We start from the raw sequence: 576,716 nt of genomic DNA, 5'->3' as shown, positions 1-576,716 counted from the left end.
GTAAACAAGCTCTACGAAGAAGAGGTTGAAGAGGTAACCCAGCGAAGTTGCATCTGGTCTTATTTACAATCAAAAGGCTGGGATTCCAAGTGGGGAAGAGACGTGCTGTACCCCAGGCAAGGAAATTAGAGGCAGTCCAGACAATCTCACCACCGACGACACAGAAAGAAGTACAAGCCTTTCTTGGTCTAGTCGGGTACTTTCAGAAGCTCATTCCACTATTCTTCAGCATAGCCAGACCTTTGAGTGACTGACTGAGCGTGTCACAAAACATTTATTGTGATGAACCAGTTGGAGTCTGGATGTCTTTGAGGAGTTTGAGCACTTTCCTTGTCACCCCCTCTAACCCCTGCAGTTTATCTTGCAAACTGATGCCTCACAAATGGGTCTTGGGACAGTACTGTCACTGTAAAGAGGGAGCAGTTGTGGCCCTATCTTGTACATTATTATTATTATTATTATTATTATTATTATTATTATTATTATTTATTTTCAGGGATTTATATCTTATACATTATTAGAAAACTGCTTCAGATGGAGAGAAACTATGCAATCATCAAGCCTGAATGCCTTGTTTTTTAAGTGGGCAGTTGAAGCCCTTTGGTACTAAGTGACAGGTAGGAAATTCCAGTTGAACACCAATCATGCACATTTAACTTGTATAACTAGCTAGAAACAAGGAGACCAATCCGCGTATCAGGAATGTGTTCTGGCCACTCTAGCCCTATACTTTTATGGTGATACATAGCAAAGGGCACGTCAGGAAAATGTACACTTCTTGTGCCTCCTCCCTGTAGATGATACAGGGGAGCCCAAAACAAAGAGGGGCAGTATATGATGGAGCCCCAGGTTTTAGGCTGGTGAATGGGACTTGAGTGAACATGGATGCCTGGGACTTCCACCCGCTATGGGAAGTAGAAGCTGGATGAAGTATATGAAACATCCCTCATGATCCCCAGTTCATCCCTAGCCTTCTATGTCAGACACCCGGCATCTCATATAAGCCCCTGACAATTAGAATGACTCCCACTTGTGGACATCCTAAAAGGTTTGCTGTTTTCCCTAAACAAGACATTTTCAACTCTGACTAAAGAATAGCGTAATATTTCCTCCTTTCACCTCTTTTTCGCACAGAAATATGCCTATAGCTATTAAGGAAATAACAGTAACCCCTGTCCTGAAGAAGCCTGGTCTCAGCACAAAGGACCCAGCAAACCTAAGGCCCATTACTAATACTCCTTTTTTGCAAAAAGAAATCCTGGATAAGGCTGCCACCCTGAAACTGCAGACCTTCTTTGAGATATCATCGGCTTTTCACCCAAAACAATCTGGGTTCAGAAGCAACTATGGAACAGAAAGTGCCCTGTTAGACCTGCTTACCCAAATGTTGTTGAGACTGCTGGACGAAGACAAGACAGGGCTGCTTATCCTTTTGGACCTCTCAGCAGCATTTGATTTGCTTGATCATTCACCCTGCTCAAAACATTAGCTAAAACAGGAAATTGCTCAAACCACACCATCAAACAGATATCTTCTTTCCTAAGTGAAAGAAGCTCCAAATTCTGCTGGGGTACTGCCTGCTCTGACTCAGCTCCCATTAATTGTGGAGTGCCTCGGGGGAGGTGTATTTCACCAGCCCTCTGTAACATATACATAAAACCTTTATGCAAGACATTGGAGGCAAAGGGTCTCCACTTCACCAACTACTCAGATGACTTCCTACTTATTATGGATAATGTGACCGACTCAGCCAAACTTAATGACATCCCCTCATCCCTCAGGGAGTCGATGGTTAGTAATTGGATGTGCCATCGATTGCTCAAAAACTGAGCTCATGATCTTTGGTACCAAACAGGCAAGGAATAAGTTAAGTCAGGCATATGCAAGTTTCAAACTAGACGAGTGTTCCATCCAACTGGTTGAAAACATTAAAACACTTGGTAGAGTATTAGATGGATCCCTTAGCCCGGGCGCTCACATCAATAATGTTGATAAAAATGCTCACTACCATCTCAGAATCCTGCGGCAAATTAACCTGCTTGTTTCACAAAAGAATTGTTAAACTCTGGTCCGAGCTACAATAATGAACCGGCTGGATTACTGGAACACTCTACTTAGTGAAGCTAGCAAGGAAATTGTTAATAAACTACAGATTATCCAGAATGACACTATCAGGATAATATACAACTTTTCTAAGAAAGAACACATCACGAAATTCCGGAAAGAGCTCCACTGGTTGTCTGTGGAAAAAAAGGATTGAGCTTAAAACCATAACCTTGACTCACAAGTGTGTATATGGTAATGCCCCTGACTATCTCAAGCACACTCTGACATGACATAACCCTAGCAGGACTTTGCGATTGGGTTCAGCACATCTTTTTACCATTCCACGTGCTAAAAGAGTCAGAGGAAAGGGTAGATCCTTCCCTGAAAAGGGTAGATCCTTCCCTCATAGAGCTTCCAATGCATGGAATACTCTCCCCATGTGTATGCGCTCTGAAGAAAAACGTACTACCTTCCGAAAAAACCTAGAAACGCTACTTTTTGAATAGATTCCCATGCCTTCTTCTTTCTGTCCTGTCTGGACTGTAACCCACTGTTACCTGTGCGCCCTGATGCCTGCGGGCTACGGCGCATTATGAATAAATAAAAAAGAATGACAGCAAATGTGACAAAGAACAGGGATTAGGCTTCTTTACTCTGAAGGACAGGAAATCCTTTCTAGTGGTTGTATTTGGAGCCCAGGAGACTAACACAAAAAACCTCATTTGAAACGAGGCACTCAGAGGCAATAATTGAGCATACACACTCACTCAAACCCAGAATGCTGGTATACGAGCTCCGCTCCAAGGTAAACCCATAACACTCAGACAGAACTTTAGGAGCTGCAATGTTTCTGCGACAAAGCTGAAAGGAAATCGAAGATGGCCCCCAACATTGAAATAAGCATGGACTGCGAAGCTGTGCATGGACACAGTGAACTATTCATTACAGTTGGGAGTTTGCAGTCCACTTAGGGGGTAATTAATAGAATTTAGCGCACAAGTGGCGCACGCGGCTGGTGCACAGTGTGCGTGTGCGAATCTCTGCGCCAGCCACGTGCGCTAAAATCCATTTCCGCGCACAGCGTATTCATGGATTTTAGCTACCAAAACCAGCCGTGGCGCACAGTGGCGCACAGTGGCGCAGCGACCCTGCAGCAGCGCCAGTTACGCCCCCAAGAACGCCCCTTGCGCAGGGTAAAGCCATCAAATGTAGCCAGCAGGGTTGGTTACAATCCGTATTTTCAAACACACATTTGCAGTAGGGCAAAAATGAATCAATGCGTTTTCATACTAGTTTTGTTTCGTAAAATAAAAGGACATTTATGTAATGCATTTCTTCTTAAATTCGACAGCAAATATAATTAATATAACAGTTGTCAAAAGGGTGGCAGCGTGATCTCATGTCAAGACAAGCATCAGTTATATGTGCAGTTTTATTTGGGAAAATGTTCAGGTGTGTCTGAAAGAGTAGGAAAAACTGGAAGGATTTAAGCAAATTTAGGGATTCAATGTCCTTTGGCTGCCTGACACCATCTACTTATGGGTTCTGCCCAGGTTTCTAGACATTGAGTCAGTGCCCCACTGGATGCGGATTGATTGTTTTAGGGCAACTTTGGCCTATTTCCCACCCAAGTCTCAATTCTTCATAGCAGGCTTAAGGATTTCATGAACCTTTTCCTTCCTTTACCCAAGCTGTGGGTTGAAAAGGTTCCTGAATCATCCTTTTCTTGTCTTCAGTCGCAGGTTTTTGGGTTCCTGAACTCTTATTCTATGTATCTCTTTCTCCTCTGCTCTTTCTCTCACTCTGCCTCTCTCATACTCAGTTTCACCTATGCTTCAGTATTTAGGGCTTGTGTAGGTGATGAAGCTACGTGTCTCAACTCCAGCAGTCAGGTGTGTCTAGTAGAGTCAAGGAGCTTGGATTAATTGAACGTCTCGTAGGTTCCGGAGGGGAATTGTCACATCCTTCCTGTCACCTGGCTACTCCTGACCTGAGCCTGACCCTCCTCAATTTTCTGTCTCATGCTCATTCCTTCTCCCACCATGGTACAAACCTCTTTAGATTAGGGTCTAACACTTTGGGCAAGTCGTTTTCCTCTCGAACATTCATGATCTGATGTTCTCCAGTTGGCTTCCTCATGGTCTTCAACTTCATCCATTACTTCTCCTACCTCCTCCTTCTGGAATATATAACCCTCTTGAGCTTCTCCAAACACCTTCCTAAGCTCCTCCAACCACCTCTCCCTAATGTTCACTTTCTTCCTTCTCAACTTCTCCTATTACCTCCTCAGCTTCCCCAACCATCTCCTCAGACTTTACGACCACCTGCTTATGGTATTCACTCTCCTCCTTCATCACGCCATTCAGCACCTCCTTGTTACCTCCTGCCAACTCTTTCTCTTCCTCTTGTCTCAAAACCTTCCTATCTCCTCCAACCACCATCTCCTCTCTAAGACGTCTCTCCTCTACAGCCTCCTCCACAAGGGTTTGTCAGCCATTTTGGAATTCAGTGATTCCTTTCATTGTATAAATGCAGCAGCCTGGGATTGTCTTAAACCCTTGCATTGCCAATGCAGTTAAAAGTAATTTTCTATCTCCCGTGGCCCATTTTTGCAGCGCAAGTGTGTGAGAGATACATGGTGTTTCAAATAGGGATTTCACCTGCCACCACAAGGGAAATTGAGCACATCAGTAATTTGTTTCCCTTAAATTCAGAATGAGCAGCACAGGATTCAGACATATCTTTAGTTTGCTGATTTGTGCAATGGCTTGTCTTCAAAAGGGAAATGGAATCATTCAATACAATGTTTCTATCAACTGTCGAGTGCATCATGCACAATTCGAAAAGGTTTCTATGGGGTTATATCAGGTATTGGTATGCCATGGCAGGGGAATGTAAATCCATTGCTACTTTGTTTCTCCCCATTACTGATTCTCACTGCCTCAACATGCTAGCTGCCTGGTCCACAAGATTGGTAAAGCTAGGTGTTGTACTTGCTCCCAAGGAAGGTGGGGTGTAACTATTTTGCCAGGCGCACCGCGAAGCACAAGCAAAGCACTGTTTGCTGTCTCCTGTCTCCGCCCAGCAGCCTCGACTCACCGGCAAAGCCCTGGTGTTCTTCTCGTATCTTTACTTGAGGAGGACGTCTTTGACTGGGACACTGACCTGCCTGACTTTAAAGAGGTACTTCCTGTTTGTGGAAACCCCACCTCCCTTACACTGAGTGCCGCCCTCTGCCTCTCTTCAAATAGCTTCTCCCAGGCCCACCCGCGCCGCGCACCGCAAAGCACAAGCAAAGCACTGTTTGCTGTCTCCTGTCTCCGCCCAGCAGCCTCGACTCGCCGGCAAAGCCCTGGTGTTCTCGTATCTTTACTTGAGGAGGACGTTTTTGACCGGGACACTGACCTGCCTGACTTTAAAGAGGTGATTGTGCGCCTCGAGCGTTGCATTACTGCAGTCCACTGAGGTTGTGTGTCTGTGGTTGTGTGTTGGATGGTTGTATCACACCACTTTGTTACGTTTTTGTATTTAACCCTCCCTCTTCATTTTGCATTTTTTTTTTTGAAGGTACTTCCTGTTTGTGGAACCCCCGCCTCCCTTACACTGAGTGCCGCCCTCTGCCTCTCTTCAAATAGCTTCTCCCAGGCGCACCCGCGCCACGCACTGCGAAGCACAAGCAAAGCACTGTTTGCTGTTCGCTGTGCTCGGCGCTCGGGGGCTCAGTACCTAAGGTTTGTCTGGTTGGGTACAGTTTTTGCTTTCCCCCCGCTCTTGTCAGAGCAGCGTCATTTTTTGGATACTTAATTTTCTGGTGTGTCTTTGCAGCAAACTTTGCACTTATACTTTAGTTCTAACACGCGTATAGTGCTTTATGGATTCTACTATTACCACTTTAAGGAATGGTAAGCGCCTTTGCGACGCTGTAAAATCTTCTCTAATTAAAAAACTTCCCATACAGAACACCAAAGTCATGCATGCCATACCCTTTGATCAAATATCGCTCCTTTCAGTAGCCCCACAGGCAGCTCCTCTTCTCAGATCTGAGGTGCTCCCTCATTCTCACTCTCCCTGTGCACTACCAATGGTTACACGATTGTCTTAACGCACAATTGACAATAGATGTAAATACTCCTTTCACCTTAACAACTGCAAACGATTTGGATTTTAATGCAGACATTCCTCTAGATGAGTTGGACACACCCTTCATTCCCCTGTCTGACACCTCGATGCTGGCACCTGGTATTATTGCGACCTTAGAAATGCGTATAAGCCTTTCTTTGAGCCCCTCTACCTCTGTTACTGCGTCTAGTGGGCTCCGTGAACAGGTGCATTTTCATACCACTCCTTTCCCCTCCCTTCCTCCACTGGCAAATCCAATCTCTCCCACTAAACCGGTTAATGCCTTTTTTGTACCAAGCAAAATGGGTAGTTCACCCTGTAGTGAATTCCTTTCACATAGGAAACCTCAACCTGACGATCCGTTCTTTCTTGAATTTCCCACAAAACAGCTTCCTCACGAAGTTGCTTCCATTCGCATTTCTCCCCACTCTCAGATGTCCTCAATCCCTCACAATGAGAATTCCTCTCACGTTTTAGAACGTGAACTACACTCCTTCCCAGTCCTCACACGGATCTTAAATCTTCTGGATAAAGGACACAAATTTACTCACTTACTTCTAAAAGACATGAAAGATTGTATAATAACTAACTCTGCTAAACTTTTGAAAATTGAAGGGTTTATGTTGGCTCAGGAAGCCTGTCATAACTTTCATGTAACATGTCCTGAGCGTATGGCTGAGCTTGTAAGAAGAAGCCTGTCCCCCCTCCTGCCCTCGCATGGGACGATTTCTCAAAGTACCCAAACTACTGATGCCTCTCCCTTGTTAAATGGCACTCGCACCTCTTTTGCAATGGCAGTAGCTAAACCTAACACAAGTGAGCCTACAATTTCCACGCTCCCTAAAATTGATTTAAAGGCATGGTCTAGTAAAAAAATGTATTGTCCCTACGGGTCGGCCATGTTTTTTTAAGCCTAAGTGGCTCGATTTTAGAAAACTTTCCTATGGACCTTACCCGAGTTTTCGTCCATTAAACGCACGCGAAAACAAGCACCAGGGAGCCGCCATTTTCTGATAATCCTATCTTTTCCCCGATCGCCCTGGCTGACCTGCTTTTGCAGCACTAAATCAATTCCCCCGCCCCTGAGCCTGTCATCAGCAGACTCGTACCGCCCATTTCCCAACGCCAAAGCATGTCTCGTGTCAACATTCGCTGCGCTTCAGCTAATGACGTGTCGCCATGGAAATGGCAGGACGCCTCTCTCCTCAATAAGTATAAACAGACCGTTTCACAACACACAGCAGCCGATTTTCGATTCCATTCCTCTCTCTGTGTTACTTTGAGTATTCTGTGACTCGTTTCAGTGCTCTGGTCAGCTACCTTCGCCGCTTGTAGCCCGTGTGAACAGATACCAGTACCACCGCTATAAATTATTTGAGTTTGTTTAACACACAATGGCTACAATAATGCCCTACATGTACGAGCCCGAGTATACCGAGGAGGAACTATTGGAAAGGGAAGCACGCGAAAACGATGGGGATTCGGACGGCAGTTGGCAGGACAAATCAACAGATGAAGAGCCTGGGCCTAGTCGAATGGACGGCGTCTCCACCTGGTGCACATGCAATCGGTGCGAGCTAATGCCAACTGAGGACGAGAACTGCTGCTGCCGAGAAAACTCGGGATGCCTGGCCTACATTTCGGAAGGCGAGCCACGACTGCAATGCATCACCGAGCTGCCAGACTTCAGGGCAGCCTGCCTCACACGGGCCGTGTTGAGAATAATGATGGTGCTTATGCACGAACTTCGAGCAACTGTTCGTCCTCGTAATCCGAGTAACGAGTAAGTATACTCTGCTTGTCATGCCACTCCTATTTCATGGTCTTCTGCTATATCCAAAATTACATCTACATATCATTGTAACGCATGTAAGTCGTTGAATAGTGTGCATTGTCTAGATAGCATTTGTCCGTGTAAAATGCCATTAGTTACAAGAATTGTCATTGACAACAAACGTGTATTAAACTTATCTTGGTAATTTAAAAACAGTTTGTTTCATTCCTTTTCGCAGGTGGTACAGGCTGGTGGCCTATCGTTCCTTTACATGGTGGCTTCACGGGAGGCTTGGACACCGCGTTCGAAGAGTGATACCCGCCTGTGCCGTTCGTGCCATTAGAGAAACGTTCCCGAGTGACAGCGGTCAGTACAGGGGATTTTCTCTCGCTGTGCTGCAACCTGACCTGTATAATCTTTAAAGTCTTGTATTTTTGTGTCATGAAAATAAGATACAAAATAAAACACCACATATATTTTAAAAACGGTTGTCTCGATTTTTTAAATGAATTAAGTGTCTCTCCATTCAAGGATGGACGTCAGACATCTGTGCTCCGAATGGATGAAGGTCTGGTTGCTGTGAAGCAGGGTGGTCACTATCTATCTAAGCTAACATAACATATTCACGATAATGCATGCACTAAAACACACTTGTTCAAACCTCTTTCAGTAGGTTATGTCTCTATAAAAGTCACACATATATCTATACTAACATTTACCATTGGATTATACAGTCTTGACCACTATAATACACCGGTTGAAGTGTGGGTCTGTGCTCACAAGAATCTCCGGTATGTGGCATTTGTTATTGATAAGCAACGATATACTATCATTGATATAAAGGCGATATACTGTATATTGATATAAAGGCGGTTCGCGCCGGTGGATGCGCGCTGGCATGGGGGGCTGTCAGGGGCGCGAAAGGCCAAGGTGCCAAACTACATGTACACTTCAAAAGGTGTCCCACGCCAAGGGGCCATCGGTCACATGGCCTCCTCAGACCCCGTGTCTCCAGCCAGGCCTCCCCTTGAAGCAGGCCGCCCCCCTGCTATCCACATAAGTTTGTCTCCATTCAGCAGTCTTCCTGTGCCTTATCTGCACGCCCCAGGCCCATCCATCCCATCCCCCTGTATCAAAGGCGGTTCGTGCCGGTGGATGCGCGCTGGCATGGGGGGCTGTGACGGGCGCAAACGGCCAAGGTGCCAAACTACATGTACACTTCAAAAGGTGTCCCACGCCAAGGGGCCATCGGTCACATGGCCTCCTCAGACCCCGTGTCTCCAGCCAGGCCTCCCCTTGAAGCAGGCTGCCCCCCTGCTATCCACATAAGTGTGTCTCCATTCAGCAGTCTTCCTGTGCCTTATCTGCACGCCCCAGGGCCATCCATCCCACCCCCCTCTATCAAAGGCGGTTCACACCCGTGGATGAGCGCTGGCATGGGGGGCTGTCAGGGGCGCGAAAGGCCAAGGTGCCAAACTGCATGTATACTTCAAAAGGTATCCAAGGCCAAGGGGCCATCGGTCACATGGCCTCCTCAGACCCCGTGTCTCCAGCCAGGCCTCCCCTTCAAGCAGGCCGCCCCCCTAATACCACGACATACACACGTCATTCATTCACAAACACACCCCAGTTTCTAATACTTTAAAAACCACTCAATATGTCTCATGAGAACATCTTTGTGCTTTGCAAGTCAACTCCTGAACGTGCTACCTGGGAACCACTGAGATCTATGCTAATCTGCTCGTCGTCGTGCTATCCGTGAACTTCTATGACCGCTTCGAGCATACCCATCAGTGCGCTACCTGTGGCCATCCACCTATTCTCCCGCAACATACTGCTCTGCTTGCTGAATCCAACTGTTTGTTGGTCAAGGTAAGGCCATGTATCCTGGTCATATTTCGCAGATTTTTAAATTTCTATCTATTTTCGAGTAGAGTACACAATAGTGCTATGTTCATTGGTCTCATTGGTATTGACTTGAGTTTCCATTACTATGCTATCAATAGATCTATTTATTTTCATCTGTGTCTATTGTCATTGAATTGCATCCTTCGGGGGTCCAGTCTATAATGTAAGCATGTTTCCTTCTCGTGCAAGACAGAACATCCAAGGGACGAGTCACATGTTCAGATTTCAGTCACATCAATTATACATTTCTGCAACTTATGCAAATACTAAGCAGCACATAATGAACTGGTATAGTTCCTGCGACCAAAACAAACCTTGCATTGATCATTATATGATTCATTTACTTTTGTATCAAATCTTTACTCTTGAAGATTGTATAATAATGTCGATATTTACTTTTCAGATTTATCAAGAATGCCTGCCTGTTCGATTAGCGGTTGCCCTTCGAAGACCCATGCGAAATCTGAAGGATCTACAATGCATGTATTCCCGAAAACTGTTGATCGAATAAGAGAATGGGTCAGACATTGCGGATATCCACTGGATGAGCTGGAAAGTAGAGTCCAACAAGTCTTAGAGGACAAGAGGGGTGATCGATACTGCATCTGCAGCCGGCACTTTTCCTTGGACATGTACACAACTTCTTGGGTAACAAAGAAGAATAAACGGCGAACGAGGCGGAAATTGCGCGAAAACGCTATTCCCACTCTATTCATCCACATTCCGCCACCGGTGAGTCAAGTGTCCGGACTTAGCTTTAGGCCTTGCGGTAGTGTGTAGGTAGCCGAATGGATTAATTGATATTGTAGGTGTTCTATCCCTTGTAATAATTTCGATATTGATATGAGTGTATAGTTTTTTGAATAATGACATTTATCAATATATTCTTTTTCGATTTCACAACCCACAAACGCAATGTATATATATATGGGGACAGGGAACTGTGCTGTATTGAGCATTTTTCAAGTATTCTGTCGGCTTACATGGCTATTTTTAATATTGGCATTTCATTATCAATCATTAATTGACCTTTACAACTTCTTGACTATCCCTTGAATCTGAAGCAAGAACATTCTACATCCTTGACGTGGTCGCAGTTATCAACCACTTCTAGCGCGTATCAGGTAATCTTACTAGGCTAATCCGCTACATACTTGTTTTATGCATGTCAAGTAATAGTTTTATTCTATCGTGTAATTATTTTACCGAATGTTTGGTTACTGCTTTCCAATTGATATACACCTTAGTTATCGTCCACTGATGTTTGTTTTCAGTTATAATTAGTGTTATCCATACTAATGCAAGTACTGTCTTTCAGGGAGATGCTGAAGCGTCCGCCACATCTACAACATTTCTAGATGTTTTTCAACATCAGGAGGTATGGATACTGACAGCTCCATCGAGCATCATCATCAGAGCTGGAATTCTTGTCGTTTGATTGTTCTACACAATGTTTCATTCGTGGTTAGCCGTTGATATGTACCTGTGCTGTCGACCCCAGGTGTGTGTTATGTTTTCACAATTGTAATCCTCACTAATGCAAGTACTATGTTTCAGGCATTTGATGGAGCGTCAACCCCTGCACTTGATGCAGAGCCTGACATTCAAGTATGCGAATCGGCGCAACAGCTTTCGGAAGTGCGCACTACATTTGCAACATCCATAGATATTCTTCAGCAGCACGAGGTATGGATAATGACAGCTCCATCATGCGTGATCATATAACGTGATTCCATTTGCTATACTTTCTTCCCTATTAACGCAAGTGCTGTGTTTCAGGGAGACGACAGAGCTTCCACCACAATCACAACATCTCATTTAGATGATGCAGATGTAAAGGAATCGTTGAAATAAGTCGATGAAATGTGATCATATTTAGATTTTCCTTGATTCTTTTGGACAATGCATCTTTTGCGGTTTTATCTTTATATGTACCTGTGCTTCCAACCCAAAGTGTGTGTTATGTTTCCAATATTGAAAACCATACTAATCCAAGTACTGTGTTTCAGGGAGACGACGGAGCTTCCACCACAATCACAACATCTCATTTAGATGATGCAGATGTAAAGGAATCGTTGAAATAAGTCGATGAAATGTGATCATATTTGGATTTTCCTTGATTCTTTTGGACAATGCATCATTTGTGGTTATCTCTTTATATGTACCTGTGCCGTCGACCCCAAGTGTGTGTTGTGTTTCCAATATTGAAAAGCATACTAATGCAAGTACTGTGTTTCAGGGAGATGCGGATGCCTCCTCTCCAATACAACCATTCATGGCAGCCCATGCAGAGCCAGAGGTATGGATACTGACAGTTCCATCGAAATAGATCATCACTGGTTGAATACTTGTCGTTTGATTGTTGCACACAATGTTTAAATCGTATTTGGCTATTGAGATGTACCTGTGTGTTCGTCCTCACGTGTTTTATGCTAACAATATTTTGATACATAGTAATGAAAGTACTATGTTTCAGGGAGACGATGGAGCCTCATTCCGTGCTGTCTATGCGGATACAGAAAATATAGTCGTTGCAGCGCAAGAGGAAGGGAGGACATTCGGAAACGAATCGGAGCTATAGCGTGCAGATGTTGAAGGTGGAGTCAAAAAAGTTGCAAAGAAAAAAAAACAAAAAAGGTTAGTTACAAACAGTTCATAACTTTAAAAAAATGTTTGTGCTGGGGACTATTTTATGTTTTTTTTCCAGTCAATTCTACTACACTCCATCTTGTGTTTAAACTGAACATCCCTTTTCCAATCTCTCCTCCAGTTACCCGTGGGTGTCAGAACTATACACACACAGACAGTGAAGCGAATGAGAGATGTGCCTTGCCAGACCGTGTACACTATGGAGGAACTATTAATTGAGGCGAGGCATGTTCAGGCTCGAGATGCTCATGTCCAATGGCCAGAACATGAATTAATTGTGTTTGGAGACTACAGCAAAGTTGCATTGGACCATAGCTACAGTGCGACCGCACCACCACAAGAAGATGTTATTGAATGTATTGAAGATAGCTCTGAAGTAGTTGCAGATCAATTTACACAATCTACACCCGCCAAAAATTTGCCACCAAAAAACCTGTCGACATTGTTGTGTTCTCCCATCAATGTTGAAGTAATAGATGTTGAAATGACAGAGAATGAACCAGCCGCAGCATCCATAGATGCATCAGAACTTGATATCAGCGATATTACTTTCCAATGTGTTGAAATCTCCACAACGTCAAAGGCCGAAACAACGTTGACGCAGGATGACAGTCTAATGAAAGAGAGCAAATACATTGTATTCGACAGTTGTTTGATGGAAATTATAAGTATGCTGAAATGTGTGCATTCCATTAGAGGGAAAGTATGTGGGAAGCCATTGATTAATGTGACTCGTCAAATAAAAGGCAGTAACGTCAAAATAAATGCCGCCTGTAGATTAAATCATAGGTTCTCATGGTCTGCACAACCGATGCTGGGGAAACTGCCAGCAGGCAATCTACTGTGTGCAGCTGCATCACTTTTTAGTGGCTCCAGTTTTAGAAAGTTAGAGGCTTTCTTTCAGTTTGTGGGACTCCATTTCATTTCTAAAGCGCTGTACTACACATACCAACGTGATTATCTGTTTCCGGCCATTAGTGATGCTTGGAAAATTGAACAATTGTCTCTAGCAAGTACATTCGAAGGCAAAGGTTTCAGGCTAGCCGGCGATGGACAGTGCGACAGCCCTGGATTTTCTGCCAAGTACTGCACCTACCACTTTCAGGACATGGATAGTAAGAAAATTGTGAGTTCGGTGGTCGTGCAGGTAACACAATGTACATCCTCAGTGGCCATGGAGAAACTAGGTTTTATAAAATCAGTGGAAAATCTACAATCGAGGGGAATGCACATCGACCTCATAGCCACGGATAGACACGTTTCAATTGCCAATACAATGAGAGAGCAGTTCCCACAAATTAAACATCAATTTGACGTATGGCATCTTGCTAAATCAATCAATAAGAAAATCTCGGCTGCAGGGAAAAAAAAAGGTTTTGAAAGTATTTTGATGGTCACATTCTATCACCAACCATCTTTGGTGGAGCTCAAAAACTTGTGAGGGGTCAGTGGAAATACTACTTGGAAAATGGCGGTCACTGATGCACCACTGTACCAACGTTCACCGCTGGACAGCCAATGAACATTTCCACCAATGTGAACATGGCCCTATGTCCCCAGAGAAGGCACGGAAGAAGAAGTGGTTGATTCCATCTTCATCGACACACAAAGCCATTGAGAAGATTGTTTTCGACATAACTCTATCAAGAGATTTGAGAGGACTGACAGAATTCTGTCACACAGGAGATTTGGAGGTGTTCCACAATATGTGCCTAAGCGCTTGCATTTTAGCTTTCGGGGCATGAAACATCGCACTCTACTAGCGGTCTTGGCCCATAACAGCAATGTCGGACGTGAACAATCTAGGACTAGGGGTAAAGTAAGGATGCCTCGCTACACTAAGGTGTTTTCAAAATGAAGTAAGCAATGGGTGATCAAACCAGTCTATGATGAAATGCAGTTTGACTTTGTGAAAGGCCTTTTTGTTGCTGTGTTAGAGAAGCACAGATATGGAATTTTGGACGTTTCTGTGCAGAGCAGTGATCCATTGCCACCGAACATTGCGACTGTGCCATGCCCACCCGAAGCACAGCTGATTGTGAAGTACAAATCCCGGTTTAAATAATTGCAATACGATTGTCTTTTTGTAAATAAATGTTATTGTACAGTGTACCTATAAACCTAACCCCTACCTTCACCATCATGGGTGGCGAACATGCTGGGTGTCATCTTTGAATTCTCTCTATTCACCTCACATATGTGTATGTATATATTTTTCTCATGTCTCATCTCATGTAAATGTAAATGCTGTGCACTGTTAACGGAGGGGAGGCTTGCGTATTGCAAATAATAAAACAAACAAACAAACAATGAATCTCACTTTTAACTCAACTCCTGTTGTACTTTATACTTTCCCTGACCTTCTGCCAAAAATTAAATGTCTCAATTTGGGCTGCAAAGCTCGCAGACAACGGGGACAAAATTGGGGCACTTAGAACGCGCCAGCCAAGCGGGCCGTGGCATTTGGGAGAGAAGCCAGTTTGCATTTGCACATTGAGGCGCACTACATAGACGGATTCTAAACTTCAAGTTCTCACAGGTGCCTATACTACGTGATGTTGCAAATAAAGAATGCGAAGGACAGCGCCCAAATGAGGCCCACAAGTCGCACTGGAAGTATAAGGGTCTATTGTTTTTTGACCTTGAGACAGGGACCATGCCGAAAGAACTACATTTGAAGGGAGTGCGCAATAACGTAAGAAACGATAAGGCAGAAAATTCAGAAACTAGACCGACTTTCATTTTAGGTCAGTATACGAAAAATCGTTGTCAAGAGCACGGTCCGTTTTACAGACTGCATTACGAAGAGACACAATGGAAATTTCAAATATAATGTAAGTAAATCTTTACACGCTTTTATACCGGAATGAAGATTTAATGAATGGATGCATGAATAAATGAATGATTGAAGAGCTAGGAAAAGCAAGTAAAACTGTTCGTAGTGGGCACATGGGCATGCAGGTCCACTGGTCTCACCGATCTCGGTCCTTGGTCCAGCCACTTTTCCCTGCACTGCCTACCTGCACTACGGGACTGTCTCTGTATCCTTCAGCCCCTTCTCCCGGCATTTACCTTGCACTTGCCACCAGCTGGCCCTATTATTTAATTTGTATTCAACTAACCATGTACAGCCCTTCCCCATGCGCGATCAGAAAGACACCTGGCCTAGTAGGATCGTTGTCTGTCTGCCCTTGTTCCCCACCTGCCTTGTCACGCCTAGAAACACTTGAGTATAGGCGCGTTACACATGCCATATCATATATCATATCATTCCTCACGCATGTAGACTGTCGTTTATCATTGTGTGTTGGCCTCGATTTATCTCGTTACTTATTAATGAAGTTCGGCTAGCGAGACTAATTATCATTTTTTTGTTTGCATAACAGGTATTTGATCCCTTTCTGCCACTGCCATCTGTTTGAGACACCGGCGGATGGATTCTTCAGCAGACACCTGCAGCTTCGTGTCAACAACTGGAGCATGATCACCATATTATGGGACGATCGCCAAGGGCCCACATGCCCTTACGCTGTACTAGTGGCTAGAAGCAACATATCAACCTTTTGGCTGGACTAGTGCCTAGTTGATGGAACAGCCTTGCGGTTCACCGTGCTTCCAAAGTGATTCTTTTTACGAAAGGAACATAAAGGAACAGCGCGTGACTCAAGATGAAACCGAACAGTTATTGCGGATACAGATAAAAGAAAATAAATGGCTTCTGGAGTTCATATGTCAATTGCTGAATATTCTCTAAACATTTAATGTCAAATAAATGTACTTTACCAAATGTACCGTGTTGCTGTTTCATTTTAAAGTACAGTTTCATATTCCGAATTGTGGCGCGCTGTGTTTTCAGTTGATCTGTGTTGGTTTCCGGGTTCTGTGTGGAGTCGCGTAGAAGACGACTGGGCGCATTTGCCTACGCAGCACAGTAACGTCACGGGGAGAGGCGGGGAATATGAATGTTTTGATAATGTCGGGCTCAGGGGCAGGGGAATTGATTTAGTGCCGCAAAAGCAGGTCAGCCAGGGCGATCTGGGAAAAGATAGGATTATCAGAAAATGGCGGCTCCCTGGTGCTTGTTTTCGCGTGCGTTTAATGGACAAAAACTCGGGTAAGGTCCATAGGAAAGTTTTCTAAAATCGAGCCACTTAGGCTTAAAAAAACATGGCCGACCCGTAGAGACAATAAAACTTTTTACTAGACCATGCCTTTAATAGAAATTTCAAAATTACAACACGAAAGAATCTTACAAATTGAACAAATTCTCTTTAAATCGAATTTGTTTTCTGCAGACTTGCTCACAAATGATATCGTACCTCAAGCTACGGATACGGCTGGCACCTCACAGGACAGCCCCTCAGTTCTTACAGACATACTAGATGTCGTTGAATGCACTAAGATGTCTGAATCCATGGATTTTTCAAAAAAACTTTACCATCCATCCCCCAGAATGAAAAAAGTGCATCAGCGAGCAGTAAAACGTAGAAACAAAGCGAATTTGAACAAAAAATGTTTGCCTAATGGCACTCATACAGGCTCCTCCTTGAAAAGCTCAGCCTTAAAAAATGATACAGAAACTCCCTCCTTGAATGTTTCTCAAGTAGGGAACGAAGACCTTCATCTTAACTTCAGTCAACTAAATGAAGAAAGTCAACTTGCACTGCAATTAAAATCCTCCACCAAAGTACTTGAAGGAGGTAAGAAAGGGGTGTCCAGTAATCTCCTCAAACCAATTGTTGAAAGTGTATTGGAAGAGAAAAGTACATCTGCAAGCTCCTCCCGTGCTGAGGAGCCTGCCTCTTCATGTTCTTTGATTCAAGCAAACTAGAAGACCTTTTTTCCTCTTACTGAGAACAAGAAAACCTCAGGTTCTAGCTTCATAAGTAATTCTTCCACCGGCTTGACTGAAGCTAATGCCTCTGTGCCTTTCATAGTTCAGGCAATGATTCACCATCCTTGTTCAGATCCACCTTCGTTGAATCCCCTCTCGGTAAAGGTTCCCAATTTGTTATCTCACTCTCTGCCATCATGCGTAAACTCACACTCGTTGCATCCAGCAAGTGAGGAGTTAGATGGACAACTTGCTCAACCTCTATATGATACGGGCACACCTCCTTCAGTCAACATGCATGCACCCCTGCCTCATGATCAAACAACTGGCGCTCAAGTGCAATCCGCTTCAATGAGTTCACCTTCTTGTCCTCTGGTGATAAACAATAATATGCTAGTTGCCTTCGACGACATTTCTGGGGAAATGAAAACTCTTATTGGATGGTCCAGCAATTCCCAAATTAATGGTGCAGCACCTATTAACCACACATGTTTGATGAATACTTTATATAAAATTCCCTCACTGCGTAATTTGATTTCCCTTGATGTTGACTGGATAAAGTTACCGTTAATCAATAATAATTGCATGCTTTGTAAGGTTTTGTCCCCAATTATAGCAAAATTAATTTGGGAGCATAAATATGATTTGTTCTTTCTAGGGTTGGAATTGCAGGCCTTCTCATCTTTTGAAAAGGCGATGAATTTTCTTGAATTCACACCTCCTATGTTGTCAAAGGATCCTAATGGCCATCCTGGTGGTCCCTCCGAACAATCAGAGAATGCAAAAATCCTTTCGTAATTAGCTTCCCTTATGTCTGCACTAAATGGTCTTCTCGGCACTCTGCCCACATCAAAATTCTCTTCTCAACAATCCTCTGTAAACTCTGTTGCTACTGAAAACTTATAATGCAAAGAGTTGATCATCCAATCTTGGAACTGTTGTGGATTTAATAATCTTTCAACTTGGTTTGCGCATAGGAATGTGGAAAGGCTGCCTTCTATTTTTTTCCTGCAAGAAACCATGTATCGCTATGAATTTCATTTGATGGCTTTTCAGCCTTTCATAATGTTGCTTCTCAACCTCCCTCTGGGCGGCCGGCTGGTGGTATTACGATATTACTCAATAAGCATCTTTGTTTTGATGTAAATCGTAGTCTGTCTACCCAATTGTTTCTTTTGATTGACATCAATATCAACATTTGTGGGCTCAAAAATCTAGTGCTAATTTCACTTTACTGGAATCCATCTACCCTTCCTATTGATGAAGCACTCAACATTCTAAATGATACCATCACGGACATAACCTGCAAGCCTTCTGAAGCAGAATTATTAATCTGTGGCAACTTCAATGCTTATTTATATGCATCTGGGAATGTTCCTTCGCCGCATTTGTCCTCTAAACACTTTAAGAGTGCCTATGCCAATGGCGCAAGATGGGTCAATTTTTTTCTCTTGTTGGGATCTTTACGTAATTCAATCACAAACCTTAAAGTCCTGCCTTACATGGAAAAGGGGAAATGCTACTTCTACCATTGACTTTATAGTTGCCTCTAAATATCTTTTGGGAATACTATCTCCAATTACCTCTTTGTTTCCATCTTATGGCGATCATGCCATTCTTTCCAGCTCGATGACTGTGGAAACTATCTTTCCTGTTAAAATGCCTGCGCTTTCTATCGCTCAGTTAGACAGACCTCTTCTCTCCATTTATTGGAACACTTCTACTTGTCGCCGTCTAACATTCTTAGTCAATCGCGATTGGTGGCCTAATATTGATGTCTATTCCTCTCAATGTATTCTCTCATGGAATCTACATATGATCCAGTCACAACTTGAGGTTGTTGCAGAATCTAACTCTAAGCAACAGAACCCCTCACACTCGTCACTGCTTCTATCGAACACACTCACTAAGCTAAAATCCAAAAGAAACCGTGCACCTAGAGAATTAAGGAACAAGTTCTATCACATGGATCCTATAACTTATCATGCAGCCAAAAAAATCTTGCTAAGTAAACATAAGAACAACATAAAAGCTGCCCGTGCTTCATTTCACTTAATAGGTAACCAGAACATGGTAAAACTTATCTGCAAGCATAAAACTTGTGATATTTGGAAAATTCTTAGAATAACTAATAAATATCCCGCATCCCAGTTGGAATCAGCAATTGATGGTATATCATGGTCTGCCTTCTTTGAACAAAAGTACCTTCTGCCTTCGAGATTTACTCAACCTGACATCAGTGATTTAGTCACACATATTCCATCGACTTGTCCATGGTCCATAGAAGACATCCTTATCACGATCACAAAATTAAAGTCTTCAAAGTGTGCAGGGCCAGATGGTTTGCCTCCTTGTGTTGTTAAAGATGACCCTCGTTTTTGGGCTACTGTGTTTTTGAGGATTTTTCAATCAATTTTCACCAGCAAATGCCTCCCTCCATTTTGGGTTTGCTCGAGCATTATTCCGCTTCATAAAAAAGGCCCTCTGAACAATCCTTCAAACTTTAGGCCTATTGCTCTCATTGACGTTGCAGCTAAAATCTTTGCCCTTTTAATACTAAAGGAAGTCGAAACCCATATTGCGGGCCAGCACATCCTCAATAAAGTCCAGACAGGCTTTAGAAAAAATATGGGGACTCAACTTATCGCTACCACTCTTGCCCATCTAATAAATGTTTCGCATTCACCTTCGCATGGCCCCTTTTTCATAGCCTCTTTAGATCTTTCATCTGCATTTGACTGCGTAATTCGCAGTAGACTTTGGGACAAAATGACAAAATATAACTTTGATCCGTCTTTGGTGGCGCTTATCGCACTACTACATCATAATACTTCATTCAGAGTACGTATTACTAACAATGGTCTATTGACTGACCCAATTCCTACATCAATTGGCGTAAAACAGGGCTGCAACCTGGCTGCAGTTCTGTTCAATTTATATCTCGCTGACATTGAAGACATATGGGACTTCTCTAAATCCAACATGGTTCGTCTCGGCAAGCTACAACTATCATGGTTGGCTTATGCCGATGATGTGCTCCTTTTTGACAGCACGCATTCTGGACTTCAGAATAAATTAGTATCTCTTCATCATTTCTGTTTAGAAAACAATCTTTCGATTAATTCAGCAAAATCAATAATTCTGGTGCTTTCACCAAAAAACAAGCTTCGCAAATTCCGATGGCACATCGACTCTCATTACCTTCAGATTGTCTCTCAAACTACTTACTTAGGATATAATTTAGCAAATGATTCTTCCGCATCCTTTTGGCAAAAGGCATTAATTGAAAAAGTATTACCACTCCAAAGCCAAATGAAAATAATTTATCAGAAATATTGTAAGTTGTCTCTATCACCTTTATTCGAATTCTACTCCAAAAAGGTCAAAGCAATTATTCTATATGGACTGGACATATGTCTCCTTGAACTTTCTCCCTTCCTTAACAAAGTACAAGCCAAGCTTTGGAAAACCACTCTTGGTCTCCCCTCCTATTTGCCCAATGCCATTCTGCGCCACAAACTAGGCCTAAACTCCTTGGCTTTGCGACACAATTGGCGAATCTTAAATACTTATGTAAAGATGCGGTTCCCGATTCCAAATTCTCTGTATGAAGATTTTCTCACGATGCTGAGAGACTCTCATCCAAAATCCATTGCAAATTTAAATAAGCGTATAGCTACTATACTCTTGGGCATTAACATTCTCCCTGAGGATCTTCAAGAACGATTGGGCTACAACATCCTCTCAAATTGCTTCCTACCCTTCATTTACCGAATATGCACGATATAGACATAAGCAAATACCTCACTTGCAATACCTCACGCTCTGTCCTAGTGAGGAAATCCGGTCATTATATCTGCGCTTTCGGTTAGATCTTTTACATACGCAAGCGAGAACCATGCATTGGTTTAGCACTTCTTCAGAACCAAATAACATCATTTGTAGATTTTGCAATAATGTAGATTGCACATAAACATTAAAACATCTCTTTCTGACATGGCCTGTGTTTGAAGCAGAAAGACTAAAAGCTATTACCTCCTTCAACTCGACACATACTGCATACGGGAGAGAACTAATTTGGACACGTTGCATGTGGGGTTCTTGTAACTCTATTATCATTGCATCAGTCTGCTTAGTGAAAATCATTGAGACAGCTCTATCTATGTAATGTGTTTTCTTGTTATTCGAATAACTTTATTAGATATGTGTCGTTATCTCGCACTATGTTTTAAGCCTTTGAAGTGTTTTGTTTTCGAATTGTTTGTGAATGATGCACTTGTCTCTCTTTTATTGGATGGAAGACAAGTGTTTGTGATGATTGTGTTTCCCCTTTAATGTATATATACGCTGCAATGATATATTTGTATTTTAAAAATTCTTTGTAAATATGATGTAATGATTGAATGTCAATGTTCGATATATTTTGTAAAGATGCGTAAGCATCAAAAACAAAATCAATCAATACTTTTTTTTTTTTTAATATATTTTGCCAGTTTTAACTCATATGTAGCCTCTCTTAACGGTCCATTGACCCAAATGTGTTCCCTGTGACTGTCCCCTGCTTTATGATGGAGGGTAAGTGGGGGTGGACAGGGGTTCTTCCTATGGGTCCATCATTCTCTAGCTTGGGAAAGCACCCAGCCCCTTTGATCACTCCACTAGAAGTCCTAGAGTCAGGAGGTGGACTTCATCACACAGTCCTCTTTGTTTTTGTTCTCGTGTAAATATTCTTGGATAATACAGACTGGGCAATATCTGTTTGCTTCATTGCCTAAAAGCAGCAACATCAGTACTTAATTCATTTGCTAAATGTTTTGGGCCAAGGGCGTAATTTGGAAAATATGGTCCCTGGAAGTTGTTTTGCAGCCTTCAAAATCGAGTGTAATTCGATTGAGTATCAAGAAAACATGTCATAGGTCGAAAATGGGCCAACAAAAAACTAGAGGATGACGGAAAACACAGGACCGCTACTTGGAGCACTACACCTATTGAGGAGCATGCTTGCTGTAATGCAATTTCCTTTTCCTTTCACATATCCTGAATTCACATCTATGAGGAACACACGCTAGCATGAGATATGTTCCACACCGCACATGCACAGCACCACTGGGAGTATGTAGAAGGACATAACTTCATTAGGGAAGTATGGAAACCACAGTGGGTCTTCCATGTGTTTGCTTCAACCCCAGGCATTTATAAGGGTCAATGCCTAGCTCATTCCATTGAACCATCACGGCAAGCCAGACATAGCTCTGATTGAAATCTTTAGAATAGTCTGTATGCGAGTGGAAAAACGTTACCTCCCCACTTGAGAGAGCCTGAAGCTCAATTTAGCTAGATCCAAATGTCCAACAATGAAAGAAATGGGAAGCAGCATATGCTGGGTAAACAATGCGGTTCATTACGGGTTTGGCAGTGCTGGAAAAAAGTAGAGGTATTATTGTTTACCTTCATTTTTCCTGCACCGTTAAATTACACATTTGCTGGTAATACCGGCAAACATCCCCAATGGAGTAATGCAGACTCCATTAAATGAGGATTAACACTGGAAAACCACAACTTGTGATCAGGTGGTATAACTGCCAGAGGTAATGCTTCCAGTGGTAATACCACCTGACCAAGTAGTGGTATCAGTAATGTCATTTGCCGGTATTCTGGTTCATTTAATGCCAAAATTCTAGCAAACTTGTAATGAGCCTCAATGTATTGTGAGGGGTCAGGAATGAAACTCGGACACAAGTCAGCCATGATTGTGGTTGAAGACTTTTATTGAAAATAAAAGGGGTTGGGAAAATGCCTCTCTGACCCTGTCCTAAGAGGAGTTTCCCTACCTAAACCAAAAAATAATGATCTGTCTATGCCAGAATGTCCAAACAAAACTGTCCCATATGCAAAGTTCTATTCTGAACCTCACAGTTCAAAATTAACTCTAAGGTGAAAAAGGGAAATGTCTTTAAACTTGGGTGGTTTATAAAAGTGTTCATAAAGGAAGAATAAATGGCTCAAACAAAAAGGATAATGGTCCTTGCTCCAGAGGGTAGCTCCCTTCCCCTGGATTCATCTTTACTGCTTGAGGTTTCATACACAATAGATATTTGGGCCTCTCTTGGCCAATTACAACACTTGCACAAAAACGGTCTGGCTTTGTGTTCTTGGTTTCTTTCAGGACACCTGGTATACCTTACTGCCAGGTTATGTTGCGCTTTCATTCTTATTTGACACAATTTGCCTGGTATACTCTCCTGCCAGGACTTCTGCTTTTCAAACACGTGTGACTGCCTGGTATACTCTCCTGCCAGGGCTTCTGCTTTTCACACACATGTGACTGCCTGGCATACTTTCCTGTCTGGACTTCTGCTTTCCACATACTTGTGACTGCCTGGTATACTTTCCTGCCAGGGTTTCTGCTTTTCACACACTTGTGACTGCCTGGTACACTCTACTGCCAGGGCTTCGTTTTACTGGAGGTCTTTGCCCACTCCCAAAATTGCTTATATATTGCATTGGATAATGTATCCTCCTGACATATTCAGAGACGTCTTTATGGCGGGTAAAGAGGGCACATGCCCCGGGCCCCCACCTTGGAGGTGGGCCCCACAAGGCTGCCTACTCTAAATAAATCAGTTCACATTGTTTATTCGGCTTAAATAGCACATTTCAGGATATTTAAAGGCTTGCTACTGAGACTCCAATCATGTTGCCTGACTGTTGTTGAAAAGAACATTCTGCTTTGATCCATTAATCATGTAATGCGTTGTGTTCACTGTGTTATTCATAATTTGTGTGTTCACTAAGACACAATTCTTGTACCCTTCTCACCTTTCTGTTGCGGTTATATTGATCATGTGCAATAGCCAAAGTTCAAATGTGTATTGATAAATATGAGTGTTCCAATAGTTCAGAATATAGCTCAATGTGTCAAGCACTCATTGCAGAGGTTTGTGTTCATGTGCAAGATTACAGTAACAAATCCCAGCTAGGTCAACTCAGCATTTCCTATATCTGAATACTGATAACATCTGTGTATATGTAGTTTGTTTTGTAGCACAACAGATGCTATTATTAGCAATACACCTGTACCACATAGTGGTTGCTGTAAAAACAAACAAAGCATCAATATAGTGAAGGTCTAGACAATGGTTTGTTCCGATGGGGTTTTGTAAAACCACCCCAAATGATGAACATAAAGTGTTAGTTCGAGAGGTGATAAACTATCCATATTCAAAAGTGTGGAACCAAAATGTTCATGCGTGTATCCTGGCTGTGCCAGCAGATGTTAAGTGATCCTGGACAAATCATTTTATATCACTGACATTAATGCGGTGTCTTCTGTGAAAAGGATTTCCTTTTCAAATGCTGGTGGCATTGTTTAGCCCATTCCCTGATCATCATTCTTTTATGACGCCCACTTGTGTGGAAGGACTTCTAAACAGAAGAGAGAGGACGAGCTATTGAAGGCTTCTGGCAAGCATATTTTAAGGTCTGCATCTTTGACATGTAAATGTTTGGTTTTTTTCAACTCAAATGTGTGTCTGCTCATTTATTAATAACAATTCCATAAGCCTGTGTTTTGGGTGAATTTAAAGCTTTAAAATAGAAAAGAGAAACCCAGAAAAAGTATTTTAAGATCATATCAATTACATTCCTTGTTGGTGGAGACAATGAAGCGACAATCATTACCATTTTGCATAATACGGTTCTATATCATTTTGTTTTTCAAAATTGTCATGTTGGGTTATGCAATGTGTCTACTTTCAAAGTCAGTTCTATACAGTGCGATTATTTTAGTTACTTGTAAGTGCTAGAAAAGAAAGTGGTGAAGTGCAGACATTGCAGAGTGGGTGAAAATCACAGCTTCACATCTTAACCAATGTGTGATCCTAGGCATCCCATTCAATCTTGTATTGCCTAGCCTATCAAAATTGCCAGTTTTTGAAGCGTTCAAAATTGTCGGCCTTTAGAGTGATTTCGTTCTCATGGTTTCACTGGCTATAGTGCTGCTTCCTCTATTGAAATAGTGGGCATGATATACTGCACACCAAATCCACTAGTTTCTTTGCTATTTAATGTTAATACTGTTTAAAAACCATGTCCCTCTTAAAATCTCAATCTGTCTGGATAAGGACAGCTTCCTGGTAGCTTCCAATCTCCATCCACTATCTACTATATGGTATGTGTAGCTTAGTCCTTGCATCCAATTTGTCTGCTGTAGCCATGCCTGAGCACTTTTTCTTTCTGTGAAGCAGCTAATCTGAGTCGTCTGTCTATTCTGGATTATGTGCACCTTTTTCATATGATCTGTCCCGCATTTATGATATGGTGGGCATACCTTCCTCATGGCAGCTATTGACAAAAAGTGTCCTGTACTTATGGTAGACCATAAGTACTCTCATGATGGAATGCTAATGAAATGCTACTTGTTTATCATTCTGATCACAGCAAGCATGAAGAGGGTAAGAGTACTGAAAGGGTATGCTTCCCTATTTTGATCGCTGCGAGGCAGCATATCAACCTATGTGTTGTGATTGCGATGTTGGGGGCACGACCAGGTACTCTGCACCCCTTCATGTCTTGGGTTCAGGGACAGGGGCCCCAAAGGTGTCTGTGCCCCAGGCCCCAAAAGTGCTTTAGATGGCCCTGGGTATATTATCCTCTCTCTGTTTCCCAGATACTTGCACTGTGTGCATTCACGTATTAGATGAGCAGTTGTTTCTAACTTAAATCCCTCTTTTACAATATGTCCATTCTTTTCCTTTCTCTCACTTAGGTCATTCACAATTGTTTTCACTCAGCAAGCTCACCAATAAGCCTCGGTGTCCTCGCTACTTCTGGGTGGACCTAGTGTCTTTAGTACAAAGATTTTTTTTTTTAAAGAGTAAAAAAACATATCTTCCAATGTGAGGAAGAAAATTGGTAGCAATAAAAAAGAAAAGGTGGAGGAAAAGAAAGACCCAGTGAGGGAGTTATGAAGAGCATATAGGAGACTAGATGTCATTAACAGAGACCAGATTTGAATGCCTGGTTAACACATGCTGCATCATCCACTTATTTTGCAAAAGCACTTAACAAGGGATGATGTAATTTACTACATTTTTTCAAGCAAAAACAAGCGTAAATAAAGATAATTTCTTCAAAACCATAAAGTCGCAAGAAACTAAATTAGAGATGGATCTCTTAAAGTTCAACGCTTGCTCTATGGTAAGGAGTGAATGTTTATTTCTCCTGTCTCCTGAAGGATTCAATCAAAATGTCCCTTTTATTCTTAGAGGACTGTCAGAGGTGGAGAAACCTTGGGTCTGCCGACGTGACATTAGATAGTAGTGGAACAAAAGAGTTTTCTGGGATCCAGAGATTATGGACAAAGAAGAAGTCCCAGCATGGGTCACGTTTCGGCGGTGTTCATCAGTACAGGGCCACCTTCCTCAGGGCATGAAATAAAGGACCATGCAGGTACACATATCAGTGTATTAGTGTGGCTCGGCACATGCTGGTTTGTAACAAAGAATAAATCATCAAAATAGTTGTGGCCTCATGTGAAAGCCCCTAGGGGTTAACTAACCTAAGGTATCAAAAAACTCCATATCCCTCAGCCCCGGGGCTGAGGCACACTGCATGCGGCTGGCAGTGAGGACATCTGGTAAAGATGAGTAGCCAGCAGTCAAAATGTGGAGGGGAAAGAGTTGTAGTTTGAAGCACACCTCTGTGTCACAACGTACAGAGCCTGGCTCTGCTCGGCTCTGGAATAGAGAAAGGGTAGGGGACAAGAGACCCGCTATAAGTGGTGGGTAACAGGGGAGGAAGGAATCCTCTGATATTGGGTCAGAACGAAGGAAGTGATGGAGGCCTCCCTAGATAATTCAGGGTTGAAGTGGCTGCTTACCTTTAGCGAAAGCGGGCGGCCCTAGCCATGAGTCAAGTTGACATCTGGTAGTAGAATACGAGATGCTGCAGAATGGAGGCTTCCGTCCTAATGGATCTGTGAAGACAGGGAAAATGAGTGTAAATTGTTGGTCCGTGGGGATAAAGCTGGGGATATAGAAGGTAGGCCAAGCAAGTGAGGAGGTGGAGTATTGCCTCTGTTTTTTACATTAAGCTTATTGGGCCTAACAGTAGAATTTCTGTTTTCATGAGATTGAGTTCAAGGTCATCCATTGTGCAATCTCAGCAGTGCAGTACATTTTATGATATTTTCTAGTAGTACAGTAAGGTGTTCCATCTGCAGGTGTCATCTGCGTAAGAATGTCATTCTGTTTACAGACATTTTATGTAACTGTTTTTTTTTAAACCATATTTTGTTTACATACCTGCAAAATATGCACAGTGACCTGTCAAGGTCATACTGGATCAAGATATAGTCGATGTTTCTGACTGTGCGCAAGCAGAATTCAAAACTGGATGTCCCAACATTTTCTCATACTCAGTACTCAAATCCTGCTTCTCTCCTCTGTACCCTTCAACTTCTACATTCAAAACTGGAAGATGGCCCAGGCAAAATTATGTATCTCTCTCAGTCTATTCAATAATGCTAAATCTCAAGCATTCATCTGGGATACTAGGTTATTTTTTTGTAACTTATTTTTATTGTTTTCACAAATTAACCAAGTTACAGAGACCAACATTTTCCCCCCAACATCCCATCCCGCCTCCTCAACCCACCCCCTTCCGGAAGAGATCTCAGTGTTCTATTGTTCTCGGGGTCGACTATGAAGTGAATAAGTCCGTAATTCTGATGGAGTGCGGGCACCATTGAGCCATATAGTCTGATTGTAGATAGTCTAGTACTCCTCCCCATTCTTTTGTGAAGGAGTCTTGCGTTCCTTGAAGATTATGTGTGATCTTTTCCATGGTCATTTGCAACCAGACCTTTTGTAACCATGTAAATAGCATTGGTGGGTCTTGTTTCTTCCAGCCCTGTGCAATTGTGGCCTGGGCCGCAATGACCAGGCCCATGAGACTTCTCCATTGCGCCTTGGTGAATGTTTTGGCTTGTTGCCCTTTCAGACCATAGAACCAGACCTTCGCTTCGAATTGGTCCGCCCATGGAAATATCTTTTCATTTCCGATATCACTTCAGACCAGAAGCCTTTGATCTTTGGGCAGTTCCACCAGATGTGTCTCCATGTGCCAGCGTCTGTACAGCCTCTCCAGCAATGGTTTGACATGTGCGGGTACATGCTGTTTAGCCTCTTTGGGTTATAGTGCCATTGTGTAACTATTTTGATCCACATTTCTCTGGTCTGGGCCGGTCGTGTTAGTTTGGGGATGTCTGCCCATAGCGTCTGCCACTGTTGGGTCGTGATATCTTCTCCCAGTGTTTTTTACCATTTTTTCATGTATGCCCACTTTAGGTCCTCTTCCTGTGTATTTAAGAAACTGCAGAGAGTGGAGACTAGCTTTCTGTCTCCTGAGTTGGTAAGAAGAAATTTTTCGAAGGCGGTCAGTTCCCTGGTCGCCGCCTGTGTTATCTCGGGCGTTGTCAGCCAATGTCTGAGCTGTTCATATTTGTATCTATCATTGTTTGTGAGGTTCCAAAATGACTTGCAGTCAGCGAAAGATCTCACTTCCTTATCCATGAACATTTCCCCAATTTTCCTATATCCAGCTTCCTCCCAGTTCTCGTAGGCGCCGATCTCTAGCCCTGGTGGGAATTGCGGATTCCTGCATATTGTAGTGAACGGGGCCGTTGCCGTGGTAATGTTCCCTTTCCGTGTCTGCTCATCCCAGGCATTCAATGTGGCCTTCATGATCTCGCTAATGTGCAGGTTTGGATGTCTGTGCTGCTTTAGTTTTCATAAGAGATCTTCTAGCGGAGTTCTTGCGACCGCTATGTCCTGGGTCACCCAGATCGTTCGCTGATTGTCCCCCAGCCATTCTTTCAGGATCCATAATTGCGCCGCATGGTAGTAATTCTTAAAGTGCAGGAGCGCTAGGCCCCCCTCCCTGATGTGAGAAGTGAGAACTGTTCTGGCTACTCTTGGAGGTTTCCCGTTCCATGTGAATGAGGAGACTGTCTTTGCCAAAGTTTTAAAGAATGACTTGGGGATTGTTATCGGGAGGGCTTGAAGGTGATAGAGCAATTTAGGGAGAGTGTTAATTTTTACTGATTGGATTCTTCCCCACCAGGAGATATTAAGATATTAAGGGGACACCACCGCTCAAGGTCTTTTTTTACTCTGGACAGGAGTGGGGGTTAATTCCTTTTATATAAGGCATCTACCTTATGCGTCAGAGTTATGCCCAAGTATTTAGTAGCTTCCGCCGCTATTTTTAAGCCCCATAGCCCTGCTTACCTGTTCAGTATATCTCTGCTCCCGGCTAATTGTAAGATTTCGATTTCTTCTTGTTTATTTTTAGACCCGATATATTCCCAAATGACTCAAGCAGTTGAATGGCCCCGGGATAGAGAGTCTTGGGTCTTCGAGTGCTAATAACATGTCGTCCGCATAGGCGATTACCTTATGTTGTCTACCCGCCATCTCAATCCCCCTAATTTGGTTCGTTTCCTTATTTTAATTAATACTGGTTCCAGGAATAATGCGTAAAGGAGCGGGGAGAGCGGGCACCCCTGTTTTGTTCCCCTAGAGATCTTCACCCTCTCCGTGACTTCCCCGTTTACCGCTATTCTTACCGAGGGGGAGGAGTAATTGGCCTTGATCATGTTAATATATTGGTTCCCAAATCCCATGTGTGCCAGGATTTTAAAGAGCATGGACCATTCTACCCGGTCGAAAGCCTTTTCGGCATCCAGTGATAGTAACACTGCTGGGGTGTGGGACATGTTTATTTTTTCTATAAGGTGTATTAGCCTTCTCGTGTTGTCATGTGTCTGCCTTCCTGGAATGAATCCTGACTGATCCAGGTTAATTAGGGAGAGTAGCAGTGGGGAAAGCCTGGCTGCGAGGATTTTCGTATAGATTTTTGAGTCTAAGTTTATCAGGGCAATAGGTCTGTATGAGCCCGGGAGGGAGGGGTCTTTCCCTTGTTTGTGAAATACCAGAACTTTAGCCTCATTCATGGATGGGGTAACATTCCCAATGTCTCTAAAGGAGTTTAGCAGTCTAGTAAGGATGGGTGTTAGGAGGTCTTCATATTTTTTATAAAATGAGGCTGTGAAGCCGTCAGGGCCTGGTGCTTTGTTGAGTGGGAGATCATTTATAGCCTTCTTCACTTCACTTTCCGTTATCTGGGCATCTAGTTCTGCTCTGGCTTCTTCTGATTTTTTTGGGATGGGGATCGATTCCAGAAATCTATCTTGGTCTGCTTCGTCTGGGTGCTCTGTTGCATATAAATTCTGATAAAACGCCCTGAATGAGTCCCCGATATCTTTGGTGCGCGTCAGCGTGTCACCCTGTGCATTTTTAATGTTCCGGATGGTCATTGATTTTTGTTTCGAGGAGAGTAATCTAGCTAGATATCGATCGGCCTTGTTGGCTTTGATGTAGTATCTTTGATTGAGGTATAGGAGGGATCTTCGTGCCTTTTTGTTACAGAGGAGTTCGAGTTGCCCTTCTGTGTGTTTCAAGGTCCTCTTTAAGTCCCTGGTGGGGTTTGCCCCTAGTTCTTCACGGATATCCGAGAGTTTCTTTTCCAGTTCACTTTCCCATTGTTGTCTTTGTTTGTCCCTCGTAGCTTTCAGGGCGATCATGTGACCCCTAATTACCGCCTTAAACACCTCCCATACTGTGCCCAGGGAGACCTCTCCTGTGTCATTGTGTTCGAAGAATTCAGCGATCTTGTCTCTTATAGATTCTCCCATCACTGGGTCTTATAGTACATCCTGCGGGAGCTTCCATCTCCATAAGCCCCTCTCTTTCCTTGGGGTCGACAGTTCCATCCAGAGGGGTGCATGGTCTGACAGAGAAATGGGGCCTAACTCCATGTCTTGAATTTTACCCAGGATCACCAATGAAACCCAGAAGTAGTCAATTCTCGACATCGTATTGTGTACGTGCGAGTAATAAGTGTATCCCTTGGTTTGACCTTTGTGTTTCCTCCATGCATCACATAATGCCATACCTTCCATCCATTGTTTAAGGCGCTCTGACGGGGCACCTTGTGTAACGCTCACCTGATTCCCGTAGAGGCGCCGGTCTTGACTGGGCGTATACCGTATCTTCAAAGGTGATGTGTAACACACAGCTGGCTCTTTGGGCTGGACCTCTGTGCACTGTATGTCTGACTCGAAGGGTAAGATGTCTGCAGATAGAAAATATGGGATTAATGAACTGGGTTATTGAATGTCTCTCTCTTCTTCCCTTTCTCTTCTCCTGTAGAACCCCAAAGGTTAACGCTCTCACCTTAGGTAAGTGAACGCCGTGCTCTCCATCTGCCTCGGGGCAGGGTGCTGTAACCAGTTTCTTCACTGGATAAGGGGAGCAGGCCTCTTGACTTCAGAGGACTGCTGTCCGTCGTTTACTGCACGAACGGTAAGTTTCGAGTAATTCTAATGTCTTTAAAAGTCTTTAGTAATGATGTCTCTTGTTTTGCAGGGTTCCGGCGATGGCGGATGACGGGCTGAAGTGAGTTGAAGATGGAGCCCGTGTGATGAATAGAAGCGCCTGGAAGCACGTAAGTAAGCGCTTGTTGCCTGCTTCACGATGCGCTCTAAATGTCTTTTTATTTTGCAGGTACAAGTTCGGAGCGGCTGCAGGGTGCCGGAATACCCACTGGGTTAGATGTGGAAAGGAGTAATGGCACGTGAGTATTAAAGTTCCCCAATGTCTTTAAACGCACCTTGTTTTGTCTTTCAGATGCGGGATGCAGCGCCGAAGGCCTCCGGAGCGTGCGAAGAGTTGGTAAGCTTTTGTCTTTCAGATGCCGGAATGCAGTGCGAAGACCTCCGGAGCGCACGAAGAGTAGGTAAGCCTTTGTCTTTCAGATGCCGGAATGCAGCGCGAGGCGTTGGTGACAGCCGATGGACCAGGTAAGTGAAGCGCTGTCACTGAAGACCGTAATGCTAACCTGTTCTTTCTTGTCTTTATAGGTGTTGCTGAAGACTGGATTCAGGATGGTAAGCCTTTTTCCTTAGGCCCAGGATCAGATGCAGAAGACACGATGAGCGTTCTGCTGCAGAGGATGCAGAATAACGCAAAGCAAGATTCATCCATCGGGTGTGGTTTAAATAGCCTCCTGTAGTGCTTAGGTGTCTCCTTCCACAGCCACGCCTAGGTAAGAAAAGAGTTCCTGCTTTCCAGAAGAGTTCCAGTGTTCTGAACCTAGGGAGTGGCTCCTGCCCCACCCAACAGGAAAAGTAGTTCCAAACAGAAGAGGATCAGAGGCTCAACTGGCAGGCAAGTAAGCAGCATGGTCTGCTGCAGGTAAGTCCACCCAAGCATTATGAGCCCGGCGCTTCCAGAGCTGGGACTGGGCATATTTATGAGCCTGGTGCCCAGGGGTGGATTGGCCCCTCGGCCAATCGGCCCGTGGCCGATACGATATGGGTCAGTCCCTGCCTGGGGGCCGGTTTCTGCCCATGCTGGGCCAGTGTGAGGAAGAAAAAAAAAGAAGCCAAAAAGCACCCGCAGCAGAGTAACGACAGCAGCAGGAGCCAGGAGGCTGCATGCAGGGCTGGGCTGGGCCTGGCTGGGACCACAACACAGTGGCGGCGCCAGCGCACACATTATGTTGCTTTCAACTTTGCAGGAAGCAGCAAATTTGTTGCACTTCTTTGCAAAGTTCAAAGCAACTTGTTGTGCCTGGGGACCGCCAGCGCTGGCCCAATAAAAATGGGGCTGCAGAGGTTGAAAGAGCAATGAAGACATGGAGAGAGAGTGACAGCAATGGGGGAGGCGGCAGGAGAGGCAGTGATTTATGTTACTAGAAAAGTGATATTGCTGGAAAGAATCGGAAACATACAGGGCTGTTCCCGCTCACCGGAAGCAGGATAGCAAACCGATGCCGTGCAGCAGAGGAGTGACTCTGTCCAACCCCTCCGACACCTCAGCAGAATGCAGAATGCAAAAAGCAGGACGACATGGACCAACAACGAGAGGGAGCAAACAATGGCTGCAGGCGGCAGCAGCAATGAAACATTTAAACCCCGGCACACGAGGGTGTCAACGAAGCCCCAGAGGGGCAGCAGGCGTGATACCTCCATACTTACCTGACTCAGACTCAGCACGGCAGCCTCCGATACGGAAACTAAAAGCGGCCCTGCAGGAAGGAAATGGAGAGCCAGGCGCGTTCCTTGGCCCACTGGAAGCTAAACATTGGATGCCGCGCTGGGAAGGCAGTGACTTTGTCCCAACCCGCATGACATCAGCACAGCAGGCAAAAGCCAAAGACGGCGGCAGCACAATGCGCTAAGGAAAGGAAGAGCCGGTGCTGCCTATAAGCAGAACTGAAGGTGCACGGAAGTGGACCAGTCCAAGCCTCGGATGCCAAAACCGGAGAGCCAGCACCAGGAGGAGCAGGCAGAGGCAGCCCCGGGCCTGCCATGGCCCTGGGACCTCTTCATTTGCCCCTGCGGAAAAACCAGGCCTGCCTCGGGTCCCCCAACCCCTCACCCCCATGGCGGGCTGGAATGACTGCTCAGTGTAGGCAATGTACCGGCTAGTGATTGTAGGAGGCAGCAGCGTGGGCAACCCTGCGCTCACCTTACAGCTCATTCAGGTACAGGCGGCCCATGGGAAGAAAAAGAAAGAACTAAGAACATACTGCTCTCGTGAGGAACCGAGCTTCAGGAGCGGCATTGGCAGACTGACACTTCCCCAGCCCATCCAATACAGCAGAAATCATGCAGTGTCAGCAGTGGCCAGGGCCTCACACAAGGCGGCCCTGGGGGAATCGGAAGAATGGTCCGTGCCCGTGTGTAACAAAACACAGCGAGTGCCACTGGGTGGGCGACCGTCAGTGCCCCAGCCCTTCCAGCACATCCGCAGCTTCCCAGAACAAATTAAGCTGGCTCAGCGCGACAAGGGATCAACTGTGTGCTTGGGAAGGCAAAGGCAAAGGCTACAAGAAAGGAAATTATCTGACTGACAAGCGGCTTTTGAAATAGCACTTGTCAAAATGTATGTAAGCAGACTCCCGCGGCACCCTGCAACGAACACTCCAATACATGGAAAAAGTAATTGTTTAAATTGCTGGCCTGCAACACCTGAAAGCCACATTTTGCAGGCACCACAGGACTGCTTTCACACACGGAGAGAGGTGAGGCCAAGGTTTTTTTGTTAAGCATCCACGAGGATCAAGACAGCCGGAGCACCGACACTTCCCCAGCCCTTCCGACAGCGGGGTGCTCTGCTCACCAGCCTATAGCATGACGGAACAGAGCAAGGATCAGCGAATGAACACCAGTTTAAACAATGGTGCTACAGAAGGGCAAGCAGGCGGAATTCTTCCCCTGCTGCAGGACCAGGCACGGCATACATTTTGTGGCAGAAATCTGGAGGCCCCCCTTTTTTGCCCCAACCCTTACAAAAGGGAGAAAGGAGAATACCGCAGCTATCTTCAAAGCGACTAAGAGCAGACAGCATCTTTCAAAGATCAGCACTCCGGCCATGGACGTTTTCTGACCTGGCCACAGCCCATGAGGGAACCGTGAGTAAGACTAAAATAACAATATGAATAGAGATTTTAATGATACATATGGTGGTTCATTCTTGTATGAAATGTATATCACACTAGTGAAATCATAACCATATTTTTCGTAGTGTACTTAGGAACAATGCTATACAACATCTCCCTAAACCTCATTCTGGTTTTCCTACTTCCCCCACTTCCTATCCAACCATCGTCACCCTAACCCTCCTTTCATGCTGGGGTTCGGAACCCTATATAAGCATCGACTTCCAGCAGGTCTCAAAACCGCAGTGGGGGTGGTAGGTTCATGTCACTCCTGCGCCTTGTAGCTGTGGACCCCGTCACAGAACTATGCAAAGTTATGTTATTTTATGAGTTGTGTTGTAATGTAACAGACACATGAACCCTCCATAAGTAGCATTTTCTGTAAAGTTGTGAATTGACACAATTCATGGATTATGGTTTGAGGGCCACTTTTATGAGGTGCAAGGTGGGCCACTTTTCTGAGGCGAGGGGTGGGCCACTTTCTTGAGACGAGGGGTGGGCCACTTTTTTTTTGGTGTCCGGGCCTATTTCTTGTCCCAGTCCGACCCTGCTGGTGCCACTGGCGCCAGGACTGGGTCCAAAAGGTCCCAATCGGGACTGGTTGGCACTCGGAACCTGGGTTATGGATCTGCTTCCAAGGGAGTTGGGAAAACCCTGACCTTTTGGAAGCAGAGATCATGACAGTACCCCCCCTCAAGGCCCCTCCCAAACCGGGCTTCTCCGGGGGTTTTGGCTTGTCAGGAAATGTTCGGTGAAATCTTTTGATTAGGCGAGGAGCGTGGACATATTCAGCAGGTTCCCAGGATCTCTCTTGGGGGCCGTAGCCTTTCCAGTCAATTAGGTGAAATAGTTTAGATTTGGAGATCTTGGAGTCCAGAATGCTTTTGACTTCAAACTCGAGTTCTCCATCAACTAGGATGGGTTTTGGAGATTTAGTTAGTCGGGTTTGAGGTTGCACGGGTTTTAATAGAGAGACGTGGAAGACCGGATGTATCTTCATGTGCAGGGGCAAGTCCAACTTGACCGCTACTGGGTTTACTATGGTAGTGATGGAATAGGGACCAAGGTATCTTGGGTTGAATGTGCGTGGCCCTTTTAGAGGTAGATATTTGGTGGATAACCAGACTTGATCCCCTACTTGATATTGAGGGGCTTCCTTCCGATGTTGATCTGCTCCTTTCTTGTATTGTTCTTTAGCCCTTTGAAGGTGAGAAACAGCTTCCTTAAAGGCTTGGGTGATTGTAGAATGCAGGTAGTCTACTGCTGGTGTTTCAAGATCTTGGAGGGGATCCAACTCCGAGGTTCGAGGGTGACTGCCGTATAAAAGAAAAAACGGGGTTTTCCCAGTTCCCGAATGGACAGAGTTATTGTAGGCATATTCGGCTATCCAAAGGATATCTTTCCAAGTCTTTTCAGTTTGTTGCAGCATGCAGCGTAAATACTGTTCCAGAGTTTGATTGGTCCTCTCGGTTTGTCCGTCGGTCTGAGTGTGGTGACTGGTCGATAGTCTCACATCAATTTGAGCCGACCGACAGCAACTTCGCCAAAAATGAGAAATAAATTGACTACCTCGATCCGAAATTAGAACCGAAGGAAAACCGTGCAGTCGGACGATGTTTTCGAGAAATTCCGAGCCAGAGTTGCTGCTGTTGGCAAGCCTTTGAGCGGAAGGAAATGCGCCATCTTGGAGAATAAGTCCACGATTACTAGAATCGTATTGCATCCGGAGCATGGAGGTAGATCGGTGATGAAGTCCATAGAAAGCGTATGCCAAGGGCGAGGTGGGATGTCAATAGGGCGTAAGAGGCCTGCTGGTCTTTCCTTTTGACTCTTGTTTTGGGCGCGTACTCCACAGGACATTATAAAGTCTCTGATATCTTTTTTCCAAGACGGCCACCAGAAGTAGCGCTTGATCTTTTCTGAGGTCTTGGCCATACCGGGATGTCCTTCCATTAAAGAATCGTGATAACAAGAGATTACTTTTTTCTGTAAATCTGTGCTGGGCAGGTATAATCGTTCTTGGAAATACAATAAGTTGTCCTTTACTGCAAAGTCCTTTCCCTGCAGATGCCAATTCTGTATGTCTGCTGGAGTTACAAGTTGCCTGGCTTTATCCTTAACTTCCTCTATGGATTGTGTGGCGATTACACCCAGAATTCTTTGTTCGGGAATGATTGGTACAGGTTTAGGGTTGATCAAGTGTTCTTCCACTCCCATCCGAGAAAGGGCATCAGCTTTACCGTTTTTTGTACCAGGTCGATAGGTAATTATGAAGTCAAACTCGGCAAAGAATAATGCCCAACGGAGTTGTCTAGAGGATTGGGCTTTTGCGGTTTTCAAATATTGCAGGTTTCGGTGATCCGTAATCACAGTAACGGTGTGTCGGGCCCCCAGCAGATAATGCCGCCAAGCCTTAAAGGCAGACTTGATAGCCAGAAGTTCCTTGTCAGTAATCGTGTAATTGATTTCAGGAGGCGAGAATTTGCGGGACCAAAATGCCACGGGATGCAACTGATTGGTTACCGGGTCCTTTTGTGATAGAACTGCCCCCATGGCAAGGCTTGAAGCATCAGTTTCCACGATGTAGGGGAGTTCGGGGCGAGGGTGTTTTAAGATTGGTGCAGAGATAAATTTAGTCTTCAAATCCTGGAAAGCTTGTTCTGCCTCGGTAGACCATTCAAAACGTTTGTTTTTCTTTAACAAGGCAGTGATGGGCTGGACTATTCGAGAAAATTCGGGGATAAACCTGCGGTAAAAGTTAGCGAAGCCTAACATGCTTTGCACACCTTTTACGGAGGATGGTGATGGCCATTTGAAAACTGCATCGACCTTCTTTGAATACATACGCACTCCGCTAGGTGATAATATTAATCCCAAGAATTCAACTTCAGTCACGTTGAAAACACATTTTTCCAATTTAGCGAAAAGTTTGTGTTGACGCAATCTTTCGAGGACCATTTTCACGTGTTTCCGATGTTCAGATTCCGATGAAGAATAAACGAGGATGTCGTCAATGTAAACAACAACACACACATCTACGAGCTCTCTGAGGACATCGTTCATAAAATATTGAAAGGCGGCCGGGGCATTGCAAAGTCCGAAGGGCATGACCTGATATTCAAATAGCCCATATTTGGTGCGGAAGGCCGTCTTCCATTCATCGCCCTCTTTTACTCGTACCAAGTGGTAGGCTCCTCTAAGATCCAGCTTTGTATATATGCATGCTTTTCTGACTTGGTCCAGGAGTTCAGGGATCAAAGGTAACAGATATCTATTCTTGACGGTGATCTGGTTCAGGGAGCGATAATCTATACAAGTTCTAAGGTCTCCTTCCTTTTTTGGAACGAAGAACAAAGCTGAAGAAGCAGGGAACTTGGAAGGACGAATAAACCCATTTGCCAGGTATTGATCCAGGTATTGTCGAAGGTGAAGGTTCTCAGGCTCGGTGAGGGCATAAATTCTACTACAAGGAGGAGTAGATCCAGGTATCAGGTCTATCTGGCAGTCATAAGACCTATGAGGAGGTAGAGAGTTAGCCTGATCCTTCCGGAAAACATCTTGGTATTCTAGGTATTCGGGAGGTAACTGGGGAGTCTCTGAAGAAATTGCTGCCAGTGCAACACCAGGTGGAGGGTGACAAGTAGAGACACATTCTGGAAACTGGACCGTTCTTGCTCGCCAATCGATCAGAGGATTGTGTTTCTCTAACCAAGGTATTCCTAGAATAATCTGAAACTGAGGAGCCTTGATCACATCGAACACGATCTTCTCATGGTGTCCATCTTGACTTACTAGCGTCACTTCTTGAGTGGTATGCGTTACTGGTCCGGAGGCTATCTCCGTTCCATCCACCGTAGTAATGACGTCCTTTACAGCCTTGGGACAAAGAGTTAGATTCATCCTCAAAACCATTTCATGATCCACATAATTGCCGATGGCACCGCTGTCGACGTAAGCTTCAATTGCATGTAATCGATCCGAATTATCAGGGCTAATGAGGACCATAGGTATCACGAAATGCGAAGTCACGGAACTGGTTTTCACGCTCGGCAAGAGGACCTCTATTCTTGTCGGGCGAGGTCGTTTCCCTGCTCAGAGTTTGTAACTTTGGTAACTGCAGCTCCTACTGCCTTCTTGGCAGGTTTCACCGGACAGTCTCGAAGAAAGTGCCCTGAGTTTCCGCAATAGAGGCATAATTGCAACTGTTTTCTCCTTTCCCGCTCCTTTTGTGTTAGAGGACCTTTCAGGCCCCCTATTTGCATGGGTTCCCCGGAGTCTACTCCTTTGGAAGGAGTTGGCGGTTTGGAAAATACTCGAGCATCAAACTTGGAACGATCGGCCTTCCTGTTCTGCAGTCTGTGATCTATTTGAACGACTAAGTCTATATAGTCCGAACAATCTTGTGGGGGATTCACTACTTGGGCTAACACATCTTTGAGCTCTCCACGTAGACCTCTATAAAACAGCGTAATCCTTTTGTCCTAAGGCCATTGAGTTTCCACTATCAGTCTGTTGAAAGACGCAATATAAGCCAAAAGGTCTTGATTACCTTGTCGCAACGAAAGAAGCTCATTGTCCAAGGCCTGCCCCTGTGAATGTCTTGCGAACAGTTTTTCCATACTGAGCTGAAAAGCTTGAAAATCATGGAGGACCGGATCATCTTGATTTACTAGAGGGATCGACCAGTCTGCCGCATTGCCACTAAGGTACGAAAGCACGAAAGCTACTTTAGCTTGATCAGTTGGAAAGGCTGCTGGCCGGCATAAGAAATGCAACCGGCACTGATTGATAAATACTGCAAACCTCTTTGGGTCACCAGAAAATCGTTCGGGCGGAGCCAGAGGTACATTCCCAGGTAGGTTGATCTGCACTGGATTCATAGAGGATGTAGAAGGAAGATTTCCCCCAGATGCGGGTAACGGGGTCTGTCCGGCTTGTGACTGTAGCAATTGTCTAGTGAGATCATCTGTTCGCTCCTTGGAAATAATCAGTTCCCTTCTTAGAGCGTTCGTTTCCTGACGGGCTGCATGCACTTCTGCCCTTAGTTCCCCAAGTAACTGGGCTAGCTGGTCGGTATCCGAGGTTTCCATAGCGCCTGGACGGGAGTTTTGCGGTTGGCTTTGCGTTCTGTAAAGCTCACCTGATTCCCGTAGAGGCGCCGGTCTTGACTGGGCATATACCGTATCTTCAAAGGTGATGTGTAACACACGGCTGGCTCTTTGGGCTGGACCTCTGTGCACTGTATGTCTGACTCGAAGGGTAAGATGTCTGCAGATAGAAAATATGGGATTAATGAACTGGGTTATTGAATGTCTCTCTCTTCTTCCCTTTCTCTTCTCCTGTAGAACCCCAAAGGTTAACGCTCTCACCTTAGGTAAGTGAACGCGGTGCTCTCCATCTGCCTCTGGGCAGGGTGCAGTAACCAGTTTCTTCACTAGATAAGGGGAGCAGGCCTCTTGACTTCAGAGGACTGCTGTCCGTCGTTTACTGCACGAACGGTAAGTTTCAAGTAATTCTAATGTCTTTAAAAGTCTTTAGTAATGATGTCTCTTGTTTTGCAGGGTTCCGGCGATGGCGGATGACGGGCTGAAGTGAGTTGAAGATGGAGCCCGTGTGATGAATAGAAGCGCCTGGAAGCACGTAAGTAAGCGCTTGTTGCCTGCTTCACGATGCGCTCTAACTGTCTTTTTATTTTGCAGGTACAAGTTCGGAGCGGCTGCAGGGTGCCGGAATACCCACTGGGTTAGATGTGGAAAGGAGTAATGGCACGTGAGTATTAAAGTTCCCCAATGTCTTTAAACACACCTTGTTTTGTCTTTCAGATGCGGGATGCAGCGCCGAAGGCCTTCGGAGCGTGCGAAGAGTTGGTAAGCTTTTGTCTTTCAGATGCCGGAATGCAGTGCGAAGACCTCCGGAGCGCACGAAGAGTAGGTAAGCCTTTGTCTTTCAGATGCCGGAATGCAGCGCGAAGCGTTGGTGACAGCCGGTGGACAAGGTAAGTGAAGCGCTGTCAATGAAGACCGTAATGCTAACCTGTTCTTTCTTGTCTTTATAGGTGTTGCTGAAGACTGGATTCAGGATGGTAAGCCTTTTTCCTTAGGCCCAGGATCAGATGCAGAAGACACAATGAGCGTTCTGCTGCAGAGGATGCAGAATAACGCAAAGCAAGATTCATCCATCGGGTGTGGTTTAAATAGCCTCCTGTAGTGCTTAGGTGTCTCCTTCCACAGCCACGCCTAGGTAAGAAAAGAGTTCCTGCTTTCCAGAAGAGTTCCAGTGTTCTGAACCTAGGGAGTGGCTCCTGCCCCACCCAACAGGAAAAGTAGTTCCAAACAGAAGAGGATCAGAGGCTCAACTGGCAGGCAAGTAAGCAGCATGGTCTGCTGCAGGTAAGTCCACCCAAGCATTATGAGCCTGGCGCTTCCAGCGCTGGGACTGGGCATATTTATGAGCCTGGTGCCACTGGCGCCAGGACTGGGTCCAAAAGGTCCCAATCGGGACTGGTTGGCACTCGGAACCTGGGTTATGGATCTGCTTCCAAGGGAGTTGGGAAAACCCTGACCTTTTGGAAGCAGAGATCATGACACCTTGGTGGTGGGGTCCCCCCACGTCCGGTCTATCTGTGCGTGCCAGGCCATATTAAAGTCTCCCCCTATGATTATCTCTCCTTTCGCGTAGCCCTCCAGCCTCCCCATTGTGTCTCTCAAGAAGCTATCTTGGCCCGTGTTTGGGGCATAAATAGATGCCAACGTCAGTATGGCATTGTGTCATTTAATATTGGCGAAAGCGTATCTTCCTTCCTTGTCGGATTGTTTGTCTACCAAAATTGCTTCCAATCCCCCCTTCACTGCTATCATCACCCCTGCCCGTTTCTCCGCTGCATTGGATTGTGCAATTATATCGTAGCCTCTAAAGCGTATTTTCCCCCTGATCCATGGCTTTAATGTGGGTCTCCTGGAACAGTAGCACTTCAGCCTTTTCCTTCCATAACATGTTCTCCACTTTTTTCCTTTTCACAGGGGAGTTCAGGCCCCTAACATTCAAGGTTACGATTCTTATCTTCCCCATTTCAGCTAGCCTTTCTGGGTGCTCCTTTTGCCCGAGCAGTATATTCCCCTCTCTCTTCCGGAAAGTCCTCTTACCCCCGCCTCTCCTCCAACTTGCCAAACTGTCCCCCAACCATTAACCTCTTCCAAATTTGCTCCCGAGGAGGGCCCGGGAAACTAAGGTAGCTCTGGCGTTCCGCCTATCGATCCCTGCCCTCTGCAGACTCGAGGCGAATTTTGCGGGAAGTCCTAAACCCTGCGTCATCCACTGGCCTTGATGTGAGTCGTTCCTAATCCTCACCGGGCCAACAAAATCTGTTAAGTACGAATCCGTTCGGCAAACAACGTTCATCCACAGGACTCTGGACCCTTTAAGCTTGCAGAGTCGAGTCCTCTATTCTGTTGTATTTGACATATCGTTTCCCCTTCCATAGGGTTTCCTTTTTTGGCAGACCCTTTCCCACCCCTTGGTCTGCTTTGCTGTTCCCCCTTCATCTTTTAATTTCTGGTCGATGACTCCCCTGTCTGGATGTCCATGATGCTTAGCCCCTCTTCCCTGGTGGTCACCCTCCTTTGTTTTCCTTCCCAGTCGAACAGTAGCCCAAAAGGGAATGTCCATTTGTATTTTATCTCTCTCGCGACCAGTTCCCTTATGAGTGGGGCCATTTCTCTTCTCTTTAGGATTGTTACAGTTGACAGGTCTTGAATTAGCTGAATATCCACCCCGTTCATCCTGATTTGATCTAGCTGCCTCGCTCTCCATAGTATAAGTTCTTTTTGTGTGTAGGAGGATAGGGCTGCTAGCACATCTCTGGGTCTCTCCCCTGGTGCCCCTGTTCTTTTAGGGCCCACTCAATGGATGAGGTCAATCCCGATAACCTCTGTGTCTTTTGCTTCTATGATATCCCTAAAGACTTCCTGCACCACTTTCCTTAGGTCCCTGTCCAAGACCGATTCTGGCATGTTTTTTTATGCGAAGATTTGATCTGCGGGACCTATTTTCTAGGTCTTCACACTGTATTTCCGGATTATGGGTCAGGCGAACTAAGTGTTCTTGTGTTTCGCTGTTTGGTAGAGCCTCCTCCTCTGCATTTTGCACTATGTTTTCTAAGGTGTCTGACCTTTCTTCCAGGTTGGCAATTTCGTGTTTAACGTCTTGGATTGCCTGTTGCATGTCGTGCTTGATTGCGGCGAATTGGTCCTGAACTGTCGACATGAGCTTATCTTGTAGCTCTACAAACCAGGTGTGCATATCATCCTTTGTTGGGGGCAGGTTGCTGGAGGTGGTGTGACCTGTGTTCGACGTCGGCATGTTTGAGTCTTCCTGCGATCTACCTCTGGTCGTTACTGGGGTCTCCGCTGCCCACATCTGACATAACCCCTATGTAGATCCACAGCCGCTGATCAAACCCGAGTCTTCAACTCTCTGTTGCGTGGCTATGCAGTGCTCACTTGAGGTGCACCTAGTAGTCTCCTGCTGCACGCTACGCACAAGTTCTTAGAACTGATTCATTGGGAGACCACAAGTCCCGGTCACTCCAGTAAGTCTTCCACCTTATATATATGGCCGCTGGTAATGTTGCTCTCTGTTGGTGGTAGCGGGGGGAGTTCCAAAAGGGGGCTTATCCCTCCCCTCCGTGTCTCTCTGTCCCCAGGCTGACCACCCTATTATGCGCTGTGTGTAGGAGGGGATAGGGCCTTCCCTCGTTATGACTGGTGTTGCCAGGCCCTCCTTAGATTCCTGCTTCCAGCTATAGCCATGCAAGGGTTCGTGGGTGTCCCCCCCAGCTTTAGGCTCCCCGGGTCCATTTGCCACTCCGCTGGGGCCGTGGGGGAGGACTTGGCGGGAGGTGTCGGGGGGGCCTCACCTTTCAGTCCACCTGGCCGGGGACTGCCGCTGGTGCCCCACGCCTCGGAACCTCGGTGTATGTTCGGTGCGTCTCCGGTCTCTCCCCCACTCACTCCACGAAATCTGCAGGAGTTGGGTGGCGCCGACCCCGTCCCTGCGGGCCTCTGACTCAATGTCCGCCCCGACGGGCACTGTAGTGCTGGGACTCCTGGCTCGATTCCCCCGTGCCGAGCGGTCCGATCTGTCTGCCGGGGGCTGGATGATCAGCTTCGTCCTGCTCCGTGCCCACGAAGCGCCGCAGCCACAATCACTGGGCCGCATAGGATGACTCTTAGTCGCGGTGGGGGAGGGGCACTCCTCTCTGCGGTGTCGCTGGAGGTCGAGCCACGGGGGGTGAAATTAACCCCCCCTGCACTTCCGGTGTCTCTGGGTGATGAACGGTGCAGGGTGTTGGAACGGCCACCCTCCAGTTCGTTGCTTTATGTGGTGAGGCTGAGTGGCCTGGCGGGAGCGAGACTCACTCACGTCTCCCTGCTCCGGCGGCCATCTTGGAATCCGGGATACTAGGTTTTACCGAGCATGTGAAAAATATAATAAAGGGCAGTGAATTTCAAATCTGCCGGATTTGGAATATAGAACACCTAATTTACAAATCACATCTACTGTCAGGGGGGAAAGCCATTGACTACATAATGGGAATGCCCTGTTTATAGGCCTTTCAAGGCATGTCTGCCATCATTACAATCCGTACAACATGTGAATGTTGATTTTTGGCACTTGCTGATCTGATCTCATCACCATGGTCCTCATCCCGCTGCGCTGGCTCTCAATTGATTATTGGTGCATATGCAGGATGGCCTTCTCAAATAGCAGGGATCCTTCAACTGCAATATTTGCTGACAAACCCTCAATATCGAGAGCCAGTAGGGCCAAGGGGGGAGCCTCTCTTGAAAATCATCAGTTTGAAGAACCCCAAAACTTTCAACCAATCTTTTTCTTAAAAGATCCTAAAAGATTGGACCCAGAAAGCCCGCCAAATGGGGCTGTTCACAATCAGTCCCACCATATCCAAACTCTCAAGACTACTTTCCACCAAATACCTTGTGCCTAAGATTGAACCCAACGAATCCTCTTTCACAGACCCAGCCAAGTGCACCATAACGCTGTGGTGTTGGCCCTCTGTAGGGCCTCTGCAGGTGGCAAATGTGGACATGCAGGAACCAACCATTAATGTTAGCTCTGAAGTCAGCATGGTTGCTGTACGGCGTCTATATGGTACCCGGTGAGGCATGTGTATGCCAGACCATGCTTAGGACATCAACTTCACCTCCATTTTCTTTCACCATCCGCCAGTGATACGTTAGTATCACAAGGCTGGAAATGATGTCCAATGTAGCGGCAAGGGCAGCCCTGTGACTAGTAATTGTGTCATTGGTAATTATTTGCTTCTAGAAGGGGTACTTTTTTGGTTTTGTATGATCAGATCTAGGTGTAGATGTGGAGTTCATCTCAGGTTAAGCAATTATGTTTATCTGCCAACAGCCTTTTACTATCTCTGGCAAAGCACTCAAAATCAATTCTGCTGAGAGGATCAGCGAGAGGGTTCGGTGGTTCTCAACAAAATGATATCTAAAATTTTGAAAAGAAACTTTGCTGTAACAGGGCAATGAATGCTTCATGTGTCAATCGGTTGCCGAAAATAAATCTTTGTAGATTCTAAGACAGCAAAAGCGATATCAAATGTTATTAGCCTTTCCTGAGGCAGCTCATTTTTTGTTGATACAGGTGCTTGCATGAACCAAGGCTGTTTGCGAGTCAGTAGATGCCTCAATCATTTAGTTGGGTATTTGGCTCTATTAAAAAATACCTCAGGAGGCTATGCTTCAACCTGGGTTGAGACAAATTGCTGCCAATACACACCCAGTAGGCCGCACAAATATGTATAAGAGCTGTGGCCACCCAACAGGCAGCATTACCTCATTGCACAATCTTCCTCACCCCAGTCCTAGCGCAAGTGACGAGGACTGGGACGAGGAAGTGATGAAGATTACCGGTAAAGTAATCAGAGGGTCTATCGACGTGGAAGGAAGTGCGCGAGCTCGCTGCTTTCTCCATCCATAACATCTAGGGTGCATCAGGCGACAGGCAGGGTCAAGTTACTTCTACTGATAACCTCTTTGTGTTGGCAAGCGTTGGCCTGATCCTATGTCATCGTTCCATCAGGTTTCCCCTGAACGTAATGTACATAAGATGTGTGTGTGCCAGGGTGATAAGCGCTCAAGCTCGGGTTTGCTCTTGCGTGCTCTGGCCTGCCAATTGTGAATGCGAAACAAAGCTATCGCTGCGCAATTGATCTTTAACTAGAAAGCGTCCCTTTAAGCCAAGGCGATAATCGGACCTCATTTGCAACCAGCGGTGACCGCGGGTGCCTCCCAAATCTCTTCCCAGCAGGGTAGAACACGCCCTACACAGCAACAGGCAAGCGGAGCGTGTCTCCCCGCGACACTGCGAGAGGTCATGAACGCCCTGAATCCTTTCAGAAAGTTTAGGATCTGCAGTTAGGCTGCGCATTTTGGAGGTATTGTATCCACGGTCCCTCCCCCTGTATGTATCCATAGTATAAAGCCCAGCTCAGGGCAATGACTTCTGTTATAAATCTGAGCACACACTGAGCTGTATGAGAAGGGGGGGGGGGTGAAGGTGTACACACACGAGTATATACATGTTTAGGTATGTGAGCAAGACAAATGGGTGCGGGGGCGGGTAAAAAGATTATATAAACGCTCTGCAAACATGTATTAAAGAGGCATTGATCCTATAAAAATCTGCGTTGGCAATGCCAACAGTTTGGGCTTTTACGTAGGCATAGGAGAGGCACTTGCCAGGCCCTGCTGTAAATGTATTTGATGGAAGTAGGTGAAAAAATGGTACAAGTACCCGGGGCACCCAATAGCAGTGCCTGGCACATGCTCAAATACTTATACAGAAGCCAAAATTGTTGGCTTTGCCAATGCTTGCTTTTAACAGGACTTCAGTGAAGGACACGCCTAGTGCTTATAAATCAAGTAGCTGGCAGCAGACCTTGTTAAGACATTTGTATTACACCAATAGCGTGTTTACAGCTCCAATTATGCCTTTAACACTCAGAAATGCTTTGAGAAAACACTGGCAGCACTTAGAGTGCAAAGTTTGATGGTAAGGTTTGAGTAAAGTGAGCTGAAAGAGTTCCCATTAGGAGGTGTTTTGGGCGGGCAGGAACTGGGTGGGAATGGCCATAGGGATTGGCATGGCAATGGACAGTCAATGGGTGGAAAAATTAACCAAACAACACCTACAAACTTTGTGTCCCTCCTCGTATGTCATTTCTCCCCATCTACACTCGAAAGCAATAGTTTCGGCTTATAGGTTTTGAGTCTAACTTTTCACTCGGGAAGATAGTTCAGAGGCAACGTGCTCACCTTGGAAGCAAGACGACACAAAGCAACACAGGTTTGTTCCCTGGGTTCTCGCTTAGATACCTCTGGTTATTTAAGCGCATTATAAATACGGAACTATGACAAAAAAAAACAATTATGCAACTAAAAAACAAAACAATTCCTGTAACAGTGCCTCAGTGCTCGTGGGATGTGTGAGCGCTTTAAAAATGCAAAAATAAATAAAATAAATCCTCTGCATACGTAGAAAGGCATACCATAACACATGGCTTTTTTGTTTTACTCCCATTGACTTCATTTGGATTTGAACTCTCTTTAAAATGTGCAAGCCTGCTTAAGGGGAGAGTTGAAATGTACTTGCGATGTCGTCATTGTAAAGTGACTGAAATCGCTGTGACCCTTTTATTGCATATGGAGATGGAGATTTGCTGTCGATTAGTTCAGATTGGAATATATGTAAACCATCTGGTTATGAAAATATCACACACAATCACAGAATTTATTTTAACTATACAATAATTGGGAGAACACTGGAGAAAGTCAATACTTCTAATATCCCAAGTTATTACATCTTTCTAAATGTACATATCATATGTTGAAAAGAGAATATCGATCTCTTATGCCTCCACATAGGGGGTGAATGCATTTCACAGGACATATGACAGAATCACCTATGAACCTAGGTTAAAGGCCTTCAGCCAGAAAGCGATAACTCTTATGGTCTATGTGCCCAGATGTGGGGATTATAGAAACTCGTGCTTTGGGTCATTTAATAATCTCCCATAAAAAAGTCATGTTTCAGGACATGCGGGCAGCAGGCTTTTTTGTAGTTGTCACGAAGTATTGGTAGTGCATATGACATCATCAGCTACATTGTGAGATACAGTGGTTGAAAACGAAGTACAGCCATCTCTTTCCAAATAAAACATGAGAGTTCATTTATAATTTGCATTTCATTTTCTGCCTACCCCCAGACTTATATGGTATTTTTTCAGAACTTTCCAACCCTTAGGTTAAAGAGGGTTTAAATGATGGGATAGAGACTATTCAGGAAAAACGATCAGAGGAAATCATCAAAATGAATAGACGTGGAAGTAACATATTCATGTTCTTGAAGGAATATTCAGGATCTGACAACGAACAGTATGGGAGCTCTTCAAGCCTGTGCTCACGGGGTTCTCATCAGTTGCTCAGCATTTAGCAAGAGTGGGCATGCATTTACCATCCATTTTGTTTTATCCCCCGTCTTTAGCAATGTTTCAAACGTTCACATCTGGTTCTGAATAGGCTGCAGGGCCCTGCGACTTGAGGCTCTCCAGATGTTTTGGACTAGAACTCCCATGATCCCTCAGAATTCACTATGCTGGCTAGGGCTCGTGGCAATTGTAGTCCAAAACATCTGCAGAGCCAAAGGGCCTGTTCTAGAACTTTTATTGTTGTCGAAATCACGTTTCCCTCTAGTACCTCTGCCAACCCAAGTATTAGCCCCAGTGTCCACCCACAGAGTTCTAGCCTTCTTCTCCCAACCCTTCAGGAGCTCCAAAAGTTCATTTTTCTGTGGTTCCTAATTGTGCCCAGACACAACAGTACGTTACTTCACCCGCAGTTCAGTAATTGACACTCTCTCTTCAGATCTTCCAACAACTCTGTCTCTCCTCCATATCTTGGAATTCCGTCTTCTGGTATCTGGATCTCTCCAGCCATAAATGGAATTATATCTTTCGGCTTCCATTTTATATTAGTTGGATCATTGCTATCCCAAACCACCCCATACCTGCCTGTGTCAAGGGAACCCCCTAACTCTGGGTAGGTTTCAAAAGGTTGCGCTGCTATCTTGGTTGTTGTTATGCGCAGACAATCTCCCCACGGTTAGGATAGCCTTGGGACTCCATGTTACAGGTAGCTATAGTGCAAACCAAAAGAGACAGTACTGGTTCCTTACTAAACATTCGGCTGGTATTCTCTGGGTCAGCATAATCTCAGGCAGATCTTATGCCATTGTCATTTGCTCCTACTTTCACGCATAGGAATGCTCCGCCCCTCCCTTCAAAGTGACCTGTGAATGCGACAGTTGATGGAGGAGGGAGTTGGTGTGAGGGATTTAGAAAGAAAGTCGCCACTGTGCTTTAAGTCACTTTCACTTGTATGCACATTGAGAATGACTTCCCCACAGCTTAATTTTATTAAAACAGTTCTTATTTGAAATGGCTGGCAATCATAACTCCAGCAGAATATAACCTCGGAGATGACAACATTTAATGTACACTTTATCTACATTAAAGAGTCATGGTCCAAAGTAATTTGAGATGAAGCCCACCATCTTGCATCAAATCCAAGGCTTCTTTCTTTTTCCAGGGAAATGTCCAACAGAGGAACACATTTTGAATAGCGGTTTCTAATCTCCATTGCGATGTTCCCAGTGTGGAATAGCTGTTATGGATATTTATGTATCTTAATCGGCATCTACATTCATTATAAAATGATCAAAATCAATTTTGGAGCACACTTTTTTATCAGATTTGCATCTCCGTCCAAAGCTGGCAATGTCAAAGGGCATTTTGGCAGAGTAATAGTTAAAAAAATAAACAAAAATGATGTAATGCTCTTCCTTAATCAGGTAGGTGACATTTGAGCGGCCTCGTCATTCTTGACAACCTACCTGATTAAGTTAAGGAAGAGCATTATATTCTGTCAGTAAAACCAAAACCATGGGCACAGGATACAAAGAATGTTCACAGTCTTAACTATTAACATTCTAAATTAGCACTTACAAGATGGCCGCCATCTTTACAGCCCCATGAGACTAATCACATCAGGACATGCGAGTGCCTGATGTGCAGGAATGCATTTAGTGAGGGAAATCATCATGGGGCTGGGTCATTCTGCAGAGTTCCTGTTTGAGTGCAGATGAAATTCAGTATTGGTAAGTAGAGGAGTGAGAGGAAGTGTTTGTAGATGGAACACAAGGAATGGTTTAGGCTCCCTACATGTGGAGTGACTTATGATGGATTTATGTTTCACTTTTGAATAGGAAGAAGTATCTTTGAGTGCTGGGAGAAGACATTAAACTGTGATTTAGCCCATTGAAGTCCAGTGAGGCTACAAAGGTGAGAGAGGAGTTGATTATTGCTGCTGCTGCAAAAAATAAAATGGGAAGGTTAGTGTACTTTGTTTAATTTGAGCTTTATAAATATTAATCTGGCAGGTTAGCCATAGTTATCAATTAGTAATTACATACATGTTTTTTTAGGTTAATCAAAAAAATACCAATTTAGAAGAACACTGTACAGGCACTGAAGATGGATGCCTAATCCAAAATATGTTGGCAATACTGTTGAGGTGTCTGAATGAATATATCCAGACTGTTATTAGTTGACAAGAAATATGTTCAGTGTTTGTTGATCTTGTGATGATGAAGAATAAAGTGTGATGTGGTAAAACTTAAGGATATTGAGTCCAAGAAATGAAAGATTATGTTTTTGTAAAATTGTCTTTTATAAAAGTGTATCAATTACACCTCAGAGATAGGTGAAACTTGTTTGAAATGCATATCATTATAAACGCTGTTTGGTGTTACAAAGGACTTTGAGTCAGCTTTTTGAATGGTCTACAGTCTTTCCATTTTTATTTATTTACTTCAATACGTATTTTATGAGGGAATTTATTAGCAAACAAAGCGTGTTAGGAGAGTTTTCTCCACAGGAGTGCATTTGTGTCACCCACTGGCAACACTGGGCTTATTTTCTGTATAATGGCCACCACTTTTCTCTGCACATCTGGGTGGAAGTTGATGGCCTAGAGCCAACCTTGGCAGCAAAGAACCACTCTGTTCCCTATTTGCCTAAAACCTGAATCATCGATGTCCAGGGCGACGGTAATCGCATGGTCAGAGGCTACCGCTCCTCCGTGGAACAAAGGTAGGGCTTCGGTCTTCTTGTCATCTGGGAGGAAGTCCAGGATGGGTCCCAATTTATACCTTAGCACTCTGTCATATCTCGAGAGAATGGCTAACGCATTGGCGGCTTTGACAGTAGACGCTGTAGTTATTATGATGCCCTTTCCAGCGACATCCAACTTCTTACCTTCTTGATCGCGGGGGACCATACAAGGAGGACAAGGGGTTAGAGGACCTCTTCATAGCTGCAGCAGAATCTTCCTTCAGGTGCTACTATGCTAGCTTCTATATATTTTCTTACATCATCATCAGTCAATTCTTTGGGTCCAAACCCAGTGACGACATCAATCATAATCTTCATCCCTACTGATTTCTTTGTGGTCTTCCTGCACCGGGTAATTATTATCCTTACCACACAGAATCCAAACATCATCACCACCACTAGTACTGCTCCTTGAAAATATTTGCCATCCACTGTGAAACCCACGAGAATATAGAGCGAACCAATTGTCATCTGCAATGTCCTCCGTCTCGTCTTCCATCTTGTTGTGCAGGTTCGTCAGCAACGTTATGGCCTCTGTCAAGGTTCCATTCTCGTCATTGTGAGAAGGTATGAATGTACAACATGATTTCCCAATGTCACGCAAACTCCTCCTTCCATCGCAGTGATCATGTCAAGGACATATCTGTTCTGTAGGGTCATCAATCATATGGCCCTCAATTCTTCCTTGATAGCATTGAATCCCTTTATGGTGGTGTTGATTGTCTGCACAAGCTCCCATCTGGTAATTTGCAACCATTTATTAGCCATCATCTGGATCCAAGGCACGAAGATAGTGGCGAAGGTTAAAGCAGTCTTGCTGAACAGCCTATGCTCATACGGAATAGTCTCATATCCGTCTATTGATTTAGCTGAGAAGTAGTTCTCTCTTCTGGTTCATTTGTGAAATTCAAGCGATCTTCTTCTCAAATGGGCATCTACTTTCAGAAATTCTCCAATATTCAGGTCACTTTGAGGAATCACTAATGCTGGAACATGATGAGCACCAAGGAACATGTCCCTCCCTAATCCTTGGGCAGCTTCATGTAGGTCCTGGGCCCACAAGCCCAATATCGATCCATCAGGATGGTTGTCACTGCTCCCGTCCTGTTAACGTCAACTGTAGTCTTGCCGCCTATGTTAACTGACACATGTTTCCTTCCTTCTCTTTGGAAACACAATGTCACATTTGCCAATGGAACCACAATCATTTGACCTGATTCATCTTCGACCCATCTTCGACGTCCACAGCTTGGCATGTTTGGCCCATGACTTCAAACACCCATCATTTACTCACTGTACCTCTTGCACATATTCTGACTTCAGTAGCTGAGCTGCACAGGACATCAGTCCTCCTTCCCATTTCACTTGTCCATACACTAAGACTTGAGTTTGTTCCCAACATCCAAGCGATCCACCTATTTCTGTTATATCAGGGCATTCCATCCTCTTCCTGTCCGCCTGTAGGATACACAAGTATCTTGTTCTCCCATCCAGGTTGTTTTTCCATCTGTGATGAATTGATATAATCATCCTGGAATGGAAAGGACAATTTCGATCTCCATCACAAAGTGGCCCAACTTCCCCGAAATTATCCTCTAGTCCTGCATGCTGCAAGGTGAACGAGGCATCTGGGATCATGTTCTGGGACTTCTCTTGAAATTAAAGATCACACTGTATTCTGTATTCATGGCATAGGGTATGAGAGCATAGACATAGCAACTCTCCTTAGATATTCTCTCACCCACCTTTCTCATGTGCTGGTACCACATGCTATTACCCAAGTGTGCTGCATTCTCTAGATATGTGTTGCCCCCTCACTATCTTCCTCTGCATTTCTCCTTTATCTCCCACACGGAAGGTTTGTATACTGTCCACGAAGTGAATCAAATGTAGTTTCTATAGTGGGAAGAACCAAAGGTACATCTGCTTTATCAGGACCAATATAATAGAGAGCGTGAAACTGGAGGAACAGAAAGACAAAAAGAGTAATTGTGCAGGCATATACTATGCACAAGACCATGACATCCATCTCTTGTGCCATCCTGGTGCTGGCTGCACACATTCATTTTCTAGAACCATGCCAACTTCTGCATGTCTCATGTCTACTATACCCGTAAGAGAATTATTCTACTCTTGCAATTGCAGTATCTGGTCTATTACAGCGATAATAAATTCCAAATTTCTCATCATTTTAATACAATTTATCAAATTACCCAATTATGGTAATTGCAGTACTTGTTCAATAATCGCAATGAGCAGCCTCCTAATCACAGGGCCATTTTTAAGATCCTATAAATAGGTGTAAATATCAACGTCTCTTCTGACAAGAGAAGGATAATCTAGAAGGATAAATACAAAAACAGCAAGCACAAGCCTATGCACATCACTATCAGTCAAAACCATGGAGTTGACAACATAGAACAGGTATGCACCAAGGAATGAACCTGGATACTGATCCTGTTTCCAATTTTTGATTAAGAACTGACGTTTAAGCATAACTTTGATATGTCAATGTGATTCTAAAGTACATTTTCAAAAGATTCCAGTGATTCTCAGCAAGAGTTTGCACTCCTGCTAAAATATCTATAAGGAGTGTCTATTCGTATCACAGTCCAAATGAAAAATCTGCATCAGCAGCTAGTCGCCTTACGTCGTCCTTCATCATTGATCGAGTCTGCACAAGCTGAAGTTCTTCTTTTCTTGCTTCTGGATGGGCACCAGCGGGAGGGTAGGTCTTACCTTTGTAGGCTTCAACGTCACTCAAGTGGAGCCAGGCTCACCTGCCTTGGTCTTTTACTGCTGAGGGGGTTATATCTTCAACACATAAGGGGCCATTAAAACGGGGTTCATGTCACTTTCGTGTGAAGTTTCTTATAAGAACAGAGTCGCCATGAACAATTTGGGCCCCGATAAAGGTTTATATGATGCGGTTGCTGAGAGGTCTTCTTCTGTGTTCTGAGACCAACCCCCCTGGTGCTTGACTTCGTCTGAAATGAGAGAGATGCTAGAGGTCATACATGTCAAATAGTCATGCAACTGATCACCTAAAGCTTTGGCTACGCTCTGGGCATCACTTCTCCTAGACAAAGGTGCAAGAGCCGTTCTCATTCACTGCCCTGTCACTAGCTCGTGAGGGGTGATGGTTCGAACCAGGCAGATTCCAAAGGGCATATAAAGCTAGGGGTAGGCAATATAGCCATCCCTTCTTCAATGTAAATGTAATCTTGGCAATCCTTTATTTCAGGAGGCTGTTGAGTCTCTCACATATCCCGTTTGCTTGCGGGTGAGAAGCAGAAGAAAACTTGTGTTTAATACTTAATAGGAGCCCTATGTGTTCAAATAGTTCATTAACAAAATGTGGCCGATTGTTACATCTCAGCACTTCCCACACACCACATCTTGGAAAGAGTTCATGGACTAAAAATGTTTCTGTGCAAGTGGCATCAGGGCGTGTACACAGACCTGCCTCGATCCACTTGGAGAAGGGGCACACCACCACCAATAGATACCTATAACCATTAGACACCTGCAGCATATTGACATAGTCAATATGTAAATGCTGAAACGGACCAGACGGTCAAGGTATTACCCTTCTAATTGTTCTCAGTGTATGCCCAGCAGTAAACTTTTGACACACAATGCAGTTCACTATAAATAGTGCAACGTGCTCCAACAGATTGGTAACAAACTAGTCTTCTGCAATTGTTGCAGCAAGACTCTCCCTTGTTACATGCACAGGGTAATGCAGCTGCTCAAGCGCGACATTCAATTATGCTACTGGCATCACTGGCTTTTCAGTGCTATCCTGTCGCCATAATGCTTCTATGGGGGATGAAGAGCACCCCCTTTGTTTCCATAATTCCTGCTATTCCAGCGGTGCACTTCGTTGAATCTCCATTAGTTGGGTCATCTGTAATTTATTGAACCCTTCTTGCATCACCGTGGTAGTGAGTACTTTCTCTTTGACACGCTGAGTATAAAAACTTGAAATATATGGAGAATATGCAACCCTTCTGGCTTCTACATCTGCGGCCTTGTTCCTGCAAGAAATAAAATCTGTTTGCTTAGTGTGAGATGCGCACTTAACGACCGCTATGGCTACTGGGAGTTGTAGTGCCTTAATGAGCCAGTCCAATAAGGATGTGTGCTGTACTGGAGTGCCATCCGCTCAGAGGTAGCCTTTCCTTTTCCAATGTGCTAGTTCTGCGTGTACAGTTGACGTCATATAGGCAGAGTCACTGTACACCGTCACTTCCTGCCCTTCGTAATTCTCGAGCACGACAATGAGCACTACCAATTCTGCTGCTTGCGCTGAAAAGTGAGACGGTAGCCTTGCACTTGCTACAACTTCAAATTCCCCATTCAATCTATGCCTCACTACAGCTGCACCAGAATGCCTTTCCCAACAAGTCTGATCAATTTTTGAGAACCATCAACAAAGAGAATTTCCCATCCTGGCAAAGCATTTTCTTTCACACAAGGTATATCGTCATAAAATGCAACCTAATTATTACAGTCATGCACTTGATCACCTTCTGCAATTGGCTCAGCTATAAACGTGGCAGGATTCAATATTTTACATCTGACAATTTTAATCGCTGCATTCGAAATCATTACTTCATAGGCTGAGGCTCTCTGGGATGTCAATGTACCTTTGGGCTTCTCTAAAATGGCAAACAAAGCATGCTCCACGAAGAGAGTCATAGAGCAGCCCATAACAATACTTGTAGACTTCTCAGTTGCTGACACGGCAGCTTCCAATGACTGTTTGCAAGGAAAGTGTCCTTTAATAACTGGGTCCAAAATCCCACTGTAATACGCTAGAGGCTTGTACCCTAATGTAGTCCTTTGTGTAAGTACTGCTGTCATGACTGTCTCATTCGTGTGCGAAAATAAATAAAACTCCTCAGCATAATTGGGGATACCCAAAACGGGGGCTGTGCAAATTGCTTTTTTCAACTCTTCAAACCCTTCCTCCATTTCTTCAGTCCATTCTATTTTTACCTCATTCACTTGTGCTTTCTTTAAAGCTTGCAAAATGGGTCCTGTATATGAACTTGAACCCGGAGGTCCTTTAAGACAAGGTAACAGTATTTGAGATGGATGGGGATGCAAATCTTACTCATACATCGTTAATCAGACCGACTCAGGATGTTTGGCAAAAACATGACTGTTTTAATTACACTTTGTTAAAACACAGAGTACAGCGACATTAACGAACGCAGCTCAGTATTTTCCCTCACGAGTTCTCAAGCATTCCTTAAAAAAGCACAACTTTATACTAAAACTTTGTCATCACTGGCATCATACTACATGGCAAAATAAGAAAACCTACGGGGGTTTATGATAGGCTTAAAGAGAACATCTAAGTATACTTTCTATAAAGGCGGAGATCGTGATTGGATCTCTAAAGTCAGGTGGACAACTAAGCACACCCCAAGTGCAAGTCATCTTCTGTGTCATACTAATAAACACTGTTCTATTGGCTTCTCAAACTATAGGGCCTCCTGCTACGTGGCCCGCTATGATTGGTTAGCACGCTTGTACCCTTCTGGAATATTCCACCTGCTAGCAGCACGCAAGCTGGTACCCCAGGTTCTAGGAGGTTGGCCTGGTCATGCCTCCCAACGCAATTAGCCCAACATCCATCATCACTCCTGTGGTCTGCCATTCAATTAATGTCTTTGAACTCAGCCTTTGCAAAGGCTCACTGTGCCTGAGAATAAAAGAGAGTGAGAGCATGGCCTTCTTCTGGTCTCGGTGTAGCTTGATCCCAAAGTCTATTTTCATCTGGCCATGTGACTTGAAACCACATTTTGAGCTCCTTCGTTGTATTTAATACTATTAAATGAAGAAAACCTGGCACTTCTAGTATTTTTCCATTACAACCTAAACAGGCGCTCGGCTCGCTTGTCACGCTCATTGTATCTTCTCGAGTAGATAACCAGGTTCTTGGCACCCCTGACTCTTGACACTGGGCCAGGGAAGCCTTCTCGACTCTTCCATCGCTGTCACCTGTTTTATTATACTGCTGCGCCACACTTTCAGCCCTTTCATTCATGGGGTCCAAGTTTGCTAAAATGCGTCGTGGAACATCCAGATTGTATACACAAACATATATATATATTGGCGGCACCGCCTGCAGTCTATTTACTACGTATAGCCAGCCTTATGATTACTTTGTCTACTTGCGTTAGTGCATCTGTACATTTGTGAAATGGCTTTGCATTTTCTTCAGTGCTTCTGTGCACGTGCAATCTTCATTTTTTTCCCAAAAAGTTGCTTAATTTGCTACTTCACCATCAGATTATATAAGGTCTATATACTTTCTTCATTGGCATCTCTTCTGGGTGCATCATATCTGCTTCATGTGATGTCACCAGTCCTCTCACTCATCTTCACACTTCTTCCAGAACTTCCTTCAGAAGACCGTCATTTCTTCAGGATATGTCATATAGGGTTTTCTAAACTGTCTGTGGCTATTAGAAGTCAGAAAAACCTGAACAAAGACACCCTGATCCCCTGGGCCTCAGCCCTTATTAGTAAAATTGGAAATGTAATCAATCGGGAAGACATTTCGGCCACATTGGTGAACTCCCATAGTTTAGCCACAGAGAAGTTCGCCCCAGTTAAGTTAAAAACTCAATCAACAGTGCAGAGACATGGCTGGTTTAATAATGACCTTAAGGAACTTACATTTAAGAAAACTAAGCTTTTGTATGCTTGGAGGCAACTCAGAGAACCACTCAGTCTAGAAGCATATAAAACTGCTGCAGCTGAGTTTAAACAAGCTACACTTTTAGCTAAAAAAGAGTCACTTAATGCTAGAATAGTCAACGCAAAATCTGACTGTAAAGAACTCTTCAAAATATTAAATGAACAATCGCACACCCCAGGCCTAACACAAGACCCTATTCCTAAAACCGAGTCTTGGTGTACAGAAATTCAACAGGCCATTTTTAATAAACTTGAAAAAATCAGAGCGGCAATCGAGGTGAAAAAAATCTCCCTGAATAAACAAGAGCTGGAAGACAATATTTACTCTCCTGCTAGTAAGCATAACGAACAGCCTACCTTTCATTTTATGCCAATCTCTGAAGAAGAATTGGCCAAAACTATTGCTCAACGTAAGAGTATGAGTTGTAAAGGAGACCCCTGCTCCTCCATTATGATCAAGGAATGCTCCCCCATCTTGATCCCAGCACTTACTAAATTTATGAATGCCTCCTTTGCGTAAAACCGGGTACCGGATAATATAAAAAATGCTTGAATTACTCCACTCTTGAACAAACCTAATCTCTGTTCATGAACACCGTCTAATTATAGACCTATTACCAACACCACCTTCTTGTTAAAAATCCTGGATCGAGTTGCTTATAACCAAATTTCCATATTTCTTGAGAAAAACCAAATCCTTCATAAACATCAATCAGGTTTCTGTAAGAATCACGGAACCAAGACAGCTCTTCTTGCCCTTAAATCTCATCTCTTACAAGGCATGGACAAAAGACATATCGCCCTCCTTATGATCCTAGACTTCTTGGTAGTCTTCGACCTGGTGGACCATTCAATTCTGTTCACCAGGTTAAGGGATAATGCCAATTCCTCCATTGAAGCAACACAATGGATCTCCTATTTTCTAAAGGATAGGCAAGTGAGGGTCGCAAGCGACCTGGTAAAAGTAAATCTCATGATACTTTTATATGGGGTTCCACAGGGAGCATGCGTTTCCCTGTGCTTGTATAACATCTTTATGATTCCCTTCTTTCAAATGCTTGAAAAGGAGGGGATCATATTTGCAAACTGCGGATGACACGCAATGCGTCCTCCCCATCTCTGGTTCACACCAAGAGGATGAAATATTAATTAACAAAGTTTATCTAAGGATTCAAAACTGGATGGTAGCAAATGGTGTGGCCATTGATAGTGCTAAACCCAACTTCTGCTCATAGGATCAGCAGGAAAACTTGAGAATTTGGGTTCCAATTATAACAACTTCAATATAGACAACTGTATCATTGAGGTTATGAACAAGGTGACATCTCTGGGTATCTACCTTGACAAAAATCTGAACATGAAGGCACAGGTGAATAGCTTGATTTCATTGTCTTCCTATTTTATTAAACTTTTCCGCCATCTGCATCCTCTTATCTCTGAAACAAAACTGAGACCCTAGCCAGGGCCATAATAAGAATCAAATTGGAGTATTGCTGTAGCCTGTTAGCGGGCATCCCGCAATCAGATTTTCAACGTTTCCAGGTAATCCAAAATGGGGCGGTGAGAGTTTTTAAATGTCTCCAGAGGAGAGACCATGTATCTGAGGCAAGAAAAAGACCCCATTGGCTTCCGATCCGAGCGAGGGTATCCTTTAGTCTCCTTCTTATCACCCATAAATGCCTGATGGGCCAAATTCCAACCTATCTGGCAGAAGCCATTGTTATCAAACACAGCACCAGGGCCCTAAGATCAGACAACTCTAATCTTCTTAATATTCCTCAGTGCAACTCCAATAAGGCATGGCTCGGTGCTTTTGGCCTAGCGGCCCCCCTAGCCTGGAATACCCTAACGCCTATGTTAAGAACTACATCTTCCAGAGAAGTCTTTAATAAGAAGCGTAAGACTCTGCTCTTCTTTTAATGTTCATTGGGCCTCATTAGGACCCAGGCGCTAAGTGTTTAACAGCGCCATAAAAGGCTGCGGCGCCGTTAAACACTTAGCGCCTAATTACGAGGTCCCTTTGTGGGACCCGACCTTAACGGCTGGTTTTACCAGCCGTTAAAGTAGGGTGCCGCAAAGGGACCTTGGTGCTAAGTACAGTGCCGCAATTTGCGGCACCGTACTTAGCACCTTCCCCATTCCCATTGAGCCCTATGGGGCAAAAATGGGAATGGGGAAGGGCCCATGGTGAATGGGGAATTACCGTCCCGCCAACCTTGGAATGGGGCGGTAATTCCGCCATTCACCATGGCGGACCCCGGCATGGACCATGGTGCTAACAGCACCATGGTTTAGCGCCAGGGTCGTAATGAGGCCCATTATCCTGAAAGCCCTCTCTTTGCAACGGGAAGATCCGGATGTTTCTCTTTCTCATTCTGTGCTGTTGGTTTTATGTGTGTGAGTCCACGCCCGTCAGCCTCCGAGTACCTGGTGCACGTTACAAATACTAAACATAAACATACCTTGTTTCGAGGGCTCTTCACGGTATAAGTACCATTACTGGCTTTGCGCATGTCACAAATTCCGACTGCCAACATATTGGCAGAAAGGGGCGGGACTTCCGGTAGAAGTACTTGGCTCCTCCTCTACAAACTGTAACCAAATACCCAGGCTCTAACATAGTTGCATAGTCCCAAAAACTGTTGCAATTGCTTCACTGTATCTGGCTTAGTGGTTTTCATAATCTCCTCAGCTCTTTCAGGCGTCACTTTTTTTTCTATCATGTGAAATCAACTGCCCTTTGTAGAACGCCTCTTCTTGACAGTATTGTAGTTTCTCCTTGTCTACCTTGTATCCCTTTTCTGCTAAGATAGTCATCAACTGAATAAAGTCTTGCCTGCACTCATCTTCTGTGGCGCTACAAATCAAAATGTCATCTACATACTGTATCACCGCACTCGTAAGATCAATATTGCCTAAGCCCATCTGTAGGACTCTATTAAAGATCAACGGAGACTCACAGTACCCCTTGGGCAAATGAGTATGTTTTAGTCAAGTTTGGCGAAATGTAAAGGAAGTCAAGTCTTGTGAGTCTTTGTGCAATGGGATAGAGAAAAATGCATTCTTTAAATTGATCACTCTAAAATATCGAGCTTCTACTGGGATACTGGATAGTATTGTCGCCAGATTGGGAACTAAAGGAAATTCTGCATCTACAATCTGGTTAATCAGTCTCACAAATCACTGTGATTTTTTGGTAGGATACACTGCAGTGTTGCACGATGATTCCGATGGGAACAGAATACCTTGTTTCATCAGTGCTGAAATGGTCTTAAATATACCCTCATCAGCCTCTTGAGACATGGGTTACTGTCTTGAACGAGGTAAAATTTATCCTGGCTTCAGTTTTATTTTGACTCCCCCTATCCCCTTTAACAACCCTATGTCATAAGGTCCTGCTGTCCAAAGGACGCTCTGCACCTTCTCCAAATCTTCCTGAAAAAATGCTGGACGTTGCTGCAATATTGCCACTCGCTGTGGGACTTCCCTCTTCTCTATTCCTATGCAGTATGTGATGCTCATAAAGAACACCCCTTTATCATCTGTTCGGTCTTCGCTGAATATGTCATCATCAGTTATATTAGTCAATCTGTACCCTTCTTCGAGAGCTATTACTGTCCTCCATGGTCTGCCCTCATCATCCATTCCTTCGAGCATCGCCATTTCCCTTCATACTATGGTTGCTTCCAATTTTATAGTGATTGTTTGCCCCCTCTTCATCCACAGGTATCTGTTGGCTAAACAGAAACTCATCAGGTATTCTCACAATTTTTCCCACTAAGCCAGGTAGCCATGTTAATAGAATGCTCACCACATATAGGAAAACCTCTGGCTCTACTGGAACACCTTACAGAGCCATCTGTCCTGTAAACACCAGTATAAATTTGCCCACATTCGAATAGTGTATTCCTGGAGTGGAACACACTATTACTTGATCAGTGAATGAAATTGTTGTGTTAGTTTTTGTCATCAAATCTCTTCCCAAAACGTTAACCCATGTCTGTCATTAATACAACAAAGGAACACACATGTCACACTCTCTGATAGAAACTGGTAATTCTTCAGTAAAAGGAACTCGATTTATAGCTCCAGATAACCCTTGAACATTCATGGTAATTCCCAACATTGGATATTTTCATATAGATGAATGAGTAGCCCCAGGGTCTACTAAAAAATCAAAAAGATTTCCCTCTTACTGTCACACCGACCCTTGGTTCCTCTTGGGGGTCTGGTGTCACAGTTAGTACTGAACACATCAAGTCACCCTGTGAGCTGTGCTATTGTGGGTGCAGGCTCATCCCCGTTCTTGTGAAGGGATTTCCGCCCACCGCAGTGACACCTCCTATTCTGGGTGTCAACACATGTCCTGTGTTTGCATACTGTTGTGTCAGTATGGGGGCCTGTTGCGACTGCCCTTGCAGTGGATTCATATGCACTTGCTCTGGTTGCTGCACCTGCTGCACTCATAGCACTTGTGTCTGACACACTGTCTGATCTTGGGCAAACCCTTCCCTGATCTGTGTACTATATGGTGGAGGATAAGCTGTGCCCCCTCTTGCGAATTGGCCATTCTGTACATTCCCCTGGCTCCCATATATGCACGCAATGTGCCTGGTCATCCCGCAAGTCCAACATACAGGGGGAGCCTGTCTGACTAGTCACCCTTGGTTGAATCCTCCCTGGGCATTCTGATTCTCATTCCGTGCATTCTGGAACCCACCTTGATTATTCTGGAATCCACCCCTTCCTCTGTAGCCCATACCTCTACCTCATGGCACAAACCCATAACCACCTTGGCCCATTGGGCGCTGATGATTCACCTGCAATGTACCCACTGCTTCCTGCATTCCCAGTCCTTCTCTGCTTGTCAATACCGCCCCTTCTATGGTAAAATGTGACAATTTTTTCTGAACTAACTTGGCTTCCTCAATTTTGCTATTCTCATCTTTCTTCTTATTTTTCTCTTGCAACAACCGACAACGATCCGCTATCGTCAAATGTATCTCAGCCCGTGATTGTTCTTCCATTCCTACTTGTTTCTCCATTTGCCTCTTGTAAACGAGGGGGAGTGACCTCTGACAGGCCCATAGAATCAGAGCTCACCCTTGAGTACTTTAAAACGAGATAGCTGCACCTTGAGGTGGATGGGGTGCGGGATTCTCTTACTCCAACACCAATCAATAAGGACAACTCAATGGTTTGGCAAAGGGGAGTAGGTTTAATGACAAGTACAACAAACAGGGAAATATGGAGATCAACAGTGATGCATTGGTCCGTCTCGCTTCAACTCACAACAATCTTCATTCAAACAACAATAGTTATAGTCAAAATTCGTCATCATTGACGTGTAACACTCACAAGTTTGTCATGCAATTCTTTTGGTTGGAAAAGATAACTTAAGTATAGGTGCTATATCTGTATATGGTAACAGAGTGGGAGGATTGGATAATTCTTATCGGGTGGGCGTCTACGCCCTTCCCTCTACATTACTCATGCAAACGTCTCATTGCTTCTACTATCTATAGGACCTTAGATTATTTGGCCCACTGTGATTGGGCTAGCTACAACTCTATGCATAAATCTCCACTTTAATCAACAGCATGCAGAATGGGTACCAAGATACACTAGGCCCCAAGATTCACCCTGCCTCCGAAGTTGCCATCCGCCTCCCTCTCTTGGGTTGGCCTTGATTTCCTAGGCACGGCCTGCTCCTTGCTTAGTTTCGATTCCGCCGTCTCTCTTCTTGTTTTCGCTGGAATGAGAAACCTGGCCTGTTTGACCTTTACTAACCTGGGTTAATTCTTCTTTTATATAAAGTGGACTGCACTTATATAATGTGCTTTGTTGAGGTAGATATATAGTTGGTGCTTGCCGCTCTATTCTTCTACTAAGCCTAGCAAGCCACACTGTTTTCTTAGCTTCTTGCGTTACAAGCCTATGTACAGGCGTTAGCTGGTTGAATACTTTCATCCTGCTTTGCAGTTATGTTTCTTTATATTTCAACATCGTCTCTTCTTCAATGTCTGCGATATCCTTATCCATGGTGTTTCATCTTTGTGTGTCATCTTTTGGTTGTCGTTCTTCATCAGTACGTCTGTCCGGGCCCTTGTGACCTCATCATTTGTCTTCCATTAAGGCCTTTTGAGTTTCTTTTGGGACAGTGTTTAAACAATCTTCATTTCGTGTCATTTGCTGATATGGTTGTCTCAATGGATACCTTACTGTCCATGGTTGTCTGGTTATTGGCGCTTCAATAGGTGTTGCTCTTCTGCTTGGCACTGGACCGAGTCCTACCGTGACTCTCTGCTGGTTTATTTGCTCATCATTCGTCACATATCTCGGTTCGATCGTTCCTGGTACTTCAAAATGGGCGACTGGAGTGCATGCCACACCTGCGACCTCCTCTACACTTCCCCCTCTGGTCGGTTCATCGACCACTTCCGCTTCCTCTTTTGGATTCATCTTATTTGGTTCTTCTGTACCCATTTCTCCTTCGTCTTCTGGGTCTGTACATGATGGTTTGAAGGAATGTCTCTTCGGCGTCCATATTTTTACCACTCCTTTCAGGCTTCCTGCTGTCTTTACATGTTCGTCTTTATTCCATGTGATTAGTTGACATTGTCCATTTGTGCTGAAATAGATCCATTTTCCTTCATAGTTTCCTGGGATACAGAAACTTCGTACCTTCTGACGCATGCTCACTTGCCTTCACAAAGTCTTTTATTTCGTCATAAGTTAGATCTCTGGGCTTCCATCCTGGTTTGACATCAATCATGATCTTCATCCCTATGGCTTTCTTCGCAGTTTTCTGGCATTGTGAGATTATTATCTTAATGACACAAAATCCTAGCAATATCATCACTAGCAGGGCTCCCAGGAACTTGAATGCGTCTGCCATCCATTGTGGGACCCATGAGAATAGTGATCCAAACCAGCTGTCATCATCAACTTCGACAGTTTCATCGATCATCTGGTTCTGTAGGTTTATCAGCATACCTATGGCTTCTGTTAAAGTTCCATTTTCTTCGTCGTGAGACGCTATGAATGTGCAACACAATTCTCCGATAGCTGTGATCATGTCAAGGTCATATCTGTTCTGGAGAGTCATCAGTCGGATTGCTCTTAACTCTTCCTTGATTGCATTGAATCCCTTTATTGTCGAGTTGATGGTTTGCAGTAATTCCCATCTGGTGATTTGCAACCATTTAGTATTTGCTCCAACCTTGAATCTTGGCATGAGGATTGTTGTGAACACTGATGAGATGAGGCTGAACAGCCTGTGTTCATATGGGATTGCTTGGAATGCTTCTTCTGATTTGGCAGAGAAGTAATTCTCTCTCTTCCTTCGGGATACCAGTTCCACAGATCTCCTTTTCCTCAGGTGAGCATCTGCTTTCGGGAAACTGTCAATATTCAGGTCACTTTTCGGGATCACTAGTGCTTGAACGTGGACGTTCACTATTGTGCTTATGCCTCCCCAATTTTTCGGCAGTCTTATGTATGCTTTGGATCCACACGCCTAATAATGATCCATTATTACTGCAGTTCCGTGGGTCATTCCTGGAGCTTCAAAAATTCGTCCACAATTCTGATTCTCTCCCATTTTTCTTGTGCCATTGTTCCTGAAGCACAATTTTGGGTCTTCAAGTGGCACTATCTGCAGCGGTCCTCCTCTGTCTTCGACCCATGTTAGTAATTTTGTGAGTCTCGGCCATAGAGGTTTGCACAACCTCTGAGTTTTCTATTGCTTCCTGGCAGGCTCCCAGGACCATCCATGCTCGGCAGATCACCACTCCTCCTTCCCATCTGTTGGGGGAAAGCACTGTTCCCCAAATCTGCATTTGGCCTCTGTTCTTCCAAATTTGAGCCTCTTCTGGGATTCTCCCTTGGACATTCAGCCTTGGGTTTATTTCCCATCTCATTCCTGCTCCTTTAACTTCAGCTTTCTCGTACCTGATCACATGATTCCTAGTATGGGCTCTGTTTCTCGTCTTAATCTTAATGTCATGGACATAATCATCTTCATTGGGGTAATTTGTCTCGGTTGCCCATATCAATGAGGTATCCCTCCCCATGAACTGGCCTCTGGTGTTGCACATTGCTACATGTGACAGACAGTGTGCTGTCGGGACATCAATTTCTACAGCTATGAAGATCTTGGACTTCCCCATGCTGTACGGTAGGAGTGCACAGACGAAGCATTCTCCTTCTGAATTTTGTCTTCCAACTTCTTTCATGTGCTGGTACAAAATGTTGTTTCCCAGATGTGCTTTGCTATCTAGGTAGTCATTTAGTTCATTATTATCTTCATGTAGGCTTCTTTTGATTCTTAGTGTCTTCCTGAAGTTTGCTATAACTACATCCCTAATGCATCTGTATGGCTTTTTCTTGCTGGAGGACTCTTAGGTATTTTGGTCCATGGTATAGGTCTCTTCACCTGCGCCATTTGAGTGGACAAGCATCTGCCAGCTTCTTCCTGGTCCTCATGCATTTTTTCTCTGCTGCGTTCAAGTGCCCATGCCACCCAGCCTAACACCGGTCCGGTATATGGCTGTATTGTAGACCTGGTGCTTGTCCCTTGTGTTGGACCATGTGTGCTTGTAGATTCAATCTCTGTCGGTTTGTTCTTCAGTTCCTCTTGTAGTTTTCTTACTCTGGTTATGTGCGGTAGTAGAAGATATACTAACATTTGTGTCTTTGCAGTCAGTTTTTCTGAGGCCGCTTCAGTCCTCTTGAGGGCTTCTGATATGACAGCTTTTGTTGGCCTTTCACTTGATTCTTCTCGATTCTTCTCATTTCCTGGGACTGGTTTTTCAGCAGGCAATCTCGTCTTCTCTGCTGCTTTTTGTTTGCGGTTCTGCGGTTATTGATACTAAGCCCATCTCTTGTGCATTCTGTGTGTGTGTGCATTTATGTGTCAGTGCTTTGTCTTCATTTTTTTCGTGCCGACCCTGTCTCCGGCTTTCCTGTTGATTTGTTACCTCAAGTGTGTATGTATCACTGCTAATTACATTCATTTTCATTTAATTTACTTTACCAACAGATTTTCTTGGGACTGGAATGACTATATAAGGTCTGGGTGTTTTTGTTGGTTTCATGCGTACATCATCAGGTGGGCGCACTGAAATTGGAACGCTCCGTGCACCAATAAAAAATGCAGTTCTGATCGTAAATGACAGCAAGATAATAATAAACACAATGCATAAGTACATTATAGTTCGATAGGTAGGGCAGCAGCATTTCCTTCCTGAGAAGCGAGGGTGTCCCTCTGCTTGTGGGAGGGCCAGCTTACTGTTCTGGGCCCCTATCTTGATCATTTACCAAGTGCCAATGTTACTGTTTTCCCCCACTCAATATCGTTCCTTGAACAGTTTGTGTCATAAAGTGTCAAGTGCTTCACAAGTGTCTCCCCTCTTGCGGAAGGTAACTGTTTCTTGATGCGGGATGTAGTTCCCTTGCTAGACTATGGAAAAAATAGATTTTACTAACACTTTGATGGGTCACTTTTACTGTGCATGTTCAAAATACGTGAGTTCCCAGTCCACAACTCTGATCTGCTTCAGTCCGTAGGATATATTGGACATTGGACAGTACGACGAAATAGGGAAAAATGACAACAATATAACAAATGAATTCTTGACTCTGCTTCCTCGATCTGTCCTTCGGCGGAAGGTTTCTTAGAATCTCCCAAGATAATCTCTCTGATGATCTGAAAGTTCCACTTGAAAGATTATTCCATGCAGGAGCATTCCCAATTGTGCAATATTTGCTGGATCTCAGATGAATGTGGGGGTGTCAATTTCGATAGGTCTTCCCACCAATTCAGGAAAGTCAGCCACTATGCGGAAAAATACTCTGTGCACCAGTCTGCTATCTTCTAGTGAAAGGGACATTCATCCTGTCTTGCTGGATTCAGGATTATACATTCTTTCCTTGACGTGAACAATGTTTGCACTGTCCGGTTGCGTGGAGTGCGACTAATATGCTAATTTTGTTTAACAGATTGCTCAAATGTTCAGTGTTTACTGGATCTCGAATAAATGTCAACGTGTCTGTGGTTCTTCCGACAATAGATGAGCACTCTTTGATTATCCGAAAAAAAAGTGTATTGATGAGTTCATCTAGTATCATCTGTGGTGGAAGCATTTGTGTCCTTATCACTGTACTCCGGGAGTACGATGAAGGCTTCCGCAATGACAGTAAGCAGGTGTCTCTGATTACTTTTTTGTTCTCAGGATCTTGTAAAAAGTCTGTGACACTGGTGACCCTCCATACCAGTGATGGATATGATCCTAATACTAAGTGGAAGTAAGTAAGCACGTGCTTTGTAATGTCTCTACTGGGGGACACCATAAGTGCTGCCAAACAAAGTCTCGGTACTGTGTGAATCAGATTACTGTAAAAGTCCTTGATCAAAATTTGTTATGGTCTTTTCCTCAACAAGGCTTAAGTGTGACTTGGTTCAAAAGTTTGTTTTGATAAAACATACTGTGGCTTATATGCGCAATTATCTTCTTCACCCTGCAACTAGGATGCACAGAGTGTCTGGTTTTTTATGTCCTTATCCCCTTTTGTCTAGAGGAAGTGTCCAAGTGAAGCCACAACTTGCAAAAGTTCTTTGTCTTTTCCTCGCTGCTCATGCGTCCTTCCTCCTCGTCATGGATCTTATCTGCATGTGCTGTGGTTTTTCCCCATCGCCTGTAGTCTCTTCACGGTGGGGTGCAGCTAGGGGGTTTTCTCAGATATAGGGCTTAATGTCATTGAGAAAAATCCATGCTCTCCTGCCCTGCAACTTCACAGCTGATGATCTGCAGTCCTCCACGATGAAAGGACCATTGAATCTTGGCTCGTCCTACCTTTTCCTCGTGTGATTCTTCACTAGCACACTATCTCCAGGGAACACAAGTGGAACACGTAGATGTTGAACTGAGTCTGTTGCAGTGTCCCTTCGGTTTTCTGCGCTGCGCTGCACCCTTTTCGTCGTCATCGTAGCTGGTCTGAAATTAGAGTAAGGCTGGATGTCATGCAGTTCAAGTACTTTTGCATTCGGATCCTAGGACCTCTCTGGTTGACTGGGCATCCCATCTAGCTCTGTCTCGAGGGGTTAAATGGGTCCTCATTCTCCTTCCTGTGACTATCGCGTGTGGCGTAAGATGATGGTCGGAGCATGGTTGGTTCCGAAGAGCATACAATGCCAATGGAACGCAGTGCAACCATCCCCTCTTTAGAGTAAGCTTCAACTTGGCTATCCTTTCCTTTAACAAGCTTTGAGCCTCTCACAAATTCTATTACCTTCTGGATGATACGACAATGAAATCTTGTGCTTTATATCAAGCAAAAAGCTGATCTGTTCAAAGACTGCATTTACAAAATGAGCCCCATTATGTGATCTCATTACTTCACACACCCCCCCACCTAGGGAACACTTCCCTGACTAGGAATTTGGCCTCACAGGTAGAGTTTGGGTGTGTACATGGACCTGCTTCTATCCATCTACAGAATGGACACACCACGACAATTAAGTATCTGTACCCGTTGCATACTTGAATCATGTCGACGTAATCGGCATGCAGATGCTGAAAAGCCCCATTTGGCTGGGGAATGACTCCTCTCATTACTTTTAACGTGTACCCAGCTGTGAATTGCTCGCAGATTATGCCGTTCACCATAAGGAATGCAACATGCTCAGCTAAATTTGGTATAAACCAGTCTTCCGTGAGCGTTGCTGCTAGATTCTCTTTCGTCAGGTGCATCGAGTAATGCAATTGCCCCAACGCTATTTTTAGTAAGGCTGCAGGCATTACTGGTTTACCAGTGCTGTCTTACCTCAACAAGCTGTCAGAGGGGTTTAAAGAACACCCTCAACGTTTCCACAGGTTTTTCTCCTCCTGCGGTGCCTCCCCCTGGAGCTCCATTAGTTGCATTTGCCCAAGATCACTGTAGGGTTCAGGTGTGGTTTGTGCGACCATCAATCTTTCGTTGGTGCACGCCACTTCTACTTCCATAACCGTCTCACTTTTGGATGCCATACGCTTGGCTTCCGTGTCTGCTGCGTGATTTCCACGTGACACAAAATCTGTCCCCTTCATGTGGGCGGTGCATTTCATGACCGCGATGCCCACTGGGAGCTGTAGTGCCTTAATCAGCCTGTCCAATAGGGCTGCGTGCTGCACTGGCGTGCTGTCCGCTTGGAGGTAGCCCCTCCTTTTCCAGCGCGCTAGTCCTGCTTGCACTGTGGACGTCACATAGGCAGAGTCACTGTACACTGTTACTTCCTGATCTGCATGATTCTCAATGGCGAGTATCAACACCAATAACTCTGCAGCCTGTGCTGACTAATGAGATGGTATTCGTGCACTGACGAGTACTCGAAATTCTCCATTCATTACAGCAACACCTGTGTATCTTTGTCCGTCATCTTGATCGATTCTTGAAGACCCATCAATAAAGACGAACTCCACTCCCGCCAGGGCATTTTCTTTCACCCTGGGGATTTAATCATATAATTCTTCATAATTTGAACAGTCATGTATCGGCTCTCCTTCAGTGACTGGCTCTGCTATGAACGTAGCTGGGTTCACTATTTTACATGGAATTATTTTAATCGATGGATTTGATATGATCACTTCATAAGCAGAAGCTCTTTGAGATGTCAATGTGCCCTTTGGTTTCTCTAGAATGGAAAATAATGAATGCTCAACGTATAACGTCATGGAGCATCCCATTACAATGGTTGTTGCCTTCTCTATGGTGAAGGCTGCGGCAGCTAAACTTTGTTCACGTGGGAATTGACCTCTCATTACAGGGTCTAGGTTCCCACTGTAATATGCTAAGGGCTTGTACCCCAGCAAGGTTTTTTGAGCGAGCACTGCCATCATAATGCTGCCATTTGTGTGCGAAAACGGGTAGAATTCCTCTGCATAATTAGGAATTCCGAGAACTGGAGTCATACAAATCGCTCTCTTGAGTTCAGCAAACCCTTTTTCCATTGCCTCAGACCATTCAATCTTTTACTTTGTCGCCTGGGCCTTCTTTAGGGCCTGGAGTAAAAGTTTTGTATACGAGCTGTAATTGAAAACCCATGCCCTAACATAGTTGCACAGGCCTAGAAAGCTCTGCAATTGCTTTATCGTATGTGTGGCTTAGCTGTGTTCAATATTGCTTCAGCCCTTTCTGGGGTCACCTTCTTCCCCTCATGAGAGATCAGTTGGCCTATGCACAGCACTTCCTGTTGACCCTATTGTAGCTTTTCCTTGTCAAACTTATATCCTTCCTCAGCCAGTATAGTCAGTAGCTGAACAGAATCGTGCCTGCATTGTTCTTCTGTGGTACTGCAGATTAGGATGTCATCCACGTACTGCAAGACAACACTTTCTAATGTAATATTGCTTAGGTCCATCTGCAGGACTCTGTTGAAAATGGACAGGGACTCACAGTACCCCTGTGGCAGCCTCATACTCTTCAGATGCATTTGTCTGAACGTGAATGACGTCAGATCTTGCGAGTCACAGTGCAACGGGATTGGGAAAAAAGCATTTTCGAAGTCAATCACCATGAAATATTTTGCCTCGACAGGTATATTACATAGGATTGTAGATGGATTAGGGACTAAAGGGAACTCGGCTTCACCAATATCATTTAATGCTCGTAAATCCTGGATTAAACACCAAGACCCTCCCTTTGATTTTTTGACAGGATAAACCGCCGTGTTACATGGTGACTCTGATGTCACTAAGATGCCCTGGTCCATCATGGCAGAGATCGTCTTAAAAATCCCTTCATCTGCCTCTCTGGACATGGAATATTGTCGGACTCTCGGCAAAATTGCTCCTGGCTTTAGTTTAATTTTCACTTCAACCACCCCCTTCAAGAGGCCTACGTCATAGGGTCCTGTAGTCCATACTGAGACAGGTACATTAGCTATATCCTCATCAAAATATTCCGGATGCTTCAGCACCAGCATCATTCTCTGAGGCACTTCTCTTTTGATAATTTTTACCTAAAAGATGAGACTCTTCTGAGTCTGACTGTTCTTCAAACAGATCGTCATCGGTGACGTCAGTCACTCGATACCCTTCTTCAATGGCGATGATCGCGCACCATTGCCTGCCTTCATCATCATTTCCGTCGACCAATGCTACATTCCCTCACACTGCTGCAGCATGTATCATCAAGGGAAATACTTGTCCCTCCTCTTCATGCATAGGTATTCTGGGTCTGAATAAAAACTCATCCGGAGTTCTCATGGTTCTAACTGCGAGGCCTGGCAATCCCGCCATAAGCCCCCGCATGCCATACGCGAAACTTCTGGTTCCAGCGGTATAGCTCTCATGGCTATGCGTCCTGAGTATGCTCTAATTATTTTGCATACATTTGAATAATGCATTCCCGAAGTAGAGCATACTATGCCCTCCTCAGTAAACAAAATCATCATGTTCTGTTTTTGCATTAAGTCTCGACCCAAAATGTTTACAGGGGTCTGACGTGAATATAATAAAGGTATATTCATGTCACACTCTTCTATGGAGACTGGGAGTGCGTCCATAAAAAGGGAACTCGACTGTGAGCTCCTGTGAAACTCTGAGTATCTATGGCCTCGCCGGACAAGGACATTTTGCCTTCACGTATGCACGAGCGCGTTGCACCCGTGCCCACTAGGAAGGAATATTCTTTACCCCCTATAACAACATCCACCCTAGGTTCCCTATGAGGGTCTGGTGTCACTGGTAGGATAGAGCACATCAGGGTTCCCAGTGAGCTGTCCTATTGTATATATAAGTTTGCCCCACTGTGCACTTGTGGATTTTCCCCATTCCTAGTGTTGTTTCCCCTTCCAGGGTTCTGGGTCTGTGGCAGTTGTGGTGGTGCCTTTTGGGTTTGTCCTAATTCCCTATATTCTGTGGTGGCACCCCTTGCTGCACTCCTGGTGCTTGCTGCTGCACCGTATGATTCTGTGCAACGCCCTGTTGTGGGAAAGCAGGTGGATTTGCAGTGCCTGCCCCCATTCCTTGGCCATTCTGTAACATGCCTATACTTCTGCACTTGCATGCCAAATGCCTTGTCATTCCACACAACCAACATACTGGTGGTGGTCGGATTATCTGTCCATTTGACATATCTGGACTACCATTCTGCACATTTTGAAAACATCCTTGGTTGTTTTGCAAACCTCCCTGATTGCTCTGCCATCCTCTTCCTCTAAAACCTCTTCCCCTCGGGTAAAATCCTACATTACCCTGGTTATTCTGTTGCAAGTTAATCACCTGTTGCATGTTCTTTTCGGCTGTGTTAGTCAACATGGCTCCCTCAAGAGCGTACTTCGATAATTTCTTTGGCACCAGCTTTGCTTCCTCGCCCTTTCGAGTTGCCTCCTTTTTTTGATTCTTTTCTTGTAACAATCTACAGTAATGTGCGATAGTTCACTGTATTTCAGCCCAAGGCTTAGCCTTAACTCCTACCAATTTCTTGAGCTGTTTCTGCACTGATTCTGGCAACCCTTGGCACAATATGTGGTAAAACACAGGTATTGATTTCGTCCATGATTCATGCGTTTCGAGCACCCACGCGTCATGAATATTCTGGATATAAAGTAACAGATCTTCCGACTACTTCATTTTTCGAGTCATTATAGCTCCTATATCAGAGGTGTCTGGGTAAAGCACTCGTAGCGCTTTCCATACTGCTGCTCTGAAATTGTTAAATGGCGCTCCATCTTGCGCAATGTTAATTGTGGTTACACCAGGGTAGCCTGCCCGTGTCCACACATTGTCTGCTCTCTCAACAAGTATGGCGATCAGGAGACCTTTAATGTCCCCTATAACTAATGTGTTTCCTCCTGTAATTTTTTCAAACTCATGTATCCATTTTCCGGCTCCCAATGTCAGCATTGGAAGCTTGTTCTTCAGGTTTTCTCAATCCAGGTGTGGCCATGGAATATATTGTGGTCTTGCTCCCCCCTTTTCTAGTAGCGGAAATTTGAATGCACAGCCTTCTTTCTCTTCTCTAATGGTTCTTCTGTCTATCGCAGGGGTAGTATTCCCGCATCGCCGTCTACCTGGCAATGGCCTTAATCTGTCTACACAGGGCGGTGATGACATCCCCTTCTGACCATGGGGTGTTCCTTCATGCCGGTCAGACTGTGCGGCTGACTCTGATGCCCTTGGTGAGGACACGCTAACTTCTGACCATCGTACCCCTTTGTCCCTTGGGAGTCGTTTTCCGCGCTGTCTCCCTTCTTCATTTGCCTCACGCTCCTCCTCTTCGGAGTCGGACATTGGTTGTTGCCAATTCACGCAACTCCTTGTGTCATCATCGTTCCTACTGATTTCTAATCTATCCAGGGACAGTTTCCTACTCCCACTACTTTGGGTGACATCCTCTGTGTCATATAGCTGAGTGCTCTCCAGGCGCTCGTCCAACCCCTCCCCTCGGGGTAATTGTTCTAGCCCCATTTCATCATATATCTTATCGATCGTTTCCCCGATGCTTCTGGTGTCGAAGTCATCTTCAATATTTTCCCTAGACGTGTCTTGTACTGAGTTGTACGCAGGAAAGAATTCTTCAATGTCTTCCCAGTCTACCACTGGATCAGGTTTTTTAACCTCCCTCTCCAAATATTCGAGATCACGTGCCTTCTCTCTATGCTTACTTTCAATATCATCATCAAATTATTTGCGCTTCCTCACCTCTTCTCTGACTCTTATTCCCTTGTCTTTTCATTTCTACGTTCATCTGCCTTTCGTATCTCCTCATCTCTTCATCTCCTTATCCTTTTTTCACGTACCCTTTGCTCTTCTTCCAACCTTTGCTGTTTCTGTCTGTCGTTGTCATAGACTGCTCTCTGTTTGCGATTGAGCTGTTTTTCTTGCTCTTTGCGATATAGCTGTTCTCGCCTCAGTCTATCCTTCCTTCTTATCCTTTAATTCCTTAACTCCTTTTCTTTCTCCTTTCTCTGTGCCTCATCTAACCTCTCTTTAGGTCTCACATCATCACTTCCTTTCCCATCGAGTTTCAATAAGATTTGTCCTCCTATCAATTCATCTTTCGCGAATGCTATCTCATCAGTTCTGTGTTCACTTCCTTTCCACTGGCTTCCCTATCTCTCCTTATCGAGAGATGCACTTGTCTGTGCCTGATCCTTTCTTTCATCATCGTGTCTCCCCTTGTCCCTCAGGACTGTGGAGGTGAGATTCGAGTCCTTATCCTTCCCTTGATTTTCGTCACTACTGTACGTAGGTGACTCATATGTGGGGTTGCTGTACCCTGTGGCTGCTTTAAGCTCCCTTAATGGGTAGAGTCCCTCATGCTTCTGTTTCAGGCGGGGCAGGTGGCACGGTAGGCGTCTCACCCCCCTCTGTGCATACATTTAATATCCAGTCTGCAGGTGGCTCTTCCTCCATAGACTGTTCGAACATTTTCCAGAGTTCTAGAAGAGCAAGGCGTTTCTCTAGCTTTTGCTTGTATATTTGGCATGCAAGTACGTTGTCATATGTTGTAAAACGGCTTTAGATAAAAACCCATTTTGTGGCCATGGCATAAACATCTTGTGGCCGGTACCCTTAACCCACTCGGTGCTATATTTCTTAAGCTTGGGTGCGTGTTTCGGCAGTTGCTTACATAAGTGTGCTAATGGAGTAATGTCTTCCATGCTTAAATCGGTTTCTATTCCTCTTATACAATGCTTTTCAATGCTTTCATGAAATTTTAACACTTCCAACAATATGAGGGAGCATCAAACATTGCAATCTCCAATCCAATTTTTCCCGCCAAAATCTTTTATATCACCAATTTACTCAAAAACCTCAATTCGTGTGTGATTCCATCTCAACTATCGAATCGTGCAAATCTTAATCATCTCTCACTCAAAACACAAAATAATTTCTTCACATGTGATGGCACAACATAACATATAAGACAGACACTTAAAAGACTAGACAGACACCAGCTGGTCACAAATATCTCTGCCTCTAATTGTTACCCCTACATGGAGTTTAAATGAACCCCGTTCATGACGTCTTTAAATGTGGTGGTAGCCTAGTCGTCCCCTATTAAGTGGGGCTCTGAGTTCACGTTTGTTCTGACCGCTATATTAAAGCGCAGGAATAAGGCGTATCCTCTCTCTTCTCAGGGGTCTTCCCTCGTATCCTCTCACTTCTCAGGTGTCCACGCTGGTATCCTCTAATTATTCAATTATTCTCAAGTCATTATCCCCTTATATATACACAGTCTTCTCTACTCCTGACTATTTTGTTTTTCCACCTCCCTCCGTTACCTTTTCCCTTACTTGTTCTAACACCTATGAAATTTGCCAAAGCACTCAATTTTTTATTTCACTCACCGTTCACATCGTTCCTCTCTGGACCTTCGGGATCACCGCCTCCGTTACCGCCTCCTTCAGACCTTCGTCTGATCCGCTGCCCGTAGGAATGGGAAGGGATTTGGTTTTTTAAAACGGGTCCCTTCTGGCCCCACTGCAGTTTTGGATCAATTACACGACCATTGTCCACGGGAAGCTTCACAGTCTATTCAACCGAATGACGAAGGGCTCGTGATATTGCAGAAGACCTAGAGTTACGTCGGGTCGATGGTCAATAGGTGTCTTATTTTAATCAATAATCAATAATCGATGGTTTCCAACCATCCTCTGCTACCAAGTTTAAAAGAGAGGGAGTGTCCTCTGACGGGCCCATAGAATCAGAGCTCACCCTCGAGTACTTTAAGACGAGATAGCTGCACCTTGAGGTGGATGGGGTGCGGGATTCACTTACTCCAACACCAATCAATAAGGACAACTCAATGGTTTGGCAAAGAGGAGTCCATTTAATGACAAGTACAAGAAACGGGGAAACATGGAGACCAACAGTGATGCAATGGTCCGTCTCGCTTCAACTCCCAACAATCTTCATTCAAACAATAGTTATAGTCAAAATTTGTCATCATTGACGTGTAACACTCACAAGTTTGTCATACAATTCTATTGGTTGGAGAAGGTAACTTAAGTATAGGTGATATATCTGTATATGGTAAAAGAGTGTGAGGATTGGATAATTCTTATCGGGTGGGCCTCTACGCCCTTCCCTCTACATTACTCATGCAAACGTCACTAACAGTACGACGTCTCATTGGTTCTACTATCTAAAAGACCTTAGATTATTTGGCCCACTGTGATTGGGCCAGCTACAACTCTAAGCATAAATCTCCCCTTTAATTAGCAGCATGCAGATTGGACACCCAGATACACTATGCCCCAAGATTCACCCTGCTCCTTTCCATCAATCAGTACTTTAGGGCTATGTGTCAATTAGTTGGCTGAGGTTGGCCTCAAAACTGTAGCTTCTTGTCAGGAAAAGTTATGGTATCTTCTGCTTTGGGTGACATCAGACGTTGGTACCTCTTCGCGCTTGGCTGGTCATGTGTTAGCACACCGTGAAGCGGCTTCGTTTTCTTTCTAGTTGTGCATTTAATTCTCCTTTTCGGCCGCCACCTGCCTGGGCCCCCTTATCTTGACCTTCACGGGGCAGGCTGCTCTGCTCTTAAGTTTTGATTCTCCGAAGTTGCCATCTGCCTCCCTCTCTTGGGTTGGCCTTGATTTCCTAGGCCGGCCTGCTCCTTGCTGAGTTTCGATTCCTCCGTCTCTCTTCTTGTTTTAGCTGGAATGAGAATCCTGACCTGTTTGACCTTTAGTAACCTGGGTTAATTCTGCTTTTATATGAAGTGGACTGCACTTATATAATGTGCTTCGTTGAGATAGATATATAGTTGGTGCTTGCCGCTCTATTCCTCTACTAAGCCTAGCAAGCCACACTGTTTTCTTAGCTTCTTGCGTTACAAGCCTATGTACAGGCGTTAGCTGGTTGAATACTTTCATCCTGCTTTGCATTACGTTTCTTTATATTTCAACATCGTCTCTTCTTCTATGTCTGCGATATCCTTATCCATGGTGTTTCGTCTTTGTGTGTCATCTTTTTGTTTGTCATTCTTCATCTGTACGTCTGTCCGGGCCCTTGTGACGTCATCATTCGTATTCCATTAAGGCCTTTTGTGTTTCTTCTGGGACAGTGTTTAAACAATCTTCATTTCGTGTCATTTGCTGGTAGGGTTGTCTCAATGGATACCTTACTGTCCATGGTTGTCTGGTTATTGGCGCTTCAATAGGTGTTGCTCTTCTGATGTGCACTGGACAGAGTCCTACCGTGACTCTCTGCTGGTTTATTTGCTCATCATACGTCACATATCTCGGTTCAAACGTTCCTGGTACTTCAAAATGGGTGACTGGAGTGCAGGCCACAACAGGGACCTCCTCTACACTCTGTACCGGCTCGGTCAACCCCTGACATAAAATGTGGTAAAGTAATGCCACTGTTTTTCCCCCCAAGGCTCGCCCATTTCAAATTGCCATCGCTCTTGAATATCCTGAATGTAAGCAATAGGGTCTTCATCTTACATGTCATGATTGCACCCATATCTAATGTATCGGGATACTGTGCCCTGAGAGCCCTCCACACATCTGCTCTGCAATTATTAAATGGTGCACCATCATGCTCTGCATTTTGTGCTCTCACACTTGAATACCCTGCTGTCCTCCATATGTCAACAGCTCTTTCCCCAATAATGGCTGCCAAGAGAACCTTTATGTCCCCTATGGCCAGCGTATTTCCTCCTGTCATTTGTTCTAACTCGTATATCCATTTCCCAGCACGCAAAGTCAAGCTCGGGAGCTTGCACCTTAAATTATCCTTATCCACCTGCAGCCAGGAAATATACTGTGGTCTTGCTCCTCCTTTTTTCCAAAAAGGGAAACTGCATAATCCCCAACCCGCAGTCGGCTCCCATTGTCAGCCTATCCATGGCAGGGACGATTGTTCCTGACCGTCTCCTTGATGCAACAATCTTAATCTGCTCACATATGGCGGGGACTCTCCCTTCTCACTATACAATTGTCGCAGGGGATGCTCTGGATATGCTATGGGATCTGGTGTCCTATCCTTAGGTTCTTCCAGATTTGACCATCTTACTTACTTCCTTGTCTATCTGCAGGCTTCCCTCGGGAGCACACACGCTCCATCCCTCTTCTCCAAGGAAGGATTCTCTTCCTTCGTCAGACATGTCTCATCCCCAACTATTGTGACTGTCATCACATTCACCCTTATCTAAGTTCGTCTGCTTAAGGACAAGGCTCTATGCTCGATACTGATACTGAACTGATTTTCTTCTTTGCTTCATGATGGAAATGCTAGGGATTGATCCCCCTTCCATCGACTTCCATATTTGCTACCTTCCTTTAATTCTTGAAAAGCCTTATCGATCCTGTCTCCGACAATTCCCGCATCAAAGTTTTCTTCTTCCAATACTATTATAGATTCCACTGACGTTGCTTCCTTTATCAGAAGGAACTCTTTGGTTCTGTCCCATCGTGTCACTGGGCTTGGCCCTATTGGTTCTTTTTGAATAGGGCGAATATAAAGTTCCTGCTGTCTCCTCCTTCGTTCTAGCTCTTCATCTAATTCCCTTCATTTTCTCGCCTCTCTTCTAATTCTCTGCTCCTCTTGACTTCATTCTTCTTGTCTCACTCCTGCCCTCCTTTGTTCCTCCGCATCTGTATTCTTTTATCCCTTCATTTCTGCTCTTCCTCCTCTCCTCTCTTCCTTTCTCTTTATCCCTATCTTCTATTGCTCTCTGCCTATTGTGGTACTTTCTTTGTTCTTGCCCAATCCTCTTTTTTCTCTTGTTCCTATTGTTACATCTGTTCTAATCGCTCCCTGATGTTTCTTTTATGCTCATCTTCCTTCAATCGGTTTTCTCGTTCTGAGTATTTTCTATCCTGTTTGTCTTTATCTTCTCTGTGCCTAACTTCTTCAATGCTTTTCCCATCTAGCTTGAGTAATATCTGTCCTCCCATCCATTCATTTGTCAGCTTTATCCTTCTCCCCTTTCCATCTCTTAATCTCTCTTTCTGTTTCTGTCGATACAGTCGACTGCTCACTCTTCTCTTCTTTGTCTTGTGTGATCTTAAAGATCTCCTCTTTTCTCTTATTCTCCTCTGGACTATGGACACTGCTATAAGCGGGCGGTTCAAATATTGGATTACCATACCCAGTTGCTGCTTTCAGTTCCTTTAAAGGATACAACCCTACTTCTTCCGCACTACCGCCTTTCACTTCAGGTAAGGTAAGAGGAGCAGAGGTCTGAACACCTTCCTCCTCACACTGGCTTAGCATCCACTCCTCAGGTGGCGGATCTTCCCTCTCTTCCTGGTACATCTTCCAGCGCTCTAGGATAGCTAGTCTTTTCTCTAATGTCTTCCCGTGTACGCAACATGCAAGTATGTGGTCATTTGTTGCAACAGCACTTTTGACAGTGATCCCCCTTGCGGCCACGGCATGAACATTTTATCTGCTGTGCCTTTCACCCATTCCGCACTATACTGTTTGAGCTTGGGCATGTGCTTTGGCAGTGTCTTGCATAAGTGCATCAGAGGAGTCTCTCCATTATGACAAGTATCTATTTACTGTCAGTACTTACCAGACTTTATAAAATACTTGCCAATTTTTCAATACTTTTAAAACAACAAATATGGGCGAGCACCAACAATCGCTGCTCAAGCCTCTACTTTTTCAATTTGATATATCTACCTTTGGATTGTACCAACCACTTCACTACATAGTGACTATAGCTCCTTAACTTCAACTCAATTTCTTCACAACTTTTATCACCCTTCAACACCTTTACTCAATAAACAATATTCAGACTAGTCGATTTTTACACATTAATAAAAACACCCAGTGATCACCTTTTTTCTTCTCGCCTCTAATTAAATACGCTGTCACAGGGTTTAACACATCACCTTATGCAAACCTGTTTACACGTTGTATATTTCTCTCTACTCTGGCTGGAGTTTGAGACGTCTTATTCTGAAGCTCCCATGAGCCAGGTTTCTACGCGCCATCTCTGTCTTCACACAATATGTCCTCTTACTCAAAGAATTACCACAACCCTGTCCCCTTAATTTGCCATTCCCCTTAGTCTACTCACCATTCGTAAGTTAATTGACTCAAGGCCTTCGGTATCATCTCCTCCTCCAACTGACCACTTTGCCTTCCATCCGCAGAGCGCCCGTGGATAATGGGCAGAGATTTTGTCAAAGGGGGACCTGCGCACCAGCTCGGTTCCTATCGCAAAAGATTTCTTTTTGGCCGCTCTCCACAGGAAACCCTGCCATCTTCTGGGTTAATGGAGGAGGATGCCCGATCGTCCGAAACTGGAGCTGAACTTGTCTAGATCTTTTAAACCATCCAACACTGCTACCACGTGAACCTAAAGTCCTTTGTGTAGCGTATCATGCTGTGGATGGGAAGCAGAGTAACTCTTACACCAAATAACGGACCCAACTCAGGAAGATGGCAAAGGTTTCTGTTTTAATATCAATTGTCTAAAACAGGGAGTTACAATGGACATCAGCTGACGTCGCATGAACTCTTGGCGCATCATACAAAGAAATTACATTTATATAGTAAAATTGTGTCATACGTGACGTCATACTATGTGGCAAATAAGAGAAACCTATGGGGGATTTGGATACATTCAAGGGGAACATCCAAGTATACTTTCTAAAAGGGGTTGGGTTATGATAGGACATCTACTATCATGTGGACAACGTATGCCCACCTCTAGTGCAAGTCATCTTCATCACTATTAGGTATACGGAATATAATTGGCACACAAACTATAAGGCCCCTCGTTATACGGCCCTCTACAATTGATTGTCATGCTCATGCCAGTCTGGAACATTTGGCTCACTAGCAGCACATACGCTCTTACCCCAAGTGCCAGGAGGGAGGTGGACAATAAATGGTGAGATAAGATCACCTGTGGTCATGCCAAACTGGGTTAGTATCTAAAGAAATAGTCACTTTTTTGTAATACATGGTTTATAGATTTATTTTAGTTGATTTCCAATGTAATTCATCTCAGTACAAAGTTTGGGTTTAAAACCGTCCCTGATTTCCTGGTCCTCTACACGTGTTTAACCAGCAAATAGGATGCTGGCTCATCAGGATAATATGGATGGATGATTTAAAGTTAAATAATGCTAGTACATTTGCAAGTTGTTTATCAATTTCCAGAGGGTTTCTACAATTGCATAATTAGTTGCTTTCGTCGCATGGATGCGTATTTGTATTATAATTTTTGGGTGGAGTACTACATATATGGCCTAAAAGTCAATTTTACCGGGATTTCTCCTGATTGTAGATGTAAACACCCTGAAATGCGGTTTGTCATATCTGACGAATAAGAGGCTCCTACAGTCAGTGGTTGTAAGCGTGTTGACTACCCCCCACCCAATTAGCCCAACATCTCTCATCACCCATGTCTCCTGCCATGAAGATTGTATTTGAACTTGGCCTTGCAAAGTATCCTTGTCTCTGGGAATATAAGGGAGTGCAAGCACACACTATCGCTGTTCCGGTCCTCCATGCCTGAACTGTATTTCAATCCTCGGTTCATATGATAGGAAACCATGATTTGCTCCATATTTCAGCATTTAATTGTCTTAAATGAACAGAACTTGGCACCCATGGTGTTATTTCTTTGCGCCTTAACAAGGGATGATTCAGCATCTCACGTTCACTGCCTTCAGAATAGATAAGCATTCTTGGCTGCTTCAGCCTTGACACCAAGCCAGACAGCCCTTCCAGACTCATCCACAATCTCAGCTAATTCCTTGCTGCGACACAGCTCTCAGCACTTCTCTTCATGGGTTTGAGCTTACAAAATATGTGACACCAATGTTGAATTTCAATATAATGGCGGCTCTGCCTGCAGTCTATTCACTACTATAGCCAGCTTCTATGATCACTCAGTCTACTTGCGTTACTGCATCTGTACATTTATTGAACGACTTGCATTTTCTGCAGTGCTCTTCATACGTGCAATCTTTGCATATGAAAGTTTACTCAGTTCTTTACGTCGTCATCAGTTTCTATAAGGTCCATACAGTCTCTTCTTCAGCCAGTCTTTTCAGTGCGTCATGCTCGTCTGTTGCGACGTCACCAGCTTCTCTTTTATTCGCTTTTATATCACTTCGGGGAGCTCCTCCCTCAGATTATCATCTCTTCGGGGATACATCTGATAAGGTTTTCTCAATGGATACCTTTTCTCGAAGATTCGCTGCGGAATGGTTGCAACTGCTGGTGTCAAGCATGGCACAATTTCGGGCTTCCAGCATACAGATGGTCGGGGGATGGGACTTCCTGTAGAGGCAATTGGCTGCTCCTCTACAAAACTGCTGTTAGTATTGTGACAATATGCCTATTATATCTGCCGGTCATATCTTCTGTATGTACGTTTATTGTGAAAATCCTTCCCATCCTACTGGAATGCTCTTGCGTCTTCCCTAGTAATAAAATGCTACCATAAACAATGTAAATAAAAATCACTATGCTCCCCTGAAGTGGGGACCCCTCAACATGATCCACCCCCCTATGTGTGTATCTGCATTGCCTTGGTGCCTGCAATGGCCTTGTTTATTTGTGATGTGTGTTAAATTTGTGCCGCATGCGCCGGACACTGCGGTCTGACGCCTACCATTCATATAGTTATGCACTGTACTGTGAAGGGTGTGTTCCCCCCCTCCCAAGTCATGCCAATATCCTCTTGACTTTAGTGGTCTCTTCCTCCAACATGTCGCTCCTGTGAACAACTAAACTATGTTCTTTTTATATCTGTGGCTTCGTAATTCCCATAATTTTCCATTTTTTTGTGTCATTGCAGTCCTATCTTAACCCTTGAGAATTTCTGCCTTCCTATGTGTGTGTGGAAACATTCCTTTGCCAGCCAATGATCGCGAAATACATTTGAACTTTCCAGTGCTATCTTTCTCCATAAATCAGAAAGCAGTACTCCCCTTGGCTTAGTATGTCTGTCCCGTGTATACTTCAAACTGTTCTACTCATTGCTAGTAACAAGTGTTTGTGAAAAAGCTAAATGGTTCTGCGCAGTGCCTGGAAAAAAAGAAAAATGCTCTTTAAAACCCTCTGACACAGTGCCAACCTTAAAACAGAAAAGCTGCTCTAGCCGCCCCAAAAAAATAGTTTGTTAACCCAAACGAGGTCTTCACATCTATTTAGCCTATCACCCTCAACACATTCTCCTTTCAGTGTCCCTTCCTCATTACAAAAACCCCTCATGATAAATTCCTTCTAATAAAATATCCGCCCTGCTTGTTCCCACCAAACCATTCCCATTGTCAAAACAACACTCTTACCTATATATTTTATAAACGTTTTCATACAAGTAACCAACCAAATACATCCTTACTCTATGCTAGCATTAAAATGCTTTTCGGGCAATTAAAGGTCTTACTTTAATATCCATATTTTCTATAACATGTCCTTACCCTTGTTCCATTGCCACTGCCGACCAAACCCTGCTTTATTCCTGGTATAAAAATATGTTGGCTCTATATTCCCATATCGTTTGTGTTCCCCCACCCATTCCTATACCGTCCTAGATGCAAACAAAACTGATGTTCATCATTAAGTGGGCCAAATACCACTACAGAAAAGTAAATCTTTAAATCTTCAACACAAAACTTAATGCCTTATCAATACGGTTTATAGGGTAAAGCGTTACAAATTCAACAACACTTGCAGTAATACATTGTTCACAAACATAAAACATGCTCGAGTTCCATTGTGTTATTCATTATCCCAATATAAATGTGCAATTCTGCGTGTCAAATGCCTCAATGACAAAAAAGGTCACTCCACATCCCACTTCTTTTCTACTCCCCAAATCACATCTCACAAACCCTCATGCGCTGTCCCAGTCATTTAAATCCTACGTTTGCCAAAAATTCCCCTCCACTTTACAATGCCCGAATTCCATTCACTTTTCCCCAATGCAGAAAGTCACATTATTCTAGGTCGCCATGAAATGAAAGTTGAAACAATGTATTCCTATGTTCGAATTCCTATGTCTGCTGGCTTTCTCATACTCCTGTCAGGCCAAAAATAAATGTTTCTTTGTGAAACTAGCACAATGCTAAGTACCATTTTCTCTTTACTTAATTTTGTGTCATGCTGCCCAAAAATTTGTTGAGAACTCAGCTGCATGCGCCATAGCATTTTGTGCTACATAAGCCAGCTTTGCCTACTTGAGTTTTCCTCCCCTCCCTTCACTGCTGTACCCTGGCTAACACCTGTTGGCAAGAGTATAATCTTCGAAACTCTAAAAGAAAAACGATGTGGGTGCTGTCCGCCTCTCTAAAGACATTGTAAGCTGAGCTGTCTATTTAAACACAGAGAACAGAATATATTTTATGCTGCCGCGGCAAAAGAAAACTATTACAATTTTTCTGACAACAAAACACACACTTGTATGCATTCCTCTACACAAACACCACTATTAAAATACACCCAGCGCACACCCACCAAAAAAAGACAACACACACATATCTCAAGTTACTTTCTCTTTAGTCTCCATCATAGGCCCGTCCATCATTCTTCCATGTGCTTCACAAATCCACTCCAATAATGTCAAATTTCTTTTCCTTTCATTTTTCTCATTATTTATTTTCATAAACCCCTCATTGTGTTCTCCACCAAACCTGTGCTCCACTATTGATCACAATACATTTCTCAAATGCATAAACAAACATAACAAACACTCCCCCTCGCTCTCCACCACCCTGTTTGTGTTCTCTGCCACCGAGGAACAATATACAAGTATTCCATGTGCTCCTTGGAGCCAATTCAAGTGCCAATCCACCAAAATACTCTGACACCTTCTAAACGCTTTAAATCCTATTCAATAACCTCATTTGTGACATCACAAACCCTACAGCAAGGCTAAATTCAATACAAGTCCACTTTAAACACTTCCCAAACACACGGACAGACTAAACAATACATAAATAATAATCTGTGGCCACCTTACTGTCTACCTAACAGGGAATCCCAATAATTCTCCAATAATTCTTGTGGCCCTCTTTTATCTACTGCGTCGCCTGTAGAGGTCTACCTATGCGAGGAAAAAAACAAGGAACCACCTTCCATGATACGAGCTAGCTTTTTCTTCCAACCGTATTCACAGGTAACCCTCATCCATGAAGCAAGCTAAAACACGCATCCCACAGGAAATCCAATATTTCCATACCTTTTGTCAACTGTACTCTTAAATTAATCATCTAAGCTCACTGCCCAAATTGATCACCTAAGATCAAATGCTCCCTAACCAAACAGAAAATATTTAACAACATTCCATATAAAATGAAAATCTTAACACAAACATCAAGCGGAACCTGTCCATCCCCTCCCCTGTTTGCCATATTACACTCCATAATCTGCATAATCTTCTTACAAAAGAACTAACAAACCATAGCTGTTCCCTCCCCCTGTATTTGGAAGATTCCTGGGCCCATACTTACATCTCCACTGATCTGCTGCAGCTCTCCGACTCAATGTCATTCCCCCAGCCTGCCAGCCCCACCTTCTGCTCTCTGTAACAGGCAGGAATGCAGTGGAGTAGAGGGGAGACGTGTTTGCCTCCGAGAGCATAAGCACCCATCTCTCTGCTACTACTTAAAGTGTAGTTAGAAAAACAGAGTTAGGCTCGAGGGAAATCCCCTCATGCCCAAAAATGGAGGAGTCCAGAAATGTGCCAAATTGCTGCTTTATTTAATCCAAGCAGGGATATGCACATGGATTCTACAGCTCCAAATGCACTCTCAACTCATTACAGGCAGGCAGTGAGTTTTTAAACTGCTGTGACCTCACAACCAAAAGATACATTCTTCGCTCTTAGGCAAAATGGGATTGGGTGAACAGTATTGGCATAATTACAGTTTATAGGGGACAAATAATTTGATTGGTATGGCAAGATTTGGTAGCACCGCCTGACACCACCCCCCAGGTCAGTGCAAGCCTCATCCGTTTAGGAAATTTACCAGCATGGGAGCAAAAATGATGGGTGGAGAAGGTGAGCTCATAGCACCGCCTGCTTCCCACTATTGTTTCACCCCTCTGACTTCCCAGACCTTGCGCAAGGACACTCCATTCTCCACCTTCATGTTGTGCTACATTTTTTCATCTTCCGGCTTCAATTTGATGGGAACAACCTTTTCTGTCTGCATGGGCTTTGTACCCCAGGTCCAGGTCACGTATTCAGGGACTGTAAAAATGATTTTCTCTGCTGGAATGTGTGAGGGATTTCCACCTTTTTATCCTTGCAGGTGATGTATCTTTTCAGTAGACTCAAGCTCTCTCCGCCAGCATCCTTGGCTGGGCTGCAAATGGTGCCAGGCCTGTTTTGAGTCTCTCCGAAGAAAGTCTGCATCAGGCCTCAGCCCTCTGTTCAGCCATGTCGCCTTTTCAGGATCACTTTGGTGATGTCATCCGGGTATGGTTGTGGGGCTGCTTCAGTGGGTGGCATCCATCATTTTAGGAGCATGCTGGGGGGGGGGGGGTTTGGGACCCCCTCAACATTAACAAAATAATAATAATGCAGCCTACAAAGGGAGGAGTCATTATCACAGGATAATGACCTGCAACCAATTCATGGCCCAAAGCAAAGACGACAGCCATACATTGGTGAAGGATCAATAGCCAAAGCAATAATATGCACCATGCCTAGGCTAAGGGTACCTGGCCCTTGATGTGATGACGCCGCCTGTGGCTGCAGGACTGCATCCCTCCCTTGATCTGCTGCCCCAGGAGTCAATACTATGGAGCGTGACCCTGCAACCGTAACCGTAACCACCACAGACAAACGTCCCGACACTGACTGGCCCTGTGAGGGGTGTACCCCCCCTATAGATATTTGGGATGCAACAGCACCCACAGTTGATGCACTCACCGGCGACACCACAGAGGTATCCATATCTGATTCACCACCAGAGCCTAAGGCTTCCTCAGAGGTGGACTCAGACTGGGTCAGGATGGCCTGTAGCACCAGTGGAACTTCATGGGCGACCACACCACGTCCTCCACTGGTGGTTGGTTGTGGCACACTATCCTGTTCCTCCTCCTCTGCATCCAGTGCCTCATCACCTGCACATGGACAGGAAGAACATGAAGAGCCATGTAAATACCATAGACTACACACATAGGCATCACAATGTCGTCATGTATCACATCAACCTGCCATGTCACAAACTCCTGCACCTACGCACTGTCAATGTAAGTGAAGGCTAGCATGGAAGCAGCCATGGACCTGTGTGGAAGGGCTAAAAACAACCTTTAGTGCATGGTGCATAGCACCTGCAACACACATGAGCACCTGACTGGCATAGTTAATGCACCAACATCAAAGATGCAAAAGCACTTATGCCAAGTACCATAGCCATGCCTGATCTGCAATACTGCATTAGATATGACTTGCTGACTACTGTCCCAGAGCCATGTACAATAGATGTGACATGACATGACATGTAAATCACAAACTCAATACACACAGGTGTCACACAGTGCAACAATGCATGGGTGGTGGAATGGAGTGAAGTCAGACAGACGCATCCCATGAGGCCAGCTCACATTGACATCACGCGAGTGAATAGGCATGGTGAAGGTGAGACCTGGGGTTGAAGTGGGAGTGGGCAATGCAGTACATGGGAATGGCATACCAAATAAATAAAACTACATTATCATCAGTGAAAATGTGGTGTGCTGGTGGAATTGTATGTGCAGACATGAGCTGTCAATAACTGCTAGAGGGTTTTAGGGATACAGTTAACAGCCACTAAGTGTGGAATATGGCAGGGAGGCAGTGCATGGTTACAACTGGTGGCTCAGAGGCCTGTGTTGGAGATCATTCTGTGGGTAGGTGACTAGTGCATTCTCTCAGTCATCCAGGACTTCAGCAGGGGAGAGGAGGCAGAGAAAGCAGAACATATGAGGAAGGACCAATCCCAGAGAAAGTTCACCTCCAGTGTCATTGATGCAGGGAGGCTGTAGCAGAGGGAGGGCCCAGTCGAAGATGTACATAAACCACAACTGATTGCTCAGAGAAGTTACTGACCCTGAGGGAGTAGGAAAGGGATGATCAAATACCATGAGAAGGAAGCCTATCAGGAAGATGGAGTTGAAGGAACTGCAGCACCAGGAGCCATAAGGCCCTGTAGACAATGCAGAGTGATTGACAATGAACAGTTGTAGCCACTGGGATCCAGTGCCATCATCACAGTCCTAGGGAGACACAATACCTGGCACCAAGACAAAAGGACAATAGCCACTGCCCAGGTCAGGATGGGTTGCAGAGTGAAGAGAGTAGAGGCACAGAAACTAGCCATAGGGCGTTGCAGTACACCACCATAAGCATGACCAGTCCTCTCGAGATACTGAGCTACTGGGGGAATCCGAGGAAAGGAGGAATCCCTCTGAGGAGGTGCAGCTGGCAGGGTGACCCATGAGAGATGTGCGGAGAGAAGGCCAGTGTGGAGTACAAGATTGTGACAGGCTATCCGCCATCCCCGGTTGGAGCAGGAAGAGGGCCAAGAGAGCCTGGACAGAGTGACATGGAAGGAGTGAGCAGGTGTGGTGATGGTGTTCATCACAGTATGCAGACAGCAGGTCAATGAGCACGTGTCAATCCACCATGACATGATTCACCCATTGCTGTCAAGCTAATGCAGCCAGAACTGCCAGACAAGCAACACACTTCATCCAAGCAACATACACATGACCTGGACACACACGCATCACAACTTACCAGACATTTCCTCATAGATTGGCAGGTCGCCCACACCTCGGATCTGCTCCACATCAATCATAGCACCTATGACCCCTCCTATGGAGTGAGTTCATCGTCCTCTTCTGGTGACCCACCTCCAGACACCAGAGTAGAGGCTTAGTTGGCACCCATCTTACCTTTGGCTCGGTGCCGCAGGTCAAACCAACGCTTCATTGCGTCAGCTGCTGAGCGCCTCTCAGGACCCAAGGCGTTAAGGTCAGCGACACACTGTCAGTGGGCCATACACTGGGCAGGCGTATTTGTGCTCCCTGCCTGCACAAGCATGTCGCTTTGGTGTAGCTGCACATAGTCCACGAGGACATGGAGCTCCTCATCACTAAGGCTCCTCTTCCTCCACGTGCAGATCTTCTGTTCCATGCCTTGGGACTGAGCCCGTTTGCCTACTGCACGCTTTGCCTTCTTACAAGGCTGTGCACACCCCGAGTGGCTGAGACCACTTGGGTCAGTAGGGGCTGGAGCACTGGTTGCCTGGGCTGTAGCATCACACGCTGATGGTGTGACTATAGGTGCCCTTGCAGGTGGCTGTACCTCGGTGCCGGTGCCATGACGCTGCACAGCATTTCCCTTTCCCCTCGATGCACAGATTGCATCTGCACCTGCACCTCCGTGGACCAGGGCGGGGAGCACCACAGGCATGGATGAGTGACCCAGAGGCTGGGTGGTGTTGCTACAGCTGCCCCTTCAGCTACCTGACCGTGGTGGGTGCGTACAGCAGGTGGCACTGCTGCATCTGGACCCTGGGTGCTGGTGCCATGATGCTGCACAGCATTTCCCTTCCCCTCGATGCACGGTTAGCATCTGCCCCTGAGTTTCTGTGGACCGGGGCGGGGAGCACCACAGGCATGGATGAGTGACCTGGAGGCTGGGTGGTGGTTGCTACAGCTGTCCCAGCAGCTTCTTGACCATGTTGGGTGGGGGCCATGGCTCCCCCTGCACAGGGCCGGACACCTCTGCCTCCTCGGGCACCTCCACCACCTTGCACACCTCGGCCCCTTTGCCACCTCGGGCGCCTCTGCCACCCCGGCCACCTTTGCATCCCTTCCCACTAGTATCTCTCCCAGTCATGGCACAAGTGGAATGGTGCAATGGGAGGTGCAGCTATCGATTGTACTGCGCAATCTGAGTGAGGAGGCAGTGCATGTGATGTCAAACGTACCAGTGTGCCCCAGCAAACCTCAATGTAACCCCTGGGGAAATAATAAATGGGCCGCGTAACACACAGGCACCCCAAAAATAAAAAACATGTACGCGCCCTCTCTGCAGCCCACGTGTAAAGAAAAAACCTAACACGGTACGCTGCGGCACCCAGCAACACAAAAAAATACTACGCAAAGGACACGTAAGCTACAATGATGTTAAATAAGGGGTTACGCGACACACAGGGGCACCCACAGATAGCAAAATGCATACTCAACTCACCATCAGCCTCAAAAGAGGCAATCCCCCACCAATAGAAGAGGCTCGCATGCAGTGAAGAGATCGCGTGAGAACAAAGTCCACATGTCCGCCGCTATAACTCGGCAAGCGTGTGATGCTCTCCTACGCTCAACTTTATAACGACCCTGAACGCCACACCCAACGTTCAGTGCATGTCACGTAAGTTACACGCTTAGGGCCTTTCCTCTGATTTCACACTTACGCGTGGTTTCTGCACATACGGAGTCACTCTGTTTTCGGCTGGCCACGCGAGTATCACGGAAGACCCACGCCCCTGCTACCAGCCACTTTACCTGCCTCCAACTGCCTGGAGCTGCCTCCTACAAGCCATCTGCTGCTGCCAGCCCACTCTGTGTGCCTGCTGCCCACGTGCCCTGCATTTTGGTGCCTGCTCTGAAGCCATTGCCAGGGATCCTGTCATTGTGACCACCTCTGCTGATCCTGAAGACTCCCGACTGCCATACCGTCGCTCCACAGCCCAGCTCCAGGACCACCTTGCCCACCCACACCTCCCTCGGGGGTTGCCATGTCTGACACAACACCATCTGAGGCAAGTGGCAACCCCCCGGCAGAGAGGCAGAGGGCTATTAGCTTCTCACCCAGGGAAGTTGGCATGCTGGTGGCGCAAGTCCTGTGGCATCATGATGCCCTCTTCCCCGGTCCATTGCAAGTTGGCAATGATGGACAAAAGAAGATCTGGGTGGATATCGTGGGTGCCTCAATGCGGAGGGGGTGGCACCCTGCGACTACTATCATATCCACAAGCACTGGGAAGACTTCAAGTCCAGGATCCTCAACAAGGCCGGGTGCCTTCTCAAGGCTGATGATTGGGTGGGGCACCGGGGCCGGTTGGCCACTGACAAGATGAGGGTCCTGGTGCGCTTCTACCCAGTGCTGTATGCCCAGGTCTTGGAGTTTATATTTCGTCTGGAGTCGACTGGTAAGTGTTCATGTGTTCTTGTCCACTAGAGTGCATGTGCATGTTGACGTGTGGCTGAAGTGTGCATCTTGGCCATATGTCTGGCATGCCTCCTGTACAGATGTCTGTGTGCATGTCCTTGACAGTGCTGAATGTGAGTCCATTCAAACGTGTCCCACATCAATGGTGTCTGTGTTGCAATGCGTGATGCGCATTGGCATGTAATGACGTGCACATTTGCATACCTGCGTCTGGACTGGGGCATGCGAGAGGTGTGACACATGGGTGCTTATGTCAACATCATGGACATGCATGGTGTACATGTGCGTGTGTCTGAGTAGTGAGTGTGTGACTGGCCAACACTCCGGGATGTATGTTACTTGAGTTCTTGATTTGTGATTGCCTCACGCTGCCAATTTGCCTTAGAATGCACAGTGACGTGATATCTCCATGGCCTGCTTCATGACTGTCAGGTGATGTGTGTGAATGAGAAGTGTATGACCCATGAGGCGTGTGAGCTGGAGGCACAATTCTGACGTGCTGCCAGTGACTTGTCCAAGGATGTGAATGTGAGCCATGATTGTGCATGTGTGTGAATAGGTCTACCCTGTGTGTAGTGGACAGTGATGATGCTTGTGACCTCCGACAGTGCCACTGATGTACATTAGCATTGTGACAAACAAACATGTGTTCAGTACCCTGATGTTTGTGTTCTAGGTTTCCCTATCCACAGTGATGATGGGAGAAAAGGGCAGAGAATGCGCTGTGGAGCACGACAGCAGGGATGCCTCCACCAGGCGTAGATCCAAGGCCCAGTCTTCCTGCCAGGTACTGTCATCTTCTGGGAGCAAGGGGACTGGAATGGCGTCCAAGTTAAGGGCCGCAGCTGCTGAGGGTACGTCCAAGTTGGTGAAGGTGGTGGAGGACTGCTCAGCAGTGGGGGGGACATGTGAGCCCACACGGGGGCAAGTCACTGTGAGTGACAGTGGGGAGGCATCCAGGTTGGCCGGGGAAGGAGAGGAGGAGGAGGAGGCCACATCAGCCCAGCCCATGGGGCCCGGTGGGGGTGGTGACGTAGATGTGACTGCTGCAGTCCAGGGTCAGGGGCCAGAGGCATTGCAGGTTTCAGTGGAGGGGCCTGTGCCTAATCCTGTACCTGGGACTGTGACTGCAGCAGTATGCACCTGCGGGCATGCCCAAGGCCAGACCCGTCCACAGGTTGCAGTCGCTTCCACCCAGATGGAAACATCAATGCCTGTGGAAGTCGCCATTCGGTACAGGGTGGAACCTGTGCTAGCCAGTATCATGGGGCGGGTAGACTCCATTGGTGATGATGTGCAGGCTTCCAATCGGGAGCTTGCACGTCATCATGAGCAGGTCTGCTGTCTCGTGCTCTGGCTGGCACATTTCCTGATATCGCAATGGGTGCATGGGATGGCCACTTATGTGACCCCCTCCTCGTCTGCCTACTTTGTGCACCAGTCGTCCTCCCTGCCGTCTTCCGGCCCAGATTCCACCAGGGCCCCCCGTGCACCTATCCTAACCCCGGCGGCCAGTCTGGTGGAGACCACATCCCTGCCAGGATCGGGAGTCAACAGAGGATCAGCAGAGGTGGTCACCACGGAGATCCATCCGGCGACAGGACATGTGGCAATGGTGGAAGAGCAGGCAACAAGCAGCAGGGCACATGCATGACAGCACCGGGTGTTGTCATCATCCGGGAGGCTGTCCCCAGAGGCGCAGGCACCGGGCTTTTTGGCAGCGGCATGCTCAGGGTAGGAGGCGACAGGACTAAGGGCCTTCAATGGAGGAGAGGCAGTTATCAGCCATCGGGCAGGAGGCACACGTGAACCTTTCAACAAGGATGTCTTCCGTGTTGGGGCGACTTGTCCAGCAGATCGGAGCAGAGCGGCAGCGGGCACAGGCGGTACGACTCACCATCAGCAGTGTGGAGAATACCCTGCGTTGGGCAGAGTTCCTCGAGGAGACTTGCAGGGAGTTTGAGAGGGAGTCCCTGCAAGCCCTCGAGGGGAGAGCACAGGCCCGCCTAGGGGAAATAGACACAGAGTTCGATGATGCCCTGGCTGAGACTTTGGGGGAAATGGTGAGTCACTGGACTAGCCCACTGACGCTGTACATAGTTCTTTAGGTTTAAGTTTCCTTTTGTTATTTTTTTCTTTGGAGTTTTGTGACTTTCCTCCACATATTGTACATAGTTCTTTGTTTTTTTGGTTCTTCTTTTTCAGACATGGTTTGGGACAATGGACCTTGGATTTTTGTAAATAGTTCTCTTTATTTTTTAAACATGTGTTTATTAGCATTTTTTAATAAACCAAACAATCAACATGGAAGAAACAGCGAAAACCCAATCCTCCCTCCCTCCCCTACCCTCTCTCTCCCACTCTCCCACCCTCCCCCCTCCCCTGATCCAGTAGCTGGTAATTCAGTTTTCCTCCCACTGCATGACAGCACAGATGAGCTCACATGTTCTTTCAGCATTCATTGCATAACCCCACGGGGGTCCGGACCTTTCCGTTCATTCCCTTTCATGGGCCCGAGTCCTCTTGCGAGTCTATAATGCCCAACAGGGTCATTGCTCTGGGACACCATCTCCTATTTCCGCCACCTCCAAGAAATGCAAGCAGAGTGGACCAGTCTGTTGTGAACTTCATCTGGGCACCATGTAATGAGTGCGTGAGCCATTCCATGGATACTACAGACCATATTTTGGCAATCCACTCTTGTTCTTGATAGGGCACTTTCGTTTTCCACCTACGAGCAACGACCATTACTGCCAACATCATCATTAAGACATATATTTTACGAAGAGAAGCCATAGGAATAGCCTTCCGGGTTTCATACATACAAAGGATATCCAGGTCCTTATTACCTCCTCCCACTTCCCCCAGTACCTGCGATGCGGCTTGGTGTATATAGCCCCAATATACTTCCAGCTTCGGCCATTCCCACCAAATGTGAGCCCAGGTTCCCACCCCTCCACAGTCCCTCCAGCACAATTGGGAGTGATTCGGGAACCGCCTATGCAGTTTAACCGGGGTCAAGTGCCACTGAAACATGAACTTTAACCAGGTCTCCCGGACCTGTATAGATCTAGTAAGTTTAGGAATCTGGCTCCACAGTCTCTGCCACTCTTGATCCCCTATGTCTTTACCCGTGGCCAATTCCCACTTTTTCGTATAGGGCCTGATGGGGATAGTGTCCCGCTACAAAATATACTTATAGATATTGGTCATCAGCCCCTTGTCACCGGAGTGGGTATCCAAGTATTTTTCGAAAGCGGTCAGGGGGCACGATCCGGCGGCTTTCAGGGTCGGATGTGACAACCAATGATGCAGTTGCATATAACCATATCTTTGTCTATCGTCTAAGCCAAAATCTAGTTTGCACCGCTCGAAGTCTTTAACCATCCCGTCTACAAACATATCCCTCACCATCCTGCACCCGCCTTGGTACCACTTCCCAAATGTTAGTGTGTCAGTGCCCGGGGTAAATTGAGGGTTTCCCCACAGTGGTGTATATGGGGGTGGGAAAGTGGTAATCTGAGCCTCTTTCACTGCAGTGTCCCAGGGTTGCCCCAATGTCGAGGTAATTTTACTGGCATACATTTGGGGGGTTCTATCTTCCCTCGTTTTCCATAGGGTTCCTTCTAAATGTCCCACCACCACCGCCCTATCCATCGGCCTCCAGGGTTTATTTCTGTCGTCCCTCTGCCAATCTCTAGGTATCCTAATTTGTGCCACAATATAATAGTTCCTAAAGTCTGGTACACCCATGCCCCCCCGGGAGGTAAGTGGTCTCATGAGAGGAAATGAAACTGCTAGTCACCTTCTGTAGGGACCTGAAGAAGACACGCGGGATATCTACTGGCAAAGCTGCAAACAAGTAGAGCAACTGTGGCAATACCGCCACTTTTAAGACGTTCACCCGTACCAGCCACGATATTGAGAGTGGACCCCGGTCTGTTAGCTTTGATTTAATCTTTTCCAGTAGAGGCAGATAATTTGCATGGTATAATCCCTCCAAAGTTTTAGTTAAGCGCACTCCAAGTATTTGATGTTGTCCTTTGCCCATCTAAATTCATATGTCTCTCTGATTTGTTGTTCAGTGGATGTAGGGAGGCCAAGGCTGAGTATTTCTGACTTATTGGCATTCACTCTCAATCCGGCTACCTGTCCAAACTGGGCAAGTTCCTCGCTAACCCCCCGCAGGGACTGATCGGGGGATGTCAGCGAGAGAAGAAGATTGCCTGCAAAAGCGGCCACTTTATGCTCTTGCCCCCCAAATGGAATGCCAGATATCGAGGTTGCTCCTCTCACTGCTGACAGGAATGGTTCTAGATGCAAGGCGTATAACAACGGGGAAAGCGGACACCCCTGTTTAGTGCCTCGTTCTACCATTACCGGATCCGATACCTGACCGTTAACTGTCAATCGAAGAGTCGGGGCTTGATAATTGGCCTTAATCCTATCCAAATATTTGGGCCGAAATCCCATGCTTTCCATCTTGGTGAAGAGGAAGCTCCACTCCACCCGATCAAAGGCCTTTTCAGCGTCAATTGCAAGAAGGAGGGCAGGCACCTGCTTCCGATGTGTTTTTTCAATTAGATGGGATATCCTCTGCACATTATCTGCCGTTTGTCTGCCCTTAATGAATTCGGCCTGATCGGATCTTACTATTTTGGGCATGATTAAGTCTAGCCTAGCAGCGTGAACCTTAGTATGTATTTTAGCATCCACATTTATTAACGCGATCGGACGGTAGGAGCCACACGTCTCAGGATCTTTCCCCTTCTTGTGAATAAGGATGACCTTTGCTTCTTCCATAGATCTAGGTAGAGCCTCGGTGGGACCTATCTGGTTCAACAGCCTTGTCAGGTGCGGGATTAGAAACTCTTTGTGCAATTTAAAGAATTCGGCCACAAAGCCGTCAGGCCCGGTAGCCTTGTTTGTTGCTAATGAGGCAATAGCTTTCCTGACCTCGTCTGTTATGTCTTCCTCTAGTCTTTCCCTGTCCTCGTTTGATATCTCCACAAGTGTAATTGAGTCTAGGTAGGCCTTTTGCATTGCTGGATCTGGGTTACCAGGAGTACAGTTTGGTGTAAAATCTGCAAAACTCCCTTTGTATCTCGTGGGTTTGTGTAAAGACCCGGTCTCCCTCACCCCTGATTCTTAAAATGGTTTTGTCGTTTTCTTCCTTTCTTAGCATTTTTGCTAGCAGGCGATCGGATCTATTGGCCTTAACATAGTATTTTTGACGCAAGCGTAGGAGATTACGTTCCGCTGCCCTCGTCTGAATGAGATTAATTTGTCCCCTGAGTGCACGGACCTCCCTCTCAGCTGCTCTCGTATGTTTCACAGCCATCTGCGTCATTGCCTCTTTGAGCTTACGCCCCAGATTCTCTTCCTCAAGCCTCACCTCTCGTTCCCTCCTAGCCTTGATCACAATAATCTTACCCCATATCGTGGCCTTGAGGGGATCCCACCATACCTGGGGCAATGTGTCTTCCCAACCGTTATAGGCGACAAACTCCTCCAGTTCTTGCTCTATTTCCTTGACATATGCTACATCCCGGAACAGTGGTGATTATTGTGATCAAGGCTAGGAGGGAACGAGAGGTGAGGCTTGAGGAAGAGAATCTGGGGCGTAAGCTCAAAGAGGCAATGACGCAGATGGCTGTGAAACATACGAGAGCAGCTGAGAGGGAGGTCCGTGCACTCAGGGGACAAATCAATCTCATTCAGACGAGGGCAGCGGAACGTAATCTCCTACGCTTGCGTCAAAAATACTATGTTAAGGCCAATAGATCCGATCGCCTGCTAGCAAAAATGCTAAGAAAGGAAGAAAACGACAAAACCATTTTAAGAATCAGGGGTGAGGGAGACCGGGTCTTTACACAAACCCACGAGATACAAAGGGAGTTTTGCAGATTTTACACCAAACTGTACTCCTGGTAACCCAGATCCAGCAATGCAAAAGGCCTACCTAGACTGAATTACACTTGTGGAGATATCAAACGAGGACAGGGAAAGACTAGAGGAAGACATAACAGACGAGGTCAGGAAAGCTATTGCCTCATTAGCAACAAACAAGGCTACCGGGCCTGACGGCTTTGTGGCCGAATTCTTTAAATTGCACAAAGAGTTTCTAATCCCGCACCTGACAAGGCTGTTGAACCAGATAGGTCCCACCGAGGCTCTACCTAGATCTATGGAAGAAGCGAAGGTCATCCTTATTCACAAGAAGGGGAAAGATCCCGAGACGTGTGGCTCCTACCGTCCGATCGCGTTAATAAATGTGGATGCTAAAATACATACTAAGGTTCACGCTGCTAGGCTAGACTTAATCATGCCCAAAATAGTAAGATCCGATCAGGCCGAATTCATTAAGGGCAGACAAACGGCAGATAATGTGCAGAGGATATCCCATCTAATTGAAAAAACACATCGGAAGCAGGTTCCTGCCCTCCTTCTTGCAATTGACGCTGAAAAGGCCTTTGATCGGGTGGAGTGGAGCTTCCTCTTCACCAAGATGGAAAGCATGGGATTTCGGCCCAAATATTTGGATAGGATTAAGGCCAATTATCAATCCTAACAGGCCTATTGGTCCTCGCGGCCTAGTAATAGACAAGGTCATTGGTGCGTGGTCTGAGATTGACATAGACCCTATATTGATATCTGTTAAGGAGCCCAGTAAAGGGGACGACATCCCTACGTAATCTATGCGGGAGTGAGTTTTGTGCGCATAGGAGTAAAATGTATACCCTGGTGTACTCCTTTTGGTTTCCCTCCATGCATCTATTAGGTCTAGTTCTCCCATTTTCCTACTGAGGTCTACTGATGGACCCGCCTGCTGCCCCCATGTGACCTTACTCCTGTCTATTGCGGGATTCCATGCCATGTTGAAGTCTCCCGTTAAAATGATGTTACCCATGGCAAAATTACCTAGACGGGTTAGGGACTTTTGAATAAAGGAGTCTTGGCCATTATTAGTTGCATATTTTGTTGCAATTGTAATATGTTCGCCCCTGCCCTCCAGCTGAACCGCCAGATACCTTCCTTGTTCATCTTTTTGTGTGGATATAATTTCCATATCTAGCCCGTCCCTCAGTGCCATTATTACTCCCCCTTTCTTATTAGGTTGGGTGGCCTGGATCAACCTTTTATACCCCCAGATTTTGATTCTGTGTGTATCCCTAGAGTGAATATGGGTCTCGTGGAGTGTGGCTATATGTGGGCTTTCCCCACAGAGGTATCTCTTGACTTTTTTCCTCTTAAGAGAAGAGTTTAAGCCATTGACATTTAAAGTCAATACCTTGAGTTGATCCATATTAGCCCATTTATTGGATCATTATAGGTGTACCCTTAAGTCTGACAAGGATGTGACTCTGCACTTCTGATAAATTGGACTTGACCTTTGGTTCTGAAAGCTTTCCTTGGTTCCCAGCCTATGGATCAACCCTCCCCTCCCACCCCTTCCCATTCCCTTTCCCCGTTCCCCCTCCCTCCCATCGGGTGGATCCAGCTGGCACCTAGCCCCTCTCGGCTGGAAAGACTGAGAGCCAGATCTTAATAACAACCCAGTTTTGTCTCCACGCAGGAACTCCCATTCCCATTCCAAGAAGCCAGGTTGTCATCTCCTCCCCATAGCCTCCCGCCGTTTTAACGGCTTCCGCCTCTTCTATTCTTACAAGCACTTCATTTTCTGCAAATATACACCCTCCCCAGGTATACCAAATAAGGTTTGGTAGGTACTCCTTAGACAGCTTAATTGTCCTTCCTTTCAGAATGATCTCCCTGGTCTGGCGCTGGGGCTTGGATATGAGAACTGCTGGCTAGCTGCTTTCGATCCTTTCTTGATTTCTTCGACCCCGCCTCTGACCATTCCCAAGGCTTCCGGGGAACCACTTGCCCACTCGGGGATGCACGCAACGGCGTCATATTGTCATCCGGGCCAAGCAGGGCTAATCCCTGCTCGCATGTCATAATTTTATGATTTTTCCCCTGCCATGTGAAGCAGAGGGCAAATGGATGGAGCCATCTATATCTGATTTGTTTTTCCCTTAGGTGAACCAGAATTGGGGCCATGCGCCTTCTCCTATTCAGAGTGGTTTGGGAGAGGTCTTGGAACAACTGAATTTCTACACCATTGTGGGAGATATGGCCCGCCTTTCTGGTTGCTTGTAGGACCCTCTCTTTCTGTGAGTAATTATGGAATGCCACTAGGACGTCTCGTGCTCTCACTCCCCGTTCCTGGCGTTTCAGCCCTACTCTGTGGATCCTGTCGAATCTGAGCTCACCGTTCTGGTCTTCGTCTAATAGATCTCCAAAAATTACCCTCATCGTTTCAGCCAACTCTTGATCATGAACAGATTCTGGTAAGATTTAACACGTACATTGGACCGTCTGGATCTGTTCTCCAGATCCTCGGCCCTCAACTCTAAATTATGTGTGGCTGTGGCCAAGGTTTCCAGAAGCACGTCCGCTTTCCTCGCGTCATCCGACAGGTCCTGTATGGCCCTCTCATTTGTATCTACCCTCTCTTCTATTTTATTGAGGTCTCTTTTGATCTCTTGCAAGCCTTCGGCCAGGTCTTTCCTCAACGCATCCATTTCCTTTTGCCCTGCTTCTGTGATTTTCTCTACTATCTCTCCAAGAAGGGTCTTGAGCATTGAGCAGGTTATGGGAAGCTCCTGTGCATCCTGGTTCAAATCCAGCTCCACTACCGAGGACCCCTCCATAGGGTCCCGGGGTCTCCGCTCGTCGGTATCCCTGGCCCAGATCTGGGCAAGAGACCCCTCCTGAATTTTATTTGCCATCTTGGAGGTGCCCGGAGTGTCCTCATTCTTATTTCTAGAGATATCTCTGAAGCGGAGTCACCCTCTATGGGTTATCAATGTCTGTGTTATGAAGCTCTACTCTGCGTGTTCCGGTGCCCCCCCCCCGAGCTGCGAGGGAGTTGTTTCAGTAACTGACGGCTGGCAGGTGGGTCAAAGGCTTCTTCACTAAATTAGGCGCCCTTGGAGGGTCAGCGCTTCTTAAAGTGTAGATATTGGGCTCGCTGTTGAGCTTGTTCTGGGCCTCCCAGTTCACTAGCCCTGGTCACTGTTGGTCCCCCCAATGGGCCCTCCAGCTCCCCTCCTGGTATCGCAAATGTCCCACTCCGTGGGAGCTAGATTTGGCGCAGGGGTTCAAGACAGCACTTCTTGGGGGCTCTTCCTCCCGCCCACCAGCTATGTTCTTGAATGGCACCACTATGGGGACTGGGGGTGCCGCGGGTGGTGCTGTGGGATCCCCCCACCACTTCTGACACTGTGGCCCCCCGCACTCCCCACTTACTTGTAAGCCCAGCGCAGGGCATGGCGGGGCGGGTACCACGTCTCTTCAGTCAGGATAATACAGAATGGGTCACCAGCCACAATTCCACCTCCAATCCGCTGTGGCACTTCTAATGTGTGGAGATCTGTCACCCCGTCTCTATCTTCTCGAGGCTGGGCCTGCGCTGAGTCCCAGCAGGCCCCCCTCACCTCACAGGAGATCACGTCTCCGTGGTCCGCCTCTCTCCGCCACAGCCCAGGGCCTGCGCTGCCTCCCGCCCGCTTCGGCGCTGAAGTCCTCCAGGCCCGACGGAGCGGGTCGCTACCTCAGGTAGGCCCTCCTTCTCTCCACCCGTCGCCAAAGTGCGGCCGGGACCGCCCCAGCTCCCGCAGACAAGCCGAGCCCTGGCGCCGCTCAAGTCCGCTGTGACTTCCCCACTTCAGGTGGCCGGCCTCCGCTCTTTCACCCAGTTGCCGCACTCCGGCGGTTACTCCAGGGCTGAAGTAGGGGCTCCTCGGTCTCCGGCGCACCCACTCCAGCAGCTTTTTCAGGGCGGACGTAGGCGCTTCACTGACTCCTGCACTCCCGCACCACCCGTAACAGATCCCGGGAGGGCAATTGCACCGTTATGGTGACTTTTCTGTGCTGAGCAGCATGTTCGGGACGGGTGCTCCGGGCAGTGCGTCTTCCACTTCACGCCGCCATCTTGGAATCCCAATAGTTCTCTTTTGAACAGATATTTTTCATTTCACCATGGAGCAATGGTTTTCTTTGGATTTGTATTTTCATTTTTTCACTACTTCATGGACATGTAGCACATCTTTGCTTTCAGCTTCATTTGTTTGACCTGCAATTTATTTTGTTTTTGACAATCTTATTTATTTGCTAATTTGTTGCTCAATTTATAAATTAGTTTTATATGAGTATGAGTTGAATACTGTTTTTAATTCATATTTTTTTATTTGAAATCAAAGTGGTGTCTGTTCTTGATGGTTTAGGCCAAGTTTTGGTATTGCTTACTCTGTTCTATGTCAATGATGCTAGCCATTGTTGTACATGTGTGTACACACATGCATGCATGTGTCATGTTTGACTTCCATTGGCATGTGCCATGTTGTGGTGTGCATGTACAATGGATGGGTGTTAAGGTGCACTTGGACTATGAAGCGTGTGGTGGGTTTTCATTTAACATATGCTGCATTCATGTCTATCAGACCACGGTGTGTTCGTGGTGGGGTTGGACATGAGGTGGGGCCTGCCTGCAGGTTGCTGTCACAGTTGGGGGTTGGGGACATGAGGCGGGCCTGCCTGCAGGTTGCCATCACAGGTGGGGACATGAGGCGGGGCCTGTGTGCGGGGTATGGTCATAGGTGATGGGGGTCCCATGTGGTGTGGGCTGCCTGCGGGGTATGGTCATGCATGATGGGGGTCCCATGTGCTGTGGGCTGCCTCCGGGGTATGGTCACAGGTGATGGGGGGGTCCCATGTGTTGTGGGCTGCCTGCGGCGTATGGTCATGGGTGATGGGAGTTCCATGTGTTGTGGCTGCCTATGTGGTATGGTCATGGGTGATGGGGGGTCCCATGTGTTGTGGGCTGCCTGCGGAGTATTCATGGGTGATGGGCGGTCCCATGTGTTGCGGGCTGCCTGCTGGGTATGGTCATGCATGATGGGGGTCCCATGTGATGTGGGCTGCCTGCGGGGTATGGCCACGGGTGATGGGGGTCCCATGTGTTGTGGGCTGCCTACGTGGTATGGTCACAGGTGATGGGGGGTCCCATGTGGTGTGGGTGGCCTGCAGGGTATGGTCACGGGTGATGGGGGGGGGTTCCCTGTGTTGTGGGCTGCCTGTGGGGTATGGTCACGGGTGATGGGGGTCCTATGTGTTGTGGGCTGCCTGCGGGGTCTGGTCACGGGTGATGGGGCTTCCATGTGTTGTGGGCTGCCTGTGGGGTATGGTCACGGGTGATGGGGGTCCCATGTGTTGTGGGCTGCCTGCGGGGTATGGTCATGGGTGAAGGGGGTTCCATGTGTTGTGGGCTGCCTGCGTGGTATGGTCATGGGTGATGGGGGTCCCATGTGTTGTGGGCTGCCTGTGGGGTATGGTCACGGTTGATGGGGGTCCCATGTGTTGTGGGCTGCCTGCAGGGTATGGTCACGGGTGATGGGGGAGTCCTATGTGGTGTGGGCTGCCTGTGGGGTATGATCACGGGTGATGGGGGTCCCATGTGTGTATGGTCACGGTTGATGGCTGCTGGGGTGTGGCTGTCCCATCAGGAGGCGTGTGCTTCCAGAGGATTTGTGCATATATTGCGGGGTTCGCTGGGGCTTTCCACATGATTTGGCTGGTGCGACCTGGGTACGCGCTGGCCTTTCCACATGATTTGGCTGGTGCGACCGGGGTATGCGATTAGGCTGGTGTGCAGATGGGGTACGTGCAGCCCTTTCCACACAATTTGGCTGGTGCAACCAGGTTACGTGATTACACTGGGGTGCAGTAGGGTAACGCGCAGCCTTTCCACGTGATTTGGCTGGTGCGACCGGGGTACGCGATTACGCTGGGGTGCGCACAGGTTACGCGCGAACCTTTCTATGCGATTTGGCTGGTGCGACCGGGGTATGCGATTATGCCGGGGTGCTGGACAAGGTACGCACAGATTTTTCACTCTATTACGATGGGGGGGCTGTGTGCTGGGCCACCGTTGACGCGGGGCCTTGCTCTGTATTTGGCATTTCACTGGGTTTTTTCTGCGCACCGGGGCATGTTGGAGGCATTACTGGCGCTGCTTTATGTGCATTGCACCACGGCTACTGATGCCTTGGAAAATCCATGAATACGCATGCTGCGCATTTGCTGGTTTACGCCACAACTGGTGCACGCGTGGTGCATGTTCCTTCTCGGCACGTGGTGTTTGCGCTACTCCTGAGCTGGATTCTATGAATTCAGCCCAATGTGTTAAACTTTCTACATAACAAAAAAGGTGACATTTACCAGACCCTCCTGCAATACATTTACATTTGTAACTTTCATTAAGCATTTGGCTCATGTGCCTTTGCATACAAAAGGTAACCACGTAACGGTTATAGCCACAACCATACTGGGGAATGAAGTGAAAGCCAAGTGGCAGGTGTTAATCAGGAATGATTGTGACAACTTTGACTTTTGGGGACAAAGGGAGAAGGAGGATAAATGCAGTAATAAGAGTAGTACTAGGGGTTAGCTTTCTTTTAATGTTACATTTTGATCAGTGGCCCCTCCCCATCTTAGCCCCGCACCTTTTCTTGAATCATACCCTTTGATATCTAGTTGATAAAAAATTGATATTAATTTGATATCAGATTGATAAGAACCCCAACATTGTTGATTGCCCCTAAAAATGTATATAATGTTCATATAAAATGTATATACATTTTAATATAACATTTTCTATATACCATATAATATACATTGTATATAAAATGTAATAACATTTTAATATTATATAAAATGTTAATATACATTTTGATAAAAAATTAATAAACTTTTTGATATTTGCCCCTGTCTGCCTCTTGACTGGCTGCCTGGTACCCTCAGATTCATACAAGACACCCGGCCCTCCTAGTCCAGTGTACCCCTGCACTTGATCTCCTCCGATTCCTGCTCAACCTGCACTTGCCCTTCTAGGCCCCCCTACTCCTGCACTAGCCTGGCCAGGCCCCCTTGAGCACTTCCAGACCCTTACCTTGCTCAGTCCACCTGTCCTCCACTGGCACTTGCTTTTCTCACAGGCCCTTCCACCCAGCCTGGCACTCCCCTGTCCCCTACACTTTTTTTACCGCACTTGCACGATCTGAATGTCAAAAGGCCTAGTACGACCACTTTTGTTTTTGTCATCCCTGTCCCCCCTCTTGTCTCGTTGCTCCTTGAAACACTGATGTGTAGGCCATTATAAACACCCAATAAATAAATGAATTATAATAAATAAAATCTACATTTCAATGTAATTTTTTATTTCAATGTAATGACCCCCAAAAATTATAATTGAACCCCAGCATTTTGGATATATTTTCTATATACATTTTATATAAATGTTATATTAATTGGATATACATTCTATGTATAGTATAGATGTCATGACACTCCACACATTTGACGGCATCTAAAAATAACCCTACACAGTTGAGTTTGCTGCATCACCTAGTAACATCAAACTTTGATACACATTTTATATAAAGTATAAGTAGATTTGATGGCTACCAAAATAACCCTATTTGAATTTGCTTTATAAGCAAAGTTGTGTTTTCCCAGTGTCAATACAAATTACCAAAACTATTTCCTTGGGCAATGCTCGTTTCTTTTAAGTTAACACAATACATAGACTTGAGGGAAAGGGCTGTTGTAGAGACACCAACCTGCTTGCGGCTAGCTAGTTGGCTCTTCACCACCCCTCCACAGCCTTTCAGAAACCCCACACTGTTTTCTTGTGGTGAACATCATTGAGGCCCATGCGCCATGCAGCAGACAAACAAAAAGGACTGAGCTGTGGGTGCAGCGAAGATAACACAACCAGGGGTTGGTGTAGGGAGCGGTTTATGACTCTGCGCAACTCAGGATCAGTTGATGTAATACAGTGACTCATGGTCTCTGGAATGACAGGAATTCCAATGATTCACACAGGTATTTCTGCATTCTGCAGACCTCACGGGGATGGGAGGGCTATTTTCAGCATATGATAGAATGATGATGGGGTGATATGAAAGAGACAGAAAACAGCAGCACAGAGAGACCCAGGCTAATTTTAGATTCTGCTACAGTGACACAGGAAGCCAGAGGGCATTTTTCTGCAAAGCAAGCAGGAAATACACAGGGATAGGAAATCTAGGAGTTTTGGTGACAAGTGTAGATGCATCACACCTTTGAGACCAGGAAGCTGTAGGGGGAGGGTTGTGGGATGCATGTCTTTAAACCTTAAAAGGGACACTTGACTGGTGCAGGGCCATTTCATGGGACACGTGTGGATTTTTACATAGAGTTGAAATGCCGTACAGCTGTGGCCATCCTTAGAAAATACTCTATGTGGAGGCTCATGCTAGGCAACTAATTGAGTGGAGCTGCTGTGCAGGACCTGTGAGGAATTTGGTGTATTTAGAGTTAAGTGGATCCCTGTGGAGATGTTGGTGGGCCGGGCAGAGGGCTGTGACCCCCTGCAGGGCATCGATTGGAAGCCATCCCTGTGTTTACTATTCAGGTTAACAGTCGACTTCAAGACCCTCGCTGGATGCAATTAATGGTCAGCAGGTTTTTTATTTTCAAACTGAACATGTATATGATTAGGGTATTTTAACACCTATTTTTACTGTGTGGCGTTTTTTTTTTTTAAATGTACCATTCCAAAGCACCCTGTATAGATTTACAGGACAGCAGGATGTTTTGTTAGTCTGACATGTCGACAAAAGACAGTTACATTTATGTTACTATGCAAATGTTCTAGGCAAACCGGCTTTACAAAGAGATGGATGTTTCTAAAAAGGAATCACCATATCTGAGTTTTACACCATTTCTTTTAAGCCATGGCTTAAGCACTGTGGGGGCAGGGAGGGTAAATAAGTTTGGCATGGTTGCATTCCCTTGCATTCTGTGGGTTATAGTTTATCAGTCAGGCTGTGCAAATTAAAAACACAGCAATATTCTTCAGACTTAGCATGCTGCTATAAGGATTTACATGTTTTCTGTTTCTGTGTTTTGTAAGTAAACTTGGATGTGATTAGAACATATGGTGACCCTTTCCTTAAACAGAGTTGAGCAGGGATGTGCATGATGATGTTTCACCCCTGGAAAATGCTGTCTATAGGATCTTAGTCTTTGAAGGTTTTTTTGAAAAGACTGCTCCAGCTACTGGCTCAGATGGCCCACATGCATTTCGGTCCCTGTACTTGTTCATGCAGGGTTGCTGTATGAACAGTTTTTCAGCGATGCACTCAGAGTCCATGAGAAAGCCTGTGATGGCATCGCGACTCTGTGCATGCAGGACAATATTATATTGGGGTTGAGAATCAGAGTATTGGTTATTGAGGACGGACGTCTGTTTTACACTGATGAATTTTGTCGACTAAACAATGCAATTTCTTGAATCCTCTTCTTGATTGCGGCTGCCATCATAATATTAACTGATATGGTGATGGCAAAAGAGAGCTTTTAGACAACCTGAGGGGGTATGTAACAGAAAGAGACACGCAAGGGGTGGTAAGAAGAAGGAAAGCATAGGGCCAATTTTATAGAGTGGGTTAAAATCCATGTTTCACGGTTTACCTAAAGTCTGTGATCCTGTTCAATTAATTAAGCCTATACTGATTCAACTGTAAAAATTGATGGGGGTTCTTATTTCAAATAATGTGAACTCTTTGCAAATTGAGGCCTTCCTGTGGAATATTTTTATCCACACTGATGCGCCACCCTGCACCCCTTTGCCAATGGGGAAAGAAAATTGTCAAAAATGGAGGAAATAGCCCCGTGCGTGCCAAATCTGCAAAACTGCGCATGGTTCACAAACCACAAAAGAGCTGCACACTCTGCCACACACACAGGCAAAGTTGGTGTAAAAACAGGAATCACTGCTGTCACCTGTCATCTGTCATCAGTCACCTGTCACATGAATCAATGCCACAGAAGTGGGCTAAAATCCAAAAAATGCCCTTAAATACAGCTTCCTAATCAATGGCAATCTTTAAAGTGCTGTTTCGGTGCTAAATTCAGTCAATTCCCCAGTGAATTAATGAAAGGAAAGTGTACTGAAATCATGGATTCTCCTGGCAGTCAGAGGAATCCAAGCCTCACTGACTGACAGCTGCATCAGAAAATTAGCTGTCAAACCCAGTTTAAAACGGTTTCTGTTTCCTGATTAAAATGGCAAAAATCGCCTAGGTTTGTGAAGGGCTAATTCTTTTAAAATGTCCAAATCCCTTATAAACTGTGCTTGTATTTTATATGTGAACTGAAAAGACTTTAATGTATAGGAACCCAGTCTGGAGCGAATCAACTATTTAATTCTGATCTAACAGCAGAGCCTGGGAAGATTCAAATTTCAGCTTGACACTCAGTTGCTACAGGAAGGCTTCATGGCTGGTCAATGGTTCCCGCATAATGAAAACAAAGAAAGCCTCAGACACTCGTTCCCTGGCTGACCCAAGTTCAAAGGAAGGCTTGGACACCCCTCCTCCTAAAAGAGGGGCAGGATGTGGAGGAGGTTTCTCAGTGAACTTCAAAGGACTGGCCATTTTCTCAGTTGGGAAGTAAGAAAAAAAATAAACTGGACTGGATTTTGAATGGAAATTACTTGTTTTTGCCTCAGAACTTTATGACATTTAACATGACAGCCAAAATAAGTAGACACGTGAAAATACAAACATAAATCTGAACTCATGCTAGACAGTGGAAGATTTGGTAGGAGTTCTTACTACATATGGAACCAAAGTTATGAAAAATGTCTTATTGTAGCAGAACGATAAATGTTGCAAACCTAAAATTGTATGTACATGATCCACTGATCAGTGCCCAGAGAGGTACCGAATTAGAATTGATTAATCCAAACCATTATGGTGAAAATTGATTAAAAAAAATCGTAGAATGAGAAAGACAGCTTGCACAAGGATGAGGATTTAATGTGGATGTAGAGAATTAAATATGAAATATATGTGTCCAATCTTTTCAGGGTACATAATGTTAGAAATGTACACGTGTGCAAGAGTTATGTTTTGGTAAAAATCAAGGTGGGAGTTCCTAAATCCTGTCATAATGATGACAGCTCTGTTCAGAATGCCAACCAGGACAAAGCACATGCCTGTAGCCACTCACAGACATGGGGTTGTGTTTTTGAAGTTCTGCCCATGCCATAAACGTTGTAATGTATACATATAGAAGGTTCCCTACACATAAGACACACTGCTTCAGGAGCCCATCCAGATTTATTCCCAGCACCTTGATCCAGAACTCTTAATCTTGTAGCTGACTCCAGAACTCTTTGAAGATCCAGATTTCCTTTCAGAATCCAGACTTTAGCATGGCAAAACTCTTGCTAGCTTGACCAAATTGCAAACATACAGAACTTAAAAGAATAATTCTGATTTAGCTTGGCTTGCTACCATTAAGTCTTGCCCGCTGAAACTTGCATCCTGTAATCTACCGTGTCCAGTGACCAGAAGGGCCCTTCCAAATCCAGTCTGAGGTGCAGTCCAAAATGGACCAGAACCGCACCGCTGATCCGATCCTTCCCGAGATGCCTTGCTGCCGGTAGACCTGATCTGACCCTATGATTAGAACCAGACGGTCCAATTTAATTATAAAGGACTGTAAGTATAATAGGAACAACAGTGACCCATAATATATTTACATCTCAACCCATCCCATCTTTAATTCAGAACCCTACTATTGTTAGAATCCTTCTTGCGCTGATTTTCTCATCGGTGTTACAAAACCATAACTCCTTAGTGATTTCAAGTAACTAAAGTAAATCCCAGAAGAAATTGAGGACCGATCACATGAATGGTTGCGCTGGCCATGTAGCCGTGAAGATTCATGTGTGGTATCTTCTTTTTCATAGTCATTAATCTAGTATAAGAAGACCTATCTGTCATTTTTAAATCAAATTTAATTTTCGCGCCTATTTTGCAAATACATCCCTCACTAAAACCTCTATAGCTTCTTCGGTTTTAAAGATAGAAACAAACTTTCAACTCTCACCGACACCTAAGACCCTTAGCTACATCCACAACTAAATCCCACAGTGTATTTGACCTGCTTTGCTCCAATATTGCATAGTAAAAGTTTGCAGTTCAAAAGTTTACATGTGTCTTTTGCCCATTTCAAAGTGCTTCTTCCATCCCATCCTGATCTGAATTGTGTATTGTTGTTTATATTATAGCTCATGTGTGTTATTGTGTTAGGACTTGTTTACAGTGCGTTGCTTAGAATTTTTCTCTATTTAAGCATCTTTGAACATTTTGCAGTATTTTACAAAGCAATTTTCATCTATCAGTTTAAAAGTGTCATTTTATAAAACGGTTTTCTCTCTTGTTTGGGGAGGGAAGATTGCCTGTAAACTCTAGAATTTGTCCTTCATTCCTAAATACCTGCTGGTTACTCACATTGTTGTACTCACATTGTTGTAGGATTGCTCATTTGTATTTAAACAAAACTTTGCAGGGGGAACCTAAACGCTATCTGTGCACAAAACAAAACTGTTCTTTTTCCTGTGTTTTCTATTTTTCATCATTATAAATTAATTCAATTGCTTTGCTTAGTTTCAGAATTGTATCGTCACCCTTTGGGTGATTGCTGCCCCATATATATATATATATATATATATATATATATATATATATATTGAATATTAAATAAATAAAGTAAGTATTTACCGTTCCAAACTAGCCTGATTCCTGCTTCAGTGTGACCTGGGGGGTATTTTGAGACGGGTGTGATATGACTGGTATATCATTCAGAATATTGAACTTCCAGACAAAAATAAATAAGGGTTTCATCGCGTGCTACATGCTAGGCGAGACCTGGGTGAGTGCCTGATTGAACCCCCTTACAGCTTGGGGGCTCGTGCCGTGATTCTGAATTTGAAATACCACCCGTGACAGTCTAACACAGCATACTAGCCTGATGGGTACAGACACCTTGCTGGGTTGGCGAACTGTGCTACACTGTAAAAGCACCTCTCAAAATAAATACTCAAACTAAATCAGGCCTGTTTGCAAAAGAAAATTAACCCTGAGATAAGTCAGAAGGAAATTGATATTTCTGAAATCGCGACCCCCAGTAGAAATTAATATTGGTAGGGAACCCTCTTGCACAAACTTTTGTCAGGGGTGAGTGGCCAGAACAAGATGAACAGGTATGGATACAGGAAATGAAACAACAAGTCACTGCAATAGACCTAGATACATGACAGGACAAGGGTCCATTACATCAAGTGCTTAGCAAACTGTGCATGGCCCCAAAAATAAAAGAGGAGCAGTGTACAATTGCCAAAATAACGGCCTAGCTGTACCTCCACATAGGAATAATACAGGAAAAGCATGCAGACAACATAAATCTGGCAAAGAAGCAAGGGGAAAACTGCAGAAAATCCAGGCTAATCTGGACTCTGCAGAGCAAAGGCTCCAGAAGAGCCAAGAATCAGAAATTGAGGCAAGGCAGTATATCACCAAACTAAAAGAAGATCTGGCTCTCTTACAGCAAGAGAAGGCAGAACAAAATACCCAAGTACAGACACTGCAAAAAGAATGTCAGGAAAGGTTTGACTCTTTACAACAGAGTCAACAGAAACTGGAACAACAATAAAATTTTAATAGAGCCTGCGCAGAGCAGGTAGTCACTTTAAAAAACCGCCTAGAATCCTTGAAAGAGGAAAATAAGAAATTAATTATTAAAGACATCCACTCTCAAGAGGAATTTGATGAGGAGTGCCACAAATCTAGTGCATTTAAAAAACAGAGGGACGACCTGGCTGCACAGAGGGGCACTAAGTCAGGAGAGGGACGCCTTAAACCAGGAAGTCAGCCAATTAAAAACTAAGTTAGAGGAAAGAAAGCTGGCCCTTCAGGAGTTTAGTGAAGTTAAAACTGAATATGAGAAGCTACTAAAGCACGCCAGGCGGGTGGAGGATGTTCTGGCAAAGAAAACTCAGGCCAATAATGTCAAAACTCAGGAGGTGAGTCTCCTGCAGCAAAAATTGGCTCAGTATTTCCAATCCAGGCAGGAAGCACAGAGAGACAATGTAGTTCCAGAACCGGAACCAGAATATCCTGCCCCGAAAGTCTGCAACCTAAGGAACAGAGGGCAGGTAGGAGAAATAAAGGGCCTAAAAAGACCCTTTTTGTTGCGCAGGTTAGAGTCATCCAATTTGAAGGAGAGGGGTCCTCAGAGGATTCTCGGAAAGGATCTTCTCCTTCAGGGATGGGGGAACTCCTCCCAAAGAAAAATGGGTCCCAGGAGATCCTAATCCAGACTGGGTAGATGTGGGGACTGAGTTGAAAGCGCCCATCATTGAACCCCAGAATGACCAGCCAGAAAATCACCTTGCCCAAACCAATTCTGGCGATTGTCTCCAAAAAGAGGGGGGCAGCCCAGAATCAGAACCAGGGGAGCCCAAACCTTCCCCAATATCCAACTGTCACCTTTTTCTTACAGTTTCCCAAGCTCCCAAACAGAATCCTGCCCCAACTACCCCTCTGTCAAAATCAAGAGCAAAGAAATTAACCCACAAATTGGCCCAAAATGCACATTATCTTTGCCCCCTTGAGGAAAAGGAGGGAAGATTTTATGCCCGATCCAAATACAGGGGCAATGCACATTTTTGGAACTGGTGGACACTGGATCCCAAGCCAAGGGCCTTTGATCAGCTGAATTCAGGAAGGGGGGAGAGATATCAGATCCCTCTCACCCCTCTTCCTGGACAACTTCAGAACTTCTATGGGAATGAAGCTCCTGTTGAGAGGACTGCGGATTTAGACGTTAAAAGTGGGCGACACAAGGTGAAACACCCGGTCATAGTTGTGACTCCAGAGGGTACACCATGTTTACTAGGGAATGACATCCTGCATAGATTGTCTCCCCTAATAGATTGTGTAAACAAGGTCCACTGGACCCAGACTAACCCACCAATAAAATTAAAACATAGTGTCAACTATGTTAGTTTAAATGGCACATGCCACACGGTTTAACAAAAACCTGACCAAATTGAATTCCATTTTCAAAACAATCAAATCCTATTGCAGTACGACAACAAACTGGTGATGGGGAGTCCTATCTATTTCTGAAAATCAACCTTCCTTCCAGTCTCAAGTTGCATTCCACACTGGAAGGAAATATTCTAAAATTCTATACCAATTCACAATCAGAAAATCCCACTTCTGCAAAATGATGAGAAATCAGCTCAAAGCTTGGCTGACATTCAGAAAATTAGAGAACAGTTGTTTGTCCCTATTCAGTTAAAGGGGGGGGGGGGACTCTGTTCTCGCCCGAATGTGCGTGAACAACGGTAAGAGCTTCATCAGCGAAGCCATTTTCCGAAAAATCCCAAAAGATCCAGCCATTACCACATTTAAATTGATAGACAAATGGGAAATGTAGCTGGAAACACCCAATTCCAAACATCTTCTGCCTAGCAGGTGTGTGCTCAACATTTCTATAGGCAACAAGAGCATAGTCCATAAATGGTGGGTCGTGCGAGATGTCCCTGCTGCATTTTATTTAGGCAGTGACATTCTCAATCGCTTTGCCATTAGTTTGGACCTAATAAACTTCAAAGCATGGTCAAGATAAGCGGGTAATCCTACAGACTATGATGACCCAGAGAAAGCATTTCGGTCAGCTCAATTGCTGCCATATCCAGTTGAAGTTCAGATTGGAGAGAAAGTCACCATCCCAGGATGGATCTGACAATTCACACTTGAAGTAAAAATGAAAAGAGGACAGAAACTGCAAAATCCTGACACATATGTTCACCTCAAGGCCCATTTCCAACAGCAAGGGTTGGGGTTAAACCCAAATCCACTAGTCAATACAGAACACAACACCATTCCAATAGTGGTGGATAACAGAGACCTTAGGAGTATCACTCTGAGCGCAGGCACCATTATTGGAATGGCGGTTGATGACCAACATTTTTCCATAGATTTAGGTAATGAACTGATAGGACCAATCCCCAATGACTGTTTTGACAGTGATGGTGACAATGACAACACCAGACAGGATCTTCACCCGACATGGGGGGAATTTCCTGGTGTACTCTTCCTGCCCTTATGGTAACGAAGAGGTGACCTGTGACTTCAGGAGGGTGAGGTGATCTTTCAAGTCCACCAGGACTGCCTTCCCCACATGAAGCCATCAGTCCAAGTCAGTACTTTAACGAGGGACCTCTCCACCCAGCTGGCGGAGGCCACTGAGATAGCCAAACCAGAAGTCTTTCCCGGCTTCAGGCAGATGGTTGAAGAGAGAGTCAACCTAGCTGACGCCTGTGAGACTCTGGAGCAAAAGCAAAAATTGAAACAAGTTTTCTTAGATTTTCAAGATCTCTTTGCGGTGGACTCATATGACTGTGGTCGCACCGAGATCCATACACCAAAAATTCCCATGGACCAGACTTGGGTGAAAAGGTAACCTGGCCTATGTAGATGATGTTCTAATCAAAAGCTCAATGGTGGAGGAACAAATAGCGGAGATCCGTTATGTTCTGACACAGTTGAGGGCTGCTGGAGCAAAACTATCTTTCCAAAAGGCACAGTGGTGTAGGACCCGTGTCAACTTCTTGGGGCATGAGATAACTCCTGAGGGTCTCTGTCCCCAGGAAAATAAAGTAGAAGCACTCCAGAAACTCAAAGACCCCACAACTCTGCGTGAGCTAAGGAGCCTCCTTGGATTGACTTATTACAGTAGAAGGTTCATTGAGGATTACGCAGAGATCACAAGACCCCTGATCTTGAAGGGGGGGTCAAGTGGGAGTTGGCTCCAGAACAAGCTGAGGAAGTAAGCCTCTTACATGTGCCTTGCACAGCTTACCCTGTCAAAAACAAGGAGTTCTTCTTGGAGACAGGGTTCTCAAATACATGCTTGACTGCAGTATTATACCAAAAGCATGACAAGGTTAATAAAGTAATCTCTCATGCGAGTAAGTCTTTATCCTCTGTGGAGGAAACATTCAATGATTTTGAGAAGGCAGTCCTGGCAACGGTGGGGGCATTGAAGAATTACCGCCCATTTATCCAGGGGGAACACATCATAGTGGAGACTCCCATGGGCGTACTTTTAGGGGGCATAGGGGTGTTTCCCCCCCAACTTTCATGGCACACCATTTTGTCCCCATTCATTTGGTTGGGGCACCTTTTCTTCAGATGTTGTGTCCCCCCCAACATTTTCAGAAAAGTTACTCCACTGGAGACTTCACAACAGCCTCTGCAATATCTTCAAAGTGACAGAATCCGGGCCGGAAATGTGAGTAATTCCCAAATTTCTTCCTGGATTCTGTCAATGCAAGGATTTCCTGTGGAGCTCAGATATGGCCAAAACAAGAAGAGTCCCCTTGCGCAAGGTCTGGCTGACTTGCATGATTGTGCCAGAGAAAACGGTCTCGAGGACGAAAGTCTTAAAATCAAGGACAACATGGAGGCGTACTTTAATTCCCCACACAAAGTCTATGAAGAAGACAAGTGCGACGAAATGCCCACCGTCTATGTGGATGGGTGCTCCTACAATGTTGACAACAACGGGGAAAGGGAACTTGTGGCCGGAGTGGGGAATGCATGGGTGAATGATGCCCCAGAACCCTCCGCTGGGTACAGAATCGATCCCCGTAGTAGTCAAGTGGCAGAGTTGATGGCTGTGCATCAAGCCATCCTCACTGCTGTCCAACACCAACTCCATGAACTGGTCATAATCACTGATTCAGATTATATCTGGAACGGATTCGTGGAGCACCTGGCTAATTGGAAAACCAGAGGCATGGTAACAATAAACCACTAAAACATGGAAAACAAACAGAATATTGATGATCTGGTCACCTCTAGCGGGATGACCATCTACTGGAAAAAGATCAAGGGTCATTCTAAAGTAGAGGGGCCAGACAAAACTGGAAATGACCTAGCTGATCAGCTGGCCAAAACCGGAGCCATCCAAGGGGATCTACTTGAGATCGAGTCACTGTTGGGGGAAATCTAGGTCACTGCTATCACTAGGTCCCAGACAAACACTCACAATGAACTCTCAACTGCCCAGTGGAGTAAGGAGACCCCAGATGCTGATTTGATTACGGCTCAAAAGGGGGATTCCATAATTGGTAAGCTTTATCAACACATTGAGGACCCTGAGAACTTTCACCCGACGGATACAGATTGCATTGGGAAAGAGGACCTCAGATTGTTGATGAAATGTCCAAATATTTTCCGAATCCAAGACGGTTTGTTGGTGAGGAGATCCATATCTGGCCATGACCAGTGGGTGGTCCCCACCTCATTCCGAAGCATGATGCTAAGTCACACCCATGATGCAGACACAGCCGGTCATCGGGGGTTTTATATGACATTAGAAATCTTGCGAGAGGTTGCATACTGGCCACACATGGGGCAGGACCTCGACCAATACTTGAAGGGGTGTCTTGTGTGTGCCCAACTTCAGCCAACATCACTCGCACATCGTGATCCCCTCCAAAAGAGGGAGATGACACTGCCTTGGTCAGATTTGCAAGTCAATTTTATCAGGCCCGTGATTTGCTCCTCTAGGGGGAGCAAGTACATGTTAACCGTAAAATGCTTGTTTACTAAACGGGTGGAATGTCTCCCGGCCCCAAATTGCAAGGCAGAAACAGCAGCTGCCCTGATGATCAATCATATCTTCTCGCATTTTGGACTTCCCCAAAGGATTGAATCAGACCGAGGTAGTCACTTCACTAGCGAAGTGATGACAAAGATGTGGGAGATACTTGGGTTAAAAAGGAAACTGCACATTGCATACCGCTGTCCTCTAGTGGTGGAGTTGAGATGTACAATAAAACTATTGTGAGCATATTAAAAAAGCTTGTGGCAGACTCTGGGCTAAGTTGGGACATTCGATTACCCCTTGTCCTGATGGCCATCAGATCTACCCTTTCTTCTGCAACAAAAATGTCTCCATTTGAGCTGATGACTGGACGAAGGATGGTGCTAGCGCAGCACCTGCTCTACAGAACCCAAGAGCAGACCTTGATAAATGCCTCCACAACTCATGAGTATGTCGAGAATCTGAAAAAACACCTTCAACATGCTTTTGCGTATGCTTAGCGGAATTTAGAAAGATCTGCAGACAGTATGAAGATCCACTATGACCTTAAGACCACTAAAAAGGAATATCAAGTAGGAGACAGCGTCTACTTGTACAATTTTCAAAGGGACCAAGCCAAAGAGCGCAAATTCTTCCCAAGTTGGCAGGGTCCTTCTGAAATTGTGGACAGAATATCACCAGTCGTCTACAGAATCCACATCCCAAAGGGCAATTTGACAGAGGGGGAAGACAAGTGGTGTATGTACGAGGAGAGGGTTAAGACCATTATTAAATATAGGTGGGGAATATTGTAAATTGTATTCAATGCATACATCTGCCCCACTACATCCCTCGGGGAGCAGTAGTGGGGAAATTTCCATAACCGTGCTATGTTCTGTTTTCTAGCATTGGTATTACGAACCACCTAATCACCAAGTAGGACACCTCGGGGACCCGAAAAAAAGAACCAAGAGCCCGGAGTCTCGCTCCACACTTCCAACCAGAACCAGCAAGGAGAGCGTGTCGCATCCATCGCTGATGGGAGAAGCACCCGGATTTCTTCACATGGACCAAAAGAAAAATAATCCCACTTTTTCCGTTTCCTGATTAAAATGGCAAAAATCGCCTATGTTTGTGAAGGGCTAATTCTTTTAAAATGTCAAATCCCTTATAAACTGTGCTTGTATTTTATATGTGAACTGAAAATACTTTAATGTATAGGAACCCAGTCTGGAGTGAATCAACTATTTAATTCTGATCTGACAGCCCAGCCTGGGAAGATTCACATTTCAGCTTGACACTCAGTTGCTACAGGAAGGCTTAGTGGCTGCTTAATGGTCCCGCATAATGAAAACAAGGAAAGCCTCAGACATTCGTCTCCTGGCTGGTCCAAGGACAAAGGAAGGCTTGGACATCCCTCCGTCTAAAGGAGGGGCAGGATGTGGAGGAGGTTTCTCAGTGAACTTCAAAGGACTGGACATTTGCTCACTTGGGAAGTAAAAATAAAAACACACCTGGACTGGATTTTGAATACAAATTACTTGTTTTTGCCTCAGAACTTTATGACATTTAACATGACAGCCAAAATAAGTAGACAAGTGAAAAATACAAACTTATAAATCTGAACTCATGCTAGACAGTTGAAGATTTGGTAGGAGTTCTTACTACATATGGAACCAAAGTTATGAACAATGTCCTATTGTAGCAGAACGATGAATGTTGCAAACCTAAAATTGTATGTACATGATCCACTGATCAGCGCCCAGAGAGGTACCGAATTAGAAATGATTAATCCAGCTGTTATGGTGAAAACTGATAAAAAATCCGTAGAATGAGAAAGACAGCTCGCACAAGGATGGGGATTGAATGTGGATGTAGACAATCAAATATGAAATATATGTGTCCAATTTTATCAGGGTACATAATATTAGAAATGTACATGTGTGCAAGTGTTAAGTTTTGGTAAAAATCAATGTGGGAGTTCCTAAATCCTGTCATAATGATGACAGCTCTGTTCAGACTGCCAACCAGGACAAAGCACATGCTTGTAGCCACTCACAGACATGGGGGGTCTTTTTGAAGTTCTGCCCACACCATAAACTTTGTAATATAAATATAGGAGTTTCACTACACATAAGACACACTGCTTCCAGAACCCATCCAGATTTAAGCCCAGCACCTTGATCCAGAACTCTTCATCTTGTAGCTGACTCCAGAACACTTTGAAGATCCAGATTTCCTTTCAGAATCCAGACTTTATCATTGCAGAACTCTTGCTAGGTTGACCCAATTGCAAACATACAGAACTTAAAAGAATAATTTTGATTCTGCTTGGCTTGCTACCATTAAGTCTTGCCGGCTGAAACTTGCATCCTGTAATCTGCCATGTCCAGTGACCAGAAGGGCCCTTCCAAATCCAGTCTGAGGTGCAGTCCAAAATTGACCCGAACCGCGCCGCTGATCCGATCCCTCCCGAGGTGCCTTACTGCCGGTAGACCTGATCCGACCCTATGACCAGAACCGGACGGTCCAATTTAATTATAAAGGACTGCAGTATAATAGGAAGAGCAGTGACCCATAATATATTTGCATTGTATTATCCCTATCTCAACCCATCCCATCTTTAATTCAGAACCCTAGTAGTGTTAGAATCCTTCTTGCATTGATTTTCTCATATGTGTTACAAAACCATAACTTCTTAGTGATTTCAAGTAACTAAAGTAAATCCCAGAAGAAATTGAGGACCCATTATGTGAATGGTTGCGCTGGCCACCTAGCCGTGAAGATTCATTTGTGATCTCTTCTTTTTCATAGTCATTAATCTATTATAAGAAAACCTATCTGTCATTTTTAAATCGAATTTCTGTTTTCATTTTCGTGCCTATTTTGCAAAAATGCCTCTCACTAAAACCTCTATAACTTCTTCAGTTCTAAAGATAGAAACGGAATTTCAACTCTCACTGATACCCAAGACACTTAGCTACATCCACAAATAATAACCACATTGCGGAGCAGTGTTTTTGACTTGTTTTTCTCCAATATCGCATAGTAATAGTTTGCAGCGAATTTGCAAAGTTCAAAAGATTACATGTGTCTTTTGCCCATTTCAAATTGCTTCTTCCATCCCATCCTGATCTGAAGTGTGTATTGTTGTTTATATTGTAGCTCATGTGTGTTACAAAACCATAACTTCTTAGTGATTTCAAGTAACTAAAGTAAATCCCAGAAGAAATTGAGGACCCATTATGTGAATGGTTGCGCTGGCCACCTAGCCGTGAAGATTCATTTGTGATCTCTTCTTTTTCATAGTCATTAATCTATTATAAGAAAACCTATCTGTCATTTTTAAATCGAATTTCTGTTTTCATTTTCGTGCCTATTTTGCAAAAATGCCTCTCACTAAAACCTCTATAACTTCTTCAGTTCTAAAGATAGAAACGGAATTTCAACTCTCACTGATACCCAAGACACTTAGCTACATCCACAAATAATAACCACATTGCGGAGCAGTGTTTTTGACTTGTTTTTCTCCAATATCGCATAGTAATAGTTTGCAGCGAATTTGCAAAGTTCAAAAGATTACATGTGTCTTTTGCCCATTTCAATTTGCTTCTTCCATCCCATCCTGATCTGAAGTGTGTATTGTTGTTTATATTGTAGCTCATGTGTGTTAGGACTTGTTTAGAGTTGCTTTCCTTACAATTTTTCTCTATTTTAGCATTTTGACCATTTTGCAGTATTTTACAAAGCAATTTTCATCTGTCAGTTTAAAAGTGTCATTTTACAAAACAGTTTTCTCTCTTGTTTGGGGGGGAAGATTGCCTATAAACTCTAGAACTTGTCTTTCATTCCTGAATACCTGCTGGTTACTCACATCGGTGTAGGATTGCTCATTTGTATTTAAACAAAACTTTGCCGGGGGAATCTTAACCTAAACGCTATCTGTGCACAAAACAAAACTGTTCATTTTCCTGTGTTTTCTATTTTTCATCATTATAAGTGAATTCAATTGCTTTGCTTAGTTTCTGAATTGCATCGTCACCCTTTGGGTGATTGCTGCTATATATATATATATATATATATATATATATATATATATATATATATATATATATATATATATATATATATATATATATACACACATATATATATTAATATATATATAATCTTTGGAGGGATCCAAAACCTCCTCAAATCAAGGATTAAGGTCATGCATTGCACACACAGAGACACACATGTGCATAACATATACTTGCATATATGCTTATTCTGGCAAGCGTGGTGCCACTGATTGTAAAATATTTTAAGTGTGCAAATATTCAAAGCGGCTGCTCGCTCATTAATCACAGACTGATTTTGACCCATTTTGACACCCTGGTGTTGCTATGTATCAAAGATGCAGGGTTTTGTGAACTCCCAATTTTGCCAGTCCATGCATGGTGGGATTCGAGTTTTTGTCAAAGATCACACATTTTGATGAAATGGTGTAGCCGAGATTATTTCACACAAACTGATTGGGTTGTCGATATTTTTTAAGGGATCAAGCGCTAAGGTGTTACATTGGACTTAAGATGCATGCGCTTACCCCTCCGGATGTTATTTATTGCGGTGGATGGAATATTGTATTTTAATATTTCAAAGAGTTGATGGGTGATGTGTAAAAGCCAGCGTCTTTCAAGTTCTAATGACTGGACCAGTTCATGTTTTAGATTATGATCAAAAGGGGCTATTGGACTCATGTTGAATTTTCAAGCATTTACATTATTTGCTTTGTCTGCACAAAGTGATACAATTCACATTTATTGTTCGGTGTGAGCAATGCGCTGAAATTATTTTGTAAAATACAGTTTTAACTCCAGCCGTCTCTCACACAATACTGAAACGCCCCAAGCTACAGGGCTTTGTGAACATACAATTCCAGCAGGCCATTCACAGCGTGATTCAAGTTTTTGTCAAACATCACACATTTTGATGAAGCATTGTAGCCGAGATTCTTTCACAGAAACTGAAATGTTGATTGTTTTTTAATGGGGCAAGTGCTAGTGTTTTAGATTGGACTTAAGATGTGAGTGCTTACTTCTCAGTATGTTATATATTGCTGCGGATGTAAAATTGTATTTGAATATTTCAAAGAGCTGATTAGCGATGTATAAAAGATATCCTATTCTGATTCTATATTCTCTTTGTGTTGTAGACACACCATGAACTCCAACATCAGGATTGTACAACCTGCAGACACTTTGTAAGTGGGATATGCCACCTGGCAACCATCAGACGCTGATACAGTGGATATGTGCTTGCTCATGGAGGCCAATATATGGATTGCATGGTGGTCAGATGCTGAGGATGAGGTGAGTATTGCAATGGATGGGGATGTCTCTGTGCGTCACGAAGGGTAATTGGAATGTGTAACCCATCGTCTTATCAGAATAGTTTATTTGCTTTTATCCCAGGGCCAGCTGAGAAAGGGGGCCTCTGTTGGAGCCGAGTGGTTTTATGAATCTCCAAGGGCCACTGGAAACTGGTGATACTACAGATACTTGAAAATGAGAATCTGCTGTGCTAGATGTGTGTATACAGAGGTATATAGCAGAGGCAGTGATTGCTAAGTGTTTTCACATGCCATGATCTGCAGTCTTCCAAATTAAATTTCAGTAGGGCTAGAAAACAATGTCTTTTGCATATTTTTGGACAGCCTCCAACTTCAGACATTGGGAAGTGACAGTGACAATTTGTTATCTTACCTTTAGCTTTTTCCAATTCACGTAGAACAAAAGAATGTGGAGCAGTGGACCGCATTGTGCTAAACCAGAATAATTTACATTGTGAAACTGAAATATGTACAACTTTGTGATTTTGCAATACTCTTGGCAGAAAAATGTAAATTTTTTTACAGCAAGTGCGAGTAGACAGATCCTATGTTTGTGGGTTGAGCTGCACACAAAAGATCGGTCTACTCGTTAAAGTGCTTTTTGGAGGTACCATACAAATCCAACTGTGACATGGCAGTGAAGAATTGGTCAGCATTCTAATAACAAATTGTGAAATGCATCCTAATAAGCCACTTGGGACCTCAAAGTAAGGACTGAAATTAGTTTCTCGGCCTGTGGTTTTGTGGCTAACACACGTTTGGTCTTGCAATGAATTCACAAGTAGCACAGCTCAAACATTTCCCTTATTTGGGACGTGAAGCACAGTAGAGTCATTCTCACCCATTCTCACAACCAGGCCAATGACTTCCTCCACCTCGGATTGCTATAGATCAATTAAAAAATGCTCAATAAATTGGTCTTCATTATAATAGACTTAACACCCCCTGGCCGCATACAACAGTGATATAGTGTAGCTATTTGTTTTTACAGATGCAGATTAATAACCTTTGTTACTGATATCTGATGATGGCTATTTAATAGCAGTGGTCGATATCTACATTGGCATGTTATCAAAATTCTTCTTTATTTCTTTGAGAAATAATCATTTTGAAAATAAAGATTCTATGAATACAAAATACTTTGTTGACATGAACTCAATGCAAGAGCATTGTCTGCCTTCCCATGGTACCACACGGCTTAGTAAAGGTGTTGAGAGAGCATTTTTCATCAGCTGGCACCCATGTCAACTGCTGCTGTGTGTGGCATGGTTTGTGCCGTGAGAGCATTGGACCTCAACTCACTCAGGTGTGACTCTGTCCAACTCTGCACAACTCTGTTTAAGGAAAAGATCACCATTGTTCTAATCACATCCAAGTTTACTTACAAAAAACAAACTGTATAACATGCAAATCCTTATAGCAACATGCTAAGTTTGAAGAATATCACTGTGTTTTCAATTTGCACAGCCCAACTGGTCACTGGAACCCCAAGAATGCATGGGAATGAAACCCTGCCAAACCCATTTACCTCCCCTGCCCCCACAGTGCTTAAGCCACGGCTTAAAAGAAGCAGCATAAAACTCTGCTAGATCTGGAGATTCCGTGTTATAAACATCCAATTCTCTTTGTAAAGCCTGTTGCCTAGAACATTTGCATAGTAACATAAATGTAACTGTCTTTTTTCGACATGTCAGACTAACAAAACATCCTGCTGTCCTGTACATTTATACAGGGTGCTTTGAAATGGCACATTTTTTAAAATACAAAACACCATACAGTACACATAGGTCCTAAAATACCCCAAATCATATACATGTTTAGTTTGAAAATAAAAAACCTCACCATTAATCCCATCCAGCGAGGGTCTTGAATTGACTGTTGCCCCAAATAGTAAACAAAGGGTTGGCTTCCAATCGATGCCCTGCAGGGGTCACAGTCCTCTGACCAGCCTACCAACATCTCCACAGGGAACCATTTAACTCCAGATAGCCTAATTTCCTCACAGGTCCTACCCAGCAGCTCCACTCAATTAGGTGCCTAGTATGAGCCTCCACAGAGGTTATTTTCCAATGATGGCCATAGCTGTCAGAAATTTCGAGTCCAGGTAAAAATCCACATGTATCCCATGAGATGGCCATGAACTAGTTAGAAGTGTCCCTTTTAAGGGTTAAAGACATGCAGCCCACACCCCTCCCCCTACTGCTTCCAGGTCTCAGAAACACGATGCATCTACACTTGTCACAAAACCCTGTCAATGTCCTGCCCCAGTTTATTTCCTGCTTGCTTTGCAGAAAAATGCCCTCTTGCTTCCTGTGTCACTGTAGTAGAATCTAAACTTAGCCTCGGTCCATCCTGGCTACTGTTTCCGGTCTCTTTCTTATTAACCCATCATCATTCTATCATAAACTGGAAATAGCCCTCTGATCCCTGCCGAGGACTGCAGAACGCAGAAATACCTGTGTGAATCATGGAATTCCCGTCATTCCAAAAACCATGAGTCAATGTATTACGCCAACTCATCCTGGGCTTTAAATAGCCAAAAACCCCTTCCCACAGCAACCCCTGGCTGTGATATCTTCACTGCACCCACAGCTCACTCATTTGTATTTGTCTGCTGTATAGGGCATGGGCTTTGGGTCTCAACGGTTCTGGCTGCAAGAAAACAGCATGGGGCTTCTGAAGGCTGCGGAAGGGTGGATTAGAGCCAACTGGCCAGTCGCAAACCGGTCGGTGTCTCTACAACATCCCTTTCCCTCAACTATGCATTGTGTTAATTTGAAAGAAACAAGCATTGCCCAAGGCAATAGTTTTGGTATTTTGTATTGAAACTGGGAAAATGATCTTTGCCTATGAAAATGAATTCAAATAGGGTTATTTTGGCTACCATCAAAAAGATCTGGGGGTGCCATGACAGCATCTATTTATACTTTATATACAATTTATATCAAAGTTTGATGTTACTAGGTGATGCTCTGAACACAACTTTTTAGGGTTATTTTTAGATGCTGTCAAACATCTGGAGTGTCATGACATCATCTATACTCTATTTAGAATGTATATCCAATTAATATAACATTTGTATAAAAACAAAAATGTTGGTGGGCGATTATATTTTTTTGGGGGCGTCATTAAATCAATATCAAAAATGATATTTAAATATATATGAAATATTATATTAATTTTATATCAAAATGTAAAATTGTTATAGTCACATTTATATACATTTTATATAGAAATGATATAGAAAATGTTGGGGGCAATCAAAATTGTTGGGTTATCAATTTGATATCAAATTTATATCAACTTTATATCACAAGGGTGGGACTCAGGAACAGAGGCAGGCCAAAGGCCAGAAATGGAGCCAGGCCATCTGTGAAAATGTAACATTGAAAGAAAGGGTACACCCAAGTACTACTGAGAAGGAATGGAGTTATTATGGATGTACAGTGACAGAGAAGGAGGGTACGTGTAGTGAGAAGGAATGGGGTCATTATTGGAAATTGTGAATTTATTGCCAGGGACTTGGGGTTGGCATTTTGATATTTGAAAATTGATTAGAAGCAGGCAGTTGGAATGTAAACCTATCAGGGCTGTGCTTCACATGTCACCTCATGTAGACCTTAATTCACCTACCAGTATGTAGGAGGAAGTGCTCAATAGTTCACTTGTTTGGCATAGTGGTAGAAAGCAGATCACCTACAGGTGACTATTTTCAACCCAACCTATGTTGCTGCCATTGCAAGGCAGCTCACCTTGTAGGTATTGCCTTGGTGGCCGTTGAGAAAGGAGTTGGCATACTCATTCCATTCCTGCGGTCACTTCCAATAAACCTGCCCACATCTCACATGGCCCCCTCCCATCCCTACAGAGGGGACGGCTGCCAATGTCAGTTAAGAGACAAGAAGCGAAAGAAGAGACATTGAATTAACCCCTCATTGTCCTGCAGCCAGTGTGTGCGTGCATGCTGGAGGACTCTTAGCTGGACACCTCCCAAGAACTCCAGACTCAGTCATAAAAACTTGCAATGATCGCGACATGACAAACATATCACCCACCGATAAACCAGTGCGTCCTGAAAGCATTTTTATTTGCACCCATTCTATGCCCTGGAACAAAGACATTGATGGAAACCACCAGCACTTATTGTTCACAAATAAGTATTATCAGCTAGCAAAACAACTTACAGCCAATAACGTCCAGAAAAAATGATCCCCCTAACAAACCAATGAAATCAGAAAGGTCCATGATGACATCATAGACCATCAAATCCAATGCACCCAATAGCTAGCAGGTGCCCACTGTACTTTAGGGGACAGGGTCGCATTTTGCTGGTCACAGGGGAACAGCTTGAGGTTCTTATGTTTTGGTTATTTAGGGGCTGTTGTTTCCATCAAAGCCAAGTGATAAGGTTCTTGATGCTGTTGCAGTCCACATAACCAAGCAAGGGGTTGGCAGCTTTGGTTTGGACTGCACACCCATAGAGCAGACTGCTCACCATGCAACACTGCAGAGAGGTGAATTACTGGCTTATGCCTCAGCTGTACTCCAGACACAGTGGTCAACACCTAAGGGCACTGGGGCATGGGCAGATCTCTTCAAAAGTGACTATATTTTATTTGAGTTTCTCAGACTGAACGTGTGTAGCCCGGTCTCCTTTCTGACACACCACGAATCTAGAAGTGGACGCAATCTAATTGCAAATGATCTATAGTTATTCCACACAGCCCCGAGCCTCAATATCCGCCTGAATGACATTAAACAATAATAGAGTGCTACTAAGCAGCATCTATGCCAGATTCCTCATGCTTCGAAGCACTGTAATGGTAGGTAATATTACCAATGTAATTCAATATGGAGAGGTGAAAGTGTGGCATTGCCTGGCAGTGAGTCCGTCATTGCACATAGATTTCCGGTGTTAGCACTTAACTGCATGAACTATCTTACCTGCAAACTAAATGCAATATATTTTCTCATTGTGCTGTAATGAATGCATGCCGTTGCAGTGATCTGCCAAGGATCATTTAACAGAAAATGATTTCCGAAAAACATAAGACATGTTTAGCATTGTTTATTGGGACATTAAGTAATACTTCCGAAAATGTGGCTTTTTTAATGACAGAATGGATTTATTCAATACACATTATAAAATACGAACACATAATCAGTGCCTCAACAACACAATGAACGTACAAAGTTAGCAGCATTTCCTGCAGGTATAAAAATACACATTTATTTAATAACGCCATATACCATAATAGCAAAGTGTATTATGACATTATATCAAACGAAAAGCATTTTAGATATAGAATGAATTCAAATATATTATTAGATCTATATGGTGTACAATAATAATAAAAAAGTTCCGCCTTCCACAACATTGCAATGTGCAAATGTACAGCAACTTCAATCAACTATTCACCAAGGACACCCTAACAGCACAGTAAAACAAAACACTACCGGTTTGCAGGCTTTTGCCCACACCGTGCCCGAGTACATTAAAATTATTGGAAAGCATCTTGCCACTAAAAAAAGGACATACCTCATTCTGAATGGCTGTTTTGCAGAGAAAGGTGCTAAACTGTACTTCGGTCAGGATTACTTAAGTCAAGACCACTCAACTCCCACCCCCCCCCAACCCCTAAACCACCCCGCGAACACGAGGCCAAAATGTGTCAATTGTACATTAACACGAATGAAACCAACAATAACAAATGGTGGCTCAAAAATCAATAAATACTGTTATATCTGATAGGATCTTGGAATAAAGTGCTTTTCAGTCTTTGACTATACAACGTACTGTGAACTTCAGGGGCGAGATGTTCATCATCATATGTTGGAAATTGACTGTACAATGATTCTGGGCAATGCCTGAACTAGAAAGGCGGAGTGCCGTGAAGAAGCCCAAATGTACCCTTTGAGAAGAATGCTATCAGCACCTTCAGGAAGAAGTCTCTATCGTGGCCCTTGATTGCTTCAGGATAGTGCTTTTACACGTAAGACTCCTCTGCAAAAAACCTCTGGTCCGACTCCTCAAACGTATTGTCTGTGCAGCAGTTTTTTAGCCACTCCTCAGGGTTCTGGACCATGTCTTTAGCCGGGTCATTACTTTTCTGAAGACATTTGTTAACATCTGGCTGAAAAAAGAAGACATCCGAAGAGTTGGTGGGCCTTGGTGACACACAGAACGCCTTCTCAATCCCAAGGTTTGTAGTTTTATACTCAGTGTTCGTGTTGGAAGGCAGGACTTTGTTTCTCTTGAAGCTTGCAGCACGTGCATCCCTACCAAGCACAGTCCTACTGTCCTTCCCACATGTTCCCCGTCCTTCACTCTGAAGAACACAGCTAGAATTCAGAGTCTGACTTTCCTCAATCACACGCATGTTGGAAAGTTGTCTTTTATTCGTATGAGAAAACAAGGAAACATTCTGTCCATAAAAAACAGTTTCTGGGATTTGGCTGTGTCTTTTGTCTATTAGGAAAGCCCCACCATCCTTCAGGATTGCCGACTGAACAGACTCCATGTTGTGCTCCGTGTCTTTCACTCCATTTCCATTTTTGTCAAGAATATTTTGATTAGTTAATCGTTTGTGTAACATCTGTTTCTTCTCTTTGGCTTCATCCTCGCAAGGGGGAGGGCTATTAAACTGTTCGATGCCCTGGCTTGAAGGTGGAGGAACACACTCCCCTTTATCTGGAGTCATAGCTATTACCACTGCCATTGAACCCTCAGACAATTTCTCTTCTGGAAAAGCATGCTGTTCAAGGGCATCAGTTGAGCCATTTTGTGGTTGGCTAGCTGGCATCTTACCAGAATTGTGCTTGCCATCTTGCTTGGAGGCTTTCTCCTTTTTCCTGAGAGACCAGTTCTTCATTGTGGATGCGCCACTCTTCAGCCAGGAGCCTGGGTGGCGTGTCCCATGGCTCCTCTGTGGGGGCCACTCAAGGCTGTCATTTCCTGCACAAGGCACACTGCCGTTGATGCTTTGCTTTATCGAACAACTTGCCTCTGTAGCTGCATACGCCATACAGAGTGGATTGGAGTTGGTGAGGTCTGTGGACATCTCTGCTGCTTTCCGTTGTAAACGGAATGGACAATCTAGAGGAGTAGAAATCTCATTTGGAGCGAAAGTCGAATAATCCGAGAGCTGAGAGAAAGCGCTGTCCATGGAGCTCATGGAGGACCCTGATGGTGATGTTCCCGGAGAAGATAAGCTGGAACAGCTGGTCCTCAAGCAGACATTTAATCTCAATGGGGCAGGTGGAAGAAGCTGATTTGACGAGTCCTTTGTTTCATCTTCTTGCCTTGTGCTGCCTCCCTTATTTACATCAATACCCAACGTCAAACTGCGGTCAATAAGTTTCTGCCCTTCCACTTGCAATGAGCGAAGTTGCTTTAGATAGTCTGCTTCTGCATGAGACATGACCGCATCGCAACTGGTCTTGCGCGCCGCACAGTCATGAGAGCCGCTGAGCTGGCTGAGTTTGGATGCCAATAGACCTACGATGGGCTCTGAGCAGCGCCGATGTCGTCTGGAGCTCATCAGAGCGTCCGATACAGTTGTCGAGGAATAGCCAGAGGTATTTGAGCAGAGTGATCCATTTTCAGAGTGCTCCTGCGATGCAGATTTGTGACGGAGGCCAGAGAATATCCTTACAGGCTTGGACCTGGGTGGCAGAGACATTTCAATTCCTTCCACTTCGGCTTGATCCAGGTCACAATCACTCAAAGTCAGAACTGAGTCCCGGCTTCTGTTGTCGGGACCACGTTTCGTGGCAAGGTCACTTAACGCAGACTCGGCATCGTCATTCAGCTCATTGTCCAAGCTATCATATGAGGAGTCAATCAGTTGAAAGGAGCAAAGATCTGGAAAAATATAAAAGAATTTAGTTTTAAAATTTTGTAACTACACTTTGCAATAAGAAAGTTATTTCTTTAACGTTTTAACAGACGTAATATGCCATGTTAAGCGCTGTATAGACAGGTAAGCAAGAGCTATTATTCACTCATGCCTTCATTTGTTTCACTCAATACACGTAACAAGATACCACAAGAAGTTTGTTTTCTAGGTCTTCTATAAAAAGCTATTAGTGCATAAAGTTGTGTAAACACTGTGCCCCCTCCTTTGGCCCACAGGCAGTGCAATATGAAGTTGCGGAAGTGGAATACAGCATTTTTGCTCATTAGGAAAGCAGAGGGGGCGGTCTGCCCTGCCACCAGGTCACAAGTTGAGGGAACCACGGATGGACGGTGTCTACCCTCTATTTTAGGAAGGCCGATGCCGTCCGCCCGCAGTGTGCTATTGAAACATTTTTTTAAAAAGAATCATTTGGAGCAGCCACTTGAAAATAAACAGTGTTGCAGCCAGGAATCGAACGCAGTCCGTGCGGCGTTGAGGGCTGGGGCTTAGTCACAAGATGACGCTAATCTATCATGCAGCTTTAAAATGTCTCATATTGACATGCCGCTGTCTCTAAGACCTGTCGTGTTATGGATTATTAAATAGAACAGGTGCTCACCTTTTATACCCAGCCAGCAATGTTCTAGGAAAATCTGTTCTCTTGGCTGGTTAAAGGCAAATGCTTATTTGTCCTGCGGGGATAGGAGATTCCATCGTGGGAGAATTCATCAAATATTTTCCATCACATTTTGCCGCAAATGTATGTGGGGGGTGGGTTAGGGAAATAATATATGTGGGGGAATTGGGGTGGGGTGCTGGGGTCTCCCCCCACATTCAATTTGCAGTAAAATGTCCTACACAAAAAATAAAATTACGATGAAAAATTCTGGATGGAATCACATACAACTATCCTGTGCACTTTCTTCAATTGGAAAGACATGTTGAATGTAACTTGCAGGTTTCCATTTAGGATATTTACACTTCCCGTGACGTCACTTGCCAGTGCGTAGTTTAGGACTTGAGCCCTGTCTTTCACTTTTGCTGCGCATGGCAGCAGACCCCAGACAGAAAATCCAACTGCTAAGCGTGGTGCTGCTCTGTGAAAGAATGGGTGCTGTGGGCCTCCCTGTTACCCTGTGGGCGCGTTGAAACAGAATGTACTTAATGTATAAGCGCCTAATAAGCGAACAGTAAATAAAATAACAACACAGGCTGTCCGAGAGCAGCGCCACCGGTCACTGTGGGCTGCCATGTCAGAGGGGTGATGCATTTGGCCTGCCTCTACTGGAGCCATGGACTGTTACGGTAACAGGCCTGCACTGTCGGAAAGCTAGCCTGGGCCCAGAGGGAGGGGGAGAGAGTTGACGCAGGGTGCCAGTATGCCAGGTTTCAGCTTACCTTTTTGTGGGGGATGCGGGGGAAATGCAAGGCAGCCGGACACCAGGTACTTATTTTACTGCTTAATCATGTTGCCTATGACTCCCTGAAGCCCCCCCTATATTTCCCTCCTTCCATGTGAAAGGGATGTGGGGGCAGCAGCAGAACTGATGCTTCACTATGGACAGGGGTGTGGGTTCCCCTCAGAGGTTCAGATGCCACAATAGACCACTCGTCTGTCCGATGTCTCTCGGAACTCAGAGCAACCCATCCTCATTGCGGGAGATCTTCGACCATACTGCTAACCTTCTCTGCCACATCTGATGGAACGCAAATGCTCTCACAGCAGCAATAGATTTCATGTGAGGCAAGGCATGCTCACGTGCCGTGGCCATTTGCACATGGGGCGCTGTGCGAGATGGGAAGCTTTAGGAATCCTCGTGAGTGAGTGAGTGAGTGAGTGAGTGAGTGAGTGAGTGAGTGATAGGTTTTTTTAAGGTTGTAGTTATGCCGGGGCTGCCTTTTGACTTACTGGAAGCGGAGCTCTTAGCTTCAAATTTCTGATATACGTTTGGGAAGCTCTACTCTGGGCCCTCTCCGCCTCATGTTCATAAGCTCAATGTAGGGCTACAGTAGCGTAGACAAGCTCTACACCTCCGTTTGGGGGAGGGGCGGGGGCTCATCAACACAATACAGATGGTGGTGTTCAATGAAAGACATTTGTCTGTGGGCCTGGAGGAACCATACCCTCCTTGCGGAGCTCTGCGGTGGCTCGGGAATGGGCGTTCTGTCCCAGTCCGTTTCTTCAAATAAACAAATGCAAACCAGCGCGTGAGATAGCTCAGTAAGCTGTGAAACTGGTACGTTACTAGCAGGGCCCAGCTTCAGATCCCCAGTAGAGGAGAAGTTAAAAAACATAGATGCCCTTCCCTGCCAGCCTGCAATGGTGTTCCAGGTGACAAAGTCAGGGAACGATGGCGGATTTTCCCAAAAAGCAGGGGAACGTCGGTCTGTTTAGTTCCCGCCCACTTCGACCTCTAGCAGTAGGGTTAATTTGAAGTGTGCCTTAAGCCTCTAAACATAAACAAAAGTTTACAGATTTCTCCGGTTGGCAAAGGAGGAAATGTTTTAATGAGGTCGGCTCCCCAACATATTTATTTCAGAGTTTAAATCCACGGTCTCCTTACCTGAACCATCTTCTCTGCCCTCACATCTGGCTGACAAGTTGCCAAAAAGGGTGGTGATGTCCTCGCCGAAGATTTCAGCACAGTTTTCAATGAGAAACTGCACACACTCAGAAACCTGCAAGGAAACAAATGCACCATCTCATTAATATTCCTGAAAACTAGAGAGCAGAGCAATCTTTCAACATGCTTGCTTACATGTAGCGTGCACCATGCAACCATAACATAAGCAATAAAGTACCGCCTGCCTGTATGTTAAAAGGATAGTGCGAGGGTGAACTGTGCAAGAGAAGGGCTCTGAGTGGGACTTTAGAAGTGTAACATGCATGTTTTATAGAGGGAGCGTTCGTCCATCCCTTCCCGCTTCCCTGCCTCGCCCCTACCCGTTACACAGATCTGCGCCCTTGCCAGCAAAGACAAGTATTTCACTCTTCTATATGCCTCCTTTGCTTCACTGTATACAAAAGCGCTCTGATGCCATTAAATATGGCCGTAGGCAGTATGCAAATGCAAGATAACATAACATATATGCCGAGGTTGCTGTGCCTTTAACAGAGCCTTGAATCTCTGCCCATGCTGCAGCCATGCACTAAAGCACCCGAACGCCTGATGACAAGAAAGGGAGAAAATAAAAGGGACTGCTGCCACCCTCTCCCTAATTCCCCTCGACACAACAGGCCTCATGGTGCATCCCATCCGAAAGAGCACGCGTTTCACACAGATCTTCGTCGCAGTCCCCAACGACCTCCTACGAGTCCCATGGAAGGGACACTTTGTGGCACGTGTTTAGGATCTGGGATTGATGACTGGGCAAGGGAAAGGTGCAAGGGCGCAGATCACATTCAAGTGACGTCAGGGTGCAGCTAAAGGTCAAACTTGGAAGGGAATGAATTCGTGGACCATGGAAACAGAATGGCTGAAAGGCACACACGTGCTGTATGGCTGCTGAATTTACGAAGGACATAGCAACGTAGAAACTGTGGCAGAATGATTTTGAGCCAGGAAGAAAATATACTTCAAAAAATCCTTTAAAGATATAAAAGCGGTGCACATTGCACATTTTAAAAAATGCCAAAGGTGGTGCCAGGCTGGTATTGTGGGTGTGAGGGAGGAGTTACTCTTAAGCTGCTGATAAAGTGCCAATACTTGCTGGGAAGCTAGACATATCGCCGCTGCTGCTGCGGGGTAACCGCCGTTGTGGCGCACTCTGACACATGTCCGCCGGATATCGCGTCAACGTATGCAGACGAACCGCGCTCGAATGGACAGCGCAGCGGCAGCCACACTGGCCGTGCTCAACGCAGGCAGGCCCACCCACTTATACCTGCAAGGTTACCACTACACTACTGGTGGTGCTCACCAGAGTTCCTGCAACCATCCCCTCCCCACAAAGTTAAAAGGTCAGCCGGGTTCCACCTCGGACAGCCCTACATCACAGTTATTAAATGAGGGCTCACTAGATTTCCCAATTCACTCTACCAGGTGCAGTGCAGGATAATTAATAGGAATTTATCACACCTCACCTCCTACCAAAGAACACGGACGCAGCATTTTTTATGTGCACTTAAATATCTGCCCTTCCATCTGTATTCCAAAGTCTCTTATGCCCCATGTGTTTAAATCATGCGGCCTGTGTGATAAGCTCAAAGCAGGGTCCGCCATGATAGCAGCACGGGACGAACGTCCCCGAACGCAACTACGTGCCGTTGAAGACGAGTCCGATGTGTTAGGGGAAAAAAAAAATCCTGGACGCTTCAGCATTCCCTTCCCTGCGCCACAAGGTCCCTGGCTGCTTCAAAGCATTCTTCCTGTAAATGCACCAAGCGCCGTGCACATGAGCATGTGGGCTTCTACACGTGCAGAGCGTTCAGCGATGGTGATTTTTCCCTTCTACACAGGGTCGGACTGGGCCATACACTTGTCTCGGGCACCAATGAAAGAGTGGCCCACAGTTCCAGATGGCAATTCATTCCTTTTGTGACACTGAATGGGGATTTCTTTTATTCAGTGTTATGAAAATTGTGCATTTTAAAGAATACATATTCAGATTCACTGGTCAAAACTACTAGCCGTAGTGTGAATTAACTCATCAAACTGGCCGAAATTGGCCACAAAATGTGGCCCACCTTGACCAGAAAAAGTGGCCCACAGGAGCATTTTGTGTTTTTGGTGCGGCCATGGGCATAATGCCGTGCAGGTCAGTCCGAGCCCGCTTCCACACTGGCCATATTCTGTGGCCATGAATCGATGTGATTCATAAAATGGAACCCGCGGTGATATACAATTCTAGTATATTACCGCAGACCAAAGCTGGACAGAAAGCATTCCAGAACTGGCAGTAAAGAAGTCCGCATTTTATTCAAAATGCATATGGTCCATACATTCTGGGTGCAGGGGAAAAGAGGTGCTTTTGCGATATAGCCTGTCTTGCTGTGTTCCCCCCATTGATACGCAATATTGGCTACATTGGGCATAATGCATTTGCATGAGGAACTGGAACGTGTCCCCCCTTGGCGCTCGAAAAATGTGTATGTCAAGGACAGAGTGATGGGAGTGGGCCACCATATAGATTGTGAAACAGAGGCAATGCTTAACGATTGCAGCGCTTTGCCACCTTCAGCTAAACCTCTGGCAGTATCTGGCATAGATACCTGTGCCTTTATGTGAAGGTTTATAAATAACGGGCTTGCGGGGGTGATTAAACGAAACACGTTTCCCCCCTAACGGAACACAAACTTAAAATGGGCAATATTATTCGTGGAAAACAGGCAGCGTTGTATAACCAACAGCTCTTTGTCAGGTTGCCCACATCGTTGTGCGGGCGGACCCCTGTTGGGGCCCACAGGACATGACGTCCCGGACGTGACGTCAGGGGAAGGGGGAGGGACGAGGGCAGGCTCGGCAGTTCCGCCGATGTATTCAATAAAGCAGGTTGTGTGAGACTCCTGGCTCCTGCGTATCATTCCGGCGCGCGCAGGATCATCGGCCCGGGTCCGCTTCAGAGCGAAGCGGAGACCCAACACTGGCGACGAGCGGGCGCGGACCCCACAGGCACCGTGCCGAGGTCTGCGGCCGAGCAGTTCAGCGCGTCGGCGCACCTCGGGCACGGCTGCCGACTCTGCACGGCCCCGCCTCCCGCATGACAGAGGCCTGGTATTCGGCCTGCAGAAACTCATACATCACGGGTGCGCCGCGTGAGTGCGGCCCCGGCTCCCGTGTGACACAGCCCACAAGCCGGGAAACGGGCGCTCCGATACCGCTGGGGCACTCGCCACGAGCGGCCCCGCCTCCCGATCACGAGTGCGCCGTGTGAGAGCGGCCCTGGCTCCCGTGTGACACCGCCCGCAAGCCGCACAAAGGCGCCCACGGGCGCTCCGGAACCGCGGAGGCACTCGCTACGAGCGGCCCCGCCTCCCCACACGTGGGTGCTCCCGAGAAGACGTGTCGCCGCATCTGGCATATAGCAGGGGATGGGGGAGTAGAGAAGGACAAAGGCCACACCACGAGGAAGCCATAACGTGGGAGGAAACAGAACACTTCACGGAGCAGAAAAGTCACCGTCCCAGGTCAGCCTAGACGCTACAGCATAGCGCCGCACGAATCTCCTACTGCTGCGCAGCCATGTCGGACACAGCGACCACCCCAGCGTCCTCCTCAGGAGGAGCAGGACAGGCATCTGGAAGCGCTGACACAGCGCAGGACAACAACCAGCATGCACACCAGGAAGGAGCAGCCCAAGTCATGCACATGCCCAACCCGTTTGAAATCAGAGACACCTCCAACCTGGGGCCCAGATGGAACATATGGTCACGAGACTTCAAGTTTTACACAGGGGCCATAGGATTGACGGACGACATGAGGCTGAAAAATACACTGTTCATGGCAGTGGGACCAGCGGTAAGAGACATTGCAGGGGAGTTGCTGGACGTAGACACCGTCACATATGGGGAGCTACATGCCAAGCTGTCCGAATACTTCGCACCACATACAAACGTGGATTATGAGCGCCACATGTTCCACACAACAAGACAGGATAAAGGGGAATCCATAGACAGTTTTGTGATGCGACTACGCATCAAACTGAAACACTGTGAATTCCACAGGTACTCCAATGAAGAGGCGCTCAGGCCCCAAGTAATAGCTGGATGCCTCTCACAGCCTTTCCGCAAACAACTGTTACAGAAACAACGGTCACTAGAAGAAATTCTGGCGCTGGCCCGCATGGAAGCAGCGGTGGACTCGCAACTGGACAACCTCGGCAAAGTGTCCATACACCAACCCAGTGACAACGCTGAAGCAATCAATAAACTATATACTCACCCAAGCCAGACCAACAAACACCCCAATGCCACATGCTTCAAATGTGGCTATGAATATCCACACACGGGTACATGCCCGGCCATAGGACAAAAGTGTGCCGCGTGCGGGGGAATGGACCATTACAGGGCCATGTGTAAGAACGCCCCGATCCACTCAACGCCCAAACACCGCTACCAAGAAAGGCGCAGGCCCACACCTCAGAGCCCGCCCAGGCCGGCAGCGGACAGCGAAAGGCGGCGTGCCAGGAAAGAAGAAGGAGACCGCAGAAATGATACACACGCGAAGACAAACGGTCATCTGAGGACACAAGAAGATCACACACAGGCGTTTCGTAAGGTATGGAGACCCGATCCCCCACCAGTACAGACACCCTCTCGTCAGAGGAGGACCAGAGAAGGAAAGGGTACGTGTGGGCCCTACAGGACAACACAGCGGCCACCCAACACAGCCCCATCTTGACACTCCAAGTAAATGACACACCACTGAAGTTTCTCGTGGACACCGGAGCGACGGTCAATATCATCAGTGAAAGCGCATATCAGTCCTTGACCACCCCGCCAAAGATCCGAAAAGCCACAGTTGACATATACCCCTATGGATCCAGGACACCCCTGCCATGCAAAGGCATGATCACAGCCATATGCACACACAAAGGACACTCGGCGAAGATCCCACTGTACATCCTAGACACAGAAGCCAACAGCGGGTGCATACTGAGCTTTCGGACAGCAGTGGACATGGGACTGGTACACATCTTATACCAGTTGATGGCCTACAAGTACTTCACCAAACCGGACTCAATTGAACAATCATTCCCTAGACTCTTCACCGGCCTAGGCAAACTACGCAACCGGAAAGTGCACCTCCACATCAACCCTCAGGTCAAACCGGTGGCCCAACACTACCGAGGCATCCCGTTCAATATCCAGAGACAAGTAGAAGAGGAGTTGGACAAGCTCATCAAAATGAATGTTATAGAACCCGTATCAGGCCCGACGCCATGGGTATCACCCATCGTCCCGAAGAAGTCACCGGAAGGATCCATACGGCTATGGGTCGACATGCGCAGAGCCAACACAGCCATCGAAAGGGAGCGACATCAAGCGCCCAGAATCACGGACATGATTCACCTCCTCCACGGGGCGAGGATCTTCTCCAAATTAGACCTCACAAAAGGCTACCACCAAATTGAAATAGCACCGGAATCCCGTTACATCACCACGTTTGTCACTCATCTCGGCCTGTTTCAATACAAAAGGCTCAGTTTTGGCATATCCTCGGCCGCCGAGATCTTTCAGGAGGAGATTCACAAAGTGATCAGGCACGTTCCCAACTGTCTGAATTATTCGGACGACGTCCTAGTATACGGCAAGTCACAGGAAGAACATGACCTGGCACTGCACAGAGTATGCCAAGCGCTAGACGACGCAGGGCTCAACCTAAACAAAGCCAAGTGCGAGTTCTCCAAAGGATAGCTGAGGTTTTTCGGGCACATCTTCTCAGATAAAGGCATGAGACCCGACCCAGAGAAAGTGGAAGCCCTCAGCTCAGCCACGCCCCCTGTAAACACTACCGACCTCAGATCGTTTCTGGGACTGGCCAGCTACTGCTCCAGGCACCTGAAAGACTATGCCACAGTCAGCAATCCCCTACGACTACTCACCAGGAAGGACACGCCGTTCACGTGGTCGAAGGAGTGCCAAGCAGCGTTCGAAGCGATACGAAAGGCCATCACACAGGCAGAGGACATGGCGTACTTTGATGCCGGCCGTGACACCAAGCTGATAGTGGACGCCAGCCCGGTGGGACTAGGCGCCATATTGACGCAAAAAGACCACAAGGAGCCACGGACCAAGCACGTGGTAGCATACGCCAGCAGGAGCCTGACGATCACAGAACAGGCATACTCTCAGGCGGAAAAGGAGAGCCTCGCGGTCGTCTGGGCCTGCGAATACTTTCATCTATTCCTATTTGGCAAAGAGTTCACCATCATCACGGACCACCAGGCACTACTCACCATATACGGCAGCCCGAAGGCCAGGATGCCACCAAGAATTGCCAGATGGGGCCTCCGCCTACAGGACTACAGATTCATCATAAAACACCGGCCAGGAAAGGAGGAAAACCCAGCGGACTATCTCTCCCGGCATCCCATGCCCACGACGGCGTCTCAACCGTCCATAGCGGACGCGTACATAAATTACATCATCCACCACCTACAACCACTTCCGGTTGGGTGGCTGGAGCTGTCCATCCAATCAGAAGCAGACCCAGCGCTGCGAATTGCCCGGCACTGCCTGCAGGTGGACAAGACGGCCCTCATGAAACAGCAGGCCAGAGGTGAATCGGATACCACGAAGGAAGACATAAAGTGGCTGGATCAAGTGCGCGACGAGTTGACCGTGGTGGAGGATAACGTCATACTAAAAGGATGCAAGGTCATCGTCCCGAGAACGCTCCGGGAGAGGATAATACACCTAGCCCATGAAGGACACAGGGGCGTAGTCGCCACAAAGCGCCTCCTACGCCAGAAAGTCTGGTTCCCTCAACTTGATCGCCTGGTGGAAAATATAGTGGGAAACTGCCACGTCTGCGCGCAAGTGGCACCCCCGCCGCACCCGAACCCTTTACAATCCTCACCGCTGCCAAACAAAGTGTGGGAAGAGCTGGCAATAGACTTATTCGGACCAATGAATAACGGGACACACGTGGTCGTGCTCATGGACGAACATTCAAGATACCCGGACGCCCAAATAGTAGAGAGCAGCGCCACAGCATGTGTCATTCCAGTTATCGACAGGGTGCTCTCTGCCTATCGCATCCCCAAGATCATAAAGTCCGACAACGGTCCCACATTCATCAGTCAAGACTTTCAGCAATTCGCAAAATACATGGGGTTTCAACATCGACGCATAACCCCCTGATGGCCACAGGCCAACGGCATGGTCGAGAGATTCATGGCCAACATAAAGAGGACCCTACAAATAGCCCATGTACAAAACAAGCCATTCGAACAGGCCCTTAATCAACTTCTACGAGAATACAGGCACACCCCCCACAGCACGACGGGTGTATGCCCGGCAGACCTGATGTTCTGAAGACCAATCACCACGCGACTACCTGAGGACTCGAGACCACAAGATCCAACACCGCTGGAACAAGAAGCCCAAGCAAATGACACCGCGAGCAAAGCGAAAACAAAAGAGATCACAGACAGGAAAAGGAGGGCTCGGGAGAACATAATGCAACCAGGAGACGAAGTATGGCTAAGACAACCCAAGAACATGAAAGAGGAAGCCACTTTCGCACCCACAGCGCTGGTCGTGACACACAAGAAGGGTTCTATGGTCACTGCACAAAGAGATGACCACTCAACGATAACCAGGAACAGCTCGCATTTCAAACGAGTCAGACTGGCTCCAACAAGCCAATGGACCTGGGACAGAGATAGCGATGAGGACAGACCACGCGAAGAAGCGTATCAGGGAGACAGAGAAGAGTCAGAAGGCGAAGCGCCCCGCTCCCCACCCGCCAGGGATAAACCGACCCCGAGCAAGGCAACACGACCACAGAGGAGTCGTATGAAGCCGATGCGACTCATCGAGGAGATGGGGTAAGTGGGGAGCCCCTCAACTAACGTGTTAAAAAGGGGGGAGATGTCCCTGTTGGGTCCCACAGGACATGACGTCCCGGACGTGACGTCAGGGGAAGGGGGAGGGACGAGGGCAGGCTCGGCAGTTCCGCCGATGTATTCAATAAAGCAGGTTGTGTGAGACTCCTGGCTCCTGCCTATCATTCCGGCGTGCGCAGGATCATCGGCCCGGGTCCGCTTCAGAGCGAAGCGGAGACCCAACACTCTTTCTTACTTGTAAAATATAATGAAAACAAGATGCATTGTCCACGCTAGTCTTCAGCGCAGCAGCCATAACATATATTCAAGACAGTAGGTGACCTCTGCTTTAAAAAGAGAAAATTTACATTAGAAACAAAACGATTCATTCTCCGTGACCGTGAGTTAGGAGTTGTCTGCGTGACAAAACAGTGGGCAAGGTGGAATGTAAAGCACTTGGAAGGCAGAGCGTCGATGGATGTAGGGCCTGGCCTAGTTTTCAATGCCGTTTTCCCCAGGACAGGGCTGCAAGAGGGTGCCGGAGCCCTGCCTCAGACAAGTGGGCAAGGTGGAGAGCTGAACGTCGATGCAGGGCCTACCCGGGCTAGTTTTCAAAGGCATCTAACTAGGCCCTGCATGCCCCAGGGCAGGGATCCAGACGGTCCTGGAGCGATGTAGGGGAATGAAGGCCGGGCTGCCGTTGCTAGGGGGAAGGGGCTGAGGGGGCTGTAGCCCCAGATAGAAGCTCAGGGACTTCGACCAAAAGGCTATAGCTAGCCCCGAATCCCGCTAGTCCCGACATTAGCTTAGCCCCTGATCTTTTTCAGACCGAGCAACACACAGTAACAACTTAAGTAGTCTTCTTCAAGTTAGTTCACACTTAGTTACCGGAGTCCGCGTTGCCAAGGGCATGGACATGGGCCCTCTGCTGTTCTTGCTCTTCTACCCTGCAGTGCAGTCAACACGAAGTGAGATGGTGGCATCGTCACCACACGCGCGCTCCCATCACCTCACCCACACTCATGAATGTCATCGGCTGGCAAACAGCCAATGACAATTCTGTTGCTAGGAAACGCTTACTGTAAAAGATCTTATCATTGACACTGCACTGTTTGTGCACAGATTAATGCTGGCGGGACCACCCCTCTAGCGCCCCACGAACCTCCTCGATCATCTAGGGGTTACTAAAAGTGCATAGAGCTACGAGCCCCATGCATTTTACACTACATTTTATTACTCATATTTGATTTGCCACCACGCTGCAGCCTGCACCGCTCAAAAAGGAATGATGCAGAGCAGAGCGAACACTGTTCTCTACACAATCCCTGAGTGGGGGAAGCAAGACAATGCAGCGCAACACAGGTTCAAATCGCGGTCCCGCGCTTAGGAACCACTCGCTGGTATTAAGCGTGTTATAAAAGAACAATTATTATTATATATACAGAATGACCACCCTCCCAGAATATTAAAACCATATTATATGCCACAGAGGAGCTCTAGGCCATATACAGGCACTAAACTCCAAAGTGTCTTAATAGTTTTACAAAGTGCTTTTTGGGTTATGCCAGGCTATTTAACATGGAAAGAAAGTTGTTCTGTTATCCAAAATGGCAAAACAGTGGAATGATTTTCAATGGAACGTTTTAGCTGAACCAGCATTTTACAAAGTTCCCAAGTTCGACTCTAGTGAGAATCAAGGGACACGCAAGTGATTCGTGCAAGGATGACACACGTGCCTCTTGTAAGTGTGACCCTTATGTTACAAAGCACATGTGTCAAATATATACTTCTGCTGTAAAAAGAGATTCCTGTTTTATTTAACAGACCCGTCCCCATGGTCTGCACATGATGGCTGGCTGCCTTCTGAAAGCTAGCTGGCCTCCAGTTAGGTAAACTGATCACCATTGGACAGTGGCGAGCCTGACCCTCCCGCATGGAGGGCCATCCTGCCCAGCGCTCCATTCCCATCTCTGAAGACCCCTCACCAGTGCCTTAAGTGGCACTGCAAAATGAGCCGGGGCTCATCAAGGGGGTCAACTGCTGGCTCATTAGGCCATGCCCCTTGATGGCCCCGGCTCATTGGGCTACAGGCACCCCCGCCAGGCAGCCTTTTGTAGAGATCAACACCCTCTCCCTCTGCATTTATGTTCTATAGGATTGCCTGGCAGGGGACAGCGCCTCGCCTTTTCAGCCTTAATGGTGGCGCTGCCCCTCGCCAGCTCGTATGGGGCAGCGTCACCATTAAGGCTGAAAGGGTGAGGCCGCTGGAAGCTGCCGCCTTTTTCCTAAAGACAAACTCCCGTGATTGCGTGGGAGTTTCAGGATTTAGACAACAAGGCCTCTGCTTCCAGTGGCCTCACGTTTCTCTCCATAATGGTGGCGGCGGCCCATGGGCATCTCTTGATTGAAGGGATGCCTCGCAGGTGCGGTGCCACCATTATGGATGAAAGGCATTTTTTTCTGAAGACGGAAGTTCTCACACATGAGCGAGAGCTTCAGGCTTTAGACAAAAATCCTTGGCAAAAGTGGCCAGGGCTACCAGGGAAATTAGTGAATCTAGGCAGGACCCCGCCTCAAACTGAGATATCACAGCCTGCTGGGGCTTAGCCCCGGCTGGCCCCGGCACACTTAAAGCACTGCCCTCACTGCAGGTCTCTGCTGTGTGAAAAGGGTACCAGATGATCCATTCAGTGCATTTCATGTAGGTTTCCCTGTGGGAGCACCGCACACATACCTCCCACGACTTGCTTCAGAGCAGCTGCTCTGCCTTACTTTCTCTCTTCACCCAGTACACTCCTTGGTCCCAGAAGCCTGGGACTTCCTGGATTCCTCACTGGCTTGCCTCCACAGACCCCGGGGCTAATGAACGTCTGGCTATATCCCCACTGTTGCCGATGCCTGGGTCGCCCCCAGCACACGTGGCCTTGGGACCCAGATGGTTTCATCCCGCGTGCCTGTCTCACGGCCAAAAACAGCCAAATTGGAGGCCAGAGCCCCTCTAGCCAATCTAGGGCTTCTTCATGCTTCTGCCCACTGGGACAGGGCATGGCTGGCAGGTTTGCGTACCCAGCCAAGGGTCATTCTTAAGTGCATTTGGCACCTCAGTCAGCCCTGGCCAGGCTGCCAACAGCTAGATAAAGAGTAATCTGGCATGCAAAAACTATTTATTTGTAAAGTGAACACTTCAGTCTTTTGATGCACTTGTTCTGCAGCTGTTCGGTAGGACAGGGTTTTATGTAGATGCTTATTTGTTTAGAAGTAGAAGTTAGGGATCTTCTTTTTTTTTAGACCTTGGAAATTGCTGACTTTTACTTGCGTGTGTTGCTGAAAAGGAGCAACTTTGTCCTCTGGCCTCCTGGAGTAAAGCTGGAGATCAAATTGCCCCAGAACAACTCGAGAACAGTACACCCACCACCAGAGCTCGTTGTGGTCTGTGTTTCTACTCAGTTGGCCTTTTGGTGTAAATGAGTTGCTCATATTCGTTTTTTCTACTACTGTTAAAGAATTGGGGACTCTTGTTTTGCCCTGCCATCCCCCCTGCCCTCCACCCAGTCTGGGAAGCAACAGCAGAATCCTGCATGGACAGAAGAGGCAGGCAGGGGTGATTTATTTATTTATTTCTCTATAGCACCGTAGCCCGCAGGCATCAGAGCGCTTTCCATAGAGACAGGGAACATGGTGACGGGACAACAAAGAAGGGATGAGTGACTCAGTTAAATGTGGTCAATTTAGTTAATGATTATTTGAATAAGAGGGTTTTCAGTTTCTTTTTAAAACATTTCAGGTTTGTTTCAGTTCTAAGGGATTCAGGCAGAGTGTTCCATTTTGCTATAGCTATGGTAGGGAATGCTCTACCGAATCCGTTCGTTTTTTTGATAGTTTGGCCTGCAATAGTCCTTTATTCATGGATCTGAGGTTTCAGGTTGGTTCGCATTTCTTGAATTGTTTTTGGAGGCATATTGGGCCATTTCATTTTGGGGAGTATTGTAACATAAGTGAAGGCTAGTTTACCGTTTGCCTTGCCAGCCTGTGCAGGAGGATTAAGTGGAGTCAAGGATAATGAGTCATGAGTGTGGAGCAGCGTCAGACCTGGGGTGATGATTGGAGATGGGCCTCGGGTGAGGAGTGCGGGTGGCCCCCTGGGTGGCAAGTTGGATATGACTTTCACACACGGGGTTGGGGGAAGCTTATGGGGGAAGTGAGGGCACAGGCCTAAAACACACGTCTGATGAGGTAGCCTTTGCCTGTGGAAACAAAGCAGTGCCCCTCGTATACAGGGCAAAAAGGTCATAGCTAATCAGCTCTCTTATAATGGTCTAGCTCAGACATGACAGAATGAGCCTCAGCAACATTACTTCCTCTTATTGCCCCTATTTTCCGTGAATCAACATTATTTCATTGCAGTCTTAATACAGCTTAAACAGAAGTATGCAGCAAGTACTCATGACGTCATGAAAAGCAAGAGTGAGAGAAATACGTGGGAGCGGCCCTTAACACAGGGAGTTTACATTGTGGAGTGATGTCATGGGAGAACAGCTGAGAAGCAAAGGGTCTCTATACTAGCACGGCTGTCAACAACTGAAGTCCATACTGGTGCAGAGGATACTGAACAGCCACCACAGAGAAGCCACACGAGTGTGGAGGTGGTGGACTGTAGGCCTGGTGGAGGTCAGCAGCGCGCCCGTCCTGTGCACGCCCCACAGCCGGCGAGTGCGGCATCGCTCTCCAGCAGTCCACAGGGGGGCTTATTATGCCATTCAGATGAGTTGGAGGTGGGTCTGCCACGGCACTTCTTCTCGGCGGGCCCAGGTATAGAAGGGCCCGCCACACCATGATGTCCTCCGGGCACACGGGGCCCGTTCCTTCGTCGCCATTGTTGGGGGCTGTCCCGGTCCACCGGGCAGCCCCATACTCGTGTCGGGTAGCACCCGACACAACACGCTGGAGTGCGGCGATCACGCCGCACGATGAAGGGTGGGGGTTCATCCCACCCGCTCCGGGACACCGGAGCGGCACACATGGCCGGCTGGCAACCGGCTTACCGCGGCCCCGGCTCTGGGGGCACCCAGGCCGGGGTCGCCACCCTGGCCCGACTCACAGGGCCAGGGAGACACACAGGGACGGCGTTGCCCGGCAGGGGCACCGTCCGGACGGCGTTGCCCGGCAGGGGCACCGTCCTGGAGCTGGGCCCCTTCCTTGGGCCCAGCGCACGTGGTGGGGCGCCTCCATGGCGCTGACACGAACACACACACCACGGAGTCTTGCTGGTCTCGACTGCCGAGCCGGAAGCGGCTCGGACCTTTTATTAAGATGGTCACATGGGTAACCATGTGACCATGACACAATACACGAGACGATACCATGGCCCCTTGCAGGGGTGCCATGCAACACTGCGGAGGAGGTACTGCCCTTTCGGGTTCCCCATCTGGTCAGTACTGCTCGCACCAGGTGACGAGCTGGGCGCGGGGAGCCTGGGCAAAGCATCTGCCCATCACTCCACAGCATTAGATTTTGGCTCATGCTAGGTGGCGTTTAAAAGCTGCTTGTGAGCCAGAACTAAAAAGGTGATGGAAAGGTGTAGTAATTGCTGACATAAACTTAATGACATATGGGGCAAAGTCTCCCTACCAAGGACTTCGGAGACAGGCGACGAGGGCGCTGTGAATGAACTCCGCTGAGCAAGCAGACTGGAGCTCATCTACACACTGATTAACAGAACATCAGCCTACAGAACCCACTGCAGCCGACGGGAAGGAGCACTCACAGGGCTTCGGTACCACCTTCACATCAGATCTTCCGCAGGAGAAAGAGCACTGCTCTCCTCTGAAAAATCTTTATATGTTTACATGGTCGCTGTTCATGGTCCCATGACTCGTCCGCGGCCATGTCGTGCCCTTATAAAAGGAAGTTGAAAGTTGTAAATCTCTGGTGTGATTGCTGGCCGCTACTCATCACGATAGAAGCCTGATGTGAAAACCTTCATGACTCGAACACTTCGGTTGTAAAACAACCTGGCTGGCACATTTTCTCAAGAGAGTAAATCTGTCAAGTCATTTATCTGCTCGCCAGGAAAGAAGGCAGTTTCAACCATAAAATAAACTGCATCTGCACTCAATAAACCCCGCAGTGCATTCGGATTTGTGGTTTGACAGTGTGCTTTAAAGAAGCTGGAAGTTTGCCCACGTTTACTGACACAGCTTGCTACTAAAGGGACAGGGTCAGCACTCAAGAATACTGACACTGAAGAAAGTGATTAACATGGCCCACTCCCATGTGCCCCCCCCCCTCTTTCAGTTGAAGTACTTAACCGAAAAAACCTGAGGAACTGGCACCAATGAATGCAAAGCCATTTTCACAGCCTATCGCCAAGTAGTATATTCAGTGTTACCCAGTCCTGATGATTACAAAAAAGCCCAAATAGATGTCAAAAACACTTTAAACCAAGCTGGCGAGTCGGGTCGCGGGGCTAAGACAGTATTTACCAACAAGAGCCCTGCATTGCACGCTTGAAGTGAATGAATCGGAAATAGACCAAAATGTCGCCCTTAGAATTTCGACTCCCGAAATTTAGGGTGACCAGATGTCCGGGTTTCCCCGGGACAGTCCAGAGAAATCACCGGACGTCCCGGGGTCCCGATAGTTTTTTTCATTTTATAAACCTGTCCGGGGTTTTGGTCATGGTGCCTTTTTTTGCCAGGACCCAATTTCGGAATCCCGAAATCGGGTCCCGGCGCACCTCTTTCTGAGCGAATGGGGGCGTGAAATGCTTTTCACGCCCCATTTCCTTCCCCTTCCTCTCCCTGGTGCTCTCCTCCAATGAGAGGAGTGTGCAGGTTAGCACAGCCTCTCCCTGCCTCCCGCAACGGGCCAGCTATATAGAAGTAGAACTAAAGTTATATGTGCATTTACTTTAGTCCTGCTTCTATTTCAATGGCCCGTCTGTTTTTTTTTCTAAAATCTGGTCACCCTACCGAAATTGTGACTTTTTTTCGACCCCCCTTACACCACATCTATTTGTGGGGCAGGGTGTGATATAATAGTATGGGGGGATTGCGGGGGCCATCCCCTTGCATACGTATGTGGTGTGATGGGGGTGGGGAAAAAAAGTCGGCATTTTCGGTCTCGGGGTTGTAGTAAACACATCCTACAGAATTAACTGGGTCAAAAATTCAAAGAATACCAGTTTGCAGTCTCATGTGCCAATAGCATGCAAAGTTACTGCAACGAGGGACCCATATGTCCGGCTCCGGGTTTCCCCTCAGCTAAGCAAAGTTCCAGTAAAGGACCACGTCTTTTACCCTCCTTCAGTCCATCAGGGAGGGCCCGGCCAATCAATGGACGTTTCAGGGAAGAGCTGAACGCATGACAAGATCCTTCAGACTCAAACCTGTCAATGCACGACCGACACCACCGTGCTAAGGGGCCGGATGCTTCCAGGGCTGGGGCACCCCCACCCCCGCTTCTTACTGAGAAAGGCCAACTCTTGAGGCCAGGTGAGTGGAATGTGCACGGGACCGCTTTGGGCCCTTTAAAAAAAATATATATATTGGCAGCAGCTGGCCGCACGCTGCCTTGTCCCCTTCTCCCCCTCCCGACCAGCTTCCCTTGTTGCTTTCCCGCCTCCTCCAGCCTCCCAATCCGCCCACCCCCCCTTGATTGGTTACCTGATGGACAAATCTGAAACCCCCAGGGCAGCCCTCTGCCCGGCAGCCCCAGTGGCTAAGGGCCCCAAGGCCAAGGGCGGCTCGGACATTGGCGGCTCCAAGATGTGTCTGCAGGTGTCCGCAGGGGACGCCAAGGAAGCCAGCAGCTAACAGACACCAACAAAAACTGAGTGTGGCATGAGTGGGGAGTGGAGCAATCACTCTACTCCAGAAAACCCCTGCCACTCTATCTTACCTCCCAATAACATAGAGTGCCATAACATTAGCATGTCCACACTTAGATAAAATTGTGAACATTAGCCTGCGTCGCATCTAGATGGAATTGTGAATATTAGCATGTCCACACTTAGATAGAATTGTAAACATTGGCCTGCGTCGCATCTAGATAGAATTGTGAATATTAGCATGTCCACACTTAGATAGAAATGTAAACATTAGCATGCGTCGCATCTAGATGGAATTGTGATTATTAGTATGTCCACACTTAGATAGAATTGTAAATATTAGCACGTCCACACTTAGATAGAATTGTGAACATTAGCCTGCGTCGCATCTAGATGGAATTGTGAATATTAGCATGTCCACACTTAGATAGAATTGTAAATATTAGCATGTCCACACTTAGATAGAATTGTGAACATTAGCCTGCGTCGCATCTAGATGGATTTGTGAATGTTAGCATGCCCACACCTAGATAGAATTCTGAACGTTAGCCTGCGTCGCATCTAGATAGGACTTTGATTGAAGGAAAGCATGCCCGCGCCTTGAATGTTAACATGTGCCACACTTAGAACTGTGAACACCAGCCGGCGCCGCATCTAGATAGGATTGTGAAGGCCAACAAGTGCCACACTTAGACAAAACTGTGAATGTTAGCATGCTGAAGGTCATGTAACCCACTAACCAATATAACCTCAAACTCTGCATACCTATCTCACCCAAAAACTCACACAACCATCTCTCGCACCACAAGCCGCACGCACTTCACAACACTGCAACAACACATAAGCCGGAGCAACAGCACACGCGGACTGACACCGATCCAATACCTGCACCAAAGCTCAGCACCTGGTGTATACCGAGTTGACGCTGCCAACAGAACACCACTCTTCTCACTAGCCTACTCCCTCTTCACCTTACTAACCCATCCCACTGATTCCTTTGTCAAATCATCCTGCTGAACTTACCTTGTGTTTGACTGTAAAGACAGCCGTTGCTGTATTTCACTCCAAGTAAAGCGAGCAGACTCTTTGCAACGCTGCTCCCGGCACGCGTTTTCAGATGGTTGGAACTACAATCCCCAGCAGGATTGTAGTCCTCCAATCAAATTTCTTTTCAAACCCGGCGCGAACGCGCCGGCGCGCACGGGCAGGCACAGTCTGCTTCAGTCTGTGCAAGGAGGTTCAAGGTGGTCCTAGAGGTAAGAGAGGCTCTACTCAGGAGATCTGTACACTTATTCTATTTTGTGTTTTGGCAATCCTTATACACCTTAGAAACCCGGATACCTGCCTAAGCACCTTTACGCTCTCTAAGGGCGGGTCTAAGGTAGAGAGAGGGGTGAAACTACCATAACGTTTGGAAGTATGTGGGAAGGGACTAACTCTCAGCAACTCCCACACACTCCACTCCAACAAGATGTTATAGGGAGCACAGAGTCACCCAATAAACAGCCTTATAAAAAGGCAAGGCCGAGTACAGATGTTACACAAGACAACACAAGATTGAAAATAGGTCTGTTAAATACGCGTTCACTAAGTAAACATGCACTTAGCGTCCGCGACCTTATAAAAGAGAGGGATTTGGATATAATTTGTATAACAGAAACCTGGCTGAAGGAGCCTATTGGCCCTGTAGCTTCAACCACCGTCCCAGAGGGATACATTATGTATAATAAAAATAGAGATAGGGGTCTGGGCGGTGGAGTGGCAGTTATAGCAAAAGAAACCCTGCACTTCTTTAAAGCTAGTTTTGAATGTATGGGCTGCGAGTCAATTCAGTTAAAACTGACCCATACACCCAACAAATGTTTGAATATTATTGTGGTCTAGAGACCTCCTGCGCTATCTTCAGATTTTGACAACGAGGTGGCCAGTCAAATCAGCAAGTTAACCTATGTAAACTCCGCCACCATATTAGTAGGTGATATGAATAGGTGGAGGGGGGATCCGACAGATAAAGAGGCATTGGCATTTGAAAAGTCCTTGAATAACACAGGCTTTTACGTCATTAACAATGACCCTACCACCCCCCAAGGGAACCAGCTGGACTGGGTTTGCACAAATAATGTACAATCAGTACACGTCACTACTGAGCCGTGTATTTGGTCCGATCACAGTCTGGTTACCTTTGAAATAACACTAGAACCACCCCCCAAAAGACAGGATAACCCACATATAGTAATCCGGAGTAGAAATTTTAAAAACATAGGGCCAGTACTCCTGAAACCATGCCTACAGCAAGTCCTAGAATCTCTTGGGGAAAATGATAGCTGTGAGACTATGCTAGCAAAATACAACTCTGGTCTGGAAAAATTAGTAGATAAGCATGCTCCATTAAAAAACAAGTCTGTTAGGAAAAATAACAACCAATGTAAATGATAAATGACGAAATGAATACACTGAAACAAGAAAAACGCACCAAAGAAAGAGTTTGGTTTCGAAACCAATCACAAAAGAATAGAAATGACTGGAAACACAATGACCTAGAGTATAGAAAGGCAGTCAAAGAAGCCAAACTAAACTATTACAATAGAGAAATAGAGTCAGCTGCTAATTCTACAAGCAAACTTTTCGAAATCCTCAAGTCTATTGAAAAACCTAAGGACTCTCACTACCACACAATCCTTCTAAAGAAGATTGTGAGAGAGTACAAGAAGCATTTGCTGCGAAAATATCAAAAGCTAGAACAAACATAATACAGGCAAGGGAGTCCACTAGTACGGAAACCTGGACCAGGGAAGAACCTAGACCGAACTACGGTGAAGGCTTTCAGTTCAAAGCTATAACGGAGGAGGATTTCTGTATGCTATTGTCCAAGATGAAACCTACATCCTGTGCGGAGAACATTCTGCCCACAAAATCATCCTGGATAATAAAGAGCTTTTCGCACCTATCCTCGCTAAAATAATGAATGCCTCATTTTCCAAAGGGAAAATACCCAACAACATTAAAAAAGTAACAATAACTCCTTTGGTTAAAAAGGCAGGCCTGGATCCAAAAGACCCCAGCAACCTACGCCCTATAACAAACTCCAATTTTTTACTGAAGATTCTGGACAAGATCGCCACGAATCAGTTACAAAAACACGTGGAGACCTTGGAGTTGTTACACACACAGCAATCGGGCTTCAGAACAGCACACAGTACGGAGTCAGCTATGCTTGACCTACAGTCCAACATGCTAGAGCTGATAGAACAGGGCAAATTAGGGATGCTTATGCTTCTGGATCTCAGCGCAGCATTTGATTTAGTGGACCATCAACTACTTCAAGTGGCACTAGATAAGATCGTAGGCTGCTCTCCATCAGTGCTGGCTTGGATAGCGTCCTTCCTAAGTGACAGGAAGGCACGCATTCACTGGGGAGACACATTCTCTGATGCAGCTCTCATCCTATTCGGAGTACCGCAGGGAGCCAGCCTGTCTCCTCTGCTTTTTAACATTTATATGCTTAGTCTATGTGACTTATTAGAAAGCATCGGGGTGTTTTTCACTAACTACGCTGATGATACTCAGCTGGTTTTCGAAATGACGGGAGATTACACCACATATTGTGCGAAAATAGAAGAAGTTTATAAAATCATTGACATCTGGATGCAGAGGCACTGGATGTGTCTTAATAACAGCAAGACCGAGCTCATGATCTTTGGTTCTATGCAGGTAAGATCCAAATTAGGAGACAAATATAGGGAGTTCATGATAAAAGGAGCTAAAATTCCAGTGCTACCCCAAGTTAAAACATTAGAGATGCTAGTAGAAGCATCAGTGGGGGCCGAAGCACAAGTAAACTATTTGCAGAAAAACAATACATATTACTTGCGACTGTTGAGAGCCATCAGAACATACATAAGTGAAGCTAACGCTGCAAATATCGCAAGAGCGACTATTCTGTCCGGTTTGGACTATGGCAATGCGATGCTAGTGGGCGCCACCAAGAAGGAGCTGCAACAATGCCAGGTTATGCAAAATGATGCCGTTCGCATTGTTAAGAAAATCAAATATGGAGAGCACATATCGGCGGCAAGGAAGGATCTTCATTGGCTCAGAATTGAAGAGCGAGTCCTATTCAAAGCCATGACGATCGTTCATAGATGCCTACATGGCAAGGCCCCAAAATATTTTAAGGAGAAATTCTCTATCTACACACCTAGGAGAAACCTGAGATCAGCCGAAATAGGCCTCCTGGTTGTCCCATTGGTTAAACAAGCAGCTGGTGGGGGCAGTGCCTTCCCGATTAGAGCGGCCAAGTCCTGGAACAGCCTTCCAGGGAATTTAAGACTGGAAGGTAATTATAGCAAGTTTAGGAAACTTTTGAAAACACATCTTTTCCAATAACTTTCTGGCCCTCCAGGGCATATTAGGTATATATATGACTGACTTGTTTCTTCGCGAATCAACACTGGTTCATTTTACTCTTTTAATATGCTATTTTCCCCTCTCAGGATGCCTCCGCGCCCTGATGCCTGCGGGCTGTCGGTGCGTTACAAACACATAGACATAGACCTTATCGTTCGCAGATCCACCAGAGCGCCTGCGGACCAATTCCGTTGGTGACGGTGCGCGGTACAAATACCTTTAACATTTAACATCCAAACACATGACCCCAGGCTAGCAGTCCCCTGATGCGGCCACAGGACAGCTTTCGATTAATTAATACGCAGCTTGCCGCTCCCTTGTTTTCTTTCTATAAATCTGATTGCCTTGCTGATTACCTCCTGAACTCACAGCTTTTAAAAAAAAAAATTTCTCAACAATTGTCTGTTTAAGTTCTATGGCATGGACAACGTCCAGTTGCAGTGGAGTGGGGCGGGGAGTGGGGAGGGGTTCATGACATCTAAATGAATGGTACAAAATGGGGTGCCACAAAAATGGGCGGGGGGAAAACACCCCTGTCCCCTCCTAAAATTACGCCCGCAATTCCTCAAACAAGCAAATGAATCATTTGCTTGTTTGAGCAACAGCGGGCTGACGAGCCTTAAAGCCACGAGTGCCGCCAGTAAACAAGACAGCAATGACGCGAGATAACAAAAATATATAACTGACAAGCACACGAATTTCAAGATGGCCACAACAGTGAACCCAGGAAGAAAGAGACTGTTGAGGACGAAGCGGAGCAGCACAGGTGCATTCCCCAGGTCCATGCCTGCATTAATCCTCTTGCTCACTCACAGGATCATGCAATGCGTTCCAAAAGCGAATACATTTTCCACAATTTCAAAAGCGAGCTTCAAAAGCGTGCTTTTCCATTTACTGGAAAGATATGGGCCTCATTACGAGGTTGCCGGTCGGGTAGCAACGGCACCGCTATGCTTGCTGGTACCATTGTTACCGGACCGGCAAACTCTGAATCGTTTTCGCGGGTGCCTTTCATTCCGCCAGGTCTGCTCTCTCGGAATGAAAGGCACCCGCGAGCACAGCAAGCCTGTAGCACCAGCACCATTATTAACAGTGCCGGTGCCACAGGCATCCCCATTGAGCCCTATGGGGCTGAAATGGGAATGGGGATCTACCGGCACCTGCGAAAGGGCAATTACCAGGTCCCACGGGGCCGGATTACACCAGTAATTGCCCATTCGGAGGTGCTGGATTTTCATGCCGGTATGGAGGTAGCCTTGCCGGTAAAACCGGCAAGGCTACCTCCAACCTCGTAATGAGGCCCAATTTTGTTTGCAAACACTATGAAACATGTCCATACACACACAGTTCTAAAATTGGTTTCTGTATCGTGACCATCAGTGAAACAGGTACCATACCTTTTTGGTGAAGTTGCTCTCCACTTCCGGGCTGGACGTGGTGGGCAGCCAAAGCATGCTGGGAGCAATACAGATTGCTAAATTGAAGGCAGTCATCTGGTTGGTTTGTGAATGCCGCTCTATGATGTGCAAAACTGCCAAGAGGTAACGCAGGAGGAGAAGGTTGGCCCGTGGGAGCTGCTCCATTAGCCTGTGAACACAAAGCGTGCATTGTGAGGTTGTGCCGGGTACACCATGGGAACACGTTACCTTGTCACACAGCAAAAACAATGGCATGCAGGCTCGACCCACACTCACGCGCTGAATGCAAACTGGCTTACTCTTTGTTCAGAAAGCACAGTGTTAAACGCTACAAAGCTATAAGGTCATGGACAATGGGAAAACCAAGTAGCGCTAAGACTTTAATCACTCAGTTCCTAGGAAAAAATCACCTGCCCTTTGTACAGGTCCAGCTCGTTAACTGTCTCTAGAATTATGGAGAAGATGGCAGCCATTTTACAAGTTACTCTACAAGGGAAGCTTGCAAGGCTTTCTGAGGCACTGACTCATTACAACTTTGTTTTGGCAGTTTTCTATTATTTTTACAATTGCAGAAACCTGTTCAACGTAAAGCAGTATTTTTTTCAAGGGTTATAGACCTCAAAGTGGTCCTGGGGGCCACACGAGACGCGTTGCCCCGAGTGTATTTGGGCAGAGGGACAGCGACCAGAGAGCCACTACGGGGGACAGGGTGCCCTCTGCCCCCACTGGGCTATTCGGTTCGGGAACAGTCAGCCGTTGACGCCTGCCGAGTGGTGGCCTGTCACATTAAGGTAACCTTTTCCGATTTATGGCGAGTCTCTGTGTTTTTGCGCAGTTTAGCCCAAAGGGGGATTCTTCGACTAGTGGTTTAACATAAAATGGGGTTGAGGAACTGCAAAATGTGTTAAGGGGTGCCCACAATCCTAGTCACCTTGAGACACACACAGGGATGTGGCCAATTTGGGGTAGTCTGAATAGTTGGGGATTTGGCAAGGGCTAGAACACAGGTTTTTCTGTTATACCCTCGTCTTTGAAACTTTTTTGCATAATTGCCATGACAAAATGGACCTAGTTTGTTGTGTTCGGGTAACCTGCTGTATCGCGTGGGTGAATTCTATAAACTGCACTGGGTAGTGCAGCTAAAGAATCTAGTGCGTCTTGCACTTCGTATCATTTGGCTCCAGTGATGCTAAACTACACAGGGCAATGCTGCAGATGTTGTTGGCAAAGTGTGCCAGGTGGCCTCTTCCATTTGCCATATCCTTGTCTTGCTTGAGTAATGTGCATGTTGTGGCAACGACTTCACATTTAAATAAATAGAAAAACACATGCATAAGAAGTGGGTCTTGTCAACCTGTGCAACACTCACTCCATATTGCCACCTAGAGGTAGGCTATATGTTGAACTTGAAGTGTAAATGCTTGAGTCCACTTTAGCATAGGAAGGCAGTTAAGGGCTCATTTATTGTATGTCCTTTATTGGACGAAGGCCACTTCTTCTCATAGGCCACACCTTCTAAACATAGGTCTCTCCCATGCTTCACGTTTTCATACCCTTAGCAATGCACCCAATGCTGGAAAGTCACCCCCACTCTGCATCTCTGGTTACGGAGCATGAGTTGGAGAAATTCCTGAATGAAGAACAGACAATCGTGGGCTTCTACGTTCCAGAGAATGGGGAGTACACATACTCGAATGATTAGCCATCGGACAAGCTGCTCTACAGAATGGGGCAAGGCCCCTCCTATTGGACCCTCCACCTTCAAATTATTTTTTGAAGACGGGATTCTGAATTCTGTTGATGTGGTATCCAGGAACTGGAACCTTCTTCATACAATCAAGAAGAGAGCACAGTCAATGAAGACTACATTTCCCTCTTCAGATTACAATCGTGTATTGGATGGAAATGAATACATTTCCTCTATTTGCTATGAGAGTCTCATTGGAAAAGACCCTGATGACCCTTCTTTAAAAGCCAGAACGCCTCTTTAAGTTCCCACAACACAGACGGGGACCGAAACATGTTGGGTGGGAGCTACTTTGGGAAACACCATGTTAAGGCCTGTTGGGACTTACAATAACTCATGGAACGCTGAGGCATCGGAGAGGAGTGATTTAAGGACCCACATCTTTCCCCAGAAGTTATTTGTCTATATTTGGTGTTATGAAAATATGTTTTTGCAAAATATTAAGCAAATTAGTCAAATATTTGATGTTTAGGATTTGTAGGTTTACGTTTTTTGTATGTGTATGATATTAATCACTTGTCATTTACGTTTCCTCCCATGTTTCTAATCCTTGTGTGCCTGCCCGAGTTTGTATTAAAAAGAAATGTTGGGCGACATGGGCTGTGTTGGGATAAGTACTCTGTTCTGAATGGAAAAACGTGTTAGTTGCGAGTACATGGTACATACCTTTAAAAGGGAAATAATATTTACCTTTGAATAACGCTTATCCTTTCTTCTCGGCTCTCGTGCTCCAACACAGAGATCCAATTGTCACACAGCTTCGTTGACAAGATGCTGTCTGGGATGTTTCGAAGAAAATCCTTTTAAGAGAATAGAAAAGGGAAACATTAATCACAATATATTCTGTAAAGAAAAGCATTCCAATTATTACTAGAAAAACATTGTTTTCGCAGAGGAAATCCAATAGTGTACAAACGCGCGCAACTCCATTGAGCATTCATCTCATGTACAAGTAAACCTGCGTATGACCATTCATAATGAATTTAATGTTACTTGGTTAGGTCATCCAACATGCGCCAACTATGGGTCTAATGAATACAGCTCATGCAAACTTTTAGGGTGTTTGAAGACAATTTTATTTGGCTTGTCTTGGAAAAATCAAAGAGTGGCTCACTAGTCAAAAGTTCCTTTGGTTTCAAATCATCATCTGTATTCTGTCCAGTAATTGAGTTCAATTTGATATTTTCTCAAATTGTTCTTGAGTAGTCTCTGTCTCCTTAGAACGGTTCTCAATGGTTAGGGATTCTTTTTGGCTCTGATGTCAGTTAAATGTAGTGATTTTGATTTGGTCGAGTTATTTCTCACTTTTAGTCCTTTGTAATCCCATAATTAATGTTCATGGATGTGGTGTTCAAACTTCTTGTTCAAAGAATCCCTAAGTTACCAATCAGTTGTGGATTTACCTCCAGAAGCCCGCACTCTTAACAGACCCTGTGAACATTTGACAAAAGGTTCAGGGATCACCCAGAGCTCGTTTGAACTTGCACCCCACAAACGAGATCCGAGCAACTCGGGGTCAGTCCGTGGAAAAACATGTCGGCACTGCCACAACGGTTCGAAAGTGGAATCACTGTTTCACTTGATGGCATCATGTCCAGCTCTGAAAGAGCAGCGCTCAAAACATTTTAGACCTCTATTTTCAGACTTTGCACTTGCAGACGTCAAAAACTGGTGGTCATGTTTAATGTCTGGACAAAAAAAACAGTCATGTAATCGCTGTGGTGAAATTCCTGATAGAGGTCGTACCAGAGAGCGGAATTTCTAAAACCTTCTAAGGCCCTCATTACGACCCTGGCGGAAATCGCGGTGCAAAATGCACCATGGAGCACGGCGGAAAGCTGCCGATAGCGCCATGGGGGTTGGCGGATTTTCCGCCCCATTCCGACCTTGGCGGGGCGGTAAATCCCCATCCCTCATTTTACCCTTCCCCATTCCCATTTTTGCCCCATAGGGTATAATGGGAGTGGGGAAGGCGTTAATTACGCCACCGTAAAATACGGTGGCGTAATTAACATCAAGGTCCCGTAGCGCCATGGATTTCTCCGCCCGGAAAAACCAGGCGGAAAACGGCTCCATGGCGCTACGGGAACTCGTAGTAGGGCGGACGGGTCCGCCGCGAATAACGCTGGCGTAAACCCACTCCGCCAGGGTCGTAATGAGGCCCTAAAACTTTTAAACCCTTTCACACGAAATTGTAAAGTTCATAAATAGTTTTGTTATTGTATGTAGCAAGATGCTGGAATATAAGGCTACACGTGGAAAATATATGCCCCCGATTTAAAAGTGCATTTTCTTTCAGATGCAACACGTGACTCTCTTCCAAGCATAAGAAAAACATGCATTTATTTTAGGTTTCTGGGCAGAATTCACGAGTGACTTCCTCCATGGCAGTTCTGTGGGGATTCTTATCTTGAAGGGAGATCTCTTTGGAGCTTCTGCATGCTAGGTATTTATGACAGGTCAGATCCAAACAGGGCTGGCCTGGGTGGGTGCAGTGCTCAAAGAAATACAAACTATTAGATCAAAATTGTGGTCATCTCAAGATTACAAGAAAAAATGGCAAGAGGTCAGCAGGGCTTCATGATGTCAGAGAGTGGAGGTGGGCCATCTGCTGCAGGATAAGAATCTCCTCAGCCCATCAACTCTCAAAGAACAAAAGGCTAATGCTTTTACCCAAGGCTTAAATCAACTTTCAGCCCAGAGATGGGAGAGGCTCTGAACCATGTGTTTTCAGGGAAATGAGACTAAGGACCAAAAATGAAACTGTTACTTATCTGTCTAATATTATCTAAATATATGGTCATTAACTTGCATTACAATGTCATTTTATTCAATAACTTTGAGATCATAATAATTACCGAGTTGTGGCCGATCTCATTTTAAAACACATTTTCAGGCAATGGTGCAATGTGAATTTCATTCAAGTGCATTGTGGGGAATTTGGGTTGCAACACAAAAGGTGTTCCTAGCTTCCCCAAAAATGTTAGAATTCTGAAAGTTGGGGAGCTAATGGCATCTTATATTACAAAGGAGTGTGGGGGCCCATCTACTGAGAACGAAAATGGGTCAAATACCCTGTTCTCTGGAATGTCTTCCACTCAAGAGGGTCTACAAACACATTTTAGCTCACTGCACCTTTCACCGAGGAGAAATATCCATTTGCATATCAGTCTTTGTGCCACCCACAAGGGCAGTCCAGCACTGAAATTCTAGGCAAATCTCCTCTGAACAAGAGTACCATCAGCAAACACAGACATATGTTTCTGCCTAGTCGGGCCTCATCAGTCAGGTGAAGCTGAGCCTCTCTAAGACACAGTGAGCAAGGGGTCCATGTCTGGATTGCCCTGGGTTACTTAGGGTGAAACCCCAAGTTTTACAAAGTTACAATGGAGTGTGGGAGCCCCTGTACTGAGAACGAACATGGGTCAAATACCCTGTTCTATGGAATTTCTTCCGCTCAGCAGGGTCTACAGCCATGTTTTATTTCACTGTACCCTTCACTGATGAGAAATATTCATCTGCATATGAGTCTTACTACCACCCAGAAGGTGGTGCAAAGTGGAAGAGTAGGAGAGGTGGTCTTCCATAGATAGTTTGGAGCCCTTCTTAGAGTGAGTGGTAACATCTTTTTTCGGAAATATAGATTCCCATCAAAGAACAGACAATTAAAATGTTACAACAATAAAAACATTTAATTACAGTCAAAATCATATAATCCACGAAAGTATACTAGAATCATTTATCAGTACACAAAAATTGCCTACGTAACATAAGTCCGCATTCAGGATACAAAAACACTTTATGGGTCGTCTGCAAATCTGGGGTCAATAATAAAAATGCAAGTGCTAATTGCACATGTCTGATGTTGAAGTTTCTTAGTGCTGGGATTATACAAATCTTTCTTAGATTTGTTAGGGTGGGACCAAAAAATACAAAATCATTTTTGTCACTCACAGCTAGGACAGTTTCTCATCACAGTACGATTTGTTAGTTAAGGGGGCACCCTTTCACCAATGAACAAGAGATTTGCGCTGAGGGCCATAACTACTCTTTCCACTGGGGTGACAAACCATTGGACATATGCTGGCCTTGCCTTTTTAAAAGGCAACATTACGATAATAAAATTGGACACTTTGTTTCAGCAAGTCACTTTTGTTCCTTATTCTTGCTCCTTGAGGGTAGAATGCCTCTTTAGCTCTCCTTTGGTGGTGTTACCTGTCTGCGACTCACCACTAAACAAATAACCAAGGCCAACCTCTTATAGAGAAGATTTTATATACTTTAACCAAGGTGAGGCAGTCCAGGAATTTGTGGCCATGAGATCCTTCACTAGGGCCCTAGTCATTGATAATTGGACCTCTCCCACAGACACAGCCAGTAAATCAACAGTTGTATTGCTATAAGGTCTTCTTTATAAGCCAGCTCAAGTTCTTTGTGTAGTAAGTAGGTGCCATGGAAAGCCCTGTGATAAACCCAGGATGTTCCTTAGAAATATGTGTTTTTTTTTTTGATAGTAACCCCACGCAGCCGCACTGTATGTTAACAGCAGTGTTGATTTTGTCACGTAAATTTGCAGGGTATGATCCATGGGCAATCCACCCAGTTTTACCACAAATATCAGGATTGAGTTATTTATTTGTGATGCCTTTGTAATTTGCTGCTTTATGTGTGGTGACCAGCCCAAATCACTAGAGACCATCACTCCAAGATAGCAAAAAAACTTGACCCACTCAAGACTTTTCCCTGCTATCAGTATGGCGGTCCCCCATGGTTTACTATTGCCAACACATATTAGCTTCGACTTCTCTACGTTAATTGCTAAGCCTCTCTCTCTCGCTCATATAATCAGAAAATCCAAATATCAATTTTCGAAGGTCATGTTTTGTTCTAGCTATTCTGACTGCATCATCTGCATACAAAAATGCACACACCCTTTGTTTAGCTATCCTTGGGACATCGCTCCCCAAGTCAGCTAGGATATTTGGTAGTGTGTTTATACAGAGATTGAATATTAATGTGGCCAGCACACAACCCTGTCACACTCCATGGGAGATCTTGAATGCTTGCGTTTCTTGGCTCTGATTTCCCGGTGTTACCTTTGCCGTCAGGTTACTGTGCATGTGGACTAAGATATTTAACATCTCGCCCACCATTCCCATGGAGTGCAATACACTCCAGAGTTTGCCATGATCAACGCAATCAAAAGTGGTCGAGAGGTCCATGAATGCTAGGTAGATTGTGTCTTTATCGGCACACACATATTTATTGAGAATCAAGCCCATTACAATCTGGTCAACTGTTCCAATGCCCTCTTGAAAGACATATTGCTACTCCGAGAGGATCCGGTGCTCAGTAACCCAAGCCATGATTTTTTGATTCATCAAACAACCAAACCACTTAGCTGATATGTCGATAAGAGAGATTGGGCAGGAGCAGGCTGCGTCAGTTCTGTCTCCTTTCTTAAAGATCAGAGCAATGACCGCTTCTTTCCATGAATCTGGGAAGATCTGTAACTGGAGCATTTGATTGAATGCTAGGGGGGCGGCTGGTATCCAAATCGCCTTTTCATGCTTAAAGAACTCTATTGGAATAGAATCTGACCCCAAAGCCCTGTCATTTGGAAATTCAGAAAGGGCTGTCGCTACCTCATTCAATGATACCACCAGATCTTGGCCTGCACTACATCTATTATAGGGAGTCACTCTGGTTTTTATGTCATCCAATTTGTTAATGTCGTGAGTTGTATATAGTGCAGAAAAATGTTTAATCCACTTTGCTTCACCCACCAGGTCAGAACGCCCCTTTGCTAGTGTATTCTTGGGGTTTAGACCATCAGAAATCACTTTCCAATAGTTCCTCGTGTTGCCCGATAAGGTAGACTTTTCTAGTTTATGCCAGGCATTTTCCACTTGTTCTAATTTGCTGGACTCTAGCCTATGTTTGTATAGTGCCCTTGCTTCGATGATATCCGTGCAGGAATTACCTTGGCACCTTAATGCTTTTAAGGAGGGCTCTTTTTGCTAGTCTGCATTCAGTACTGAACCAATGCCGTCTTTTCCCGGCCGCTCATACGGGTCACGACAAGCTTCTTAAATTCTTGGGATATGCAGCTTATTACATCTGCCCAGGCATATGCTCTCAGTGAGTGCCTGTGGGTTCAGGAATTGCGCTAATTTATCTATGGAGATGAACTCGAGCTCACATTTCAGGTGAGGGCGCATGGAATGAGACATGAGCTGGAGTAGGGAGTGTTCACCTCAGGGGGTCCTCTCCGACTCCTTTGAGTGCGAGGTGGGTGGGCTGAACAGGGCTGGACAGGGATTCCCGATTAATGATGGCACCAGGGTACTGTCTGTTAGGACACCAAAGGGGGCTTAGTTCACGTTCCCTTTAATAGATTTCTCCAGTTGGGTCAAACCCATGCAGATCTGTGGTGCAGGCAGCCCAACATACTCTTTCTCTTGCAGCTAGACTGCAGGAGGGGGTGACAAGGAGGGTGGAAGTGTTCCCCACTCTGGGCTGGTGGCAAGGGAATCACCAGCCCAGAAAAACACCCCACCTGGACTGCATATATGACAGTTTTTTTTTAAATTTTGTTTTTTTTAATTTTCGTTCAGTTTTTACAAACTTTTTGAAAACTTTTTAAACACTTTAACTTATTAAAAAACACTTTTAGAATACATAAAATTGAGTCCAAAAACAAAAATAGGAAGTACAACTAAATGGCAAACTTTCTCTTAGCTTAGCGCAAATGGACCTTGGTATATCTCCATTTGGGAGATTCCTCTAATTCTCGTTTATTTCTGTACTCTTTACCCCTTCCGTTTTCAGATCTATGCGTATATAATAGATGGCTTTCTTGTTCAGTGTCTTCACTATTCACCAAGTAAATCGTTTGCGATTGTCTTATCCTCGCAATATGGAGAAGTCTCCTCCAACCGAATTTGCATTTGATCAAGGAATCGCATCGTTGCAATCAGCAGGGATTTACTTTCGCCAATGTGAAGATGTATCCACCATTCTTCCAGACCATACGACAGGACTCGACTCCTCTCCTTCCTTAAGCAATTTTCTCATTGAACTTTAAGTTCAGGGCAACGTAGGACCAGATGTTTTAAGTTTTCGTCTTCCTCTGCGCAGAACCTACATTTAGAGTTTCCAGCCGCAATCTTCCTTCGATCGATTATGATCTCTTTGGTTTCATAGATGTTTAGGCGAAATTTTAAATATAGTCTTCGTAATCGTTTACACGGTGATAGCGTTAGATATTTCGCGAGTGTGTTGCGTCTTTTGGCTTCAGGTGGAGTGCTTAGCATACACTTATGCGAAGATCTTTTTTCGTTGATTTCTATCCAGTCCCAGTCTAATAGTTTTCGTTTTACTAGATCTGGATTCTGCCATAAAGTATCTTCGTCTGAACCCAATTGTGCTAGAAATTCTTTGCACTGGCGCTTCCACTCATACAATGCTGATTTTCCTTGTCCTTTGTCTTCTAACAAGAATTTAACGGAGGGTAAGTTTGCTACTTCGTGCGTTTTCCTGAACAGAGCCAGTTTGTTCCGGGTGATTCTCTCGTTAAGAGTAGAGATTCCTATCTCAAACAGTACACATGCTGTAGGTGTGCTTAGTGGGATCTGGAGAATCCTTTTCCAAAAGATGCTTTCGCAACGGGCCCATATTTTGTAATCACACCCAAACATATTCTCGGCACCATAGGTGAGAATTGGGCTTACTTTACTTTGGTAAAATCTTCTTACCGCTTCATAAGAATATTTGCCATATTTTTGCTGTAAAATGGTACCCTGTGCTGTTAATAATTTGCAGCTATTTAGGAGTTTTTTTATCATTGGGGTGTCATTTATGCTGGAGTTAATCATGGTTCCTAAATATCTTGTGTGCGGCACCTTGTTTAATTTATTTGTTCCTATTGACCAAGTTGTTTTTTTTTTTTACTTGCAGTTCTTCCTCTTTGGTTTTCCAATACTAAAATCTCCGATTTGGCCACATTGATCTCAAGACCCAAGTCTTCAGCAAAAGTTCTTAGTGCTGTAAGTTTTCTTTGGAGCCCTATGGGCGTCTGGTCTATAATTACCATGTCGTCCGCATACATGATATGATTTATTGGGACTCCATTTATGAGCGGCGGAAATGAAACAACAGATGACAGTGCTGTTCCAACTTCCGATATATAAAAGTTAAACAAGGTAGCTCCTAACAGGCACCCTTGTTTCACACCCCTCTCCGTTGGTATGGGATTGGTTAGGTTTCCTTCACGATCTAGTCTCACCTGTATATAGGTGTCGGAGTATAGATCTTTAATAGCATGGATGAGGCTCGCGTTGCATCCTCTTTCTTTGAGTTTTTCCCATAAGGTTTCTCTGTCTACACCATCGAAGGCATTTGCCATGTCGATAAAGGCCAGGTATATTTTTCATCCTGATCTGATGGCATCGATTTTTAGCAGGTTCAATATCAACAAGTTTACACTACAGCCTATACCTTTGACAAAGCCCGACCGGCGTTCATCATATACTTTGTTTTGGTGGATCCACGTGGTCAATTGAGCTAGCAACATCGATGCAAACACTTTCCCCACTACATCGAGTAGGGCTATTGGGCGGTAGTTCGAGGGGTCTGTGCGGATGTCCTTCTTGTAAATCGGAACGATAATCCTGGATTTCCATGTCTCAGCGATTTTCCCTTCCTTTTTTATTGCTTTGAAAAGTGTATGACAGAAATGTGACCATTCTTCGATATTTTCTTTTAGGTCTGCATTTGACAGGCCATCAGGTCCCGCTGCACGGGAGGCGTTACATCTCTTGATGGTCACTCGGATGTCTTCTCTTTCCATGTCGATTTCCCACGGCTGTCTAGTGTCTTTATTTGATGGCTCAGACGTTTTTCTCATTTTGAATAACATTGTATAGTGCTTTACCCACTCTTTTTCGTGCACCATGCTTGATAGCAGTGCCTTCTCGGAGTTCTTTGTGTCGTTAATAATGTCCCAAAAGCCTCTGGTGTTTTTTCGATTTAGCGCCTTCAGCATTGACTCTGCATCTCTTTGTTCAAATATTGCTCTACGCTGTTTGTACCAGTTGTTATATTGTTTTTCACCTTTTTTATCTGTATTTCCATGTCCACTGCGTGTAGGGCCCTAATTTTCTGTATTCATTTCCTTGATTCTCTTTTTCTTTGTGCTACTTCCGGGTCATACTGGTGTTTTCTGTACTCCGATATCGTCAAAGACGTTCTCTTTTTGACTTTATAGATCTCAAGGAGTTGTTGGTATTCAATTGACCTCGGGAGGTTCTGTTCTTGAGATTTTTTTTACTGATTCAGTGATTGACACAATGTCGCATTGTTTCAGACGCAGTCTATTACTGCCAGGAACCACAGATGGATCTTGTCTCCATTGCCTACGCTCCACCGAAATGCTCTTATTCCATTCGGCTGCCACCATGTTGTGGTCGCTTTCCTGGAATATATTGTCAGAGACGAAAATGTAATCTAATATTGACTTTTGACTTCCTCGTATCCAGGTTGGTTTGGCTGGAGTATCACCCTTTATCGCTCCATTCAGCATTACTAGGTTTCTTAGAGACATTTCATCAAGCCAGCGATCACAGTTTGTTTTTTCTCTGTGATTCGCTAATGCCTTAAGTTGAGAGATCTCAATCAGTTTCATATTAAGGTCTCCACACAGTATTATTAGTGCATTTGGATCTCCTTCTAGTATGCGGTCGATTGCATCTAAGATGTCATCCTCAAATTTTAGATGTAGTTTCGTTGTTGTATTCCAATACACATTTAAAATGTAGATGGTTACATAATTATTAACGAGACACAAATTGAATGAATTGACACACATCCGCATCATCCATTCTTTGAATGCAGATTTGCATGGGCATCGTGGGCAGCCTAAGGTCAACTGCTCAGTCAGCAGAAAGATGGAAATGGCCACGTGCAATGCTCAGTTGACAGAGGAATTGAAATATTTATAATGCGCTGAATTTCTAGATGGATTTGAAATTAAGTCAGAAAATGTTCATGCAAACTTTGAGAGATGCCAAGGGAGTTCTGTTTTTTTTTTTCCTTGGTATTCTAGTACTTGCAGTCAGTAGAATGGTAACAGCAAAATGAATAATTCCCAGAATGCAAAACGCAACTACAACTCCCTGGATTCAATGAAGGAAAAACAGGGCTGGGTGAGCATCTCTCGAATGACAGGGGGCATTTCTGCACCGGTGTTTGGATGCTTTCTTTGGCTCATTTCATGGGAGGGTTCCTTAGTTAGTAACACAGGAGTCATCGCTTGAGGAAGATTGCTAAACGCAAGGCCTGTAACGCAAACAGTCCTACGGTGTTACTTTTGAATAACCCAAAGCTCTGCTTACGGTCTGTCACCCACAGCGCTGCCACCTTTCTTGCCAATAGTTGCACTGATTCACTCCCTCTGCATTTATCCCCTTTTGTTTACAGTGAATCTACAGTTTGCGTTGATCAAGATAGACATGACAAAGGAAGTTCACGGTAACCATATGGAACATATTGCCAATGTATGTGGAAAGGGGTGTGGATGGGTGGTTTTTCTTTTGCTATGAGTGCACAAACAGCCAATGGGAAGCAATAGGTTTGCTTATTTCCCAAAATAGAACTGGTAAGCAGAGCCTCGCCCAGGTTTCCACGAGGAAACCCTATAGCCCATTATGGCTACATTTCTAATATCCTGCGCGGGTGGAATTTTTATACCAACCCTTTGGTCGCCAGCTCTTCTAACCGCAATCTGCTGGACGTGCCACTTATGTGCACTTACAACGGGACTCGTTCGGTTAACACTATACAGATGTATTTTGGAGAGGTAATTGCGTGCTAGTGCTGTGCACGCACTTAGGGCAGCCAATCAATCTGACAGGAATAACATATTCAACGAGAATAATCTAGGCCGCAACCATAAATCCCACAAGACCAAAGGAGTAAAGTGGCATTAAAGTGGGCGGGACTCAGAGGGGAATACATTCGTAGAGCTCATTGTTCGGTTCATGGGTTAATCGTCTTTCAAGTGGATTACTATTGAGTTGCAAAAATATCAGGATGGGAGTGTGTGTGCGCGCGAGCACACGTACACACACACGGGTGTTTTCAGTGCTGGAAATGGAAACAACTTACTCTGGGAACAGGCTCCTCCTAGGGGGGAGGGGCAAAGGGGCACTGCCCTGGCCAGGTCACAGAACACAGTTTGTCTTCATGGAACCCAAGGCTGGCGAGCTACATAAAAGCAAATAGCATTTTGGAAACAGATCTGTGATAGTGATTCAGCAAAGAAACTCTTGAGCAAGTAATGGAAGTTGGGCCCTACTCTTTCCATTGGCCACAATACTCAGCCTAACAAAACAAGTGTCTGTAAATTGCAAGACCTATGGACCAATTTTACCAAAAAGGTAGCAGGCGCCCCTCTGTCGAAAGAACACGGCATGATAATCTTATTAACCACTTTGAGAGTTCGCAGCCATCTGCTTTTTGCTCACTGTACCTTTCACAGATGGGAAATATCCATTTGTATATCAGTTTAATCCTTGTTGGGCCTCATCAGTGAGGTGGAGCTGTGCCTCTCTGAGCACAGTGAGCAGGGAGACCACGTCTGGTTGCCTACAAGTAACCTAGGGTGACCAACCCCAAGTTCCTTCCAAAAATACAAAAAAGGTAGCAGGCGCCCCTCTCTCAAAAGAACATGGCATGATATGATATGGACCAATTTTGACAGCTTCTGAACAGGATGTGAGCCTTTAGCTGTTTCTGCATTCAGTCTCGCGTGCAGAGTCTTCAGAAGCGTGGGCTGTTCCTGCAGTGGGATTCGACTTGGGAACAGAGCTGGGAGTTTGCTAGGCTAGCCCCTAGGCCTCGGGAAATAGCAGAACTCTGGTAGAGTTCCATCAAGACAAACTTAGCCGGCGCTCCGCTCTGTCTTGTTCTGTCTCATTTCCTACGCTGGGTGTGTTTCTTGTAAAGGATTTATCACTGCCTGTATGTCACTACATAGAGCTGTAAGGGACGAGGAGAAGGGGCACATAGAGAGGGCCAGTAGATGAAAAGTAACAAGGGGGTTCAGCATTGGGCGGGGTTTGAGGCAGATTAGGGAAAATGACTAGGCCACTGAGGTCTCAGGAATGCCGCTCCAGAAACTCCAGATAGAGCCAGGCAGGGGACAGTGAGGGCCTATGTCTGACAGGGGAAATGACCATGGCGCATGGGGCTACACTGAGTGGGAGGGCCAGCTTGTGCCACTATCAAGGTGCACACACCTTCATTTCTTTAGGCACACGTGACTTCTGGGAGTCAACAACATCATGGTTTGAAGACGCCCCCCCCCTTCCCATGGGTGCTAAAGGCAGAAAGTGGAACTCTCCTGACTAGCATAATGTCATATTCCTTCTAGTCCAAACCAGCACCGTTGTCATTAAATCAGTGATGCCAACTGTCTTCCATATCACGAGGCGGATCCTTATACAGTCATAGCTTTTCAACCAGCAGTACTTTGCAAGCTCCTAATTGAAGTTTTCATTACGAGTTAACACAGGGCTTTAAGTGGGCTGCGGATAACCGGGGCAGATCACTGCCAGTCCACAAACTGGCAGGGCTCCCTGATGTCCCGCTGTTACGGGGAACTTTAGTTTTACAACTGTAGTGTGCACCAAGAATTGTTTTTGCAAGTGCACTTGCTCTCATGGCCACTTGAAAGGCTTGCGAGCCCACGGCCCGGCAGCCCTGATTAAATAGTCTCTGGCATGGAGTCACATTGTGAGCCATGTTTTAGCGGCTGCTGCACTTTGCGCCAGCGCCACCCTCAACACATGCATATTTGCAGGGCCACGTGATCTATTGTTTGTTTTGGGCAGGCGGCCCTTGGGGATTCCACCTTCCCCTTCTTGGGCCACTCCCATCACACTGTGGCCACGCCCCTTTCCAGACCTCGTGTCCGCCCAGAAAGCGGTGCGAGATAGAATGCCAGCACTGGATACCAGTGCTCCTAATGACCTGACACCAGCTCCGAGAAACTGCCCTGGGTGAAGCGAGTACTCGATGTACGAGCATCACAGAGTTAAACAAGCCTCAGTTAGTATGCTTTGGTACTGGGGTTTATACGAACAATTCAGCCGCTGCTAATCCAACTGTGGTCTTGCTGGCAGGCGCAAAGCCCGTCTCTGCTAATCACGTGTTTGAAGAATAGCCGGAAACGTGCTTTAAGGCAGGGAAGCCCTTCTGCGCAGCCGGCAAAGCTTTCCCTGTCAAGTTCCTCCTGTCACCTAAATCAAGTCACCTCAGGACATAATGGGGCGCGTGACGTAATTATGCCTAAATACGGAACGGAACTGAGGATAACAGCAGCATTAGGGAGGGGGATTAAAACAGCTGCAGCAGAGAGCCGCCAAGGTACACAGCCATGATGCGACAAGAAGGCTGGCGCGAGGCGTCCGAATGGGGGACCCACGTGCAACCAAACACAGAGCTGAAAGTTGCAAACACAATGACTTGCAGCATGAGGTGGCCACAGCCTTTCCAATGCTTTGTGGCTCCTACGATCTGGGTCCCACTAGCGCCAAGACTGGCACACAAGGCAGCAGGAGCAATTTTTCATTTCAGGCCTTGTTTTGCAGTTACACCCAGCGCTGGTCATTGGGCCGGCACTAGCCAGATCTGAAATCCAGCACCAGATGTGTAGCCGGATCTCGGAATCCAGCCAGAGTCAGTCGCCCCAAACCCCTGCTCTGCACCATGGTGAAGAAGAAACAAAAAAGCGCCCGAGAGCAAACTGTAACTTCCTCTGGTGACCCCATGCAAGAGGAAGTTACAGTCCTCAGCCACGACCCGGTTTATTTTTTATTTATTTATGTAATGTTTGTCGGATATCTGTATCCGACAAACATTACATACAGATATATATATATATATATATATATATATAGGTATCCGACAAACACTGCATAAATAAAAACCCTAACATCACATACGATGCAGCCACCCAACTGCTTTCAGAGGGGAGCTACATGAGCTGTGCTGGGTGCGGTTCAAGTAAAGGAAAGCGTTGCTTATGACGAACACAAATCACTGTTTGAATAGTACCCCAGGGAAAGTTTTTTTTAATAAAAATGTAATTCAAATTGTGTATTTTAAAGAATATTTACTCAGCAACACTGGTCATGGAAGTGGTTAAAAGTGGAATTGATATATAGTTTGGAAAAGAAGCGATAGTGCCGTTTTAAACTACTATTTTGGACAGGTCCTTTATCAGAGGTCAACTACAAGCTCTGCCCCCCTAATACCACCTCCTCGGGCACCGCCCCCCCAAACTCCAACCCCACCAATTTTTCACATTTCCACCACTGGTTACACCCTCCCATCATAGTTTCAAAACTGAAAAGCCTACAGCTAGCAACTCACACTTAATTCACTTTTTTTGTTTCCAAAATGAGCTTAAACTAAATAGGTTGTCGAATAAGTACTTAAAAACAGTTTTTGATAAAGAGCCACCACACTGAAAAAGAAAGAAAGAAAAATAGACAACATGTAATGCCCTCTATGTCCCGAACCCACCAGGCAGTCAAAGTGAAAAACATTAAAAAGTCAAATATGCTATGTGCATGGTACTGATCCAAAGCAGTGCCATAGACCTAAGCAGAGGCAGCTCACCCGCAATAGGGTAGGGTGACCAGATTTTAAAAGGAAAAAACCGGGACAGGTCAAATAACATAAAAGTAGGACTAACTCGTGAAAGTGGCTGTCAAGGCACTACAGTTCAGTATCAGTTGGAGGAGAATGGGGTTGGAGTGTTACTGTTCAAATAAACACATATTATAATTATTGTATCACTAATTTATCACAAACTTACACTATATTAAGTTGTAAAATTCAGCCTTTCTTCTGTGCGAACTGTGTCTGCCAGCTAGGAAGACCAACTACCAAAAACCGGGACCACTGCAGTTTCCAATGGAAACATAATCTTGACAAAGGGGGACAGAGCTCCAATTTCCAGGACAGTCCCAACAAAACCGAGACGCCTGGTCACCCTACAAGAGGGTCTAACGTCACAAAGCTCATATGCAGGTTCACGATTGCGTGGATACGATCAATGACCAGATTCCATAATCATAGTTATCAATAGTGTTTTCAAACAGAGAAGTGAGCTTGGGCAATCACAACAATACGCATACCAGGGTGTGGTGGGGAGGGGCGATCAGGCAGTTCCCACCAGTGAACTACAATCACTTTAGCTGAAAGCAAGATACATCAAATCACTTTGTTCTCATCCAAAACCCTGTTCCCACACACTGCCCCAGTACGACTCGCAAAGGATCACATGACGGTTGGAAAGTTGGTGTGGTCTACCCAACCAGATTTTAATCTTTCCTAGAAAATCTCTGTGGGACCGGGCAGTCGTACCAAAAGTCTACCATAATGTCAACATAGAGGCAGTTCCTCCAGCACTTGGTGCAGCGGATTCATGTATCCTACCCAAACTGTTGGTTGTGAGCTACCATCTCAAATAGATTGGGTTAGCACTTTCCCTCAACTGAAGGCAGAGGCAGGATTTTGCAGCCCTCTCCAAAATCTGTGCACAGGAGTCCTAGGAAAGCTCCCTGCTTAATTACAACTCCCAATTTTTACACGAGAGGCCATATTTTTTAAAAGACCTCACCATCTAAGGTGTTCTAGATAATGGAGATAAGATGTGATCTGCATCACACATACATTTGTTTTTTAAATCTGGGTCAAAGAGCGCCTCCTCCCAACTCCCTAAACACTGTCTGGGGCACCAAGTGCCTCATTTGTCCATACAACACTGGTCTGCTCCTATGTTGCGGGTGAGGGGCACAGTTTTGTTCCCAAGTTAAATCACCTGCTTAGTGATAACATTTCCTCATAACACTGTCATGCTTCCTGTACTCTTCAGGGAGACAATTCAGGTGTAGATGGTTTGTACCTGTCGTTTTAGAATTCTAGTCACTAAAGTATTTGACATGGAGCCAGTACCCCCCCCCCCCATTTCTTTCGTAGAATGCCTCAGTGCGGGAGGGGTGACACAAGCCTTCTGACACTCCGAAGGGGCTGCACTGGGGTGACATATGTCCCACCGTGCAGTCTGGAAGTGCCAAAGTGATGAGTTTGCCTTCTGGGCTATGGGCACACTCTGGTTCCCAACACAAATCACCTGCTTGGTGATAACACCTCCTAATATTTTCCTGCTTCTTGCACTCTTCAAGAAGGCGTTCAGGTGTAGATGGTTAGTAGAAAAAGACGTTTTCTCCTGGTTATCCTGCTTCAGTAGTTCCAAGAATAGATCTAACACAGTGGATGATGCGATACAAGTTTGCTGACAAACAAGGGACACTTTGTGCCCCTAAAAATGTACTAAAATGCATACTAACTGTATGCCGATATCAACCTAGCACTAGCACAAATAAAAGCAAAAACTTGTATTGCATCAACCACTGTGTTAGATCTATTCTTGGAACTACTGAAGCAGGATAACCAGGAGAAAACTTCTTTTTCCGCTCAACAACTGGGGTACTGGCTAAACCCCGACAGCTCCTGTGATCTTGCAACTTATGAACCCCACTATTAGGCTTAACAATCAACAGAGCCTAGCACAGGCTGTTTCCACACCTAGAGCCAACCAAGAACATAGTAGATGGTTAGTATATTGCTGCTTGGAATTCGGATCACTGAATCTTTGACAGGGAACCAGGAAGCTTTCTTTCTCTGCTACAGGCCACAGCCTTTCTACTCTGGGGAAAACGTGTCCCCGCTTACCCTCTCTCCATTACCTTTTTTATAGGCCACAGACACAGAGCCTGATTCACAGAAGCATTTTTATAATGGCGCAATCCCATAGGAAAACGCTCTGTGAATCAGGTCCACAGTCTTTCTTATCTGTTGTTAGAGTTTATGGTCTTTGCATCGAATTCCTTGCATCGACATGCATTTGCATCAAATTTTTTCCATCTAAAGAATTTGCATCGAATGCATTTTTTTTTTCTTTGGGTTTGTTTTTGCAAACACCATAATCCCTCCCCTCCCACCCCCAAACCCCTGTTTTTTACCTTTTATAATGCACCTAAACAAAAATTAACCCTTTATCCCCAAAAATATGCATTCGATGGAAATTTCTTAGATAGAAATATTTTGATGCAATGGCATTAGATACAATGACCAGATACCGCTGATAAGGTGCTTTGCTCACCTTCTCCTCTTGGGGCATGCGGCCCCACTTCCCCTTTTCTCATCTTTGGTTTTCACCTCTTCCACTTTTTTTTCTCTGATTAAGGTTTACCATTCCCTAGATTTTAATTTATCTCTCCACCATCCTCCACTTTTTTGGGGTTTGGTTTACTCCACCTTCCTCCACTCCCTGGGTTTTCTCTTTCACTCCTCCCACCTCCACTCTCCAGTTCTTGCATGCTGCTTCCTCTCCACTCTGATGCCGCCCTCCCTCATTCCTCGGATGGTCCGCTCCTCCACTTCACAGTCCTGACGGCTTTCCAACAGTTCTCTAGTTCTCCAAAATTCAAAGCCCACCTACTCTGCCCTCCTCAAGTCCCTCTCACTGCTGCCCTGCGAGCTGGTGTTTATAGAGGGCTGAGCCTGAATAGCTTTTCTCCTGGCTGGGAAGGTCTGAGCATGGTCTGTGCCAAAGATGCGCTACAGTCCTGCATGCGAGATGGAGATATTTATATAGTTCAGATGACATTGTTGATGTCTTTTCTGTGTGGAGTTGTGAGTTGATATGACAGTGCTGCAGTTACAGAAACCTTTGGTAGGACTGGGAGTTTGCAAAAAAAGGTCTTCTGTATTCTGTGTTGTGCGGGCGTTTCTCCCATTGATTTCAATGGGGATATGGCTGCAGGGGACTCCTACTACCAGTGCTGCACCTTTAGGGGAAACATGAGTTTTCCTTTCCACATGTCTCCCTGTAGTGTGGAGAAGAAAAGGGGAGCCTCTCTATGTGTCTGGTTGTTGTCATTCTGAGTGAGACATGGAAGCGAGGGGCAGTTGTCACGTAAGCGTTCTCTTCGGGTGGTGAAAGTTGTTTTGTGAGATAATTAAAGTTTCCCCCCCTAGTCTTCCTCCCTTTGGATGTGGAGTTTAATTTCTCAGATCCGCTCTGGCTTATACCTCTGAGGGTAGAGGATTCTGAGAGATGCAGTCCTTATTTGTGTGTGACTTCCAATGGGTCTGAGAAGCTCACCCTTTGCACATGTTCATGAGAGCACGATGACCTGATACCATCACTCCCAGGTCCATATGATGATGACGAGGAGGTCACTGTCACCAAGCACAGAGGGCAATGACTGCACAGGAGATCACATGCCCTCATATGAACTTTCCATTTTACTCTGAATACCATACACTGACAAAGCGAGTCATGCCTTCTGAGCTGCTGCTTCTATATGAACCGAAACCTTCTCGAAGATCTAGAGGGGATCCTGGAGAGAAGTCGCTTGCTACTTTAAAGGCCTTGAAAGATGAATTTAGGCCAATTATGTTAGGCTTCAAAATGACAAAAGCGATCACAATGCTGTGGAAATTGGGTGCAATAAGACATGCACGACTGGGTACTGGAGGAACTGTGGTCCAAGATTAAGGAGGATATAGCCCAGTGGCCTCACAATGAGCAACAGCGGTGGAAGCAATTGCACGCAGGGGAGCAAACATGGATTTGGCCCAAAGAGGTCAAGAACCTACGGCAACCTGCAGGATTCCGGTGGTCTACTGTAAAACAGATTCCCCCAATTGATTCGAACCCAATTAAGTGTAATCTCAGCCCCCATGTGATGGATGGCGTGGAGGACGTGGGCCGATCAAATCTGATCTGGGCCAAAAACCACATCTGCCAATAGCCGAGAAAAAGTCATCCACTGCACAGACCGGGGCGGGGGGATTCTGGTGCACGGAAAGGTCTTCAGAGAACATGGAAGACATTGAAGAAAATAATATATATATATATATATATATATCTGCAAAAGTGACTCCTTTCTTCCAATACAGCACAATGGAGTATTGACCAACATGCATCACAGAAAACAAACAAAGGCCATTTCTGTGGTCCTAAGTCTCACAGAGCCAAAAAGCCACATACATTGTGAAGTGACAACCATTCATCCTATGTTCTGAGGTTTGAGGATGGTGGAGGAGTTCCCACCCTCCAGCAATAGGTGTGTTATTTTCAGGTTCTTCATAGGTTTTGGATAGAACGATTGCCCAGATTAGGTTTCAACACATCATGAGAGCCTGCTGCATCCTTGGGAATGGAATTCAGGCATAAGTGACACGTCGGTGGATCGCGTTTGTGGGAAAAATGCACGGACTTTTTAAATAAAGATTGGTTGTCCGAATCTGTATTGCTGGTACATGTACTGCACATATTACATTTCATCATCCAAATCTGGAATTAAAGCTGTACTGACTGACACCTGTCAAACGATCAATATGTACTTTACAGGATTGTATACTGTGTGTTTATGGTACACAGGGTAAATAAACATGTTTAATATCACAAACCTGTTTTTTATATTTTCAATAGTTTAGAGACTATGGGCCTGATTGACAGAAACGTTCTATAATGGCGCAATCCCATTGGAAACAGCTCTGGGAATCAGGCCATAGATCTGTTTATGCAGAGGCAGCTTTTGGTGCAGGGCGAGAGGGAGGTGTATAATAGAGCTCCACCAGGGAGCTGGGGGCCCAATGGGCACCAAGGGGGCACTAGGGGGAGTGGTCACCCCAGCTCCGCCACTGCGTTTATGCATTTCGGATGACGACAACCTACTCAGGGGGACTTCAACCAGAGCTGACCTCTTGCTGCTTTTGCCTGGGGGACATTTGCGCGGCCTGATAGGCTCGTGGGCATTCCAGTCTCTGCTGGTAGGGCACAGAGAGCAAAACGTGAGGTGCGTGCAGACCCTCTTTGCTGGATTACATTCCGAAGAGCAGGCGATGTGGCTCGTGTTCGTTCTCAGTAGTTTCCTATAAGGTTACCAATCAAGTGTGTCCCCCTGATGATTTGGAGCACACCTTTTTTAAACGCAAACTAAAATGAATAGATATAGCTTAAAAGACCGTCAATAACAGACAAACACAAGTGTGACATTGAGGGATACGATGAAGGCTGAAAAGAAGCTGTACCAGCCCTGGGAATACAGGCATACCTTAAACACCGAAGCCGTGGCAAAGATGGATTCGCAGGCCAAGTGCACCTCCGCTTCACAATCCAGCTTGTCCTTCAGTTCTCTGCATGACTTGGCATTAGCGGAGCGCCGGAAAATGCCCTTGGTGAAAGGGCCCTCTTGGTAGAGAAAGGTAAGCATGTCCTGCAAGGTAAAGAAAACGCCAAGAGGCCTTTCAGTGAAGTGAGCGGTCGTGCAAGCTTGCAACATGCGGTACATGCTGACGGAGGCCTGCGTGTGTGGCGCGTTATGTGTGGTCCTGTACTTGCAGGGAACGCTGATGAGAGGCCGCGACATATGCATCCAAGATGTTTCGCTGCATGCCACTTTCACCAAAGCACGATTTCAGCGTGTGGGCAAACATTTCCATCCATTCCCTCCCTTGCCACCCCCCACCTGCTGCCATGTGTTCTGCGGGGGATACCCCCGCAAAACACACGGTCTCCAGCCCCGCTCCCCTTCGCCTTCTGTTCCCCCCCTCCCGCATCTGCCTCTCTCTCACACACACACACACACCCACCCCATAACCCAGCACACCTCCCTACCTCGGACACCGCCCCCCGCCAATTCCTGGCCCCTCTCGACCCACATGCACAATAAGGACATGCGCTGTTCCCTGACAGGCCGCCGTTCAGTGAAGGCAGCTTGTCGTAGAAATGGTTACGCTCAAAGCAGGCCAAACGGAACAAACGTGCTCTCATACCTTTTGCAGCAACATTAAAGGGAGCACATGGCAAAGGACTATTCAATTGTCCCAAAAGTGCCCCTTTCCCAATGCACTATCCTGCGTCCTATTCTTCCAAACTCGCTTCCATGGCAGTCCAAGAGAAGGAGCAGGGGGAGGGCCCCAGCACCTGAGTGGGGAGGTTGGGGGATGACATGCCAGGGGACTAGAGGGAGAAGATGGGGGGCTGCCAGAGGTCCCAGAGGACGAGGTATTGAGGTACCTTAAGAAAAATGGTGGCACCCAGGGACGGGGATTGGTTGCCTCTGGGAACGAGAGGGGGCCACTAGAGGTTCTCGCCCTCTTTCCCAGCTCCAAATTGCCCCTGCCCCCTTCCCGGGTGCGAATAGGGAGCCTAGCGTCTCTAATCTGCACAACACATACAGGCTAAAGGTACATCTGTACTTCAAAGATGAACATCTAGTTCGCATGGGGCGCACAGGCCGGTGAGATAGCTCAGCAAGTGAAATGCTTGCCTCAGAGATACCTGTGTGGACCTCAGACACAGACTGGACTCCGCCTTCCATTCTTTGGAGCTCAACAAAATGAGAACCATTATTCCGGGTACTAACACTAACAAGTATTACGGTACTTGGAAGCGAGAAGACGCCAAAAAGAAGAATCGTATAAAACCACAATATTATTAATATCACACATGTGGGAGGCAGTACCAATGTATCCACAATTTTTATTGGAAACCTTGTTACTACCACTGTAGTAACGAATGTCTTCAGGGAAGGAGGCAGACACGTACTCTAGTTTTTGGGAAGGTAGCACAGTATCTGTTGGGTTTGACTCTGGGTAGTGACCATGCAATCCACTGCTGCTTTAAATCTGAATGATTCCAAAGTGTTATTTCTCGTTACCACAATTCAACAAACTGGCTTTTGCTTTGAAATATACTGGGACAGGGTCAACAGTGACTCTAAAACCAAATGTCAGGCTTAGCTTTCAGTTTTTTTTTTAAATGAACCGTATTCCATGCTCTCTCCATGTTCCCCGCCAAGGTATCTGGTCTAGTGTTTGGGAAACTGAACAAGAGGATGGAGTGAAACAGAAAATAAGGCTCAGATAATGGCTTAAAATACAGTGAATTGAGAAAGGCCTTCCTGAACGGGCGAGAGAGGCACCAGTCACAAAGCAGGTCATCTGTTGGTGATTTCTGCCTCTTTCTCGCCATCATGATACAAAAAGGCTTCCCAATGAATTGCACCTCTTGCTGACTGCCGAGATAAAAGGGCGCTAGTGCGAGGTGTGAAAAATGCACCCGTGCCCGGGGACAATTTTCTTTAATGGTGTAAATATGGGCAACCATTTGCAAGGCCTGTGTATTGAATTTACAGACTGGTTCATCAGCGCTGGAAACAAGGCTGATAGCCAGCAGCGGATAAAAGTGCTCCTAATGGTGGGGCACCCATCTCTGCAAAGAATCACCAGAAACGACGGATTTACAGATGATGACTGTATACAGGGTATGGGATCATTGTGTATAAAAAAAAAAAAACTTTCGTAAATTTTGCGTAACAATTCAATGACCCTAAACACATTACCAACATCACAAATGATTGATGCCTTGATGAAGAGCAATTTGCTTGAAACCCGCTCTGGTGGGCATTCATGGATATGCTAGTATGTCACCAGAAAAGAGGTCCGCCCGGTTCAGGGGATACAGCAAGGCACACTGTGGGCTGACAATGCCAGTGAATTTAAATGAGGTTAATAGAATGTTTCACCCAAATTAAATGAATTTAATAAAACATAATCATTATGTAAAAATGTAAATCAATCATAACAAAATCAAGAAATACATTGGGTAATCATTACAATGACTGAAAAGACATGAGAATTTGCACATATTTGTGCATAAATCATGTGACAGTAGCAAATGAGAAGAGTCCCGTATACATGTAGATAATAACCTCATTTAAATTCACTGGGAGTGTCAGCCCACAGTGTGCCCTGTTGTTGTCCCCTGAACCAGGTGGACCTCTTTTCTGGTATTCATTGTTGATCTTGTAGCCAAGATCTACTCAGGTGCACCTGAACAATACTTAAAAAGTACATAACCAACCCTCTTTACCCACCTTATTAATTTCTTGTAACTCCAGAGTGTACCTCTAAACCAGTAGTTTTTTGTGTACTTGACCACAGGGGCTTCTCTGCTTCTAGAGGTAGCATCCATCTTCTTATCTTTAGTAATGTCATTCTCAGAAATAGAAACTCTAACATCTAAACCCTCGCCTTTTCCCAGGAATAAGCCGCAAGAATTACAAACTTAATTAAAGATACTGACCACGACCTGTAAACCTCAGGAGCTAGTTAACCAATTAGAGAGATTTATTCGCAGGGAAATCAGTAAAAAACTTCATGCCACAACATTGCAACAATATTATAGAGCCCAGTACATTCCTCGAGGACTTAGAATCGACTTAGAACCAACATTGCTCAAGGACAACCCAGAGATCGTGAAGAGATGGAGACTCATTTTAAACAAATGTTCACAGGGCTTAATTATTCTAACCATCGAAGAACTTTCAAAATCACTGGACTCTATTGAAATTGACATGGAAACCACCAGGACACACCTTGCATCCTTAATTTCCAAGGAAGAACTTTCATTAATCTTAGAAGACATTAATTCCAAATTCGACTGATACAAGAAGGAGATTGAATCCAAGAAGATTAGAAAGTTTAGAATGTGACACTTTAGATTATAAAGTAGACATTGTCTATACCTGGAAGTAGTATTATCATTAAAAAGGCACAAAAAGAAGTGGAAGAACCCCTTTTCTAAAAAAGAAGAGAATTCCAAACCCTAAAATTTCCTCTTGAGACGTTGCTAGTGCTGAAATAGAAATTCCAGCCCCTGAACAGGAACCTGCCACCTTGTCAGAAACACAGGTGGCCACTACATCGAAAAATATCCCTCCTTCCTCTTCTTCTTTTCTTCTTTTTTAGACCGTGTAAGACAAGAAGCAGCAAAAAGAAAAAATCCCATTCTCAAAGTAAATCTTCCTCCAAAGAAGACCTAGTTATCAACATCTCCAGCCATACCCTGCGGAATTTGAACGATCGACCTTACAGAAAGGGATTTCTTTTGTACCCCACTACAGTAGTTCCTTACTCAGAGAACATTTGTTTCTTCAAGCTCACCCGGAAGATGAAACTGAAGATATTTTTGATTCAAGTGAAATTCTTGATCCAACCAGGGAAGAACCAGAATTTGAGATGAAATCTAAAAGTACATTTATCCCTCCTGTAGAGATGGAGCCAAGTACCTCCACTGAAAGCTCTGCCCCCATGCTGCCTTGGGACACAGAGTGTGAGACACGTGCAGTATCAGTGAAAATTCAAATACCGAAAAGAATCCTGGAAGGTACCCATTGAGAAAGCCATGTATGCAATCATGACAATATGGTGGCCATTTGTATGCGATCCCAGAGGAAGTGTGAAAAACGAGCAAGTAAGAAGACTGATGATGTCATGAAAAAGCAGAGCTAACTCATCAAGACAATGAGACAAGAGGTTGGAGACCATAAGCATTCTATAGGATCTAAGGAGGAGGTGTTAAAGATGAGCAACATTTCGGGCTCGGGATAAAAATGCTCATGCTACAGAAACGATGAAGAAAACGCCAAGTCATTTTACAAATGTACAGGCGCAGTAACTCAAGTAGACAAAGTATTCTTAAAGGCTGGCTACGTAGTGAATAGATTGCGGCGATGCACCAATGTATATGCATAGGAATGTATAGACTATGGATGTTCCACAACACACTTTAACAGAATCTGGACCCTTGAACAAAAAGGTTTTTCAGTGTGGAGCAGTTGCAAAACAGCTAATACCGGAGGTAGATTCAAGAAGAGCTTGGCTGGCCCAGCACCAGGAAGTCAAGACCACCGTGAGCTTGGATGTTCATGCAGTAGCTACACAATGTGTAAAAAGAACAAACTCCTGTTTGAGGTGAGGAGCAAGAACATTTAAGACGTCAGAGGTTTATCATTTAATAGTATTTCAAATACAGAAAAGCTCTGAAACATGGTCTCTAGTCACATGGCCGGATGAAAATAGATACTGAGTTGAGCTGTATCGAAACCAAGAGACAAAGTATGCATCTACTCCCTTTTATTCCCAGGCACAGAGAACATTTCCAAGGCCAATGTTCAAAGGGCTAATTGACTGGCAGACTGCAAGAGTGATGGTAGATGGCAGGCTAATTAGGTGGGAAGCTTTGGTTATGACCAGCCCACCAGCACTTGGGTGCCAGCCTGCATGCTGCCAGCGTGTGTGGATTATTACAAAGGGGTAAAAGGGTGCCAACCAATTGTAGAAGGACACGTAATAGAGAGCCCTATAGTTTGTACAACCAATGGGATATTGTGTATTTGATGACGGTCGTAGTGACTTGCACTAGAGGAGAGCTTAGTTGCCCCAGCTGATGAAAGAAACCCAATCACTTTGCCAGACAAGTATGGAATGCATACCTAGATGTTCCTTTTAAGCCCATCACTTTCCCAAGTAGGTTTTTGTAGTTTGCCACATAGACTTCCGTCAATGATGACAAGCTTTTGCTATATAATCTGCTTTTTTTAATGAAACTCGCCGAGTGAGAAAATTGAGCAGATGTTCGTTGATGTTCATTATACTCCCTGTTTCAGATAATTGATATTAAAACAGATGTACTTTGCCAACTTCCTTAGTCAGTCTGATTTTTGATGTTTGAGTATATTCTGCATCTCCATCCATCTCAAAGTATTGCTACCTTGTCTTAAAGGGCCTAGTGTTGGGTACACGGGTTCACTCCTGTTCAGAACTACGTTCTTGACTCATTTAAAAAACAAGTATTGAAGGACTTTCAGATACTCACTTTTAAAAAACAGTCACGTTCTAACTTTACCCACAGAGACCAGCAGGTACTTGATTGTCTCTGGAAGAATCCTGATCGTACAATTAAGCCAGCTGACAAAGGAGGAGCATTTGTATTAATGGATCCAACCAAGTACAAAACTGAAATTGAAAACCAACTGTCAGACCAAGACAACTACTTGGAAGTGTTCAAGGATCCCACTGAATAAGCAGGCAACATCATTTCAGCAGTCCTATGAAGCTATAGCTGATGAGCTTATCACTCACCGGAACAAAACATTTCCTTATGAACCTTCATACTTCCATGTCTGATTTATACCCTCCTCAAGGTTCACAAAAACGTACAAGATCCACCAGCAAGAGCAATTATTGCAGCCAATAATAACCTCCTTGAACCACTGGCTCAATATCTAGATTGCGCCATTCAACTCCTGACACAGGGATTCAAGACATATATTAAAGACACCAATTATATTCTCATAAAATTAGGAAACACCATATGACGAGAATGTGAACATCCTATTCACCATGGATGTTTCAAGTCTTTATACCAACATCACTCCTCATGGTGGCCTAGAGGCCATGGAATGGCTTCTTTTGACCACCAATGAAATCTGCAGAGCTGATCGGTTACTCATTCTGAAATTCCTCAAAATAGTTTTGAGCAATAACTTCTTTATGTTCGAAGACAGATACTTTGTACAAATCTCTGGAACTCTATCGATGCTACCATGCTGCCCAGATATGCCAACATGCACATGGCACATCTGGAAGAAAATCACATTCTACACAATCAAAAATGGAAGCATCACCTAAAATTCTTCGTCAGATACATAGACGATCTTTTTGGTATCTGGGAAGGTACACATGAAGAACTATTACATTTCTTTAAATTCATGGACTCAATGGTGCCCAGGATTAAATTCACCTCTAAAACCACACCTAAACAATGCCAGACTGCAGAAAATAAATCTGGTATATCTAACTACCTGTTCACAACAGAGTACACAAATTGAAAAAATCATTAAGGAAAACTGGAATGCTTTTACTGGACCCAACATTGGCAAAACTTTTTCCAAATCCCCCATTATTTGCAAATGGCAAAAGCAGCTCCATAAGAGACCACCTGTTCAAGGTGGGCTTTGCAACCAAGAGGGTGATATACCTAAATTACAAAGGGACCTCTACCTCTGTCTTTTGGGCCCAGGTACCTGCTCATCCTGCCACCCTCCCGCACTGCCTCCGGGCCACCCCTTGCACTGGGGTGTGTATCTGTACCCATACAGCCCCCCCCCTTTTTCTTCCTGCACTTATCAGACCTACCCTGTGTGCTGCCTTAAACCTAGCACTTGCAAATTTCTGGCTGCATTACCACCGTTTGTTGCCTTGATTATTTATTTATTGTTATTTATCTGTTTCTCCTCTGCTTCGAACTTTCCACCTCTCCCCCTTCCATGCACTTTTCCCCTCCCTCCTCTCCCATGCACTTGCGCGTTCTCAATGTCACTGGGCCTAGTAAGATCGCTGTTTTGTTCTCCCTTGTTCCCCTCCCTTGCCTTGTAGCACTCTGAAACACTTGTGTACAAGCACGATAGAAATAAAATATCAATCAATCCCTTGCAACAATTGTAACAACTGCAATAATCTAATCAAAGGTAACTCCATCACCCATCCACACATGAGGTACACAATTACCCTTCATCATTCCTCGACCTGTGACACCAAAACCATCTTCTATGGAATTAAATGCCTCTGTGGACTCTATTATGTTGGCATGACAACAAGAAAGGCCAACTCTGAACATAAAGCAGGATGGTCATTCCATTCCATAAACCTAGTCACTATTGTCACTGTCTGCAGTTTTCTGATTCCTCTTTAATGAATCAACTTTTTGTTTGCACAGAATCACATCACTTGTACAAAGGGGTGAACGTCTGTGAGTCGTCATAGGTTGACTTGAGACCCAGCAATCACTGTGTCACCGTTGTAAAGGAGGTGGGGGGTATCACAAATATAGTTGAACAAATAATGAAAAATGTTTTTACATGTAATGTTTGGCTCAGAAGAGGAGCACGTTGACGAACAAACAAGAGAAGAAACACAGATAAAATTGGCTTATAAACAAAAAAAAAACCTGGCTGTCTCCATGCTAGTAATGCATACAGCGGGACAAGTTATGATAATGATATGATATGATGAGTCATTTATAACGCTCCTGCACACAAGTGTTTCTAGGCGCGACAAGACAAGGATGGGGGACAGAGGGAGGACAAGACAAACGATCTTACTAGGCCTTGTGCCTTTCAGATCAAGCAAGTGTGAAGGGGAAAGGAGAGGAGAAGTGCCAGGGGGAGGGAGCGAGGAGAGTGCAATAGGCAAGCTCAAGGAAATGCTGCCGGGGTGGCCGGTTCTAAGTAAGTGCAAGGAGGCAGGGGACTGTAGGGTTGCAGATACAGTCCCTGCGTGCGTGGAAGGCCCGGAGGCAGTGAAGGGGCTACTGGCCGTGAAGGAGCCTGGTGCACATTAATTTAGTGGCCAGAGGAAGTTCCAGGACTTTAAGCTCACAAACTAAAGACTTACAATTTAAAATATTTAAAACACTGTAAGCCCACATTGCTACTGAGAAAAAGCATACAGCAAGAAGACGTTCCTGTAACTGAACCTACAAATGGGTTAGGAAAATATTGCAAATACTTATGTACAATATACTGCTGATCTGCAGGAGACATGTTCAGTATGACAGAAGACATGGTGTTGTCAAGCTATTTATAAAGTAAAGCCTTAGGCAGCAAATGATACAAGAAACACACTTGCAATTCCTGAACAGTTCATCATTAAAGCTCTACTTCAGGCCTTGGCTTCAACTACTGCACTTTGCAAAAAAGAAAAACAATAGAAAAAAATAAAAAAATAAAAAATAAGAAGCCTATGCAGCAGGGTCGCTTTGCCTTGGAGACTCACCAGGACCGGCTTGGGCAGATTGTCGTTCTCGCAGATGTCGGACAGCGGAAGGCCGAAGAGCCTCCCCGGGAGGACCGACGACGTAGGCGACAGTGGCACACAGTCCAGCTGAGGGCCCGGCCCCCGCCAAAAGGCCCAGTTTATGATCGATCTTCTTCTTTTGAATGGCTTCTGGCTCAAGTCTGCGGAAAAAAAAGGTGAGATGTTTATTCGAAGAGAGCCATCTCCTGCTATAATTCCATTATTTGCTTTGCTGCGGTTGCTATAGCAATCACACCCAGAAGTGACAGCGGCCCTTTTCTATCTGGCATAGGCCAAAAGGTCTGTGTGTAAGCGCGTGCGCATCCGTGAACACAAAGAAAAATGGCAATTCCAAAACTTGAGACGGCGAGAATCGATAGGCAAACATAACTATGCATTGAATATCTGAAGGCAGCTGCTATTTGTTATAATATATTGTTGATGCAGAACCCAACTTACCCTTTTATTTTCCACTGGCAACAGTGACCCAGAGATTGAGGCAGGTAATCCCCCTGGTTAAGTGGGAGTGGTGGCAAGAGCGAATATTACAGCATCACCCCCAAAGCAGCTTCCCGCAGCTTCCCGCAGCATGCGGGTACCAGCCATAGGATGCAGGGCCTCCGCTGGAACCCAGAGGGATGCATGTCGCAAAAGATAATGCAGTGAGCCAGACCAGAGTGCAAACCATTCACCCTTCTACAATCCAGCCTATACACAGGCAGCCGGGCTCTCCAGTGGGATACTCACCCGCCTGCAGCAGGAGGCCACAGGCATAAAGAGGAAGAACTTCCAGCGACTAGGCATTGCACTACACCCGAACAGTGCTCAGAGGTCAGGGTGCAAAAGCCATTAATGCATGGTCACACCCGTCCTTCATAACACCACTCATTAAAAAATTGTAAATAAGAGGATGCCACCCACAGACCAGCCTTGCCCACCACAGCATTGAGGTCGCATGTCAGACCTAGTGCAGGTCCCCTCATCTGCCCACGGTCCTCTCCCTTTATGGAAGGCAAAGGCAGCTGCAGGGACCTACAGAGGGGCGGCACCAGCCCGCAATCAGCCGGCCAAGGCAGGATGCTCTGGATTCCGGTGCTACAATCTAGAAAACCATGGCTGGCCGCACGACCTTCATTGATGCAATATAGATCTACACCTGAGTGCAAAATGGCAACAGCCAGGTGGAAACTTCATGACAACGTTTAGCTGGGGTCTGCAACCTTTCACTCCCCAGATAGGTTGGACGGCAAAACCCATGAGCCCTACTCAGCACAGTCATTTCTGAAGGATCATGGGAATTGTAGTCCAAAACATCCGCAGAGGTTCAGACCTCTGCATTTAAGGATTGGTCATAAGCAAACAATCCCCTATCTAAAGTAGCTAACGGCATACTCTCTTGGAACAGATGAGTTGTCCGATTGGTTGAACTATAGGGGATTGCTAGTAGCAGCAGGAGTAGCCATTGCTACGTTCAACTAACCACCGATTTACACTTCCTTCTTTCTAGGAGTTCCCGTAAAATTGGGAAACCAAAATGGAAACATGGTGCCCGCCCAACTTCCACTGCCCCATTAATGAAATGACTGTTTGAACTCATTGTTTTGCAGCATTTTGTAGGGGGCATGCCGCGATAAGATATATTTTATTTTAGGGTAGTTGGGGAAGAATGAAAGTCGTCCATAGAAAATGCCTCAAAAAATCTGGTAAAACGTTTGCGGTGAGTTGAAATCCTGGTAAGCGTCCCCGATCCGAAAAGATAACACATTGATCCTAATCAAAGACGGACCAGAGAAACCTTCAACACGTGCCCGATTCATGATGGAGGAAATGAAGCAAAGAGAGGTGAGTGATCAGACCAAGAGCCCCAGAGGATGAAAACGACCCACCAGGGCCTCCAGCTCCCGACTGCAGGTCCAGAACAGATTCCTGGGCATAGAAATCAATGCATGGAAAGACTTAAGAAGTGCAGAGGTGAACATGGCATGGAACCGATGACCCCTGGAAGGAATGGGTTAGGCAAGGAACGAGACTGCTTCCTCCATCCTTCCTGTGTTTGGATGGGATGAGGCAGAAGGGCCCTCCCAACATGCTTTTCATTGGCCTTAACGGCTGCTGTACTCCGGTTTGGCGGGGATGTGTGAATCTCCACTTCTGCGGGTAGAGTCGCGCCACCAATGATGGAATTGCTGTGGACTCTCAGGACTGCCAGCCCGGCGCGGATCACAGTTGCTTGGGGGATTGTAATCACTTGTGCTTTGCGTGCGTTAATCAGGGATTCACGGTCCCTGCGAGAGTGGGCGGAAGCTTTTTGGCGAAACATCTGGAGAAAAAAAAATATGATCTTAATATTCCGAAGGTACGAGGCCAAATATAACCTCCTTGAGCATGGCTGACTTTGCGAGGGATCTTTCCATAATCAGGCATGTCTGTCTCCACCTCATACGGGCCTTGTTTTCCGAAAAGACCATCTGCTCATCTACGCGCATCATTTTCACAGTAGAAGCATCAAATGCCTACACAGCCCTGTGCACTCCTAAACATACAGGGATTAAGGGAACAATTAATCAATTTAACAACCCTGGGAGCAAGACACGCCACCGATCCAGTTGGAGAAAGCTCCTCTTCCCTCATCGTTCATCCACTGGAGATACATGATGTGCATTTTATAGCACTATCCTTCTGAACACATCTTTAGATTTTCAACGGCCTCAAATCCTGACCTTGCTTTGTGAAATGTCAATAATAACTTTTAATCTGGGTTTTCATCGACGTACTTTTCCCTCGCTTTTGAATACTTTGTTGCCCTCCCTCATACCTGTTCCATCTGCTCACATTCCACCTTCAAGCATCCTCTATATTCCCCCTCATGGCCCATCATGGATATATCATTCTGCCATTTAGAAACTGAAGCAGCCACTCCTAGGTCTGTAGTCCTGCCCTTTAAAGATTGTAGTTTTTCTCCAGCAGAGTCTCTTTGCACTGACTGATGGTCGGCATTATTTTGGTGGAGGCATGGGGGGAAAACAGTGACCTTCATAAAAAGGAAATGAGGTTACAGTGGAGTAAAAGATGGGTAGACATTAGATTGGGGTTAGCTGGATTGTTCACTGGCAATACTTTGGTTCAAGCCCCTATGGCAGTGGGCCACCACCTTGCAACACACCTGGATTCCCGACTGTGCGGAAGACTTGGCTGCCTCTCAATACCCTGAAGGGCTGTGTGCCCGCCTTGCAGAAGCTTTGCTCTAAAGCCACTCACCGTGTCTAAGTATTTACCACTGGACTGATTAGCACAGTTGAATACAACGCCCAGCTTCTCCCTGGGAACTGTGGGATAGGACCTGGCTATGGGACCCTGCTTCCTTGTTGTGGAAACATTTCTCTGAGACCCAAATCTGGTGTCTGGGTAATTTCATCATACAGATTTATTGGGCAACAGTTACAAGCATCGACAACCCGAGAGATTGGATAGCATTTGGAAGTGCACGGCAGAAGAAGAGGACAACTTTTTGTATGACTTGGTTGTGTTAGACCATGAAACCTTGACAAAGAAATCCAACAGAGGACCAAACTGAAGTCCCAAGAGTGCCGTCTAAAGGGGCACCCTCTCCTGCTCTGGAAACAGATTTAGGCCATTCAGAGCTTTTCGTCGAGAAGGGAAGTGCTGACTGGCTGGTATGCACAGGGGTATGAAAGGCTGTGAAGTTGTGTTGACCAGCTACAGCATGTGGACAGTGACAGCCAAGTGTGGAACATCTCTGAAGGTTTCACTTCCCAAGAAACATCCGAGAGAAGCCACTTGGATGGATCTGAATTCACTGCCACATCACCCAGCCAGTCTAAGGAGTCATCTGCTCACCTCTCTACTTTGGGGGCCGCCATTTTGGTTACTTGGAGAAATGCAAGAACCCAATTTGACTCTGTGGATTCCCAACTTAGCCATCACAGTTGCAAAATCACACTCCCTTCTCCATGTGGTATATTGTCTCAACTTTTTTGACCGACATAACGTTCACTATTTTTTTTCTCTACTGTGGGGACCGGACAAGAGTATCTGACCTTGTGGAGCCCTTGTTGGGTACATCCCTGGAATCCTAGCTCCCGGACTGGAGAACCAAAACTCAGCCAAGTCTACCCATGTATTCACATCTCCATTTGTTACCATTGGTCCCCATAGTATCCCACAGACTTTTCATGTCTGACCTCTAGAATTATTTTCTTTGGGCTCCCTTTGGTGGATTTCTTCCCGATGTTTGTGTTAGATACGCAATTTCACTGCCTTGATTTTCATGTCAGTTAATAAGATAATAAGAACGTCGACCTCTATTTCTCTTTGGTTTGGACATAAGCATCTTTTAGTGTGAATGAGTGCCTCTCTCTCATGCCATTCAGAAGTACATTTTTAGCTTGACCACTTTCCCACAAGGGGAAATGAGGGATTCCAGTGGCCCGCTGGTTAGTCGTCAAGAAGCCAAACCCCACAAAGAGGCAATGCCTTGAAGATGCCCCTCTCTTACAAATAACTACTGGAAATCCCAACACCAAATACAGAACTCCAGCAATCATTAGTCAGACCACCTACTGCACAATTCCACTTACTTGTTGCAAAGCGACCGCATCCATAAACCACACAAAGAATAATTGTTGAAGCCAGATGCCGCAAACAAAACAAAGGACTGGCATCAAAAACCCTTAGAACAGGCCGCAAGACATACAAATATTAATTGACACTCCATTTCTACACCCAGAAACAACTACCTTATGTGCTTAAACTGGAAAACCCCATTACTCCGTGCCCACACCTGTCCCTACTTCCCTTCAACACTGATGAAGCAAAATCATTCAGTCCTTGCACTGGCTGTCAATTTTTGGCTGGTATATATATACACATGTCTAGATAAGGCACGGCTGTGCGGACAATGGCACAGTTCTAAGAAATACACAGGCCTGCACATTTCCTCTTCTACAATTGCATTGCAGGATGAAATATGGTCTGGAGGGTTGTCTGAGCAAGACTGGAGGTGATGATTAACTCAAAACCTTCTACCTGTCTACCTTAAGTTTTTTAAATGTCACCCTCACTAGAACGGGTCTGTCCAGATCTAGAGCCACAAACAGCTGTGCCTAGAGAGCCAGGCTACACCTCACTTACTAAGCTCATTGAGGCTGAAAGGTGTCTGGGCTTGCTGGTGTTCCGGCTCGCCTGCCCCTTTTGTGGTGGAACCAATCCTGATTTGCACGTGGTCTTTTTCCACCTGTAATGGCATGGCAGGCTGATAAATGAAAGGCCAGGGGGTTGCTCTGCGCAATGCCAGAGGTTATGATTAATTCAGCAACTTCCATCCATTAACCTTCACCGAAATCAATACTAACTATCCCCTCTGGTGTCAGAAAGGATTTCTCAACAGATCCAGAGGACGGACATTAGGTGCCGATATGCACATTTCTAGAAGAGAACAGCCATTTTGCAGTAAAGTTTCTTAGCAAAGGCTGTGACTAATGTCACAGTCGAAAGGCAGCATCTCTCCAAGCGTGAGTGTCAACTATCAAAGAGGATCACGAGGCATGCTAGAGCGCAATGCAGCCGAGAGAAGATCGTGGCAAATGTTCCTGCTTGCTGCACATTAAAGCAGACCGTTTCTTCAGATTTATTTTTAACTTGTCCTAACACCAGAACGATGTTATTGTCTCAAAACATGGCATCTACATTGCAAATACATGTTTGAGAAAAGGACAAAAAAGCATCTTTGAGCGATGGGGCGAGATTTACAGGGGGCTACGGTCTTAAAAATTGGTGGATGCCTTCTCATGATGCCCTACTCACAAGAGACAAATAGGTCTTGAGGATTTAGACAGAGTATTTCCAAAATGTTATCAGGAGGCAAGGAGAGGATTTTAAAGGGCGTAGCAACAAGGTGAGGTAAGAAGGGCATACTTTCTCAACACAACTAAAACTGTGAATTCCTGTCCCCAGGCTTACAGAAGCTGTGGACAATGAGGCGGCAGTGATCGCCAAGAGACATTCACCAAAGAGCAAAGGGCCCTGGCTGCTGCCCAACCGGCACGCTGTCATCCATCAATTTGGGTTCTGCCCTGGCTGCTGCCTCAGCGGCAGGCTGTCACCCATCAGCTCAGGTTCTGCCCTGGCCGCTGCCTCAGCAGCAGGCTGTCACCCATCAGCTCAGGTTCTGTCCTGGCCGCTACCTCAGCAGCAGGCTGTCATCCATCAGCTCAGGTTCTGTCCTGGCTGCTGCCTCAGCAGCAGGCTGTCATCCATCAGCTCAGGTTCTGCCCTGGCCGCTGCCTCAGCAGCACGCTGTCATGCATCAGCTCAGGTTCTGCCCTGGCCGCTGCCTCAGCAGCAGGCTGTCATCCATCACCTCAGGTTCTGTCCGCCGCCTCAGCAGCACGCTGTCATCCATCAGCTCAGGTTCTGCCCTGGCCGCTGCCTCAGCAGCAGGCTGTCATCCATCAGCTCAGGTTCTATCCTGGCCGCTGCCTCAGCAGCAGGCTGTCATCCATCAGCTCAGGTTTTGTCCTGGCCGCTGCCTCAGCAGCAGGCTGTCATCCATCAGCTCAGGTTCTGTCCTGGCCGCTGCCTCAGCAGCAGGCTGTCATCCATCAGCTCAGGTTCTCTTCCTGGCCGCTACCTCAGCAGCACGCTGTCGTCCATCAGCTCAGGTTCTGCCCTGGCCGCTGCCTCAGCAGCAGGCTGTCATCCATCAGCTCAGGTTCTGCCCTGGCCGCTGCCTCAGCAGCACGCTGTCATCCATCAGCTCAGGTTCTGCCCTGGCCGCCGTCTCAACAGCAGGCTGTCATCCATCAGCTCAAGTTCTGTCCCCGCCGCTGCCTCAACTGCACGCTGTCATCCATCAGCTCAGGTTTTGCCCCGCCCGCTGTCTCAGCAGCAGGCTGTCATCCATCATCTCAAGTTCTGTCCTGGCCGCTGCCTCAGCAGCACGCTGTCCGCTACCTCAGCAGCACGCTGTCATCCATCAGCTCAAGTTCTGTGCTGACCACTTGCTGCTGTGAGTCTGGGTAGAACTGCGTTGCCCGCCCACTGACCGCCTGTTCCTAACTTCTCAGACAATTCCCCTCTCTGACTTTAACTCGCTTTTCCATCACAAGGGCCGGGATAATGTCAGCCGCACAACGAGATGTCTAAACACAAGCCTGTGTGGCTTTAGGCGGAGCTACCATAGGGCGGTAAGTACAGCTTATTCCAAAAGACACAAACAGCAGGGCATTTGCGCTGGCAGGAAATCCCCTCTCCTTTAAATGTCTGGTATTTATGCCTAGCTTGGGGAGCTGCATGCGCAAGGCGATATTTCCCAGGCTAATTTGTCCCTACCCACGCTGCCCACTACCTCCGAATACCAGAAGGGTATTACCATTCAATAGCACCCTGGGTGGGGGAGCCAACCAATCAGGTGGCTAGGAACATGGGCTGCCACTGTAAGCCACGGTCTATGCCGCCTGATGGCCAGCTCCCCTGCCTGCCATCTTCCCCCTCACCGACCCCGCTTTTTTGAAAATCCCTCCCCCCAATCCCACTTACCTGTTCGCTGCAGCTGTGAGTTGGTAGAGTATTTTTTCTCCGTGAACGTTCCTTGAGGCGACTCGTGCACGGAAAGAAAATACTTTCCTTTTTTTAAAAAAACCATTATCGCCCGCGTAGCATGGTACACGGGTTTTTATGTCGATATGTATGGCGATATGGCCCTCAGTGGCTGGGCCCACCATGTGGGTAACAGCCTGCCACCCTCGTGAAGGGACCCTCGCTTCGCTCGCCCCTTTATCTTAGGCGGCAGGTCGTTACCCACATATTGGGCCTGCCACCTCGGGCATATCGCCCCAGTAACCAAGGGAGAGAAAATGCCCAGAAAGGAGCTTCCAGGTTTTCTGGGACCTGCAACCTGTGGATATCTTGCCTGACCCCCCACCCCCACCCCCATGCATCCACAGATAAGGCACCAACGTGGTTAACTACGGCACATGACAATGCCGTACACCCCCCACCCCCCGCTCACCACCTGCGCAGGCCGAGGGGGTTCTCAGTGTGTAATCCCGCTTCATCCAGGACTACCATCCGGATAGGGCAGCACATATTCTGTGATTCGCCCAAAACATCAACGTGAGCAGTTCCGGGGTAAAGCTCTTAGCAGATTGGGCGTCTCCTCTGCAAACTGAGCGTGACGAGCCTCACTACAGACATGACTCCGTGTGTCTTGTGAGGTACAAGATTCGCGGTGCAGATTCACCTATGTAGACACTCTCAAAGAAACCATTTGTAGGAGCTTCTTAGAGGCCGACACAAAGCTTGACCACACCTTCCATAACGGTTCGGAGACAGCATTTGGTGTCAAGAAGATCACACACCATGCATAGTGCATCCTTTGCTAAAAACAACACCAATATATATGTGGGGGCACTGACTAGCGCCAACCTTAGTCATAGTTTTAGGCCCATGTCTTCTGTTAAATAATGATGCATGGGACGCGAGGGTCAGACGACGTGTAAGTCTACACTCTTTTCTATGGTGTTGAGGATGCAGTCCTGCCCGTGTCTGCACAGTCTAGTGCACTGTTACTCATTCAGTGGGCCTCCGGATGTTGTGGACTACAACTCCCATGATCCTTCACCATTGACTCCGCTTACTATGGATCATGGGAGTTGAAGAACAACCCATCTGGAGGGCCACAAAATGAGCCACCATGCAGAGTAGGGCGTTGCTTGACACATATCCAACTGTATTCTAGCTTAGGCCCTGGGATACAGGCACTAGATCAGAATTTCTTTTAGGTACAAAACAGAAATGTAGCCACACGTTCACTTTGAGGAAAACAAAATAAATGAACTGGCCAAATGTGTTCTCTGTGCACATACCCTCCTTTCTGCGCTATTGACGCCGGGCTATCCACGGTTGATAGCCCGGCAAATGAATTTTTTCATAACAAGCATGTGAAGAGTGCCGCTCTGGGTGAGAGGCACTCGCAAAGTATACTCAGTCAATATTGGTTTTAAAATAATTTTGGCACAGTCGGGCTTTTTAATTAAGAAGGCACTGTGCCAAAACTCTTCCCGAGAGACATTAACCTGCATCTAGACAAAAGCTGTGCAAAATATTGCCCAGATCCTGTTCAATTGTGTGGCATTCAGGCGCTTCATTGGATGGGTTCACTGCACAGTCAACAAAGAGAAAGTACATTTATACAAAAATATGGGCCCCAATAATGGTCACAGCGACTGACTGAAGCAATACATGTCTAAGTAACTGGCAAACTGGAGGGTAGCTGGTTGCCAAGCCAGGCAGATGAGTTCACAAAAGGGAGCTACCTACATCGCGCGCAATGCCTACAATGCGGGGCACGCGCCAATGCAGGTAAGCAACACAGAAGGGAGGTCTTCATACTTCGCTTTCAGGGAGAGTATTAGCTTATCCACTGCCTTCAACGCCCAGGTGACTTAAGCCAGGAGCTCAGCGCGGGAGGTACATCTTGACAGTCTAAGGCCAAGTTAGGCCAGGTGTCGGTAGGCATCACAAACAAAGCCCCCACCCAACCCTTGTCCCCAGACATTCCTATCTAACCAGGCGACATGGATTACATATGATAAGAGAGACGGCAAACCCCAGACACTAATGATCCCTTCCGCACACAAGAGAGTCTATTCACGGTCATCTTGCATCCTGCCGCGTCTTGCGGCCCTGCGAGCCCTGCCATGCACAGAAGGAGATGTTTCAAGTTCTGGCCTGGTCTACAAAGTGTTCAAGCATGTTCAGGGGTATGAAAAGAGGATACTCAAAATCAAATGAAAAGATATTTTGGAGGAAAATTACTGATATACAAATAGATGATATTCCGTAACCAAGAGGCCGAGAAGAAGCCTTGAAACCTACATTTTGTGGGGCGAAGAAAACTGACTAGCGGCTATTCATTTATTCGGACTACGCAATCAGCCTTCTCAGCCGCGGTGTCTTTGATCGGAGATGATTATGATCCCACCACAGTGGCGGGGTGGAACCCTAGCTCAGAAACTCTTTACACAATGAGTCTAAATGGGCAGCAGGTTAAGCCTTTGACCATAAAGTGCACGTGTGTCCACCAGTATTAAACTCAAACACAACAGTGTGGGTCTACTGACAAGCTTGAAGGGCATCTTCTTGTTATGTACATGCAAGTCAATGATTAATGGCATGGTGAGACTTACATCTTTAGGCCAATTATTCTATTAGAATCGAAACTTATTTCAAGCGAGGATAGCACAGGGGCAACGTGCTGGTCTTGGAAGCAAGGCCACCCAGAGCAATAGAGGTTCGAATCCCGGATCAGTTAGAAACCGATCTCGGGTATTAAGTGCGTTATGAAAAACCAATAAAATAAATACAAATACATTTCACACACTGCTAGGTCACTTTAATTGAATGTTGTCATTAATTCTGAGTGTGCATGCAGATACATGGCCTTTCTGCTCCTTCTCATATATGTGGCTCTCATGATGTGTCTCCGATATCTAACGGGTTAGTGCCAAGTCTCGCATTTCCCTTAAAGCAGTGTTGCAATTGGCCAGACAGTAACATGATGGCCAACGGATATTTTACACGAGAACGCGACACATCAGAAAGGTACCAATTGTTGGGAAGGCAGTTTAAGCACTGCTGCGCGTCATCACAATATGTGTTTCAGGCCATCTCTGGGACCGACACTTAAAGAAATGAGTAAGAAATTGCTTCAAAGTGTTTGTGTGTTGAAGATGTGGAGGGAGTGTAAGTGGGGGAGATGACTAACACTTAAAGCGTCACATATTTCCCCCCACCTAACTTCCAATGCAGCAACTTGCAGCCAGAGAGATAGCCTAAGGCCCTCAGAGGCGTTTCTTAGCTCTCCTTTGGTAGCCAGGCCAGAGGCGCTGAGCAGTGCAAGAAAAAACAAGCACAGTGAAAAAAGAAAAAATATATACATATTAAGCATTATTGCATGCAGCTGTGGGCAGTATGCCCTCTTATGTGCCCAGAAGCCCAACTTATGCTCTGAAGCGAGGGGGCATACGTAGGGCTTCGGAGCTCATAAGAGGCTGTATTGCTTATAAGATGCGGGCAAGAAGGCTATTAGAATGCGCCAGCAGGGTTGGGTTGCCGGTAGACCTGCCTAGTCTCTGGGTTTGTCGCGCAGCCTCAGTGTTTTCATGCTCTTCTCCGGGCCTCCACAAGAAAGCTTCCACTGTTACCGCAAAGTAGATGGATTCAGAGCACCACTGGAGCGGTCTAGTCTACCAGGGGGTTGAGGACTCGTCCTCTGGCAGGGCATTACGGCCCTCCACAAGGGCAATATCCACCTCCTCGCCAGCCGATAACGTGATTCTGATAGATGATATCTATAGGGCAGGCACGTGGCCTTCACCAGACTTTTTGGTTCAATATCCAGACTACTGCTCTTGAACTCTCGAGGCAAGGACTGGAACAAGGAAGATGGGTGTAGGATAAAGTGCTGGACGAACCCCGGCACGTCCCGCCACCCCAAGCTGTTATAGCCTCAATATCCGTCTAAGGTAGGACGCGGGGGTTTTAGGACTGTGATGAAGAAGAGAAGGACTCGGTGTAGTGGGATTTCCTGTAAGTAATCAGGGCATTATCATATCCAGCTTGTCATAGTCCTCGATCGTTCAGCAGAATAGCATGCCTGTGCCACAGCCAATGAGACACCCCCCTCCCCCACGACGCCTGAGACGCTGTACGTGCCCACACGCTCTGATGCTGCACGCACTGCGAGACGCTCACCTTTACAGACAGGGAAGCCCACTTGCGGGTTCACCTCTAGCTTTGCAACGTCAGCCCTAATGTCGCCCCAAGACTCTGCATAGCCTCATACTATTGAGCCGCTTCCCATCAGGCACTTCGTCCGTTTGGCAGTTTAATGGAGTTTAATGTACTTCTGTCAATCAAAAGCCACCGCGCGCGGAGTCACAATCGCAGAGAGGTAGCTTGCATTGCTGGTGCATTTAACAGGTATATTAGTGGGGGGTGGGTCTGGCCTTACTCCCCCCACCCCCAACATTTTCAGCAAAGTTACTCTACTGGCAACAGGCAACAGGAGAGGTTCAAGGACTCGTGGTGGAGTCTCGATCATAGGCAGCAAAGTAGCTTTGGGACCAGCAGAGGTGCCAACTTGACCCACATGATAAAGTCAACTTCATCCAGGGCTGGCTTTTTAGCAAATAGAACGTTGCATATGTCTAGTTGGAAAAGTGAAAGTACAGCCCCGCTTGCAATGCTATGTTGGGTCAGAGGGCCAGTTGGGCAAACTTCAAGTGCTTCTTACTCTCACTCTGCTATCAGGTTACGGCTAGGTATGCCAGTAGGGGGCGGTACAGTGGGCTGCAGATGTATGACCTTTACAGTTCCTACCGCATCCAGTCAGTTGACTGCAGAGACACACCTCCAACCTGTCCTGTGGAAGTGCAGTTATAAAGCAGCAGCCACGGGCCGTGGTCCTGGGTAACCATCCAGTGGGCCCTCCTGCTGGCCGCACTTAGATGCCCAGTGTTTGATCAGTCCCACTGTGCGCAAGGGAGAGGCACTTACCATTCAGTGACTGGCACGCAGCCATGCGACTGGGCTTGAGAATGAACTGGCAGCGCATCTCCCCGGGCATCTGCTCCCTTCGGTCAGTGCCATGAAGATCCAGCGCCAAGATGCTGTCCTTGGCGCAGTGGGCCTGCAGCAGGGCATCACGAACGTGGCTCATCTTAATTTCATAGGGGTGTTCATGGCCTGTTAAAAAAAAGTAGCGGAGCTCCTTTAAAAGGCAGTAGTACTGAATCAATAATATCACAACACAAGTCCACAGGTACACACACATCACACCATAACTTAGGAAAACATCCCAGACCAAAAGGCCTATACCACAGACGCTTGAACTCGGTTTGCCTGTATGGACTGCTATGGGGGTCAATAACTAGCAGACAAGGACTTCAGCCTGGGCAGTGGCAAGCCAATCGCACTAGACCGATCCATTTTATAACCAGGTGCATGAGGTATAAAGGAGTTTTGCATTTTTACTTATTGAAGAGCAGGGGGCCATTTCGAACAGCAATGATTTGCAAAGTAGCCAATAAAAAAGCGGAGGGTATGGTCCAACCGTAGAAGAGTATTGCTATATTATGTGACGCATACTGGGGGGAGGAGGTGAAAGCGTGTGGGAACATGTATCAGGGACAAAATATTTATACTAGGGAGGCTGAGGACAAAATGTACTTTACAAATGATATAGAGTAGTCTTGGGTGCAGAATGCAGGAGCGCTGGATAGGAATGCATGGGGAGGTGGGGCCCCTGCCTTCGTTAGCAGATGGAGTTTGAGCCTCGTTTTGAATAATTCAACTGAAGGGGTGCATTCGTGGCTGGAGTAAGTGGGCAAAAGCCACAAAAGCAGCGCTGAGATGGAGGAATGACAGCTTGAAGAGAGACAAGGAGAGGTGAGTCCAGGAGGGAGAGTACAGCGAGATGCAGTCAAGGAGGCACTAAAGTGGCAAGACCGTGGATTGATTGATAGGCGAGTAGCAGGAATTTAAGGAGAGGGATTTTGCATGTGGAGCCATCCAGCATTGTGGCGGAAGGCAGAGGTGGGGAAGGAACTGCTAAACTGAAAAAGGTGCGTGTCGCAAAGTTGAAGAATGTTGAGGGGAGCAAAAAAATAAAGGGGGTAGACCAAGAAGTTGCTGTGTCTAGTAGTAGAGTTTGCTGAGCACAAGAGCAGTGAAAAGGTTTAGTTGAGTTGTTTGTGAATGGGGTGTGTAGAGAGGTTTTCATAATATTTAGGAGGTTGAGTGTCTGGCAGAGGTGACAGCGGCTATGTTGAACTGACAGAGTTTCAGGTCACTGTCAAAAATAACCCCAAGATTCCTAGCCGTGGGTGAGCTGGTCAGGGGGAAGGAGATAGGAGGGTGATGTAGGCAGGGAGAAAGAGCTCAGACTCTGAAGAATGGAGCACGAGGCAGCGTAGAGGCATCCAGTGGTGGACGGTGGCTAAGTAATTGGTGATGATTCTGGACATTTAGATCCAAAGGGAAAGAATGGCTCTTTGCCCAGCAACATTAACTCATTCCTCAGCTAGTGCCTTCCATGCTCCTCAACCACCCCCATTGCTGGGCCGTTGATCTTCCATTATTTATGACTTTTGTGATTCTAGTATTCCTGACCTTTAGATTAGTTACCTGCTGTACCATTTCTATTGTACGTTCCTTTTATTACCATGGCGCCTCAGCCTAAGGAGTGGTGTTCCTCGGCTTCCTGTATTTATCCCATTGTTGCCATGCTGATCAATCTGTAACCTGGTCTTCATGCCTTTCTCATCTTCTCCGTATTTGTACTAGTTTAGTTACTTGCTGTACCATTTCTATTGTACGTTCTTTTTATTACCATGGCGCCTCAGCCTAAGGAGTGGTGTTCCTCGGCTTCCTGTATTTATCCCATTGTTGCCATGCTGATCAATCTGTAACCTGGTCTTCATGCCTTTGTCATCTTCTTTGTATTTGTACTTGCAACGAATAAGTTATGTTCAAGCACCCCGATACCTTAGGGTTAGGTGCGCTCTACAAATAATCAACTAAACTAAACTTCGAAGATTGGAGGGGGAAGGAGAAAACATTATGAGTATTGTTAGGGAATAGTTGATTGTTAAAGCCAAAGGAAGAAATGAGTTTACCGAGGGTGAAGTATAGGGTGAAGAAGAGAGGACTTAGGGTGGATTCTTGAGGAAAGCTTGTGGGAAGGGGTTCCAGGGTGGGTGTAGCTTGAGTTCTACGAGAGGGAGAAGGCCAGAGATAAGAGGACAACCAGTCGAGTACATAGACCTTGAAGCCAAGGAGGGGAACAGTTTCCAGTAGGGAAGGATGATCCATAGTGTCAAGGGCAGCTGAAAAGGGTAGAAGGATGAGGATGAAGGAGAGGTGAGCATGGCGGGCATTGGTGAGAAAACTGCTGATATGGGTGAGAGCAGTCTCAGTGCTGTGCTTGGATAGGAATCCACATTGGGGTGTGTGTACCTCAAGATAATTGAATGTGTGGTTGAAAACAACCTTCCAGAGAATTATAGTGTTTTACCCAACTCTGAGTCTCCTGCAGAGTGCCCCAAAGCTCCATCCTCTCACCAATCCTTTTTAATCTTTGCATGGACCCTCTGGGCACACTCCTCAAAGATACTGAAATAGCCACCCACCAATACACGTAGGATACTCAGTTGTTCATGAGAGTACAAAAGCCCAGAGCACATCATCTGTCTCTGTGATTACTTAGTCAGCATCCAGTTCTGGATGTCGATGGTCTACCTCAAACAGAATGTCTTATTACAGGTGTGTGGAAATTTGACCAAATCCCGCATTCTACGTGAACTATACTGATTTCCTCTCTTCCGGGGTACTGTTCAAGACTGCCTGTATCATCTACAGTACATTAGTACACCAGTGCCAGGATTGAATTGAGATTTGACGGGCAGGAGCTAAAAGCAGCTCCTGGGTAATGGGCATCACTCACTAGGCTGGAGCTACCTCGGTAGAACCAAGAGCTAGTATAAAGCGCGCTGCAAATCTTACTTGCGCTTGAGATGCAAACACTTAATTTCTGCCCAGCATGTATGTTTCCATTCTGCTTTAGATGTGTCCTTTGGTCGTGTTTATTCATATTACAAAATAGACAGGGTTAATATCACATATGTATGTTTGTATGGTGCCAGTTTGCCTGGGGAGTCAAAATTAGCTCCCGATAACTGATAGTTTCAAGAGAACAAGGTTCTCCCAAGCTAGAAGTAGGAACTAAATAGCTCCAAGCTCCCACCAACTTTGAACACTACCAGTTTTCTTGGTGGCTAAGCTCCACATTTCTGCTTGCATGCGCTTCTCGCGCAGCAAATCGACAAACTGGTTTGAAATCAGAATTCGTCTACAAAGAGGACCCGCAAACAATCCTTCACTTATGAGCTCACCCACCCTTTGAAACTAGTTCCCAGTATCGGCTTAGAATCCCTCCACAATTGTCCACTTCCACAAATCTCTCAAAATGCAGATTTGTCAACAACACCTGACCAAGAACTAATCCCAATGGACATAGAGACTGATGGGCAGACTTCATGCAACACATAGTACTGTGCTGCTGTTATAAGATGCCAGTCCAAATGCTGGCTCTACACACCCAGTGCAGCGCTGCGCTGCTCTCGTATAGGGAAGTATTCACACCCTTGGAAAAAGTTCCATTAGACACAACATGTTCAGAACTTCAAGGAACTCCATTTTTATCAGTGCAAATCTCTGACAGTTGATGCTCCAAATGGTCCTAACACTTCCCTAAAAGCCAATCCCGGGACAGAGCGAGAGCGGATTGCATGCCTACTCCTGGCTCAACAGAATTAATGCAACCTTCTCCAGGGGACAAAAAAAACAAAAAATGAAAAACGAAGCAACAAGCTACAATGACTATAAAAATAGGCAGGCAGGCTGTACCTCGAGGAAAAACAGAAATTACAAGCACACAACCTAAAAGCGCGTTTTCTCGATTCCATACTTAAAGCATTCTGGATCAAGAGTCAACATACCCACAGTATCTGCCCACACCATGTTCCTGTGATGAAAGGACTACTGCTCTGCAGGTCACAAGGTTGAGTGAAGGTTTCTAACCCCACACTTAACTCAACACTACTACTAACCCAACAGAAAGCTCAGCCATAAAGGTGAAATAGGCACCAAAAGGATGGCCCTGCTTGCGGTAGCATGGGCTGAGGGCAGGTTTTACCCTTCAGGAGGAGTGCAAACCTGCAAGGAAGCATTCAAAGCAACAATAGTACTGTGGTACCAAAACAAAATAAATGTTCACTCAAGGTTCTATAAAAAAAAATAGAAACTAAAAGGACAGTCAAACTAATGCAAAACACTAACAACCCACCCCATCTAATGAAATACAAAGAATATGCAGAAAAGGGGACCTCTTGGCATGAAGACAAGGGTGTGCTGGCAATTGTCTTTAATTGTCTTTGCAGCAATGTTCAGGTTTAAGTATGTATTTTTTTAAAGGTATGGAATGGGGTTTTAGGTGTCACTGTGACCCATAGAACAAGGTTGAGGGGCAGAACAACTGTAGGTACCGAAATAACTTCTTTCTGGGCCTCAACTCAAGGGGTTCAGTCGGCTTCTGTGCTCTTTCCAGCGTACCAAATCAGATTTGTGGTGCTCAAACTGGCACGAGTGGATTCAACAACACAGTGCAATTAAATAGGTGGCAATGGCAATTGGCTAAAAGAAGCTTGGGACAGGCAGGCGATGTTCGGATCACTGCAGCTCATGAGCACTCAAAGCAGTTTGAAATTACATCAAGCCACAGACAGCTTCTTTTGTTCTTGCGGTGCTGTGCGACCCTGTTCTGGGTCTCTGAGAAAGGTGACACTTTCTGCCCTTCCCAGCCAAGAAAGACATCAGGGATGCTTGGGGGGGGGGTTCCACTTCTGCAGCCAGATTCCTGACTACCAGTGACCGGCCAGTAGACAGGTGCTAACCAACAGCAGGTCACTGCAAAGGTTCCTCTGCTGTGCTTAGGGGGTGGGTCTGACTCACTCCTTGGAAAGCTTCATCTTCACACTAATGACTGAGGACTTTGGGGTTACTGTACCCCAATAAGGTTACAGTGGAAAAACCCCTTCTCGGGTGCGGGGGGCTGTCTGTGTGTGTGTTTTGGGCTACAATCCCATGAGCTCTAACCCGCAGAGTCAATGGTGGGGGATCCATGAGAGCCGTGGGATGAAGACCTTTGTTCTAGACACAGCCCCTCTCCTAATTCCCCCAAACCTCTCCATCTCCCGGTCAGCCTTATATCAAAAAGACTCCAGTAAGTATCTGCCTGGTGCAACTTACTCGTTGTGCTCCCAGAGCTTCCTTTGAAGAGGTGGTTCCCGCCAAGCCTGATGGGAAGTTGCTAAAATCATTCCAGCAGAGAACAAAGGGAGCCTCCAGGCTTGCCCTCCCTAACATTGCTATGTAGTATGCAGGCCAGGGGCCGGTGAAAGAGAGTGAGGATACATATGTGTGAATGCAGCGCAGGGGCGGGGGGGGCAATCAATGATGATACTGAGAATGAATGGGGGGAGGACACTCTCTATGATGGTAGTTGTTAGAGCAGGGCCAGGAGGGAGAGAGGGGTGGACGAGTAGGGGAGTGGAACACACATCACCATGGGCATATTTTCTTGAAAAGGCGTGGCATTATTACCACTCTTATAGGCAAAGCCTAAGTGAAGGAATGCTGGCCTACATGGGCACAGCCATCAAGAACACCTTTTCTCGCAGTGGCATGACGTTTTGGATGCAGCCAAAGTGAGTGTTTCTTGTGTAAGGATACGGCCCTATAGAGGCACAGCCAATATGGACAGGATTTCTTGTAGTGGCATAATATTTTTACTAGCGCTATGGGCAAAGCCAAAACAAGTCTTCTTATGTGGGGATAATGCCTACCTGGGGCACAGCCGAAACACATCTTACATGGGAATACTAGCCTTCACAGGCTTGTTTTCTTGTAATGGCATGGTATTATGGGCATAGCCAAAATACATGGCAACACTGGCATATATTGACACATCCAGCATAGACTTTTTTTTTTTTTACAGCAGCAATACTGGCATTATGGGCTTAGCCAGCAGGAGAGGGTTCTTGTGTGGGAATAGTGAATAGTGGCATATACTGCAACAGGCAGCATAAGAGTTTCTTCTTACAGTGGCAGTACTGCCATTATCCGGCAGAGCCAGAAACATTTCCTTACACTAGCAGAATACTGGTATATGTTGAGTGCAAAGGCATTATGAAAATTAGCTGGAACAGACGCCAGTTAAGTTTTGGTGACGAGGCATGTACTGGTTGCGCTACCCTCAAAAATCAATAGTAAGTTGTATGAATTTCCAATTCTTCACAAAATGTGTTCTATAAAATGCACTATTTTAACTGATTCATTTGAACAAGTTCTCGGGGGCAGAGCCCCCTTCCCAATACCCCGTTGGTGCTCCCTCCCTACAGGAAATGGCGCGCAAACCTGAGGAAAGTAGATCTACCCCTCCAGTGAAAGCATTTACCAAACGCCTCTGGTCACATTGCCAGGATGCTGCGCCCTGGCACCCGGTAGGCAGGATGGGAATGCACACAAAGCGTGGCTTTTTAATACACTAAGATACTGCCGCCGCCGATGGAATCCTACAGCCCTGCCTGCTTATTTGGCCTAAAAGTCCAGAGGGCTGTTCGAGCACTCCAATGCAGTCACAGACACAACACGCACTATGCAAATCGTGCAAAGTCATTTCTCTAGTTCACAATTCATATTTCAGAAGTAAAACGATTGCTTTCACTGCAGTCTCTTCTGTACAGACGTGCACAAGTGTAAGACCGAGAAATGAAAGCTTTGCAGATCATCTTAAGGGTGCCTGAAATTGAGGAATCGTGTGTGTGCAAGAACGTGATGGAGTGAGCTTCTTTTGGGAACGAAGATGGCCTGCGAGCAGTTTCTCATTCTAGAAAACTCATCTGCTCCCGACAGCTATAGAAACCGATTTCCTCTTTTCTCTGCAATTTCCTCTTTTTGATAAGGAGCATTAAAGGGGCACTTATTATTCAAACCTTCTGGAGCATAATGTTTCATTTAATTTCCATCCGTCATAAAAACAGAGATGGCGGCCTCCGGTTTTAGCGGCTGGATTATTAAGCGTGTTGCAGTAGAAGCATTTAGGTGATACCCTTTTGTTTAGCCGTGCACGCATTCTGTGCATTAGCTTATTTTACATGAGCGTCTTTGACAAGTGGTGCGAATAGAATCGAAAACAAGCACTGGCACAGCCAATATTTTTTGTCTGTTTTGCGCCAAGCACAACCTAATGCAGCAATATGTCAGTGATTGAAGTGAGCGGGAACGGTCAGGAGCGGTGTTCCACTACTTTAAAAAAATCTGTTTACCATTCCTCTACTTTTTACGATCCTGTTCACCATTCTCTATAGAGGGTTTGTCCATTCATGACCCTGTGCAAGGGGAAAGTTGTACTAGGAGCCTTAGTTACTAGTCACTTAGACTATTGCAATGCCCCAGCTGCAACACCTTGTCACATGTTGCACTACGCCTCCGCCTACCCTCTCCCCTGCTGAGACCACAGTTCCACTACTTTGTTCGGTACACTTCTAACACTGAATATATACCATGCCATGTCTAAACGACTTTCAGCAGCAGTAAAGTTCAGACCTTTGCACCCACTTCAAACAAAGAAAGTAGAGAAGAACAGACGCCGTTTTGTCAAGCATCGGGCATCTGGGACTCTTTCCAATAAACTGACAAAGGCCAGAAATTGCAACTAAAGCAGACATAGAATGGTCACCTTCCAGGAAATCACAATGCCACTAACCTAGAAAAGGCAGGCATGAAGACCTCACGAAAGCATATTTGCATCTACCACTATCCATTCTTGTCGTTTTTGCTCCAGTAGGTAACGCTAAAGTGACACCATTGAGCCAAAACATAAGGACGCAGGTTTTACCAACTCAAGAGAGCACGGAAAACTGGGAGACAGAGAGAAAGCCAGCAGTGAAAGCACTTAGGATGGTTTAGATTGGCAGGCCTAGCTTGATGCTGCCATTTATCAATAACAGATGCGTCAAGACATGAACACGAATGAGGTGTCTCCACTGGAGAAACATATGGTAGTTATGCGCAAACTGTGCAGGTAAATAAAAGGTGTGAAGTTATACTGTGGTGGTGGTGGCGGGACACTGTATGACTGATGCACCAACGTGTTTATTCAGGTGTCCGATGCAGTAGCCACGGTGGCCCAGGCTTAACCCCACAGACAAGTGCAACTAACACCATAACCGGCTAATCTTTGCAACAGCATAGCAGGTCAGATAGCACAGTGAGCTAAGCGCTCGCCTCTGAGATCTGTGCACAGCCTGCTGTGGCAGGTTGGGATCCCAGATGAGTCAACTCAGCCTTTCATCCTTCCGAAGTCGATAAATGAAGTACCACTCTGTGGCGTAATATTGTCTTCTGTTATTTCAGCGCTCTGAGAGCTACGGGTGTATAGCGCTATATAAGAAATACATTATTATTATAAGGTTTCGGATAAGTTAAAAAAGCAACAAGTATAACAGTAAAGAATATTCAGGAACATTAAAGTAAACCCCACATGTTTGGGTTATTAGTTAAATGAACAGCAGACTTGCAGAATGGGGTTTTGAAACAAAATGTAGGGGTAGCAGTGGTGATATCACATAACTGCTGACAGGTGGCGACGTCACCGGAAGTGAAATCAGACATACTTTGCTTCCCAGTCCAGGCAATTATACATTTTTGGTAAACAAATTTCATTGAAAAATAGAAGCATTATGTTACCAAACAGTGATTGTCAGTGGGAACAAAGACATAGCTAATAACCTATAATTACTTTTGAAAGGTAAGTAGTCCGATAGTTGCCGCATTATACCATTAAATAATAGCACTCCTGCCTTTCAAAGTCGTTCTTCTTGGCAAGCAAGCGCTTGCACTTGCAAAGAGTGGCCTTAAACAGGAGTAGTTTTGGCGGGGGCGGGGGAGGTGGGTAGATTTGCTGGGGGCTAGCTTCCGGCCCTTCAATCACTGCGCACACAACACTCGCATTTCACATAGCCCCTCGGTGCTACCATGTGGCGGGCAGCGTGTGTGGGGGCATTCCTGGGAGAGACCTCTATGAGGAATAACTCTAAAACCATTAAAAGGCCTGCGAATCAATAAATACGTCCCCCTGGATATATCCATCTTACGCCAACCTTTCATACAATGAATCGCGCCCTGGCGTCTGCTGTGTGTCAAGGAGCAACCTTCCTGCTGTCGGGGGTGAGGGGGGGGCGGGCGCCCAGGAGGCATGTTCTGAAGAGCACTGCTACCTGGCCTGCCTGCCACCCAGGCGGTCCACCATAAGCCTGCTATGCTTGATCATAAGGAAGGCAAGGCTCAGACCACCGACTCTTGCACATATATTCTGGGGTATCTGCAATCAGGTAAGCATTCTAACGAACACTGCTGTCTGGCCTGCAGGGTCACTGAGTGTCACCATAAGCCCACTATGCTTGAGCCAGTCGGGTTTCATCATAATGAATGCAGGGCTCAGACCACCGAATGTTCATTCTCCCTCCTCTCTTGTGCATACAGATGACATAACAAAACAGCACATAGAGAATCACTCCCCAAAACTCCAAACAACATCTTCCGAAAAACCTGCAACATCAGAGCTTCCACACAACAAACAGTGTCGCTGAGATGCGGAACGGTCGAGGAAGAGCAAAACCAAAGAGGCATTTTCTTTCCAAGCTGGCCTCAATCCAATTTGCAGCCCCAGCCAATCGTCAGCGATCCAGCTATACAATAGACCAACAGTCCAGCTGACCAGACAACTTCCAATTCTCTGAATCCTAAACCGAGCCCAGTCTTCGCCACAAGACACCTAGGACCCGAAACACATATCCAAAGTACGCCCCTCCCCCAAACCAAGGTGTTCTTGAGCGTAGTAATGGACTCATGTTGAGAATCAGCATGCCCCAAATAACTGCACGTAGGACACAAAATAAATGCAAATGCCTGCACACACTACCTGCATAGAATGCAGAAATACCCCAAACCCATTTCCCCGGAAAAAGCTGATGTAGAATACACATACCGACACAACTACAAGTGTGGGAGGCGTCCCACGAGACACTAAACTACAACTCAACACAAGGATCCATTTAAACATAATAGACTAGTCTAATAACACATGAAAGTTGAAAAACCTAAACACTTATGCCGCATACACTCTCCCAAAACACTAAATATAACTCTCGACCCATCTGCTCAAAGCAGCAAACAGGCATGCATACAACAGGCATGCGTGTTCATTTAGTTACACAGTAACCACTGGCACCAACCACCCAGGCTAGCTCTGACCAACTGCCTGAGCTGGAGCAGAGTTCACATGCAGACATTCCAGGTACTCATCAACATTCTCAGTGACATCATTCACTCGTGCATGCAAGGGATTAGGGCATGACAATACACCTTTAAAGAGCTTAAAATCACGACCTTGAGCAACAATGTTATGATTAAGGCTTAGCACCCACCCTCCCCCACCATCATGGATGGAAGACTGCAAATACCACAATACAACAATAAAAGATATTCAGGGGAGAGGAAAGTGGGCAGTGTGACTGGCAGAATCTCGCCGACGCCTTGACTTGCTGCTGAGAGACATGCTATCCCTGCTTGTCTCCAGAGGCACAGCAGGTCTTGGAAAGACCATTTCATCTCAATGTGTGTCAGCTAGGCAATTAAATACAGCAGCAGTGACCTGGGGGAATGGGACATTCTCGGTGTAAGTCCTCCAAGTGTGCATGGTAAGTGATAGGAAATGGATGGGTGTAATAAGTTACAAATATGTCTGAGTGTGGGACAGACTGAAGGCTCACTGTGAGGTGAAATATAGTCCCTGGATGCCAGAAATAAAGAGGCCAGAATGATTTGGGAAGTCCCATTGAAGTATAAGCCCAGCACAGAAATGGTGATGTCAGACATGAGGCCTATTGAACCAAAAACAGGCCTAAATCTCAAAGGAAAGAAATTGGGCGTAAATCTCAAAAGTGCAAAGATCTGCGCAATGCATTTCTGCAAGGAAGAGAAAGACATGTGGCTGTCAATGCTGTTTTACTAAATCCATGGAGAGCTGCACTTTTACTTAGAGACAGACAACAGCGTGTACAATATCTTCATGCAACAGGAGACTGTGATCCCAAAATCTTAATTGAAACTAAGCTTCTTGCAATTATAAGAAATAAAAGAACCTCCCTTTTCCCTCATCCAAATGACAGTATGCTAAGAGAAGTGCACACTAGACTTTCAGAGTTTGAACATGATTTTCTCATATAACTGCCCTATACATATGGACAATCCAGAAGTGATATGCATGTATTTTGCAACTGTGTGATCAAAGAAGTACATTACATCTGGATATAAGGCCCGGGTGCCTTATAAACTGTCATGTCAAATGCATTGTGTGTGAGTTTAAAATCCATTTCTTGCAGAATTTAACATGCAGCCAGTCATTTCATTTCTCCTAAAGATGAAACTTAACCTCCAAGACCTTTCCTCTGCTGATCCTGGAGAGGGGACCTTGTTGCCAACCATCAAATCAGGGCCATTGCTTAAAAATATAGAAAGAAATACACTGCTTCGATTTAAACCAGGTTGAAACAGAGACGGCCATGCCTGTTCTTTCAGCAGAAGTGACCTTGAGGTCACAATTCCCATAAAATGTCCATTAGAGTTGCAATCAGCCCCATCACAGGCCTTGAAGGGGGAGGCGAACACAAACATGAGCCAGCCTCTGGTTGATCACATGCTTAAGGGTTAAGAGAAGAAAGGTAAAGGCTGGAGGAGTTTAGTTAATGGAAAAATACATATTATTGCATACAAAGGCAGCGTATATGCCACAAAGGTCATTCCAGGCTTTTATTAAAGATGACAGTAACCCCCTTTGAACCATGCCAAAGAGGTTTTGGTGTGATAAACATAACTAAAGTTATGAATACAAATTTGATTAGGGCCTACCCTTGATTCCGAGAGATTTGAAAGTTGGTGCGAGGGTGAAAGACAAAATTAACATGTGAACATGAAGTGGCATATTTTTCACTGATACGGCTCCTGAGTAAATGAAGATAACATTTATTTCTGCATAGGAAAGGCGTGCCAACTTCAGATTAGCATCATCTGATTTGCCTTAAAATGTAGTACATAAAAATATATTCATACATGTAAAGATTTGAAAAAATAGGGTAGTTGCCATGTTGATAGGTTTTTAGAATTTTGAACATGCCGAGCCCACATGTCAGTTTGAGATGACAAAGCTTTCTCCTCCCAAAGTTTCCCATCTCACACCCCTCATTTCCTTGTCCCATTAGCACACAGGTGGGAGGTGGGTAAAGAAAAGCAACTAATTCATTTTGCAGGAATCATGACAGGTTTGTGATGTTATTTGCCCTATAAGTAGACCAGTTTTCATTAGAACTGGGCTTTTTCCACTTATTCTGGGAGGCAACCTGCTACTGACCTCTTCTGAGAAACATCCAAGCACAGAGGCCCCAAATCTTGCATTGGAGACAGAGACCAGGAGACATAGAGGCTGACCTCTTGGAGGAGCCTGAGGAGACTATCCTGGACTGACACCTTTTCTGTCCCAGAGGTGCCCTGCTGTTCCCTGATGCCCATTCCAAGGCCTCTCCTGTATGTAAAACTATCCCCAAAGCCTTAGATTTGTGTAGGCCCTGCATTGTAAAGCATTGTTTTAGTTATTTCCCTATAGCATCATACCCTGTTTGTTTGTGTAGATCCTTAGCATATTTAATTAACGTAAATCAATGAATTCCCCTATAGAAATCACGGGATGTGTTTTGTTGCCATTCGAATCAACAAGCTCTTCCCAGTGTGTTTTGAGCTGATATAAACAAAGATTTGCCAAAATAATTAATCCCATAAACCCTGTTTCCATGTGAGTGTGCAGGGTGCAAAACAAAATTGCCCCTTTGCTCCCATTGTGCTCTGACCCAAACCACAAAGCCCTGCCTGTTCTTTTTAGGTGTGGCAAAAAAAATTCCCATTGTTTTTCTTTCCCTCATATTAAGTTAAAAAAAGTGATTTTGCCCCTTGAATCCTTTTTTCCAAAGAGTGCATTTTACCAGAATCCCAAAACGATTTTCCCACTGTGTTCCCACTCTCCGCCACTGACCTTCAATTCAAAGGGGTCAAGCCTAATTGATGTTTGGAGGATGGGGGTTGCTGGGTGACAAATATTATAACCGAATCAGCAATGACTGTGTGTCTTGAATTGTTCATATTGGGGGGTGATTTGAAAAGAAAGCTGCGGGAAACTGACTGCATATTTCAGTATTTTCTCTGTGTTGGTGCCATTACAGAAGTCAGTTTTGTTCTTGCGTTGCTACTGCATTGGTGGCTGATGTTAGTCTATTTGTAAAATTTGGGTTAAATAAATTAAACAATCTATATTCTTACTACACACCGGCCTGGTTCCTAGTCCATTGTGGCACCGGGTATTTGTTGGGGTTGGATGCGAAACAGGTTGGAGGCCTTACCAAATAGAACCTGAATCAAAATCATAGTGATTTGTTGGGTGCCACATTCATTGGGGGGAAAGGAACTCACTGAGTTGAGTGTGACCGCGTAAAAAACCGCGACATCCCACTGCCTGCATGTATATGCAGCTTCTGTGCCAAAAAAGAAAAGGACGCTCAATGTGAAAGGGCCTGACAGAGGAACACACCAGATCATTAGTGCTGCTCAGTGTTGCAGCAAACACACACAAAAGAATGCCAGGCCCAATCCAAAGCAGCAAGGCATGCAGATGGGACCCAAAGCTGAGCCATGTGTCAAAAATGAAACTCTGCTGCAGAGGAGCCAATGGCCTGCAGATACCATTTCCAACGTATCATAAGATGAAATGTCTAAAATGGTCATTGCGATTGCAAGCCCCTCTGCTCAGTGTGACTGTTCAACAAAGGCGTGGGCCTGGAGGTAAGCAGGCAGCCAAACCCCAGATGCGGAGGCTCTGTGCTTTGAGGTGGGATAGGACGTCAAGCCGATGCCACCCCCCCATCCCTCACCCAACCAGACAAAGCACGTTTTGGTTTTTATTTACTTTTCTTTGTCAAGAGAAGGGGGAGAGGGGCTCGATGTTTAAGGTGCTAATGGCTCGATTCTCAATTCAGTCCGTAGTCGGCTACTTGATCCGAGCCAGCCCAAACCTTGTCTCACCATCCCACCCACCTCGTCCTTAACCAAACACCACAAGCTTTCACATTGTGTATATGTAAAGTACAATTTATCCATAGTGACCACACATTAAAAATGCAATTGATTCTCACTGATTAGAAGTATTTATTCAGTTCAGAGTAGAGTATTCCCAAAACAACCAACACTTGTTTTATGCTAATTTGCATACTTTCTAACTGGGTCTAGTGACTTCATATATATCACGATGGCAACATTGGTTTCTGGGAAAAGAGATTTCAGCCTTCAGAAAGCACGCAAATTAGCCCAAAATATGTGTAAGCTATTATTAATGTGCAAGTATAGACTAAATGTCTCTAATCAACAATGGGTGTCAGTTGCATTTTTGAATGTCTGGGTACTGTGGATACATTGTATTTTTTACTGAGTAACGGTTTGGCCAAGCGATAGAGCCTTTTCAATTTAAACGCAGTATACCCTACAAAGTCCACCTACTTGTATTTAACTCAAGTCTTCCTGCTGTTTTCTCTTGAAGAGAAGACTCAAAGCCTACATTTGTCAAACAATCTTACTTTTTGCAAAAGTCAGTCAATCATCTATTGATCTTACCTATGAGAGGATAAGGCGCGTCATCTTTGCCCGAGATAACCCATAGCTGGTAGTCTTTTTCAGAGCCCTGAAAAACAAAAAGGTCAAAGGTTGTTTTTTTCATTAAAACGTGTGCAAGACTTGGCGATAATGCCCCGCAGCACGCCTTCAGTTCCCTTTAAATGTAGGTGGAGGAAATGGAGGGGGCATTAATGAAAAGGGACACACAAGACTCAATAAAAATGGCCTCCTGCAGGAGTCACAGACATTAAATGATTTGGCGTAGAACAAGCAGATCTGGCCTTTAAAGGAATGGTGGCAAACTGGATAAAGGAAGAGAGACTGCCCCTTTGATTAGGTTCCCAGACACACCTGTGGGCCAGCAAACATCTTAAGCACATAGCCATAATCACAGGGAAAATGACGTAAACCCTTTATCCTCAGGACATATATAATGTCAATGTATTCAGTTAAAATACTTCAGTTGAGAGGTAGTTGAGGTGAAACAATTCAACACAACAAAACCCATGTAATTCTACAGGTGTTAGGAATTACGACAACACAGTCACTCGTTAACGTCATCTAGGAGGCCATTTCACTGCTGACGCCATCTAAGATATCATGTGCTCATGGGCTGAGCAACCGGGTGGGGCTCCGAGTTAAGGTTGTTGTCATTGCCAACACTTGCTGTATTTCATTGCTTTTGTTGCATTGAATTGTCTCCAAAGTCAATTCTTCTCACTGAATTTCAAGGGTTTTGTTATGCTATAGCTTAGCCCACCTGTAGTAGTAAATAACCATTGACCCTCTGGCCATAGCCTTCAGCCGTGGCCGCTGCCTACTTTGCACCAATTGGGATAAAGGACTGTGGCCCACCGGCTATGGCCACATATCCCATCGAGTAGCAAATAATTATGTTGCACTTGCCATGGCCAGTGGCTACACCCTTTACCAGTACTTTACCATATCCCACTGGCCATGGCCTTTTCCCCTTTCCTAGCAAATAGCTACCTATGTCTGTGTCCCTTACCGCTTTGCACCAATTCAGGTAAAACATTGTGGCCCATGGTGTTCTGCCATAGCCACTTTCCACCTGTTTAAATAAAACACCATGGCCCACTAGCCAGTGCTTCTCTTCCTTTTATGGTCCCCTTGCTCCCCCTTTCCTGCAACATTTTCCCCAGAGAACTTTTTCAATCGAAGAGAAGGTTCACAGATGTCTATTTATATGCTGCGCACGCTTATCAATACTTACAATACATTTGATTTTTCCCTAATAAATTGTTATGACTAAAATTCAGATTTAATGCACTGGGCTCTTTTGAGGTTTTTGGACCTATGGGTCTGAATGACAGCGTTGTATATGTAAAACACCAATTACGCTAGAATCGTTAACACATTTATATTTCTATTGCCTAGTTTGACACACAACAGAATTAATTTATTAAACTTTTATAATGCGCTAAATACCGGAGACTAGTCTCCAAGCGTGGGAGTAGGATTCGAACCTGTGTTCTGCATAGTCTTGCTTCCAAGAGAAACGCATTGCCAGTTTGTGTTCAAGTTATATAATGATAGGGAGTTCATATGTGTATATGGCATCTTCATTTTTATGCACAATGATGATGTATGATTTGCAAACGTTTTTTCTGTGAATTATATTATATTGTGTAGAGATTATCGCGTTCATTTGCCGACGGACTTTATTTTGAAGTAATTTCCAATGCCGAAAAATGACTTCGAAAGAAACTCATTGAAATATATGGGGGAGGGTTAAAATGGGTGGTGAGGGGCTTGGAGTAAAAGAATAGGGGAACAAGGATTGGGGCTAAAATTGAGGGGGAATTCTTTTTTAAAGTAATTTCGGTGTCGGAAATTACTTCTAAAAAGTCTGTTGGCAATTGAACATGGAACCTTTGTAAAGTGTATAAGGTTTGATTATAACGAATAACATACGTTTTTTTTTTTAAAAAAAAATCCACTTTAGATAGACCCTCCATGTTTTGGAGGAATAGTGGAGAGAAAAACTCCAGCAAGTGCTAGAGACATTTCCTCTACTATAATCCCCCAAACTCAAACATGAGTGGTGTGGGAAATTGTCAGAAATGAAATGACTGCAACTTAACCGCCATTTTGTTTCCACAGCATTTTTTATGCTTTATTTAGTCCCTAAAGACTGCACCATACACCCTCAGCAATGCTGGTCCATTAGGGACAGCACAGGGGTTAGACGAGTAGCAGGGAGAGCATTCCAACATAAAAGTATAGATGGGTAGCTTTCGACCATGGGGTGCAATTCACCTTATGGTTCCGAGTGACGTCAGACAACTCTAGCTTCACTCTCTCTGGTTATAAAATGTCACTCAGACCCACTCGGTGGAATATATCTCACTGGTCAATAGCTACCCATCTTTATTTCCAAGTATACTCAAAAGAAGGATGCTGAAAGCCGCAATAAGAAAACCAAACACCATGGCAACACTTGCAAAGCCAACGATATCAACAGCGTAGAAAGCGACTCGGAAACCTGTACTGCAGAAACCACATTTGAAAAATACACTTTGCTGCCAGTGGCTCTACTTAGAAGAACACTGCCAAAAAGGCACACAGACTTTTTTGTCTGTGCAGGGTCTTAGAGGACCCACATAGGAAGTCTCAGTGATACAGGCAAGAAGTCAAGAGTCATGGATGTGAAATAAGGACAGACAAGGTGCCACCCGGAAAACACATACATGAACTGTCCATCATGTAGCCGAAGACACACACCAGAAGAAATGGTGGCAGAGGCCAGCAGGCCATGGGGACCAAGACAGAAGCTTGCAACGCTAGTGGCTGCTATAGTCAGATGCAAATGTGTAGGGTCACAAGATGTCAGTCCATCAATTACTGTTAAAATGAACAAACTGAGATAAATAGTGCAAATGCGTAGGCTGGTATGTTGTGGAAATTGTAATCCACAGATGTTTCAAAGAATCAATGATCGTCAGTTTGAAGAGGTCAAAAACGCATGGCAGAAGGCAGCTGCATCAGGAGGATCGCAGAGGAGGCAATAGACCAACAGGCAAGCTATCCCGGCACAGTGCGTCATTGCAATGTGTTCCCAAGGCATGAGCTTTTATGAAGGAGGACAGAGAGGCTAGCGCCAAGGACGCCTTCTGGCCCACTTGCACTAAGCTCAGCTGATCAATTGCATAAAGATGTTCCATCCTGAGAGTAACGGCACACCTCAAAAGGTAAACTATGAATGGTCAAAAAAACTAGTGAAGACTTCAAAAGATGTTTTCCCCCTAGAGGGAGATTTGACTGGAGTTGCGACTCAACGGGGAACGTCGATACTTAGAAGACATAGGAAAATACAAAAGGGATGCCTTGCAACCCGTTGCCAACGTCGGAACACGTATGCACGCGGGGCTCAAAGCGCCACAAATGCACAGGCAACAAAATGGTTTCTGTAAGGACAGTCACTTAAGAGACCAGCGTTCCTGAAGAAGTAAAATAGGTGCAAAGCCCCCCCCCCCCTCTATCCCCCTCCTCTGAAGCAACCTTGCATTTAATGGAAAAACTAAACTGGCAACAAAGGAGAAATGCCAAATAATCATACTGTAGGTACAAACCTCGGCCAATATCCATGCAATGCAACTGTAGATAAGCATCCAGTCCTGTCACCAACAACTTTATAATGTATTAAGACGATGAGGGACCAAAGGGAAACACCCACACTGTAAATAATGCATTCCAAATGAGACTCTGGTACACGCATGATCTAAACTATCATGCTGAAAATGTCCACCAAAGCTGATCTCAAAGACAAACAGATCACAGTGAAAGGTGGAGACAAGAGACAGCTAGAGATCAAATCAATGTCACGTATAGGGAATGGAACTTTACTTTTTGATGGAATGAGGGAATGGGAGGTTTTTAGGAATAGTGTCACAGATGACCTTAACAATCCACAAAAACTGGGAGATAGTTCAAGGGCTCTTTCTACCAGTTATCCAACTTTTTGCGGTTTGCTACATTCTCTCCTCCCAGAATTTTGTTCTCCTGGCTCCCCTGTGGAACTTGCCACAAAGGTATTTTGGGACAGTGATGTCCCCTAGGCATAACACCTGGTCCCCTAGTTCATCCAATGGGGCATGGTTGGTAACCTACGGCTTAGCTGCTGATGGCTAAGCAATACCATCCACCTCCTAAATCTGGGCAACCTATTGCTCAATACCAAATCCTCTAGAGGTGCAGGAATACAAGGACCTTGGTGTTCCAGATCGTTTCTCCCACTTGGATTGGGACCATTGCAGTGCTGTACGCCATCTGGTCCCATGGATATAGCAAGGAGCTATAGGTTTCTCGGTTTGCGGCACTGTGTGGAGATAACAGTTTTGGGCATATGGCATTGTGTGTGCTGCCTGAGTCTAACAAGACCGAGACCATTTTCCCTGGATTTGGACTGGCAGCTGGGAGGTTCCTCCCAGAAAGTCACCCCAGACACATGGATGTCAATAGTGAGAACATCTTCCTTCTTATGACCCTGCCCTGTGGTGTTGATTTTACTTCAGGGACACTCCTGCTTCTGGTACATGGGGAGAGAGCATAGGCTTTCACTGGGCCCCTCCTTTCACTAACCAGACAAATCATTTCCTGATGAGATCTGGCACTCTTCTGTTCTCTGATAGTGTTCTGCTGGGGACAGCATCTAGGACTGGCTCCTGTGTCCTGATCTTCTCAATTCGTTCTCCATGTTCATAGTCTCTGTTTAGATCCCACGATGACACCATATGTCACAGAAGGCCTTAATAACCCACTGAAACTAGTCGACACTTCAAAGGTTTTTATTAAATATGTTCAAAAGGACTGGTTTGATGTTCTGTGTAGGTTGAGATGTGGGCACACTCTAGAGGCCGTCCCTCTCTTGTCTCCCGTGCGATCCCTCCTAGCACAGGCTTGCCTAATCCCCAGGGTGGCTAATTGAAGATAGGTAACACCTATTATCTAAAAACTAACTGGCTAGCGGGGCGGACACAAGGGCAGAAGCATGATCTATCTTTCTCCCTCCGGGACTTCCTAGGGGCTTCTTAACATTTTCCCAAATATAAAAGGATGTTAGAAGTGTGCCAATAACAAATGCATTAGTCCAATAAGTCATTTACCGTCTTCCTCTTCTTTATCTTACATATTACTTCTCTCTCCTACTCTACTCCAATAACCCCGCTCTCCGTCTTTCTCACCTTCTGTTCCTCTGATGGTTCCACACTCTTACTCATCTCCTCTTAGTTCCTCTCCTCTCACCCCTCCTCACTCTGCTACTCGCAACCCTCCTAACTCTGCTACTCGCACCCCTGCCTCACTTTGCTACTCAAACCCCTCTCCTCACTCTGCTACTCGCACCCCTCCTCACTCTGCTATTCTCATTTCTCCCCACTATCCTAACTCAGGGATATAGTGCCCTGATCACCTTTCTCTGCCAACTTCCCTCTCAACCTACCTAATACACTCACTCTCATTATCACACAGAGAGGAGGAGGATTTAATGGGGGATAGCTGCAACAATGTTGGAATTGTGGGAGAATGGGACATATAGCCAGAACATGTAGAGGTAGGGGGGGCATGTAGTAAAACAGGCTAAATCCAAGAAGGGGAGGGGGGAGAGGCTATGTTCCACAATACAATACAGAACCAGAGGAGTATTATGCCCAAGATCACACACAGAATCAGACACGTGCACCGCAAACACAGCAAGCTCCATTACAAATGCAATTGACACAAGGGCAACCACAGCAAGTGCCTATGCAAACACAACAGATACAAACCCAGCAAGCACAGACACAACAGGCCATGGTACCACAATGGAATACGAATGCAAGAGCCCACAAGCACCCACTCCTAGTATAGGGAGCGGGACCATGGTAGGAGGACATCCATCACAGGTACATGGATGCATTTATTTCCACAATAGGATAGCCCGCAGAGCGACCTATCAGTGACACCAGATCCCCAAGAGGAACCAAGGGTCAAGATAACGATAGGAAGCAAGACATTTTCATTTCTTGTAGATACTGGAGCAACTTGTTACTGTGTCTGTGAAGGAAAATACCCAGCATCGGGCATTGACGTGAATGCACAGGGATTCTCTGGGGCGATGAGCTTTGTTCCTTTTACAGACAAATTACCAATCTCTAAAGGAGAACACAACATGGCTATGTCATTATTGTATTCTCAGCAGACACCAGTTAACATATTAGGACATGACTTGAGGCCAAAACTTAACATGGCGATATCTTTAACTGACAAAGGAATAGGGTGCTCCACTCCAGGGATACATTATATGAATGCGAGGCCAGAAAGCATTTACAAGGAGTGCCTTTAGATCCAGAAGTATTTTAGTATGGGGTGACTGTTTTATTAATGTGGTTACCCAGGTTGTTAGGTAAAATGGAGAGTACCTGAAGAGTTTTTGTTTAGACCAGAAATAACTATGGTTGATGTAGAACAACAGGTTATCCCATTAGAGTTATAAGCATCAGTAGTCGGAGAAGAACGGGTGGTTGTTCATGGGACAGATAATGAGGGAAGAAGATGGAGAGCAGTGATAGCCCTCAGTGAAGTATATAGGTTGACAGACAAGGAGCTTTTCAGGGATAATTCCTCAGGTGATGAGTTAGTATTTTTCTTAAGTCTCACTTATTGGATTAATGTAGAGAATAGAGAAATACTGAAGAGAATGGCACTGGTAAAAAAAAAAAAAAACGTAATTCTTTCAGGAAAATTCAGAGAAAGTGACAAATATTTTATGGACAACCAGTCCATATGACGTGGGTCTATTGAAAGAGTAGGAGCAGTTAAAATCAAGCTTAAACCAGGAGCACTCTTGCCACAAGCAAAACAATATCCCATGTCCAGAGAAGCGGATGAAGGAATATTTGAGACTGTTTCCGCTTTAATGAAGCAGGGAATATTGGTGCCATCTGAGTCCCCATGTAACACGGCTGTGTACCCAGCGAAGATATCAACTCAGGGGGTCATGGGGATTTATTCAGGATCTCTGTCTCGCAAACAATGTTCTTGAAGCAGAGTTTCCTTTAGTTCCAGATCCTGCTACAATATTATGTAAGATCCCATCTAGGGCCAAATATTTTACAGTTAAAGATTTAAAAAAACATGTTCTTCTCAATTCCCCTTCATGAGGACTCACAAGATTTTATTTCATTTTCATATAGAAATGCACACCTGAAACATACTCATTTGCCTCAGTGGTACCTTTAACAGGGTCTTCCAGATGGACCTTGGTAATGTACAGAGTGAGAGTGCAATAATTCAGTACATAGATGACATTTTAGTGTGCAGTGAGGCAGAGGAAAGATGCAGGGAAGACTCAGTTTGTCTCATGACCATACTAGCAGAGAAAGAATCTAAGGTAGACATGGAGAGGTTATAATATTGTCAGGAAGGGGTCCGGTATATAGGACAGTTATCCCTCAACAAGGGAGAACATTGACACCTGAAAGAGCAGAAGCAATTATGAAGACTACAGAACCTAAAACAGTGAGGGAAATACAACAATTATTGGGCCTATTTAACTACTGCAGAGCCTGGGTTTTCGATTACAGCACATATATGCAACCAATTTTAAAAGGACTTAAAGAAGCACAGGTATACAAAACTAAGATAACATCGACAGATGAAATGACTGAAGGATTTGAAGAATTAAAAAAGGCGATCAGTACAGCCCCTGTGCTAGGAATTACAGACTATCATGAAGAATTTTATTTATTTTCCTATTTAAATGGAGAAGTTATGAAAGCAGTCCTCACATTGAAAACGTCATAAGGACATGGACACAAACCACTGGCTTACTATAGTGGGATTTTAGATCCAGTAATGAAAGGGCATTACCCTTGAGAACAAGCGTTAGCTTCTGCTGCATTTTCTATTGAAAAAGCTTCAAGTATTACAATGGCAGGCCATGCAAATTCTTTAAAATTCCACTAGACCTGTTGGGTGAGTTCCTTAGTTTACATACTCGACCTAAGAGAAATGCGCTTACCCCAAGGTGACTAGTGACAAAATATGAACCAGTGCTTTTTGTAAAATGGTGCATGTTGCCATAAGCACATTTTATATTTGGTGCAATGCTGTCAAGCATGTACAGTGAAACCTTTATTTGCCATTGACTGCAAACAAAGTGTGTTTGCAGTAAATTGAAAATAGTTTCTAACATCCCCATACTCACCAGCAAGTTCAAGTATCATGCAAATGGTACTCACCCTTCATAAAACCTACTCGCCAATGCTAGTGTGCTAGTAGATTTTTCGAGCCCTGAATGGGGTGTTCAGTGACATTATTTTTTGAGCATGCATTATTTGCTATTCTATAGAAACCCAAAGTACATTGACTACACAAAAGGCATCAAGTTATGAGGTAATTATTTCAAACCCTGCGATTAAAATTGTTAGATACAGAATAGTGAAACCAGCAACATTTATAGCAGAACCAGTAGGAAAGGATGATTACGTAGCCGACTGCACAAAGTATACTGAGTTTTATGATCACATTCCCTGTGTTAGAGAAAGTGCTCTCCAAGGGGGAAAATTCTCTTTATTGATGGTTCTTCAAAAATTGACCAAACAAATGGCGAAAGGCATACTGAATAAGCAGTAGTGAAGCTGAACCGTGAGGGTGAATTTGAAGTAGTAACAAGTGCGAGATTGCCTTCACATTGCTCAGCACAGGCTGCAGAATTAGTGGTGCTTTTCACTGCACTTCAAAGATACGAGGATGAGGAAGTGAGGGTGTACTCTGACTCTCCCTATGTGACGTCAACTGTACAAGCAGGTTTGTCATGCTGGAAAAGAAGGGGGCTTCCTCCGTGCAGACGGCACAGCAGTGCAACATGCATTCCTATTGGTTACATTTATTGAGGAACTAAGATTCCCATTGGCTATTGCAATCTTAAAATGCACAGCCCACACTCAAAGAACAGACACGATTTATCGCTGTAACAAAGCCGCAAATTTAGAAGCCAAAAAGTCTGCATATTTCCCCAAATATTTCTGATTTTGAAGTAAAAAGTGTTAAACAGATGTCAGGATGGTGTTTGATGCTGAATGAGGGTTTTAACGTGTTGTCTATTGTTCAGTTAATTGAGTTACAAGGTCGAGACCCACAAGTGGAGCAAGATGTATGGAGAAAACTGGGGTGTTCTTTATCCCCCACTGAGGCGATAGGGAGGCAAGACAATACTGGAAAGCCACTTATGCCTCTAGCATTATTGAGGGTAGCGCTGGAGCAGCTTCACTACCGCACGCATATGACTCGAGGGAGTCTTGCTGCTATGATCCCAGAGGATTGGTTTTCACCAAATGTATTATAATATGTGGCACGGTTTATTGTAAATTGCATTGTGTGCCAGAAATTTACATTGGGCACACTTTGTGAACAGTGATAGCAGCAATCCCTAGACCCAATGGCCCATTTCAGCATCTACATATAGATTATGTGGATATGTTGCAGGCATGCAATCGATATAGGTACATGCTGGTAGTGGTATGTCCCTTTTCCAGATGAATGTAGGCAGGTCTATGTACGCACCCAGATGCCACATGCACTGCCAAGTTCCTTGTGCACGAGGTGTTCCCAAGATGGGGTGTGTGCGAGGTCGGAGCGGTCTGACAATGAACTGCATTTTGTAATTTAACTCTGAGCTGGATACTCTTTTATTATGAATAAAGCATGCATTTTCTTTTGCTTATCACCCACAGGCGAATGGGATATTTGAACATTGAAACAGACTCCTTGAAAAGAGGATAGCAAAAATAAAGATCACTTTAACAAAGGGATGGTTACATTGCCTACCCCTTGTATTATATGCACTGGGAAATTAGCCTGGCTCAGATCACCACCCAACTCCTCATGAGTTGGTGATTGGATGCCGTATGAGAATACCTAATGCTCCTCCTACTAGGTTAGAAACTGATGTCCACAGTGTAGCAAAGACATTAGGTGATGAGATGCATGATTATTTGGCACATATGACTGCTAGTGTCTTATTTCTCAACAGATCAAGAACCGGAGGGAGGGGTCAAAGAGGATTAAAGGAGACAGCCAACCCATTGATCCTGACAATCTATTGAAGCAACCTAGTTTATATCTAGGGGATGAGGTGCTGGTACGAACGTTTGTTCACACTTGAAATAAACCCTGTTTCGAGGGACCATATAAAGTGGAAGAAGTTACTCCCACAGCTGTCTAGCTACAAGGAAGACAATCCTGGTTGCACCTGCACGAGATCAAACCATTCAAAGGAAACACCTTCGACCCTCCTGCATCTGCTGACAGTGAAGCAAGTGAAGAAGTTCCCCACAGGAAGTCCTGATGGGTTACCAAGAATAAGGAATCAATGGACTTGAATCTATTCTAAAACTATTTTAGATGGGTACAAGAGACAATCTATTGATGTACCGGATCCAAAGGAAAAAGAGCACATTGCACCTTCTATGCTGCCAATCATAACAAAATTGCACCCATTCTTGTATGTTGTTTTTACCTATACATTGCAGTCTTACCCAGCTCTGATAAAATGACACGTGGACATTGTGACATTTCTTGGCCATCTTAAAAACAGTCCTATTATTTTCAGAATCATTATTGCAATTATCATGCAGTTTCTGATATAAAAGGGCGATTTACAAAAAATAACATCGAATTAAAATAAGATGGGACGGTTCAAAAATGTAAGACTCACTACCATCCAGAAAATCAATGAGTTTTCCTGGAATTGTAATTGTGATTTTGTTCTGAATTATGAATGGTCTTTTCTTCCTTATTATTATGGCATTTAGACACATAATGGTTACAAAATGTCGATCCAGACAATGAAACATTTCTTATAATCCCTAACAAAAGCATGAGTTGCAACTTTCCTGATTTTCTTAAACAAATTGTTCGACTTAAAAGGGATGCTGGTGAAGATAATGAAAATATAAATGTACATCTTGCTAATTCGGCCCATTTAAAGAATAACATATGGTATCAGCACATGAAGGAAGTGGGAGAGAGATAACATCAGTTGAAAGCTGATAAGTATGTTCTCTCATTCCCTATGCCATGAACGCAGCCAGAACATTCATTGCAAGAGAAATACCTGCACACAATGTGAAGTGCCTCATGCATCTAGCAGCATGCACAATCTTAGGGCAATTCAAAGATGGGCAACCCTACGATAGCGATCAAGGAGAACGTTTCCATTTGAAGATGCTTATGTAAAGACGCAAAAGATGGAGAAAGAGATAGGCTGTATGAGCAAGATTTTTACATATCCATCCCTGACTGGAGAAAAAATAAAGGTTATTGAAATGAAGAGGATGGGATGTTCTGATTTTTGCAGTATTTCTGGAGTACCAGGACTCTGGAAGATACCTCAGCTATTGGTATATGGAGGAGTTGCCACAAGTACAGGATGGGAAGAAGGAATGCTATCTTGCACCACACACTTATTGAAGAAGAAATCAGTAAGCATAGTTCAAATAGTAAATGGCATATGCCTAAAGTCATGGGCCAAGTATTCTAAGCTACTAACATGGGTTGACAATGAAGCAGGACCAGTGTCCATAATACCAGTAAATAATGTGACAACATGCTTCAGGAACAAGGGTGTGGTTCTAGTTGGAGAAAATAAAATGAGGTAAGCATATACTTGAATTACCAGGAATGAATGGAGGAACTGCCTTGTTAATGGACAGATATTGGGCTTGTGGATCCAAAGCTTATATGCAGTTGCCCAAGAATTGGGGAGGAATATGTTCTATTGCCAACGTGCTGGCCTTCGAAACAAGACGACACGAAGCAACACAAGTTTGATCCCCGGGTCCGCACTTAGAAACCTCTGGGTATTTTAAGCGTGTTACAAATACGCAACTAAGACATATGCCCCGGGCTGTGTGAGCACTTTAAAAATGCAAATAAATAAATTGTAGTCATACATTTTCCTGCATTAGTGATTCTGCAAAGTGACCTTCATATTGAAGAGTTCCCAAAAATGAATGAATACCAGAGGAAGCAGACATCGCTCAACCTCTTTCGCTGAAGTGGGAGAATTATTTCTCATCAAAGTCAATAGCAGCCTATGAAGATATTCCAGGGGAGCATAGATTATTAAGCAAGAGGGCAATGATATTTACATCAATATTGATGCCAGGACTCCACACTGCAGCAAATGCAGAGTGGTTACAAATCACCAGATGGGAGCTGATACAATCAATGCGACAATTAAAGGATTTAATGCAATCAAGGAAGAACCGAGGGCAATCAGGCTTATGACCCTACAGAACAGGTATGCCCTGGAATTAATTGCATCAATGGAAGGAGGCGTGTGTGCTATGATCCTATCTTCTTGCTGTACATTCGACCTGCCCATGATGGAAAAAATGAGGTATAAAACCTGTGTGCAATCAAATTTGAAGTGTGAGTGCGTGGAATACAGTATGTTGCCAGATTGCCCTACTATATTTCAGCCGACAGTACTTTTTCATATTCTTTGAGTCTGTAGGGTTATTTGTGTATGAGATCATTATTGTCAATTCTATCTAGCACATAGGATGCTTCAAGGTGCTAGAGCAGAGGCTGAACTAGAATAAATATTATAGCATACACATTTCTTTTATGTAGCAATTGCATGTTGTGGGTATTGTCGGGTTTTCTTGGCCAAATATTTCTCGTTTATATTTGCACAAATGATTAATAATGGAGAGGGGATTAATACAATATCAGTGGCTGAGAGACTCGAACCCACAACCCCTGCAACTACTCACTTCCCAGGCAACTGTCCACCAATGCTCTGACAAGGACATATGCCTCACCGATATAAAGTTACTTTCAGTCCAAAAGCCCTGCGCACATGCAGGCATAATGATCCCAGATGAATAACCAGAAGATACACAGCGCCAAAAAAGACAGCTTCATTGTCCGCATCTGGGGATAATTTGAAGATACATAAGGGTGGTGATAAAGCGGCTGCTTTGCCAGAGAATAGCAATATGTCCAAACGCCACACTCATGCACAATACTTATTTGTAGAATTCAACCTAGGCCCCTGAAAATGTTAAAGCTCTGGACTATGCAGGTTCTCCAAGCACATATTATTAATCTAAACATCACTGCAGAAAGAATCATGCTTATGGACCTTAGGCAGATATTGTCTAGAAAGTTGCCCCGCTGCCTCATTACATGTACTTACAGTGACTCCAAACTGCTGCAGCGCCAGCCTGATGACGTCTCTCACCGTCTCACCATTTGTTATGGTGACAGTCTTTGACTGTGGGGGAGAAAGAGGAAATAATGTAAGAAATGAAAGAAGCTCAAATCTTATGTGGCATTTGCAAAGTCATCCCCTGCAATTGGTATGGCTTGAAGTGCTGAAAAAATGACTTATGCTTCCAGAGGACCGTGGCTTGGCATTGTATTATAGGAAATAAACTTCAGTTAGTACTATGAATAATTACTATGGGCTGGGTTGGGATGGGGTGTTTGCTCTCCTACAGTCAGGTTGAGGTGACAATGTGTGGAGAGTCTCACAGAAGCATAACACAGCCCTTCATTATGTGACACTGCATGCAAAAGTGATGTGCGAGAGGTCAGTTGATATTTCATCAAAGTTTCTCAGTGCTGGAGCAAATCCTAGTGAGATATAGCAATGCATGACACAGCCAATGAAAACATAAGATAGCACAGGGACACAGCATACATAAGAAAACAGCAGAGAATACTGTAGCTTCAAAAACATACATAGTGGAGTACTATAGCACAGCATATTCATGGAATGCAGCATAACAAGACCTGTAGCGGGTCGCACTACCAAGGTAAAGGTATTGCAGTAAAGGTTGCCACGGCCCATAGTGTTAAAAAACAAAACATGTATTTGACCAAAACAGTATCCTTCGACCTGGCTGTGAAAAGCAGTAGGGAAAGTGATTGAGAAGAATTCGACCATCTGCACGGTGGGCGTGTGTGCTTGCGGGGGCAAATGAAATGGAATGATGGCAGGTCAACCTCCGGAAAATACATGGGACTAATCCGCACACATTTTCTTATGCTCACCCTACAACATACACACACCTGTGTACTCTTGGTGGACACCACCTACAGGCGCCGTCCTCCTGTCATATTTAGTTGGAACATGACAGCCAAGATTATATCAAGGTGTCTCAGAAGGGGGAAGGCAAACCCTTCCTCCTGCCATGGCCAGCCTAATGAACTAACAAAGGCTCCATGGATCTGCCCTTTCCTTTGTTAGCTGCTTATGGCAGCCTCACATAATAATCAGAGTTAATTCAAACAGGCAGGATTAACAAAGGACCGGAAACCCCAAACACCCTTTCGATATGCACTGTGTGAACTTGAAGCCAGCTCTCGCCTCTCAGTATCAATGGCAGTGACCTGTCATGTCTGGGACAGCGGTTTACAGTAGTGCAGGGGGGAACCCATTCAGAAGGGGCGATATGTGGTTTGTCGGCAACCAAAATCTGATCTCGCCACTTTAATCAGGAACCACAGAGAGCTCAATTAACCAGAGAGACCCTTTGATCCACCACATACAGGAAGACGGGTGGGACTTAGTATTACATGTTTTCACCCCTTTACCTTTTCTGTTGCCAAGCACTCTGGTTATGACCTCATGCATACAGGATATTGTTGGTGTGGACCCAGGATTGGTTCATTAAGGCAGGCTTAGCCTAAACCAATCACTGTGGCCCATTCAGCTTTAAAAGCGGGCTGAGCCCCTCTTTTGGCCAGATCACCTGAATACTTGGCAAGAAGAACTCTGCAATGGACCCTGGCTGATGGCACAGTCTGCCATACATTTTTCGCCAATTAAGGAAGGCCAGGACATCCAAGAGGGAAACAAGATCCCTCCCTTAAACATCTCCCGGGGAACAGAAGGAGATACTGAATCCAGACGATCCTCCAGCCGCTCCAGGACCTGTACCCAACCAGCACACAGTGCGCCCGCCTAGGCTCTGCAGCAAGCTTCCTAGGTGGGAAGTGCCACAGAGTCTCTGAACCAAACTAAGGACAAGGCACTCTCCTCAGCTTTGGGCTGTCTGCCTTAAAGGATGACACAAGCTCAGTGAAGAGGCTAGGAGGAGTGCATCGACAAGAATCTACCAACATCCACCTTAAAGGACATTTTCGAGCCAGTCGAGCCCCTCAAGCTGCAACCGACTGCCAGTGCTTCAGACCCGCCAACCTGCACTGAGACAATAATTCCTGACCCTGAGCGGCTGTGTAGGCCAGCCTGCTGCCTGATAACCATATGTCTTGAACATGTTGCAGAAGCTGCAAAGCGCCCTGAAACCGACTCTACACTGTCGAGCACCAAGAACTTGTACAATCACAAGGTCCATTGTGGTTCTGTCCTCTTGGTCCTTCATCGAAGGCCCCTAGTGACATTTTACGACCCATTGCTCGCTCTGTGTTGCAATTAAATATCCTTGAACTGTTGCGATTAATTACTTTACTGACTACCCTCCTGTCAGTATCAAGAGTGCATCCCTTTTCCTTCTTGAAACGGTCTGCCCTCTGCATTCCTTTACAGGGTGGGTTGTATTTTGTAGTGTGCTAGAAATGTCTGTTGTGATAATAATAAAGTCGATACTTTTTAAACAACCTTTACTGGAATGTCATTGGGTAATAATTGTATTTTCGCTCTGTTGCAACTAACCAACGACCCACGACCTTGTGGATATAAGCCTGCCGTTCCGTCCATGTTCCCAAAATTGGACATAGAGGTTTATAATGGCTTTATGTTTCTAATCTGTTCAGATCCCTTCTGGTGTACTAGAGGTGTGGGGCTGATTGATGGTTTTAGAAATCGATATTCATCCATGGACCACTGGTTCTATAATTGCAGTTTTGCTGATTTTGAGTGTAAATGAGGGTCAGAAGTTGTAATACAATGACTGAAATCTCCATTTTGAACAGTCAAAGTGGCTTGGGGTTTTTTACTGGTTACTGGATCAGTGAGAGTGCAGGAGTAGTGCTCTGGCGCACTGAGTGGCAGTCCAAGCTGCAGATCTTACTGGAAGTGGGCTGTATAGTGTTGCCCTGGGAAAGGAGCTCAACAGGAGCATTACATAAGGACACATTTGGACAAAAACTAGAAGCACTGCACAGCTGAGATACAGACAGATGATTGCTGTGTTCCTGCAGAGAAAAGTGGGGCACAGCACAATCCCAGTATCTTATGCATTCTCAGGGATCCCATCTCTCTCTCTCATAGTGTTGGAAGGCCCTCCAAATCATCCACTCCGACGACATCGGACTACATCTCTCTGCTGCAAGACTTTCCAAGAGAGAGAATAGGTTCCCTTCAGGAGCTCAGCGCCTCTAGTGGCACTCTGGCTCCCTGGTCTCTCGGACAGAGGACAATGGCTGACACTAGAATGACGAACTAATCAGCCCAATGGGACCAACTAGAAGGAGAGCAATGCATAGAAAAGGACAGACCAAACTCTGAAAACCCACAAACTCTTTGAATGCTCTGACCAGCTACAAAGTCACGATTCTGACCCTTCATAAAGTCCATCCAGGAGCTGGGAAACGGAAACTGACTTCGGACCACTGGGAGTAGCTGGAACGGGACAGTGCGTTAGATCAAGACATTCATTACCTGATCTGGATCGGGCATGCGGATCTGCGACCTAAATTCACAGAGCTCGTGTCACTGGGGGACTGGTGTCTCAAAATCCACAGCACTGCTTCTCTCCTAGCGTCTACCTTGAAACCATTAAACAAGAACCAGGTACACAGCTGGGATGAGAAAGCTATAAATGGTGAGTTTTGCAGATAGTATTGGATGGTAACACCCAGCTATCCTCGTTAGAGGCCCTAGCTGCACTGGGCCCAATAGCCTGAGCGGCAGGCCGCTGCCACATGGTGCGGCCCACCAAACAAACCATTATGGCTTAACACGGAGCGTAAGAGCTTCAAATGACAAAGGTGCACTTTTGGCCCAGTCTCCACCAAAAACACCTGTCAGCGACACAGATGTGGCTTTACCCAGGTGCATGAAAGCTAGCAGAGGGGGAAATTAATCTGGGTTTAAGCCATGTTCTAGGTACGCTAGGGATGGCCAGCCTAATATAGTTTCCAGGATTCACCCTCAGGCGATTCAAAACCTAGCGATGCAGGCTATTATAAATGAAATGTTACGTTATGTTAAAGGATATTTATACCATGCACTATCACCACCGGAGTGGTGTCCTGGTGCACTGGCGGGTCTGAAAGTTAAGAGGGTAGGAACGGTTAGTAGGGTGTAGTGGGATAAAGGTAGAGCGTGATTTTGCAGTTTCCGGATCTGTGGGCTCCCATGTGCTATTTTACGAGACTATGTGTGGTTTGTTTTGTTGTTTCAGAGTAGTGAAGTGCTTGTGGTTTGCGGTGCAGGAGAGTGGTTGTGTTTATTTAGCGTTTGAGAGGCATGTGCCGAGAGTTGAGGTTTCAGTAGATGGGTTAGTGGGGTTATCTCGTTCTTTCGGGCATCTGCCTTGGGTGTCTTTGGCCTTGCTGTCTGCTGGAGCAATCCTCTGGGGTTCATTCACCTGGTTCTGCGTGAGGTGGTGGACTATCTCTGAGGCTGTCTAGTGATCCGTGGTAGGGACAGGAGGTGAGGGCCTCCCAGACCCATGGTTAAGATTGAGAAGGTTATCCTTTTTTTTTCTTTTTGGTCATAAGAGGGCTCTGCCTAGCATCATCTCCCTGAGCTCCTACGCGGTGGTCCTCTCCCTATGAATTCTAAGCACTCCCTGTCCTGTTGGGTGTTAGTGTTTAATGCTCCTTCGTCTCTAGCAACGGTTTCTGTCCTTTGGGTTTAGCCGAGTGAGGGGGTTTGGCTTTGTAGGCACCGGATACATTCTGGTTGTGTGGCAAAGAGCAACATTTTTTAGTATTTCCTGAATTTTCAGTGGTCCTTTGTATTTTGTATGTCTTTCAGGAGGGGGTTCCAAGTTGTTGCTGCCAGGTGAGAGAAAGAGGAACCCCCTAACATTCCTTGTATAAGTTTTTTGTTCTAGGCAAATGTCATTGCTTGATCGGAATGTTCTTGTTTGGTAAATCGTTATTTTCTTTTGTAGGAATTCTGCTCCTTGGCGTTGCTCTGTGCATTATGCGTTATGCGTTATGTTATGCGTTGTGCATTATGCACATTGTTTTGAACGTGATTAGTTGTTTCATTGGCAGCAAGTGTAACATTTCTAGCGCTGGGGTGATGTGGTCTCTTCGTGATAGTTTGAGGAGGAGTCTGGCTGCTACGTTTTGGATACATTGCAGTTTCTTCAGTAGGTGCTCTGGCATTCCGAGGCAGAGGCTTTTGGCGTAGTCAATTTGTGACATGATGAGGGCGATGATTGTCAGTGTCTTATGGGTGAAGGACAGGAATGGTAGGTTTCTTTTTACCGAGTGTAGGAGGAAAAAACATCTGTTGATTATTGTGTTGACTTGTGGTTCTAATGTTAGAACGTTGTCCATTTGGATTGCAATTACTATTTTTGCGATGGTGTGGGTGCTGTTCCTAGTTCTGTGGGTTATGGGATATAAATGTTATTTTCTGGATTCAATCAGGAAATCATGAATGGAGATGAATTCCACGTCATCGTCTGAACATAGAAGCCTCTGTCACGCCCTTCCAGTCTAGGTGTGTAAAGCCGAGGTCCGGCCTTCGGTACAATATGGGAAGACTTGGTACTAGCATGCGCTGCGCAACAACTATGAAAGAGTCAACTATGGAAAAAAAGGCACTTCTGAAATTAGATGTCATTACTACACAGCTGGGCTGGAAGACTCGCTCAAGCAGAGCTTTGACAATAACCATAGACTCCTGTTAATATTTCACCTATTTCTGAACAAATAATCAAATTGCTGAAAGGGGACTCCAATCTAATACAGTCAATATTTACTTTCTAAAAATAGATGAAAGGCAAACATCTTTCCTTTCAGATGATTGCAGAAAGACAGTAGCCATCCATCCGATCTGACACAGCCACTACACAATGGAGATATGCGCACAGCTGGCTCCACAGAGAGCCGGGCCCTGCTTTAAAGGGACCGTTTTATGAAGAAGGGGCACCTCAAACAGGAGATGCTGGCCACATAACACGTTTATGGTCCCCAGGCATAAATCTAATCAAGAACGGCATCAGGGCCTTTCAACTTTTTCAGTTGAAAGGGGCCTCGAGCTTTAGGTGCCCCCCAGCAACTGCTCCGATGTTGCCGGTCAGCAGTCTCTCATAGCACTCAACACAGAAATATATTACTTTCGGTGTGGGGCTTTAAATGTGCGCTTTACAGCACTTGGCTTACAAGATTCATTTGCTGGAGCCCTTCCAGCCGTCACTTCTCTCGGTCTACACAGAAATGTTATCACCTCGTTCCCTTTAAACAAGCACTGGCCCTCCACGTACGCCACTTGCTGACAAAGAAGGATTTGTAGCTTTCAGTGGGCATTTAGTGTTCAGCTCTCTGCTGGCTGGCCGTCTCGAGATAATCTGCGACTTTTAACCCCGGCTTTATTTCTTTGTCTCCATTATAATGTATGCACCACACAGGTGCCTCAGACTGTTTTCCACTCTAAGCAAAGCTCACCCCCCACCCCGCCCCAACGATCATGTGTTGAAAAGGGCCCCGGCATATCATCAGGCGGGCCTGTATCTAATAGTTGAGGCAAACGGAGAAAAGGCAGTTTGCCAAGATGGACATCCATATTTTTCAAAAATGCAAAATCCTGGTCCAAGACCAGGAATTTAAAAACGAGACCACATCTCTTCCTTCACCCAAAAAGCACAGAGATTCCATTTCCATTTCAAGTCGGGCTTCGCTATTACGATAAGAGGTTGGTATATTTGAACACACATTTCTCTTGAATGTAATGTATGCTGCGTTTTTGGAGACATGCCCTAAAATGGCAGTACCCAGGAAGGCAGTCAGGGCGTTGGTGCCCTTGGAGGAAGGTAGGTAAATAGTAACGGGGCGAGTCGTGTGAGATCGGTGCTCTGCAGCAGCGGGCACGGGATGCTGACATTCAAGTACACGCCGCATCGCCCTGGGCGATCTTGGATCCTGGCACCGTCAGCGATGCAGAATGTCCCTGAAGCAATGACATCTGCTGCTCAAGACTAGGTCAGTGCCTTTCAATCTGTTCTGCCGCGAGCGGCGAGAGAATATACTATTTTGCACCCCATTGCATGTTTGCAATGAAGGAACGCCGGTCTCCCGCAGGGGAGCGGGAACGTGCGCCGTGCTTGGATCGCGACGCTCCCATCTGCCGCTCGCCTCACAGTGCCCAAAAGCAGCTACATCGAGGCAGCTGCCTGTCAGACCAAACAGCCCGTGCGGAATGACTCACCGCCTGGCAGGCCCGGCCATGGACGCGACCACCAGTTCCCCGAGATCCGCGCTACGCCGATTGGGGAAGATTTGGCCGAACGCTGGAGGACCGCCATCTCTGACCAAGGCAAACATTGAAATCGGTATCCCATGTAACAGGCGCCTGTTTTCAAATACTGTGTTACCTTTCCACTAATGGCCATTCGAGAGGAAATCCATCACAATGAACTCTTAAAATGGCCGCTGCAAACACACATCAGATGGGGGGTGCTTGCTCTCACCATGTCCCCGGCACTTGCTATGTGAGAACAGTGCTCTGAACGCCATAGGGAGCATAGGCCAACAATCCATAGGTGACTTCTATGTTGTGTCTGACAATTCGTTTCCCACCATTTTAAGATTCATTTTCCCAATCACGGACTGTCCTCTTGAACTACTATTGACAGCTTTGCACCTGCCACTGGGTGGGTCCCATTGACATCAATGATGAATGTCTCACTGGATGGGTCAAATTAATAGCATTGAACCTTCCCACTGTATTAATCAAATTAGCTGCATTGCACCCGACACTGGATGGGTCAAATTAACAGCATTGAACCTTCCCATTGGATTAATCCAATTAACAGAATTCCACCGCACACTGGATGGACCCAGTTGACAGCATTGCACCTCACACTGGATGGACCCAGTTGACAGCATTGCACCTCACACTGGATGGACCCAGTTGACAGCATTGCACCTCCCACTGGATGGGTCCAAAATGACAGCATTGCACCTCTCTCTGTATGGGCCCAATTGACATCATTGCACATGCTCACTGGATGGGTCCAATTGACAGTACTGCATCTCCCCCTAGATGGGTCCAATTGACAGCACTGCACCTCCCCCTGGATGGGTGCTATTGACAGCATTGCACCTCCCCCTGGATGGGTCCAATTGACAGCACTGCATCTCCCGCTGGATGGGTCCAATTGACAGCAATGCACCTCCCCCTGGATGGGTCCAATTGACAGCACTGCACCTCCCCCTGGATGGGTCCTATTGACAGCACTGCACCTCCCCCTGGATGGGTCCTATTGACAGCACTGCACCTCCCCCTGGATGGGTCCAATTGACAGCACTGCATCTCCCCCTGGATGGGTCCTATTGACAGCACTGCATCTCCCCCTAGATGGGTCCAATTGACAGCACTGCACCTCCCCCTGGATGGGTCCTATTGACAGCATTGCACCTCCCCCTGGATGGGTCCTATTGACAGCACTGCACCTCCCCCTGGATGGGTCCTATTGACAGCACTGCACCTCCCCCTGGATGGGTCCTATTGACAGCAATGCACCTCCCCCTGGATGGGTCCTATTGACAGCAATGCACCTCCCCCCCCCACTGGATGGGTCCTATTGACAGCAATGCACTTCCTCCGGAAGGGTACAATTGGGCTGCTGGGCCCGGTTGTGCCCCTGGCATTGGGGCAGGGGCATCATAGCCCCAACACTGGACTACACTAGAGCTCTGGCAGCAATGGCGAATACTGCTGTCAATGGGGCTGCTGTGCCCTGTTGTGCCCCTGGGATGGAAGGGCATAACTAGAGCATCACATAGACCCACCACTGGCAGCTGGAGTACACTGGAATACTGCAGTCAAATGGGCTGCGAGGGCCCTTTCCACCTCCAGAGCTGGTGGCCCCTCTGGGCGCCATTGCAGCCGCAGGAAATTCAGTAATGGGGCCCATGGCATCAAAGTCCTTTGCGATGGTGTCGGAACCGTCACTATAATGCATTCTAATACTCTGACCTAGTCAACAAGTTCATTAGAGAACGACTTACGTGAGCGCCATTGCCAATATCCTTTGCAAAAATCTTCAGAGAGAGGCTCTTTGGGTGGTCATTTTGTTTCTCCCCCATGATGCGGCTGTGGAATAAAAGGAGTCAAGGGTTATTCGTGTTTTTTTTTTTAAAACATCCCCCGATATTTCCAGTTAAGTAAGAAGTAAGCCCAGCTTGGTTCTATGTCATTTCACCTACAACATTCTCACAATATTTATTTTGGTCGCAACTATCCCTTCCTTATAATGAGGGGAACCCCCCATATTGCCACCCCCCTCGACCAAACTCCCACCCCCTTGTTTCTCTAATTATATGTATATAAAGTAGCAAAGTCCATTTGAGCCAAGTCGCATTTTCCGCAGTACGCTTGGAGTTCACCTCCAGTTGTGAGCCAGAACAGCAATGCATTGTGGGTATGCAAATTAGCCCAGGAAATTGTCTTTGTCCAAGAGGGCAGTGTTACTTTACATGTAGATTAAATCAGCCAAAGCCAGACATTGTGCAAGGCTGTCAGGACAACTACAGGCCTGGTGTCCCCCTTATTAGGGATGATGAGTGCAGTATAGTTCTGACAGGCTTGTGGGTGGAGCATTTGGCCATGTTTTCACAGGTATGCAGTTCTTTCGAGCTCAAGAGAGTGAAACTTTAGCAATTCCTTAGCTCTAGAAATGTAATAGTGCATCGTATCAAGCCCTGCAAGTGATCGCGTTACAGGATGACTGCGAGAGTTCAGATTGGCTGGTAAAAAAAATAAAAAAATAAAAAGCACTGACAAAGATTACCAGTGTCGATCCCACCCATTTTGACCTTTCAAGATATGTTTGCTGGCAGATTATGTCCAAGATAGTTTTTCTTATTTTTTGTGCTGTATGCATACCTTGACACTTTGGGTCCCAAGAACATGGCTGGAGTGAAGATGGGGGGAAAGGGTGGGAAGCTAGGGCAGGAATGTCAGTTCTCTGGGAGCGCTGTTCCAAAGGAAGGGCCCAACTGCAGAGTTATTCTCCTTTGGTCTTCATTTTCATGTTGGGCCATTTTTTGGCAGGAATTAGTGTTCAAGGGTCTGTACGCAAATAGCAGGTTCATTTTGGTAACTGGTTTCACCGCACCTAGTGTGACCTTTCAAAGTGACACCATCACGGTACCGATGCGCCTCCCACGTGAGACTCAATCCTGGCTAGGGCCATCAGTGGATCTTCCGTTAGGCCCTTAAGGATTCCTTGGGATCTTTCATGCTGCCATTTACAGTGCCTCGTGATCCGTTTAAAGCAATTTGAATTGAAAGTTAACGCATAGTCCTTGGCTAACTTGATCCTTTCGATCTAGTTTAATCTGAAGTTTTGGGTAAATCCATGAAAGCAGAGACTTCCTTCGATGCAGGATTCCCTTTAATGCATCCATGTACACGTCTATATGCCTTCCCATGGCCAGTCATGCATTGCCAGTCCATACACAGGCATGGTCATGTAGCCACAGGGCACTGAAGGCAGCCAGGTGGGCAGATGGAAATTGCAATTCACCAGACTGGCACACACCCCGCCAGGCCCAACACAGGGCAAGCTGGTGGAGTGGAGCTCTGACATGAGATCTGATTAAAGCTCTGCCAATGCCTCTCAGCTGGCGCTGAGCTGGAATGGACGTGCACTGGTCAAGTGGGCATAAGAACCATTGCTAGACACTGCACTCCTGCCCACCTTCGGTAAACGTCCCAAGCAGGTCACGTAGACTGATAGGTTTGGCATGAGCCACCACAGATACTGGGGTGGAGGTACAGCCACACAACAAATGAGACTGCAGTATGGTAAAGAGGGGTGGGGTCAGCCTCGCAGTGAGCCCCACAGATCAACATGGCAGGAGGGAGGGAGAAACAGCCGTGAGGAATTCAACCATCCCAACAGTGGGTGTGCGCTCGCCTGTTTTTAAAAAAAACATTTTTAAAAGAAATTGAATGATGGCAGATAAACCTCCAGAAAATGTGTGCGGCTAATCAGCAGAAATCGAAAAAGGATGTTTATAAATGACGTATGTTTCCAATCTGTTCGGATCCCTTATGGTGTACTAGAGGTGTGGGGCAGATTGATGGTTTGGAAACCGATATTCATCCCAGGGCCACTGGTGCCACGGACGCTAAACAGCGAACCCCAAGCCAATAACACAACCGTATCCTGGAGAGAGGTCTTTACAGAACTCCATTTAGTGTCCCGCCTCCCTGCATGACATATTCTGATCTGCTACGCAAGGAAAACATATGCATATGTATGGTGGACTCATTAAAAGCCATTTTTGACTTAGTCTCGAGATGTTGGGAGCGTAAAACACACACTTTTACTCGATTACTGAACTCTAAATAGTGAGCAGATAATTGTGCATTTTTTCGCCCGGGTATTGAAGAAGGGTGCGACCAGTGCCTTGTTAGAAACACAGCAAAAGGGACTATTGCATGAAATTGAAAGGAGTTGCCATTTGAAACTCGAACTCATGGAACATAGCAAAGAACACCATACAAGTGTTGAAATGATACACAGCAGGCGCTCCAACGAATGCCGCTGCAAGAACCGGAGGACACATTCAGCATGCAACATGGCACCCTCATGGCGGCTTCTCGTTTCAGGCTATTCTTGCTAGTCCCATCAGTTTCAATCGTCATGGCCCTTGCGCGTCTTTCCCTTCTAGAGATCACGCTTTAATCGAAGGAAGAAAACCTACCTGAGAAGGGAAGAAAGCCATTTCTCCTTCTGCTCCGGAGAACTGTAGAGATGAGAAAGATAACAAGGCATCATTGAACATGAAAAGGAAGGTATCGAGTCAACACAAGCCATGTTCCCTGCTGCTGCTGCTGCAGTGCAATGGAGTGAACGCACTTCCCCATTGTCCAGTTCCCTGCTACCAGGAGGCGGTGGAATGAGGGTGCTTCCCCATTGTCCAGTTCCCTGCTACCAGGAGGCGGTGGAATGAGGGTGCTTCCCTATTGTCAAGTTCCCTGCTACCAGGAGGCGGTGGAATGAGGGCGCTTCCCTATTGTCAAGTTCCCTGCTACCAGGTGGCAGGGGTATGAGGGTGCTTCCCTATTGTCAAGTTCCCTGCTACCACAAGTCAATGGATTGGGGGACGCATCCCTACTGTTAAGTTCCCTGCTACCAGGTGGCAGTGGATTGTGGGGGCTTCCCTATTGTGAAGTTCCCTGCTACCAGGAGGTGGTGGAATGAGGGCCCTTCCCTATTGTGAAGTTCCCTGCTACCAGGAGGCGGTGGAATGAGGGCGCTTCCCTATTGTGAAGTTCCCTGCTACCAGGAGGCGGTGGAATGAGGGCGCTTCCCTATTGTGAAGTTCTCTGCTACCAGGAGGCGGTGGAATGAGGGCGCTTCCCTATTGTGAAGTTCCCTGCTACCAGGAGGAGGTGGAATGAGGGCGCTTCCCTATTGTGAAGTTCCCTGCTACCAGGAGGCGGTGGAATGAGGGCGCTTCCCTATTGTGAAGTTCCCTGCTACCAGGAGGCGGTGGAATCAGGGCGCTTCCCTATTGTGAAGTTCCCTGCTACCAGGAGGCAGTGGAATCAGGGCGCTTCCCTATTGTGAAGTTCCCTGCCACCAGGAGGAGGTGGAATCAGGGCGCTTCCCTATTGTGAAGTTCCCTGCTACCAGGAGGCGGTGGAATGAGGGCGCTTCCCTATTGTGAAGTTCCCTGCTACCAGGAGGCGGTGGAATGAGGGCGCTTCCCTATTGTGAAGTTCCCTGCTACCAGGAGGCGGTGGAATCAGGGCGCTTCCCAATTGTGAAGTTCCCTGCCACCAGGAGGAGGTGGAATCAGGGTGCTTCCCTATTGTGAAGTTCCCTGCCACCTGGAGGCGGTGGAATGAGGGCGCTTCCCTATTGTGAAGTTCCCTGCTACCAGGAGGCGGTGGAATGAGGGCGCTTCCCTATTGTGAAGTTCCCTGCTACCAGGAGGCGGTGGAATGAGGGCGCTTCCCTATTGTGAAGTTCCCTGCTACCAGGAGGCGGTGGAATGAGGGCGCTTCCCTATTGTGAAGTTCCCTGCTACCAGGAGGCGGTGGAATGAGGGCCCTTCCCTATTGTGAAGTTCCCTGCTACGAGGTGGTGGAATGAGGGCGCTTCCCTATTGTGAAGTTCCCTGCTACCAGGAGGCGGTGGAATGAGCTCGCTTCCCTATTGTGAAGTTCCCTGCTACCAGGAGGCGGTGGAATGAGCTTGCTTCCCTATTGTGAAGTTCCCTGCTACCAGGAGGCGGTGGAATGAGGGCACTTCCCTATTGTGAAGTTCCCTGCTACTAGGAGGAGGTGGAATGAGGGTGCTTCCCCATTTCCCTATTGTGAAGTTCCCCCACAGTGCAATGGATTGGAGGGTACTTCCCTCTTATAGGGGGTTAATTTCCTCCTTGCGATGCCCGTCTTGGTCACTGCGTACACTTTCTAGAACCAAGAAGCTAGGAAAAACCTCGGGGACATGGCAACACTTGTACAACACACAACACATTGCAACCAAAAACTCTGTTAAACTGATCGAGAACTGCCGCTCTACTAACTTCTCAGCACAAACACCAGCTGCAACATGCTCCGTCACTGGACGTCATTTCCTGCTTTCTGAAAAGCATAAAAGGGTTATTTCCCCATCTTCCTTTGCTCCCCAACCCCCCCCCGCCCCTCCCGCGACCGATGCGAGAGTTGTTTTGGCAACACAGTCCGCTCTCACCTAACGGAGCAGGCCTTCTGCCTCAGCTGCAAGGCAGCCACAGGAACCAGAGGGAAAGCTTGCACACCAGAACGCCTCTGCAAGTCATGATGGAGTCCCGCGGAATGAGGAGAGAAGGTCTCTTCCGCACACACAAGGGAGCACAACTTGCTTCCTAGGCTCGCTGGTGGTGGAGGGTGCAGCTATCGCACATGTGTTCCTTACCCTGTGCCTCGTTCAGCACCTCCCCCCACCCCAGGCACAGCACAAGTGCAACACCTCCATCAGCGTACAAACAGACAACGCTTTCTGCAACGCATTTCATATGTCCCCTTTCAGATAAACATGTGCCCGATTCATGAACATTTTTTCACAGTTCAAAGTGAATTTGCACTGCTGAAAAGTGACTTTGCACTGCCACCACACACCCTGATTCATGGAACTGTGCAAAGTGTATGTTTGCAGTGCAGAGTCCGTACAAAGTCACTCCTGACTTTGCACGGGCTCTGCATTGCACAAATACACTTTGCACAGTTCCATGAATCGGGGTTTGTGTCGACAGTGCAAAGTCTCTTTTCAGCAGCGCAAAGTCACTTTGAAGACTGCAAAAAATAACAAATCGGGCCCAAAATGTCGACAGTCATCTTGTGTGAGGCTGTGAAAAGTAATGAATTCACCATAATCTAAAATTGTATAAAAAAATGTAAACACTGAGCAGCACGAGCATGAGTGAGATAGTGATGTGAAAGCAGAATTCCGAGCACACAACGTTTAGGGCGACCATAGCACCATGTTACCAGAACACAACTCTCGCATCCAAGTGTTATTTGTTTAGCCTGATTCTCCTACCCTGCTTCCCCCCTTTCTGCCCTCTCCTCCACCCCCACCCCCTCCACTTCATCTTACCTCTGCAGGAGTCTGTCCTGATAAGTTCTGGTTGCACCTTCACCGCCTAGTGGCCCATACTTGGCTTTTACTTATATGGACTTCATTGACTTGACTCTTCATTGACTAGAATCTTGTTGTTCCCATCTCATCTGGAATCCTGGTTTGCCTTTCTCTCGCAACATTATGTGTCACTACTGACTACTACAATTGTATTCTCTCTCTCTCCTCTTGCTTCTCCACTCTTCTCTTCTATGCTTATTCTCTGTTCTTTCCTCCTCTCACTTCTCCTATCTCTTTCCCTCTTTACTATCTTCTATGCACTTGCTCCACCAGAATTGTCCTTGCACTTAGTAGCAACCTTTTTTGTCTCCTCCCCATCCCCATACTTGTTTTTTCCTCCCACCCCCCTCCAGTACTATCTGAAATGTCATCAGGCCTAGTACCTTAGTCGCTTGTTTTGTTCATCCCTCCCTTTCTGCACCCCTCTCCCTCACCTTTTGTTTTTTTCTGGCTCTACCAGAAATGTTGTCAGGCCTAGTACAGTAGTCACGTGTCTGTTTCCATTTCCTTCCCACTCCCCCTCTCCCTTCGCCATCTATTAGCTCCTGAACTATCTTAAATGTCGTCAGGCCGAGTACAATAGTTATTTCACATTCTATTTGTTCAAGGCCTTGTATGAATGTCATTGTTTTTCCCTTGTTCCCTCCCTTGCCTTCAAGCGCTTTGAAACACATTGTGTATAGGCGCTATATAAATAAACTATCATATCAGAACTGTCCTGGCCCTGGGCTTGCCTTTAACACACTAATACTATGTGAGGGCTGTGGCTTTGTCAATTTCAATCGACAAATTGGATTTTGGCATCGGATATCAATGATTTGGAAAAGGGCACCTTGAAATGGAACAGTGGGGTCCCGGGGTCATCTGGTGACTAACAATGCCACACAGCCCAAAAAAATTACAAACCTAAACGTTCCCATAGAACATTTGTGTTGACCTCAAACCAATCAGAGTGAAGCAGTCTTTGACGCCCAGCCCAATGATAACGGGTGATGGCTGGGGGGGGTGGGTTTGGGGCGTGGCCAGTGGGTTCATAAGGCATGGGGCGAGGGCCTCACCTTTGGGGGAACACATCACTCCTGGGCTGGCAGTCTGCTACTGCCATCAAGCAGCACAGGCAGGCAGCAAGGGGAGATTCTGGTGAGCATTGTGTGTGCTACCTGACCAAACACACAAACACACAGACACTCGGGGTGAAAACTGGACTTTTCACCCTGACAAGTGGCTGAGGCACCTGCTGGTTCAGGCCTGAGCAAGAGGCATAAAATGGGAAGAAGTATACCGCTCAGGCAGCCCAGCCTCAGAATCTCTGGTGCCGAAGGCGCAGGGACATCCAGGGGTAGTGCCTCGTTACTCCTATAGCAAAGGGGGCAGGAAACACACTTGGCCCCCTAGAGATGTTTACACTCTTCTTCTGAAATGAGACTGCATGCATGGTATGTGCTTCAGGTAATACTGCACAGCCATTTCTTTCTTCCATTCCCGGCATCTTCAGAGACATGGGCGCTGGGGTTGAGAATCACTCCCGTTTTTATATATTTGGGACCTATTTTTTGTACAGTATTTATCAATAAAAAAAAGCGGCAATCAGGAAGAAAATCTATTTGTTTTACAGGCTAGGACTTTGCCAGTGTTTTGCATTTTCTGTTTTATTTTTAAGAGTGGAGCTGGAAGTCAAGGCAGCTGTTAAACCTACAGCTTTTAAACCAACAATATATATATATATTTTTTAATGGGGGCTTCTGAATTGTTTAGAACTTGCTGTTTTGGGGGAGAAAGAGGAGGGACATTAGAACATTTACTAGAAAACCAAGTCTCTGGTTTAAATCAAATCTGGTTTAAATCAATGGTAAATGTTTTAGATTGTGCTAAATGGATTCTGCGTACAAACTAACTAGTCATCTACCTCCGACATGTAGAAAACTAAATGCAGTCCAACCGTTTTTGATAAAACATCCAAACAGAAAAACTCGGAATACTCTACTGCGTGCTAGGTTGAACTTATTACCTACGAACAAAATCTTACACATAAGAGGACTCTTTGCAACCAATATCTGCCGCTTCTGTAATGACACTCAACAAAGCAAAACATTACATCACCTTCTTTTACTGTGTCCAGGAACAGCTAAGCATAGATCGCCGTACCTGCTACCCCATTTAGAGAAAGCTTATCTGACTGATGAAGCACTATGGTGGGACCGCTTAATAGGGGGCCTTAGACCATCATGGACAATAGCAGCCACCAAAATCCTGGATCTAATCTTCGAACATACTGCTTCAGAGTCTCGACAGAGTGGACCCACTGGATATTAGCAACGGGGGGTGACACCGCTTGTTGTGTGGTGGATTCGCCGGGCATGGGTTGAGTGCGATCTCATTTTTCCCTTAGTTCCTGCTTTTTCTCCCTTTTGCTAATAAGCAGAGTGTTGAAACTATTGATTTTTCCCTTCGTTCTGCTGCTTCTCTTGTTTTCGATACGATTTTAACTTCAACGCTACACTGCGTAACATTTTGTAAAGTTTTAAGAAACTGAAGTTTTCTTTCATCTTCTTGTAAAAATCACTTCGGTGATTATATACTCGTAATAAAAAAATAAAAAAAGATAAATGGATTTTGATGAATGCAAAGAAAAACATGTCCAAGCACATGTATAATTTTAATAATTTATTTATAGCATCCCCTTTTCAAACTCTTCATCCTGTTGCTAAGGCGACACACCATGACACGTCTGTGTTTAAAACCTTGTCTCATGGTTTGGAATATTTCTGTAGATTTATTGTGATGCTATTTTATGTTTCTCTTCCTCATTTTTCACAGTTGTATTAAAAGGATTTGGCTCGGTGTCATTTGCATCAGTTTGCCGACAGTCCATCTATATATGTGAACTAGTGCCATCCTTATAACAGGTACACTTTCAACGTAAATATTTACTCCTCTGCTCTTGACGCTGCCAAACAGGACTCTTATCTTTCCCTCATTTGAACTCAATCCTCCCAAACCAGGCGCCCCCAAAAATCCCTCTACTCAATTCGCTCACCTCCTAAATCCTCCTCCACTCTTTATGCAAATAATCTTGCTCTCTACTTTGGTTCTAAAATGTCTAGCATCCACAGTACCCTTGCTACTTACCTTCTATCCCCGCCTCCTACTCATTTTATATCTTCCATTGCCTCCACCAACGCTGATGAGATTCTTGCCTTACTCTTCATGACTAACCCTTCCTGTGCCGCCACTGAGCAACTGTCCCCACACAACGTAGCTTCCAGTGTTCTCGACATCTGCCGCCTGGAAACACCTTTCGCTGTCTAGGCGCGATACAATTGTTCAATAAATAAATCTCACTTCCCTCTTCAACCCTTGATAATGCTACTTTTCCTTCATCTCATAAGTCAGCTACTGTCATCCCTCTCCTTAACAAACCTGGTCTCAACCCTAACTGTCCCTCCATCCTTCATCCTGTCTTCTGCCACATTATTCGAAAAATCCTAGAGCAAGTAGTATTCAATTTACTCACTGAGTTTCTCGATACTGGCAACCCCCGGGACCCTCTTCAAACTGGCTTCTGACTCCTGCATTCTACTGAGACAGCTCTCCTCAATATCAGCAACTTCATCTCTCTCATACGTAATGCGAACCGTTCAATCTGTTTTTATTATTCTTGACCACCCTGACCTACTCTCTAGATTATCTCTCCTTGGCATCAGAAAAAACACCCTTGCTTGGTTTGTGTCACACCTTGCCCCTGGATACTTTCAGGTGTCCTGGAACAACCTTACCTCCCCACTCACCCCCCTTACAGTTGGAGTTCCCCAAGGGTCTGTCCTTCGTCCACTTCTCACTCTCTTATACTTCAGCTCTTGGTGCTCTGGTCTCCTCTTACGGCTACTCTGTTCAACTCTTTGCTGATGAAACTGAGATCTTCTGCTTTCTGTCCTTATCATATGAACTGTTGTCAAACATTTCAACGGTCTCTCTGCCATCAAATATTGGATTGCATCGCAATTGGTCATGCTCAACTCCACCAAGACTGAAGTTCTTTACTTCCCAGCCGAACAGATCACCTCTTTCTCTCCCTCTTCTTTTGTTCCCTCTGACTACTTTTATTACTCTGCTTCCTCTTGTAACCTTGGTGTAACTTTGACCCATCTCAAAGCTTCTCGCTCTTCATCTACAAATCTGCCACTGCAACCAGACTTAACCTTCTCAATATTGGAAATATCTGCCATCTGCTTCCTTTCAATACTGCTAAACATCTAGTCTCAACCTTAATCCATTCTAGGTCAGACTACTGTGCCAGGCTCCTCTATGGCCTTCCCAACTATGCTTTTTTCATCTCTGGACAAAGTCCTCAACTTCTCAGTCTGAACACTTTTCTATGTTCCTCGCTTTGCCTCTACTTCCTCTGCCCGTTGTCATATTGGCTTGCTATCTATGAAACAAAGGGCTGGCTGGCTACCTGTGAAACAAAGGGCTAAGTATAAGTGTCTTATCTTCAAAGCTGTCCATGGTAAGGCCCCACCTTACCTAGCTGCCTCTCTCACTCCCTACTCGCCCCTTGCTCATAAGGCTAATCAGCGCACCTCATTGCCCCTACTCAAGCCCCCTGCGCTCCCTCTCGCGTCAGCTCTCTCCCATACTCTGGAAGGCACTTCCTCTCCCTCTGCTTACTACTCTAACCATACCACTATTTAAATCAAACCCCAAAGCCCGCCTCCTTTCTGAAGAACCTGTTTCCCTAGCACTCTACATTACTCAATCACCCTGACTCTCTTTCCGTACCCTAACAGACAACCCTGCAGCACTTTCTCGTCACCCCTGCATCCTCAATTCAGCAATTTCTCCATCAAGCCGTTCCTATGTTCTTCTATCTTTTCCTCATCCCTGGTTTCTGTTTCCATCTTTCCCTGCAGCATCTGGTCTTCAAGTCACATTCTCTCTCCCCATTGTCAAAGATCCATGTCCTGCGCTCTAATCAATGTTACATTTTGTATGCGTATTTGTGCCAAAAATGCATTGCTTTCCAGTGATTTCTATAAATAAATTAATGCATACATTTTTTATAACACACAATTGGCTTGTAAGCCATGCACATGACCTGTACTGTTGCTAATGTAGTGACTTTGCAGGTGGATCCCTGATACTGCTAAATTATTCGTTATTTGCAGTTGCGTAGCAGTCCCAGAAGCAGAAAGCAGTACAGTAAATTAGGGGACTGTTGTCGAGATATTATATGTTGAGATGAACCTACAAATCCTTTATATTTTTTCCTTCTGTAAAATGTGCTCGGAATTGCACCTTTTTGACCTGGGTTGGGGTCGAGCAGGGTTTCTTGCTCATATTCCCAGGGGAGAGGGGGAGTTTGCTCCCATAATGAAAATAAAAAGTAGGTAATCAGAAGTGCTGCTATACCAGTAGACAGTATAGGCCAGGTACCCCAGCCCCATCTGTGGGGAGGTTGTGGAGTTTTACAACAATCCTCTGCAGTACTTTCCAGGCCAACATGACTGTTCAGTCCCGTTCTGGGCCTCAGAGCTCCGTGAACAACATCACTTTTATGTCACATTGCGCTTGTGCCAAGCATGATTAAAGATGTTTCCCAAATTATCATTGGCTGAAGCGTTGCTGTGCATCCAATTGGCTGCTGTGCGACCAAAGTTGAAATGCATAGTGATCGGTTTGAGTGCCATGATAGCTCAAAAGATAGATCCGTGTGTATAGCACCTGTTGCAAAGATCGGTGTACATATGCCAGATAGTAGTACAACATTTCTGCAAAGCTGACTCAGATGTTTCTCGCTCTGTGATAATCGCGAGTGTGAATGCATATATTTCGGTGCTACTAACAGCTACTTTGCTGCAAAACAAAAAAATGTGGAAAGATAGCAGTGGCTACAGCATCAGCATGGTGCAGGCCTAGAACACTGTTCCCCAAAACAAGGTTTGTAAAACCAGTCAGACACCCCCAATGAAGAGCATAAAGTGTTAATCGGATAAAAGTGATTAGGAAGCCACATTGTAGACAAATTGAGGCTCATATCCTCGATGTGCCACCTACAAATACAGTGATAATGGACCCATCATCTAAAGTACTGTGCTGTTTTCTGGGAAAAGGTTGGCCGTTTTAGAAGTTATTGGTATTGTTAACCCCTCCATGTAGGGTATTTGAGTGGAAAGGGTTCTAGGGAGAAGAGACATGACCAAATATCACAGGCCCCAGGCAAGTTTATTTTATGGTGTTCTTATTTAACACAAAAGTTGGCTTCTTTTGTACACTTTCTCAAATATTCTTCAGGACATTCTGAATCTAATGCGTGTGCATTGGGTGCATTTCCGGTTTTAAAATACAGTAGTAAATCCCTGATGAGATTTTAGTTTTCTGGAAATCGTATTATTCCCTCAATGATGGGGAAAATGAAATGAAGATGGAATTATGCTCCCTTTCAATAACATGCGACTGCGGTTGTATTTTTAAATATTGGAGTGTTGGGTTATTATGTGATTTGTTAAATTTCCAAGTCAGGTTTACAAAACAAGTTCTTTTGTTAGTTCAAGAAGGTCAAACATTCAAAATGCATTGCACTTTGTTGCACAAAACTAGTAATCAGTTTGGTGAAGTGTGTAATTACACTTTGACACCTACTGTGCTCAAATCCCAGTTTCACCTCGTAGTCAAAGTGTGTGATCTAGGCAAATTCATTTAAACCCAACCTGTCAAAATTTCCAGCCCCTAGCTTTTCCAAATCGTCAACCCCTAAGAGACATGGAGTTTATGGGGTGAAGCATTCACAAACTCCTTGCCCATCGTTAAACTGGCTATAAAGTTGGCTCATATGTAATGATGGGGATCATGGATATATTCCACAACACAAAGTATTGTGTTACTTCGCTCACTAATGGCAGCACCACTTGAAAAACAAGACCCACTTCCATCTCAGTCTATGCATGCATTATCTTGGTACCTCCTAATCTGGTATCCACCATCTAAGCTATGGTATGACTCCTTGCTTCCAATTTGACATTCTGTGAGGCTGGCAATCTTCTACGTCTGCATGTGGGGTATTGTGTATCTTTCGTGTATGGCTACTGATCTGTGTCCTACCTCTATACTGCAGCCTGTCACCATTGTTCAAAAGTGTCTTGCACTGAAGCTAGAACACAAGTACCCTCACTGTGGACTACTAATGTTGTCTGACAAATGCCACTTGCTTCTTATTCTATTTTCAGAAAGGTGGGGTAAAGGTAAGGGGACTTGAAAGGGGTGCCCGTGATTATTTTGATTACTGGCGGGGGCAGCATAAGTTATGGGTTTTGATTGCGAAGAAGGAAGCGACCAAAGATTCTGTATAGCTTTGTTTTTGGTTTTGGGGGGCCGAAAGCATCTGTGCCATGGGGCCCCAAAATTAGTGGTTGAACTAGGAGGAAGCGGTTGGGAGAGGTGCTCTGCTACTTTTCTTTTAAAACCGTTCCAGAATTATTGCATTTTAAAATAAAAGTGTAGTACGAAGATGAAACTTGCCCTTCAGTGCACTGTATCAGGGGTCCTGCAGCCAGAGGTACGACCTTCATTTAAACAGCAAGCACGCTTGCTGTTCTTGTTTTTCAGTGGCCTGCTTGGGACGAAGCCCATTCCCCAAGCCCCATCATAGCCCTTCCCCCGCAGTAATCAGAATTATTATTTTGCATTTAAGCAACTTAATGTGAAAATACTGCAGGCAAAGCTTTACGTGGAGTTAATGTGTAAGTTGGGGGGGTGGCTTTAATCTTTAACGTGACCATTACGAGGTGCCAATGGTGGGCAATTAGAAAGGGGAGCGTGCCTAAAGCTGCCTGCTGTGGGGCCAATGAATAAAAAAACCAGGGGTTGTTTTAAATGCATTTTCTTTCACAGCATTTCTTTCATCCCTTACACACGGCTAGGGGTGGAATGCAGGGAAGGTAGGACCCAGTTATGGGGTTTGTATTGCACGTGGCAAGGAGGTTTATGGGGTGCTGGGTAGGCCTAGCAGATAACATAGTTCCACTATTTCTTTTCGTACACTTCGACCACTGCCCAAAACCCATTAGGAGGGCCCTCGGCATGGCTTGTTCTGCCGTCCACAAATGGCACCCGAATCCTCCAGCGGTGTGACGTCAGGATGAGGCATGAGACACCGAGCGGGGCCGAGCTGCACAGCCCTGCCAATGTTCCCGCTGCGGGTACATACACTTCGTAATCTGCTGGGCCTTCTTCATCACGTTGCTAAGCAGATGTCACCAGTAATCAGCTGCGCACGCTGACAGCACAGTAATAGTTTCAGACCCGTCCCTGCGGCAGGGAAACGCGGACTCATCTCGCTGCAGCGAGGCGATTTCTGCCCGGGTAATCTATGCTTGACCTTAGGAAGCACAAGCAATTTGGGATTTTTATATTCACCGCACCTTCCGCAGTAATGACTTCAGAACAGTGCTGAAAGGCACACTCCAATGAGCTCTTCCACTGACGGATGCATTTCTATTTATGTATTTAACAAACGTCAGAGTACCTTACATACAAGACAGCCCATGCACGTGCGCAGCAAGAAGAACGCACGCATGCATACAATGCAAACCAAAGAGCACACGCCAAGCAGCCAAAGAACACAATGGGCCTCATCACAAGCTTGGGAGTATTTCCCGAGGAAATGACGCTAAACTGGTTTATCATTTGCACCACTCGATCTGGTGGTAATACGGGCAGATTAGGAGCTATTGTCTTAATCCCCATTCAAGTAGTCAACAGGAGCATTTCTTTAACTCTGCCTGCAGTAAATCCTCCATTTTTCAGCAAAGTGCTGGAATTTTTCCCTCCAAACTTAGATTATGGAGGTGCGGTTAAGTGGGTGTAAATCTATTGCCATCACATTATTGCAACGCTGGAGTCATAAGGAAGCCCGATAGGTTTCATTTTTCCCTTCTCAGCTAACCTTCTGATCACAAACATGCATAGCATACATCAAGTCCCCAGCCATTATTGTACATGACAGCTACACTTATGTAGGTGTCCATAAGCCATGTACCGGGGCGGCAGAGGTTTACAAAATGGTCTCTGGTGGAACGGTCCAGCAATTGTGAGGGTCAATGGGACTTCGGTCTTCAGTCTCATCAAATAATGCACAGGAGCCAGAGGGGCACTAAAGGAATTAGCAAGTAAAGGGTTCTGTGTTTTCTTAATGTTCAGGTAATGTATGCAAATGGGGGTTACAGATCAACCAATGAGGGATCAAGAGACAGCACAATTATTAAAAAGTTTCTGCCAACTCAAGAAGGCCTTCCTCCATCTTCTTGCGGTGGGGCAAACCCACAGTGTCTGAGAGGGGCTGGGGCTGTAACCCTAATGAACAGATGTGAAGATGAGAACGCCCCTCAGCCTGCAGTGGTGGACTTAAAATCCCCAATGTGACTGCTCTACCCAGATCAGCGTTTTTGGATCACTGATTTGCTCAGGAGACTGGCGCGTGACAGGAAACGCCACTCGGAAGCCTCCTTATTACCGTGGTACAGCTTATCTGAAGCGGGCGGCAGGTACCCCCAATGGGGATTGTAACCATTTAATCGCCACTTTTTGCCACTTGTCTGGGCCCGACTCTAATGGCTCTATGGGGAAGGACACGGGCAGCCAATGATAAAGTGATACATTAAAGCAGACGCACAATACTTAAGTGTCCACTCTTGACGTTCTGAGAGAACGCGACGTCTGGACATGGTGAGGCACTATTGGATAGTTGTCCGGCCGACTGCCATTCAGTAAAAATAAATCAAGTTCTTCTTCGCTGAACATCAGATCAATATGTTACTGCTCATGTAAACATAATTCAATTATGCACCCCGTATTGCTATTGAAACAGATTTGGTCTGGGCAGAGGGTGAATGAGGACGGCAGAGTAGTTGGGCTGGGTGGGAGGGACGGGGTGAGTGAGGATAGTGGAGTAGTTGACTTGGGCAGGTGATGCACGAGGATGGTGGAGTAGTTGACTTGGGTAGAGGGTGAATGAGCACGTGGAGTAGTTGACTTGGGCAGAGGGTGAATGAGCACGGTGGAGTAGTTGACTGGGGCAGAGGGTGCATGAGCACGGTGGAGTAGTTGACTTGGGCAGAGGGTGAATGAGCATGGTGGAGTAGTGGACTTTGGTAGGGGGGGGTTAATGAGGATGGTGGAGTAATTGGCCTGGGCAGAGGGTGAATGAGGACTGTCGAGTAGTTGACTTGGGCAGGGGCTGAATGAGGATGGTGGTGCAATTGGCCTTAGTGTAGGATGAATGAGGACGGTTCAATAGTTGGTCTGGGTGAAGGATAGCGGGGGTGAACCAGGACAGTGGATTAGTTGGCCTGGGCAGAGGGTGAATGAGGACTGTCGAGTAGTTGACTTGGGCAGGGGGTGAATGAGGACTGTCGAGTAGTTGACTTGGGCAGGGGGGTGAATGAGGATGGTGGTGCAATTTTCCTCAGTGCAGGGTGAATGAGGGCGGTTCAATAGTTGGCCTGGGTGAGGGATTGCGGGGGTGAACCAGGACAGTGGATTAGTTGGCCTGGGTTCAGGGTGAATGAGGAAGGGGGAGTAGTGCATTTGGGCAGGAGGCGGGGTGAAGGAGAATGCTGGAGTAGTTGTACTGCTCTATAGAGACTCATGAACAGTTCAACTAGAAACCATTGAAAACGTCGATGAACAAGTACATTAAGTAATAACCACTTCCAATTCTTGGCAGTAATTTAATGAGCCTAGGCAAGAACGCATGGGTTTAAAGTGGAATCTTTAAACTGTTCCATGATGTCTTTGAAAGATATAACGAAGCAAAACGCCCTGGGCAGCTTTAAAATCTGGGAATAGGACACAAACTTATATCATACTCCAAAACGTTGTAGCAAGTTTAGCGTGAGCATGTCCTTGAGCCCGTCCATCCACGACGCAAGACTCAAATTCATCTCTAGGCGATCCCCCCTTTACATTGAAGTTCAGCAATTCTAATCTTTTCCTACCAGAAACACAGAAGCCAGGGGTCTGAAACATTTGGCTCTCAAGATATTTTGGACTACAACTTCCATCAGCCCTACCCAAGATGGTCAATGGCAAGACATCATGGGAGTTCTAGTCCAACACATCTGGTGTGCCACAGGTTGCAGAACCCTGGTTCTAGACAGTTTAGAAATACAGCCACCTAACGAGAGGGAGGACATTGAAGTGATGATATTCAAATTGCACACAATGGAGGTGTTGGTACCTTTTAATAAACTAACCATTTCTAGATAGTCCAATAAAAGGCAACGAAAACCTGCATTTTGTGTGATTTTATTTGCAGTACTTGCTATCCAAGTGAGACAGCTAGAGCGCATTCACAAGAAAATCACTCTAGGACTGATTACATGAAAGGAATGTGGCCCTTATCAGATACCGTAAATGCAAATGGACATTTTTTTAAAGTCGATAAACTGGAAGGAAATGGATAAAGATGTTAGAAACATCAATCACCATTTGGGTGACCAATGCCAAATTGGGAGGGATATAGAAAAACTATCCCCATCACATATTAGGGGGAGGATAGCTCATGTGCACGCCCTTGCTTTGGGAACAGGACTAGGTCTTGCATCATGGGTTCGACACCTTGGTTGGTTTGGGTGAGTCCTTCAGCCCACGTGCCCCAAGACCTGGCCAATACATTTAGTGCCACATTGTGGACAATGATGGTAATGAGTATCATTGTTCACTAAGCTCTCTGAAACTGCATTCTGAATTATAACGGCACTATATAAAGCACCCACATTATTATTTCTTCTTCTTATTATTATTATATCTTGCCTCTTCTGTCCCAGAAAGTGAAGATGGATGAAATGTGTGCATGTATAATGGAGGACTTCAGGAGTTAGTGGGTACAGTATTCAACATAATACGAACACAACCAACAACCAACAACCGTCAAAGCTGAATGGAAGATAATAATGTACACATATACTCATATAAATCTACTTCGCCTCGACATGGATATGGATCCATAAACTAAAATTCTCTTTCCAGTACCCCCGTAAAATGTATAATCTTACAGTCTGCTTGGTCAAAGGTCAAGTTCACGGAAAAACACGTGTAATGATCAGTAGCTCCTGTTTAGTCAATTTCAGATGAGGGTCCAGAATTTGCTTTCTGATAAAGTACCCTTTTGCGACTCACTGAATTGATTCCATGTCAATAAAGGTGTTTCCAAAATGTCTCCCGATTTGGTGACTTTAATATATCACTCTTGAGGGCGTGCTGCTGTTTGCCAGTGTAAGGGTGCGAGAGGAGGCATTTCCTGGGGCCTGCTGGCAGTCGCTTAGAGAAGCTTGCATTCCAGACCCCAGGCACAGATTCCCTCCATTTCTTTTTTATGCTATTTTACCACAATGTTTCCCTTTCTGCGGCATTCAGTGCTGCTCGTGCAGGCAGTAACCCCCTCTTTCAAAAGACAATATGAACCAACAGCGACCCATACCTGAAAGTAGCAACGCAGTTTGTGGTCGGCCAGCCAACAACGAAGGACCGCTCGGGGTGTGTACTGCCCTCGCAGACCTCCTCCATGCAGGACGCTGTCCACATCTCGCAGAGCCGCACCTGCTGCTTGAATTTGAAGTGCGTAGGAGACCTAGGTGCAGAGATACAAGGAATCAAACAGTGTTTGGGCGGCAGTACACAGCAACCACCTTGTAAGGACGCGCTCAATATACGCGCTTGCTCGAGCAGCAGAGTCTCATGAGGAGTCTGTCATATTAGCAATTCAGGTTTTCCCAACTGGACTGAAAACAATTTCTCATTCCTTAACTCTCTAGTCCAGGGATCTGCAACATTTGGCTCTCCAGGTGTTCTAGCCTACAACTCCCATCAGCTGCAGCCGTCAGTCAAGGTGAGCAATCATGGGAGTCAAAGTCCAAAACATTATGAGAGGCACATATTGCAGACCCTGGCCTCTCTTTTATTCTTCCATTTCTTTTTTTTTGTTTCCAGGGAGATTTTGGAATTTTGGAATGGGAGAAGGGAAGCACTAGACCGGACACATTTTCAATTATGGCAGAGAGCTACCTCGCAAACTATAAGTAAACAAGGGGCATGTGCACCTCTCATGCCAAACACCCCCCTAACCCCTATCCCTTTATGTCTGCTTACATCAGCTCATTATGCACTTCATCAGGACTCCTTGTTTGCCGGCTACGATTATGTGTCACTAGGATTTCGCTGCGCTTGATGCTTTTTTATAGGCACTGCTCTCGTTCTTGGCGCTATACACTCCGAGTGCAGCACTGTTTCGTCCCAGGTGCAAGCAAACGATTCTATGAGCTTAATAATGGGGGCTCCATAAAAGGTGGCTTTGGTTGCATTGTAGAAACCTGGATTTGAACCAAGGCTCTTCCAACATCACTGATGCATCGCAACATCTTAAGACAAGGGCGGGTGCAAGTAATTATGCCACTCCGGACAAAGTGACACTTTGCCACCCCTCTCCAACCAATGGGTTTACTATCAATGAATATATCGGGCATTGGGGTGCCCTGCACTGGCTGAAGCACTGATCAACATGGTCACTGGGACACACTATTGGGTGCAAGTGTATCGATTCTTTCAGATCTTCAATGTCCTTTTTGGCGATACAAAATGTACAGGGGGTAACGGTGGGTGCAGGACTGGGGGCACCTCGCTTAAAACATTGGCCGTCATTAAAAATAAACTCTGGGGGAAGCAAGGACGCAGGGCTTGGTGACTGTAGAACTGTGAGCCCTTTCACAATAACCCATTTTGTTTGTGAGTATTTGAAGTATCGCGTTCTGATATTTTTTATATAACCCTCTTTTCATTTACCATTCAACAGGAGCAGAAAGTGCCCGCAGAATGTTGATTCCGGTATGATCTCGTGCTTACTGTAGCAACAAAAAGGCAACATTTTCCCACGGATAAAGCGGGAATGAACGGAATGTCCAAGCTCTGTGTCCACACTCTACTTCTTGTCTTAAAAGAGCAAGTGCTTCTCGAACGCCACCCACGTCGCGGAATCACTGATGGGCTTTAAAAGGAGGGCAGAGGCAACTGGACTAGAACAAACAGACTTAGAAATATAGGCCCGGCTTCCCCCGTCATCATAGAAAACAAATAAGCTTCTGTGATATCATTGCGCAAGAGCTGTGACCAATGCAGCAAACAAGTGATCAATGGCCTTAGGCGATGCCATGGGTTTACATTATTCATACTTGCCAACATGACCCATTCCAATTTGTAGGTGCTTATGCAAACCTGGGTTTTTTCTTTGCATTCTGGGATTGTAAAATAGCACTGCCCTCTTAGACAAAGACAATTTCCTGGAGAAAAGATTTGCATTTGGGCCAATTTGCATACCCACAATGCCTGGATGTTGTGCTCAAAACTGGAGGTGAACGTCCAGTGATGGCTACTACGGGCGCTGTGGAGTGTGTGACTTGACTCAAATGGATTTTCCTACTTCATATTTCAGGTGAAAGGTTTTTTTTCTCAACCCTTTTTAAACCCAACATAACTTTCTTAGTATATAAATATTCAATGAAACAACTTTGTTAAAGGGATGATATGGTTACAAGTAAAACCGAAAAACCCAGCTAAGCAACCATAACTCGCACCACCCGCGACACTGCTAATACTAACAACCAGAACATCAAAGATGACAGCACAAACATAATTGATCACAGGAAGTCCAGCTCAAGTATAAGAGGAGCAGGAAGGTTGTTCCAAAGACATGCACTGGCCAAAGACAGAGAGATGCCTCCCGCTCTCTGTTTCAAAAAGCGTTTGTCAGAGTATTTAGTTACAGCAGTGGAGAACTCCAGCAGGGTAGTGCTTGGGGAAACAAAGTTGGACATATTGTAGTCCTTGCAATTAGCAGGAGCCAATGTACACATTTTAGGGCTGCAGCGAGACGATCCCTGGGCTTGAGGCCAAGGAGAAGTCTTGCAGCCCTATTCTAGATTAGCCGAAGGGGACATAGACTACAAAGCGGGAGGTTAAAAAAGAGGCTGTTGCAGTAGTCCAGCCTACACAGGACTTGGGCTCTACAGACGTTGAGCTTCTGGGGGAAGGTGAGGGACGGGACAATGCCTGTAAGGAGGTCAAATTGAAAACATGGGCTTTCTTTACAAGCTCCAAAATGTAAGGAGTAAAGGAGAGAGAGGACTTAAAGATAACCCCAAGGTTTTTGTCCTCACATGCTGGTGAGGGTAGAGGGCCGAAAGACAGCGGCCAGAGGGTAGTAGAAAAACAGGGGACAGGAGTCACAGTAGAAAGATTTCAGTCTTACTGACATTGAGACATAGATTGTTAGCCGCATATAATGCCTTGATGGTGGTCAGTGTCATGATCTCTGCTTCCAAAAGGTCAGGGTTTTCCCAACTCCCTTGGAAGCAGATCCATAACCCAGGTTCCGAGGGCCAACCAGTCCCAATTGGGACCTTTTGGACCCAGTCCTGGCGCCAGTGGCACCAGGCTCATAAATATGCCCAGTCCCAGCGCTGGAAGCGCCGGGCTCATAATGCTTGGGTGGACTTACCTGCAGCAGACCATGCTGCTTACTTGCCTGCCAGTTGAGCCTCTGATCCTCTTCTGTTTGGAACTACTTTTCCTGTTGGGTGGGGCAGGAGCCATTCCCTAGGTTCAGAACACTGGAACTCTTCTGGAAAGCAGGAACTCTTTTCTTACCTAGGCGTGGCTGTGGAAGGAGACACCTAAGCACTACAGGAGGCTATTTAAACCACACCCGATGGATGAATCTTGCTTTGCGTTATTCTGCATCCTCTGCAGTAGAACGCTCATCGTGTCTTCTGCATTTGATCCTGGGCCTAAGGAAAAAGGCTTACCATCCTGAATCCAGTCTTCAGCAACATCTATAAAGACAAGAAAGAACAGGTTAGCATTACGGTCTTCAGTGACAGCGCTTCACTTACCTGGTCCATCGGCTGTCATCAACGCCTCGCGCTGCATTCCGGCATCTGAAAGACAAAGGCTTACCTACTCTTCGTGCGCTCCGGAGGTCTTCGCACTGCATTCCGGCATCTGAAAGACAAAAGCTCACCAACTCTTCGCACGCTCCGGAGGCCTTCGGCGCTGCATCCCGCATCTGAAAGACAAAACAAGGTGCGTTTAAAGACATTGGGGAACTTTAATACTCACGTGCCATTACTCCTTTCCACATCTAACCCAGTGGGTATTCCGGCACCCTGCAGCCGCTCCGAACTTGTACCTGCAAAATAAAAAGACAGTTAGAGCGCATCGTGAAGCAGGCAACAAGCGCTTACTTACGTGCTTCCAGGCGCTTCTATTCATCACACGGGCTCCATCTTCAACTCACTTCAGCCCGTCATCCGCCATCGCCGGAACCCTGCAAAACAAGAGACATCATTACTAAAGACTTTAAAGACATTAGAATTACTCGAAACTTACCGTTCGTGCAGTAAACGACGGACAGCAGTCCACTGAAGTCAAGAGGCCTGCTCCCCTTATCCAGTGAAGAAACTGGTTACAGCACCCTGCCCCGAGGCAGATGGAGAGCACGGCGTTCACTTACCTAAGGTGAGAGCGTTGACCTTTGGGGTTCTACAGGAGAAGAGAAAGGGAAGAAGAGAGAGACATTCAATAACCCAGTTCATGAATCCCATATTTTCTATCTGCAGACATCTTACCCTTCGAGTCAGACATGCAGTGCACAGAGGTCCAGCCCAAAGAGCCAGCCGTGTGTTACACATCACCTTTGAAGATACGGCATACGCCCAGTCAAGACCGGCGCCTCTACGGGAATCAGGTGAGCGTTACAGAATGCAAAGCCTACTGCAAAACTCCCGTCCAGGCGCTATGGAAACCTCGGATACCGACCAGCTAGCCCAGTTACTTGGGGAACTAAGGGCAGAAGTGCATGCAGCCCGTCAGGAAACGAACGCTCTAAGAAGGGAACTGATTATTTCCAAGGAGCGAACAGATGATCTCGCTAGACAATTGCTACAGTCACAAGCCGGACAGACCCCGTTACCCGCATCTGGGGGAAATCTTCCTTCTACATCCTCTATGAATCCAGTGCAGATCAACCTACCTGGGAATGTACCTCTGGCTCCGCCCGAACGATTTTCTGGTGACCCAAAGGGGTTTGCATTATTTATCAATCAGTGCCGGTTGCATTTCTTATGCCGGCCAGCAGCCTTTCCAACTGATCAAGCTAAAGTAGCTTTCGTGCTTTCGTACCTTAGTGGCAATGCGGCAGACTGGTCGATCCCTCTAGTAAATCAAGATGATCCCGTCCTCCATGATTTTCAAGCTTTTCAGCTCAGTATGGAAAAACTGTTCGCAAGACATTCACAGGGGCAGGCCTTGGACAATGAGCTCCTTTCATTGCGACAGGGTAATCAAGACCTTTTGGCTTATATTGCGTCTTTCAACAGACTGATAGTGGAAACTCAATGGCCTGAGGACAAAAGGATTACGCTGTTTTATAGAGGTCTACGTGGAGAGCTCAAAGATGTGTTAGCCCAAGTAGTGAATCCCCCACAAGATTGTTCAGACTATATAGACTTAGTCGTTCAAATAGATCACAGACTGCAGAACAGGAAGGCCGATCGTTCCAAGTTTGATGCTCGAGTATTTTCCAAACCACCAACTCCTACCAAAGGAGTAGACTCCGGGGAACCCATGCAAATAGGGGGCCTGAAAGGACCACTAACACAAAAGGAGCGGGAAAGGAGAAAACAGCTGCAATTATGCCTCTATTGCGGAAACTCGGGGCACTTTCTTCGAGACTGTCCGGTGAAACATGCCAAGAAGGCATTAGGAGCTGCAGTTACCAAAGTTACAAACTCTGAGCAGGGAAACGACCTCGCCCGACAAGAATAGAGGTCCTCTTGCCGAGCGTGAAAACCAGTTCCGTGACCTCGCATTTCGTGATACCTATGGTCCTCATTAGCCCTGAACATCCGGATCGATTACATGCGATTGAAGCTTATGTCGACAGCGGTGCCATCGGCAATTATGTGGATCATGAAATGGTTTTGAGGATGAATCTAACTCTTTGTCCCAAGGCTGTAAAGGACGTCATTACTACGGTGGATGGTACTGAGATAGCCTCCGGACCAGTAACGCATACCACCCAAGAAGTGACGCTAGTAAGTCAAGATGGACACCATGAGAAGATCGTGTTCGATGTGATCAAGGCCCCTCAGTTTCAGATTATTCTAGGAATACCTTGGTTAGAGAAACACAATCCTCTGATCGATTGGCGAGCAAGAACGGTCCAGTTTCCAGAATGTGTCTCTACTTGTCACCCTCCACCTGGTGTTGCACTGGCAGCAATTTCTTCAGAGACTCCCCAGTTACCTCCCGAATACCTAGAATACCAAGATGTCTTCCGTAAGGATCAGGCTAACTCTCTACCTCCTCATAGGTTTTATGACTGTCCGATAGACCTGATACCTGGATCTACTCCTCCTTGTAGTAGAATTTATGCCCTCACCGAGCCTGAGAACCTTCACCTTCGACAATACCTGGATCAATACCTGGCAAATGGGTTTATTCGTCCTTCCAAGTCCCCTGCTTCTTCAGCTTTGTTCTTCGTTCCAAAAAAGGAAGGAGACCTTAGAACTTGTATAGATTATCGCTCCCTGAACCAGATCACCGTCAAGAATAGATATCCGTTACCTTTGATCCCTGAACTCCTGGACCAAGTCAGAAAAGCATGCATATATACAAAGCTGGATCTTAGAGGAGCCTACCACTTGGAACGAGTAAAAGAGGGCGATGAATGGAAGACGGCCTTCTGCACCAAATATGGGCTATTTGAATATCAGGTCATGCCCTTCGGACTTTGCAATGCCCCGGCCGCCTTTCAATATTTTATGAACGATGTCCTCAGAGAACTCATAGATGTGTGTGTTGTTGTTTACATTGACGACATCCTCGTTTATTCTTCATCGGAATCTGAACATCGGAAACACGTGAAAATGGTCCTCGAAAGATTGCGTCAACACAAACTTTTCGCTAAGTTGGAAAAATGTGTTTTCAACGTGACTGAAGTTGAATTCTTGGGATTCATATTATCACCTAGCGGAGTGCGTATGGATTCAAAGAAGGTCGATGCATTTCTCAAATGGCCATCACCATCCTCCGTAAAAGGTGTGCAAAGCATGTTAGGCTTCGCTAACTTTTATCGCAGGTTTATCCCCGAATTTTCTCGGATAGTCCAGCCCATCACTCCCTTGTTAAAGAAAAACAAACGTTTTGAATGGTCTACCGAGGCGGAACAAGCTTTCCAGGATTTGAAGACTAGATTTATCTCTGCACCAATCTTAAAACACCCTCGCCCCGAACTCCCCTACATCGTGGAAACTGATGCTTCAAGCCTTGCCATGGGGGCAGTTCTATCACAAAAGGACCCGGTAACCAATCAGTTGAATCCCGTGGCATTTTGGTCCCGCAAATTCTCGCCTCCTGAAATCAACTACACGATTACTGACAAGGAACTTCTGGCTATCAAGTCTGCCTTTAAGGCTTGGCGGCATTATCTGCTGGGGGCCCGACACACCGTTACTGTGATTACGGATCACCGAAACCTGCAATATTTGAAAACCGCAAAAGCCCAATCCTCTAGACAACTCCGTTGGGCATTATTCTTTGCCGAGTTTGACTTCATAATTACCTATCGACCTGGTACAAAAAACGGTAAAGCTGATGCCCTTTCTCGGATGGGAGTGGAAGAACATTTGATCAACCCTAAACCTGTACCAATCATTCCCGAACAAAGAATTCTGGGTGTAATCGCCACACAATCCCTAGAGGAAGTTAAGGATAAAGCCAGGCAACTTGTAACTCCAGCAGACATACAGAATTGGCATCTGCAGGGAAAGGACTTTGCAGTAAAGGACAATTTATTGTATTTCCAAGAACGATTATACCTGCCCAGCACAGATTTACAGAAAAAAGTAATCTCTTGTTATCACGATTCTTTAATGGAAGGACATCCCGGTATGGCCAAGTCCTCAGAAAAGATCAAGCGCTACTTCTGGTGGCCGTCTTGGAAAAAAGATATCAGAGACTTTATAATGTCCTGTGGAGTATGCGCCCAAAACAAGAGTCAAAAGGAAAGACCAGCAGGCCTCTTACGCCCTATTGACATCCCACCTCGCCCTTGGCATACGCTTTCTATGGACTTCATCACCGATCTACCTCCATGCTCCGGATACAATACGATTCTAGTAATCGTGGACTTATTCTCCAAGATGGCGCATTTCATTCCGCTCAAAGGCTTGCCAACAGCAGCAACTCTGGCCCGAGAATTTCTCGAAAACATTGTCCGACTGCACGGTTTTCCTTTGGTTCTAATTTCGGATCGAGGTAGTCAATTTATTTCTCATTTTTGGCGAAGTTGCTGTCGGTCGGCTCAAATTGATGTGAGACTATTGACCAGTCACCACCCTCAGACCGATGGACAAACCGAGAGGACCAATCAAACTCTGGAACAGTATTTACGCTGCATGCTGCAACAAACTGAAAAAACTTGGAAAGACATCCTTTGGATAGCCGAATATGCCTACAACAACTCTGTCCATTCGGGAACTGGGAAAACCCCGTTTTTTCTTTTATACGGCAGTCACCCTCGAACCTCGGAGTTGGATCCCCTCCAAGATCTTGAAACACCAGCAGTAGACTACCTGCATTCTACAATCACCCAAGCCTTTAAGGAAGCTGTTTCTCACCTTCAAAGGGCTAAAGAACAATACAAGAAAGGAGCAGATCAACATCGGAAGGAAGCCCCTCAATATCAAGTAGGGGATCAAGTCTGGTTATCCACCAAATATCTACCTCTAAAAGGGCCACGCACATTCAACCCAAGATACCTTGGTCCCTATTCCATCACTACCATAGTAAACCCAGTAGCGGTCAAGTTGGACTTGCCCCCGCACATGAAGATACATCCGGTCTTCCACGTCTCTCTATTAAAACCCGTGCAACCTCAAACCCGACTAACTAAATCTCCAAAACCCATCCTAGTTGATGGAGAACTCGAGTTTGAAGTCAAAAGCATTCTGGACTCCAAGATCTCCAAATCTAAACTATTTTACCTAATTGACTGGAAAGGCTACGGCCCCCAAGAGAGATCCTGGGAACCTGCTGAATATGTCCACGCTCCTCGCCTAATCAAAAGATTTCACCGAACATTTCCTGACAAGCCAAAACCCCCGGAGAAGCCCGGTTTGGGAGGGGCCTTGAGGGGGGGTACTGTCATGATCTCTGCATCCAAAAGGTCAGGGTTTTCCCAACTCCCTTGGAGGCAGATCCATAACCCAGGTTCCGAGGGCCAACCAGTCCCAATTGGGACCTTTTGGACCCAGTCCTGGCGTCAGTGGCACCAGGCTCATAAATATGCCCAGTCTCAGCGCTGGAAGCGCCGGGCTCATAATGCTTGGGTGGACTTACCTGCAGCAGACCATGCTGCTTACTTGCCTGCCAGTTGAGCCTCTGATCCTCTTCTGTTTGGAACTACTTTTCCTGTTGGGTGGGGCAGGAGCCACTCCCTAGGTTCAGAACACTGGAACTCTTCTGGAAAGCAGGAACTCTTTTCTTACCTAGGCGTGGCTGTGGAAGGAGACATCTAAGCACTACAGGAGGCTATTTAAACCACACCCGATGGATGAATCTTGCTTTGCGTTATTCTGCATCCTCTGCAGTAGAACGCTCATCGTGTCTTCTGCATTTGATCCTGGGCCTAAGGAAAAAGGCTTACCATCCTGAATCCAGTCTTCAGCAACATCTATAAAGACAAGAAAGAACAGGTTAGCATTACGGTCTTCAGTGACAGCGGTTCACTTACCTGGTCCATCGGCTGTCATCAACGCCTCGCGCTGCATTCCGGCATCTGAAAGACAAAGGCTTACCTACTCTTCGTGCGCTCCGGAGGTCTTCGCACTGCATTCCGGCATCTGAAAGACAAAAGCTCACCAACTCTTCGCACGCTCCAGAGGCCTTCGGCGCTGCATCCCGCATCTGAAAGACAAAACAAGGTGCGTTTAAAGACATTGGGGAACTTTAATACTCACGTGCCATTACTCCTTTCCACATCTAACCCAGTGGGTATTCCGGCACCCTGCAGCCGCTCCGAACTTGTACCTGCAAAATAAAAAGACAGTTAGAGCGCATCGTGAAGCAGGCAACAAGCGCTTACTTACGTGCTTCCAGGCGCTTCTATTCATCACACGGGCTCCATCTTCAACTCACTTCAGCCCGTCATCCGCCATCGCCGGAACCCTGCAAAACAAGAGACATCATTACTAAAGACTTTTAAAGACATTAGAATTACTCGAAACTTACCGTTCGTGCAGTAAACGACGGACAGCAGTCCTCTGAAGTCAAGAGGCCTGCTCCCCTTATCCAGTGAAGAAACTGGTTACAGCACCCTGCCCCGAGGCAGATGGAGAGCACGGCGTTCACTTACCTAAGGTGAGCGCGTTGACCTTTGGGGTTCTACAGGAGAAGAGAAAGGGAAGAAGAGAGAGACATTCAATAACCCAGTTCATTAATCCCATATTTTCTATCTGCAGACATCTTACCCTTCGAGTCAGACATACAGTGCACAGAGGTCCAGCCCAAAGAGCCAGCCGTGTGTTACACATCACCTTTGAAGATACGGCATACGCCCAGTCAAGACCGGCGCCTCTACGGGAATCAGGTGAGCGTTACAGTCAGACAATTAGAGATAAAAAAACGAGGACAACAAATCAGTTCAGGGACATTTAAGGAAACCTGTGTGTCATTAACATAACACTGGAAATGAGAAAAGAAGAAAAACTTCAGTTGAGCTAGAGGGACGAAATAGATATGGAAGAGCCACAATTATAGGATAAAACACAAGGATACTCCGCAGGTACACGCTGAGGTGGTGGAGTACAAACAGCCCAGTTGAAGCTGGTAAGGGCATTTAGTGAGGAAAACAAATCAGCCAGTCCAGTGCCTGGTCCCAAAATGGTTCCCGATACTTGCAGACAGAATTTCTTGTTGAATCTGAAAATGTTGTTCATCAATACTAGTTTCAACAATGTAAGTACAAAGAACCCATCACCTGTGCATTTGTCTGCTCCTAATAGAAGCCATTCCATGGCTTCCAAGCCTGCTTCGTGTATGATGTTAGTGTACAATGAGGTCACATCCATTGTAAACAACGTGTCCCGTCCCATAATAATCTGTATGTCATTGCGTTAGCAAAATATATTTGAGGTGACTCTTTGTAAGAATACAGTGGTTTGTTTCAAGTAGAACTGTTTGACACTCTAAGGATTCGTAAAGTATCATATGTTTGGTGTAATTTTTACTTTAAAACCAAGGAACTTTGTGAGACACCACCCTGAAAATGATAATTAAAAAAAGTTGATTGGTTTCATGTGAACCTTCCTAATAATGATATTCATCAATAATAAAACACATTTAAGAGTGACTTTCTACAAAGCATTCATTCGTTTATTTAATGTACCTGTATGAAAAACATAAAGAGACTTTGTCCGATTAGAGTGCAAATGGGTTACCTGTTGGCAAAAATAGGCTGTTTCTTGACATAAGTTGCTTTGAGTCTCCTCAGGCCCAGGGACTATGCCTGCTTGCACCAGAAGTGCATATTACCACTTATCAGGAACTAGTTATAGTTTGAGTCTATACCTACACAGAACATCTTAGAAATAGTACAACTGGCAGCACCCCTACAGTCTAACTTCTTGCAACACGCAAAAAGGTGACCAGCAACCAGATTAAAGTTTGAAATACAATTGGTCAGTATGTGATCGATTGATTCCTACTCCCAGCTTAACCATAGACTAAGCTGAAATGGACACATAATTGGCTCTGCCTAAAACGTACCCGCCTTCACAAGTTTTACAGAGGCATTGACTGATGCTACCCCATCCCTTCATGCATTTGTGAGAGCAGCCCAACAGTGTTTCCTTCAAGCATACATTTTGCAGGGCCCAAGTTAAATCTTCCAGACTGCAATGCTTAGGTGTACAGTTTGAAGGGGATGTCTCTGTGAAGGAACCACAGATCAGAAACACAGACACACACAGATAAGGAATTCCAGGTGTATGTTTTTATAAGAACTTCATGTGCTTGAAGCTTACGAATGAAATTATTTTCTTTGTATAGCTTGTCTTTCAGGGGAGCACCATTTTATACATAGCTCTATCAGCCAAAGACAGACAGCTTTCAAATGTCTGGCTTAGCTGAAATGGCCTATTCTATTTATTTATTTTGCAATTTGTATAGTGCGCCGAACCCTGAGGGATCTGGGCTCTGTTCTTGGCAATGGTTAGTACAGTAGTTACATGATAACACAAATGCATGATCGAGATGGATACATAGTTACATAATTGCAGTATGGTGACGTAAACTTAGATAGAGGGGGTTAGAAATGGATTGTACAGGTCGACATCAATTACAACCGTGTTTCATACGCTCACAATTCAGTGAGAAGAGTTTTTCATATCGTATAAACCCAACAAATTGATGGTATTTGATAAACATATCGCAATGCTCCAACCATGAGAATGCCAGACTCTACTACACGGATGCTCCCCCTAATGAGGGTGAAATATGTATGTGGTTGTCTGCATCGATGAGAGCCGTTTGTCGTGGGCTGATAAAGTTATGTATAAAATGGCAATGTCCTAAAAGACAATTTTCTAGAGCAAAACATATGCTTTTGAGCGAATTTATATACTCACGATGTAACCCACCATAACATAAATGTTGTTGGAGATATAGAATATATATATATCCATACACACACATATCTATACATCTATATCTTTATCCACATATATACTATTCAAACATGCCTTATATATTACTATATAATAATCTCTAATAGGGTATTATTACATAAGCCTTGCGGACGAACTTCTGACAAGTACGTAAAAAAGTCGTCTTTGACGAATCTTTAAAAATTTGTGTGATCCAGGTTTCCTGTGGGAAAATGTGTCCAGGCCTAGTGACGTCACAGAAAGAACAGTGAGCCATACCATGAGGCAAGGTCAACCACTTGTCCAATTGGAGGCCCATTTACTCCTGCAGCTTACATTCTTATGCATTCTAAATTATGCAAGTTGCTTGTTTGGCATAACCGAGGAACCGGGCGATGGAAGAGGAAACAGGAGGGAGGAGGGATGGAGCCAGTATTAAATGTTTTTGGAGAAATGTGAGGGTCAGTTGCTGGCAGGGTGTGTTTTGAGAAAGTATGCAGGCATCAGTTGCAACTGTGTGGTGGCTTGATGCGGCTATGAGATTATGTTGTTCAAACTGTAGGAGGGTGACTGTTTTCAGGATGTGCTAAACACCACTATGGGATGTGCTGTTACTTGGAGGACTTGCTCACACTGCAAATACCCGTAAGCACGCTACTGGCTCAATAAATACACTACAGGCACACTTTCGGTTCAGTAAGGAGAACCAGAGACTAGAAATCTAGAAAACCGGTTGTCCAGAAAATGTTTTCTTCTCTCTGGTCTGCCTGTTGTATGCGGGCAAGTAAGCAGAGTGGAGGCAGTGCCAGTAAAACCTCTCCGGGATGTGGTGAAAAACGGAGGATTCTTGCCATCGGATCCTAAATCGCTCAAACTTTCAATTGGCCAAGGCCTCTGGGCCGGAAACAAGGTTCAGCTGCAGTATGGTTAAGTTCTTCCTAGTTCAAAGGGGCATGTAACAGACCAGAAACAAACCACAGATGTGACGAACCATTGTGAGAGGACCAACGAAAAGTGAAATGAATAAATATGCTGCATGCGGCTTCCCCTTGAGCCCACGCAACAATAACTGACTCTTAATCTGGTTGTGTAATGCTTTGGCTTCACAACAGTGGACAACCAAAATTGTTGTAAACAGTAGCAGGTTTCCACAGCTCCTGGGGGCTTTTACAGAGCAACAGATTGGCCTATGCTTCCTTCGAGCAAAGCTTCTTTAGGGGCTCAACTCAATAAAAGATACTGCTGTTACAGGTAGAAGTCCAGCCTGTCTCTAGAGAATACTGGCTATTAATTGCCCCAGTAGCAAAAAGACTGCCAATAACAACCTAAACTGGTAGGAGGGCATGCTTCAACTGGAGGGTGAGGGGGTGTTTTCCACCTTAGGGGAGCAATCAAACAAACTGTGTTCTCCCTGTCCAGACCACCACTACCTCTGGACTGAAAACATCCCTGTTCTGGAGAACTACTCATCTACAGGGGTGTATTTTAGGTAGCTCTGTATGCCTAGAACAAATATGATCATTTAGGAGGATCCTTTTAACTCCTGCCTTTTCCTATGCTCGTGGTGTTCCTCAGCTCGTGCTAGTGTGAGAGTGCCACAAGAGAGCGGGTTACAGATGAGACACTTCATTGCTTGTAGCTCAAAATAGTTGCTTGCGTCTGAGAATAGACCGGTGGGAAGATACCTCTTTCACCATATCGTAAACATCGCCGGGGCGCACCCGACATTCACATGTGCATGGGCTCGTCCATGAGTTATTATGGGAAAGCATGAACTCACGTGTGCAGTTGGGGCTGCTCCAACATAATTGTGTGCATCGGTCACATAAATGACGCCACTCCTGCACTCCGGGGACAACGCTTACCAGCAGTTTACTCAATGAGATCATTATTTGGTGAATAAACAACATGTGTTGCAATCTGCTATGGATGTTAGGGGTTGGGCCAATCAGCTCATTAGACAATGCGGCAGTTCTCTCGCTGGAGCAACAGAGCAAGTCAGATAGACATTCAGAGCTCTAGGAGTCTACATTAGACCCACACCATATTTGACAAGACTAAGAATAGAGCTGCAAGGGTGTACAGTCGAGACTTGCAAGAGGACAGATGTCTGCCTTAGGATCCCTCAAGCCTTCCCTTTAAAGAGCAAGTCCCAGGAGGACCATGTCACATTAAAGACCAGACCACAGCTTGAGGTGCATTGGTGGTCCAGCCGAACCAAACCACGTAAGATTCAGAAAACTATTGAAAACTCATTTGTTTAAACTGTTTTCTTGAAATTGGACAACCCCAGATACACAATGTCTTTGTGACTTACAACCGAGCGCAGCCCACCTGTGCATTTGCAGCAGTTGCTGAATGTCGGGAAGAGGCTTCCGGCACTGACCAATCCCCATGCATCCATTGTCCACTCACAACATAACGTCGATCTCCAACTAGCACTGGGCCAAATGTTATTAAAATAAGGGTGGAAGCTCTGAGCTGCTGGCAATCCACCCTAATCATTTCCCCTCCCTTCCTTGCAACCTTTCCGTCTCTAGCTTCTAGCTTCTAGCCAATGCTTCTCCACCCCCTGCATGACTGTCTCCAGCAAGTGCTCTTAAGTCACTGTAGACTGACATGTTTGCTACTCTATTAAACTCTCCCAATAATTATGTATAAGCTTTACGGAGAGGCTACACATCACCACGAAAGCGCTAAGCAAATCCCTTATGCTACACAGGTTTAATCTGGGACGATGCGGCCATTTGGGAAGTAGACACCCTTTACCTATGAAAGACTTACCCGACATCCTAACATGACAAAAAAGGAGGAGCAAGAGGCAAACTTCCAGTCGCAAGCGACTTTAGGAGAGCGCGACAATGCAGGGTAAGTATATTATGAAGAAACGGACGGGCAATAAATCAGCGAGTGATCAAACCCCATGAAGCGCAGCCTTAAGAGAACAACAAACCAAAGTTACCACAAGCCGGCGTCTAATAAACATGCATGCCTGGGAAGCACTACTAGCCCGGCACTCAGCTCTTGCCGTAAGCGAGTGCTGCTCCACTCACTGTTCCACTCCAGAACATCAATCAGAGCCTTCGTAGAAAAAGGCAGGTCTCCAACAATCTAGAAGTGGTGGGCTTTTATAACTACTGCTTATATTACTGAACCAAATACACCATTTCCCAATCCAGGTTTATCCCTCCATGCTCGCTTGGGCAGGACACATATGTGCTATATGGATGTGGGGTTCTGGAAATACAGGCAAACAAACTTTACAGTCATGGTTTCAGAGCTCAAAGCCTTACTTTAAAATAATATTCTCCGACAGTGTCAATGGTTTAATGCCCGATTGCCCACTGTACAGGGAGCCAGGGGGATTGCGTTTGCCATCCAAGCCTCCTGTACAGCCTTGGCGAAGTCACCCGCAATTTGAGCATTGAACGCTCCTAAGCTGAATTGAGCAACAATTTCTTTGCTTTCCGGATCTGGAAACTCTGAGCGGTTAAGTAAGCAAACCTGATGCCAAGACCATCAAAACTGGGATACACATCTATAGCCTTCACTTTCCTGTGTACAGAGATATTTAGATGCTCTACGAATTCCCATCACAACCCACATAGACCTTTTGGTAGACTTTTCAGTGTTCATAATCAGACCAGACTAAATAACCTGACTTTTTATGCATCCTTCAGCACGCACAAGTACACAATTACCTATTAATGGCAGTATTGGGATTGGCTGGTCTGGGATCTGTACTATCAGCACCTCCCTCAAGGGGGCAATAGTTAGGTTGCAAGTGTAAATGCTGCGTACAAGAGGGAACCTGGAAGCAATCAAACCTCTGATGTGTTGAGAGGGGTCGGTGTGTTTCACCAAATGACCTCTACATTGCCATATTTATGGTATACCACTGAATATGCCGAGCATTCTATACATCCTGTGCTGAAAGTGACATCACATCTCCCAATAGTTTAGGGATATTCAATGGAAAAACAAGCCTTTCCAACTAAACAGATCCATGAAATTGGTTCTCACCGTATCTCACGTTGATAGAGGAAATGCCCTCAGAAAGTTCCCTTCTCATCAGCATAGTCATCACCACCACCCTACGACCAATGGAAAGCCCCGTCCATGCAGCTACTGCCTCATTGAAAGACTCTGCACGTACAACCGCATAATGACCACGCTCATGTAACTTCACTAGACAGGACTGTCCCCATGCATGCTTTCAACTAACTGGAAGACAAAGCACCCATTTCTGGTGATCGCCAGATAACCAAAAGTCACGATTTTAGGACTTTACAACCTCCGAGGTTCAGGCTTGCCCGTACAGCTGGGCACACTTTCTCAGTGGCTGCGGCAAAGGCTTGGAACCAGTTTCCCTTCCCTTTGCACAGCACCGAGTCCCACATTTTGTTCCGCCGTGCTCTTAAGACTTTTCTATTTTGATTCTGTGAACTGGTCTCCCTCCTTCTCTTATGTTGCGCTCTACAAATTTCATTAAGATAAGATAAGACCTGGCCAGACAAAAGCAGCAGACCTGCAAAAAGAGTAAACAAGCATTCTCTGTCTATTTCACCAGAATCTGGAATCCTGTACTCCTCCATATCAGATTCACCCCCACCTGCATGCAACTCAGAAAACAAATCATACCCTCCCCTTCAAAGAACACGTTTCTTTAACCCTGTAAGGTACAACCCCCAAAGGAAGCCACCCACGCAAGTATCCTGCCCGACTTCCGCTCTGTAAACATCCCTTCTCCGTTACACCCACACACCCACTTTCAGAAAGGTTACATGCTCCTCACCAACTGTGAATGTTAACTATTCCCTGCGGTCTTAAATGGTATGCTGGTAATGTATGCTATGGTTCAATGACTGTTCACACTGTAACCATCTAAAGTGCGCCCGTAACCCCTGCTGACGTACAGTGCTCCATTGCTTCCCCAATCTAGGTTCAGACTCAAATATCCCCCAAAAATAAAATCAATACATTCAGCAGTATAATTTGCGCATAAGAAGAGATTTTATCAGCATACTTGCCCGGCTTTGTTCTGTGGGTTTGGGAGCCAATGCTGACTCTTATTGCATATGTCAACATGTTATGTACATCAGTCCATCTGGGGAACACATTTGAACTGATGAACGCCCATCTATATGTGCCTTCTGGGGAGTATAGAGGACCCCTAGCTCAACTTCCATACTGGCAGCCATACTAGAGCTATATTTAATAATGTCTTGGGTAGTTCGCCTCCTACTGAAAATGGTAGGAGTTGCGCTTGATTAAGCAGTCCTCCGCGTGAGCCTAGGTAGGCATCCATTGAAAGTCGTGTGCTGTTGCGGGTGAGATCAGATGCCATAGCTAATATGGTCATTGGAACTCGGGTACTTACTTGGATTTGGCAATGACAAGAACGTCGGAGAAGAGGAATAGGTGCCGCTCCTGCGTCTGCAGCCCGGTCTTCAGATGGACGTGGCCATCCATTAGGAACTGTCTGTTGGGTGCCGTCAGCGACTGCAGGAAGGGGCAAGTCTCTGGACTAATAGGAGAAATGCAGTTTTCCCTGCAAAAGAAACACAATGAAATTGTAACTATCCTGTTTGATCGAAGAACAAATAGAAAATCACAAAGTGATTGATGGAAAGATTTGACCCTATGCTTGTTAGCCGCGTGAATTTCTTCTGGGCATTTGAACTGCACCAAATAATCACTGTGGTGGTCTCAGGGTGCATAGTTGGCATACTGTGCCTCGCCTGGGGTATCAAGCCCTTAATCTGAGAAGGAAAAGGCATAGGGAGAAGAAAATAGGATGGGGAAGACGGTGCAGATGGCACACATGTAGTGTGTTTGATGGAGAGAGATGGGGCAAAGGAATGTTTTGTGATGGCGTGAGTGCATGTGGATCCATTAGGGTGGATCACAGATTGGATTGTAGAATGGGATGTGCAGTCTAACATGTCTGCAATCACATGAGTTATGCATGCAATCTCCAAGAACGATAGGTAGCATTAGAACGTAACGCATGGCATCATGGAGGCTAGAGATGCGTACCAGCCGCCTAGCTGAACAGGTTTGGCTTTTAGATACAAGATCACAATTAAGTGTTCCCAAAAGGGCCCGGTGACAGTAACTGAGGGATTGCCAGGCCTGTAGGCTTGGTGTGGCCTGGCCAAGAATCGACTGTGAAAGATAAAACAATCAGTTGGAAAACAAATAGTTAAGCAGGGCGGGTAGTGAATTGTAGACACAGTCCCACTGCCACCACCAAGTAAAGAGATTACACCTACCTCCTAGAACTGCCAATCATCAATTGGAGTCCTGCAATCCACCCCTCCAGCCCCATACACAGACCACAAGTCCGACCACCAATCAAGTGCAAATAATTATTGCGCAATAGAACAATGAACCAAAACCTATGTGTGCAAAACGACAGTATGCAGCGTTAAGCATTTCTGAAGGAACCGAGAGAAAGTGGTAGGTTGAATTTGCAGCTGCAAGAATTTACTGCACATGATTGCTTTGTGCACAGTAAGGGTGCAGGGCACTTCATGAATCGCCAATAAGCAAATAGTTCTAGATTGGACTATGAAGAGTATATTTCTAAACGTCGTCTAGGGCAATTAGGAGGGATACAACAAATTATACTATGATGGAGTTTAAGTAACCATTGAAGGTTAAGTAACACTTAAATGGGGCCAACCTGCCTGACAATACCCCCACATGTGATGTTGCCCTCCTCATTTGATCCATTTATTACAGAAGTTAGCCAAACGATGACAAATCACTCTTGACTGTGGTCCAAATGATCGAATGAAACGGACTAGTGGATGGCCCATTTCTCATTGGCGTGGTCTAAGTTTATCATTCATCAGTTTCTTCTCCTACAGCCATTTCAATTCGCCTGCACGGTTTTTCATTTCAAGAATCAACACCAAATATGCCCCCTCTGTTTTTTATTTAGTGTTATTTAGCATAACGTACAGTCTTTTAAATACAATCCACAATCTCATTTGAATAATAAACATAATTAGTAGTTCATTCACAATATTTACAAATTCAAAAAGTAAAAATCCGAAGAAGCTTTTTTCCGGAGAATATGTCCCAAAAAATCCAAAGTTTTATTAAATAAACTATACACGCTTCATTGTTTCCATGCATAAACGTTTCACAAAGGTAATTCTCATTGCACACTTTCGCGTGCCCCAGGCCTGCATATAACTACATCTAATTTGTATTACAGAATAAGATGTTTTACAGTTTGGTTCTGACCCGATAATCGACATGTTCTTTCCTTCCGCATTGCATTCAGGCATGTCCCCAATATGTCAATGGTAGGTGCACCATTGAATTTAATTCTTATGTATGTCCATTTTAGGTGATTCCCCACGAAGCTTTTAACATAAGAAGGTGTACCTTCACGCCCCTGATAGTAAGTGACAAACACTTCAGTAGTAGATTTACTGGCTAGTTCCACTAGATCTTGTTCTGTGTCTGGGTTCACATTTTGTACTTTTACCTTGTATATGGTAGGGTCACATCATTACCAGTTAACATGTTTAACCACAGGTTAGCATGTTCACAAGTTTAGTGAGGTTACTAGTTCTCATATATGCATTTTTCCTGATGTATGCATCCCTTAGAAAGGATTTGGAATGTGCCAATTTTGGCATTCCAAGTTTTCCAGTACATGCGTTTGCTGCACTGGTCGATTTTCGCAGAAATACTCATAATATCATACTCCAACAGGATACATTCTATCGGTGTGTTCTTGTTTAGGTGCAATCACCTCCGCAAGATACATCTTTCAAGTAGGGCTACCCTGGCCACCATGTTTAGGCCCCAGATTTCAACCCGATAAGGTAGGATGGGTAGCATCTTGCTATTATACAGCTCAATGATGCTTCCCATGGAGTAGCCTCCCGGTTTATGGGTCAGTAAGCTGTCCTGAGCTGGATCAATCACTCTCAGATTGTTATAAGAGGTGACAGTCTATTAATTCTCCGTTTAATGTCTACTTCCAATGTTTGCACTCCGTTCAAAGAGTGATTTTTGGGAGTGAACGCCATGATTTTAGTCTCAATGGTGTTAATTTTTAATGAATTGAGCAGCACATATTCATGTAAGTGGTCCAGCATAGCCTGCAACCCCCTTGGTGTTAAGCCCAGCAATGCCAAGTCATTGGCATATACAAGCCATGCCCTCTCTGTAAAGGACTGAATTTGTCAGCTAGAGCAGAAGTAACCCGTATATTGAAATACATCTATATCACATACTTGCAAAACTAATTCCATCGACCATTTCTTGCTAATCACATAAAAGTTGCGCATTTGATACACGACATGCGTGTCACTCTACTGAAGGAGAGGTGGCAGCATGGACAGGGGTGTGCTTGCAGCCCACCACAGAGCGACACTATGTAACCACCAATGTGGGTGGTCTTTTAACAATAACCAGACCACAGAGAACCAGATGCGGGTCCTTTTCTGAGTGAGCAGAAGTGAAGGCGCCTTCAGAAATGCCTGCTCAATGGGAGGGTATTCTAGGTGGCTGCCAAGAGAGTCGCCAACAAGTAGGTAGCTAGTCATGTGTGCTCTCATTCTGCCAAGTCATATCCGAGTGCATAGTGGGCTCGCACCTGGGGGTCCCCAGACCTGGGTCTGTGGTGGTGAGAAGGAACGCGGGGCAGCAGGTACATGCAGCACTGCTAGATTGGTTAACCTGCTACGGTGTGTGGGTGTCTGTTTTGGGGGAAATCTGTGCTCTTCTTTGCAGTTCAAGCGAGGAGTGTGTAGTTGCACGATGGGCTCGCGATGTGCTGAAGCGATGCCCCGGCACTTGGGGGCAGATATGATATTGGATAGAATGCTGGCAACATGAGACACATGCTGTTAAAGCCTACGGTTGGCAACGCTCCTGAGGTCAATCATAGATGAGCCCAGAGTGGACTATGAGCAGCTTAAAGGGGCGTCGTAGAGAAATTAGGCAAAGAGGCCATTCTGAGCAACAATCAAGAGATGATAAACCTAGTGGACTGGCGTGCACATGCGTCATCCTCATAGCCAAAGAAAGTTGCAACTCTCAGAAATCCTCGCGGTTCAACCATGGGAACGTCAAGTAGTATGGTTCAAGAAGAAAGGTGGTAATATGGACTGTTTGGGTAAGTGTACGGGTCGATCTAGTTGCACACCAGCTGGGCACAAAATGGCTGTACAAACAATACTTTTGCACACACTCCAACTGCAGGGAAGTCATCACAATAGCACTTCGCCGGAGGATGCCAAGATCCTTACACAGGCCCTGGCTCTCTGTCACAGTTAAGATCGTTTTACCACTGCTCCACGTTTTTCGGGCAGAAAGCTCATATTGGCACAACGTCCAACAGTTGTAATAGTAATTGGTTATCTATAACGTGCTTAATAGCCTGTGGTTTCTAAGCGGGGACCCAGGATCGAACCTGTGTTGCTCCTCTTGCTTCCAAGACGAGCGTGTTGCCCCTGAGCTATCCTCCAGAGACAAAGGAAATAAGGAAAAATGCAGAACTATATGCCTGGTTCCATAATGTGTGAAGTCCAGGGCCTATCTAACTGTAAAAAGCTGAAAGCAATGGGTAAGAGGGGGAAAGGTAGAGCATAGGACGGGGCTGGTGGGGGGGATCCCCATGAAGAGAGGCCAAAGGGAATGATTGGAATTGCGAGTCAAGGAAGAACAGGCAGAAGAGGCAGACTCAAAGGGGAGCAGATCGCCGGCAGCATGGCAGAGAAGGCATGACAGGGAGGAGGAATAGGGTGCAGAGGGTGATTGTGTGCCAAGGAAGTGGACAGGAGGAAAGGGCATCAGGGAGTTGCAAAAATGGGCATCATGGGAAAGGGAGATGCTGGCCGGTCGCATAAATTCCACAAGAGCTGGAAGGCAGAATTTCAAGATGGAAGAGCAGCGTTGGGGGCTTCCCACTAGGGTGCCTTCGCAGTTGTGGAAGAGAGCACCCAATTCTATAGAGTGTGACAAATGTAGCATCATTGTATTGTGTAATAAAATAAATTAGAGCGGTTTGAAGCGCGGGGAATCCAGCATGAACTGATACATGAAAAACGTGATATTATAGGTTATTTATAACACGCTTAATACCCAGAGGTTTCTAAGCGCGGATCCGGGGATCGAACCTTTGTTGCTCCTTGTCGTCTTTCTTCCAAGGTGAGGCCGTTGCCCCTGAGCTATCCTCCCGAGACGATATGATAGAGACATGTCACGATAGGTTTTGCAAAATAAAAATGATGTGAACCACAATGTAATCCACATCAACCAGTGTCCACCTTTTAATACAAAAATGATATGCCAGCAGTGAGTCGGAGTAACAATGAAGAGGGCATCAACTGGGCAATATACTGGGTGATGTAAATGAGCATTAAGCATCACCAAACCAACAGCGGCACAGGTCCTTCACCTCTTAAACTCTGCGGCAGGCACGGTTGGCACCCAATGCTGCATGTGGTGCTATTCAAATACCTTTCTTATTTCACGCCATAGATGAAGCTACTGTAACGCGGAATGGCGTTCAATGCCTGGCAAAGTGCGCTGGGGGGCATGAAATAGGACGGGAAGTCAACCCACGACATGTACCGGCCTCCTAGTGACGCACAAAGCCAACATTTATAAGATTTTTAAAGTGTGTTCTACACAGTCATGAGCTCTGCTCACATACCTGTGGTTAAAGCTTTTATTCATATTTTTGCATTCCGGCAAATATCCCAGACAGGAGCTCTGCCTTGAGTTAGGCTATAATTATGATGGTAAATCGAACAAAAGGGTGATTGTATTATGTTCATATTGGTCGCTACATCTGAAAGCAAAAGCTGAGACCAGTACCCTACTGAGCTACCCAGTGACCCCATAATACAGATTATAAGCAAGCTCAACCCTTTTCCTGTGAGAAAATGTGGAAATAAAAAAGGTTACCACACAAAAGAGGCCCAGGGTGCAGAGGCCTACGGTGGAATCTCCAGAGTTCCCTATAGACCAGTCCACCCCTGGAGCTACCAGACTAAGGTGATGAGAGCAATTTCCTGCCACAGTGCCCATGACGAATTCGACCATCCGCCCAGTGGGTGTGCACTCTCCTGGGCTTTTTAGAAATTTTAAGTGAAATCGAATGATGGTAGATCAACCTCCGGACAATGTGTGGCACTAATCCACACACATTTGTCTATGCTCACCGCACGACATACACATAGACCTGTGCACTGTGGGTGGACACAGCCTACAGGCACCATCTGCCCTGTCATATTTAGTTGGAATATGACAGTGAAGCGTACATCAAGGCATCTCAGAAGGGGGAAGGCAAAACCATCTTCCTGCCATGGCCAGCCTAATAAACTAATAAGGGCTCAATTGAACTGCCCTATCTTTTGTTAGCTCTCCTGGTGGCAGCTTCACATACTAATAGAGTTATTTCAAACAGGCCCATGTGGGGGCCTGGTCGCAGGAATAACACAGGACAGGAAAACCCCAACAACATTTGATATGCACTGTGTCAACCTGAAGCCAGTATCAAGGGCAGTGTCTGGAACTATGTATTTACAGTAGTGAACCCAACAGGGGGACCCCATTCAGAAGGTACGAGTATGTGGTTTGGCAGCGACCAAAAGTCTGGTCTCGCCACAGCTTCAAGGGAGCCCTGGCGCTTTAATCAGGAACCACAGATTACCCAATTAACCAGAGAGACCCTTTGATCCACAACAAACAGGAAGATGGGAGGGCCTTAGTATTACATGTTTTCAACCCTTTACCTTTTCCTTTGCAAAGCACTCTGGTTATGACCTCATGCATACAGGAGATCATTGGTGGGGGCCCAGGATTGGTTCATTAAGGTAGACTTAGCCTACACCTATCACTGTGGCCCATTTGGCTTTAAAAGAGTGTTGAGCCCCTCTTTAGGGCAGATCATCTGAAGACTTTGCTAGGAGTAGCAAGAACAACTCTGCATTAGCCCCTGGCTGAAGGTACAGTCTTGTCTGACATCTTCTGCCAGCGATGGAAGGCCAGCAACTCCAAGAGGGAATCAAGATCCCTCCCCTAAACATCTCCCAGGGAACAGAGGAAGATACTGAACCCAGAAGACCGTTCAGCAGCTCCAGAACTGGTACCCAGCCAGCACACAGCGTGCCCTGCTAGGCTCTGCAGAAAGCTTCCTAGGTGGGAAGTGCCAGAGAGTCTCTGAACCAAACCAAGGACAAGGCAGTTGCCTGCAGCACTCTCCTCAGCTTGGGCCGTCCACCTTAAAGGATGGCACAAGCCCAGTGAAGAAGCTAGGAGGAGTGCTTCGACAAGCATCCACCAGCGTCTGCCTTAAAGAACATTTTCAAGTCAGTCGAGCCCCTCGAGCTGCAAGTGATTGCACCGCTGACGGTTAATATGCTGCAGTTTCTAACACCGTCCGAGATGCCTCGACCAGTGCTTCAGACCCACCAACCAGCATTGAGATAGCGATTTCTGACCAGAAGCCGCCGTGTTGGCCAGCCTGCAGCCATCCATCCAGCCTCGCTCGTCGAACTGCCTGCCACCTGATACCCGCAGCTGTGTCCTGTCTTGAACTCTGTTGCAGGAGCTGCAAAGTGCCCTGAAACCGATTCGACCCTGTCGAGCACCAAGAACGGCCAAATACAAAGTGTCCAAACCATCACAACACTTGCTAAGAACTGCAATATAAATGTCTGAGTCTCATCTTCCATTCTCCTGTGGACACCATCTACAGAATCCAGCGAGGAACATTACAATTCAAGCTGTGATATGGTGGCAAAGTGGCAGGATAACAGCGCAGGTGCCATGAAAATTAAATTATTATGAAGTCTCCTGGGGGTACCCCCTCACATCTCCACGTGGGTAGGAGGGGAGAGTGGGTTCGGGGGTTTGAGCTCATGCAGAACCAAAACTTAAAATAATGATGTACGTTTTATGCAACCACGGGTAGAAAGCAACCTTCACAAAGACTGACAAGACCAGGGCAAAAAGCCTGGCAGAAGCACCCAGTTTCCCACAGCTTAGGCTACAGAGAACAAACACTTGCCCGGCTGATGGGACACTGAATAAGAAGGTAGTTGCTTAAATTGCATCTAGAGTAGCTTACAAACACACAATCAGACATTTCCAACACAGGAAAATCCAACTTGCGACCGCAATTTAACCACGAGACGCTAAAAATAGTGTTTATTTTAAGATTGCCGTTACTTCACTATTGAAGTGTATTTTTTTTCGCCATGCCTCCATTGCAATCCACGAGGCCGACTACATTCAAAGATGGCCAACGCCACCCTGATGCTGCTACACAGCCTCCATCTGGCCTGATCAGATTGGATTGGTTGCTCCACCGCATTTTCTGCCCAATCCCATCGCCGGCAGGCGAGTGCCGGCCCAACCCACTAAGGCCACCCAACAAGGCTGCCTGTCTGGAGCCGGTCGTGAGCTGTCAGAGCCAGGGACAAAGAACGCTGCCCTATCTCCCAGAGACTGCCACCAGGGTTCACCGAATCATCCGACCTTACATCCAGGTAAGATACACCCCTGCACCTTGCAGATTCCACTACCTGACTCTCACACGTGTGCAACATAATCATATCCCAACCCGTCTCCCCCTACGTATACCATGTGGATATCATTCCGCCTGATTACTATTGCCTGGAAATTCTAGGAGCATCTGTTACTAGCGTGACTTTTACCGTATGTACTGTTCTACTCATTTGCAATTGTCTCTGCATGACTAACTATGAACATGTTGTACCCGAGCAAGTCGTAAAACGAGTACCTGCCTACGTCCGTAATTAATTACTATATGCTCCATTAGATATATTGTGAATTACCACCCATCCAGAAAACAGCTGTGAAGCATTATTAGTGCACCTGCCCGTTTACTCACTATTACAAATCCACGGCACGTCACTGCCTTGCTTGTCATTCAGCCCTCAGTACACTGCCAATACAAACTTAGCTGGGACTTTATTACGTCTCCTTACCAGGTATATATGCATACAATATTGTAATTACTACTCTACCATATTGTACTATCTGAAATACTGCCTCTAGCATACTGTGTATCTACATATGAGTTAGTTGAGCCTTATACCAGTCCACTATGTTTGAACTTCGAATGTGCATTAAGCAAACTGTGCCCAACACATAATCCATGCCACTGCCTACCTTGCCATTACCTGCACTCTGTAACTGGCCCACTGTGTTGTAATACCCGATTTATGCTCCTAGCCTATTATGCCTTGTGACGTTATTGTGCATTAACGTGATTGTTGCAACTAGCCTATTTGGTAAGTCTAATTTAACTGCATTGGCAACCAGGCTGTTGTGCCTATTGTGCCCAGCATTTCCTATCATGCCACTGGGCCTCCACGTGAGCATTGCAGCCATCCTACTTTGCCTCAATACTATCACAATTGCAGCTATCCAGTTATCCCTACTATGATTATATATATGACTTTGGTTGTGTCAGTACTCTCTGTTCTCACTACCATTGATATCCCCATTGCGATGTTGACAGGCAAACCTGAAGTAGTCATACTGAATCAACATAATATGACTTCAAACAACCATTCCCTGGACATGACTAAACATCCACTCTTCATGGGCATGGGTAGTCACGAATCTATCCCATGTAATATAACCAACTGCAATCTTAAACTGCGTGCCAGACTCTCCAAACTCCATGAACCACTAACAAGATCTCAACCAGCTACAAACAATAGAACAATCTGCCACCCTAATATGAACTCTAAAACGACTAACCGGACTACCCTCATACCCGACCCTTGTAACAAAGTAAAACTGACCAAGACAGTCAACTCTATGCACAGGGTCCCAAATAGTCCTACCCCCCCACCCCCCAGATAGATGCAAAAAAAGAGGCTTTCCCCCTCAAGGGCACACTCTTAAACGCAAGATCGCTAGTGGCCCACGCCATTGATATAGCCAATCTAATCACAGAAGGAGACTTAGACTGCCTGGCTATAACAGAAACTTGGCTAGACAAAGCCGCAGGACATGCCCTACTGCTAGCTATACCGGACAGCTACACCATTACTAGACAAGGTAGAGGTGGAATCCGAGGGGGTGGAATTGCCATCATATCTAAAGAAAGTTTATCATTGAGGCTAGTCCCACAATCGACCTTGCAATCATGTGAAACTCTCACTGCTAAACTCCTCCTAAACAACTCCCAATCACTCACTATGCATCTAATCTATAGACCTCCAGGGCCCCTTGGGTCATTCGAGGAAGACCTGCATAGGCTACTGGCCTCTACCCTTAAACCCTTATCCCAACTACTGTTGCTTGGGGATTTCAATCTAGGATTCAATGATCCCGGGGATAAACATGCTCTAGATATAGCTAACACCCTCAATGCACTCGGCTTATCGCAAAAAGTGGATAAACCTACCCACATAAAGGGCAGAATCCTAGACTAGATAGCCGACTTTAACTGCACAAGTACCATTACCGCTATCACACCACAACCCTGGACTGACCACTCTTTGGTGACCTTCACATTATCTACCACCAGGTCTCTGTTGACCCTACACAAGGCCCCACCTTGTCTAACGAGAAATAAAAAGATTACTACCGTAGATAAAGTCATTCCTGCTATTTTACCCACCCTAAATGCACTGCCCAATAATCTTGACCCAAGCACTATGGTCCATGAATACAACAAAATCATGCTCACCACAATGGATAAAATTGCTCCACTTAAACTAAAAGCAAGCAGAGCTAAAGCACATCTCAATAAATGGTTCAGCCCACAACGAAAAGACCTCCGGCTACTGAAGACACAATGTGAAAATACCTGGAGATTATGCCCCTCGACTGAGAATAAAAAAAAATAACATCTATTTCAGGACACTATAAAAAAGAAATTTGCCTAGCAGAAAAGAATTCCTATAACAAACGCATTGCCAATTCCACTTCAAGTATGAGGGAACTATTTTCTATCTTAAAAGAACTTGAGTCCCCAATCTCCACAACCGACAAATGTAACAAAAACAAAACTTGGTGTTCAGACATACAACAGGCACTAGCCAACAAAATCACTCTCCAAAATAAAATCCAACTAAAGAAAGACTCTTTGAATGCATCTCACGCGGATATTACTATCCCACCTAATGACACTCCAACTACTCAGGCCAACAAATTCTATTTCACCAAAATATCTCCCCTAGATGTAGAAAAAATCATCCTATCCCTTAAGCCATCTAACTGTAAAGGAGATACCTGTCCAGCACAGATCATAAAAGATGCTGCAAGAGCTCTCACCATTTATTTCCAAATTGGTCAATGGTTCATTCTCCTCTGGCACCATCCCTGCCAAACTGAAACAATCTTGGGTTCTCCCACTTCTAAAGAAGCAAACTTTAGATCCTCTTATTGCTACCAACTACCGTCCTATCACGACGGTACCATTTCTACTGAAAATAATGGACAAAATTGCATACATACAGATTCAAGCATGTAAGCTCATCAGAGCTGGTAAGCCTATTCTCTCAAATGAAAGCTGTACTACCCTGGCTAGAGCATTAATTCTCTCTAGATTAGATTATTCAACGCCCTCTAAAGTGGCGCCACCAAAGCAACTATTCAGAGAGTACAAATTTTACAAAATAATGCTTTAAGAGCGGCCCTAGGCATGAATAAAAGACTCCATATCTCCTCTCCCAGTCTTCAATATAGGTGGCTCTCCACACATAATAAAATACAACAAAAAGTTTCCTCTCTGGCTCACAAAGCCTTAAGCAATGCTGCACCCAGCTACCCAACAGACACACTGATGAGAAGAACCTCTAGTAGGCCTACTAGAACTGGAAATCTGGTGGTACCAAGATTTAGGCTCACTAAGATCGGTGGCAACAGCTTCCCTGTAAAAACTGCACAACTTTGGGACTCCTTGCCTCATGAGCTGAGAATAGACCAACCTTACCTGTACTTTAGAAAACGACTTATTACCCATCTCAACCTGACTGTTTGGTTAGGGAGTCTCTCTCCTCTAGCGTATCTCGCTGAGTAGACATTATCTGACTAAATAACTTTGAATTTGCACCACTGTTGTATATAATGTGAACATTTCTTACCTCCCAATCACTTTTCCTCGACTGTAATTTTTGACATTATCCAAGCTGTAAATTATTTCTGGAATCTGTATCCATCTGTACACTATGTACCTGTATATAATTTGAACTCTTACAACCTACCCTTATCCTTCCTTTGACTGTCAATAACCTCTACTTGAATATGTATGTGGTCTCTCTATGGCATATCTGTAGCCTGTAAGCTTTGCACATTTTTATCTGCTGCGCCCTGCTACCTCCGGGTTTGGAGTGCATTATAAATAAATAAACCAACAAACAAACAACTTCAATCCACAAATCGGCATTATCTGCTCTCACACATCCCACAAACCTATGGCAATACTCCACGTGTACTTGCTCTGACAGCTATGGAAGACCCACAAAAAGCCAACACTGCTCGATCAGAGAACTCGAACTAGAGACCAGAAACACCTGCTACAATCTACAAGACACAGATGCTAAAAAACATGTATCCAATGCACACAGCACTCGGCCACAACACAGGGAGGCCAGAAGCTCAGGTGGTCGGATTCAGGGGCAGGCTGCAAAGCCCTGGAGGTTTATCGCCAGACAGGAGTTCCGTCTCAGTAGTTGGGTTGGCATTGGCATTGGCATGGCTGCAGGATAAGGGACATGTGTGCTGTGGGACTGAGACCAGGGGTGTCACAGTGAGTTGGGGTGCTGGGAGGACCAAGGCTGTTCAGAAAAACTAGGGGGGAAAAGGGTCAATGTGATTTGAACTTGGTTTTCCTGGTCCTGGCAAGACCTACCAGGCAGGCTGTTTTTTTCCACCCCCTGCATGCCTCTTTTTAGTTTGAGCTATTAGGTGTCACTTGCAACACTTACAAGCCACAGCTATTGCATCAGAGGACAGCTAGGGAGAAATTGCACATGAGGATAGACACACAGCTTGTAGGCGTTTGGTTATTTGCCCACCCATTGACTGCCCATGGTCATATTCATTCCTATGGCCATTTCCACCCAGTTTGTACCCCCTTCTTGCCCAAAACACCTCCTCATGGGAACTCTTTGAGCTTGGGGTAATTGAGCCTTACCATCAAACGTTGCACTCAAAGCACCTGTCCGTGTTTTTTTGAAGCAGTCTTCTGACAGTCAATGACTTAATTGGAGCTGTAAACCAGCTCTACTTGTGTAATACAAATGTCTTAACCAAGGCTGCCTTCGGCCACACGATTTATAAGCACTATGCATGTCCTTCACTGAAGTCCTGTTAAAAACAAGCCTTGGCAAAGCCAACCGTTTTGGCTTGCGTATAAGTCTTAGGCATTTGCCAAGCACTGCTACTAGATGCCCAGGTACTTGCACCATTTTGCATCTGCTATCGACAAAGGCCAGTTAATACCACTATGACGGTGCCTGGCAAGCGCCTTTCCCATGCCTACACAAACGTCAAAACTGTTGGCATTGCCAATGCTGGTTTACAAAGTGATTGTGGGTGAGCACCAAAATGAAAATATTTCTCTAACCCAGCCCTGCAGCACCTGCATGTGTTTGTCCACGCAGAGCACGAATGCAAGGAGATGTTGCTCATAGTGTAGCAGGCCAAGGAGCAAAGGTGCCATATCTGGTAACTCCCTGGCGCCCCACTGGCTGGCATCGCTCTCTTACATCCGCAGGGCACTAACACAATGTATGGTGCCTTGAATGCACACACTAGGCACTACGACAAAGAAGTGGCCCATCGGCCCCAAAGCTGCATGCACCACCAGGCTCTCCTACCTACTATGTCACCAGATACACAATATTACTTGTGTAACCTTTTGTTTCCTTTTACAAAGAGCTTGTTACTGCAGTTTGCCATTTCGGCTGCAAATACCAAGTATTACTATAACTATAGATATTGGCACCCATGGTGTGCAGCTTTAAACTGAAAGGTCTGTACAGCAATGTCCCACTGCTTGCAGTGCCCTCGTGGAATTAACATGTTATGTTGAACCCAAAACAAATTGACGATAAAGCCCTACCTACTCCGTTAGTGGCGATAGGATGGATTGTCAAGTCAGGTTACTTGATAAATGAAGTGCTAGATGCTAGGACCAATCACCAGGAAGCAAAGGAGAACCTCAGCTGTAACAACTCAGCCCACCACCCTTCTAAATGGAGGAGCAGGAATATTGATAATAGTAATTCCCCATATCTACAGTGCTGCAAAATGCAAACAAATGCAGGAGCAAGTGTTTATAAACAAGTTCATTTTTCATTAACGTTATGCTTGCTGTTACTTGCCTCCTTAGCTTGAAATGCGGTTTGCAGTTGACAAAACTAAGGAACAATTTGCCAACTTTTTCCTCAATAAATATCTTGAAGTATCTTGAAGTGTGACGGGTATTAACAGAGAACTGCCAAAGAAGCCATGCTACCTTTCATTGACTGGCTGTCTATTGGTAATTGCACACGTCCACGCTATGTTTTTTTGAGTTGGAGTGTGTGGTCCGCATTTGCACCCAGTGGAGGAAATGGGTTAGAAAAGGCGATTCATCTCAACATCCTGTACCTCGCGCCCTCTATAACAAAATCACAATTAATATTTCACACACTTCAACTGTTTGATTTTTTTAAATTCAGAAATTCATACCATCTATAGAATTCTCTGGGCATGCTCGTACAGGTATCAAGCCTGTCTTTCTCTTATGAAATTCTCCAGAAAGGGGAGACAAGACAGCCTTCGTGACAGATGTGGCAGCCAACTTTTTAACCTCAACTCAAAATCCTAGGCTGTCCGAATGAGTATTCATGGTTAATGATCACAAACACTGTAATGTAAGGTGGAAAGCGGTGACAAATAAAATGAGCACCAAGGCCAGTGTGTACTTGGTGATTTCAAGCACTTGATGTCATGAACTTCACAGATGACACTCAGTTACTCATCCCCATCACTGGTACCCATGAGCAAGACACAATCACTGTAAATAAGATGTATGCCACAATCCAAAACTGGATGGCTAACAATAGTCTATGTCTTAGCGATGAAAAGGCCGAGATTCTCATCGTGGGTTCACCCGCCAGAATCAAATCTCTCCACCCTGACTACACCTCCTCCATCATTGATGGCACACCCATCCCAATGCTCAAGCATGTCAAAATGCTGGGCGTCCATTAGATACCAACCTAACAATGTCCAATCATGTTATTGCCCTATCATCAGTCAAGTCCTATACTTCCAAACGTATTGCGTTAAGTCACCAATTTCTGACCCTGCAAAATTGTATCGCACTTGCCTGTGCTCTCATTCTGTCTAAATTAGACTACTGTAATGTACTACTGTTAGGCTCCTCAAACTCAAACCTGGCCAAACGGCAACTACTGCAAAATAAAGCGCTGCGAGCAGCCTTTGGCTTAAAAAATAAATAAATACCAATCAGACCACATCTCTAAGACTAGGAGGGAAGCTCACTGGCTCCCTGTTAAAGCCAGAATTATCTTTAAAACACTCTGCATTTCCCACAAATGCCTCACCAAGTCAACTCCCATCTACCGTAACAACGCCATTACCCATAATAAGGCCACAAGATCATTGAGATCCAACAACAACACCCAACATTTTGTCCCACGTTTCAATCTCACAAGAGCTGGGGGCACCAGTTTTCTAGTAATGCCCCCCAAATTATGAAATTCCCTCCCCTCGAATTCCAGAATTGAGCCATCCCACCAGAGGTTCAAGAAGTTGTTAAAAACCTGGCTCTTTAACCAATACTAAAGCAACAGCTGGTTGTCTTTGCCACCCCAGTGACTCACCCCTGATACGCATGATCTATTGCCACCTACTTCCCTGCCCTACCTGTCCTATAATTGTACCTGTGATTTATACTTGCAATGTGAACAAAATCGGTAAGCACAGCCTTTGACTCCCCCACTGTAACCAGGGAGTCAAATGTTTAACCCATGCCGTGCATGAATATACAACCTCATCATACTGTTTGAAATAGAACTATTTTCTCACTGCAACCAGAGATTCAAGCATCCTGTAACCTCCGGATTTGGGCGTATAACAAACAAAAAATAATATATAAAAAAAAGCACACCACACAATCACAGGCATATTTATCAAATATGTAGATGTGTGTTTGCTCTTATGTTCCCCAAATGCGAACACGCCTGGAAACCTCATTGGTTCGATGTGCCTCCTTCCTCTTTCTCACAGGGGTATTTTGAAAGAGCACAATAGACTATCCATCTTACAATAATTACCCATCAGAAAATAATTTCCAAGGCTATTCTTGGTTCTGATAATGTGCTTTACTCAGCAAGACAAATAAAATGCTCTTATTGTGACTAACATATACTGGAAGGGGTCATTAAAAAAGACCACTGTAAAATGGAAAAAGATATTTTAAAATGTTAGTAGAATTAAAGGTTTTCTTTTTTAATAGCTTCTTTTGCAAAAGAACACTTGCAGCCTCCCCTTCAACATGTCTGTGTGTTTTCTCTGGTTTTGCTGTTAGGAGTTAATCATTCTGTGGAGAACGAAATAGTTCACAACGAAATTGCCAGTTTGAATTTTTAGGGATATTATTAACTGTGGGAGTGGGCAGAGCCTGCAATGATTCCTTATGGGGATTCAGGACGACCATAGACGCCCTTACACTTAAGGGGGTCTCCTTTTGTTGATTAAATCATGCAATTTTGCCAAGGACCGTAACAGTTGGACCAGCTGCCATTGCTTTGTACTCTGCCAGGTAGTGGAACGACTCGCCCAAATCAGTGGTATGAGATGGTGGGATGGGTATCAGCGAGGATGGTGTGCACGTTAGTTTCTACACTTGGTAGAGAGAACTTAGAAAGCACAATCTGAAGCCACTCCTTCACAATGCCCAACACCAGACTTATCAAGCAGCATTTAAGTATCTGCACACTATGGGCCCAATTCATGGAATATTTGCCCGATTCAAAGTGACTTTGCACTGTCGACATAAACCCTGTTTCATGGAACCGTGCGAAGTGTATTTTTTGCCATGCAAAGTAATTTTGTACTGGAAAAAAATGACTATGCGCTGACTTTTCACGGTTCCATGAATCAGAGTTTGGGTCGGCCGTGTAAAGTCACTTTTCTGAAGTGCAAATTCATTTTGAATCGGGTAAATATTCCATGAATCAGCCCATATGTCTCAGCCCACCAATTGTTCAGGTTTGCTTATTTTATACGAACTGCCTTAAGAATTAAAATCTAAAAAAGAGCATATTTAGAAATGGAAGGTGCATTTGATTTGTATTTTTTTCATGTATGCGCATTTTCATAGCGCTTGTGGCTGAGGCATCCAAGCACTGAACCGTGAAGAATAATTTTCATTTAATATTTAGACTTTTTGGGACAACTGTCTGAAAAAAGCTTAAAGAACTTAAGTCTGGTTGAGCAGCAACGGCTGCAGTGGAACCTGCAATCAACAATGTGACTCACCCTGCTGGAAGACGGAGAACCAGGGAGAGGCAGAGAACCAGGGAGAGGCAGAGAACCAGGGAGAGGCAGAGAACCAGGGCGAGGCAGAGAACCAGGGCGAGGCAGAGAACCAGGGCGAGGCAGAGAACCAGGGAGCTACGGAGCACAAGCAAGAGATCCACTATCATGCACCAGGTACAGCTAGGTTTCCTTATGTTGCCATATTAAATTCTCCAATTCATTCAAATCCCAGGCGACAAGTGCCCCATCGCTAGAGCGTTCAGATGCATCCCTCATCAGGTGAATTGACCCAGGTTCGAATCATGGCGTCTACTTCTGCTCAAAACAGCATCCTGGCTGGCTGTGAAAGATCCCTGCAACTTTGTTTGCCATCTCTCCAGCCTCGGACTGTCCGATAGGCGAATAGGCCCATGGCCAAACCAAAAATGCAAAATGCTGGTGCGGGCCAGTTTTTTTGGTCAACGTGTGACACTTTTTTCGCCAATGTAGGGCAGTTTGATGAGTTACTTCACTATGCGGCTAATAGTTTTGCCCAGTGATGCTGAATACATATATTATTTAAATGCATAATTTGCATCACATTTTATTTAAAAAACGATCCCTTGGGTGCTATTCAAACAGTGCCACAAAAGGAATGAATTGCCATTTGCAACTGCGGGCCACTTTTTCATTGGTGCCCGAGACAATTGTATGCCCCAGTTCTATGCTGCATCTCCCACTTGTAAGTATATTCTTTCCAGTCGAGAGACGCAGGCCTTTAAAGTGATGAGACTGCCACAGCCACTAGTCCCACTGGTAATAACCAGATTTGATTTGGGGCACCGTGATGAACCTAGGCTGTAGATGGGGGGGACAAAGTACAGAAAAGGGAACATTCAATGGCTTGGAAAAAACAAAAAAGGGTATGGCCAGGGTACAGAAGGAGAAAAAAGACGCGATAGTTAAACTAATGATCACGTGAACAGAATGTGTGAGATGATTGGGGTTGCCAATCTCTACCATGTCCAGCGAGTGCCACATTGATCATCACTGGTGGTTTGCAGCTTGCATCTCGTGCGTGCTGTGACCAACATGAATGGATCTAGAGGGGAGGTGATCAGGTGGTTCTGTTTGATAACTCAGTCAAAAATAACCAGATCTTTAATCGTGTAACGTTACACTGGAAGAGATATAAAAGCGACAGAAAAAGACATTTTAAATGACATTTTAAAAAAATGTTATGTTTTAATGTGTTTTGGTTGTATACTTATGTAGTTGTATGGGTAATCTATCTGAAACCCCCAGCTGAACTCAGCCCCCCTCCTTATTTTACACTTGCCTAATTCCATGCATGAAGGCATACTTGCAAAATGGCTGGGTGTGGGGATTTCCACCGTAAACACACTACTCGCCCACCTTACCTATTCTAAAACATACTGCTCCTGGCCAGAAGTGCTTTCCTTGTTGTTTTGATGTGTAAGTGCTAAGGACGTGTATGTTCGTCCTGAATTGCCATAAGAAATCATTGTAGGGTAAGTTTTAACACTAAATTCGAGTCATCTTTATTTTCTTCACTTTTAAGTTGCTCTGGTTTATTAAACATCACTTGTAGTTCTATGTTCAGTCTTCTTGACTTGCAGGAGCTGCTCTGTGGTGGACGGAGCAGCCATGGATTGGTAGTTGGAGAAACCCTTCTTCCTTCTCGTCTGTCCCAACCCTAGTGGGGAGCCTGCCCCTCGGATAAGTGATCAGCCCAAACCATATTCCAAAAGGCTTCAAGGGTCCCAACGCGCAGCCTTCATCTGCGAGGATGAACTGCTTCTGCTCAAATTGGACGGGGTAAACTTGGGTCAATGCGGAACAACATCCGAGGACACCTGGTACACGGAACAAACCATGAACGCTTTGGGCTCAGAGCTCAGAATTAGCTGCCAACGCTCATGAGACTTTTACAAGAGAATCAGTACCTCCCCCGAGGAAGGCGGGTAAATGTTATTCAGTCCAGGGAAGCGGATTAGGCACAACATAGGCGTCATCTTTAGACCAGTGATGGACAGACCACTGCCTGACACGGACTCCTAAGAGGCATTCCACGGCCCGGCAGAGGATAGTGGTTAATGGTATAGGGTTGTAAATGATCAACTGCTAAATCCGGTCTATGAGGGTCTTCTCATTGTGTAGGCCATACAAACATTGCACAACAATTCTCTTGCCAGCCATCGCTCATTTCCTATAGCTTGGGATGTGCAGCTTGAACCCGTACATTCCTCATTTTATGGGGCAAGTTCCTGGCTCTAATTCCACTTCCTGATGCCGACTTGCGCCATTTAACAATGATACACCAGTGATTAGTGCCACCCACAGCTGTGCTTTTAGAAGATTAAAGATGAAAGCAATGTTTTGATACTGTGGCTCCGATTGATCTGAAAGTGGGCAGAGCCATTGCTCTGCTGCTGCCCGGTACAGGGCAACGGCTGAAATTTTAGGCTGAAAACCACAGCATTAGCTATTATGGGAAGGTCTCCTTAGCAGCATCAAAAGGTACTGGGAATCCTCTACAACTCTTCTAATGCAACAGTTTCACTTTCTCTCCACTTGGGTTAACAGGCTCATGGTCCAAAATTACTGGATGGACTAATTGTAATCTTTGAAAGTCCCCATAACATATGATTTTAGTCATGTCTGATTGCTTCCCCTGGTCTCTCCGGAAACAATAGACTAGTTTCTGGCCAGCCAGAGGTATACGATTGCCTGCCAAAAACCTGCTGCCTAGCCACTAGTCCAAATAGCAATGTTTTAAGGGCACTGGCATAGCGTGTCTGCGCTGCGAGATGCCCAGTGCTCCGAGTGTGGGGTTGAGAGCTCAGGACTCTTATTCTTAAGTATTGAAGAGTCAAAGTGCAGCAAAGAAGTGCCCACACGCGCACACAGTACGATTAGTTAAGGATGACCAGGTCAGCCAGAGCACACCACACAGCGGTCATGGCTCCTTCTGGACCTCACATCCACCGAAGTAGTAGTGTGTGAGCACTACGTGACCCAAGAAAAGATACAAAACAAGGGTTTGCATGCAAGGCGTGCCTCTTTTAGTGTACCGTATTGCAGTGTGTGTACTCTATACAGGATTTGTAAAGCGTGTGCGTGTGTGTACTTGCGTTTGTGTGTGTGCACAGGATTTGTAATATGTATGGGTGAGTGTATAGGTTTATGTTCCTGCCTGACATTGTGTTTGTGCCTGCAAGAACGATTGAATGTGATGAGTTCATGTGTTTGGCTGGGCTTGGCGAGCGGGAGGGGTACGAGAAAAGAGGTAAAAGTTAGGATTTCTGTACCATGACAATTCTTGACACAGAGTTTGCGGGAAGATTCATGAAAATAATTTGGAGTGACACTTACTAGCAATGATTTTGGTAAGAGATTCTGTCTTAGAAAGGTTTTTGATGGATGAAAGTAATTTACAGTGACTGTTACTGGCATAAATGTTGGCCACAGTTTCATGCAAGTAACGTTCCGTAAGTATTAATGGCATAGATTGTTGCTGCAGCTTCAGGACAGTGATTTACTGTAATGAGTACAATGGCATAGACTGTGGCACAGCTTCAGGACAGTGATTTACAGTCACCATATTGGCAAATAGTGTGGCCACAGCTTCATGAAAGTAATTTAAATTGATCCTACATTTGAGGGCCAGACACCGCCACCTTGTTTCTATGCGAGGTGAGCAATATAAGCTTTTATTAAATAATGTACTTGCATCTTTCACCTAGTGCAACACTACACTGCGACAGCAGCAGAATGATCATCATGTGCATTGCAAATGCGTGGGAGCGCAGGCTGGCACAGGAGACATTGGCGCCATGTGTGCCTCCTCAAGGTGTTTGGAGGGGGCCCTCAGCAGCGCTTGTGGTGGCGGGGCACCTTTTGTATTAAGCCACTGTTTCAGGGTAGAACCCCACACTATTAATACTCTTTCAAAACAAAAATAATAAAAGTACATATTTTCCACCTTTGTATTTAAAAAAAAAAAAAGATTTCTGAGAAAAGGCCACACTCCCTTTAATTTACTAACCGTAGGGTGGTACCATAATCGCTAGTCTTTCCCTGAACCTGACCGAATGCAAAATCTTACTCTTTCCCTTCTTCCCTTAGCCCAACGGCACAATCATACTTATGTTCTAATCCATCAACCCCACACCGCATCGACAGTAGATCCTATTCCCTCTTGTATATTTAAATCTTTCCTGGACCACTGCGTCTCTAACTTTGAAATTCTCTGTAACTTTCCTCCACTAACAGACTGTTGCTCTCCTGCTTTAAATACAAAGTTATCTGTCCCCTGCTTTGGAAACATGGCTTCCAGGGAATTACAGACCGATTGCCCCGCATCCCCTCCTCCTGCCCAAGCCTTCAAACTACTTGAAGCACCCTCTGTGAGGCCGCTGCATGCTGGACCACTTGCTGCTCAGCAAGTTCTAATCCGGGTTCGGAGTGGAACCTGGAATGGAAGTGGCACTGCTGGCTCTTAGGGGGGATGTTTAGAGAGCTGCCGATGCGGGGAAGGCCACACCTCCTGTTAGACCTCACCCGGGCCTTTTTATGCATTGAAACACTGCGTGTTGTAGGACTGCTTCATGTGAGTGGTTCATCTTGCCCCCGTGGCAATCTACTGGTTAAGATTATTCCCACCAGATCCCAAAAAGACAACTTGGGTTCTTAAATTTCTCCTTCATTAGCCCTAGCTTTTGGTGTACCGCAGCACTCGCATTCAATGTATATTTCCAACCCTATTCATACTCGTAAACCATGTTAACATGTGGTCTCTCTCCTATAAGGAGGACATCCATATCGCCCACTTTCCATACAAACAAGCCCTTAAGCGGCCTATCTAGAGGTTGGAAGTGAAAAAGAATATTGTTACAGCTCTACCAATCCAGAACGGAGAACCTAGTATTTGGTCTGCCCAAAACCCGACAGATTCCATGCTCCTTTAGTTCTTTGCCATCTTGTCTACACCACATTTCCCTGGTGACAAAGTCATTTAGAAATCTGGGCTTTTGAGTGGCTGCAGCAATGACTCTACTTCTCCACATTAATGAAGTGAAGAAAGATCGCTTCTTTCACCTGAGGAGACTGGCACTGATTTTGCCTTCTATACTCAAACGAAAATATGGTGGAATCCATGGTAAACTCTGCTTTAGACTCCTCGCGTTTCAACCGTCTTCCAAAAACATCTCTCAAACTCCAAACAGTCGAAAGTGCTCTGTGCCTTATTTTTGGACCAAAGGTCGTGTTTTTCCACATTCTGCACATCCTTGCACTGGCTCTCAGTCAACAGACATATTCGGTCTTCAATCCTTTACTTGGTCCACAAATCTCTGAACATGTCACCATCCCATTTAGTCAAAACAATCTACCTCAATGATCCCTCCAGCCAGCTCAGATCATTTCAGAATGATAAACTGCCTCTTGCGTTTCCCTCAGAGCTGAAATCCCTCATTTTAAACTGTGAATTGGATACGTGTGTCTGGATCCTGACCTCACAGCCCTCTAGTTTGAGGAATGCTAGGGGTGAATGACTGGTTTCAAAGATATGCATAATATATATATATATATATATATATATAGCTAGAGATCGAATGTGTGGGGAATTGTTGATAACACAGCTAACAGACATGACCTTTAAGGTCGGTTCCCCCATAAAAAGTGCATTTAGCTCTGAACAAAGACCAAGCTTTTTGGAGCTGGGTCTACCAAGAAGAAGGTCTGGTTGTCATTTAGTTGCTGATAACCAGTCCTGCAGAAGTAACCTTGAGGTCAAACCTCCCATAAAAGTGTACATTAAGCAATGAGCAAGGCCTTTGAAGTCATGCAGCAGAAAATGTTAAGATAAACATGGATAAACGAGGTGGCTTGTCACATGGTTTCAGGGAAATCGAAACCTACCTACTGAGGCCATGATATGCTCTGCCATTGATTAAACATTGAATACAGCTTTTCCTTAATAAGACGAGCAGCGTGTGTGCGCGATAGAGCCCACCCCGGGTTCACATCAAACCGGAGAAAAAGCCCATTGTGACCCTGTAAAAATGGAATTTGTGTGATGTACATAGTTTAGGTTATGTAGAAACTGGTCCCATTTTTAGATATTTCACTACACCAGAAAAACGCAAAAAATGGTAACTCCGCTCAGGAAGGGCGCACTGAAGTAAAATTGGCATGGCCGGATTCTCCATAAAATATAGAACCCATATTATGTATATATATTTATCATCATGGGGCTATTTGAAAGACCAAGGGAGTTATTGCAGTATGAGATTTTTTCAGAACATAAGATGCACAAATCCTGGTCAATTTGAAATGATGCATCTATTCCCCTCCCTCAGCCTTAATCATACATATCTCCCAACCTTTGGTCCTATCAGCAGCCAGTGGGCATTTTGGTGGGAGGTGAAGGGAACATGCTAGCCAATCCTGAACGTGGAAATTATGACAAGGTTGATGTGTCATCAGAATGGGGCTTTTTGTGAATTATTACGGGAGAGAGCTGCTGCTGGACTCTTGTGAGGAACAACTAGCAGAGAGGCCTCAATCCATGCATTGGAGACAGTGGCTGTGACATAGAGAAGCTAGCTGGGACCCAAACCAGAGGAGCAGAAGGAATCTGGGTGCAGGAGAAAACCCTTGACTGAAAGCCCTTGACCAGACCTCTGCTGTCCTCAGAGGAGCCTTGCTGTTTTCCCTGACGAAAGCCTCCCACGTAAGTAGACCCATCTAAAAGCTACCCAATTTATCCCTTTCTATTAGTGGATAGAAGGGGGTGAAACGGGGTAGGCCCTTCGCACAAATTGTTAATTCTCACTCAAACTTATTTCCCCATAGAAAACCACTCTCTTTGTTGAAATTGCATGGTGTTGGGAGGAGCCAGCCTTAATCCCTTCAATTAAAGTGTGGAGAGGGGGGGGGGGCTGTGTATGCTCTTGGCACATTCGAGTAAAGTAAATCAATTCATCCTCATATAGAAAATCACGGGATGACTGTTAGAATTCGAAAGTAACAAAGCTCATGGTCAGTGTGTTATAGCTGGTATAGCCCATAAAGACTTTGTTGCCTGTTTCTGAAATCCTTGACTTCGATTTAGAAAGGGGGCAGTGTCCATAATCCCAAAAGGAAGTAATCCACAAAACACCACCTTTCAAGTCAGTGTGGAGAGTGTAAAACGAAATTACCCATTCCTTTTAAATCACAATTAAAAAGTATTGTATCGAAATCTGTCTGTGGGTACAAAAAATAAATGTACCTTTGGTTCCCATTTTTCTCTGACCCCAAGTTATCAAGTCCTGCCTGCTATTTTTAAGTGTGTTGAAAAACAATTTTCATTTGAGTTCCTTTTTCCCCAAGCCTTGCCTTTTAAATAACAAGCCTAAAACATTTTTTTCCCACTGAATTCCTTTGTCAAACAGCGCCTTTTTAAATGAGCAAAACGATTTTTCCATTGTGCTCACACTCCTTGCACCTTGCCTTTCAATCAAAGGGGTCATTTTTAATTGAGTCCTGGAGGGTGGGGGTTGCTGGGAGAAAAGTATTGTTTCAAATTAAGTCACTTCTGAAGATTTGGTATTGTACTGCAAATGTTTTTATTTGTTAAAGTGAAGTCAAATCTGGTGTAAGTTATTACATGTTTCAAAATGTCATCTGTGTTGTGTTATATAACGGAATCATAATTGTGATTTTGGCTGATTTTAGTTTGTTGGTCAAATCTTGATTAAATAAATTAATAAATATATATATTCTTACTCCACACCGGCCTGGTTCCTAGTCCATTGGTGACACAGGGTATTTGTTGGGGTTGGGTGCAAGATGGGTTGCAGGCCTCGCCAAAGTGAACTTGAATAACAGTGCTTTATGTGCGCCACCTTGCTTGGGGATGGAAATGAACTACCTGAGTTGAGTGTGACCGCAAAATAAAAACCACAACGTTAGCGGTAATAAGAAGCATTTGATGCTACATCAGAACCACAAACTATTCCAATAGACTTTATTGCTAGTTTTGGCAAATTACTGCTAAAGGGTATTTTTTTCATGGTTTAACAGAATTACTTTATACAGGCAAAGGGCTCAGCTACGGGCTTCTCCTTTGCGTCTGATTTGGCCATTTTATACAGGGCCGTGTTTGAAGAAACCCAAATTTTTTCAACAACTAATTGTTTCCTTGGATCTATTTCTTCATATAAGCGATACATTGAAAAAATCCTTATGTCTTGAAAGATGACCAAATCCACTTTGAAAGAATTTGTTAGCTGGATCAACACTTTAGACTTAAATTTGAAGTCCATTTGTGAATTTAGTTCGGAGAGCATTTCATTTTTGGATTTGGTTCTTTTACATAAAGTAGTATTAGTGGCAGATTTATTTTGATAACCCACTGCTAGGAATAGCACTCTACTCTAGCCATCCAAACCATACCAAAGCACTGTTGTGGAACCTTCCTTGTGCAATTTGTTTTTAGAATTACCAGAAATGCAACTCGAATAGAAAACTTCAACACTCAGGCGGACATTTGACAAAACAAACTGTGGAATACAGCTGAACCATATAAACTCTCGACTGATCCTGAAAAGAGCCCAATTGTTTAATATTCAAGAAAAAAAAATCTAATATCAACCAAATTGTTTGTGCAACCACATTTTGTCAATCCAGCAATGCCATCAAGGTGGTGAGCCTTAAAACTTGGCATCTCTTGCATGCATTTGATTCTTCATCGACAAAACCATTATTTACTTTGATTTGCACTAGAAAAATAAATTCACAACTGCTACAGAAGAGGGAATGTAGTACATTATGCTATAAGGAGCGAATGTGGATGTACCTTAAATATTTAGAACAAGGCTTAAACCAATTGAAAGGATGGGATTCGTTAAAATAGTTTTCTTATATGTAGTACCCTCCGAGTTCATATTGATGTCATTAGTAGCATTACTCTCAACTCACAGTGACCTACAAGTTAAGTAAAGTTTGTGGTCCAGCCCTTCAATAACCATAATCATTTATTGTATTACAGCAGATATATATATTGTTCTCTAAGGCCCACCGTGAATGGCACCATTTCCCTTGATTTTGGTCCTACTTTTGTGTCAATTTGGTGGTTGCCTCTTTGACATAGGCACGAGCTGCTCACCAGCATTAGAACGATTGCCATTACAAGTGTGATCCAAGGTTAAGTTAATGCTTCAGACTAGTGGCAGCATGTCCTGGCACGTTTCTGGATGATAACACGCGTATGGTGCACACTGAATTCATTGGAATGAACGTGCCGCAAATTACATATGGGAAGTAAGAAATTGCAATGGTGTAGGCACACCAACAAATTATTGTTTACTGGTGTGGTGAACCACGTTAGTGCTAAGCTCCATCACAATTAGTGTTTTTGTAGCTACAAATATGTGAACCCTAACTCGCCATAGAAAACTGAGCATTGGCCTGGTGTCTGGGATATTTGGAGGTGGTCCCTTGCTCAGGGTGGTGGAGCCTAAAACATATGTTGTTATTCTTTCCATACAGGTTGGAAACGTTTCATCCTTTTCAAATTATGTAAGTAATTACATCGACATTGTGGAGTAAATTAACGGTGGTGTCCCCCGCTCCCCTTATATGGTATAATGGGTCCGGGGGCGTCAACTGCATCCTTTACCTGGATTGCAGTGGCAAACCACAGCCTTTTTGCCGTGATATTTTGTGTCAACAGCCAATTTTGCCGCGATTTTAACACATGGAACCGTCTATGTTCCGTCCTTGCCATCCTCAGACAGCTGGTAGCCCACTACAGCACTGGGAGGGTCCAACTAGTAATCCATATCCTTCGGTTCCCTTTCAGTGGCAGTATGTAGAATCACAAATGCAGAGATTCACTCAGCCACCAGCTATCAAGAGTGCAGGAGAACGTGTGAACGACAGTGCGACTGCTCGAGAGAGTCATACCTCAATTAAAGCCACTGCAATAAAAAATGATGGCAGAGGCAACTTCAGAAGATTCAGAAGAAAAATGAAGATATTTAATCTTTTCAGATCTCTGCGATTCTCTCATAAACGACTAACCACTCGAGACAGCGGCTGCGGGGCACACTTTAAAACTGATGAGATCATTGCACTATTAGGGCCCTAGTATAGGAAATATTTTATTTATGGACATTGGCAAAAACAGTGTGCACACGCCCTGATGAAGTAGGAGACTGTGAGAAACATGCAGCAATGTTCCATGTCGACTACTTTTCTGTGTCAGATGAATATATTTTTGTTTTGGAAAATTGGAGTGTGGCTGGACACCATGCACTCGCATGTTTTCTTTAATGTGTATGGTCACTAATTCACAGACTAGATAATCCGTCTTAAAAAAAAGTAAAGAAGGAAGTCGCAAGATGGCAAAAATGGTGTTTGTGAAAGGGTTCTGAAATATTGTTCGTTTTTGTTTACAACATTTTAAAATCCATCTTTGAATTAACACCAATTAGCTCTATTAATTATTCTATGGCAGCAGAGAATTGGTGTGTGGGATGATAAATCATGCATGCCAGCCCCGCCAACAATGTTGGCTCTGCTGTGAAAATGGGAAGGATAGTGAGGCACGGACAGGAGAATACTCAGAAATAGTGAGAATGCTTAATAAACCAGAGTTATGTTTGAAGGAGATTACAAGACATGCATTAAGACAAAACATGATGGCGAGCAGGTCATCTTTGATGTCCTTGGTGTTAGTCTTAGCAGTGCACGGTGGTGATGCGAGTTATGGTTGCTTAGCTTACCATAACTGGTGAATTTCTGAGGTTTTTTGGTTTTACTTGTAACCATAACGTCCCTTTAACAAAGTTTTTGCAGTGTGTGTGTATATATCCATCACAATTCCAAATTCTTCCTCTGTTTATGGGTGCATGGGTTTCAAGGTTTATTGGGACATAATGAAATAAATCACCCCTTTGAAACATCTAAAGGAACAATGCCGATTTGGGTAGTTTGGTGGAGGTGGCCAGGTGATGCTTTCTGGTAATCGGCATGCTCAACACCCACTTGAATCTATATGAAAAAGTAAAATTGCCTACGCAAAAGAATTCCCTTCAGACATGCATGTTGAAAAGAAAGTCCCATTACGCTGTTAGACTTAGTAGCTGTTAGACTTAGTAACTTGCGTTAGAAGTTGGACAGAGAACTCAGCTGGCTTTTTCCACAAAGAGTCTTCAAAACAAGACAGCCAGTCTCATCTCCCTCAAACCCTAGGTCTCCATCACGCCTGCCTTGAAATCTATGAAATGGCTTCAAGCTGAATAGAGAATCAAATTGAAGACCCTCTGCAACGTCCATAAAAACGTCAAAGGAGATACAACCAACCTCCCTTCCAGCATAAAGAAACACGCCCCTTCCCAGAACCTCAGCTTCTCCGACCCTGCTCAGTTTTTCAAAGTCCCAAAAAAATTGCCATGGCGGTCGCTCACATGCCGTCCATCGGTCCAAACTTTGGAACAAGCTCTTACTGGAAACCAGAACTGAACTTCCCATTTGCAGATTCCACTCCAGGAATTAAAAGTTCATGGATTTGGGCTTTGAAGAGGGCTTGCTGCAACTTTGACGTGTTACAAAACTTACAAATTAAATGAATACATTTTCTGTTACAACAATTTAAGAATGTGTGGAGGAATAAGCCGGTTTCCAGTGTCTACCACATAAAAAGAGTTCACCTCTCTGATCTGTAGAAAAAATGCATATATTTTAAGAGCAAAGTAAAATGACCTGGAAGAGAAAAGAATCCTGTGGAATGTCACAAGGGTCCCACATCACAGGCACACATGTAACGCTTCGGTCTCTATTCATAAGGGCAAATAAATGCTCTGAACTGTCCAATACAACTTCATAATTAGTGGTGCCGAAGGCACAGAAAGGTCCAAGAATCGAAACATGGTGGCGTCCCCCATCATTAGTCTCCACCCTCTGCCTGCACGCACCCACGCATTTGGGGAGGAAGTAATCAAGGACAGACAGCTGCATGACACAGATATAGTGATATACACTTTCCTTTTTACCCAGAGAATAGACGAATGGCAGATTTTCGGGTGCTCAGGAGCAGGATCTAGAAATAGAAGGCAGCGGCAACTCCCTGAGCCCAAGTCTTTGCATGGCGATGTAGGAAGAGAGCACCATTCTTGCAAGGGGTTAATGGAGGGGCAAGGAAGAGAGTTGCCCTGGTCACCCCTCACCATTTTCTGCCTAGTCCTACTTGCAACGCCTGTCCTCTCCTCTTCCTGTCCCTACATTGGCTGACTCCCACTAGTAGCCTTACGGCCAGTGACTTCTTTTCACCCATCATCCCTTCCATTGAATGCCTTAGAATGTCACTTGGGAGGCTGTACTAGTCTGAGCTTTTACATTGTTATAACACAGGATAATGCTGATAATCAAGTCACAGAAAGTAAGCTTTGCTAATCGGGCGTCTCTTTTAATAACGCACCATGCTACAAAGTACATGTCTACTGACATCCCAGCAGCTGCCATGTAGTTTGGCAACATGGCAAACACAGAGTAACATGCACATTCCTGACAAACAGCCAGCTGAAACTAAATTCATCTTTTACAGCACGGGAGAGGCACTTCAAAACTGTCCCTAGATTTGTTCACTACAAAAGTGGTAGCACTCAACACATTGGAGGGAAATGATCTACACTGGGATGCGTAGAGCCAAAGTTAATCTAACGTTAATCTTGCTTCGTCGCGCTCTCAAACACTTGTGTACGAGCGCGATACAAATAAAATATCAATATCATTAAAATTCACATTGGGCTTTTGGGAATAAAATAAGCAGAAATCCCTTAGAAAGTAAGCAAGCAGTCTTCAATTTTTAACTGTGTCCCCAAAGGCCCGTTGGCAGTTTGATTAATTAAGCAATCATCCTCACATCTGGGGGCATACAGGGCCAGTCATGGCCTGCCAGCTTGAGACTAGGTAGGCCTGAGCAAAGCAAAGCAAGGCCCAACAAGAGGGTGATAGTTATTCACACGGGTGTGCATGCTTTAAATGTTTTTTTGTAATGGCAGATGGGCTGCACACATCTTGCATGTGTCCAATCTCTCCTCGAAAAACCTTTGTGAGGTCATTCTATTGTTAAGCTGATTTCTGGTGACTCATTGAACCGTCAGGGTTTTGTGTACACTCTCCAAGACTGAGCTTCACCCGCAACAGACCATTGGGTACAGCCCTAGAAGCTTCCTTTGTTCTCTCCTGCGAAGGCTTGACACCTTCTCAGGAGAACAGGGGGCCAAGTGGGAACCAATGCTTCAAAGACAGTTCTGCCAGCACAATAGGAATATCACACCAGAGAGATAATGACTGAAGCTCTTTGAAATAGGTCAGACAGGAAAAGCAGAAATGTACGGATCCCAGGAGAGAAGTCACAGTCAACAGCGGAGTTACACCACCTTGAAGTTTCCATGTTACACAACGATCCTGTGCTGCTCTCCACTTCCTGCAGACAAAGCACCCTGGTAAAGGGCCAAATCCAGGCTGCTGTGGCAAAGGCTTGAAAGTGACTAATCCGCTGTGGCAAAGTGACTTCATAAGGAGGCTGAGCTCCACTAAATTGAATCATCTTTGGGCACTAGAAGAAAAAGGATTTCACTGGTGCCTTATTGAGTATGAGTCTTCCAAAAGCACTCAGCCATTGAGGTGAGAAGAACTTTTAGGGAAGGAGGAAGGAGCAAGCCCTCCCCCCTCACCCCTGTCAGAGGACCACTAAGGGTAACCCGCTGCTGGGACAAGGCCCGTCTGCCTGCCTGCTAAGACACTAGGGGCCAGGACTCCGCTACTGGGTAGCGCACTGCTTCGTGGCTGTGAGGGGCATGAGGAGGACTCAGCTTATCTTTTGAGAAGCTGCACCAGGTCTCGCAGCAAACCAGGAACAAAAAGAACATCTCTAGGCGGTGGTTTCGCCTCAAACAGCTTGCTATCGCAGGCCTGTCCCAAGCTTCTTAGTGCCAAGTGCGGCTGCTTCGTGTTGAACCACACCACCTGTTGAACCCAGTCAACCTGTGTGTCAACCCTATGCTGAATCACTGCCTCCGGGATCGATGATGCTGTTGAAACCAAAGAACAACCCTGAAACATTTGTGTTGTGGTTCTGTCCCCCTGGCCTGGCCTTAAGGCCCCTAGTGACATTTGGGACCCCACCAATTAAATTTCTAAAAAGACAGATTTTGAACTCAACCTTTCTACAAAGACTATTGGCCTGTCTAGCCCGGTCTTCTGACCGAGGGTGTCCTTATTATCCAAAGGTCTACATAATCTGTGTCTTCCTTTGCATGGGGTGGGTTGTTAGTGTTTAAGTAGATTGTATTTTTAACTTGACTAAAGCCTCCTATTTTTACAGACCCTTGATTGGACATTTCCCTTATTTTGGAACCACAGTGCTACTGTTTGGCTGCTTCTTTGCCAGCTCACATCCTTCTTGGAGGGTACAGCCTGCCCTCTGCACCTGCCCCACTAAGAGGTGATGGGTATGTTCAATTCACATTGTGTAGCTTTCACTTTGATGTTTAAAGTCACTGCTGGTTTGGTAGCATGGTGTTAAGTAAGGTTTCTAACCACTACTGATCCCCGTACAAGGAGGAGCACCAGGAAGTGGCATATTTGGTGTCGGGCCATCAAATGTGACTCCATGACAAGTGAGGGGGAGGGTGTACTTCACATCACACTTTGCTTGGGGGCATGGGGCATGGGGGGGTACATCCATGCACTGCTCCGGTGCACATGATACCTATTCTCTCCCAGTGCAGGGCTTGATGCCATATTCTCTGGAACCTCATGAACTGCTCTACCCTCTGATACCCAAAGCCATTAAGTGCCAGCAGTCTGAAAGTCAGCTGGACTTGGAGGACTAAGCTATCTAGCAATGGAAACCCCAAGGGTACGGATGGAGGACTAAGCTATCTAACAATGGAAAACCCAAGGGTAGGGATGGATGACTAAGCTATCTAGCAATGGAAACCCCAAGCGTAGGGATGGAGGACTAAGCTATCCAGCAATGGAAACCCCAAGGCTATGGATGGAGGACTAAGCTATCTAGCAATGGAAAACCCAAGGATAAGGATGAAGGACTAAACTATCTAGCAATGGAAATCCCAAGGATAGGGATGGAGGACTAAGCTATCTAGCAATGGAAATCCCAAGGGTATGGATGGAGGGCTAAGCTATCTAGCAATGGAAAACCTAAGGGTAGGGATGGAGGATTAAGCTATCTAGCAATGGAAATCCCAAGGCTAGGCTTGGAGGACTAAGCTATCTAGCAATGGAAATCCCAAGGATAAGGATGGAGGACTAAGCTATCTAGCAATGGAAATCCCAAGGATAAGGTTGGAGGACTAAGCTATCTAGCAATGGAAATCCCAAGGTTATGGATGGAGGACTAAGCTATCTAGCAATGGAAAACCCAAGGGTAAGGATGGAGGACTAAGCTATCTAGCAATGGAAATCCCAAGGGTAGGGATGGCGCTGCCATCTGAGAGCACAGCCTGGAAGATCCGAGGACCACTCCCCCTCCAGAGCTGAGCAAGCAGAAGTGTAGCATGAGGGATAGCACTGCTGCCTGAGGCCTGGGCCCATAATAGCGGAGCAGGATGCAGGGCAGAGTAAGGCACCAGAGGCGTTACAGGCTTTGATACAACCTTTTGCGGTCATGAGCTCAAAGTGGCAGGGAGGGGGGCAAAGAAGCAGTCTTCACACTGGAGTATACACAACAGTTATTTTAACCGTTTGATTGTCTGCCCTGCCCTCTGGGGGCCACTGAGGGATGGGACCAAACAAGGCTTTTCCCTGGGGTTCAGATGACTTTCCTGCGAGGGTGGACAGTGGAATTACTGGCACCCCTGACTTAGGACGTGTATAAATAACACACAAACACCCACAGACACCTTCCTTGCGGCAAAACAATACCACTTTTGAAGGGCATATATGCCCCAAAGGCAACACGAGCTGATATCAGGAGGCGTTTTGTTGCAAATGTTTCTGGAAAAGGCGTGCGACAAGCTCCCTCTAAGTGTCATTTTCAAGCTGCAGGCATTATTAAAGCTGGGAGCATTCACCGCTTGCACTGGGTGACCTTGAGCAAACAGCTCTTGGATGGGAGAGCAGGCAGGTTCAGGGCCTGTGCAAGCATTCCTGCCACCTCCGGTAAAGGGCCATTTCGGCAAAGTGCCATGGCACAAGCATTAGATGTGGCTTGTAGGGCCAATGTGGAGACTACTGGCTCCCCTAGAACCCCCTGCTAGTGGCACCCTAGGCCACCCAGAATTACTTTAACCCAGACCCAGCCCTGCCGGGATTGCAGGTGAAATGCGTTTTTACACCCAGACACAAAGCGTGATAAAACGCCCACCGCCGTCCCCAAAACCTGGCACTGACAAAATATGTAGTCCTTTTTGGGGCAAATGTAGCATCTGCCCTCTTTGGTGGCACTGAGGGGTTGTGGCCCATTTTATGCTGGCAGGTGATGTATGCAGTGCGTTGTGCTTAACACAGCAGGCGTCCAGCTATGCCGCACAGGAGCACTGTGCTAGTTGCTTTCGGGTGGGTGTAGAGTATAATGAGGCTACAGCAGGTGGGAATTGTATCCCAGCCTCGCTAAGGGATGGGGGGGGGGTGAGTGAGGGTGGGGGGGGGAAGGTGCAGGGCTCATGCTCATGGTTACAGGGAGCGGGGAAGGGGCACAAGATGTAGGTGTTGCCCGCGAGAGCGCCAGGGCACCACTCGGGTGGCGATAGTGCGCGGTATACATATCCTAGAACATAACATTAGGTGTTGCTTAGGTACTCTTCAAACGGCCCCTCCCCCAACCCTACCCAGCCTGGGCTGGCCAGTAACACGCACAAGAAATCCAACTGTTTAATGAACTACTGACTACTTCTATGGAGAAAGCCCATTTCTGGCCGAGTTTATTAGAGCAAACGTTAAAGGAGCTACCAATGTCAAGTCTCCTGCCGAGGTGCGCCCTCTCAAACAAATGACGCAGGAGCGCAGCTCCAGGGGAAACCGTTTAACTAATGGCACATATTTCAACACACCTACTCACTTGTACCCAAATCCCTATATTAACTGGAACAAAATGAGAAGCACAATGTTGCCAGCATAACCTCAAAGGTTTTCTTGTAATCGCCTCGTGCGTTTAATGGCGGTTTCTCCGGCAAACCAAAATGACGGCACCGAGGAATGCACAGCACAGGTGTTGCCACATGCTATTAGAGCACTGACGCTCAGCGGTGTTTACTTTCACATTTAGACCCACAACGAGGGCGTGGGCAGAAGAATAACAATTTTGAGACTTGTGCTGAACCTGTACTTCTGATAGGAAGACCACAAAAAATAAATAAATAAATAAAAAACACAGCTGGGCAGTTGTGCAAAGCAACAAGTATTTCTCTTGTGAATTCCGACAGGTACACGCGCCAGGGAAGACGGCCAATAATAACTGCGCTCTGTTGTATGGGCTGTTTAACAGAACTACATCCAGAGCTTTAAAAGGAAAAAATAAGTGCAGGTACTTGTGGCGACACCCCTCCCCCCATAGCCCCTGGTCACCAGGACGGGTCGCACAGGATACCAGGATCACCGGGGACACCAATGCAGCTGCGATTAGGCAGCCAGCAGACCGATCACCAGACACCTGAGCTGGGGGCACCCAGTTTACAGCGGCCTTGGCTGGGGCTACACCACAGACCGGTGTCACACGGCAAGACAAAACACCAAAAAACACACAAGTCAGAGTTGCCACTTCCCGGGGCTCTGCTGCAGTGCTCCTCACGTGCCAGCAGAGCCCCTTTTTTATGAAGCCGTGTCATGACTCGGTTATGACTCGTTTTCTTAAAGGGGCAATACGGCACAGTTAAATGGGCAACAAACAACACGCCTCCTTTATTATAACAAAACCAAAACAAACATAAAAACAACGACCTCTAACCGGGCCCACAACTTATGGTGCATTCCAGTCCGCACACCACGCCGGTCAACTATAAAATCACAGCAAATTGTGGTGCATTCCAGTCAGATAACCCAATTGAGGTCCAGTGACCCATTTTGGTATCAAAATATGCCTTTATCAAACTGTCCTCCCTGGGGAGCAATTTTCAAGGAGGATGGTGGAGCCCAGTATTTCATGCCTACCTAGAAAGTAAGCCTGGATAAACTTTAAAACAAAGGCCACTTTTTGGAGCTATATGTCCTACATAACAGGTTTTTGTTACAGTCGAATTCCAGGTCAAACTCGCAGTGGCCTTCTGGCTCTGCTGTGATGACTCATGGTCCAATCAAGAGTCTAGGTTTTTGGGTCTAATCTCGGGCTGATTCAGCTTTTCAGACAACCAGAATCCTCAAATCTTATAGAGGATGTTAGACTGTGACAAAATGACTACTGTTCTGCTGGAGTACAGGGATGAATAGTGGACACACTGCCTCCTCAGACCCCACACTAACGCTAAACGAGTAATCATCCCAATCAAAGGCGACATGTGCACAACCCGACATGCATGCCTTACTTGCCTCTTTTGGTGATGCGGACCAAGGGCAGGCTATATCTTCAGGAGGGCTGTGAGCAAATAACAGTAGCAACCCAGACAGCTTTAGTACAGTGGAAAAAAAAAGTCCAATCAAAGTTTTATTAAAATACAGAAGTTTTACAATCAATGCAAACACATTAATAAAAACACAACCAAACCCTGTAAAAGAAACAGAGAATGCAGAACTTGATGTGAATTGGCACCCAGGAGTATTCAAGCAAGAGACTTAGCAAGCATGCCAAATGTACAAGCATCCGTCTTTGGAAGGTACAGAAGGTGGGCTTAAAAGTCACTACGGTCCTTAAAATTGAATCAGCGTGACAGGGCCTCTTCAAAATACTGTCGAGCACCCAAAGACTAAGGTATCAATCCGGGTTTCTAAGTATTTCTGCTGCAGTCCAGCCTATCACAAGATCTTTCGAATAATGCGCTGCAACTGGCGAGTCAGCGTCAAGTCTGTTCAACATGCAGGCTCCCGTTGGGGCGAGTTGGCATTCACGATGTTCGGGTCAATGGCTTCCAATGGTTCAAGCATGGCGATGCTTCTGCAGGGCCAAGTCAGTATTCGAGATGGGCAATTTGATGACTTCAAGCAGACTGAATAAACAGCAGGCAAACCAGTTGCCTCCACACAGTCAAGCCAGCGGTCAGGTTGATACATGCAGGACCGTGCCAATGGGTGGAGCTGGGTTGATCGAAGTGCAGAAAGTGATTTAAAGATTTGTAGAGAGCTAAAATCAGCACCACGAGTACAGGGGCGGCTCTAAGTGCGCCATGAGAGGAGCCAGGTCGAAGACCTCTAGAGATGGTGAAACAGGATCCAAGCTACGTTTGGGCTGCAGGAAGCTGGCTGGCGCCTTCAGGGGTCCTTCAGCTCCAGTGCAGGATCCTGGTTTCAGTGCACAGCCAGCAGAGAGGCCTTGGTCCACAGCAGGTCACCCTCACTGTTCCCTTGGACCTGGACTCTGCCATGGATGTCATTTGTCTTCACCTCTCTGACAGAGAACTTTGGAATAAGATGTATCCTCAGAGGTCCAATAAATGCTCCTTCTTGTCTCGAGTCCAATATGAATATAAGGAGAGTTTTACCCCCTCCTTATGAAGGCAAATGTCACAGGGGATCGGGCCAACGTAAGTATGCAGTAAGAGGTCCAATCCAGGCTGTTGTTAACAAGTGCCCTATTCCTTCTGACATCATACCCAGAGTGCCTTGTTCCGCAGGAAATGGGTGTGCCGGGGGGCATGAAGTCGTAGAGGGCCTGAGCTGAAACCAAGATTGTGGACCACCTCTCTCGTCCTCCCTCTCCCCTATGGCTACTTTAATTCTGCACACTTCCCCATGTCTGCCGACCTCAAAGGGGTCTCCAGTGGTCAGCTCATTGGTGTGGCTTTGTTATGTCACTGCCGCATTTGAATCGCTGACACTCAAGATATCTCCTAGGGAGTGTTGCTGTGCCCTGTAGGAGATGGTACCATTCCTGCAGGAGGATCAGAGGAAGCTTCCCTGCCATAGCCCCACATGGCAGGTATGTCAACATCCAGACCAGATGGCTAATACGATATCAAACTGCTGTGGCTGTATTATTGTTTGACTCTAGCAGCCACCAGCCACAACTTGACTAAAGTATACAATTATGTTTTGAATCAGAGGGGCTGAAGATTGCAAAGCCCCGTCTGTCTGCTGTCAAACTGAGTCATAAAAGCACATGTGATCCTTGACCCTGCCCTGTTCCTATAGAGGACTGATGCTTAGGCCATCAATTCACTATCTCAGTAGAGGCACATGTGTACACTTTCGTGTCATGGATTAGTTATGAAAGGCCAGTCTGTTTAGCAGACCCTGCTTTTAGAAATAGAATTACCTGCATGAATTTATATAATACAATTAAAAAAAGCTTGGGTTAATGCCCTCACCGGCTGGCCATTTTCTCACACTGACCACCTATAAAAAAGGACCCAGCTGACATTGTGATCCTTTATGGGTTTTGCCAGGCTGTGAGTGAAAGGTGTACCCAGAGCAGGCTCACACTTGGATGGTGTTTGAAGTGCTTTGAGGAGGTTTCAGGCACGTTTTGGAAAGTTGTAGGTGCTTGTTTGGTGTAGTTTGGTGGTCTCGAGATTTTCTTTTTGTCACTTCTTTCCCCTTTGTCTCATTGTTTGTTTAGTGTTTTGTTAGTTTCCCCTAGGGGAAAAAACGTTGCCTTTTCCTTCTTTTGAGTTTCCCTTTAAAGGCAAACAAACCTTCCAATTCCGTATCCAATAATAAAACAAGCACACCCCAATACCCCAAAATGTTTGTTCACCCTTTCACAGCCCCTGAATGCATTTTGTAATCATCAACTCTCACCATTTGCTGTTATGGTGCTTGTGGTGGTTTATCATAGTGTAGTGCTGTCCCATGATGTGACTTGTTCTCATGGTGTGTTTGGGTCTCGGCATGTTTTTTCTGTTTTGGAAGATCGATGTGTTTTTGGGATCTTCTATTTCTCTTTGTTTGCCATGTCGTGCCTGGTTCTCTCAGATGGCACAAGTGTGACATCAAGTGGGAAGAAGGTGGGATGGGAGGAGAAGCGTAATTTCTTCTCATAGTAAGATGATTTTGACATGTTGGGGGAACCTTGTGTTGTTCATAGGTGCTGGGTCACAGACCTTGGCTACACAGCCCTCAGATTCATTGTGGAGCCATCAGGAAGCATGATGGAGGAGGCAGGACCAAGGTCATCAGAGGAGGCCCCAAGAACTGTAGCAACGGAGGCAGGGGAGACAGCGTCTCTTTTTGATGCCCCACAGAGGCAGAGCGAGGGAAGTGTAGGATAGCACGCAGATATAAGGACACATGCATGTTTCTCATGTGGGCAGAGGAGGTTTCTGCAGCAAGAACCCAGGAGGAAAAGGAGCATGGAGGATTGGCCACTGTCTGGTTGGGATCCATTGAGGGGGAAGTAATCTTCACCCAGCAGGGCAAGGGCGTTGAGGAGGCAGATGTCTGTTATTAAGAAGGATTTCTGAACTCTGTCCAGGAGGGGCAGAGGTTCAGAAGGCCAACCTAGTTTCTTGGAACAGGGTAACCTCTGGACAAGCCAGACCAATCAGGGGAGCTATGGCAGGCGGTCAAGACTAAGTCTCAGGAGGGGTGAGGGTGACTGAAGGACCTCAATGAGCACATAGAGCAAGGACACTTACACATTACTCCAGACAGGTGTTATATTAAAAATATAGACACATTTGTTACAAGGCCTTTGTAACACAGACTATACCAAAGAATCACAGTAACACTAAGTAAACCAATACATCACACTCAATACAATATGTATACAAGACCAGGGCGGTCTAAAGGGGTGACTACACAAAATATGTTGACAACCTAGAGGGGAAGGAAACAGGCAGTGCAGTTAATCTTTAGACCCAGTTCTACATCAGTTATTCACCTAACTAACAGGTAGTCCAAGCCCCAAGAAGAGGGGAGCCTTGTGATCAATAGTACATGTATGCCAACGCACGTGGTTGTTCCAATGGGCAAAGCAGAGTCTCTTCAGGGGTCACTGGTAGCTCGGGAAGGTGGATAAGGTGATGAATAATAAGTTCCAACTATTTAAAATTGTATTCCTTTATGGGTTTTGCCAGGCTGTGAGTGAAAGGTGTACCCACTTGAAGGCAGAGGCAGTTCGAGAGTTCGGGATGGAGTCCCTATTCCGCAATAGCAGTGGACAGGAGAGCGGCCCCCAGGGGCCACTCGTGCGTAAAGTTGTGGTCTGGTGCTAGGGGCCACCGGTTGGGGTAATGATTACTCACCAGTCCCTGAGGCAAGGAGACCCAAACTTTGGCAGGTTAGTCAGTGGCAAAAAGGACGTCTCAGCACCTTTTGGTTCCTGAGATCCAGTGAGGATTCCCAAATGGGACAGTGGCCATTTCTACGCTCCGGGAGGATGAATCGCCCCTGTTTCACTGCAGCAGGCTTCAAGGGCAAGAGGGTCACAAATGCAGCAGACTTGCAAAGGACGTTGCACAGCAGGGCAGCACGGGAACCGCGTTTACTCCGATCCGGGTGCACTCGTCTCACTTTAGACCTGGGAATGCCAAGTGTACGAAATTCAGTGCGAGGGTGCCGTGGACACCGAGCTAGCAGTATACCAAGTTTCGAGGGCCTTCTCAAAACGACGGCGGAGACAGAGCAAAGGTCCTGCGTAAGCTGGTCAGCTCACTGGTTGGCCCAGGGACACTTCTGAGAAAGCTTACTTGCAGGTTTTGGTGAAAGTGTCGAGAATAGTTGGTCCCACTATTCCAATGGGTCGAAGCATCTTCGCAGACCTTCTAGGAAGACCAGATGCAGAGGGTCCCATGGAACGACAGCGGGCTCAGGGTGCCAAACCTTCCAGCAGGTCACCAGTGGTTCCTCGACTCAGCTTTGTGGTTGCAAGATACTTGGATCCTATCCTTTGTTCAGTGAGAACTCAGGAAATCGACCTGGTAGTGGCGTTTCCAGCCTCCTCTTATCCAAAGTTCCCTTTGTGCCAAAACGGAGAGGACCCAATGGGAGATCTGCTCACAAACACTAGCTCCATATGTGCACCAATCACAGACCACGGTGGTCTCAGGCATTTAGGACACTCCAGACTCTCTGGCACCCAGATGTGTATTGGGACCAAACATCCCATCCCACATCCTGGAGGCGCACACACAAGGCATGCAGAAGCCCGTGAAAGCATTGGGATTCGCGGGAAAATGCATGACCAAATAAGGACTGGCCCGTAGGACTCGACTTGGGGAAGGTGAAGGGGCAAGATGGCCAAAGGACAGGACAAAGAACCTCGTGGCATGGCCATTTTGGAGCCAAGCCACCTATTTGTGCCAAACGTGGTTAACACAGTTAACATGGCAGGAAAGAGTTAGAAATAATGCGAAACTATAGGCGCCACCAGTCCTGTCCATGACACATCTGCACAGTTCATAAAAAGTCCAGCGAGAGTATGTAGGACCTTTGGAAATGACTATAGACTCAAGTGTGTTGTATAGTAAGATATATCGCACACTTGTTACATGTTGCACAAAAGTTGCAACATGAGAAAGGGACTAAGGGAAACAAAGTCTCCCAGTACTGACTGTCTTAAGGGCGTGTCAGTTTCCCCACAAAAAGTGAGCGAAAGCCCAGAGGAGTACAGCTGAGGGCTGTGCTTCTCTGGCAAACTCAGTCAGTGGTGTCTAAACAGCAGCAAAAAGTTTGGGGGTTGACACATGGAGGGAAAATTACATACACATATGAAATCTTTCCTAACATCTGTGTAGGACCTGGCTGTGCAAATGTTGCACTAGGTTGTAGACCTACATGAGGAGGAAGAAGAGAAGGATGTAGAGGAGTAGGACAAGGAGGCAATGGTGGTGCTGGAGCCTCACTCTGCACCTGCCACTGTGGAGAAAGCAAGGCAGGTATAGGAGAAGTCATAGGGAGTTGGAAAAACGTTTCACCCCTTCACACTGCCCACATGGTCCTAGGTGTGGGAGTATTTGGCGGTGTCTCTGGGGAGGACCATCTAGCGGGAAGACAGTGAGTTCTTTCTCAGGGTCGAAGGCTGTGAGAAGAAGCTAACGTGGGGGCAGAAAGGCATGACCCTCTCTATAGGGATGGCAGCCATGAAAAAATCACATTTGTCAATGCCATGCTGAAAGTTACTGGTGACGGAGTGGTCTGCTTCGTCTCAGTAAACCGGCTATCACCCCCTTCAGAGGTTGTGAAGAAGTAGGAACCAACAGGTCCCACGGTCATTGTGCAGCACAATAGTGCCATCGGGCAAGCCATGACAAAATCCCTGCATCTGCCCATCCTGCTTAACCAGTGAATAAACGTAAAAAAGGCTTAGTTAAGAGATACCTAATTCGCCGTTGGTGGTAACGTGGGCCGAGGGATGGCTGGGCTCTCAAGAGGGGTATGAATGTGGTTCAGTAACAACCCAACCAGCGAGGTATAACAGTCCACAATAAAGGAATGTCCAATCAAGTTTCTATAATAATATATACTTTAAGTAAACACACCAGATACAGTAATAACTAACTAGAAAAACACTGCAAAAAAACCCAACCCTGGAGGAAAGAACAGAGAATAAGAAAAGTTAGTCTGATGCTGCAATCTAAATAATGAATCGGGGTGCCAGGCAAACAACCACAATGTCTTTTTACAAGGTTATGTCCGTGGAAGCAAAAAGGGATTCATGTGACCTAGCCAGTCTCCAGGGACCAAATATGGGCTAAGGGGCAGTTAGCAGTCAATAATACCTTTCTCGGTTCTTGGTTGTCCGGCAGCGACAAACCAGACTTCTAGGTTTTGTGTGAGCGATTCGAAGATCGGGAGAGTGCAAAAGGCAGCACCAGAGAGTCCTTTTGGTTCGAATGTGTTGAACTGTGCTTGAAACACAGTTCCAGAGTCAAATCTCAGAGTGGCTGGTCACTCACTACCTCTCCCTGCCCATCTCATTTACTCCGCTGATTTATCACTCCTTTCCTAAATTTCCCAAGCCCGCCTCCAGCAAGAGCCTCTCTGAAAGTTGCTTAAGAATGAAAAACTAGCTCCAACCACATTTGCCCCTTAGTAGGCCAAACAGTCAAACTAGGTCGAACTTCTGTAAAAGTTTGCCGGAGATCTGATCATGATTAAGAACCCAAAACGGAGGCAATTTAAGTTTCTGGAGAATATGTTGGTCCAGGCCTACTAGTATTTGCTGACAATCAGACTTCTAGATTGTCCATAAACATAACCTACAAAGCATGTCCTAGCTGTCTTGTTCTGCATCCTCTGAAGAGTATTGCATCTGTGTTTTTGGGTGGTTCATCTGTACCATCTATGTGGCAGTGGACAGATCTGTTTCAACATCCCAAATGATCACACACAGTAATGAGACAATGACCCCAGTACAGCGATATTTACAAGGCGGTAACCACCCACAGCCCAAGTTCACAGTCCCCAGCAAATAGTACAGTATGGCAGCTCCCCAACATGGATTACTATTATTAACACCAACTCATATAATATTGTGCTTTCAGGACTATTTTGGCGAAAGATAGGTCTTTCATAATGAGAGCGATCCGTTTCTTCAGTCAATAAAAAGAAACAATGAATATGGCTGCCGTGGTAATACCAAATGGCGCTGTAAGAGGAGAATCTTTGCAATGTGCATGTTACTGCTTGATAGAGCTACCGCAAAGAGATCCCCATAGAGTGTGTTGGGCAAGGAAGGGAAGCTAGTGGGTGGATTGAACGACATAAAAACAAACAATGCTGGGACTTTGCTTCCATCTCTTAATTATGAACGATGCATGTGCAATCAATCTATCGTTCAGTCTTTAGAGGCATTCTAATAAGAATGTTACGCAGTGGTTGGCATCAGTTAGGAGATACTTAATGCACTTCAAAAGATCGATAGCTGGGCTGTGGAATACAAGCTCTAAAAAATGGCCAGCGCATCCAATTCATAGGTGTATTTACTTGCAACTGCAGCAACCACCGCAGGGGGCACTGTCCTAACTCTGGTGAAGGCAATGGTAGAATTAGCTTTGCAGTCGGCACACAAGGCACTAGGAAACCTCCACAAAAAGGCACTTCCACTAACCATTACACCAGGGTACACAATACATGGGACGTTACTCTAATCACCACAAGGCCTACTCCTGTAACTTCAAGAGGTGCTACTGTAACCACCAAAGTAGCTCCTAAAAAAAACATAGGACATGGGTCTGCAACCTTTGGCTCTCCTGATGGTTGGACTACAATTCCCATCAGCCTTAGCCAGCACAGTAAATGATGAAGGATGATGGGAGCAGTAGTATTAAAACATCTTGAGGGCCACAGGTTACATACTCCCTCCATAGGAGGTGCTCCTGGAACCACCACTGGAGGTGCAAATGCATCAGGCACATGAGGCACCCGAGTCTTTGCCACAGCTACTTCTCTAACTTAAGCAGCACAAATGCTTGGCTATTACCATTACATTACAGCTTTCTTGTAAAATGCACAAAAAGTACAGGTTTTGGCGGAATTTAACAACCAAAAAAGCACAGGTGTGAACACAAAACGGTATGCTAGACATCCCACAAACTGATCCATTTTTTCTGCCCTGCCTACCGCCGTCAAAGTCTGAGTGTTGCTCTGCCGGATAATACGAGATGGCGGTATTACGCTATTAAACGTACGGACATCTTAAATGAGAAGGGTAGAGGTAAATTAAGGAAGCCACCGTTGGAGTGAGAGGCATAAAATGCTAGCAGAGGTAAGGGAAGCATGCGGATCGGGGTTGGGGGGGGATCATCAACAGTGGTATACACTTTTACCCCCAATAATTAAGAATTCCAAAGAGCACTGCTTTCAAAAAATAGTAACTTTCGCCGACACATCTCTTCGACCACAGAAGCCTTTGCGATCGACCAATACATGGTAGTTCGGTTTATGTGGTTTACACAAAGTCGTCTAATGTGTATTCTTCATCCTGGGTAGCACTGAAAGATGGGCCTGCATATCAAACATTGAAATATATCTAATCAAAATTGATCTGGATTAAAACATGAGATACTCTTAGTGACGGATGCTGGGTGGGGCGAAAGAGACACAAGGACCCTAAAATAGGTGGTTGATCCTGGTCTTGAGCAAAGGTCAGGGCCCTTGGAGTGGGTAGGGGACAGATCTTCCTTTTGCCTTGGATGGCTCCTTGACCCCAGGATGAAGGCTTTGGAAATTACAACTTTCCCAAAGGAAGTTCATAGAGTTCTTCCAGAACGTATCTGTGTCTGGAGTGGATACGAGAGGATCTGAAAGAATCTGAAGAAGGGGTGGGACACCGCTTCTATTAAAGGCAAAAGGTGATTGCACTAAAGTAGCCTGCTTTAGTGGTCCAATCCCTGCTCTTGAATAGAGTGGACTTTACCCTTCTGATGTCACACCCAAAGTGCTTTGCTCCAGAGGAAGTGAACGGGACAAGAAAGAGAAACAAGACGGCGTAAATCTCCTTCCATTGACCAGAGCACTTCTGCCTACTCTAATTCCACCCCCTCCCGTCTCACTGAAAACAAAGGCCTTTAAATATACCACACCCTGGTGTGAAGCTACTCCTTTTGAATGGAGTGGTCCTTGCATGCCTGGGCCCAGGACAGCAGCCTGCTCTGTGCCCGTCTCTGGTGTGGGGGGTTACCTACCTTCCAAAAGAGATCAAAGAAGAGGCCCAGGAGCTCTTCCTGCCATTTGGTAGTCTCCAACCGGCTGATCAGAATACACATCTCCTTCCACAGCAGAGCTGACTCTCAGGAGTTGACATATGTGCGATATCAATTCGGATGTGGCAGCCATGATCATAGCTTTATTTAGAGTTGACCCCGACCCCAGCATGGGTTACTTATAATCATTGTAGTTTAGGTATGTGTGGGGGGCATCTTAAATGCTGTATTCCTGCTGTAGAGACTTGGCTGTCACTGCGGCTCCCAAATGGGCACCTTGTGACCCTTGAACCTGCTCTACGCCACGAGTATAGCAGGTGCTGTGGATCAGGCTACCGATGAAGCAGGGCACAAGTACACTATGTTTCTGGTGCGGAGTTGACGAAAAGGGGAATCTGGTTAGCAGATTACCCTTTTGGAGATGGAATAAAGCGCAATATTTTATGTAATAATAAAAAATATAAAAAGCCAAGGCTTAGCACCCTTGGCAGATAGCAATTCCTCACAGTATACCTGGTTAGAAATGGGCCCCTCTGGGATAATCTTTTGGCATATAGATGAAGGTTTAATTTAGAAAATCCTCTGATTGAATCCGGGCTGCTTTCAGGGTGAAGCAGGACTAGGCAGACACCCAGGGCATTTCCAGCAGGAGGGAGACACATTGTTCCTACATGTTATGGCAACAGAAGGTGGCAAAATTCCACTTTTGAGAAGGTGGCAAACATATTTGCACAAGCACTACTTTTCTGGACATCATGTTCATCCTAAAATAGAATGGTCATAGGTTGCATGGAATTCATTCGGGTGCAAAAGGTGCTCTTCTTGTTAAAACACAACTAATATTAATAATTATAATCTGTACCCTTATACAATGTCTAATGTTGCTTCCATGCACTGCAACAACAGTTGTCATTATTAGCCCATTTTAAGGGTACTCGATTTACTGGCCTTGGATTGATGAGGTGCTGAGCTGGCCCTACCGTGGTATTTGAACTTGCGCAGTGCAGACTTGTCCCATGTGAGATGCAAGCATTTAACACATGGTTTATCCACCCGTACAAAGTAAGGAACAGTGAAAATGGTCCCAGAGGTGTACTCAGCATGGAACAGAGAGATGGTCCCCTAGGCATACACTGTATGGAACAGGGAGATGGTCCCCTAAGCATACACTGTATGGAACAGGGAGATGGTCCCATAGGCATTCTCAGTATGGAACAGGGAGAAGGTCCCAGAGACGTGCTCAGTATGAGCAAGGAGAAGGTCCCAGAGGCATACACCATATGGAACAGGGAGATGGTCCCTGAGGTATACACCGTATGGAACAGGGAGATGGTCCCTGAGGCATACACAGTATGTAACAGGGCGATGGTTCCAGAGGCACACATAGTATGGAGCAGGGAGAAGGTCCCAAAGGAATACACAGTATGGAACAGGGCGATGGTTCCAGGGAGACACAAAGTATGGAACAGTGAGATGGTGTAAAGACTGGAGGGGGTATCTGTACTCCTGCTCTCTATATGGCAGGGTAGCGGCACAGAGCACCCCAGCCAAGATTCTCTATTTTGGTAACATTGGACAAGCAATCAAGGCTTAAGCTCTCAGGAGGTGATACCGGCTGGTTCTTAAGTACAGTGTAGTCCCCATGCCCCCACAAAGGAATGTCCACACACTATGTTAGTGATAACACAGTTGTTTATATAAATAAGGTTCAAGTTATATACGCATACAATAACACACTATGTACTCAGGCAAAACTATAATGATAAATGCACAGTTTCTATGCAGGAACGTCATTTAGGGGTCGCCAGAGGTTGCAACTGCGACCTCTGAGGTCTCCCTTGCCACCTCTGTGGTCTCCCCTGCAACCTCTAAAGAAAATGTTTATGTAATGCAAGCTCTTGGGCTGTTGCCAGCACCATGTGGCTCTTTAGTTCTTGAGGGCGGCTTTCTTGTTCAGGCCCCTTAAAAACAAAAGAAGAAAAATAAGAACAGGAGTGCCACAAGTCTAACACTTTCAGCACTGACCCTAAATAAGAAAGAAGAGGAATACCAAATAATGTGTCTTTCTGGAATTCTATACAATAATTGCTAGACTCATTAAAGGTTTATTTCAGCCATACTTCAGGGGCTGAGTCACTGATTTAGTCTGTTCTTAAACGCCTCAACTCAGCCTTTCATCCTTCTGAGGTCAATAAATGAGTACCAACACAGTGAAATGGCGTGTATATTTTTTATATATAAAGCGCTTAAGTGCTATATAATAACACATCCTTATCATTTGGTCATGGACGTCTGCTTGCATTCACAGTAATTTGCTAATATGGGCCTAAACACACTGATCTTAAAGATACATATGGTGATCCATTGTTGCATGAAATGTACATCCCATTATAGTGATGTGATATAACCATATTTTTTGTATTGTACAATGCTGTGTGATGCCACTTCCTGTTTTGTCAACGGGTGAAAGGTTGTGTTCCATCGCTTCCCGCAATATCACTTCAGGGTGAGGTCAAATGACATCACGTCCTGTGATGTCACCAGGGGGTCAAAGGTCATGTGATGTCACTTCCGCTACCCCTGGCATTTTGGTGAAATGACGCCCCTGTTTCTATGTGGTACCACAATTACTCTTTGACTCCATAAAAATGCACCAACTGCTGACAGTTTCAAATGGTATACAAATCAATAGCAAAATGTATCAACCATAGACTTGGGAGGAAAACAAGATGGTTGAACAATTGGCAGAATACTTAGTCCCTACCACAGACAGTTCTGTGTGAGGATGCCCTCACCTGGGCAACCTGTAAATAAAGTATATTGACAAGCCAAGTCCATATATTGTTTAGCAGAGTCTTATTTCCTTCTACAAATGTTCTACTACCCCAATGTAGCTAGTATAGAGAGTTCGACATCAGGTCATCAACGGATTCTTCTTGAGTTAAGGGAAGAGCCACGGATCGTCGAGATCCCTCAAAGAAAAGGATGAAAATTGGTGTTGAGGCAGCAGCTTTGGTCTTGGCGCTGCTTGTCGACGATCAGTCGTGGACATCCTACGAAGATGAGGCATGCGGTGCACCTTGACGACGGTAGTTTGTTGCAGCAAAGAGTCAATGAAGAACGTAGGCCCAGCAAGGGCGTCGGGTCATCGGAGTTTGGCATCGGCGATCGGAACTCGACCACAGCTGGCTTTCGGATCTTCATCGGTGTCTTTGAGGACTTCGGGTGGCAGGAAACCCACTGGTGGATTTTCCTCTGTCGGCGAGCTTGACTTTCTCCGGGGGGACAGAGCGGTTGACGGTGATGAGCAAGGGAGTCTTTGATTCAAAGTGTTCTTAGACAATGGAGCATTGCGGCTCCAGTCGTTGGCAGCACGGCGTCAAGCTGTCCCCACTTCGGGGGCAACACAGCTTCGAAGGGCTTCCAGCGGTTACAGCGGTCCTCCGAACCCTGCTCAACAACGGTGGATGTGATGTATGGGCGCTTTTCTTCAGATTCCTCGGCGGTCCCAGTCTCCGGTTGGCAGCCTTTCGATGACGGACTTCCAGAGAGACTTGGTGAAGCTTGGCTGCTGCACAATGTTCCCTTGTAGCTCGGGAAGAGGTCTCCTAGCCAGGTCTTCTCTTGGATCAGTCCTCAAAGGCATGACAGCTTTCAGATTGCGTTGAAGGAAAGCAGCAGCAATTCTTCTCCTTCTTCCAGCTCGGTATCGAGAGTAAGAATCAAGTTTCGACTTAAGCTTCTGAACAATTCCAGTAAGTGAGAGGTCCCCAGATATACTGTTCTGTCTCTCATTTACACTGCTGGGCCAAGTTCAGCAGCCAATCATTCAGATGGGCATTCATGCAGGCAGGCAATCAGGCTCACAGTGCATTCAGGCCATTCTTCTCCATCCAGACACTCACAACAAGGAATGTGGATTGGGGCAACCCCCCAGCCATTCAGCACTGGACACTGCATTTATACCAGTTTCGGGCAGGGCTGTCTCATTTATTGTGTATTGTGTCACACACCAGAAATCAGACACCCATAACATGAAATGTATATTAGTCACACACTCTATTCACCCAGGTCCCACCCCAACAGCATACCCACAACATACAGTCATTGGGAAGGCTCCAGCCAGTGTGGCCGTCACTTCCCCACAATACCATATATGGAACTTCCACCCAACAGCCAGTCAGGGGAAGGGACAGAGTCAGGGCTTCCCATGACTTTGGGAAAAGAAGGTAACAGGCAATAGAAAGCAAGAGGCCACGGGCCATCTTGTCTCCTATCAGGAATCAACTGATTCCAATTGCAGGGCCTGGGTATCCCAAAATGGAGGATACTCCAAGCACCTGTCAAATTCTGCATGCAGCTGCCACCAGCCAATACCCTGCTCTGTGGGCCCCACACAGGTGCCCAAAAACATACACTAAGGGTACAGGGTTGTACCCCCACCCATGAGTGCCATAAGGGTATCCCAAGAGTCTGTTCACCACAACCAAAAAGAGGGAGAGCTGCACTGCCAGGAGTCCTGCATGGACTCCTGTGCAGAAAATAGCACAGAACACACATGATAAAAGGGGTACCGGACAAGGACATGGAGGCCTGTCTCTCCAATGCATTTCCAGCATCACAGATGGTACTAGAGGTATACACTGTATGGAACAGTGAAGATGGTCCCAAATGGCAACTCATTATGGGACAGGGAGATGGTGTAATTTGTGGCTGTCCTGGCTGTTTGGAAGTGAAACATTTATGGAATGATTGCATCCACTCCCCCACCATAAAGCGCTCTGTTGCTTCCCGAAGCTATGCCGGTACTCAAATATCATAATAATAATAATAATCATAAGCTGAAATATTCAAGATTCAACAATGTTAATTTTATGTAGAGAAAAATCAAAGCATTGTACTAAAGAGGTCACATGGTAACTTTCCGAACATTTTTCGGAAGCCTGCCTGGAGTTTTGTGTTCTTGCGACAGGTCTCTATCAGTGCTCACGCCGGATACTTCCCCTGGTTCTTCCATCCCAGCCCAACACTAACATATTTCCCACATGAAACCACCCTTTTCTTCAACTTAGTGGTTGCAGCCAGTGCTGGAAATGGAAAAAATCTACTGGGGAACCGTCGCCTCTTTGGAGGGCCGGGCTGTGCAAGGAGGTGGCAGGGACAGGAATCATGACCCTGGCCAGGTTGCACAACAGTATCTCTTCATAGAAACCAATCCTGGCAAGCTGCATAAAAGCAGAGCATGATGGGAACATCATAATGCTCACAATTTTAAATGTTAACCATGTCTTATGTGATTCAGTAAAAAAAACCTTAAGCAAATAATGGAGTCTTCTGTTTTGATTGGCCACAATATTCCCCCTAATAAAGAGATGTCTGTAAATTGCAGGTCATATATATATCAGTTTGGACAGCTGCAACACTATGTGAGGCATTGGCTGTTTCTGTATTCAGTCTCTGGTGTGGAGACTTCTGAAAGCTCATTGAAGAGCGGGTTTTTCGTGCTAATGCGGCTTCAAATCTGGTTGGTAGATTTCTGTACAAGCTCCAACCTGCGCTTTGTTGGGCAGACTGCTTTCAGAAGACTAGGCATAGCTCTATGCTGAGTCTTCTGAAAGTGGTCTGCTCGTTGAGGTGCAGGACCTGAGAGAGTGATATGCTAACCCCTGGGTCTGGGGGATGGAGCAGCGCTCCGGCATGATGATTTTTGCCAGAGTACCGCTCTGTCTTGTTCCGTCCTATTCCCTGCGCTGGTTGCAGCCAATCTACAAAGTAACTGCCTCGCTCGGAAATTCACTATCGTACCAAATTCACACCGACAATTAAGGGAGAGTGGTGGGCGATGTGGGCCCCCAAATGACGATAGAGAAAGGTTACTCTGCATTTGCTGGCAAAGAAGAGAAAGAGTGATGAAGACCCACTGCGGAGGGAGGACGGAGACAAGACACCAGTGAGGATGCTCACCCATGACTGGCTCTCCAGGTGTTTTGGACTACAACTCCCATTAGCCACAGCCATATGGGACAATGGTGATGGATCATGGGAGTTGTAGTAAAAAAACATCTGGAGAGGCAAAGGTTGCAGAGCCCTGTGGAATGTGCCGTGTTCCGTGCCCGCTCAACGCCTTTTCCCGGCACAGGAAGGTACGAGAAAGCACTAAAGGGGCCCAGGATGAGTAGCAGTGGGAAAAACAACACTAAATAAGTACAGTTAGTATACACCACTAATATTTGGAGAGCCCGCATTTCAAATCATCACAATTCACCAGTTAATTAAAAAAATGTGGCTTACTGTGTTGGTCGATGCTTAGGTTTTATTGTCGGCCCCAAATGTCAATATGTTAAGCCAAATACTTGTGTGAGGAACCCGCTAGGGGAATTCAGAATTTGGAATAGAAGTGATGCAAAGGGGCGACGGAGCCGAGGGCCTAGTGGGCCAAGATTCATGCTCACACTGGGCTGGCATGTTTTCTTAGCTGAGCATTCAAGCAACCACCCACCGAACCCCCCTCCTACCCTCCCCCCCTCTCCTCCCCTCTCTCTCTCTCTCTCTCTCTCTGCAAAACGCGCGCACGAACCTCACGGAATGTTCTATTGTGACAGATGCGACGGAGGAAATTGCTTCACGGGGCGACTGTTTAGTTTCGACGTTCCTGCGCCTCAGACTTAACCCCGACGGTCCCCTCGCTGTTGTCCCCCAGCTCCACCATGAGGGGAAAGCGCGTCGTGTCTCGGAGCGGGAGGGGCGTCCTCTCCAGGTGCACAAACACCGACCGTAAGTCCGGGATTCCACAGGAAATGAAGCAGCGGTTCGCCTGCTCACATGACGCACCACGAAGGGACATGCATCCCGTCGCAGGGGTTTCAATATTCTCTTAAATCGAAGAGCACGACCGAGCCACAGGAGGATCCAAGTGTTATCGAAAATACTGCACACCGTTATGCGCAAACAAGATCATGATAATATCACACCCTTATGTGTCCAGTTCCTCACGCCCCCAAGCACTGTAACAATAGGACCGTCATGTTAACAACCTATGAAGGGCTGAGTCAGCCACGCCAGGGTTCGACCTTGTGAAGGGCACGCTTGGCCTAGGAGTCCTAGGTCCACGCCCAACATGCGAGATGTGGCTACCCTGTTGATTTCTAAACAGGACCTGAAAGAAATGCATGTGGAAATGCGATTTTATTTTAATTGCATTTGTTTTGTTCAGCACTCATTCTGGTCAGGTGCTGAGAAGTGGATTCTGTGTGAGGAGAAGGCGGATGGAGCTCGGGGACATTAGTAGCTCAGTTGTTTACGTCTGTTTGAAGAGATGCACTTTCAATCTCAACGGATTCACTTGACATGTACAAGGGTCATACCTTTATGGCAAAGGGGAGCCCAACGCCCAGCCTGTAGTCCTGCGGGTGCCACTGACAGCACCTCTGTTAGCCACCCCCTTGTAAGTGTTTATACCTCAGGCAAACCAAGGATGTCTGCCTTAGCCTGGGCTGGCTGGCCGAGTCCCAAGAAACAATGTTTTAGAAGCAACAATGTTGGTTATTTGGCCACCCAATGACTGCCCATGGCCATGCTAATCCCTATGGCCATTGCCACCTGGTTCCGAGCCCTCCCTGCCCAAAACACCTCTCATGGTAACTCTTTGACCGCCTTTATGCAAGCCTTACCATCAAAATTGCCATTCAAAGTGCCTGCCAGTCTTTTTTCAAACAGTCTTCTGAGAGTTAACGACTTGATATTGATATTTCAAGTCATTAACTCTCAGAAGACTGTTTAAAAAAAAGACTGTCAGGCACTACCAGACATAATTGGAGTTGTAAACCCGCTACTGGTGTAATAAAAATGTCTTACCATTTTTGTTCTCTGCCCTCGCCACCTTCAGAGGATGCACCCTGCTGTACCACTGAGCATGTGAGCTCCTTCAGCAACCCGGCGTGGCCTTTCCATCATGGCTGCCGGGTTGCCCAAGAGTGCTGTTGCCGGACTATGGAGGTCTGAAAACCGCCTCCTTCGCCCCTGGATTGGCTGGGCTGCTTAAACAGCTGATGCCCATAGCTGGCAGGCGATGCTGGCCCTCTCCCAAAGGTCCCTGTCTGTTCCTGTCCATTGTCTGGCTGGGTCTGTGGGCCCTTCCTACACCCCCTCACCACATGTTTACAGAGGCCGAGTCTGAACTCCTTACGTTTAGATCACACTGGAAAAAATTGATCCTTTACCATCTCCTTGAAGGTCAGTTTACCTTACCAACTTCTGTGACTCTCTCCTCACATCCGGGACTATCTCACCTTTCTCCCCCCCTCCGACCCCACAACTGTTCTTCCACTTTTCTGGCGGCGCCCAATGTTGCAGTTGTTTCACCTTCCTGCATAAGCTAAACTTTGCTGGGTCTTCTTCAGCCTCTACCTCCTGCCCCTGCGCCTCCTCCTCCTCCTCCCTACTCCTCCCCCCTCCTTACCCCATTATCTCTGCTATCACTCTCCCCTTCTCCCTCCCCTGTATGTTGCTGTATTGTCCCCCTTCTGCTCCAACCCCCCTCCTTGTCCCACTCCCCCAAACTCCCTTGGCCTCCCTCTCTTGTGTCGAATGCTCTTAAACTATCAGAAATGTCACCAGGCCTAGTACAATAGTGAGTCTACTGTTTGTTTGTTTGTTCCTCTCCCCCACCGAACCTTGCTCCCCTCATTTTTGTTCAATGGTCTTGTACTATCTGAAATGTCATCAGGCCTAGTACGATAGGTTTTTTTCCATTCTTAATGTCCCAAGGCCTTGTAAGAATGTCATTGTTTTTTTACCCCTCCCCGCCTTGAAGCGCTTTGAAACACGTTGTGTATAAATAAAACATTATATCATACCAGGTATGCCTTCAGCCACTCCATTTATAAGCACTCTGCATGTCCTCCATTGAAGCCCTGTTAAACACAAGCATTGGCAATGCCAACAGCTTTGGCTTGTGTATAGGTATTAGGCATTTTCCAGGCACTGCTATTAAATGTCAATAACTCTCACCATTTTGCACCTGCTACTATCAAACACCACGTAATACCAATACAACTGTGCCTGGCAAGTGCCTTTGCCATGCCTACACAAAAGCCCAAACTGTTGGCATTTTTACTTTGGCTGTTTTCAAATCTGTGGGCTAGGTGATGGCAGTTGCCAGAGAAATAAGTTGCTCTTGGAAAAGAGAAAGGATGGCCTTGAATTTTCACAGCCATTTGGCAGGTGGTCACTTTAATCCTCCCTTTTAGCATCTGCCTGTAACAGAGACCTTATTTTATTACTTTTGTTATATTTTGTACTCAGCCCACCTGTTTACAAGTAGTGGCACACATTTCAAACAGTGTGTTTTAATTTTAGTTCATAATGTTCACACAAAAACAAATCCTCCAACCGAGAGCTTAGAACCTTGTTCCATAGCTCGCCTTTTCAAGCCCCGTGGGCAAACCTCTATACTACCAATATCGTCATCAAACACCTAAGAACAGATGAAGGTACTATTGTGAGGTCCAGCTACCATGGTCTACTTTTGGGACTCTAGTGACCGATAAGCTATTCTCCATCTTTTTCTGCCAAGTCATATCCTTTTAGGTGGAATTTCTGCAATGTATTGCCTTTCACCCCTACTACATTACCCAAACTGCTTGTTATATTTACATTTTGCATTTTCTGTATTCTTTCCACAGGGGTGGGTTTTGCTAGTGCATTTATATGATAGTTTATTTATATAGCGCCTACACACAATGTGTTTCAAAGCACTTATAGCCCATTATTATTGCCTACTGGTGTTCGGTTTAATTTTATACTGAACACGTCACCTCCATAGTGGTCTTAAAGCTGCGACCTTGTCCGTCTGGGTGAACTGTGACCCCCACACAAGGTGAAAACCAAATGAAAATGAAAAGGGAAAAGGTGAGTGGGAAATTACAAAGAGGAAGAAAGACTGAGAACAAAACAGACAGGATAGGTCACAAAAGGGAAAGATAACATAAAGTTGAGGGATAGTGATTGCTGGGATGCCTGCATTTTAGTATGGGTTAGACTGAAGCAATCCTGAAAAGAGTAGGCAACTGCCCATACTGGGTAAGTCAATTATCTTGGTAGTTAGTGGTGCCATGTGTTTTATTTATTTTTTATTTACATGCTTATAGTGCACAGAAAGCCCGCAGGCATCAGAGTGCAAACACAAAACATGAAGTATGGAGATGACTAAGACAATCCACCTGAGTTAGCGACTATCCAAGGGTCTGGAGTTAGTTATTTAAACAGGTACGTTTTAAGATGCTTTCTAAAAGCTAGATAGCTGGGTTTAAGTCGGAGGTTTAGAGGCAGCTTATTTCTTGGGTTTATTTTAAGTAAAGTTATGGACGTGATGGCCTTGAGATGTGATCAAGAGTTCCTGTGAGTTGTTGGGGATTACAAACCAGGAATTGGTAATTGGTTCCCTTATTGCTGTGTTTATTGAAAGTATCCATATTTGATTGGACATTGTTTGGGTTGCTACTGTTCTCACATTCACATCCCTGTTAAGACTACAGCCTGCCCCGGCCCACATTACCACAAAAGGCGAAGGAGGAATACCTCTTAACTGTACCCGTTTCACCTAAGGATTGGGGTCACTGTTGGCTTTCAGTCGTGTGAGGGCTGAGTAGGAGGTTTAGTCAATACTCCTCCTTGTACTTTTGCCAGGCAGTAGTCATTTTGTCACACCCCGTCTCGATTTGCAATGCATCGGCCATCTCAGATTATGCTGAATACCTTTCCAATAAAAACGAAGGGAACACTTTGTCCAGGAATTTGGGAACACACTGCATCAGATTAGTCAGGCCAGCAGATACTGTAACACATATATCCGGTTATCTCCCCATACTTTGCAGCTGCACGTTCAAGGTAATGCGCCAACGCTGCTCAGTTTGTGGACAAAGATGTGTTTGCTGCCATTATAGGATCATAAATCCCCAAACCTACACTGACATGTTCTCCTGCACGTCTGACAATCTGCAGCATGACGCAAATGAAACAATTAAAGATTATATTAGCTTCACAAATCTCCTATTGGCGAAGCTGGCATGGTTTTCCATAAACGTTATAGAACCACCCACTGAACATCGCTTCCCTCGACACCCCCCTGAACCTCTATGATAATTTAAGGATAAACAAAATGAACATGGAATTTGTTTCCATTACATTTTTGGCTGCCGCTGCTCCCCAGTGCACGCACAATTCAGCCACTGCAGAAAGGCCAAGGATACCTTTGACTATGTGTTCATCCATCATGGCCTGGCTGCAGGACTAGGAAGCACGACATGTTAAAAGAAAGTTATCCTTGCAGTGGTAACAAGCACAATGTCCAAAACCGGAGTCTGATCGTGTGGCATGACACCGGCTTTCCAGACAGGACTCCTTTGCACTTGGCTGAGCAGGATCAAGAGCAGAGCGCCCAACTGTGGTGCATGATATGGCGGTCACCTTGATGCAGTCCTGGCTTTGTAGGCAGCCACACTTGGCATGCTGGGATGTGTAGAATCTTGTTGCTTTGAGGCATATGGCAGGGGCATCAAGAAAGTGAGATTTGAATTGGAAGGGTGGCTAAACTGGAGGAGAAAGGCTCTACCGAGAGACCTGCTGGCAGGGAAGAAATATTAATACTATATTTAAAGCAATTTGGGAAAGTGTGATCAACCTGCGGGTGTGGAAATAGAAAACCGGGCAAACTCTCGTGCAAAAACTCCAAAGCCAGTGAATTTATTAAAAAGATTCAGGTTTATTTACATAAACATACCTTAGTGAACGAAATTCACTAAGAACATCACAACAGGCCATGACACGGATTGACATGAAGACGACCATGAGGTTTAGATTTAGTGCTACATACAAGCTTTTGCTTCCAATCCATGCCATTGGTAGCAGACAAAGCTGCGACTTTCAAGACAGGTCCAGAAAAGGTGATTGAACTAACAATTGACGTGTCTTCTCAACTAGATGTCCGGGTACACGCTCGCTCAAAGGGATCAGGCTTCGACACCCCAATCCCACCTGCAGGCACACTACCACAAACTCCATCGCTGCACTGCATTCCATTTCTCACTCGCACACATCTTTCAGGTGCCTTTAAGCTTGAACCCCCTTTGCCCTCTTTTCTCTTGCACACCCTGGTGCAGACCCAATACACACCTCTCCACACACACACACCCCTCTGTGCTTTTAGACCACCATGATCGGCACTGGGAGAGTAGAAGAAAATCCAGAACATAACATATACTGTGCTAAAGAAGAGAAGGACGCTATTACAGCAAGGTCCATAAGGTGCGTTCGATCTGACCTCAAACTGTGGCCTTTCCGGCTCATGGGAGATCCTCCTCAAACCCTGGCGTATTCTTACAGGCGTTGATCAGGCAAGCAAAGGTTAATAAATAGGCAACTCATTATTACTGTTGAGGCAATTTCTCCTTGTTAATATTGACTGACAAAGAAGTGCATTTTCCCACAACGGAATCATTGCCATACAACCGACTGCTGGGTAGATTACACCCTCTGCCCACGTGGCTACTGCAGCTATTCAGTGTGTTCCCAAAGTAAATACATTGAAAAAAAAGCCTTTTATCATGTCTTACCTGTTGGTAGTTCTGGACTTGTTAAGAGCCTTACTGAGCACTAATGAGGGCGCAGACTGTCGCCTCTGGGCCAAAGTCTTCATTTTCTGCGTGAAAAAGAGGAAAAATGCATAGATTAACCCGAGGAGGCCGTGTATGGAAACATCCAGGAGACCAGCGAGCTTTACTGGGGCTCATGGCCAAGGCATTTTATTTTTAGTCTTTAGTGGGGCGACATGGATAATTCTGCAGGTCCCTAACCGAACCTATCCTGATCCTGCAACCGCATCACTTCCGCTCCTTTCAACACCATGCAACAATGAATGCAGAAATATGCAGCCACTTCAGAGACCAACTCGGCAAGTGTGGTGGGTTGGGCAGGCCGGTGTGGAGGAGAATGGGCTCAGCAGCAACACCGGGGACAGGAGGGTCTAGCAAAGGGTGCTGATCGGGGAACTGCTGGCGCAGATCTGATCCAAGAAGCAGATGCGGAAACGGAAAGCATGGTTTTGGGAGCAAACTAAAGAATTTGTATAGGCTTACACGTGCACAATTGCACATTATCTTGACTATATAGAAAACATGGTCGGTTTAATCATTTTAGGATATTGGACTTCTAATTCCATTAGTTTGCTACATACATATGTCAATACATCAATTTACCCAAAATCCATGAATCAGTTTGTCAATTCCATAGAGCAGATTGATTGTCCAAAATTCATAGATCACTTTGCCTGGTTCGCTATAGACATATTCATACATCAACTTGTTCCAAATCCATAAGACACACTTTGCCCTAGTTTGCCCCACTTGCCCAACACGTTCACAGACCACCTTGTCAACTCCATACGCCAATTTGTCCCATAATCATGAAACACATTGCCAACATTCACAAATCACTTTGTCAACACATGTTTCAACCCCCTCAGGTCTTTTTCAAGGCTTTATTTTGGCAGATTTCATTTAGAAACATCTAATGATTTCTTGGCATGCATTGCACATTCAGTGTGAAAGCTGTCCCAATGAACTATTTTCCTTAAAATGCTAATGCTCTCTTTAAGCCGCATCAGGTTTCAATGATGTCATGCTCTGAATACTATATTGGTCACTTCACAGAATCTCCATCCATTATTTACTACCCAGTTACTATGATATGCAGCTTAATTAAGATGAGTTAGTTCTGGGGTTGCAACATCGCTTAGTGCGGTATTCATCCTTCTTAATGTCCTTCATTTGATTAGTATAGTTCATCCCTGCTGTGTTCAGCATTCTTCCGAGTGTTCCGCAAGTTGATGTACAGCAAACAGGCCATCTGATGACTGAATTCTGGACAGGTTGGTCTGTGTGGTTAATTAATTGCAGTAAATTGATGTATTGATATATTGAAATAATAAAAATATCCTAAAATGATCATAGCATCATTCCTCAACAATAGGAACCAAATAACCCTACTCTCCTCCTTTGCTTCCGCCGCCGGACCAGTCAATACCGGAGTTACACAAGGAGCATGCCTATCAGCCCTCCTGTCAACCTCTATATGGCCACCCTCCCACGAATAATCTGCTCGCACAACATCTTGTGCTACAACTATGCCGACAACACCCAACTAATCCTAAAACTCCTTAACTCAAAATCCAGCTGCCAGCCCGACCTCGCTGCCTGCCTCCTTGACATTGATCACTGGATAACCACAAACCACCTCCTTTTAAACCCCACCAAAACTGAAATCATGGTGTGTGGCAACACCAGAATTCTTCCGCACCCTCTACCCTGTTCATCATCCATGGGCAATTCCCCGACAACCTCAAACTCAGTAAAACACCTTGGATGCACTCTCAACTCTGACCTAACCCTCTTGCACCAAGTCAACAACATCTCAAAGTCCTGCCACTACCACCTCAAAATTCTTAGGCGCATTTTTCCATACCTCTCCTTTCCCAGCAGACTAGCTGCGGTCCAATCAATTGTAATGTCAAGACTGGACTATGCTAACTCCCTCTACATCGGAGTCCGAGCATCCCACCTGACTAAACTAAAAAGAGCACAAAATGCTGCAGCCAAACTGCTACTAGCACTTGGCCCAAGAGATCACACCTCCCCAGCTCTCAACACTCTCCACTGCACACTCTAAGATCAAGCTCTGCCTTCCTCCTAGTGATACCAAAAACCAACACAGTCAGCATAGGTGAATCATCATTCTCAGCCTTGCCCCCAGTCTGTGGAACTCACTTCCACCCCACATCCGACTCACCGGAGACCTCATGTCTTTCCGCAAATTACTTAAAACGTGGCTCTTCCCTTAAAAATCGACTCGTAGCACAAACAGTATAAACAGCCACAATAAACAAACCCAAGGTTCCTGAATCAAAAATAACAATCCAGCATAGAGACCCGATCGAGAAAATGGAAAACTAAAACTGCCAGTGTAAATAGAATGGATAAACTGAGTAGAACGAATGAAGTGGATGAAAGGGATGACATGGATGAAACAGCTGCAGTGGATGAAACGGATGGAACGGATGAAGTGAATGGAACGGATGAAGTGGACGGAACGGATGAAGTGGACGGAACCGGAATGAAGTGGATAAACCGGAAGAAGTGAATAGAATGGAAGAAGTGGTTGAACGGAAGAAGTGGTTGGAACGGGAGAAGTGGATAGAAGGGAAAAAATTGGATGGAATGGAAGAAGAATTTGGATGGAACGGAAGAAGAGGGAATAAAAGAAGAATCCTGAACAGATGAAATATAACGAATGGATCAACTATAATGAATGGATGAAATATAAAGAACGGATGAAATATAAAGAACGGATGAAGTAAACGAAACGGAAAAGTAGTTTGAATGCATGGAAAGGATGGAGTGGACGGATAAAGTGGTTAAAGGAATGAAATGGATGGAAAGGGTGATTGAATTGAGCGGAGGGAGTAGATGCAACAGATGGAGTGGATAGAACGAATGGAACGGATAGACCAAATAGAGCGGATGGAACAAATTGAGTGAATCAACCGGATAGAGTGAATGCAACGGATGGAACATGGATCTGGTTGGAATTAGTCTACTTGTCAGAATTAATGGATGGAGTGGATGGAACAGACGAAACAGATGGAACAGAGTAGAAGTACTGGTTGGAATGAATGGAACGGATAGTATTGATGGAACAAAAGGAATAGATGGGACGAATGGAATTCAGAACAAATGGAGCAGATGGGAACTGAAAAATTGGAAGAAGTAGATAGAATGGATGAAGTGACGGAATGGATGAAATGGACGCAGTGGATAGAACGTGTGCAGTAGATAAAACAGAATAGAATAGATGAAACACGCATAGTGGATGGAACGGCTGGAGTGGATGGAACGGACGGAGTGGATGGAACGGGTGGAGTGGATGGAACGGGCGGAGTCGATGAACAGACGGAGTCGATGAACAGAAGGAGTGGTTGGAATGAAAGGAGTGGTTGGAATGAAAGGAGTGGTTGGAATGAAAGGAGTGGTTGGAATGAAAGGAGTGGTTGGAATGAAAGGAGTGGATGGAACGGATGGGGTAGATGGAACGGATGGGGTAGATGGAACGGATGGGGTAGATGGAACGGATGGGGTAGATGGAACGGATGGGGTAGATGGAACGGATGGGGTAGATGGAACGGATGGGGTGGATGGAACGGATGGGGTGGATGGAACGGATGGAGTGGATGGTAGGGATCGAATGGATAGAATGGATGAGTGGATTGAACGGATAAGACGAAAGAGCAGATTGAACGGATGGAAAGAGGAGTAGTTTTAACAAATGGAATGAATCAAGTGGATGGAACGGATGCAGTGGATGAAACGCATACAGTAGACAGTACAGATGGAGTTCATGAAACAAATGGAGTGGATGGAACAAGTAGAGTGGATGTATCAGATGAAGTGGATGGAACAGAACGAGTGGATAGAACAGATGGAGTGGATGGGACAGATAGAGCAGATGGAACAGATGGAGCAGATGGAGTGAATAGAGCGAATGGAACAGATGGAGCGGATGTAACTGATGGAGTGAGTGGAACACACGGTGCGGATTGAATGAATAGGAAGGATGGAACGGATGGAATACACTAAACAGATGGGAAGGATGAAATGGATCTATGGAATGGATGGAGTAGTTTATGTGGATGAAGGATTGAGTGATGGAATGGATGGAAAGACTAGTAAATTAAATGATGAACCAGACGAAATGTATAAACAGACGAAGTGGAATGAACTGACAGAGTGAATAAAACATATAGAATAGATGGCACAGATGGAATGCTCGATCTCAAGTGCCTTACTGATAACCGCCATATCACACTACCACGCTTACTCTCTCCTATACACCACCACTCAACTAGAACACACCAATACTATGACACATTCGGTATAGCTGTTCTCATGCTAACACCCGCCACATACTCTTCATCAACCTAATTAAACACGTCCAGCTGAGCACACACACAGCTAGCTTAAGCGTTCTCCTCAGGCCTAACACAGCCAGAAATCAGTCTGGGTGTCAACCCTCCAGAATGAACACATATACCTGACCTCCCAACCACCACACCTACCGCTAAGCAGCAGCTATCATGCAACTGCCACACCGGCTGCACACATATTCGGTGCACCCACGCACCTTATGACCGTCTCTCTCTCTCTCTCTCTCTCTCTCTCTCAACTGCCTTGAACTACGGTTCTGAGGGCGTTCAAACTACCAGAGGTTTGAGATCATACCAATGATACATAAGGCGCTATACGAATGCAAAGTAACATAACATATAGACCATGTCTTATATATAAATCAAGATATTGTGCAAATATGCAACTCCATACAAGGACCTTGAATCGGTGGCATTGGGCATAGCCTCTTCCTAATTATGCGCAGGCAGCAATAACTCTGCAACAACTCTTGGTGCCAGGAATAGTGCTCTTTGCCCACACTTTGCTTGAGCAAACTAAAGAACACTGTTGGCGGCACTCCTCAGTGTGAACGTGAAAAGAAGAGACCGCACACACAGCCGAACCGTGGGCAATGATGCTAGATACCAAATTACAAGGGGGAAAGGAGGCAGAGAGGCAAGTACATCCCACTGTTGCATGGAGCCAGACGGGTATGGGATTGCAAAAATACCTACGAGGTCAGACCAGAAAACTTGCCTCAAAAGGCAGATGAGCTGATGAAAGGAGCGAGAGAGGGCGAGCAGAGGGTGAGAGGACGTGACAATGAGGAGGAGCAGAGGGTGTACAGAGGTGGCAAGGAGGGTGCACAGAGGTGGGGAAGAGGGTGCACAGAGGCGGGGAAGAGACAGGGACAAGAGGGGAGGAGATAACAGGGGAGGGGACAAGGGAAGAGGCAGCAAGAAAAGAGGGGACCTGAGAAGATGGGATGAGAGAAGAGGGAGGGGGGGACCGAGATAGATCAACAGAACAGAAACGAGCGAGAGAAAGACAACCAGAGAGGAAAGAAATGGAAGTGAAAGAGAAAGAAAGGAGTTGATGGGAAAGAGGGAATGAAAGAAAAAAAATAAAGCGAGAGAGCAAGTGAAAGAATGAAGAGAATAAAAGTGAAATACAAAAAAGAAAGTAAAAGAAAGTGAAATAGTGTGAACCATAGGAAAAGTGGAATTGTTGAAAGGGGAGGGCACAGGGGCTAACTTCCAAGGGTGCCAATTCTACAAATACTGTGTTCAAAAATGCGACATGCTGGAGAAAGGGTCTCAATTACACCAAATTACCCGGTACTCGCCTGACATTAGGGACCACTGTGAAGCGTGAACTGAATCCCAGAGTGAGCTGAAATGTCACACGCTGGAAACAGTACATCCTGTTAGAAGAGTCTCAGGAAACTCAAAGCCAGCCAGGCTGAAAATCAGGGGCAAGGGCAGACTCGACTCCAAGACACAAGCCTAGATCGAACGCCATGTTTAAGCCTTATATCAATATTAATGTCACGCAAACGAAATATTTCAAACGTTCTAAAATGATGCACCACTTTCAAATAATCCAGCGATATGTAAATACAGTAAATACACACCTGAAGATGAACATTCGCCATCAAGGCGGAGCAATTCCACGAAAGCGTTACAGCAAAAACAGAGCTTTTTTGAACACAGTGATTATTTCGAGCATGTTACATATGTATTTTATAATTCCCAAAACATTACCTTGATATGTGATTTTATGTGAAAATCAAATTGCTTGCACGAGTGAATGTGATTCAGTGCATGGGTGACGAGTGAAGCATGCTGGTGGGACAAACGGATAATTTGTGGTTATATATTGCAGTAGCATGACAGAATTATCATTCTTTCATATATTTTAGTTCAATTTTATCATTGGGTATAAAACATACTTTGTAGTCCTGCTAACTAATTAGATATGATAACCAGGTATTTTCCTAGAAGTAATGGTAAATTCGGAGTCTACATGCATTGAGAGAAGTAAGTGTCCCTGTGTGGTATTTCACAATAGACATGGATGTATGAGCACACACATGCCACCTAGATAGTCCCAGGGCACACAAGAACCCTGGGATCCACAGTGTGATGACATCAGATAGGAGGTTGCCAGTGGTCACTGGTCCATACTGGTGCTGACTCGCCGTCCATTAAAAGAGCCAAGCTCTTACTGTGAACACATCGAGCAGTCCCACACCTGTAGCAAGCAGGTGATGACGTACTCCTGGGCTGGGTTCATTGTTATTAGGCAAACAGTTTCCTTGGTCTTCGGTTACCACAGTCAGCATGTGCCCAACGTGCCAAGTAAGGCCAGGGGTGTTTTGATTCCTGCCTTGCATGAATTGGGATTCTGCAGGCCTAAAGGTGTACGGGGAGCTCTTGAGAAACCGTCCATGTTCAGAGGGCCTACAAGGTTCCACTATAGGTGATCTAGCTCCACCAGGCATGTCAGGAGCCAGGAAGGGAAAGGTGTTTGTCATCTCCCCCTGCTTCCGGTTTCCTGTCTGTGGGACGTGGTAGAGCCGGAGGGTCATGTGGCACAGTGTGTAGTAGTCGGTGTCCCAAGCTGGACCTGCAGTGTTGTACAGGTAAGGTATTAACAAGCCTTTGTGTGGGTGCGTGTCTGTATATATGCATGTATTAGAGGAGTTACGTCTACGTAAGTGTGCAGGTGAATGAGAGGGCAGCGTGCATGTTGTGGGGTGTGGTTGTGCATGAATGAGTGTTCATGTGGGCTTCTGATTGGGAGGTAGGCCTGGGAGGGTTTGTAGGTCCTGAACCGAAAGGTAACTATTTTACTGTCATTATGGGCAAAGCAAACATGAGTTCATACATGTGCATTGCCCTGCATTGGCACGGTCAGTACGGGCATGTTTGGACAGAGCCAGCATGAAAATGTGCTTTTGCACTGGCAGAATATTGATAAGTGTTAAGGGCAGAGGCATCATGAAAATGTGTTGGAAAGTGCGCCTGTACACTATTGGTGACCTGCCATCTATTGTTTTTTTCTATGCAATACCATACAAAACCAAATAGCAACCTGTGTGGCTTTTTCCTATTTTCTTCACAGAAAGTGTGCTATACAATACATAATTTTAACCTATTAAAACAAATATTGGGTAGAGAACACCCTTGAATCCAGCTTGGCTGGTTTGGGTTCCATTATGCTTGGTTGCAAATACACATTTGTGCCAAAGGGTTTATGCCCCTGCAATCAAAAAGATCTCCAGCCGCTGCTGCAATTCATTGTTCGAGTGTGGACTCGAACATGAGAGCATATGTTTTCATCCCCAGCTGGTACAGCTGGGGGAAGTATTTGGGTGGGTTGGAAGGATTCAAGTACTTCACCGGGTCATAGGAGTTTCAGCTTTAACGAGCTACTATATACAAAATTCAGGAACTTGAAGAACCTAGCCCCCTTTGTACTCCAATTTAAATAAAGAGGCAGCAAACCTATGCCAAATAGCCAGTAGTAGAACTCTAGAGGGGCTAACTTATTCTGTCGCGGAATTAGGGCCATCAGGCACAGGCATTTAAACCCAAGGCAACCCCAGCTTGAATATTAAACAGTTACTGGCACCCAAGATTGAAATCCTCTTGCCTAGGAAACAAGATCCCATCTGATTAGCTCACATACCACCCCGATTATGACCTTTTGAGCTAAGTGCCGTTTGAATATCTGGCTTCGGTGCAAAACCGAATTCTAGCTTTCAGGGAGGGCTCTACAGCAGTGATCTGATACTGGGCGGTATACATGGACAGCCCATTTCTGGGGAGGACATATTGAAAGGACTGGTTTTACAGAGAGAAAAACGCGGGTCTTTCGTCACATAATAAGATCCAGCAAGACTGCCTCATCTGTGACCTTGTTGGTAATGGTGGGAGATCCTCCTGTTGACTATGGCACGACAATGCTTAAGAAGTTCATCCTCCATTTGTATCCATAAAGGATGAATTCACTTTCTCTACATTAAACCAGGGTCGGACTGGGCCATAAAATCGGGCACCAATTAAAAAGAGGCCCACAGTACCAAATGGCTGTTCATTCCTTTTGCGACAGGCTGTTTGAATAGCACCCAAGGAGGAGGTTTTTTTATAAAAATTAAATGTGATGTAAATTGCGCATTTTAAAGAATATTTATTCAGCAATACTGGTCAAAACTATTAGCCACATAGTGAAGTAACTCATCAACCTGGCCCACATTGGCCAAAAAAGTGGCCCAAATCAGCATTTTGAGTTTTTGGTTGTCCTATAGGCCAGTCCGAGCCTTCATTTAACTGGAGGCGGTAGAGAAAAGCAACTCTTGGATGACTTTCCAACATAGCTAGTGGATCAAAGGAGCCCTGATCCAAAGATGCCCTCATGAAGAGTTGTGTGTAATTTGCATATGACTGCGTCTTGGCTGGTAATTCCTTCAGTTGGAAAAACGGGAGGATAATATAAAAGAAAAAGTAGGTTTAGGGAGAGTCTTGTGGGACTTGGATGGAAAACTAGCAGAGTGCTTGGAAGTCTTGGACTTACCATCTTAGCATTTAACAGAAAGAGGTTAGCTAAACTATTTGGCTGTACTGCCCATAGCATCCCATGCTCACCTCTCTAGGAGGTCCACTGTATCCAATGCAAGTAGCCTTTTCGCCTAGGAGTAGAGAAGGGCTGTAACACCTAAACCAGTCTTAAGGAAACATCAGAGCAAACAACCCTCCACCTCCAATTCAGTGCACCCAGTTCAATGTAAATCATCAATACACACTTCAACCATTAGTTTTCTGGTTCAATTATTTATTCAGTCTAAGTGTTGGTTTACTTATCATCAAACAGCGTACCTGTACCCTTGGATTTGTGCCTACATTAACCATTGGTGCACGTGCAAATGCTTCGCCATGGACGTCTTTATCTAGGGTAGACATATGATTTCTGATCTAAAAAAAGTATTCATACATGTGATACAATTCTTTATTGACTGGTAACATAATAGTTTAGCAGATTGACATTCAACCTCTCAGTTTAATTTAAGATGCACTGTGTTCTGACAATTTGTATCCTGTACTGTAGTCACAATATTGACTAGCATGCATCTCTGGGATTAGTTCCCAGTATTGCAATGGCTTAGATTGCCTGTGTGATTCCACCACAGTTATGGATATGTCTGGATTCCCAAGCTGAGTATCTACGGTTATTTATATTCATGACACCCGTCTATAGTGAAGAGGGGGACCTAAACATTGCCCTTGTTGCACCTATCTCGCTTCCAGTCCATTGACAGAGAATTGAGTGATGTACATCACTCGTGACCCCCTTGTCTCCTTCATCGATGATGTATCACAGGTGTGAGAGACGCTGTTCAATCAGACAGCCATTCAGACCATATGCTGACGACGTCGCAGAAGAAACAAGCCTGAAAATGGTGGACAATGTCTATTCTTTCAAGCTAGGTAGAGATTGCTGTTCCCATCGAACTGAATACAAGGAGATACAAATGTAGCACAGGTTCAAAGACAAATGTTCTGTTTCAATGCACAAGAGATCGGGCAAGGTAACTTATTGGAAACACAGAGTATCTTTGGAGTTGTGCCCACCACCTTCAGTGTTGCACTTGGACCGGTACCTGTCCAAGGCTGAGAAGACCCCGTCTGTCCAATCCCTATTCACCTACTCCAATGAGTTCATACAACATTGCTCTGGCCAGCCACCTTTCACTAACCTGCAACTTTGAATTTGATACTTTTTGCAGGTGGTCTCAGAAGGAACCACCAAATATGGTTACCTAATGGGTGCACTTACACATATTGAAAAGTTGATATATTCTGTCTTAGTAACCTATCCCGGTTCCCGTTATCTTGGGGTGCAACTGCATTGGTGATGCCTTTAGTGGAAAACTGGCTAGACACAGAGTGAGCGTGGAAAATGTCACATTGTTCATGCTGCAATCCCTGTCATTTGAATGCGGAATAAACACAGTTGAACTTTGCTCTATGGCTGGGTCTTCTGTTCTTGTTGCACGGAATTTACCAGGGCCCAGTTTCTCTTGCCTGTACATCGGGAGGCTGCTAATAGCCCCCTGGCCGCTTTTACAATAGTGTCTTGCATTGATTACATTTGCCACCTTTTAGTCGTTTTCATTGGGAAACTTCCCGTTATAAGTCAATAGAATGTTATTCCATGGCACCATCTGCAAATGCGGTCAAGTTATTTTTTTTCAAATTAAGAATTGTATCACAAATGTATGAATAAGGTTTTTTTTAGATCAGAAATCATATCTCTAGCCTCGATAAAGCTGCTTATGGCTAGTGACGTTATCCCTAAAAACAGCAGATAATAGGGAAAACGGAACACCCGGGAGGGGACAAAGAATCACTATTGGAATGCTCATACTCGTCCCAGTCATGAGGGAGACATAACTGTCACAAAAAAAGAGTGAATGAGAATCATTATTGGAGTATTCATACTCGTCTCAGTCAAGAAAAAGTCATTGCAACAGTATCCCAAAGAGGGGTCAATGAGAACTGTTATCGCTTATCGGAGTGATCAAACTCGTATCAATCAGGGCAAAGAAAGCCCAATCAAAGAAGAAAAAGTCATAAAAAAGAAGCTTGAGAATAAGATTGGAACAGGATATAGGACTAAGAAGAAAGATCAGAGAGAAACCAAAGAATGAAGTGTGTACAAAAAGAAGAGGTAATAATAAAGAAAGACATAACTATTGGATAATTGTTCCCTGGAAAGAGAAGGGAACAACTCTTTGTAGATGAAACCAAGGAGGCAAAAGAAAAGCCCCCAAAAAAAGAATTGAAGGAACTATACAAACTCATAAAATGAGTCACCACAGACTATTTAAAGATCAAATATTGAATACAGGTTGGTGGGAAACCAATCCCCAGGAGAAGGGAGACACTGTCCTGGTGTTTAGTTGTTAGGCTAGTGGTAGGGTCAGAAAAGGATTTGTTGGGACAGTAGATGTTTATTTTCAAGACTTTCATGTACAACTGACGAGCACAGTAGCTAGTTTTGTTAGGTAGGGACGCCTCATAGTATAGGGAAAGATAGGCATTATTCATTCCTTTCAATAAATAATAGTGAAATGGCTAATCAGAATCCACGTCGCAGTTCTGACCCTCCACACCGAACATTTTCATAAAAACACTCATGTTGGCTTTGCCCATTGTGGCAGTAAAAATGCCATGCCATTCTAGGAAAAGGTGTCCATACTGACTGCACCACTGCATTTGTACTTGGGTTTACATCACACAAACCTGCCTAGCAACAGAGCTCTGTACAAAGAAATGTAGGTATAACAGGTCGGTGGAAGGGGAAGTTACAGTTTACAGGACCTTGAACATTCCTTACAAGAAGCGGTATATACGTAGGAGTAGAAGGTCCTGAAAGACCCTTAGGTATTCCGCGAAGAGCAGTGTCTTTAAGCTATTTTATGGACTGCGGGCGCAGTCTTGATTGTGACGTGAATGGTGTTGCAGTAGGCTGGGCCAAAGCAACACAAGGACAGATTCCTAGTTTTCTATGGATGTGCCAGCTTAGTCTCAAGCTTTGCAGTGATCTGGCTCCTAGAGAAGTGTCTCCCACCCAATCCTGTAGGTTCTGTGGCTACGCAGGCTGATGCTCAGGTAGTAGTTGCCTTATATGTGATGCAGACAGTTTTGAAGAATATTCTGGCTGGTATCGTATGGTAGCCAGTGTGAATCCCTTAGGATGGGGGAGATTGTGTTCACATTTTTAGTCCCCATTTTGAGACATGCAGAGGTTTGCTGAATAGATCCAAGCCAAGGGAAACCACATTTCCCTAACCACAACTAAACCAACTAAGGTGTGCACCCTCGGCTACTTGCTGGAACCAGAATGGCTTGGTTCCGCTATAAACAGGTGGCAGGTCAGCACTGTCACCAATTAGGGATGATCTGAAACTTTTCAATTGCCATCCGGAAATAGATAAAAAAAATTGCAAGTTACAAGTAACTCTCTCCAGACCCTCTAATGACCCCATTATGTGGCACACACTAGCATTGGTCCCATGCTAAACTCCATTCAGTCTGCAGCCTGGGACTCCATGCTATCCCCTGGAGAGAGCAACCAACCCCATGGTGCATTTTCTGCACTCCCTTCTAGGGACTTATGCACCGTTAGCCTAAGAAACCACCATATACCTGATAAACAATGGGAAACCACCTATCGTCACATAGGACATGTGTAGAACCCCAGGACTGTCACTGGTATTCCACCCTAGGATAGCCAGAGAGAATAATCACTGCTACATCTGAACTGTTTTTCTGGTCCTGTGTCTCCGCCAATGGTAGGACATCCTCTGTGTGACCATCTTTGGTATGATATGATGTGGCATTTAGAACTCACCTGTACACGAGTGTTTCTAGGTGCGACAAGACAAGGAGGAGGAAACAAAGGAAGGACAAAATAACAATATTACTAGGCCTTGTGACATTCGGATCACGCAAGTGCGGAGAAATTTGGCCTTTTTTTACATCCTGTGTCTCATAAGAAAACCCAAAGCCTTTCCGCGGTACTGCTCTCTCAAGCATCCCATGCACGCATGACTTTCCTGGTGGGGGAGGAAGGGGCTGGAGGGGAAGGATGCAGGGCTAACCAAGGGCTTGCCGGAAAGAAGATTAATCCTGGAAAATTCTCTATTCCCACAGACACGGTTTTACCCTTCAGGAGAAATCAACACAGCAAAAACAGAAAAACAACAAGAACACTTGGTTCACCAAGTACCCTTATTTGTACAACATCTATTCCCTTTCTCAACCTGTGAAGTCTGGTCTTCGGCTCAGCAGAAACACCAGGAAATCATACATGCATTCCATGTTGGGGCGGGGACACCAATCAATTGGTTACTAACTCTGAAGTTGCTCTCCTCACTCAGGCACTGCTCAGCCGAGTGTTACCCTCCAAGTTTCAGGGGTAGTCATGCTCCCAGGAATCCATCTTAACCAACAACATTCCTTTGTGCACCACACAAAATGGCCTCCACTATGAAGGAAAGCAGCAAAGAAACACACACATTCACAGAAACAGAGCACCAGTGGCAAAGCTTCCACACACCACCGGTTCACAACTTCCAAAGCACACAACCAGCTGGAGAGGGTAGTCTTGATCTCCCTGCCAGAGCTGGGTTGGAGCAACTCCAGAAATGTTCACTGCCTTCCACAATGGAGGCATTCTTTGCACTACCCTCTAAAAATGGTAGCTATAAACTGTTCATTACCACTATCCTGGCCTTTAAATTGCCCCTTTCTCTGGCTTTCTATGCCATGCCTGTGCCTCAAACCTCATGTTAATTCTGAGGAGGACTTTGTGCTCTGAGACCCCCAACCGGCCGATAGAGTCAGGGTTTGCTCAGAAGCACTTTAAGACAAGATAGCAGCACCCGTGAGATGGATGGGGTGCAGATTAATGCTCCAACACCAAATCAATAATGACAACTTGATGGTTTGGAAAAGGGAGACCGTTTAATGACAAGTACAAAAAACGGGGAGTCTCATGAAGATCAGTGGATGCGTGATCTTCCTTCTGGCTTCACAACTCTGACGAACGTCATAAAAAACACATCATTTATACTAAAAACTGATCATCACTGACGTTTAATGCTTAAATGTTGGCATACAATTCTATTGGTTTGGAAAAGGTAACTTAATTATAGGTACTATATCTGTATATGGTAACGGAGTAAGGGGATTGGGTAAATACTGTCAGGTGGGGCATCTAAGTCTTACCTTCAAACTGGCAACTGTAGACATCACTAAAAGTACGATGTCCCATTGGTTCTACTAACTATAGGACCCTAGATTACTAGGTCCATTGTGATTGGGTTGGCACTAACCCCACTTTTACTTTTTCACTTTGCTCAGCAGCATGCAGAATGGTCGGCCATGTGCAGGGTGCCCCTTAGTTCCCCCAGCCTTCCTCCAATTAATCATCACTTTAGTGGCCATGTGTCAATTATTTAACTGTGGTTGGCCTTGAGACTGCATCTCGTGTCTGGAAAAGTTCTGATATCTTCTTCTCGCCTGCTGCCATGCGTAGGTGTGAAGATCTTGCTTCTGCTCGGCTGGTCACGTGATTCAGACACCGTGAATTTGCCTCTTTTTCATCAATTCGTGTAGTTGGTTTTCGTTTCACCCACCACCTGCCTTTGTCTTCTTATCTTGACCTTTCAGTGTATTATATTCTGTTCTTGGCTTCAATTAATTGTAGCTACTGTTCGTCCATCTTGACAGATGCGACCTTGGTCCTCCTGGTACGATTTGCTTCTGTTGAGTTTCGTTTCTGCCACTTTATTCTTGATTTAGCTAAATATGAAACTATTTTCATGTGGCCTTTAGTAACTTTTTGGTTGATTCTGCTTTTTGTGCAAAGTGGAAGTATACTTATATAACATACTTCTTTTGAGGTAGATATGTATAGGTTGGTGGCGCTTGCCGCACTATCTTTCTACTAAGTATAGCAAGCCACACAGTTTTCTTATCTTTCTTGCGGTTTTAAGCACATGTACATGTGTAAACTGATCGAAAATCTTCACCATGCTCATGGCTTAAGCTTCTTACATTTGATATCGCCCTTTCACTTTGGGTTCATGATGTCCTTTATTAATAGCATTTCGTCTCTTTTAATCGTTTTCAGGTCGTTATACCTTCTATTTGCAAGTCAGTCCAGGTTGTTGTGATGTCACCATTCGTCTTCCATTAAGACCTTTTGGGTTTCTTCTCGGACTGTACTCAGATGATCTCCATTTCGTTTCATTTGTTGATATGGTTTTCTCAGTGGGTACCTTACTGTACATGGTCTTCTTGGTATCGGTACTTCAGTAGGTGCTGCTCTTCTTATAGGTACTGGACAGAGCCCCACTGCGGGTCTCTGTTGGTTTATTTGCTCATCATACGTCACATATTTCAGTGTGAACGTTCCTGGTACTTCAAAATGGTCGGTTGGAGTGCAGGCTACATTTGGGGCCTCCTCTACAATTTACATGTGTAACTCCCTTCCAGTGGAGGATCAGGCATGTTGGCACCTGTTTTGGTTCGGAAAATATTTGAAGGCCTGGTTGTTGTGAAGATTTCCGTTGACAGATAACAGTGCAAATAGTAGATTTATATTTGGTACACTACACTATATAAAGAATAAATAATGGAACAGAGGTGCAGTGGACTTCAACGGGGGGATTTGGGAGGGGACACCTGTGTTTGAATGTAGATTTAATTGAGTTCAAATCTAACTATCAAGCAACAGAGCAAGGAGCATTGTAAATTCAGAAAAATCAAAGGAGGTTGGAGTAGGGAGCCAGGAAGGAAGGTTCAGGGAGGGGTGTGTGCTGGTGTACAATTACAGACTGTGGATTAGGAGGGGAGTGACCTGCAATGGAATGTAGAGGTTAACTACATTGGATGAGGTGTCTCTTTTTGAGATTGATCTTCATTCAGTTCTTTTCTGGATTTTAGGCAGGGTTTAGTTAGGTCTTGTGTATATTGGAATTTTGTTCCATATTCAAAGGGGCTGAAAGAGAAAGGATGGTCTTCGGATTGTATCTTTTTTGCATAGTATTTAAAATCTCACTTTATGGAGCCATCATGTACTATGGACTTGTCCCCATGGGGAATACTATTTCAGATAAGGCAGTTATGTGAATGTCTCAGCCATGCAGAGGATGCAGATCTGGCCAACGAGGGCTAAGCAGAGTAGGCGTTGTATGGTCATATTGTCTTAGGAATTGGATTAATAATTTGGTTGGATATAGGAACCCTTCAGGGGGGTCACGATGTAGCTAGTACTATCTATGAGGGAGGAGACTGGAACCTGTAGTCTACTTCAAGCAATTTCATTTTCTCAGCAGGGAGATTTTATGCCACAAATGATTGAAGTCTTGAATAATAGGTTGCTATAAAGGAAGAACCAAGGCAATTTGCGCGCAGGAGAGGAACAGAGTTTGAATTCCAATTTGGTGTGGTCGAGCATCCAGTAGATGGTCGACATCCAATGAGTGAGAGGCCTTGTTGGTGAATGTCCTTGACCGTGGAGACCTCTAGATACAGCTGTGTTTCATCACTACACTGCTGATAATTGATACCATGGTCGGCAAGTAGTGCGTTCATGGAGGATGCGATGAAGTCTTCGCAAAAATGCTGGCTTCGAGGCCACGCAGTTGTTGGAAAGATTTTGAATGGAGGGCTTCTCGGGGATATTGTGAAAAGTCACTTTTTGTTGCTTTGCTGATGGATTTTGTTGATCCTGGCGACAAAAGAATTGGTTCATGGTGTTGTGGTGGTCGGTCTTGAGCTTGCAGGATTACAGTTTCTCCGAGGGGTTTCATTTTCCGATTACATGGAACCGCGCCTTGCTCTGGTTTATGACTTTGATTGACTAATGACATGTGGCTTTGGCAGAGGTTGGAGCAGTTTTTCCTCTAGTGGCCCGAGACCGTATTCAGGGCCAGGGTTCTTTGGGAAATTAATGCATCGGTTGCTTTTGGACAAATCAACAAGGCAATAATGCAACAGAACAGTCACAATAAAGGGTTAATCATCAGCCGCCTCTGTTCATCGACTGGAATTCCATAACTAGCACATTCCTTTAATCCACTTAAGAAGGCAAATATCGGTTGGTTACAAACACTCTGCCCTAAAAGAACACAGCTTACGGGTAAAAGGCAAAGCGGATGTTTACCCCTGTCATTCTGCCAAATAAAGCAAGCTTTGTGTTGAAATCTGTAATGACGAGGATAAACCAATGAATCTCAAGTATTACTTTCATTAGACCCAATGTAAATTGAGTTTTATGTTGTGTTGTTCTCCGGTTATTTAAATACAGGCAATGTCCAGATGCCAGTAGGGGATGGACAGAAATTCGACAGACTGTTTTAGCCGCCGCAGGATCAATGGGACACATGTTTTGGGCTTCTCTACAATACTACATAAAGGTTAAATTCAGGTCATAAGGGCCCAACTCTGCCAGGTACTCCATTAAAGGGTAGCCCAGATGTTGCCAAGTACTCCATTAAAGGGTTGCCCAGAAGTTGCTGGAGAGTACACAGTGGTTATCAGTTCACAGGCAAAAAAGACCCTCTTCAGTATAAACACACATCCCAAGTGCAATGACACGACAACATAAGGGATGCTTATGACTTTACATCAGATATAATTAGGATTTCCTCTTTTAGGGAGTTATTTTCTTTTCCTTGCGGGGGTGTTTTTCCAGGGTTTTCAAAAATGTCAGAATCAGAGTGTGCAACTTCAATAGTTCACTCTGTATTTCTACCTGCACTTCTAACCTGGTCCCCTATTCATCCTTTTCGACTTTGACGGCTGATGAGGCTGCATCTGTTTTTTCTTCTTCGCTCACTTCATCTCTTGACTCACTCTATCCCTCTTCTACTTTTTAGCCCACATGAAAACCCCCTCAACCATGGCTCTCTCCTCACCTCTGTGCCATGCAACGCGTTCTCCGGCGACTCGAAAGATGCTGGGTGAAGCTAACAACTTTACGAAACTACAGTTCCTATGCTTCTCATCATGCTCTGTAGGACAACTGCCTCCACTCTGCCAAACAAACATATTTTTCTGATCTTTTACACTCCTAGCCTTTTCATCCTAAACAGCTTTTTCAAAGCCTTTACTGTCTCCTTTCTACACCTACCCCTGATCATTCAATCAACTCCAACCTTTCTGCTTCCAATCTTGCCCTTCATTTCACGTCTAAGGTCTCCTCTTTCTTTTCAATTTGCTATTGAATCTTCCATCATGCTTCTATCATGCTATCGGCTCCTTCTACTTCTCTACTTATGTGGTACCTCCCACAGAGATTTTTGCTGAGTTCACCCCTATTACTAATGAGGAGACCTCGCTCCTCCTTGCTCGTGCTCACCCCACCGCCTCCCCAATGGATTCCATTCCATCCACACATATTCCTAAAGTCTATCCTTTACTCGTCCCCTATCTTACTATTCTGTTTAACTCTTGTCTATCCACTTCAATCGTTCCATCCTCATTTAAGCATGCTACTATCATCCCGATCCTAAAGAAACCTTCTGCTGATTGATCCTTTGCTTCCAATTTCCGCACCATTTCGCTTTTGCCGTACCTTTCTAAAATTCTCAAACCTATTGTTTACTGTCCGGTTTCCACTTTTGTCTCTCATAACTCCAATCTTCCTTGTTTCCAGTCTGGCTTTCGCCCTGGCTATTCCACTTAGACTGCTTTCCTCTCTGTGCTGGACTCCCCACACTCTGCACGTCACTCTAAAAATGCTCTCCTCATTCTTCAGGATATTTCTGCAGCTTTTGACACGGTTGACCACATGCTTGTACTGTCTGTACTTTTGGTTTTTCTGGCTCTATTCTATCTTGGTTCAAATCATACCTGTCCCAGAGGAATTTTTCAGTCTCTTGGGCAGAGGCTTCTTCTAAAATATTTCCGCTTACCTATAGTGTCCTTCAAAGCTCTGTCCTTGGTCCCTTCCTCTTTCCTCTCTATAGCTCCTCACTTGCCGGTGTCATTTCTTTTTTTGGGCTATCCCAACACTTTTACACTGATGACACTCAACTCTTTCTATCCTTCGCGCACTTCCCTGATGATATTCACAATAAACTCAGTGCCTGTCTCCTTGCTTTTAAATCTTGGATGACGGACCACTTCTTGGTACTCAATGCTGATAAAACTGAGTTTATTTTCTTTCCTTCCATCACCATTCCACCTCCCCTTCCCACTCCATTCATATCATTTCCCCCAGCTCAGTTACCTATTTCTTCTATGGCCCATAATATGGGTCTTTATTTAGGCTCAGATCTCTCCTTTAGTCATCAGATCTCTCTATCTGCCCGTTCCTGTCGATTCCACCTGCAAAACATTCGGAAAGCCCATCCTTTCATGACTGTATTCATTGCCTTTATTCGTGTTCTATTTCTCCTAGATCCTCATAACTATTTAGTCCACTTTGGTTGATCTGGGATGGCTGGGTTTACATCACCGTATTAAGAGAATATTGTATTTTCTGTGCTTCGTTTTTAAATCCTTCCATGGCCCTGCAGCCCCATATCTCTCTTATCTCATTGTATACTCCTTTTCATTCACTCCATTCTTCTTCACATTTCATTCTTGTTCTTATTCTCGTTTTTTCTCTTTTTCTCTTCTTGCACCCTTTACACTGGAATGCCCTCCCTCTCTCTCTTCATTCCATTTCTCTCTATTCTACTTTCCGGTTCTCTTGAGATCCTATCTTCTCTCTACTGGTTAAATAAGGTTACTGTAAATACAGATCTTCGATGTGTTTTCTAATTGTTATCTCCATTTTAATGTACCGTTCTGTTCTCATGTACACCGCGTTGGTGTAAAGCACTATATACAAATTAAATAAATACAAATACACATTGTCTGACCCCATCCCATTTTCGACTGACCCATCCCATTTAGTCTCATATTCCTCTACCCCCCCCATGTGTGTTCTCTCACTCTCTCACCCTCCCCCGCACCCTCTAGTTCTGAATTCATTCTCTTCCTCATCCAACCTATTCCATTTCACATCATCTTTTAACTCTACCTTTGGTTTCCAATCTGTCTCCTTGCTCCTCAACATATCTTGCTTCGATTTCACCCCCAACCCCAAATCTCTTCAGTCCCACCATCTGTGTCAGCAGAAAAAAGGTGCCATGGCCAGGTGGAAAGAGGGCTTGAACACTGATGTGAGGAATGGAAGATTCCCCTCTGTTGACCCACATCCCTCAATCCACATGGATTGCAGGGATAATGGTGAGAAAACAGGCACAGACTGAAGGCATGGCCCACCTGGATGAGGGCACGATTCCATAATTTCTTTACATTCTTTAAGTGCACTCTCCTGCACATCGGCCAATAAGAATGCAGCTGTCACCAACTCATTTCAAAGTGACCCCACCATCAGTAGCACATTTTCAAAACCCACCAACTCACCAAAAGCAAGTTATAGTGGATGTAAACTCAGCTAGAAAAACGTGGGGCCCTCCTAAGAGACACAACAGTGCAATTCATGACCCGCTGAGAAAAGCTGCTCAGGGTGAAGTACATGATTTAATGCCCACCTAGGGTAACACAATGCCTACTTGGAGACATATTAAAGGACAAAAAACCGAGACAGATCACTGCAGGAGGCTTCAGCTTTACAGGACAACGTTATAAGAAACAAACCACATGCCACCCCTCATCAGCTACAGACAAGTTCCATAAACAAGAACTAATGCAGACTTACATCCAGTCTAAAGCCCACAGGTGAAAGGGTTTGATTTGCTAACAGCGCACAGGGATGACGTAAGAAGAGAGACTGATGCGCATGTTCTCATACACTGCATTGCTCACAAAGATATTTGGGTACTCCACAAAAGAAAAAGATTAACTGGAAGAAATGCATTAGTTTAAACAATGCAAAAAAGAGGACAAGTAGGTTTTGCTTTTTGTCTCATCAAAACCTCCAGGACATAAAGCAAATCTGCAGCCTGTTTGCTGGAAAGGATCTTACTTTTGCGTGTTCTTGTGAGACATGCCAATAAAGTACGTTAATTAATTATGTTTTGTCCATTTTAGACTGATGTGCAACTACTTCAGTTGAATCTCTCAAGTTGCCCCCAGGTTAGCACCAAGGCTTTCAGTAAGTCCTGTCTTTGAATGGAACATAGCTTTGCATTCTGATCCTCATAGTTTTACAATGTTCAAAATGCAGAACTACAAGTACCAGACTCGCAACTAGTGCAGAGGGTAAGCTATAGCAAGCAGATCCAGATAGCGAGCAGACTCTGATGAGGGGCAGCAGAGGAAGGGCCCCTAACCAGTTTGTTCTGCATACCCCTCATCCTGAGGGTGATCTGTTTTGTGCGATTCACAGGGTGACCAGATAAAAACAAAAGGGAAAGGCCATGGACAAAGAAGTAGGACTAACGTAAACACAAATAAAACAATCCTACTTCTAGGTCGCTGGACTGTTGCGGGGGGCGAAGAGGGGGTGTACTCACTGGCACACTCCTCTCATTAGAAGAGGAGGGGGAGGGGAAAGAAATGGGGCGTGAAAAGCATTTCAAGCAGGAATAGTCACGCCGGGCCAGATTTTGGGATTTTGAAATCGAGTCCCGGCAAAAACCGGGACCGTAGCCACCCACCATTGCAAACCCGGGATGGGGTTTATAAAATTTAAAAACTCCTTCGACCCCGGGACAGAGGGAGATTTTCCCAAGACTGTCGAGGGAAAACCAGGACGTCTGGTCACCCTTGCAATTCAGGCACATGCACTAGATAGCCAGAGAGAGGGAGGGGCCTACTCACTGTCTAGGATTCGGGCTTGTTGCGATTGAAAAAAGTACATTTATAATCTGAGATGCAGGTGTCTGTGCCGATCGCTCTTTCCTTCCTCTCGCCCTTGACCTTCATCTAGTCACGACTCACGAGCTGATCCTCCACACCCTGGGACAGGGCCTCCTGCTCCGGGGCTGCTGGTGCATGCAGCACCACTATGAGCTGGCTCTGGCCTTCATGTCAAACTTAGTTGGATGCAGCAGCCAATGACATGCCAATATTAAGTTACCATAGTGACACACTGCGCTGTTTGCAGATAAAACAATGTATACAGGGCTAGCGCCCGACAGTCACCTAAGGCAATAGTTCACCCACAAAAGGAGAAAACTAGCATAGAATGGGACATGCCTAAATCCCTGTGTCCAATGCCTGTGCTCAATGCTCAGACCCAGCCAACCAGGAATGATTTAATTATATATTTAATATTGCAGCTGCAGCGTTCTTTGCCCCCTCTGCAAATACACCTTGATTATCGTGTCCCAGGTGCATTGAATTCTTCAACTGAGTGTTGATTGCTTGCAAACAACTTAGTTCTTTGCATGCATTTCCTTAAGCAAACTATACATATGCTAATTAAATGTGTAACTGCAGGCGCAGCTACACAGAAGCTGCCATCCAGGAGGAAAACTGTTCAGAAGAGCCGGCAATATGGCTCAGGGGCAACATGTTTGTCTTTGGTACAAGGCAACGTAGAGTGACACAGGTTCAAATCCTGCTCCTGCACAATTAATTATTAATTTAATGAAAAAATTGGTCTTTTTCAGAGTCCCTCGAAGAATCAAAAACCATTCCCGTGGGCTATATTCCGGATTTTTTCGGAATTTACTGAAAGCCAGAAACCGTAGATATAATATAAGATGCCAACAACTGGAAAATGGTGTGATTACCTGGGTATATGATAGCTGTGCTTGGACAATGGCAATCAAATACCTGTGCACAACAATTGGTTTTGCCAATGCTCGTTTGAGACAGGATTTCAGTGCAACAGATAAGAATGAAGGGGCTCGAGGAGCACTTGGTTAAGACATCTAATTATATCGGTAGGAAATGTACGGATGCAATAAAGTCATTAACACTCCGGCAACTGCTTAGAAATAACACTAGCAGGCCAACAAACTATCGCCCATAACAACTGCTCCCTTCTTGCTTAAAATGATCGATGAAATAGCCTACGCTCAAATTCAATCTCACCTTCAACATAACCACCTCCTAGGATCGAGACAATCTGGTTTTCATCCAAACCACAGCAAAGAAACGGCACTTTTGGATCTCAAAATCCAGATGGAGTCCATAACAGACGGCGGCAAACTATGCATTCTCTTGCTATTAGACTTATCCGCTGCATTCGACCTAGTCGATCATGACAAAATATGTGCTACTTTAGAGAAGGACTTCCAGTTCTCGCAAGAAGCCACATCCTGGGTCAAATCCTTCCGGGCTGACCGAACATCCTATGTCTCCATCGGCAAGGAGGCCGCAGACCCCATCCCAGTACCAGTAGGAGTGCCACAAGGATCCTGCTTGTCGCCCGCGCTCTACAATCTGTATACCAAGCTATTATTTCCTGCACTACACGAACTTCGCCAATGACACCCAAATTCTTATCCTCATCACCGGGAACTATGACCAGGATAGAATTATGATTAATAAAATCTATGCTATAATCCAAAACTGGATGGCGATTAACAACCTCTGCCTCAATGATGAGAAGACAGAGATCCTCATCGTGGGTTCCTCAGCCTGAATCAATACCCTCCATGCAGACTATTCAGAAATTAACATCGACAGTACCCCCATTCCAGTCCTAAAGCAGGTCAAAACATTAGGTGTCTACTTAGATACTACTTTAACAATGTCCAAACACATCAATGCTCTATCCTCAGCCACCTCTTAAACAGCTAAACTGATTGCATTAAGCCATCAATTCCTCACACCACAGAACTGCACCACCCTAGCCCGGGCTCTCATTGTATCAAAGTTAGACTACTGTAATGTTCAACTGCTAGGCACCTCAAACGCCAACCTGGCTAAACTGCAATTGCTGCAAAATAAAGCCTTGCGGGCAACCCCCGGATAAAAAACAAAATCAGATCACATCTCTACCATTAGCAGGGAAGTCTATGTATCACTCACTCACAAATGTCTCGTTAAAAAGGCCCCTACAGATCTCAATCACACCATTTCCTTGAATAAGACAGCAAGAGCACTCAGATCTAATAAATATGCCCACCTTACTGTTCCACGCTACAAACGCTCTAAAGCGGGAGGGGGTAGCAGCTTTCCTGTAATGGTTCCAAAAACCACCTTCATTAGCTGGGTACTCCACGCCATATTCTTGCACCTGAAACCACCTTCACCAGCCAGGCACTCGACACCACACTCTTGCACCTGAAACCACCTTTGCCAGCCGGGCAGTCCACGCCACACTCTTGCATCTGCAACCACCTTCACCAGCCGGACACTCCACGCCACACTCTTGCACCTGAAACCACCTTCCACTCCATGCCACACTCTTGCATCTGAAACCACATTCACCAGCCGGGCACTCCACACCACACTCTTGCATCTGCAACCACCTTCACCAGCCGGACACTCCACGCCACACTCTTGCATCTGAAACCACCTTCACCAGCCAGGCACTCCACGGCACACTCTTGCACCTGAAACCACCTTTGCCAGCCGGGCACTCCACGCCACACTCTTGCATCCAGCTGCCTTGCCAGATTCTCCTACACATCCATTACTTTGGTGCGCCTTTATGTCAACTGCCTTCCCCTCTCTCTACAGGTTAAGTAGACCACCCTTAAACATGCATTTAAAAAGGGAATATTTAATGTCTGCCAAATTGTAGGACCTTTTTACGCTGTACAATTTACTGTTAGCAAAATGTGGTAAACTAAGCCACCTTCTTCACAGAACAGGAACACCAGAAGGTAAGTAGTTTACATGTAGGTTTATTCTCTTAGATGTAAAGTAGAGAAAGCACTGGAACATCCATCCAGCCCAGCACATTAGGTCCAACTCTCTCCAACCAACTGCCAAGTTAAGATGACCCCAGTTATAAAAGACCTGCTGTTGCTGCAAATCCTTGTCCACGAGAAGCATGGCACATCCCTGAAAGCTTCCGAAGTGCAAAAACATTTTTCCACGAACAGTTTTTTTTCTTTTCCGCCTGCCAGTCCGCAACACATACCCTAAACTGCTGTGGAACAGGGCACCATTTCTCAATCTCCATCCACGCTCCTCCCACGAGCTGGGGCAACCCCAAGTCCTCCTCACTGCCCCTTATAACGCATCCACTCCAACTTGCTGCTGCAGCCACGGGCACCGCCGTACCTTCAACAGTGACAAATGGCCCCACACCTCTAAGGGCACACTGCCTCCTTGCGGGCCCTCGTCCACAGCACCCGCGCCGTGCACCAGCTGCTTCAACGTAACGTGGCGTTCCAGCTTTCCACGCTGGACCGCACACGCATAACAGCCGCCGACATCATCAGCCCTCCGTCGGCTCCACAGAGAAAACAGAGCCCACCGCTCCTGGACAGACTGTACAAAACATGCGCCAGCCAGCCTGACTCCACAAAGCATGCCATGCGATGGCCATCCGCGATGTCCAACTTATCTCAACAAACTCAGCAGCACCGGCCCCAACACAATCCGCTCTGTGCCGACCCGCTCCTAATCCCGTGACAACGGCAGCACTCGCACCAACTCCACAGGAGGAATCTCCGCTCCGAGCAGTGCCAATGGACTCAAAATATCAAGCTGCACCGCACAGCTTCTGTGCCCTTAGAAGACACCCTGGGGCCACCTCAGCCCCTGGCAGACTTCACGCCTGCACTGCCAAAACCGCCTTGCTGAGCCTTTTAAATGGGCCCATAGAGTCCTGCACCGCCCAGCAACTGGACTCTTAAGATCCTCAAACTGGAACCTGACCTGGACCTCCACTGCACCGCCCGGCCTGCAGCCTCTTCTTCTTTGATGGATGTCTCCCTGGAAGGCAGCACTTCTCCCCAGCTGCCCCTTCCCAGCAGCACAAGAACCATCCTCGTCGCCAGTGTGGTAAACTAAGCCACCTTCTTCACAGAACAGGAACACCAGAAGGTAAGTAGTTTACATGTAGGTTTATTCTCTTAGATGTAAAGTAGAGAAAGCACTGGAACATCCATCCAGCCCAGCACATTAGGTCCAATTGACACCAGTAGAACCCAGCACTCCAAACATCCACCAACACTCCACGTAGAATGTCAGTGACATCACCACACCATCATAACACACATCGCCATAATCAGGCCCCAGCACAGATTATGACACAAAACTTTGATCAGCGTCATTTGTTTGTTGTGCTATGCAATGCTTTGCCGTCTCTGTTTTAACATAACATGTGCCTCCGTGCACCTCAAAGGAAGTCCAGAGGCTAAGGCCCGAGCAGGCCAGGCTCACCCAAAACCTGTAAATGCCCACTTAGCAGCACTGTGTGGGCATTTATAATTATAATTGGTTATTTATAAAGCACTTAATACCCAGAGGTTTCTAAAATGCATTTGGTAATTCAGGTGCTGACTTCAAGCCTTTTGGGAGGCTCCTTTTCACGGGGGAACGATTGTCAGACTTCACAAGACTTTTCTTCATGCAAGAGATTGGCTCTGTTAGCAGGCGCCATCCCTTGCGTTAACCGAAAGGTCCCCCGGCCCCCCGCCTGTACACAAGTCTCCAAACCATAGGAATCGAGGGGTGCTTTCACCCCTGTCGAGAGCGCATCCATATTCACAAACAGGGGGCACTGTTAAAATCATGACCGATGAAAACATCTCCTGTGACTGTTAGGCGTAGGGATAGGCTCCATGCAGGAGTTGGTGGGACAGCAGCTCTACAAGTCACAGCTGTCCAGAGTGCATTGCTATTACTCAAACAGGGAAGGGGAAGAAATGATGTTCTCTCATTAGACACCTTTCACAATCACCTTGGGAGTGGGAGGGGTCGATTCGGAGCGGATGTGGGACATCGTTTCGAAGCCCCCTCATAAATTAAAATTTGCGTTTCAGGAGATCCATTATTAACATCTGAAAAATATATCCAGGAAAGAAATATGCCCTATGATGTTACAAGCAAAGCATAAAAGGTGCACTCCTTTTAAATACACAAGGCATTTCATATGTAGCTTGACCAGATGTTCATCACAGGGTAAGTCTCTCAGCCATCGAATCCCGGCTTCGGCCCAAAACAATAATACATCGAACCTGGAGGTCAGTACATTGTTTTCCCAGATCCAAGATCGAGGGGAGACATATTTTACCGGATCTCGGGTCCGGGAAAATCCGTCTCACTGGCCAGCGCTGGTGGTAGCCCGTTTCGTGGGCAGAAGGCATAGCGGAGTGCAGTGTGTTGACAGACCCTCCATCACGCTGCACCTGGTGACAGCGCCGTGTATATTTAGGCTCATCCCACCGCAACGTCAAGTCCCTGTCTGGAGCCAAGTCACAGTTGGCACTGCCCGTCACGTGGCGACCTTGCTTCTGGCAGGTCTTTGCAGAGAAATGCTGTACCAAAGGCTGCCACATCAAGTGCTGACTTCGCATGAAGATGAATGACTGAGGGTCGCACCCACGTGACGCTTTCCCCGACTGAATATGAAGACCCAAACACAGCAGCGTAAAACAGACAGTCACAGTCTATGGTCTGGACTGGTATTGCAGAAACTCTGCATTGTGCAAATACATCTAAGTACTAAAACTAGAGCAACACGCCCACTTCGGCCAAAATTAATGGACAGGTTTATATTGTTGTTGCCCTATGCCAATTTTTACCTTAGTGCAGAGTGAAAGCCCAGGATTACATTTTAAAAATTTTTTTTAGATTGCAGTAAATGGGCAGGGGCAGCTCACATGGTTGGACTGGAGCATAACACTGTCTCAGGCACCAATGAAAAGTGATCCGCAGTTGCAAATGGATATTCACTCCTTTGGTCATAGACTGTTTGAATAGTACCCTAGGGGCTGTTTCTTGTTAAAATGTAAGCAAATTGTGATTTTTAAAGAATAATTATTCAGCAACAATGGTCAAAACTACTAGCTGCATAGTGAAGTAAATCAAACTGGCCCGCATTCGCCAGAAAATGGGCACATTTTGACTGGCCCACACTAGCATTTTTCATTTTTGGTACGGGCAATGCCCTATTGCCCTATAAGCCATTCCGAGAATGGCAGTTCATCCAAAAGGGGTGAGGGGGTGTCCACCCAGTGGTCCCCTCACCCATTATGGAGGGGTTGAGGAGCCACCCAGTGAAACACTGAGCACTCCGTCAGTTTTTTCCAGCTGAGGGAGTGCTTTGGGCTGGATGAACTGTCAAAGGAAAACACTGTTTTCCCTTTGACAGTTCAGTTCTCCAGCTGCACATGCTCACTGAGCCATGCAAAGCTGGGGGCATTTTGCGTCGCCAGCCTTGCTTGCATAGCTCTTTGGAAATGCTGGCTTGGGCCCTGCATGTCTATGTGCGAGCGGTGTGGGGGTGGGGGGAATCTCCTGTGCCTCCTTGCACATACAGATAGCAACCTGGGGTGGGGTGTTTCAGCACCCACACGCGGGCCCCTGCAGAAGGTACGTTTATGTTCATTTATTTTTTATTTAAATATGTGTATGGGTGCATGTATGCTTGTGTTATGAGTGAGTGCATGGGGGGGGTGTGTGTGAGTGTGTGTGTGCGCTGATTTTGGTGAGTGGGGGTAGAGACGGGAAATGCCTTTGTTGCACAATCTCCCTGCCAAAATCAGCTCTCCTTCAGAGGCGCTGTGGAGCACAGGGGACAGGGATGGTATTTTTTTTACTGGATATCTAACATAGGTGTCCAGTCAAAAATATCATGCCTGCACCGTGGGCCTCCAGCCAAAAGTATGCTCTAAAATGCAACATTTTAACCCATTATCTAAAATAAATTGCGGCGAGAACAGCGGGAGCCATGCGATAGTAGTGGGAGTAGGGTTTGGAGAGCCCAGAGTCTGTGGTGGGTTGGGGAGATGGGCTAGGAGTGGGATGACAGAATCCAGAGATGTATGGGAGCAGGTGGGGGAGCCCAGGGACTATACTGGGAGTATATTGGCACGCAATAGTTTATTGCCCTTTGGACATACTGTCTATTTGGCATTTTCGGAGGTGTCCCACCCTGCCCACATTTTGCTCTGGGGGGGCCCGGGCCTAAAAAGATTAAAGACCACTGCCTTAGTGCATAGTCACGTGCACCGGAATTAAGTTAATGCAATAAACCCCATGTTGTTTGGTGCCTTTAATGTGACTCACAATTCTGAACTCCGAATGGACATGGTCTAATAGTCACCAATGGGAAACTTAGTTCTGTTTTTGTGTTGCAACTGCAATTGCTGAAGCATGATTGTGCATACTGAGCCTGCTATACAACCTACAGAGCCCGCATTACACGTTGCACAATGCCACATAACAGGGCGGTGCGGCTCAAAGCACAACATACCTCATGCTCGGACAGGCCCATGGGCCGGTCTAAATGGCCCCAGCAAAAGGGTCCAGTATAGGGTTATATCTCCCACCAAAGTCAGTCAGCAGCCCCCAGCACCAAGGAGTACTCTGGTATATCTCAAGCCACTAGGCCTCATTCCGAGAATGGAGGTAGCCATGGCACTATTTGCGCCATGGCTGCCTCCAATACCGGGTCCGGCACCGGTCTCGTTGAATGGGGACTTACCGGGTCATTTCGACCCCAGAGGACCCGGTAAGTCCCCATTCACCAAACCATTCTCCCATTCCCATTTGAACCTCCATAGGGCTCAATGGGAATGGGGAAGGCGCTAATAAAGGGCCCGCGAATAGCAGGCATGTTATTAGTGCCCTGGTCCCTTAGCGGGACCCGTAAAGGACGTGTGGTCAGACCACACGTCCTTTATGGTTCCCGCTAAGGGACCTCGGAATTGGGCGGTAAGGGATTACCGGCACCGGTCTCCTTACCGGTGCCCGGTATCCCTTACCGCCCACCTCAGAATGAGGCCCACTGTCTATCATCAGACCTCAGCAGTAAACACCCAGCTCAAGGGAGTACTCTACTGTTGTACCGCCCATCCTCTGTCCTTCAGCAGCTCCCAGTAGTAGGGAGTACTCTACTCTCAACTCCCCCAACCCTCTGCCCTTCAGAAGCCCTCAGCAATAAACTCCCAGCACCAGGGAATATTCTACTCTTATACCTCCCATCCTCTGCCATTCGGAAGCTCCCAGCAGTTAGCCCCCCACCATTAGGGAATGGAGTACTCTACTGTTGTACCGGCCATACCCTGTCCTTCAGCAGCTCCCAGCAGTATGGAGTACTCTACTGTTAAGCCACCCATCTGTCCTTCTGCAGCTTCCAGCACTAAACCCCCAGCAGTAGGAAGTACTCTACTGTTAAACCTCCCATCCTCTGCCCTTCAGCAGCTCCTCTCAGCAGTAGGGAGTCGAGTTCTCTACTGTTGTACCACCCATCCTCTGTCCTTCAGTACCTCTCAGCAGTAAACTCCCAGCAGTAGGGAGTACTGTACTGTTATACCCTCCCCTGTTCATCAGCAGCCCTCTGCACTAAAAGGTGTGGGCCAAACCATTATGCCATCATAGCCCAGTCCTCTAATATCTGCCAACAGATTTCCTCAAACAGTAGATTCTTTCTTAGACCCATTTGTTGCAGGATTGCCTTAACCTCTTCATGTACAGGAAGTACGTGTTTTCCTATGGTGATTAGGACATATACACATATTTACCAGTTAACATGTGCCTGCACCATATTTTTAATGTGTTTTAATAAAGCACTAGAGCTTTTCTATTCCATCAAGGCACATGTTTATTTTCAACACCACTCTGTACACCAACCATAGCCAGCAAACGCCCTGAAGAAGACCTTAGTTGTAAGGTTGAAACTTGTGTCGGCAAGCCAGTAAAGAATGTACATACTGAAAATGGATTAGTGTTTTCCATTTTGTGGACATTATTTATTTTGTCTGAAAGTGAAACTTTCTAAAAAGGGTTGCGTCGTAAATGGTCGTTTTTTGGATTACGTGTTTAATTGAGTGACCTTGGGCTTGTGTCACTGCATATAACCAATGCTGACGAACTCATTACAATTGTAAAGATTACTTATAATGGTGAGAGTTTAGGTTTTCATATGAGAGGTAGAAAGCTAAATGAAGTGTTAGCACCTACTTTCAATTTCCACACTACGCAAGGGCATGGTTTTTGAGCGTTTTGTTCATTTTAGATAAAAAGACACAACTTTCACTTCATGTCAACTTTCAATTCATCATATGTCCAGAACCAGGTTATCAGCATTCTTGTCTACCCAATCCATATCGCCTTCCTAAAATCTATGTTGGCAAAGCTAGAAGCAATATCAGCGGGATAACATAATTGATCAGGATTTTGCCTTGCAATAGGTGCACATTGAAGAAGCATTAAATATCGATATTATAAACCATGGAGGTGCATGGGACATTTAAACACGAGATGCATCTGTTAGACAACAGAATCAGAACACACTTTACGGGCCTCATTCAGAGGTTGGCGCTATTCCCGCTGTAAATGCTGCTGAACCTGGTGACCTTAGCACCACCCAGACTGCTAGGGGAGTAATAGCCGAGTCAGTTCCCATGTTGTCCACAGGACTACATGGGAATTTCATAAGGAATATAGCACCAGAGTTAACTCTGTGGTGGTGATTTCCCCAAAGATGCATTCAATTGGAGGATTTAATTCCAGCACTTGGCTGAAGATAAGCCCCTCCACTTTACATCCAACTCAGAATTCAGCAGTGGGGTAACATTGGCTGTAATGTGTCATCACCAGAACTATCTCGCATCAGCAAAGCCATAGTACCTAGGGGCTCATTCCATTTCCGAAGAACAGAATTTTAGACTCATGGAAATGGCATGAGGAAAAATGTCAACTTTAAGAGTTATTCTGGATGGTACACCCAGATCTCAGTCAAACCAGGCAAAAATGAATACCTTTCACCAAAGCCTCTAGGATATGGATTGCTGAACTACCCGTCTAGGGGAGACTTCAATTCAGTGTCAGATGGCTTTCCACTACAGGACCAACCGGGCCAGGCAAGAAGCTAACTGGAGAGGGAGGCTCTCCATATGCTGAATGTTCACGCAGTCCTGAGCCATTTAGGCTAATCAACCAACTGGAAAGAGATCACTCCTTTTGCTAATTCCTCCGTAAGTAGTGGTTATGGGCAGGTTATCTAGTGGATTTCTAGAAATGTAGCGAGGGCACTGGGCTGGTGAAGACTGGGCACATGCCTTTGTCTGATCATGCCACCTTTGGTCTCACCGCCACCTTATAGTGAAAAACAGGCTGGGGACAAGAGATTTGTGCCACATCATTTTCATCATTTTGAAAGATTTCCAACTTGCGGAAGATAGAAAAAATTACAAATTATTTCATTCATGAAAGATTGGGTTGTTCAAGAATCCTTTCTTCAAGATGCAATCCATTTTCCTGCAGAAAAAAAACGAAGCTGGATGGAGCAGGTAAAATCGTTGGACTCAAAATGCAAAAACCAAAGTGGTTTCTATGTATTGCGTAAGGTCTCTGGGAAGGACGGCATGAAGCGGCACAGTGCTTCGGTGTAGGCTGAAGCATCTAGAGATCATTGAGCGGTGCTCACAACTCTATATGTTGATGGAAAAATAGAGCTCAATATGAAGGCATGGGCGACAGGTTGGTTCATTTTAAATATCGTCGAATGAGAAAAAGACATCATCATTAACTTGAACAAACCACTCCATCCCCCAGCAATTTCATCCAGGGGATAAGAAAACTATCAAAGCATTCCCGTGGTCAGGGCAGTGGAGAAAGTAATATGTTAAAGGGTAGAACGTCCCCAAAAGTAGACGGAATTGAACAGACTCTTCGTGAAACATTCGTGGGCAGTCCATTAGTATTTATAACCAACATTTTAATTGACATGCTCAAAAACGGCATCATTATAGTGAGCATTAAAGTGCCTAGAGCTACAGCAAAGCCCAAGACAGACCAGTTTAGGAACGCACAAAAAATAAAGACAACAGTTCTTCCCAATTACAAATGCTAAAATGTAGATTGCTGGTAAGATAGCTCAGCGGGTTGAACTCTCGCTGCTGCGATCTGTGCGTGACCTGCAGGTCGCAGGTTCGAATCCTGGCAGGTCCAACTCAGCCTTTCATCCTTGCGAGGTCGATAAGTGAGTACCAATTTCGGTTGGGTGATATTGTATGTAAATATGTGCTCTGTAAAAGCGCTTTGCAGTAAGGCGCTTTATAAATAACACATCATTATCATTGGATTGCCATCTGGTCTTGGGCCATTCTGAGTATTACCAAGAAAGTGCTAGGCAAATGGCATTAGAGGACAGAATGGCATAAACAACAACATTGAGCCGATTGGTATCCTCCGGGCGAGGCACAGTTATCTAGTATCACACGCTGCAATCAATAGGGATGCAGAAAAGCCTTTGACTGAATGCATTGGACCAATCCCTGGATACAGTACAAGTATACCAGCCATCCATATACAGGAACCTAAATGAATGTCAAATGGTGCAACGTTAGGAGATGCTGTGTTAAATCCATGTATAAAAGCACAGCTTTATCTGCCTTTGTAATTCAGAATGTTAACATGTCAGGGGTGCCTGCTATCACTCATTCACAACTGCTCTCTGGGACTCTTGGCATTGTTGTATAAACCTCCCCTCTACATCATGTTGTATAGTAACCATCTTCATTATTTCCACTACTAAAAGCACTTCTCTCAACAGTTACAGATAAACTTAATAATCGGTAAGAGACATTATACCATTTTCTCAGAAGTTATTTTAAAGGTAATATGTGACACATTAGACACAGTGTGGCCGCAATCCGGGGAAACCTACAATTGAAAAAATGCAATTAAATGCTGTTGAAATCTTGGTTAGACACAACATACTTTGTGCGAATCAGACATGGAAAACAACCATAGGGTTCCTTTTGCAGCTCCAAACAAGGAATGTAACCTCCCCGCCCCCGAATCAGGAATCAATGGTGTCACTAATATGAGCGGAGATATTCTCTCATCTTAAGCGGAGCTTGTCCTCTTAGATACATACTAAAGACATGAGAAATGAAATATGTACTATCAGAGGCTTGCATAACTTAGACGACAGTTCAGTGGGAAAAGCTGAACAATAAACCATCAAACATGGGAGGGCAGACAGGCACAATCACACTAGATGTAGACCCTCACAAATACATCAAAGGCTAAAAAATAGACTCCTGTGGGCGCCACAAAAGTCTAACAGACACGCTCTGCAACTCCGGGTTCACTCTCGGGTACATACAAACACATGGGTAAAGAACAACATCTCAGAAACAGGGAGGTCCCCCCCCCAGTCCTGGAGATCTTCCTGCCTTGGAAGAGTGCTAATTGACATCAATGATGGGAATGAGCGATGGAAAGTACATAACGTTGAAGAAAGACTACATAGCGATTTGAAAGATAACCATTTTCCCACAGCGGTGCGTGATGCACCACCTATCTAGAAGGAAGAAAGACCTAAAGACCGTCTTTGTTGGGAGGTTTTCTCTTTGCCCAGAGTTCAGGGTGTGAGAGACGCGGAACCACAGCTATGCTCCGGTGTTCTGCAAGCTTTCCCTGGCTCACATAGGAATTAATAAGATAGACAAACCAGCTTACATTTGGCGGAACAGATTCTGATGTTGCAGTACACACAATGTTGTGTATAAGCCCAACTGTAACGGTAGTGCAGCGATGTGGAATTACCCATGTGCCTCTCTGGAGGGTTGCGAATGCACAGGAATATCTTCTGGTGTTCCAGATTCTTGTATGGCTTGGATGTCATAAGTGGTAGTTCCCAACCCTTGGTGGTGAAGCACGAGTCTGGTAACGATGAAGATCTGTCTGCATACGAGGTGGTCGGTTTAAGAGCCAGTGGAGATGGTGCTGGATCCGACTGAAGGTGGACGGATAATGCTGCGAAGTGGTGCAGCTTGTCTCGCGGCACAGATTGCAGTTCCAATTACCGGAATATGCAGGTGGGACTCCAGCCGTTGCACTTTAGGTAGGATTAAGGATTTTCAGAGCCCCAGCACTATGTTCACAGACATTTGTTGCTTCTGTATGGACAGGCTTTGGGCTCCGCCTTGGACTGGTGCTTTACGTGCGTGTTGCTCATGCATTAGGTCCCCACACCAATCATCATCAAGGCTTTCATTGGTAGCAGAGGGAGCTGGAGGCTCATGACTTGACTGGGTCCACTGGGTATTTGCTTCCCTCTGGTGAATTGAGAAGTTCAGCATCCTCGGATAGCGGCAGAACCTCGACATCAGACCGGTCAGGGCAAGATGCAGTCAGGCAGAGCTTTTTCATGCTCCTTGGGTTCGGCATGGTCTTCCTGAAGGGACTCCTCTCCAAGCTGAACTTCCATTGTTTGAAAAATATCGATGCAGGCTTTCCAGTTAAATATGGAATCCACGAGTGGAGTCACAATCAGGAGGCTGCATTCTTTCAATCTTTTTTTGCCCACCAATTCACTGGGGGCCACCACCTGGAAATGTTCCAGGCATCTTCCCGACGTTCCCCCCAGGCGTTCGTTTCAGCAAGGAATCAAGGTGCCATTCAAATGCCGGGCAGGTCTGGCCTGGACTTTGCAAACCCTTTTCTTCTGAGGCAGGCGCTAGGTATGACCATGTATGGCAACATCTCTGCCCCATTCACTAGAGTTTGTGCAAGGGTTCCTAGCAGCGGTCGAACTGTACAAAAAAAAAAAAAGTTGTGAACTATGTTCCCTGCTGGCCTGAACCCACACCCCTCAAACTCCATCACCACACCCCCTCCCACGCGCCCTACAAACCCCAAAACAAATGCGCCTGCTGTTTCAGGGAATGTTCAGTGCAGTGCACAGAAGTGCAAGATTCACCTTCTTCCCACACATTATTATTTATTTATTGTTGTTTTTCAGTTAATAAAACTTTCACAACAAAATACTTACAAAAAACATCATCTACTTTATTTTAAAATAAAACCACTCTGAAACGGTTTCTTTTTAAAATAAAAGTATCGGAACAGTAAAATTGAATTTCAAAAAGTAGAGGAGCACTGCTACGGCCCACTTCGATCACTGGTTCCTAGTATGAATACACCTGGGATACAAAAGGCTGTGTCCCCTAAAGTTATTTAAAAAATACACTATGGCCAGCCGCCAATCAGTGGGGTCCACACAGATAAATGCGCCTGGGTTGTGTCTGTAACAAGACAAAGGAGTTCTCGCAAGAAGTGCAGTTTAATACGTTCAACCTCAAAGTCTGTTTGAAAGAGTGGCGCCCAATCAACGTGGATCCTACCCGCGAAATCCTACCAGTCTTATCAGGAACAGTGCACCCACTATATCACTATATACATTCTGTATAATGCCACTTAAACAAGTCTCGTGACATATGACAAGATGCGAGGCTCAGTGTGGGGCGTTCGAAGATAGGACACTCAGGTGATGCCATTGCAGCTGGAGTCAACATGCAACTGTGACAAGATGCCACTTAAGAAACAGACTATTGCGTGACTACACTGAATTGACAGAGGTAAAACCACCTGCAAACACAAATCAGAGGCCTTCTGTTTCAATTGCTTTCAGATCACTTATTACATGAATCGGATCCAAAACATAAGCTCTCTGGGAACACCACACTTCACATCTGCTCCTTCATAAGCTCTCTGGGAAAACCACACTTCACATCTGCTCCTTCTAAGAGCATTGGATGTATCAAAAAGAGACACACAATCTCTATTGTGGAACACCATGAAAGTGTCAGGGATGGGGAGCACACTTTGTCCCTAATCATTTAATCCTGTAGGGTCTACCAACAAAATGCACAGAATAACCAGCAACAAACAAGACAATGAAAAGAAAACTAGTCTTCCTCCTTTAAAAGGGAGTGGTGTTGAGGGACATCTGACTGAAGTTTCCTTGTTTGTTTGTTTATTTATATTGCGCACCAGACCCAAGGGTATTCAGGCGCAGAAGAAGGAAAACAGGGTCGTTCAGCTTCAGTTACATTGCTGTGCATTATAATACAAAGTATGGGTGAACATTGCAAGCTATAGCGTATAGATAAACAAATATTAAAGCATAAACAACAGTTATATACAATATATACAGTTATACACAATAGTGGGCAATGTGATGGAGATTTAAACATCATGCTCCTTGATCCATTGGATGAGGTTAGATCTGAAGCGAAGGAAAGGCATGTCTTCTCTTAAGGAAGGTGGGAGTGAGTTCCAGTTTTGTCCAGCTTTGACCGGGAAGCTGCTACCGCCAGACTTTATCCGTTTGTATCTGGGTACTTGAAGTAGGTTAGTATTTGCTATTCTGGAGGGGCAGTTGGAAGATTGTCTCTGGAATCTGGAGGTCAGGTATTGAGGGGTGGCCATATCTAGGCATTTATGAGTAAGGGAGGCTGATATGAGGAGGATTTTGTCTTTAATAGAGAGCCAGTTGTTAGATCTTCGCAAGTCAGATATGTGGACTTTCTTGGGAATGTTAAGAGCTGCTCTTAAAGCGTTGTTTTGTAGGATCTGGATCTTGTTGGTAATGTATTTGTTACAATCTATGTATAAGGCGTTACAATAATCCAGTTTAGATAGTACCAAGGCTCTTGCTAGAGTAAGGAAATTGTTGGGTGTAAGGAAAGGCTTGGCTGCTCTAATTAGCTTGCAGGTATAAGCAGTGGCTGAGGCCATGGAGTTGACTTGTTTTTTGAAAGGGAGGGTGGAGTCTAGGTAAAAGCCAAGGGTTTTCACTTCCTTGGCTACTGGGATGTCGTTATTATCTATGGTGAAGTTAGAGTATGGATGGCCTAATTTGTTGAGATTAGCCGTAGTGCCCAGAATGAGGAGTTCCGATTTGTCATCATTCAGGCATAGTCCATGAGAGGCCATCCATGCCTGGATGATGAGATATACATTGTTCACAAAGGCCAAATTCTTGTCGTAATCTCCTGTCAACGGGATGAGGATCTGTGTATTATCTGCATAATAAGTGTAGGTAATACCCAGGCCATCTAGATCATCAAAAGGGGCTTCGTGAAGATATTGTACAGAGTGGGCGAAACACATGAGCCCTGAGGCACACCGCAGGTGACGGGAATAGGGTCTGCAGCTGCTGCAGGTGCAAAGACCTGCATGGTTCTGTTATCTAAGAAAGATTGGATCCATCCTTTGGCTTCTTGTGAGAAGTGGGTGGCCGAGTCTAGGTGGTGGCAGAGGGTTTTATGAGCCACCAAATCAAACGCCGCTGAGAGGTGAAGCAGCAAAAGTAGTGCTGTGTTTCCATTGTCTCTCAGGGTGTCTATTTGTGCTTTGAGGTCAATCAGAGCCGTTTCAGTTCTGTGTTGTGGTCTAAAGCCTGACTGACATACGCCTAGGAGGTGGTTGCATTCCAAGTATTGTTGAATTTGGAGGTATGCTACCTTATCTAGAATTTTAAGCAAAAAAGGCACTGTCGTAATGGGCCGATAATTAGTAGGCACGGACGGGTCAAGTGATTGTTTTTTTAGTAGTGGGAGGACCCATGGCCATTTCAAATTTTTGGGAATGGTGCCGGTAGCGAATGAGGCATTTATAAGTTTGGTAATGAAAGGTGAGAGGTCCCTTGCAGCATCCTTTATGATTTGTGCAGGTCAAGGGTCGCTGTGGCAGTTCGAGGGTTTAAGAGTTAAGATGACTTTTTCAACTTCAAGAGTGGATACTTTCTTGAAATTGAAAACGGGTTTCGGTAGTTCGGGTGGCATAGGAGGCGAGGTGTTCAAGGGAACAAAGGCTGTGGTGTTGTTAGAGTTAGAAGCAAGGAGGAGAGATTTTTTTTGTTGCTGATTTTAGCCTGCAGGGTCGTTATTTTATTAGCTAGGGCACTCTGAATACTGGTGCACCAAGCTTTGTCCTTGAGGCAGGTGTCCGGGGCTTGGATAGGTGTTTCCAATTCTTTGACGATTGTGAAGAGTTCTTTTGTATTAGAGTTAGCTTGGGAAATGCGCAAATTATAGGATTCCTGTTTGGCTAAGATTATTTCATTTTTGTATAAAGAGGCTAATTTTGTGAGGTCGTTTTTGTTGGTGTCAGAAGGGTTTAATCTCCATGCCTGCTCACATTTTCGTTTCTCAAGTCTAATAGTTTTTAGGTGAGAAGAGAACCATGTGTTAAGGTGTTTTTTCTGTTTGTATTTTCTGATTTTCAAAAGGTGCTATTGTATCCAGACCGGATAACATTACTTTATTGTATTCTTCAACCAAGGTGAGTGGGTCTGCAGAGTCAGGAAGAGAGTTCAAGGTAGGGATGATCAGAGGAATCAGTTTGTCAGCAGTAATGTTCTTTTTATTCCTTGTGGGAATAGCAGGAGCTATGCTGACGATATGGTTGGGGGCTGTAACATGAAGGGAGAAAGAGATCAAATAGTGGTCGGACCAGGGCATAGGTGTTATGGCATTGATGGATGTTGCACACTGGTGTTCCGCTATCCAGTCAAGTGTTCTGCCCTTTTTATGGGTAGCACCTGTTACCTTTTGGGCGAGGCCTAATTCCTCTAAAGAGTTTTTGATCAGTGTGGCATTAGGATCTAAAGGGTCATTATATCCAAGATTAAGATCTCCTAGGAGAAGAGTATTTTTGAGGTTGTCTGCCAGGATATTTGTAAGATCTTCTTCAAAGGAGCCTAAAGGGCCTGGGGGTCTGTAGATAAGGTGGATGGATAAGATTTTCGTAGTAGAGATGGTTAATTTAGCAGTAAGGATTTCGCAGGAATCAATCTTAGGTGGGGGAGCAAATCTCAGAGGTAGGCTGGTTTTAGCGATTATGGCAAGGCCGCCGCCTCGAGAGGTAGTGCGGTCTATTCTTAAAAGAGTGTAATCCTCGGAAATGGTTAGCATAATTGCTGGGCCGGCTGCTGGATGCAGCCAGGATTCCGTGATGGCAAGGAGGTCTAGTTTTTCAAATTTTATAAGGTCTGCTATTTCTGTGGCATGCGCCACCAGAGACCGGGCGTTAATTAAGGCTCCTCTTATGCCTAGAAGTGTGGGCTCAGTGGGTGGAATCGCGATATTATGGAGGGCTTTAGGGCCAGTGGTAGGGACTCAGAAGAGTCGGCTGTTAAGTTGAAGTGGGTGCTGGGAATTAGTGCGGTTATGCAAAAAAGTTTTTGTGTTTAACTGGGCATTTTCTAAGTTGCCAGATAGGTTGTTAGTGAGGAGGTGTAAAGATTTAGCTGTGGGTTCATACATTTTGGGGAGTCTAGCGCGGAGACTCTTTGGGAGAGATTACATGGTCTGGTGATCATGTCATTTACGTATTTGGGCATGTCCGGGGAGTTGCAGATCCCATAGAGGGCAGGACATGAGGCATGTTAACATCTAGCATGATGAATAGGTGTAAGATAGTCCTCAGTAAGACTGTGTAAGTAGCTGGCAGATACATAGTTAAATAAAAGGTGGACTCACTAAAAAAAGCGCACTAGATGGTAGGCGGAAGCAGTGTAGTGGCAAGGATCACCTACATTCAAGTCACTAAGTATGCTAGAATGTAATGTGCAGATGGGTGGAACAAACAATTTAGCAGCTGGGTTCACCTAAATTCGAGATCACCGAGTATGCTAAAAATGCAGCGTGGCAGCAAGTAGGGATAGTTTCTATACTATTAAGCTATGGTACAATTATATAGAACACATGTAGGATGGTACTGACACTTTATAAAGTATCTAGGTTCAGATTGACAGTATATTGGGTGCATGCAAAATAAATACAGCAGTACTGCAAAGAAGCTGTGATGGATTGTGCCGTCATTGGCGGGTATGCTTAGTAGGTTGGACATGTGATCTAGTTTGAAGTTAGGGAAGGTAAACGTAAAGGTACATGCATGCCGTATAGACTTACTCACTATGTCAATGTCTCTCTAATGCAGATGAAGATCAGGCCAGAGCTGACTAGGGGGGTTAGAGTCTAGGCGGTAGTAGGTTGTCCAGTGTCTCTGAAAAAGGGTTCAGTTCTTGGCTGGCACCCATTTCATTTTGGGTCATCAACAGAAGTTGTGGCTTAGTCCATTAGTGAAAACGGATGCCCTTTCCCTTGGCATGGAGTGAGTGATTTGGCAGGTTACCAAAGTGGTTCCATGTGATAATGTCGCTGTGAACAAGTCGCCAGGTAGGCAACTTTATTTTCCTGACCCGTAAAATTCTTTTCCTGACTCGTAAAATTCTTTCCCCAAACATGCCAAGAGCGGTATAATTATATGTTATTACCTCCAATCCTATAATATTTGGGGAAAGTGTTTGATTGTCTGGAGGGCGCATTTTTAGGGAGATGTTGCCACCTGGTGGCCATTTGCATGACTACATTATCACTAGATAAGGCCAAAGCAGGGTCTTTACGCCATGCTGTATGAAGTCCTTTCCTGGCTGCCACATTTCTTCTCTCCTTTGGATAATTTCTGGGCTCAGGGCGCAATATTGCGACATTCTTCAACCTGCTGCATTTAACAGTGCCGTGGAAGACTCCCAATCACAACCACCACTCCCAAGCCTCCCAACCTGATGCTGCGTTAGTCCAGTTTTAAAAATCACACACAAAGCAGGTTTCAATACCTTTTATTGGACCAACTGAAAGAAGAGGCAGAACAATGCATATGCTTTCAGAGTCTCATAAAGTCTCCACCAGATGGCGCAGAGGGAAACGGGTGGCAAGGAAATACACACTGGACAGTTCATTCCCACAGAGAAAAAAGCAGGGATGACGAGCTGAGAAGACACCCCCTTAATTGCCTTCAAGCAACTGAGAAAACGGACATGGTCTCAGAACAGAAGTGCATTCCCACAAGGTCAACAACATAGAAGACCTTGCAATGTTAGCGGATGCAGAAGGTGACAAAACATCGGTGCCAAGTCTGCCGTCCCTACAACTGAATAATCCAATGTTGTGCATCACATCCAATGAAGGGCAAGACATGCCAGGAGCTGCGTGAAAGGATGAATCTACATAGACACACCATCTCGAACCAAAAAAACAGAAATAGCAGTCGCTCGCCAATTCAGACAAAATGGGCATGCACTACAGGGCCGACTGGTAATCATTTTGAAAGGCTGCCTCTCGAATACCAAGCACAGAAGAGCAGAGCGCTCAAGTATTTCAGGACGTTTAACCTAAAAGAGAGGTCTGAACATAGGTATAGGTTTCATGGCACCCTACGGTCGGTCCACTAAACCCAGGGCTAGAAAAGTAATCACATCAACAAAGCCAGAAGACAACCTTCCATTACACCTCTTCCCAACACCTGTTGCACACTAACTACGGTTCAGAAAACCCAATAGGTGAATACATGCGACACAGGCAACCATAATATTGGGTGTCCAAGCTCAAATGATTGTCCACTGTTTTAAAGCATGAGGCACCCTCAAGAAACAGTGGCTATGCACGAGTAAAAAAGGCCAACACATTTTAATGTTGCTACATTGTAGGCAAGCCATGGGCTAGTATACAGCTGGGGGAATACTGTGGTAACAGTAGACACGACACCACTACACCACTTGTACCTCACGTGCATATTTAGTAAGGGGCATTTTGTATACCAGCCACTTGACCATGGAAGCTTATTGAAATCACTGTTCCAGCCCCACAAAAAGGCTTCAAAACACATTTTAGACTCTGGAAAGCAAATGCAAAGCAATATGGTTTCTAGGAGAAAATGAATCTTTTTTTTTTTAACTTACTGAAACCTTCTGTAATTATATTCAGCAGTATGTGTGCATACGTTTTGCTTTCTTAAAATGCATCTTTCAGCATGGCTAGAAACGTGGACTGGTTTCAGTTGATATTGTTGTGCCTGTTCTCTGCTGCAGGTTTCATGGTCCAGCAGATAAGGCAGCTATCCAGAGTCTGCATTCCATGCGTATCCTTCCTACACCCATGTTGCCTGCTATGGCGACCGACTGTCCAGGGCGCATGTCTTTACTGCTCACTTCCCTCTGCACAGCTGAAGAAGGAAGGGACTTTGAAAGCATACTCACTGTTCCACCTCTGAAGAATACTTTCAGTTAGGGCAAGAACGATAACAAAAGGCAATTTTTGATGAGTACAAAGGAGTTTCTAAAATCTCACACTACGGCTGCAGGATTCGCATCTCCAATATGTTCACAACCTACCTAGGAAACACTTTCACGGGGCGCCAGGTCTTACCCCTCAGCGTGGGCTGCAAACGGGTGTGGCCTAAGGGAACCTGAAGGTCACTGGATTTTGTTGAATGGTTACCCTTGCCTTCTACTCGATCTCGAATGGTGTAAAGGAGCTCGAGTTGGACTCATCAGTGCATCATCTTGGGAGGATAGCTCAGGGGCAATGTGCTCGCCTTAGAACAAGATGACAAAGCGCAATGCGGGTTCGATCCCCGGGTCCGCGCTTAGAAACCTCTAGGTATTAAGCACGTTATAAATAACCGATCATATCATACCTCCAGTCCTCTTTTACTCACTGGCTTTCTCAAGGTAGTGCTTTGTGTCAGACAAAACCAGGTTTCCCCTCCATGGCCACACTCACCGGTTCAAACCGAGAGTTTCAAGAGGGCCCAGAGCCAGTCGGACACCGCTCCAAAGTACTCGCGCTCTTGCACCCCCAGACCTCGATTTCAAGAGCTAGGGTGGCTGGTAGGAACTGTACTGATCTCACATGTTCAGGGTGAGTGAAGGACCACCCCTGCAGTGCCATCAGAAGCTGGGGTTAACTGGTTGGCGTATTTTTTTTTTTAAATAAGTATGTATGATGCACACAATGATGTCACAAAGTAAACATGCAGCAAAAGGCAGCTGTGGTGCTGGAGGTAAAGGCATGAGAAGGAGAAGCAAAGTGCAGGCGAGTGATCCTCACTAAAAAGCCAAAAAGAGCCAATGTATTTAATGTAATAACTACCTGTAGACCAACCATTCTCATCCTGGCAAAACCACCTGGCGTACAACCACCCATAGCAGCAACCTTAACTGGCACATCATGGATAATGATGAAGCCAACAGCAGAGGAAGTAGGAGATGGACTGCTCACATTCCCAGTATGGCCACTTTCATGCGGTCACTATGAAAACAGAGCTACACAGCACATGCTGGAATCCTACACACAACACTAATGGACACCGCTCAACATACTATGACATCCCACTGCAGCCACTCTATGCATGCACCCTTGCCTCTGCCAAGTGACCTCGCAAGTGGTCCATCTAGCCTAGACGGACCTGACCAGCACTGAATCATCATGCAAAGGAAGCCCCTCCACAAAAGCTTGCCTTATAGCGCTTGTATAGTGCCTTAAACGAGAGCAGCTCTTTCCGTAGAGCGCTTCTGCAAGGCTGCACCGTGTCCATTTTCCAATGCATACTCGGATATGCAATGCATACATACAAATAAAATTATATATATATATATATATATATATATATATATATATATATATATATATTTATATTTATAAGGCGCCTATACACGATGGGCCTGATTCACAGAAGCCTTTTTATAATAACGCAATCCCATTGGGAAACTCTCTGTGAATCAGGGCCAATGTGTTTCCAGGTGCCACATATCAGGTCTGAAATATAAGTACAAAGTACAGTAAAACACTAATTTTGGCTTTTCTGTGGGCTTGCAAGAGGCTTATAGAACAGTCAAAACGTTTGGCTTTTCCAATGCTTGCTTTAAAACAGGAATTCAGTGCAAGGAACAGAGGCGAGGACACATCTATTGCTTATAAATGAAGGCACAGTTTTATTACAACAGGAGTTCGTTGATAGCTGCAATTAAACCATTCCCTTTATGAAAACTGCTCAGAAGTAACATTTGAATCCCCCAAAAAGATCACAGCTAGCCCAGAGAGATCCTTGGGTGGGGTGTGTGCTTTAGATGGGGAAGGGCAGGTAGTGGGCGGGAATGCTCGTAGGGACTATCGTGGCCATAGGCCGTCAATGGGTAGGTAAATTGCCAAAAAACAACCCACACAGGCTGTGTGTTCCTACTCACATTCCATCCCTCTCCTATCGTCACTTCCCACTCCAACAGTTTCCGCTAATAGGGAGAGTTTACAGCACCACCCAACAGCCAAAAGCAATTATTTCCATGATCTACCTTAAAATAGAAGGCTTCCAGATACAGGCAGCTGCCGTGTTTTTAGGCAGCCAAGCTCATCACATTGCTCAGCCAGAAAGCAAACTTTGTCAAATGTGTCAAGTTCAGCGCAAGCTCATCAGGAGCTCTAATTTGCGTTAATGCGTTTGTCTGCCACGTGCATTTTTGTGGATTTCTAATCCCGTTTTCTCGCCTGTGTCTGCTGGCGCAGAGCATTAGGTCACATCCTCTCGCGAGCAGGTCCCACACACCTCACCTATTCATTAGCACGCGGGCAGCCCAACCACGGCTGCGCAAATGGGCTTATGCCTGCGGTGGCGCGAAGGGGGAAAACACGCCAGAGGCTGCCTCCAGACAAGAGCGGAAGAATGTGCTGACTCCTCACAGAAAAAGAAGGAAAAAAATGTTAGCCAACAATCATTTTAATAGGATTAAACCACTCTTTCAATGAGCACAACCTTCACAGGGGGTCTGGGCTGGTGCCCAACAGATATTGTGTAGCACATAACACTGTCAGCGCTGTTACAATTGCGAGTAAGAACCAAGGGCGGCGTTGACGTTTCCCCGAAATGCGCGAGTGTAGAGTGTGATCTGTTTGCGCCGCAGTGGATTGCGTTTTCTCGCAGTGAGCGTTGAATGCGCGTTACGGGCCAACAGAGTGATTTTATTAGACCTGCCAATGTCAAAGCACACACGTCTATGTAAACAGCAGCACGGAATTACTGAAAAACGTCCAACTGCTCTGTTGCTTCTCGGGTGGGATGTCATATCTGAACACTTTTAAAAGAAAGGTTTGCCTGCAGCAACTGTGAAGCGCACACCTGTGCTGTCACTCAGAGAATCACGGTTCCTATGACAGCGTGCTTAGTCGCGCCTGGACCAATACCATGGGAATAATTGAAGCGGACGCTGCAGCCTTGGGTGGGAGTTCTGGGAGTGCTATCGATGCAAAAACGAATTGAGCCCACACCTTGGGAAGAGGGCGTGCTCTTATTTAAATGGGTGTTTTCCAAACAAAGCAGGTAATCGCCTTAGAACGGCCTCGTGCTTCCGTTGAGGGGGCACGATGCATCAGACCACCAGGAAACTAGATGCCCATGGAGGTGCAGTTGAGCATTCCCTCCCACCCCCCCAAACCCAGAGCAGATTTTGTGGTAGGTTATGAAGGGTCTCAAAGCCTCTACACCTCTGCACAGGGTCACCTCGTTCATAATGGGCCACGGGGCATCACCAAGCCAATCACTATGGACGAGCCAAATCAGCTCAGTGAAACGCAAAGCTCCGCCCCCAGCTGCCACAATCAGCCTTCCATGGATCACAATTATAATTGACTTTTTATACGCGCTTAATAGCGAAGAGGTTTCTAAGCACAACCCTGGATTCGAACCAGTGTTGCTCGAGCGTGTTGCCACTGAGCTCAGCTTCCTGTGCTGATTAAGGATGCAGGCTGGGGTACTGTAAGACTGACTGTGCGATGGGGGCTTTCTAGGGGGGCCAGCATTCTGCCCCAGAGCACCTGGACAGAGCTCTAATAGATGAGTTTCCTGCATCTGTAATGATTCTAGAGTTATATTTTTGTTGTGTTAAAATGCCATGTGCCACTAATGTTACTAAAAAAGTAGATGGGCAGGGGTGGGCGGTTTGGGGGCACCAATGAGACCGTATGGAATTGAACACATTGCATTTGGGGGGGAAATTAGCAAGACTTTTTTTTCGTGGCTCGCCCTTCCACTCTTGCAATGCTAGATACTCCCCTGCCCTCCTACTTGGGCTTCTCTCTCTGCAATGCTGCCTGTGCTCAGACCGCAGGGTACACAAACAGGGCCGCAATACACAGGGTCGCAATGCATCTACCGGGGGTTGGCTACGGGCACGGTAATGGCAGGGAAGAACGCACCATAAAGGTGCACACAGAACATTGGCACAGGGGGTGATGGGTCAGCAGTTGCTGTCCATGACTTGCCATTGCTACTGCATGTGTGGGCACGCATGTGCAGCTAGGTGAAAAGGCAAGCCCTGCCCCCTTGCCCTGCCTGAGGGAGTGAGGGCAAAGTGAAAAAAGATCCCAATTGAATTTCAGCACTCGGGCCAGCCGGGCCCCCGATTGTTGAAATTCAAATTGCCCCCGATTGTTGAAATTCAAATTGGGGTCTTGGCAGGTTGTTCACCCCCGACAAGGGGTTCCCAGCGAGACCGCAGCTTTGCGGAGGGAAGCAGGGGGCTCAGTGATCTAATCTGCTATTCGCCTTTCCCCAGCCATCACTTGCACGTTTGCAGGATTTTGCTCAGCCCGTTTTCTTTCTTCTGGCCTGAAAGGGACACACTGCCCTCGAGACATCAGAGTGGCTCCATGTCTGCAGAAGACACTGCTTTAAAGGATTATATCTTATCGCTGGTTGATTGCTGGTATAACGCTCACACGGACACACACTGTGATCCTCTAGTTCACATGCCCATCTGGAAATTCTCAGTGTTCTTGCTACATTTGCACTACAAAATGTCCACACAGAGACACTACAGACAAAAGAACCCACCACCCCAATTGCGATATATACAGACCTTTCGTAAAAGCACCAGCAGCCAGATTTCAGATACACAAAAATGCATTGCGAACCGTGGTTATTAATGTGACACTTGTGAAAGGCCCCCTACAGCAGATGCGATCGGGACACAATATGGACATTGTATCATTTCAAAGTGCATAAAATGGCAGGTGTCCATTACCAGCCAATGATCACAGGCAACATCTGAACAAATTGCCCACGAAGGCCCGAAACCAGAAGTGAACTTCACTGGTTCTGTGTTTGTGCTGGGCAATATATCGAGTTTTGGAGATATACAATATATATTTTCAATATCGTTAAAGTAAAGATCTATACAACGGAATTACTTGCTGTATTAATGCACGATTTTTACCTTCCCCAGGACACTTTGGACTTCTTTGCCTGGATCGATTTGGGAAAAGCACACACATTGCCCTTTTATAGGCAGCCAACATACTTTTCTCTGTGGACCCCTATGTGCCCCCCTAAATTTGATCCCTGGAGACGCCACTGCGAACAGCACTAGGTGATTGCGTTGGTTCCATGGAGGGGACCCAAGAGCACATTTGTTGCCCCTGCATGCAATTATGAATAGGACCCCCATAATGTCCACTACTCACATTTTTTGTAGACCCTGACCCTTTGCAGCAGGGATGCAACACAAATTGCTTTGCATTTAAAACACTTGCATTTTAAAAACTGCAATGATCAGCTATACTCATCGGGCAGCCATGCACCCACAAGCTCTTCTTCAGCAAGCATGCAAATGCATGGGGAACTTAGCGCAGCATGTGCCACTTAGCAGAGGACATTACACACATCACTAGGACATCACAACAGCGAGGGGCCCTCTGTAGATGGCTTTTACCCATTGCATGCAGGGTGTGTTCATTAGTGGCCTCTAATATGGTATTGGGCAATGGATGCATTGGGTTATGTCCCCCTCTTATTGTTTGGGTCTTTTGTGCTTGCAGTTGCCTGCCATCCCTTGCAGAATACAGCTTGTGGGTAGCAGCAGCACCTTGATTTTACTGTTACCGAGACCCTCCCACCAGAAATGTAGCCGACTGCTGGAAAGAGCTTCATGTTACTGTGTGCCACGGTGCAGGTGTTTAGTACGTGGGTCGTATAGGTTAATCTCTGAAAGCATCAGGTGCCATGTGATCCACTCTCTCTGTAGATCTGTGATTCCTTTAGATGGAAACGTGTAGCCTGGATAATCTCTTCTCATGATTAGGGTTTTACCGAACTTCAGCTTTGAGTAAGTATTCGGCTGAATTCCGGCTGAAAATAAGCTATTCGGCTCCGGCCGAATAGTTTCTTGCTATTCAGCTCTTGCCGAATACTTTGACATTCTCATTTGAATACAATGCAACAAGAACTCAAAAAGGCAAACATAGACTTCAGTTTGCAAAACTGAATAGAATTAGAACACGTAGTCACAAGACCAGACACATTGCCATCACACAGCTGCAAAATATCTTATATTGTAATCTGCTCTTTAGGGCATGTTTTGTTCCAGATACTTAGACATAAAAGGTGCTCATCTTTTATACTTAGCCTGCAACAATACAGAAACATCTTTTCTTTTGGTGAATGTTTATATGCAATGTGCACTTTTAACAGTTGGAAAAGACAAACTGAAAGAAATGTGCATATTTAACTTTAGGATACTTTCAGTTCCTGTCATGTCACTTCCCATTGCGTACCTCATAGTGCTCCCTTTTCTTTTTTAATGGACTTGAGTCCCGAGTTTAACATTATCTGATATTTTATCAGGAATTATAAGTTGAATATGTTTGTGTATTGGCGAGAAGGAGTGGCGAGGATACGTGGAAAGTGAGCCGCATTTGTTTGGGTGGTTTGAATAGTTTTGAGATGGAGTTACTCTTGACTTGTGTCCTGCATGAGCCGACATGAACCCTTTTATACATTTCTATCTGAGCTGCAAAGAAGTTTTGAAACTCAACCGCATAGACTTTGCAGCTGGATAGAGAATGCAATGCATCTGATTCACAAAGGGAGTTGCAAATTGCAGTGTCCATTTTGTTCATTGCAACCTAGTCCTTTTGCATTTGTGAAGCCTCCTACTTTAACCGGCACTGGTTTTCAATATGGAACAACCTTTTGTACATTTGGTCCCTTCATTTTGGTTAAATCTGCTTTTTTCCTGGCTTTTATACTTTAAATAAAGATGCTACATTAATTACAATGAAGAAAAATAAAACTATATGCATTTAAAATGGTGCTTCATTTGTTTTTTTAATTGTGTTTTATCAAGTTTGGAACATGATTTATTAAATAAAGCAACTATTCGTCTTCAGATTCGGCTTTGGACCAATACTAAATATGCTACTCGGCACAGCCCTACTCATGATGCAGAGGCGCGCAGTTACCCCCATCTTGGATTGTCTCACGCCTGCACAGTGTGTGCGCTGTATGCTGACAGGTGAAACTGCACCGCGCATCGCAGTTTGTAGGCCCAGGGTGACGTAGTTTTAGCGCTGCAGCTGCGGCTAGCTCGGCCTCACTTTTTTTTTTTACAATCCCTTACTTTTATCGTTTGGTTGTGTGACGCATTTGTCTGCATAATGTGCTTGCTAACAAATCGTACATTGCTTCATTGTTACACGATTTAGTTTCATACAATGTTTTGGCATTCCAATACATTCACAGCAGGCTTTGCACTATACAAATGGACATACAAGTCCGTGGCACAGATTGCCATAGCCCACGTTTTCACACACATCCAATGCTTTGTTCTTAACGTTTTATTTTCCGCCTATTTCCCAATGGAAACAACTCTTCTTTTCAACATTTGTAAAAGCATTTTCCTTGACAAGTTTGTCACTTAGGTTGTGAGCTACTTCTGGGTCCTTTAAGAGCAGTTGACATCAGGGGGTGAGACGAGGAAATGCAGTCTGCACAGTGCACACATCTTACAGTAAAAGGCTGCATTTTCCTTTAATGTACAGCGCCACATTCACAGCCTTGCTCTCCAATAGTAGTATTAGAGGTAGTAGTACTACCATTAATAACCATTACCATTGCCAACGGTGGTACCCCTACTACCAACAACAGTAATATTGCCATTGCCAACAGTAGTACAACTACAACCGACAACAGTAATATTGCCAACGCCAACAGTAGTACCCCTACTACCAATATTAATGTTGCCATTGTCAACAGTAGTACCACTACTACCAACAACAGTATTATTGCCAACAGTAGTACCCCTACCATGAACAGTAATATTGCCATTGTCAACAGTAGTACCACTACTGCCAACAACAGTAATATTACCAACAGTAGTACCAATCCTACCAACAAGAGTTATATTGCCATTGCCAACAGTAGTACCCCTACTACCAACAGTAATATTGCCATTGCAACAGTACTACCACTACTACCAACAATAATATTGCCATTGCCAACAGTAGTATCCCTACTGCCAACAACAGTAATATTGCAAGTTGAAAAAGTCCAGGATTCCTTGCACTTTTTTATTTTAAAGATGGATATCACTGCAGTGGTGTGGGTATAAAACCAAGTGGTTTTATTTAGGTAATGAACACATATAGTCTTGAATGGTCAGCCGAAATGTGTTTCGACCTCTAGGGCCCTTTTCAAGGCTAATGTTACTTGGTAATGCCGAATATGTTTCCTGGGCTGGTCATACTTCTATTTAGGCCGCGATAATGAATTGTCCACCCTTTGTAAGTCTGGGCTGGGTTGTAGTCCTATCAACAGTAATATTGCCATTGCCAAAAGTAGTACCACTACTACCAACAACAGTAATATTGCCAACGCCAATAATAGTACCACTACAACCAATAGTAGTATTGCCAACGCCAACAGTAGTACCACTATTAGAAATATTGCCATTGCCAACACTAGTACCACTACTACCAACAACAGTAATATTGCCATTGCCAACAGTAGTGCCACTACTACCAACAACAGTAATATTGACATTGCCAACATTTCATGATAGGCCATTGTACAATAGGAGAACGGATCTAGGGCTGCCATAAAGAATTACAGAAACAAGTCACGTGGGATGCTGTGGTCTGAATTACCAATGGGCGGGGGAGCAGCTGTGGACGAGGCCATGTGGCTTTCATGCCTGCGTATGTTCGCGCGGGGTGAGCAGGTGCCGGAAGGTCGTGGGCGAGGCCATGCGGCTTCCACAGAACGGCAGTTTCGAGCACCGTGGGATGGTGTGGGGTGAACTGCAAGCAGGTACAGGAATATCCGTGGCCGAGGCCCACGTGACCTCTCCCCTAAGCCGACCGTCTGCCTGACTCATCGGGATGACAGCCAGCTCCCTCGTCGGCGGGCCACCATAGAAAGAACCATCAATGATTGACACGTTTAAGCAAGGTACCGATACAATTCACATTTGCTTGGAACCCACGGACCCCCCATTTTCATTTCTATAAAAAGCTCCCCAAGAGTAGATTTTGTTTGATAGGTTGTTCATGCACGGAAAGCACATGGCCGTTACATTAGAGAACGGTCTGCTCCTGGCCACAGACACAATTCCAGGGCAAGTCTTCTCAAGTCACTTTGGACACAATTTGTTTTGGTGCTAAATTCTGAAACAACATTGCACAGCAGTCATGAGTGGTCCAAAGAAGAAAAGCACTGCCAGTGAAGGCACCACTGTGTTCCACCCGGCAGTTTACATTGTGGGTCAATATTGAAGCGTTGCATACTAAGGAGTAACAAACAACGCAACCACGTCCAGTGTGAAAAGAAGAAAGTCCGATGCTCGTGGACATTGATATTTTTGTGGTTAGATTGGCAGGGCCGAGGTGCTCATGGACAGCGTTCTATTGGCATTTCTGACCTCATGTGAGAATGTTTCAGCCCAGCCATTGCTCTTCTGGAGACTCATTATAGCATGGGCAGCCATTAGCCCAAACTTCAAATTCGGGAGCAGTGATTACATATTCAAAATCAATGGATTTACCCTTTTCAAACCCCTTGGTACCTGGAAAAGCAGCACATGCTCCGCCTATGCCAGGGCAGCCGGCCCGTTAGAGCATAGTGGCAGAGCCCTCAGTGCATAGTGTTAAGCTCAAAAGAGAAATGTCCATGAGCGGCTGAACAGCCGACTTGACCTCTCTCGCTCATGCAGGTTGCCACACTGTGCTGCTGTGGATGTGCGAGTTGGGGATGGCGGTCATCGCCAACCAAATGCACATGCACGCAGAGGCAAACAGTAGCCTGCAGGTGCCAAGATTCCACTGCCCAGAGCCAAAGCAAAATCTTGACACCTGCCACTATCCGTACCTCTCACACAACCCGAGGGTGGGTCCAGAACCATCACCTGCCTATCCAGAAGCAGGAAAGGGAGGAGTGATGGGAGCGAGTAATCCTGCACTAGGCCAGGGAAGAGGCAGAGAGTAGCGTATGTAACAGCATGCAGCCATCCTGCAGGTGCACTATGCAGGTAAGTAACCGCGGATCCATGGACGCGTGCAGAAAATATGAGGCAGAGATGCACAGAGTGGGGAGGAGGAGGGGCAGGGGAAATGGAACCAGGGAACGCAGAAGGAGAACAAATCTGGATTGGACAATGGCAATTCTAGTACATATGGTTGAGACAGGTGCCACCTTGAAGAGAGGGTCCCAGGAATGCCCTCCTGCATCTCCATGAACATGACGACCCAAAAAGTAAAGAACGCACAAAGCCACTCATCATTTGGGCAGCCCCCAGGAGCACCACTGACTAACACATATGCAGAGAGGTATTCCCTCAGACAGCCATTCCAACCGTATCCAGTAAATGTTTTTATGGCTAGAGGTGCCTCAACAGTGATCATGGAACCAAGCACCATAATGGACAGCATTGACTAAGTGCAGCGAAACCACTGTGCCAACATCATTAGTGACACCATGACATAGCTGGGTTAGCCATCAAGTACACTCGCGACCGTACGCCACTTTAAACAAACACACACTCGTATACATGAAGAACACTGTTACACAGGTCTGTAGATAGAGGACAGATATATATATATATATATATATATATATATATATATATATATATTTATACTGTCAAAAGCTTTTATTATTTTCTCATTAGCCAAGTGCAGAAATGCTGAACGCAAGACAATGAAGAGATGCAGAGCAAGCTTGCAGATGCTTATGGCAACTAACCCAATGGAACTACAGGACTTCATAAGGAGCCTAGCAGGACCAAATACGACTAACCTATAGGAAATAGAGCATGATACAAGTATGCAGAAATCATTATAAGTCTAATGAAAATCACAGAGGGCATCAAGCCACAGGACAAGGGACGAAGGGGAGCAGAACCGGGCTGCACTGAGCGGGAAGGTGGTGTGGATACCGGACACATTGGGAACACAGTCCTTTCACATCACTTTGAAGAGGTGCACCGAGGGATGAGAACCGAACTGGGTTCCAGGCCTGGGGAGACCAGTTCCAGCCAATCAGGGGACAGAAAACCAGGGGTGGATGGCAGGGGGGCAAGTGCCAATAGCAAGTCTGCAACCTTGCAATAATGTAACAGATAGTTACTTGGGGACGAGGCAGGCCAGCCACCTGATAAGGGAGGACCAGTGGAGTAAGATGTATACGGACCGTCTATAAGGTCTACCGCTCCAAGCACCCAGTCAAAGTGAGTGATAGGTTTTTGGGGGTGGGGTGCCCAGGTGCGGACACAATTTTACCTCAAAACGGGGTGACACATCTTGTGGGATTGGAGATTCTAGAGATCTGTGATGGTCCTGTATGATCCCCGTCGGTTTTTGTAATAAACAGTTGTAACTTGGCTTTGGCTGAGACCTCCGTTCATTCTGGCGAGAGGGTTGTTGAGCCCTTGAGAGCAGAGCGGGAGAGCTTGTAGCAATCCCCAGACCTCTGGTATACCGTGACCTCTCCAACAACCTATCAACAATATATACTGCATTAAGACTGCAGCATGCCTTTCCATTCTTCTTGTGCTCTTCTTTTGGTTTGGTCTCTGCTCAAAGAGAAGCAGGGCGCACACAGCATGAACATGCGTTTTGCAATTACAATGCTGGCAGATATTGCTGGGCAGTGGCAGCAGGAAAACGGTTTACTGGGCAACTCAGGCATATTTTGTTGACAGGCCTCATGATCGGTTTTTGGGCACAACCATGAATGCTGGCATATCCCGTTCAGACGATTCCGTCTAAAAAAAAAACAGCTCTTCAAAACACAGCACAAAATCGCACATAAAACCATGTGGTTTGTAGCACGCTATAACCCCCCTCGCCCCCCCAACATATTCTATGATGGCTATAAACAAACTCAAGTCTTAGAATATGTGGGGAAAATAAACACACTGTTCTCAGGAGCGATGGTTTGCAGATGCAGCGTTTTCAAATGTAATGGTTGACTTTTTGATAGGCAGCATAAAAAGTGCTGCCTAACGCTCCTGCGTACTGCTGCTGACCTGTTCCCTCTACAGACCGGCCTATACAATGAACAGTTTTACAATATATATTGGTTTAAGTAAAACGCACTGCTTTAGGCCATTGTTACAAAATAATCTTGGGGAAGGTCCCCTCTAACTTGGATCAGGCTCGCTCGCTTAGGCCAATTCATGTTAAATATTGACCTCATATGATATGATAGGTTATTTATAACGCGCTTAATGCCCAGAGGTTTCTAAGTACGGACCCAGGAATCGAACCTGTGGTGCTCCGCATGGCCTTGCTTCCAAAACCAGCACGTTGCCCCTGAGCAATACACATTTTTAAAGTTCACCAGCTGCCACTGTTGTAATCTCTTCCGGGTTAGTTTTACAAGATGACTCCATATCAATGTTGACACCTTATTCCAGTCCTGGGCTTTACTTTTACTTTAGTCTAAATTATTACATTGAATTTACGCAAAACTACAATACCCAGGATGCAGTTGGAGTAATGAAAGCAGCCATCAAGTAGCCACACACTGGAATGATCGCCTAAGCATACACAGAAATGTGACGGTGCTCACACTTCCACTACTAAATGGGAGAATTATATTGCAAAACCACTTGCAATTTCACATGGAGTATGTATATTGGGCTTGGGGTTAGATAACACACAGATTGGAAAAAGGAACAGCAGAGACATTTGCATTGCGTCAGAATTGTGCTTGCAGAAGTCCTGTTTTGTCAAAACACAAAGCATCCATGAAAACCACCCACACGCCAGTTGTGGTACCACACAGCGAGTAAAGTGAAAAATAAAAACAGCGGGTCTGGCAAAGGCTCTAGGGAGGGGGGGTGGGGCACGGAATTCAAAACAACGGCCCAAGTAACGAAATTAAGGTATTTCATTTCTGGAAAAGGAGGCAGATGTTGCAAGGGCAAATTGTCTGTGTGGGCTGATTAAAAGGAAAGATGGTTTTTAGTGCAGGTTGCATAGGGGTTGGGTCAAACAGCTGTCTACCAAATCTCCCACTCTGCTTTTAGAGATGGTGACCCAAAATAACATTCTGTGTGTCGGGGCAGACTTTTCGGGTCTTACGACCGCCATGCCAAGCAGCGCATCAATCTAAGCCAGCAGTCAGCATTGACAGTATCTTGAACGCGCCCGAGTGTTACGCAAAAGCTTGGAACGAGCCATGGCATCATTAGAGGTTTGGAGCAAGTGTGTGGGATTCGGCAATATCTTTGGGCAAACCGGTCCTTATCAAGAGATCAGAGTGGTTCTGGACATTGCCACACTCTGTTGGATTTGTGGCGAGATGGACATCGGGGTAGATTGAGAATGATTGGACTTGCATACCCTCCCACATTCCATGTGTTTTGGGTCACAGGGGGTCATTACGAGGTTGGAGGTAGCCATGGTGCTATTAGCACCATGGCTACCGCCTTACCGCATTCCGGGTTCCCGAAATAGGTACTTACCGGGTCATTCAAACTTTGGAGGACCTGGTAAGTCCCCATTCGGGGAACCATTCCCCATTCCCATTCGGGCCCCCATAGGGCTCAATGGGAATGGGGATGGAGCTAATAACGGTACCGCAATTTGCGGTACCGTATTAGCTCTGGAGTCCCTTAACGGGTCCCTTCCATAACGCCTGGTAAAACCAGGTGTTAAGGAAGGGACCCGCTAAGGGACCTTGGAATAGGGTGGTAAGGGATTACCGGCACCGGTGTCCTTACAGGTGCCGGTAATCCCTTACCTCCAACCTCATAATGACCCCCCATAGACTCTGGACTATAAGGCATGCATTGGTTTCTTGTCCTGTGGGAAAGGTCAGGAGTCCGTTAATGGGATTTCCTGTGATATTTTCAACACCTGGCATCTCATGATGTCATATCCCCTGATCTGCTAAAGGCCAGGAATCACATGGTGTAATTTTCTATGAGGTCATCACCAACATGACAAGCCATTTTGATGTGTGGAAAATGCAACCCCTTTGCCCCGCAAAGATAATGATGACATGTTTTTAAAGATCATGCCAGAGGCACAGGGAGAACGCCAAAGACCATAGGCAGCAGGCTGAGACTTCATCACAACACAGTTGCATTGAATCCCCGGCCATCACCAACGCCTGGCCTCCTTCCTCAGTGCTCACAGCGCTGCCAAGAATGACTTAAAGGATTGGAAATTCCTGTTCTCAGAACCCAGAAAGTACCCTGGCCGTTTCCAATGTAGGCATGCCATCGGCACATCAAAGTATTTGCCTGAGGTGATTTACTTCCTCTCTTTAGGGTTATTTCCACTCTGAATAGGAACAAACGCATTATGCGGAAAGATCTCAAGTTGTTGAATATATTTAATAAAAAATTAGAGTTCTGAAACGAAAGAAAGCAACAATGTCAAACAGGGAGTGGGGAGGGTAAGAAACACGATCATTAGAGAGAACCGACAAACCCAGCATGCCTGGGGGGTTGACGCAAAGCTAGAGGGTGGGGGTACGGTATTAGCATACTTGAACGAAAAACATTTGACCTTTTCGATTTGACCACATTTTTTGATCGTTTTTTCATTCAAATTATATTAAATAAATATATGGCGAGGGATAAGGGAAAAGGTTAAGGTGGGGGGGGGTGAGTGGGGAGTGGGTGCGCCCCCCCCCCTGAATTTTCAACCAATAAAAAGCCCAAAGAAATTAGGTCTAAAAATATTTTCGACCAAGTATACCTAAACGGGGGGTCCTGGGGTGGACAGGCCTGTAAGGAACTCTTGGGGTCTCCCGGTAGGCTTCTGCACCCTGGGCATCTTTTGTGTGTTAACCTATTTTATTTCCAACTTTCTCATACTTTAAAAGAGGCAAGAACAAGAATAAGGTGTGTAATTCTATCAGTGAAAAAGAAACGCATAGGGATAATTCGTGAAAAGGGCCAGTTCGAGGGACATGTGTAACATCTACTAACTAGGTCAATGTGATGTGAAATAAGGCCATACAATTGTAGGAAACTTCTAAGCAAGCCTACCTCGAGTAAAATATAGAATATCAAAGCGAGATATCAGTGAAAAAGCAATCTCACTACAGAATGTCACATCAAAAGCCGCCTACACCATCAGGCAGCAGCTTCTTTGTCTAATATCCATGTATATGAGGGACGCCGCCTCTTTGTTCCTGCAGTCTACTTTCCAGGTGAGCTTTTGGCACTGGACATTTCCAGGGAAACGCCATATTCTCTGATCCTTAAATACCAGAACCGGAGACCCACAATGGAAAACACTGATCCCAAAAGCACAGATCACACATATGCATACATTTCCTTTCATGATCCGACAAACGGGGAAAGTTGAAGGACGTATGTCAAAAGCACTAGCAGGTCCTTGGCCATTAGATTGGCAAGGCAGTGTAAATTCAAATTTACTGAGGAGCAAATGTGACAGAGCACCCATAAAATTCAGATGAGAAAGCGAGAAAATATGGAGAAGTGCTCATGGAGGCGTGCCTTGTTCAATATGTCACGTGGCTCAGATGAGGGCGAAGTAGAACTCTCTTTGCAAAGAAACATTGTCCCCAAAATTACCAACACCAGGAAACACACCGGGTACTGAAAAGTACCAGGGCCCATCTTTATCAGTGCCATTATAAGAAGCAGTTAGAGGTGTGAAACTGTGATCTTTGAAATCAACATTTCTGAATTAGGGGTGCTGTGCAGTAATCTTGGCCACACCATTTCATAGAATCGCAGTCAAGGCAAACAGGCTTGTCTGGTGGATGAGTGGGCCTAATACGCCAACTCACCAGATGACGGCAGGGGCAGTGGCGCAACGTCAAATCTGATGCATTCTGATAAAACCTAACACATGCATATTCGTGCTTGGCAACAGATCATGTTGTGTACATTTATAATTATACAGCACAGCTAAAGAGGGTGTGTATTTGTGAAAAATGTCCCCATCATATTGACTTACTAAGGAGCAAGGTCAATGTACAAACACTAAATATCCACACATGTCCCTGCCCCTATAAAAATAAAACCATAAAAAAAGTGGTATGAATGAAACTGTGTACCTTAAAATCATATTGTATTCAACAAATCAAATCTTCTTTGAATATCAAAGTCTACATAAAGATGCAAATGACCCAGACCTGCCCGTTTGGAGTGGTCCACTGTGTTTCAGATTAGTGCAGGGTCTGTAACCTTCAGCTTCCAAGATGTTTCTGACTCCAACTCCCATGAGCCCTTGCCAGCATAGCCCCAGGACGGATTATAAGAGCCAAGTACAAAGCATCAGGCGAGTCACAAGATGCTGGACCATGAGGGATGTACAAAATAACGAGTTTTGTCAAGTTTAATGTTTGGCATGTGGCAGGAAATGTGTCCCTGCCTGGGTTCCAGATGCCAACCCAGCAGCCCACTTGTCTATCTGTATCTGTTCAAGATTCAACAATACAGGAATGTATAAAAACCTGCCCTTCATACAACTGTCTGCTGCACTAATTGGACTTTTCCTCCATGTGTACAGTCACAAGACGTTAGATTCCCGAGTCTTGCTATTGCATGGATTCTTAGCCCTTGGGGATCCTGCGAGATTAAAAAGTGGGGATACTGGCGTGTAGCTGGGAACAGAGAAAGCAGAGCAGAGGTTGCTATTTTGTGGTTGAGGGCTGATTTCGGACGATTGCCCTCTTTTTTCATTTATGGTGGGGCTCTCCCATTCACCCCCTCACCCACTTATACACCACTAATCCAAACATATACACACGTGTATATGTATCTGGTCGCCACCATCAAAAAGTGGCAACCAAAGCAGAGGTTCATTTAACAATGGCGTACCGTGTGGGGTGGCAAAAGGGCACCTTCCCAGAGGCAACATAATACCTTCTACCCGCTATTAAAGGGACTGAATCTCATTGATCTGGGATCTTCCCATGGCAGCTGCGTCACTGGCATGGTTACGCTAGTCTCGTCAGTGGCACTGGAAATGACGGACGCCCATTCTTAGCTGGCTGTGTGTGAAATATTGGTTTAAGGGGCTCACTCCTGGACCTCCGGTTAGCAAAATGGAGCCAGGCAGATCCACTGCCTGCCTTTACTGCTTTGCCACATATGCTGCTTTGGGGGTGAGGGGGTTTCGGCACATCTACCCACCCTCTAAGGTTATCCAACTTGGGCCAATGGCCCCACAGTACGCTTTTTCGGTGCCGTAGATTTCAGATGACCACTTATTCATACGAGACTTGGGCCCTATGAAGCAGGCTATCAGTGCCCCAGTTCGAAGTGGTTGTCTGATTCGTTTGAGGGCTGGATGAAATTGAACACTTCACCCAAAAAAAATAATAATAATAAATACAGTATTTCATGATGGTGTCTGTAAGAGTTATACAGGGTCTTCACCTGTTGCCAACAGCGGGGCAGCTGCCATGCTGAAATGGCCAGAGTTAAAAATGTAGGCTTTAAAGCAAATGCTGTACTATATTTCCCAAACCCCTTTTCAAGCAGTAACGGCTGCTTGTTCCGTTCACTTGCACAGGATTAGAAAATCGTTCTGTTTACCAATGCAATCTGGCAGGCTCGCCATAGTCATTGCATGTGTGGAATTGCCATCTGGCAAGGGTGAAAAGCCCTGGATTTTTAAAATCTTTGTCAACAAAGGGAATGATGAGGCTAATTCTGTCTCAAAAAGGGACAATCAGCCAACCAGACTCCCCCTTTCCAATTGACTCCATGCCAAAGTGCACTAGCACCCTGCCGCATCTGTAGACTGATCCACGGCACCCACTCTACTCATGACACAGAGCAGGTTTGATGGTCACAAGATGTCCACTTGACAGCCAAGTCACTGCAGTGCAGAGGCAGCATTTAAGATATGCCACCCCCTGCACCCAAAATCATGATGATCATGAGTTGCTCCTGCTGGCGGCAGGGCAAACTCAACAAAATTAGGCATAGTGCATGGTGCTACTTATGATCATAGCTGCCACAGTCCAATTGATATCGCACATGTCTCAGCTCCTGTGAGTCAGTTCAGCTGTGGAAGGTGATCTGTATTCTGGCCAGCCGGGTGAAGCCTGTCAAATGGCAGAACGAGAACCTGGAGGACCAGGCCTCCTCTTTGATCTCTTTGTGAGGGCAGGTAACAACCTTTGCCATAGGCAGCCACATAGCAGGCAGCTGCCTTGGGCCTGGGAATCAAGGGAGCACACCCATTCAAAAGGAGTAGCCTCACACCAAGGTGCTGCATCTCTAAAGACCTTTATTCTCAGTGAGAAGTGTGAGGAATTCGTCCAATCCGCACGGTGGGTGTTCGCTCGCTTGGGCTTTTTTGAAATATTATATGAAATTGAATAATGGTGGATCAACCTCTGGGAAATGTGTGGGGCTAATCCTCACACATTTTCCTATGCTCACCACACGAAATGCACATAGACCTGTGTACTCTGGGTGGACACAGCCTTCAGGGACAGTCCTCCCGGTAATATTTAGCTGGGATCTGACAGGTGGATTACACAATGCATCTCAGATGGGGGAGGGCCAAAACCTTCCTCCCGCCATGGACAACCTAATTAACTATATCAGGCTCCATGGATCCAGCCTGTCCTTTTAGTTTAGTTTATTTATTTATAGAGCGCTCCCAGCCTCCAGGCAACTGGGCGCTAATCTTACAAGTTGCGCAAATACAAACAGTTTATTTTTTTGTAAGCACTGCAGATGGCGTCAGCAATTAACACACTAAGAGCATATGTCAAACAGGCCCACATGGGGCCTGGCTGCAGAGTGTAACAAAAGAGGTAGGAAACCCCAACACCCTTTGATATGCACTGTGTCAACCAGAAGCCAGCCCTGCCTCTAAGAATCAAGGGCAGTGACCGGTCATGTCTGGGACTATGTATTTACAGTAGTCATCCCCACAGGGGTACCCCATTCAGAAGGTACGAATATGTGGTTTGGCGGCGACCAAAAGTCTGGTCTCGCCACAGCTTCAAGGGAAACCTGCCGCTTTAATCAGGAACCACAGAGAGATCAGTTAACCAAAGAGACCCTTTGATCCACAACAGGCAGTAAGATGGGTGGGACTTAGTATTACATGTTTTCACCCATTTACCTTTTCTGTTGCAAAGCACTCATGCATAAAGGAGATTGTTAGTGGGGCCCCAAGATTGGTTCATTAAGGTAGGTTTAGCCTTCACCAATCACTGTGGGCCATGAAGCTTTGAAAGAGGGCTGAGCCCCTCTTTTGGGCTGATCATGTGAAGACTTTGCAAGGAGTAACAAGAAGAACTAATTTGGACCCTGGCTGAAGGTACAGTCTGCCTTACAGCTTCCACCAGTGCAGCAAGGCCAGGATTTCCAAAGAGGTAAGCAAGATCCCTCCCCTAAACATCTACCGGGGGAACAGAGCGAGTTACTGAATCCACAGGACCCTCCAGCAGCTCCAGAACTGGTACCGAGCCAGCACACAGCGTGCCCTGCTAGGCTCTTTAAGCAAGCTTCCTAGGTGGGAAGTACAAGAGAGTCTCTGAACCAAACCAAGGACAAGACAGTTGCCTACAATACTCTCCTCAGCTTTGGGACATCTACCTAAAGTACAAAAAAAGCCTAGTGAAGAAGCTAGGAGGAGTGCATTGACAAGCATCCACTGACGTCCGCCTTAAAGGACATTTTTGACCCAGTCAAGGCCCTCGAGTTGCAACTGAATGCCCCACTGTCTGTTCTGTTGTCATGGCAGAGTTGCTAACGTCGTCTGAGGTGCCTCAACCAGTGCTTTAGACCAACAGCCAGCACTGAGACAACAATTCCTGACCCAAAGCCGCAGTATAGGCCAGCCTGCAGCTGTCCAGCCAGCCTCGCATGCCGAACTGCCTGCCGACTGAACCCCAAAGCTGTCTCACGTCTTGAACTCTGTCGCAAAATCTGCAAAGCACTCTGAAACTGACTCTGCACTGTCGAGCACTAAGAACTTCTACGAACACAAGGTACATTGTAGTTCTGCCCACTAGACCTTCTCTGAAAGCCCCTAGTGACATTTTAGGACCCATTGCTCCCTTTGTGATGAAACAAAGTATCCTTGAACTATTGCGATTAATTACTTTACCAACTACCCTCCTATCAGTATCCAGAGTGCATCCCTTTTCCTTCTTGAAATGGTCTGTCCTCTGCATTCCTTCACGGAGTGGGTTGCATTTTGTAGTGTGCTAGAACTGTCTGTTGTGATAATAATAAAGTAGATATTTTTATACCACCTTGACTCGACGGAATCCCTTTTATCATTGGGTAATAATAGTATTTTTGCTGTGTTGCAACTAACCAACGAGCCACGACCTTGAGGAGATAAGCCTGCCATTCCATCTACGTTACCAAAATTGAAGAATAAGGTTCATAATTTGCTTGCGTTTCCAATCTGTTCGGATCCCTTCTGGTGTACTAGAGGTGTGGAGCTGATTGATGGTTTAGAAACCGATATTCATTCCTGGACCACTGGTGCCCCAGAAGTTCTGACTGTTCCATGTACTTTGCCATTCTAGAACGAAGTCCAAGTACATAGTCCACCACATCTCATGTAGGGGACGAGGGGTTTCCTTCCCATCCCTCTAACTAGACTGAAGGGACCTTGTACAGGGTGTCCAAACAGAAGCTCAAAGGGGCTAAACCCTAGTCTGTTCTGTGGCACCGCCCCGTAGGCCAACAGAAGGTATGACAGGAGAATATCCCAGTTTCTCCTCAGGTGCTCTTCCAAGCCACCCATCGTGCCTTTCAGGGTCTTTTTGAACCACTCAACAAGCTCATTTGTTTGTGGATGGAAGGATGAATCATTGCACCTTTGACCAGCTCAACAGTGCATTAAGTCTCAGCCAAAGCATCTCAACTAGTGGCCTGAAATGACTGCTCAATGCCAGGGCCCGAACCGACTCACTGGAGAGTCACTCACTGACTGTAACAAGGGGTTACAACTGCGGCTTAGCACAGCTAGCCCTTGAAGTGCTGCCTCATTGATTGCACATCGACTCACCCAAGATCACGACTTTGATGGCCGTCGCCCGCCCATTCGAACCTCTGTAGTGTCTTTCATCGACCCCTCCCTGTGACTAAATCCTGATATGACCTGGCCATCTGCAATGAGTTCCTGGGACCGTTTGACCTGCATTCTTGGCCTGAAAAGACACTTTTTTATTTTTTGGGTACTTATAATGTGCCTATACACAAAGTGTTTCAAAGGACAACAAGACAAGAGGGTGGGGGAACATGGATGACAAAACAAGAAAACGATCCTACTAGGCCTTGTGACATTCGGATCGTGCAAGTGCAGTAAAGGAAAGTGCTGGGAAGAGGGGAGAGAAGGGGTGTGGGGGGGGGGGGGGAAGAGTACCGGTAAGGGCAGATGGACCCATGGGAAAAACGAATGCTGGGCGGAGGCCAAGTTGACAGAGTCAGGGGAAGGAAGGTCCACAAGCTAAGTGCGAAGTAAGGGGCTGGAGGCTACAAGGGTGCAGGCCCAGCCAGGTAGTGCAGGGGGAGGGGTCCAGAAGAGCAAGTGCAAGTTGGGGGGGGGTCAGAGGAGACCAAGTGCAACGGTAGACTGGACTAGGGAGGCCTGGTTTCCTGTAAAACTCTGAAGGAACTAGGCAGCCAGTCAAAAATCAGATAGGGGCCTTATCAGGGAAGGGAGAAGAGGGAGGGAAGAAGGGAAAGGGAAGGTCTTGAGAAGCTTCCAGAACTAAGGAGATCCGGCTCAAGTCTGAGAGGGGCATGGAGGCCATTCGAGAGGGAGGCACCTGTGGAGGAGAGAGAGATCTAACCCCCACACTTTTCTTGGAAAGGGTCTGATCTGCAGAGAGTTAGAGCTAGATGACCCAAGGGCTCTAGCAGGGAGGTATTTAGGGACAGAGAGTTGGATGTAGCAGGGTTCCAGGCCCCAGAAAGGCTTGTGAATGATGCAGAGGGTCTTGAACTTGATCCTCACAGGAAACGAGAGCCATTGGAGAGATTTTATGGCTGGATAGATTTGGTCCCTGGGCTTGAGGCCAAGGATAAGTCAGGCAGTCCTGTTCTGGATTAGTTGAAGGGGGCGAAGGGAGGAGTTAGGCAGATTGAGGAAGAGGCTGTTGCAGTAGTCCAACCTGGAGAGGACCAGAGCTCTGGAGAGATTGAGTTTCTAGGAGAAGGTGAGGAAAGGGAGAATGCCTCTGAGGAGGTGCAGCTGAAAGTGAGCCTTCTTGGCAAGATCCGCGATGTGAGGAGAGAAGGAGAGAGAGGGGTCGAAGATAACACCAATGTTTTTTGACTCAAAGGAAGATGAGGGGAGGGTGCCCAAGGAGAAAGATATCTGTCTTACTGGCATTAAGGCAGGGATCTTTAGCAGTGCACCAAGCCTGAATAGCAAATAGGCAATCAAGAATGAGAGAGGAAGAGGAGAAGGGAAGATTGAAGGATAGCTGTGTGTCATCTGCGTAACACTGGAAGTTAGGAGAGAAGATGGAGATGAAATGGGCTATAGGGGCCAGGTAGATGTTGAAAAGCCAAGGAAAGCAGAGAGCCCTGAGGGACACTGCAGTTGGAGGGAAAAGGGCCCAGTTGAACCTGGGAAGGTCGGTCAGAGAGGAAGGAGGTCAACCAGTCCAGAGACATGTTAGTGATGCCAAGGGTATCACAAAGCCAATTTATCAGGGTGGAATGATGATTGACCATATCAAAGGCAGAGAAAAGGTCAAGAAGGATGAATGGAGTGAGAGCTGGAATCGAGGTTAGAGAGCTAGTCTTCACAGGTGTTCAGGAGAGCAGTTTCCGTGCTTACAGCAGCTCTGAAGCCAGACTGGTTCCCATGGAGGCAACCTACAGATTTAGTGTGTTGGATAAGCTGGGAGATGGACAGCTTATCCAAGAGTTTGTCCAAGAAGGGGGTAATGGAGGGGATAGAACCAGTGGTGAAAGGAGTGACTGCAGAAATTGGCCAAGGCTGGAGCAAGGGAGATGATGTTGTCCTTGATAGTTCTGGAGGAGCAGGGGAGCACCTGTTTGGATGAGACTTTCATGGAGCTGACTTGTCTAGAAACCTCAAGTGTTATGGGAGAAGCAGAAGACTAGGAAGGGAGGGCAGAGGGGAGCCAAGCGTTGGAATGGATTTCTGAAATCTGCTCTTGTGAACAGATGTTCATGAGGCCACCCTTGTTTAGTGAAACAGGGAACACTTCTGCGAAGTTAGCCAGGACAATTCAAGGTGAGCTTGGAGAGCAGTGAGGGCTAAGTCTCAGGGGTAGTGGTGGTTATCTGAGGTCTTGGATGAGCACACACAGTAGGACAAGAATTACCCCTAGACAGTAGTATATCAAAAATATACAATTAGTCCTAGAACAAACATAGGAGAGTACTGCAGGACACAGTAATACTATTAAACACACACACTAGCAATGCGGTAAAGTGTCGATTCCCGCCAAAGCCTGTAAGGAGGGAAAGCAAGCAAACTTTATCACAATGGCCAACTCCAGAAATGGATAGCCCTAACATAAGAAGTCCAGCCCTACGAAGATTGGGATCTTGTGCTCAATGTTATGTTTGTGCGTAAAAGCGCTCGTTGATGTGTAAAGCTCAGAAGGGACAAACTTCAATGGGAAGGAAAAGTTAGAAGAGGACATTCGAGTGTGAGGAATTTGGTTCCAAGAGTTAGAAGCGAGTCTGATATCGAGAACAAAGGTGTCCCCAACTTTTGGACGACAATAGGAAGCAAGAGTAACCCAAGTCAAGGCAAGGACGACAAGGGATCCTTTGTGCGTAAGAGGTATGGATGAACTAGGGGCCACTGATAAGTGGTATGATTGCTCACTGTCCTTAGCCCACTCCGGGCTCAAACTTGGCAGGTTTGAAGAAGGTCCTCTGGACTACGAAATCCCCTCCTTGGTTCTGCTTCCAAATGCACAGGCGCTGCGGGTGCGGATCTGATTTACATCAGGAACTGGATCCCTCATCACGAATGTAGGACAAAGAAAGCACCGATGCAGCTGGTCTCGGGACATTTAAAGAAAGGCAGGAAAGTCACCAGCAGCGACTGCCACTGTGACGCAGGAGCAACCAAGTCTCGTGGACCAACAAACGCTTCTCTCGTGGCCCAAAGCAGCAGGGACAAAGATTTGATAAGAAGCTGCTTTGCAGTGCGAACTAGGCTTCTCCCAAAGCTCGAGCCATGACTCAATGTAGCAACGCTCCAGCACGGGTGCCAAGGTACAAGCTGGCCAGCCCACTGGATGGCCCTGGGTCACTTCCGAGAAGGCTCATTTGCAGGGCTCCAAGGAAACTTTGAGAGTGATTAGCCCCACCACTCACGAGGGTTGAAGCACCTTTGCAGGTCTCTGGAGATCGAGCGCAAAGCAGGGCTCTACAGGGACAACAGTGGGCTAAGTGTACCAAACCGTCTTTGTGCAGTTCCGGACAGTCCTTGGATCTGCTTCGCTTCTCATGGTGCTTTTCTCTGTCGTAGAGGTCAATTTGGACTTCAGGGTGATCTGTGGGTCTGCACTCAAGAGTCCCTCTTCATATAGTAAAGTCCAGTGAGTCCTCACACACATCTGGCCAATGAGATCTGCTCCACTCAGGCATGCCAGCAGTGGTCCAATCAGGAACCACTGTGGCTCTCATGCTCTCGTGCACACCAGACATCCTGGCACCAGAAGTGTGGATTGGGACCAGACATTCCCAGGCCACTTCCTGGGCCCACATACGGGACATGCATAGCCCGTGAAAGCACCAGCTTTTGCAGGAGAATGAATGCCCAAATACGGACTCCCCGGGTCACAAAGAGCAAGAGGAAGGCCAACTGACAAAATGGCCAAAGGAGAAGATAAAACACCTTGTGGCATGGCCATGACAGACACTTGCCACAGTCATGAGCCACGCACGCGCTATGGCACAGTGAAAGTTAAAAAATACATGTAAAAGCTTCTGCTCTACTCCTAGACACATTGTCCAGGTACCAAAAAACCCTTAAGGGATGTCTAGGGCCCAAAAACACAAGGACCCCAGTGCGTAGTACTGTAATGTACTTTGCACACTAAAATACAGTTGCCCAAACTGGCTACAAAGTCATTAGACTAAGGGAAACAATGTTTCCCAGAACTGACTGTCAGAAGGACAAGTCAGTTTCCCCAGAACAATGAGCGAAAGCACAGCAGAGCGTAGTTGAAGGCTGTGCTTGACTAGCAGAAAGTCAGGACAGGAGCCTGAAACAAAAGCAAAAAGTTGGGGGGACCACAAATAGAGGTAAAATAGCAGTAAATAAAATGTTACCCAACACCAAGGGAGGCCTGAGAACGGGTGAGGGAGAAGGATGTGGAGTAGAGGAGAGTGCTCTACTGCACAGATCACCTGCGTTCATCCCTACACGACACCCGTTTGCTGATGGGGCCTCCACGATCCTGCATGCCCGAACAGAGCCTGATCAGCTCGCATCGATGTCCGGCCCCTGGTCTGACTGTGTCAGCCCACCAGGAACTGAATCCAGGTACCGTTGACTCCTAATTGCACCCTCAGTCCACTTGGAACCTAGAGACTGGTTAGGTCACAATCGCTCCTGTTGTATACCAAGATATCTTTTTTATGGTTAGTACTTTTCCTATCACCCTTGGAACCACCCCAGAGTACTTCTTTCTCCAGTCTTTTGCATCTTCTCTGTTCTTCCTTCGGGGAGGGTTTTTGCATAGTGTTTTCCATTTCCTTCTACGTGCAGATGGTGTGTTTTTACTAAAGTGCTTATATTTTTTATACAACCTTGATTGGACATTCCCTTTTATTTTGGACTATCATACTGTCTTGTTTGGGTCAGTATTGGTTCACCTTCATATCCCCTCTTAAGAGCATGACCTTCCCTCTGCCCACTCTAGTGGGGCAATTGACTAGAAAGCAGGTGCCCCATTGCCTTCCCCAGAAAAAACAGAATTACAAAATCAGAAAGGACATACATTTGAAACTGCCCTTTAAATTCTCCTGGAAATGCAGCTGGCACAAAGAATAGTTTGTTTCGCTACACAAGTAAGGACAGATGAGGCATTAGCTTGTACAATTAGTGTGTTTCTAAATAGAATAGACTATGTGACAGGTAGGCGTGTACCCATATAGGGTCTCACTACACGTGTAGGGAAGCATGGCTATAATAGGTAGGGTCATGTTACAGCGTAACCATAGGTAGAAAATCATGTGCCAGGCATGCAGCGGCACTCAATAGATAGCAAATAAATGCAGCACAAATGTGTCCTGCAGAGGAACAGAAGTTGCCATTTTAAATTGCACCAGCAGCAGAGAAATGAGCTCTGCTGCTTTAAGAAAAGCCCAGTTAAGCACGATTGAACATATTAGGGAAAATGCTGTAGCCAGCTGGATAGTTTGTTTGTTTTGTTTGTTTGTTTTATTTGTATTTATATAGCGCACAACAGCCTGAAGACATTGTGGCACTTGTTACAGTACAAAGCTTAGTTACATGGTTATTAGCAATATATTTACAGGTTGCAATATAGTTACATTGTCATTAGCAGTATATATACAGGTTACAATATAGTTATATTACATTTGTGTTATATTACAATATACATGGCAGAAGTGAAGGAGGCAGACCTCCACTTGCTAGTTGAGGAGAGTGGCCTTGAGGTTGTTGTGGAAGACAGAGATGGAAGTTTCAGCTCTAAGGGTGGCAGGGAGTGAGTTCTAGAGTTTCGGTGCAATGTAGGAGAAGCCTAGACTTCCCGCTGTGGCTCTCTTTATGCGTGGTATGTGTAGCTGGTTGGTGTACTGAGCTATGGTGGGGCGAGTGGATGTGGTCCTTGATATTGCTTCTGATAGGTATGCTGGAGCGGTTTTGTTGATGCATCTGTGAGTGATGGTGAGGATTTTCAGAGTAATACGGTCTTTGACCTGGAGCCACCGAGCTTCACGTCTGGCGTGGGATATATGGTCTCTTCTAGGGATGCACATGGTGGCTCTGAGGGCATTGTTTTGTGTGGTTTGCAGTCTGTGAATGTTTTGGCGGAGGTGCCAGCTAGGAGGGCGTTGCAATAATAGAGTTTGGCTCCTATATTTGCTCTAGCTATGGCCAAGCAGTTGGGGGTGGATAAGTAGGGTTTAATGGCATTGATGAGTTTGGTGCTGAACGCTGATGCATCGACAGATTTGCATCAATGTGAACACCTAGAGTCTTGACAGAGGATGATACAGAGATGGTCGAGTTGTCTATGTTGAAGTTGTTGTATTGGGGGCTTAGTTTCGATAATGTGTTTGTCTGGCCCAGGATGGGAATTTCCATCTTCTCCCCATTAAGACAGAGGCCATTGATTGCCATCCAAGCTTGGCTAGTGGCATAGATGTTGTGAAGGGCCGTGGCGTCTTGGTGATAGAGTCCAGATAGGGGTAAAAGTACTTGAGTGTCGTCTGCATAGTTTGTATATGAAACACCCATGGAGTCAAGTAGGGGTGTCACGGTATTAGTTTTATGACGTTACGATAGCCTTCTTGCCAAATGACGGTATATCATGGTTATCGCAGTATAGCAGGTGGAGTTAACTAATCTTAACAAATATTTTCTAAAAGGTCGTACATACATTGTCAGATTTATCATCACAAACAAAACCAGGCACCCAGGGCCAGAATTGGGCTTTTCAACATACTTTCCACTGGAATGCCACCCATTGCTTCCACCAAACACAAACACACGTGTGGAGATGAGGAGGGGGGTGGGCGGAGGCCTGCTGCGATTGGCAAATCAAACTGAATAGCTTTTCATAAGTGGTCATTTAGGCTTTTAGCTCCCCCACTGGCTAATGATGAAGATGAACATGTTGCCGTCTTCATAACCTACATGCCACAGATCAATGGAGGCTGATGGTAGTATATGCTTGTCCGCATACACACACACACACACACACACACTCTCTCTCTTTATGTTACAGCCTTTAGTTTACTTGCGGGCCAAAAGGTGTTCAGTAATCACGGACATGATACCCTTTGGTATGGCAGCAGGGAATACCCACAGAGATTAGTGAATTTCGCAGTGTGACTTATTATATGTAAATTCAATGATATGACAATGGGGGATTTCCCTGGTTCTATGTTTAGAAAACATTATTCATTATAAAGATATAAAACCCAAAGCCGCCAACCCAAAGTAAACCCTTTTCCTTCTTGGCATGGTATTTATTCTTCCTATTGCTAACATATTGATTTTGTGTCAGGCACGTGTGGTATTTATGGAATGGCATTAAAAACTGCTCCAACTGAAACTACTTGTCAGATGGCACATCCAACAGTGCAAGACCAAAACTGTGCAGCACTTGCTTGCTGCAGCCTTTCCCAATCAGATTGAAAAGCACACTTAACGGTATGAACGCTATACCGGTATAAACAATGTGACGTTATTATTGGTCAATTAAGTGGTTCACGGTATCTTTAACGGTATACCGTAATACCATTACATTCTTAGAGTCAAGTAGGTCGAAGAGGGGTTTTGTGAAGAGGTTATAGAGGGTGGGGGCTGTACAAGATCCTTGGGGTGCAGCGCCGTTTATAGTGGTAGGATCAGCGTTAGCTGTGTCGGAGTAGACCTTCAAGGCTCTTCTTTCAAGGAAGGAAGTGATCCAGCATGCTGCTTGATTAGAGAAATGGGCTGCATGGGTGAGGTGGGTGGTGAGTGTTTGGTGATCTACCAGGTCAAAAGCAGCTGATAGATCGAGAAGGACGAGCAAGGCAGGTTTGCCTTTGTCCATGATCTGTGAGATTTTATTTTTTAGGTCTAATAAGGCGGATTCTGTTCCATGCCCAACACGGAAGCCAGATTGTCTTTTGCCTAGTATGGAGTTAGCTTCTATGTATGATTGGATCTGGATGTGAGCTGCTTTGTCCAGGATTTTTAGGAGGAACGGGACTGTCGTTATCGGTCTGTAGTTGTTGGGTTGCGCTGGGTCAAGTGTGGCCTTTTTTAGAAGTGGCCGCACCCAGGCTTCCTTGAGATTGTTTGGGACAGTTCCTGTTTGGAAAGATGTGTTAATGAAGGTAGTAATCAGGGGTGCTAGGTCATTGGCGCATTCCTTGATGATTTTGGGAGGGCAAATGTCTGCTTTGCAGAGGGATGGTTTGAGGTTTTTGATGAGATTAAGGACCTCAGGTTCAGTGACATCTCTGAAGAAGAATTGGGCGTGATTGAGATTACTACGCTTGTCTTGTGTAGGGCTTTGCAGTGGTTTTGGATTTTGTTCTGGAGGAGTTTTGTTTTTTTGAGCATGGCGGACAGAATGCTGGCACACCAGGCTTTGTCTTTAGTTATCTCGTCAGCGGTAGCCAGAGGAGTGACTCATTCATTAAAGATTGTGAATAGTTCTTTAGCTTGGGAGTTGGCCTTTGAGATCCTATCATTGAAGGAGTTGGATTTTGCTGCTAAAATGGCTTTTTTATATTGGAGGGCTATTTGTTTGAAGAGGTTCTTATTTAGATCACTCAGATCCATTTGCCAGTTTTCAAGCGACTGACTACTACGTTAAAAGCAATATCAACAGTCCAAGGCCTTGTAGAGGAGTATTGCATAGCGGAACAAGAAATTATTGTGTGCCGTCAGCTGTCAGATAAATTGAGTTGCGAAGACATGGCAAACCGTGTCAAGTGTATGGGACGAACTGGGAATCCCAGAAAGTTAGAATGAGTTGACAGATTAATGTTGCAGTCGGCTAGGCGTGACAGAAGGAACAAGAAGCGACTAAAGAAAAAACAGCTAATTACTGCGATAAGATCTTAGCAGGGTAAAAGCAGGATGACTCACAAAATAAAATATGTCAAGAGCAGGATGGCGATCACGGATTGCGAACAAGGCCTTGATCCTCGCCAACTCATGGCATGGGAGGTAACATGGGCCATTTGATTTAATTAAAATAAGGCGATGCACTTGTCTCTCTCGCTCTCTCACCTACATAAATGTGTCATCATGCAGCCAGTTCATGGATAGTGTGGCCACATTCTGACCGATGAGCACATGTTTCTTTTTTCATTGCAGGAGTAATTTAGGGCCTACTAATTAATTTCCAGTTATGCTGAGGTAGCACTTTTTAGGTGAAGGTCCATGCGTGGGATTTTAGATAATGAATGTCCAACCTGTAGTTGTACACACATAGGATTCCATATGTAGCTTAGTAGAGGGAGCCAATTACCAGGAGTAATAGGTTTTCATAACTGACATCACGATGACTCACTTGTACTATATAAACTCCTGTTTTCTGTTCAAACGTTGGAGACTGTTGGAGTGAGAGCTGGCCTTTTGATCTTGCTTTTTCCCCAGTCTATTGCAATAAACTGGCTACCTTGCATTTGGCATACCACAATCACACTGTGTTGTTTCTTTTTTGACAAATACCAGTTAGAGGGCTTTTTGGCTTTTGACCTCTGGTTTCATCACGTTACAACAAAAGGCAAAGGAGGTATATCTCTTAACTGTCCCTGTTTTACATTTACAATTGCATTGTATTTTGGTTTGTAGCAGTGTGAGGGCTGAGTGGGCTATTTTGCTCCGACTCATTCTTGTACACCCGCAGAGCAGAATCCAATTCGGCACACTGCATCCCTTCATTCAGGCTGAACTCTTGTGATAGGCAGATGAACCCACTGGGCTTTACCTCAGCAACCTAATGGCAGGTAAGTGTGGCTGGTGTGGGTACAGTGATAGATCACATCTCTCTGCCATTGCTGACACCTGAATTTACTCTCCACTTTTCAGTCTATACATTTCAAAGGTGTGTGCCAGGTGGACTGTGGGTACTAAGACATGGTTTCGGCCTTCACTGAGAACAACTTAAATGTCACCCCACGAGGCAATTATTAAGATTGGTCACTATTACCCAATTCCAATTCTGTATTTTTCCTCAAAGAAGGAGAGAGGTGGTGGGGGCTGAGCACCCACTGCCTTGGCCGCGTTTCTCCTGGACTTGCTTACACTCTTTCTTTAAGTTTCGGGAACACCATTTGACCATCCACAAATTACCGAAACACCCTTCTCCAGAAGAACCGGGTGGCCTTCCTGGTTTGAACCCCTTGCTAGGTCGAATTGCGAGTGCAAGAATCCACTGTTAGGTTGCACTTGCGCTTTACAAGTGCACTGTAAATGCATTGTGGCTTATATCAGAGCAAGTTACAGGACTCCTGCGGCAGTCAGTTAAATGAGCCCGCGGACAGTGGCACAAGAAATAGAACATGGCCCGTTTATGCTTGAAGGCAGAATATTGTCTGTGGTTGTATGTATGTGCACAGAATTGGCCAATAATATTCCAAGTGGATATTGAATTTAGAGCCTTAAGTGTATTCAGGTTATGTTAAAATAGCATGCATGAAATGGCGACTGGAACTAAAAATCCCACGGTACGCCCATTAACAGTTATATTCAAACCGAAGAGAAAATTCCAGCAGGCCAACTATCAGATCGTTCCTGCCGCCTGCGCAGTTGCATCTCTCATCCTCCCAACCTAGTAATGGGAGTCCCCACTAGCTGAAAGAGTCACCTAACTTGAACTATCCATTGAAATGTTCCTTGCCAGAAGAATATGGCAGTGGTATCCAAGATTTTTTAGGTTGAGCACTCACCCCGCCCCTTGCGAAAACATATTTCTGCCGGGCACATCAAAAATGCAGGAATTTATTTCTGTTAAAAGCAGTCACCGCCCTTCCATTTTTTAAATCACCTTGAGACCCTCGCTCTTCCCGCCCCGACATGTGCGTGTCCCTGGCTGGAGCAGCCTGCAAGTTGAAGGCCACAGGAGTGAAGTGAGGTGCTGCGGTGGACCCTTGTCAGTATTGGACTTGAAGTAGCATGTGATGCCGGCCATGATGCAACGAGTCCCACGCCCCCTCCCCCGAAGGGGAGATCCTGTAAACAGGCACAGCCTGTGTGAGCCGGGACGGGCTGAACTAGGAGACGAGATTGGCTTAAGGTAAAGCGACGGGGGGCATTGTTCTCGAGTTCAAGCGTCCTATGCTGACAGGAAGGGACAGCATGATGCGACTACTGAAGACATCATGGCCCCCGCCGGGGTCAGCGTGACACCACAATGTTAACGTGCCAGGGGGCGCTGCGTCACACCGCGCACCAGCCGCACCTCTGGAAAGGGATCAGCAGGCGTGAAACCTGACGATTCATCTTGTTGCCCACTCGACACCGTTCCCAAAGTGCAGCTGGGGGGGCGGGCGGAGTTGACTGTGTGGGCGAGGGGCGCCTGGGCCTGATATCAAGTTGTGAGACTCTCGGTGAAAACTGGACACTGGGCAGAAAAGCAGCTAGCATGTGTGATATTAAACCGGAAATGTATGGCGGGAAACCAAAAATGTCCCACCAGACTGTTCGGTGCAGTCCCGCGCTGCAGACGCCGTGCCTCGTGCAACCAAGCACACCTCCCCACGCTCTTCACGTGCAATTGGTGACAATAATAAGCACTGTGGCTGCGGGTCGCTCAGGCGGCATGTCACCACAGCGGAGGCCCGCGCACGGCAGCCACGCGCATACGCATGCACTGTGGCAGCGGCTCTGTTCCGCATCAGTGCGGTCTGTACTCCTATACACAGAAGCGGAGAGCCCACCCCACCGCTTCCCCATGGCTGCCCGCAGAGACTGATTTTGGAACAAGGGCATTGGCTCACGCACGAGCAGCTAAAATTCACCGTGGAGACCGAGGAGCATGGGGAGCGCACACGGGGAGGAATGGGGGGGGGGGCGTTTCTCTCAAAGGCTCGGGTGCACGCCCTCCCAGCCGAAAGCGCCCGATCCACGAACACATCTCATAGTGCGTGCACGCCCGCGGGCGTGTCCTTTCCGCTGATAACGAAATGACGTAGCCAGCTTGTGCAGGTTGCAGGGTGTCGCCCTGTGTCGTTATCTCTCCGCTTCCATTATCTCTAGCTCGATAATGAACGTCATCGGCGCGGGTGTCAGGAATGCTCTTGTGCCCACTGCCCGAGCGTTGCCTGGCACTGCGTGAAATGGCCGCATTCGCCGCCAACACCGGCTGCCCTTTCTTTGCCCGTCTGACTGGAACCAACCAGGGTTAATGGCAGCTCCCGCCATAGGGTCTTTGCCTGCAGGTATGCAGTCTCCAAGGTACCTGTGCTACCCACTGTATGCACCGCGTACTAGCAAATATACATAGCACGACTCATAAGAATATCACACACACACACATACAATCTACTCAAGACAGCACAACACGTGCACAACGCATAACAGCCAATGAACGCACACAATACACAAGAAATCGGCAGTAGGGACAATGCACGAAAACCACATAATACAAAACAGCTAGTTATGCACGTTGCACATGCAGGAGGGCTCGGGCACTCACACCGTGATCAGAACGCACTGAACCAATGCACACGTTCTGCCCAGAACACCCACCCTTCCCCGGTCGCCTCCCACTGGAAGTATTTCAGATGAAATGGCCGGTCACGAGCCGCCTTTCCTGACAGTTTGTCGATTTAGAAATCTCTCCCGCACCTGAGATTCACCCGCAAAGTCGCAGCCCAATTCCATGCAGCCACGAAGGACTTTAGTGCGAGGCAAGGAGCATTGCCAATGGACAGCACATATCATTCGCAAAGAAAGGCAAATAACCAAGACAGAGGGTGCCGTGCACCCCACGCAGGGCGCCCTAGAGCCGCAGGCAGAGCCGTTCCCCGCCGGCATGTGGTGCGCGCGAGGCGACGCACAGTATGCCCCACTTCACCCTCACACTGCCAGTGAAACCGGCACACCCGACTCAAACATGGCAGCAATTCCACCAATATATCACACACGATGAAGCTCCAGGCCCACGATCTACATATGCGCGAGCGATGCCGCAGCCCAGCCTGCCAAGGAATGACGTCACCAGCTTTAAGACAATGATGGCTGGCGTCTCGCGCACCCAATACTACAGTGACGCGGGGCACTTCAGACATGCTAAGGTGGTGAGGTGTCACAGCCGGCTTCTAACCCCGTGTATTGCCTACATTTTACCTTGAGATGGACCCCACGTGGAGCCTCTAGTCTAAGGATTGGAACTGGTGTGTATTTTTGCTAACGACCAATCAGGTATCTACGCGCCGGAGACTAAACGAAACAGAGGGCAGCGGCATTTTGATACATGTAGGAGGGGAGGATCCGGCGAAAAACAAAATTCACTGAAGAAAAAAAAAGTATTTTATTTTCTTCTAAATGAAAACAGGGAAATGACACTAAAAACCCACTGTGCCAACACGTGAGAGGAGAGGCCAGGCCCTTTTCTGCGTCTCTAACGAGGCACTGCAGCTAAACGCTGGTCTGTTGAATTGCAGTCCTGGGGTTTTGCTGCTGTAGGCACAGTGTCTTATTTCTCAGAGCACCCTGCCGGCCTGGTTGGCAGGCGATGGGCATCTTTACATGGCCTGCTCATCCTTTCTCCACTTTCATTTCATAGGAAATCCTAGTGCATGCAGTTAGGCCCAGCATAGCAGTGCATATACTTGCCAACATATTCTAAAGCAAGGATTCAGAGCTTCCGCGGTTGCGACGGGCAGGTTCTCGGCAGGTTCTCCTACTGGGCCTGAGCCACAGTACACTAAGAATCCCCGCTATGGAGACAGTGGGGTGCACGCCAACAAAAAGGCTCAAGGAGTATGTGTAAACAGCACAAACATGTAGGCTGCAGGCCCCACTCTCCCATCAAAGGAAAGTATAGAAAGGATGAGAAGGCCACGTTAAGGGGCCCCATCTCCTGCAAAGTAGGGGCTCTGCGAAGCGAGAGCGTGGGCCTACTACAAACACTCAGATCTCAGACACAGCACTACAAACCAATGCAGAGTGTAACAGACTGTGCCTGCTGCAACAAACCTGGGTGTATACATAACACCAGACATTAATGTAGAGTAACAGACCGGAGCTTGGGCACACTGCAACAATCTATAGCCCAGGCATAGCACCCACAACCTATAGTGTGGGCATCACAAGCAGGAAGGGCAGTCCTAACAGCAACAACCTGGCTCCCAAAAACGCCACCACACATTAATGCACAGTGTAACTAGCAGAAGTCAATGCCAACTGCAAAAACCCAGGGTTGAGGTCTAGAAACCCCACACTAGTCGGTACCCAATGAAATGATTACACCAAGCAAGAAACCACACCACCTGCAAGAACAAAGGTTTAATGTTAGGTGCCGCGTACAAGGCGCAAAGTTCTCCATTTGTGCGGCCACTTAGTGACACAAGCTTTCTTAGTGGGCGAGCAAGTGACCTTGGAGGGGAGTGGCCCACAGGGATAATCAGCCAGTGGCGATCGGCACGGATGCAATGGTGAATTCCAGTATCACCGGGCGAAGCACCAGAGGTAAAGCAACACTTGCCTCCCTCTGCCATTCCGACCACGGTGTGCAACTGACATTTCAGCCTCTCAGATTGCATGAAACTTTGGCCAGCCTGTAAGGCTAAGAATTAATTCAGTGCGATAGGCCCTAAAATATCAGCCAATTAGAAGGCTACACTATTCCCTTCGATTGACTGAAACGGTGTGCCCGCTCATCGGGGTAGGTGAAAAAGGCTGGTCTCCCCAAAAAATAGGGCAAACTTTTCAAGTGCCTGGCACTGACTGCAGAATGTTCTTCCCCTAGCGAGGAGTAGGGGCGCAGCTTCCCTGACACACTATATTGTTGGGGGTGTGGATGGAAGGGAGGGGTTAGTATGGTTGCTGGCTCAGGCTCTGCGATGCCTTCCACTACACCCAGTGGTCTTCAAACTTTGGGGCTGGTGTCCATAGGGGGGGCCGTGAGATATGTTGGGGGTGGAGGGGGGGAATCTTACAAAAAGGAAGACGGTGACCGTTTCTAATGTAAATGGGGGGTCCAAACATGATTTTATCCTCAATGGAGGACTCTGCATAAAAACCTATATACAATGAACCACTGCGGTGCAACCTAGGGTCAGCATTGCTGGGACTTGGCTTCCCAGAGTTGTCGGGGACAGCAAGATTCCACTTGACTGGAAGATGGAAGTGGCCGTGCCGTCCCAGGAATATTGGTCCTTGGAAAGCCTCAGGTGCCGAGTCGAGCATCACCTGATGCTTCTGGACCGGCACGTTTGGAGACCACCTCCGTCATGTCACTGCCTACCAGACACGCAGCCCTACTTAGACAATCCTACTCCCTGAGCCACAATCCCATCTTATCTTCCCAATGTGTTAGGGCATAGCCATTTCATATTCCTGCTGCTCCCCACCCACACCTTTGCCTTGTTTTTCTTTCCTCTTCCTCTGCCACATTAGGGTTTGGATTCTCTGTGGGGAGGTGGGTTCGGGGGGGTACAACACATTTTCTCAGGCTAGCATGCCCGCACCTATGCGAAACCTGAAGACTAGCACAGGCCACACATAGAATTTTAGACATTGGCCTGCGTCGCATCTAGATGGGATTGATTGAAGGATAGCAATCCCGTGCCTAGATGAAACTTGAATGTTGGCGTGTGCCACACTTGGAATTGTGAACACCAGTCTGCGTAGCATCCAGATAGGGTTGCGAATGATAGCATGCCCACACCTGGACAGATCTCTAGACGCTAGTTTGCGCCACATCGGGATGGGACTGTGAATGTTGGCTTGCCCACACCCGGATAGAGTTCTGAACATTGGCCCGCGCCGCATCCAGATAGAGTTGTGGGGGTCAACTAGCGCCACACTGGGACAGAACTACAAATGCTAGCATGCCAAAGGTCAGGTAACCCACTAACCAATATAAGCTCAAACTCTGCATACTTATCTCACTCAAAAAACTCACACAACCATTTCTCGCACAACAAGCCGCACGCACTTCACAACACAAGCCGGACCAACAGCACACGCGGCCTGTCACCGATCCAATACCCGCACCAAAGCTCAGCATCTGGTGTATACCGAGTTGAAGCTGCCAACAGAACACCTCTCCTCTCACTATCCTACTCCCTCTTCACCTACTAACCCACCCCACCCCATCATTTACAGATATGCCAGAGCACCTGGGGACCAATTCCGTTGGTGACGGAGCGCGGTACGAATACCTTTAACATTTAGGTATCAGTGCTGGAAGACAACTATGGCAGAGATCTATGCAGTATAACACGTTCATGGCATAACACCCGATTTCAGTATTGCAACGAGTTCATCTTTCATGGTCATATGGTTTTTCAATCGTCCATGATACTAGAATGTGCTCTTGTGTTAGGAGGTGTATGTTTCCCCCCTCTTGCAGCCCTGGTTCCCCAACACCCTACCGTGGTTGGTGGTTATCATGGGTCGTTGGATGAGACCTCAAATCAATCAAGAGACTGAACTCACTAAAAGGCAGCAATATAAACAAAGAGACAATGCCCAATTCAAGGACCGAACAAGAGACTACACAGCCCCGGGCTCAGACTAAAATTACCCAGTCGCCACTGCGAGGGGCCAACATACACGATATTGTGTCCATTGATTGTACAACCGCAAACAATGCAAAAGCAGTCACTCAGACGGGGCCAGCCAGATTGACAATTCGCTGCGAGATGCCAAGGCACAGATTGCGCCCACTGCAACGACGAGAGGCGGCGGTCACGACAAGAGCGCCCCCGAGCGAGCGCATGCATTCCGGTGGGATTCCGCCAGGGATCCCCATTCCCCCATCTCCCGGGTGACAATTCCCATTTGGCGCGGTCTTGCCGCGGGTGCGGTGTGTTTTATGTATAGCTGTGTTATGCCCTCGCAGCGTGTGACGTGCACTGGTGCCCTCGGAGCGGCTGTAAAGCAGGAGACTGGTGGCTGCAAGGGCAATACCATGCAATACACTGCACCCTTCCAAAGCAATGGATTGCATTTGCTGCCGGGGCAACGCAAACACGAGATTGTACTCAATTCAATTGAGACATATAGCAGGAGCCTGCGAGGCAGAAGGCAGCCTCGCAGTGCGAGGGATCACCCCACACCCCCTAGCGGACTCGCAGGTGGGGTCCGTTTGCCGCAGCTCCGGGCATGGGGGTAGCTGGCTCCCCGCCCCCTCCCTCACCTACAGTTGCGCATCGCACCTTACCCTCTTGCTTTCCGGCAGCCCCTGCACGTTGCAGTCCCCGTTGAGGGAGGCGGAGCGCGCCTGCTGCCCCATGCTGTCCTGCTGCGGAGACATCGCGTCCATGAAGAGAGGGTTCCCAAAATACCGAGTCCGGGAGTCACTGCAGAGACATGTCCAAGGGGTGCAGCCGCGGGAGAGAGCGCGACCCTGGGTGAAGCGCAGGAGAGGGGGAGAGCTTCATGCAGGAAGCGAGAGAGAGAGAGCTCCACACCGGCACAGACACACTGCAGCAATCCGAGACTGCAGCAAGCACACAACCAGCCCAGCCAATACTGCCGCTAATCTCAGCTCTGCCTGTGCTAGCTGCGTGAGGGGGAGGGCCCCGACCTGCAGGGGCGGGCCTGAGCCTCCAGGAGGCGGGGCCTGGACCTGTAGGGGGCGGGGCGCATAGACAGGGACCAGGAGGCGCTTCAAAAGCCCAAGCCCAAGAGGGCACGAGGAGAGGCCCCCACCACCGCTGCCGGGACTGGAGAGAGGTGTCCACCGACTGCAGGGGGACAAGGAGCGGCGTGAAAGTGCAGGAGGCGCGGGTGACGGGGAACACCACCTGCCAGTGAGCTGGAACAGGAAACTGCAGGAGGCAAAAGGAGACACAATCCAGGGTAGAGAGATGAGCGCCACATCCCAGGAGGAAACAGCAGCACGCACACTGCGGGCGGGCGACACATCGAAGAAAGCTACACAGACACACAATAAGGGGGAGACCTGTTCGATTAATATGGAGGTAAAGTGAAGTCGCAGCAGGGCAGGCGCCTGCACCCTGTCATGCAGCATTAACACACAGCCCTGAAGGGGAGGCACAGCAACGCTGCATATTCATCTCGCAGACCTGAAGGCAACGAGCGGCCGCACCTGCACAGCACACCCGAAGGAGGAGAGACACACGCAGGCCTTCAGCACGAATCTGCGGGCCCGCAGGTGGAGTGACAGAAAGGGCATTTTACCACAAATGTCACCCACCCAAGTCTCTTTTCTGCACTGGTGTGATTTCTGATGGCTTCACGTTGGCTCCTGTGAGCTGCGCTCCTGTACCTGTTGTCTGCCAACGCAAAGTCTCCGTGGACTGTTGACCTACAAGCAGTGGCTTCTGAAGTCCTCTTGCTTATTTCCTAACCTAGAACATTCTTTCTGGGGGACACAGTTAGATGTGCCATGTACAAGGCTACGGTGGAACGTTAAATTGGGATACCACGCTCAACATAGGGAGCCCCCCACCCCCCATTAAAAGAGACAACAACACACCGTTTTTTGGGACTCAACACATCCTATCTAGGAGGCACGAAGACCCCTCCCCCTGTGCCAACAATGAGCCAAGAAGCAGGCAGGGGTATAGGCAGAATATATATTCATTATTTATGTTCAATGAATCTTTAATGATGAGACACACCACCTTCTCTGGGGCACACAACCAAACTTCAACAATAAACAGGGAAATAATACTTCATAAAGTTTAGAGTGAAAACATAGCATAGTTTTAACATGAGACCATGTTACACATTGTGCAGGCCATACTTTGCTTAATTTCCTGCACACTTTAAAATGCTTGCTGTTTTGGAAACACAAATTTGGACAAATGCATGTGGCAAGTAGCACCCTGTTTCCCATTCACCCAAAAATAATTTAAAATCATTCCGCAATCAGGGTCACTTACTCTCAGGAGAGAGTGTCTATTGTTCAATGGAAATTACACTAGTTTAACTTTGCAAAACGCCTTTCCCCCGGCACCAAAGACCCAGGAATCAGGGATATGCAGCACCCCTCAGTTTATAGGCCAGGTCTAGGGTGTGGGGACAGTTTAGGAATTTCGTATGGGGCCAAGAGCACCCCTTTTGGGCTTACTGCACAAAACCCAGACTCGCTTAAAGTGGAAAAGGTCGCTTTAATGTGATAGGCCAAAGCTCACAATAATCACTAAACTGGCCCCTGACCTTACAGACTAAAATTAATTGCTTCAACAATTTGCCAAAACTTTAAATAAATAAATAACTCTTTATGCCCCCAACAAATAAATAAATAACCTCAACTTCCTCCCTACCTATCCCCAGGTCCTAAACATCTTCTCCAGCCTTCATTCCCGCTTTCTCACAACATCTCCCCGGGGCCATGCCCCTCCATCTTCAAGACCTGATCCCCTCTCCGTACCCCGGGGTAGCCCATTCGTGCAAACAGCACCACCCCCATCCTTACCCACGCTATTGCCCCATTGTGCTTGCCTCCCCTCTCATCCAAAGGGGCCATGCCCCCCTCCAACCCTTGGACTCAAGCCCCTTCAACTCCCCTCTACACCAAACTCCCCCTTCCTCAGACCCGCAGCCAGGGCTACCTGTCACATCAGCAACAAGAACCTTTGAACATAACCCACAACTAACGCCCCGACCTGTCACACGAAAACTACCAGCATACCTCAAGGACCTGTATCCTTAACCCAAATACGCAGAAACAACCTGATGGATGGGGGGAAAAAGAAAAAACTACCCGCTCACAAATCAACTACCCCATTTCTCTAACCCCAATGGACCTCACAAAAAATGGGGGGGGGGGGCGTGGACAAAAGCTTGCCCTCAACGGTCGCCTGCTCCTGAACCTTCCCTGCCCCCTTAAATACCCCCCCAGCGATGCGCTATGCGCAGGCCAGCACACTGGCCTGTGCAGTGCCCAAAACCACCCTGGGGGAACGCTTTGCGTTCCCCCCGGCACCCTCATTTGGGCTTACTGCACAAAAACCCAGACTCTCTTAAAGTGGAAAATGTCGCTTTAATGTGACAGGCCAAAGCTCACAATAAACGCTAACCTGGCCCCTGGCCTTACAGACTAAAATTAATTGCTTCAATAATTTGCCAAAACATTAAATAAATAAATAACTCTTTATGCCCCCAACAAATAAATAAATAACTCCAACTTCCTCCCTACCTATCCCCATGTCCTTACCATCTTCTCAAGCCTTCGTTCCCGCTTTCTCCCATCATCTCCCCGGGGCCATGCCCCTCCATCTTCATGACCTGACCCCCTCTCCGCACCCTGGGGTAGCCCATTTGTGCAAACAACACCACCCCATCATTACCCGCGCTATTCCCCCATTATGCTTGCCTCCCCCCTCATCCAAAGGTGCCATGCCCCCCAGCACCAGAAAAAAACCCTCCGCTGAGGTGTTCTTTTCTGCCCCACCACCCAATTTCCTACTACTTCCAACTCTTTACCATGTCCCCTACCTGCAACGTCAGATCCAAAAGATAGTAGCTATTTCCATAAACCGACAAATGAACCCCATCCTCCCTGAAAACCTCAACATTTTCATACACAATCACTTTGTGCTCCAGGACTTGCACTGCTGCTAAGCCACAAAACTTTATCATCTCTCTGTTTATTTTCTTTCTTGTCCGCTCCACCGCACCCTCGCTTACTGTGCCCCTCCACACTCTCCATGGTAGCAACCTGGTCCGTATCAAATGTACCTTTGGCCATATTTCTTTAAGCCATACCAGGCCCCTTTTCATTTTTCGCAACAGAGCTACTCCCATATCCCGAACCAGATCTTTCTCACCGGCGTGAATGATCAACCCATTCGGAAACCCAAAAAGCTCTTTCATCCCCACCAGCATGGGCAACAGTTGATCCCAGAGCAACCCTTAAACTCAGACCCCCTCACAATCGCCACTTTGTAACTGCAGCCCAATTGCGTGCCAAAAATCCTCTTCTCCGCCACTCTACCCGCCCACTTCACAATAGAATGCCCGACAATCCAGATTTGCATTATCTGCCCGGCCTCCTCGCCGTCTCTGAAAAAGAAAATAACATCGTCACTCTGTCAGTCTAGAAATACGGATACCTCTACTTTGAGACCGCAAACGCATTTTGGTGGCCGTGGACCAACCGTCTCATGCACGATACGACAGAATATAGGTTTTCGAGTTTGCCAATGAACGGCCATTTTGATGTAACAAGAACCGCCATTTTGTTTTCTAACCATTGCTCATTGCTTTCTGTTCCTATTGCTTCGCAGTATATTTTTCGCTTACACTGCTCAACTGTGTAACATTGTTATCTGTATGTGAAAAGGCCAAGGCCGCAGGGCCGTGAGGATAACAAGAGTTCGCTGAAACACAAACGTAGGCAGCGCCAGGAAGAATGCCCGGCTCCCTCCCAAATGTAGCCTTGAAGCAGAGCTGCAGGGCATTTAATCATTTCACAGCTGGCAGCCAGTCTCGTTATATGGTAGAATATGTTAGAATAATACCGCTAAAGGCTTGAATTATGCTGATCTAACGGCCCCTATTTGCTGAGCCAGCTAGAGCATGTCGGCTCCCAGGACGCGAATAGCACCTGATAGATAGCAAGGTCCGGAATGCAACTCCCCCCCCATATGTAGTTCGCTTCCAAGAAGAGAAGCGCCGTGTTCTATTCAATAACCGAAAGATGCCTTCGCACTCACAAATTGCAAATTGTTACTAGAATAGATGCTTGAAGGTGTCATAGTGGTCGGAGATGTCCATCATCACACCAAGTTCAAAGAAACCCAATAAAGGGGGGGTGTTAAACATGTCATAGCTGATTGTTTGATATGCATTTTGTATAAATGTAACTGATGTACGTAATTCACTCTCTTGCGTCCCTTGAAGTCTAGAGATACACGTCGCGGGGCGTGAGACCGGGTTGGCCAACTAAGACTTTTGCTTTGCAATAAAACCCTAGCTTTGGGAATACAACCTCGTGTCTGGCGTCTCTATCATGTGTGGTGACCCGCCTTGTTCCCATAGACATCAGGGTCCCCTAGGGGCCCCTTTCAAGATGGTGCCCGAATAGGGACCCTCCCCACTTGTTCCTTCGCGTAACGTTGTAATTGAGAAAGTGTAAGCGACTTCAATTCAACACTAGAGTTAAGTCAATGCCTAGTCTGTGATGCTGAGAGAAACCCTTATTGATGTATGTTTATGTCCAGTTCGTTTACTCTGGATGACAACCCTTATATAACACCCCTCTCTTAGAATCCCCCTGACCCCGCTGAGCCAAGAAGTAGGTTTGTTTTGCAAATTTAAAAGGTTTATTTGAAAATTAAACAATATATATCTATCACACTTTTATAGTAAATTAATATTTGATAGCACACTTGTGAAGATGATAGTGGTCAACAATGGATAATGATACAGTGGTACACTCTTTTGATGGCTTAGAAGTGATATAGAGAGGATAAAGTAGCTGAGAATGCTTTTATGGCTTCAAGGACAATGCAATGATGAATGAAAATACAGTACAGAAAATAAACCTGATATGACTTCAACAAAAGACAATGTAATCACTTTTCTTTGACAATTCACCCCCCCGCCCCCTTTATGCAAGGTAAAGAGATGGAGGGAAAGCACACAGTTCACAGGAATGCAATCAAATATAATTCAGTTCCCCCCTAGCAAGCTTAGAGGAAAACAGGTATGAGTTTTAAACACAGGCAATATACTTTGATGTGGTATGCAAAGAAGTGAAAAATATGCTAAAATGATTTTAATTCCCTCTAGAGATTCAGGGTGGGTGACAGCGACTTTGTATTAGTTCAGGATCACTTTAGCAATGCTCTATGAATGACTGTCAGGTTGCAAACGAATTTCAGCAAAGGAAAGCAAGGACAAATCTTTTTACACGTGGCTGAAATTAAGCAAAATGTCAAATCGCGGCAAATTTAGTCGCGTGCGTCGAGCGCAATTACGGAGGGAGTATGAGGAGTAGTCGGTTTAGAGCTTGTTGGAAAGCTTAGAATCTCAGCTTCAAAATAAAAGTTAAATCTCGCTTCTATCACAAACGGTTCCGGAGATACGGCCGATTTAGTAAAGGTAGTTTTTTGGATTTGAAATTTTAAAGCTCAGAATGACAGATGACAGTTTTTAGGTTTAAAGATGACAGAATGACACGATTCTAGGAGGCAGTTCTAATAGGCTAAAATAGTTTGGATTAGATTATTTTAAACTAAGAGATTGGTTTTGGTACAGTGCTGGCGGTACTCACACTATATTTTGGACAGGAATGCGACTTCTCCACGGATCGGGTCAGGATTGGACTGCGGTTCCCTCGCCACGGATGGTCTCGGCCTGGTTCTGCTCACTGGATAATTCTACCTTCTGGGTCAGCTCTGCTAGTGGCACTGCACAGTGGTCTGGATCTCTGGTTCTGACAAAAGTTCTCGGCACTGCGCGGCGGTCTGGTCTCTGGTTCTGACAAAAGTTCTTGGCAAAAATTCAAACAGCTCGCCCGGCTGTTGAATAGTTTGCAAATGATTTGGAGGCCTGCTGAAAAAGGATTCAGCTTGTGGATTCAGGCCTCTCTGCTACAAATTCTGGAGTTAATTTCTGGTCTCTGGAGATTGATGGATTTGAAGTCTGGATCTCTGGATGTGAAGTCTGAAGTCAAAATGCTCTGCAGAAAGTGAAAAAGAAAAGACCTATCTGGCTTCCAGTGGCTCTTTTTATGTGTTTAGAAAGTGGGTGGGTCGGTTAATTCTGCATGCCCAACCCTCTCAATTTATCATTGGCCAGTTCCTCCTCTCTTCCTTGATTGGGGGAAATGGGTTGGGAGTCAGAGTGATGAGGTAGGTTTATGGTCAGAGGATCCTCCCCTTGTCAAATTGCACACAAATCTATTTCTGATCAAATACATATTTATCTATGTACCATTTTTCTAATATTATACGTCCAGTTAACATATTTTCTGGAGCACCAAACCATCGGACCCCCGTATTTGTAAGATGTCGTGTCCACTTATGACAGAATTCTGCCCTTTTCATCCAGATCACGACCTCTAAACCTTTCCAGATTTTACACAAATGTGCACCAGGGATATGGGTTTCAGATGATAAAGTGTCAGATTTTTAACATGCATACATTTGGAGTAACAACCTTTTTTTTCGCTACTATCCCCAAGATTATACCACAGGGTCCTAACACCTCTTAAAATGTGCACAGGAAAATCACACGAATGATGATGTTATTTATATAATTTTTACAAGTCCGCACTATGAATTATCCATCTTTTTAAAATTATGCTCTGGCCCCAAAGGGGTGTGGTTTTCCAAAGCACATGGTGGAATTTCTGGTTTATCCACTTCCCCCAAGCTCAGCTTGCTCACAGATGCATTGCCCCTCCCGCTTCTCCTTCCAAGAGGAAGCCATTTTACGACCCCCCTAATATAACATTTGCCTGAGCCAGGGACAGTGCTTTGTTTAGTTTCCTGCAGTCCCCAGGTGCCACTCCCCTAATTCAATCAGAGAGGTGTCATCTCCTTTTGGCAGGGGCAGCAGGATGCAGCCAGACCTGGGAACACAGCTGCTGATCAACTTCAACTCCTGTCGGGGGTAGTTGTCAGGCAGAATCCAGTCTCATTAAGCCAGGCTTCAGCTAAATGTCACTTTTGTTTCAGTTTTCTACATCCAAATCAAACTTACAATTTTTACACATGCAGCTAGAATGCTGATTCCAAGTTCAAAACTTTGACATTTAACAGTTGCAAACTATGTGACACTCAACAGTAGGTCACTCATTTATTTTAAACATTTGGATTTTAGTTGCTTTAAGTCCCATTTAACTTAAGCTGCTGACAGCCACAGCTCAGCCAGTTTCCTTATGAACCTTATTTTAGGCTCTTCCTCTTTCCAGATTTTGTATGCACACAAGGCTTCATTCTGCCAGATGTCTGCTGGTGTTCAGTGAGATTTTTGAATATCTTGCAATGTTTGAAATGGGCATTTTGAGCTTGCATTCAGAGAAACAAAGGGTGGTTTTAAAGTGATTTTGAGCTAACAGGCACTGTTGTTTTTCCTTTGGCACCACATTTCACTCATGGCGCTTCTGACCCAACACACTTGCACTGGTGGGTGGCAGGTCAGGCGACTATTTTGGTGTGCGCACAACTGCGCGGTTCTCCTGGATTCTGGCGCAAATGTGGGCAGCGACAGCTCATCCCCACATCTACCCCGTCTAATAATTCAACATGGGTCAAAACCCTTGACAAAAAGCCAGAGAACGGCGAGGACGGGACGATCGAGCCAGGATCAAGAGGTGTTCGGGGCGCCCTGTAAAAGTGATGAGAGACTCCTTTGCAGATCTGCACACATCTGATCCCTGATCGACGTGCCTGGCTAGAGAACAAGGAGGCGAGGGTCCCGAAACGAGGCGGAAGCCAAGAAACGCAGACACGACGTCCTTTGGTGCGTCAGTATACAGACGACTTGATTTATCAGGTGAGTCATTCCCCGATTCAAAGCATCCTGATATTGGTTGAGAGTTGGCTTTGCAAAATCAAACGCCCTAGGTAAGGTTGATTAACCAGGGGGAAGGTTGAAACATGCCTGGGGTATTGTCCACCTTAGCAGGGTTTTTCCGCTGTGGTAGACAATCTTTGGAAGATGGCCAAATTGTACCACCTGGGGGAACGCCGACATATGAGATGTATGTGAAGTATGGAGTGGGTGCGATAATATTCTGTGAGACTTGTCATAGGCAAACCAGAAAGCAACAAGACCATCAGTGGCCGATTAATGGTAGTTTTGAGATGGCGAGGATAGATAACTTAGAAAGGGTGTTGATAAGAAAGAAAGCGCGTCCTGCAGCATTTGAGACTATTAAAGACTGGAGAAAGGAAGCAATGCTCCGATTTAAAACCAGAGCAAAGCATGAGCGCAGGCATAAATCAAAAGGTGAGGTAGCGGAAGAAAAAGAAGAGGAGGAGTGGACTGAGAGTCTAAGAAGGGCAGGCAGGCGTGACCAGTTGAATATAGAAAAGATATACCCACAGTGAGAATTACACATAGCAGATGAATTGATAGAAACTATATTGACCCATACAAAACAAGGCCCAAGATCAGAAGTAAGACCAGACACGTCAGTAGCTATTGCCCAGACCCCGCCCGTAGCCCAAGCTCCCCCTTCGGTAGCTCAAGCCCTCCCACAGCCACAGACTGCGCACGTAACACTTCCTACTAGCCAACCAGGCCCACAACAGACACTCGCTGTTCCCATTGTCCCATCTGCACCTCCTGCCTTAGACACAGACTCGGTACCGTCCGTTCCTCCCGGGGTTGAAGTTGAAACCGCAGGGGCAAGAGGTGGGACTGACCAATGGGAGTGCACGAGGGTAACCCGCAGCGCAATCAGCAAAGAAAGGAAGGTGGAATTGCAGCAACTGGCAGAGATGTATATAGACGGGAATGATGGGACGGTAACATTGGCTTCGATATATGACTTTCGTAGAAGCAACGAAAGACAGGTAGTGTTGGAATGCATGGGTAAATATTTGGTGGAGAAATGGAAACAGCTAATTGGGAAATTACCACCACAGCGATTGTTAGATTTGAATGCATTAGCACGCTGTAGGGAGAGGGATGAAGAAGTGAGAGAACATGTGTATAGACTTTTTGAGCTTAGAGATGAATTAGATAATAATTATGTCAAAACATTTACTGCACCTGTCAAAGTGTTTACTACACCTGCGTACAGGATTAGGGAAGTCGGGAGACCTGGGAAGGGGTCGCATAATAAACGGCAGCAGTTACCATCGCCGGGGCAGAAGGAGATGGTGAACGAATTATCGTTGCTAAAACAGGTGGGGGCAGACTTGAAGGAATGTCTAATTAGAACACAGGTATTAATGCAGCAAGTAGTAGAACATAATAGAGGGCGAGGGAACGCACAAGTAAGGAGTAGTTCGAATATGCATGGGGGAACAGTGGGGCCGAATAAGTGTGCATATTGTAAAGAGGAAGGACAGTGGCGAGCTCAATGCCCGCATCTACAGAATAGAAATGGGTCTGGTCAGAGGAGACAGCATAGAGGACACCCAGGAGCGAATGGACCAAATAGGAATAGTATGCAGCAGCACCATAATAACAGAGGTAATCAAAACCAAGGCCAAAACCAAAATGCCCCAAACCAGAGTCAGGGACAGCAAAATCAACAATATGGAAATCAGAGTGAGGGAAGAGTGGAAATGTTTTCGATACACAGCCAAACACGTATTACAGTAATAGTAATGATTACACATCGGACAATGTGTTATTTCCCCAATAGGACAGCCCAGGACAGGGGTCGAAACCAGTGTCTATTCCCGTGAATCAGAGAGGACCCTACGTAAAAATGAGAGTCGGGAATGAGGAGCACCGCTTTCTTGTAGATACAGGAGCACAGAAGTGTTCAATAGACCATCACTTGGTTCCGAATATACCACTGTCAGGGCAAAAGAATATTTCCGTAGGGTTCGCAGGTACACCAGTCATAAACCCAGTGTCCAAACCAGTCCCAGTTACCATAGGACCATTTACCGAACATTGTCCTTTCCTTCTAACAGAAAATTGTGGAGAAAATTTGTTGGGATTAAATTTGTGAAACAAACTAGGTTCTGTTATACATTGCACGGCAGATGGAGTGTTTCTAACAATATGGCCACACGATGCCCCTGTGTCAGAATTCATGTCCGAAGCGTTACCAGGGGAACTAAGTAAATTACCAACCTGTATATGGGCAATGCATGACAACGATGTGCGATGTTTAAAGATAGAGCCAGTAAAGATTATTTTAAAAGAAGGTGTTACCCTACCGCAAATACCTCAATACAAAATTTCGGTTGAAGGTGAGAAGGGATTGAAGAGTATTGTTACCGATTTGGTGAAATTAGGGGTAATAGAGGAAATCACAGACAGTACATGCAACAGCCCGATTCTTCCGGTTTATAAAAAAGGAGGTAATGAGGTACCATACCGTTTCATAATTGATCTACGCGCATTGAATAAGGTAGTAGATCCGCAATTTCCTCTAGTGCCAGACGTCACTACAATATTGACAATGATACCTGTTTCAGCAGAATATTTTAGTGTAATAGATTTGAAAAACGCATTCTTTAGTATTCCAGTGGACAAGGACAGTAGATATTTGTTCGCGTTCACATTAGGAGGATGATCATTTACATTTACGCGGATTCCGCAAGGTTATACGGAAAGTCCAAGTATTTACAGTAGAGCATTAAAAGAACAGCTAGACATGCTGGAATTACCCGTGGGTTGTGTACTTTTGCAATACATAGACGATTTATTGCTAGCTGCAGACACAGAGGAGATTTGTAAAGAAAGCACTGTATTACTACTGTCACACCTAGCGGCACATGGCCATAAAGCTAGTTTGAAGAAATTTCAGTATAATCGAAAGGAGGTGGCTTATTTGGGCTACCTACGTTCGAAAGGAGGGAGAAGATTAACGCCAGAACGCATAGAAAGTATTTCTTCTATGCCTATTCCAAAGACACAAAAAGGAGTCAGAGCCATAATAGGCATGGCTTCATATTGCTGACAATGGATTGGTCATTTTGCGTTAATTGTGAAACCATTAGTGAATTTGACTAGAAAAGATGCGGTTATGCCTTTGCAGTGGGATGAGGAATGTCAGAGAGCATTTGATGGATTGAAAACTGCATTATGCTTGGCTCCAGTTTTAGGTATGCCGAACTATGAGAACATTTTTAGACTATTAGTGTGTGAAAGTGAAGGATGTGCATTGGCGGTTTTGAAACAGGAACAAGGTGGAAGAAATAGGCTGTGCAGCTGGACCCTGCAGCGCGCGCACTACCACGATGTTTGCGATCTGTCGCGGCGGCTGCTGCGTCAGTGAAATAAACGGAAGGGATGGTATTGAGGCACACTTTAATTCTGATGGTGCCACATGCCATAGACATTCTATTAAATAGGACACAGACTCAACACCTCACCTCTGCTAGATTGACAAGATATGAGATTATTTTGTTTGCGCCCCATATCCAAATTATGAGGTGTAGCGCTTTGAATCCTGCAGAATTAATGCCACTAACCATAAAAGAAATTGGGAAGAATGAATCACCCCCCCACAATTGCTTAATGGTCACTGAGGAAGAAACCAAGGGAAGAGTTGATTTAAGTGATACCCCACAGAAAGAGCCGGATGGAGAGTTATTTTGTGACGGCTCATGTTTTAAATTACCAGATGGCACGACAACCGCCGCATACGCTATCACTACCCTAGAGAGTGTTGTAGAAAGTAAAAGAATCCCCTATAATTCAGCACAAGCGCAAAAATAATAGCAGTAACCAGAGCCTGCGAGATTTCTGAAAATTTGAATGTGAATATATATACTGATAGTACGCATTTGGAGTGGTTCATAACTTTGGTCGACTCTGGGCTGAGAGAGGGTTTCTGACATCACATGGTGCCAGAATTCAACATGGCCCTTTGATTGTACGATTGCTGTCTGCACTCACGTTTCCAAAGCGCCTAGCAATAGTAAAATGCGAGGCACATAAAAAAGTAACATGCAAAATAGGAGAGGGAAACGCGTTTGCAGACAGAATTGCGAAACAAACTGCCACTGATTTGAATACCAAGATGATGACGGTTCAGACAGAGGAAGTACCCTGTATGATAGATGGAGTTGCCACTGTCAAAGAAATGCAGGCCGAGGCTACGGCCGATGAAATACAGGGATGGGCAGAGGGATCTGCTGAGTTGGATTTGGAGGGTTGTTGGGTGGACAAGGAAACTAGAAGCTGGATGTTGCCAAATCCATATGTGACTGCAATGGTCACAATGGCCCACAGCCCTACGCACATCTGTGCAAAGAAAATGATACAGCACCTTTCTACAGTACGGCAGAATGTAAACATAAAAAAGAATGCAGAGAGGTTGGTGCAGAACTGTATCACGTGTTTACAACACAATGTAGGAAAGGGAACAGTGACACCAACAGGCAGTTTTGGCCCGCCCTCCATGCCGTTTGAGGTAGTTCATTTTGATTTTATAGAGATGGAGAGGTGCCAAAACTTAAAATACGTCTTGGTGGTAATCTGTGCATTCAGTAAGTGGGTAGATGCATTACCAATAGCACTATTATGCATGCGTACGTCTGTACAGGCTAAAACTGGGCTCTCCCCGTACGAAATAGTAATGGGGAGGCCGGCAAATGTTTGGTGCGCACCTCAGCCAAAACGACTTAGTGAGATAGAACATCCTGTGCTTAGTACTTATTGTGGCCTTTTAATGCAGAAATTGCGTTTGATTCATCAGCAGGTGCAGGAGGCATTACCAGAAAGGTATACCAGTCCGGGGCACGTGCTGGAGCCAGGAGACTGGGTGCTGCTAAAAAACATTGAAAGAAAGTCATCATTAGCACCCAGGTGGCGCGGGCCCCATCAACTACTTTTGGCGACGCAGACGGCAATACGGGTGGATGGAAGGAAGTCGTGGATCCATGCCACCCATGCCAAAAAGATTCCAACTGCACTGAAAGTCTTGCCTGACACTGCTGACCGGAAAGAGACAGCGGTCCCAGAAACTAAAGAAACTGTTGCCAGTGAGCAGCCACCTAATCTGCCAAAATGAGAAGTGAAACTCGAAACAAAGCCTGAGACGATTGCAAAAAGGGGGAGGGGGAAGGGCAAAGAGTGCCCCAACGTTGCCCAGCAGAATCGACATCACTGCTGACCGACGTGAAATCTGCCTTGCCGATACCAGCAAAACCAAATTGTGTACATCTTTGGCGCCCACCAGCATTTGCCAGCATGCCAAAAAACGGATCTGCATCATTGGCGCAGCGCACACCAGCACCTGCAGTAGCGCCACAGGCTGACTTCAAGCCTGAATCTGAAAGTGCACCGGCACTGTTCACGGATCATACGATACCAGGAGCAAGGCGATACAACCTGCGGCCTCGGAAGACAAAGTGATCTGCATTCTTTTTTTTCGGTGTTTATGTCAACCTCTGGTTCAGCTCATGGACGGAGAAGGAACCAGGGGTGTAGAGAAGAGAAGCGTGAGAATTGTGCAAATCGGACAATTCAAGACTCGCGGCTCCTCGGTGCGATCATAAAAAGTACATGTGTCCGGAACCAGAGCGGACAAGCTGGGCACACATGGTACTATGGCAAGTGAGATAATTGATTAACAGTACATGTGTCCGGAACCAGAGTGGACAAGCTAGGCACACATGATACTGAGACGATAACTGATCCAAGGTCCTCTGAGTAGTATAAGAAGGGACAAGTGATCTCGCCTAAAAATGAATAATCGAATCCAGGCTAAAAAGGACAGGCAAAACTGAACTGTGAGAATTCCATTGAAATAATAGACAGCAGAGCAAGCGCGACGAAGAGAGATATCCACAATGAACTGTGATAAGGAAGAAGAAGGACGACGAGAAACATGCCGGGACCGGTTCCAGCCTCCTCCTGCACCACCACCGCTGAGAATGAGTCAGTTATAAAGACTATAAGTTTAAGGAAAACGCATGGTAAAACAAATTGTATGCTGGCACTAACGATAATAATGTGCTTTATGAGTGTGGTAGCACCAATATCAACAGCGTTAATATTATGGTGGGTAGAAACAATACACCCATTAGAAATGTTTTTACCAATAATTAATATATCCACTACTGAAAGCCCAGTTCAAGTGATCACTTATACCCTACCCCCAATGGAAGAAAAACACAGGGAAGGTTTTGGAAATAACACCTTACTTCTGATAATGAACATGACACATGCAATCCTACAGAAAACAAACTGTTGGGTATGTGCCCATTTACCACAGCATGCCGGAAAAGGAATAGGGTGGTATGTGCAGCCATTACCGTTAAGTTCTGCATGTAGTGCATCTTTAGGTGCAATGTTCTATGGGAAATGGAATGAGAGTAATACGGGTCAATTAGACAGAACCAACATGAATGAGTTTGAGGAGATAATAATGAAGCCTGTGGGTTGTTCCATTTTCCATAAAGCACAAGTAATAGCCCCAGAGCCCACGAGGAAAAGTACACGGAAGATAACACGACAAAATAGACGAGATAGATTGTCCCCGCCAGAAAAACATCTGTAATGACGTTTTGTGTAAGAACAGAAGGGGACAAAGATGCAATTCCCCCATTTTACACGGTGAATTATAGCCCAAGACCTGTCCCTTTTTGTCTAAAAAGGAAAGGCTCTTTTTCAGTCGGAACATATACTGGTTGTATGAATACAGTGGTACTAAAATGGGAAATAGAACCAGTATACGTAGGTGATCCAGTTTATTTTATATGTGGAGAGAAAGCATACCCTTGGTTGCCCAGAAACTGGGGAGGTACATGTTACCTAGGTCTACTGTTCCTAGGAGTAATTCTCTTAGAAACAACAGCCATGGCCAGATTATCCAGAACTAGAGTCAAAAGGACTGACAAAGGTGTTTTAATAGCAACTGATGTAGCGAAATCATTCATTCCATTCTTAGGACAGATAGTGAACTCCTATAATATAAGGCAACTGTCCAGAATCCTAAAGAATACAATAACCACAACAACAGATATTTTATTTAACATGATGTTGGAAGAAAGAGGAATAAGGTTAATGACGCTGCAAAATAGAATGGCTCTCAATGTAATCCTGGTTGATCATGGGGGAATTTGCAAAATAGTGGAGAAGGGAGCTGGGGAATAGGATCTTGATTTTGGGGAATACTGCGATCTTGGGGATGGAAGTTGATCTCAATATTAGTAGTGGTGTTCGGAATATTCCTAACGTGCTGTTGTTGTATACATTGTTTACCCATAGTTTGCACATGATAACAAAGAAAAAAACAACCTCATGATCGAACTAGCCCAGACCCAAATGAGATGAGAGCAGTGAAAGAGTTGATGGCAATAGATATTGATGAAGACAATGATGTCCACGATAGCATGCAAGACTCAGACATAAGTACTTCAGATTCATCATCACTAGAGGAGGTTTCAATAAATAGATGAGACGTTTGGCATACGGCCAAAGGAGGGTTTGTCAGTCTAGAAATACGGATATCTCTACTTTGAGACCGCAAACGCATTTTGGTGGCCGTGGACCAACCGTCTCATGCACGATACGACAGAATATAGGTTTTCGAGTTTGCCAATGAACGGCCATTTTGATGTAACAAGAATCGCCATTTTGTTTTCTAACCATTGCTCCGCAGTATATTTTTCGCTTACACTGCTCGACTGTGGAACATTGTTGTCTGTATGTGAAAAGGACAAGGCAGCAGGGCCGTGAGGATAACAAGAGTTAGCTGAAACACAAACATAGGCAGCACCAGGAAGAATGCCCGGCTCCCTCCCGAATGTAGCCTTGAAGCAGAGCTGCAGGGCATTTAATCATTTCACAGCTGCCAGCCAGTCTCGTTATATGGTAGAATATGTTAGAATAATACCGCTAAAGGCTTGAATTATGCTGTTCTAACGGCCCCCCTTTGCTGAGCCCGCTAGAGCATGTCGGCTCCCAGGACGCGAATAGCACCTGATAGATAGCAAGGTCCGGAATGCAACTCCCCCCCGTATGTAGTTTGCTTCCAAGAAGAGATGCGCCGTGTTCTATTCAGTAACCGAAAGATGCCTTCGCACTCACAAATTGCAAATTGTTACTAGAATAGGTGTTTGAAGGTGTCATAGTAGTCGGAGATGTCCATCATCACACCAAGTTCAAAGAGACCCAATAAAGGGGGGGTGTTAAACATGTCATAGCTGATTGTTTGATATGCATTTTGTATAAATGTAACTGATGTACCTAATTCACTCTCTTGCGTAACTCAAGGTCTAGAGATACACGTCGCAGGGCGTGAGACTGAGTTGGCCAACTGAGACTTTTGATTTGCAATAAAACCCTAGCTTTGGGAATACAACCTCGTGTCTGGCGTCTCTATCGTGTGTGGCGACCCGCCTTGTTTCCATAGACGTCAGGGTCCCCTATGGGCCCCTTTCAACTCCACCATCCCTCACCCCTACAACCCCCGCCCTCCCCTCGAGCCCGCTACCCCCTCTCATCCAGAACCTTTCTTCAGCTCCCTAATATATCCCTTATACTTCGCCGACCTCCATCGACCCAAATCCTTAACCTTGTCCTCCGATAGCCCCAAACGTTTACCCTCAGATGCAGCACCCATCCCGAATGAATGAGTCCCAAACTCCTCCGGGTTCTCCCCTACCACCACCAATGCCTTCCTCAGCATGCCTAGCACCTATGCTGCTGACACCCCTGACCCATCTTCATGCTGGAACACCAGCCCCAACCAGCCCCCGGATAGATCCATCCATGCCAGACCGGCCCTGACCGGGCATAGCTCCCTACTTCCCCACCTCAGCGATACCCAGCAGCCCCTCCCTTTCTGATCTGTCTTTGATCTCCCAATCCTAATATCCACCCCAAATCTGAGAAATAGACATCTACCCACTGCAACCCACTTGCTCCTCCCTTTACCCCCACTAGCTCCGACACCCTGAATGCCCCAAAAAACAACCACGTAAAACAAACTTGAAACATAACTTCTTCCCTACCCGACCAACAGACCTCTTCCAAAGCCCGGCATAAACCGACCAACAGGGCCGCAGATACCGGCCTTCTGCTATCCTTCTCTCTCCCCTTTTTCCTCACCCAGACTTCTAACATCCTACTCGCCATCTCCCCACCACTCAGCTGGAAGCCCCAAAACCATTTGCCATAGAAGGCTATTCCCGCCAACTTCCCCGCTATAGTTGCCATTGACCAACCCTTATCCCTACACCACAGCAGGAAATTGACCACATCATCCCTTCTGAGCTCCTCCGCATCCTCCCTACCCCTCCAGCTACGGGCTCCCCCTTTTATAAATTCTTCTCATGCCTTCCTGTACTCCGCCCTAGACACTGGGGCCAAGGAGCCCTCCACTAACTACAGAGCTCTCAACTTCCTAGCTTCCATAGCTCCTTCGGGATCCACTGCCCAATCTGGTCCGCTCCTGGTACCAATCCATGGAATCTCTGCCATTGAAAACGAGATAATGCATCAGTGATGCCATTATCTTTACCCGGCACGTGCGTTGCCTTGAACAGCACATTCCAATCTATGCATCGCAACACAAACTCCCTCATTAACCTCGCCACCCTCTGGCTGTTGACCACATTAACCATGCACTCATTGTCCACATTGAAATACACTTTCTTTTTGAAAATTCCCTGCCCCACAATTCCAATGCCACCAACAAAGGGAAAAACTCAAGAAACGCTATACTTCTTCCCTCCTTTAGCCACCGCGGCGGCCACTTCTCTGCACACCATCTACCTTGCCAAAAAACTCCAAAACCCCCCGCACCTGCTGCATCCGAAAATATCTGCACCTCCCAATCTACGGGATCCCCTTGTAGCCACATGTACACCCCGTTAAAACCTTCCAAAAAGCACAGCCAAATCCTACAATCTTCCCGCACCACCCCTGAAACCCTTACCCGATGATGTGGGCACTTAGCTCCCGCCATGGCCCGCGACATGTTCCTACAAAAAGTACGTCCCGGGGCCACCACCCTACATGCAAAATTCAAATGCCCTACCACCCGCTGCATCTCCACCAATGTCATCTTCCGTGCCACTACCGCCTTCTCCAGTAAATCTATTAAACGACTCACCCTGTCATGCAGCAAGCGTGATGTCATGGCCACAGAGTCCAGTTCAATACCCAAAAAGGTCAAAACCACTGCCGGCCCCTCCATCTTGTCCTCTGCCAAAGGCACCTCCAAGTCCTGCATCAATGCCTGGAAATTCCCCAGCATATCCCTGCACTCTCCTTCGTCCTCCACCTCACTGATGAACAAAAAATCATCCAGGTAGTGTAGAACACCTTCTGCACCCGAACTATACGTAAAAGCCCAATGCAAGAATGAACTAAATTGTTCAAACAACGTGCAAGAGATCGCACAGCCCATCTATAGAGCCTTGTCCACATAAATACGGTCCTCAAATTGCATCCCCAGCAACCAAAAATCCCCCGGGTGCACCGGCAGCAACCTGAATGCTGCTTTGATATCACACTTCGCCAAAAATGCTCCGCGACCCGCCTTCTTTACCAATTCCACTGCCTGATCCACGCTCGCATATGACACCCCGCAGTCCTCTGGGGCAATGAAATCATTGACCGATAAGCCCTCTGGCCAAGATAAAGGATGTATCAATCTGAATTCCCCTGGCGCTTTCTTGGGCACTACCCCCAACAGGGATATCACCAAATCGCCCGGCAAATCTACAAATGGGCCTACCACCCTCCCTGCCGCCACTTCTTTGCGCAACTTCTCCCTAACCACCTCCCCATTTTCTCGAGCTGATTTCAAGTTCTCTGCCCATCTACGCACCCTTGGACCCCGGTACCCTAGCCTAAACCCTCCCGAAAACCGTCTCCCAAAATCTTTGCCCCTTCCCTGTTTGGGTAAAAACTGAGCCACCTTTCCAGGACCTGAACCTTAACTGGAGTAAAAGCCTTTCCCACAAACCCTCGGCCTGCTCCACGCCCCTGCCCTCGGTCCCTTTGCTGAATGCACTGTGTGACCGGGTGCCGCCCTGGACATCTAGTGCACTCATGTCTGAACCGGCACGCTGTCCTCGTGCAGCCATCCTTATTGAAGCTCCAGCACGCTGCCGACTGCTGTCCCCTGCCTCCTCCCCCTGCCCCCTCTGGGGTGGGGCAACCAAGAAAGGGCCGGTAAGGCACGGGTAAGCCACTCGCTGTGTGCACCGTCGGAGCAGGTCTTGTCGGCGCCATTCATTGTAACCAAAGGTCCATGTCTATCTCCACCCAAACCGCCTGGTTATCCTCTGCCAATCTTGCCCTAAATTCCTCCTCGTAGCGCACCCATGCGAAACCTCCAAAACTCGTGAAAGCTTTCCTGATCGCATCCATATATTTCAACAACGCTACACACCTCTCTGGATATTTTTCGCAATAAACACTAGCGTATATGATAAAAGCCGACGTCCAATTCTCTATTGTCACCGGTACCTTTGGACGCAACGCCAACTCCCTCTCCTCTTCCTTAGAACTCTCCTTAGCTCTGACCTCCCTGTGTAATAGCTTGAAAACATCCACAAATTCACCAGTCCAAATCATATCCTTTGTAGATGCCATGAAATATGCTCCCAAAGGTTTAGTGATGCCCATATATGGCAACTTCTTCTCTCTTCCTTTACCCCATGTGTCCTTTTCTTTTGACACCTGCACTTCATTTGCCCGGGCTCAATCACCCGCCCGTCTGCAACTCCACTGAAGACACCTTTCTCTCCACTTCCAAAGTCTCCACAGTCTGCAGGCCTATCTCCCTCCTTGCCCCTTTCACCGTTACCCCTTCCCCAATTGCCCCAACCTCGTGTCCCCCCTCTGCCACGCAGCCGACCACTCCTTTCCCTGCTCACCAAGTTCAGCCCTGCCACCGCCTGTCTGCAGCCTTGCCTCAACTCAGGACGCTCCTCATGTCCCTCCTCAATGGGCTCCTGCTGCGGGAAGAAAACATGTCAACATTCTCGCCCGACCAGGTATTCCCCCAACCTTTTAAGTACCGACCTCCTTGCCCCTCGTCATCACCTTCCCACCTTAACCCGTGCTCCCTCTCTCCTCCTCCTACCCACCCCATACCTCTCATCCTCCCATTGGCCCACATACTCTTTCACCCCTTCAACATCCCCAATGCCATACCAGGGCTGTTGCGAGCACATGCTCGGGCCGGGCATCTCCTCATCTGCTGAACTCAGGGCGTCTGCCCCACCGCTCCTTCTCCTTCTTGTCGGCGGGGCCGTGGAATCCCCTGCCTGTTCTTCTCCTCTTGGTTGAGGGGTCCTCGTCTCTACCCGTTGAACCTCCTTGCTAGAGGCCGTGCTGCGCCCTCTGGGCTGCTCCTTGGTATCCTGAAGAGGGGCCGTTCTGAAGCCCTCCCTTGTCTGCTCCTGAAGAACCGTGGGGGCCTCCCCAAGCCCTCCACCCGACACCCTCCTAAACGGGGAGGCCATTCCGCACCTCTCCCTCTCCTCACTACTCTCCGGTGACCACTCCCTCCTTCTACCCTTCACACTCTTCTGCAAATACTTACCTCCCCCACCTCTCCGCACCACCAACCTCTTCTGCACCCCAGCACCCCTACCCTCCTCCTCTGCCCAACCAGCACCCCTCTATTTATTCCTCTCTCCTGCTTCTTCGCCCACACCTGCCTCCCCAAACCCCTCCTAGAACCATCTCCCCCTCTCCCGGCCACCCTTGATGCTCTCCTGGGACTCTCCCTCCTGGATCTCCTACCCCTATTCTCCCAGGCTTCCCCTCTGCCCGCCGCCGGGCTACAAGCCACTACTGCGGCAAGCGCCCCATCCGCTGCGGCTCTCTGCTGTGGCCTCCCGCCGGCACCCTCCTTCCCACCCGTAACCTCCACCACAGCCCCCTCAAGCTGCTCCTTGGATGCCTTGCTAATGATTGCCAGGGCCTCCCTCAGCGCATTGGCATCAATGAGACCCTGCTTGCCACCCTTTCGGCCCACCATCTTACTGCCGCAGCGTTCCTGCGCTTGTGTACTGCCCTGCCAAGTTACACCCGCTAACGCTGCCCCCGAGCCACTGCCACCCCCACGAGTTGCTGACCAAGGGAAGAAACCTCCAAACAGAAGCTGGGCAAAGTTCCACGTGCACAGAGAGACCCTGACACCCTAAGTCACTGTAGGCAGCGCTCTGCTGCCAAGCTAACTGCAACCCCCTTTCAAAACTGCCCCTGGCGCTAACCGCCAACTCCACCAGCCACCCACCCTGTATTGCCCCCTGTAAGACTGCCGCAACTACCAGCTGCACGAGCCACAAACTGATTCTCCCCCTTTCCCTTTGACAATGGCCAAGTTTAGTATATATCCTTTTACCTTTTTTTATTATTATTTTTTTCATAAAGACCACTGTCTATGCCTAAAAAGATATAAGCTGCCTATTCCTTATTCAAATATTTGTATTCTTTGTTTATTTTTATTTTTTTATACCTAAACACCTCCCACCTGTCCCCCACCACCGATGAACACCCCCCCACCCTAATCTTCTAACCAGCTAGGGGCCCTGACCTGAAATAAGGCCCCCACCACGCGACTTCCCCCTATTCCATACCCTCAAAGCGGCCGACCACTACCGCAACCTGGAGGCGCGCACACAGCACCGCACTCGCAGGCCCCCTGCAGCCGAAGCTGCCGCTCCTCCGTACTCACCCGTGCGGCCCCTTTAAGGGCATCGCACTTACTCGCTCCCGCCCACACCCCGCGGCAAAGTTAGCCGCCGGCAGACCAGGACTCGCACGCCTCCCCAGCCACAAGCCCGCCAACAGCCCGGGCCAGCAACCCCCCAATCAGTCGCACGGAGCCGCGCACCTCCTCCCTCGCTCTGGCCGCCACTGACCATCCCTTTTCCACCGAAAGGAAAGCCCTGTGCCCCAGACGGGTTCCCGCTCAGCTCGACCAGCCCCAAGCCCCATGGGGCCCTAGAAGCACAAGGTACAGTTGGGGGTACCTTATCTAGGGTACCCCCGGCTAAGTTTATTATAATAGTTCTTTTTTTTTTTAATATACTATACCTACTTGCCCACCACTACATTTACGCCCCCAGGCCTTCCTCACTGCCTAGCCTGACCGCTAACGACCCCCATGCTGGGAAGGCTCGGGAGAAGGCAACCAGACAAAAGCTTGCCCTCAACGGTCGCCTGCTCCCGAACCTTCCCTTCCCCCTTAAATACCCCTCCAGCGACGCGAAATGCGCAGGCCAGCTCGCTGGCCTGTGCAGCGCCCAAGACCACCCCGGGGGGAAACGCTACGTGTTCCTCCCAGGGCCCCCCTTCTTTAAATACACTGTTTAAGGAGTGGTGACTAGGGGGAATTTCGTTTGGTGGCAAAAATCCCACCACAATTGGGATTTCTGCTTTGGGATAAGTATACCTTTTGTTTAAAAGCAAGTTTTGGGAAGGGGTATCAGTGGGGGATATCATTTTAGGGACAAGGACCTTTTTGTTTTAAAGGCAAGGTTTGGGGATGGAACTAACACTTTTTTGGTTTACAGGGAAGGGTTGGGAATGGAATAAACCCTTTTTTGTTTGAAAGGCAAGTTTTGGGAATGGTGACAATTACAAATTTCATTTTTTTTGTTGGTGGCCAGGAGATCCCAATTTTCTTCATGTGACTATATCATTATTCCCGCTAGAAGAGAGGGTGGACGTTTCAAACATTTTCAAGCTCCCCCCTGCGTCAATCTACTTGGGAGTTAATTAAATTAATATACAGCCATGTAGGCTACGGGGCTACACAATTTGCTCCCCAACCCACTATGAAGGGAAGATATTAAGGCAGACAGAACCCCCCACACATTTGGTTTCATATGGATCCCTTCTACTAACATGGGACCTCTGTTTGCGCTGCTCGAAGAAGGCAGCCAGGCCCTCTTTTGACAGCACAGGGCCTGGTCACTTCAGTCAGTGATTGTCACCAGCTTTCACCCCTCATCTGGCTTAAGAATCAGGGCCTAGTCAGCTGTTGGCTTCCCCCAGTTTCTCTCTCCCAGGCAAAGTTTAAGGCCTCACAATGTTAAGGCATCGCCACCCAAGATATCAGGCAGATGTCTCAGGATACCCCCAGGTAGATTAAGGGCAAGTCCTGGAAGATGATTGGCAGTTTTCCCTCAAAGATGTTTTTAGGCAGATTTTCTCCTTGCCTGATTACTGTCCTGGATAGAGCAAGTGCTTTTTAATGTATAAGTCACTCCTCTAATTATTACATTTAGAAGGTGCCAGTTTATTGGTGCTAACTTTTGCTTTGGAAGATCATTCTCTCTTCCTACTCCCCAGAGGCAACACTCTCTGCGGATAGGCTAGCAGAGTTCTCTGATTGAAGTGTATTGAAGAGGGACACACCTTCTATCATTTGTATTTTATTTTAACATGACCGCTTTTTTCCCTCAAAAAGTCCCTCTACATGGCACATTTTAGTAACTTTCTGATAAATGCCATTATATATATATATATATATATATATATATATATATATATATATATATATATATATATATATATATATTCACTAAAAAAAAAACTTTGTTAGAGGGACGTTATGGTAAAGTTGCACTACTAAAAACCTGTGAAATTCATTGAAAAACTTTATAAACGTGACATTATGGTTCAAAGTAAAATCGAAAAACCCCTGAAATTCGACAGTTATGTTAGGCTAAGCAACCATAACTGCCCGCACCACTGTGCACTGCTAACACTACCACCCAGGACATGAAAGATGGCATCACAAATTTCATTGATGACATCACTGATGACATCGCATGTGCATTTACTTTTCAGACGAGGGGTTGTGGATGTAATTTTAGCAAAAAAATATCAGGGATTATCGGGACATGTGTAATAAAGTACATACTTCATCACGCAATGTAGTGTTTTGAAGAAAATTCGATTGCAGTGTTCTTTCCAGTACAGGAACTTACTCATACAGAAATGTAGGTATTGGCTGCAGCAGACACCACAGAGGTGCTAAGTTTGTACCTTGCAAAGTTCTATAATAAAAAGGTGAATGTTTCTGTATCACACTTTTCTGGTCTGTGAAACATGTACTAAGTTGCTAATAATGCATCACTTACTACATATTTCTAGTAATACACACAAAACATAAATAGACTACAATGCATACAAAGATGGTGCTTATATGTGGAGAGTAAAGTAAGCATACAAGATGCAGTACCATTACCAACTGTGTATAAACTACATGATTATATTCACGCACAAAAATGGTTGCTGTGTTTCAGGCCTGCTTCTTCCCCTATATATGTATATCATAAGATACAGATAAATTCCAAGGAAAGTAGTGTAAGAACATGTGAGAATAGCAATATTTATAAATGTAATACCTTTTGAAAGTTAAGTTTCTGACTGTCAGTAAATAAACCCACCTGGCCTAGATATGGAAGTGAACAAAAACGAAGGGGCTACACATATGATGTCATCAGTGATGTTATCAATGACATTTGTGATGCCATCTTTCATGTCCTCAGTGGTAGTGTTAGCAGTGAACAGTGGTGCGGGCAGTTATGGTTGCTTAGCCTACCATAACTGTCGAATTTCAGGGGTTGTTCGATTTTACTTTGAACCATAATGTCACGTTTATAACATTTTTTTAATGAATTTCACAGGTTTTTAGTAGTGCAACTTAACCATAACGTCCCTCTACCAAAGTTTTTTTAGTGAATTTTATGGGTTTTTAGTAGGCAAACTTAACCATAACGTCCCTTTAACAAAGTTTTTTTTAGTGAATTGTACGAGTTTTTAGTAGGCGAACTTAACCATAACGTCCCTTTAACAAAGTTTTTTTACTCTATTTTACAGGTTTTCAGTAGAGCAACTTAACCATACCGTCCCTTTTGCAAAGTTTTTTTGCTAAAGATGATCGGTTTATAATAGTGCCACGTAACCACAATGTAAAGCAACTTCTGACTTATTTAAACACCTTGCGGAGAATACCACTTGACGATATGCTTGTGTACAGCACGGTAACGTGTTCCAGAATCCGTAAACACTTAACAGTAAGATGTTTGCTTCGTGGACAATGTGGAAACAGATTTTATATTGATGTAGGAACGTCCACCTGCAACATTTGCCTTGCACAGCGACAACACGTATTGGTAGTCAGCCATTAACAATGTAGTACACATTACATACTTTTAGCAAAAGTTTTAGTTATCTGAAAATGACATCAGCTAAGGCCATCCCTCCTCCCCAAGAAACAGCAGCACTACTGTAATGAAGGAGCATGACAAACACTGCCCCAACCTTAGAAATAACAAATGCACAATATTTTTGCACCGGTATATCACTGTTTTATGCGTCTTTCCTCATTTCCGTTCGCAAATGGCCTTATTAGCTGTCCTACCAAAAAAGAAAGCCATCCGTTAACCAAGTAAATGTTGGGTTAAGAACCACCTTTCACAGTGTAAATATATTAAAAAAAAATAATTGGATACACTCCATGTACTTTATATTTCTCAGTAAAGAACATAGACGCAATAAGATTTGTCAGTAATAGTATACATGTGCAAAGCATTAACGTGTGCTACGGAAAAATAGGATTTCTGGTTATAAAAATCCCTTTTCAAAATGGCCACCATCGAAAGGAAAGGCGGTTGTTCCATACATGGCCCCTCTTCGCTTTCCATGGCAGCAAGCAAAAAGCAAAAGTATGTGCCGAGACGCAGAACCTGTACATAAACATACAGCGATTACAAAACAAAATCCTTTTTCAAGATGGCCACCATAGAAAGGGAAAGCGGTTGTTACATACATTGCCCTCTTTGCTTTCCATGACAGCCTCCAAAAAGCAACAGTACGTGCCGTGACGCAGAACCTGCAATTAAACATACAGCGATGTACAACGTGGTACCTCACATTTCGAAAGATACACAGGATTTTAAAAGAAAACGTTAACATTTTAGAATTTGTAAAGTACTTTTATTTAACAAACAACTGTCAGAGACCAACAGACTAGTCCCATTTCCAATTAAATTGTTGCAATAGTTCTAATGGCGACATAGAAAATGTTCATGGTGAGACACACGCAGTTATTCTTACATACACAAAGTATGCGTTGCTGTTAAAGCACCCACTTTGTTTGCACAGGTATTTCCAAGACGGCACCATGACTGTTACCTTACAACACCATAAATGATGTTATGTCACTCCTGCTCGCTAGTTCAGCATAGGGACAGAGGGGGCCTGGCCGGTCATCCCATAACATTATAATGGACAGACAGCCGGTCACGAGCAGTTGCATTTGGCATTGAAAGAAGCCGTCACTCGGCATCTGGAAACCATGGCACGCACAGTACGGCAAGATGTAGCTAGGCGGAAAACGTAAGAGAAAATCTGTGTCAATACCCAACCTTTAGGAAAAAATTCCAAAACAGACACAAAGATTGTGGAAAGTAGTACGCAAATGGAAGTGGACAAACAAGACATTTTAAAGAAATATTAGCGTTGACCATGGGTACATATAGTGACACCCTACAAACGCTGAGAAACAGCAGTCGCCCTAAGGGTTAAAAAAAGGGCAACTACACAGTGAAATGGTAATTAAGTTATGAAGGCAGCATGAATGGACAAGCAAGAGATAAAAATTACATGTCTTGATGTTACACAAGACCAAAAGAACATGCAAAGTGATACACAAAGCTATGTTGGGCAAGCATAACATTTGAAAGAAAAATAAATAATGGTGAACAAGGGTGACTGTAGTCATAGGCCCTCATTCCGAGCTTGAAGGTAAGTACCGGGCTTTACCGGCATGGAGCAAAGAATGAGTCCGATCTGGTCACAGACCGCTAATTGTGGCGCATTATGACATCGCAGGCACAAGCTTTGCGCAAAAGGGCCCGTAAAACCCCCTACCAGCATGATGCGTGCCGTACTTAACAATACCGCCATGGAATCAGCGATGTCCGTAAATATTGTTGGCCGTAAATTACGGCTACCGTAAATTACGGCCACTGTTAAATAACGGAACCGGAAATATCGTCATCGCACAGGAACGAGACGGAGCGCGGCGGCCATCTTTAAAAACACAATCCATTGCCATCCTCATTAGGCAGCACCCTTGGGAGCATTCTGAACACTGGAAAAGGCCATCACACCCTGCAGGAATGCCAAAAGCCCCAAAGAAGACGGCAGACCGGCTCCGCAAGCAGCGATTTTAGCCCAGAGGAGTTGCAGGTGATGGTAGACACACTTGAGGAGCACGCTGACATCGTGTTCAGCGGGGACATGCGCCGAGAGCCGGTGCTCCGGAAAAAGAACATCTGGGCACTAGTCGCCCACAGGGTGAGCGCAGTTGGCACCACCCCTGTACTCCCAAGGGCTGCCGCAAGCGGTGGGATGACCTGCGGTTGATGGTGCGGAGCATCCTCTCCGCCAACCGCAGTCAGGCGATGACCGAAGGGGGCCCAAGTTCCCCCATGAAACTGATGGCATGGGAGGAGACATGTGCTGGACTGACTGGAACAGAATCCATAGAGGGCGTCTGCGAAATGGAGTGTGGGGCACCGTCGTCCGCTGATGGAGGTGAGTGTCCAAAGTCAACACTGCCAATGCCAATTACATGATATATACACTCCCACGGGCCGTCCAAGGCACCTTGCCATGGTGCCCACTCCCCCATCCAAATCATGCTGAACCAACTGCCACCCAAGCTAGGCCCAAGTGCAAGGTCATAACGCACATCTCACACAGTGCACAAACTGGCACATCCCATGATGCACACTGTGCAGCTGGGTGGCCAGTGTGCGAGTCAGACTGCACAGTACCAGGCCAGGATGAGTGACTCCCACACCTACGTACATATCATACACATGATTATAAAGTAGTGCTGTTGCATACCCAAAAGGCCACAAACCCCAAATGACTGAAATGTGAATGTAGCCATTAATGTCATTAGCGTCTCATACAATCACTCATGCTGTCCCTCTCTTCTACCCCCACAGGCAGTGACCATGAGAGCGAGGAGCCCGAGACCAGCCATCCCACCACCTCCAGGGGCAAAGGCAGGGTCCGCCGCATACCAGCCCGGAAGGACACAGCCACCCCAGCTCCTCAAAGGCCCATGGAGGGTGCACCACCCCCATCCCTCCCTGCATAGGCGCAAGGTACATTGACCAAGGTCAGAGGAGTCCAGCATCGCTGGGGAGGTGGCAGTCACGGCCCCCCTTGAAACCGTGCACAGCCCCTTGTCCATCTGTGGAGTGTCAGAGGAGGACTCTTACCCCACCGTCCACACTCCAGAGCCCAGCAATTACCCCCAGGTGTCGTGCAGCGACTCAGGGGAGCCTGACACACCTTGCCGATGTGCACGTGGTGAAGCACAGGAAGACACCAATCCCGTGCCCAGTCCCCCAGTCGAAGCCCTGTCAGGGCATGTAAGCCCAATCCCCTGCAGGGATGACACCACGTCAAATGATGCACGGCGTGCGGCACAGCTCACTGCCCTCATCACTGAGCTGATGGAAGACAACCGCCAGAGAAGGGTGGAGTGGATTGACGAACTAAGGGCTATGCGTCAGGTGGTGACGGACAGTACAAACCGCCTTTGCGAAGTCCTCGGACGCATTGCAGATGCCCTTGAGGCTGCATGTCCCACTCAGCCGGCTCAGTAAGAGGACACCCCCTCATCCAGTCGCTCAACCCCGGCAAGCCCACTGCGACGTTCTCTACGTTCACAGCGCCGCCGGGACATGCCTGCCCCGGGAGCATGGAGTAGTTAGCATAGCTGCCACATGTGGCCTTGATGGACACCATGGGACTACTGTTGGGGAGTTGGGGGGCAGGGGGGTGGTGGGTGAGAGTGTGTTGGGGAGTTGGGGGAGGGGGTGGTGGGTAAGGGTGTGTTGGGGAGTTAGGGGGGTGGGGGGTGCGGGTGTGTTGGGGAGTTAGGGGGGAGGGGGTGGTGGGTGAGGGTGTGTTGGGGAGTTGGGGGGTAGGGGGGTGGGGTGTGGGGTGGTGGAGGGTATGTTTACACTTATGCAGTTAAATTTTCAATACACAGTTTGTGTCGCAAAGCTGAACCTGTGTGGACATTCATCATTGAGCATGTGTATTATGATATCTGACAGTGCATGGTGTATAAGTATCCCCACACCCAGTGCCCTATGTGCCCATGTCATGCCACCCTCTGCTGACTTGTGTTTTGGTTTTGATGTCCAATCAATGTTTGCCACACGACATGTCCCTCCTGTGTACCGGCACCATGATGCTGTCCTGCCCCTTCCTCCTCCTACACTCCATCTTCATCTGGTGTTAGCAGTCCCATGTCAGGGGACAGGGCCACGTTCCAAGGGATGTACATTTTGTTCAGCATTACACATGACTTGGGGGTCTTGGACACCGACGCATTGCAGTAGATGGGTGCCCCACCCGACCAGTTTAGGCAACTCATATGTGCCTTCTACAAGTTAAGTGCCTGCTTCATCTCCACACATGCACGGGTATGGGCAGTATTGTAGGCCTCCACGGACCTGTTCTGTGGGTTCCTGACAGGGGTTCTGTACCATGGTGTCAAGGGACAGCCACCATTACCTGCATGTGTAGGCAATGAAGGTAAGTGTTTGGACTGTCATGGTGGAGAACTGAACTTGTTTTACATGGCAGCAGGTCGTTAATGGACACACACACATGTCCATGGATGCATTTATCCCAATCATGGCCCCGATATGTGTCCTGTGCAATGGAATGATGTAGGGGGGAGAGTCTTCGACATGGTCTATGAACTATGGCACGCACATCTTGTGGTACAAGCATCGTTTATGCATGCAGCAGTCTTGAGGTTAGATCCATGAAGTGCTGTGTACTGTGTGATTCCGTAGTTGGGTGTGTTGGCTGTAGTCAGTGGCATATTCATCATACTGCACTAATCCGTACTATGGTGACTTCCACCACTCCTATGGGTGTGCCGAACCGGAGATGCACTGTGGTATCCATGCTGGCCTCAGTTCAATCCACTCCCAGGGATGACTCTCCGGTGTTGTGATATGCTGGAGGCAGCTACATAGTGTATATGCAGTGTGTCTTCCTATATGTCCTTACGGTGTGTGATGGCTACCAATGAGTGGTGCATGTGTTGTGGGTTGTGGCCTTGTCACATGTTGGTCATGTAGAGTTAGGTGTGTGCCTTACTACATCAATGTGGGTATCTGTACTTATGTGCTGTTACACTGGCTCTGTGGCACAGTGTTTGGTGGGGTGCACATCGTGCACTGGTGTCAACATTTCATCCCGGTTTGCTTATGCAGGCACCAACCTCATGACACCGATGCACTGCATGACACAGTCAGACAACTCACCAAGCAGCCAGGCATGTCATCCTGCATGTCGCCCCATGTGGCAGGGTAGAGTGGGGTTCAGCTGGGCCAGTGAGTCATGAGTTGGTCCTGGATGTCGGGCCCACCCATGTGTGATGATCTAGCTTGCGTTGCATACCGTCTGCACGTTGGTGGAGTGGTATTGCTTGCGGTTGCGATATACCACCTCCATGCCATGCAGGTCTGCCTACTCCATGTGAGTGCAGTCAAGGGCACCTATGCAATTTGGCATGCCTGCCAATGCATGGGAGGCACATTTTGTGTCGTGTATCTCCTGGGTAGTCCATGGTAGGGATTTATAGTCCCTTGTGTGCTTGAGGAGGTAATCCAGCACTTGGTTCTGTGCCCGTGAAATGAACGGTTCTAATATGCCATGCTTGGGCCCCACTGTGTGCTGGTAGGTGCCTGTGGCATGGAGGTGGGGCACAGGCACCACCTTCAGTTGAGGGGGGATAGCGGTGTGCATTTCTATGATGCTCACTATCTCGTCATTTCTCAGACCAACTATGGTGGTGATGGTGTCACAGTCAAGCTGGTACAGGGTGTGGATTTGCTCAGGGGTTAGCTTGAGGGACCGGACCTGATGCGTGGGAATGGGGGCTGCTAGGGTGGTGACGGTGGCTGCACAGCTGCTGCATGCTGGGCCTATCTCACCCTCCTTCTCCACCTGTGTCTCCTCTGTGGTGGGGCATGGTGTTGTTGGTGTTGTTATTGTAGTTCTCCCCTTACAAACAGGGCCTCCTGCTTCATGTACTGCTACCACTATTGGTATCATCTTGATGTGGGAGGGGGTGTGGCGTGTGGGTGTCATCTGTGGCAGACTCCATTGGCTACACCTGTGCTGATTGTGTGGACCTGTGGCTCTGGGAACTACTGATCAGGGTTCTTTACACCTTCTCTGAGATGCCTGTATGTACTCCATGCCGGTAAGGTACTTAACAGGCTTGAGGAGGCCGTTATTTACGTGTGCGCGTTCCTTGTGATCAGCTCCGGTTTACGCCATGCCGCTAATATCAGCATGGTGTGTCGCGCGCGCGACCCAAGATCGCTATTTACTGCATCATACTTTACGGTGCCGTAAATAGCGGTCTGGTTAGTCGGAATAGGCCGTAGCGGTAAAGGATGCCGTTAATCACTTACCAGCATCCTTTTTCCCTTACCTCCAAGCTCGGAATGACCCCCATAGCCTGCAAACACGAACAATGTGCACTCTCTGTTATTGGAGGAAAATTACAACTGCTCAAAAAGATAATACTTCAGTTACATTGTCACAATTACTGTTTGGAAATATAAAATTAAAACACTGGTCGGTGTAGAGTCGTCAAAATTAAACTTACATCATCTTGACAGCCTCCATTGTTTTTGGCAAAGTTAGACAGCAAAGTGTTCGCATCAAAGAATCTTCGTGAACTAATATTTCATGTTCCTTACAAACGTTTTTAAAACAGAACCTTATCAAATGGTATTTTTTTTCCAAGCTTTCATTCCTTGCACAGCTTTTGAAGTTTCCCTTTTGCTCAAGGTCAAAAAACAATAGCCCCTTATGGATTGACTTGGATGCGTTGGCCTACTCAGCTCGCAACCAAAAAAAGCAAATCAACTGACCTTCATTCAAAAGGCAAATACATTCTCACTTTGCAACAACATATGAGCATCCAATGATGAGAACCGCTACTCCCATACGCCTCCAAAACCACTGTTTCCAACAAACACCCCAGTTGGTCGCCTCAGATTTGAAAACATAGGACGCCAGTCCGACTTCAATATTAATCTGAAAACATTACAACACAGACGCAGGCATTGGTCGCCGTACATTGAGCACCAACCTCTACTTTACCGTATGAATTTGGTGGCAAGAAAACACCACTTTTTGAGTTTGCGCTGCCACATTGCATCCCATCCTAATTAAAGCTCACCTTCGGAAACAGTATTTCATAAGTATAACAAGTGCATTGGTGTCTTGTTTTGTATGTGTTACCGGCGATGTCCGTGTACACCAAAACATGAACAAAAGATCGCGAAGGCTGCGAACAAATCTGACACACTTCACGCTGCTCCACAACCAATCAGTGAAAGCGCCACATGTCCGCGGACATGATGCTACAGATTAGCCAACCGATTTCTTGTCCGCGGAGCGAACAGGGAAGTGTGACCGCGGAGCGGACATAGATATCACTAATTTTTGCAGACCTACTTTTTGATCTTTTTAAAGAAAACTACTGGATGGATTTTCATCAAATTTATAAAAGCACTCTTTTGGGACCAAGTCGCTGCTCCTGCCACAAATATGGTGAAAATCTGTCCAGCGGTTTCGGCTGTAGGCTTGCGCAAAGTTTTTCCCACATTGAGTCTACGGGAAAAAAAGACGTTTTGGGACCCCCTCCCCCTATAACTTTCCCCCCCTGGACCAAACACCACCAATCTTTGCAGAACAAACTCAGAGCGGCCCATATACTTATTTTGCAAAGTTTGGTGAAGATTTGTCCAGGGGGAGCGAAGTTATAAGCCGCCCAAAAAGTGCTCTTCCTATGGAAATAGCAACTTAACCATAACTACACAGCCACTACCCATTATTTGAAAACTAACATAGTGTTGGGAATATGAAACTTTCTAGTCAGATATTTGGGTTCACAAGTCATCAGCTCCCCAACTTTCAGATCCAGGACATTTGCGGGACAGCTAGAAACACCTTTTTCTATGTAACAAAAAAACTCCAATCGCATCAAAATGAAAGTTGCAATAATACTGTAAAGACCGGTAGGGGGTGTCTGTACTTCTGCTCTCTATATGGTAGAGGAGAGGCACAGAAGACCCCAGCCAAGATTCTCTAATACGGTAGCAATGGACGAGGAATCAAGGCCTAGCTTCTCAGGAGGTGATGCAGGCTGGTTCTTAAGTACAGTGTATTCCCCAAGCCCCCACAAAGGAATGTCCACACACTGTATTACTGAAAACACAGTCTTTATATAATTAATTCAAAGGTTATGTACACTTATCCCAATAACGCACCTTGTGCTCAGGAAAATCAATAATGGTAAATATCTACAATTCTAAAGTGGTACCACTAGTATTAGACCTCATTAAAGTGCATCCACAAAAATGTCACACAGATCAATAAGTGAAACCAGCAATAGAGGGAAGAGAGAAAATAAGGGGGTTGAACAATAGGCAAAATACTGGCCCCTAACTCTAGACACAGTTCTGTGTGGAGATCCCCCACCTGGGCAACCTGTAAAAGAAAGAGATCTAACACAAGCCCAGTCCATAGGTTGTTCAATAGTCTTATTCTCTCCTACAATGTTTTTACCCCCCCAATGTACCTGGTGGAGTCGAGTCCTTCGAAGAGGCGTCGACGGATCCTTCTTGAGCGACCCCCTTTCAAGCGGGAGTCACGGATCGTCGAGAGGCGTCGAGAAACGTCGAAGAACTCGGGGTTTGGCGACGGGGAATCGACGGAAATTCTTGAATGCCTTCCCTTTCAAGCGGGAGGCACGGGGCGTCGAACGTCCGTCGACAAACGAGGTAGAACGATGTCGAAGAGGCGGCAGCTTCGTCCGAGCGGTGCTCGTCAGCGTCGGGGCGTCGGCGTCCTGCAAGGCGTAGGTGTGCGGGGCACCTCGATGACAATAGTTCTGGACCGCAAAGATTGTAGAGACGGGAGCCCAGCAAGGGCGTCGGGTCGTCCGAGTCTTTGAGGTCGTTGGGTGGCGGGAAACCCACCGGCAGGTTTCTCCTCGGCGCGTTGGTCGTCCTCGACTTTCTCTGGCAGGATAAGCGGTCGACGATGCGGTCGAGAGAGTCCTTCGATCGAATGTTCTTAGGCAAAGGAGCGGACAGCTCCGGTCGTCGGCGGCACGGCGTCAAGTGGTTCCCGCGGCTGGGCAACACAACTTCGACGGGCCTCCAGCGGTTACACAAACCTGCGAACCCTGGTCGACGGCAATGGACCTCGACGGCGTCGAAGTCCGGGTGCTTCACTTCGATCTCCTCGGCGGTCCCGTCTCGGGTCGACAGCCTTTCGAGGGTCTGTCTTCCAGGGCGCTTCAGCGAAGATGGAGCGGTGCTCGATGGTCCCTCGGAGCACGGGAAGAGAGCGCCTTACCAGGTCCTCTCTCGGGTCAGTCGTCGACGATTTCGACAGCCTTCGGATCGGTCGAAGCAAATGCCACAGCAAGTCTTCTTCTTCCAGCTGGACGTCGAGGATCAGCAGTTCCAGTTACTCTTAGAGTGGAGACTCAGCTCCAGGATGCTTCTGAACGTTCCTGAACGTTCCTGAACCCTGAACAGTGGTGAGAGGTCCCCAGATATACTATTCTGTCTCTCATCCACACTGCTGGCCTACACTCAGCAGCCAATCATACAGAGGGGCATTCATGCAGTCAGTCAGCCAATCAGGCACACAGTGCATTCAGGCCATACTCCTCCCTTTCAGACACTCACAACAAGGAATGTGGATTGGGACAAGTACCCAGCCATTCAACATTACACACTGCATTCAGGCCAGTTTCGGGCAGGGCTGTCTCAGTCTTTGTCTCACATGCCAGAAACCAGACAACCACAACAAGGAGTATATATTGGTCACACACTCCATTCACCCAGGTCCCACCCACAGGAGGTACCCACAACATACAGTCACTGGGAAGGCTCCAGTCAGTCTAGCTGGGCCTTCACAACAATACCATATATGGAACTTCCACCCAACAGCCAGTCAGGGGGAAGGGACAGAGTCAGGGCTTCCCAGGACTTTGGGAAAAACAAGATAACAGGCAATAGAAAGCAAGAGGCCACAGGGGCCATCTTGTTTCCTATCAGGAATCAACTGATTCCAATGGCAGGGCCTGGGTATCCCAAAATGGAGGACACCCAGAGCACCTGTCAAATTCAGCATGGAGCTGCCACCAGCCCATACCCTGCTCTGTGGGCCACCCACAGGTGCCCAAAAACATACACTAGGGGCACAGGGTTGTACCCCTACCCATGGGTGCCATAAGGGTATCCCAGGGGTCTGTTCACCAAACCAAAAGAGAGAGCTGCACTGCCTAGGAGTCCCAACTAGACTCCTGGGCAGAAAACATGACACACACGGTAAAAACAGAAAAAGGACAAGGATTCAGAGGCCCTGTCCCTCAGATGCATTTCCAGCATCACAGTCGCCCCCCCCAGACTGAGGTGGAGGGTGTCTAATCTCCCACGGGATAGACACCCTCATCCAGACGGTCAACATACCTTCTGGAAAGGCCATCTGCATTATCGTGACTCTTCCCTGGTCTGTGCTCTATGGTGAAGTCTAGCCCTTGCAGGCTAATGGACCACCTGAGCAATTTCGGATTCTCATCCTTCATCTGCATAAGCCACTTCAGGGGCTTATGATCTGTTTGGACCTTGAAGGTAGACCCCGTAAGGTAGGGCCTAAAACGCCTAAGGCTCCAAACTATGCTAAAACACTCCTTTTCAACAGTAGCCCACCTAAGTTCTCTACCCTTGAGTTGTCTACTGATGAATATGATAGGATGTTCTCTCCCTTTGTCATCTAACTGGGACAAGACAGCTCCAATTCCGGTGTCGCAGGCATCCGTCTGGACGATAAAGGGTCGGCTGTAGTCAGGTGCACACAACACAGGTGCCCTACACAGACTTTCTTTCAAGCCATCAAAGGCCCTCTGACAGTCTTTGGTCCAATTAACCTTCCTAGGCTGTTTGGGTGAAGTTAGAGCTGTCAGGGGTGCAGCTATGGTTCCATAGTCTGCCATGAAATTGCGATAGTACCCAGTGAGGCCCAAAAAGGCTCTCACCTGGGTTTGAGTAGTGGGAGTCTCCCAGTTCTGTACATCCTGTACTTTACTGGAGAGAGGTTGGATTTGACCCCCTCCTACCTCATGACCAAGATAGGTAACTTTCCCCTGAGCTATCTGGCACTTGGTGGCCTTGATAGTGAGGTTAGCCCTTTTCAAGGCCTGCAACACCTTATCCAGATGTGTCAAATGCTCTTCCCAGGTGGAACTGAAGACGGCAATGTCGTCTAAGTAAGCCACACAAAAGGCTTCCAGCCCACTGAGCGCATGGTTGACCAATCTCTGGAAGGTGGCAGGGGCATTCTTCAACCCAAAAGGCATGACCCTAAACTGGTAGAGTCCCTCAGGTGTTGAGAAAGCCGTCTTTTCCTTGGCATGGTCCGTCAGAGCTATTTGCCAATAGCCTGAGGTAAGGTCAAAGGTGCTCACAAATTTGGCAGCACCTATGGTGTCCACGAGCTCATCAGCCCTGGGCAATGGGTGTGCGTCAGTTTTGGTGACGGCATTGACTCCTCGGTAGTCCACACAGAACCTCCAATCCTTGGTACCCGCCTGGGAACTTGCCTTGGGGACAAGGACCACTGGACTGGACCAGGGACTGGTTGAGGGTTCAATAACACCCAGATCCAACATCTTGGCGACCTCAGCCTGGATGTGGTTTTTGACTGTATCTGACATACGATAGCACCTGCTTTTGACAGGCACACTGTCACCAGTGTCAATTTCGTGCTTACACCACGGTGTAAGGCCCGGTGTCAGTGAAAACAGAGAGGCATACTGCTGGAGCAAAGCCCTGCAGGCCCTCTGCTGCTCTGTTGTCAAATCTGGAGATAGACGTACTCCCTCCACTGAGCCATCCTGAGGGTTGCTGTGCAGCAAATCAGGAAGGGGCTCACTCTCATCCTCTTCTTGCCCTGAAGCTAGCAAGAGACATGAGACCTCTGCTCGCCTGTGGAAAGGCTTGAGCCTGTTGACATGGAACACCTGGGGGGCTACCCCAGAGGCTCCCATGTCAACCAGATAATTGACTTCGCCCATCTTGGAGATGATCCTGAAGGGTCCAGTCCACTTGTCTGCCAAAGCTCTAGGCTTGGTAGGCTCCATCACAAGGATTTCCTGTCCCGGAGTCCAATCCACTTGCGAAGCTTTAAGGTCATGCCAGTACTTATTCAATTCCTGGCTGGCCTTGAGATTTGCTGTTGCCTGACCCATCATTTGTGGCATCCTCCGCCTGAGGCCTAACACATAGTCCCCCACTTGCTTGGCGGGACCTGGAGGGGTGGCTTCCAAGCCTTCTCGGATCAAGGCGAGGGGCCCCCTCACGGGATGTCCAAAGAGTAACTCAAAGGGGCTGAAACCAACACCCTCTTGAGCTACCTCTCTGTAAGCAAACAGCAGGCATGGCAGGAGGAGATCCCATTTCCTCCTTAGGGGTTCTTCCAAAGCCCCTAGCATGCCCTTGAGAGTTTTATTAAATCTCTCAACCAGACCATTGGTCTGGGGGTGGTAAGAGGTGGAGAACTTGTAGGTTACCCCGCACTCTTTCCACATGGTTTTCATGTAACTAGACATGAAGTTGGATCCTCTGTCAGAGACAACCTCCTTGGGGAATCCAACACGGGTGAAAATGCCCAGGAGAGCCCTGGCAACCACCTTGGCAGTAACAGTCCGAAGGGTTATTGCCTCAGGGTACCTGGTGGCATGGTCTACCAAGACCAGGATGAACCGATGTCCACCTGAAGTGGGAGGGTCAAGGGGACCGACGATGTCGATGCCCACCCTCTCAAATGGTGTGCCAACCACTGGTAACGGCTGCAGTGGGGCAATGACCCTGCCTCCAGTCTTGCCAGACAACTGACAAGTGGGGCAGGTCCTGCAGTGGGACTCCACCTCTACTCCCATCCGTGGCCAGTAGAAATGGGCAGAGAGCCTCTGCTTAGTCTTCTTGGTCCCAAGATGACCAGCCAAGGGCACCTCATGCGCCAACTGCAGAAGGAAGGGCCTGTAAACCTGGGGTACCACCAACCTCTTGCGGGCACCAGGTTCAGGCTTAGTGGGCTCACCAACAAGGAGCTCACCCTCCCAATAAATCTGGAAATTCCTAGGCACTTCTCCTTGTGCCTGGGACAGGGCCTGTTTCCTCAGACCCTCGAGAGAGTGGCACTCTCTCTGTCCCTTACAGAAGTCCGCCCGGGAGGGTCCCCCTTCAGCTAACAAGCATTGAAGGTCGGGATGACCCTCCGGGTTGAGAACCTCTCCCACAGGAGAGTCTTCTGCCTCTTCTCCCAAAGGAGTTGAGTTTGGGTTTTCCACTGGACCCAGCCCGTCCGGAGCATGGATCCCAATGGGTGCAGCAGGAAGAGAAGGTGCTCCCTCCACAGAGGTGGCCTTCTTGGTCTTCCGCCTTCTTGCCTTAGGCCTCGCCTTTGGCTCGGGTATCTGACCCACAGCCAGACCCGGGGTCACCTGTGATCTAGTGACCGCAGCAGCAGTCATGGGAAGACCATCCGAGATCAACCCCAACTCTACTAGATCATTCCCTAACAAAATGTTAGCAGGGACATTGTCCTGAACCAGGACAGGAAGCTTCGCTGTCCTGTCTCCAATCATGAGTGTGACTAAGGCTACAGGTGATAATTTGGGAGGCCCACCAGCTAACCTGGTGGTTTGCAGAGGAGCACCTTCATAGTCCTCTGGCCTGAGCAGGGTCTTGTCCACCACTGTCATGCTTGCCCCAGTGTCTCTCAAACCAGTAGAAGGTTGGCCATTCAAGAGGACACTTCTCAAAAACCTACGGGTGTTCTGTGGGATAGTCGCCAGTACTTCCGCGTACTGGTCCCAGGCCCCAAGGGACACTAAGGAAATCTCTACCGGAGCACCAAATGTGATCCCGGTAGAGGAGGGGAGGACAGTGGCCTCCACCTCAGACACGGGGTAAGGGTAGGTCAGGCTGGCAGCCTGTACTCCAAGTGCCTTACCTTTACACTTGGAGTCACCCCTTTTGTGATCCAGAGCCCCACAGTCCCAACAAGCGCCAGGAGTGCGGGGTACGGTACTGGAACCATTGGGAGCCTGCTTTGCAGCAGGTGGACCACTACTCTTATTCCCACCCACAGATGACTTATCCCCACTAGATTTTTGGGTCTTAGGAGAGGAAGGTTTTGGTTTACCCGACTGTGATTGCTTGGGGGACTCCTCAGCTTTCTGAGAGGCCCCCTTCTCTTTGTCCTTGTCCTTCCCACTGGAGTCCTTAGGGGACACCCGGTGAGAGACCCACTTGTCAGCCAACCTAGCCAGCTTAAAGGGGTCCAAAATGTTCTGGTCAGCGACATACTGACGCAGCTCTGGTGAACAGGCTTCAGAAAAATGCTCAAAAAACAAGAGGTGGGACAATTCAACAAAAGTCTTAACCTTGTACCCATCGATCCACCCCATCATGTTCATGTGCGCAGCACTCACCCAGTCAACCCAAGACACATTCTCTCTTTTCTTAAAATCCCTGAACCTTCTAAGGTATTGGGTAGGTGTTTTGCCAAACTTGGCAATCAAAGCAGACTTCATACACTCATACTGACCCCTTTCTTCCACACTGAGCTTCAGAATACAGTCATATCCAGTTTGAGGCACTCTGCTTAACAAACACTTAGCCCAATCTCTTTTATCTACATCATGAATTGCACAAGCCATCTCAAACGCTTCAATCCATTGGAGGATATCTGAGCCCTCCACAAATACACCAACCAAATCTTTCATAAACTTGGTGGCTGGGGACCTGACACTCTCACTGGTGTTAGCTGAAGTCTCCACTCTAGCTTTCTCTAGCTGGATTCTCTGACATTCAGTGTCCTTGTCTTTGAGCGCAAGATCCCTATTCTTGAGTTCCACTTGCTGTGCCAGCTCCTCTTTCTTAAGCTCAGCTTCTATTTCCAACTTGCGATATTCAAAGGCCAATTTCATCCTTAATAACTCAAGTTCCATGGAATTGCTGGGGTTTGGAACAGAGGCAGCAGGAAGGGTGGCATTCCCAGAAACAGATTCAGTGACAACCCCAGGGGCAGAGTCCTCATTGGTTGCATCCCCCCCTTCATCAAGAGTTTCACCATCAGTCTGGTAGTCCACCAGGGCAGCTATCAGCTCAGCCCTAGACTTATCTACAAAGTCTAGCTCCCTGGCTTCACAAGCACTCTGGAGAGCCTCTAAGCTCATCCGAGTCAATTTACCATTTGCAATGGGCTCCATTGCTTGTAATGCAGTTATTTGGTACACACCCAAACCTTAATCTAATAAAGTGCGGATATTTTGTAAGTGGCACGGTTATACACTGATTCTTAAAACCATAAGCATCCCACCGCTGCCACCAGCTGTAAAGACCGGTAGGGGGTGTCTGTACTTCTGCTCTCTATATGGTAGAGGAGAGGCACAGAAGACCCCAGCCAAGATTCTCTAATACGGTAGCAATGGACGAGCAATCAAGGCCTAGCTTCTCAGGAGGTGATGCAGGCTGGTTCTTAAGTACAGTGTATTCCCCAGGCCCCCACAAAGGAATGTCCACACACTGTATTACTGAAAACACAGTCTTTATATAATTAATTCAAAGGTTATGTACACTTATCCCAATAACGCACCTTGTGCTCAGGAAAATCAATAATGGTAAATATCTACAATTCTAAAGTGGTACCACTAGTATTAGACCTCATTAAAGTGCATCCACAAAAATGTCACACAGATCAATAAGTGAAACCAGCAATAGAGGGAAGAGAGAAAATAAGGGGGTTGAACAATAGGCAAAATACTGGCCCCTAACTCTAGACACAGTTCTGTGTGGAGATCCCCCCACCTGGGCAACCTGTAAAAGAAAGAGATCTAACACAAACCCAGTCCATAGGTTGTTCAATAGTCTTATTCTCTCCTACAATGTTTTTACCCCCCCAATGTACCTGGTGGAGTCGAGTCCTTCGAAGAGGCGTCGACGGATCCTTCTTGAGCGACCCCCTTTCAAGCGGGAGTCACGGATCGTCGAGAGGCGTCGAGAAACGTCGAAGAACTCGGGGTTTGGCGACGGGGAATCGACGGCCCTTCTTGAATGCCTTCCCTTTCAAGCGGGAGGCACGGGGCGTCGAACGTCCGTCGACAAACGAGGTAGAACGATGTCGAAGAGGCGGCAGCTTCGTCCGAGCGGTGCTCGTCGGCGTCCTGCAAGGCGGAGGTGTGCGGGGCACCTCGATGACAATAGTTCTGGACTGCAAAGATTGTAGAGACGGGAGCCCAGCAAGGGCGTCGGGTCGTCCGAGTCTTTGAGGTCGTTGGGTGGCGGGAAACCCACCGGCAGGTTTCTCCTCGGCGCGTTGGTCGTCCTCGACTTTCTCCGGCAGGATAAGCGGTCGACGATGCGGTCGAGAGAGTCCTTCGATCGAATGTTCTTAGGCAAAGGAGCGGACAGCTCCGGTCGTCGGCGGCACGGCGTCAAGTGGTTCCCGCGGCTGGGCAACACAACTTCGACGGGCCTCCAGCGGTTACACAAACCTGCGAACCCTGGTCGACGGCAATGGACCTCGATGGCGTTGATGTCCGGGTGCTTCACTTCGATCTCCTCGGCGGTCCCGTCTCGGGTCGACAGCCTTTCGAGGGTCTGTCTTCCAGGGCACTTCGGCGAAGATGGAGCGGTGCTCGATGGTCCCTCGGAGCACGGGAAGAGGGCGCCTTACCAGGTCCTCTCTCGGGTCAGTCGTCGACGATTTCGACAGCCTTCGGATCGGTCGAAGCAAATGCCACAGCAAGTCTTCTTCTTCCAGCTGGACGTCGAGGATCAGCAGTTCCAGTTACTCTTAGAGTGGAGACTCAGCTCCAGGATGCTTCTGAACGTTCCTGAACCCTGAACAGTGGTGAGAGGTCCCCAGATATACTATTCTGTCTCTCATCCACACTGCTGGCCTACACTCAGCAGCCAATCATACAGAGGGGCATTCATGCAGTCAGTCAGCCAATCAGGCACACAGTGCATTCAGGCCATACTCCTCCCTTTCAGACACTCACAACAAGAAATGTGGATTGGGACAAGTACCCAGCCATTCAACACTACACACTGCATTCAGGCCAGTTTCGGGCAGGGCTGTCTCAGTCTTTGTCTCACATGCCAGAAACCAGACAACCACAACAAGGAGTGTATATTGGTCACACACTCCATTCACCCAGGTCCCACCCACAGGAGGTACCCACAACATACAGTCACTGGGAAGGCTCCAGTCAGTCTAGCTGGGCCTTCACAACAATACCATATATGGAACTTCCACCCAACATCCAGTCAGGGGGAAGGGACAGAGTCAGGGCTTCCCAGGACTTTGGGAAAAACAAGATAACAGGCAATAGAAAGCAAGAGGCCACAGGGGCCATCTTGTTTCCTATCAGGAATCAACTGATTCCAATGGCAGGGCCTGGGTATCCCAAAATGGAGGACACCCAGAGCACCTGTCAAATTCAGCATGGAGCTGCCACCAGCCCATACCCTGCTCTGTGGGCCACCCACAGGTGCCCAAAAACATACACTAGGGGCACAGGGTTGTACCCCTACCCATGGGTGCCATAAGGGTATCCCAGGGGTCTGTTCACCAAACCAAAAGAGAGAGCTGCACTGCCTAGGAGTCCCAACTAGACTCCTGGGCAGAAAACATGACACACACGGTAAAAACAGAAAAAGGACAAGGATTCAGAGGCCCTGTCCCTCAGATGCATTTCCAGCATCACAAATACCATCACCTGAAAATTAGCTTTACAATGAGATCTGCCTTAACCCTGTAAGTCTCTCGGTCTCAAAATTATTAAATAAAAAACGTTTGCTATGAAAGTAAATGACCACATAGTTAACATGGTCAAATGGTAGTTTCAGTTTTCCATTTCTATGAACCCACGTAGTTCAGGCCTGCAATAAAATGACCAATCACTCTTGTGGAGCCCAAATTCTGAACTACGGTATACAGCAAATATTGTATCTTCTCTTTAAAGCATGCCATCCCCCAGTGAAGCCAGGAATGAGTCCACAACATTTCTTCAATTTTGGGTATTTTTCAAAGTTCAGATTCTTTTATGCAGCCCGCCAATAAATATCTGTCACACTCTGGCTACATCCTTCTGCTTGGGATTGAACCGTCCAAAGCAATTGTTTATCAAATGGGGAAGCCTGAGCAAAGCCAGGAGTGGGGGGACGTTCGTCTTTAATCTCTCTGTTGAAGTCAGAACAACTGTCCATTAAAAATGTCATTTTGACTAACCCAGAGTCTTCTTTTGCTTTGCACACAGCAATTTTTTATCAATGTGGCAAACTTAAATTGAAGGGCTGCTGTTCAGTTTGGTCATTCACAAATGTATTTTTATTGACATGATGTCCGTTTTTGTGCTGAAAAGTGGGCCTTAACCACCTGAAATGAAAGATTCTAACATAGTTTTGAATTTGGCAAGCAAGGCCCACTTATTTACTTCATCACTGTGCAAAGCATTTCGATGTGTGGAAGTTTCAATGAAAATGCTGCATTTATCTCTCAGCCAACAATGTGCCTTTTCAATTTGCAATCTGTGTTTACTTTTCATCATACGCTATGTTTTAACTGCAAAAAGACACACATTTTCCTTAATACACTATTCCTTGTGTCATCTTCAGCAAGACACATATTTTCACTCACACAGCCCTTTCGCTGTGTTAAGGTTTGGGTTGGCATGTATATTTCATTGTATCTTGCTATTAGAACAATGTATTTCAAATCAGAGGCCTAGCCTGACCTTCCCGTTATGACATTCTGAGGCTGTCATTAAACCCCACAACAGATAAGCTCGGGGTCCCCTGTATGCCGCTTTAAGGGCTAGCATCATGGAGAGGATGGCACGGCCCAGCCACTAAGTACCTTGATCGAGGAAGAAACACAGCTGGCCCTCCAACTCCAACTAACCTGCTATTCGCAGGGGATGCAAGAAATCACACTATCACAGGCGTTGGACCGGTGTAATTTCTTTTTTTATTACAAATAAATTCAATGCTGACAGATCATTGTCAAATTCAAAACATTGAACCAATTTAATGTTGACAGCCCTCAACTGGGCATCAACATAATATGCCTGTCAAAGTTAACACCAGGAGTATGTCTAACATATTCAGCTAAATACATAGAAGAGTGCAGGATACCTAGAACATTGATAGAGAAAGTTGCATTTACAGCACAATAAGGCTTATCATGTCAAAGGCACCATTGTGTACTCAGTTACATAACCCTGCACTGCATTGTCTTTCTCTCTCCCTTCCTAGAATCTGGTAACGTGGACATATCTCGCATGTTCCTTCTCGGGTCAGGCAGGCTCATGTTTCTTTGATAAACTGTATTTTAAACAAAGCATTCCACATTTGCACAGAAAATCACTGTGTTTAATTGGATCCATTCCTCATGGGAATATCTGACAAGGGCAACAGATATTGGGCCCAATTCATAGAATCCAGCACAGAAGCAGCGCAAGCGTTGTGCGTAGTGTAGGAGCATGCTCCACGTGTGCGCCAGTTGTGGTGCAAAGCAGTAATTGTGTGCCACGTGTATTCATGGATTTCCCGAGCCATTACTAGCTGTGGTGCATTGAACATCCAGCAGCGCCAGTTACGCCCCCAACACACCCACATACCCTGCAGGCAGCCCACCCGGGACCATACCCTGTAGGCAGCCCACACCACAAGGGACCCCTCCATCACCCGTGACCATACCCGCAGGCAGTCCACACCACAAGGGACCCCCCCATCACCCCTGACCATACCCTGCAGGCAGCCCACCATGACCATACCCCACAGGCAGCCCACACCACAAGGGACCCCCTCCATCACCCATGACCATACCCGCAGTCAGCCCAGACCACAAGGGATCCCTCATCACCTGTGACCATACCCTGCAGGCGGCCCACCCGGGACCATACCCTGTAGGCAGCCCACACCACAAGGGACCCCCCCATCACCGTGACCATACCCGCAGGCAGTCCACACCACAAGGAACCCCCCATCACCCCTGACCATACCCTGCAGGCAGACCACGGTGACCATACCCCGCAGGCAGCCCACATCACAAGAGATCCCCCCATCACCTGTGACCATACCCTGCAGGCAGTCCACCCGGGACCATACCCTGTAGGCAGCCCACACCACAAGGGATCCCCCATCACACGTGACCATACCCGCAGGCAGTCCACACCACAAGGGACCCCCCATCACCCCAGACCATACCCTGCAGGCAGCCCACCATCACCATACCCGCATGCAGCCCACACCACAAGGGACACCCCATCACCCGTGACCATACCCGCAGGCAGCACACACCACAAGGGATCCCCTATCACCCCTGACCATACCCTGCAGGCAGCCCACCCATGACAATACCCTAAAGGTAGCCCACACCACAAGGGAACCCCCATCACCCATGACCATAACCGCAGGCGGCCCACACCACAGGGGACCCCGCATCACCCCTGACCATACCCCGCAGGCAGCCCACACCACAAGGGATCCCTCATCACCTGTGACCATACCCTGCAGGCGGCCCACCCGGGACCATACCCTGTAGGCAGCCCACACCACAAGGGACCCCCCCCATCACCCGTGACCATACCCGCAGGCAGTCCACACCACAAGGAACCCCCCATCACCCCTGACCATACCCTGCAGGCAGACCACGGTGACCATACCCCGCAGGCAGCCCACATCACAAGGGACACCCCATCACCCGTGACCATACCCGCAGGCAGCACACACCACAAGGGATCCCCTATCACCCCTGACCATACCCTGCAGGCAGCCCACCCATGACAATACCCTAAAGGTAGCCCACACCACAAGGGAACCCCCATCACCCATGACCATAACCGCAGGCGGCCCACACCACAGGGGACCCCGCATCACCCCTGACCATACCCCGCAGGCAGCCCACACCACAAGGGACCCCCCATCACCCTGACTTTACCCCGCAGGCAGCCCACACCCCAAGGGATCCCCCATCACCGTGACCCTACCCGCAGGCAGCCCACAACACAAGGGATCCCCCCATCACCAGTGACCATACCCTGCAGGCAGCCCACTTGTGACCATACCCCACAGGCAGCCCACACCACAAGGGACCCCCGCATCACCTGTGACTATACCCCGCAGGTAGCCCACACCACAAGGGACCCCCAACACCCGTGACCATACCCCGCAGGTGGCCTACTCCACAAGGGATCCCCCCATGACCCCTGACCATACCCCGCAGGCAGGCCCTGACTCATGCCCCCTCACCCCCACCAGTGACGACAACCTGCAGGCAGGCCCAGACTCATGTCCCCACACCCCCACTAGTGACGGCAACCTGCAGGAAGGCCCCGACTCATGTCCCCCCACATCTGTACACCATGCAATCATGTAGCATATGTCGACCCAAATCTCACCACACGCTGCCCCCACACGATGCAGCTCAACACTCATCCATTGTTCCTGCTCCCCATTACATGCCCCATGTTATGGGAATCACAAACTCACAAATGCATGCATGTTTGCACACACATGAACCACATTGCTCAACATCAGGGACACGTAATACAGACTAGGAACATTGAAAGATGCACCAAAACATTGAAAGCAGACAGCACTAACCAACGTATAAAAATGTATTAAATATCCAGAATCCAAATGAAACACATAAAAATGAAACCAGTGAAATAATGATCATACACAATGAAAATGAAAATCCATGAAAAAAAAAGAATGTGATGGGAAAATGAAAGGATCCAAATTGTGGTCCATGTCCATTGTACCATATGTAAACGCAAATACAAATCTGAATAAAACCATTGCTCCATGGTCAAAATAATTCCAGGAAAAATACAAGATCCAAACTATTTAAAAAGTTCATGGGTCCATGATCCCCAAAAAGTACAAGTACAAGAACATCCTAAAACTACTACAAAAATGAACTATATACAAGATGCGGAGCAAAGTCCAATGACTCCAAAATAAAAACAATAAAAAAGGAAACCTAACCATAATGAACTATTTACAAAGGTAGCGGGCTAGTCCTACGACTCAACATTTCCCCCAAGAGTTCTGACCAGGGCATCATCGAACTCTGCGTTAATTTCCCTGAGGTGGGCCTCTGCTCTACCCTCGAGGGCTCACAGGGACTCCATCGCGCGCCTCTCAAACTCCTTGTGAGTCTCCTCGAGGAACTCCGCCCGCCTCTCCATCCGACGCAGGGTGTTCTCCATCCTGGCCATGGTGAGTCATGCCTCCTATGACCGCTGTCGCTCTGCTCCGATTTGCTGGTCCATTCGCTGCAACACGGAACACATACATGTTCCAAGGTCCACGTTTCCCTCCTGCCCAATGGCTGATACCTGCCCCTGTTATGTTGAGGGCTCCGAGTCCTGTCGCCTCCTACGTCGAGCCTGTTGCTGCTGATGAGCCTCCTGGACTGCCTCTGAGAAGATGACAACCCGAGGGCAGTCGTGCACGTGTCCTGCTGCAAGGTGCCTGCACTACCTCCATTGCCATTGGTCCTGTTGCTGGGGTGACCACCTATGCTGATCCTCCTTCGACTCCCGACTGTGGCAGGGATGTGGTCTCCACCAGACTGGCCGCCGTGGTTGGGACAGGTCCACAGGGAGCCCTGGTGTTATCTGGGCCAGAAGACAGCAGGGAGGACTACTGGCGCACAGTGGTGGAAGAGGAGGATGGGATTGCAGCAGTGGCCAGCACACGTAGCACATTTGTGACCATGAACCGTGCTAGCCAGTTGATGAGGCAACAGACCTCATTGTGATGACATGCAAGCCCCCGATTGGAAGCTTGCACATCATCACGAATGCAGGCTGTACGCCTTGCAATACCGGCTAGCACAGGTTCAACCCTGTCACGAACTGCCTCATTCGCAGGTAGTGGGAGATCCGTTGCCGTGGATACTCCCGCCACCTGCCGATGGGTCCAGCCTGAGGCATGCCCGCAGGTGCACACTGGTGCAGTCGCAGTTCCAGGGACAGGAGCAGTCACAGGCCCCTCCACGGTGACCTTCACTGGCTCCGGCCCCTAACCCTGGACTGCACCAGGAACACCTACCCCATCACCCCCGCCGGGCCACATGTGCTGTGCTTATGTGGCCTCCTCCTCCTCCACCACCACCAACCTGGATGACTCCCCACTGTCTTCTGTATTGGATTGCCCTTGTGTGGTCTAACCTGCCCCTCCCACCTCACCCTCTTGGGCCTCCCCTCAGCAGCTGCTGCTGATGACTGACGCTGCACCAGGGTCCTCGCTCCCAGAAGATGACATAACTTGAGAGGATGACTGGGCCTTGCATCAGTGCCTGGTGGAGGCATCCCTGTGGCGGTGGTCCACAGTGCCACCTCCAGCCTCTTCCTACATCGTCACTGTGGATAGGGAGACATTGAACACAAGCATCAGTGTAACAAACAACTGTCTGCTTGGAACAAAGCAAATGCATATGAGTGGCACTGTCAAATGTCACAACGATCACCCTATCACCCCCCCAATAAACAGGTCAGTGCAAGCAACACACATGCACAATCATGCATGCCATGTGCAACAAACATTCACATCGATGTACAAGTCACTGTGAGCACCTCAGAGGAGGGGCTGACCCTCACATGCATCATGGTACATGCACATCACATACACACACACATCACCTGACAGCCATGCATCAGGTCATATAGACCTCCCGTCACAGTGCACTTGCGGACTACTGGGTCGCATGAGTCAAACACGCATTGAGGTGTTCATGTGTCATGCATCCATGGGGTTGGCCAGTCACATACTCATTACTCACACACACACACACATGTACACCATGCATGTCCATGATGGTGACATAAGCACCCATGTGCCGCATCTCTCGCATGTCCCAGTCCAGACAGAGGTATGCAAACATGTTCACCTCGTTACATGCCGGTGTGCATCACGCATTGCAACACAGACACCATTGAAGTGGGTCAGGCTTGAATGGACTCACATGCAGCACTGTCAGGGACATGCACACAGACACCTGTACAGGAGGCATGCCAGACATGAGGCCAAGGTGCATACTCCAGCCACACGTCAACATACACATGCACTATGGCGGACAAGAACACATGAACACTTACCCGTCGACTCCAAACGGAGCACCAAATCCAAGACCTGGGCATGCAGCGCTGGGTCGATGCACTCCAGGACCCGCATCTCATCAATTGTTAACCGGCCTTGCGCCTCGCTCCATCATCAGCAGCCTTGAGGAGGCGCCAGGCCTTGTTGAGGGTCCTGGACCTGCAGTCTTCCCAGCGCTTACGGACATGTCAGTATTCACGCGGTGCCACCCCCTCCGCGTTGATGGCACCCACGATGTACGCCCAGATCATACTCTTTCGTTCCTAGTTGACGCGTTATGGTCCAGGGAATAGGGCAGCTTAATGCCCCAGGACTTGCTCCACCAGGATGCCAACTTCTGCGGAGGAGAAGCTGACAGCCCTCTGCCTCTCTGCCGGGGGGTTGCCACTTGCTTCAGATGGAGATGGGTCAGACATAGCAACCCCCGAGGAAGGTGTGGGTGAGCAGGTGGTCCTGGGGTTGGGCTGTGGATCGAAGGAATGGCAGTCTGGAGTCTCCAGGAACAGCAGAGGTGGTCACAGCAACAGGATCACTGGCAATGGCTTCAGAGTAGGCACCAAAATGCGGGGCACATGGGCAGCAGGCACACAGAGTGGGCTGACAGCAGCAGATGGCTCTAGGAGGCAGCTCTGGGCAGTTGGAGGCAGGTAAATGGCCTTGTGGGCAGGAGCGTGGGTCTTCTGTGTGCTTTTGCGTGGCCAGTCGGATGCAGAGTGACTGCGCACATGCAGAAACAGCGCATTAGCGTGTAATCAGAGGAAAGGCCCTAAGCGTGTAAGTTATGTGACACGCGCCGGACCTTGGGCGTTGCTGTTCAGTATGGGTTAAAGGTCCACGAAGGACAACAGTGCAATGTACATGCTTTTCGTGGAGACTGGTGCGTGAGAGTCATATTTTTGTGGGTTCACACGCAAATTGATCACTACTGTGGCAGTGCATACTTCTTGTTTTGGTGGGGGAGTTGCCTACGCATGTGTTTTTCTTCATTTTTCCAGGCAGACGGTGAGTCGCGCATGCATTTTTCCCACTGTGGTTGCCTCTGTGTGTCGTGTACCCCATTTGTGAGGTCATAATAGCCTACGTGTTCCCCGCATATGCTTTTATTTTGTTCCTGGGTGCCACAGCGTACTGCGGGATGTTTTTTCATCTCACGTGGGCTACTGAGGGGTCACATGCACGTTTGTTTTTGTTTTTGGGGTGCCTGAGCGTTGTGTGACCCATTCTTTTTCATCAGGGTTCACATACAGCCTTGCAGGAGCACATCACGTACCCTGCCCCCTTCATCACAATTGCCCAGGACAGATGCAGCTGCTGCCGCCATCCCCAGCACCCGTCAGACCCAACAAGCAGTGCCATTTGCTGTCACGAGCAGGCAGGGTGTGGAAGCTACAGGGGCAGCTGCAGCTGACACCAACCCGGCTCAGGGTCAGCCAGCCCAGACTGGATTGGTCCCGGAACAGGCACAAGAAGACTCACAGGCTGATTTCCGTGTCAGGAAGGCCAAGGCACGTGTGGTGAAAGTTGCTGTCACCAGGTCACGTGGATCTGGGGCAGCAGTGTCATCTGCTGCCGCAAGCAGCCAGAGTCTGGAAGCTGCAGGGGCTGCTGCAGCTGACACCACTCCGGCTCTGAGTCACCCAGCCAGAACTGTGTTGGTCCCGTCCCTTGGCACCGAGGCAGGTGCGTCATGTCATTGCCTGCTTCCATTGGCCAGTCCACCTGTGCTTCAGCCCCTACTGACCAGAGCAGCACAAGCTACTCAGGGTCTGCACGACCTCCCAAGAGGAAGAAGCGTGCTCCAGCAGAACAGGCTGGGACACCAGACACGGCTCATCCCTCAAAGACATCAAGAAAGCAGAGTTTCTGTAATGAGGAACTGGACACACTTGTGGGCTACGTGTTTGAACACGGCCGCGACATGCTGGTGACGTCAGGGAGCAGACATACGCCTGCTCAGCGTAGGGTCCACTGGCAGTGTATCGCAGACGATATTAGTGCCTTGGGATATGAGAGGCGCACAGCAGATGATGTGATGAAGCGTTGGAATGACCTCTGACGCTGAACAAAAGACAAGCTGGCTGCAAAGTTCACCTCTACTCTGGTGACTGGCAGTGGGACACCATCAGAGGACTAGGAACTCACTGCACATGAGGAGATCACTGGTACTTTCATCGCAGTGGAGCAGGTCCAAGGCGTGGGAGGGCATGCCAAATTATGAGAGAATGCCTGGTGAGTGGTGATGCGTGTGGGTCCAGGCCATGTGTATGTTGCTTGGGTGATGTGTTATGATTGTCTGCCAGTTCAGGCTACATTGACATGACTGCCATGTGTGACCCATGTGATGTTGGACTGATACGTCCTTGTTGTCATGCAGACTGCATACGAACCATGTCCTGCATACACAGGCAATCCTCATCACCACACCTGCTCCCTCCTACCATCACAATCTCTGTGCAGCCTCTCTTGACCCTATTCTTGCTCCAACCTATGGTCGCGGATAGCCTGTGATGATCTTCCACTCAACACTCACCTTCTATCGTCACATGACTGACATCTCTGTGTGGACACCCTGCGAGCTGTTCCTCCTCAGAGGCATTCTTTCTTACCTCTCCATCCCCCAGCAGCTCACTGTCTCCATGTGACTGGTGATTCCGATGGCGGACTACTGCAATGGGCAGTAACCAAATTTCTGTGGATATACACTCTTCCCTCTGCATCTCTGCCAAACCTGGACTGTGTGGAATGTCCTTTGGCCTTGGTGCAGGCTATCTCACTCGGACTGTGCGGATGGCACAGGCTCACAGTGGCTATGAGTGTTCATTCATGGACCCTGTGCATTCCCAGCAAGTCCATATGGGTCCTGGGCAAGCAATTCATTCAACTCCATCTCCAGTATTTTCTTCCTTCTCATGGTATTTCATCATCCCTTTCCTGCTCACTCAGGGTCAGTTGCTCCTCATGGCCATTAGGTTGGGGTTCTCGTCTGTGTCGAGCGGAAGCCTCCCTCTGGTACAGCCTCCCTGCCTCTATGCAACTGCTGTTGCTGCTTCTCTGGGTCTGGGGCACTTCTGATGCTTCCTCATGTGTTCGGTTTACTGTCCTCTCCCCTGGTGTAGTCCCAGATGACTGAAAGAATGCAATTGACACCTGCCCACACTGTCTGCTACAACACTGTACTCTGAGCAACCATTTTGAGACATGCACTGCCTCCAAGCCATCCCCCTCCCTTGGTGGCGGGGTTTACTGTATCCCTACAACCCACTGCCAAACCCTTTACACAGAATGACTGCACTTGCCATTACACTGCCGTCAGTCCACAACATTCACATTACTGCCTCACATTACATTCTCCCCTTCCACATGCCTATTCACTTGCGTGATGTCAAAGTGACCTGCCATTGATAAATCCATGTGCCTTCCTTCACTGTATTTCAACACCCTAGCGTTGTTGTAGCCGGTGACACTTGTGTATTTTATCATAGTGATTTCAATTAAATGTCAAATGACATACATTGTACATGGCTCATAGACAGTAGTATTGAGCTTCCATCTGGGTCTTGTTGACAGTTCGGGCATGGCTATTCTACGTGCCATCTGTGTGTTGGCAACTGTCATGTTTGTGGAACGACTATGCCAGTCACAAGCTTGTGTGTGATGCAGGTGCTATGCACCATGCAGTACAAGTCTTATTTTGCCATTTGACAAACATCCATGTCTGCCTTCAGGGTCCCATTCCATTACATTGGCACTGCGTGCATGCCTGAGTTTGTGTCATGTGTGACATGGCTGCTTCATGTTTTGGCTGTAAACATTGTAATACCTATGTGTGTGGCCTATGCTATTAACATGTGTGCTCATGTCTTCTTTTGGTTTTGTGCTGGTGATGAGGCGCTGGAAGCAGTGGAGGAGGAGGAGATGGCGGAGGGGGTGGAGTATTCAGAGCCCCAACCCAGCACCAGTGGAGGCCGTGGTGTGGTAGCCCACAAAAATCCATTGGTGCTACAGACCATCCTGGCCAGGGGTGTCTCTGAGTGCACCTCTGAGGAACCCTATCCCTCCGGTGCGGAATCGGAAATTGAACCCTCTTTGCTGTTGCAGGTGAGTGATTCTGCTGTGGATGCTGTTCTGTCTGACACACCTTCAGTGGGGGAAGACCCCTCAAGGGGCCAGTCAGTGTTGGTACGTCGTTTGTGGTGTTTACAGATGCAGGTTCACGCTCCACACTACTTTCTACTGTTCCTGGGGCAGCTCAGCAAGGGAGGAATGCAGTCCTGCAGCCACAGGCAGCGCCAGCGTAGCAAGGGCCAGGTATCCTTGTGCCCGACAGGTGTGGTGTCCGGCAACGTAGTGGCCGTGTGCCACCCAGGAATACTGTGTGGGAGAATTCCATTTATGCCATTGCACAGCAACAGGGGGAATCATGTGAGATGATGGCTCAGGGAGTGGAAAGGGTGGCCAATTATATTCTCCCCCCCAAAAGGCAGATGGAGCTCCAGCAGCCGGCAGTGTGGCCCACATGCTGCTCGCACAGGCTGGACATGTTGGCCACCAACAGGGACCGACGGGCTGAACTGGGGGCTCTGCACACAGCCATGGCTGGAGAGGCACCGGCCTACAGGGATGCCTTTAGGGAAGAGAACTCCTCCCTCAGAACTACTCTGGCTGCCCTTGAGATGGGCCGCAGCAGACAGGCGGAACAGCAGATGGAACAGCTGACACACAACATCTCTACTGAACCCCATATAACCCGGGAAGAGATCCATGCATCATGTGAGGCCTGGCACGTGGAACTCCATGCAACCCGGGAGGAGATCTGTGCGTCACGTGAGGCCTTGCAGGCGGAACTCCATGCAACACGTGAGGTGCTGCATGGGGACCTCCGTACCGTAATCATTCAGAATTAGACCTTTCAGGCTCGCATGCTTGCTGCCATTGAGGAGCATACCAGGGATATTCGTGGTCAGCCTCCTTGCCACGTTCACCTTCTAATGTTACACCCGAGGGTGCCGACAGTGGCGAGAGCTCTCCCACTATAGGCTAGCCATTCTTTTATTCTCAACATCCACGCATGTGGGTGTTGTGGTGCACCCTGCACCTCCTCCCTCCTGGGCGGTCCCCCGTTCCACCATGGCCATTTATTTTATATTTTATGTTTTATTATTTTTTTGTCTATTGTGCATTCGTGTAACAGTGTGTTGCTTTGTGTGGCACCCGTAGGCATCCACTGTGTGTTCCTGCTGGGCCCATACAGGCTTGTCTCATGTTTGTGTTTGTGGCTTGGAGTCCAGACACATATGCCACTCCTGTTTCCCCTTTCCATGGGCTTGCACAGAGGGCAGCGTGTGACAGCAACTTACACAGAGGCATTGGGCTTCCATAATTTCTGTGGCCAGTCTGAAGTCCCACCTTTGTATACATCCCTTGTGGGGATTTATGGTTGTTTGACCAGTGCATGTTTATCATGCATTTTGCTTTGAATATTGGTAAATGTGTATTTTATGATGTTACATCTACATGTATTAACTTGCCTGTTGCCATCATTGATATCCTTCATGCTGTATGCGTTACCCTGACCCCTTTTGCTAGCAGAGACCCACTCAAGGGTTGAAGGGGTCCATGTGGTGGCTTTGTCACATTGATGCACTTGTGCTATTGTGATTGGTTACTGTCTGACTTTTTCGCTGTTGGGTCCTGTGTTTATGATATGTCATGTTGGTAAATGGATGTTCCTGTGTACGGTTTCATTTTGATGTGTCAGAGGGAATTGTTTCGGACATATTTCCATTTGTCAAAATGTACTTTGTGACAGTTGTGTCGTGTGTTGTGCATTTACTTTGAACTTTTTACATTGCATGCCATGGTGTGGTGTGTCGGCCCGATAACATGGGTTTTGGGAGGGTTTGGGTAACATACCAGTATTTGGATGTGCTGTTTTGCATGGGGCTAGTGGCATACTGCATCTTTAATGTGTGCCTTTTGGTCACACAGGATTGTGTTGGTTTAAGTAGCTAGGGATGCACACAATGTAGCACTTCCAAGGACACATTCTCAGGGTGGTGAGGTTGTGACAGTTGATTGTCCCTTTGTCATCATCGATTGTCACCTCAAATGTGCCAGGCCTGTGTGCACTCCGCAGGGGTGGAATTTTAGGTGAAATATTGTGCCACAAGCTAGGTATGGGCAGCCTTGCCACGTGCCCTTTGCACTCCCATGCGCAGTGGCCGTGCATGTGGTTGGGGATGTGGCGGCACCACCATGTCCACTGGTATGCATCGCTGTGTTGCAACGTTGTGCAGGACACATGCTGCCACTATGATCCCTCACACTACTGGTGGTGCATATAGTAGCTGGCCACCGGAGTGGTCAAGGGAGCGGAAGCGTGACTTGAGCACTCTGAATGTGGTGTGCTCTACTATGGCCCTGGTTGCAATATGGGCTGTGTTGTATCTTAACTGGGGTGATATGATATATGATATGATATTTTATTTGTATCGCGCTCGTACGCAAGTGTTTCAGAGCGCGACTAGGCAAGGGATGGGAACAGGGGAGAATACAACACAACAACAACAATGATCTTACTAGGCCCAGTGACATTGAGAATGCGCAAATTCATGGGAAAGGGAAAAGGGAAAAAGTGCATGGAAGGGGGAGAGTGGAAAGTGCGCAGCAGAGGAGAGCAGATAAATAATAATAAATAAAAATAAATAGAAAACTGAGGTAATAAACAATGGTAGTGCAGCCAGCAAGTGACAAGTGCTGTGTTTAAGGCAGCAGACTGGGTAAGTCTGATAAGTGCAGGAAAAGAAGAAAAATGGGGCGCTGTATGGGTACAGATACAGTCCCCAGTGCAAGGAGTGGCCAGGAGGCAGGCATGGTGAGCAGGTACCTGGGCCTGGGGGACAGAGGGTGGCTGGGTGCACAGTGCCAAGAGAGAGCAGATCAACAGGGGAGAGGGGGAGCGAAGGCAGAAGCAAAAAGGAAGGTCTTGAGGTTCTTCCAGAACCGGAGATGGTTCTCCTTAAGTTTTAGATTGGCAGGGAGGCTGTTCCAGAGGGAGGCCTCATCCGAAGATAGAGATCTACCCCCAGCTCGTTTCTTTGAAAAACAATTGACCCGGAGGGAGTTAGAGGGAGTTAGGGTGGTGTGGTGGGGTTCCGTATTGGCGTCATCATGTGGATGATCAGAGGGTAGGCACTGTTCCCTGGGGAGGTGAGAATGGTTTTCATTAGTTGGCTTTGTCTATTTGTCTGTGTGTGACATGCATGCATGTGCACAGGCACTTGTACTCACCAATGAGCCATGTGTTGCCATGCCTCCCAGCGTCCAGGTCCCGGATTAGGGGTGACATTATGAATATGAAACTATCATGGGTGGACCCTGGATAGTTTGCATATACAGAGGTGGTGATTCCCTTGGCATCGCATACAACCTGCACATTGATGGAATGCCAGTCCTTGCGATTGCGATAGATGTGCTCAGTGGCCCTAGGTGGACGTAGGGCCTCATCGGTGCAATCACTAACACCAAGCACTCTGGGGAAGTGTGCCACCCCCCGTAAAAGTCCTGGACCACGACCTGCCTTTCTGCGGGTGTTCTCGACATGTATATGTGCCTGCAGACTGAGGGGCGTGCAGTCATGATTGCCAACACCTGGTGTAGGCAGCGTGACTGCGTGGGCTGTGAGGCGCCCCCAACTATGGCAGTTGTCCGCTGAAATGACCTAGTGGCCAAAAAAAGCAGTACATTGAGCAGCTTTTGCAAGGGGCTCAGTGTTTGGGAGCACAGGGTGGGTGCTGTGAGGTCATCCTCCCACTCAGTGACCAGTTCTAAGATGATATGAAGTGGAAACCTATACCTGCCATAGACCTGGTCATCAGGCATCCCAAAAAAGCTTGGACCTGGGTAATAAAATCCAGGGCCTGGCTATCCTCCTCCTCCTCCTGCGGTGTCCCACAATCACTTCTGCGAGGAATGGTACATTCATCGTAGCTGTATACGCGCGTTTGTTGTTTGCGCGCATTTTTATGCCTTGGCTTTGGTGCACGAGGGTGCTTACGCCTGCTTTCGCGTGACATACATGTTTCCGGGTTTGCGCGTGCTTTGTTGCGTGCCGGTGAGCCCTGTTCGATTCCATGAATATGTGTTGTTAGCATGCATGTGGGCTTTGCAAGGATTTTACTGTGGTGCTTCTCCCGTAATGCCCACATTTTCGCATGTTGTTCCCCATTCCACGTGCTCCGCCCCCTTTTTGGGTGTGTGCGCTGGATGGTGTGCACTTTCGCTGGCCGTATCGCACAAGGCGTTTGGGGTGTCACAGTGACGTTTTGGACCCGTGCGGATCTGGCGCAGGTCACGGGTAAAACACGCGCAATGTGTTCCATTAATACGAAAACGGGCGCTTGCGCGCGAAAACGCACGCAAGCACCCGTTTTTCAGAGCACATTTTTTCCATGAATTACCCTGATTGTATATAAACACGCACAGCAAGCAGGCATTTTCTCCTTGTGAATAGGTTAACTTCTGTTTGTTGAGATTCATCCTCTTTATCTAAACAGTTGTACAAAATAACGTCTATCGTCTTAAGTTATAGTGTAAATTTAAGCTCTGAATAAAGCTTTTGATCTTATTTATCAATTGTATCACTTACAGGCTATCTTAACTTTCCTGAACCTTGATATTGTATAGTATGTAGGCCCATAATAACAGTTATTTGTTATTAATACAATCTAGTGCTTAAATGACAAGCATTGTTTTTATGATGATTCATTAATAATATTATCCTCTTTAATTTTTTTATTTCCTCTTCCATTTGTGTATTACTGATGCTCCAAAATATGATACATTTTATCTATACAATATATGTATCAAAATAAGATAAGTTATATCAGTTTTGTATTAGTGGCATCCTTAGTTGGGAGAAACACGTATTGGCAACCAACCTTTGCTTGACAAGCAACCTTTGATTGACAAGAAATTCATGCTTTGGAATTTATAATTTCTGTACGTAAATAAAATGTTGTAAGATAATCAATTAGGATCTCTATGAACATTAATTAACAGCAAAATTGATTTGATACAGAATTGCTAACATTCGATGATTAGAAGACATTTTTGAAGGATCATCGATAAATGGAATTCGCAAAGCTGCTGAATTTATAAATGATTTAACAAGAGAAATGAGTGCATAGTACCTCATAGTGCATAGTACCTCAAAGATTAACCTCTTCTATAATGCATTAGATGAAACTAAGCTTGAGTTCCATCACCATGTTTTGTTGTGCTAGTTCCAATATCCCGAGCTGACATTTTAGGTTATTTGGGCAAATTCATTAAGTTCAAACCATTTAACAATACTTACCCTAATATTTCTAAGTTGAGCTATGTCCAATCGTAGCCTCCTCCATGTGCCATGCTTTTCTCAGTCGATCTACACTTCAAATGTCAAGATCTTTGTTTTGGAAGCTTTTAATTCCACCAATCATAGTTCAACAGTGAAGTGATACTGGTGTTTCTTTACCTGATACTTTCAGAAGTAAGGGATTTTCCACTTCATTGATTTAATCGTAATCTGACCGGAAGTGAAGGAAGGGTAGAGGTGACAGTGGGCAACCTTGCCTTGCCCCCCCCTTTCAATGCCAAACCTTGATGTCATACCTGTGGCATACTGTGCAAAGCCACTGTGAGGGTTAGGAGACCCTCTGGGACTTGTGTCTTTCAAGATTTATGCCACAGGATTGATCTACATACGGACTCAAAATGTTTACTCAAATGCGTACAACAGGCATTTATTTTCCCTGTATACAGTCACCTTTTCTCAAACTCCATTGAGAATCCAGCATTTTGACCCCGCCATTGAGAAAAATGATGTTGGCAAAGGGAATACATACGTCAGGATGGGGGATATAAAAGTGAAATGGGGGTGTAGTTTAAAAGTGGCAAAAGGGAAGGGTGCTGAACATGTAATCTGGTGGGTATGCCGGTGAAACATTAAACTTGACATTTTTAACAAGGACAAAAATAATTTTCAAGAAGATAAATGTAATTAAAGGCAAATATGGCCTGTTCTAATTAAAGGCCAATTCGAATGTATGATATTTAAGCATGTTCCCTTCTTCATGCCATATTTATTTGCTGCCCTTATCTAGAGGAACTCATGGTCAATAGTGGTCAGACTGTGCTGGAAACCTACATGGATTTTTGGCATTACATGATGTTATTTGGCCTGCTCTTCCAGTTGCTATAGAAGCCATTTTGCACAATACTTTCAGTCAACCCCTTACATTTAGTGTGATTGACCGGTAAGCACTGTGATGAATCCTACGGATACCTCACTAAACCCCTGCCTAAAGTCTCCTCCCAGGTGGCCAGGGAAAGGCAGACACTTTCTGATCCTGCCCTTGGGTGTGGTGTTCTGCGGGAGGTTCACCTGGGAGGAGAAAAGGCCCAGGGGAGTGCAAGGAATCTGGGGAATGAAACAAAGTATTTGTCTTCCTCTGGGGAGGATGACTCTGCAATGCCTAAATATATTACGGCTTGTCGTATTAACCATCTTGCTGTTCCACAAGCTATACATAAAATAGGGGTAAACTCAATAGTACGCTCTTGAGACTAAGGAGAATTCAAAACCCTTCTAAAGTTCAGGAGATTGATTAAACTGAAAATCTCCTTAACACCAAAAGGGACAGTGAAAGGGCATTTGGGAAAAGCATCAGCGTAAAAGAATTGCCATCCATTATACAAACAAAGCTAATGACTAACTCTTCTGATGCCCCTTTTAAGCATGTTATAAAGATAAAACTGAGTTTTAAAAGTATAACAACATAAATGAGAAAACATGATTTTATTGTTAGGGCCTTTAAGTCCCATAATCCCCTAACTACTGGGATGAAAAAGAGGGCTGAAGAGGTACAATGTTGCAGGAGTGGCCAGTTAATTAGAGCAGATGACCCACCCCTAAGGGAGACTGAGAGGATTAAAAGGCACACTCAGGTGCCAACCATAGAGTTGGCGTTGTTGACGGAGCGTAGAAGAAGTCAGCAGCAGAAGCAGCATACACCGTGCTGGCAGCCCAGGCAGAAGCTGGAGGAGCTAGAAGATGCCAGTACTTTCGCTGGCCAGATATCAACTGCCAGTAGAGGTCGCTCAGCGGGAGGCATATCAGAGGAAATCCTTCCCCCTTGTGACCTGATCTGCAGAGGTGGCACCGCAGGAAGTGTGCAGGAGGCTGTCTCAGGTGGCTGGCATGCACCTGAAGGCCTCGAGGCTGTCTCCGGTGGCTGGAGTGCAACAGAGAGCCTCAGGGGTAGGAGACGCTCCAAGTGGATGTGGCGTGGATTAAGGCAGACCTACCAAAGTGGTTTGCCGGTTCGAGTGGACCCACAGCAGCTGTGGTCCTGTGATCAGTGAGGGGAACAGAGGCACGTGTCTGATCTGGTGAGTTCACCATGTGTTAGTGATCCCGGAGCACTCTGTCCCTGCTCGCATAGTGAAAGCAGGCACCCGGCAAGTGAACAGCACTCACGTTGAAGAAGAATTGGTAGAAAGAAGCTGAAGGAGCACCCGCGTGTGCCTGAAAGTAAGTCACATGTTACTGATACATATCAGACTATGGTAAAATAGCAGCTGCAGTATTCCCCAGTGTGCAGGCAGGGAGGTGTGGGTTTGGGCATTTGAGGCGGGAATAGAGTTGGCATGAAGGGAGGAAATTATTTAGAATCGCCTTAGGGTGGGTCATGCAGGGTTGGCAGGATGGAAGTGTATGATGGGTAGAGTTACTTCAGCGGCGTGTGAGGCTTGCGGGTGTCCGGAGACAGCGTCTCATTATATGTTGGATTGTGAGAGGTTTCATGTGCACGGTGAATCACTCAGAGTCAGGATGAGTGGCATTGGGGTGGTTGTACAGGGGTTATCTGATCTGTTCAGTTGGAAAAGATGGGTGATGATCAGTGTAGGTTCCTGCTTCAGTTTGTGTGGGAGACGGGGAAGTGGGACGAGATCTAGTGGACATGGTTGACTAATTGGTGCTTATTTTGGTGAACATCATCTAAATAGATGGAAATCGCCGGCTCTGGGTTTCTGAAGTCACCCTAACAAGAAGAAGAAGAAGTGATTCCCAAGTTGGTTTCAAACATCAAATCAAGGGAAAGCAGAAAAACCTTAGCAAACCTGAGCCAAATGACTATACGTTTAAAGATGTGAATCTGTGGAAAACCCAACAACCTCTGGGGGCGACTTTGTTAAGAGTTGATAAGCATTGCCAAATCGAAGAAAACCTGAAACTAAGAAAAATACCATTTAACCAATATTGCCAACAGCAGAAAGGGGCTAATGCCAAGTCTATAAACTGTGGGACTTGTTGCCCATTTTTACAACATTTGGTACAAGTTGGGATACACAGACAGTGCCAAACCCAGGATAGAGGTAGCAAGAGCCCCTATCTCTATCAGTGTTTGGTTGCTGGTGGAGCAGGGAACTAAGCGAGGAAACACGGCTACCCTTCTGGGGGTAGTTATCCAGAAGGAGAGGAGCCTCATTTGCAGAAAAGTATTGAAGAGCATCAATGTGAATCTTGGTTTCCCTGAAAAGGCGTTTAAAGCTTTGAAGCTGCAATTTGTTTAATACTGTGAAGTGTTTGGGGAGTATAGCCGGATTATCAACCTTTAGGCCGGCACAGTAGCAGGTCAAGTGTCGGGAGTGCTACAAGGTAGTCTTGATATTTCATGTTGTTTATGGAGTCACAGGAACTTTGATCACAAAAGCACTTGTAGTAGTAAAAGGATGTTTGAGCAGGGGAGTAAACCCGGATGGACAAGCTGTAGGCCTGACAGGGAAGCAGGTGAAGCGTGGGAGTGCTACAAGGTGGTCTTGATACTTCATTTTATTTGTGGAGTCGATGAAAGAGCCAAGCAAGGCTGTTATTGGGCTTCATTATAAGTTTGCCGGTCCAGAAAAAAAGGCTGCTGGTAAGCTCACTGGCACCCTTGTTTCCAGACCAGCAAACAACAAGTTTGCCTACCAGGGCCGATGTGCCCGACAGGTCTGACCCTGCCAGGTGCAGCGGTCACAGTAGGCAGACTTTTCACGGGACACCAGCACAGTTAGGAACGGTGCCGGTGCTCCTGTGTCCCCACTCCATACCAGCGCCTGACTTCCCAGCCGCCAGTCTTGGAATGAGCCGGGAGGTCAGGTGCCGGTAAATTATTCTGAGTCTGGCAGCAACCCACTTGTAGCACCGGCCGAGTTACCGCCGGACTCGGAATGAGGCACATTGCATTTCTTGAGTTGTTAAAGTGGCAAATCATCCTGACACAGTCAATCATTGTTGCTATTGAGGAACTCCAACCCTCTTTAAAGAATAACCTTATTTAATGTATATTTTGTTGTTCATTGTAAAGCACCTTGGATTAAGGCGCTATATAAAATAATAAATACAAATACAAATAGAAATACAAATAAGAAAAGATTTATATCTTCTGTGTTGGAACTTTCTGTTGACAAGTTGAATCAATACTGGACTGTGTTGGAAGTTTTGTTGCGAAAAGTTATTTCCTTATGAGAAGAGACTGTGCTTATATTTTGAATTCATTCATTATTGTTTTGAACTACCATATATTTCTTTGTTTATTTGTTGTGTGTATTAGTTTAAGGAACAGATAACCTTTGTTACAGTGTTTCCTTTAATTTATTTTAGTCAGGGAAATCTTCATCAGGTTAGGAATAGGAGGCGTTCATCCAACGTTATATTGAATTAAACTGGCATTTGTAGAGAAAACTTCACAACGTGGCCCTCACAGCACCTATGTCAGAATTCACTCACTATTGGAACAAGAAACTGATTATTACTTCCTTGCCGGCTCCCATTATCGGGAATGCTTCACAAATAAGTCCTGGCATGTGCCTGTTCCCACCATTTTACTGTGTCTTAAATCAAGTTGCCGTTGAAGTCATTAGTTCCAGCTGCTTTCCTGTGTGTTGGAACACATATGATTTGTCCTATATATTTCTTCAGCTTGTTTTCAGTTTGCACAGACTTCAGACACCATCTATTGATTGGGTTTCCCAATGAACAAGCTTCTTTGTATTTGTATTTGTATTTATTTGAAGAATGGGGATGTCAATTTCGATCATAAATGACTGTGCAATCGCATCTGGAGCGTTCCAAGTGCCGTATGGGATTACCAAATAAATGATCTCAGGCCCAAATAACCAGATAGACTCAAAGAATATGGCAAAATCCTACTTTATTATCAGGGAAACCTGGCGGACAGACAGATTGTAGCTCACACACTCTCATCGCATTTTCATTACACAAAAGGTACATATGACATCATCCTACATGGAAAACAGTAAAACCTATCAAGCAGAGGGATTGGTTAAGGGAACAAACATACCTATATTCATATATGAGTTAGTATCATCATTGGCTGCCCCTTATCTAGTAGGCACACCTTAAACATCCTCTAACTACATAAAATACAGATAATAGCATAATACCAGCAGCGGACAGGCTTCTGCAACAATGTATGGTTCACCATTACTTAGGCCCTCCTGATTGGTTGGTACTCTCTTCCAGCCTTGGACATTCGGCTCGTTAGCAGCACGTAAGAAATGAAACCCAGGTTCAGTGGAACAACGTCAGACAACTGCCTTTCTTAGCTAACTAGCCTAACATCTCTCATCAGTTATGCTCTAAGCCAAGACCTCTTGTTTGTAGGTGACTTTGCTGGCCGTTCTCTTCCTCTGAACTTTAAAGGGAGCGAAGGTGCATTGCTATCTTCGTCTTGAGCTTTATGAATAGGCTTTGTCTTCTGGTCTTACATCACACAGGAAGAGACAATGATTTTGTCCATTCTGTCCTTCTGTTTGATTCAATTATATTGGATGCTATTACTCCTCTTGGCCTCTGGAGACTTGGTTGCTCCATCCTGCATGCACTTTCTTCATCCTTGATTTGTTCAATACTTGGCACTCCGATTATTCACTCCTTTACTTAATCTGAAAGAAATATGTCTAACACACATGGCTTATCCTCCTTGACTTTTTTCATTCCTTGCAGTTGCTTCTTGGCTTCTTGCTGTCGCATCCTTGAGCCTGAGCCAAGCAAATGCCCTTTGTTCTTGCATGAAACTGTATTCCAGCGCCTGTCAGCTCTTCAGCCTTGGTCTTTGCCCCGAGATTTCTTGCTTACTATTATACAATACAGACATCCATTTTCTCAACATGGCTGCTTTACTTGCGTTATATTTCCTACATTAGCGAGAGGGCGCTAGAGTGCCATCCAAGATGGCAGCTCACTAGAGAGCTCTGTGTTAGACCCCCTGTAAAATCCTGAAAAATCAGCGCTCTTAGCACAGCCACTCGCTTTGAGCTGAAAGTGGAAGTGTGCTGGACCTCCAGGAGGCCCCCGGTGCCTGGCCACAGCAGTCAGTGAGCTTGTGTGCCCCGCCAGACATCTTGCAGAAGTGGCCCCGGCGGCGACGTCAGAGGGCACGCGGGCCGACCTCCTCGGCTGAACTTACCGCGGCACAACTTGACAGGTTTTCATCAAAGACAGCAACGGAAGGGCGCAGCAGGAGCGAGCCGTGAGGTCACCGGGTCTGGGCTGATAGACACCCAGCCGTGCGGAAGAACGGAGATGGCCAGTTGCGGCCAGGGCGAGTGCATGGCGGAGACAGTTAGGAGCCCGCCGGTACTGGTGGAGGAGTCGGCCGCCCGCCTGTGACAACGAAGACCGGGCGAGGGCTCCAGCGGACCGCGGGCGTGTGCGCCTCTGCTGTGGTGTGCTGTGGTTCCCCGGGAGAGCTGCGCGAGGACTGGGAAGGAGAGCGATCGGCTGCCGCAGAGCACCGCGGTGGGTCACAGCGGCGTTGCAGCCGACCGCGAGGCGCCCTGCTGCCCACCAGGTGAGAGCGTGCCCCGCGCTTCCTGCTGCCCTCCCCCGACCCTGCGAATCTCCACACAGAAGAAGCTCTGGTACAGCAGAGAAGCCGGGGCCCCCCAGGATGCTGACCACCACAACCTAGAACACAAGGACAGCCTCAGCGGACTGCAAGTTACAATACGCTCCCCCCAGGCCAGTGAGCACACACGCCTCCCGTGAGCCAGGAGACCTCAACCAGCCCACCCACCTGTACAGAACTAAATAAACCACTAAACAGCGCCTTGCAATATCCCGCCAGCAGCATACAAGTAACCACTACCCCATAAGGAGCCTGAATCTGCTACTTGCCAGAGGAGCTACACACTCCTAACGCATTTACCACAGCCTCGATATTCTGCAGTGTGCGGGGCCACGGTGCCAGAAGCCAGCCTCACCAGCCCTGTGTGGGCCTGGGTCCCGAGGAGGCTCGCCCATAGCCAGCACCCAGAACGGGGTGTGACAGCCAGCGTCTACCACAGCAGCCCCGGCTAACTGCGCCGCAACGCATTCACCAATACGTCCTATGTCCCCAACAATCGTCTACCCCTGCAGATCCCCAAGCCCTGAACGCCAGGCTTGGCCACAGAGTCCTCTGTGAAGGCATACAAATCCCAGGACGCAGCCGAGGAGGCAGAACTCCGGTCCCTCCTGTCTAACAGGCGGCTATCCCATAAGGACCTTCATTGTCGCTCCTGCCCCAATAACCAGATCCCACAGCAGCCGAACTGATTTACCCCTCTGCTGAAGCGCAGGATGGGCAAGACAGACAAATCACAACGGAGGTTGACATTTGGAACAGGCACAGTAGCTAAAAATCCAAAACAACTGCACCAAGCGACGACTCAACCCCCAGACATGGAGCAAACCGACGGACCCCTACAGCCACCAATATTTGACATCCGGGAAATCCTTCTTGACCTGAAGGTGTGTATTGGTAGCCTAGATTCCAAAATGGACGCCCTGCCGTCTAAAGTAAACCTTCTGCAACACCGCATGGACAAACAAGGTAAAAGACTCGACACAGTGTAGCAGAGGGTCTCAGACCTCGACGAAAACACCTCATCTCTATTGGCGAGGGTCACAACGCATGAGAAGAAAATGAAAGGTGTTGTTGACAAGAATGAAGATCTAGAAGGGCGCGCTCGCCGTAACAACATTCGGGTGGTGGGCATAAGAGAACATCAAACCACAACGCGGAACGAGAACCTTGTGGAGACACTGTGCAAAAACATCTTCAGAGAAGGTGCGTTCTCACAACTATTCATGGTGGAACGTGCACACAGGGTCCCTTCCAGCTGCCCGGTCCTGTGTGTGCCCCCCCGCCCCATCTTAGCAAAACTCCTGAATTTCAGAGATCCAGACACCATTCTCAAACTCGCCAGGGAAAAAGACGACCTACAATACAACGGCAACAAGGTCCAATTCTTTCCAGACTTCTCACCGGCAGTGCAGTCCTCACGGAGAGCCTTCGCAGGGGTGAAACGCCGTCTGCGGGATAGCCAGATTCAATACTCCATGTTTTTTCCTGCCAAACTCCGGATACTCCACGCAGAAAAGACCCAGTTCTTCACGTCCCCGGAGGATGCCAACAAGTTCCTAGACAGCATCGGCTGCGGCCCTCCTCGAGACATTCCCAGACCACAGAGGCGAGAAAGAGGAGGAAGAGATCCCCCGTGACACCTGGCATGCCTGGGGTGTCACATGCTCAGGGAAAATTGTAAACACAGTACGAGAGCATTCAATTGCTGAACTTCAACAGGGGCAATAGCTCTTGGAGGGCTCTGGCACCCCATGCTCTGCACAGTTCATGTTTGTTTTGTTTAAAGGGATGGGGATAACATCAGGCAAGTTGGGGGTGGCCCAGAAGGGAGGGACTCAAAGAAGTTGGGAAACAAGTTTAGAAGGTTGCAGCGGTCTCGAGACAGGCCGCCACCATCTGCTCACCCTCAGTCTGTCCTCAGCGGACACTCAGGAACCGACCCACACGACAGCAACAAGTCACGACTTAACAATATCTTGCCAAAATATCTCGCATCTGCAACCCATTCAGGGTAATCACCTGGAACATCAGAGGAGCTAATGCCCCTGCTAAAACCAGGAAGATCTCCCTCTACCTGAAGCGGCACAAAGTAGACATCACCCTCATCCAGGAGACCCACTTAACTCGCTCCTCTGAAAACCAGTGGGCCCCAATAGGGGGGTGCCACCGCTACTAGCCCTCCTATTCATCATATGCCAGAGGGGTTGCCATCCTGATCAACAGGAACATCTCCTTTAAACTGATCAAAGCCTCACGTGACACAGAAGGTAGGGCTCTGCTGGTACAGGGAATCCTGCCAGGGACCAACTTAGTCCTGGTCAACTCCTACGGCCCGAATGTGGACGGCACCAATTCTTATGACTGGGTGATGCAGCACCTGGCAGACACAGGACACGCCACGATCATATGGGGGGGACCTCAATACCGTACTAGATCCCGCACTGGGCAGATCCACCGCAAACAACAGGCAATGGTCCAAAGCTTCCTCCCAAATCAAAGAAATATGCAACATCTACGACCTGGTGGATGTTTGGAGACAATCACACCAAACCATACGCGATTACACGTTCCACTCCTGGGTACACAGGACGAGTTCCCGGCTCGACTGCCTGCTCGTGTCATGATCAGGACAGCTGCAATGGGACAAGTGTCAGATCCTACCCCGGATGCTCTCCGACTACTCCCCTGTCATCCTCGATGCCAATCCAGCAGGAGGTTACAGCCAGACCCGCTCTTGGAGATTCAAATCGGGGGCCCTTCAAGATACAGTGTTCGCTCAAGAACTGTCGGAAGAAATAACATATTTCCTGGAAGCAAACCAAGGATCAGCCCCTTCGCACGGTACCCTCTGGGAGACCCTGAAGTGCTACATGAGAGGAGTCTGTATCGCCAAGGAACTCGCGGTACTAAAGACAATCAGGAGAGACCTCCAAAAAAATGAATCCCACCTGAAAGACCTAGAACAATCATTTGACCTCACACAAGATCAGGCGACCCTGGCCCTCATTAAAGCAGAATTGAACGAATTCAGAAACAATGCAGAACGCGAGAGCCGCTTCCTATCAAGAAATCATTGAATACGCCAGTACGGGGAGGGCAGAAACCTGGGGCAATCCTGGCTAGAATGTTAGCGGCGGACAGAAAGCCACCGACTATCGACTGCGTCCGCAGCCAGCAAGATGTACTGGTCCATACGGAAAGCGAGATCATGGAGACCTTCAGGAGCTTCTATCAGGAACTGTACAGCGCTAGATCCACAGACAACACCGCAGCACTCCAAGAGTACCGGGATGACACCTAGCTGTTTTGGATATCAGACAAAATGAGAGATCACCTTAACAAAGAAATTACGGCCGAAGAAATCCAAACAGTCATACAAGAACTACCTGGATCAAAGGCACCGGGCCCTAACAGCCTAACAGGAGAGTTCTACAAGGCAATGGGACCCTTACTCACCCCGCTTTTCCAATCGGTCTTGGACGAGGCAGTTGTAGTCGGATACTTACCCCGCACTCTGAGCGAAGATAACCTCATTCTTTTGCATAAACCAGGAAGGCCCCCGGAGGACTGCGCCTCCTACAGGCCAATCTCACTGATAAACATGGACAATAAAACCCTAGCCAAACTCCTAACCAACAGACTCCTCCCTTTAATGCCAGGATTGGTGCTAGCTGACCAAGCTGGCTTTATTCCAGGTCAGAGTACAACCTTCGGCATTCGTCGCCTTTTCGGCATCATGGAAGCACTCGACCCATCGAGGCAAGCCATCGCAGTTCTCCCGGATGGAGAAAAGGCATTTGATTCCGTTGAATGGCCTTTCCTCTTCGCCGTCCTTCCTAAAATGGGCCTCGGCTCTTTCTTTATAAAGATGGTTGCACTCCTATATAAGAACCCCCGGACATACGTCACACTAGGGACCACAAAATATGACCCCATAGAGCTGAGGAGGGGCACTAGGCAAGGATGCCCCCTGTCGGCCCTTCTGTTCGCCTTGGCCATGGAACCCCTCGCAGCCAACCTGAGGAGCAAATTCATGGACAGAGGGATTTCCATTGGACCTCACAAACTGATTCTATCCCTCTATGCAGACGGTGTGGCTCTACTACTCAGCGACCTGGAGACCAATCTCAATCCAGTGATGCGCAAAGTCCTCAAATTCGGAACCTTTTCGGGCCTCAGAATGAACAATAGCAAATCAGTGATATTCCCACTAACCCCCAGCACATAAGAATTTGCAGACGACTTTCAGTTTCAATGGGAACAATCCGACGTCAGGTACCTGGGAATCATGATGTCCAGAGATCACAATGAGATCCTCCGTGACAACTATGGCAGGGTCATTGCATCGATTTCGGAAAAGATAACCCGTTGGAAACACTTACTATTAACACTCTGGGGGCGCGTCTCCATTGTTAAGATGGTGATTCTTCCAAAATTATTGTATCTATTGGTGAACATACCACTGCTACTACTGCATCGTTTCTTTCAACAACTGCGGGCACTCATCGTTGACCTGATATGGGCAGGCAAGCCAGTGAGAGTGGCGTACACCACACAGATTTAACCCATTGTGAAGGGCGGTCTTGCCCTACCGGACCTGGAACGCTATCACTGGGCAGCGCAGGCACAGTTTCTGAGCTATTGGTACACGACTCAATTCATCAGGTCACACGTTCAGATAGAAAGGGCCCTTGCTACCCCCAATGTCCTGAGAGTGGTGATCATAAGTGAACCCCCCGGTCCCGCTGAAAACCATGAATATAATGCTGATCACCTATGAGATCTGGAAAAGGATAGCCAAGCTGCAGGGCGTTACGTGCAATTACTCCCCACTCCTGCAGGCGAAGTTTATTCCAGGATTACCGATAACCACCGAAACGGTGCATCACCACCTAGTGGACAAACTCCAAATCACCACACTGGATGACTGGTTTGTCGATGACAGCTTTATGACACTCCAACAGGTTAAAGACTGCTGCACAGTCATGGCACTGGATATCTTTGTGTACTTCAGACTTTGTCACGCCTTCAGAGAGCAGTTCCCCATGTTTCCAGCATGTCCAACCATGTGGCGGCGACTGCATGAAACTATTCAAGCAAGCGGTGAAGGCAAACTGATCTCATCTATCTACAAAGAATTACTTGCCACGTCACACCAACCACTAACCTCTAAAGCGAGATGGGAAAACTCCCTGGCCCACACTATTGAAAATGCTCTATGGTCATCCAAAGGCAGACCAAAAAGATCGCGTTGAACTCGAGGCTAAAATTGATTCACTTCAATTTTCTCCATCAGACCTACCTCTCTCCAAGCAAACTCCATCGTTACCAGGAGTCTATTTCCACGGCATGTCAACAGTGTGGCAGCACACCTGCTAACTTCTTGCACCTAGCCTGGGAGTGCCCACCAGTCAGGCAATTCTGGGACAAAGTAATCACCATAACGTCGGAAATAGCTGGAGAACTGATCAACAGGGACCTGTTGGTGACCATGCCTGGATACACCCGTGAAATTCAACCAGCCGCCAGGAAACTAGTTAGCTTACTCCTAGTACTGGCAAAACGACAAATGGCCATGACATGGGGTAGAGGTCCACCTCCGACACAGTCTCAATGGCTTAGAGACGTGACATACAGTCACAATGTGGAATCAGACTTTATCAAAACCCTGCCGCTCCACGCCCGACCACCAGACATCTGGGACCCTTTTGTGCACTACCTACTAACACGCTTGGATAGCTCACCCGCACCAACAGACACACAGAACACAGTGAACGATACGAGCAACCCCAAAGTTCATAGGCACAAATTCCGGCCTCACCGCCGTGACCAAGCACAAGCTGCAGTGGGCGGGACACATACATTGGACCTTTGAGAGTGGGGATACAGGTGGGGAGGGAGGATGAACTGCAACTTTTTTTCTGTTTTTTTTAAATGCTTATGTTTGTTTGTTAAGTTGTAAAAAAGCTAAAAAATAAAAGTTAAAAAAGAATATTTCCTACATTAGCAAGCTTCTACGTTGTCTTCTCTACCTTGCGTTTCTGCGTATATACATCTACTGCATCTCTTGTCACTTGTCTTCTAAGTGTATATGTTTTTTTCATATTCACATATATGTTTACTTCGTTGCTTCAGTTACATCTTCATTCTTTGGACATCCGTAGATCAGGTTTAGTGCGCCCTATCGCCCTATGTATCTTCTGTCTGCATAAACTCACTTTGCACCTGCCACACTTTACTTATAGCTCCTCTATGTCCAGTGGTGTCTGCAGACTCATGTCTACCGCATCAGTTCAGGGATACATTTGATACGGTTGTCTGAGTGCATACCGTCATTCATACATTCTATGTGATATTGGGATGATAGCAGGCGTCATGCACACTGCTCCCTTGTAGTTCTTCCAATATGATAGAGCTGAGGGGTGGGCTCTGTAGATGACATGTACATCTGCCTTTCTATATTTCCTCTTCTGGTCAAGTCCTCAACCACATCCTCAATTTCTTCACCTTTTATTCAACCTTTGGTTTCTTTAGAATCCATAATTTCATCACTCCCCTCAGGCCACCTGCATTCTTTATATGTTCATCCACACTTCAAGTCATATGGAAACACTCCCCAGTCGGTTGACAAACCACCCAACATGCCACATAGTTGTTATCATCCTTGGGACAATAAAACTTTGTTCCTAGGGGTGCCAAGGTACTTCCTTTCAGGTGTTCACAGTGGTGTTTTCGGTCTGTGTATGCTTGTCAGTCACAGCATTTATATCGATCATTATCTTCATACCAATAGCTTCCTTTCTTGTCTTCTTCCGTTGTCCTATGATTACTCTTATGAGACAGAATCCCAGCAACACTAACACTAGTATTGCTCCCAATAGTTTGAAGGCATTTGCCATCCAGATTGGAACCCACGAGAATAGAGATGAAAACCAATCTTCATCTTCGGTCCCATCTTCTTCTTCCACCTTTTCCGTATGGATACAGGTCCTGCTTCATTTTCAACCCACGTTAGTAATTCCGAATACTTGGCTGATTCCTTAAGGCATTCATCATTCACTATCTATACTGCTGCTTTCGTCAATAAGTGCACTGCATGATAACATTCCTTCTACCCAGCCTGTACTAGGGGCTACTCATCAATATACCAATAGCTGATGTCACTATCGGCATCCTGGCGATCCTGCTGTTTCCCATGTGCCTGCACAATTCAGTCTCTTTTGTTCAACAATCCTCATCTGTTCTCCAGTCAGACCACTGAATAAGTACTGGAGCATTCTGTTTTCCAACCTGGGTCTTTTTCCATCTTCTGTGTCTTTATATAGGCATCTTCATTTGAGAAAGCTCCTTTCGACATCCATCGTAGGGTTGCCCCTTTTTCTTCAAATTGTACTTTTGTCATGCATGCTGCTAGATGTTTATGTATTTCTCTTGCTATACATGTACTAACTGTGCTTATGCCTAAGGGATGTGATAACATGCATAGTAGTTCTCATCTGATGCTCCTCTTCCCACTTCCTTTATGTGCTGATACCACATGTTATTTTTATATGGGCTCAAAAATCAAGGTATGTATTTATATCCTCATGATCTTCTTCAGCATCCCTCCTAAGTTGGATAATTTGCTTGGAAATATCGCTTGTGCTTTTGTTAGGGATATAAATAAATGTCTCATTGCTAAACACTACGTCTGTATCATAAATCATCATTTGGCGAAATGCTATAATAATAAGGAAATAAAGGGCCTCATTACACGGATGGCGGTAACCATGGCACTATTAGCGCCATGGTTGCCGCTGGTATTTTACCGACTCCGCCATGGTGAATGGCGGAATTACCGCCCTATTCAAAGGTGTGTGGGGGCGGTAATTCCCCATTCACCATGGCACTTCCCCATTCCCATTTTTGCCCCCATAGGGCTCAATGGGAATGGGGAAGGCGGTAATTACGGTACCGCAAATTGCGGTACCGTAATTACCTCCAAGGTCCCTTTGCGGGTACCGTCCTTAACGGCTGGTAAAACCAGTCGTTAAGGTAGGGTCCCACAAAGGGACCTCGTAGTAAGGCGGTAAGGGTCTACCGGCACTGGTACCCTTACCGGTACCGGTAAACCCTTACCGCCATCCATGTAATGAGGCTCAAAGACTACATATCGTAATAAAAGGTAGCCACAAGAAATACTGCAAAATAGTTCATACGTCTTACTGAATTTTGTGTATGCCAAATGATTAACAGGCCTTCTTTCTAGCAATGTGTCTTTCACAAACTGGAAAATTCCCATTCTCTTTTATCAACGTTTAGTTCTTGTAATTCTTTATGACAACCACACTTTTTTTTATGAAAGAAATTGTAATAGTATTGCAATGATGATCCTTTGAATAATGGAGGATGTCTTAGGATTTTCAGAAAAGGTGATCATGTCGACGTTTTGTCTCACAAAAGCTAGGTCAGATTGAAGTATATAAGTGAGCGCGGCATACAAGACTGTGTGTAACATTATGGGCAACATAAAGTGTTGTGTGCTCTTCATCTTTTTCTGTCTTATTGTCTCTTTAACCTATCAGAAATAGTTTTATGAACACTGCAAAGTTTGTTAATTTTCCTTTAAACTTGGGAACAATCGGAAGTTCAAATTGTTTTTACTTCATCTGTTCTTTGTTGGCTCTTGGTAGCCAATCTAGACTGCAATTGCTAAAGCTCTTTTATTGCTTCACTGTCAACAGGTGCCAGAGGGGTAAGGGTCTCTCCTTTGGAAGGCTTTACATCACTCAGATGCAGCCAGGCTCATTTTCCTTGGAGTTTCATGGCAGTGGGGGTGACCCCATCTACTAGGTACGGTCCTTCAAAGCGGGGCTTATTCCAAGTGCAAACAAAACTCTTGACAAGCACTTGGTCCTCTGGATACAAACTAGGTTGCTTTAACAGTGGCAGTACCTGACTGATTTGCATATGGCTGGACCCCTTTCGCAATGGCACAGACAGGCTAAAATAAAGTGGTGTGAAAGGTTGCCCAGAGCAATGCTAGTGATTCCGATTCATTCAAAACCTTCCACCCATCGCTTTTATGGTTATAGTTGGTCTCACTATGTGAGAGAGGGTATGCCCAGACGTGAGACCCTTGATCGCTGCGCCATAGGGAACCAAGCTGCACCTCACTGAGGAGGCCCAACAAGGCCAAAACATGCTTGGGGTTGCTTGTGTTTCCATGCAAAGGGGACTTGGCCTAGCAGTTGGGGCTGCACTGCCAGCCTTGGTGGCCGTGCCTGACTGATTTGCATATGGCTGGACCCCTTTTGCAAACCCCTTTTGCAATAACGCAAACAGGCTAAAAAAACAGTGGTGTGTGTTAGGAAAGATTTCTTAATTGTGGCTAATTGTCCTTCCATGTGGCAACCCCTAAACTTTTTGCTGTTGTTTTCACCGTGATCTAGACTTTGCCAGAGAAGTGCAGCCTTCTGCCGCACTCCTCTGGGCTTTCGCTCCATTTCACGGGGAAACTGACATGCCCTTAAAACAGTCAGTACCGGGAAACGCTGTTTTCCGTAGCTTCTTTATCTTGTTGCAGCTTTCGTGCAACATGGCACAAGAGGGCACTGTAAGCTAAGTTACTGCTCTCTTGGGTCTCTAGTCTTCTACAGGCCCTAGATACTCTCTTTGGATTGTAAATGAACGGTGCAAGTGAATCACGGACGGGATTGGTGGCAACAATCGTTTCTTGTCTTTTTGAGCTCCTTTTGGTGTTTTAAGCGTGTTTCTCACGCTTAGCCCAAAATGGTGGCCTGGCTCCCAAAATGGCCAGACCACGAGGCTCTTTATCCTGTCCGCTGACCGTCTTGTCCCCTTCACCTCCCCCAGGTCGAGCCGACCCGGGGCCTTCCTTATTTGGGCATGTACTTTCCCGCGAATCACAGATGCTTTCGCGGGCTTCTACAGGCCTGTGTGTGCCTCCAGGATGGGGGTTGGGATGTCTGGTCCCAATACCCATCCTGGGCGCCAGAGAGTCTAGGGTGGTGTGAATGCCTGGGACCCCCGTGGTCCGTGATGAGGTCCACAGATGGTGTGAGTGTTTTATGAGCGGATCTCCCATTGGGTCCCCTCCATTTTGGCACGAAGGGAACCGTGGATAAGAGGGGGCTGGAAACACCACTACCATGTCGATCTCCTGAGTTCTCACGAACAAAGGGATACAGGAGCCAAGTATCCTGCAACCACGAGGCTGAACAAAGGAATCACTGGTGACCCGCTGAAGGACTGCTCCTTTGCACTGCTGTCGCTTTGTGAAACCCTTTCAACCTCGGATCGAACGAGAAGGCCTGTACTGGTACTTCGACCCTTGGAATAGTGGGAACAACTATTCTCGGCATCTTCACCATCTCCTGCACGTAAGCCTTCGGAAGTGTCTCTGGGCCATCCAGCAGACTGACCAGCCTACCCAGGAGTCTGGCTCTGTAACCGCCGTCAGGTTGTGTTGTATTTCGAGTCCTTGTCACTCTCACACGATTCGTACACTTGGCATTCCCAGGTCTGAAGTGAGTAGTGTACATTTGGCTGAGATACACACGGCCGCTCCGTTGCCCTGCTGTGGTAACAAACTGTGCGGGTTCACTGTGTTGGGACGCCCTCAACTCAACTCTGCTGCTGCGGAATCTACACGACGACGAGACGTCCTCTGCTCCTATCTGAACCTGCCAGCACTGAAACGGACGCGGAGAAGCCTGGGTCTGCCTGCATCGGGGACCGGTGAGTAGCATAGCTAGGAACTAGTCGCCCTCCTGCAGTAGCCCATAGCCTATCCTCGCTGTGTCAAACAGCACGCCTTTCCGTACTCGCGCTCTGCTTCTGCCCACAGTGGAGGCTGGGCTTGAGTCGCAGAGCTCTGTTCATCTTCATTTGTTCACCGAACTGAACTGCCTGATTCCCTCGAAGAGACTCCCCTTTTTGCCCGTTGGCACCAGCGTGTGCAGGTACTTTTGAGCACAAGGCTCCACTCTTCGTAGGGCTTGGACTTCCTTTTAGTTAGGTGCCTCTGAAGGCGGACTGGGTCTGATTATTATTCGCACTGCCTGTTTTCCTCCCCATGTAGGTGGTCTACACATTTCGTGCGTCTAACGCGTTAGACTCGTTTGTATTTGTATATATATTGTATTGGTTTGGTATGTGTTGGTTTACTGGAGTTTTATTGTCATTTCTCGCTACGGTCAATGTTACAAAGGCCTTGTAATAAATGTGCCTATATTTTTAATATAACACGTGTTTGGAGTAATCTGTAAGTGTCCTTGCTGTGTGTGCTCATTGCGGGCTTTCAGTCACCCTCACCCCTCTTGAGACCTTGTCTTGACAGCCGCGATCGCTACCCTGATTGGTCTGGCTTGTCCAGAGGTTACCCTGTTCCAAGAAACTAGACTGGCCTTCTGAACCTCTGAGCCTCCAGGAGAGAGTTCAGAAATCCGTCTTAACAAATTGTTGTACAGCGGTGGGATACGACTGAAGGTATCCAGTGTTGCGCACGAGCGAAGGCATTTCAAGTTATTCCTACCAGGACAAGTAGTGAATTGTCGTAGTATAACTTTAAAAAGGCCATAGTCCTATCTAACAGTATGGAAACAAATACCTTGTTAACTTTAAATGCTTCTAAATCCGAAACATTGAAAAAGATGTGTGCGGAGAGAGGTGTCTCCTCTCAAGGCACCAAATTGGATATGATCCAAAGAATCGTGGTGTGGCAAGAAGCGCAGCTTGACGCTATAACTTCTGAGGACAGTGCGGCAGGAGGTGGGGCTGCTCTCACCGTTGGTAGAACCGACGGTTCTGCCGCTGCACTGATCCACCGCGACCACGAGGAAAGGGAGGATGAGATGTCTAATGTTTCCTCTGCCAGTGTCGATGGGGAGGCCATGCTTGAATTCAAGAAGCAAGAGCTACGGTTTAGGCAGAAGGAGCTTGAGTTCAACATAACCAAACTAAGAATCGAACAGGCCGAAAAACAGAAAGACAGGGATCACCAGTTGGAACTGGCCAAGCTTCAGGTTGCAAATGGATCCAAGGGTCCTGGACATGGGTCTGGGGCCTCCTCTCATCCACGGTTTCCAAAAGATCTGCTCAGTGTGTATGAGGAAAATAATGACATTATGGACTGGCTGAATACGTTTGAGTATGCATGTGAAGTTCAACAAGTTGACAATGCTGATAAGATTGCCTGGTTACTCAGCAGAGTGCCCCATTCTGGCTGTAGTGCCATTATGGAAATGTCGAAGGCTGAGCGAGCTGATTTCGCAATGTTAAAGCAAACTCTCATTTTAAAGTTTGGAAATACTCCTGCCCAATACTTAAAACGATTCTGAGAGTACAAGAAAAAAGAAGGTGGTACTTGGGTATCTTATGTAACCGAATCCTTAAAAAACTTGACTGGCTTGGTCAAAGGTTATAAGGTTTCTACCTTTGAAGGCATGATAATTCTTGTCATGCTGGAACACATTTTTGCATCTTCTTCCCCGGAGCTTAAGCAGCATTTGGCCGATTCGAAGGAGATAGATCCTAAGAAGGTGGCCATTGCAGCAGACTTATGGGTGTCACATCGAGTGTCCCATAAGGACAAAACTCATCCTGGTAAGCAGGAGGAAGGGAAAAAGTCCAAAGATAAGGAGGGTGGAGAATCTGATAAATCTTCTTCTCAAAAGGGCCATAAAAAGAAAAATAAGGGTAAGACACAAGAGAACTCACAGGGTAGTGGAGGTCAGCCTCCGAAACAGAACTCTGGTTACAATAAGCCTCCCTATGTAAACAGACCCAATGGATCTTGTTTTGCTTGTGGAGCAACTGACCACGTGAAGGGGGATCCCCAGTGTAAGGTTAAACCTTTGGGGGTCCACTCCGCTAATCTGGCCTTCTCCTCCTACGAGGAAGAAGAGATTACAGGAGCATCCTTCTCCTCAGACTCCTTCCCCAGCGGGATAGAAGCTGAGGTAGTTTTAGTTTCCCTGGGTTCCTGGGAGCCTAAAGTCGCAGAGGCCTATGCTAGGATTCCAGATAATACCAAGCACTACTTTTAAGACAGTGTGCGAATCAATGGAGTGGATACTCCAGCTCTTAGGGATAGTGGGTGCAGTCGAACTGTAGTGGATTCTACCTTGGTAGACTCAGAGGAAGTTGCCAGAGCTACTCTGATGCCCACTAAGTTAGCTGACGGCCCACCTTGCATGTTCCCAGTAATACCTGTCAATCTTACTTTAAATGGTACAGCAGTCAGGATTCCAGTGAGCATTCAGAGAAACGTCCCAGGAAAGGTCTTGTTAGGCAATGATCTCAGAGCTTTAGGGCTCATAGGAGACACTGCCGACAGACCCTGCACACTGTCTCAAACACGGGCAGCATTGGCCAAGACCAATACGCCGCTCCAGCCGAAGGGGAAACCCAAGGCGAAAGGAGTAAGCAAGTCAAGACGAGGGAAAGAGAGCATTCCCCCGAACTCGCCTACCACTGCGGTGGAGGAAGTTGGTCAATCGCATGGGCCTGACGAGGAGGTGGCGATGCCTGAAGTATTTGACCCCAACGACCATCCGGAACTAAAAGACTTGTTAGTAGAAGGTGGTCCTGACAGGGAAGAATTCAGTAAAGGCCAACGTGAGTGCCCATCTCTGGAAGGCCTAAGGAGACAGGCCTGCTCCCAGCTTGAGGGTGAACCTCCTGGGACGCATCGGATTTATTGGGAAGGTGGACTCCTGTATAGTGAGCCCACAGCGTCTACAGAAGGAGACCATAGGAGGTTGGTGGTTCCCTTTGCTGTAAGACCCTTCCTCCTGCAGTTGGCGCAAGAGGTGCCTCTTGCTGGTCACCTTGGTATTAAGAGGACCAAGCAAAGGTTATCCATGCACTTCTACTGGCCCAAGATGGGGTTGCAAGTAGAAAGTCACTGCAGGAAGTGTGCCTCCTGCCAGTTATCTGGTAAGGTTGGCTCGACAATCCAAGCTCCATTGGTACCACTCCCAGTTGTGGGAGTACCATTCGAAAGGGTAGGGATCGACATCATTGGTCCCCTTGACCCACAAACATCCTCAGGCAATAAGTTTATCCTGGTGCTGGTCAACCATGCAACCAGATATCCTGAGGCCATCACATTGAAAACTGTAACTGACAAGTCAGTTGCAAAAGCGTTACTTGGCATATTTACTAGGGTTGGCTTCCCTAAAGAAGTTGTGTCGGATCGTGGCAGCAACTTTATGTCGAAGTATATACAGGTTATGTGGAAAGAATGTGGGGTCACCTACAAGTTCTCTTCTGCATACCACCCCCAGACCAATGGTCTGGTGGAACGTTTCAACAGAACGTCAAAGAGCATGATTGGGGCTCTGGAAGAACCTCAGAGAAGAAGATGGGATCTTCTTTTACCATGCTAACTGTTTGCCTACCGAGAGGTACCACAGGAGGGTGTTGGCTTCAGCCCCTTCGAACTTCTGTTCGGTCATCTTGTACAGGGACCCTTAGCCATAGTCAAAGAGGGATGGGAGATGCCCACTCCCCCTGTTACTACCAACGTAGTAGATTATGTGCTGGGGCTCAGAAAACGGATGGTACTCCTGATGGGCTTGCTTAGTGATAAATTGAAGGCAGGACAAGCGCTGGTGAAACATTGGTACGACCAGAAAGCTTCCCTCATCAACTTTACACCTGGTCAGCAAGTCCTGATCATGAATCCCATAAGGCCTTGAGCTTTACAGGACAAATGGTCAGGCCCTTACACAGTGGTGGAGCCCCGGGGTGAGGTTAACTATTTAGTGGACCTTGTAAGGCCTGGACAGGCTCCAAAAGTGTTCCACGTAAATAGGCTGAAGGCTTTCGTCCCAAGAGTCGAAATCGCAGCACTGCTACTGGCTTCAGATGTTGAGGAAGAGGAGTCTGAACCTCTCCCCGACCTGTTCCAAAGCGGTCCTTCAGATAGCTCCTTTGAGGGTGTCCGAGTGGCCCCTCACCTGACTTCTAATCAGCAGGCTGAGGTGAAAAGTTTGCTTAGGCAGTTTTCCCCCCTGTTTTCACAGTCGCCTGGTTTGACACCTTGGTGCAAACATAACATAAACACAGGAGACAGTGTACCTACCAAAAGTAGGGGATACAGGATGTCAGACAAAGTACGGTTTTACATTAAGACCGAGGTCAACAAGATGTTAGACCTTGGGGTGATTGAACCCTCTAGTAGTCCTTGGTCCAGCCCTGTGGTTTTGGTTCCAAAGGCAGGCACTTCTGAATTGAGGTTCTGCGTGGATTACAGGGCTCTGAATACTGTCACCAAGACAGATGCACACCCCTTGCCTCGAACAAATGAGCTGGTGGATACTTTGGGTGCCTCCAAGTATCTCAGCACGTTTGACCTCACTGCTGGCTATTGGCAAATAGTTTAGCAGAACATGCCAAGGAGAAGACAGTGTTTTCTACTCCAGACGGCCTTAACCAATTCAGGGTAATGCCGTTCGGGTTGAAAAATGTACTTGCCACTTTCCAGAGGCTTGTGAATCAAGTGTTGAATGGGTTGGACAAATTCAGGCTTGCATATCTGGGCGATATAGCAGTTTTCAGTGCCACCTGGGAAGACCATGTGAAACACCTCGGGATTGTGCTCCAGGCTCTTCAGAAAGCACACTTGACCATAAAGGCTAGTAAATGCCAGATTGGACCAGGCTCAGTGGTTTACCTTGGACATGAAGTAGGTGGAGGGAGGATACAGCGTCTTCCCAGTAAAGTACAAGCAGTACAAGACTGGCCTACCCCCACTACACAGACCCACGTGAGAGCCTTCTTAGGACTCACAGGGTATTACCGCAACTTCGTGGCAGACTATGGCACCATAGCTGCCCCTCTGACTGCCCTCAACACTCCAAAGAAACCCAAGAAGGTAGCTTGGACCGACGAGTGTGAGAAGGCCTTCAATGGCTTAAAAGACTCCTTGTGCCAGGCCCCTGTCCTCAGGGCCCCTGATTATCAAAGACCTTTTATTGTGCAGACGGACGCCTCTGACACTGGGATAGGAGCTGTACTATCGCAAGTAGATGAGAAGGGTAAGGAACACCCTATTGGTTTTATTAGTCGCCAGCTTAAGGACAGAGAGCTCAGATGGTCCACAGTGGAGAAAGAATGTTTTTCTGTTGTGTGGGCCCTATGGAAGCTGAGGCCCTACCTCTATGGGACCCACTTCACTGTGTAAACTGACCACAAGCCCTTAAAGTGGCTAATGAACATAAAGGGAGAGAATCCAAAGTTACTTAGGTGGTCCATAAGTCTACAAGGCTTCGACTTCACTATTGAGCATAGGCCAGGTGTCCAACATAGCAATGCTGATGGGTTGTCCAGAATGTTTAACCGACCTGAACAAGAGACTCATCCAGGGGTGGATTACTTCCCCCTGTCCATAGTCTGGGAGGGGTGAGTTTTAGGAAAGATTTCTTAATTGTGGCTAATTTTCCTTCCATGTGGCAACCCCTAAACTTTTTGCTGTTGTTTTCACCATGATCTAGACTTTGCCAGAGAAGTGCAGCCTTCTGCCGCACTCCTCTGGGCTTTCGCTCCATTCTTACGGGGAAACTGACATGCCCTTAAGACAGTCAGTACCAGGAAACGCTGTTTTCCGTAGTTTCTTTATCATGTTGCAGCTTTCGTGCAACATGGCACAAGAGGGCACTGTAAGCTAAGTTACTGCTCTCTTGGGTCTCTAGTCTTCTACAGGCCCTAGATACTCTCTTTGGATTGTAAATGAACGGTGCAAGTGAATCACGGACGGGATTGGTGGCAACGATCGTTTCTTGTGTTTTTGAGCTCCTTTTGGCGTTTTAAGCGTGTTTCTCACACTTAGCCCAAAATGGTGGCCAGGCTCCCAAAATGGCCAGACCACGAGGCTCTTTGTCCTGTCCGCTGACCGTCTTGCCCCCTTTACCTCCCCCAGGTCAAGCCGACCCGGGGCCTTCCTTATTTGGGCATGTACTTTCCCGCGAAACACAGATGTTTTTGCGGGCTTGTACAGGCCTGTGTGTGCCTCCAGGATGGGGGCTGGGATGTCTGGTCCCAATACCCATCCTGGGCGCCAGAGAGTTTAGGGTGGTGTGGATGCCTGGGACCCCCGTGGTCCGTGATGAGGTCCACAGATGGTGTGAGTGTTTTATGAGCGGATCTCCCATTGGGTCCCTTCCGTTTTGGCGCGAAGGGAACCGTGGATAAGAGGAGGCTGGAAACGCCACTACCATGTCGATCTCCTGAGTTCTCATGAACAAAGGGATACAGGAGCCAAGTATCCTGCAACCACGAGGCTGAACCAAGGAATCGCTGGTGACCCGCTGAAGGACTGCTCCTTTGCACTGCTGTTGCTTTGTGAAACCCTTTCTACCTCGGATCGAACGAGAAGGCCTGTTCTGGTACTTCGACCCTTGGAATAGTGGGAACAACTATTCTCGGCATCTTCACCATCTCCTGCACGTAAGCCTTCGGAAGTGTCTCTGGGCCATCCAGCAGACTGACCAGCCTGCCCAGGAGTCTGGCTCTGTAACCGCCGTCAGGTTGTGTTGTATTTCGAGTCCTTGTTACTCTCACACTATTCGTACACTTGGCATTCCCAGGTCTGAAGTGAGTAGTGTACATTTGGCTGAGATACACACGGCCGCTCCGTTGCCCTGCTGTGGTAACAAACTGTGCGGGTTCACTGCGTTTGGGACGCCCTCAACTCAACTCTGATGCTGCGGAATCTACATGACGACGAGACGTCCCCTGCTCCTATCTGAACCTGCCAGCACTGAAACGAACATGGAGAAGCCTGGGTCTGCCTGCATCGGGGACCAGTGAGTAGCATAGCTAGGAACTGGTCGCCCTCCTGCAGTAGCCCATAGCCTATCCTCGCTGTGTCAAACAGCACGCCTTTCCGTACTCGCGCTCTGCTTCTGCCCACAGTGGAGGCTGTGCTTGAGTCACGGAGCTCTGTTCATTTTCATTTGTTCACCGAACTGAACTGCCTGATTCCCTCGAAGAGACTCCCCTTTTTGCCCGTTGGCACCAGCGTGTGCAGGTACTTTTGAGCACAAGGCTCCACTCTTCGTATGGCTTGAACTTCCTTTTAGTTAGGTGCCTCTGAAAGCGGACTGGGTCTGATTATTATTCGCACTGCCTGTTTTCCTCCCCATCTAGGTGGTCTACACATTTCGTGCGTCTAACGCGTTAGACTCGTTTGTATTTGTATATATATTGTATTGGTTTGGTATGTGTTGGTTTACTGGAGTTTTATTGTCATTTCTCGCTACGGTCAATGTTACAAAGGCCTTGTAATAAATGTGTCTATATTTTTAATATAACACCTGTTTGGAGTAATCTGTAAGTGTCCTTGCTGTGTGTGCTCATTGCGGCTTTCAGTCACCCTCACCCCTCTTGAGACCTAGTCTTGACCACCGCGATCGCTACCCTGATTGGTCTGGCTTGTCCAGAGGTTACCCTGTTCCAAGAAACTAGGCTGGCCTTCTGAACCTCTGCGCCTCCAGGACAGAGTTCAGAAATCCGTTTTAACAGTGTGGAAGTTTGCCCAGAGCAATGCCAGTGTTTCAGATTCATTCAAAACCTTCCACCCATCACTTTTGTGGTTATAACATGCATTAACAGTTCTACAGGATTGATTGTTTGGCTGTCTTCTTCAATCTTCTTAGATCCTCCCCTCCGATTTTTGATCTGTTGGGAAATAAAAGAAACACTAGCTGTCATATTTGTCAAATAAACGATGCATCTCATCCCCTAATGTTTTTGCTACACTATGGCCATCAGTTTTAATTTGAGTGGGAGGAGCAAGGGGTGCTCTCATGTGGTGACCAGTCACCAACTCATGAGGAGTCAGGGGGTGATCTCAGCCTGGTTGGTTTCTCAGCACATATAGAGAAAAGGGTAGGCAATGTAGCCATCTCTTCTTAAGAGTCATCTTAATTTTGGCTATCCTTTCTTTAAGGATTCTATTTAAATGCTCACAAATACCATTCACTTGTGGATGATAAGCAGATGAAAACATATGCTTTATGGCTAATGGAAGAGTAATCTGTTCAAACATCTCATTTACAAAATGCGGCCCATTATCAGACCGCAGGACTTCACATACACCCCATCTAGGAAACACCTCACGTACGAGAAACCTGGTACCACATATGGCATCGGGGTGTGTGCATGGACCTCCCTCAATCCATTGGGAAAAGCAACACAATACTACTAGCATGTATCTGTAGCAATTGCATGTTTCAAGGTATGTCCTGATGTGAATTTCTGGCAGACATTGCAGTTCACAATAAACTGTGCAACATGTTCCAATAAACTTGGTGAAAACCAGCCTTCTGCGATTGTGGCAGCAAGATTCTCTCTGATTGTATGCGCAGGATAGTGAAGCTGATGCAGTCCAACTCTGAATAATGCTAGACGCATAACTGGCTTTCCAGTACTATCTTGTCCCCATATAGTCTCTATCTGGTTCTTCCTGTGGGGCTCAACCTTGCAGCTCAATTAACTGTACAATGGATGACATATTAAAGCCTTCTTTCATCATTATGCAATGTTCTGACATTTGCTTAACACTTTCTACTTCAAAATTAGAAATATTTGGAAAATACGCTGCTCTTTTTGCTTCAATGTCTCCGGTTTTGTTAAAGTGAGAAATCATGTCTGCCCTCTTAGCATGGGCTGCGCACTTCCTAACGGCGATAGCCAATGGGAGCTTTAGAACTTTAATAGGTTCGTCCAATAGCGCTGCATGTTACACTGATGTGCCGTCTGCACAGAGGAAGCCCCTCCTTTTCCAGCGTGACAACCCTGAGTGAACGGTTGACGTCACATAGGCGGAGTCAGGGTACAATGTCACTTCCTCATCCTCATATCTCTGAAGTGCAGCGATAAGCACCTTTAATTCTGCAGCCTTTGCTGAACAATGTGAAGGCAATCTTGCACTCATCACTACTTCAAATTCACCCTTCTTTTTGACCTTTACTACTGCTGATCCTGTATGCCTTTTTCCTGGCGTTTGGTCAATTTTTGAAGAGCCATAAATAAATCAAATTTCCCCCCTCCTAGAACATTTTCGCTAACGTGGGGAATATTGTCATAAAACTCAGTGTAGAGGAGGAGCCAATTACCCCTACCAGAAGCTCCTCCCCCATGCTGTCTATATGTTGGGAACCAGAAATTGCGACATGCGCAGTACTGTGAGGATGCCTATACCACAGCAAATTCTTGAGACAAGGTATCCATTAAGAAAACCCTATATGCATTCACGAAGAAGTAATGGTCTTCCGGAAAAAGTCCCAGAAGAAGTATGAAAAGGAATGAGAAAAAGGACTGGTGATGTCAGGTGAAGCAGAACTGACGCACCTTGAAACGACACAAATGAAGAAGGAACATAAACATTCTGTAAGATCTGTAGAGGAGGTGTCTAAGTTAAGCAACATTTCGGGATCGAAATGAAGATACTCATGCGAAGAAACACTGAAGAAAATGCAAAGTCATTTTACACTTGTACAGATGCTGTAACTCAAGTAGACAAAATAATCCTGAGGCTGGCTACGCAGTGAATAGATTGCGGCGATGCGCCAATGTATAAACATAGGAATGTATAGAATCTGGATGTTCCACAATGCACTTTAGCAAACTTGAACACTGTGAATAGAAAGAGCTTGAAGTGTGGCACAGTTGGAAAATAGCTGATGGCGAAGGAGAATTCGAGAAAGGCTGGCTGGCCCAGCACCAAGAATCGAGGCCACCGTGAGCCTGGTTGTCTGTCAAGAAGCTACATGAACGTGAGAAACAAACCAACGTCTGTTTGAGGTGAAATGGAAAAACACTGAAGGTGTCAATTGTTCATCATTTAATAGTATTTTATGAAACAAAAAGCTCGAAAACCTGGTCTCCAGTCACATGGTCAGATGAAAATAGACTTCGGTTCGAGCTACACCGAAACCAGAAGATAAGACCATGCCACACTCTCTTTTTTTCTCAAGCACAGTGAGCTTCTACAAGGCCAAGTTTAAAGCCTAATTGAATGGCAGACCGCAGGAGTGATGATAGATGTTGGGCTAATTGGGTGGGGAGGAATAACCAGGCTGACCCTCCTAGTACCTGGAGTACCAGCTTGTGTGCTGCTAGCAAGTGGAATATTCCAGAAGGGTACTAGTGTGCCAATCAATTTTAGAGTGCCTCATATCAAAGAGCCCTATAGTTTGTGTAACCAATAGAGTGTTGAGTGTTAGTATGACACGGAAGATAACTTGCTCTTGGGATGGGCTTAGTTGTCCACCTGATTTTAGAGACCCAATCACAACCCCCTTTAGTATGGAACGTATACCTAGATGTTCCCGTTAAGCCTATCACATCCCCAAGTAGGTTTTCTTAGTTTGCCACGTAGTATGACATCAGTAGTGACACATTTTTAGTATAAATATGTGTTTTTTCATAAAATGCTTTGAGTGCGAGAAATCGAGTGAACGTCCGTTGATGTCCATTGTAACTCCCTGTTTTAGATAATTGTTAATAAAACAATACTACGTTTTGACAACTTCCTGAGTCGGTCTGATTATTGATGTATTAGTAATTTCTGCAACCCCATCTATCTGTAAGTATTGCTACCTCGTCTTAAAGGGCCCAGGTCACGGGGTTCATCAGGATATGTTGTGCAATCATGTACTTAATCCTCCTTTTCTTTTGTTTCTGCTCTAAATGTCACTGGATTCCCTACTCTACATCTAACAATTTTGATTGCTGGGTTTGAAATGATCACCTAATACCCTGATGTTCTTTGTGTAGTCAATGCACTTTTAGGTTCCTCCACAATGGCGAAAAAGGAATGCTCAACGAATAACGTAATTGAACACCCCATTGTAATACTTACAGCTTTTTTAATTTCAAGCTAATGGTTTATGTCCTAATGTTGTCTTCTGCATGAGGACTGCTGTCATTAACACTCAATTTGAATGCGAGAATAAGTAAAACTCCTCATTATAATCTGTAATCCCTAACACAGGGGTTGTCCAAATTGCCCTTTTCAACTCTTCAAAATTCTTGTGTCACCTCGTCTGTCCATGATATGTCATCTTTATCTTTCTGTGCTTCTTTAAGTCCTTTTAGAAGTGGTCTAATATATGTGCTGTAATCAAAAACCCAGGGCCTGCTATAATTACATAGGCCTACAATTGCTGCATTTCCTTCATGGTCTTAGGTCTTAGACTTTTCATGATTGTTCCTGCTGTCTCAGGTGTCACTTTTCTCCCCTCTTGAGAGATTAGCTGTCCGATCTACAGGACTTCTTCCTGACAATACTGGAATTTCTCTCTGTCCACTTTCTATCCTTTTTCTGCCTATACTATCATTAACTGGACTGAATCATCTGTGCATTTTTCTTCTGTCTTGCTGCACACTAATATGTCATCTATGTACTGAATTATTGTGCTGTCAAGTTGTACATTACCTAGGTCCTTCTGAAGGACCCTATTAAAGATTGATGGGGACTCAAAGTACCCCTGGGGTAATCTTTTATGTTTCCACTGCTGATTTCTATATAGAAATTAGGTCACATCTTGGGACTCCTCATGAAGGGGAATTGAAAGGAAAGCTTTCTTTAAATGTACTACTGTAAAATATTTAGCTGTAGCTGGAATATTACATGATATCGTCAGGGTCGGACTGGGACAAGAAATGGGCCCGGTCACCCAAAAACAAGTGGTCCACCCCTCGCCTATAAAAAGTGGCCCACCCCTCCCCTCATGACCCTTGACCTCTGATGACATCACCGGAAGTGATGTCATTTGACCCCACCCCAAAGTGACATCCCGGGAAGCGATGAAACACGACCTTTCACCCCTTGACAAAACAGGAAGTGGCATCAAATAGCATTGTTCCTAAGTACACTAAATTACTGTGAATCCAAGCAGACGTCCAAGGCCAAATGATAATATGTTATTGTATAGCACTTACGCTTAAGCTCTTTTTTATAGAATAAATATGCATAGAATATCACCCAACCTGTGTCGATATTCATTTATCGACTTAAGAAGGATGAAAGGATTTAAAAAAAAAAAAAAATGTGAAGAAAAAAAAACATGTTTTTAGGCATGGCCAGAAACCGGCCCCCACTCCCCAGGGACGATTTCGGCCCTGGATATCGTAGCTGGATTCGGAACCAGAGGAAACTCTGCTTCGACAATATTGAGTGCCAAGGATGAGTATGCTCATCCTTTTTGCACAGACTTCAATAATAGCCTGGCACTTAAGGGGTTAAGGGGAGTAGATCCTGAATAAATCCCCACAAACCCCCTGTTGATTTCTTTACTGAGTACACAGCCGTGTTACATGTGGAGCCTGATGGTACTAATATTCCGTGCTGTACCAAAGGGGAAATGGTTTCAAATATACCTTCATCTGCTTCTCTGGACATGGGGTACTGTTTTTCACGTGCAAAACCGCTCCTGGCTTAAGCTTGATTTGAACTGTTGCTGCTCCACTCAATACACCCACGCCATATGGACTGTTGGTCCATAGAATGCTTGCCACCTTTTCTAAATCTTCCTGGAAAAATTACGGCTTCTTTTTTACCAATGCCATTCTCTATGGTATTTCCCAATTCTCCATTTTTAACCAATAGGTAAGGCTTATGTAAAATACTAGTTCATCATCTGAATACTCGGCTCTGAACAACTCTTCATCTGTCAGGTCTGTTAGTCTATACCCTTCGTCAAGGGCTATTACTGTTCTCCTTGCTCTTCCTTCATCACCCATCCCATGAACAACCACCCTTTCCTCTCTTACTACTGCTGCCTTTAGTTCTATGGGAATAGCCTGTCCTTCCTCATCATCCATAAGTATTTTTTGCCTAAACAAACATTTGTCAGGTATTCTCAGCAATTTACTTATCAATCTAGGAAGCAAGGAAGCCATGTCAACAAAATGTTTACTCCATACAAAAATACGTCTGGGTCTAAAGCATGGGTGCACAACATACGGCCTGCGGGCCAGTTGTGGCCCGCCATGCCGTTTTGTCCGGCCCGCCAGCAACAAATACTTTCCTAATTAAGGGAGTCCCGCAAGCAGCATCAGCCGCCCTCCAATAGAAAAAGTCTTTGTTGTCTTCAAGGCCGGACAAAACACTGGCCCTCATTGGCTCAGGGCACACGAACCACGTAGCTCCTACGAGCCACGTAGTGCGTGTGTGCTGCACCAATGGAGGGCCAGCACTACGGCTGGCATGGCCAGTAAGGCTTGATGCCGGAAGGCATTTCAGCCTTGCCACGCCAGCCGTAGTACCGGACCTCGCCAGCATTCCAGCTAGCCTGCCTTCCAGCACGCCGTCCGGTAAGTACAGATTTTTTTTGGGAGGGGGGGATGTTTGTTTGTGTGTGTGTGTGTCTGTTCTTTGTGCTGCTTATATGTTGAGATGCGGGTGTGGGGTGTGTGTCGGGTCTGCCTGAATGTGTTTGTGTGCAAGTTCAGTGTATGTTTAGATGCGGGTGTGTGGTGTGTGTCGGGTCTGCCTGAATGTGTTTGTGTGCAAGTTCAGTGTATGTTGAGATGCGGGGGTGGGGTGTGTTTCGGGTCTGCCTGAATGTGTTTGTGTGCAAGTGCAGTGTGTGTTGAGATGCGGAGGGGAGGGGGTGTGTCGGGTCTGCCTAAATGTGTTTGTGTGCAAGTTCAGTGTATGTTGAGATGCAGAGGGGGGTGTGTGTGTGTTGGGTCTGCCTGAATGTGTTTGTGTGCAAGTTCAGTGTATGTTGAGATGCGGGGGGGGGTGTTGGGTCTGCCTAAATATGTTTGTGTGCAAGTGCAGTGTGTGTTGAGATGCGGGGCTGGGTTGTGTGTCGGGTCTGCCAGAATGTGTTTGTGTGCAAGTGCAGTGTGTGTTGAGATGCGGAGGGGGGGTGTGTGTCGGGTCTGCCTGAATGTGTTTGTGTGCAAGTTCAGTGTATGTTGAGATGCGGGGGTGGTTTGTGTGTCGGGTCTGCCTGAATGTGTTTGGGTGCAAGTTCAGTGTATGTTGAGATGTGGGAGTGGGGTGTGTGTCGGGTCTGCCTGAATGTGTTTGTGTGCAAGTTCAGTGTATGTTGAGATGCTGGGGGGGGTGTCGGGTCTGCCTGAATGTTTGTTGTTGTGTGAAAGTGCATGTTGAGATGCAGAGGGGGTGTGTGTGTAGGGTCTGCCTGAATGTGTTTGTGTGCAAGTGCAGTGTGTGTTGAGATGCGGGGGTGGGGTGTCGGGTCTATCTGAATGTGTTTGTGTGCAAGTGCAGTGTGTGTTGAGACGTGGAGGGGGTGTGTGTGTCTGGTCTGCCTGAATGTGTGCAAGTTCAGTGTATGTTGAGATGCAGGGGTGGGGTGTGTGTCGAGTCTGCCTGAATGGGTTTGTGTGCAAGTGCAGTGTGTTTTGAGATACGGAGGGGGGGGCGGTTTCGGGTCTACCTGAATGTGTTTGTGTGCAAGTGCAGTGTATGTTGAGATGCTGGTGGGGAGGGGGGTGTCGGGTCTGCCTGAATGTTTGTTGTTGTGTAAAAGTGCATGTTGAGATGCGGGTGTGGGGTGTGTGTCGGGTCTGCCTGAATGTTTGTTGTTGTGTGAAAGTGCATGTTGAGATGCGGGTGTGGGGTGAGTGTCGGGTCTGCCTGAATGTTTGTTGTTGTGTGAAAGTGCATGTTGAGATGCGGGTGTGGGGTGAGTGTCGGGTCTGCCGGAATGTTTGTTGTTGTGTGCAAGTGCAGTGTATGTTGAGATGCAGAGAGGGGGGGTGTCGGGTCTGCCTGAATGTGTTTGTGTGCAGGTGCAGTGTATGTTGAGATGCAGGGGGGCGGGGGGAGGTTGGGTGTGCCTGAATGTTTGTTGTTGTGTGCACGTTCAGTGTATGTTGAGATGCAGGGGTGGGGGGTTTGGGTCTGTATGGGTGCATGCTTGTGATTTTGTTTGGTGAGTTGGGGGTGGGGGTTCGGGTCTGTATGGGTGCATGGTGTATACTTGTGAGTTTGTGTGCTGAGTTGGAGGTGGGGGTTCGGGTCTGTATGGGTGCATGGCATATGCTTGTGAGTTTGTGTGCTGAGTTGGGGGGTGGGGGTTTGGGTCTGTATGGGTGCATAGTGTATTGGTGTATGCTTGTGAGTATGTGTGCTGAGTTGGGGGTCGAAGTTCGGGTCTGTATGGGTGCATAGTGTATTGGTGTATGCTTGTGAGTTTGTGTGCTGAGTTGGGGTGGGGGTTCGGGTCTCTATGGGTGCATGGTGTATGCTTGTGAGTTTGTGTGCTGAGTTGGGGGTGGGGGGTTCGGGTCTGTATGGGTGCATGGTGTATACTTGTTAGTTTGTGTGCTGAGTTGGGGGTGGGGGGTTCGGGTCTCTATGGGTGCATGGTGTATGCTTGTGAGTTTGTATGCTGAGTTGGGGGTGGGGGGTTTGGGTCTGTTTGTGTGCATGGCATATGCTTGTGAGTTTGTGTGCTGAGTTGGGGTTGGGGGTTTGGGTCTGTATGGGTGCATACTGTATTGGTGTATGCTTGTGAGTTTGTGTGCTGAGTTGGGGGTGGGAGTTCGGGTTTGTATGGGTGCATGGTGTGTGCTTGTGGGTTTGTGTACTGAGTTGGGGTGGGGGGTTCTGGTCTGTATGGGTGCATGGTGTATACTCGTTTGCATGCAGGGGTAGAGGGGTTGGGGTCTGTATGAGTATGTATGCATGGTGCATGCTTGGTGGCATGGGCCATGGTGTTTGGTTGAGGGGTGGGGCCATGGGGCATAGTGTTTGCTTGAGGGGTGGGGGCCATGGGGCATAGTGTTTGCTTGCGAGGTGGGTGTCATGGGGCATAGTGTTTGCTTGAGGGGTGGGGCCATGGGGGTTAGTATTTGCTTGCGGGGTGGGGGCCATGGGGCATAGTGTAAGGTTGGCGGTGGGGGCCATTGGACATAGCGTTTGCTTGAGGGGTGGGTGTCATGGGGCATAGTATTTGCTTTAGGGGTGGGGGCCATGGGGCTTAGTGTTTGGTTGAGGGGTGGGTGTCATGGGGCATAGTGTTTGCTTGAGGGGTGGGGACCATGGGGCATAGTGTTTGCTTGAGGGGTGGGGGCCATGGGGCATAGTGTTTGCTTGAGGGGTGGGGGCCATGGGGCATAGTGTTTGCTTGAGGGGTGGGTGTAATGGGGCATAGCGTTTGCTTGAGGGGTGGGGGCCATGGGGCATAGTATTTGGTTGGGGGTGGGGGCCATAGGGCCAAGTGTTTGCTTGAGGGGTGGGGGCCATGGGGCATAGTGTTTGGTTGGGGGTGGGGGCCATGGGGCATAGTGTTTGCTTGAGGGGTGGGGGCCATGGGGCATAGTGTTTGCTTGAGGGGTGGGTGTAATGGGGCATAGCGTTTGCTTGAGGGGTGGGTGTCATGGGGAATAGTATTTGCTTGAGGGGTGGGGGCCATGGGGCATAGTGTTTGGTTGGGGGCGGGAGCCATGGGGCATAGTGTTTGGTTGGGGGTGGGGGTCATGGGGCGTAGTGTTTGCTTGAGGGGTGGGGGCCAAGGGGCTTAGTGTTTGGTTGGGGGGTGGGGACCATGGGGCGTAGTGTTTGCTTGAGGGTTGGGGGCCAAGGGGCTTAGTGTTTGGTTGGGGGATGGGGACCATGGGGCATAGTGTCACACTCCAAGAGTAAACCCAAAATGAAAGCTAAAACAGGCACAGTTAGGAGATGTACATCCTTTGCTTTTTGTGGAAACCTGACTCAACGAAGGCCATACTCCTCTTTGGCAACCCAAACAGCAAAGTATAGCAGTCCAAAATAATGGAATGTCCAATCAAGGGTCAATAAAATATATATAATTTAATTAAACAGACGATATGCAATAACTAAATAGAAATAAATGATAACAATGCCTAATGTGTAGTACAAAATGTAAGTTCAAAGTACAAATAAAAATCATTACACCTCGAAAATGTATTCTTTTTCCATGTGTTTAATAAAAATTGGGGGTTGAAAAAGCCTCCTGCCACGCCACGACCCACCGCGCCTACCGCCCCACCCACATTTCATTTTCGGCCCACTATAGCCATCATGTACAGTACTTTCGGCCCTCTGTCAAAATCAGTTGTGCACCCGAGGGATACCTCGTAATGCTTTTTGGCCTGTAAATGTTAGTATGAACTCTCTTACATTCAAGTCATTTATCCCTGGAGTGGAACATATTATCCCTTTGTCGGTAAAAGATATCGTCATGTTAAGTTTGGTCATCAAGTCACTTCCTAATATGTTAACTGGGGCCTGTCGAGAATACAATAGTGGCATTGATTCATCATGTTCTCCTATTGAAATTGATAATTTGTCAGTAAAGGGAACTAAACTCATAGCCCCAGAGAATCCCTGTGCATTCGTAGGCAAAGCTAAACATTGGGTACTTTCCTTTCGAACACAGGAACGAGACACTCCAGCATCTACAAGAAACGAAAATGTCTTGCCTCCTAACCTTACCCTGAGTCTTGGTTCCTCTTCGGGGCCTCGTGTCACTGATAGTACTGAACACATCAGGTCACTCTGTGGGCTTTCCTATTGCGGACATAAATTCATCCCTGTACCCGAGAAATGATTTCCTCCCACCACCGTCACACTCCCTATCCTGGGTGTAGGTATTTGTGGGGCTCCTGTATTCGCATTCCATTGTGGCATCTTCACCTGTTTTGTCGGAGTGTACTGTTGGCTCTGTACTTATTGTGTTTGCGTAGGTGCTTGCTGTGGATGTCCTTGTGGCAACTGTGATTGCAGCGGAATTTGCTGTGTTTGCTGTATTTGTGGCGCACGTGTCTGATATTGCATGTGATGTTGGCCATAATACTCAATTGGCTCTGTACTATGGTTCCATGTAATAATGTCCCTGAAAAAATGTCACCAGTCAAAAATGTTGCTGTTTTTTACTGAGAATATTTTTACATTGAACAGGTGGGGGACACCCTCGCAGCCACCAAATTGTTATTTTCTTTTACCAGCGGAGCAGGGGACATCCCTGCAACCCAACCCCATACATAATGTCACCATATATAAGGTCGCCAATGGCCTTTCCCGGCGACATTATGTATGGGGACATTAATACCTGATACCTGTATTATACAGTGAAAAATAGTCCGTCCCCCCTCTTGGAGCTTGCCAGTTCTACTGCATACCCCCTCTACCTCTGCATGTGCGGGCCACACGTCCCATTGCTGCGATTGTTCTCCATTAAATCCTCCTCCTCCTTGAGGGTTTGGAAATATTCCTCCTCATCCTCCATGTCCATTCTCTCTACCACGTGGCCATAAATTGCACCTGCCCTGATCTACTGGGTACCCTACATTGATTGGCTGTGTAGGCTGTACTTTTTGTGTAATCAGTCCTTCACTGCTCGTCAGTACTGCTCCTTCTATGGCGAATTTTGACAATGTATTCTGAACTAACTTTGCTTCCTCAAGCTTCTTATACTCATTTTTTTTCTTATTCTTCTCTTGTAACAATCGACAATGATGTGCAATAGTCAACTGTATTTCTGCCCATGGTTTTGCTTCCATCCCTACCTGTTTTTTCATCTGCCTTTGCACTGGCTTGGGCAGTCCCATACATAAAATATGATAAAATAATGCTACTGTTTTATCCCACGATTCCCTCGCCTGAAGACACCAACGTTCTTGAATCTCCTGAATATAACCCATTTTCCTTGTCATTATCACGCCTATGTCTGACAAGTGCCCGCCATACGTCTGCTCTGCAATTATCAAATTGCGCTCCATCATGTGTCATGTTTTGTGCTGTTACACTTGCATATCCTGCTCGTCTCCAAATGTCGTCAGCTCTCTCCCCTACGATAGCTGCTAGTTTGCCTTTTATGTCACCCACTGCTAATGTCATTCCCGCTGTTATTCTTTCAAACTCATAAATACACCTACTTACTCCTGCAGTCAAACTAGGTAATTTGCATTTCAAATTATCTTGATCCATCTGTGGAAACGGTATATATTGTGGTCGTTCTCCTCCTTTCTCTAATAATGGGAATTTTGTAAACCCTGTTCTACAGTCATACCCACCTATGCTTTTTGTCTTCCAGGGTAGGGCTAGTATTGCCCGTTCGTCTTTGTCCTGGCAATGACCTCAATCTACTTACAGAAGGTGGGGATATTTCCGCTACAGTATGCAATCGTCCTTGTGGTCATTTGGGATATGATATAGGTTCTGGTGTTTTGGTTTCTGGTTCTTTTAAATCTGACCACTTTACAACTATTCCTACGTCTGGATGTATTGAAGAGCCATGCGCTCTCGTTTTCTTCCCTTTCTCCGCCTGACATCATTATACCCCAACTGGCATGGTTGTTACCCCATTCCTTATCCTCAAGATCTAGTCTTCCTAGGGACACCTTTCTATGCTTCTCCATCATTACGTCATCCGATCTATCTCTTGTTTCTCTCGGTGGAGATCCTTCGATACTCCCTCTGGTCTCATAACCATCTTTTCCCCTCATCTGTCTGTATAATTCCCCAATCCTTTTCCCTATACCTTCTGCCTCATGCTCATCAGCCCATGTCAGTGCTCTAGGGATGCCGTGCAGCTCCCTGTGGGGCTGTTGTGACCTTCTCTCTTCTTCTCAGCATTCTCATTCTCCAACTGGTATTACACATCTGTTAATCATGTGATCTATTTCATTTCCCCTTTGTCCTCTACTTATTCTCATTTCCTTTCGTTCTTTCTATTTTTGTCTTCTTTTCTCCCTCTTCTCTTCTTCCTCTTGTCTTCTTTGTAACCTTTGTTCTTTAAATCTCTGTGTTTCTATTTCCTCACGTTTCTTTTTCTACTCATCTTTTTTTGCTTTCTCTTTTATGTCCTCTTCATACCTTCTTCGTGCCTCCTTTCGCTTCCTCTCTTTTTCCTTCTCATCTTTGTATGCCTTTTCTCGTTCCTTTTGCTTTCTTTGGTGTTCCTCTCTTTCTTCTCTTTATTTAACTTTGTCAATACCCTTTCCGTCTAATTTGAGTAATATTTGTCCTCCCATCCACTCATTCTGTACAACTGCCATTTCACTATCTTTGTCTTTCTCTCCTTTTTGTCTCTTGGTCTCTTCTTCTATCTCTATCAACTATCTCTTCTCTTGTTACACGCCTCACTTTGACTACGTCTGGATATGTACTTGAGTTAGTCTTATTTCTTCCATACTATCTTCACTACTTTAAACGGGGGGCATATATCAGATTAATATACCCTGCTGCTGATTTTAACTCCATTAAAGGGTAGAATCCCTGGTTCTCATTGTCTACTCTTGTCCTCAGAAGGAGAAAGAGAGCAGAAGGTGCTTTGCCCTCTCCCTCATGCTGATTAACTATCCACTCCCTCTCGGTCAGGTTTTCTCTCTCGCTCTGATGCATTTTCCATAGCTCTAGAATAGCTAACCTTTTTTGTAACTTCTTCCCTGTGTACACATCATGTAAGTATGGTGTCATGTGCTGTAATACTGTTCTTGATAAGAAACCCTCTTGAGGCCAAGGCATGAACAGTTTGTCAGCCGTGCCTCTTACCCATTCTGCATTATATTTCCTAATCTTAGGTGTGTACCTCGTCCATTTTTTGCACAAATGTAGAAGAGGAGTGTCCTCCATGATAAGTCGTTTTCTAGCTGTCAATACTTACTAGACCTTTTATTCTGTTATTACTTTAATAAATTATATCACAACAATCAATTTGGCCAAGCACCATCAATCACCGCCCATTTCCCAAAAACTATTTTCTTAACAATTTTCAAGCCTACACAATAATACTCTCGTTATTCCTTTGTTTATATTTCTATTGATCTTCACTGACCTCCTGTTTTATTATTTACAACCTAAGAATTTTATTTTGCTCTATTTAATCCCTCAACCGTTATCCTTCTTTGATTGGTTGATTGACAACAATCACTTGTTTTTAAAGTCTGGTAAACAACTAGATTATGACTATCATTCTATGTTTCTAGTTAAACAACCTATTTTATCACAAATACACTAATATATTCATAACCAAAAAAGAATGTGCACAACAAATCCTACGATCGTCTTCCTTTACTTTCTCTAATGTATCTCATCTCCATTTTACCCCATTTTGGAGGGTTTAAGGCATTCTTCATATCAGCCTTGCCTCAGGAATCCCTAAAAATACCCCACTTAGAGTGTAATGCATTAACTTTTATCTCCTTCAGAATAGGAATCGAGGTAATCTCGCTCTCTTAAAACAAACCCAGTTCCCATTTTCTTACTATATATATTTACATTTTAAATACAGTCCCTGCCCTTTTATTTGCTACTTTAGATATGTCTGCTTACATTCGTTGTTCAGTTCGAGCCCTTCGGTATTGACTCCTGCCCAATTGACCAGTTCACCTTCAGTCCGTGGGGCACCCATGGGGACCGGACAGGAATTTCTTCAAAGAGGCTGTAGTAAAGCAATGTCCATACTTGAGTTAGGTTGCTTATAAGTAAGTTTACTTCCAGTTCTTCAGTTACTTGTCACAGGACATAAAGACATAAGATAGATCACCGGCACCCATCACCCAGGGAGGGAGGGACCAACTGACCATAAACAGAACACTCAGCACAGCCTTCTCTCACTCATACATCAACATTCCACTTGGTACATGCATGACATCACAATACCAAGTGGCTAGCTCAGCTGGCTCAGGCATGCCTGAAGAGTGTGACATAACACATCTCCCTCCTTACCGAAACGTCTACACAAACAATAAGCACTTTACATATAGGCAAGTCACATCACCATCCACCATACAGCTTCACAAGAAATCCCACAGCTATGCAATTCCAAACTTCACCTACATATCCAGGTCACCCTCAATACAAACACAAATCACCTTCTGTCTATCCCTGCCACGGACAAACTCTAGACTCTCACCCTAGACACATGCCAGCCTATACACCAGGCTAAAGCTACCCCACAAACCAAACACTCACTAACATAACATATATCCTTCCGCCCGCCCCTGCCACAGGCGAGCCTCCAGGCTGCCACCCTGAAGCATGGCTTGTGATCCTGGTGCAATACTAGACATCCAGGAAAACAACAGAATCACCATACCTATTGAGAGAATTCATAAAACCGCTAACCACTGCTGAAATATCACCACTATGCCTACATCACGAATATACAAACAAATACATCAAAAGGACTAGGCCAGAAAAGCCCAACTCAACCACACCAAGATAAACAGATCCTACAACAACTCGAAGATACTGACCAGGCATCTCCAAGAACACCAACAAAACAGTAGGTTGGACTAAACGCTCAACTCAATGGCAGCACTGATGAGTCCCATAATCCTGACCTTGGGGTACCTTGGCCTGGATTTACATATAACACAAAAAGAAAACAACTACAAGACAACTCTTCATCTTTGACAACATATTTCCGTTTAGCCACTGTTACCACCAGAGGGCGTTCCCAACCAGTACAACAGCTAATTCTAAGATAACCACTACCACATCTTCATCCAACAAAACCACCTGTCCATTTCAGATGAGAGTTGACTTCATCTAACAGTGCACTACTACCGTTCCTAAGAACTTCCTAAAATCACCCGACCACAACTCCCACTCACCTTAGTGCACTTCTCCACTTACTCACTCCTGGACCTGAAAGGGCGCTACCCCCAGGATTGACCTCACACATCCCCATAACCAAAAGAGGACTTTACTCACCATGTTTAAGTAAACAAAGGCGCTACCTCCGTATACAATGTACCAAAATCAACAACTACTGTGGATCCTACCTCCCAGCAACACTTAGGGCCTCATTACACGGATGGCGGTAGGGATTTACCGGTACCGGTAAAATACCGGTACCGGTAAATCCCTACCGCCTTACTACGAGGTCCCTTTGCGGATTGGGGGATTTAACGCCTGCTTTTAGCCGGCGTTAAAATCCAACCCGCTAAGGGACCTCGGAGCTAATTACGGCACCGCAAAATTGCGGTGCCGTAATTAGCGCCTTCCCCATTCCCATAGAGCTCTATGGGGCAGAAATGGGAATGGGGAAGGGCAATGGCGGAAAGGGGATTTACCGCCCCTCCAACCTTGGAATGGGGCGGTAAATCCCCTTTCCGCCAAGGCGGTGCCGGTATTTTACTGGCATGAGCCATGGCGCTAACAGCGCCATGGCTCACCGCCTACCAGGTAATGAGGCCCAAAGGGCCTCATTACACGGATGGCGGTAGGGATTTAACTGCACCGGCAAAATACCGGTACCGGTAAATCCCTACCGCCTTACTACGAGGTCCCTTTGCGGGTTGGGGGATTTAACGCCTGCTTTTAGCAGGCGTTAAAATCCAACCCGCTTAGGGACCTCGGAGCTAATTACGGCACCGCAAAATTGCGGTGCCGTAATTAGCACCTTCCCCATTCCCATAGAGCCCTATGGGGCAGAAATGGGAATGGGGAAGGGCAATGGCGGAAAGGGGATTTACCGCCCCTCCAACCTTGGAATGGGGCGGTAAATCCCTTTTCCGCCAAGGCGGTGCCGGTATTTTACCGGCATGAGCCATGGCGCTAATAGCGCCATGGCTCACCGCCTACCGGGTAATGAGGCCCAAAAGGCCTCATTACATGGATGGCGGTAGGGATTTACCGGTACCGGTAAAATACCTGTACCGGTAAATCCCTACCGCCTTACTACGAGGTCCCTTTGCGGGTTGGGGGATTTAACGCCTGCTTTTAGCAGGCGTTATAATCCAACCCGCTAAGGGACCTCGGAGCTAATTACAGCACCGCAAAATTGTGGTGCCGTAATTAGCGCCTTCCCCATTCCCATAGAGCCCTATGGGGCAGAAATGGGAATGGGGAAGGGCAATGGCGGAAAGGGGATTTACCGCCCCTCCAACCTTGGAATGGGGCGGTAAATCCCCTTTCCGCCAAGGCGGTGCCGGTATTTTACCGGCATGAGCCATGGCGCTAATAGCGCCATGGCTCACCGCCTACCGGGTAATGAGGCCCTTAGTCATCTTAAAACAAGTGTCCATTGCCAACCAATTGACAACTAAATGAGGCGCTACCTCAATACCGTCAATTTAAATAAAAGCGCTTCCTCCATCTCATGGGACGCTACCTAATACACATATTTAAGCAAAAGCGATACCCCATCTCAACACAGATGGACGGTAATCCTAACTGTCCTAACTCCTAACCTACCATACAGATTAATGACCCAAAGTCATTTGAACATGAACTAAGATCACATCATTCATAACCAGATACATATCCATCAGGTTTACTTATTCACAGTCAACCTTATGTACAATGTATGAACCACAAATGACATTTCTTTAGGCTTGGTGATTTAACATAAACATTTCCTACATAGTTCTTTTGCTTATCCATGTTTTGCATTAATCCTAAATGCAGAATATTTCCTACATAGTTCTTTTGCTCATCCATGTCCTGCATTAATTCTAAATGTCTAAAAGTCCAAAAGTCTATAAAACTCTTTGAACCTAAAAATCCTCAATAAGTTATACTAGCTCATTCACACACAAAGAGCTCCACACCGTATCACATTGCATTTAATTATGCACCTTTCAGTAAACTGTGTAAAAAGTCCATAAACCTGCAAATATTAAAGGAATGGTTAAATTCTAACTGCAGTGACTTAACCCATTCCATACACACTCTCACCAGACCAGCATTTCTCATACAACAGTTTTCACCAAAGCCCACACTAATACTCAGTACAACAACAACCAACATTGCATTAATTAAGTTCTTAACATAAATCCTAAATGCAAAACAAAATGAACTCCATCTCAACATGCATTTAAGCATTATACAGTCTCATACAAGTAGCGTTGTACAGCAATTCTACCAACATGTTGGCCGCTGCATAGCGCCTCGATAATGAGGCGGAGCGGCGTTACCTGCACCCGGCCTCATGAGCGAAGGATGCCTTCCACGGTACTTCGCCACCTTGCCCGCTACATCACGCCCCTAAATGGAGGAGGTTTGCGGCACTGACCAATCCATCGTTTCGTCGCCGCACAGTAGAATGGGGCGCATTACTGAAACCCGGGATCGTTACCTCCTTCCTGGTCTCCGTACCATTCAATACGATTTGAAAGAGAACAGAGCATCTTCCGGATCACTGGACACGACGTTGCGTCAAGAACGTAAGGTCCCTTACTCAGATGGTACGTTCTTCCTCTACACTTACAATGGGCGGTGATCCCTTCCTTCATGAAGTTCAATGAAGCATTAAATAAGAACTAAACAAACGGAACGTTCGACCGCACCGCCAACTCCCAGTTACAGGTCACTGACGTCATCACATTCAAATAGGGAGTAGAGGATAGAGAAACTCCTGCGTTCTCTAATGGACCAACGGTCCCTTGGGTTCCTGTGATCTCCAATGCGGCGCTGTTTACACGCTATACTCGGACTCCTGTTTATGCGTGCACTAAACAGTCCCAGGAACCATACTTCATGCATATATATCACGTCCATTTAAGTCCGATATGAAGGGTATAAAGAAACGTTTATCCTTTCTTTACTTCAATAATTTAAAGAAACCCTTCCATCATATTGAGGAGCCTTTCACCACTCCTGCAGTCCCATTATGTTCCTTATGGCTACAGACACATCACTCCTGTAGAAAACAGGCTGCTGGTCTGTTCATATAAGTCCAGAGGCACTTTTCTTAAATGGACCACCTCTTCTTTTGTCCCACAATCCACCATTCTAGGGCCACCCTTGTTGCATGGGCCCCTTAAGCTTCTCATGCCCCGGGACCCTTCACTCCCAAGGCAATGGGCTGCAGGACCAGCACTCCCAAAGCAACGGGCTGCTGATCCAATCTGCTATGGTCCTCGCTATGGTCCTCCTCCTCCTCCCTTGTCCGCCCTGGGTGATGGGTATGCTTACTTGGGGGAAGTGATGTCTTCTTCTTTCCTTGGTCCTGTTGGTTTCTGCACACCCCGCAGCAGGTCTCTGCAGTCACCTTTCCAGCTTTCCTTTCTCCAGGGTTCCTCTTCCAGAGATCCTCGTCGCCATTGTAGTAAAGCAATGTCCATACTTGAGTTAGGTTGCTTATAAGTAAGTTTACTTCCAGTTCTTCAGTTACATGTCACAGGACATAAAGACATAAGATAGATCACCGGCACCCATCACCCAGGGAGGGAGGGACCAACTGACCATAAACAGAACACTCAGCACAGCCTTCTCTCACTCATACATCAACATTCCACTTGGTACTTGCATGACATCACAGTACCAAGTGGCTAGCTCAGCTGGCTCAGGCAGTGCCTGAACTGAAGAGTGTGACATAACAGAGGCACCTGCGGAAAGTCTCGTATAACACGTGCGATCTTCTCTGTTATGGTGGAAGACATGAAAAATCCAAGAGTCTGAATCTGTACCATCCGCACTGCTACCAAAATGTGCAATAGCAACTGGAGCATTCCAAGTGCCGAATGGGATAACCAAATAAATGATCTCAGGCCCAAATAGCCAGACATACTCAATGAATATGGCAACATACTACTTTATTATCAGTTCAATAAAGTAGGGAAACCTGGTGAGCATATTCTATTTTACACACTTGCATCGCATTTCCATTAAACAAAAGGCTTTATACCTCGATGTACGTCAGCTATGATGTCATCCTATGTGGCAAACTGTAAAACCTATCGGGCGGAGAAATTGGTTAAGGGAACAAACATACCTATATTCATATAGGGGTTAGTATCATCATTGGCTCTCCCTTATCTAGTAGGCGTGCCTTAAACACCCTCTAACTATGTAAAATACAGATAAAAGCTTAAAGGATAGTTCCGGGACATTTTTTTTATTGTCCCTACGGTTCGGCCATGTGTTTTTAAGCATAAATCGGTAGATCGTAGAAAACTTTCCTATGGACCTTACCCGACTTTTCGTCCATTAACGCACTCGAAATCAGCCGCCATTTTGTCATAATCCTATCATTTCCCCCCATCGACCTGGCTCACCTGCGTTTGCGGCACTAAATCAAATCCCCCGCCCCTGAGCCTGACATCAGCAGACGCGTACCGCCCATTTCCCAACGCCAAAGCACGTTTCGTGTCAACAATCGCTGCGCCTCAGCTAATGAAGTGTCGCCATGGAAATGGCAGGACGCCTCTTTCCTCAATAAGTATAAGCACACCGTTTCACAACACACAGCAGCAGATTTTCGATTCCATTACTCTCTCTGTGTTACTTTGAGTATTCTGTGACTCGTTTCTGTGCTCTGGTCAGCTACCTTCGCCGCTTCTAGGCCTTGTGAACACCTGTACCATCTCTGTAAATTATTTTACTTTCTTTACCACACAATGGCTACAATAATGCCGTATATGTACGAGCCCGAGTACACCGAGGAGGAACTACTGGAAAGGCAAGCACGCGAAAACGATGGGGATTCGGACGGCAGTTGGGAGGACCAGTCAACGGATGAAGAGCCTGGACCATGTCGCATGGACGGTGTCTCCACCTGGTTCACGTGCAATCGGTGCGAGCTAATGCCAACTGAGGAGGAGAACTGCTGCTGCCGTGAAAATTCCGGGTGCTTGGCCTGCATTTCGGAAGGCGAGCCAAGTCCGCAATGCATCACCGAGCTGCCAGAGTTCAGGGAAGCCTGCCTCTCACGGACCGTGTTGAGGATGATGATGGTGCTTATGCACGAACTTCGCGGCACTGTTCATCCGCGTAATCCGAGTAACGAGTAAGTATACTCTGGTTGTGATGTCAGTGATGCCACTACTATTTCATGGTCGTCTACCACATATAAAATTACATCTACATATCATTAGAACGCATGTAAATTGGTTCCATATTGTGCATTTTCTAGATATCACGCTGGCCGCCCACCTTCAATCCACATAACCGTTGAACCCATATGCAGCAGACATACATATGTTATTTTGCGGGTTGGCATTAAGCCTCCCGGCCTTGCCTCCTCCCCCAAAAATACTTACCACACCACTTTGTTCAAGCGTTGGCAATAAAAGGCCGTTGGATTTTATTGATACAAAACATGGTTATAGGTAAATAATCAATATGGTTGATCATAATAAATCATCCTTTTGGGCACCGGGTACAGAGATGACCCCCTCTGGCCCGTGCCGCCTTGCCACCACAGGCCAGCCTGCTGCTGACTAACTGCCTAGGCATCCAGGGTCTCCAGGGTGAACTGCACCCATATATTCTCCTGGGAGGGTGAGGTATTTATAAACTCACCCCCCTGCCTTCCAAGTATTAGATCCTGCAGCCTGCCTCTTACATGCAGTTAGATGGCCTCTCCTTGGTGAGGCCCTGCGGCAAATGAGTCTTGTCTGCACGACCACCGCCCCAATCCACCCCCCGCCCTATCAAAGGCAGTTCGCACCGGGGTACTTGCGCTGGCAAGTTGAGCTGTCAGGGAGCGATAAAGGCCAAGAGGTGCCAAAGACCATGTACACTTCAAAGTGGTCTATAGAGCATGGGTTGTTGTTCCCATGTCTACCTCCAGACCCCGTGTCTCCTGCCAAGCATCCCCCCTCACGCTGGACGCCCCCCTGCAATCCACATAAGTGTGTCTCCATTCACGAGTCTTCCTGTGTCTTGTCTGCACGACCACCGCCCCAATCCACCCCCCCGCCCTATCAAAGGCAGTTCGCACCGGGGTACTTGTGCTGGCAAGTGGAGCTGTCAGGGAGCGATAAAGGCCAAGAGGTGCCAAAGACCATGTACACTTCAAAGTGTTCTGTAGAGCATGGGTTGTTGTTCCCATGTCTACCTCCACACCCCGTGTCTCCTGCCAAGCATCCCCCCTCACGCTGGACGCCCCCCTGCAAACCGCATAATGCCACGACATATACACGTCATTCATTCACAAACACACCCCTGTTTCGAATTCTTTATAACCCACTTCATATTTCTAATGAGAACTTCTTTGCGCTTTGCTAGTCAACCCGTGAAGGTGCTGGTTATCTGCTCTTCGTCTCTGTGAACTTCCGTGACCACTTCGAGCAAACTCGTCAGTTTGCAACCTGTGAACTGCTCCCTGTTCTACGACAAGAAACTACTCTGATCCCTGCATCTAACTGTTTGTTCGTCAAGGTAAGGCCATGTACCATAATCATTTTGCGTCCAATATTTTAATTTATATCTATTTGCTAGTAGTCATCAAATTGCATCCATGTTTTCTTTTCGTTCAAGACAGTACATGCAAGGAACTAGTCACATGTTCTGAGTTTAGTCAAATTATTTTTCTATTTTTTAAAACTTATTCAAATACTTATCCGCATGTGAATAACGTGTATAGTTCCAAGAACCAAAACGAACCTTGCATTGAACCTTTTATGTGTCATTTAATTTTTTAACACATTGGTATTCATAGAGAATTGTTGATCTTTACTTTTCAGAACTTTCCACAATGCCTGCCTGTTCCATTGGCGGTTGCCCTTCGAAGACCCATAAAAAATCTGAAGGTACTATAATGCATGTTTTCCCTAAAACAATACATCAGATAAGAGAATGGGTCCGATATTGCGGATATCCACCGTCTGAGCTTGAAAGTAGAGTCCTAGAAGTCTTTGCGGACAAGAGGGGTGATCGATACCGCATCTGCAGCAGGCACTTTAGCTCAGACATGTACTCCACATCATTGCTAATAAAGAAGAACACACCGCGAGCGAAGCAAAAATTGCTCTCAACCGCTATTCCCACTCTATTCGTCCACATCCCTCCACTGGTGAGTCAAGTTTACGGATTTAGCTCTCGGCCTTGCGGTAGTGTGTAGCATTAGCTAACAATAATTTCCCCATTTATGTATCCACTCAATATGAAGGCGGAAGATTCTCCATCCGTGTCGTTATTGCAGTCATCAGCCACTTCAAGCGCCTATCGGGTAATCTTACTTAGCTATTCTGCCACTGACTTGTTTTAGGCATGTAAATCAATAGTTTTAATTTATCGTGTAATTATTTTACCTAATGGTACACCCTAGTACTCGTCCTCTAGTCTTTGTTTTCAGTTATAATTATTGTTATCCAAAATAATGCAAGTACTGTCTTTCAGGGCGATGCTGAGGAGTCCAACGCACTGACGACAACCGTTGATGTCACTCAGATGCTCGAGGTACGTTTCCGGACAGTTCCATCGATGGAGATCATCAGATCTTGCATTCTTGTAGCGTGATTGTTACACACAATGTTTCTTTCGTTTTTAGCCATTGATATGTCCTTCTGTCGTCCCCCTCCTATGTGTCTTCTTTTTTCAATATTGTGTTCATTACTAATGAAAGTCCTATGTTTCAGGGAGTCGATGGAGCATTAGTCCAAGAAGAAGGGGGAGCATGCAGTTACGGGTCGGCGCAACAGCTTGCAGAAGTGTGCACCGCAGTTACAGCGTCCCTTGATGTTCTTATGCATTTCGAGGTATGGATACTGACAGTTCGATCAAGCGAGATCATATGACGTGATTACATCCGCTATACTCCCTTATTTATTAACGCAAGTACTATGTTTCAGGGAGATGACGGAGCTTCTTCTACAAGAACATCACCCCTAGTAGTTGATGCAGATCTCTGGGTGGTGACACTTCCAACGATCCAGCAAATCGAATCATATTTAGATATCCATTATTTATTTTAGACAACTGATCATTTGTGCAGGTCTATTTAGATGAGCCGTTGACGCCTGCACAAAGTTTATGTTCTTTTTAACAAAATAGAAAACCATACTAATGCAATTACTGTTTCAGGGAGTTGATGAAGCGTCATCTTCAATAATTTCATCAATGGAAGTCTATGCGGAGCCCGAGGTATGGATCTTGACAGTTCCATCTAACTAGATCAACAATGCGTGAATAATTGTCGTTTGAATGTTCTACACAATGCGTTCATTCGTGTTTTGCTATTGAGATGTACGTGGGTATTGGTCCCCAAGTACATTTTGTGTTTTCAATATTATTATACATACTAATGAAAGTTCTATGTTTCAGGGAGTCGATGGAGCGTCAGTGCGTGATGGATGTGCTTATCATGGAAATATAGTCGTTGCTGCGCAAGAGGAAGTGGAGACATGCACACACGAGTTGGAGCAACGACGTCCAGATGTTGAAGTTCGAGGCAAGAAAGTTTCAAAGAAAAGAAAGCAAAAGAAGGTTAGTGTCCTGGTCACTATATTATGTTGTTTTTCACTGTTAATAGTTCAATACTGTAAGTTGTGTTTAAACTGAACATCCCTTTTCCAATCTGTCCTCTAGTTACGAGTGGGTGTACGAACTAGATCTACACAGACAGTGAAGCGAACGAGAGATGTTGCTTGTCAAACCTTTTGGCAGGGACTTGAGACTGGAGATGCATCGTGCCAATGGGAAGAATATGAAGTGATTGACAATGGAGCTATACCACCACCAGCCATTGATAGTGAATGTCCTCCTGGTAGTTCGGATGCAGTCGGAGATCAATTCACAGAATCCACACCCGCAAAAACTAAGACCGCGAGAAAGTTGAAGAAATTGTTTTATTCACCCATCGCCGGAGAAGGAACAGATGTTGCAATGGAAGAGAATGAAGTGGACGACAATGAAACACCATCAATATCACTGAACATAGCGGAAGACGATATCAGAGATTCTACCTTTCATGTGAGTGACATGTCCTCAACGTTACAGGCCGAACCAGCTGGGATGCAGAGTGACAGTATAAGGAAAGAGGCCAAATTCATTGTATTCGATAGTTGTTTGATTGATATTATTATTAGGATGAAATGTGGGCATTCGGTTGGTGGGGAAGTATGTGGGGAGCCATTGATTAATGTGACTCGTGCAATTCGAGGCACTAACCTTAAAATACATGCCACCTGTACAAAATATCATCCTTTCTCATGGTCTGCACAACCCATGCTGGGGCAACTGCCAGCAGGCAATCTACTTTGTGCAGCGGCCACACTTTTTAGTGGTTCAAGTTTTAAAAAGTTAGAGTATTTCTTTCAGTTTGTGGGAATCCATTTCATTGCGAAAACTCAGTTCTACAAATACCAAACCAATTATCTATTTCCAGCCATTAGCGAAGCTTGGAGAATGGAAAAAATGTCTATTGATAGTACATTCGCGGGCAAACGGTTCAGGCTAGCCAGTGATGGACAGTGCGACAGCCCAGGATTTTCAGCCAAGTACTGCACCTACCACTTTCAGGACATGGAAAGTAAGAAAATTGTGAGTTCGGTGGTCGTGCAGGTGTCACAAAGTACATCCTCAGTGGCCATGGAGAAAGTTGGCTTTGTAGCATCATTGCAAGAACTACAATCGCGGGGAATGGTGATCGACCTGATAGCCACGGACAGACACGTTTCAATTGCCAAGACAATGAGAGAAGAGTACAAAAATATAAATCACCAATTTGACGTATGGCATCTTGCAAAAACAATCAATAAAAAAATGTCGGCTGCAGGTAAAAAAAAAGATATGCAAGGTATTTCACAGTGGTCCAAGTCAATCAGCAACCATCTTTGGTGGAGCTCAAAAACATGTGGAGGTTCGTTGGAAATTCTACTGGAAAAATGGCGGTCAGTAATGCTACACTGTAGCAACGTTCACCGCTGGACCACAAACCAACATTTCCACAATTGTGAACATGGCCATTTGTCCACAGAGGAGGCACGGAAGAAGAAGTGGTTGATTCCTTCATCACCCACTCACAAAGCCATTGAAAAGATTGTATTTGATAAAACTATAACAAGAGATTTGAGGGGACTCACGGAATTCTGCCACACAGGAGATTTGGAGGTGTTCCACAATATGTGCCTAAAGTACAGGCCAAAACAATTGCATTTTGGCATGGAGGGCATGATAAATCGGACTCTTCTAGCGGTCTTGGCACATAACCATAATGTTGGCCGTCAACAAAGTAGGACGACCGGAACTTTAGGGACGCTTCGCTACAATAAGGCCTTCACTAAAAGAAGTAAACAATGGGTGATCAAACCAGTGTTTGAGGATATGCAATATGAGTTTATTGAGAGACTTATTGTTGATGTCCTAGATAGGCACATACATGGAGTTGTGAAAGAACCTGTGCAGGGGACAACTGCATTGCCACCCAACATTGCCTCTGTTCCATGTCCACCTAAAGCAGAGCTCATTGAGAAATACACATCACGGTTTAAATGATTGTAATTTGATTGTCTGTTCTCTCGAGTCTCCTCATGTTGCAGGCCCATTGAATATGTGTATCTATGTAATGTGTAAATAAAAGTGATTGCTCAGTGTACATGCAATGTGTCTCTCCACCCTTGCCCCTCCCTTCACCGTGCAGTAGTGCGAACCACCCGGGTGTCACCTGTGACTTTGCTCTGGAGTCTCCTCATGTCGCAGGCCCATTGAATATGTGTAGCTATGTATTGTGTAAATAAAAGTGATTGCTCAGTGTACATGCAATGTGTCTATCCAACCTTGTTAATTTGCGCATTAAATTAAACCAAACAGTAATATAAATCATTTTTCAAAAAATATAGAATGTCTCCGTATTTATGGTTCTCTGGGGCTGCAAATGCACGCAGACAAAATGCAAATATGGAGTGTAAATTTCAAGTCCTGTGAGATGGCCTTACACTAAATGTAGCTAACTAGGAATGTGTGCTCGTTCAAAGTGAAGGTCAGCTGCTTTGATTTTTTGCTCGGGTGCCGGAATGGCCCACGACTCAGTATAAGGTTCTATTGTTATTTGACCTTGACAGGCCGGGACCATCCCGAAAGACTTCTTTTTGGGGGTGTGGTGCAATAACGTAAGAAACGATAATGAATATAATTTCAGAAACGAAAGCCATTTAATGTTCGTTCATTAGAAGAAATAACGTCGGCATAGAAGGACTGGTATTTCGGGGCTGCCCTACGCACAGACACAATGGAAAATGCAAATATAATGTAAGTAACTCTTTAGATGAGTTTATACCGCAATTTAATTACTATACAGTAGCTTTAAAGACGGGTTAAGTTGTACTTGTTCGTTCTATGTGGCATATTGTTTTGTACCGCGCACTATCTTGAAGAGAACCATCTCCTTTTACGGAAGCACCTCAAAACCTTCCTCTTTGCTTCTGGTTTCTCTCTCCCTCTCCCCAGCTACAACTGGTCCACTGTCTGCGACCTCGGTCCTGGGCCCATCCACTCTCCACCTGCACTGCCTCCCTGTCAACCCCTGCACTGGGGGACTGTCTCAGTATCCTACAGCCCCCCCTTCCCAGCACTTGTTCTGCACTTACCTTGCACTCGCCACCAGCTGGCCCTATGTATTTATTATTTTATGCTACTTACCTTGTACTCCACTTCCCTCCTCCCCTTCCCCTTGCACTTTTACCTTCCCCCTACCCCTGCACTTGCGCGATCTGAATGACACCTGGCCTAGTAGGATCGTTGTCTGTCTTCTCCTTGTTCCCCCCCCTCCCTGCCTCGCCACGCCTTGAAACACTTGTGTATAGGCGCGTTGCAAATGCCATATTATATCATATCAGTGACGAAGTGGTCCACTGGCGCTCAGGCGGCTCTGAAAAAGGCGGAGGAGAGGGGGTGGGTTACTGGAAATGACGTATAATACCCAGTTGCACTGTCCTAGCTATGAAATAATTTCCCGACCTAATATAAAAAATGAATAATTTTAATAAAGATCTGATGGTGAGACTAATTTCATTTTTTATGTTTTTAAAACAGGTACATCTTTCATTATTGTATGTGTCACGAGTACCAGACACCGGCGGATGGCTTTTACAACCGCCAGTTGCTTCTCCGCGTGAACAACGTTACCACCCTGACCATTTTATGGGACGATCGCCAAGTACAAGTATGCCTTTACGCGGTACTAATGGCTAGATGCAACATACATACCGTTGTGGTGGCCTAGTGCCTCGTTGTTGGAACAGCCATGCGATTATCAGTGCGACCGAAGAGCTTATTTTATCGTAAACCAACACCCTGTGTACTGCACACGAACATCGCTTGCCTCAAGACGAAGTATTTTGGATCGAGAGCAAAGAAAAATGCAAATCGCTGAATATTCTCTAAACATTTGATGTCAAATAAATGTACTTTACCAAATTTACAATCTTGCGGTTTGATTTAAAAGTACAGTTTCATATTCCGAATTGTGGCGCGCTGTGTTGTGAGCTGATCTGTGTTAGTTTCCGGGTTCTGTGTGGAGTCGCGTAGAAGACGCCTGGGCGCGTTTGCCTACGCAGCACAGTCACGTCACGGATAGAGGCGGGGAATATGAATGTTTTGATAAAGTCTGTTTCAGGGGCGGGGGATTTGATTTAGTGCCGCAAACGCAGGTGAGCCAGGTCGATGGGGGGAAATGATAGGATTATGACAAAATGGCAGCTGATTTCGAGTGCGTTAATGGACGAAAAGTCAGGTAAGGTCCATAGGAAAGTTTTCTACGATCTACCGATTTATGCTTAAAAACACATGGCCGAACCGTAGGGACAATAAAAAAAAACTCCCGGAACTATCCTTTAACGCTAGCAGTGAATAGGCTTCTGCAACAATGTAAGGTTCACCATTAGTTAGGCCCTCATGATCGGTTGGCAATCTCTTCCAACCTTGGACATTCGGCTCGTTAGCAGCACATAGGCAGCAAAACCCAGGTCAAGGGAACCACTTCAGACAACAGCCTTTCTCAGCTTATTAGCTTACTGTATCTCATCAGTTAGGCCCTAAGCCCAGTCTACTTCTTCGTAGTTGACCTTGCTGGCCATTCCTTTCCTCTGAACTTTAAAGGGAGTGAAGGTACATTGCTATCTTCATTTGGAGTTTTATGAAATGGCCTTGCCTTCTGGTCTTACACCAGGTGTGAAGAGACCATGATTTTGTCCATTCTGTCCTTCTATGTAATGCTATTTGATTCAATTATATTGGGTGCTATTACTCCTCTTGGCCTCTGGATACTTGGTTGCTCCGTCCTGCATGCTCTTTCTGCATCCTTGATTTGTTCAATACTTGGCAGTCATAATTATTCAGTCCTTTACTTAATCTGAGAGAAATATATTTTACGCACATGGCTTATCCTCTTTGACTCCTTTCGTTCCTTGCAGTTGCTTCTTCCTGTGACATCCTTGATCCTGAGATGAGCAAATACCCTTTGCTCTTGCATGAAGCTGTATTCCAGCACCTGTCATCTCTTCAGCCTTGGTTTTTCTCCTCGTGATTTCGTGCTTACTATTATAGAATGCTGACCTCCATTTTCTCAACATGGCTGCTTTATTCGCGTTATATTTCCTACATTAGCAACCTTCTACTTTGTCTTATCTACCTTGTGGTTCTGTTAAAATCCATCTACTGCATATCTTTTCACTTGTCTTCTAAGTTTATATGGTTTTCTTCATATTAGCATATATGTTTACTTGCATGCTTCAGTTACATCTTCATTCTTTGGACATCCGTACATCAGGTTTAGTGCATCTATTTATCTTCTCTCTTCATGACATCACTTTGCACCTGTCAGACGTTACTTATAGCTCTTCTATGTCCAGTGGTGTCTGCAGACTCATGTCTACCGCATCCGTTTGGGGATACATTCAATACGGTTATCTGAGCACATAACGTCTTTCATATCTTCGATGTGGTATTGGGATGATACCAGGTGTCACGCACAGTGCTCTCTTGCTGTTCTTCCAATATGACGGAGGTGAGGGGGTGGGCTGTGTAGATGACGTGTACATCTGCCCCTCTACATGACTAACAATAACACATGTATAGATATCGAAAGCATTCTCACAAAGGTCAACTGTACAATGGCATAAATATTAGAACAAATAGTGAGCCGGTTTATGAGAGTGTAAAACATTACAACATATACCAGGGACAAAACAAAACAAAGAGAAATTCACTTATATAAGAAAACAGTTCACGTTCAAAGATAATGGGCCTCATTATGACCCAGGCGCTAATGGGTTAACGGCGCAGTAAAAGGCTGCAGCGCCGTTAACCTATTAGCGCCTAATTACGAGGTCCCTTTGCGGGACCCGACTTTAAAGGCTGGTGTAGACCAGCCGATAAAGTAGGGACCCGCAAAGGGACCTTGGTGCTAATTACGGTGCCGCAATTTGCGGCACCGTACTTAGCGCCTTCCCCATTCCCATTGAGCCCTATGGGTCAAAAATGGGAATGGGGAAGGGCCATGGAGGAAGGGGGAATTACCGCCCCGCCAACCTTGTAATGGGGTGGTAATTCCCCCTTTCTCCATGGCGGAGTCGGTAACTTACCGGCATGGAACATGGTGCTAATAGCACCATGGTCTTCCGCCATGGTCGTAATGAGGCCCAATATTACCCTAAGGGGACAAGTGCTCAAACTAAAGAGGAACACTAATTAAATATACAAAAGTACATTATTAAGCATCACTGGAGGCAGTGGTAAGGTCAGGTAGGGAGGATCGTGGAAGAAGCAGGGAAAGCTCCCTCTTTAGCAAGTAAGTGAGGGTTAAGCTAAGCTTTGAAGAGGTCCACAGTTGGGCTGGGCTTTATTGTTCTGGGTAGCAGGATCCATGAAGCGGACTGAGTTGGTAGACACAGCAGAACTGAGAGAAGGTACAGGGAGGGTATGGGATGGTGCAGTTGACCGCAGAAGAGGATCGGAGGGAACGCGATGGTAAATAAATTGAGATACAATCAAACAGGTACTGGGGAGCAAGACCATTGATAGCTTTGTAGACTAGGAGAAGACTAGGCGAATGAACTTGAAAAGAGAGCGGTTGTGCAGGGGCAGTCAACCAACATGCGGTTCGTAGGTAAAAGTGGGGGAGGATCTGGGTAGGTTGTAAAGAGTGTGGCTAGTAAAATTATGGACTTTATCTAGAGGGAGGAGTAAAGAGGAAGGACAATGAGTATGCTTGACCAGTAGTCCACTTTGCAGAGAGTGGAGATTAGAGTTTTTGTAGAGTGGTTAGTATGGAAAGGACACATTTTCAGAATGTTGAAGTTAATACGAGCAGCTGAGGCAGTGATAGTGATGAATGTTTGCAGTCATAGGTCACTATCAAAGAGGACCCTAAGATTTTGAGCCTTGGGTGAGGGACCAAGAAAGACAGAATGAATGGAGATATGTGAGGAGGAGGGATTACACTGGAAGCTGGGAAAAAGATGACTTCCGTTTTTGAAGATTTCAGCATGAGGCAGCAAAGAGTCATCCAGTTATACATTTCAGTGAGACAATTTATAATCTGTTCTGGGATGGCTGGCATTAAGGGGGAAAAGGAGCAACATATGTGAGTCCCATCAGCAAAGAAGTGATGGTGAAAGCCAAAGGATGAGATAAGTCCTTCTAGGGCAGAGGTATAGAGGGTGAAGAGCAGGCATTCAAGGACTGATCCTAGGGGGACGCTGACAGGAAGAGGAGAGGGGATCGCAGGTTTGTGAGTTCCAAGAGATTTTAAAGGATCGACCGTCTAGGTGGGAGCTGATTCAGGCAAGAGCAGATTTGCAAAAGCCAATGTACTGGATAGTGAGGAGGAAAGGAGAGTAGTCAACAGTGTCTAAAGCATCAGAAAGGTCCAATAGGATGAGTATAGAGGAGAGTTGGGAGTGGTGAGCATTAGAGAGAAAGTTGGAGACATACATGAGTACAGCGTCTGTGAAGTGGTTACTCCAGAAGCCAGATTTAAGTGGATCTCCAGGGTTATTATCCTCAAGGTACTGTGGTGAACCCAAAGAAGGACTCGGACCACCAACTGACATATTTACAAAGGTCTTTATTTAAAAGTAAAAGAGAACTCCTAACTTGCCTTATATCTATGAGAAAAGTTCCCTACTGCGGCAGGTCAGAAAAAGGAGTTGGACACTGGAAGGACATTTTAGTGTTTTTTTTAATGAAATTATATAGATGAAGTCTAACTTTCCCTATTGCTAAAGGTTCACCCCACCTATCTAAAAGAAGTAAGGGTGCTCATCAATCGGCAGGAAGTCCTAAAATAAAAATGGCCTTGGTCGAAAACAAACTCTACCTGACCCTACCACTAAGATAAACAACTTAGACTCATTCAAGAGAAAATCCGTATTCTCTTGGGTTGGTGATTTCTTCAATAGTATCTGGATGAAATGTCTCTGTTTCACCTATTTATAATCTTCTTCAATAAAGCCTGCTATCTCCTACAGGGGCTCTTTTAATTCTTGGAAAACACTCCTGGGTTGTGTGCTTTCCACATTGCCAGGTAAACAACTTTAATCTTCATGTCTCTTCTTTGGGACGAGGACGAGTTACATTCTTCATGCATGTTATTCCGCTCACAGGATTGCTGGTTATTGGCTTGAGACACCCTACACATTGGTAATTAAACAACTGCATTCCTCTTGACTCGTCTTTATGATTACGATGAGTTTTACTCTTCGTGTGTTCCTTCTTCTGCTGCCTCCCACTTATCCTGTGTTCCCCAGTACTTTCAGATGAGTGTGGGAACCTTGCAAGGCTCAGCACTCGCTTGGATGTTCTTCTCGGTAGTCAGTGTCCTCCCGCTCGGTTTTCGTTGGCGCTGAGCTCGGCTTCCCCTCGAGCTGCCGCCTTCTTTGCACATGGACGACAGGGAGCGCTGCTCGCTCCCAGCAGTGATGGTCTCGGCATAGTTGTGCAGGCACTTTACCCACCATGATTCGCTCATGGTCACGCCACCATCAGGTCCTGGACACCTCTTCTGTCTCTCGGGCAGCATTTTCCCTGGTGCCTTGCTCGCCGGTCTCCCAGTGTCTCGCGATGGCGAACCTCGCTTGTCTGAAAGTTGCGGGCTCCACGGCTAGTCTTGACTCCACCACTTCTTGGTGCATTCACATCAGGAGGCTTCCCCTGCATCCAATACTCTCCTTAATCCTCTCCTCTCCTCTACTCAGTTAAGTGCAAGACTCTTAAAAGGACATCATTTGCGTTCACTGATGGTTTTGCTTCAGCATTGCCTACAGCCACATATTAGGATGTTGCATTCTTCTTCCCAGTAGGCAGTCCTATAAATGCTGATAGTGTGGCTGATCCAGGGAGTTTCTCACAGGAACGGGAGTCCTTGTCCTCTAAGGGGGAGAAAGGATAATTAATGTCTATTCATCACCCTACCTAAAACTAATGGTGCTTGTCAAAGAAAACAGTCTTTGGTCCAAAATCCTATCAACTACTCTGGCCTTACCACATAAGAAAAAATGTACTGGAGAGGCTGGAGCAATGACCTCTTTCTACGGCTTCTGCCTGGCCCACTCATTGGGGTGCCCTGCCGACAGTTCGAACTTCATTATTACCAAACAATTAAGTGCACAGTTGTCTTGCAGACTTTGTTCTTACAAATTAAAAGTTCCTTCTCCCACAGGAAAACAGTTTAGTTTCTCAAGAGCTCTCCAGGGTCCCTTTTGCCACAGTTCTCTTTATAACAGTTTTCATGTCTCTGGGACTCCCCAAAATCCTATGGCATTCTCATAAACATCTATTCTTACAATTCACGTAATTCACACAGGACGCTAGTCAAACTCTGCCGTGATAGGTGGCTTGTCAGCAATATCAATGTCTACCTCCCCTTCCTCGTCACCTGTTTCTTCTGATGAGATCTCTCGCCGGGTGAGCTTCTTCTTTGACTTCTTCTTCTTTGAGAAGAGAAACGGTCTTCCACGGAAGGAAGCCACCCTGATTCCCTGCTAGACAGGGAAGCAGTGGACCCCCTTCCTGCAGAGACCAATTAGAGAGGAAAAAAGCAGCCGCTTTAAAAAAACCTCTCCGAGTATGTTGCTGCAGTAGACTGCCGAGTTGTTTAGAGCTGTCCAGGACTTGATGGATGAAAATCCGGAGCTCTACTGGTGCGGACGTCCTGAAGTGTTATGCAGCGGTGTCGTATGTAGTCCAGGGCTTGATGGCAGGAGATCCGAAGCAGAAACAAGGCAGGCACCCGGAATGGATGTCGGCAGGAGTAGGAGCTGAGAGAAGCACTCAGGTAAGGAGTACGTTAAATAACGTAGCATGGGGAGAGCCCAGAATCAGGAACGAAGGAGCAACTGGGGCAGGATAGCAGCGAAGGCACTCCGAAGGATTGAATCAGCAGCCCGGAAAAGAAATGGTAAAGGGGAAAAATTGGGAAAGGAGCAACACAGAAAAGGAAGGTTAACAGCTCCGAGCAGCGGAGCTGTGCGGTAGACTATTTAGAGGGAGAGCACAAAGGAAGGCAGAAAAAGAAACGAGTAGCGAAATACTCGAGCACTGGGAAGGAAGAAACAGAAGGCAAGGAAGGCAAGACGCGAAGCGAAACACAGGAGCACAGCAACAGAGCGTAAGAGACAAAGTTGCAACGTGCAGAGCCCAGAGAGGGGCGTGGATAAATACGGAAATGGAGCGACAAAACAAAAAAGAATAGACCAGAAAAACCAGGAAGTAAAAGAGGAAACCTGGAACAACCTAATGGCGCCGCCAACGCCAAGCGTTCCAAAGCCACCAATGGCAGCCGGGAGTCGGCGGCGTGACAGCGCTTGCCCACTCAGGATACCTCAGGCTTCCACAACCTCTTTGGTTTTCCTAACCTTGACACACAATGTTCATATCTATTTCACTCTGGTTTACATAGCGAGCTTGCCTGCTCAGGTTTCTCAGGTTCCTGTAACCTCGTTGGTGCTCTCAGCCTAGATATGAAGTGCTCAGACCTCTTTCATTCTGAGGCAGATGAGTCACTTGCTCACTCTGGTTTCTCAGGTTCTTGTAACCTCGTTGGCTTCCCCAGCCTGGATTTGCAATATTCATATTTCTATAATTTTGGAGCACATGGAACGTGTGCCTGTTAAGGCTTGTCATGTTACTGTAACCTCATCGGCTCTTCCAGCCTGGATTTGTAGTATTCGTACCTTGTAATGGTAATCTTTCCATGGGATCCTTTGTCTCCTTGTTGCTGCTTGCCGCTGCAACTAACGCCCTTGAGGTGTCGAGCTCAGGGATTTGAGCTCCACCCCAGTGAGCTGTCTCAGCATTGGTTACTGGGCCCAGAGCCCACCACGGCCTGTCCGTGGTCACTCCAACAGAAGAAATGTGTGCCTCTCTGCTTCCACCTCCTTCCCCAACTGGGACTTCACAGTCGTGTAAAACGCCAGCCATATGGCCAGCGGTGGCCTCACTCTCCATGCTGCAGGGGGCTCCTGCAGGGGGCTCCACAGCCCAGCATGGCCCCACCCCTTCAGGACATCTATCCATTCACAGTTCCTCTCCTCTTTAAATGCGTCATCACAAACAACAAAGGTGTGTCCTTCTTCCGTGTCTGGTGCTTGGATGAAATCCAGCAGGAAGGGTCTTGCAGAGCGGGCTCGCCTCCCTAGCCTCACAAGGGGTGGATTCACTCTAGGCAGAAGGGACAAATTAACAAAATCTGTCTCAGTACTTAGTGATTTGGTCGAAAATTGTAACTCAAGGACTTTTGAACAATGGTAAAGAGGAGGAACTGGGAAATAATTTTCTGGGATGTTTGGGTCAGCAGAGGGTTTCGTCAATAGGGGAAAGAAAATGGCAGATTTGAAGGAAGCTGGGAAGAGTCCAGCAGAGAGAAGGAGGTTAAAGGGTTCAGAAAGATAAGGGCAAGTGATTGAGACTAAGGGCCTCATTACGAGTTTGGAGGTAGCCATGCCCTTAATAAGGGCATGGATTGCCTCCAAACTCGGGTCCAGGTCCAGGATCCCTGAATGGGGAAATACCGGGCCATTCCGACTTTGGAGGGCCCAGTATTTCCTCCTTCAGGGAACCCGGACCCAGACCTTCCCCATTCCCATTCGAGCCCCCGTAGGGCTCAATGGAAATGGGGAGGGAGCTAACAACGGGCCCACTAGTAACAGGCCCGTTGTTAGCTCCCTGGTCCCCTTGCAGGACCCGCAATGGACGTCTGGTCTGACCAGACATCCAGAGCGGGTCCCGCAAGGGAACCTCGTAATAGGGCCGAATGTGATTAATGGCACCAGCACCATTATTGGTGCCATTAAACCCATTCCGCCCACCTCGTAATGAGGCCCTACGTCTTTGACCATTTGGGGAGCAAAAGGGTTGATAGGAGCACAAAATGGGTTGGCACTGCAAAGGATGGTGCTACTTCAACAGGAGAGATGGGGAGAGTTAGACAAGAATAGAAGAGGCAGGGGGAGAGGTGGCAGACAGAAGGAGAATTGGGGAGGGAGAGGCGGGCTGTGCAAGTGTCACAAATAGAGATTTTAGGGGAAGAGTCAGGGGAGTTGCTAGGTCTGGAAAAGACCCGGGGATACGCCGATGTTGGAACTGTTGGGACTGGGGGCTAGCTAGTCTTTTGGCTGTAGCTCCTGAGATTCTATCCGGGGCTACAACCAAAAGATCAGGGGCTATAGCCCCTTTAGCCCCCCCCTAACAACGCCCCTGGGAAGAGTAGTGAACAAAGTCATTTGCAGAAAGGGAGGAGTTGATGAATATTGGGCTTGGGAGGAGTGAGAAAATATTGGAGAGTAGATGAAAGTTTGTGGGGCTGATTGCAAAGGAAGAAAATGAGGTTTGTGAATATGAGGATTTGCCAGAGTCTAGTGCAGAGGTTGGGGCAGCAAAGTACTGTTTGTGGGCTAGGCGTAGGAAAGGTGTCCGTAATTTACACCAGTGTTGTAGGTCACGGCGAATGTTTGTTTTGGGGATATGAATTTCAAAGGTGATACAAGGCTAAAGATGGGAACGTGAAGGTGTGAATGTGTGAGCAGGGTAGTGTTGGTCAAATGGAGTCATAGATGCATAGTGAACGTCAGAGAAAGCACAGTAAATGGAATAGGAATGAATGGGGAAAGAGACGGGAGGGGGCCCTCAGATTATCACGGTAAGGGGTAAGAGAGTCCTGCCTGAATTTCCTCTGTCATTGAAGAGAGAGGGGAGATGAGGAGTGCAACGTGGCGGTAACGAGATGTTAAATTTAACAATGCAGTGATCTGAGGCAGAGGGGTCGAAGGAGAGGCCAGAGGAGGAGATTGAATTAGAGAGAAAGACTAGTTCAAGAGAGTTCCCATCAGAGTGGCTAGGCTAGTCATGGAGGGAGTAGAGGGAGTGGGCAGATAAGAGGGATTCAAGTTCAAGGCAGGTGGCTGCAGAGGACATGGGAAGGTTTAAGTCCCCCAGTATGACAATGGGGATGTCAGTTGAAAGTGAATCGAGTAGAAGAGTCAGATCAGTAGTTGAGAGAACAAGGGTGTCAATAGAAGTCCAGAACAGTGAGAGGGAGGAGTTGAATAGTGGCATATTCAAAAGAGGAAGAGTTGCTGTCAGAGGGTAAGAAGGGCATTGTTGAGGGCCTCATTGATAAAGAACCCCACACTGCCGCCCTTCCCAACAGATGTGGAATAGTGGGAGATGGTAGCTGTGTCAGTGTGGAGAGCTGCTAGTGTAGCAGAGTCATGAGGGGAGACAGGGGCGTTGCTAGGGGGGGCTAAAGGGGCCATAGCCCCTGATCTTTTGGTTGTACCCGCGGATAGAATCTCAGAAGCTACAGCCAAAAGACTAGCTAGCCCCCAGTTCCAACAGTTCCGACACCAGCTTAGCCCTGGGTCTTTTTCAGACCCAGCAACTCCCCTGAGGGGAGATCCATTTTTCTGTGACAGCAAGAAGTGAAAGTTCAGGGTGATAAGAGCCGAAGTGGACTTGTTGCAGCAGGATTGTGCATTCCAGCCTCTTTCGACTGTTCACAACTTGGTGACAAAGGATTGCTTCTGGTCCGAACATAATTACTCCAGAAATCTACAAATACTTGAGTGATTTGTGGGCACTGATATTAGCAGCTTTGCTCGCAAACCAGACCACATTATACACAACGATAAGTCTGATAGCTATTGTCTGCATGATCTTCACGGGTATAGATTTAAATGCAGTAAACGCCTGGGTGGAGGAAAACTCAATACTCAACCCAGATGGGCTGTCAACTGTTGATCAGATTTTAGTATTACAGTACAGGTCCATATGTATTGTACAGAGGAGCAGGGTTTTCACTGATGGGCCCATAGATCAGTGCACACCCTCTAGTACCTGTAAGACAAGATAGCTGCACCATGTGAGGACTGGGGGTGCAGGATTCACTTGCTCCAACACGACTCAATAATGAGGACTCAGTAATTTGCAAAGGGAAGTCCGTTTAATGATAAGTACATCAAACAGAGAAACAAATGGAAATCAGCAGCATTGCGATCACCTGTCTCGCTCCAACTTCCTCGAACTTCAGTCAAACAGCCATTGTTTTAGGCAAAACTCGTCATTACTGACGTCTAACTCTACGAATTCGTCATGCAATATAATTGGTTAGGAAAGGTAACTTAAGTGTAGGTGTTATATCTGTATATGGTAACAGAGCATGTAGATTGGATAACTCGTATCGCGTGGGCGCCGGCGCTCAACCCTCTACATCACGTGTGAAAGACGTCACTACAACTACGACGTCCTATTGGTTACAGTGTCTATAGGACCCTAGATTACATGGTCCATTGTGATTGGGCCAGTTACACCCCTAAACATAAATCTCCACTTTAATTAGCAGCATGCAGAATAGACACCCAGGTGCCTAGTGCCCCAGGATTCACCCTGCCTCCTTTCCATCAATCAGTGTTTTAGGGCGATGTCTCAATTAGTTGGCTGAAGATGGCCTCGAAACTGTAGTCTCTTATCAGGAAAAGTTATGGCATCCTGGGTTCTGGATGACATCAGGTGGTGGTACTTCTTCTCGCCTGGCTGGTCACGTGTTAGTTCACCATGAATCTGCTTCAGTTTCCAGCTTTTAGTGTATTTAATTCTCCTTTTGGCCCCACCACCTGCCTGGGCCTTCTTAACTTGACCTTCACAGGGCAGGCTGGTATGCTCTGAAGTTTCAATTCTTCTTTGCTGAAGCTCTCCTCCCTTTCTTAGGTTGACCTCGATTTCCCAGGCATAAACTGCCCTTTGTTAAGTTTCGATTCCGCTCTTTCTCCAGGTTGGCTGGGATGTGAAACTTAGCCTGTTAGGCCTCAGCCGCCTTGGCGTACTTCTGTTTTTACAAAATGGAGTAGCACTTGTATAGCGTGCCTTATTGAGGTAGATATATGATTGTCGCTTTGCGCTCTATTCTTCTACTAAGCATTGCAAGCAGTATTGATTTCTTAGCTTCTTGCGTTCCAAGCCTATTTACACACATTAGCTGGTTCGATTCTTCCATCTGGTTTCACAGCTATGTTTCTTTTATGGTTCAGCATAATTTTGTCCTTCGTGTCTCTTGTATTTATTTTTAATGGCTGCTTGCGCTGGCGTGTTACCTTTGTCCATGTGCGAGTCTGTCCAGGCCCGTGTTTCGTTACCATTTGCCTTCCATCAGGGCTCTTCGTGTTTCCTTATGGACAGTCTGCAAATACTCATCGTTTTGTATCAATGGCTGGTACGGTTGTCTGATGGGGTACCGTGCTGCCCAGGGCTGTCTGGTTATGGGCGCTTCAACAGGTACAGCTCTTCTAATGTACACTGGGCAAAGTCCCAGTGCAGCTCTTTGTTGGTTCATCTGCTCTTCATACGTCACATACCTCAGTGAGTACATTTCTGGTACCTCGAAATGAGGGTCAGGGGTGCAGGCCATGTCTGGGACCTCCTCTACACTCCCCCCTCTGGTCGGTTCATCGACCACTTCTGCTTCCTCTTTTGTATTTATTTTCTTTGATTCTTCAGTGTCTTGTTCATCGTCTTCTGGGTTTGTACAAGATGGTGTGAATGTGTGCATCTTTGGAGTCCATATTTTTATCACACCTTTCAAACTTCCTGCAGTTTTTACATGCTCATCTTTGTTCCAGATCATTAGCTGGCGTGGTCCATTTGGGCCGCAATAAATCCATTTTCCTTCATACTTTATTCGTTTCTTAGGATATGTGAACTTTGTTCCTTCTGGTGCAAATTCACTGGCTTTCACAAAGTCTCTTGTTTCCTCATCTGTCAGGTTTCTGGGCTTCCAGCCTGGCTCAACATCGACCATAATTTTCATCCCAATGGCTTTCTTCGCAGTTTTCTGGCACTGTGTAATGATTATCTTGATAACACAGAAACCTAGTAGTATCATTGCTAGCAGGGCTCCCAGAAACTTGAATATATCAGCCATCCATTGTGGGACCCATGAGAACAGGTTCCCAAACAAGCTGTCATTGTCTACTTAATCCGTTTCATCGATCATCTGGTTCTTTAGATTTGTCAACATGCTTATGGCCTCAGTTAGGGTTCCATTTTCTTCATCGTGTGATTATAAATGTAAAACACGATTCTTTGATTTTTGCGCAAACACCTCCATCCATCGCTGTGATCATATCAAGCACATATCTGTTCTGGAGGGTCATCAGCCGGACTGCTCTTAGTTCTTCTTTAATCGCGTTGAATCCTTTTATGGGGGTGTTGATGGTCTGCAATAGCTCCCATCTGGTTATCTGCAACCATTTAGTATTTGCACCAACTTGGATGTGCGGCAAGAGTATTGTTGTGAATACTGATGAGGTTAGGCTGAACAGCCTGTGTTCATAGGGGATCGTGTAAAATGCTTCCTCTGATTTGGCAGAAAAGTAATTTTCTCTCTTCATCCTTGAAATCAGTTCCACAGATCTCCTTTTCCTTAGATGTGCATCTGCTTTCGGGAAACTGTCCAAATTCAGGTCATTTTTGGAGATCACTAGTGCAGGAACATGGACGTTCACTAGTGTGCATATGCCTCCCATATTCTTCGGTAGTCTTATGTATGCCTTGGACCCACACGCCCAGTAATGGTCCATTATGACTGCGGTTCCTTGTGTCATTCCTGGGGCTTCATATATTCGTCCGCAGTTTTGATTCTCTCCCATCTTTCATGTACCATTACTTCTGAAGCATAGTTTCAGGCTTTCCAGGGGTACTATTTGGCGTACTTGCAGGGGTCCTCCTCTGTCTCCGACCCACATTAACAGTTTTACCAATTTTGGCCATAGAGGTTTGCATAACCTCTGTGAATTTTTTATTGCTTCTTGGCAGGCTCCAAGGACCATCCAAGTTCGGCAGATTACTACTCCGTCTTCCCATCCATTTGGGGAGACCACTGACCCCCAGATCTGCATTTGGCCTCTGTTCTTCCAGATTTGAGCCTCTTCCGCAGTTTTTCCTTGGACGTTCAGCCTCAGGTTTATTTCCCATCTTATTCCTGATCCTTTGACGTAAGGGTTCTCATATCTGATCACATGATTCTCGGTGTGCGCCCTGTTTCTTGTTTTAATGTCCTGGACGAAGCCATCTTCATCTGGGTAATCCTTTTCATTGGCCCATATCAGTGAGGCGTCTCTTCCCATAAATTGTCCTCTGGTGTTGCACATTGCTATGTGTGATATACAGTGTGCTGTGGGAACATCAATTTCTACTGCTACAAAGATCTTGGATTTTCCCATGCTGTACGGTAGGAGCACACAGACGAAGCATTCTCCTTCTGATTGCCTTCGTCCTGCTTCCTTCATGTGTTGGTACCAGATATTATTTCTGAGATGGGCTGTACTGTCCAGGTAATCGATTAGTTCATTGTCAGTTTCAGGCGGGCTTCTCTTGATCCTTAATGTTTTTACTGTAATTTGCTATGACTATGGGCCTCATTACGACCCCAGCGCTAAACCATGGTGCTATTAGCACCATGGTCCATGCCGGGGTCCGCCCTGGTGAATGGCGGAATTACCGCCCCATTCCAAGGTTGGCGGGGTGGTAATTCCCCATTCACCATGGGCCCTTCCCCATTCCCATTTTTGCCCCATAGGGCTCAATGGGAATGGGGAAGGCGCTAAGTACGGTGCCGCAAATTGCGGCACCGTACTTAGCACCAAGGTCCCTTTGCGGCACCCTACTTTAACGCCTGCTAAAAGCAGGCGTTAAGGTCGGGTCCCGCAAAGGGAACTCGTAATGAGGCGTTAAGGGTTTAACGGCGCTGACACCTTTTATGGTGCCGTTAAACCCTTAACGCCAGGGTCGTAATGAGGCCCTATGTCTCTAAATGCGTCTGTGCTGCTTTTCCGGTCTGGCAGTTTCTCAGGTACGGTCTTCAGTGGAGCAGGTTTCATTACCTGTACCGAGGTAGTAGGAGAAGGATTTGTGTTTCTTTTCGTTCCCTCATACAATCTTTTGTAGACTTCCTCCAACCACCATTGGCTCACCATCTTCCCAACGTGTGGCTGTGTCGTGGGCCTGGTACTTTCTCCTTGCCTTGGAGCTGGCATGCCCGTTATTACAGTCTCTGTGGCTTTATTGTTCAGCTCCTCATGTAGCATCTTTGCTCTAACTACGAGTGGGAACAAATAAATACACGCGTCACTACAAGTGGGAACAAACAATCAACTAGCGTTTGTGTTTTCTCTGTGAGTTCCTTCGTGGCTTCTTCTGTTCTTTTGAGGGATTTTGCTATGCCCTCTCTTTTTGGTTTCTCGCTTGGCTCCTCTTGGTTACTTCCACTATTTTCTAGAGCTGTTCGTTCTGTAGGCAGTTTCTCTTTTGCTGTTGTTTTAGTTTGAGGCCCTGTAGCCATTGACACTTGCCCTTGTTCGTGTGCACTCAGTGTGTGGGTGCGTGCCTTGGTCAGTGCTACATTATCACTCATTCCGTGCTGACCCTGTCTCCAGCTTTTCTCTCCATTCATTACCTCAAGTGTGTATGAATCACTGCTAATTACATTTAGTTTTAGCTCGTTTGTTTACCATCAGCCTTTCTGGTAACTGTAATCACTATATAGGGTCTGGGTGCTTTTGTAGTCCCCAGACGTTCATTATCTGGTGGGTGCACTGAGATTGGGACGCTTCGTGCACCAATAAAGAATGCAGTTCTGATAGTCAAGGACAAAAACACAATGATAATTACTATGCATATACACATTATAGTCTTGTAAGACAAATGGCAGCACTTCCTCCCAGGGAAGCGGGGGCGCCCGTCTGCTGGTGGTAAAACTAAGTTACTGTTTGGGCCCCCATTTCGACCAAATCCATAATCAATGGTTTATTTATTTTCTTATTCGGATCTCGCAGCTGAAGAATTTATTAATACTTAAAGTGACGCGTGCATTTCAAGTGTCCCCCCTCTTGCGGGTGATGTGGGTAGTCTCTAGGTAGGGAGTACAGTTACTTTGCTAGACTATGGAAAAAGGTTAGACTAGCAACTTTAGTACATCACATTCATTATGCATATCTATAGTAGGTGAAGTCCCAATGCACTCCTCGAATTTGCTTTGGTCCTGAGGACATGCTGGAACCTGTTCAATGCGAAGGAATGAAAAGATGGAACTGCTAAAAATTACACAAAAATAGAATGCTGTAAAAATAAAAACAAAAATAAAAATAAAAGTAAACATGGAAAAATAAGAAAAAATAAGAAAAAAATAGGAAAAACCAAGAAGAAAAATAAGATGGTGTGGTTCTCGTTTCTGCTCTTCTCGATCTGTCTTTCGGTGAAAAATAAAGCATTATGGGCCTCATTACACGGATGGCGGTAAGGGTTTACCGGTACCGGTAAGGGCACCGGTACCGGTAAACCCTTACCGCCTTACTACGAGGTCCCTTTGCGGGTTGGTACTTTAACACCTGCTGTTTAGCAGGCGTTAAAAACCAACCTGCAAAGGGACCAGAGTGCTAATTACGGTACCGCAATTTGCGGCACCGTAATTAGCACCTTCCCCATTCCCATAGAGCCCTATGGGGCAAAAATGGGAATGGGGAAGGGCAATGGGGGAAGAGGGAATTACCGCCCTGCCAACCTTGGAGTAGGGCGGTAATTCCCCTTTCCTCCAAGGCGGTGACGGTATTTTACCGGCATGGACCAAGGTGCTAATAGAACCTTGGTCCTCCGCCTACCGTGTAATGAGGCCCTATGTCTCTTTCTCTCGGTCTTTCCCACGGTAGAAAGTTGAAGAACTGTGTCTTTGTCTCCTCGATCTGTCCCACAGCGGAAAGTTGAAGAACTGTGTCTTTGTCTCCTTGATCTGTCCCACGGCGGAAAGTTGAAGAACTGTGTCTTTGTCTCCTCGATCTGTCCCACGGCGGAAAGTTGAAGAACTGTGTCTTTGTCTCCTCGATCTGTCCCATGGCTGAAAGTCTCACTGGAACCTCCTTAGGTATTCTCGCTGGAAGTTAGATAGCTCTACCTGGAGCATAATATCGTGGAGAAGTGTGACCATTGGAGCAAGGTTGGCTGGATCTCTAAGGAAGGCGATGACGTCAACATCTGCAGGCCTTCCCACCATTTCTGGATAGTCTGTGACTGGTCTAAATAAGACATTATGCACCAGCTGGGTGTCCTCGGGCGACAGGGACATTTGTCTTGTTTTGCTGGGTCCTGATCACAAGCTTCTCTTTTGATTCGAACAGTCTCTGAACTGGCCTGCTGCGTGGATTGCCACCAGATAGTGTAGTTTGGTCCACAGTTGGTTTAATCGTTCGATATTTCTTGGGTCTCTGATGAATGTGTGGGTATCAATCGTTCTTCCAACGAGTCCTGGGCAACTTTCAATTATTCGAAACAATGTGAAGGTGAGTTCTTCAACGTCTGGAAGCATTTGTGTCTTTTTCACTATGCTCGGGTAACTCGGCGAAGACCTCTGCGATGACAGTCAGCAGTCGCCTGATTACTTTTTTGGTAGCTGGATCTTGAATAAAGTCTGTGACACTGGCTTCTCTCCCTATGAGTGACGGATAAAATAACACCACGAGTTGAAAATAGGTGAGTACATCCTACTTGAGACTTCTGCTGGAATGTACCATAAATCCTGTGAACAAAGTCTCGATACTGGTTGCTTCAGGATACTGTGTTGGGTTCTAAGAAATGTCTTGTCTGTAGTTTATCAGAGTCTTCGTTTTGTCTTTTCTTTTTTTCTGCTTATGACTTGATTCAAAAGGACGTATTATCAATGTTTTTGTGGCTTCGGATGCTTCTCTTTACCCTGCAACTAGGATGCACAGAGTGTCCAATTTTGTCCTTTATCACCTTTTCTGACTTTTCCTTTCCTCGAGGGAAATGTCCAGTCTTGAAACCCTAATTCTAAAACAACATTCTTTTGTCTTGAATTTTGCTGCTCATGCGTCCTTCTTCCTCACCATAGATCTTGTCTGCACGTGCTCAGGTTCTTCCCCGTTGTCTATGGTTTTTTCGCAGGTGGATGCAGCAGGAGGGCTCTCCCCTATATAAGGTTTAATGTCATTTATGAAGATCCATGCCCTTCTGCCCTGGAGCTTGACGGCGGAAGGGGTGCAGTCCTGTACGATGAAAGGGCCATTGAATCGTGGCTCATCCCACCTCTTCCTAGTTAAGTTCCTTACGAGCACATTGTCACCAGGGAAGAAGAGGGGCGCGTGTAGACTTTGCGTGGTGTCTGCTTCAGCACTTCCTGATCTGTTTTATGTTGCGCTGACCCCTTTTTGCCATTGCTTCAGCTGGCCTGAATTGACAGAGCCTCTGGATGTCATACAGTTAAGGGACTGCTGCATCTGTGTTCCCAGAACCTCTCTAATCGGCTGGGCATCACATCTAGCTCTATCTCAGGGGGTAAGAGGGGTCCTTATCCTTCTGCCTGTAACTATCTCGTGCAGCGTGAGATGATGGTCGGAGGCGGGTTGGTTCCGAAGTGCATACAATGCCAGTGGTAGACAGTGCAGTGATCCCTTTTTTAATGTGAGCTTCAACTTGGCTATCCTCTCTTTTAGTAAGCCGTTGATCCTTTCACATTTGCCGTTCCCCTCAGGATGATACGCCGACGAGAACTTATGCTTTATACCAAGCAACAAGCTAATCTGTTCAAAAACTGAATTTACAAAGTGGGCCCCATTATCTGATCTCATTACCTCGCACACCCCCCATCTAGGGAACACTTCCATCACCAGGAACATGGCAGCACAGGTGGCATCGGGGTGTATACAGGGACCTGCTTCTATCCATCTAGAGAATGGACACACCACCACAATTAAAGGAATGGTTCGGTCAAAAATGTTTATTGCCCCTATGGGGCGGCCATGTGTTTTTAAGCCTAAGTCGCTCGATTTTAGAAAAATTTCCTATGGACCTTACCCGAGTTTTCGTCCATTAAACGCATGCGAAAACAGGCACCAGGGAGCTGCCATTTTGTGATAATCCTATCATTTCCCCCATCGCCCTGGCTGACCTGCTTTTGTGGCACTAAATCATATCCCCCGCCCCTGAGCCTGACATTATCAAAACATTCATATTCCCTGCCTCTCTCCGTGACGTTTCTGTGCTGCATAGGCAAACGCGCCCAGTCGTCTTCTACGCAACTTCACACAGAACCCGGAAACCAACACAGATCAGCTCACAACACAGCGCGCCACAATTCGGAATATGAAACTGTACTTTAAAATCAAACAGCAACACGGTAAATTTGGTAAAGTACATTTATTTTATACTCCGAAAGTCATTTATTTTCTTTTATCTCTATCCGCAAATCCTTGAAATTTTATCGTGAGTCACGCGCTGTTCCTTTATGGTACACGGGGTGTTGGTTTTCGTTCAAAGAGGCACTTTTGTCACACGTTGAACCGCAAGACTGTTCCATCAAGTAGGCACTAGGCCAGCTTAAAGGTTGATATGTTGCTTCTAGCCGCTAGTACCGCGTAAGGGCACATGGGCCCTTGGCGATCGTCCCATAAGATCATCAGAATGGTGCAGTTGTTTACATTAAGCTGCAGCTGGCGGCTGAAGAAACCGTCTGCCGGTGTCTGAAACTGGTGACAGTGGCAAAATGGGAGTATAAACCTATTTTGAAAACATAAATTTATAATTAGTCTCGCCAGCCGATCTTTATTAATATTCATTTTATTTATTACGGCCGAGCTGAAACTATTTGCTTTCAAGTATAGTGCAATGGAGTATGTTCGGCTCTAAAATCAATGCGAAAACTAACTAAATAAATCGAGGTTGGTACACAATGAGAAACAAATTTTTGTCTACATGCGTGTGGAATGTAGACCTGCATGCCCATGTGCCCGCTACAAGGACGATCCCACAAACCTTTTCAAAGCTCTTCATTCATTCATTTATTCATGCATTCATTAATTAATTCTTCATTCCGGTATAAAAGCATCTAAAGAGTTACTTACATTATATTTGCAATTTCCATTGTGTCTCTGCGTAATGCAGTCCGTAAATCCCACTGTGCTCTTGACAACGATTTTTCGTATACTGAACTAACATGAAACTCAGTCTAGTTTAAGAATGTTCTGCCTTATCGTCTCAAACGTTATTGCACTCCCCAAACCCCCCTTCAAATGAAGTTCTTTCTGCATGGTCCCTGTCTCTCAAGGTCAAAAAACAATAGAACCTTATACTGCCAGTGCGAGTTGTGGGCCTCTTCAGGGCGCGAGCTGAAAATCAAAGCCGCTGACCTTCACTAGAAATTAGCATACATTCTTTCTTTGCAACATCCCGTAGTAAAGCCATCTGTGAGAACTTGAAGTTTCAAATCCATCTATGTAGTGCGCCTCAATGTGCAAATGCGAACTGGCTTCTCTCTCATCTGCAACGGCTCACGTGGCGCGTTCTAAGGCCCCAATTCTGTCCTCGTTGTCTGCGAGCTTTGAAGCCCCAAAGAACCATAACTGTTGAGACTTTTAATTTTTTGGGGAAGGTCAGGTGAAAGTATAAATTACCCGAGCAGTTGATTTGAAAGTGAGATTTATTGTTTGTTTGTTTTATTATTTGCAATACGCAAGCCTCCCCTCAGTTAACAGTGCCCAGCATTTATAAGAGATTGTGAAAATTAGTTACATCAACAAAAATATATACATACACATATAGACAAGGTCAGCAATATGAGGTGAATAGAGAGAGAATTCAAAGATGACACCCAGGTAGTTCGGCACCCAGGATGGTGAAGGTAGGGGTTAGGGTTAGCGTACTTTGTATGCACACTGTACAATAAAATTTATTTACAAAAAGACAATCGTATTACAATTATTTAAACCGGGATTTGTACTTCACAACCAGCTCTACTTTGGGTGGACATGGCACAGTGGCAATGTTGGGTGGCAATGGATCAGTGCTCTGCACAGAAACGTTCAAAATTCCATATCTGTGCTTCTCTAATACAGCAACAATAAGGCTTTTGACAAAGTCGAACTCCATATCCTCATAGACTGGTTTGATCACCCATTGCTTACTTCTTTTTGAAAAGGCCTTAGTGTAGCGAGGCATCCTTACATTACCCTTAGTCCTAGATTGTTCACGGCCGAGATTCTCGATATGGGCCAAGACGGCAAGTAGAGTCCTATGTCTCATGCCCTGTATGCTGAAATGCAAGCGCTTTGGCCTGTACTTCAGGCACATATTGTGGAACACCTCCAAACCTCCTGTGTGACAGAATTCTGTCAGTCCCCTCAAATCTATTGATAGAGTTTTATCGAAAACAATCTTCTCAATGGCTTTGTGTGTCGGTGAAGATGGATTCAACCACTTCTTCTTCCGTGCCTCCACTTGGGATAAAGGGCCATGTTCACATTGGTGGAAATGTAGGTTTTCTGACCAGCGGTGCACGTTGGTACAGTGGTGCATCAGTGACCGCCATTTTTCAAGTAGTATTTCCACTGACCCTTCACAAGTTTTGGAGCTCCACCAAAGATGGTTGCTGATAGACTGGGATCACTCTGAAATACTTTCCAAACCTTTTTTTTCCCTGCAGCCGAGATTTTCTTATTGATTGATTTAGCAAGATGCCATACGTCAAATTGATGTTTAATATGTGGGAACGGCTCTCTCATTGGGCCTCATTACGACCCAGGCGGTAAGTTACCGCCTGGGCCGTGACTTTACCACCATGGCGTAAACTACGTTTACGCCATGGTGGTTGGCGGACTTACCGCCCCATTCCGAGGTTGGCGGGGCGGTAAGTCCCCAATCCCCATTTACCCTTCCCCATTCCCATTTTTGCCCCATAGGGCATAATGGGAGTGGGGAAGGCGTTAATTACGCCACCGTAAATTACGGTGGCGTAATTAACTCCATGGTCCCTTAGCGCCATGGATTTTAACACCTGCTAAAAGCAGGTGTTAAGTCCGCCATGGCGCTAAGGGACCTCGTACTCAGGCGGTAAGGGTCGGCGCTGTTAACGCCGCCGTAAAACCCTTACCGCCTGAGTCGTAATGAGGCCCATTGTCTTGGCAATTGAAACGTGTCTGTCCATGGCTATGAGGTCGATGTGCATTCCCCTCGATTGTAGATATTCCACTGATTTTATAAATCCTAGTTTCTCCATGGCCACTGAGGATGTACTTTGTGTTACCTGCACGACCACCGAACTCACAATTTTATTACTATCCATGTCCTGAAAGTGGTAGGTGCAGTACTTGGCATAAAATCCAGGGCTGTTGCATTGTCCATCGCCAGCTAGCCTGAATCGTTTGCCTTCGAATGTACTTGCTAGAGACAATTGTTCAATTTTCCAGGCATCACTAATGGCCAGAAACAGATAATCATGTTGGTATTTATAGTACTGCGTTTTTGAAATGAAATGGAGTCCCACAAACTGAAAGAAAGACTCTAACTTTCTAAAACTGGAGCCACTAAAAAGTGATGCAGCTGCACACAGTAGATTGCCTGCTGGCAGTTTCCCCAGCATCGGTTGTGCAGACCATGAGAACGTATGATGTAATCTACAGGCGGCATGTATTGCGACGTTCAGTGCCTTAAGTGGCACTACAAATCGAGCCGGGGCCCATCGAGGGGGCGTGGCCTAACAACGGGATCTTGATGGGCCGTTAGGCCACGCCCCCTTGACGAGCCCCGGCTCAATGGGCTACTGGCACCCCTGCCAGGCAGCCTTTTGTAGAGATTAGCACCCTCTCCCCTATGGGGGAGAGGGTGCTGATCTCCGCATTTATTTTGTATAGGCTTGCCTGGCAGGGGACAGCGCCTCGCCTATTCAGCCTTAATGGTGGTGCTGCCCCTCGCCAGCTGGGGAGGGGCAGCCTCACCATTAAGGCTGAAAGGGTGAGGCCACTGGAAGCAGAGGCCTTTTTCCTAAAGACAAACTCCCGCGAATCCGCGGGAGCTTCAGTATTAAGAAAGCAAGGCCTCTGCTTCCAGCGGCCTCACGTTTCTCCATAATGGTGGCGCCGGCCCACGTGCATCCCTTGATTAAAGGGATGCCTCGCAGGTGCGGCGCCACCATTATAGCTGAAAGGCATTTTTTTCTGAAGCCTGAAGCTCTCGCACACGAGCGAGAGCTTCAGGCTGTAGAAAAAAATGCCTTTTCGTGTAGTGGCCGGGGCTGCCCGGGGAGATTAGTGGGCCCCGGCAGGGCCCCGCCTCAAAACGAAATTTCGGAGCCTGCCGGGGCCCAGCCCCGGCAGGCCCCGGCCCACTTAAAGCCCTGGCGACGTTACTGCCTTGTTTTTAACAAGTCACATGAATCAATGGCTTCCCACATACTTTCCCTCTGACGGAATGCCCACATTTCAGCATACTTATAATATCCATCAAACAACTGTCGAATACTATGTATTTGCCCTCTTTCATTAGACTGTCATCCTGCGTCAAAGTTGATTCGGCCTGTGACGTTGAGGACATATCACCACATTTGAAAGAAATATCGCTGCTATCAAGTTCTGATACGTCGGTGAATGCTGCTGCTGGTTCATTCTCTGTCATTTCAACATCTGCTACCTCAACATTGATGGGCGAACACAACAATGTCGACAGCTTTTTTGGTGGCAATTTATTGGCGGGTGTAGATTGTGTGAATTGATCTGCGACTACTTCAGAGCTATCTTCAATACTTCCAGTATCATGTTGTTGCGGCAGGTGCGGTCGTACTGTAGCAATGGTCCAATAAAACTTTGCTGGATTCTCCGGACACATTCATTTCATGTTCTGGCCATTGGACATGAGCATCCTGAGTCTCAACATGCTGCGTCTGAATTAATAGTTCCTCCATAGTGTAAATGGTCTGGCAAGCAACATCTCTCATTCGCTTCACTGTCTGTGTATGTATAGTTCATAGACCCACGGGTAACTAGAGGACAGATTGGAAAAGGGATGTTCAGTTTAAACACAAGATAAAGTATAGTACAATTGACTGGAAAAAAACATAAAATAGTCCCCAGCACAAAAAAAATTCTAAAGTTATGAACTGTTTGTAACTAACCTTATTTTGGTTTCTTTTCTTTACAACTTTTTTGACTCGACCTTCAACATCTGCACGCTGTTGCTCTGATACGTATCTGCATGTCTCCCCTTCCTCTTGCTCTGCAACAACTATATTTTCTGTATCCGCATAGACAGCATGGAATGAGGCTCCATTGACTCCCTGAAACATAGCATTTTCATTACTGTGTATCAAAATATTGTTAGCGTAAAACGCACGTGAGGATGAACACACATGTACATCTCAATAGCCAAACACGATTTAAACATTGTGTGGAACAATCAAACGACAAGTATTCGAGCTCTGATGACCTAGTTCGATGGAGATGTCAGTATCCATTCCTCTGGCTCTACATGGACTGCCACGAATGATTGTATTGAAGAGGAGGCATCAGCAACTCCCTGAAACACAGTACTTGCGTTAGTATGGTTTTCAATATCGTAAACATAACACACACTTGGGGTCGACGGCACAGGTACATATAAAGAGATAACCACAAATGTTGCATTGTCTAAAAGAATCAAGGAATATTTAAAAATGATCAGATTTAATCGACTTATTTCTCCAATTTCTTTACATCTGCATCATCTAAATGGGATCTTGTGATTGTAGTGGAAGCTCCATCATCTCCCTGAAACACAGTACTTGCGTTAATAGGGAAGAAAGTATAGCAAATGGAATCACGTTATATGATCACGCTCGATAGAGCAGTCAGTATCCATACCTCATGCTGCTGAAGAATATCTAGGGCTGTTGTCAATGTGGTGCGCACTTCCGAAAGCTGTTGCGCCGATTCGTATCCGCATGGTCCCGCTTCCACCGGAATTACTTGAATGTCAGGCTCCGCATCAAGTGCGTGGGATGACGATTCAACAACAGCCTGAAACATAGTATTTGCATTAGTAAGGATTACAATATTGAAAACACAACACACGCTTGGGGTCGACCGCACAGGTACATATCAACGGCTAACCACAAATGAAACATGGTGCAGAACAATCAAACGACAAGTGTTCCAGACCTGATGATCACGGTCAGTTGAGCTGTCAGTATCCATACCTCGGGCTGCTGAAGAACATCTAGGGCTGTTGTCAATGTGGTGGACGCTTCAGCATCTCCCTGAAAGACAGTACTTGCATTAGTATGGATAACACTAATTATAACTGAAAACAAACACCAGGGGACGACAACTAAGGTGTATATCAATTGGAAAGCACTAACCAAACAATTGGTAAAATAATCACACGACACATACAAACTATTACTTGACATGCATAAAACAAGTCTGTAGCGGAATAGCCAAGTATGATTACCTGATACGCGCTAGAAGTGGTTGATAACTGCGAGCACGTGACGGAAGTCGAATGTTCTTGCTTCAGATTCAAGGAATAGTCAAGAAGTTGTAAAGGTAAGTTATTGTTTGATAATGAAATGCCAATATTTGAAATTGCCATGTAAGGAGACAGAATACTTGAGTAATGCGCAATATAGCATAGTTCCCTGGGCCCACGTATAGATTTCGTTTGTGGGTTATGAAATCTAAAAATAATATATTGATAAATGTCATTATTCAAAAAGCTATACACTCATATCAATGTCGAAAGTATTACAAATTGGAAACAACACCTAAAATATCAATGAATCCATTCGGCTACCTACACACTACTGCAAGGCCTAAAGCTAAAAACGGACACTTGACTCACCAGTGGCGGATTGTGGATGAATAGAGTGGGAATAGCGTTTGCGTGCAATTTTCGTGTCGATCGCTTTTTGTTCTTCTTTGTTACCCAAGATGTGGTGTACATGTTCGAGTGAAAGTGCCGGCTGCAGATGCGGTATCGATCACCCCTCTTGTCCTCAAAGACTTGTTGGACTCTACTTTCCAGCTCATCCAGTGGATATCCGCAATGTCTGACCCATTCTCTTATTCGATCAACAGTTTGCGGGAATACATGCATTGTAGCGCCTTCAGATTTAGCATGGGTCTTCGAAGGGCAACCGCTTATCGAACAGGCAGGCATTGTTGAAAATTCTGAAAAGTAAATAACAAGATTATTATAAAACCTTGATGAATAAAAATGTCATAAAAAAGTTAATGAACCATACCATGCTCAATTCAAGGTTTGTTTTGGTCGCCGGAACTATACCAGTTCATCATGTGCGGCTTAGTATTTGCACAAGTTACAGAAATTTCTGTTTTGTCTTGCACGAAAAGGAACCATGCTTACATTATAGTCTGGACCCCCGAAGGATGCAATTCGATGACAATTGACACAGATGAAAATAAATAGATCTATTGATAGCATAACAATTGAAACTCAAGTCAATAGCAATGAGACCAATGACCATAGCTCTATTGGGTACTTTAATAGCAAATAGATTGAAATGTAAAAATGACCGAAATATGACTAGGATACATGGCCTTAACTTGACGAACAAACAGTTGGATTCAGCAGGCCGAGCAGTATGTTGCAGTAGAACAGGTAGATGGCCACAGGTAGCACACTGACGAGTTTGCTCGAAGCGGTCACAGATAGCACGGCGACAAGCAGATCAGCATAGATCTCTGTGCTTCTCGGGTAGAAGGTTCAGGAGTTGACTTGCAAAGCACAAAGATGTTCTCATGAGACATATCAAGTGGTTTATAAAGTATTAGAAACAGGGGTGTGTTTGTGAATGAATGACGTGTGTATGTCATGGTATTATGTTTATTGCAGGGGGGCGGCCTGCTCAGGGGAGGCCTGCCTGGAGACACGGGGTCTGAGGAGGCCATGTGAGCGATGGCCCCTGGGTGTGGGATACCTTTTGAAGTGTACATGCTGTTTGACACCTTGGCCGTTTGCGCCCGTTACAGCCCCCCATGCCAGCGCTCATCCCCGGTTGCGAACCGCCTTTGATAGAGGGGTTGGGATGGATGGGCCTGGGGCGTGCAGATAAGGCACAGGAAGACTGCTGAATGGAGACACACTTATGTGGATTGCAGGGGGGCGGCCTGCCTCAGGGGAGGCCTGCCTGGAGACACGGGGTCTGAGGAGGCCATGTGAGCGATGGCCCCTGGGCGTGGGATACCTTTTGAAGTGTACATGCTGTTTGGCACCTTGGCCGTTTGCGCCCGTCGCAGCCCCCCATGCCAGCGCTCATCCCCGGGTGCGAACCGCCTTTGATAGAGGGGGTGGGATGGATGGGCCTGGGGCGTGCAGATAAGGCACAGGAAGACTGCTGAATGGAGACACACTTATGTGGATTGCAGGGGGGCGGCCTGCCTCAGGGGAGGCCTGCCTGGAGACACGGGGTCTGAGGAGGCCATGTGAGCGATGGCCCCTGGGCATGGGATACCTTTTAAAGTGTACATGCTGTTTGGCACCTTGGTCGTTTACGCCCGTCACAGCCTCCCATGCCAGCGCTCATCCCTGGGTGCAAACCGCCTTTGATAGAGGGGGTGGGATGGATGGGCCTGGGGCGTGCAGGTAAGGCACAGGAAGACTGCTGAATGGAGACACACTTATGTGGATTGCAGGGGGGCGGCCTGCCTCAGGGGAGGCCTGCCTGGAGACAAGGGGTCTGAGGAGGCCATGTGAGCGATGGCCGCTGGGCGTGGGATACCTTTTGAAGTGTACATGCTGTTTGGCACCTTGGCCGTTTGCGCCCGTCCCTTGCCCTTATGTGATGTTAAAGGACACGGGGCATCCATTTTTGTACCCCCTTTCCCCTCCATTTTGGTGACCAGGCCTCACCGCGATAGTACAGCGCGCAGAGCACATGGCCCACAGCCTCGTTCCCACTCTGACTGGAAAACTCCAGAGTTATTTGCAACAGCTAATAAATGTAACGCATCACTCTCTGAGATCACGGTCCTGCATGTGAACCGGCTTCAACCATGCACATGGCTCGTTCATCTCCACAAACGTGTCCTTGCCTACGCACCCTCGCCAGTGGAAAGTAACTGCCATTCTGACCCTGTGTCCCTGAAAGGTATTCTCTTCATGTGCCAGACCACTGACCATGCCATGATGGCCATCTAGCAGATCCCCAACTAACATTAGACCCCTACTGCAGTATACCGTTGCCTATCAATAACAAATGTCACATATCGGAGATTCTTGTGAGCACAGACCCACACTTCAAACACTGTATTATAGTGGTCAAGACCCTTGACCTATGGCCTGTATAATCCAATGTTCATTGATAGTATTGATATATGTGTGACTTTTATAGAGACATAACCGACTGAAAGACTTTGAACAAGTGTTATTTAGTGCATGCATTATTGATAATATATTTGGTTAGCTCAGATAGTGACCACCCCGCTTCACAGCGACCTGAACTTCACCCATTCCGAGCACAGGTGTCTGACGTCCATCCTTGAATGGAGACACACTTGATTGATTTAAAAAAATCGAAACAACCGTTGTTAAAATATATGTGGTGTTTTATTTTGTAGCTTATTTTGATGACACAAAAATCCAAAAGTTTACACATTGTACAGTTCAGGTTGCAGCACAGCGAGAGAAAATCCCCTGTACTGACCGCTGTCACTCGGGAATGGCACGAACGGCACAGGCGGGTATCACTCTTCGAACGCGGTGTCCAAGCCTCCCGTGAAGCCACCATGTAAAGGAACTATAGGCCACCAGCCTGTACCACCTGTGAAAAGGAATGAAACAAACTGTTTTTAAATGACCAAGATAATTTTAATAAACGTTTGTTGTCAATGACAATTCTTGTAACTAATGGCATTCTGCTCAGACAAATGCTATCTAGACACTCCACACTATTGAACGACTTTCATGCGTTACAATGATATGTATATGTAATTTTGGATATAGTAGAAGACCATGAAATAGGAGTGGCATGACAAACAGAGTATACTTACTCGTTACTCGGATTACGAGGACAAACAGTTGCGCGAAGTTCGTGCATAAGCACCATCATTATCCGCAACACGGACTGGGTGAGACAGGCTGCCCTGAAGTCTGGCAGCTCGGTGATGCATTGCGGTCGTGGCTCGCCTTCCGAAATGTAGGCCACGCATCCCGAGTTTTCACAGCAGCAGCAGTTCTCCTCCTCGGTCGGCATTAGCTTGCACCGATTGCATGTGCACCAGGTGGAAACACCGTCCATGCGACTAGGTCCAGTGTCTTCATCCATTGATTCGTCCTGCCTACTGCTGTCCGAAGCCCCATCGTTTTCGCGTGTTTCCCTTTCCAGTAGTTCCTCCTCGGTATACTCGGGCTCGTACATGTAGGGCATTATTGTATCCATTGTGTGTTGCACAAACTAAAATAATTGATAGCGGTGGTACTGGTATCTGTCCACACGGGCTACAAGCAACGAAGGTAGCTGACCAGAGCACAGAAACGAGTCACAGAATACTCAAAGTAACACAGAGAGAGGAATGGAATCGAAAATCTGCTGCTGTGTGTTGTGAAACGGTCTGTTTATACTTATTGAGGAGAGAGGCGTCCTGCCATTTCCATGGCGACACGTCATTAGCTGAAGCGCAGCGAATGTTGACACGAGACGTGCTTTAGAGTTGTGAAATGTGCGGTACGCGTCTGCTGATGACAGGCTCAGGGGCGGGGGATATGATTTAGTGCCGCAAAAGCAGGTCAGCCAGGGCGATGGGGGAAATGATAGGATGATCACAAAATGGCAGCTCCCTGGTGCCTGTTTTCGTGTACGTTTAATGGACGAAAACTCGAGTAAGGTCCATAGGAAATTTTTCTAAAATCGAGCGTCTTAGGCTTAAAAACACATGGCCGACCCATAGGGGCAATACAATTTTTTGACCGAACCATTCCTTTAAATACCTGTACCCATTGCACACTTGAATCATATCGACATAATCGATGTGTAAGAGCTGAAATGGTCCATTTGGCCTGGGGATAACTCCTCTCACTACTTTTAATGTGTGCCCAGCGGTGAATTGCTGGCAGATTATGCAGTTCACCATGAAAAATGCAATGTGCTCCGCTAAATTCGGCGTAAACCAGTCTTCTGCGAGCGTTGCAGCTAGATTTTCTTTTGACATGTGGATGGGGTAGTGCAGTTCTTCTAATGCTACCTTTAGCAGGGTGACAGGCATTACAGGTTTACCAGTGCTGTCTTGCCTCCACAACCCATCAGAGGGGTTTAAAGAACACCCTCGACGCTTCCACAAATTCTTCTCCTCTTGAGGTGCCTCCCCTTGGAGTTCCATTAACTGAGTCTGCCCCATGTTACTATAGGCCTCAGGTGTGGCTCGTGCCACCATCATCCTCTCATGGGTACTTGCCACCTCCACATCCATGGTTGTTTCATTCTTGGTTGCCATACGCTTGGCTTCCGTGTCCGCTTCATGGTTTCTGCGTGACACGAAATCTGTCCCTTTGGAATGGGCGGCGCATTTCACGACCGCTATGCCTACTGGGAGCTGTAGTGCTTATATCAACCTGTCCAATAAGGCTGCCTGCTGCACTGGCGTGCCGTCCGCTCGGAGGTAGCCCCTCCTTTTCCAGCGTGCTAGGCCTGCGTGCACGGTAGATGTCACATAGGCAGAGTCACTGTACACCATTACTTCCTGATCTGCATGATTCTCAATGGCAAGTATCAGCGCCACTAGTTCTGCAGCTTGAGCTGAATAGTGAGATGGTATTCGCGCACTGACGAGTACCTGAAACTCCCCATTCACCAGGTGTTTCACTACGGCCACGCCTGTGTATCTTTTTTCCGTCCTCTTGGTCGATTCTTGATGAACCGTCAATGAACACGATTTCACCACCCGCCAAGGCATTTTTCTTTACCCTGGGGATTTCATCATAGAATTCCTCATAATTCGCACAGTCGTGTATAGGTTCTCCTTCTGTGACTGGCTCAGCTATGAAGGTAGCAGGATTTACAGTTTTACATCGAACTATTTTGATCGATGGGTTGGAGATAATCACCTCATAGGCAGATGCTCTCTGTGATGTCAGCGTGCCCTTTGGCTTCTCTAGTATGGCGAACAGTGAATGCTCAACGTACAATGTCATGGAGCACCCCATCACAATGGATGACGCCTTCTCGATGGTGAACGCACTGGCAGCTAGATTTTGTTCACATGGGAAGTGGCCCCTCATGACCGGGTCCAGACTCCCGCTGTAATACGCTAGCGCCTTGTACCCCAGTGATGTTCGTTGAGCGAGTACTGCCGTCATAAAGTTGCCATTGGTATGTGAGAACAAGTAGAATTCCTCTGCATAATTAGGAATCCCGAGAACTGGGGCCTTAACAATCACCCCTTTGAGTTCCGCAAACCCCTTTTCCATCTCCTCAGTCCATTCAATTTTCTCTTTAGTCGCCTGGGCTTTCTCTAAGGCCTGGAGCAAGGGCTTGGTATACGAGCTGTAATCGAAGACCCATGCTCTAACACAGGGGTGCACAACTGATTTTGACAGAGGGCCGAAGTACCTTACATGAGGGCTATAGTGGGCCGAAAAGTAAATGTGGGCGGGGCTGTAGGCGGGGCGTGGCAGGAGGCTTTTTAAACCCCCAATTTCTACTAAACAAATGGAAAAATAATGTTTTTGAGGGGTAACGATTTTTATTTGCATTTCAAACTTACATTTTGTACTACACATTTTCCATTGTTATAATTTATTTTTATTTAGTTATTGTATCTCGCATGTTTAGTTAACTTATATATATTTTATTGACCCTAGATTGGACATGCCATAATTTTGGACTGCTACAGTTTGCTATTTGGGTTGCCCAAGAGGTAGTAAGGCCTTCATTGAGTCAGGTTTCCTCAAAAAGCCAAAGATGAACATCTCCCAACTGTGCCTGTTTTAGCTTTATTATTGGGTTCACTCTTGGAGTGCAACACTATGCCCCATGTCCCTCACCCCCAACCAAACACTATGCCCCATGGCCCCCTCACCCCCAACCAAACATTATGCCCCATGTCCCTCACCCCCAATCAAACACTATGCTCCATGGCTCTCACCCCCAACCAAACACTATGCCCCATGGCCCCCTCACCCCCAACCAAACACTATGCCCCATGGCCCCCTCACCCCCAACCAAACACTATGCTCCATGGCCCCCTCACCCCCAACCAAACACTATGCCCCATGGCACCCTCACCCCAACCAAACACTATGCCCCATGTCCCTCACCCCCAACCAACCATTATGCCCCATGGCTCCCTCACCCCCAACCAAACATTATGCCCCATGGCACCCTCACCCCCAACCAAACACTATGCACCATGTCCCTCACCCCCCAACAAACACTATGCCCCATGGCCCCCTCACCCCCAACCAAACATTATGCCCCATGTCCCTCACCCCCAACCAAACACTATGCTCCATGGCCCTCACCCCCAACCAAACACTATGCCCCATGGCCCCCTCACCCCCAACCAAACACTATGCCCCATGGCCCCCTCACCCCCAACCAAACACTATGCCCCATGTCCCTCACCCCCAACCAAACATTATGCCCCATGGCCCCCTCACCCCCAACCAAACATTATGCCCCATGGCCCCCTCACCCCCAACCAAACATTATGCCCCATGGCACCCTCACCCCCAACCAAACACTATGCCCCATGACCCTCACCCCCAACCAAACACTATGCCCATGGCCCCCTCACATCCAACCAAACACTATGCCCCGTGTCCCTCACCCCCAACCAAACACTATGCTCCATGGCACCCTCACCCCCAACTCAGCACACTCTCAAACATGCACCCATACAGAACCGAACCCCCACCACCCCCCAACTCCAAACCCCCACCCCCCAAATCAGCACACACAAGCACCCAACCAGACCCGAACCCCCACCCCCCAACTCAGCACACTCTCAAACATGCACCCATACAGACCCGAACCCCTCACCCCCCCAACTCCAAACCCCCAACCCCCAACTCAGCACACTCTCAAACATGCACCCATACAGACCCGAACCCCCCACCCCCCCCAACTCCAAACCTCCACCCCCCAAATCAGCACACACACAAACAGGCACCCATACAGACCTGAACCCCCCACCCCCCCAACTCCAAACCCCCACCCCCAAATCAGAGCACACACACACACAAGCACCCAACCAGAACCGAACCCCCACCCCCCAACTCAGCACACTCTCAAACATGCACCCATACAGACCCGAACCCCCCACCCCCCCAACTCCAAACCCCCACCCCCCAAATCAGCACACACACACGCACCCAACCAGACCCGAACTCCCACCCCCCAATTCAGCACAAACATGCAAACATACAGACCCAAACCCCCACCCCCAACTCAGCACACAGACCCGAACCCCCACCCCCCCAACTCAGCACACACACAAACATGCACCCATACAGACCCGAACCCCCCAACCCCCCCAACTCCAAACCCCCACCCCCCAAATCAGCACACACACACAAGCACCCAACCAGACCCGAACCCCCACCCCCCAACTCAGCACACTCTCAAACATGCAAACATACAGACCCAAACCCCCACCCCCCACACACATCCAACACCCCCCCACCCCCGCATCTCAACATACACACAAAATACATTCAAATCCAAACATCCGACACACATCCAACACCCCCCCACCCCCGCATCTCAACATACACATAAAATACATTCAGATCCAAACATCCGACACACATCCAACACCCCCTCAGCCCAACATACACACAAAAAACATTAAAATCCAAACATCCGACACACATCCAACACCCCCCCACCCCCGCATCTCAACATACACACAAAATACATTTAAATCCAAACATCCGACACACATCCAACACCCCCCCACCCCCACATCTCAACATACACACAAAATACATTCAGATCCAAACATCCGACACACATCCAACACCCCCCCACCCCCACATCTCAACATACACACAAAATACATTCAGATCCAAACATCCGACACACATCCGACACCCCTCCACCCCCGCATCTCAACATACACACAAAATACATTCAGATCCAAACATCCGACACACATCCGACACCCCCTCGCAACATACACACACAAACAAAGCAAAACAGACCCGACACACAAACACAAACAGACCACTTACCGGAGACGTGCTGGAAGGCAGGCAGGTAAGCGGCAGGTAAGCAGGAACGCTGGACTCGTACTACGGCTGGCGTGGTCCAAGGCTGAAATGCCTTCCGGCATCAAGCCTTATGGACCACGCCAGCCGTAGTGCTGGCCCTCCATTGGTGCAGCACACACGCATTACGTGGCTCGTAGGAGCGACGTGATGCGTGTGTTTGCTGAGCCAATGAGGGCCAGTGTTTTGTCCGGCCCGGAAGACAACAAAGACTTTCCTAATGGAGGGCGGCGCGGGCCGCCCTCCATTAGGAAAGTCTTTGTGCCTCGCGGGCCGGACAAAAGAGCATGGCGGGCCGCAACTGGCCCGCGGGCCGTATGTTGTGCACCCATGCTCTAACATAATTGCACAGGCCTAAGAAGCTTTGCATTTGTTTTATCGTGAGTGGCTTAGCCGTGTTCATGATAGCTTCAGCCCTCTCTGGGGTTACCTTTTTCCCTTCATGAGAGATTAGTTGCCCTATGTACAACACTTCCCGTAGACAGTACTGCAACTTTTCCTTATCAACTTTGTATCCCTTCTCAGCCAGTATAGTTAGTAGCTGCACAGAGTCGTGCCTGCATTGCTCTTCAATGGTGCTGCAGATCAGAATGTAATCTACATACTGCAAAACAACACTGTCCACTGCAATATTGCTTAGGTCCATTTGCAGGACTCTGTTAAAAATGGATGGAGACTCACAATACCCCTGTGCCAATCTTGTGCTTTTCAGGCACATTTGTCTGAAAGTAAATTATGTCAGATCTTGCGAGTCACGGTGCAACGGGATTGAGAAGAATGCATTTTTCAAATCGATCACCATAAAATATTTTGCCTCAGTGGGTATATTGCATAGAATTGTAGATGGGTTAGGGACTAGAGGGAACTCGGCTTCAACAATATCGTTTAATGCCCTTAAATCTTGGATTAAACACCAAGACCCTCCCTTCGATTTCTTGACAGGGTAGATCACCATGTTACAGGGTGATTCTGACGTCACTAAGATGCCCTGCTCCATCATGGCGGAAATTGTCTTCGCGATCCCTTCATCTGCTTCTCTGGAAATGGGATTTTGTCGCCGCGCTTTTGGTAGAATTGCTCCTGGTTTTAGCTTGATTTTCACTTCTCCTGCTCCTTTCAGGAGTCCTACGTCATAAGGTCCTGTAGTCCATACTGTGACAGGCACACGGCCATGTCATCCTCAAAGTATTCAGGACGTACCAGCGCCAACATCATTTTCTGTGGTACTTGTCGTTTGATCATTTTGACCCAGAATATGAGGCTTACTTCCACCCTCGTCTCTTCTAAGTTAGAGCGTTCTTCGAACAGATCGTCATCGGTGACGTCAGTCACTTGATACCCTTCCTCAATGGCGATAATCGTGCACCATTGTCTACCTTCGTCATCGTATCCTACTACCAATACCACTTTCCCTCGCACTGCGGCAGATTGTATCATCAAGGGAAATACTTGTCCCTCTTCTTCATGCATAGGTATTTTAGGTCTAAATAGGAACTCATCAGGTGTCCTCATGGTTCTATCTGCGAGGCCTGGCAATCCTGCCATAAGCACACGCACGCCATATGCAAAGACATCTGGCTCTAACGGTATAGCTCTCATGGCTATACGTCCTGGTTATGTTCTGATCATTTCACACACATTCGAATAATGCATTCCTGGAGTGGAACACTGTGATGCTGGAAATGCATCGGAAGGACAGGGCCTCCGTATCCTTGTCCTTTACTGCCTTTTTATTGTGGGTTCTGTCATATTTTCCGCACAGGAGTTCATGTGGGACTCCTGGCGGTGCAGCTCTCTCTCTTTTGGTTTGGTGAACAGACCCGTGGGATACCCTCACGGCACCCATGGGTGGGGGTACAACCCTGTGCCCCTAGTGTATGTTTTTGGGCACCTGTGGTTGGCCCGCAGAGCAGGGTATGGGCTGGTGGCAGCTCCATGCTGACTTTGACAGGTGCGCTGAGTATCCTCCATTTTGGGGATCCCCAGGCCCTGCCATTGGAATCAGTTGATTCCTGATGGAAAACAAGATGGCCCCTGTGGCCTCCTGCTTTCTATTACCTATTACCTTGTTTCCCAAAGTCCTGGGAAGCCCTGACTCTGTCCCTTCCCCCTGACTGGCTGTTGGGTGGAAGTTCCATATATGGGGCCTCATTATGTGGTATGCCTGTAAGGGAAAAACGATGCCGGTATGCATCATTTACCGTTCCGTAGCATTCCGACCCGCAAACCCGGTATTAGCGGCATACCAAACAACGGTGCCGCTAATAGCGGCATAGGCGCATACACGCGCACCTTCAGGGAGCAAATACCGGCATGCCGGTAATAGGGGGTAATTCCAACCCACGCATACATGCAAATACCGGCATTGCGAAGCCAGTAATCACGGCCTGCACGATGCCGGCCATACAGGCATCCCAGACCACCCGCAAACAGCAAGCAAGATACAAGGCAGCTGCCACAGGTGCACACAATCCCCACAGGTGGAGTCAAAGGAGGCTGTGCCAGTATGAACTGAGCACACCCACACACCACAACCACCCCCCCCGTGTAGGCAATGCAGAGTTGCCCAGTACAAAAGGAGCACAACTAAACACCACACCCCTTCCTACACCAAAATGCCACCACTAGCATTTGCAAACATGGCGCAGGAGTACCTGCCTATACTGATACAACTACAGCAACAACTGCAACAACAACAACAGCAGCAAGAACAGGCAGCACAGAGGAGACACAGGAGGTGAAGGAGGTTGAGACAGGCCCATCCATTACCACCAGCGCAGCCACCAGAGCCTCGTAGGCAGCCAGCAATACATCGCACCAGACCCAGCCCATTCAACCCTACCCCTGAGCAAATCCACACCCTGTACCGGTTGGACCATGACACCATCACCACCATAGTGCACATGATACAGAACGACATTGCCAGCCACATACAAATATGCACTGCCATCCCCCCACTACTAAAGGTGGTGTCTGTGCCACACTTCCTGGCCACACGCACCTACCAACACACAGTGGGCCAGCTGCATGGCATTTCACAACCACTATTTTCACGCATGCTGAACCAAGTGCTGGATGCCCTCCTGAAGCACACAAGAACCCACATATCCCTACCACGGACTGGCCAGGAGATAGCCGAAACCAAAGTAGGCTCCGAGGCACTGGCAGGCATGCCCAATTGTGTCCGTGCCATCGACTGCACCCATGTGGAATTGATAGTCCCCCATGTCATAGAGGCTGTGTACCGCAATTGCAAACAACACCACTCCATCAATGTGCAAATGGTATGTGACTCCGGGAAGATCATCACCCATTGCTGCGCCCGATTTCCTGGATCAACACATGATGCCATGTTACTGGGTAAATCCACGGTACCCCATCAAATGGAGCGACATGCCGGACCACATGCCTGGCTGCTTGGTGAGTTGCACAACCGTCCCATGGCAGTGCTTTGGGGTACTGACGTGTGGGGATGCATGAGGAGGAGCAATACTGCACCTGGGTCGGAATAGCCGGTGATTGGAGAATGCATGCAGAGCCAAACACTCCTGACCTGAACCAGTCAAACGGTACATGACACTTCACTGGGCCACAGATCACAAATAATGCATATCAATGAGAACAAGTAAGAGGCACAACCAGGCCACCATGGTGATGGCAAGCAATGCATGAATGAACAGGACGGCAAGTGTGGCTATGTGGGCAGTGTGACCATGCATAGTAAATAATGAACAGCATGAATTGGAGTCAAAACATTGTTGCACTACCACAGCATATCTGCCTCAGCATGCATGATTACACCCTGCATCATCTATTGAATGCCAACCAGACTACCACTCCTCATGACAGTACAGATTGCACCTAGATAACATTTTTTCATGCTAACAGGGACATGTGCATGGCCACACCAAATAACTGGCGGCATTACTGTGCTCCCTGAATTACGGGAGTTCAGAGTGACACACACCTATTTGAATCTGCTTGCTGGTGATGGAGGATATCCCTTGAGGCCGTGGCTACACACCCCTGTGCCTAACCCGCAGAATGGCCATGAGGAGGAGTATAATCGTGTGCACCCGTGTTGTCATTGAGTAGACCTTTGGCCTGTCGAAGTGGCGGTTCCGCTGCCTCAGCAGGTCTGGTGGGGCACTCCTATATAGGTCTGAGAAGCTGGCAAAGATCACCATGGCCTGTGTCATGCTGCACGACATGTGCGTCCGGAGAAATGTACCATTGTCACCTGACATTGACATGCATGGGCCGGGTGAGGATGATGAGGATGGAGACGGAGGTGAAGTAGCCCCACTGCCAGTACGTGATGCACGGGATGGCCATGCCGTACGGCAAGCACGAATTCAAGTATACTTCTGAAACACAGGGACTATAAAAGACTTGTGTCAGTCAGACACTGGGCCAATATGAACATGCACACAGGGAATGTTGGGAGTTGGGCACTGAACACCATAACACATTAAATAACACATTAAATAACAATGTCCAGCCATGGATTTTTCTTCGCACAACTTGTGTATTATTCAAAAATGCAAAAATGTGCCCACTACCCCCTCCCAGACCACCCCAACAAACTCCCTCACCCACCCCACAAACACCAGAAAATACCCCAACAAACTCCCTCACCCACCCTCACAAACCCCAGAATATACCCCAACAAACTCCCTCACCAACCCCACAAACCCCAGAAAATACCCCAACAAACTCCCTCACCCACCCCACAAACCCCAGAAAATACCCCAACAAACTCCCTCACCCACCCCACAGATCCCAAATGTCCCCATGTGTGCAACAAACAGTGTTCCCTTCACCAATGTAGTTCTTCAATTGTCATTGCTCATACAGTTATTTCCTCAAGACTTTTGGGTCTGGGCGTGCCATGGCCAAGCGCTGTGCGCTCCTGCGCGTTAACCGCACAGGGCTCGATTGCACCGAGGTGGAAGGGGTTGTTGTAGTGGAGGTGTCTATTGTCATTCCCATGGCTGGGCCGAGGTGTTGACGCTGCATTTGCGGGATGTTGGCAAGAAGGGCCTGTGTCAGTGACCCCATGCACTTCCTGAATGCACACGTAGATGCCTCCACGGCAGCTGTATTGGCTGCAATGGCCGTGGCTATGGCCCTCATGGCCTCATTCCCAGCGTCTACCTGTCGATGCATGATTTGCAGCATTGACTCTTGGCGGGCCTCTACCCTTGCCAGGCGAACCTCGAAGGAGGTGTCAGCCGCAGGTGTACTGGTGCCTGGCAGGGTGGTGGCTGGCAGGGTGGTGGCTGGCAGGGTGGTGGCTAGCAGGGTGGTGGAAGGCACCTGCGTGGGTTCCTCATCCTGGGCACTGTCCTCCTGGAAGATCCCAATGTCTGATTCTCCAAGGTCAGAGTCATGGAGACACGGATCGTCCAGGCTCTCAGACTCCGCAGGTGGGTGGGGGATGGCAATGGGGCTTGGGGTGGGTATTCCAGACATGATTCCAGCCTCATCATCCACCTCTGTGGACACAACGTCCGTGGTGGCTGGTGGAACGGCTCCCACTGTTGTGGGTGCCTGCTGCGGTTCTGTCGCTGCAGGTACCCCCTGCAGGGTTGATGCCTTGCGTGGCACACTGGTTGTTGCTGCAGGCATTTTCTTGGACGGGGGGGTGGCGGTGGCCCTGGTCCTTTTGAGTGCACTGGAAGTACTTGCACCCCTGTCCTGTGTTCCACCTTCCTCATCGGTGCCTGGGAGATAGAAGAGATGCAGGTCATCAGTGATGTTGTCAAATGGCAGCTATGATGTATTGCGGTGTAATATGTTCATACATTCTGGCATCATTTCATTTCTGGTGTGTGGCATTTGGTGTACTGAGGGGACATGTTGGCAATCAATGCATGGCTGGTGGCATAGCATTGGTTTGGTGTGTGTGTGGTGGGTCCCATGGACATGGTTGGGTCATGTTGCACCTCTGTTGGGATTGGGATTTTAACTCAGCATGCGTGTGGTGCAGGGTGTGGCACTCATTATTCTATGGATGTGTTGATGTAGCTTTGGAACATGCATTGCCTTTCACATCACTTGTGCCACATCATGTTTTGGTATACGTGGATGTGATGGTTCACTCACCTTCCTCTGTGGTAGTTGCAGCGCCGAACTCCTGGTCTCCTATTCTCTCTATGGATTCCGGGTCAATGAATGCACTTGCGGTCTCCTCCCATGCGGTGAGCTTCACAGGGGAGTGTGGGCCATGGCCTGTCGCCATTGCGGCCCTCCTGTTCTCTGCAAGGATCTTCCTGACCCGGAGGCGGAGGTCGTCCCAGCGCTTCCAGCAGTCACGTACACACCTTGGGGTGCTCCCCACTGCCGACACCCTCTGAGCGACCTCCTGCCAGACCTGTTTTTTTTTTGGTTTGTGCCGCATGCTTGAGGTCTGTGCTTCTGATTGTGTCTGCATGCTGTTCGAGGGTGTTAGCAAGCATAGTCAGTTCAGCATCAGAAAACCGCTGCTTCCTCTTCCTTTGGGAGGATTTACTGGTGGCCTTTGACATCCTGCTTCAGTTGTGGCACACAACAACACGAGTGGAGTGGTGGTTATGGAGGATGGCAATGGATTGTGTTTTTAAAGATGGCCGCCGGCTCATTTCCCGTTCCGACGCAATGACATAATTTCCGGGTCCTTTTTTGCGATCACGGTAATACCGTTCCAGTATTACCGTGCCGGTGTTTAGTGGTTGTTATGATGCGGTTATAGAATGGGCGGTACCCGCAATGCCGGTATAGGGGTGTTGGTGGCCCGTTACCGGCATAGCGGTTTTGCCACAACTGGCATGGGGTAACGCGCGTGCTCGCGCACTCGTAATCACCCGCTATTAGCGGGTTCATACGAGCATGGACCCGCTCATTCCGGCATGCCGGTAATGAACCCAGTTTTACCGGGCAACTCGTAATGAGGCCCATGGTGTTGTTGTGAAGGCCCGGCCAGACTAGCTGGAGCCTTCCCGGTGACTGTATGTTTTGGGTACCTCCTGTGGGTGGGACCTGGGTGAATGGAGTGTGTGACCAATATGCACTTCTTATTGTGGTTGTCTGGTTTCTGGTATGAGAGACAAAGACTGAGACAGCCCTGCCCGAAACTGGCCTGAATGCACTGTGTAGTGTTGAATGGCTGAGTACTTGTCCCAATCCACATTCCTTGTTGTGAGTGTCTGAGAGGGAGGAGGATGGCCTGAATGCACCGTGTGCCTGATTGGCTGACTGACTGCATGAATGCCCTTCTGTATGATTGGCTGCTGAGAGTGACCCAGCAGTGTGGATGAGAGACAAGATAGTATATCTGGGGACCTCCCACCACTAGAAATTGTTCAGAAGCTGTGTCTACACTTTAAGAGTAACTGGAACTGCTGATCCTCGATGCCCAGCTGGAAGATGAAGACTTGCTGTTGCATTTGCTTCGACCTGATATGAAAGCTGCCGAACTCGTTAAGGACTGATCCGAGAGAGGACCTGGTAAGGTGCCCTCTTCCCATGCTCCGAGGGACCATCAAGCATAGCTAACCTTCTCCGAAGCTCCCTGGAAGTCAAACCCTCGAAAGGCTGCCGACCCGAGACGGGACTGCTGAGGAGAACGAAGCAAAGCACCCGGACTTTGCCACTGTCGAAGTCCATTGCCGTCAATCAGGGTTCGCAGGTTTGTGAAACCGCTGGAGGCTTGTCAAAGTTGTGTTGCCCAGCCTTGGGGACCACTTGACGCTGTGCCGCTGACCACCGGATCCACCTGCCTAAGAACATTTGAATCCAAGGACTCCCTTGTCCGCAGCGTCGACCGCTTTGTCCCGCCGGAGAAAGTCGAGGAGAATCTGCCAGTGGGTTTCCCACCACCCAGAGACCACAAAGACTTTGACGACTCGACGCCCTTGCTGGGCCACAGTTCTTCCGAAACTCTTTGCGGTCCTGAACAATCTATCGCCGAGGTGCCCCGCACACCTCATCCTCGCAGGACGTCGCTGATGAGCACCGCCTGGATCGACATCGGGGTCTCGGCACCCTTGAACTTCTCATTGCCGCCGTCAACGACAAGTTCACCATCTTCAACGCCTCTCGACGATCCGTGGCTCCTGCTTTAAAGGGAGTCACTCAAGAAGGATCCTTCAACGTGTCTTCGAAGAACTCTACTCCACCAGGTACATTGGGGGGTTAAACCATTATAGGAGGAAATAAGGCTATTGAACAATATATGGACTGGGCTTGTGCTATATATCTTTATTTTACAGGTTGCCCAGGTGGGGGGATCTCCACACAGAACTGTGTCTCTCGATAGGGGCCAGTATTCTGCCTATTGTTTCAACCATCTTACGTTCCCTCCTATCTCTATTGCTGGTTTCCTTGTTATTGATCTGTGTGACATTTTAACCATACAGTTGATGCACTTTAATGTGATTTCATAACATTGGTGGTACCACTTTAGAATTGTATATATTTATCATTGTTGATTTCCGAGTACAAAGTGCGTTATTGTGATCGTGTACATACCTTTGAATATTAATTATATAAAGACTGTGTTTTCAGTAATACAGTGTGTGGACATTCCTTTTTGGGGGTTCGGGGACTACACTGTACTTAAGAACCAGCCTGCATCACCTCCCGGGAAGCTAGGCCTTGATTGCTCGTCCATTGCTACCATTTGAGAATCTTGGCTGGGGTCCTCTGTACCTCTCCTCTACCATATAGAGAACGGAAGTACAGGCACCCCCCACCAGTATCTTCACAAGCACACTATACCATACTCGGTAAATGAGATTGTCATATTCAATTTTGTCATCAAGTCCCGACCCAGGATGTTTACTGGGGTCTGACGTGAATACAATAAGGGTACATTCATTTCGCACTCTCCTACAGAGACTGGCATCGCGTCTGTAAAGGGAACTCTACTGTGAGCTCCTGTGAAACTCTGAGTATCTATGGCCTCGCCGGATAAAGAAAACTCGCCTTCTCGTATGCACGAGCGCGTCCCACCCGTGTTAACTAAGAAGGAATATTCTTTACCCCCTATGACGACATTCACCCTAGGTTCCCTGTTAGGGTCTGGTGTCACTGATAGGATAGAGCACATCAGAGTTCCCCGTGAGCTGTCCTATTTTATATATAGGTTCGGCCCACTGTACGCTTGTGGAGTACCCCCATTCCCAGGGTTGACTTCCCCTCCAGTGTTTGTTCCCTGGGGCATTGGCGGCGATGCCTGTTGGGGTTGCCCCTGTTGCAAGTTCCCCATGTTTGAGGGTTGACCCCTTGCTGTGCACCTTACTGCAAGCCTGTCGCCTGCTGCTGCACTATGTAACCCTGTGCACCGCCTTGTTGTGGGGCGGCAGGCTGATTCACCATACCTGCTCCCACTCCTTGGCCATTTTGCCACATACCTTGGTTTCTGCACATGCGCGCCACATGTCCTGTCATTCCACACAACCAACATACTGGCGGAGGTCGGACCATCTGCCCATCTGTCATGGCTGGACTGGCCATCTGTACATTTTGAAATCCATCTTGGTTACTCTGAAAACCTCCCTGGTTGCTCTGAAAACCTCCCTGGTTACTCTGCCATCCCCTTCCTCTAAATCCTCTACCCCTCGGGTACAATCCCGCATTACTCTGGTTATTCTGCAATGGATTATTCGCTTGCTGCGCGCTTGGTTCAGCTGGACTGGTTCAGCTGGACTGGTCAGCATGGCTCCCTCGAGGGTATACTTCGAGAGCTTCTTTTGCACCAGCTTCGCTTCCGCCCCCTTACGAGTTGCCTCCTTTTTTCGGTTCTTTTCTTGTAACAATCTGCAGTAGTGTGCAATTGTCAATTGGATTTCGGCCCACAGTTTGGCTTCTATTCCCACCAATTTATTGAGCTGTTTTTGCACTGGCTCAGGCAACCATTGGCACAATATGTGGTAGAATACTGGGATAGACTTTGACCAAGACGCATGCATTTCGAGCACCCATGCGTCTTGAAAATTCTGGATATAAATCAACGGATACTCAGATTCTTTCATTTTCCGAGTCATTATAGCTCCCATATCGGAAGTGTCTGGGTACAGCGTTCGTAGCACTTTCCACACTGCTGCTCTACAATTATTCAATGGCACTCCGTCATGGGTGGTGTTAGTTATGGTTACCCTCGGGTACCCAGCCCGCTTCCATACATCGTCAGCCCTTTCACCAAGTATGGCGATCAGGAGGCCTTTAATATCCCCTATAGCTAAGGTGATTCCCCCGTCATTTTCTCTAACTCGTGTATCCACTTCCCAGCTCCCGATGTCAGCATTGGAAGCTTGTTTTTCAAGTTTTCTCGGTCCATGAGTGGCCATGGAATATATTGTGGTCTTGCGCCCCCCTTTTCTAGTAGCGGGAATTGAAACGTACAGGGCCTCATTACGAGTTATGACGGTAAGGGAAAAATGATGCCGGTATGTAAATGTCATGATCTCTGCTTCCAAAAGGTCAGGGTTTTCCCAACTCCCTTGGAAGCAGATTCATAACCCAGGTTCCGAGTGCCAACCAGTCCCAATTGGGACCTTTTGGACCCAGTCCTGGCGCCAGTGGCACCAGGCTCATAAATATGCCCAGTCCTAGCGCTGGAAGCGCCGGGCTCATAATGCTTGGGTGGACTTACCTGCAGCAGACCATGCTGCTTACTTGCCTGCCAGTTGAGCCTCTGATCCTCTTCTGTTTGGAACTACTTTTCCTGTTGGGTGGGGCAGGAGCCACTCCCTAGGTTCAGAACACTGGAACTCTTCTGGAAAGCAGGAACTCTTTTCTTACCTAGGCGTGGCTGTGGAAGGAGACACTAAGCACTACAGGAGGCTATTTAAACCACACCCGATGGATGAATCTTGCTTTGCGTTATTCTGCATCCTCTGCAGCAGAACGCTCATCGTGTCTTCTGCATCTGATCCTGGGCCTAAGGAAAAAGGCTTACCATCCTGAATCCAGTCTTCAGCAACACCTATAAAGACAAGAAAGAACAGGTTAGCATTACGGTCTTCAGTGACAGCTCTTCACTTACCTGGGCCATCGGCTGTCACCAACGCCTCGCGCTGCATTCTGAAAGACAAAGGCTTACCTATTCTTCGTGCGCTCCGGAGGTCTTCACACTGCATTCCGGCATCTGAAAGACAAAAGCTTACCAACTCTTCGGACGCTCCGGAGGCCTTCGGCGCTGCATCCCGCATCTGAAAGACAAAACACGGTGCGTTTAAAGACATTGGGGAACTTTAATACTCACGTGCCATTACTCCTTTCCACATCTAACCCAGTGGGTATTCCAGCACCCTGCAGCCGCTCCGAACTTGTACCTGCAAAATAAAAAGACAGTTAGAGCGCATCGTGAAGCAGGCAACAAGCGCTTACTTACATGCTTCCAGGCGCTTCTATTCATCACACGGGCTCCATCTTCAACTCACTTCAGCCCGTCATCCACCATCGCCGGAACCCTGCAAAACAAGAGACATCATTACTAAAGACTTTAAAGACATTAGAATTACTCGAAACTTACCGTTCGTGCAGTAAACGACGGACAGCAGTCCTCTGAAGTCAAGAGGCCTGCTCCCCTTATCCAGTGAAGAAACTGGTTACAGCACCCTGCCCCGAGGCAGATGGAGAGCACAGCGTTCACTTACCTAAGGTGAGAGCGTTAACCTTCGGGGTTCTACAGGAGAAGAGAAAGGGAAGAAGAGAGAGACATTCAATAACCCAGTTCATTAATCCCATATTTTCTATCTGCAGACATCTTACCCTTCGAGTCAAACATACAGTGCACAGAGGTCCAGCCCAAAGAGCCAGCCGTGTGTTACACATCACCTTTGAAGATACGGTATACGCCCAGTCAAGACCGGTGCCTCTACGGGCATCAGGTGAGCGTTACAGTAAATACCGGCATCATTTAACGTTCCGTAGCATTCTGACCCGCAAACCTGGTATGAACGGCACCGTTATTTACGGTGCCGCTAATAGCGGCATAGGCGCGTACATGCGCCTCTTCAGGTAGTAAATACCGGCATGCCGGTAATAGGGGGCAATCACAACCCACGCAAACATGCAAATACCGGCATCGCGAACACGGTAACAACGGGCTGCATGATGTCGGAAAAACAGGCATCGCGGACCCCCCGCAAACAGCAACCAAGATACAAGGCAGCTGCCACAGGTGCACACAATCCCCACAGGTGGAGTCGAAGGAGGCTGCACCAGTATGAACTGAGCACACCCACACACCACAACCCCCCCCACAGGTGTAGGCAATGCAGAGTGGGCCAGTACAAAAGGAGCACACCTACACACCACACCCCTTCCTACACCAAAATGCTACCTCTAGCATTTGCAATCATGGCGCAGGAGGACATGCCTATACTGCTACAACTACAGCAACAACAGCAACAACAACAACAACAACAACAGCAGCAAGAACAGGCAGCACAGAGGAGACGCAGGAGGAGAAGGAGGGTGAGACAGGCCCAGCAATTACCACCAGCGCAGCCACCAGCGCCTCGTAGGCAGCCACCAATCCCTCGCACCAGACCCAGCCCATTCAACCTAACCCCTGAGCAGATCCACACCCTGCACCGGTTGGACCATGACACCATCACCACCATAGTGGACATGATACAGAACGACATTGCCAGCCACATACAAATACGCACTGCCATCCCCCCACTACTGAAGGTGGTGTCTCTGCTGCACTTCCTGGCCACAGGCACCTACCAACACACAGTGGGCCAGCTGCATGGCATTTCACAACCACTATTTTCACGCATGTTGAACCAAGTGCTGGATGCCCTCCTGAAGCACGCAAGCACCCACATATCCCTACCACGGACTGGCCAGTAGATAGCCAAAACCAAAGTAGGCTTCCATGCACTGGCAGGCATGCCCAATTGTGTCGGTGCCATCGACTGCACCGATGTGGAATTGGTAGTCCCCCATGCCATAGAGGCGGTGTACCGCAATCGCAAGCAATACCACTCCATTAATGTGCAAATGGTATGTGACTCCAGCAAGATCATCACCCATTGCTGCGCCCGATTTCCTGGATCCACACAAGATGCCATGGTACTGCGCAACTCCACGCTACCCCGTCACATGGAGCGACATGCTGGACCACGTGCCTGGCTGCTCGGTGAGTTGCACAACAGGCCCATGACCATGCTGTGGGGTACTCATGTGTGCGGATGCAGAAGGGGGGGATAGTACACCTCGGTGGGAAAGGGGGGATAGTTTACCAGGGTGGGAAAGGGGGGGGATAGTTTACCTGGGTGGGAAATGGCGGGGATAGTTTACCAGGGTGGGAAAGGGGGGGGTAGTTTACCAGGGTGGGAAAGGGGGGGTTAAAAGTACACCTGGGTGGCAATAGCCAGTGAGTGGAGAATGAATGCAGAGCTAAACACTCCTCACCTGACACAGCCAAACTGAAAATGACACATCACTGGGCCACATATCACAAATAATGCAAATGGATGACAACAAGTAAGAGGCACAACCAGGGCATCATGGTGATGGCAAGCAATGCATGACTGAATAGGATGGCAACTGTGCCAATGCGGCCGGTGTGACCATGCATAGCAAAGAGTATACAGCATGAATTGGAGGCTAAACATTGTCGCGCTGCCACAGCACATCTGCCTCAGCATGCATGCTTACACCCTGCATCATCTATTCAACCCCATCCAGTGTTCCACACGTCTTTACAGTATACATTCCATATAGGTGACTATTTGGTACACGTACAGGGACATGTGCATGCTCACACCTAATAGCTGCTGCCATGACCGTGCTCCCTGAAGGTGTCAGTTCAGAGTGACACACACCTATTTGTATCTGCTTGCAGGTGATGGAGGATATCCCTTGAGGCCGCGGCTACTTACCCCTGTGCGGAACCCGCAGAACAGCCATGAAGAGTAGTACAATCGTGTGCACACTCGTACCCGTGTTGTGATTGAGCAGACCTTTGGCCTGTTGAAGGCGCGGTTCCGCTGCCTAAGCAGGTCTGGTGGGGCACTCCTATATAGGCCTGAGAAGGTGGCAAAGATGACCATGGCCTGTGTCATGCTGCACAACATGTGCGTCCGAAGGAATGTACCACTGCCACCTGACATTGACATGCATGGCCCGGGTGAGGATGAAGGGGATGGAGACGGAGGCGAAGGAGCCCCCCTGCCACTACGTGATGCACGGGACGGCCATGCTGTACGCCAAGCACTAATTGACGAATACTTTTAAGACACAGGGACCATGAATGACTTTTGTCAGTCAGACACTGGGCCAATGTGAACATGCACAAAGGGAATGTTGTAATTTGGACACTGAGCACCGTAACAAATTAAATGGATGCACACCAAAAATAACAATGTCCAGCCAGGGATTGTTCTCCAGAAAACTTGTGTATTATATGAAAGTGCAAAACTGTGCCCACTCCCCCCTCCCACAATCCCCCAACAAACTCCTTCACCCACCCCACAGATCCCAAATGTCCCCATGTGCGCAACAAACAGTGTTGCCTTCAACAATGTTACTCCTCACATTTTTTCCATTTTTCTGAAAGTCACTTTTTGGCAGCTTTTGGGTCTGGGGGTTCCATGGCCATGCGCCGTGCGCTCCTGCGCGTTAAGCGCACAGGGCTTGATTGAACAGAGGTGGAAGGTGTTGACGTGGTGGATGTGTCAATTGTCAATCCTCTTGCAGACCTATGGTGTGGCTGCTGCACTTGCCTGATGTTGGCTAGTAGGGCCTCGGTCAGTGACCCCATGCACTGCCTGAATGCAGACGTGGACGCCTCCACGGCAGCTGTATTTGCAACAATGGCCGTGGCTATGGCCTTCATGGCCTCATTACCGGCAACGACTTGTTGCCGCATAATCTGCAGCATCTCGTCTTGGCGGGCCTCCACCCTTGACAGACGGACTTCAAAGAGGGTTTCTGTCGCAGGTGTACCGGTGGCTGATGGGGTGGTGGAAGGCAGGGTGGTGGAAGGCAGGGTGGTGGAAGGCTGGGTGGTGGCAGGCACCTGCGTGGGGCCCTCGTCCTGGGCACTGTCGTCCGCGAAAATGCTGATGTCCAAATCTCCTAGGTCGGAGTCATGGAGACATGGGTCATCCAGGCTCTCTGTCTCCGCAGGGAGGGAGGGGGGTTGCCAATGGGTGTTGGGCTGGGCGATCCCAAAGATTCTTCGGCCTCTTCGACCACCTCTGTGGACACGACGTCCGTGGTGGCCGGTGGTACAGCTGGCACTATCGCAGCAGGTGCACCCTGCAGAGATGATGCCTTGTGTGGCACACTGGGAGTGGTCGCAGGCAATTTGTTGGAGGAGGGGGTTGCGGTGGCCCTGGTCCCCTTGCGTGCACTGGATGTGCTTGCCCCCCTGTCCTGGGTTCCACCTTCCTCATCGGTGCCTGGGGGATAGAAGAGATGCAGGTCATCAGTGAGATTGCCAAATGGCAGCTGTGATTTGTTGCAGTGCAATATCTTGATACATTCAGGCATGATTTAATTTCTGTTGTGTGGCATTTGGTGTACTGAGGGGACATGTTGGCAATGATTGCATGGCTGGTGGCAATGGATTGTCTAGGTGTGGGGGGGGGCATGGGCATGGATGGGTCATGTTGCACCTCTGTTGGGTTTACATATTTCACGCAGCATGCATGTGGTGCAGGGGGTGGCAATCAGTATTCTGTTGTTGATGTTGCCTTCGGTAAAAGAATTGCCTTGCCTAATCGGACACCCACCTCACTTGTGTCACATCATGTTTTGTTATTGGTGGATGTGATGGTTCACTCACCTTCCTATGTTGTAGTAGCTGCCCCGATCTCCTGCTCTCCGATCCCCTCTATGGATTCTGGGTCGATGAATCCACTTGCAATCTCCTCGCATGTGGTGAGCTTAACAGGGGAGTGTGTGCCACCGCCTGTCGCCATTGCGGCCCTCCGGCTCTCCGCAAGGATCTAACGGACACGGAGGCGGAGGTCGTCCCAGCGCTTTCTGCAATCCCGGGCACTCCTTGGGGTGCTCCCCACTGCTGTTACCCTCTGCGCAACCTCCTTCCACACCTGTTTTTTACGCGTTTGGGCTGCATGCTTCAGGTCCGTGCTTCGGATTATGTCAGCATGCTGTTGTAGGGTGTCCGCTAACATTGTCAATTCAGCATCTGAAAAGCGCTGCTTCCTCTTCCTTTGTGAGCTTTTTCCAGAGGCCTTTGACATCCTGGTTGTGTTTTGGCACTCAACAACACGGGTGTAGCGGTAGTAATGGAGGATGGCAATGGATTGTGTTTTTAAAGATGGCCGTCGGCCCATTTCCCATTCCTGCGCGATGATGTAATTTCCGGGTCAGTTTTTTGCGAACACGGTAATAACATGCCGGTATTACCGTGCCGGTATTTACGGGTTAGTGTGAGGCGGTAGCGCAATGGGCGGGCCCCGCGATGCCGGCATAGGGGGCTTGGAGGCCCTTTGCCGGCATGGCGGTATTGCCACTACCGGCATGGGGGAACACGCGTGCTCGCGCACTCGTAATGACCCGCTATTAGCAGGTTCAAACGTGCACGGACCCGCTCATTCCGGCATGCCAGTAATGAACCCGGTTTTACCGGGCAACTCGTAATGAGGCCCACAGTCTTCCTTTTCTCTTACCATAGCTCTCCTGTCTATCGCTGGTGTAACATTCTTGCATCGCCGTCTCCCCGGCAATGCCTTTAATTTGTCAGCATAGGTAGGTGCTGGTTCCCCCCGTTGACCGTGGGGAGTCCGTTCATGTTGGCCATGTGTCGCGGCAGGCTTCGATGTCCTGTGCTCAGATATGCTAGCCTCGGACCATCGTACCCCTTGGCCCCTTGGGAGAGGCTTTTCGCACCGCCTCCCTTCTTCATGTGCCTCGTCCTCCGTTTCCCCACCGGAGTCGGATTCTGAATGCTCCCAGTTTACGCAGCTCCTTGCATCTTCTTCGTTCTGCCTGATCTCCAGCCTGTCTAGGGACAGTCCCCTACTCCCACTACTTTGGGTGACATCCTCAGTGTCATATAGCTGAGTGCTTTCTAAGCGCTCGTCTTCCCTTCCCCCTTGGGAAATTTGTTCTATCCCCATCTCATCATATATTTTATCAATCGTTTACCTGATGCTTCTGGTGTCGAAGTCATCTTCAATATTTGTCCCGCTTGTACCTGCTACCACATCACTTGCAGGAAAGAATTCTTCTATGTCTTCCCATTCTACTGTAGGATTGGGTTTTATGACTTCCCGCTCCAAATATTCAAGATCTTGTGCCCTTTGTCTGCGTTTACGTTCTATTTCCTCATCTATTTCCTTGCCCTTCCTTGCTTCTTCTCTAGCCTTATCGACTTCCCTCATCCGTTCATTTTACGTTCCTTTGCCCTTCTAATCTCTTCATCTTCTTTCCTCTTCACTCTCTTCTCACGTACCCTTTGCTCTTCTTCGAACCTTTGCTTATTCTGTTTGTACTGGTTATAGGCCGCCTTCTGTTTGCGCTCGAGCTGTTTTTCCTGCTCTTCGCGATACAGTTGTTCTCGCCTCAGCCTATCCTTTCTTCTCATACTACTGTATGTAGGTGACTCATATGCGGGGTTGCTATACCCCGTGGCTGCCTTAAGTTCTCTTAGTGGGTAAAGACCCTCTGACTTACTTCCCTCAATCACTGGCTCAGGCGGGGCTGGTGGCGCGGTAGGCGTCTCACCACCCTCTGTACATACATTTACTATCCAGTCTGCGGGTGGTTCTTCTTCCTTCGTCTGCTTGAACATTTTCCAAAGTTTGAGTACACTTCGAGGCGTTTCTCTAACTTCTTGCCGGTATATGTGGATGTAGGAAAGTCGTCAAATGCTGTAAAACGGCTTTAGAAAGGGACCCATTCTGTGGCCAAGGCATAAACATCTTGTGGGCGGTACCCTTAACCCACTCTGTACTATACTTCTTGAGTTTTGGTGCATGCTTGGGTAGCTGCTTGCACAAATGTGCAAGTGGAGTAACTTCCTCCATTCTTGATTTCATCACCAACAATATTTATACAGTTTTTTATCCTTCCAATAGTATGAGCGAGCACCAAATGCGCAAGCTCCAATCCAATCTTTTCCCGCCAAAATAAATACTATCAATTTGCTCAGAAAACCATCAATTTGTTGGCGATTCCCTCTTAGTTACAGAATCACGTAAGGCCAAATTACATTTCAAACAATCAATAATACAATTATTTTACATTCGACGTACAACAGAACACATATGACAGACACTTGACAGACTAGACGGACACCAGCTGGTCATACATATACCTGCCTTCTAATCAATACCTGTCATGGAGTTTAAACAAACTCCCTTAGAGCCGTCTTTAAACGTCACCGTAGTCTAACTGTCCCCCCTTTGTGGGCTCTGAGTTCACGTTTCGTCTGACCGCTGTATTAAAACGCAGGAATAAGGCAAATCCTTACGTTTTTATCTCAGGTGCCCCCCTGGTATCCTCTCGTTTTTTTCTCGGGTGTCCCCCCCCCGGTAATCCTTCATTTTTATCTCTGGATATCCCCCCCGCTGTAATCCTTCGTTTTATCTCGGGTTCCCTCCAGTAATCATTTTTTATCTTATACTCGAGTCATTAACCCCTTATATATATACAGTGCCCTATCAGAACGTCCGCTCCCTGGTAGTCTCCTGGCTGAAATTGGAGACCCACTAGGACAACGAAGTGCCCAGTGCTACCTGCACAAACTGTAACCACGTGTGCCTTTTTGCGTACCTGTATATAATGGCCTGTTGGCCTTCTACTGATTTGTATATAACATTGGTGTACCTTATTCTTGTATTATGCATACTCTGTGTACTGTAACTAAGCCTCGAAAATTCTTGTAAATGCTGCGACCTGATACCCCCGGGTACACTCGCGCATTATAAATAATAAAACAAACAAACAAACAGTCTTCTCTACTTCTATTTTATTTTTCTCCGCCACCCTCCGTTACCTTTCCCTTAATTTCTCTAATGCCTACAAGACATTTGCCAAAGTAACGAGTTTATTGTTTTACTCACCGCTCGCATCTTTTCCTCTCTGGAACTTCGGGATCACCGCCCCTTCCTCTTCCAGCCTTTTAAGGTTTTTTTGTCCGATTGGCTGCCCGTGGGAATGAGAAGGGTTATGCTTGGAAGGCAGGTTCCTTCAGACCCACCGCAGTTTTTGAAGTTTTACTCTATCATTGTCCACGGGAAGCTTCTCAGTCTACTCAGCCGAAGGCCTAGAGTTACTTTGTGCCGTCGGTCTAAAGGTGTCTTAGTATTATATAATCAATAATCAATGGCCGAAACCATCCTCTGCTACCAAGTGTACAGAGGAGCGGGGTTTTCACTGACGGGCCCATAGATCAGTGCGCACTCTCTAGTACCTGTAAAACAAGATAGCTGCACCATGTGAGGACTGGGGGTGCAGGATTCACTTACTCTAACACGACTCAATAATGAGGACTCAGTAATTTGGCAAAGGGAAGTCTGTTTAATGACAAGTACATCAAACAGAGAAACAAATGGAAATCAGCAGCATTGCGATCACCTGTCTCGCTCCAACTTCCTCGAACTTCAGTCAAACAGCCATTGTTATGGGCAAAACTCGTCATTACTGATGTCTAACTCTACACATTCGTCATGCAATATAATTGGTTAGGAAAGGTAACTTAAGTATAGGTGTTATATCTGTATACGGTAATAGAGCATGCAGATTGGATAACTCTTATTGAGTGGGCGCCTGTGCCCAACCCTCTACATCACGCATGAAAGACGTCACTACAACTACAACGTCCTATTGATTACAGTGTCTATAGGACCCTAGATTACATGGTCCATTGTGATTGGGCAAGTTACACCCCTAAACATATATCTCCAGTTTAATTAGCAGCATGCAAAATGGACACCTAGGTGCCTAGTGCCCCAGGATTCACCCTGCCTCCTTTCCATCAATCAGTGTTTTAGGGCGATGTGTCAATTAGTTGGCTGAAGATGGCCTCGAAACTGTAGTCTCTTATCGGGAAAAGTTATGGCATCCTGGATTCTGGATGACATCAGGCGGTGGTACTTCTTCGCGACTGGCTGGTCACGTGTTAGTTCACCATGAATCTGCTTCAATTTCCAGCTTTTAGTGAATTTAATTCTCCTTTTGGCCCCCCCACCTGCCTGGGCCTCTTTATCTTGACCTTCACGGGGCAAGCTGGTATGCTCTGAAAGTTTCAATTCTTCTTCGCTGAGGCTCTCCTCCCTTTCTTAGGTTGACCTCGATTTCCCAGGCATAGGCTGCCCTTTGTTGAGTTTCGATTTGCTCTTTCTCCAGGCTGGCTGGGATGTGAAACCTAGCCTGTTAGGCCTCACCCGCCTGGGCGTACTTCTGCTTTTACAAAATGGAGTCGCACTTGTATAGCGTGCCTTATTGAGGTAGATATATGATTGGCGCTTACTGCTCTATTCTTCTACTAAGCATTGCAAGCAGTATCGATTTCTTAGCTTCTTGCGTTCCAAGCCTATTTACACACATTAGCTGGTTCAATTCTTCCATCTGGTTTCAGAGCTATGTTTCTTTTATGGTTCAGCATTGTTTTGTCCTTCGTGTCACTTGTATTCATTTTTAATGGCTGCTCGCGCTGGCGTGTTACCTTTGTCCATGTGTGAGTCTGTCCAGGCCCGTGTTTTGTTACCATTTGCCTTCCATCAGGGCTCTTTGTGTTTCCTCATGGACAGTCTGCAAATACTCATCGTTTCGTATCAACGGCTGGTATGGTTGTCTGATGGGGTTCCGTGCTGCCCAGGGCTGTCTGGTTATGGGCGCTTCAACAGGTAAAGCTCTTCTAATGTACACTAGGCAAAGTCCCAGTGCAGCTCTTTGTTGGTTCATCTGCTCCTCATACGTCACATACGTCAGCGAGTACTTTCCTGGTACCTCGAAATGAGGGGCAGGGGTGCAGGCCATGTCTGGGACCTCCTCTACACTATGCTAATGCAAAACGGTGTCTCTTTATGCCACTTTTCTCGATTTGTTTTCCAGGCTTTCAATCTAATAGATAGATCCAATCTCTGGGCCAAATTATCAAGGTTGGGGATAGACGTGAAACTCTTGAAAACTGTTAGGGATCTGGATGCAAACACCTCAACTTCACGCTGTTTTGGCTGAGCTGGGATATTTTCACTGGAATTTATGAGAACCCGGGGAGTGATAGAAGGGTGCCTCTTGGTATTTGCAATATTTTGCCTTTTTAAAACTTTTTTTTTACATCAATCCATAAAAAGGTAACATAAAAAAGGTCATTATACATATGAAAATAATTATAACAAAACCTCATACAAATATAACTAAGTACATGTTATAAACCGACCCCTTAAAACCTCACGTGTTCGGTAAATAGACTGTAAATAAAAAGAGCCCATTCCTATTATTAAAACATCAGCCATGCAATCTCATTCTCATTTGCAAACCTACATATCACAATTAACATAGGTTAGCTTGTGTGGCTAGATTATTCCACTGTTGCACTTCCTTATCCTACTAACGCTTCCTGTATAAAGGACATGGGACTATGGTTACATGATTGTTGTTCCCATTTCAAACCCTGTGCCAAAACTGATTGGCTAGCATAGAGTTGGGATTATGGACGTGTTCAAAAAACACTTTATTCTTATACATAATAGATTATGGTATTCTACAAATAGGTGTTTAAGAGTTTCTACTGCTCTAACTATATTAATAATAATAGATACTGGAGCACACAGGGGTAAGTGGAAGAGTCATCAGCACAATTTACCTCCTACAAACGACCATGCACAATCTGGTTCTTTAAATTCATCCCCATAAACAGCACAGCACAGGAATAACCTTTTCTTTATGAAATTGAATAGTGGGGATTTGTGACAAATTGGATTCTGCCCCACAGGAGTACACGAGTGAGCAGGGACAAAATGGCTGGCTTAGCTCTCACACTTCTACAAACCAAAACACAACGCAATCATAAAGGTAAAACAGGGACAGTTAAGAGATATAACCAGCTACCTCGTGGAGAAACTATGCATTTCCGTTGGACAGCGCACCACCAGAAGCCAGGACACATGCAGACTTGAAATTGGTCACTGCAAAAAGGAAAGGACCAGCAAACAAGCCTTCTCTGCCTACGCCCCAAGACTATGGAACCTCCTCCCCGTCAGCATCAGACTCACCCCCCACGCTCCTACAATTCAGAAAAGAAATCAAGACTCACCTCTTCACAGTCTCTCCTCAACACCTAGGCCACCACATCACCCCTCTCTCCACCTGACTCGTTAGATGCTGCCCGCCCCTCTCCTCACCACCACCCGGTACAGCTGTACCTCTCCTCTGCCCCCCTCTGTATCCTATCCCTTGCTGTATATCTGTTCTGTTGTTACCACTGAAAAGCGCTCTGTTATGCATTTATAATGTTGTACACCTCTGTGAAGTGCTCCGTTATGTATCTGTATTGATGTATACCTCTGTAAATTGCTCAGTATCTTCTCAAAGCAAGGTCAACGCTCAATAAATACCATAATATTAATAATAATAATAATATACCTCCCTCGCCTTTTGAACTAACACAGGCCATGGGTAGGCTATACTCCGAAGAGGGATGTGAAGGTGAACCAGTAGTGACCCAAACAATACAGTATCGCAGGTCAAAATAAAGGGAATGTCCAATCAAGGTTCTATAAAAATATAAACACTTTAATAAAATACACAGTCTGAAAGCAGAATGAAAAGAGATTACTGTACAAAAACCCACCCTCGAGGAAAGATGTTAGAGACTGGAGAAAGTAGCACTTTATGTTTAGTTCCAGGGGTGGTAGGTAAGGTACTACCAAAAAGGATATCTTGGTGATGACACAGACGTTCACCAGGGCCGTCCCTCTCATTCAGGATACGGAGAACACAGAGTGACTAGTTCCTCATGATTCCTGTGAGTCCTTCCCAAAGGACTCGAGGATAGTATTATCCACTTCAGGGTCTGCTCTTCTGGCACAGAAGATCCATTGCAGATTGGTTGGTCGGGTTCTGGCCCACAGAACTGGTCACTCCCGAAAGCCATTGGGATTGGTTAGGTGAGAGATCTTCCTTCTGTCTTGGACGGCTCCTTCTTCAACTCCAGCGTAGTATTTTGGACAGTGCAACTGTCCCAAAGGAAGTCCAGGTCAGAGTCCTCAGAACGTCTCTTCAGCCTTAAAGGATCGTCGAGGAACTGTAGGTATTCTGTTGAAGGGATGCGAGACTCCTTTACACGGCATAAGTCCCCAGGTGATTGGTCTCAAACTAGCCTGCTTTTAAGGGACCAATCCCTCCTCCTGGTGGGAGTGGACTTTTCCTTCTTGATCTTGCACCAAAAGTGCTTAGCTCCAAGGGAAGCAGAGGAGACAGGAAAGGGAAAGAGAGACAGCATGAAACAAAATGTTAGAAGACGTCTTCCATTTGTACAGAGCACTCCTGCCTATCCAACTGGTGCCCTGTTATCTCCTGCTGACAACAAAAGACCATTAGATATGCAGCCCGCCGGTGTGAGGCCACTGCTGCTGAATGAGTGCGCGCCTTGATATCAGGGTCCCAGGCCGCTGCCTGCTGTGTGGCGGTCTCTGGGGTAG

General features: G+C 46.4%; 1 protein-coding gene across 1 annotated transcript; it reads right to left on the bottom strand.

Annotated features, from left to right (window-relative positions):
* Positions 1-127,015: 127,015 nt before the first annotated feature.
* On the bottom strand, positions 127,016-408,661 carry ARHGAP20 (Rho GTPase activating protein 20). Its single transcript, XM_069639712.1, has 15 exons — positions 408,312-408,661; positions 327,397-327,482; positions 269,896-270,066; positions 252,239-252,388; positions 236,837-236,878; positions 234,131-234,215; positions 225,165-225,242; positions 211,958-212,024; positions 197,123-197,311; positions 184,523-184,704; positions 175,954-176,115; positions 156,443-156,552; positions 153,985-154,174; positions 132,426-132,540; positions 127,016-129,827 (listed from the first exon to the last, which is right to left on the bottom strand). The coding sequence occupies exons 1-15, from the start codon at positions 408,411-408,413 to the stop codon at positions 127,951-127,953; spliced, it is 3,606 nt and encodes a 1,201-aa protein (XP_069495813.1). The 5' UTR covers positions 408,414-408,661; the 3' UTR covers positions 127,016-127,950.
* Between the last annotated feature and the right edge of the window lie 168,055 nt (positions 408,662-576,716).

Source organism: Ambystoma mexicanum, chromosome 7q (genome assembly GCF_040938575.1).
Source record: "Ambystoma mexicanum isolate Mex_15411 chromosome 7q, UKY_AmexF1_1, whole genome shotgun sequence".
Classification (NCBI taxonomy): domain Eukaryota; kingdom Metazoa; phylum Chordata; class Amphibia; order Caudata; family Ambystomatidae; genus Ambystoma; species Ambystoma mexicanum.
This window is presented reverse-complemented; position numbering and strand designations above follow the sequence as displayed.

Excerpts from the sequence above, each read along its gene's own strand:
- ARHGAP20 (XM_069639712.1), bottom strand. The coding sequence starts at position 408,413 with ATGGACGCGATGTCTCCGCAGCAGGACAGCATGGGGCAGCAGGCGCGC. Across the intron at positions 327,483-408,311 it reads GGCTGCCGGAAAGCAAGAGG|AAAATGAAGACTTTGGCCCA; the intron begins GTAAGGTGCGAT and ends TTTTTCACGCAG. Across the intron at positions 225,243-234,130 it reads ATATTGGCAATGGCGCTCAC|TCAAAGACTGTCACCATAAC; the intron begins GTAAGTCGTTCT and ends TCTCCCCCACAG.